Below are 470,973 nucleotides of genomic sequence, written 5' to 3'. Positions count from 1 at the left end.
TCTAATTAATATCCCTTAATAACGCACACAGATCTTTTAAATAATTCCCAAAAAAATCCATTCCACAAAGATAGGTTTCTCATTTCTACATTTCCAAGGGCTTATTAGAAATAAGAATAAGGGGGGGGGGGAATGCCTTCATGTATGCTACTGTGAAAATCTGTACAGCAATTTGTGTTGAATATCAGATGTGAGACCTCACTGATATTACATTTTCCAGCAAGTATATGCAGTGCAATTGACTGTCAGAATGAGTGTAACAGTGCTTGTCACTGATTAGCTGAGTAAGAATAATGATCTGTTAGTATTCCCAATACAGAAACTGCACTTTTGGCTTAAGTCACTGGAACCTTTGCCAAGATAACAAAGAGTGCACTTCAGATCTTGTTGTTAACTCACCACTAAGAAAACAAAAACTCAGTCATCAAAGTTTGAAGGATTCCACCAAATATTGCCTGTTTGTATTTAGTGGATAACAACATAGGAAGAGCCAACTGGATCAGGCCAATGGCCCATCTAGCATCCTGTTCTCACAGTGCTACCCAGATGCCTGTGGGAAACCTGCAAGCAGGATGCATCCACAAGAGCATTCTTCCCTCCTGTGGCTTCCAGAAGCATACTGCTTCTGATGATGGAGGAAGACCATAGCCACCAGGGCTACTAGCATCCACTGATGTAGCTTGGATAATCCTATCTGATAAAGTAGCAAAGTATCACTCCCCACAAATGCTGGCCTTCAAAAAGCAGGAGGTGGAACAGTTGTGGGAAAAACATGTGGCTCTCCAGATGTGGTTGGGTTCCAACTCCAATGAGCTCAAGTCAACATGGTGAGTAGTCAAGAATGAAGGCAACTGTAGTCCCGAAACATTTGGAAAGACACTCATTCTCCATCCCTTTGTTGGACAAATGTCTGCCTTGGCTGGCTTTTCCCTGTTATCACCACCATGCCTTTCTGCTAGGATGCTTCCAATGTTTCCTCAATCTTCACCCCTCCTCCACCAACCCAACTTCCAGCTCCTACAGTGTTGCACTGGAAAGAAGATTCCACAGCAGCCTTTTGGTGGCAAGAGAGAAAATCTACAATTGAAGACGGACTCTTTCCTCCCATGATGATGAATTCAAGGCAATATACAGAGTAGCATCTACTCAAGGAGGCTTGCAGAGCAATCCTATTCAGAGTCAGAGGCAATAAGCCATACTGAATTCAAACAGGATTATTTCAGCTAAATGGTTATAGGACTGGAGCCTCGAATTTTAATTGCGATGACAAGAGAGGTGAAGAATGGGAGAAGCAAGGCTAACAAGGGCAAAATGTGAGCCAAGGAAGTAAAACGAACAATAATTACCCTTTGGTTTGAAATTAGGGCCATAGCGGTCAACTTTTCCCTTTTCTTGTGAGGAATCCTATTCGGAATAAGGGAATTTCCAAGTTGACAGCTATGATTAGGGCTAAGGGCTTAGGGCAAGAGCATCATGGTAAGAACAGGTTCTGCAGAATCTGCTGAGGCTAAAAGCAATACCCCTCATCCTCTCTGCTGCTGCCCCAATGTGGGGGGTGTGTGGGGGGGAATGAAGCTGTAGGATAGAGTAGGCAGTATAAGGTTCCTTGACTCCATAATACATACACACACCCCTTTTGGATCTGCCTGGCCTGGAAAGACTATAATCACCGCTGAGTCAGGTTGGAACTTTTGCCTGGATTAACAGCAGTATTCCCTGCATCTAATGCCCTGGAGCCAAACTAGATGTGCACTTAAAAACATAGCAAGCAGCTACATATCTTGCTTTTCCTTGGTGAATTAAAGGGATGGGCAGGGGGGGGGGGCTGATTCACACTCCAAAGGCAGCAGCAGGGAAAAGGAAGGCTTATCTCTTCACTCCTCCACTGAGATGAGAGCCAGGAGCCTTAAAGGAAGGTCCTCACTGGTAATAGTGCCAGCCTTATGAAGGGGACTTTTGGTACTTGAAAGTGGTATAGTGAAAAAGGAAATAATTTAGGCTAGCATTTCCCGTGTATTTCATCAAGGGGAGAGAGAGCTACAAATGATTTTTTGTCCTAGTTTGGGACCCACCAATCAGCTCTCAGAACGGGAGTTGCTGTCATCAATCACTTGTGTCAGACTGCCAGAACAGCCGCTGCCAATCACCTGACAACAAAAGACTCTCATCACTTATGAGCATACCTTAATCTAGCACATGGGAATTGCTTGACTTAGGTGACCACAGGCAATTCACAAAACACAAAGCGAACCCACTCTGCAGACTTCTTATAGCTCCTTCCCAGTCAGTTGCCAAAAATGATTGAGCCAAATTATAATGGAGTAGATTCATATAAATAATGGTTTCATTTGCAGGAATTGAAATTTTATAGCTGGCAGTTCTCAGAGAGGTGAGGGGGCCAAGTGGTCAGTCATGGTTGCTATTGAGCCATTTTAGCAATGTTGGCATAATACCTAATAAAAATGAACCCCCTAAGAACTGGGAAGCTTCTCCTTTAAGCCTCCCAGATAAAACTGCTTTCACCTACCCTGAGGCCTTGGTGCAAGTTGAGTTATAAAGCAAAAGGTATACTGTTTCCTGGGGTGAACCTCCTTCAGGAAAAGGAAGCTGGAGTTGTGCTGCTTGGGAACAGATAAAAATATTTTAAACTCACTTGTCTGTAAATAATTGCACCAGTCAGTTACAGTCACAGAAGCTCAAGCTCAAGTTTAGGTTTTCAGTGGATCAGGACCTTACTGATTTCAGACAGTGGGTCATTTCCTCTGCAGAGACTCTTGATTAATTGATTGATTGATTGATTGCTTGATTGATTGATTGATTGATTGATTGAAAATCCTTGTGCTGTGCATAATTAATTCCAGTTGAAGAGGACAGTGACCAAAACTGAAAATACAATTTTAAAAACATTTCTAGGCCACCTTTCCAAGCAAAGCTCCCTCAAGGCAGTTTACATGATAAAAATTTCCAAAACACAACAGAAATAGAAAATATAAATACAAGAGACAAGGTTACTTCTAGCAGCGCTGCAAGCTAAATGAGCCTGCAGTAATGATACACCTACCCACCCCAGAATATAAAATCTCCAGTTCATCCATTTATGAGAGCAATAAAGCTTTGCACACATACACACCATGCATAGCTCTGCCTGAAACAAACAAGTCTTCAGAGCCTTTCTAAAGTGTGGTGGTCTTCTAGAGGTTGACAGGCAACAAATTATGGAGCTGATTACCATTCTGCCTGACCGTTGTCCAGACTGGGAAGAAGTAAACCTTTCCAGAGGCCCAAATAGATTCTACAATATATAACTTCATTGGTTTTTCACTGGAGAGCTATCCCAAGTCTAGAGACTTATGTAAGGCTGTGCACCATTCACACAAAGACTTCCCTGCTTGCCTTGATGTGCATTGCTGCAGGCATCAGGCAGAATCTGTGCCTGCAAAGTATTCCACTTCAGAGGAGAGGACAGGAAGCCTTGCCATGCACAGAGGGGGCTCTGAATCACCTGGCATTGTACTAGGGCTGCAACCCCAATAAAGATGTTTGTATCCATTAATCATATACAAGTTTCAGTAAACATATGCTTTGTAAAACAGTCTTTCTGGAGTATGAACAGTGGCGTAGCATGGGGGGTGCAGGGGGGCCGGCTGCACCGGGCGCAACATCTGGGGGTTAGGGGTAGGGGTAGGGGTAGGGTTAGGGGGCGCAAATCCACGGGTTAGGGGGCGCAAATTACTTGCCTTGCCCCGGGTGCTGACAACCCACGCTACGCCACTGAGTATGAAGTATACTTCCTTTGGTTTTAAGTGACACACACACTTGTCAGAGCAGGCAGGATCTTAGATGAGAAAACCTTCCTGTGAGTGAGAGAAGGGAGATGGCTTCTCTTAAATTGTGCTTGCCATCTATGGCTCATATCTATCAGCAAACACACACACACACACACACACACACACACACACACACACTGCCTGATGAACTGGGGGTACTATTTTACAGTACAATACATGTGTACTCTCAGCTCAATGGGACTTACTCCCTGGAAAGTGTATATAAGAATGTCCTGCTAGTATTTTTTTTAACTGATCAGCTAACCAACTTACTGATTAAACACTGAACTCCTAATTTGCTTGAATCTCTCATACTGTATTAGTGAAGGAGTTGCTGCAATACTCGGAGCTGTGTGATGTGTTTTTTAAAAAATCATTTTGCACCAGCCAGCACAAAGTCAATACCAAGTTTTGTAATCTGTATAAATTATGCACATTAAACACAATTTTCTCAACTCCTGTTATTTATGTGGTGGGGCAAAGGCATTTGCAGGGCACTTCCTAGCCTTGGAAAATTTTGCTTATCCTCCCACCAGTTTCTTAACATCTGCTCAAAACTGAGAGCTATACACAACACCACTTAAATGAAACCAAATCAATGGTCCATCTAGGCTAGGGGCTTGCGGCAGTTTTCCAATGTCACATGCAAACAACTTTCCCAGCTCTGCCGCCAAAGACGTTTCAATTGGAGACAGGAGGCATTGAATCTGGGACATGTGCTTCACTCTGAGATAGAGCTTCTGCCTCCAAATAGATATGCAAAGAGTAGTTTTTAACATAGCTGTCAACTTTTCCCTTTCCTTGTGAGGAATCCTATTTGGAATAAGGGAATTTCCCTTTAAAAAAGGGAAACGTTGACAGCTATGGTTTTTAACCCCTTTGTTATTCCTGTAGGTAAGATAGTTAACTATATGGGTGGGAAGACTGGTTATAGCAAGCACGGGGTCTCTGCCATGGGAGCATATTCACCCAGTGCTTTTCAAGCTGCACTGGCTCCCAGTGGAATACAGGGTCAGATTTAAGGTGCTGCTTTTGACCTTTAAAGCCCTTCATGGCCTAGGACCCTCGTACCTACGGGACCGCCTCTCCCGGTATGCCCCACGGAGAACCTCAAGGTCCATAAATAGCAACACCTTAGTGGTCCCGGGCCCTAAGGAAGTTAGATTGGCTTCAACCAGAGCCAGGGCCTTTTCAACTCTGGCTCCGGCCTGGTGGAACGCTCTGCCTCATGAGACCAGGGCCCTGCAGGATCTGATTTCTTTCCGCAGGGCCTGTAAGACAGAGTTGTTCCGCCTGGCCTTTGGCTTGGAGCCAATTTGATTCCCTCCCTCCCTCTCTCTCTCTCTCTCTCTCTCTCTCTCTCTCTCTCTCTTTTTCTTTCTTTTCCTTCTCCTCCTGCGATGAGGCTACATTTTAATATTTTAATGTTCCATTATTTTAATGTTGTATTTTATTTTTGTTTTAAGTTGTAATCATTCTTCTTGTTTTTATTATTGTTTGTAAGCCGCTCTGAGCCCGGCCTTGGCTGGGGAGGGCGGGGTATAAATAAAAATTATTATTATTATTATTATTATTATTATTATTATTATTATTATTAGAATTTGATAGAATATTTATACGTCTTTTTAAAAATGGCCTAGTGAGTTGGATGCAATTTACTTTGTTTGATTTCTGTAGTGGACTGCTGCAAGCTTCTTAGCTTTCCTCCCAACCCCACCCAGACAGCGAAAGGAGCAGCCAACCCAAGATTTGCAATAACCTATTTCTTATTTTTATAAGCTAATGGGAAAGATCAGTCCAACAGGGTTTAACAAACAGAGTCAGCACTGCTAATATTAATGCGTCTGAGACTTCACTGTTGATTTCAATTAACTCAAGCGCACAGCCACCCTCCCTGAAGCCCTTTGTAACCCTGTTCCCTCTAGTGGATACAAGGGAGCCTGGGTCAACTGAAACTGTCATAATTCATAAGATGAACTCAGACAAAAGTTAATCCATTGTAAGATTTTGAAGTGCCTTTGAATTTCTGTGCAAACGCACTATCTGCCTCCCTCTCGAGAATGTGGTGCGCATGACATCATGTGGGTTTTGCACCCCATGCGTCACAAAGTCATGCATCAGAACTGGACTACCTTTTCTGGCTGACTGTTATCACATGTGCTTTGCTTCCAGCAGAAGACCAACATGAAACAGAAGCCAAGGCTGGAGGCAATAGCTGAGGAAGCAACAACAAAAATGCCTATGATTAAAAAGCTAAAGTTTTCCAAAACCAAAACACCTACCTTAAGCTGCCTCTGTGTGGTGCCTGGAATTGGGAGCAACTTCTGCTAAATGGGTATCTCACCTCAGATACCCAACAGGATGCAGTGAGAGCATTTATTTATTCTGGATCTGGTAAACTACTTGGTCTCACCTGCCATATAAGAGATCTGTCCCATAAGCCTATCTGGTGGAAGAGGGTGGTAGGAGGACTGATTCTGAGACAGAATCAGTTTGTATTGGATCAGATTGTTATTATTAATGTTTGACATTTTATTATGTTTTTATATGTGTTGGAAGCTGCCCAGAGTGGCTGGGACAACCCAGCCATATGGGTGGGGAATTAATAATAATAATAATAATAATAATAATAATAATGCTTGCTGAAATCCTGCACCACCCCCTTCTATTACAACTGTTAAAGGTGCTGCAGTCTCCTTTTGCATCTGACCACCCTGCTTTCCATAGTTAACCGTCCAGTAGCTCAAAGCATCTGCCTCTCCATTGCTCAGTGCGCCATATTGGTTTCCACCCCCTGGGAGATGCAGCCATCAGCCTCAGCCTTCATTTCACAGTGATTGTCATGGATAATGTAGGCAAAGGGAGGGACCAGCCTGCTGCTCAATCTCATGGTGTCAGTCCTGAGGCCAGAAGAAGAAATGTGGAAAGAGAAGGCCATCCATCACCCAGCCTCCAGGGCTTCAATTAAGGGAAGGTGCAGAGGCAGCACTCGACTCTGTCACGGGGGCAGCAAAAACACTGACAGATGGGGCAGGCCACTGAGGAAGGTCACCTGGAACTGTCACAACTTCTAATCACAATCAAATGCACCACCCCCACCCCCAAGCCACAGAGAAAAAGGCTGCATGGTAATCTAACAACCAATGAAAACAGCAAAGAGGCTTGTGGCACCTAACAAATCTATTGTGGAATGTATGCTTTCATGAAGTGTTATCCTGAGTTGTGTACTTTGCCCAGACCCCACTGAATGGGCTGCAGAGATGGATGGATAAGTATTCCTTATCAGGGCCATGGTCACTAATTATAGCATGTAACTAGAGTAGAGGTCCGCAACCCTTTTGGTTGCAGAGGCCACATTTGGAGATCTAAGAAACTTTAGGAGGCACTAGAGACTACCCATTTCACAGAAGAAAAACTGATGATGCTCTGAACCCTTCCCGAGGAGGCAAAAAGCCTATCCTCTCCAACAAATAAAACACGGATAAAAAAGCAACCATTACAATAGTCCCCTACCATACAGAAGAAAAGCTCTCAATTAAAATAAAAATATAAAAATGCAGAGGGGCGAAGGCACTTGGTGGGTGCTAAAGAGGATGCCAGAGTGCACCCTGGTGCCCAAATATGCCACATTGGAGACCCTAGAAATAGACTTGGATTGGTGCCATATGCCCTTGTCATCTTGGTTTATTTTTATAAAACTATGGAAGAAAATATAACCTAGCTACTACAGTCATAGAAGAGTGTTGTCACAGTTTGCCTGTGTTTGATAGCTTTGCAGGGATCACCTTTGATATAAGAACATCAAAACCACCTGCAACAGTAGGGGCATTTGTTTCAGCATGGTCAAAACCTTTTGACTTTCTTTAGCCAAGGCAGCTATTTTGCCGTCATTTGTTTTGATCAGCTTGGAGCACACACTGGGTTCCTTTGTAGGACGTTGTACGATCTAGCTAACAAGACTTAAAAAATAAAAGGAGCAGCCGCTAACAAGGAACTGTTGCACACAGCTTAGCTGTGATACAGATGTCTCCAAAGACTCCATGGTATGGCAAGACCTATCAAAGTGCGGAACAGGTTTTGATACACTGGGACATTTATATTGTACCCCTTGCTGCTAACTGAGACAAGGCACAATGCTGGGTCTCTGATGGCTTTCCTTAGGCCATTTAGACCCTAACTCACTGCTGTTAGAGACTGGAGCATATTAATTCAGATCCTCTAGTTCATAGCAGTGATTGCTTCTTTCCTGCAGGCAGTAGGGATCCAGGAACAATTCTAAAGCTTATAAGAAGGGAGGGCAGTCTGCTGTGAGAGAAGGACAATCCAGAACTTAGCAGGGTTAGGTCATGTAATTTGAACACTGCTCTGTCTCTCTTCCAGATAGATTTATTATTAGAGGTTTTTGCAGTACCGAGTTTATCCAAGCAAGGTGCAAGAAGCTGGGTCAGTTCCAAATAGCTATGGTGCCATCTGCTGGCTGTAAGGTGTAAATTCCTAATTCACTTGTATGCAGCCCGCTATTTCAGCTTACACGCCATTCATTGGGAAATACAACTGGACTTTAAATTATTGAATACATATGCTCACAGCAATGCAACAGCCAACAGCCATGAAATCTGTTAGTAGCACCACCAAGAGCCATGGCTAGGCACGTTAGAGGGGTGGATTCAAACTTCATAAAGCACATGCGTTAACACCTATGCTTGCTGCCCTGAACCCCCTAGAATGTGAGTTTACATGCCAAAGTGTCTAGGTGCCAGGAATACACCACCGGGAGTGTAGCTGACTGTAGCTCATTGGCACATATTTATGGGTTAGGTGAGTCCGCCGCATAAAGTGTGAATTGGTGTGTTGTGAGCAGTTCTGTCAGTGGAAGCCCAGCACAAATAATTCTGCTTGTGCAATGAGAAATTCTCCACATGCCCTGCAGCCTCAAAAATTGGCTCGGGGTGTTGGTGTCAGAAGAAAACCCCAGAACAGTGTTTGGAGGAGGGGGTATTGCTCCATCTGGGAAGCTGGGATGCTTCCACCGATACATTGGTTGGAAGAGCACAAAGTTGAATTCCACCCAATGTCAACAAACCCAGATTCTGCATTAATAAAACCACGAACAGGCTAAATCATATTTTGTGTGTGTGTGTGTGTGTGTGTGTGTGTGTGTTGCAATTTCTATTTATTTATTTGCAGAAATGAAAATGCTCTGGCATGAAATGCAGGTGAGTAAGAAGAAAGGAGAGTCAGTTCTAAGGTGCTTAGAACTCCTGAGCCTCAGGATCTGCAAAACAGTCCATTTCAGTTTCTCATTACTCCAGCCTCCACATGGCCATATAAGTTTGCAATTCTTTTTGAAAGAAAAGGTCCTCATGAAAAGTTAGCAGTATTTCAGTATTGTTAGCATTTCTCCCAATAAGTCTTACTTTTATGCAACTTCTTCTAATGCATATACTTTTGCAAAGCAGTTTCCCCTAATATAAGGCATTTAAAATATTAGTTTCACTAATATTTCAATTTTATGCACACAACCTTAAGATATTTTTGTACAGGTTATTCGCCTAGAGAACTGCATTCTGAGGTTGGGGAAGGTTTCAAAAATGCATCCAATAGGCTTCAGAATGTACATACCTTTTCAGTGCTTCAAAGCAGTTCTTTGGCATCTTCCCCACTTTGGTTGAGATGGTTTGGGGCCTCAGTTGCTACACATTCCAAAGTGGCCCAAACATCTCTGAAATGAGCCTCTTTGGTTTGGATTCATGCTTTGCCCAAGGTGAACAAAGAGCCCTAATTATTTTTGCCCTATTGTCAATGTGCTTAGAATGCCAACATGTATTTTCAGTTAATGGGGCCAGAAGAGAAAAGAAAAGTCCCAAAGGGCCCTGATACTCCTCACTAGTTCTTAAAATACTCCCAAGTAGCTTATCTGGAATTCAGAATGTGGAAAGACTTGTAGCAGTACCATTCCTTTGGAGAACTCTAATAAGCCTAAGATGGCTATGGCTCTCTTCAAACATCACCTGAGATAGCTCAGTTGGTAGAGAAGGTATTGGGTTCGAGACCCAGGTTGGGTGAAAGATTCCTGCATTTTCAGGGGGTTAGACTAGATGACCCTGGTGGTCCCTTTCAGCTCTTTGATTCTATGATTTTATCACATATATCTTGCTGGAATAAAATCAGAATGGCTGTATTCTGCTGTGTCTGAGGCTGCAATCCTTAACACAGCTCATGGGAGCAAGGTGATTTCACACAATGAAACTACCTTCCAAACAAACATGTGTTTGTTTATGATAGAGATGTTGATCTTTCCCCACTTTCAGTTCCCTCTTGCTCTTGTTAATCATCTCATTACTTTAGTTATTCATTTCTTACAGGCATTGTGTCTTTTTTTTTGTTTCTTTTACATTTTGTTGTCATTGGTGCAGCTGCCTGAAGGAGGTGCTGGAAGCGGCTTCACTAGCCCTAAACAAAAGAAGCAGCCCCGACTCCCCACCATTGAAAGGATGATGAACAGGTACCAGTGGAGTAACAAGAACCCTATTCATACCCACTGATTATTCCCGCCGCTCCTTCTGTAATTAATGAAATTGCACTAAATGGTTCCATCTGGTTTGGTGTCTCATTTGTTGTGAAATGAATGCATAGCCCTAAATTGCAACTGACCCAGTTTCATAGGAGTTATGACAATTATATTCGTGTGGTGGGTGAGACATAGCAGGTGTACATAGCAGAAGAAGAACCACAAAACTTTCCCTAGGTTGTCCAATATGTATATATACCACATTTAACTTTTCTCTGGTGATTATCAAAGCGGCTGGCATATAAAACCTAATGCCACATAATAATAATAATAATAATAATAATAATAATAATAATAAATCCAATTTTCAAAACTGATTCAGCTGGGGAATATGAAGGCAATACTGGGGGAGATCAGGAAAATAACTGGGTAAACCAGTGTATTTTTAACTTCCAGTGGAAGCCATCCAACATTGTTACTTCTGTGGGGAAATCATTCCACAAGGTTGATGCCATCACCCTCAGAGATGTCCACCTGTGTAGTGCATTGTATTCAGCAGAGCTTCCCAATAAGATTGCAGTGGTCTCATCAAAACGGGCCCCACCCCAAGATAATGGTGACAATGCATTTCAACTTTTGTCTGTGGTACCTTAAAATCAGCTCAGTCATCAATGATGTCAACAATTGGTGGAACTGCAATCTTGTTCTACCTCTGCATCTGTACCGACATCCGTTTAAGTGTAGTGACCTTGAGAATCCCAGACTCCCCACTGGTTTTTTTGGGAGCCAGCAAGCAATTGTTTGATAAAATATTCCTCTAGCAACCATCACATCCTGAGCTCCAGCCAAATTCTGCTATTGGGTTAGACTCTCCCCATTGGCAAAAGGCTTCCCTTGGAATCAATGCTGTCACTGATGAGTCCTGTCAGATGTCATGAGGTTGTGCTAACAAGCAAAGTGACCAATGAGCAGGAAATAAAGAGCTGGTGCAGAGCTGACACACTTTTTTCAGTGAATAGACCCAATCACTCAGAACAATACACACCAAAATGCACTAAATGGTCTGATAATGGAGACTAATCAATCACCCACTTCCTAGTCAATGTGAAGAGGCAGGTTACAGTGATGAGTCTTTTAACCAACATTCATCTGATAGTCTGGTGCTGGTCTGGGCAGTGGTTGGTTTCACAGGAAACAGGGTAAGCTTAGAAATGGTCCACCACCTTCCAAGTGAGTCCATTCCACTTTTGTCAAACGGCTCTTACTATCAGAAAGTCAGTCAGTATCTTTTTTGTGTGGAACTTGAATCCATTGGTTTGAGTCCTAACCTCTGGAGCAAGAGAAAACAAGTTTGCTCCATCTTCCATGTAATAGCCCTTTAGATTTTTGAAGATGGCTGTCATATCTCCTCTAAGCCTTCTCTTATTCAGGTTTAACATACCCAATTCCCTCAAACATTCTTCATATGGCTCGGTTTCCAGACTCTTGCTCATCTTGGTCACTCTCCTCTGCACATGTTCCAGCTTGTCAATATCCTTCTTAAACTGTGGTGCCCAGAATTGGGTGTAGTCTGACCAAGGCAGAATAGAGTGGAATTATGACGTCCCTTGATCAGGACACTATACTTCTGTTGATGCAGCCAGGAAGATCATTGACCTTTTTTGCTGCTGCATCACACTGTTGACTCATGTTAAGCTTGTGGTCCACTAAGACCCCTAGATCCTTTTCCCATGTACTACTGGCAAGCCAAGTGTCCCCCATTGGTGCAAGTGGTTCTTCCTGCCTCTAAGTGTAGAACCTTACATTCACTCTGTTAGTTTTGGCCCAGCTCTCCAACCTGTTAAGGCCATATTGATTACCAGTTCTGTGGCCTTATCTACCCCTCCATGTTTGGTGTCATCTGCAGATATGTTGAGCATCCCTTCATTCCATCATCCAAGTCATTTATAAATATGTTGAACAACGGGTCCAAGACATAACCCTGTTGCACCCCACTTGCCACTTTATATTATATATAATAAAAATGTGTGGTGTAGTGGTTAGCATGTTTGAGTATGATTGGGAAGACCTGTTTTTGTTAGTCATGTTGCGTGATTACAATCATAGTTACCTGGGAGTAAGCTCCACTGAACTCAGAAGGTGCTTGCTTCTGAGAGCACAGATTCAGTTTGTAAGCCAACCTATTGAGCTTTAACAAAACAACAACAAAACCTCCAGCCAGCTGAAACGAAAGCTTTAGGTTTAATTTGAAATGCAAATTTGCAAAAGAAGTGTTGGTGTGAAGTAGGAACTACATCAAACAAAAGACGAAGATGTATCCAGCCTCCTCAAATTTGTCTAATTCTTTCCCTATGCTATGGGTGGAGGAACCCACCCCTGAATCCAACTGCTGTTGGATTCTACCTCTCATCAGCCCCAACTAGCATGGTCAATGGTCACAGATAAGGGGAACTGCACTCCAGCAACATCTGAAGGGCTAGTGATTCTGCACCCCAGCTCCATGCTAATCTGGGGTGCAGAAAAAATTGACAGCCTCATTATCACTCAATTCACTTGCCTGAGGCAATGAGGGCCTGCCAATTATGCTGGTCCTCCAGCAGAAGATGTCGCCATGGCTGTTCTGAAACAAGTCTGAGAACTGCATTTTCCCCTAGTGCCATTTTTGCTTCGCTAAAGCACTGATTACAGGACAGCATTTGGATTACAGGACAGAAGAAGGTAATGGGATGAAGACAGACACATAGGCACACACAATCAGCCCCTAGGCAACCGCAACTAACAAGGGAACCAGAAATTAGCTGCAGGTTAAAAAGAACCAGGTTGTCCTTGAATTGTACCACTTCCAAACACAAGGTGGGAAACTATGGTGCTGGATGCTCTCCATAAATCTCCATGGAAAGCTTGTGTCTCAGTTTCTAGTCTTATCTTCTCCTGGCTCTGCTACTTACCTAAGTGCATGTAGCTTCTGATGGTAGGGAGCCATTATGCATATACCGCCCCCCGCCCCCCATTTTGAAATGGTACAAGCCCAGGTGGGCAGCACCCCGAGATCCCTTGTGCTACATGATTCCATCGTGCTGATCAAAGGGAGAGGACTCTGGTTCTTGTCAGCATTCTTCCAAACAGAGAGGATCAACATTCAGGCAACACAGGAGATCACTTTATTTAAACTTCAAATGGTGTTATGACAGACTGACAGACCCAGAAGGAACATGCTGCATGGAATGAGCAGCTTAGTAGAGACAGATGAGTTGGTGAAGAGGGCTGTTACTTTACTTTGTTGATGATTTTTAATTTATTTATTTTTAATTTTTATTTTGCTTTTAAAGCCTTTTCCTGGCTTCTTTTCTTTTTTTAAAACCACAAGTACAAATGGTCTATGTTGGAAACAGTCCAGATGGCAGTTGTTCCCTGTGATTGTTTCCGCAGCTATGTACAACATCTGGAATTTCTGATTTCAGTTTTGTCTACATCAGGTATAAAACAGATTGCAGGTTTACAAAGAACTGTTTCCGCAAAAGAAAGAGACCAAAACAAAAGGCGAGAGAAAGAGAAAGAGAAAGAAGGTAGCATAGAAACTGGGACCAAAAAATCTTCCGAGAAATTTAAAAAGTGCTATAAAACCCCCTGGAAGGAACACCATGCATTTAAGAAACACAGAATCCGTCAAGTACACAGCTCTTCTAAAACAGGAATTCTTTCACTTTTTAATTTTTTTAAAAAATGCATTTTTAATTAGAAAAAAGCTAAAATTGTAAGGTTTGGGCCACCAGTCAGCAGTAGCTTATGAGCCAAGGAGACCCTAGACTTTGGTGCTATCCCAGCTTCACCCCGAGCCAAGACCTTCAAGACTTGGCAAAAGCAGAAGGGTGACACGTCTTTGGCAGGGACGACGGGGAAGGGATGCTACGTTTGCCGATGGATTGATGAATTAGTGCAATTATCAGTGTTCCAGCAACCTCCTTCTAGCTTTCCATGGGACTGAAACCCCCAGCTACTTAGCACCAACGCCCCTGGGAAGGAGCCACTAGGGACCACCCAGCTTTGCCCTTTGGAGTTTCATGATCAGATGGATGAAATTCCCAATTTCCCCATTTTTATTTCGTTTTTTGCAATATGAGGTTGAAGCTGGAATAGCATTAAAGTCTGGCCTCTTCCCTCTCCCTCTTCATTTGCTGCTGAGCAGCATGCAGGACATCCACTCCAACCCTTGGTTTTTGGTATCCATCCCATTGTTCTTTGTGCAATTTACTCTCAGCGCTGCTGAGTCTTTTGCCCAGTAAAAAACTTGCTTCTATCTGGATGCTAGACTGCAATGGGGAGTGGGGGTGGAATGAGGGAAGCTGGGTTTCTCTGCATTTGAAACCACAAGGTCCTGTAGCTGAGAACAAGTGCCACAGCTCAGGTAGCAAGACGTCAGCTTCCATTCTAGGCTCAGAGAAAGATCTCCATGCAAAACCTGGAAATCTGCTGACAGTCAGAGTAAACTGCACTAGAGCAGATGGACCAAGGCAACTTCGTATGTTTATGACCAGCTGAAATCCATTAGAGACAACCCCTGGTTTTTGGCAACAGCCACGGGCTCCAGCTCCTACACGCTTCCTTTTAATCTTTTCAGGTTTACCAAGGAATTGTTCTTGCCTTCAGTCATTTACAGCGCTAGCTTCAGGGTTCTTCCAGATGGGTGATTATTGTGGGATGGGTGCTCCTCATGCATGGGTATTTTCTGCAGCATCCATGACTCACTAGCCTCTATATTTCTGTCCTTATTTCACACACACCCTTTAATCCAGATTTACCCTTCCCAGTGGAAATCTAGTAAGTTATAATAACCTGTTGTGAGCAACCCATTTGGAATGTATGTATGACTTGGTCACAATGCCAAATCCCCAGCTGGAAGCACTCTCAGTTATAATTTCTAATCAGAATAAAATCATTCCTCAGCTTGTTTTCATTTTGTGGGGCAAGTAGTGTTTAGAGGGCACATGTTTTTTTGTATGTTGGTTGGCCAGCTCACTCAACTAAGGAACGAATCTAAGGCCTATGCCACCATGTTAATACACTTACCAGAGATAAGTTGATAGGCTGATGCTGACTCTTTCTCCCTATAACCACCACCACTACCTCCTCCCTGGTTCCATTCTCCTCTCCATTTTGGATATCCACTTAAATGTTTGAGTTCTGTTTGTGCCATTTTCTGTTTTCTACTACAAACATACTTGCACTGCAATGACATTTACTCAGAAGTAAATTCCACTAACTGAAAGTGATGTATGTGCACCAGTTGCAGCCTTAGCCATAAGCCAATGATCACAAAGATCACATAATAAACTTGCAGAGAGGAGTCTTATAAGGCCCCCTCCTTTATGGGCTTGTTGTTGCTCAAACACTTTTGAGTTTGGAAGGTGCAGTAAAGGGAATAGTGGATAACAGGTTACAATTGACAAGCCAGAGGCAAGGTGGACAGGGAAGGGAAAATGGCTGTAGGATCTCTATAACCCTATCTGAGCAGGTAAAAGCCTGGAAGGTACTCCTGAAGCCAGAACTGCTTCTTGAGAAGCAGATCAGAGTTATCCCCCCCCCCCGCCATCTTTGGCTCAGAAGAAACATTTTCATTTTCTGGACATGTCACACCTTGCCGCGCTGATCCATGCTTCTGCAACTTGGTTTATTACAGCAATGCCGCTCTACGTTGGGTTGCCCTTGAAGATGACACAGAAGCTTCAATTGGTGCGGATTCCTGCGGCAGATCTCCTAATGGGTGTTGGGAGGCTGCACTGCTTGCCAATTTGCTTCCAGACCCAATTCAAGGTGCTGGTTTTAAAAGTTAAATGTGAATGCAGTCTCTCGCTCTGTTTAAGCCGGGCGGGTGCTGATTTCTATGCAGCAGACATTACTGTCTGTGCTACCTCTGCATGAGATTTGGACGATGAGTCACAAGCCAGGCCTTCACAGCAGTTTCCCCTGCTCTTATTCTTTGAATTTCATTCCTGAAAGAAAAGGTTTCTGACAGAGTGTAAGACACACCTTTTCTGGCAGGATTTTGGTTGACAATATTGTTTACAATGCTTTTGTAACTATTTCCAGAAGGGTAGCCTTGTTTGTCTGTTTTTTGGGGGGGCGGGGGAGAGAAGCTTGTGGCACCTTAAAGATGAACAATATTTTTGGGGCAGCCTGTTAATATTCTAAAACTGCATCTTTTCAAAAAAAGCAGGCACTTTAATAAATTTTTTAAATCTGCTCTCCGGGACTTGCAACCAATGGGCCTGTCTGCATTTGTAATAGCAATGATGGAAATAAGGTCCATTTACTCCAGTGAAAGCCCACTCTTCTGCCTTCCACATTACAGAGCAGCGTTCCTCATGGTGGAAGTCATGAGATGCTCAAAGCTTGGAGATACTTTGTGAGCTGTGTGAATGGAATATGTGTTGCAGAGTCATGTGCATTTTGCCTAGAACCATCAAAAAGACATTTCAGCATGAAGAGAAACAAAAATTTCTGGCTACAAAAATGCTCCCAACACAACTGGCTTAAAACCTCTTTTTGGATAGAAATGATCTGGTTCAAAAAAATTATGTTTTTGACTTCATTTTGGAATGACAAACTGGTCTTAGGAATCGTGATCAGGTCACAATTTGCCTAATTTGGAAGATTTGTCCAGGATACAGCCTCATGGTGGAAGTGCTCATAAGATTAGCCTGAATCCTAAACATACTTTCTGGGAATCAAGCTCTCCTCCCATGCCCAAATGCAGCAGCAGTTACTTCTGAGCAAATGTGCATCAAGTTGCACTGTAATACATCTGAGACCTCTGGGAAGAAAAAATATAATAATGGGTTGAACTCAATACATAAAAGTGTAGGTTTAATTAATGATGTGGCTCATAGGTAGGGTAGGAGACAGATAAGATGTGAATTTAAGATGGCTGTCTTGCCCTACTAGGAGCAATGACTGGTCATGTTTTAGCCATCTGAAGCATGTACAAAGTTATTTTTTTTCATATTAAACAAAAGTTCAAACTCAACAGGATTATTTCAAATCGTCATATACTTAAAATGTGCAAAGTTGTGGGGTTCCTATCCTCTACCTAACAACATCCTGCAATGTACTTAGTGTTATTAAGAATTCAATGTGATAAACTAAACCACCCAGTCTCTGAAGGTTTCACAGAGCATAAGCCAAAACATACAAAAGCAGAAAGCAAGAACTAAATGGGGATGGGATAATTATTTAGTGTCCATCCCCAATTCATTGTGAATTAACCTGATTCCAGCAGGACCTCCCACTCAATATCCTAGCCTGCTTATAGGGATCAAGACCTGCCACTTCACCCTGCTCAACTATAACCGATTGGCAGTGCTCTTCTGCTCTGCAAACACTGTTACGATAGCACCAGTACAAAGAGAGAGAGTGGCTAAGAAGAAAACACTGAGCTGTCTAATCTTATTGTGACAGCCTTACTAGATTGGACTCTACAACTTTGTGAAAAGTATTGAGCAAATGCAGAGCGAGCAGCGAGAGATGAGGGAGGCCAACTCCATTTTGTTCCCACCCTGTCCCACTGGCCCATAGCAACTGCTGGGAGGTGTACATCATACAATCAGAAATGAGTCAGCACAGCACAATTACTCACACGTAGTACAAAAAAGAAAAAAGAAAAAACCTCCAGCATGACGCTTCACAGACACAGGGCCCAGCCCCCATGGCTGGTCCCCCAGATTCATTCAGGCCATTCAGTTACAGGTTATTTACAGTATATTCTTATCCTACAAGAGCAAAACAACCAAAGAAAAAAGGCAAATGAGGAACTTTTGTGCCAAAGCCGACAAGAGGCCTGGCATTTTGTACATCACTGTGCAAAATAGCCCCAATACAACAGGGTGTTTGAGGGGTTGGGTGCTCAGCGAGAAAATTGCAGTTTCAAGAAAACCCAGCAAGGAGGAAGAGGAACAGCGTGGGAAGGGAGGAGGGAGGGAGAGAGCACCAAAACATGAAGACAAGGCTGATCCTGACTGGACAGAGGGCAGAGAAACCGACCAGGCTGTGCACGTCATCCTACCTCTGGCTGGCTTAATGCAAATTCTGTTAGCTCTTTATGGCACACTTACTTCAGCGTAAGCCACATTTAACTCAGTGGGACTTGCATCTGAGTAAGCATGCACAAGATCAGGCAGCAAAGGTACCTCTGAATTGCTGAGATTTGGGGGCCAGATTGCTAGTGGCTCGGTCTTAAATGATTTATGAATTTACATTGGCAAGTCTCTTTGTAACTTTGGTTAGACCAGAGTGATGTGTAAACTCAATGAGGGCAGGAGTATAAAAGATGGGACATGAAGGAATAGACACTTCAGTGCATGGAAGAATTGGAAACCACTCTTTGCTAGTTACTGTGGTCCTTGACAAGTGCAGCTGGGTTCTGCTTGGAAACTCTTGTTAACAGCTACAATTGCAATGCATGCCAGGTTATGATGGTCCCTCATGTTTTCTAGAGAAAGTGGCAGCATCTAGGCAGACACCCACAGGCCAAGGTCCTGATCCTTACCACAACTGATAAGCAATAAATTACCACTATTTAGGGGGAAAGGTAAACTCTGCAATTAAGTACTAAAATGAAAGAGGTTCATGAATTGAGAATTATTTCAGCTGTAGCTCTTACAGAATTTCTGTGAATTTAGTATTGCATATGAATAGTACTGCAATACAAGAAATCCCCCATTTATCCTTCTGGGGGCTCCTTTCCCTGCTCCCCTTTTCTGTTCATTAGGTGAACGTCTTTCAAGTTAAGTTTTCTAGTATGACTATAGACATTAATAATGCAAAGGAAATAGCTCCGACTAAAGTGCCTGGAAAAAACTGGGATTATACATAATGCAGAGTTCAGTATTAGCAACTTGCTAAAGGGACTCCAGAGAGAGATTGAGATCAAGTCTCCTCTGTCATTGTTGGCAGAACACAAGTCCTAGGCAAGAAGGACATTTGTAATGGGAACTTCAGCAAGGAGAGGTTTGCAAAGACCTGGTATGGATGAGTCAAATAAAGGCGGCTTGGAAAGTGACACACCAAGGACTTTTTAAACACTGAAAAGAAGTTTGAGAAAGAGGCTAAAGAATGTTGCATTGTCTGCTATATGGCTAAACTAATCAAGCTGAGGCTATTGTTCTTTCTCTGGGCTGTTCTGTGCCTTTTCTACATAAAATTTAAACCTGAATTAAAACTAATTTATATAATCTGAGGACATACATAGCACCTATGCAATTGACGGTGACAGCTTGTTTATACAGGACTATTCCCATGCAATTGAAATTTTCAGTAGAATTGCTTGCCTTAAACCAGCCAGCATTCACCTTCTCCCATCGTCCAAGCCCATCACACCACCTGCTGGGTTCCAGAGCAAACGGACAGCTCCAAGGTTTCAATTACATTAAACAGAATATGTATGTACATATGTATATAGTTATACAAAGAGAAACAAGCACCTTAGATCTGCACAGGCCAATTGGCTGGAATCTCTTGCAGTACGGTTAACATGGATCTATCCTTGAGAAAATTCATACATACATATTTGAATGGTCGAGTTGCCCTGCAAGCTGGCCATTAAAAGGAAGGTGGGGGCAAAGGTGGGAGTTGTACCAAGCCATGATCCCTGGATACAATTCCCATAACTTACAGCTGCCATGCGGATGACAATGGTATCTTTCTCAAGCTTTACATAATGTGATAGCACACTCCTGATATTGATAAAGGCTGAATGGCTGGGTTGTGCTTGGTGCCATCTGCAAAAAGGTTGGGTAGGAAGGTTCTTTTGGAATGCCTGCTAGGGATCACAATGGGACCCAGAGCCTTGTGCACATGGTAATTTTTTTTCAGCTGAATGCCCAGAGCAAATGTGGTGAGGACCCAAACCTGGATGCATCTGAAATCCTTGAGTTTCCTGGATTGGGAATTTCCAATGTCTTTTTGCCAAGTGCTGAAGATGGCCAGGTAGATTTAAATCCATGACCTCTGTTGTAGTGGAATGTCTATTTATAACCCTGTGCAATAGGATGGGAGAATGTCCAAACCACATCAAGAGAGAAATGGGAGGTGTGAAACAGGGAGCCTGTAAGGAAGGGACCTACAAGATGCTAAAGGTAGGGATGAACATCCAAGTGTCAGGTGGAGCCTTTCCATACCCACTTCCCAACTGCAGAGAGGAAATGAAGTGGGGCTCCTTCAATACTTAGGCTGCAGCTCTGCAGATGCAGTAAACTGGGTGCTCACCACTGTGAGGTGTGAGCAAGGGGGAGATGCTATTCCCTTTAAGATGAGCTGGGGTGGGCAAATCCCTTGCCAGAGGGTGGAGGAGGGTCTTGCCCCAGCAAAGGCAATGGGAGCAGGAAGCTGGGATTGAATGCCACTTACTGCTCAGCTACCACCTCATGTTAGGCAGAAGCTGTTGGATTGAGAGTAGCCAAGCTATCACTCTTACTGCTTCTCTCCCATTGCCTCTCATTCCTCATGTGAGGGAGGGAGGGAGAGGAAAAGAAGCAATTTTCTTCCAAATCGGTTTTGGGGGTTAGAAGAGAATTCTGGTCTAAAACCCAAGATCCTGGAGACTCCTCCTTTGATGGCAAAGCCAGTAAGCTTTCTGTTTGGTAATGTAAATTTGGTCGGTTCTGGCCTGATTTGGAAATGAAATAGTCCTTTTCCTGGCTTCTTTCCTATCTCACAAAGAGAAATTTAGATTCTAACAGAGGTGACTGCCTTGGCCCTGGACCCTGTAATACGTAAACATAGCTGTGATCTTCTGAAGTCATTTGGCTAGCTAGACCCATTTGACTCTGAAGTGAGTGGAACACTTAGCCCAGTCTTATACCCAACAAACAAAAGTCTCCCTTGGTTGAGGACTAACCATCTGTAGTGGTATGTAAGTAGGCAGGGACAGAAGGGTGATTTTCTTCATGTCATCTACGTGTCTTGGGATGAAAGACGCCTGCCATACTATTTACCAAGCTGATCACCTAAAGGCATTCCAAACAGCAAGCACTGTGACTGATGGGACCAGAAACAAGCTCAGCAAAGAAGTGGTTAAGTGTGACCTCCACCTTCTCTCCCTGGGCTTCTTGTGCTGAAAGCAGGAGATATTAAATGTGGTCTGGGTTTAAAAGGCCACAACAGGCTTGGTCTGTGGCAAGATCCGCCAGTTCATGGCTAGGGGCTCCCCTTCCTTGAAACTGTGACTATTAAGGCAGTTTCAGCACCATGGGCAACTCCAGTCTCATCATTCAAGCTGCATTTTTGCTCAGATCAGCACAGTGTGACAGCAGCACAACTTCAGTTCAAAAGCACAAGAGCCTTTTCCCAACAGAGCACCCTGTTGCCTTGGATGAAAACCCACCCATCTTTGTGATAAGATCATACAGTGCTCTGTACTGCTCATAAGGCTCCCCCACCTTCCCCTGCTTGTGCATAAGGTCACTGAGGAAGATACAACTGGAGAATAAATGCTTGTCTATACTGAACCACTTCTCCTTGCTACTTTTTCCATCCCCTATTGAGATTGGGGAGGGGAGAGATTTTAGCAGCAAATGGGCAAGCTCCTAGAAGACTCCCTTGGCCACACCAGTAAAATACATTCTGCTTGAAAGAAAAGACAGAGAGACCTCAAAAAGGTCAGGAGACTAGATCAAAGTCTGTTTGCAATAATGGCAGAGACAATTAACACTAACCCCAGAAAAACCCCTGTTAAATTTGTTGTGCAGTCATACAACATTTGAGAACACCACCACTTACTCCCTGTTGTTTTGTTCGCCATGAAAACCCAGCTGAAACAACACAATATGAGGCAGCTGCTAGAAGAAGGTGTGTGTGTGTGTACGCGTGTGTGTAAACTTGGGTTGGATGAGAAGAACAGTGTCTGCAATGAAGAAACAGAAAGCCAGGAATGTCGCTTTTGTATATTACACAGTCCTACCTTATGCCAAGCAATTTGTCATTTAGTTCTTTTGGCTCAAAGAAAAGTGCTGCAAAATCTTCCATTGAATTCTGCACTTAATTTCTTCACTACTTGTAATTAATTACTACGGTGCTGGCCAATCTTTTTGGCAATTGTGCAACAAACTCAAATGCAAAGTTTGAGAGAGGAAGCACCATTCTAGTCCATTCTCTGTCTCTGTCTGTCTCTCTCCAGTCTTCCTGCAGTCACAAGTTCCTTATGTTTGCTTTTGGCTCTCGGCTGCTGAACCAAGGAGCAGGCAGTACTGGTGAGGGAGGACAACCTGCAAGCCTGATTCAGCCACAGCTAGGCCCAAAGGCATTTTGTCTTGTTTGCCAAGCATGTCAGAGCATACCTGCTGCTTGTGCCACTTGTACCTTCACTGCAGGCCGACTATACATTAATGACATCCTAGATGCAGATGCATCCTAGTGTGGATTCTTATGTAGCCAAAAGGGCACCATTCAAGCAAGAGATGGAGGGATCCACCCATACGATGGAGGGAACCCCAATGTTTGAAGTACAAAAAATATTTTAAGAGAGGAAAAATGTCCACTGAGGAATGAGGATGCTCAGTGGGCACCAAATGCTGACTGTAGTGGGAGAGAAGAATTGAAAACTGAGGGAGAGGGAATGAGCACTCCACACTGCAACATTTTGTTGCAGGATTCCATAACTGTTACACAAATAAGCTTTGACTTCAGGAGGCTCATTCTGGCAAAAATTGGGCAAGGGGACTAAAATTATATACATTCTGTACAATGACTCAGCAAGTGCAGGACGTGGCACATAGAGTCCTAAGAATCTTCATTCTCACTTTTAGAAAGCACAATTTCTAGACCTCAAGATTGCAGTGGAAATACTGAAAATATGGTAAGTCTCACTCAAACGTCTCCAAGTGACAGCAGCTCCATTAGGCTGCAGAGCAGAGGGTGAGAAGCAAAACAAGACTATCCCATCACCTCTCCTGGGAGACCAGCTGCCTCCAGCCATCCTTTAGCCATCACTCAGTCAGGCTGCTGGAACTCTTTCCCATCCTAGCTGGTAGCTATAAAAGAACTGTAACTTTAAGAACTGGTGCTTGAGTTTGCCTACTTTCCTCTTCTACCCCACCCCCTGTTCCTTGTGTGTTACATCTCTTCCAGTTGCAAGCCTGGGGGCAGGGACTGTCTAAGTACTGATTTTTGTAAGTTGCCCTGGAAGCCCCCTTTAAGCTAAGGAGCAGGATAAAAATGCTATTAAATAAATGCTAAGAATCACATGGGACTAAGTAGGACCTTGAGTGATTTCAGATGTGATCCTTGAGGTATTTGGCACAGTGTATCTATCCATGAATCCTGTTATTAATCATTTAGCATAAAATAAACCCTAGTGGCTTTTGCATCGTAACAAGAGTGAGGAGCTGATGGTTAGCTCAGCATTATTAGTAAAACTAAACACTAGATAGGAAGTGAATACTGCATAGAGTAAAGCCTATTAGTTTATATCAGGAGAGCTGAAATCCTGCTCCCTGCATTGTGCTGTATATATTCTGCTGCTATGAAATGAACTCCTACAATACTTGAGTTGAAAAAGCCAGGACCTGTGTTATGGAGAAACAATTATTTGGCTTCTGGCTAAGTGATGTAATATAAACCTTCTCTAAAAAAATGCCATGGAAACTAGATTCAGACTTTCCCCCTTATTTTATCCAGGCCACAGGCTTCTAAGATTGGTGTCTGAATTGGTAACATGGTAACTGCTGCTTATGTTGGCTTTGCACTGCTAACTTTGCTTTTAAACTGGCCCTTCAGGAAAACTAGTTGTTGATCAGGGCCAAGGAGGTTGAGGAGCTCATGAAACATGTCGTGAACTTTGCTCTCAGAGACGGCTTGGTGACTCCCCTCCACCAATAGAAAATGCACGTAAACTCACCTAAGGGAAGTCACATTCTAGAACCAAAAGGCAAAAGGGCGTGGCAGTTGTATACGTCTAATCCAACTATCTCCACCTGTATAGGAAAGTAGATCTAACCTAAATCAGAGCACTACTTTGTACCGGTTAAGGCAGCTGACAGCACCAGGGTGGAAGTAGATCTTTGCTTGATTTGGGTCACTTCGTGGATGGCTCCTTGTTTGGAAATCAAGCAAGTGACACCCCAAGACTGAACATTTAACAGTGCTACAATTTCACTCTGTTGAAGGTTATCTACCCCCCCCCCCCCTTTCTCTCTGCAAGGTGAGCAGAGGAAAGGGGAGTCGCAAGCAGGTCAGTATTTGGGCAAAGTTGGGAGACATCTTTATCTCTGGAGGCATTTGATGGTTTTGCTGCGCAAGTGAGGACCACAGCAGAGCATCCTCTGCCCCACTGCTCTTTCTTTGGTCCCAGTCTGGTAGGCCTCTTGTGCTTTCAGGAATGGAATGATAAAAGAAGGGGACAGGAAGGGAAGCCACCCAGCAGGTTGTGCATCTTTGAGAAGGTTGTGCTGCTGATTCAACCCTGTGTGCATCTGACGCAAGCTGCAAGGACCCACAAGGCGAGTTTGGTTACTGGAGGTCATCCAGTCAGCACCAATTTCAGTTTGGAGGGACCACCGTGATGGAATTTACAGAGTGGTAGAACAGAGAAAAGGTGAAATGAACAAAAACAACAACAACAACAAAAAACCCTCTAAGAAACCAAATGGCTCCTCCCTGTGAAACTAGTACCAGGTGATTAAAAACCGAAACAGAATTCCTAGAACCAAAAAAACCAAACGGAATGGCCCAGCTTAACCAAAATAAAATAAAAGGGGGGAAAACAATGCAGAGTTTATTGGAAGTCTGAATGTAAAAGGACGATCATGCAGATTAAATAAGGAGGGTACAAAGACAGAGTTAACAGTCCTAGGCCTTTGCCTATGTTTGTTGTGGTAGGGAAGCATCCGGAGGGGAAACAGTTACGGCAACAGCTGGATTGCTGCAGCGGCGACTCTTCTACTCAGATACTTCCAGGTTCCTTTCTGGGTTTTTGCTTTTCTTTACTTTTTTTATATAAAAAGATCCTCATGTTAGGGAACCACAAACTTGTCTGTTGCCCTGCCTGCTGGCATTGCCCTGCAAACAATGCAGTGGCCAGTTCCACAAGGTCTCGAGTCTTTACCCTATACAGGAACTCCGATGCTGGGAACCCTGGATCCGAGGGATTTAGTAATGTCCCACCACCGCCACCTACCCAGCCATACTGCAAAGCCCAGGAGTTTATGATAGAGGCAAAAAGCCTAAGAATAAAAATCATCATTCTCCTACCACCAAACTCATTGGGGGGTGGAGGAGCAGTATCTTGCAGCAGAGGGTCAAGCGGCCTCCTCCATCGTCCATCTGTGGTGTTCTGTTCCAAACCACAGGTTCCAGATACAAAAGAAAACAAAGAAGAACGAGGAGCGAAGGCAGCCGAGACCAGCTCACTCCAGTCTCCGTCCCATCCTGATCCAGTCACCTTTAGAGTGTCGACTGCACATTGGGGTCCAGGGTTTCTCGGTCGGGAGACTCAATATAGTTGGCTGCTTCCTGGAGCTTCAGCAACATCGCCATCTGCATGGGAGAAAAAAGCAAGAAGCTAAAGTATCCCCAAGGCTTTTTAAAAGGAACATAGAAAGCTGTTGTGTATATTTTTAGGTCCCACTGTATTTTTATGATTGCCCGTTGTTTTAAACTGTTTTTAATATTGTGCTTTAATGTTGTAATTTTCCCTGGGACCTTAGGGTGAATGGCAGGTAATGGCACCATAATAAAATATGGTGGTGGTAATAATGATGATGATGATGATGAATTCAGATCCATTTAGCTCAGTACTATCTACAGAGAGGGGTCCTTCCCAGCCCTACCTGAAGACACCAGGGATTGAGCTTGGGACCTTCTGCTCTACTGCTGAGTAATGACCTTTCCCCCTTTTATAAACATAGCTCTGCAAAAGCAGTGCAGTCTGCAATGCCTGAGAACAAGCTACCCCATACCCTGGTTGAGCACTCCAGAGGAATATGGAAAGGATAATTGGGGATCAGGATTCCAAGGTAGTAAACCCAGATAAAGCCTTATCATCTGTGTTCCAGTTAAGATGAGATGTTCTGCCCAAGGCAGAAGACAATGGTTCAGATGTCCTGCTATATACAGGAGGTCAGACACAACTTGCTATGGTTATTTAAAGCTGCACTGCTTACAAAGAAAAAAGTGTTGTTTACAGTTTCACGCTGTTGCCCTATACTCACTCAACCTAGGAGTCAGTCTGATGGGCCAGTATCCAACTGATGAGTTCCATCATTTCAAATGGAACCCACCCATAGGTGCCTGGCAAGCTTCCCTGGAGAAAGAAGCCCATAAAACTGCATATGCCTTCCAAGACAGAACTTGGCCTTCAGAAGGCAGACCAGCCTGAGACGAGAGCACACACTAGCTAACACAGTCCAAACCCAAACTAAGCCTCTCCCCTATTATCAGTCTGTTGGAGTAACTAGGCATGGGAAGGGGGTAGTTTTCTTCATGGGTGTAAGTCAACCCATCGAGTAACTAAACGCAAGTATAAGGTCAGCCAAGCCAGTTGCTATGTTAACAGCCCAATGACCCAACTATATCTGTGATTAATGCATGTCAACTTAGTAGTGTTTGTTAGTCTGCTGTTAAGACTGTCTTTGAATCATCAGTCTGTTGGAGTCACTTGTCCTGTTCTGAACTGCTGAAGTTTATTTGGAGCAATGGAGACACTTTAAACATGTATGAATCTGTATATATCTGTATCTGCAAAAGCCTACAACCTGTATATATCTATGTCCAGAACCGTTTTACTGAGCCTTATCTTCTGCAACAGTAAATTATTTGTATCTTAAGCTGCTTCTGTGTGCAGCAACTTTCACTGCATGGGTATCTCACCTTAGATTCCCAACATAGCCCATCCTACATTTCCTACACATAACTGCACCAATATCCCTCAGTACAAATCTGCTAGGAATGTGGTTCCCAAGTGGTAGATTTCAAGACTACTCATATACTACACAGCAGTTTTCCTCATGGCTTACAATATAGGCTGTCATTGCTGCATTGTGTACGTGCACCAGCAAAGCTAAAAACTATCCCATGTAGCTATTTCATTCAGTATGTAGAGACAGCTTCTTTCTCTGGTTTACACTTATCATGCCATCCTGTGTCCGCTTCCTTGCAGTGTTGCCCAGCACAGTCATTTTAAGGCTCTTCTATCTTGTGGAGGGTGTTTATGCTTGCTAAAGAGGTCACTGATGCTGCATTGGTAACCTACAGAGGTCGCCAATGCACTGCAGAGAAGAGTTTTTATTCCGTTACAATACAATTGTCCCAGTGGATTTTGCTGGACACACAGTGAGACACACTGGACATGCTGGATGCGCAGTAAGATGGGAAGACTTGCAGCTGACGAAACCTAGAATGGGCTCTGGTGTTCCCTGTACGTTTGAAGCTTCCAATACACCCACCCCTCTGTGTATATGAGAAATGATATAAGCCAGTGGAGGGGTTAACTCAACACTGCTCAGCCAGACTTCTGAGATTTGAGAAAGAACACCAAGGACTAGTTTCAATGTATGCAACTCATACATATGATAAATCTATCCTGGCTCCCGATGGATCTTATCAAGGGAAGGCCTAGAGATTGCTATGCTTGGTTGAGGGAGGGCAGGGAGAATGTATATTCCTTAGCTGGGCAGAAAACCTGGCTTCTTTATGCCTCAAAAACTGTACTACAAAAAACACAATGCACTGAATTATTTGAGAGGGTCCTACAAACATGAAAAGCAGGGGAAATCCTTTTGCAAGGCGGGGCAAGGTCCTGATTAGTAGGAACATCCAGTTCTACAGAACAGTGTTCAAAAGCTAAGAAGGGGAGATTTCCAAGTGAGAAGGGGAGATTCACTGCTTTTCTACTTCCCCCTAAAGGCAAACTGGCACAGGAGTGTTGTTTTATAGTCATTGGAAAGCTGTCATATGGTACTTGTTTGGCTAAGCCCCTAATCCTCAGGAAACGCAGCTTACTGTAGGATCCAGCAACCTCTGGTGTCAAGGAACTGTGCTCCAGTAACCAAGGTGCCTGCTACAACTGTTGTGACAAAGTAATGGTTGGCAAGGTATGCCATGTCACAGAAAGAGTTTGGCCACTCATCCAACAGATGGATTGTGGTCCCAACTTAATTCCCTCGTGCCAAAGAGATTCAGCCTTCAAAAGCCTCTTGTTTGGCAGCAGTTCCCCTTTGCAGCCTGAAGACATACCAAGGGGTCTGATTCCAGAGAGTTGGGTGTAGTATCCTTGCCACTCCGTTCCTCTGGGGGTGAGACAGTGCTGTGGGGCCCCACACTGGGTGGGGGAAGGTGATAGAGCTTTGACTGGTCTTGTTGGGCCGATGGCCATGGCAACGTGTCTCGCACCCATTCCACAGGATCTTCCCAGGCAGCTTTCTGCCCATGCACCTGCGGTGGGGATAGGCACAAAAGAATACTGAGAAACAAGTCACATATACATGCACTCCCCCCCCCATCTTTTGGGTGGGTGGAAGCTCAGAGTACATTCAAGCAGGAGCTGGATGACATTTGAAGAAACAGCTTTGCTGCAAGATACTTGATGATGGACAATTTCAAGCAGTGCAGCTTCTAACTAAGTAATCCACCCATGCAAATGGGTGCAGCGCACAGTCACCATTACTAGTGAGGATGTGGATGTGGGTAAATGTACCTTGATCCCATCCTTTGCTCCCTCCTGAAGGTAGGGGATGATGGAATTGTTCCACAGATCAATGAACCAGGTCCGGAAATCCTCAATACCAATGGGGCATGACAGGAAGAAACAGGGACCTGGTAAGGAAAAGGAAAATGGGGAGCGTTAGCTAGTAGCCCACAAAAGAACACCAACCCCATGCAATGTTCTTTGCCTCAGAGGATTACTGTTATGCCAGATACAATAAGTCAGTGAAGTGTATTGGATAGATTGCTAGACTTGCACCAATAGGTTTACTGGTCCAGTTCAAGTCACTATATCTTAGTCTAGCAAACTTAATCAGATGTTTGTGAAGACAACCTCATCTCTGCAACACTGAACTGCTTGTAGGGAAAGAAGGATACCAATTCAATACATCAGTACATTCCCTAATTGCTGTCACTTTCCAGGGGTTAATCAAACAAGGCTCTGAAGCAGACAGAGGAACCAACAACCCAAAAGGAATGACTAAATTATTGACCAATCCGTAACTTGGATCTGATCTGCATCTGAAATACTGAAGAGAACTTCTGGTATTTGGCTGTTAAACATGTAGCAGAAAGCAGGGCTTAATTGGCGCCAGAAAATTAAAACCATTAAACTGAAGAGGAAGCTGCCTACTTCCTAAATTTTGACTCCTACCTTTATCAAACGGGTGGAACCACAGTCCAGCCAGTGGTCCTATGCTGACATAAGGAAATCAAGCAATTATTCTGCAATGGCAAACTTGGACTAACAATTGAGGGTGCCTCTGAGTATATGCAGACTGGTTACTCAATGGTGGGAGAAAAGCAAACACCTAATTTACGAGGAATAAATGGCAAGCATGCCAAAAGACAGGTTGTAGCTTTTATGCAGCCTTGAGCTCTGGAATCCCCCCATTAGTTAACCACTGGAAACAACAACAACATTCAACACCCCTCCCCTGTTTCCTGAATGGCAATCCTTGTTCCTGACAGTATCTCCAGCCAGCATAGCTCAATCCACCACTTACCAATGAGGAAGTCAGAGGTGCTGTGCTTTTCCAGGAAGGTGTGCAAATGGTACCAGAGCTTGGGCACCCAGTCCAGCACACGCAGCAACTCCTCCCGGTTGGCATTGACATCGCTGTCGGACTCAAGCAGCTTCCGGCGTAGATAGCGCACCAGGAAGCCATTGGCTGGCTCCACGTTATTAGAGAATGTCAGCATCCTGTAGCATTAAGATGACAGGTTAGTAATGATAGGGATTATATATAGTCCTTCCCATAGCAGAACAACAGCTTCTGGAACTGTCAGGTGGGAACAGAGGAGGTGCTATTTCAAAGCCCAACACAATCCTGCCTCCTCCATTGGGATCATCATTTCTGCCCTTACCTGAAGCTGAGATGAAGGCCATGATTTGGAGTCATCTTCACAGGCTGGTTGGTTGTCCCGATGATATAGGGGCTGGTGGGAGAGAGAACAGCAGCTCTATCAGAGATGATGTATCCTAACAGGGGGAATGTCTGGAAGCTGTTTACTCTGTCACTCCCCAGCTCTCAACACAGTGCCTGCCTCACATCTAGAAGTGGTTTTGACTATGACTAATGCAATGTCTCTTGCTCATATCAATTCCCTCCTCCACTCTGTAAGAGACAGTGGAACAGAGCTATGGAGAGGAAAAAAGTTAAATGGAGGGAAGTTTTGCTAATAAGAACAAGGGCTGTGCTGAGATTCAGGCATGTGCCAAAAGCTGATATGACAACAGTCCTATATTTAGGATATTAAGAACATAAGAAGAGCTCTGCTGAATCAGCTCATCCAACCTAGAATTCTGCAAGCTTCCTACAGTATGCACTTTTCCTACAAAGGTGGAATTTAAAAATCTGAATGTGTAATAAAACTTGGCTGTGTCCTTAATATCATCTGAAGCTTTTTCCCTGGCCCAGAAATTCTTGGTAATGGGGTACACACCTCTCTCTGGCCAAAGAAAAGATGGGCTCATAGCAGAGTACTGCTCAACCTTTTCTGGCAAGGCCACTTTCCACCCATGTACAGTACAATGTGGACATGGCCACCTTGGTCTTGGAATGGTTTTGCTCCTAGCTGAGATGGAGAGCAGGCAACACAAGAATGCTGGAAAGGCAGGCTCAGTAACCTGCAGGGATGCTGCGGCTAAAATCCGTATCACTCAAATGAATTTTGTCTTATTCACTGTGAATTCGCTGCCTTCCAAGACCAAATCAAGAGCTTGAAGGCATGTAATATTTGAAAGCTAAACAAATAAAATCTAAATGACTCAACTACATGTGGGTAGGTCCAATCCCATGGAGATCCAAACAATTTGTTTAAGCGATGTTGTTGCATCATTCATGCACAACCTGCTGTCATGTGCTGGTGTGGTTTAATTATTAATATCGATGCTGCTGACATTTCTACATGTTATCTGAATTGTGTCCTGTGACTTGACTTATGATATGACCTATTTTTTAATGTAAATTGCTTTGAGATCACTTGTGACAAAAAGTGGTATGTAAGCCCATTAAATAACAGTAATATTAATTGTGCCATGGTTTGGCCACTCCATGACATAGAACAAGGGGCGGAGAAGTTCTCTTCCTTGGTAGGGAAATCAAGAGACAGTTATGATGCAGGCCTGAGACATTAGTAAAGCCATAACATCATCAACAATTGCCCCACTGAGAGCGGCAGGATAGGCAGAGTAATATACACTGCAGGGTACCACAGCACCACACCATCTGCCAGACCTTGTGAGCTGTAGAGCATAAATGCCTTTGACCTGATTCAGCAGTGCTCTTATGTTAGAACACAATATCCGAGACTCCCAAGAAGGATGTTAGTGGCCTCCCCACACTTGCCACTCTTTAACAAAAATGTTTTATATTTCTTTTTTTAAAAATAAAAAATGGCTGCTCCCATAGTTCCTCCAATGCAAATAAGGTTTGTCCCTCTCCTTCCAATTCTGTTTTCATTTTCAACATTCACCTCCCCCCCTCCAAAATGTAAACAAAATTTTAACTGATTGCTCCCATAGACCCACCACCGTGATGCCAAAGAGTTTTTGGGGCCATCCCACGACCCCCCACCCTCCAAACTATCATTTTAAAAAAACACACGCCAAAAATAAAAAATAAAAATAATTTTCTTCTGAATTTTATAATAAACTATTGAAAATTGTGTATTAAAAGTTAACGGGATTGTCCTTTGGAAAGCAACTTCACCTACTTTTGCTATACCCACTTCAACATGCAGCCCCTGGGTGGCTGACCATGAGATAAAGCAGCCCTTGACCCAGAAAAGGTTAGTCACCCAGTTTCAGAATAATCCTCGAGTGTAAGATTGCTATTAAGAGGTAGGAGTCAAATGCGACAGTACTGTAAATCAGTCTCTCACCATTTGTGGTACTTGCAGGTGAGTGCTCCATTGACGAGCTCGCTGATAGAGCCAGGCTCACTGAGGTCATCAAGAAGGATGACCAATGGCACATCTATCCCTGTTTCCCGATCAATCTGATTGGCCAGATTGGAGAGGTAAAGCTGTAGGTCCTTGTAAAGAAAGATGCAAAATGGAAGTCACTGTATCAGCATGTGAAATACACACACACACACACACACACACACACACACACACACACTACATATTAGTATAAGAAGAAATGCAAGGATATAAGGAATAGTGATTTCCCCAGGCTGAGAACTGGGCTTAGAATTGAGGAGGGCTAGTTTGGATTGGAGGGCCACATTGGCAAAAGGCCAGTGATGAAGAATATGGGAGGGATAAGCCTTGTCCGTGGAAGACCATGCAAGGACTTCTGCTAGCACAAAGGGGCTTCCCCCCACCCCAAAAAAAGGCTTTGGGGAGGGGGATTGTGAGAACCCACGGAACAGTGTGTGGGTGGAGAAGAGGGTAGATAATTCCATCAGGCAAGCAGAAATGCTCATGCTGACAAAGTGCTTAGCACGATGTTTAATTCCTCTTATACCTGCTATCATAATACCTACTTACTAGGGAGTAAGTTCTACTGAACTCACAGGGTTCTGGGTAGATATGTACAGAGTTGTGTTGGGGGATCAAGGATTGCAACTAGTATGCCTAAGGTTTTTCCACCTAAAATTACAAGGAGTCTGTGACTTAAGAATGAAGGTAATCAAGCAGGGCTGTGCTAGGCATCAGAGAGCGCGGAAGTGCAGAAATTCCCAAGTAGACAGTCCCAGGCAAGGAGTTTCACACCTTGCATGACTGCTGGTGCATATTGAAAGTGTTGACAATGCCATCAGTGACTTCACGGCCTGAGCGCTCCACCAAATACTCAGCCAGACGATTCGTTAGGTAGGTTTTGCCAGTTCCACTTGGCCCAGAAAGGATAAGGCGGCGGTGCTTGAGCAGAAGGCTTATGTAGTGCTGCATCATGGGCTTGGGGATAAGGGTCTCAAACACCAAGCTGTCCACACACTTCTCTTTCAAACCTGTGTAGAAGAATGCAGCTGTTGAAAGGCCTCCCCTCTCACACTCAGGACTTTAATAACATTTGTGGTTCCCTTTTCTGCCATGGTAGGCTCTTTCCTCCAAAAGCATCCTCCCCAACCATTTCATGATCATAGAATCATAGAATCATAGAGTTGGAAGAGACCACAAGGGCCATCGAGTCCAACCCCCTGCCAAGCAGGAAACACCATCTGACCACTCCTGACATATGGTTGTCAAGCCTCTGCTTAAAGACCTCCAAAGAAGGAGACTCCACCACACTCCTTGGCAGCAAATTCCACTGTCAAACAGCTCTTACTGTCAGGAAGTTCTTCCTAATGTTTAGGTGGAATCTTCTTTCTTGTAGTTTGGAACCATTGCTCCGTGTCCGCTTCTCTGGAGCAGCAGAAAACAACCTTTCTCCCTCCCTCCCATCCTTTTATATATTTGAACATGGCTATCATATCACCCCTTAACCTCCTCTTCTCCAGGCTAAACATGCCCAGCTCCCTTAGCCGTTCCTCATAAGGCATCGTTTCCAGGCCTTTGACCATTTTGGTTGCCCTCCTCTGGACACGTTCCAGTTTGTCAGTGTCCTTCTTGAACTGTGGTGCCCAGAACTGGACACAATACTCCAGGTGAGGTCTGACCAGAGCAGAATACAGTGGCACTATTACTTCCCTTGATCTAGATGCTATACTCCTATTGATGCAGCCCAGAATTGCATTGGCTTTTTTAGCTGCCGCGTCACACTGTTGGCTCATGTCAAGTTTGTGGTCAACCAAGACTCCTAGATCTTTTTCACATGTACTGCTCTCAAGCCAGGTGTCACCCATCTTGTATTTATGCCTCTCATTTTTTTTGCCCAAGTGCAATACTTTACATTTCTCCCTGTTAAAATGATGTGAGGACACTGTTTCCTCTTGAGTAAATATATCACTACTTCATGTATAGCAGTCTGATATCTATCTCTCTGGTCTGGGAGATTTGTTCCGACCAAAGTTTGAAAGCCAGGAGGTTTGTTTTAACTAAGTTTTGTTAGAACAAACCACAGTTGGAAGCAGAACGGAACTGGGGTGTGTTTTAAGGAGAAAATTATATCTCCTCCTCCTTTTCGATACAGAGATGTAAAGATGGAGAACGTGCAAAGTTCACTGCTGTTTGAGCCTAATAATATAAATTATGGTTTAGATAAAGAGTCTGAAATGGGATAAAGGTAAAGGTAAAGGGACCCCTGACCACTAGGTCCAGTCATGACCGACTCTGGGGTTGCGACGCTCATCTCGCTTTATTGGCCGAGGGAGCCGGCGTACAGCTTCCGTTTCATGTGGCCAGCATGACTAAGCCGCTTCTGGTGAACCAGAGCAGCACACGGAAATGCCGTTTACCTTCCCGCTGGAGTGGTACCTATTTATCTACTTGCACTTTGACGTGCTTTTGAACTGCTAGGTTGGCAGGAGCAGGGACAGAGCAATGGGAGCTCACCCTGTCTCGGGGATTTGAACCGCCGACATTCTGATCGGCAAGACCTAGGCTCTGTGGTTTAACCCAGAGCGCCACCCGCGTCCCCTGAAATGGGATACGGCACTCCTATTTCAACTCTGTATCAGAACTACAGGAATAATATTTATAACCATCCCAGTTAAAAGGGACCTAGGAGGTGATGCGGTTCAACCCCTTGCTGTATGCAGGATACAACTACAGCAGACCTGACAGCATCCCAGCTTCAGCTTAAAAGCCTCCAGTAAAGGGAGAGCCCACCTATCTCCCAAGACAGTCTGTTCAGAGTGTGTGTGTAGAGGGGGAATTACCATTAGGAAGTTTCTCCTCATGTTTAGCTGAAATCTGCTGCCTGCTCTATGGAGCAAGGGAGAAAAAGAATTGCTGCATCTCCTCCTTTACTTCACCTCAGATACTTGAAAACCGCAATCATGTATCCCCTTAATATCTTTTCATGTACATACCCTACATATACCTAGCCCTTTCAACAATTCCTCAAAAGACTGAAGTTTCCAGATCCCTCACCATGCTGTCTGCTCTCTTCCAGAAATGCTCCCCTATTTGTCAGTGTGGTGCCCAGAACTGGACAGTATGTATTTAAGATGCAGAACTATTACGTCTTGTGATCTGGATACTATTAATGCAGCCTAAGATCACATTCAATATTTTTAGCAGCCACATTGCAGTATACAGTGGTACCTTGGGTTACATACGCTTCAGCTTACATACGCTTCAGGTTACAGACTCCGCTAACCCAGAAATAGTACCTCGGGTTAAGAACTTTGCTTCAGGATGAGAATAGAAATCGTGCTCCAGCGGCACGGCAGCAGCAGGAGGCCCCATTAGCTATAGTGATGCTTCAGGTTAAGAACAGTTTCAGGTTAAGAACGGACCTCCAGAACAAATTAAGTACTTAACCCAAGGTACCACTGTATATTCCTTTCAGTAAAGCCAAACATAGGTTTTCACCTACAGCAGATGTGGGGAACCTTTGGCCCGCTGGATGTTTTGCTGAACTACAACTCCCATCAGCCCCAGCAAACATGGCCAGTGGCCAGGGATGATGGGAGCTGTAGTTCAGTAACTTATAGAAGACCAGGGTTCCAGTGCTGCATTTAGCAGCTCGCCACTGCCTCTTCTGACTTCAGTAGTGCTTTCCAGAGGCTCTCTAATTTAGAGGTCCGTGTTGCTTTCTACCCCACCCTTTGACCCTGCTTGGAACTGAACCAGATAGAAGCAAAGGATCAAGCAGAGGTGGCCTGGCATATCACTGGTAATAAATGCGTGTCAAGATAGCTGTGGGGGTACCTTTCAATGTCACAGCGATGCTGGTCACACCCCGTCGGCAAGCCGGCATTTCTGGTGGCTCTGTGTCCAAGACTCGCTTGATGTGGCTGATGCTATAACCATAGACAGACTCAATGCTGAGCCCCAGTGTGAGAGCAGGGTCCATCTTGGTGACGTAGTCCTGAGTGAAGACAAAGAGTAGCTTGGTTCAAGTCAGGAGTAAGCCTGATGCTAGACTGGTTAGAACCTTTTATTTTGAAGTATCCACAGTTCTTGGGGTAGCTTACAATGTGTTGTTTTTTTTAACCAAATAAAATAGCAATCAGTGCAAAAATAAAAAATAAAAGAAGAACCACAACCACTAGTAGTAAATTAAAACAGAAACAGGCACTTGCTCACTCAGAAACCTCCAGATGTCTGGGCAAACCAAAGATTTTTTATCGGGTTGCTGTAAGTCATTAGAAGAGGCTGTGAGAAGGGAGTTGCTCCTGGATGACTTTGGGCCAGCTATATAACCTTACCCTTAGCTACCTTGCAGAGTTGCTGCAAGCATAAAATGAGGGGAAAGAGAACCATGTATGCTATGCAGGACAGGGTGAGAGGTGTAGAAGTTGGTTCAGCATCCCAGAAATGTGGAATGAAGTTTCTGAAGATGTTATCACAACTACAAAGTTGCTGTTAGCATCTCACCTTGAAGACCTGACAGACGGCTTCATCCAGCATTTTCCAATCCAGTTTCCCACTCACTTTGCTACTGCCCAGATAGAATTCCTGCTGCTTCAGGTCCTGGAAGCCAAAAGCAAGATATAAAAGCGGCTGAGATTTGGAATCTGCCGCTACCAGTTTACAATGGCAACCGGATCAACTCAGCATTGTCCTCACACCATACATTGCAGCTGGATAATGCCTCTCCCCACTTTTCCATTGATGCTTACCCCTTTGATGATGTGCTGAGGTGGCATGCGCACTACAATTCGTAGTGTCACCTCATCCCTCTGGGTGCCAGCACTGATGCCATCCATTGGCGAAAGCTCTAGAGAAGGGGAAAATAAGTATATACACTGTGCAGAAGTAGAAACCATTGATGGTATTGCCAGGTATCCCCATGTGTCAAAGTGAAATATTTCCTTCCTCTATAATCCTACAGTTTAGTGTCTTTTGGACTCTGCCATAATGGTTCCCCTATACAGTCCAGGACACCCCCCCCCAAGTTTGGTTGATACAACTTTTCTCTCTCTCCAGCACAAGAACTACCTCCTGTTAGTCTTCAGTGCAGCACCTCTTCTCTTGCCCTGGACCTAGTCTCAACCCCAGGTAGGTTCTCCCACTAAGATACAATCAGTAAGCAATAAAGCAATGGCATCAACATAGTGTTTGTAGTATGTGACCAAATGTCACTGTAACCAAATTCCTTTTTTGTGTGTGGGTGCCATTATTGTTTGTTTTTTTAAAAAAAAAAATTTAATTGATTTTCTTTTCTCATAACAATTATTCAATGTCTCATTTAGCATCCATTTTCTACTTTCCCCCTTCCCTGTTGACTTCCCCCAACTTCCATTTCTGGTTGTTACATCAAATGTTACATTCTGCTGCATTCTGATACATAATGTTCTGTTATCGCTAAATATATGTCTTGTTCTCTGTAAATAAAGTTGTAAATGTTTATTTAAATCCTGCCAACGAGTCCATGTTTTTTGTTGTTTCTGCAAGTATGTTGTAAAGGGACCTCATTCTCCAAGTTCCTGATGCAAGCAAGGCACAACTAGGCCACTGCCCCCACAACCCATCCAAATCTTCCTTCTCACCTCTCTTTCCCATCCCTGTTCCACAAAGAAAATATCTTGAAAAAACAGAAGCAGAGATTTTGCAACAGCAAATGAACTAGTATCAAAAGCTCTTCGGCCTTTCTCTATGTGACTCTGTCTCTGTTTCATACCTGTATCAGTCAAACTGGGACTGAAAGGGTGAGTGAGCTGGAGCCCTAGAGAGCGCCTTGGGGAAGAGGCGGCAGATGAGCTCAAGACATGACTTGGGATGGAGCTTGGCACAGACGAGGGCCCAGGGACCACCTTCAGCCGGTCGTTCTCAGCTTTCAATAGATCCACTTCCAGCTACAGGGAATGAAAAGACAGCAGTGGCAGGAATGAGAGTGCTGATAACATTAAGGCTTCCTACAGCCTAAAAAGGAGACTACAGCGGAAAATCCTAACAGACGGAGCATTCCCCAAGGGTTGTACATTGGAAAAAGAGATTTTCACAGCCAAATTCCATCCAAGGGTCCCTTTCCTACCAGGAGAGCAGGTGCCCGATTTAAAAGGCTCGTGGCCTGTCTCTCAAAATGCTGCCCAAACAAAGCAGCTGTTTCAGCTTCAGAAACTGTTGCTGCCATCTCTCTCAACTCTGCTCCAGATAATGTACTTCTGTGGAGTTTCTTTGCAACAATGAATTTGCTTAAAACACTGCTACTGGACCAATGTCAGGAAATAAGGACACTCCAATGGATAAGGCAAATGAATGCAACCCAGTGATGGGAAACCTGTGGCCCTCCATATGCTGCTGGTCTGTAACTTCCATCATCCCCTGACCATCAACCATCAACCACACTGGCAGGAGTTAATGGGAGTGGAGAGTCCAACATCTGGAACTTCACAGGCTCCCCATCTTTTCTGTAACCTGTCTCATGATGGTGTCTTGCCAGCAGGCACTGGGCCAATTGAAGGGCATTCATTCAGCCTGCTTTGTCTGTTTGCGAAAGAAACAAATTGACCAACAGAAAATGCTTAGAAAATTGCTGTCAAGAGCATGGAGACCCAGCAATAGCCAAAGATCTGCAGCCTTATAGAGGTGCTAGCTTTTCAGGGCACATCATGCCCACCTGCATGTTGTGCATAGTTTCGCGCAGTTGGTCCAGCTGATGGGCAGAGTTTAGGGCCTCCAAACGTATGTCGGTCAGTTTCATTTCCTTCTCCCACAGCTCTGAGCGCAGCTCTGAGACCTCCTTTTTCTCAGGCTCCTCTTCTTCATTGGCCTGGAACAACCTGTGCAAAGGATGAGCAGAAATTTAGACATGGTGCAAGGAAAAGTCTGCAAGCACCAGCAAGGACTATGGTAGCAACTGGATGGGCCAGCCTGGGCTAGCTGAGGAGTGCTGCTTCTGAATCTTTGCTCACTGCTGTCCTCTCCTGCCAGAGCGCAATATCTTTCCAGTGCATACATATTACTGGAAAAGGTGCTCTGCAAATGGTCACCCAGCCACCTGATTAGTGCCCTCCCCACAAGGTTCTTATTGTTCATTTCACAGTTTCAGGAACCTGAGGCCACCTGCAGCATACTGTACAATATGATCAGATACAAGGCACAGCAGACTTAAGTTTTTTCCAGGTGCAACTTGTCCTTGCAGCCACCCCTAACTTCGTTCCCTGGAGAGTGGACTTACTCAGTGTTATCAATGCCCACAGAAGAGGAGTTGGAAGATTTGATGGAGGGTGAGGCTGTCTCCGTGGATCCATGTTGTAGTTTGGGGGACGATGGCGCGGAAGAATCTGGGGTGGCGATCTCCTCTATGTCAGAATAAGAGGAGGCAGATTTTGGGCCCTTCTTGATGCTGAAAGCCTTGTTGAAAGAGCTCCTCAACTGAAGGGGGAAATGGAGAAGCAAGAAAAGCTTGAAAAAGCCCTCTGAGGCTGACTGCTGGAAAACAGAGGATGCTGCACCATGGGGCAAGGAGGTGGCAGAGGCAGCCTGTGCCATCTAACCTCTGTTATACTGCACGCTGTGAACAGTTCGTAGTTTTCAGGACACTCAGAAACTTGGCTTCCCCTTTGGTCTGCTTCTTACCCAAGCTCTAATACTACCCCATCACCCCAGAGGACACTATTTTTTTACAGTAATACTCTCCAAGCACAAAACCTATTTAAAGAAAGTATATACACAGAGCCATCCCCCTGGTTTTAATTAATTATTGATCCATACCCACAACTTTTTAAGAATTCCCACTCCCTCTATAATCATGCACTGTCAGAATAGAAGATATTTTAAAAATCTACCTTTATTGAGCAGGCTTTCAAGAACTTGAATGCAAGCATATAAAGGTAGCTGAAGTGACACAAGGTATCAAATTTGCGTTAAGTGCATCTTAATTATGCTCCCCAAGAAATCAAGTAGTAGATTCCAGAGTGCTCAGAACAAGGAATCGGCAGCAATTCTTGCTGTTTCCAAGCATGCCAGTTCCATAGCTTGGGCTCTGAGACTCTAGGGAGCAAAATCACTTATGTCACTTATGAAAGACTGCTGGCAAGGAAGCCAAAAGGATTCTGTATTATTATTCCTATCACAAAAAAAAAACCCAGCAGCTCTCGTGGTTGGTAACCAAAAATCTGAGCCCTTGGGGAAGCTGAACTTTTAAATCACACATATAAGGAGGAACCAAGGAACATACAAAACACAGGCATGGCCTGTGGTTCCTAAAGGATAAGTGATCTGTCAAAGATTGTGAAGGAAGACACAGGCCAGATTCTCTTTCCATATCTTGAGTGGGAATGTAAAATACAATATCCTACGCTATCTAATATGGAAGGAAACAAGGGCAGTTTAGCAGCCTAAGACATGGACTTGTCCAAACATGCAGAACAATTAATAGCCAGCGCAACATGCCACCGACCAGCTGAGTCCATGCACTGAAGTGCTGTCATTGTCATGCAAAAGGACATATCCTTTCATTCAGAGTGTTCCAGGCTTCTTGCATCTTTCTAAATAGGCAGGAGTGGTGGTGGCCTAATATAGTTGGCAGCTTGATCCATGCACACAAATAGTGGTACTGCATGCCACTATGTAGAGAAGGTTTTGGATTGGGGAGGGGGCAGCACACCTACTTACAAACTATCACTACTACCTCTCGAAGCAAATCTGCATTTTTAGGGGAGGGTGAGGACTAAGTTAAGACAGCCTAAAGTTAGCTGCTGTTCTCCTCACACCAATAACTGCAGCCCTACCTGGAAAGAGCAAAAGCCCACTTATACTTCCCAAACATCCATCCTAGCTTACTCAATTCTTTTTCAGAGCACTATAGCTTAACCTATGGGCAGGGGTAGATAGTGAGAGAAGGTGGACCACCCCAAACCCTTTCATCATCAGCAACTTTGCTGAAGCTATGGAGGTCTGGCCACTGCCTGGATGGAAGCCCTAGAAGAAAAGTGGGGTATAATTCAATAAATAAATAAATAAATTGCTACCCAGGGAATGTGACATTCTTAAAAGAATGTCACATTCCTTTTGTCCCACATTCCAAGTATCAGCTGCTGTAACTAATAGAGGCATCTGACTTACCACTGGGGTGAGTGGAATAACTTCATATCTCACAAAGGATTGTACCCACTACCATGGTAGGGCTTTTCCTCCAACTTCTAGATGTTTTGGTATCTAACTCCCTGTGCTCAGATGACCCTTCGGGTCCCTTCCAACTCTACAGTTCAATGATTCTAAGAACTCATAGCAGCAGGGAAGACAGCAAGCAATATTGCCTCTGGTCATTGGTGCTGTAACTAGGAGCTCTTCTGACTTGGTGGCATTTGTGCACTTGGAACCTGTATGTGCCCAACCGGACTTGCTTACAGCAGATTCATACAATGAGAGAGCATCACCTCTCCTTTGGCACTCCAATCCTCAGGGCCTGCCAAACCTACAAGTAAGAATGGCAGGCTGCTCTCCTTCTCCACAAAATATGCAACTCTTTCCCAATTATTAATGGAATGGAATTAGGCTGGGATGCTAAGATCTGTGTCGTTTATCTTGCATCTCAAGATCCAGCTGAAGAGAGATTACAGAGAAGCAGCCCTCCTTCTTCTAACATGTAATGGTTCAATCAATATTACAAAAAAGGAAGAAGCCAGAGAAACAAGTCAAGACCAACACAGCCATGTGCTTTTCTCTTGAGGGGAATAGTCAACTTGTGATCCCAACAATGCTCAGGCGGAGCATGCAACATGCACACAAAACAGGCATCAATCCACACATGTATTGAGACAGTAGCAGGGAGAATAGCCACTGTAATGGGTGGAGGCACTATTGGAACTGGGTTTTTCTATCTCCCTCCCACCCACCCACCCACCCACCCACCTCACAAGCCAATCTGAGGGCACACAAGAGGCCAGGGGACTGGAGCTGTCTCAGAGCTTGAACCTCTGCTACCCTTTCAGGAGGCTTCAAAGAGCACTTGTCATGTCGTACATGTGAGAAATCACTTTCTATCTTCCAGCTCTCTGACTTGCTCTGACCTGCGGCAGCTATGAGATGGTGTGGCAGAAATTGGTGGGTGGGTGGGCGCCATGCTCTATTGAACCTCATCATCTGGCCACTTAGGCTGCAGTCCTGTACACACTTACCTGGGAGTAAGACCCACTGAGTTCAGTGAGGCTTATTTTTGAACAGATGTGCATGCAAAGGAGTGTGCTGTTAAGGAGTGCAATTCTAGAACATGGATGGGGAACCTGTATCCCCGACCCCAGAAGTTGCTGGGACTCTCAGTATGCAGAGCCAGTGATCAGGGATGCTGGGAATTTATGGCCCAACGAAACCTTGTCTGCTCTAGACAGACAAAGAAATGCAAACAAAGTTTAGACTGGATTTGGAAGCCACAGCCAAACTGCTGAGAGTGGATTCAATAATCCATTAATTTATTTAATTGTAAGGGATTTATACCTCACTCTTCAACAAGTTTTCAGGGTGGAATGGATTACATTATGGCACAAACAATGTCTGCAAACAGTTCCTGAATTTGGAGGGTTCTCTTGACAGAAGAGAAACTGTTCAATTTGCAAAGGAAAAAAATTGACAATTTCCCAGCATGGGAAATGACTATATTAAACACATTCATCAATATTCTTACGATATATTTCCTCCTCTTGCAACAACTGAGTGTGGAGGATGATGGTACATACAGCCTGCAGTAACCAAATATATATTTGAGGGGCAAGAGTTTAAAAAAACCCTTAAGTGTTGAGGGACAGGACAGAACCAAACTGCTGCAGTGGTAGGATACTATCACTGGGCTACAATTTTTTACTTTTTGAATGTTGTCTAGATTTCTACAACTGATTTAGGGTATTTTTGCACTGCTGAATCAGGAAATGGCATCCGTTTCTCTCCATCAGGTCAGGTTTACTGTAAACTGAATGGTGGGTAATAAAGGTAAGTACACGTAAATTGCATGTTGCTTCACCATTTTTCAAACTTCAGGGCTTGAACTTCCGTTTCTTGGAACTCCTGGAATGCTCAGCGGCAGGGAGGTCTCTCTTCAGAGTCCAACAGTGGTCAGCCATCATGACTGCGTCCCAGTGACCCTGATACCTGGTCTCCATCTCTTTCATGTCCTGATGGAATCTCTCCCCTTGTTCGTCACTCATTGAACCCAGCTTCTCAGGAAACCGGTCCATATGTGAAAATAGGTAGTGCATCTTGACGCTCATGTTGCAGCCCAGGTTTCTGAAAGCAGTCAGCATGTTGTTGACAAGTTCTGCGTAGTTTCTGGCCTTATTGTTGCCAAGAAAGTTCTTCACTACCAGAACAAATGCCTTCCACGCTTCCAGTTCCACTTCGTTCATTGAGTTTCCGAACTCTGGATCTCTGATGAGCTGATGGATCTGAGGACCGTCAAAGATGCCAGCTTTCAACTTCTCCATGGTCAATCCTGGAAAAGCCTGGCACAAGTAAGTGAAGCAGTCACCATCCTTGTCCAGAGCCTTGCTGAACTGCTTGATTAAGCCAAGCTTGATGTGCAGCGGTGGGAAGAGTATTCTGTCTCTGTCCACCAGAGGGTCGTTGATGACGTTCCTTTCTTTGCAAGGCACCAATTCCTTCCGCACAGGCCAGTCCTTCTTCGTGTAATGCTGAGCACGGTCCCTACTATCCCACATGCACAGAAAACATGGGTACTTGGTGAAGCCAGACTGTTGTCCCAACAGAAAGTTCACCATCTTCAGGTCAACACAAATAAACCACTTATGCTGATCCTAACCAATTTTCTCCAGCACATACTTCACCGCTTCATAGTTCTCCTTCAGTGTACTCAAGTGAGCCAGGGGTATAGAGGCAAACTGGCTGCTGTTGTGTAGCAGAACACATTTCAGTGATCGCTTGCTGCTGTCAATGAACAGTCTCCAATCTTTGGGTTCATACTGTGGCACTCCAAGCTTGAGCAGAAGCTGCACAATATCTGCACAGTACACCAAGTCCTTCTCTTCCGAGAAAAAACGGAGGTACTCTTGATGCCTGTTGTGGAAGAAGCTGATGTGAGCACTGTCAGAGAGGAGGTTTTTTTCCTTCAATCTGGATGCCAACAGTTCGGCAGAGTCCTTTGACAAGCTGAGGTCACGAACTAGATCATTCAACTCCTTTTGGGAAAATGGATGTGGAGCATCATCTTCAAGAACCACTTCTTCTTTACGTCCTTCAACACTGGAGGCATCTTCGTCACTAATGTCAGGAAGTTCTCCGAAGATAGGCACTGGAATTTCATCACCATGAGCTACAGGTTGACGTGCTGATTGAAGATCAGGATACTTGAGGCTGCTCCGGTTCTTTCTGTTGATCCCAGCCGCACCAATTTATGGAAGATTTCGAGGTTTTATGACTTCAAACTGATCCCTTTTCGACATAATCACCCAGAACTATCGGACCTGAATACTTCTTGTCATTAAAATAATCATTTCCAATCAAAACAATTATTCGACATGGCATTTTACCCCCACCAACTTCTTCTAAAATGCTCCACACAAGCGTACATGTGAACAAAAACGTAAAAAAATGACATGTGGCCATAGCTCAAAAACTTGACCTGATTGAGCAAAACCAATGTGATTTTTGGATTCAGCGCATCAGATTCGTCCTAAGTCAACTGAAAAAACGCAGACAACAAATTTGTTGTTGACCAGTGATTATTATTAAACTGTTCCACTTGAGTACTTCAAAAATCCACTCTTGAAACCTCTTTTCCTGGTGACTTTCTAGACCTTTAGGAGAGCTGTTAAGACTGGGTAGCATTAGGGATAGATTCAGAGCCATGTCAAAAAGGGGCGTGAAACTCCCCACCCCACCAGCACCAGTGCAGTGGCCCCTCCTGTGTGGCTTGGCAGCGCAAGTGCAAGAGCAAATGGGATGGTTAGTTCCACGAGTGCTGTGCTGTCCCCAACACAATGGAGTGACCAGTCAGGAGTAAGACACAGGGAAAGGACTGGTGAAAGGGAGGGGTGGGGGTGGGGGTGGGGAAGGGAGTTCCAAGCTTACCTCATACACCTGGAAAAAAAGGGGTTGGGGGTCAGCATTGAAGGAAGAAAGGGGGGGAGAAAGAACACAGCAAGACTTAATCATGCGTTCAGCTCAGGTTCCCTGCCTGTAACAAGCTGCGGGGATGGGGTGGGGGCTCAAGGCAGTACAGAGAAACCGGGACAATCTTCTACACCAGCCTTCCTAAGAGGACGGCACACCTACTGAGCTGAGAGTTGGGTGCGAGTGGCCTCTCTCCGCTTTAGGGAGCAGTGGGGAAAGGCAGGGCAGCAAGGTTAGTGTAAATGGAAAGGAAGAGTAACATCAGCTGCACAAGTCATAAACTTGCCATGCAAAACCAGCTGTGAGACAATATTAATTTTAAAAGTCAAAACCTTTATTTAATATGCACCTTAAAATGTTCCTAAAAAGGTTCAGGTCAAATTACTCCCCATCCCACTGCCCAATATTTTTAAGCGGAGCCTTAAAAACTTGGAAGCTTCCTTTGGTCTCATTCCTGACTCAAAATAGGCAGCTGGAATGAGAGCACAAAAACACCCAATGCTTTAAGGCTATTCAGACTGGAGGGGTGTTTGCATGTCTGGGAAAGAGGACATTTAACTTGAAGCATGCTAGAAACATTTTAAGTCCATATGGTGTTGTAATAATAATAATAATAATAATAATAAATAAAAATAAAAAATAAACAAAAAACAATTCAGCTTTCTTTCTTTTTAGTGATCCCATCACTGCTGGGTTAGCATCCCTGCCTCCATTTTAGGCTACCACATTCATACTATGATTAAGTCTAATGGACCTCATGAGTGACGCCTATCACTTACCAGTGGATCTAGCTTGGGAGCTAAAGGATATTCCCACTGGGCCTCAAGAGCAATAAAGATGCAAACTAGTTTCTTTCGCAGAGAAATCTGCTGTAAGTAGTCAATAGTACTTCCATGAGCCAAGTAGCTCTGAAACCCCAGTTGCCATTATACTAGCTACTGTGACAAGACACACAACAGGGTTTCACCCCCACGTAGATCCCACCGTTACTTCCCCTCCTCCTTGACCTACCCAGCTCTTCTTTTTCTTCTTCTTGGCATCTGCATCCTTGCCACTGCCAATGCTAGAATGGCTGGTGATGCTGTTCAGGCTGGATATACTGTCGGACGAGTTCTGCCTCTTGATACGCAGCTCTGGAGAGTCACAGGGAAGGGAAGGAGGGAGAGATGCATTCAAAACCTGTGGACAGACTGGAAGCTCTTATAGGCACCCGGGTAATCAGCTACCACCTCTCTGTTTTTAGCATCAGTTCCAAACACAGCTAGCAAAAAAAGAGTCTTCTCTGTACTTTGTTCCCAGGCTAGACCTCAAATCTAGCATTTTTATCTAAGGTCAGGCAGGGCCTGTAGGGAATAGTAGGGAAAGGAGCACATAGGGGCAGCATCTGGGGACAGGCAAGATCTGGGGACCATAAGGAAAGATGAGGAGCTGCATGTATTCAGATTCGATGATAGCTTGGTCTCTTGTCTTGCGCATGCTCATCCAGTCTTGTCAATAAACACCCAGGAGTGTCTAGTGTTCAGGACCATCATGACTCCATTCCCCCATCCTTCCACTCCTCTGGAATTTCATCCCATCAGTGCAATGCCAGAAGGCAGTGAGAGAAGTGTAACTCTTAGCTGCCTTTACCACTGAACTGTTTTTCCCATTAGCACAATGGTAACGATGGCTGCTCCCATCTATAGAACCAGGAACTCCAATTTCAGAACAAAGGAGGAGGAAGCCACACACATTGTGACATTATGGAGACTGAAAGCATGAGGCTTCCCCATCTCTCTCCCACTCTCATTACCAAGGGCTCCATGTCTGGGAAGGAGAAAGAGGAAGTTGGGCATAGAACCTACACAGTACAGCCCTACGTCTGCCTGCTGCTTGCTTTACCTCCCTTCAAATATTAAAAGACCAGTAAGTGTGTGTTCCAACTGGCTCCAGTCAAAGTGCATTTTATCCAAGCACCACACCACAATGTCTAACCACTCCCTCCCTTGCTCCTAGCAGGAAAAGGAATCAATCCTGTCCACCATGTCTCTAATCTACCATTCGGCAGCTGCACAGCCAAAGATCCACCAGGAGAGTGTGTGTTGGAAGGCTGTGCTCACCTTTGGGTGTAATGTCTGTTCCATTCAGGGCCCCTTGGATAACAGCCTGGGCTTCCGAGTTCTTTTTCTTCAAGAAATCAATTGTCTCCCTCAAGTCCACCAGCTCAGTGTCCTAGAAGGTGAAGCATAACTGATGAATGCCTTGCATTTTAGTATTTTACTAACTGCTCTGCTGCAAACCTATGCTAGGGGGAGGTGGGAGAAAGGAAACAACAGCAAGCCATTTCGTAGGGCAGGCCTCAACACCTTGGTCAGCCATGGACCCTGCCAACTGCCTCAAACTCACCTTCTCTTCCGCAGTCTCTGCAAGATGTCGGAGACGGGAAGTCATGTTCACGAGGCTCTGCTCAAAGGCTGCTACTAAGTTTGCCTGGAAAGGAAATTGAAAAGGGGTGATAGGCCCACATGCCAGCACAAGGAACAGAGTCATATGAAGAAAACAGGAATCAGAGGGACCCACAGGTCAGTGGCAGAGCAAATGATCTGCATGAAGCGGGTCATTTGCACGGATTCAGTTGCATTTACAAAAAGACCACACAGCGCATGACGGGAATGATATTTCACTACCTGGAGAGCAACTGCCGGTCAGAACAGACACATAATCTGGCCTCGTATTAATGCAGCTCTGTAGATTCTTAATTGCTTATCAGGCAGCACAAGATACTGGGAGCTCCTAGTTAAACCCATTATTCCCATCAGGGATTGCGGTTCTACAGCAGAAGTATATGGCAGAAGGCTGATGTCTCGAAAACTACAACTCTGTACACAGTTGTTCTCAACAAGGTGGAGTGGGTTCCCGTCAGGGAAGTGTGTAAAACTTGAAGTGAAGGGGGCAAAGTTTCAGGTGAGGACAGTGTCTTGAGGCTGGTGGATCCTATAGCCACACACCAACCAAAACACATGAGTAGTTGGATGTTCCTTAGCAAGAGGATCCTCAATGATTCAGGTTGGGTTTGTTAAGTCGTACTGGTCTGCCCCATTCTGATCTGGGGAAAGCTGTAATTTTGTTCTAATGGTGTTTTCTAATGGTGTTTCTAATTCTCTTCCCCTTTCTAATGGCAGCTTTTTAATTAGTCCCCTGGGCTCTGATCCTGTGACTTCTGGTACACAGGAAGGGGCTGCACTCACACGACTGCATGAAATAATATTTACTCATTATGCAGTGGAATAGGCAGTTGCCGCTGTGATAGATTAAATATACAATCTATCGTTCTCCTTTATTCTAAGACCCAAGCTCAAGACGTTTTAGAGACACTGAGCTAGCAAAACACTGAATATCCACTAGAGGGTGCTCCTATTCCATGTTGAATACAGAAAGCTGGGTTTAAGTTCCCTGCCTTGCTTGGGTAGAGGGGTTCAGCACTTTGTCTCTGGAAGGCTGGGAATTCTCATGCAGGGCTAGTTCCAAGGGTTTGAGTATACATGTTTCCGTGTATATAGAATCCTAGAATTGCATAGTTGGAAGGGACCCTGAGGATCATCTAGTCCAACCCCCTGCAATGCTAGAATACGCAGCGGGGCTCGAACTTGGAACCTTGGCATTATCAGCACCATGCTCCAACCCACTGAGCTAGATCATCATCTTATCTGTATGCTCGAGGTGGCTTACAACTTGACAAGGTTTACATAATTACAAATGTAACAAAAGCCACAAACAATAAATAAAACACATCAGAAAGCACACAACCAAACTGAAACCATTTCCACATAAATCATAATAAGACCTAAAAATAAATATACAAAAAATAATATAAATAACAAACAAAAACCCCCCAAACAAAACACCCTATATGCAGAACCCCTGTGTAAAATGTGATCACATATTTGTATTCATTGTTTATTTGGTCGAAACACCTTGACCCACAGCCCCCTTCCCTATTTTAGCCTTCCATGTTCCTTTGGTATTTTTGAATGCTACTTTAATTGCATCGTTCAAAATTTTGTTTATGAGAGAGGAGCATTTGCGGCAGATTAACAACACAGGGCAACTCACGTTGGCTGAAAGCTGGGATGTCAACGTGGCCACTTTCTCCTGGGATGACTCCAACTCACGGCGCAGTTTGCGGATTTGCTATAAACAGGGAGAAAGAGGAAGATAGGGAGGAGTCAGGGAGCAAGATAGACCCTTTTGCTCTCCACCAATGGGTCAAGAGCAAAGCAGCCGTAGGGAGGACAGAGAGAGAGAGAGAGAGAATCTTACTGTACCTCAGACTGCATCCTCTCCTCAGCCTGGCAGCACATGGTGGGGCAGAGGAGAGACAGAGAGAGGCAGGCGGTTAGGGCATAAGTAGCAGAGGCGCACTCACAGGCAAAGGCGAGGAGCCATGCAGAGAAGCCAGCACCTCCGCTGCAATCTTTCCACATGCACCACACTCCTTGTGGCAACACAACAACAGCTTATTTGTGCCACACCTCCCCCCCCTCCCCACATGGTTACACGCAAAGCCCTGAAAGAGCGGCACAGCACCCCATCACTCGAAAAGACTGCAGCAGGGGAACATCCAGGGTTGGGGGAAGAGAGGGAAGGATGGCCTGCCGGAATTGCAGCACAGAGAAAGCAAAGGGCAGGCCAGGCCCGCTGATGAAGGGAGCACAGCTTACTGAGGAGTAAGTGGAGGAAGCACTTGACGCCAGGGACAGCACAGATCCATGAACTGCAATAGACAAGAGAGAAGACACGTGTCATGGGGTCGTCTCCTGACTGTGGGGCATCAGTGTACATGGGGCAGGGGGAGAACCTAGAGGTCAGGTGTGCACAAAGAAGCGGGACCACAACACCAAGAATCAACGTGAGGCCCTCTTAACAGTTAACACGAGAAATCTGAGGGATCGGGAGAGTGTTCGGTCCTGGAAGAAACAGGCAAGATTCCTTGCCTGCGTGGGTGGATCATCCATCCCAGCCATGGCTCAACATGCCTAGAGAAATGTGAAAACCTTTTGCTAGCACAGGCGTTCAATGTTTGTTTTTAGCACGAAGACCTACGTTTTAATGCAGCACATCAGGAACAATAAAAACCCTTAACTTGAAGTAATACCATGCACACAATCAGCAAGGTGGAGACCCTGGCTGGGGGAGCTCCCTGCAGCAACCCGACAGAAATCAGTTCTACCACTACCTGAACTAGCCCTTCTATATCGCCATCTTTCCGCAGGGCCTGCAAGACAGAGCTGTTCCACCAGGCCTTTGGTAATCCTCACAGAACTTTGGTAATCCTCACAGAACTCTAGCCCAATGGTTGCCATTAATTTGATTTTAAATTGATTTTAGAATGATTTGATTTTAGAATGCATTTCAATTAATTGATTGTGATTTTATGTAAACTGTGTTACTTTTATTGTTGTTAGCTGCTCTGAGCCCGGCTTTGGCTGGGGAGGGCGGGATATAAATAATAATAATGATGATGATGATGATGATGATGATAATTATTATTATTATTATTTAGCATAGTGCTTCATCGGCTTTGAGTAATTTTAAAGTCTTATACAGATGCAATGTGGACACACATCCTAAAAAGGGGTGTGGCTGTCTCTGCCCCATGGCAAGCTAGCACTGGGTAATGGGCAGAGTACCTGCCTCCCACATCCTGTTTATGGTGGTGCTGGAAGCGCAGGAGGGAGAAAGCAATGCTTGAAAGGTACCAGTCTCACCCACTCACACCTCCCGTCCCCAGGTCTGCCATGTCATCTTGCTCCCCTGCAAGCAAGAAGCAGATCCCACAGCTGCGCCAGCCCACCTGCCAAGTACACCTGTGCGCACTTGAGAAGACCTGACGGACAGAATTAGTCGCGACCGTATCCCTCTCACCATTATTACTGTGGAGGAGACTCTTGTCCTCCTGGCTGGGTGCAGGACTCTCACCATCATCCACAGGGTCGCGAAAGGAGCCCGAACGGATCATGCCCTTGGGCCGGTCTGCCAGGGAGAGGGTGCTGCCCATGGGGGACGCATTGTACAGCTCGAAGGTGGAGTCGTGGGTGGGGATGCTGTTGGAGCGGGTGATCCTCGGGGTGTTGGCTGCCGTGGGGGTCACTGCAGGAGAAGGAGGGAGGGAAGGACAAGCTAGTCAGATGGAGCTGCTTGAAGCAGGGGTGGGAGGTGTAGGAACAGAGGGCTCACTAGACTCAGGGGTGGCAGCCAGGGGAGGGAGGGAGAGAGGGAGAGGGAGAGGGAGGGAGGGAGACAGACAGACAAGGGTAGGATCACTGAATGTACACCATTCCTTGCACAAGCCAATCTGCACCTGTGTAAAATGTAAACACTTGCACCAGGCCACCCCTTAACATCCTCTGATGACATGACCCTGACCTTGGAGTCAGTTTTAGGTGAGCTGGCAGTGCCATCTCAGAAGAAAGAAAATTAAGGGAAAGGATCTCAGAAAGTATAGATCAGCATCAGCTTCAACTGGTTTAGAACACCTGTCTCCAAAAGTTCCCCTGCAGGAAAACAGAAGGCAAGAGAAACTAACCAATATTAGTGAGTGGTGCCTTTCCAACCAATGGCATGGAGAGAGCAGGAGGGGAAGGCAGCTCAGACTGATCATCTGATTCCTGCAATCCTCCAATCGTGTGGGAGTGCCGCCTCTCCTTGGCCTCTTCCTGGGACTGGATTTGATATCTGCCAAAATTAAGGGAGAGAGAAGTGGAACAAGGAAGACTGGAGGAATTTTGTAGCCATAAAACAACTATGGTGGCTTAGTTACAGATAGGTAGCCGTGTTGGTCTGCCATAGTCAAAACAAAAAAAAATTCCTTCCAGTAGCACCTTAAAGACCAACTAAGTTAGTTCTTGGTATGAGCTTTCGTGTGCATGCACACTTCTTCAGATACCTGAAGAAGTGACCCATCTGAAGAAGTGTGCATGCACACGAAAGCTCATACCAAGAACTAACTTAGTTGGTCTTTAAGGTGCTACTGGAAGGAATTTTTTTTGTTTTGACTATGGTGGCTTAGGCTTAACATCACTCATGAAGCCAGTTCCTGAAGTCATAGTAAGATAAATTCTAAATTTCGCTTGGGAGCACCTAATTGTATAGCAATGGTGATGCTAAGAAAGTGTGGATTACTCAGTGCTAACAAGGTAATCAGATCTTTCAAAAGCAGATTGCCATCCAAGGTACTCTTTCCAAAGGACATGAGAGAAAATAGATAAACCAAGGCCACAGCTTTTTGAACATTTAATTTAGGATTAAGTCTCATTAAATCTTGGGCCTTACTTCAGAGTAAACCTGTTCAGGCTTGGACTTCAGTGCATGCATTCACCCTGTAACTATCTGAACACAGCTACAAAAAGTCAATGGAAGCCATTTATATACTGTCCAATTTATTATGCCCTCTAGAACATGGCCAGTTAACAGCAAATGCTACCATACTATACAGTTCTGCAGAGTATTTCATTCTGGTGAACATCATTTGTTAACTGAGGACTTTAAACAGGATTCACCCAATGAGCCCTGCCAGAAGAAGCCCTGTGCAAGGACTTCTGCTTGTTCAACAAGGCTTCCTCTACACTTCTGAAATCGTTTCATTTTCGGGGGGGTGGGGGGGCAAGAAAAGTGCACAGGGGAAGGAGAGAGGGGATCATTCCATCTGGCAAGTTGAAATGCTTGCGCATACAGAACATTCATCATACCGCAATACCAAAGTGCTTAAAAAAAACCAAAACACCACAATGGCCATTATAAACAAAAATAAATAATAACTTCAATATTGTTCACAGCAAACGGCTCCCAGGATAGTTTGTGCTCCACATACAGTAGTTGGGAAAGCTGTGCCAACCTTCCTATATACAGTCTTGCAACAGGACCAAGAAGTGAGAGATGTAACCAGATCCCCAGACTGGTTTGCTTTGAACAGAAACAGGGTGGGCTGCTTTTATGAACCACCATGGTTAATTGATTTTCTTTGGGATCTTACTCTGCAGCATGTAGAATATTAAGTACCCTGTTTAAGAGGATGATAAACAGCATGCTCAAAATAACATATAGTGTTGGTTTGCGAGGAACACCGAGATTTCTTCAACTGGTCATCTTGTGTTAGCATGACCACAGTGAAAAGCAGGTTTCGCCTACTGCAACATCATACTGTATGCCATGCCCACTAATTTATTTGACCATCAGTTGATAGCAACAGGAAAGTGAGGGGTGGGGTAGAAGGACGATTACCTTAGTCCCTTCTTGGGCAATGTATTCCGATCACGGTTAGAGCTGCAGGAAGGGAAGCAAGCACAACAGTATTTGTTAATCATTTGCTGGAGTCCAGCTGTAGCATCTGATGGGCGATAAACTGGTTTATGAAGTTTTGGGAATGCAGAGCATTATCTGGCTTAGTTTAGAAGCATGGAGTTAGAACTCCATGAACATGAAGCTAGAACTCCACCATGGGCAAGAACAGCGAACTGCAACATTATTCTGGAGTTTGAATAAAGCTTTTCAACTGCACTGCAATTCCACCACTCTACTTCCACTTCCCCAACTGCCTTCCTTGTTGCTCTGCAATACTTTAACTGCAGGGAACAGGAATTGCTCCACAGAGAACCAAGTTTCCAAAAAAGCCCCGTCCCCTTTTGCCTGGGGATCATGCCATCAAACAAAAGCTACTTTCTTCTACCTGTCCAGGTGTGTGATCCTGGGGCTCCCCGTCCAGGACATCTCAGTGGTTTCCTCCTCAGCAGCCACAACGGGAGGGGTGGGAGCAGTGGTGGGAGCAGTTGTATTGCCTGCAGAGAAGGGGCTGTGCAGGCTCATAGGCATCTGCAAGGACTCCATGCTCCTGTGCAACCCTGAGAGCTTGGGGTACATGCGGGATTCCTTGGGGATGCTGAAGCCTCCCATGAGCTCCAGGCCCTGGGAGAAGCTAGCAGAGTTTATGTTAAGGACTGGAGCAGGGCTTGGCGTGAAGCACGATGTGAGGTGGGGGACCACATTTGCTGCAGCTGGATGGGGCTCGTTCAGTTTGCCACCGTGCATCTGGTGTTCGCTGGAGGGAGGGAGGTCCAGACTGTTGGAGTTCACCTTGTCCAGGTTGGCCAGAGAAGGAGCTTTCACATAGCTTTTGGCAGCTGACCTGAAGGAAAGCAACATGGTGTTAGAAGATGACTGGAGCTTTGCACAGCTCTTATCGTACCATTTATTTATTTGCTTAACATATTTCTCAACCCAGCTATAGGCCTGCTGGGAAACACCCACAATTCGTCATCTCCCTCCAAATTATATTTTATTAAGTTTCAACATTTTCAACATATGTTGTTGTTTCTCCCCCTCTGCTGCACCCTATCTTCTATCTGTTAAATCATAATCACGATATTATAATCAAAACAAAATAAAACAAAAAATTCCTTCCAGTAGCACCTTAAAGACCAACTAAGTTAGTTCTTGGTATGAGCTTTCGTGTGCATGCACACTTCTTCAGATACACTGAAACAAAAGTCACCAGACCCTTCTATATAGTGAGAAGGTGGGGAGGGGTATTACTCAGAAGGGTGGTGGGATTGGGTGATTGGCAGATAGCTGTGATGAGCCTGTTGACGACTGCAATAGGTCTTACAGGAAAAAGCAAGGGGTGAGAAGGTGAAAAATGGCTTTGTCATGTATAATGAGATAAGAATCCAATGTCTTTGTTCAGACCAGGTCTCTCCATGGTTTTAAGTTTGGTAATAAGTTGCAATTCAGCAGCTTCTCTTTCCAGTCTATTTCTGAAATTCCTTTGTAATAGAACAGCTAAAAGTAGCTGTTCTATTACAAAGTAATAGAACTATTCTCAAAGTAGCTGTCTGGTCTGGTGACTTCTGTTTCAGTGTATCTGAAGAAGTGTGCATGCACACGAAAGCTCATACCAAGAACTAACTTAGTTGGTCTTTAAGGTGCTACTGGAAGGAATTTTTTGTTTTATTTTGTTTTGACTATGGCAGACCAACACGGCTACCTATCTGTAACTGATATTATAATCAACACCCACAACTCTTCTTACCTGAGTGGAGTTGGTGGCAACTCAGCCACTTTAGCAGAAGTCTGGTGCCCACCTTGAGCCTTCGGGGTGCTTTCAGGGGAGCCGATACTCTTGAGTGAGACGCAGTCAGAGTCCAGCGCCACAGCTTTGGCTTTGGCTTTCTCCTTCTCCCTGTCCGTCTGATTCACTGGCACTGGCGTGCTCCGGCCTGTGCCGATCTTAGAGGGCTCTTTCAGCCGCGAGACGCTGATGCTCCCTTTTGTGCTGAGCAGGCTGGGGTCAATGCTGCTGCTCACTGGCCGTGGCCCACTGCGCCCACCAGTCACGCTCATGGAACTAGATTTGGCTGGGCGTGGCAGGCTCCGGTACTGGATGTTGGTGCGGGCCCCTGGGGCCATGAAGCCAGGCTCCCCAGCATTAGAGACATCCAAGCTCGTTTTCCTTCCATTGACCGGCTTGACTGGGATGCTAGAGGTCTTCTGGATCTTACCAAGGGTGGCCGAGCCACCAGCTTGCATCACCGTGGCAGTGCCAGTTGCAGGAGGTGGCTTCTTGTAGCCAAAAGAGCCAGAAGTCGTGGTCCGGGTCAGCCCAGAAGGGGGCTTCTTGGCATCTGAAATCCGATCTCGGCCAGCGTCAGACGATGAGCGCTGCAGGCTGGCGTTCTTCACAGAAAGCTTGTTCTTGTCTGTTGCTTTTGCTTCAGGTTTACCTGCAGGAGAAATAACTCAGTTTGAAGAAAAGGCATTTGTGCACGCAGCTTCTTAGGTGACCAAAAGAAAGTTATCAAAAAGCTACTTAGTCAGGACAGCCAGTCCCTGCACCAAAATGAGCACAATGTCAGGGCACGTGTCAGTACAACCATCTCCCTAGCTAAATTGTACTGATTTTGTTTCAGGGAACATGATCAAAGACTTTACTGAGATGAGATGCAGCCCTAGGATGTAATGAGCACATTCCAGGCTCCCTTCTTTCTCTGTGGCCTACATTTAGTCATGCACCTTTGACTGGACTCTCAAGAAGAATGGGAAGCAAACAGGCAGGGAAGTGGAGGTGGCAGCCACAAACCTGCCTAGCTAACACTAGGGCTCCACTTCCTGTTCCAACCTCACCTGCCACTTTGAGGGTCTGGGCTGTGTGGGTGATGGGAGAGGTCACTGCCACAGGGGGAGTCTTGCCCTTCTTCAAGGAGCCTGGTGGGCCCAAACTGACGGGCTTTTTCAGATCTCCGCCTTTGGCAGGAGCCTCGTCACAGCTTTCTGAGCGCTCCCGTCGCCACTTGGAAGAGCTGTGCTCCATTTTCAGACTCCCGCTGTCATAGTCCATCTTCTTCTGAGCCTTCTCTTCTGGCTCTCCGTACCAGTTCAGCCCACTCTCTGCCAGTGAGCGCTTCTCAGAGTCCGTGCGCAGCTGTAAGGCAAGCAGCAGAAAGGATTCTGTTAGCTGGTACCTTAACCTTGCCACCCAAAATACTCCCCTAACCTCCTGTGTGCACATAGGAAGCTGCCTCAAACCAGGCCTGGCTATTTCTCCATTTGGCCCGGAACGGTCTGTTCTGTTTGGTGGAAGTTCTACAGGGTCTCAGGGGAAAGTCCTTTGCATCTTCTACTACCTGGGTATTTTCTTTTTTAGTGGAGTTGCCAGGAACTGAACCAGGGACCTTCTGCATGCATAGAATATGCTCTATCATAGAGTTATAGACCTCCCCTCATCATAGCCCCCCAACTACACCAGCTTAACAAATGGGAGAGAAAAAACAGTCCTTCAGTTCCAAAGGCACTGGTCGCTCCTGCATCTGCAGGCAAAAAAGGGGATAGGCATTCAGTGCTTTGGGGGCTGTGGCTCCCCCCCACACACACACACAATATAAGGAGAAATTCAATGGCAGAAGTATTCATCTTTCCCCTGAGAACACTTTTAAGGAGAAAGACAGCACAGGGCTTCATGCAATTTCTTTCTCCGGTACCAAAACTGCAGCAGCAACAGCAGCATGAAAACATGGCGGATTTTCTGGGTGCCTGTCCTACCTACCGCTATGGCGGAGTTCCTGCGAGAAGCCGTGGGGGTGGAAGGCAGGGAATTGAGCGAGGAGCTGGCATTGAACTCTTCTGAGCTGAGATTGTCAGAGGCATCGCTGAGGCCGCTGCTGATGGAGCTACTCTCATCCCAGCTGAAACACACAGGAGGCAACAATGGTTAATAATAATCCATAAAAAGTTTAAAATCCAAGTAAATATCCACACAGTAGCAGTCAAATCTTAGGCAATACTGCCAGCTCAAAGAAGGTGCTTTGTTTGTTTATTTAAATATTTATCTACTACACTTTAATAAAAAATACAGCAAGACAGTATTGATGACTACCCGAGAGTGCACACTTTGATACACAATTTGTCACAGATTTATTGCTCCCTAGCAGCCTAATAATCCTTTCTTACAATCAAGTTGGTCAAAGTGTGGTTAAAGGATGGGTTTTTGCCATATTTTCAGTGCATACTTATAAGTGAAGCAAGGATCTTTTAATTTCCACATCCCTCCCGCCCCCCCGCCCCCAGCTACTGTGTGTGTGTGTGTGTGTGTGTGAGAGAGAGAGAGAGAGAGAGAGAGAGAGAGAGCGCGCGCGCTCACACGCGTGTGTAGTACAAACTCATTCTTAGCTGCTAGGACTAGGCTTGCTTGTAAACAAAAGCTCAGGCTAGTTTACTCTTGTCATAAGTGGATTGCCACTTCAAAATACTATATTCATATGCATTAACATACATTGGAAAAACCAATCCAAAAATCAGTGTGTATTTTGCAAAGTGCTCAGATGCAGAAACTGAGGTTTTCAGCTCAGCTGCATCTTGGAACAAGATAGAGCTGGAAAAGAGTGTTGGTCATAAACAGTCAGACCTCGGGGCATCCCAGAAGGAGACTCGGGGTCAAAGTAAGAATGAGGAATGGTTGCCAACCCTCTCACATGGGACAGGGGTCCAGGAACACCATGAACAGGAAGAAGCTTCTTTCCTATGTGGAGGGTCTGTGAGGAGCAGGTGCATGGGGGAAGGAGGAAGAACACTGTATTTTTTTTATTTAAAAAAAGTAAAATAAAATACTTCTTTCATGTCATCTGGCACTTTGCACTCAAGAATAAATAGTGTAGACCATTTCAAATAATGGTAGAACCATGTCTGATAGGCAGTTCCAGTGTTTAAGAATTTTCTTAGGGGGATCCTTTGTACAAAGGTACCATAAGCAACAATGGTTGCCAAGCAAGGGACCTTATTTAGCATGGCAATTTGGAAGAAATCAAATCATCTGATCACTACAGAAGACTTTTGCAGCCCTACTAATCAGTTCTACATGAACAATTGTCACTTTGCGCAAATTTCATAAAATAATCCAGTTGTCCTGCTTTATTCCAGCCTTGCTGCTAGTACGTAGTTGGATGAGTAGCTTGCCAGACAAACCGTATAAACCACCCAGTATATATAAGTGAGTGGGACTTGTACAAATTCGTTGCAGGCTACTAAATGTTTTGCACATATAGTTGCTTCACTTTGAACCCAGTAGCTGAAGCTTTCTAGAAGATGGACTTTATTTTTATTTTTAGCAAAGAGTAATCTGGTAGAAATTGAAAGGTGGGGTTAAGTGACAGACAGTAACAGAACCAGAATGTGCTATAACTGGAACCTTTGGCAGAGAGAAGCAGCCATATAGGGCACAAAACCTCAGTGCCTTCATCAACATGGAACATTTTTGTAGATCTTGCTTGGATGCATTCTAACACATGACAATCATGAGGACTAGAACACTGTTTATAATGAAATTTTTGAGAATACTTGCCACATATGAGATTTTGCATCAGATGCAGAAACCCCAAAATGTGAATAGTCCAGGTTATCTACTAAGTGACCCCTAGGCTGTTGTCAGTCCTCTTATAAATGCCCAAATGAGCTCTCATTAACACAGGATCTGTGTTAGCTGCAGCTAATTCAGCAGCCAGCGGAAAAGGGTCTAGTTAAAAATGTCCAAAATGCCTTCCTTTGTACTGCAGAGGGTGCTATTGAGAGCAGAACAACATCTCAGAGCAAGTTAGCAGCCCTGTGTATATTGCACCTGATTACTTTACACGTCTAGCACCAGCCAAGGAAATAGGAAAAAGAGAGAGCAAAGTCTTTCCCCAAGATTGGTGTTGAAGCAGGAGACTGGCAGATGCTAATCCAGGCATTACCGAATGTCTACACTGTGACATTTATTGTGAGCTGCTGCCAATGTCAGCCAACAGCCAGGCTGTAAAGTGTACCACAGGGAGATCATTTAAGAAAGCAGAAGAGATTGGCTTGGTTTTGAATGGCACACTTACTATCAGTCCTTAGCACCTGCTGGTATGGAGAACTTCTAGAGAGAAGGTGGACTTGTTGTTCTGTTTGTTACTGGCTCTGAGATGGTTCAGTTGGTAGAGCATGAGACTCTTAATCTCAGGGTCATAGGTTTGAGCTCCACGTTGGGCAAAATATTCCTGCATTGCTGGAGGTTGGACTAGATGATCCTCATGGTCCATTCTATGTTATGTATTTTTCTGTTTTTATTTTGTAACCCACCCTGTGATCGTTGGATGAAGGATGGCAGAGAAAAGCAAAAAAGTAAGATCTGAGAACCCAAGAGTGTTTGTGGAATGTCTGGATGTTAAGGCAAGAGAGTGTGAGCCAGAACCGAGGGAGCACTGTTATCTCCTCACCTTTGCCCCTCCATCTTAGCTCTGCTGAGCTTGCCCAAATAGAGCAACCTTCATTCTCCAGGCAAGAGGGCAGGATTTCCACCCTTCATGTAATGGCACCAGTCGCAGCCTGCATCATTCCCTTGCTCGCTTCAGCTTCATACATCAAGCCCCCGACATGGGCTGCTCACATTCACCTATTTCATGACTCGATTTACTCAGAACAATCAAACAATAGTCATTCATTGGAAGAGGCCAAGGGACATAAGGCAGATTCCAAGGACCGGAACTGGACAGGGGCACTGAACTCTTTTATGAAATCCAGCGCTGGGCAAGAAAGCAGCTCCAAGGACAAGAGAAGAAGGGTGCAAAGAAGGAGCTTGGGAGGCCACTCATCCAAAAAGCATCTCTCATATGCTTAACGCCATCCACAGATCCTTGGTAGCAGCTGCAGGTTGTACTCACCCAGCGACATACCATCTTTAAGTACTCAACCATTAAACAGATGGTTTGTGCTGGGCCGGGGTTGGGGGAGAGGAGAGTATTTATAGAACTGTGGGGAAGGGGGAGAGTTTAAAATGTTTGAGAAACACCTGGTCTGGAACAGACAGAAGGAAAGGAGCAGCAGCCAAAATAGCCAAACCTCAAGCTGATGCTCAGAAAGTGAGGGGCTGGATAAGTTGGTTGGTTGTAGTCTTGTGTTGTACATTTTAAAACTATCTATCCATCTATTCAGCAGTTATTTCTATTCAGTTATTTCTATTCAGCAGTTATTTCTTATTACTGAATCTAAATAAATGGGAAAGGCATGCCTGCTACCTGTAACAAGCCTTTGTTGCTGCTGTGAAGATTTGCTGCTGTGCTTCAAAGCTTAAAATCATGAACATAGCCTGTCAGAAAGTGGGTGGCAACAAAAACTACGTGGATGATGTAGCTAAGTGAGCCACGTTTCCTTGGTCTCCCTTCGCCAACATTTGCCACCTAAGGTTTCCATGAAGAGTCCCAGGCAAGTTCAGTCTGAACGAGAGCAAACCCTCCTTCGTCGGCAACAGCTGCCCGCTCTTGCGGATCCCAGTCCCTCTCACGTTTGTTTCCAAGAATGAAAGCAGAATGAACACAGGAGCAACTGGGGAGCTGTTTGCAGAGATTTTGCAACAGCACCATGGCGCCTTCCAGAAACGTGGGTGGGCAAAGGGGCAAGCTAAGAGAAAGCCATCTGCCTCCCACCCAGCTCCTTAACGTGACACTTCCAGCCTGCACAGAAACAGAGGGTGGAATTTTCTAACAGACCAAGCATTTCAACTTGTCAGATGAAATGTTCCTTCCGCTTCTTACCCCATGCAATGTTCTGGGGTTCTCCTGACTCTCTCAGAGCCAATTTCCAGAGGAGGGAGGGAACCCCACTGAGCAGGGCTTTCATTGACAGAGCTCCTTAGGTGAAGCCCACCCAGTGTCTTAATAAAAAAGGTTTTGTTTCTCTCCAAAACTTCCTGTTGTTCTGCTATGTCTCTCCCCGGCCCCCCTCTGCCTGTTGCTCTCCAGCTGTTTTTTTCTTGTTCCACTACTCTTTTCGACTCCTATTCTCTTAACTAACACCCATTCCTCCCCACCCCCCTGCTCACTAGGAAATCACAATGGTGTGTAGAAGATGCGAAACAACACCCCCCCCCAAGTTATTATTCACAGCCCATGACCAGGGTGGAGAACCTCAGGCCCCTCCAGATGTTGACTGTCTCCCGAGACAGACAGATGCTAACAACTCCTGTCAGCCCCAGTCAGCAGAGCCAGTGGTCAGTGATGATGGGAGTTGTAAGAAAAAATTGGAGGGCTAAAAGTTCCCCACCCTGCCTGAGGAGGAGGAGGTAGGATCACTATCTCTAAAGAGAGAGGAGACTCGGCTCTTCATCTTTGCCTGTAGGAAATAAAACATCCATGCTGATCAACAATTACTTCACCCCTCTGCAAATGCTAGGTTGCCCACCCCCTATGGAACAAAATGAGTCTTGTTGGCACACATACTGCAGCTTTGGGTTGTGGAGCAGGACTGAAGAGGGTGGATACAGCAGCGGATCACATTTTACTTGCTCTCCAGGGCTCTTTAACACTCTGCAGCCAAACAAAGTCAGTATGTTAACAAAGACTCAGTACTCAAGTCAAGGCCAAATTGTGAGCAACTAAACAAGAACATGGAGACATCTTGACTCTCTGAAACGCTACCAAAGTTCTGCCGTCACTGGATGCAAACTCCTGAGGCAAAATCCTCTCCAAAACAAAACAAAAAAAAACATAACTCCCTCTGCTCCCCCACCCCATTGATCAGCATAATGACACAGTTTGACAGTTGTAAGACTCCTATGGGCTATTCTGCTTCCCAAGTTTCAGTTTGGCTCCATGAAAAGTCCTAATAGGCCCTAGCAAAGGCAAGGCTTAACTCTGTCTCTCACACACACCTCTTAAAAAATTCCAGATTTGTAGGTCATAGCATGAGATTGTTAAATTAAGCTGTATATAGAGGGAGGATTAATAGAGGATGGTAAGTATTTATTGCTTTTGCAGCCTCCCCATCCACCAACTACCATAACCCTTATAGCTTGCAAGGCCGTACTCTCGCAGCCAGATACATTTATATTTACTTTACAAAAAATGCAGCTTGGGTATCTACAAAAACAAATACAAATACTTTCTGTTAGCAAGTTTAAATCTGAGCAAGAGCTCCTCAGGCTACTTTCTTCTTTATCATTAGTTCACACTTATGTGGGTTAAGCCCCACCACTGAAACAATAAGGAAAGGAGCTTCCAGAGAAGGGTGCTGCTGCGTAAATACATGTGTGTTTACGCTTGTGGTTTTCTTTGGGATAACCAGGAAGGGAGACCAGAGACAGCTAATGGCATCCTCCAGTCTCAGCAATGGAAGCAAATCTTGCTAGCAATGTCCCAGCAGGCCATGTGGAAAAGCTCATCTTTTCAGCTGTCAATCAAGCCATCTCAAGTGAAGAATGCTACTGGGTCACTGCATTACTCTGGTGCTTTAGGCTGGAGTGGCATCTGCCATTTTCCCCTAAGGTCCATCTTCCCAGCAATTGAGGGACCCAGAGGGCTTCCCAGAACAAACTGGAATGTAGCTCCTTCCATCAGGATAAGCAAAGGCCCCTTTCAGGTCATTGCTTGAGTGGGTCAGTAGTAGCCCCTTAGGCCAATTTAACAAGTCTAGACAAGGTCTGGGGTGGAGGAACAACAAAGGGGACAAATGTCCGCTTTGTGAATGAAAAAGGGAAGACCAGGAGAGGGGAAGAAATATACCCCCCCTCCACCAGTGTCAATTCCAGCTGTCACAGGCCACAATGTATGCACTCCTCTGTGATGCTTTAGTCAACAAACAACTCATCAGTTGCTTGTTTCCAGAGATATCTGAGTGATGCAATGGGATGAAGGAATTCATACGCTATCATTCATATTGTTAGGTTTTCTGGGGGTGGGGGGTGGGGTGGGGTGGGGGTAGGCTGTATTCCTGAGTCCCTTCCAATTCCTGGATTCAGTAGGGATTTAATTGCTGAATAAGCCAGGCAAGGGCCATAGGTAAAGGTAAAGGTACCCCTGCCCATACGGGCCAGTCTTGACAGACTCTAGGGTTGTGCGCCCATCTCACTTAAGAGGCCGGGGGCCAGCGCTGTCCGCAGACACTTCCGGGTCACGTGGCCAGCGTGACAAAGCTGCATCTGGCGAGCCAGCGCAGCACACGGAAACGCCGTTTACCTTCCCGCTGGTAAGCGGTCCCTATTTATCTACTTGCACCCGGGGGTGCTTTCGAACTGCTAGGTTGGCAGGCGCTGGGACCGAGCGCACCCCGCCGTGGGGATTCGAACCGCCAACCTTTCGATCGGCAAGCCCTAGGCGCTGAGGCTTTTACCCACAGCGCCACCCGCGTCCCTAGGCAAGGGCCATAATGGCCCCCAAAGTATGGATCGTTAAGGTAGCAAAGGAAGTGGCACTGTGCCAGAGAGCAATTGGGTGGGGCTCCCTCCTTCACTCATCAGTTAGAAATACAAGGCCAGAGTTGAGGTGTGTGATCTAGAAGCTAGAGACAGAGACATGCTTGATTTCTGCATGAGTCCAAGGCTGTGGCTATGGGAGAAGAAAGACCCTCTTAGGGTGTTAATGCTGTGAGCCCCTTAATTGTAGGCTTAAGTTGTATATTTGTGTAAATAAACCGTATATCATAATGACACCCCAGTCTCCACTGTCCCTCACTCCAAGGAAACCAAACCCTGGGTAAAATGCCTGGAATCCGTTGTGTCTTGCACCGGTTTCAGAGATTAGGGCTGTGTGCAACAATATCTAATCTAATCACATCTCACAAGCAGAAGAGTGAAGGTGTGGAATGTGTGACATGCTTTAAACTGAGCGAATACACACAAGTGAGGAAAATATAAATGATCAAGAGCTGCTGATGGCTTGGAGATAACAGTCAAGGAAACATCAGTGGGTGGCAGCCCTGTTGCGATAATGGTTTTTACACTTCAGTAACGTCTGCACGAACACGGGTGGCACTGTGGTCTAAACCACTGAGCCTTGGGCTTGCCGATCAAAAGGTCAGCGGTTCGAAACCCCGGGATGGGGTGAGCTCCAGTTGTTCGGTCCCAGCTCCTGCCAACCTAGCAGTTTGAAAGTGCAAGTAGATAAATAGGTACCGCTCCGGCGGGAAGGTAAACGGCGTTTCCATGCGCTGCTCTGGTTCTCCAGAAGCAGCTTAGTCATGCTGGCCACATGACCTGGAAGTTGTCTGCGGGCAAACGCCAGCTCCCTCGGCCAGTAAAGCGAGATGAATGCCGCAACCCCAGAGTTGTTTGCGACTGGACTTAACTGTCAGGGGCCCTTTACCTTTTTAATGTCTGCACAGAGTTACAATGCACAGAGGAGCCAGTGAATGGCATGCAGAGGAGCCAATGGCTGCTCACCGAAGTTCCATAAAGCAAATGGAAAGTCTACAGAAAGCTGATAGGGTGGCACACAAGAATTATGAATTTGGTGTCCAGATGTTAAAACAGAGATGGAAATGATGTGTAAGGAAGAAGGAACAGAGATTCCATAGGATATGTTCTCTGTTAGTTAGACAGATATCAGATTTTGTTCACCCCCACTGAGAGTTCATGGTCAGGAAAATTCAAAAATTCCCTTTTTATATCTATGGTGCATCTGTTTTTAGAATATTGTGTGCAGTTCTGGCCACCCTATCTCAAAAAATTATCAAACAGAAAAGGCTATCAGGGTAATGGAAAATCTTGCTTATGAAGAAATGCTTTTTATTTGGGAGGTGGAAGAAGACTATGCGACATGATACAGGTTTATGAAATATAACTAGTAAGTTCACATCTGCAACAAATGACAGAAAGGAGCTTTGCTGGCTGAAATATCATGTCTTCCATTTGCTGTTGACTTAGTTGTCCTGCTGTCACAAAGTGGTGAGGTAGACTTGGGGCTAGGCAGGTTTATCTATTATTTATTATTATGTACTGGTTAAATTTAATATATCATGCCCTTCCTGGTGGAGAGCCAGTGTGGTATAGTGGTTAAGAGCGGTAGACTCGTAATCTGGGGAACCGGGTTCGCGTCTCCGCTCCTCCACATGCAGCTGCTGGGTGACCTTGGGCTAGTCACACTTCTCTGAAGTCTCTCAGCCCCACTCACCTCACAGAGTGTTTGTTGTGGGGGAGGAAGGGAAAGGAGAATGTTAGCTGCTTTGAGACTCCTTCGGGTAGTGATAAAGCGGGATATCAAATTCAAACTCTTCTTCTTCCTCCCAAAGGAGCCCAGAGTGGCAAATCCAGGATGCAGGGTAGCATCAGTGTTAGACAAATTCATGGTAATTAGTGTACTTGGCTATTAGTCATAGTTACTCATGTTCAATGGCAGCATACCTTTTGGCCACCAGATATTGTGTTCGAACAACAGTGGACAGGTATCACGTCCTGTTTGGAAGCTTCCCAGTGGCACTGGTTAGAGGCATCATTATGGGAAGACATGCTAAACTAGATGTGCTTTCAGCTAATTATAGGCGCTAGTTTTCTATATCTCCATGGCATGTGTAGCTTTTCTCTGCATGGCACTGTAAAAGGAGCAGCAACTCTACCGGGGAAGAGGGGAAACAGTAAAGTAATATTTCTTTTAATACAGAATGTGAACAGTAAAGGCTCATCCAGGCTTCATTTTACACTGCATTTTCCAGGCACAGGTCTGTGCCGAAGAGTGGGTTATATTTTTCTTCCTTTCCGAATTATTTTTATTAATTTTCCAAATTATTACAAATCAAAACAAATTAAATTAATTCCATACAATTTCTTAAAATCAGGTTTCCTGCTCCTGTTCCAAACATATCATCACCATCATTTCCTCACATTGCTGCATCATTTCTTAGAGTCCAGCTGACATCCTTCACTTGCTGTTAAACCATTCTTCCAGCTAGCCGCTTTTTTTCACCTTACAAACAGCACCTCCATTACATCTTATAAATAAGTAATCCATTTCACGTGTGAAGTCCTTCATATCCATTCTCAGCTGAATCAGAGCAAACATCAATCTGCGGAATATCTGGTTTTTGTTTGCTCCAATTCAGCCATAAGATGTGAGCTTTCCTGGAGAAAGCATTAGGACAAAAAAAGAAAGCTGCTTGGACATGGAGCTTTAAAGCCCAATCCCGTGCTTAGAAAAGTGGCGCAAACAAAAACTTGGATAAACCCTTAGGCTAGACAGAGTGCAACTATGGGCATACCTGAAACAATAGAGAGAGAAAATAGATAGACATTGTGCCATAACTAGAAGTGATAGACCAGAATTCTGTAGAGATCAATACAAAAAAATGTGAAGCAGTACCATAGGATCCACATTTAGTATGTGAAATGGAAGCCTCAGTTCCATGTTAACACTGAAGCAGACCTGACAGCACCATGGAAACAGCATCTAGGAGCCAACCTGGTCTGGCCAAAGGGGCGGATTAAATGTAGTCAAATCCCGCCTCCCCCCCCCCCATCTGTGACCCCCACAGGAAGAAATTATGCAAGAAAACAGTGGATGCTAGAGCTTCTCTTTCCCATTGCATCTCTCTGCCTAGGACATGCTCTTTAATTGAGTGAAGATTATTACAATGATAATAGTAATTATTCAGTGGCCTTGGATCTCCTCCAATGAAATGTCTTTACCCTCCTGCTTGCAGTGACACACATCACTGCTGAAGGCTTTCATGTTTAGTGGTGACTAATCTTGTCTTAAAGATCCATTCCATTACTAGTAGCTAGAGCAGTGATTGCCAAACTTGGCCCTCCAGCTGTATTGGGACTACAGCTCCCATCATCCCTAGCTAACAGGACTAGTGGTGAGCTATGATGGGAATTGTAGTCTCAAACCAGCTGGAGGGCCAAGTGTGGCAATCACTGAGCTAAAGCTTCCTCACTCACAATATTTCCACGGCTGCATGGGCACTACCTGGCACTTGCTTAAGATTATTATATAAAATAGGCAGCTTTGCTCTGAGGTCAGTTTCTTAATGACACATGTTTGTCCAAGCAAAGGGACAGCCCAGCTAGATTACAGGGCTTGCAAGGAGGAAAACCAGACATACAGATGGCAAACTGAGTCTCAGATGTACTTACATGTAGTATGAATGCACAGTGGCAGGGAGAAAATTGCTAGCCTAAGCTGTTCATCCAGAACAGAGCAGTAGCAAAAGCATCTGCTAGCCATAAAGTCTAAATTTCAACTTAGCCTTGGAATGGGAAAGTATTGATGCTCTATTAGCATGAATGCTAGGGGTGTGTAACTGAAAAATTACACTTTTGGTGCATCAGAAACCCAAGTTAGTTCTAACTTAGATCAAGCTGAACAATAATTTGTCCCTTTAAAATAACAATAATAACAAGTGTCCAATAATACATTAAGGTCATACTGCCTTCACTTTGGCTGCAATGCAGCATGTCCTGCTTCCTAGAGGGAGAGAAGTCTTCTTCTTTGATGATCTGTCTTCTAATGCATCTCCCTCCCCCCCCCCTCGCCCTGGGCAAATGAAAAGCGGGACTGTCAGGCAGCCAGCTTGGACAGTCCGTTGAACACTGCACTGTTTGTATCTGCACCAACAACTGCAAGAACATATGGAGGGGGCGGCCCTCTTCCCACTGGGAAAAACACCAAGACTAACAAGTCTTCCGGCTTCTGAGGGTCCTTGTTTGCAAACTCAGCTTGTTTGGAGCAAAGAAAGACAGGATGAGGGATGAGGGATGAGGGTGGGGGAAGCAAAAGATGAAGAAGTGAGGAAAAGGGATAGAACAAGGAGTGCAGTGTCCTCTTGTTCAAAAGCCCAGCTAGCCACCACTTAAAACAGGAAGAGACTTCACAAACCCTGGGCCCAAACCTGCCAGGTGTTGCATTCCCAGTGAACTGTATAGAGGTGGGGATTAGTCAGGTCTCTGGAATATCACAACTCACTTTTATAAGCCACACTTGCACTAGTGGAACTCATTAGTACACTAGCATGTAAGTCAATATCCTGCACTTTTAAGCTCCTACTGCAAACGATTTTAACATGGTGTCCATACCTATTAAGGCCAGTAAGGTTCTCCTGTGCCCTTTGCAAGTCTCTAGGGGTACTTTTTATGACATGCCATGTTCTCAACCACCATTCATTCTACTACTTGTCTCTGCTCTGCAAGACACCCTCAAGCTGAAAACCTTAAAACTGAGAAGCAGGTAAGAAGGAAGCAACAGGACTTCAGCACTCTCTTTGTGGTGCAACTCCCATCCTTCCTTCCATCCATCCATTCATTTGTTTGTTTGATGTAATTAATTAATTAATTAATTATTAATTAATTATTAATTAATTAATTAATTAATTATTAATTAATTATTAATTAATTAATTATACTGTCTTTCATCCAAAGAACACAGGGCTTTTCACAACACAAAAATACAAAAAGAAAACACAAAATACATCATAAAACAAAACAGTATGAATAAAGTAGTTTGAATTGGGCATTCGAGCACCATTGCACTTTCTGGTGGTTTAGAATGCTATTTACAGCCACCAGACTGGTTCTTGATGTAAGGGTATGGGGTGGAGGGCACCATAAAAGCACTTAAAGCACAAACACTGCTTTAATACAAACATGTTACAGGCTAGTTGATTGCTTTGACACAGAGTATCACTAAGACAGCATGCTAAGTGAAAGTTCTGTTGCCCCTCATTATGTCTCTGATTCTAAGTTCAGGTTCTGATTCAATAGGAAGCGGCATCAATTTCCAGGTCTAGGAACTGAGAAGTATGATGGTTTGTTTTCTATTTACAAAGAGGTCAAAGGTTAACAGGCCATCTCAACAGTGCAAAGTGAACCTTCTGTCATCATTTTCTCACACTGATAAGCCCACACAATATAAACACTGAGAAAAGAATAGACATGAGCAAACAAAGGTGGACAAGCGTCTCTAGGAAACTCTTTTTGTGCCAGGATGCAGTACTCCCTATTGGATTCAACAGCCATGCCACCCCTGACTTAAATGGAACAAGATTGCAGCCCTTACCAGCTTTTCCAAAAGGCTAGAATTTCCAACAGCTCATCTGGTCTTTTACTTTCATAACAAGAATACTTTTTGCTGTCCAATTTGGCATTTCACTATAATTATTATACTTGCCTTGCGAGGAGCATTTGTGGTCAGCTGGCTTTCGATACAAGCCAGAGAGTTACCATATTTCCTCCTGAGGGAGAAAGGGTTGAACTGAGCAAGGTCGTTGTTTCGAATAGCAAAGCGAAGCCACTAATTTCTAGGTGTAAAGATCATTTTCTCTATGACACCTGGATGACCACATTGGAACATTATTCACTCTGCTGCTGACTACCTCAGTAGCAAGCAGATGGTAGTAACTGGCTAGAGAATGTCTGAGAGAAGAAAAATGATGATCAGAAAGGATGATTTAGCCAGCATCCAAGAGCAAAGAAGGAAAGCATGCCAGAGCACACTGCAGACAATTATAGGTTGTTGATGACACGAAAATAAAGGACTGTTCATGATGGGGGAAAGGATGTTGTATTTATTATTGGATGCAAAAGAACACCACTAGCAGTCTTTGGGCATTCAGCCTAAGCTAGATCAAAAACTCATGCACAACTGAAAGAAACAATTGTGATTGCAGGAACAGTTCTATTCAGAAATGCTTTTCTTTTTAATGTTAGGATGGGTTCCAATCTTCAACCAGCTCCTGCTACAGAGGATACATATAAACTTCTGAGTCTTATAATTGCTCTAAGGAGCCATGTGCATAACCATATGCACCATATTGGAAGCGTTTTCCTGCTGGGTTCCTCTTACAGAATGAGGTAATTTTGCTACGATGTAAATCAGGGGTGGGGAACCTGTTTACTCCACAGGCCAGGCCCTTATCAGGATCTGCCTCACAGGCCAAACTGGGCAGAACTGTCCACCTGTCAAAATCTCGTCCACTCTTATCTGATCAGGCAAGTGGGAGGAGGCGGCTCACAAAACCCTTTAAAAGTGTCCCCCTTTGCATGTCTCCTTCCTCTTCCCTTTTAAGCCCCCAATCTCCCTTCAATCTTGAATCTCCTCTCATCAGCTGATGAATGGAGATTATATCCTGCTGCCTAGACTTCGAGATCCTGTTCTCTACCGGGAACAGGATGGCGCGGCCAATACAGGATTAAACCTAGTCCTCCCACCACTCAGCTGATGTTACTGTAGCATCAGCTGTTAGGTGTGGCTTGGGGGGGGGAAGCAACCTGGTGGACCAAACCAGACCCCCTGTCAACATGCAGGGCCAGTGGTACCCCCACCCCTAATAGAAACTTTCAGCTCAGCTTCAATGCTTCCACTGGCCACTTGCTAAAGGAAAGGAAAGCCATACATCATCCACAGCAGCTGAAAGCATTCAGAGTGGGGTGACATCTCATCTCTTTAAGGGGCTGAAATTCATTAGGGCTTGCAGTAGTTACGTCTGGCCCTAGGCCACGAATAGCTGTGGTTTGCGCTTAAAACTCCATCTAAACCATCTCTTTGATGCTCCTGAACACTGCAACATTGAGGGAATTTTGTTTTAGGCACCACATCAAATTCGGGAGGGCTGCTTATGAGACACTGAAACAAGGAGCAACAAGAGGTTTGGCAGAGCGCAAGAGAGAAGTCCTCCCAAAAAAAGATCCCGAAGACAGAGGGGCCACGAGCACAAAATTATTTTGGCAGCTCAGGGTAGAGCATAAACTCCTCCCCCTCTTTCCCTCCCTCCCACCCACTCTCTCCATTTCCCTGCTTGCATCCTTCCCTTGACCTCACAATCACTCGAGTGAGGGGGAGTCAGCCGTCTGCCTCATTACATGTCTGTGGTTTGAAGCCATTCTGAGTAAGCCAAGCTAATCTAGCCAGCAAATCCCATGGCGGCAAGGGGAAGGGGAACCCTATGGAAAGAAGCGTTTGTGGGTGAGAGCAAGAAAGGGGAGGCTGCAGTTCTCAGGGGAAAAAAGAGAATTAATTTGGCAGGAGCCCAGAGAGATCAGGCTCCTTACAGCAGAAAGAGGTTGGTGCAGACAGAGCAAACTGTTAGGGTCCTTCACCAAGCTTTCCCAACTGCTGGAATGTTTTATCAATGTTCGGCATAAACATATTGGATTAGATACGATAGCTTTCGCTTTAAAAATCAAAAAAAAGTTTAGACTTTGATTTAATTAACAGAAAAGGACAAAATGGACATTACTAAATAGAAAACTGCTGGGGTTGGGAAGAGGCACATGCACACAAACTCGCAAGGCATTGATTTCTGGGTGGTTGGATACATTTTATCAATATGACCATCTATTGGACCTTTGCATAATTCCCATGTTCTTAGCCATCAGGCCAAGTGGGTGGGAAAAGGATAGTCAGAGGCATCACATTTTATTTAATATGACCAGAAGGATAATTTTTTTCTTGCTTTGAGTGAATCCAGATGGCTCAAGAATTAGAAAAGGCAAGACCTTATATGCGGCCCTGAATCTCTCCCTATGCTGATTCTGTTATGCTATTCTCATGGTGGGACACATTATCATACAAACTTATCTGTTTAAAACAGATCAAATCTGGTTTTGATTTAATTTGCAAAAGCAAAAACCCTATAGATTACCGTTCAGCATTTCTAGTAATCCAAGGCCAGCTAACAATTAATAACAACTAGTTAAAAGCAATAAACAAAACTTACCAAAACAAATGAAATGTATCAGACAAGCAGAGTCAATAAAAGCAAGGCAACAACAATCTAAATCTACTCAAATTATATATATATATTTAATGCCTGGAGAAATTAAAATTCAGCACGAGGTGAAGGGCAATACAAGTATGCATCAGGCAAGTCTTCCTGGGGAAAGAAGCCCCAAAGTTGGGGTGCCACAACATAGAAGGCCCCTTCTGCAGATGAAATGCACATCACTTCATAAGTCAGTGCCACCCAAACACCTATTCAAAGGTGATGTCAGTGTTAGAAATGGAGGTATGAAAGCCAGGAGCTAAACGGCACCTTAAACCCTAGGTTATGGGAGCACCTTCCCCTGCCCACCTTCTTAATATTCTTTAGAGGGTCTCTTCTCCAGTCTTCAAACAGTAGCTGGAAGTGGGGAGGCAGAAAAAGGTCCTTTCCTTCCACTCTGCAGTTTTAATCTGAAATCTTAGGTGCAGTACTGCACCTAGAGCTCAGAAATTGCTTGCGCTGATGAAATGCGCCTAGAACAATGGGAGTTTCGAACACTGATGTCAGTATATTGGTCTGTAGTACTTCAGGTATCTGGGCACCAAGCCATATAAACTCTGAATTGTGTTCAGGAAGAAGCCACCAACCCATGCAGATGTTTCATAAATGTCTTGCCTTTTGCTGGTCCCCAATCTTTCCATAATCCTGGAATGCTTTCCCTGTCCACCTACCCAAGTCCCACCCACCCCACAAATGCAACCTAGTTTTTCCTCAGCTTGTTCCAAGCAAAAGCATTTTGGTGGGGCAGAATCCAGCAGCACCCTTCCCTTCTTGAGCCTCGTGGAGTAATGGCAGCAACCATAAATCTCAGAAACTGAAATCCTCTATTTGGTGAGGTGGGGTATTATGATCAATGCTATAAAGGTAGATGTCAAGGGTTCAAAAAACATTCCTTACATTAACTCAGTAAAAGTACAGCAGCCACATAAAGTGGGCCAGTATTAGCCTTGTATGGCAGCCGTTGTGAATGGGTATGCCAAGACTGAATAGTGAGCTTGCCTAAGGCTACCAGATGAGCTTGTGGCTTAGGGGAGATAAAAAAAAAGGGGGCTTCCTGGGCTGACAGCTCAACCCCTTAGCCACTAGACTTACAGCAGCAGGTTAGCATGGGAAGGTAGCTCTGCAACAGAGATAAAGGGGCCATCTGTTGCTTCTGCAGACTGGAGGGAGTAGGGAGGTCTCATGAACTCAGGGGAATTCCCCCCAACAGTGAACCGGCTCCCTCACACTATTGCATGCAGCCACCAGCGCACTCTCTTATGGTGAATATGACCCTGAGCAACGGGAAGGCAGCATTCCCAGCTGCGACCCCTTTGCTGTCTGGCACAAACTGAAGCCAAAACCACATGGGCAGCCTGTATATGAAGAAAGGGATAAGACTAACGTTTCCTTAAAGAGCATAAATTATCAAGGGGTGGGTGGGCATATAGGAAGAACGGGGACAAAAAGCTCATTTACAAGCTCTTGTTTCTAGGCTCCAGATTATTTCCCTTCAGTGTATTTGCCTTTTTCATTTCAAAACAAAAGGGCTGAACCCACAGCGCTGCCTGGCTTAACAGGCAGCTCCTTAATGAGGACCAACTGTGGGGGAAGTGTTGACTCAGCCTTTTGTCGCCCAGCCACGTTTTGCTAAACGTTACAGCCACCCACTCACTGCCCCCACCCAGGTAGACTGTGGAAGCACAACCAAAGTTGGGGACAAATCCAGCTACATGCACAGCAGAGAGGAGGTGATTCTGAGAGCTGCAAATGGACTCCCCAAGCATCTCCCCCAGCTCCTTGCTCAGAATAAACAGGGCCTTTTAAAGTCACAAACCTTTTACCCCTTTATCCTTTTACTCAAGAGGAGTTCTAGTCTCCATTCATTGAAAAGAAAATGACAACATATTCCTTTCCAGGTTTTCTCATGTCCTCACTACAGGAAGAGATGTAAAATTCTGTGTCGGAGAGTCCCTGTCTTAAGAAAATGCTGCTTATTAAGTTTCTTTCTAGGAATGTCTGCCTCAGCATTAGCAACCAGCTTACTCAGCCTCTATTCTAGCAGTTAACCAGAGTAGTCTGTCATTACGGTAACCAAATGTAATAGAGGACAGGGTTCCCACACCTTTAGTAATTGTCAGCTGAAGAGGAGAATTCTTCTACCATTACATAGTTACATTATCACACAGAAAGGAACATAGGAAACTGCCTTGCAACATCACAGTATTTCCATCTAGACTAATACTGTCTAGTCTCCAGGATCATGACAGAGGTCTTTTCCATCACCTGCTACCTGATCCTTTTAAATGGAGGTGGCAGGGACTGAACCCAGAACCCTTTGCATTCAAAGGATGTGATCTCTTCCACTGAGTTGTGGTTCCTCCCAACTTCTACCCATTGGACATTAGCAAAGGCAAGCAAAAGTTTGAGAGAGAAAGCCACCAATAACACTGAGCACTCCGGAAAACAAAACCAGGGTAGCTCAGTTGGTTAGAGCATGGTGCTGAAAATGCCAAGGTTGCAAGTTCGATCCCCATATTGGGACAGCTGCATATTTCTGCATTGCAGGGGGTTGGACTAGATCAGTGTTTCCCAACCTTGTGCCTCCAGCTGTTTTTGAACTATAACTCCCATCATCCCTGACTAGCAAGACCAGTGGCAAGGGATGATGGGAATTGTAGTCCAAAAACAGCTGGAGGCACAAGGTTGGGAAACACTGGACTAGATGATCCTCAGGGTCCCTTCCAACTCTACAATTCTATAATTCTACGATATAAAAGACAAAAGATTGCACTACCAGAAAGGGATGTTACTGCAGGCCCTTTTAGAGATAATTTTATTGATTAACACATTACCCTTTAGTTCCCTTGCTTATAGACTTCATTAAACGAAAGTGTCTGTCTGGTTCTTGGGCCTTGTCTATTTATGCAGCACAGAGCAGTAGATGAGTCCTGTATGTCAGTGCAATTCTATGCATGACTGTTCAGAAGCAAGCCCTACTGAGTTCAGTGTGACTTACCCCCTGATAAGTGTGTACATGATTGCGGTGTAAGTTTGCTGTCTCTTCCAACACTCCCATTTTAAGACTGTGTCCAAATGCAGACTTTGTGGCTTTAACATCAAACTAGATGATTTTTCCCCTCCTTCCACCCTCTTTTTGCTTAGTATCCTGTCTGATTAAGAGTTCTGGAGAACTCAAAAGCTTGTTAACTATTTTGTGGCATTTTATTGGTTCCAATAAAGGTATTGGCCAGCTGTGGATTTTGGAACACAGATTTCTTTACATTTTTTTATACATTTGCTTTTGTGAAAGTAGATGTACACACAGAGAACAAATAAATTATATATGCCTTCTTTGGAGAAGCTAACTGGTCAATACTGAATCAGCAATGTAGTCCCAATACTAAATTGTAGTCCAACTGTAGATGTCCCACAGATACATTTCATTTAGCACTTTGGCCCTTTACTGACTGATAACCAGGCCTAACTAAATATTGCATTAACAGTTGTGTTCAAATGCAGAGCTGCTTCAATTATGGGGGGAGGTGCAAGTTGTCTGATTTTAACAGCAAAGGCAGGTGTGCAGGTGAAGGTGTAACTTTACCCTCATTAACACCTTGAGTTGCCTGCAGTAAGAGAAGGCATCTAATAAATTTAATAAAAACCAATAAAAACAATTCATTCCTTCTTTTTCTCTGCAAGCTACAACAAAGGAAGTGAACCTGACTGAGTGAAAAATATTTGGGGCTGTGGGGAATAAATTGCAGGTGTAGGGTAAAGTTCAGTGCCCCTCACCCGCATGCTCCATTTGCTGTTAAAATCAGACCAGCACCCCGATTTCTATGCAGCTGAAGCAGTTTTATGTTATCAAACACATGGAACTGACATCATCATGTTTGATTTGGTCCTCAGATACCAATGTGTGCACTCCTTTGAGCTCATACATGTATGGAAGAGGATGCATCAAGAAAGCAGCAGCCAGGAGCTCAGCCATATCTAAGGACTTAGGGTGCTGGACACACAAGGTCTCCAAAGACAGGGTGGAAATGTGTTAAGGGCAACATAAGGATACTCAGCGGCAGACCTACATTTTTGGGCCCCTGATATAGCAGCCTCTTTGCAACCAGTAACAAGGTCTGGGTAACCACTGTTATCTTCTTCAGTGGGGTTGTTCCACAACAGATCATCACAGTTTTGTTTTGTTTTTAATACCACTACATCTTATATTTTGATTAAACTTGTTGTACTAAATTATCTCCTACAGTGGATGTTCGGGTTGCAAACATGATCCATGCGGGATGCACATTCGCAACCCGCAGCGGATTGTCTGTGCACATGCGGGTTGTGATTCGGCGCTTGTGCAACTGCCGAAACTTGGAAGTAACTCATTCTGGTACTTCCGGGTTTCAGCGGGTCCGTAACCCGGAAAAAGGCAACCTGAAGCATCTGTAACCCGAGGTATGATTGTATTTCAAAGTCACTGGTGTGAATAAAAAATCCCTATGCCTTATAGTTTTCGAGTTATTGGGGGGAGGCGTGAAAATCAGGGAAATGTTATACAGTGGTGCCTCGCAAGACGAAAATAATCCGTTCCGCGAGTCTTTTCGTCTAGCAGTTTTTTTGTCTTGCGAAGCATCCCTATTAGCGGCTTAGCAGCTTAGCGCTATTAGCGGTTTAGCAGCTTAGCGGCTATTAGCGGCTTAGAAAAAGGGGGGGAAAGGGGGAAAACTCACAAGACGTTTTCGTCTTGCGAAGCAAGCCCATAGGGAAATTCATCTTGCGAAGCGCCTCAAAAAACGGAAAACCCTTTCGTCTAGCGGGTTTTTCGTCTTGTGAGGCATTCGTCTTGCGGGGCACCACTGTATACAGGAACAATGAACTTTTTAAAGCAAAATTCATTAGTTTCATAGTAGATCCACCCCTGGGGACTGAACGGGGAACGGTCATGCTCGTCGTCTCTGCCACCCTTAATGTTTACTCCATATCATGAAGCTATCAGTGTTATGAATTTCCCTCTTTCCCACCAGCGACAGCCAACGATGTAAAGCAGGGTCAGGGAAACGAATAATACAATGGTGTCACACCAGGGGCATGGGTTCCATCGTAGTGTTGGGAAAATAAGAGGACCTGGCACAGTAACCCGGTCTCCATCATGATGTGCATTCCTGCCCAAAGCATGTTAGAAACTATGGTAACTTAGTGCAAGCTGCAGCACCATACAGACTAGCATAATTTCATGGACTAGAGGAGGGGTCCCCAAACTAAGGCTCGCGGGCCAGGTAAGGCCCGAGGGACTCGTTTATCCGGCCCGCAGCGACCCCCACTGCCCACTGCTGCCGCCTGCTCTTACCGGCGCTGCACTGCGTGGCTGCCCACTTCCAGGTCGGAGGAGCACCAGAAATAGCTTGTGCGCATGCGCAAGCATTATTTCCGGTGCACATCCGGGTCGGAGGAGGCCCGTGCACATGAGCACAAGCTATTTCCAGTGCTCCTCTGACCCGGAAGTGAACTGGAAATAGTGTGTGCGCATGCGTATGGGCACACGCTCCCCCGCCCTCCGCGCTATCGGCACTGGAGACACTGGCCCGAGGCGTGGTAAGTTTGCTGGCCCCTGGACTAGAGTCCATTTAATCAGATTCGAGTTAACCTCAGTTAGCAATTGTTTTAGCTAGACAGACAGACAGACATCTCACACAGGTAAAGGGAGGAATACAGAATTGTCACAGGCTGAGAGAATCAATGTGTTTATATGGCTGCTTTTTTAGAGACTGAACACAATATAAACATGGCTGCCTAAATTCAGTCAAACCACCAAGAAAAATACTACACTGCTTGTTTTGACCTCATGTGACAATAATTAGTTGAACAGAAGCTTTCAGTAAATACCACAACATATGCACAATCCCACATTCTAATGGTAGCAAAAATGAGAGTCACAAGCATAATCTAAAATGCTCAGTGTCCTTCTGGCACACAAACAGAAGTGTATCTGACTTCCTAACAAAAGGGATGCGGGGTAAATTTAAATCACTGATTTAAAAAGTGGTGACTACAGTAAATTACTTAAATGATTTTTCCAGCTTTCTAATTCCTATGTGTCCTAAACAAGCATGCATGTTAGTTAGTTACTATAATAAATACAGCTTACTTGTTTTCAACTAAATAGTGCCTTTATACTATCCAGGAGTGTGACACAAAACCTCTAACCATGCAGCTCACATGCATTTGTACATTACCGAATTTATACTGTATCTTTTTAAGCAAGCAATTATGAATTAGAGATTTGTTTGATTTTTTTCTACATAAGGCCACTAAGCAAGATTACTTATGTGAAGTCTAAGTGCCCAGAACATTCCAGAAGCAAGTGTCACTAACAACATTGATTCTCCATGGCATGCAAAATAAATATTTGAGAACGTCTAAATAGTCATATGTTGAATAAGCATAGTGCATGGCCTGTTATGTCATATTTATAATACTTAACCTCAAGCCACTTTTCTTTCTTTCTTTTTTGTCGCTTGCCGGCTTGTTCTTTTACAAAGAAAACAAGCTTTGAAACTCAATAGTTACCGGTATGTTTGCCAAGGTTTTTTTTCTTGGTTTATCAAACACAGCTTCATATCTGAAGCCTGCAAAACAACCCTAATTCCTGGTTTGGACTTGTTGCTCCTACTCAGATTTGCTGTTCCTACTCAGGGGACAGCAATGCAGGAACTATCTCTATGGTTTACCGTTACATGTGAATTAGACCAAGATGTTTTCATAGGGTGTCATTTTATCTGATTTAACAAATCAGGAGTGCAGGTTTTAATGTTTTATCAACTTTAAACCAGGTTATTTTAGAGAGATACTTAATATAATCACTTTTTAAAAAAGATGTAAATAAACAAAGCTTGGTCTAAATTTTAAAAATCTGGTTTTAAATTTTTTTAATGGTTTTTCCTTTTTTAAGATTGTTCTGGAGAAAAGGACAAATTCATGTCTACTCTCCTAAAATGCAAGACTGTGGTGCCTCGCTTGCGGCTACCCTACCATGTTGCCATTTGAATAGGACAGAATAACAGCACTGGAGAATTGGGTGGCTCTAGACCTGTTATTAATATGGCAAGAACTGGTTGAAATTAGTGATGGGGGTGGGGAGTTCGCTTTGCCTTGGTATTTCAACACTTATCAGAGAAATCTAGAAGCTTCCTCAAGTATCATCTTCCAGTTTGTTAACTGTGCATACTGTATTGAGCCAGGAAGGGCCACCTTACTGGCCATACTCACTTGTCCTTTCCCTTTCCCAAAACTTTTGTTTGTGAAGGAGGAGGTCTCACTGATTGGGAGGGTTGGGAGCAATGGCCTCATCACGCTCACAGTGCGAATAGGGAGCATGGGAAATTTCACTCCTAGCTCACCCACCTCTGCTAGAAATTAGTTGCAACTACTTTTTGCAGTTCCATGTGAGCATCCAGACTTTACAGACAAAGCCTCTTGTTTACAAGAATAAGTATGGGGAAAGGGGAGCAGCCGTGGGGAGAGCTGACAAAGGGCAAGTTAATTTTGAACCAAGACTGGACTTTAGAGAGGGTTTAGGTTCAAAGGTTTTTAAACCTATGGTATCATGGCTCGATTTAATCCCTGGCATCTGGTCTCCATAGACATTGATACTTCTGCCTAGGGATTTTTTAAAAATATTTTAACCGCATGCACATTTTACAATCGTATATTGACTCCCAAAAGTTTAAGGCTCTTGAAATAAGTTTGTGGATGGACCGATTAAGCATTAATTATGCTCCAAACACATATTTTGCAAATTTATCTTGGCTCTGTAAAACACTTCTAATCCTTATTAAAATGTCTGCATGGGGGATTAAAATTTAAATACAGGCTAATTAATCCCGAGGAAAAACATCCTATCGTATTCAGTCCTGTGAATGAACATTTCTTAAAACCAAATCCTTCAAATGGCTGTGCATTAGAAGAGCAACATTCAGATTTGCCTAGTGTTGCCAAGAACAAGCCTTAGCCTCTGATCCTCCATTGTTTGCCTTCTTGCATGTGGGGCTCAAGGAAGAAGATGGTACAAAATTTTTGAGATGCTAGTCTGGTATTCTCTTTATGGAGCAACAAAAAGACCGCAATCTGGAGAAGACACCACTAATATCTCCTTCTCTTAAAAGGTGGACCACCTGAGTGTTGTGAAAGCTCTTTCTAGGGCAAAGACAGAACAAGTAATAATCTTGACACAAAGCTGGCAAAAAATTCTCTCTGATGAGGTCCTCTTGCTCGATATCAAATTACAGTGGTACCTCGGTTTAAGAACAGCCCTGTTTACGAACTATTTGGTTTACAAACTCTGCAAAACTGGAAGTAGTGTCCTGGTTTGCAAACTTTACCTTGATCTAAGAACGGAATCTGAACAGTGGAAGGGCACCGGCGGTGGGAGACCTCATTGGGGAAAGCGCACCTTGGTTTAAGAACGGTTTCGGTTTAAGAACGGACTTCTGGAACGGATTAAGTTCACAAACCGAGGTACCACTGTACTTGTTGGTAAATTACTTGGGATATACAGTAAGTACCTCCATGGTCTCTGTCAGTTCTTTCCTTCCGTTTCTTCCTCTGCATCCAGCTTGCTCTTCCCCATACTTGGGGAAGCCAGTGAATTAAAAGGGGTTGCCTATCTCAGGAAACTAGTGTTTTCCCCATGAGTAGATAGGGGGACTCCAGGCGGCTTGTGTCTAGAAGAGCTTTTAACTGAAGTGGCTGGAATAGGCCTATTGAGGGCTTTTGTAGAGAACAAGAGGCCCTTGACAGTACAATGGACATTCCTACTAATCAGTGGGCACGCCAAGCTTAGAAGGATCTAGCCAATGAAGCCTGAAGTGAACTTGAGTGTAAAAAAAACAACAAATGGTTCAAGAAGGGAAGGAATGATTCGGGCTAAAGGGCAAGTATATATTCCTGGGCAATACCCACAGCATAGGGATTGCCCCTGCATAGCACTTCTGATGCCCATCGGCCATTACTTGCAGTCTTCCAGTTTTCTCTGCTCTGCCTGATCCTCTTACCTCCCAACTCCTTTGATGCCCCAGAAATAATGTGAGCCATGTGCTCCTGCTGTCTTATCCTCCCCACTGTGATCCTTCATCATCACATTTCAGTGCCATTTCTGATTTCAGTGCCAATTCACATTGATTATGCTTAGCACCACAGACTCTTTCCCAAGTTTGGCCAATTCTCTCAACCCGCTAATTGTTTTCTGAGTATGTATCACTGATCAGCGAATACAGGGTGGTGAGGAATCTTTAGATGTGTTGTTACAAACTGCTTCCCTTCACAACAAATCCAGTGTCAAAAAAGAGTCTGTTCAAACCAAGTCACTCCAGAGGGCAGTGGAGCACCAAGTCAACAGCATGTATTGTTGCTGCAATTCCCCACACATTGGAGAGGAAATTACTTAACATCTTTCCAACTGTGTTCCCACCCCCCTTCTCTTCAGGAGCCATGGGGGTAGGCTGAGTAATGACATTAAGGAGGAGGTCAGGCAGATATAGAATGGCCTTCGGAAACTGGGTAATGTGGGGGGCCCTGTTTTGGGACAGCCACAGGGAAAGGCCACAGGATTAATCCCCATATAGAAGTTTTAGTGAGCAACTTGGAACAGAAGCCTTCTAGAGAGGCTCCTCCCCCAAGATGCTTGAAAAGAGCCAGGGGTCTCAGGGTGTTTTATTATTTTTCTGGAAATGAAAGAAAGGAAGTGAGAAATTAAACCCTTGTGCTAGCAAATTAATATGTTGCATTACATTAAATGCCATGCACACACAGCATTCATAACAGCCCACTGGATTATCCAAAGAACCACAATGAGTGCAGTGGTTGCTGCCCCCCCCCCTTTGGTCCAATCAAGTATTAGGCATAAAAGACTTTTGCAGTTGCTTAGAATAGCCATACACACCCAGCTCACAGATCATGCAGCTAGGGATGCCACCATTTGCTAGGCTTGCCAACTCTTTTTCTGAAAGAACACCTGTGTTTTGTTATACAAGCAATAAAACCAATTCAGCAAATAACCATCATCCTACCCATCACTGCAGCTCCTTGTTGGATAAAAAGCACAGCTGTTGAATTTCTGGATATCATGCATCTAATAATACTTTTCAGGGAGGAGGTGGCACTGGAACTCCTATCAGCTTTTCCAGAGACAAGGTGCTTCTCTGGGCCCTATGTAGCTAAAGCACAACATGCCAATTGGAGAGCTATTGTTTATGTTTGTTATTATGGGATGTATTTTTGTGTTTTTATATTGTAAAGCACCCTATGATCTTCAGGTGAAGAGTGGTATAGAATTTTAATAAACCACAAAGAAAGACAACAGATGTTTCAGGACCCATCTAAAATTAAAACCTCCATATTCAGAAGCAGCATATCTGTGACTAACAATTACAGGGAATAAACCACAGAGCATAGCTATCTCCACTATGCTCTGGTTGTGAGCTGCTTAGTGGCATTTGGTTTACTACAGCTGATGCAATGGAGCTTAAGTTTGATCCAATAAGAAAACGTTTATGTTCTTATTAGCTCAAAATTGATGATGCTGGATAAAACTTCCTGGCAACTGTGATATTTGCTTATTACTGTGTGTGAGAGTATCTCAGCTAAGAATAGTGCTGAGCTCTGAAACTCAGCCACCCTTTCCAAGTACCAGCTGATGAATCATTCTAGGCGTCAGATTCTCATTGTTTGTTTTCAAAGCTTACTATAAGGTGGTCCACTGCTGAGCCAAGATCCTCAGACTACGTTGGATGAATGTCAGTCTCCTCTTAGCTTCCTTCTTAGTTGCCAAATGTACTTATGTGTTAACTTATACCAGGGAGAGTCTACCTTGCCCCACCCAGCCTGCTCCCAAATAGCCATACCTTTCTCTGAGAAACAAGGCAGAATGTAACACGCCCAGTAGGTTAATCCAGTGGTTTTCAACCAATGTGCCGTGGCACCCTGGGGTGCCTTGAATGATGGTTAAGGGTGCCACAGGCAACACTGGCCTCTGCCTCTCTTTCCTTCCCTCCCTCCTCTGATGCCCTCTCACATTTTTGCCTCCCAAAGGCTTGCACAGCTGTTTATTGCAGCAGCCCTGGCTATACACTCTGCAGGCAAATGGTGCCTCTGGGAGGCACCTCTCTTTTTGGGGGGGGGGGGACTTCCAAGGAGAGGGGAGAGGAGAGGAGAGGAGGCTGAAGGAACACTCCACAAGGGAGGGTGTTTGGAAAAGGGTGAGAGGCTACCAGCTCTGCAGGCAAGGGGTGAAATAACTGGGCTCCTGAGCTCCCCAGGGGTGCCGCAGAAGGGATGTAGTTGGTTAAGGGAGCTATGGGCTCAAAAAGGTTGAAAACCTCTGGGTTAATCTATTGTAATCAAAATTTTGAACTCCTGGATAAGACTGGCAAGTGTTTGGAGAAAGGCACTATATGTATAGGTTTATTATTCTTTGCTAAATTTGTATGTTGTCTTTTCACAAAATGGTGCTCAAGGTAAAAACAAGTAAGTAAGACATCAATGCAAACAATAAAAACAACCAGTTAACCAAGCTGCTAACATTTTACAGTGACAGCTTATGAAGCCAAATATTTGCATGTTTGCATCTCAGTGGATGGTTATCACAGAAGGAGCTCTTTACCCTTGGTAAAGAGTTACTGAGCTTGGATATAGCTACCAAGCAGGGCCCCTCTCAAGTTCCCACCAAACATGCTTCAGATGTTGGGGGGACAAAAAAGAGTGGCCTCTTCTGAAGATCTCAAAGCACAGTCAGGCTTGTATGGGGAAAGCACAGTCTGTCAGATAACCCGGTCCCAGGTTGTGTAAACAACTGTGCTTGGAAATAAGCCAGTAAAGCTGTTTTAACTGGCTGTAGCATTCTGAATCAGCTGGTATCTGAACACTCTTTGCATGTAATCTCACACAAAGTGTGTTTCAGTAGTCCAAACAAGATATAGCTAAGGCATGTGTCACCACAGCTAGATCTGATATCTTCAGGGAAAAGTGTCCTTTCTGCACCAGCCTCAGAAAAGGTGCCCTTTCTGCAAAAGTGCTCCTGGTCACTGCTGAAACCTGGGGATCCAGCTTCGGGTCTGGATCCAGGAGTATTCCAAAACTGCAGAGTTGAGTCTTCAAGTGGACTGCAAGCCTGTCCAAGACAGAGGTGGTTAACCTGGGGCCCTCCAGATGTTGATGGACTACAATTGCCATCCTCCCCAACTATTGGCCATGGGCTAAAGAGTAACAACCACGTAGTAGTCATTTAAGTTTTGAACTTTTATTTATTCCCCCCTTTCCTACTGTATTTGCTGTTTGGTTGTTCTAGAATGTATGAAGTTATTGGTCTAACAGGTGGGTGAGAACCTGAGCAGTCGCAATGCTGATGAAATGATCTTTTGCTTAATGGTGTCCAGAGTGAAAGTCATATTAGCACAAAACTGAGTGTGGCACAAAGACGGAGTTACTGTAGTACCCCACATGGGAGGTTGGATAGATTATTTTATTTTTATTCTGAGGCTGTATGAGTTTTAAATCTGGTCAGCTATCTTTGTTGTGCGAAGTGACCAGCTAGGATTTTGTACTGAGGGATATGAATGGGTATGTGATTGTGGGTAGTATTGGTTGAATAGTATTGAATAGATCTACAGATATCAGGGGCGGAATTAGCATTATGAATACATGAAGCTGCCATATTGGATCTGGCCATTAGACCATTCTAGCCCATTGCTGTCTACTCAGATTGACAGCAGTTTTCCAGAATCTCAGGCATAAGTCTAAGTCCCACCTATTATTTCCCTCGTGGCCTCCGCCCCTTCCTTCCAACCCTCTCCAAAAGATCGCATTTCGCAGGAGGGGATGGTGGGATTCGGTATGTGTGTGTGTAAGAGAGAGAGCAAGCGAGGGAGGTGCATTTCAAATCTAAATACAGTGCCTGGCCAGAGTGTTGGGCTGGATTGTCATAAATTCGGGTTCAAATTACTACTCAGCTAAGGACCTTGGGTGCAGAGTTGCTGTGTGGCTTTAAAAAAAAAACTGTTCCAAGATTTTTAAAAAGGCATTTTAAGAAGCAGCCCCCAAACTTCAAAAACCCAATTATGCCAGTTCTCTTCTAAACCCTTGAGGAAGTTAGACTAGCTTGCTAAAATGCACCAGGTCAAAAATGCATGAGAAGCCCCGTCTGCCTGAGAGCATGGGTTCTCTTTCTTAGAGGAAACCTGGGTCAAAGATTTCCCCTTTGTATCGAGTTTCGACTTCCTCCTGCAGACTCCCATTTCCTCATGGAAAGAACATGATTTTAGCTATTCAGCAGTTGGAGGATGGATACAATCAGAGTACAGAATATAGTTTCATTAGTTCTCAGATGGGAATGCAGCTTCACATACATTCAGCACAACTGTGGACATCTGGCTGTAAGGTTTTCACAGCTATTTCAAGGCAGAAATTCACAACCTGCACAGCCATTGTCCAAAAGGGAGACATTTTATGCTTAACATCAACATAGTTTGCGTCTTGGGTGCTTTTATCAGGAAATATAAGATGACCAGGAACTATGCTCAGTGCCCAGTCCAGCTAGACCCATCCCATGAGGACCAATCCTGCAGACTAGGTATATTTGCAAAGTTAGGGGGAGAGGGGTGTGCAAAATAAATTATAAAAAATGAAAGCAAATATAGGATGCCCCTGCCACTGTAGGTCGTTCTTCTCTAGAAACAGCGCAGTGCCCATACAATATTACAATGCACCCTTGGAGTGCCCATTGCAAACGGATGGAAATGGGACATTCAAGACTTATATGCGTGCGGGATGTGTTGTGTGTGTGTGTTTTTGATTTTCAGCTAATTCCTATTAGATTTGCAAGGTCAAAAGTGGCAAAGGATCAAAGGACGTCAGATACTCTGAGCAGTTCACTCCCCATAAAAAAAAAAAGAAGAGGAAAAAACGTTTCCAGCAAAGTCTTGCCCCGCCCCCTAAGCACAGGAGAAATTGCGGCTTGGGGGGTGGGGAGGAACACGCCCCCCCCCCCCCCCGCACCGCGAACAAACGCCTAGAAGTCGTAGCCTTCCGACCTAGCTGCAGAGCTTTCCATCTTTCCTGGGCAGCTTACTCCCCCAAATTTGAGCCCTACGGCTGCCCATCCATGCCTGCCTTTTGCAAAGCAAACAATGCTGCGTTGCGCTTGGGTCTTGGCTTTTGCTCCTTGCAAAGCCGGTCTACACGCCAGCATGTGCTTCATCGCACGCCAGAAACTGCTCCCTACAAATTCAAACCGTCTAAGTCCCACCTATTCTTTCCCTCGTGGCCTCCGCCCCTTCCTTCCAACCCTCTCGGAAAGATCGCATTTCGCAGGAGGGGTTGGTGGGATTCGGGGTGTGTGTGTGTAAGAGAGAGCGCAAGCGAGGGAGACGCTCACCGTCCCTAAAGCCGGCTGCATTTCAAACCTAAACACGCACGGAGGGGGGAGGGCGGGACGCAAGCCAGGTGCCCCACGAGGGCAGAGGGGCTACCAAACGGTTCGCTAGTAGTTCCCCGGCGAGAGGATGGAAGGCCGCAGATTACAATGGGGGGAAGAGAACTGGCCAAGGATTGCAGCTTTAACAGCACGCAAGGCATCGTTACATCGCATCGTGCCAATGAAATGCCATACAAGACGACCGCCTCTCTCTCCCTCCCCGGTCTCCCCAGAGCTTTATCGATATCCGCGCGCAGCGTGCGGTGATTAAAAACATTTTTTTTTATATATTAAAAAACCCCCACAGTCGTTCGGAACAATTCCTTTTCCTTTCCTCTGCTGCTTTGACTGCAACGTTTAGCCGACGCTAAAATGAGCGCCTTTCTCCAGCGCCAAGGAGGCTTTCCGTTAAGTAAAACCCATTCCCTTTGTAGCGCGAGAGAGGGGCGAATGGCATTTGCAGTTTAAATCCCACCACCCACGCCCCGCTTTAGCCGAGGCTTCCGAAGCAGCAGCAGGGTTTGTCTTGAGTTCGCGCGAGCCCGTGGGGGTCTCCCCACACCTGGCGCCCCACGGACATTGCCGAAGGGCTGCTCCTCCCACCTGCCCCCATTTCTGTCATTGTTTCTGCTTAGACGTGATCCCCCGGAGTCCGCATCGCTCCAGATCCCACTGACCGTGTGGAGCGCAGGGGCGGATTCCGCGGCGCAGAGAACTGTCAAGAGACCACGCGGCGGGCGCTGCCCGAGGCACTTCTGACCCTTTTGCGCCGAGCAAGCCGGTAAGCAACGAGACGGGCCAGCTCTGCCTTGCAGCCCCGGGTCGTTTCCTTGGCGAGGCACCTCTGAACCCCGAGCCCCCAATGCGCCCCTCTGCCTTACCTGCTGGGCCTGGCAAAATGTACCGTCCGGAGCGTCCTCCCCGACCTCTGCAACGGGGCATGCAGCATTTTCTCAGATCGTCCCTATAAACTCATAGCCAGCTTTCCAGCAGAAGCTCCCTGCTAGTTTCTCAGCCTCCTAGAAAGCGGCCACATGAAGCGAGGAGGGAGGAGAAGAAATTAGACCCTTCCCTCTGTCCCTCCTTCGCCCTCTCCTTGCGCTCGCTCTCCCCCTCCGACGGCTCCTGTCAAGCTAGGCTTAAAGCTGCAGCGCACTATTTCCCCTCCGCGCTGACTCTTGTCCCCTCGGCTTCTGGAAGCTGCCTCTTTAACACCCACTGCAGGTACGGCAGACAAAGGGCTGCCTGGTAGCAGATTCCTCCTTGCAGCAGAGACTGCAGCGCAAAGATGCATGCCACCCTGGGGAAAGGAAGGGGCTCCCCTTAGCCCACCAGCCCTGGGGAGTGGGCGCTGCAGAACCCGAAGTGCATCAACCTTTCCCCCCATGCCACGTACCCTTTGCCCTGCATATTCCGTGCTCCCACAACAGCCTTCATCCTGGCAACAGGCAAGCAAATTGTCTTTGTTCTTCACCAGACTCTCTGCTCCCTGGCTGCTTTAAGGTGTATCTCTGTAACTGTACAGTTATCGCAGCTATACAATCGATCATGCACCTTGCTGCGAGGGTGGGGAAGACATTGGAAAAGGATGCTAGCAAGACCAGAAACAGGTCGACGGGTCCATATGCTTTAAACTCGGCAAAAGGATCCCCTTGCTTTCAAATACAGGCAATTGTTTCACCTTGTCGCCCAACTTAAGCAGCAATTCAGCTTTGATTCCAGAGGACAGCTATTTATGACCCATTCTGAGGACTCTGATAGCAGCATGGGTCCCCCACCCCACCCCACCTTCGCCTTCGCCACAGACTGATTAAGCTTGGTGAGAAAAATTCCCAACATCCCCCAGAGGGGCTTCTTCTAGGCAACCATTTCTGATAGTGACACTGGTGGCATTTGTATATTAGTGTTAATTCCTGATAGTCAGGCACAATAGGCTGTGACTATGGCAGTAATCACAACTCGTGATTCCCATACATATCCAATGTCATACCCAAGGGTTGGTGGAGTAAGATTAAGCTGGGAAGGCTCCAGTTTAAGTCTCACCCTAGTCATGAATTTGTGATAGCCATAAGCCAGGGGTCTCCCAAGAGACTGAGATCTACTCACAGAGTTAAAAACTGGCAGTGACCCCAGGTCAAAGTTGTTGAGCTTTTTATTAGTGGGACGTTTTTATGGGTTATTGGGCTTTTTTAGAGAGGAAAACCCTGTTCAGCTTCTTTGGGGGGAGCCAGTGATATTCCAGTGGTCTACCACAGACGTCCAGTGATCTACCTGTTGCACATGCCTGCCATAAGCAATCCAGGTGCAGCCAGTGGTGGGGGAAGGGGGTGTGGGTCACCCTGGGTGTCATCACTGAGGGGGGTGTGACAAAACGACAAAATAATACTTTTAAAAATAATAAATAGAAAATGGGCTCATGAAACTTTTTTGTTTAGTTTAGTTTAGTTTAGTTTAGTTTAGTCAACAAACTTAACAAAACATGGCTGGCACTGGGTGCCACACCGCAGGGGCATGGTGGCTTAAAATGGCAGCATGGGGCTTGCGTCTGCCCTCCACCTCTCACTCAGCCTCCCTACAGCTGAGGGGGAGGTGGCGGAGAGGCTCCATGCAGCGCCCCCCGCCCCCATGGCCAGCTCACCCCGCCTCCTAGCTACACCGCTGGGTGCAGCATTTGTTTCAGGAGCACCTAAAATCTGTGAGTTGTGTGAGAAGATCAAGGGAAAGCCCACCATTTGTGGGAGTCACTACCCAGCCTTCTGACTATAGGGCCTGCTGTGACATTACAATGAAATGAAAGTCCTGAGTTAGAATTAAGATCCTATATTTGCCGCTACAATTTGTCTTTGAGTTGACATGCTATCCCCAATTACAGCTATACTAAAATCGTAGCTACCTGAATTGCGTGTGTGTTTAGGGGACAGCAAGGGTCTAATAATGGGTCTTTCACTCTAGCCTTTTATGTCTAATTGGCTAGATCTCCTCTCCCAAATAAATGTAAGTCATTGCTATGACTTCACTGATTGGCTAAGACACAGAAAGGCGGAAGTAGGCTGGTTTCTCACAAAACAAATTAGAATACTGCCTGCACATTTTGTCTCATAGCTAAGGTTCTACAAATGCTGGAAACTTCTTTAAAAAATGAAATCTAATCTAGGGGTTGTGGTTGCCCCCCCAAGCCCCTCTCTGCAGACCCCCATATTATAAGAAATACTCTTCTCCTTGACCACTTCTGCTGGAAATACATGTGATAGGGACCAGGAAAGAAGGATAACCCACCTCCCAGAAGAATCAAATTTATTTAATAATAATAATAATATTATAATAATTTTTTATTTATACCCCGCCCTCCCCAGCCAAGGCCGGGCTCAGAGCGGCTTACAAGCAATAATAAAAATAAGTTGAATGATTACAACTTAAAAACAAAATTAAAATAGAACATTAAAATATTGAAACATTAAAATATTAAAATGTAGCCTCCTCGCAGGAGGAGAAGGAAAAGAAAAAAGAAAGAGAGGGAGGTCCTAGGCCGTGAAGGGCTTTAAAGGTCAAAAGCAGCACCTTAAATCTGCCCCTGTACTCCACCGGGAGCCAGTGCAGCTTGAAAAGCACTGGGTGAATATGCTCCCATGGCAGAGACCCCGGGAGGAGCTTCGCTGCAGCATTCTGCACCCGCTGGAGTTTCTGGGCAGCCCTGCGTAGAGCGAATTACAGTAGTCAAGCCTCGAGATGACCGTCGCATGGATCACTGTGGCCAGGTTGGAGCAGTTAAGGTAAGGGACCAACTGCTTGATGCGGCGAAGGTGGAAAAATGTCACCTTGGCTGTTGCTGTAACTTGCGCCTCCATGGAAAGGGAGGGGTAAAGGATTACACCCAAACTCTTAACGGACGGCAATGGCACTAACTGGGCCCCCGCAAGAGAAGGGAGTTGGTCCCTCATCCCCATGCCATCCCGACCTAGCCATAGGTCCTCCTACTACAATAGCTGATACCCATGGCACTGAATGCCTGTCAGGCATATGTCTGCAAAACCCGATGTACAGGCATTGGTAGCACCACTTCCCAAGGTCAAGTAAAGAGTGTCTGTCAATGGCAGCCTGGCCATCTCTCCTTGATATGCCCTCAATGACTGTTAAGTGGGACGCCAAAGGTCTAAATTCAGGGCACCCTGCTGAGTCAGAAGAGCGTGGTAAAATTAAGTGCTGCCTGTATTACACCATTTGGGCTGCCTTAACCAGGTCATCCTGACTCAGGTACAAATAAGACGGCAGGGAGACAGTTTCGAGCTGAAACATGTTCAAAAGAGACCTAGAAAGGAAGATTCACACACAAAAGGCAACAGAGATATCAAAGCTGCTGTCGTCACTGGCTTTAAGGTATCTGAGGTCAGCAGACCTGATTCATGTTTTCCTCTACCCTCTACAAGACCCTCTTTCCTTTCGGCCAGTGCACTATCTGTGTAGTAAGGATATTTGTGATGGTCCTTTAAACTTCACCTTTTCTCAAGGACAGGGTGCAGACTTGAAATGAGACTGGTGGATTTTTCACTCTGGTCCAGAGATGTGCAAAATGGATGTGAGATGTAAAGAGACATCACCAGTAAGGGCAGCTCCACTGAATGAGACTGATTCCCCAATTACATCTCTTAATACTCCCTGATAGACAATGCATAATAACAACCACCGAGGTAATTGATGGACAAAGCCCACTGCATTGCAATTCAAATCACACAAATGCTTTCTATCAATGTTAACATGAGCAGAATCAGGCTTGCCTTCCGGTATGGTTTTAAAAACAAAAACACATTACAATTAAAATTCTTGTGAATAAGCTATCATGGTCGAATTCCTCATGCTATTTCATCCAGCAAAATTTATGGACTTTTCCATAGACTGCTGCTCATGGCATCAATTTAGAACAGTGATTCTTAACCTTTCTTGAATGCTGGCATCAGCACATTTAAAGCTGTACAAACCAGCCTCATTGGCATAAGCCAAACCTGACTTAGCAGGACCATGTGAATGTGCAAGCTCCCGGATGGGAGTTTGCAGCTTCTGTGGTCCTCCTGTCCTTTTGCTGCTGCGCCAAACTTAGCTTAGATCGCCATCCAATCGAGGGCTCATAGTTAAACTCTCTTCTCACTAACCACAAGCTGTTACCAAGGTTTGTTCTTTGTTATAGCTTTTGGCCAGCAAGGAAGGAGTTTAACCAGGAGGCTCACCTCAGATGACACTCCAAACCAAATCTCGGCTGAACTCAGTGCAGCATAGCAGCAAAATGGACCACGGAGGAGCAAAGAAGCTATGAGCCCATTTCTTTGTTTGTGCATGCAAACCAGGCTACTGACAGTCACCATGGTTTGATTACATTCCTTCACTCATATATACTCCAAAACAAAATGCTTTAAAACATCTTACTGTTTGTTTCCATTTTCTGTTAGAATTCATGGATTACAGTGTTAAATCTGAAATATATGTATATTTTGCATTTATTTCAAATATGCCCCTATCTTTTATTTTCATGACAGATGGGCACAGCACAGTCCAGGGCTGTAGTGCCATGGCTGATAAACAAGTGTTGCAGAGCCTCCTGTCTTCCCTCTTTCTGGTTGAGATAATGAAACTCCACACATATGCAGGAGGCTTTCACCACCATAGCTGACAACGAGCCCGCCTCACTTTCATGCAGACGGCTGCACAAGTCATAATCCATGTGCTTAACTGTGTCAGCCAGTCAAGCTAAACCGTTTATGTTACAAGATACTAACAGACACATTTAAAAACATAGCAGTTCCTCCACACTATCATATACATTAACCTCCAGCAAGTAAATAAATTACAACATTATTTCCCAGCAGAACAATCTCCGTATCTCTGCTATTTAAGGAAGGAGCAGAAAGGCTTGCAGATTCAATCTGAAAGTTGGTTTTGTTCCTTGTCTTTTACCAGTAATCTGTATTTACAGAGCTTTTTGAACTCAGGAGACAGAGGGTTAAACATGTGAGCAAGGCTGAAAGAACAGGTCCCTATGGACTCAGAAATAAGTAATTCCTTCCTCAAGCTTTCCTTTGCCTTGGCAAGGCCTTCTTCTCTACTCCCTTGTCAGTGGGCCCTCAAACTACACCTTGTTTATTCCTGTGCCCAGAGAAACTATAAAACAGCAAGCAATGGGTCTGATTCCCTAGTTTTAATTAACTCCATGTGCGATTGAGTAGATGTAGTATGAATGCAACTGTACACAGATGTGTGAGAGGAAGGATGTGCATTTTTAAATGTGCAGGCATGCATGTGTGTCTGATCTGTCTGCTGGGACTGGCTATGCAGAGGCTAATTAGATATCAGGTGATTTGGTAAATTTGGAATTCAACCAGCCTCTTTCAAAGAAATGAAAACAAAAGAAACCTCACGGCACCATAAAGACTAACAAATGTTTTTATGGCATAAGCTATCATGGACTACAGTCAACTTTATCATATGTAAGAATTGCTGCACAGAATTGCTAGGGAGCAACGAGAGTCCACGATCCTAAGCAACACAATTAGGCAGCAATGGAAGCCAGCCATATGGACCCACGGGTAAGGCATTGCAGAAAGCAGGCCACTGCTCACTCCGAAGGAATCCCCATGCATGGTGTGATTAAAAGGGCCATCCATTATTTACTCCTCCTGTGCGCTGCTCCATGCTGCTTCTCCCCTGAGCCCACTGCCTGCCTTGTAAATCAGCTAGCTTGAAGAAGCTCATCTTCCCCACCCCCTTTCTTGAGCACGAGGCTTGCCTAGTAAATCAGCTAGTTTGAGGCTCATGCTTTCTCTCCTTTCTTCAGTTCTCTGGCCAGCATTTTGGGAGAGTTATAGGAAGAGTCTCTTAAATCATATCGGACCGAGGACTGACCTCATCCAGACTTCTGAAGCTGCTACTCCCCAGCACCCCTCATTTTGCAAGGATAAAGAGGATGACTCAGTTAAACATGTCCCTCTGTTTCTCGCGTGAGAATCTCAGGCCACTGACTTGTCTCCCTGCTGACTTCAAGGTTTCAGAAGCATCACAATCCTGTGCATGTCTACTCAAGATACATATTATTTTAATCGTAAGTGATTTAGAAATAAATAATAAATAAAAGGAAGCCATCTTGATTTCCAAGGGACTTACTCCCAAAGTAAATGTGGATGAGACTGCAGCCTAAGCCTAACTGCTATATAGAACCACGTATTCCAAATTCCCTGTTAGCGTAATAGAGAATGTATATATAAAACAAATTGTACTAGGGAAAATGCAATGAGACACTCTAGCAGGTCCCCTCAAGTGTGAACTATCTATCAGTTGACAAAAGCCAGTACCAAATGCCACAGGCTCACAACCCCTTTCTGTTATTCTGTTCAAGGGGACTGGAAAAGTAAGGGGAGGGGGAAGAAATTACCATATATCCAAAAAACCCTTAAAGTTAAGTATTGAAGGCAGAACCTGTAATATTTCCTTTTAATGCAGACATGAGTCAACGTACTTCCATGCTCTTCCTTTCCTCCCATTTCAGCAACTTCCTTTCTATTGATGCCTTAAAAACTTAGCTATCCATGAAGGGTACTGTCAAGCAACAATAGATTCTCCATGAAATCTCACCTTTTGATTGCCCCATTTCACCTTTGCCTTCGAGATCCATTAATCCAGAACAAGTACCACCCCTATGTTCCAGATCCATACCCACAATCACTACAGCAGATTAAACCCCTCCCCACGTGTAAGTGTGCACTGGTGTGCACCAGTTGTATAGAAGTAGGCCAGAATAGCTTCCGTGTCAGGGCTACAGCACACCATACAAACTCCTAGATCATGCTGTAGATTCTTGCAGGGAGTTTCTGTATCCACATCACCACCAGCAGGTACCATGCATGACAACCAATGGCATGGAAATTTCTCCATGTGGCCATACCAGCATCAAAAACTTTAGAACCAAAGCCAGAATTATAGGACCAATCTAAGCGGAAGGAGAAAGGAGCCTTGGAGAGCCACTGTTCTCCCCATCATAAATTGGCATGGAAAAGTTAGCATCTGCTTTTATGGCAGAAGGAAGGCAGGGCAGATTTATACAGCTCTAATGCTGCCAGGCAAGTGGGGTGACAGCTGCTAGAAGAATGTGGCATGCTTGGAGCAAGCACCTGTTCCCTTTGGGGTTCACAACACATCACCACTATGTGGCCTCTGGAATGCAGCTCCGATGAAAAGTTATTCCTCTCCTTTCATAAATCGTATCTGAATATCCTCTCCCTTTGGCTATTTTAGAGTTCCTTAAAGTAGTGACCCGCATTAAGGAAGGGCACACAGTTTTCCAGTGACAAGTGACAGCTTGCACTACTGTCCAGGTAGGTGAAGCATAAAAGGAGTGTATGGTCGGCTTACAAGGTAATCTTGTGCTTTTCACCTGCCCTAAGAAATTGGTGAAAGGACACTTTCCTTAAACAGCCCTCCATGTCAGAAATGGAGGGACACATAAATGTACAGTTATCACTTATCCTTCTTCTCTTCTATCTCATTTCAGCTACTGTTGCATCTTTCCTTATTTTTCATTTTTATTTCCACCCTACCCCCAACCTTTCTCCCCTACCCAAATCCCAGAGCTTTTGTCCTGGTTTCCTGCTCCCTTTTGGAAATCTATGTTCTATCAATGATAGGGCAGGGGTTAGTCAAAGTCTTTCTTAGTTTTGAGGGTTGGCAAATCAGCCCCTGCTCTAGACCCACATAATGTGGTATGGAACCCCTGAGGGTCACCTAATCCAATTCCCTGCAGTGCAGGGATCTCAGCTAAAGCATCCATGACAGATGGACATCCAACCTCTGCTTAAAAACCTCAATGGAAGGAGAATACACCACCTTCTGAAAGAGTCTGTTCCACTGCCAAACAGCTCTTTCTGTCAGGAAGTTCTTCTTGATGTTTAGTCAGAATCTCCTTTTTTGTAACATGAATCCATTGGTTCAGGTCTTAACCTCCAGAACAAGAGAAAACAAGCCTGCTCCATCTTCCATGTGAAAGCTGTTTAGATATTTAGATGGCAATAAAATAAAATTATTATATTATATTATATTATATTATATTATATTATATTATATTAATAATATTATAATATAGATGGCTATAATATAATAAAATTCCAGGCTAAACACACCCAGCTAAGTCTATGCTTGGTGAGGGCACTAACAGGATTTCTTCATTCCAACAACCTCTAGAGTAAGCAACTGTATGAGAGTCTGCCCATTCATGGCTAAGAAAAACTGATCCCACCCAACAAGGTGGGTTATTTCCATGGGAAAAGATGAATGAAGACTATGAAGTCAATTAAGGGAGAGAGATCATTAGACAGGAAGAGGGGGAAAGTATTCATTTGTTGTAAGCCATGGTCCAGAAATGATGGGTACCTAAAACCACTTCCCTGTTTTACTCTCATTGGTCTTCTGTTCTCCATTTCTTTGCAAAATGTTGGAATGTGAAAGTGAAAAGCCATTATTACCATTTTCTCCAAAGGTTTTGGCTCGAATGAGCTGACAAAACCTCAACATCTGACAGATCTTGAGAGGTCCAGGCTGAAAAGCATGGTCTTTTAATGCATAGGAAACTGTGGAAAGGATGTTTTAAGTCCAGTAGAGCTGTGTGTTGCTCATAAGACCTAGGATTAACTTTTCTAATATGCAAATGAAGAGCAAGTCTGCACAGACAGATTTTGCAAGTGTTCCTTGAGTTCCAGAATCTGAAGAAAGAGGTTGCCAAGTGGCCTAAAAACACCTTTTGACCTGGTCCTGTCTTGGTGAAATGGTCTTGCAGCATAATTATATGCAGTGCTACACAGAGGTAACAGTTCAGCGGGATTTCCTTTTCGTTAAGTTTGTATATGATTGCAGCCTTGCTGTGCAGAAAAGAAGAGGTGAAGATTTTGGGGGTACTAGCATTTTTACCTGCTACAGGCTGCACATCAAGTTGATGTTAAATACAGACAGGTGTGGAGGAAATTGGCCACCTTACCTGAAGCACATCTGTTTTTAATCAGTGCATTTCCCTCATCCCAGAGGCATGTGTCCTCTAAACCTTTGATCACATATTTATAATCACGCATAGTAGCATTCTCTCCACATCATCGAAGTAAACAAACAAACAAGATGTAGAAAGCCTTTCCTTAAAACTGAAAACACTAGGAGTCAGGCAAACAAAAGGGTTAATGGCATTTTGTTTTCATTCAAAAAGCTGCAGTGGACTGGGGAGAATAGAGTTGGAAAGGGAGACAAGGGGAGGGGCAGAGTCTTCTCAGTATGCGTCTGCCTGTGGTTAGAATTAGGGGGAGGGGGGAGGAAGCATATGGGATCATGCTGCTAAAACCAATGTATTTATTTTTCTCCTGCAGTTGGCTGAGGAAATACCCAATCACATTTATAAAATTACAACAACATAGAAGTAGCTGACTCAGGCTGTTTATAGGTGTGTGCAGGTTAGAGGTGGTTGCCAGGTTTGATTTGATGCAAAGCCGGTTACAATTAACCCCACCCCCCACCCCTCCCGCAGATTCTCCTGCTTCCTCCTTCCCTCTGAGCTCTGTTGCAAATTATTTTGCATTCAGGCTGCACAATGCAAAACAAGCAAAAAACAACCTTCAGGAGCAGCCCTCCTTAGAATCACATTAGGAAAGCTGTTAAGTCTCCTAGATCTTTCTATAAGTCCACCAGAATATAACAAATTCTGAAACATACAGGTCAACAGTACAGCTGCTACAAAACATTACGAAGTAGGGCAATGAATCATGCATTTAGCACTCAAAACACTGAAACTGAATCAGAGAAGTGGGGATCAAGGTGAATCCTCTTTCCCTCTTGAAAGTGCATTGTTCATAACACACAGCTGAAGGTGTGCATCTCTCTCACGTACACACATCCTTCTCATTCATACCATGTTTGGAATTGAGCTCACTACTAAAAACACTGTGCTGTGTGCTATGGGCAAGTCATTTGTGGAGTAACTTTAGTACCAAGCCAGATTTTTTTTTATTTTTTGACACCAGCAAAGCTCCCAAATTCATGGGCAACCAACCTTTCCAAGTGTTGGGAATTGAATTTGTTCATTCCTGCCCATTTGGGGGCAAGTTATGGCACAACAAACAGGCAGGAATGAACGAACCCAGTTCCCCATACTTGTAAAAAGGTGCCTTTCCCATGTGTTTGAGGGCTCTGCTGCTATCAGGCAGGACTGGCATGAGAAGTACCCACTGTTGGATGCCTGCCAAGGCCCATACCCCAAGCAGGGAGGCCCACTTCAAATGGAGAAACCCCCCCTGCCCCACTGAGAAGCAGTATGAACTCTGACTCCTGACAAGAAGGAGTTGGCAAGATCCATCAGATGAGTGAACAAAGAAAAGCGAAAGAGGTGCTGGAAATGGACTTGGGTCCTAGCATCATAATTGAGTCCAATGGATCTGGGGCTCTTAAGCCGGGGTCCCCTAAACTGGGATCTTCCTTTGAGCCTGCACTCCCTGGAAAAACCCTGTACACACAAACAAGAAGGGCCCTACATATGCCCATCTTGGGCCATGTGTACAGGCAATGAGCCTGAAGGGAATTGTCTGAGAGGTGGAAAAGAGCTTAGCTCCCAAGAAGAGGTACCCTCTTTACTGTCTTCTAGTCCTCTAGGAGAAAGGAGTACGACAAGGCTGTACATTGTCTCCCTGCTTATTTAACTTATATGCAGAATTAATCATGCGAAAGGCTGGATGGGATGAATCCCAAGCCAGAATTAAGATTGCCGGAAGAAGTATCAACAACCTCAGATATGCAGATGACACAACCTTGGTGGCAGAAAGTGAGGAGGAATTAAAGAACCTCTTAATGAGGGTGAAAGAGGAGAGTGCAAAATAGGGTCTGAAGCTCAACATAAAAAACCCCGAAGATCATGGCCACTGGTCCCATCCCCTCCTGGCAAATAGAAGGGGAAGAAATGGAGGTAGTGAGAGATTTTACTTTCTTGGAGTCCATGATCACTGCAGATGGTGACAGCAGTCACGAAATCAAAAGACGCCTGCTTCTTGGGAGAAAAGCAATGACAAACCTAGACAGCATCTTAAAAAGCAGAGACATCACCTTGCCGACAAAGGTCCGTATAGTTAAAGCTATGGTTTTCCCAGTAGTGATGTATGGAAATGAGAGCTGGACCATAAAGAAGGCTGATCGCCGAAGAATTGATGCTTTTGAATTATGGTGCTGGAGGAGACTCTTGAGAGTCCCACGGACTGCAAGAAGATCAAACCTATCCATTCTTAAGGAAATCAGCCCTGAGTGCTCACTGGAAGGACAGATCCTGAAGCTGAGGCTCCAATACTTTGCGCCACCTCATGAGAATAGAAGACTCCCTGGAAAAGACCCTGATGTTGGGTAAGATTGAGGGCACAAGGAGAAGGGGACGACAGAGGACGAGATGGTTGGACAGTGTTCTTGAAGCTACTAACATGAGTTTGACCAAACTGCGGGAGGCAATGGAAGACAGGAGTGCCTGACGTACTCTGGTCCATGGGGTCACGAAGAGTCAGACATGACTAAACGACTAAACAACATTCCTCTAGGAAAGTGAAGATACTGGAAGAGGTGATCTGGCCCTGGAGAAAAGAAGCCTTCTGTCCACCACTTTGAGCTATCCATAGTGGTGTAACTACTGGCCTGCCTTGCTCTTTTGTGCCCCGCGGGTTTGTTGGCAAGGCCAGGATAGAAAGCCCATGGCCCTGTTGCTTAACCTCAGTGTTGTTGCTGCCCATTCTCCTGTCCCTGCTAGCAGTGAGAACCCTCACCTTTCCTTCTCCTTCTAGGCAGTTGTTTGGAACATATCCAAAGAGAGACAGCAAGGGACTGGGCAGTGGTGAAAGCAGTGAGATGAGTCCACTTGGAGAGTGTAGCCACAAAACATGTAACCAGCATTGTTGTCAGGGTGTATAATAGCTGGCATAACACTAAAGCTGTCTATCATGGCCTGCCAATAGCACAGCACAGTGATCCAAACAATGGTCTCAATTTCAATCCTGGTATGCATAAAAAGGATGAGCGTACGTGAGAGAGACAGAACGTATGCCTTCGTTTGCAAGTTATGAATCTTTGTATGCAGCAGCGCCAGCACAGAATGTTCCCACACATCCTGTGTTAGTTTCTAATATATTAAGATGTGTATATCCTTTCATATGCTGCTCAAGACCACAGCAGAATCTTGGATTCTGGAATACTGTTAGACACTGCCATGTCAGCATTTGCAAGCTTTGTGATCTAATCCAGAAATTTTGTAATAACCCGTTTCTGCTTTGAATTGATTTGTATTAAATAAATAAAATCAGAACGTAGTAAAAGCAGTATCATAAATAATAATACTAATAATGAATTATTTAAATTCCACATACAGCATCAGCAGAGAAGAAAGACCCACGTGGAAGAAAAGAGAAATGACCCTATGCTCGTAAAAGCAGCTGGACAGAGGGAAGCCACCTAGTATTTGGTTATCCTCTACTCCAGCCTTTGCCAACGAGGCACCCTCCAGATGTTTTGGACTATAACTTCCATCTTCCTCAGCCGGTGCAACTGTGCTGGCCAGGGCTGATGGCAGTTGTAGGGTGCTTCCAGGTGGGAATTAATTGTAGGATAGTGCTGTGCATACATGCAAGCTGACATCAGAATGTTGTTGCATATTTTCTCCCATTTAATTCAGTTTTGCCCTTTCTGAAAATCTGTTAAGTTTGCAATATCTCAATGACCTGTTCCTAAAAGTTGTTGAGCAACTTCTCTTCTTTGCCCCCACCGCCACTTTCATCATGCCACACAGCTCCAGGCGATGTGCTTGCCTGCCCACCTGTCAAAATGGTAGGTGATCCAGTTCTGTATGTCTGGCCCTCTCACCAGATTCTGTTGCCCAACTCTGCTTAAAGCCCAAATTTGAATGGGCTATAATGAAGGAATCACTCTCTGCATGATCAAAGGTATTATTTTACACCAGCCTGCATCCCCAAAATTACAGATAAGCAGGGGCACAAAGGATAGTCTATATAATATCCTTCCTAGTTGACAGAAACAAAGCTGGAGTGAACAGTGTTTTGTTCTCTAGCATCTGTAATTGATCTGGACTCCTTTCCTCACTTCTGTTTAATTGGATAGAAAATAATTAACTCCATAAGCCAATATTTCCATTTGCAGAGTGGGACGGTATTCCTAGCCTGTCTGCCATACAGAAGGAAAGAGATGCTGGCTCCATCTTTGCAGAACCACCATTTTATTTCTTTCAAGCTCTGAACTCCAATTAGGAGTAATTCTGAGGAACTGCTCTGCCAAAACTCTGTATTTCTTTTCCTTTTTGAGGAGATAAACCATTCTGGGATTAAAGACGCCATCTTTGCCATATAACCTCAAGCAGCTGACGCAGAACACACTGCCATATTCTTGGCCCTGAATCAGTTATTTTTGCTCTAGCCTTGGGGTGCCCAAAACACTGGGCTATAAGGGCCATAGCTCAGTAGCACAACACATGCAATGCAGGAAGAAAGGCACAGGTTCCATTCCCGGCATCTCCAGATAATAGCAATGTAGGGAAATCTTTTCCTGAGACCCTGAAGAGCTCTTGCCAGTCAGAGCAGTCAATACTGGGTAGTCTGGCACAGTATAAAACAGCTTCTTATGTTCACATATATGTTCTGGTACAGGTCTTAAGGCCTGCAATAACAACACTAATCAGAACAGGCAGATTCCCAAGCCTTTGTGGTTACTCAGCTACTCTACTCTACAGACATGTGGAGCTCCCCTCTAAAAAGTGAATGAAGTTATGTTGCTTACAGTGGGAAGTTATGTTGCTTAATAGTGGGAGAACAATGGGGTGGGCAGTGCTGAAAACCCTCAGTCTGGAAGAACTCTTGGTATCAGTGGAAAGCTCCCATTTGATTTATGGTTATTTAGTTAGTTAGTTGTTGTTTACTTCAAGGAGCTCAGGAATGTGTGCCTCCCTTTTCATTTCCACAACTACCCTGTGAAGCACATTAGGCTCAGCTACAATGATCGGCCCAAGATTTCTTGCTGGTCTCCATGACTTAGTGGGTATCTGAATCCCAGTCTAAGACCGAAACCTGATTTATTTCACCCACCTCAATCAACCCTGCACTGTAGATGTTTGGAAAATAAATTAGTTGTATGCATTTTCCATTGCAGATGAGGTTTAGCTCATCCATTCAGGGGAAAGGCTAATAGTTGCCTATAGGAAATTGCTTGGCATATAAAGTTGCTGAGATCATCAATATCTTGTGCAAACAGGGGAAACCTAGATTCATATGCCACAGGATTGGAACAGCAAGGTCATCCACTACTATGAAGGCCAGAGAAGGCGGTTCTCTGATGAGGGTGGTTTTTTGCAGGAATTATATCTGCCTCCCCTTCTCTCACAACTTGTGGCAAAAGTCTGCAACTCAGGGAGTCACAGCAGAAAGGGCTCCAAAATCCAGCTCCCAAACTGCATGTGCTGCTTTCCCATAAGCATTCCCTATTCCAGGTGGTACCATCACCCAAACTTTCCTAACTGCTGCATCTGGGGGCTAGCACTATGCATCTTTCTGTGTTGAGCAGCTGGAGCTCATCTGCGGTCAGAAACATGCAACATCCAGGACACTCAGCAAAGTTCTCTACACACACATACCATTCCATTAATTTACCAAGGAGTCTGGTAATAGTGGGGTCCAGTTTCCTGGCATGATGTTCAAGCAAGAAAGGGGAGGCGTGAACAATCCCATAATGGTTCTTTCAAACAGTTACCCAATTGTACAAATGACATCAGCATCAAATCACAACCATGTGCCCTGGCTCTGAAACCATCTGGACTGAGCCGCAGAGGTCCGCTTGCATCTGCTGTCCATAGAGTAATACTTTGCGGGGTAGGGGGTGGAACACTGCATACAAAGATGATAGATGCCATAACTGGTAACTATTCATCAACATCAGCAAGTTGCAAGTCCAGCCTTAGTTAAGAGGGGGAAACTGAGACACCAAAGAGGAAAGATTCAGGTAGGTAGCCGTGTTGGTCTGACGCAGTCGAAATAAATAAAAAATAAATAAAAAATTGTCTAGAAGCAAACAAAAGCTTATACCCAGATCAAACTTAGTTGGTCTCTAAGGTGCTACTAGACAATTTTTTATTTTTTAAATTTATTTTGACCAAAGAGGAAAGTGACTTATATAAGAAGAGAGACAGAGACAAAGAAAGAATGATCAAATGGCAATATATCCATCACAGTGATCATGCTGCAAGCCCTGCACATTGACATATAACCCTTCCAAAAAGAAACCCAGGACTCTCCTTTTCATGTTTTTACTCCTTGTCTGTTGCAGGACTTTCCAGTCCTAAAGTGTAGGCGTATGGCTGGGGCCAGTTCCTGACTCTGGACTGATCTGTGTTAGATGGATGGCTCCCAGCAGAGTCTCTAGGTTGGTATTTTCCATTTAAACTTCAAAGCCCTCTGGCTTTGGTGGAGCCTTTCCTGAACGGCTAAGGTTTGGGGTGTCAGAGCCAATGAACAGGCCCAAATCAGTCTCTCCAAATCATTTCCATCTACTGCATGGTGCTGAAACATGACACCATGCACACACATATTTGCTGTTTTCACTCAAATAAGGTTCTTTATAAAGCCAGTTTTGAGACTCACAGAATAGGGAGTCTACTTGAGCCTACGCCATTCCTGTACCTCAGCCATGTGTCCAGCCAGCAGCAGTAGTTTTAGGGTACTAGATGGAGCCGGAATCCTAGCACTACCACCACATTTGGAGTGCAGGCATATAAGAAACAGCCCATATGTCTCCAGAGAAACAGGAGGCAGGAATGCCTCAAAGACAAATGGGCAAACATCTGGGCTACCCTGTTGTATTATTGTTTTCTATTGTTACTAAGAAGCTCTACCTGGCTGTCATTTTAACTTGAAATCTTCAAGTTTCCCAGGAACATATGCAAAACAGAAATTTTATGAGTAAAGTGGTACCTCAGGTTACATGCGCTTCAGGTTACGGACGCCACTAACCCAGAAATAGTGCTTCAGGTTAAGAACTTTGCTTCAGGATGAGAACAGAAATTGTGCTCTGGCGGCACAGCAGCAGCAGGAGGCCCCATTAGCTAAAGTGGTGCTTCAGGTTAAGAACAGTTTCAGGTTAAGTACGGACCTCCAGAACGAATTAAGTACTTAACCTGAGGTACCACTGTATAAGGCAAGGGAGTCACAGTGTGTGCCTGATGACCTCTGCACATATTGATCCACAAGAATTATGCACAATAATATGTGATCTACAGAATATGCAAATGCCTTCCTCTCTGCCTAAGCTCTAACTTTAGGTCTCTCTTTATTGCTGTTTTTATATTATACATAACAAGGGTTTTAAGAGGAGCAAAAATCTGATTTACTGCAATCCACTTTTGAAGAGAGCTCTCCACTCCCCCACCTCATACCTGCCCTTCTCTCCTGCTTTTTTCAGCACCAACCAGGTATCTGTGCTGCTTTGCAGCAACCTGCATTTGCATCCCAACTTCCCTTTCTGACACTTGCCTGTCTAGAGTCTACTGCCTTTCCCTTCCCTCTTCTCTACTGCCTCTAAGCTTTAACCAAAGAGTTGCCAGTCCAATCTGAATATTGCCACTATAATCTTTTTTTCTCATTTCTGTAACAATCTGCATATTAAAACATCTGTATATTCTTTAAATCTAACCTTTGTTGTCTGATTGCTAGTTCCTCCTTTGTAAAAGTGTAATTCACCCATGCCGTACCACGACTCTGAGCTAAAGATCTGAAAAAACGAGTTCCTCCTATGCCCATGAACGCTAACACATGTAAGGCAAGGGCATGCAGTGACAGTAGAGATAACACTGCACCTTTAAATGTCCCAAGGCCCTGAAAGAGGACTGGACTGCTGGACCTTCACTGATCCTCTTGAACACTCTCTTCCCTACTATGGGGCAAAATGAAAGTCCTACAGGTCATCCAGGCAAGAAGAAGAGTGGGTGGGGAATCAGTAGAGGAACAGGAGAGAAGACACAATGTCTGTATTTTTTCTCTAAAGGGAGACACACTTTCCAGACAAAAACCCAACAACCTTAACTGTCTTCCATCTACGCTTTCATGTAAACCACTTAACATGGTTTCTGGCTGATCCAGACTTATTGAAAAAAAGTAAATGGAACACAGGAAGGTTCCCCTTCCTTTCCAAACACAATGAGCAGCAACCACAGCCAGCCTGAAACACCCAGATTGCCATTCAGTCTTGATTTCTCCCCAGCAAAGTTGGCCCGTGTGACAAGGAAGTAGGGGTTGATGCACATAGCAGACTTGGCAGCCGAATCACTTTGTTAGCGCCAGCAGCAAAACCCCAAAACCTGGATGCCCAGAAGTGAAACTGTACTGGAGTCTAACAAACAAAAGGAGAGAAATGTCTCACACAGTTCACCACAAAACTTCTGCACGAAACATCTCCATTTCAAATACATACTATCTGAGAACTGCATGCACAGTACACATTCCCCTCTCCATTACATTACACAGCCAGATTCCTGTGTGTGCACTGCACTTTCTTTTTCATACTGACACAGAGCTTTATATACAGCATACACTACATATGTAGACTGGTAACTAACACTTCTCTCACCCCGTCATGTATTTGCCTTCTAGCTGTACACATGCATTACATCTCCTAAGACACCCACATGCAAACACATATCCAACCCCAGAGCTACATACTGCTAAACAACTGCCAACAGCTGTGTATTAAATATTACACTCGTTCACAAGTGTATACACAAACACCCAGCTGCAGCTACGGAGCCTAGTTGTGGCTCCTGATGATTGCTTTCATTAAGCATGAGCTTTGCAAAGTGGAGGAACACACACTAATAAAAAGCACACATTATATCTCACTTCCTTCTGCAAAAGTGCAGCAGCCACAATTGCAGGGTAACCAGAGAGGAGCTTGTTGTCACATCACCCAATTAAGGCACCCCATTCTGGGGAAAGCAATGCCAGAAACATGACTGGGGAGTGTTGCTCCCAACATCCTACATTCCGTCTGTCTGACCTATACAGCTTTCTCCAGGTTGTGGAGGGGATGCCAGCTGGCTGAGAGCCAGTATAGTTGGCCATAGCTATTCTGCCAGGGCCAAGTTCACTGAAAGAATACTATATTTCTCTCAGGGAGAGGGAGAGTTGGTGGGTGAGTGCCTTGATCTCACTGCAGTGAATTATCAGGGAGGGAGGAGTCAGAAGTTGCTAGCAAAGACCTCAGGCCCCATGTTATACTGACTAAATACCTCTCCTCTCTCTCTCTCTCTTTATCACAAGAGAGAGAGAGAGAGAGAGAGAGAGAGAGAGAGAAATCACAGTTTTTAATTAACTGGTTGACAGTAGATTCAGGACACTACTTCTGCCAAGATAATGAATAACTGGTGTGTGGGATCCACTGCCACAACATGTGATGCCACTGAGGCTGTGTCATACATTTAAAGCACATGGCTTCCTCCAAAGTATTCTGGCAACTGTGGTTTACGTGCGCCGCCCCCCCCCCAAGAGCTACAATTCCAATTCATTAACAAACTACAGTTCCCAGGGTTCTTTGTGGGGGGAGTCATATGCTTTAAATGTATGGTACATATGCAACCTCATTTAGATGGCTTGGAAAGGGGATTTGACAAACTCATGGAGGATAGACCTAAAACTCAGGAAAATAACTATGTTCCATAGAACTAGGGAACAAACAACAAGGAAAAGCTGTTGTCCCCATGAGCTGATTCCCAAGGACATTCCAAGAGCATCTGCTTGGCCAATGTTGAAAAGTGAATGGTGGGCTACTTGCATTCCTAAGTGTTATCCATCAGGGCTGCTCTGCTCCAGCAATAGGAGTGAGCACTAGGGAAGTCTTCTTGTTTACCAGTTTTCCAGGTTATCAGGTCAATGTCCCCTACTGTGAATTCTGCAAGTTAAGGTTAGTTTTATTCAGTTTCAACTATAACTCTTCAAAATTCCAAAGGCAATTCACCATGCAACTAGTCATAAGACCCCCCACAAAACACCATATGTATTCTCATATCGAAGCTTTACAAATAAAAGTGATTAACCCCTGGGTTAAAGACCTGGGTTAAAGACATAGCCTTGGGGTTCAGGCCCCTCCACAGTAAGATCAAACATGTGATGATCAGGGAGGAGTCAATACCTCCCCTTAATCTGTACAGATCAACAATGGAATTGAATCTTCTATGTGTCTGTGTTTTTCTGCATGGAACATGTGCATAGACCAGGGGTCAGCAAACTTTTTCAGCAGGCGGCCAGTCCACTGTCCCTCAGACCTTGTGGGGGGCTGGACTATATTTTTTTTTGGGGGGGGGGGGGAATGAATGAATTCCTACAAATAACCCAGAAATGCCTTTTAAATAAAAAGACATATTCTACTCATGTAAAAACACGCTGATTCCTGGACCGTCTGCGGCGACTGGGCCAGATCCGGCCCCCCAGCCTTAGTTTGCCTACCCATGGCATAGACATACCCACTTTTTGCAGCACCCCACTGCTCTGCCACTGAGCTATGGCCTTTCACCACAGCTAGCATGCAGCGTCTGGATGGTAGCCCAAAGGTATATAAAGAAAAAGTTTGCCAGCGCCCTGCCTTGAAACTGTCAAACAGCCAGACCGTCAATGCCAGTATGAGGGTCTAGTGTTTTCGTATAGAAAGAGCTAACATCTTCCATTCTAGGCTACCTGATCTAACACAGCAGATGTTCCTTTTATTCCCACGAAGTCATTACCTGCATGTGTTGAAGCTGAGAAACCAAGATTTACTAGAGAGGGGATAATATTAACTGGCTGTTTATTAAACTTCAGCAAATGTTTAGAAAGCAGCCAAACATGCAGAAATAAGCAAGGCTCTCTAGAGCTGAGAGCAGGACTGGCCCAAGGCATACATTTGAAGTGATAATGACCTCATGGATACTTCCTACAGTATCTTATTGGTTGTTCATCAGCTCTCTTGAGCTATTCTCTGTCCTGAAATAGTTTTGGAGTCTCATGACTGATGCTGGGGAGAGAATATCCAGCCAACAAACATGGGAGAAGGTGATGCTATAGACTCCAGCAAGGTTTCTGGTTAACAATGTGTGATGCTGGGAAATGGCAGGGAAAGCCAAGCAGCTGCTTTTGCCTCCAAATGATGTGAAGGAAAACAGAAGTCCACTGGGAAAAGCAGAAAAGACTGGTGGGATATAGATGTTGTACACCTGCAAGGAGCTAAATGGAAACTGAGTGTTTTCCAGATCTGGCTCAGGCGCCTGAGGTTTGCCATCTTTGCTCCTTGCTGCTGTGATGTTCCTTGCTTAAATGGAAGTCTGTGTTTCAATGAGCCATAGTCATACATCCAGTTGAGCATAGAGATTTTCAGAGTAACCAACAAACCCCACTCTGCTGTTAAACACATGAATGCAATCTAAGGCACTACCCAGCCTTGTTTATTTCTATTACATTTAATTAGAGAATACCAGCAATTTGAATCTGGCCGAGAAACAAATTGGCAGCCAATAAGAATACATGGAGAATTGGTGTTATATGTTCTCTACAACCAACAATGACTGGTGCACTCTGTACTAGTCAAAGTTTCCTAATCATTTCCAAGGGCAGCTCCATGTAGATTACATTGCATTAATCTAAACAATATAAAACTTAGAATTTCACAATTGGGACTTCTGAGCTCTGACTTCCCCAAGCAGTAAGAACTTTCAAGGCAGGCAGAGTCAGTTTCCAGCTAAAGTGAGCACACTGGAGCATTGTGGTGCTTTTGTAATATCTATTTATTATCAAATATGTAAGTTGCGGGGGGGGGGGGAGCAGGCAGGCATGACGACCAGTGGTATAGCATCAGCACTGCTCCCCACTCCTGAAAGCAACAACATAATCTTAACTTTTAAATGTTTTAAAGTATTGTAAATTTTGATTTTACTGTTGTAAGAATCTTTAGGAAAACTGCTTTGAGGGCTCCTTTTTTAAACAACAACAATAATAATAATAATCAAGCAGTGTATAAATTTTATGAAACAAACAAATAAATAATCTTGCAGCTCCCTCAAGAACTCCTTTATCCAGCCAGTGGCAAAGTACTAGAGGCTTCTTCTTTTCTATACTGATCTGCAAAGCAGTGGTTCTGTTTCAGGCAAAAGGATTCTCTCATCAACACTGGAGGGAAACTTCTATTTCATTCTGTCAGGCCTGCATGGTAAGAATGCTCAATCATTTTCCTGGGTGGGCAAGGGCATGCATGTAAGGACGGTTCTATAGACTGGCTGTTTCATGTATAGATGAGCCCTGGAAAAGCTTTCTCCTTCCAACTAAGAATACTGGAACAGAAAGCAAAGCAACAGGGATCAAACAAAAGCAGAAATTTCTCTGCGTGTTTACAAAAAGAAAAAGAAAAAAAGAAGTAGGTTAGACAAAGTCTCCGAAACTTAAGCTGAAATCCTACAGTCCTGCCCCTTCTGCTTAGAAGGCAGAGAACTCCTAGAAATGGGAGAGAACTACTCTCTGACAGTGATCATTGAAGTTGGCTGGCCCTGCCTTCTGAGTAAGAAAAGAAACTCCTGCTGCCTCTTCTACTACTTTATGTGAAAGCTGAGTGTGGCATTGCCACTCATGGAGATCTAGGAGAAAGGCTGTGTTAAAAATGTGGCATGCCCTAGCTAAAGTTTATAAGTCCTAAGGTAACTCTTATAAAATATATGTCAATAAAAACTGGAACTGTTTATTGCTGCAGCAGTGTGTACTACTGCCTGCCACTGAGCACACTATCCCCCGTCCCCATGCTTCCATCAGGAGGGAGATTCACAGCCTTCATGGATCAGTGGTGCCCTGTCTTTGCAGGGGCAGCCTTCTCATATGGAATCACTTCATCTGTAGCAGCAAGTCCACCCCCTCCATTGATACCTTCAAAGCTGCTGGTAGTAATGATAGCAGCCCACACAGGTCTGCCCTCTTGCACTCCCCTTCTTGCAAGCTGCAGCTCTGCTGGAGACTGAACTACAGGTAGCTGATACATAGCTGTATCCATCATTGAAGAAGAAAGCAAAGGAGAAAAAGATAAAAGAAGAACACAGCTAAAGAGATGGATAATAAATCATTTGCCCTCTCCCTCCAGCAGCACCCTAAGTAAATAAAGAATTGGCTGACCCTGTCCTGTTCATCTCAGTATCAAAAGGACAAAACAAGCACATAACAGCTCTTACAAATGCAAGAGAGGAGAGAAAGGGGAGGGTGCACTACATTTCCTTTTGATAAAAACAGATCCTTATGTGCAGTCAAAACTCAGCTGCACCAGCATTAGCGCCAAGCTCTCATGGCCTTTCCAGGCACTGAAACAATGATAATATTTTGCATTCATCAGACGCACACCTCAAAGCACCATGCAGGAGGCAGAGCAGCCACACAGCTCCTTTCATCACAGGCTGAATGATTATTTGACCTAGTAATTAGATTTTTTTAAATTTGTCCATCACTTCCCACATAGAGATTTACAGCAAGTAAATATACAATAATAAAATTACAAAAAAAGTTAAATGCATATTTAACAATAAAACATGTTATCACTGGTGCTATCCAAATGTCTGGGAAAGCAAAAAACAAAACAAAACAAAAAAAAAACAATTTCCTGGTGCCAAAATGATAACAAGATTGGATCCAGGAAGGCCTCCCTTGGGAGAGCATTCCAGATTTGTTACCATCTTCCCAAAATTTAGGTTTTACACAGATACAACCTCCAGGTTACACATGGCGGGGGGCGGGACCCATCCTCCAATAAATCCGCTCTGCAGGCTTTGATCAGCAAGATATTTTTGAGAATTGCCCTTTGGTAAGAAGCCCCTATCTTGATGTGAGTTTTGGTTTTGCTTGTCTTTCTGTGGAAAGCCCAGAAGCAACAAATCGGCACTCTTGTGAGCCAATGACACAAGCAAAGAAAACATAGTGCCTCTTTCTTTTTGCAGATATTCACTGGTGGTGCATTTGAGCTGTAAACTTCAGGTCATCAATTTTCAGACATATCCAGCTAAGTCAGTGTGGTACTTCAGTTACAGCATAAAACTGAAGGAGACAGAGGGTGCTTCCAGACAGTATTGTGGGATGGGTGCTCTTTATGCAAGAAAATATTGTTTGCTGCAGTCACATAATATAGTTGGGCATCAAAATGCCAGCCCATATCCTGCCCCATTTAATCCAGATTTACCTTTCCAAAGATCATCCAGTAAATTTAAACAAAAAACAAAAAACCTGTCGCCAGCAACTCATTTGAGGTATCTGAACAACCCATTTATACTATTAAGCCCCCATCTGAAAACACCCAGAGGGTAAGATGAACCAACTGTGAGGGGGTAACCAAAAAACCAGAATGACTAGCTGCATGTCTCAAAGCTCTATACTTTCCTAACACTTGGAAATATGCCTTTCTTTTTCAGAGTTCAAATTCATTCCTAATCTTGTGCTATCCCAAGATTTTCCAAGAGAACTTTCAGCTCCCAAAGCTTTGCATCCTAACTAGAGCAGGAAATGAGGTTGTTTTTCAAACTTGCATATCAAATCAATGATTTGTTTTCATGATGACATTTACATTTGCATTCTGTGTGAATCTGCCAAACTCTATTTGCAGCAGATATTAATTCTGGCTCTGTTTCAGAACATGGTATCATACCAGACCATACATATTTATGTTCAGCTTGAAGGGAACTGCCCCACCCTGGCCTCTTCTTTTCACTGTGTATGGCTAGACCAGGATCTGGCTTACGGACATGAACCATAATCCAACCAGTGTCCTCTCTCAGTTTGCATAACTGTTTATCTGCTCACCAGACGATACAAAGGCAAGGGGGCAAACCACTTGGAGGGACAAGGCTGCAGAGTGCAGGAAAAGTCCTGACTTCTTGGCTTGACATTGCCAAAGACAAACCCAAGATGGGGAAGTCAGAGGAGTCTGTGTAAACACTGCACAGTGCAGAGACAGGGTCAAGGCATGCTGGAATGACTCACTGTTTAAGCAAACATGACCCAGGCACTGCAAGGGAGAGATCAGCGTGGGGGTGGGAGAAGCTGCTTTTCATCCAGGAGAGAAAGAGAATTCCAAATTTGGAGCAGTTCAACGAGATATTTTGGGAAGACAAACCCATCACCATAATTCACAGGACTGCTTGCACTGCATGCATTAACAGCTAGTTAATATGGATTTAATACACAACTGAGCTGTACAAAGCACTTCGGGAATGGGTGTGGTTACTTAGTTTCTGTTCAAAAAGCAGTCCAAGTCTGAGAGGAGAAGATTGAACAGCTTCAGTTTACATTGTATAATAAATTGCATGGACAAAAATATTATATCAGTGCTGGGACTTGGGTATCACTTATAAGCAGAGCTGGTTTTGCCCTTCTACCTCTGCCTGGCCATCTCTTTACTGCCTTTGTACTTTGCCTGCAACACACGGTGATGTCTTAGATGTGAGAAATTTTAATTAACTCAAAAGTGGTGTTTTTTTAATGTGGGAGGAGTCCCACACTTCTCAAAGGAACAGATTTGGGACCGTTTTGGGGGGGAGGCTTGACACATTAGAAAGCGGGGGGGGGGCATTAATGGCTTTTGCAATCTTTCCCTGGACAAGCTTCGTTTGCTGGTTTGCTTTTCTTAAAGATATCTGAGAATCTCCCCAGCAGAATAATCATAATGTCAAAAATGCATTTAATTAAAAGATCTGGTGCATGAAATTGTAAGGAACATTTAGTATGTGGAAATACAACAAGATCTGTGTTATCTACAAAGAAATTCACACAACCAAGGTGCAAACCTTAACAGTAACACTTTGCAAGCAAAAACAAACTTAAGGGAGAATGTGTAAATAAAAATAACAATTCTTTATTACAACAAATTATCCTATATGCAAACATGCCAATAATAATTCTGTATTAGGCCAAATCCCATACAGTATATTTTAACATGAGCTAAATGCAATTTGATACGAAGGTTTTCACCATTTTTTATTAAAAACCCTAACTATAAACAGCTCTGTGTTGCTTTTTTTTTTTAAAAAAAAAACATTTAAAGCTAAGAATGCCTAGAATAAATAAATGAATAAATAACCCAGCCACGCTTTACACCACTGACGTAGATATTTGTCTCAAAAGACATTTGGTTTACATACATATATGCTATATATAATTGTAATAATGAATTTTATTTTTCTTTATGCATTCCTCACCCATACCACTTAACTCTGCTTTAAGTTGCATATCTAGGAAGAACCCAGGAATAATTAAACCCTATTAGCAAACTCTCTCAACTTATCCAACCCTTTGTTACCAGGAAATGTCAGAGACTTGTGTAGTCATAAATAGCACACCTAATCATTTTACGCACGTAGAGACATGTAAGACAAGAACCTGTTAGAATTCTCATTGATGACTCTTTCAGGAAGAGAGGGCAACTCAAAAGAATAATTTAATCATAGTAGTAGTAGTAGTAGTAGTAGTAGTATTTTAACACACCCTTCACCATGAGGTCTTCAAATGCAGCTCAGTGAAAGCTTGTTGCAACAATCCAGTCTGAAAGTTAACCAGAGCGGAGTACGATAGCCAAATCATATCTGTCCAAAAAGACCCACAGGTGGCTAAGAGCTGGAAACAGACACTCATAGCAGCCAATGCCACTTGAGCCCTTCTTCTAATCACAATGTTGGATCCAGGAGTATCCTAAGTTGTGGGTCTGCTCTTTCCAGAGGGTGGATCCCACCCAGATCAGACCATCTCCCCAACTTCTGCACACAAGAAGTTGGAGACATATAACACCTCTGTCTTTTCAGAATTCAGCTCCAATGAATTGTCCCACATCCAGCCCATCACAACCTCCAAGCACCTCTCTCCCGATGTATTGCAGTCAAGATACTCACCACACCCCCTTCCAGCTGCTTTTTTTTTTAATAATAGGAAGTCCTAACCACTGACTTCCCAAAGTCAAGGATCTCTCTGCCAGTTGAGTGATTTATTTAATAAATGTATATCCCACGCTTCCTCCCGAAGGAGCCCAGGGCAGCAAACACATCAAGAATGGAACACAATTAAAATTTCTTTTTAGAAAAACAGTTAAAAAGCTTCTACTTCTTACTTGAGGCAAGGGCTCTGTGGCAATCTAGGGGTGAGGAGGATTTCATACAGGAATGCAGAAGTTTCTTTCTGCATGCATATGCCGAACCTTTTATGAGTTGGAGAGAAAGGCTGGATGCCATGACAGTTCTTTGCCATTGCCTTCCTATAGTTCTCCTGATAAGAGTGCATTACACTCTAGCGTCACGCTGCAAATTTTACTAAGATCTTGCCATGACTGGGTAATTCCGGGTCTCTGGCTCCCTTTGAAGTGCAGATTACCCTAGGCTTTGCTGAGAGAAGCCAGACTATTGATTCTCATGCCATGTGTGTGTCTGTGTGTGTGCATGTTTCCTGGTTATAAAAAGACTACAGACTTAATTGGCCCTGCATTTAATCCATCTCCTTAGGCTGCCCAGAAGATCTTGTAAATTCATCACCACGATCCCTTCGGGATTCATCTTAGGGGAAGGGATGTTCTTGAAATCCTATGACAGTGAACTTGAGAAGCCAGGGAATGGAATTCAGATGATTGATCTCCTTGGTTAAGTCCCTCAGAGCATATAACAACAACAAATACAAGTGGAATCTCATTTTCTCTCTCAAAACAATTCACAGTGCAAGCCATTACATGGACACAGTCAAAAGTAAGTCCCATTGTTGTTAATAAGGCTTACTCCCAGGTCAGTGTGTATAGGCTCACAGCCTTAATCATCCAGTATTTTAAGAGCAATAACTTCACTCCCCACCCCTTTTCCAGAAAGGACTACAGAAAAGAAAACTTAGAGCGCCAGTCACACAAGATGCTGCTTACAATAATCTATGTAGAATTGGCACAATCTCCAAAATAGTACACACACCAATAACCCTGTCATCATAGTGTCAGTGCTGAAGCATCAGAAAAAAGTGTTTTTAAATGTGTTTTTAAAGTATTCCTTCCCTCAGCCAGCGCTGCTGCTGCTGCTGCTATTACGACGGCTTTTCCCACAGCCCTTTCAGAAATTTCACTCACAACATCCACAGAGGGAGGCAGTTTGAGTAGCTGTTCATATGATCTGGAGAATGTTAATGAATAAAATGACACGGGCAGAACTGATGCTGAGTTGCCTGGAAATTACTGCTGAATTGGAGCGAGCCTATCAAAGACCACACAAATGGTTTGTTTCTTAGTTTATTCAGAAAAGAATTAAGCCCCCCCCCCCAAATATCTGGGTAGGAGTTGGCAAACATCAAACTTCTAACCGCAAGAGGAGCTATGCATCTAATGTGATTATTCTGAGTTTAAGCAGAGAAAACACACACACACACAAAATGTAGTGAGGAAAATCTGCAAGCAGAAAGAAAGAGTTTTCTGTTAATAGGATATCTCCCACATGGATGCAAAAGGAGTGCTCTGAAGGAGGCAAAAGAAACCAATACCTGCATTCAGCACCAGAATTGCTCATGTACCAGCTAATAATGTTGAACCAGATGGATGTGATGGACAAATACAGGCATTTTACAAACAGAGCAGGCCTTGGGCTTTTGCTGGACTCATGGGTCCCTGAGGCAGTTGTCTTCAGATTGCAGACTGAAGCACAAGCTGGTGGCCATTCCTTGCACTGATTTTCACATCTATAAACCACAAGGTGCATCTCAAGAAAAAATGACTTCTCCCTTCTCTCTGTTCCTCCCCGTGCCTTTTAGTGTTAAAACAGGACTCTGGACTTCACATGCACAACAAGATGCCACCAGAGATAAGATAAATAGCACTGGAGGCATTTTTTAAAAAGTTGGCTTTATATAAAACTGGAAATTACTTTGAGGCCTGCCACTCCCCTGCACAAACACTATGCCCCCTGCTGCAGATCTGGTTTTCCTGCCTCAAAGACTTGCAGAACATTTGCAGAAATGTGTGCATAGCCCCAGGTTGTCTTTACAGGCTTTGTACTTGTCATGGAACAGTGATGAAGAGCAGCACATGGTGACAATAGTAGCAAGGAGGACCTAGGCCCGATGAGGGATTGGAGCCCACAGAGAAAAAGAGAGGTGGAAAGCCCACTGAGTGTGTCTTGGTCAAGGCCTCACCCAAATTGGAGCCTGCACTGACCTGCCACAGTGGTCAGTCTGTCCTTTACAACCTTGCCCTACATCTCCTAAGCACAGCTTCTCCACTCTCAAGCATCACCCTCACTGGCACCACATATCCCATGAAGTTCCTCTCTTCCTTTCTGCAAATGGAAGCATTGAGCTGAAACCAGTGATTTGATAGCAGTGAACCAGAGGGAGACCAAGTACAGTAGTACCTTTGGTTACAGACGCTTCAGGTTACATACGCTTCAGGTTACAGACTCCGCTAACCCAGAAATAGTACCTCGGGTTTAGAACTTTGCTTCCGGATGAGAACAGAAATCGCGCAGCAGCAGTGCGGCAGCAGCAGGAGGCCCCATTAGCTAAAGTGGTGCTTCAGGTTAAGAACAGTTTCAGGTTAAGAACGGACCTCCAAAACGAATTAAGTTCTTAACCTGATGTACCACTGTATCATGCTACATCATCTGTATCTGAAAGGAGGAATTTTAGATTTTGCCCGGGGCTACTTTGCTGACCAGCAAGTTGCCAGCCAAGCTATATGGAGTAACTGCATGGACACAACATGTGCAGCATTGTTCTGATAATGCAAGGCATTTGGCGCAGATGCCCATGGCAATTTGGGCTCAGGGCGAGATGGTGGCTGAAAAGTCTGGCAGCTTGGGCGGACGATGGGGCTTATTTGTCCCTCCCTTATATTGCTCGGCTGATTCTGCTTGGCAATCAATGTTGCTGGAGTTCCTTTTCAATTTGTTTTCCATTTTTTGAGAAGAAGAAACCCACTGTGTTCAACAGGAACTCCAGCAACAACAGCTGCAGAGCAGAGCTGGATCTGTTCCCCCTAGATTCAGGGAAGAACATTCAGCATCATGAGTCACTGCAACTGAAGCAGTACGTTCCCTCTCCCCTTGAAACACATTATTAGCATTTCACATCTTAAATCTAAAGACATAATCCACCGCTGTACATCATCACCCCCCTGGATTAACATCCCCACAACCACCAGAACAACAAAAACCAGAAGGTCTTTAGTTTGTTGCTGGGTCAGCAGCTTAAAAACAGCAACATGAAAACCACCAGGAAGAACAAATGAAAAGGCAGCAGCCAGTTGAAGTCATGGGTCTGCTTAGGAAGTCATTTTTTATTGTTTTCTTCTAGCAGGGGAGACACTTTAGGAGGATCTCACCAACATGCAATCAACAGCCATAAACTGCAGATGCGGACCCCAAAGGAAGAGACCAAGGCAGCCCCAAGATTTTCCCTAGTGAGAACAAACTGAGGACATGGTGCCTGCCCCCCACATAAGGCATACATGTTAGGAGTAGATCTACGATCCTGCATTTTTGTTGTGTAACAGGCATAACAAAAATGCAATGTCATAAATCCACTCTAACATCAGTAGTGCAGCTCTACTGCCACAGTTTCTGCTTGCATATATGAGGCTGAAGAGATTTCTTTTTTGTTATTTAGCACGGCTTCATACAAAGCCATAACTTTTTGGAGATGCTTTCTCTCTGTACAGTATTTATTTCCTGCATTTTTTTCCTGACAGGACTCAAGGCGGCTTACAGATAAAAGCAGGAACTGCTAAAAACACAGAAAAACTAATCATTAAGATACAATCAAACACTGATTAGAATTAAAGCTATATACATACTGTCAGCGTATCTTGGGCTGAACTGTCATTGGGACTTACACTAGTGTAGCCCAGCTGAGCCAGAGATCCGCAACATCCCAACTCACTCATCCCGGAAGATCTTGGGTTAGGATTGTGCCCTCAAATAGCTTAATGATTACCTGGCACAAGTGGGATGCAAATGCCATGCAATTGAGAAATATGGGACAAAGTCTTTTGTGTTCTGATACAAAAACACTTGCCCTCATGTGGGTGCAGCTATTCCATCAGACTGTCTCAGTGGGAGAGATAGAAAACAGGGCTCCTTTAATCAGCTTTGCTGCAGGCCCAGCTCCACTAAGCACCCTCTTGCCCCTGAATTGTGCCAGCTGGTCAATATATGAACAGCTGTTTAGAAATTATTGCCTGGATTTTGGTTTTTATTTTCCTCTTCCCTCCTTGTCCCTTTTCCCTTGTGTGTTGTGGTTTGTTTTGTTTTTTAGATTGTAAACCTGCAGAAAGAGACTCCCACTCTTTGACTGTATATACGACACTCTGGGACTCCTCTTTGGCTGTTTCGTGCTCAAATAAAGGCTTCTTTCACAAAGATAGAATACACTGGAGCACTTGACAACTGGTTACCAGAAATAACAAACAGATAGAGAGAAGCAAGCTACTAATATACTAATGTATCAAATCTGATGAGTTCTAGAGAACCCAAAAGCTTGTTCAGTATTTTGTGCCAGGTTGCGAATGTCTGCATACTCCCACCCCGGTCCAAGACATATTTGCAATCATAACTGTGCTGTTCCTAGAAGTACATCCTATTAATTTAAATGACACTGTTTACAAGTAAGTTCATTTAAACTGGCTTAAATCAAAGTCAGGTATGGTTGTAGCTCAGTGGTACAGCACATGATTTGCATGCAGAGAGTCGCAGGTTCAATATCTCACATCTCCAGGCAGGGTGGGCATGTGCCCAGTCTGAAACCTTGGAGAGCTGCAGCCAATCAGCATCAACAATGCTGAGCTAGATGGACCAATGGTCTGACTTGGTATAAGGCAGCTTCCTATGTACCCCATGCTATATTTTCATACTGTATTTTAAATTGTTGTGAATTGTCCTTATGGTGAAGGGTTGATAATAGATTGAATAAACAATAATATTATTAATAATAAGAATTCTGTGATTTTTTTTCCCTTCTGGGCCAACATGACTTCCTTTGCTTTTTAATAATAAAACATCAACCTGCATGAACTAAGAGAGATAAAGGCTTGTGTTTTATTTTATACACAATGTTCTCAGTGCATATAAATATAGACTGCATTTAAAGCACGTGTACAGTGCGTTCTGCTACTGTGCAGCATCCTAGAATTAAACCTTAAGCAGAGTGTGACTCAGCAAGCCCACATTACTGTAGCTTTTCACAAAATAGCAGGGCAGTTGGACTCTTTTCAAGAGGGAGGGCCTTTTCCCCTGGGAAAATTCTTTGAAATCACCCTGATGCTTGACACATTTTCGGCACTCCCAGAGTAACATGTTGCAAACATGCCAGAAGAACCCGTGCAGCCACCAAAGAGGAAAAGGAATCTCTTTAGCAAAAAGTCTCTGTCTCCTGGATTACACAAAGGTAATCATTTATGTTCAAACCCTTATTATTCCCTGAAGCCATACTAATGCCATTTTAGAGCAGAGAGGAGAAAAGGAACAAAAGCAATGGAAAGGGAAGACTGTTGGAACAAATCTGAACGCATGCAAGCTGGATGTGAAATCTGACTGCATTCTCCAAAGCTCGTTTCCTATGGCAAGGCAAACTGATCACAATGAAACCAAGAGTTCTAAAAACAGAGCAAGCGCAGAGCACACGATAAACCACTCGCCACATAATGCCAACTGCAGATTCCTGGAGCATCCTTAGCATGTCTGCTGAGAAACAACTATGCTTTGCTACCATGGAAACGTGCCTTTGCTCATCCCTCCCTCTCTGAGCATCTGCAAAGCAATCACAGCTTCTTCTTCTTTTGCAACTCATGCAAATGGAGCAATCAGGCTGGGCAGTTCGCCAGTCAGCTTTCCCCAGAATAGCTGAAATGATCCTGCACAAGATTGGCACAATCTCATCCTACACTTTTAGTATCAAAAACACAAACCTAAGAGGGATGGTGTTGAAAGTATTTGTCAAGTCTCAACTGGACAAAAGACTGCCCTCCTCCAAAGATGCAGTGGTAAGAATCTTTGAGATATGGTCCCAGTTTCTAAGCTATGGGGCAGAGTGTACAGATCAAAATATATTTCAAGGGGCTTATCCCTGTAAAAAGAAACAATGGAATTTCTGCCTCTGTGTCAAGTGCCCCAAATGTCAGGACAGCACTGTGTCAGGTAACCCATGCCTGCCAGGAGCTTTTTCTACTTCAAGATCTGCAACAAGAATTGCAGTTAGCAAATAACTCACCTGCTCGCTCTACAGCAAGTGCAAATGTCTTTTAAAGTCCCCAATGGCCCTTCTGCATTGCAGCTCATTCAATTATGAACTCACAGGAAATTGCTGCCTGTAAATTGTCCTGGAAAAAAAAGTGTCAGGCTCAGCTATTAACTGCAGGGCTGACCCATTAAATCTGCCACTCACTGAATTGCCTCCTGTAGCTACCCTCTCATTCTGGCACCTGCCAAGGAATTGCAGTCTGTCCAAGCAGCTCAGTGCCTATCTCATATGAGGTTGTTCAATTAATGCTATCAGAATGAGTGTGTGTGTGTGTGTGTGTGTGTGTGCATGCGTGTGTGCACACACTGGGACCCCTAGTCCATATGGCACAGAAAATCATACAAATTAAACCAAAACCTTTCTATCAGTCCTAAAGTCTTTACCGGATTCTTCTGGACCAGCATCTACAACCACTGCAGCAATTAGGCAATGTCCACTGGTTCTCAAAATATGGTGTTGGAAATATGAAGTTGAGGCTACAGTCTCAAAGTTAGATCATACCTCCAGAATCAGGGAACAGGAGACGACAAAAACTATCATTCCCCAAAAACGAGTACAACAGTATGAAGTGTACAGTCAATATTCAACTTGGGGCATCAAAAGTACCAGGGAGAGCAAGGTTCAAATCTTGACTCAGACCTTTGGTCAGTCACCAACCCTCAGATAGGGTTGGGGTCAGGACCATGTACATGCCCTCCTTGAATTCCATGGAGAAAAGATGGGACCAAAATGGGGAACTTAAGGAACAACAGTTTGCAACTGTTGTCAGCCATCTGAATTATTTGGGGAGAAATATTAGAACTCATATTGAGCAAAATAAATAAGCCTTATTAAACAACTGTATGCTGCCAATATGCTGCCCAAATCGTTAGTTCTAACTAGGGATGCAGGAAGAATTTGGGGGGGGGGTGTATTTTGAGACAAACTCACCTGTGGTGGGTCATGGAAACATAGGAGGCTACCTTATGCCAAGTCAGACCATGGGTCCATCAAGTACTGACTACCAGTGGCTCTCCAGGGCTTCAATCACGGGTGTCCCCCAGTCATACTTAGAGGGGCTGAGGATTGAACCTGGGACCTTCTCCATACAAGGCAAAGGCTATGCCCCCTTCTTTATGGATCAGATGAGTACCTCCTTGGAATTCACTTTCCCCCATCCCAACTAAGATCTGCACGTTGGTCTAAAAGTAGGCTGCCTTTTACATTTTTCTTTTTAAAAGCTGTCATTAGCTGCTTAGTACAGATTGAAAACAGAGCATGAAAACAGCATGCCATCACTATCAGGGGCATGGTTATGGAAGGGCAGCAATTTCCTGGCAAGGCATGGAGTGGGAATTATGGTTTAATGGTGGTTGTTTTTTTTTAAAAAATGCACATTTATGTGAAAATGGGACAGAATGGGGACTGATGCAAGAAGGAAACATTATGGAGCTAGACTGGCCTATCCATTCCATTATTCAACCAGTGGCTTGTAACCCTTTGCAGGGGAGCGGGGTCAGAACAAAAGCCATTTGCACGCCAGGCCAAAGTTTATATTTACACGGAAACACATTTTAATAGCAAAGCAAAGTTCATTTTTACAGGGTTCGTTAATGAGACACTTGTGCTTGCTTGGCATCAGATCATTTCTTTATGTTGGTTTGAATTAAAGGAACACTCAGCAGCTTGTAGTTCCCTGCATTCTTTCTCCTTTCATTCTGTTTGCAATATCTGGTTTGGATCGTTCTTTCCTTTTAATCCATTACAGTTGCACAATAAATAAAAGCACCAAAAAGAGGGATGGGGTGGAGGTGAGGAGCCAATTGCCACACATAAGAAATAAGAAGGAAAAGCTTTACACAGCCCCTTCCTTTGTTTAACCACCTCCTTCCTACTATCCACAAGAGTTCTATCCAGGAAGTGGCCAAAAGTATCTTTATCTTCTTACTCAGCAGAACTTACTGGCTTCCCGGGAAAACAGTGCAACCAGCACATGGAACAGTAGTTCACTAGTATTCCCAACAGCTCCCTTTTCTGGCTTCAGTTCCAGTAGTATTGTGTTTTTTCTGCCATTAGTTGCTAAGGGCAGATAGTGAACACTGTGCTTGGTAAAGATTGCAGTTTCCTAACTGCTTGGCTCAACTGGAGGGGGGGTATGACAGGGGAGCAAGTTTGATTATTTGCTATGCGTCTTTATGAGCATCTGCAGCAGAGGCTCTGCTAAGGATTTTATTTATTTAATTATTTCATTAAATTTTTATACTGCTTGATTGTTTTAAAAAACAAAACAATACACACACCCTGAAAGGGGCTGGGAGAGATTGGGGACCTTCCCTCTGAGTGGATTATTGTCCAGGATTTGCCTGCTGTTACAGGAGTGATTGCAGTGATTAATGATGAATATGAAATCATTCTGTCAACATAAAGAATTTATGAGAATTGTCCAAAATACCTGCACAGCTTTGAAATGTTAGGCTATTAAGGTAAAGGTAAAGGTAAAGGTAAAGGTAAAGGTAAAGGTAAAGGTAAAGGTAAAGGTAAAGGTAAAGGTAAAGGTAAAGGTAAAGGTAAAGGGACCCCTGACCATTAGGTCCAGTCGTGGATGACTCTGGGGTTGTGGCACTCATCTCGCTTTACTGCCCAAGGGAGCTGGCGTTTGTCCACAGACAGTTTCCGGGTCATGTGGCCAGCATGACTAAGTTGTGTCTGGCGAACCAGAGCAGCGCACAGAAACAGCGTTTACCTTCCCACTGGAGCGGTACCTATTTGTCTTCTTGCACTTTGACATGCTTTCAAACAGCTAGGTGGGCAGGAGTTAGGACCGAGCAACAGGAGCTCACCCTGTCGCAGGGATTCGAACCGCCGATCTTCTGATCGGCAAGCCCTAGGCTCTGTGGTTTAGACAACAGTGCCACCCATGTCCCTTGGCTATTAAGGTAGATAGGTATTATTCTTAAATTGCTTGTTTATATTTTATGGTATAAAAAACACTATGTTTCCATAATCTTTTTTCCTTTCTTTAAAAAAAAATCTGAGAAATACGTCACTCCAAAAAGGAAACATTGTTTTAAAGCAATACATTTCGGTGTTGAGAGCCAGGATGGGATATTCGTATTTCCTAAAGGTTTAGCAAAAACACTATGGACTCCCACACACATTTTCCACTGTAGTTTCATATGCAAAGTCATAATGTTCAAAAATATGTAAAAAGTTGCCAATTATTATTATTATTATTATTATTATTATTATTATTAATATACCACCCTATACCTGGAGATCTCAGGGCAGTTCACAGAAAAGAAAAGTTCCTGAGAAGATACGAAAAAGATTTGGGTAGAGAGGAGGCAAGACAGCAAGGAGGTGACCTGGTTGTGGGGGGGGCAGGGGGGGACGGAGCCGGGGGTGGGGGGTCAGAGGAGGAAACGGAGGATTCAAAGTCGGAGGAAGAAGAAGAAGGAGAAGGCAGAAAATCTAAAAGAAGGAATAATACCAGATTATAAAGCAGAAATAAGGATAAAGTGAACCTAGCAATAACCCAAAATGTCTCTTAAGTTTTTTTCGTGGAATGTGAACGGCTTTAACGATAAGCCCAAGAGAAATAAATTTGAAAAGATTATAAAGAAAAAAAACATTGATGTCATTTGTTGCCAAGAAACCCATGTTGCTAAAAAACACAAGCATATTCTAATAAATAAAAGGTTGGGAATAGAATTCATTAATTCAGATTCTAAGAAAAAGAGAGGAGTAGTAATTTATGCGAAAGAGAAATTAGAACCCAAACAAATATGCAAAGATGAGGAAGGAAGAATCTTAGGAATCCAAATTAATTACCAGGGAGAGAAAATAAATGTGGTAACAGTCTATGCCCCAAACTCAAATAGAATGGAGTTTTTTAAAAAATTGGAACAACTTTTATTAGATTTAGATAACAACAAACTAGTCCTACTTGGAGATTTAAATGCGGTGCCGACACCAGAATTAGATAGAAACACAAGGAAAAAAAATTTAAACCAAGGGAAATTACCAAAATCGTTTAATGATTTGGAAGAAAATCTGGACTTAATAGATATATGGAGATATAGAAACCCCACAACGAAACAATTTACCCACTTCTCTGAACCACACCAGAGTTGGAGCAGACTGGATCAAATATGGATTTCGAGAGAATTAGTAATAAGAACGGAGAGATGTGAAATTTTACCCAGAACTTTATCGGATCACAGCCCAATAACATTACAATTAAAATGGAAGACCCAAGGTCTGTACAGATGGAGAATGAATGACTACCTATTTGAAAAAGAAGAAGTGATCGAAAAAGCAAAAACCACTATAAAAGATTATTTTGCTTTAAATATTAACAAAGAGACTGGAATAGATATAGTATGGGATGCCAGTAAGGCAGTGTTAAGGGGTCTTCTGATACAACAAAACTCCCAAAGAAAAAAGGCTAAGGAAAGAAAAAAAGAAGAATTAATCCTTCAACTGAAAGAATGTGAAAAAAATATGATAAAAAATCCAAAAGATGATTGCCATAAGCAACAATATAAAATGCTCCAAACACAATATTCAACATTAATAAGCCAAGAGGTTGAATGGGGAATAAAGTTAATGAAACAAAAGTTCTTCGAATCAGCAAATAAAATTGGAAAATTTCTGGCGTGGCAACTGAGGAAAAGAAGAAAATGTAGCATCATAAACAAAATAAAAGTAGATGACCAAGTTCTGGAAGATCCTAAAATAATAAAAAAGCACTTCCTTAAATTTTATATGAACTTATACAAAAGAGAAAAAGAAGATTTAACGAACATTATAAAATACCTAGAAGAAAATAGTCCAAAAAAAATAACAGAAGAAGAAAGAACCGCCTTAAACAGACCCATAAAAATAGAGGAAATTCGAGAAGCGATCAAGAGGATGAAATTAGGAAAAGCCCCAGGACCAGATGGTTTATCAGCTAAATATTACAAGGTCCTAGAGGAATATATAACACCAGTACTATGTGATGTTATGAATGAGATATTAAGAGGAGGAAAAATGCCAACATCCTGGAAAGAAGCCTACATTACCTTGATCCCAAAACCAGATTCAGATAAACTTAATATTAAGAATTACAGACCGATTTCACTACTGAACAATGATTATAAAATCTTTGCAGACATAATGGCACATAGACTTAAAAAATGTTTAATTAGCCTTATACACAGTGATCAGGCCGGCTTCCTTCCTAATAGACAAATAAAAGACAACATCAGACATACAATAGACATTATTGAATATCTAGAATGTCATAACGAAATCCCTGCCGCTTTAATGTTCGTTGACGCCGAGAAGGCTTTCGATAATGTCTCCTGGGGTTTTCTAATAAAATGTCTGGAAAAAACAGGGATAGAGGGCACATTCCTAGAAGGAGTTAGAGCAATATACACACAACAAAGAGCCAGATTAATTATAAATAACAACCTGACAGAACAGTTTGAAATAGCAAAAGGTACTCGACAGGGGTGCCCTCTATCACCGCTGCTGTTTATCATAGTCTTAGAGACAATTACAAATAAGATAAGGAAAACCCCAGAGATCCGTGGTATAAAAATCGGCGCGAATGAACATAAATTGAAAACATATGCAGATGACCTTATGTTGTCATTGGAAGAACCAAAGGAGAGCATCGGCAAAGTCATAAAATTACTAGAAGAATTTGGAAAACTATCGGGATTTAAATTGAACAAAGAAAAAACCAAAATAATGACTAAAAATATGAAAGAAGACATCATAAATGAGCTTGAAAGACAAACTGGAATTAAAATAACCAAAAAAGTAAAATATCTTGGAATTTGGATAACTATGAAAAATATAAATTTGATGGAAAATAATTATAAGAAAACATGGAAAGAGATAATGAAGGACTTGGATATATGGAACAGATTACACCTCTCGTGGTTGGGCAGAATGGCGGCAATTAAAATGAGTTTATTACCCAAATTACTCTTCTTATTCCAGAACATTCCAATAATTAGGGGAATTGCAATTTTTAAAGAATGGCAGAGACTACTTTCCAAATTTATTTGGCAGGGAAAAAGACCCAGAATTAAATTTAAATTGCTTACAGACCAAAGAGATAGGGGGGGTCTTGCGGTCCCAAATCTGAGGTTATATTATGAGGCCGCATGTCTTTGTTGGGTAAAAGACTGGATCGTCATAAAAAATAGAGAGATGTTAGATCTAGAGGGGTTTAACTTAAGATTCGGTTGGCACGCTTATCTATGGCGAGATAAGGGAAGGGTTCATAAAGGTTTTTCTAATCATATTTTCAGAGGGCCACTATTGGAAGTCTGGGAAAGGAATAAAAAATTGCTGGAGCAGAAGACACCCTGGTGGCTATCACCAATTGATATTTTAACAATTAAAAAATTAAACATTGAGGGGGAACGATGGACGTATGAGGACTTATTAACCAAAACAGAATCCGGGTGGAGGATTAGACCATACGAAGAAATAAAAAATAAGTTGACTGGTTGGATTCAATATCATCAAATAAATTCTATGTGGACGGAAGATAAAAAGATTGGAATAAATGAGAAAAAATCTAGATTCCAGATTGAAATAATAGAAAGTAAAACAAAATTACTATCAAAAATGTATAACCAGTTGCTTGAGTGGGACACCAAGGATGAGGAAGTAAAGGAGGTGATGGTGAGGTGGGCGGTAGATCTAGGGTATAATATTGAGTTTGATAAATGGAAGGCTTTATGGTGTAAAGATATGAACTTTTCAGCATGCACGACACTTAAGGAAAATATGTACAAGATGATGTACAGATGGTACATAACGCCGATAAAATTGCATAAAATTTATAGAACAGGCGACAAACTGTGTTGGAAATGTAAGAGTAAAGAGGGCGAATTTATTCACATGTGGTGGACGTGCGAGATTCTCAAAAAATTCTGGGAATCTATCTATAATGAATTAAAAAAAATTTTCAAATATACGTTTGTTAAAAAACCTGAAACCTTCCTGCTGGGGATAATTGGCAAAGATATTAAAGAAGAAGATAGAACCCTTCTTCAATACGCAACAGCGGCCGCTAGAACCCTCATAGCACAGTACTGGAAAACAGCAAAAACCCCAACATTAAAGGAGTGGCAATTTAAATTAATGGATTACTTAGAATTGGCAAAATTGACTCAGAAAATAAGAAATCAAAAAAGTACAAAATTTAGTAATGAATGGGATAAATTTAGAATATATATGGAAATAGAGACAAGGGGAAAATCAAAATGTTAATCAGAAATATAGATGTATTTTTTTAAAAAAAAAATCACAGTAGGCATGAGATAACGCTTACTACGTTATAAATTTTATTTTGGAATAGATACAGCAGAAAGATAATTAAGATAACATTATCCGAAATCGAGATAAAGGGAAGTCGATCAATGTTGTTGTAAAATTAATGTTGTGTTGTTTAAGTTGTAAAATTAATGTTGTGTTGTTAAAGTTGTGTTGTTTATGTTGTACGTATTTTATGTTCTTTTTCTTTTCTTTTTTTTCTTTTCTTTTTATGTTTATTTCATTTACTTTTGTCTGTTGTATGTCTGTGAAATATAGTTATGCAAAACTTAATAAAAATATTTAAAAAAAAAAAAAAAAAGAAAAGAAAAAAATCACTTGTTGATGCAAGAAACTTGCCCAGAAGAAACTGCTCTTCGCCCCATATATGGACATACAAATACCCTCCTGGTTAAGAAGGTTTTAATTAAAGAAATGTCACACAGCTATGTGGGGATGTCATCAGACTAATTCAAAACCTGATTAGCTGCTAAAGAGAGTTATCAGCTCAATAATGCTAACTTTATATCCCACAATGAGATCCCTGTGAGAAGCCATCCAACATTCACACTGTATACTTGATGGTAAACTATTCATGGGAAGAAATGGGTAAAATATTCCCAAAAGCAGTACCTGTCATGTTACACATACACAGAATCCAAAGAAGTAGCCTGTGTGTTAAGGGAAGAATTATACATGCAAGAAGGCTTGGATTCAAATCTCTGCTCAGACATGAATGAAGTTCACTTGGCAATTTGGGGCCAGTTACAATCAACCAGCTGAACTATTTAAAATTTTAAAAGATGATGCTGTTAAGGTGCTACACTCAATATGCCAGCAAGTTTGGAAAACTCAGCAGTGGCCAGAAGATTGGAGAAGATCAGTCTACATCCCAATCCCAAAGAAGGGCAGTGCCAAAGAATGCTCCAACTATCGCACAATTGCACTAATTTCTCACGCTAGCAAGGTTATGCTTAAAATTCTACAAGGAAGGCTCAAGCAGTATGTGGACCGAGAACTCCCAGAAGTGCAAGCTGGATTTAGAAGAGGCAGAGGAACCAGAGACCAAATTGCAAACATGCGCTGGATTATGGAGAAAGCTAGAGAGTTCCAGAAAGACATTTACTTCTGCTTCATTGACTATGCAAAAGCCTTTGACTGTGTCGACCATGGCAAACTATGGCAAGTTCTTAAAGAAATGGGAGTGCCTGATCACCTCATCTGTCTCCTGAGAAATCTCTATGTGGGACAAGAAGCTACAGTTAGAACTGGATATGGAACAACTGACTGGTTCAAAATTGGGAAAGGAGTACGACAAGGCTGCATTTTGTCTCCCTGCTTATTTAACTTATATGCAGAATTCATCATGCGAAAGGCTGGGCTGGATGAATCCCTAGCCGGAATTAAGATTGCCGGAAGAAATATCAACAACCTCAGATATGCAGATGACACAACCTCGATGGCAGAAACTGAGGAGGAATTAAAGAACCTTTTATTGAGGGTGAAAGAGGAGAGTGCAAAATATGGTCTGAAGCTCAACATCAAAAAAACGAAGATCATGGCTACTGGTCCCATCACCTCCTGGCAAATAGAAGGGGAAGAAATGGAGGCAGTGAGAGATTTTACTTTCTTGGGCTCCATGATCACTGCAGATGGTGACAGCAGCCATGAAATTAAAAGACGCCTGCTTCTTGGGAGAAGGGCAATGACAGGCCTAGACAGCATCTTGAGAAGTAGAGACATCACCTTGCCAGCAAAGGTCCGTATAGTTAAAGCTATGGTTTTCCCAGTAGTGATGTATGGAAGTGAGAGCTGGACCATAAAGAAGGCTGATCGCCGAAGAATTGATGCTTTTGAATTATGGTGCTGGAGGAGACTCTTGAGAGTCCCATGGACTGCAAGAAGATCAAACCTCTCCATTCTGAAGGAAATCAGCCCTGAGTGCTCACTGGAAGGACAGATTGTGAAGCTGAGGCTCCAGTACTTTGGCCACCTCATGAGAAGAGAAGACTCCCTGGAGAAGACCCTGATGTTGGGAAAGATGGAGGGCACAAGGAGAAGGGGGCGACAGAGGACGAGATGGTTGGATAGTGTTTTCGAGGTTACCAGCATGAGTCTGACCAAGCTGCGGGCAGCAGTGGAGGACAGGAGTGCCTGGCGTTCTCTGGTCCATGGGGTCACGAAGAGTCGGACACGACTAAACGACTAAACAACAACAACAATCAACCAACTCTACAGACAATGGGTGGAATTCAACATCATGCTGTTCCAATTGTTTGTCTGCACAAGACTTACAGCTTGCCAGATGGAACTATTCGCCATGCACTGTTCTGAGGGGTTCTCTTTCTCTCTCTCTCTCTCTCTCTCTCTCTCTCTCTCACTCTCTCACTCACACACCAATTTCTGGGGTAAAGGGTGCAGTGGGAGAAGAAAGCCTTGTTGCAGGGCTCCCACTGATATGGCTAGTTAGGTGAATCCCACCCAAGATTGTTGGGAAATTAAAATGGCATACAAACCACTCTTCAGTTTTAAAGTGAGTTGTTTTTATAGCAGTAGGTATAGCCAGGGTAAAAAGAACAAGCAATATTCTGACTGTGCATCCAGTTTTGTGCTGGATTCTAGCCAGTCTGCACAGCTAGCTCCTTGGTGCTGACGAAACTTGGGTGTTTAGAGGCGGAGGGGAGGAACAAGCCAGCTTTTTCAAGGATACTTCCCCACTCCACTTGTAAACCGGGAACATAAAGCCAAGAGTAGAGGAAACCGCCATTTGGATGTGGTCATCAGCACCAATGTTTTAAAAAGCAACAACAAACAATGATTTTATAGGCTTGTCTGATGCTTATGGCTGCTGAGGACAAAGAGTAAGACTCTCAAGTACAGGAACCTTCAGGTGATCAGGACCTGGAAACCTTAGAATTCATAGTCTCATAGAATTGTAGAATTAAAAGGGACCCCCAGGGCCATCTAGTCCAAACCCCTGAAATACAGAAATCTAGGTCATACATGACAAATGACAATCCAATCTCTGCTTTAAAACATCCAAGGAAGGAGAGTCCACCACCTCTCGAGGGAGTCTGTTCCACTGCCGAACAGCTCCTTCTGGGCTCTCCTGTGACTTGGAAACGGGCCTATAGGACTGCTTCCCACCCCACAATCACAACTCATGTTCATTATCAGAAAATGAGCAGGCAGGGGGCTGGCAGTGGAGAGCTTTCTCGCCTGCACTTTCCCACAGGGCAATGAGACAGCTCTCTTGCAAGCGATTAAGCAATCAGGCTGTGACAGACCCACAGGCAAGACAGCAGCAGAGCCATTATGCCAGTGCTATCCTCCAGCATCTCTCTGAGAAGGAAAGGCCCACAATTGGGGTTACCAATGTCCTTTATTTGAAGGGAGTGCCCCTTAATTCAGAACACAGCAAAGCCACAGACCATACCAGCAATGCCCTTGGTTTATAAGATCACACCCCCGTAGAAGTATTATAAAGGTAAAGGTAAAGGTACCCCTGCCCTTTCGGGCCAGTCGTTTCCGACTCTAGGGTTGTGCGCCCATCTCACTTAAGAGGCCAGCGCTGGGGGAGACACTTCCGGGTCACGTGGCCAGCGTGACGAAGCTGCTCTGGCGAGCCAGCACCAGTGCAGCACACGGAAACGCCGTTTACCTTCCCGCTATAAAGCGGTACCTATTTATCTACTTGCACTTAAGGGTGCTTTCGAACTGCTAGGTGGGCAGGAGCTCACCCCGCCGCGGGGATTCGAACCGCCGACCATGCGATCGGCAAGCCCTAGGCACTGAGATTTTACCCACAGTGCCACCCGCGTCCCATAGAAGTATTATACATGTTGATAAAGAAATACAATGATTATTTTTTTTAAGGTAGCCCTTATAGTTTTGAAGTGTTGATTTGGCAGGCTGTGTCGTATAAAACTCCCAGTGGATGCCTCCCTGCGGCACTCCCACCCACACGGAGCATGGGCTGTGCATTATAATAGCAGGGCTTCTTTATCTGGCCACTTGGGAGAGGGGAAGAGAAAAGGAGAGAGACGCCCACACACAGCAAAGACTGACACTGCCCGCTAGGCTGGCTCCCACGTCACCTGCTAAGATTTGCGGTTTTGTCACCAGAGCCCTCAAACAGCTGGGGTTTCGCTTGCTTCAAGCTGTCGTGCAACAAGCCAAACACCCTCCTTTATATTGGGACAAAATCAAACACCAGGAGTTATTTATTTTCTCTTGCACTGAAACAGGAAACCTCCAATATGCTAGGATTCTGGCACTTGGCCAAGCTTGGGAGGTGAAAGACAAGGAGGAGGAAGGAAAGAGAGAGGGGGATAGATTTTTACGGGACAGAATATAGGGAGAAGCAGAGGGAAAACATGCCAGAACAGTTTGTGTAAGGTTGATTTCGAGAGGGGGGAAACACATTCACGGAAGCCTGAAATCCAAATGCCTCCACCTGCACATAACGTAGCCTGGCAGTGGCACTGGTTCTAACATTTGCACAGCTCTAACACTGGCCCGCCCATCTATGTTTATCACTGGATCATTTCAGTGTCAAGCAGTGACTTGCATGTATCACCACAAATCTATCACACAGTATTTCCCTTGGACACAATGCTTTTTCAACACAGCCTGTTCACATAGTCATCCACCTGTCATCAAGTGCTGAGAAGTCAAATAGTATACCTGTGTGAGCAAACCACCAAGCCTAATGTCAGCTCAAATTCTTATATTATAGGGCCTGATTAATCAAGATTACTAGTGCCCTCATTTTCTATCAGGAATCCTTTGGAAAAGAAATGGGTCCAGCATTTTAACCAGCCCCGCCAATAGTACTTCACTTGAAGTCAAAATTAAATGAAACTAAGGTTTAAATGTGAGTGCAAAGAGTTCTGGTGCAGGTTGCTGAAATCTCAGGTGCCTTGCTGGAAGCTAAGCCATGGTCTGGACTCTAGAGCTTAATATTACATGAAACCCAGGCTCATGGTTCTCCCCCCCCCCCAACAAACCACAAGCAGTAAGCCATTAACAAATCTTGGTTACTTATTGTTCATGGTTTGTTTGAAGAAAAACAAATCACAAGCGGTCAAGATGCATGCTACACCAGACCATGGCTTATTTCCCAGCATGCAATAGGCAACAACAGGAGGAGAGGAGAAACTAAGCGCTCACATGCATGTGCTGCATTTAAACCAGAGTTTAACTAAGGGTTAAAGTGATGTGAGAATCAGGCCAAGGTGTAAAGGATATGTCTTCAACACCTAACATGCATGAGGCTTTTCCTAGCATGGATGGGGGAAACTTCACTTGCTTAAACTTGCATATATCTGGTTGTTGTTGGGGGACCAAAATTAGGACCAAAAAAAAAGTTAGCAATCCTAAACTGAGGCTACTTTTTACCTGATAAGAAACAGTCCTTTTATTTACTCATATGGATTCTGCTACCCCAGCCCCACAGTATTTTGCTCTGCTCAGATCCATCCTGTTAGCAGTAAGCTCCATTATTTTAATACTCCAGTAATAGCAATGTTAAGAGGCCTCACAGATGGACTTGGGGCTTGTCACGATTACACATCTGCAGACCAGAGCTGTGGAATTAACAAGGACTCTATAGCGTAGCTTTCCATGACAAGCGAGTATTTTTAGGCCCAGGTCTACACCCCTTCCCCTCAATGGAGCTCTGGGACTTTTAAAATCCTTCCAATGATAAATGGAAAACGCATGACATAATATCTCACTCTGTGAATTTCCATCTCTCTCAAGCAGCAGGGGGTGAGAAGCCAAAAGAAAACAAGGCAAAACGCTCTTCATTTCCAAACAACCTAACAATTCAGGGTATAATATTCAAACTAACAAGAATACAACAATGTGGCGACCAATGTCACATTTACAAATTCACAGAAAACAAGGGATGCAATGCCCCCTTTGTGTATTGTACACATCCAGACTTAGCATAACTTCACTTATCACTGCTCCCAAGATGCAGTCAGCATGTCAAACACCCAGGAGGTCTCTGGTGACCTTGGGCATGTTTTAGAAATAACCACGTAGGCATGTAACTATAGTCTTTCTAAAAGAAGTTAATTTTCCAGATCCATTCTGGATTGGTCAGGTAGCCATGGTATTATTATTGTTTCTGAGCTATCCAACAAGCCACTCCAGCCTGGAACCCAACTCAGTTTCTGTCATTATACTGGGTGAAAATGCACACATCCCTCCTTTGTGTTTGTTTATCTCAGACTCTAGTGTGGGCCAGTTTTACCCAGTTTAAGTTCAGTCGCAAATGACTCTGGGGTTGCGGCGCTCATCTCGCTTTACAGGCCAAGGGAGCCACCATTTGTCTGCTCCACCAACAGTTTTTCCGGGTCATGTGGCCTGCATGAATAAACCGCTTCTGGTGCAACGGAACACCGACACCAGAGCAGTGCATGGAAACACCATTTACCTTCCCACCGGGGCAGTACCTATTTATCTACTTGCACTTTTTTTGGCGTGCTTTCTTAAAAGGATATGTAAGTTAAAATGTCCTTGGTGGGATGTCAAGCCCAACTCACCAAGAAATATGAGAGATAAATAAATGACAGGGTCAGATCTTTGAGGTTCTCTCCATAAAAAAATAATGAGAGCAGCATACTGATAAGCCGCGGTGTAGAAAAACATTAAAGAGCTTAGCTTTGCATTGTTGGCAAAGGATTTCTGGTTCTGGGTTGTTGTTGCTGCTGCTTTTCAGATGTAGTTTGTGTCCTATTAACATGGGGCAAGTTGCATGGAAAAGTTACAATCGCGTGTGCATATACAGTCCATGTGGATGCAGCTGCGGATCACAACCTGGAGATCCTTCCTTCAAGAGACGGCATGAGAGGATGCAACCGCATCACCTCCCTTCTCATTCTTTCACCCTGCTCCTTTGTACATTCTCCTCCATAATACTCTTAAGAAGTGGGAATAGGTAGGTCAGCGGTGCAAGGGGTGAGAACTGATAAAACAGTGGGCTCGAGTTGCAGCGTCTGCTCTTCTTCCGTCTCAGAATTTGGAAGGTAAAGGCAAGATCACCAACTTATGATTTAGCAACCCTACATGTTCATGCTGCACAAGCCGGTTTCATGTCAGTAGAAAATACCTGACTTTCAGTTAAAAAGAAGAAGTTGCTGCTGCTTGATCAGTTCTACGCTTTAGAACAATGTGAAGAAATATTCCCAAGAAAGCCGAGCAACCCATTCGGCACTGCTTATCAAGGGCAGCTCTGTGTGCAGCAGCAGAGCTAACTAGTGGGAAATCAAGTCTTAAAACACTGTACAGAAGTCAATCTCATTTCAAATAAAGTGTTTAGGGTCAGAATAGGGTGGTGGTGACTGGAAACATTCTATCAGTTCAATGGACTCTGCGCAGCTGGATGAATTGGCACAAACACAACAAGCAAGATCATCATATTGAGCAAGACCTTTCCCATCAAGAGGTAGTTATTAGTCAAATTCTATGTTCTTTCCTTATCTGATTCCCTGTCTGGAAAATATGCTTTAAAGAGGTATATCCAGAGCTATTGTGTATACCAGACATCTGTTACTGACTTGCATGTGAAACAGCTGCGTTGAAACGAGAGGTAACAAATCCAGGACAGAAGAGATCATTTCTGTAATCTACTTTGGATGTCACTACAAACAGAACTTCCAGCTATTCATTCCTCCCCATTAACTAGCTATCTATTCATCTTGAGCACATCCTCTGCCATTAGCCCTACCAGCCAACCAACTTGCTCTCTGTCTCTGTCTTTCCCCCACTACAGAATTCCTTCACAGCAAGCAAAGATTGAAAATTCTGGCCAGAGCCTGCTTATATTAAATGTAAGTATCTACTTTAAGCCAGATACCCATCCCATTTCATCCCTCTGTAAAACAGAATTAGCTCGCCTCAAGGCAGCAACAAATATTTGTTTTGTAGAAGCAGGTTTTGCCACAAGCAAGGAGTGGGTATTTACTTTGCAGAAGCGCTGTATGTCATGCCTCCAGCCAACAAATAATACGTTGTTCTCTCCAGCGACTTAGTTGGATACACTGTCTTGTCAGTTTTTAAACTTGCTATCTGCCACAAGTGGTTTGTTAAGTTATGACTATTTATCATAATGGCAACCATTATGAATATTCAGGAAGCTGGGGGGGGGGAGAAATCACAGAAGCGGTTTTGCTAAGGCATTCTTAGCTTGATACAGATGCTTCAGTTGAGGCTAGTCATGGAACCTCCTACAGTCTACCTCTGATGTTAAGCAATCAACTCTTGAGTTGCGTGTTTAATGCACCGCAGCGGTACTCACCCTGTGGTGATATCATCATCCTCAGTCATGGTCTTGCCCATTAAGTCACTGTCACTCATGTACCCAGATTTGAGATCGACGTCATCAGCATCAAGCGACTCCACAAGCTCCAGGCGGGAAATGTGGCTGAGCTTGCTGGGGCTGCGCATGGGCATGGTATGGGAATAATGAGCTCGCTCCCCATGCATGTACCAGCTGGGAGTGCCTTCCGAGCGGCATCCCCCACCCACTGAAGGGGCATCTCCAGCCTGCAGGCGGGGGCTGGACTGACCATAGCGCCAGGAGAGGGGAGAGGAGCGGTTGGACAGGCTGGAGACGCTGCGGGGGTTGGCTTCGTCACTGTCATAACACGTCATCTCCAGTGAGCTGCAGGAATAGAGCAGAGAGAAATGTCTGAGGGCTAGAAGTGGAAGGAGGTGGGCAGATTCTGCCAGGACACTCCTGAAAATCAGAACACCTGCAACAAAGATGTACTCAAAATTTTAAGTCTTGGTTAAAACAATGCTCAAGGCGGCTCACAGCATAACAAGATTTATATAATTACCAATGTAACAAAAGTCATAAGCAATAAATAAAACACATCAAAAAGTACACAACCAAATGGAAAACAATTTCCACATAAACCATAAAATCTAAAACTAAGAATAAGTGGTACCTCTGGTTACATACTTAATTCATTCCGGAGATACTTTCTTAACCTGAAACTGTTCTTAACCTGAAGCACCACTTTAGCTAACGGGGCCTCCCGCTGCTGCTGCGCTGCGGCCACATGATTTTTGTTCTTATCCTGAAGCAAAGTTCTTAACCCGAGGTACTATTTCTGGGTTAGCAGAGTCTGTAATCTGAAGCGTATGTAACCTGAAGCGTATGTAACCCGAGGTACCACTGTACAGCATTAATATCAATTGCAATTTAAAATGGCATAGATAAAAAATAAAAGCAATTTAAAAAACAAAAACGGAGCCCTCTCTGCCCAGATGGAAGGAGGCAGGCAAGGCTCTTCAGGCCCTCAGCAGCAGGTGAGTCCCTCGCTCCGCATTAGTGGTCTTACTTGCCCTCATTCTCTAACAGGTTGCCAGTTACAGCACAGGACTGAGCTCAAGTACTTTTAGTTAGCTGCATAGGAAGGAAGAATTCCAGATAAGCATAGCTTCTCTCACCACTGTAGGATTGCAATGGAAGTGCGGTGTGAAATTTGGCCGTGTGAGTTCCTGGATAGTGCCACCTGAATGGTGCCAGTTCTCCACTCAAGTTTCCCTACTAGCCAATAACTTTTTGATTCAAATCCATTGTGTGTGAACTGAGTGTCACATTATTGTCTTTCAATGTGCACTTGTGTGACTATCAAGCAAAGGTTAAAATACAGTTGGGAGGGCACACGTTCACCTGAACCAGCTGGATAACAGCACTTCTACACTTTGCATTACAGAACTTGGAAACACCAGGTAGGTGATTTATATCAAGTCAGACATCCAGCTTGGTATTATTCTATACTATACTAACTGGCAGCTGCTCTCCAGGTTTTCACACAGGTGACATTCCCATCTGGAGATGCCAGGGATTGAACCTAGTTCCTTTTGCATGCAAAGCAGATAGTCTGCCACTGAGTTATGGTCCTTCCCCGAAAGAAGTACCCAGCAAGTTCAGAATTCAAGTTTCCCTCCCTCCCTCCCTCACCCCACCCTACCTACTATGATCTGAAAGGCAGACCTGGAAACCAGTGTGTAAGGAACGTGAAGGGTTTTTTTTCAACACAGCAGTGAAGAGTGTTGTGTTTCCATTACAAATAAAGGCAAGCATGAGAGTTAATGGCCCTTGCTGATGCCCCAGCTCCAGGCATGCCTTTCATTTAGATTCAATAAAAGCAGTTACTGGACATCAAATACAAAGCGATGATTAAAACCATCTCTGGAATGGATTCACAGCTCCAGGAGAGATGGAGCTCAGCCTACAAAGCCCTGCAGACATGGTTTCAATAATTACACTGATGCACAAACGTATTAAACTGAAATTAAATGTGGGGTGTGTGTTTTTTAAAGAAAAAAAAATTTATTGCCTTCTTAATTTGGTGGGGAAACCTGCCAATATTATGCTCAGAACACCTTCCAGGCCATCCCAAGAGGCAAACGCCCCTACACTTTGATCTGGAACATGGGGAAATGGTAGAGTGTTTTGCAGAATACCAAACATAGGTGCCCAGGAAAGAGATTCTAAAACTGGATGAAGCTGACTTTCTACCATGCAAAGGTGGGCTCCACGTTTGGAGAATACACCCCCCTCCAGCCACCAGGCAATCCAATCCAATTTGACCTCTACTGCCTCTTTATCTAGTGAATCACCTAAAATTAATCTCCAGCTTTGTTAAAATAAATTGTGCTACATTTCTTCAGACTTGTATTCTCTGTCTCCAAAGGGACACTTGTGATTTGCTTAGTCCCAGAGGCCGATCTGAGTAGCTGCTGCCTTAAAAGGGGGGGGGGGCAGCCAGCCATTGCAGTTTCTTAGCCCAAATAGTCCTTGGTGCAGCCAAAAACTTGTTTCATACCTATGATAATTTATTAATAAATATTGCACACTCCAATCTAATTAAGCCTGCAAAATGCTTTCTGCACTCATCTTGAGACTGTTGCAAACTGCAAGCCTTTTGGCTTCCTCTCTCCTCGATTCCTTTGCTTCTCTTTTGCTTAACATTCAGCCCGTAGAAGGGTTCCGGAGAATTCAAAAGCTTGCTAGCTACTTTGCCACATTTTATTTGGTCTGAATAAAAGTATTACATTACTGTGGCTGGTAGATCTGAAGAACTTCCCTCATCACCGAGTGCCTCCTGCTGGCAGAGGTGCACACAGCACACAGTATGCAACACTCCTCCCAGCCTGAAGATTTACATTAACATGAAACGTTGATTTTCAAGAACTCCAAACCTGATGATCAGGCAGCAAGCTCCAACTCTCAGTAACAGAATCCCACCACTGCAACCTGGAGTGGCTAATTTTAGCAGTGCGGCATAAAGAGGAGTGTATGGGACCCACAGCATTAATAAGAAGTGGGTTAAATTTGGCTCCTGTTGCACTGGTGCTGATTGCAGATCCTCAAATAGCAGCTGCTTTGAAGAACAAGGCTCTGAAAGAAGAAATTAATTCTAGTAACAGAGATTTGATATACAACAAGGTGCCATTGTTTAAGAAGCCTAACCAAGGCAGCTACCAGGTTCACCATCATTTGCTACTTCCAAAATAAAATTGTGTTCAACAAATGGCTAGCAGTTCTTACTATGACTTAAAATGATAATAACAAAAAAAAGCTATTAATACACTAAGAAAACAAAATATCAACCTATTTACACTATGAGTCAAAATAGGCACAAAGAAAGTTTCCTTATACTACTAGTCCATCCCAGAATTGTCTGTTTCAGGGTTAGCCAACAAGGTGCCCACCAGATGTTGTTAGACTCCAACTCCCAACAGAACCAGTCAGCAATGTGTGGAGGGTATGCGACTGGCAGAGGCTCTCTGGGTTCTCAGGTAGAAATGTTGGCAGGAAATGCCAGTTTTCAACATGTAGCTAGTTATTTACAGAAGGAAATATCTAAAACATGACCCCTGCCACAATCTGCAGTATGAACTGGTACAATCCAGGAAAAACTCTACCATCTAGTTTTGCTGAATGCATTGCTCTAACTCAGGCTTTGAGTGGACGGGATCTAGCCCTGCAAGCATGTCAATACTAGAGAGGTGGAGGACAGGTCAAGATTGAATCATCTGTGTGTTATCTTGCCAAATATAATCCTTGCTCTCTAAGTCCCTGTGATCTTTGCTCACTTTGGCACCCTATGATTTAGTTCTGATCGCAGGTTATATTCTTCTATTTTATGGTTTAATCTTTTGGTGAAAGCATGGGTGTGGCAGATCATAGCTCAATGCAACGTGCTATTTTATGCATTGTACACACACACACACACACACACACACACACACACACACTTGTCTTGTTTTGCTTTGTTTAATTTGCTTCACCAATGATTCCAATCTACAAATAATGCTATATTATATTCTTACTTTAGGACTGGCTTACACTAACAACCAGTTTTTAGGCAGAGAGCTCTGCCAAGAGAAATACCGAACAAGAAGTGATTAAACCTGGGTTTATCTGAGATTTAGCTGAAGTAGTCCTCAGTTCTTTTTAAAAAACCTACAGCTTTCTACAAGTATTCCACCTCAGTGAGAACAATGATGAAATTGTAGGGAAGGGCAGTATACAAATTTAATAAAGAAATAAATATTGTTTTCTGTAGGTACAACATTCAACATTGATTCACACCAGCGGTGTGTGTGTGTACACATTATTCTATAATCCATCAAGTTCATGTCAGCATCGCCCTTGAGCCAGTGTACCAACTGGACTCATGCACTACAACCCCGACTGGGCTAGGCGAGCTGGGTAGCACTGCCAGTGACCACCTTTCTCACAGGGACAGGTTACCGTGCTGTGGACTCACAGCTTAGAGCTGAGAGCACCGGATTCACTTGCACAATAATACAGTCGTTGCGCAGCAGAGTTTTGCAGAGTCTTGCAGAGTATAAACCACTCGGAGAGCAGCTCTGTAGAATATCTTCCTTTTATTCTATAGCTACAACTATGATACAAAACTATATACAGAGCTAAAAGATCTAAGCATAAACCAATGCTACACTGAGAGTCTGCAGCTGCTCTTAGCAGCAACCTTATCTCTAGACACGGTCTCTAACACTCTCTCTCTCCCCGATACACTGACTGACTGACTGACTGATTCACTCACTGACTAAGTAGAGAGCAGAACATTGCTCCTCCTCTCTGTAGAATCAGCAGGCTCCTCAGGAGATTCTTGGATATGGGAGGGGTGAAATCTCCTCAGTTCATTTCAAAAATGAGCAAAGAACCAAAACTAAGTAACAAAACAAACCATTCCAGCAACCAATACAATAACACTCAAGTCCTAACAGTTCATTATGCTAGAAAAAACAACATTATAGTGGCTGCATTAAACAGCAAGCCGCAAAACAGTCAAACTAAGAGAAGATGCATGGGCCCTTTTCAGTCACTATAGCAAACATAGAGGAAAAGGGGGGGGGGGAGAGAAGGTGGCATCAAACAGCAGGTTCCACCCAACCTACAGGAAACCATTAGAACTCCTGAAAAGAGACCCCATTAATAGAGCAATATGCATGGGGTTCTGTTCAGGCATCCTAATGACCACGCGTCAATGAATGGAACCTGCCTCTCCTGCATGTGTTCATTATATTCACGTAACAATGTCAAAATAGGCTAAAGTGGTATAGGACCACTCCTCCTGACAGTCTGTGCTTGCTCATGTCACAAGGTCAATGAGGTTAAGTCACCAAGTGATGGCCCACCACTTGCTCCTGATATGGTCCAAGAGAGACACAGTGGGGCTTACTTGTGGGTGCAGCATGTTGGTTTCAGGCTCGACAACATCCATTAATTAAAATGAAAAACAACAAGGCAGGACTGATTGTGATCTCACATTGACAAACTGGATGGAGAGTTAGGCGGCAAAGATTCCCCTTAAGCAGAGACAGATGGGCAGAGCCCAGGACATTATTATACCTTAAGGCTGAGATGGGGAGTCTGAGGCTTTTTTGATGTTGTTGGACTCCAGTTCCCGTAACCTATGACCATAGGCCATGCTGGCCAGGACTGGTAAGAGTTGGAGTCCAGCAACATCGGACTAGGACTGAGGGAGCCCAACAATATCTGGAGCATCAAATGTCCCTGGTCTGAGACAAGAGAGCTCAAAGTAGTGAAATCAGCTGGGGAAAGCATAAAAGGTATACACTGAACCTGGGGCAATGTGTGACCACTGGATTTTCAGAACTAGTCTTCTGGACACTGGGTATAGTGGCTAGAATTTAAGGCCACAAAACCAAGGTTCAAATCCTCCTTCAACCATAACGCTCATTGTGATCAGCCTAACCTAACTCTCAGAGTTGCTGTATGCTCTGAGCACCTTGGATAAAGTGCAGGTAAAAGATAATGAATGAAAGAGCAGGTGCCTAGTGGGCATGGGCTCAAATGCACCCCCTTAACCTTCTTTTGCAGAAACATGTGGTCATATGTACACACAGACACCTCCCATGACGTGGGTTGTGTTCCTATGTTCCCTGTGCATTCTGAGCTCCCATTCCCCCCCTCCCCCGGTTTCCCAGGGAGCTTATGCTTTTTTTACCTTGCTCTGTGTCTTGGCTAGCCCAGCTCTCCCAAGTCCAGCCTTCCTCTATGAATAACTAATGCCTTGGATTCCTTCCATGAAGAAATCTCCCCTGATCCAACATCTCCACATTTAGCAAAGCAAATCAACTGGAAGCAAACCAGCATTCCTCCCTTGCTGGATCCCCATGCTGCAGTGACTCATCTGGGTGGGGTTCATCTGGCATCTCCCAGCCTGAATTGAGTGAGGCAGGAAGGAGACTCTTGTTCTGCAGTGTGCATCATCAACCAAAATCTTTGTGGAGAGGGTGATAAAAGACGGGGGGGGGGGAGAGAGAAAGATGAGCAGCAGTGCGGGGGGGTTGTTTCAAGAACAGCAACCTTCCCTTGCATTCAGATGGTGTAGTACAATATTTATAAACAGCTGATAAGCAGCATTAATATTTGGATTTAAGCATAAAACAGCAAGTGTTTCCAAGTGGCTTTCAGTAAGTTCAAGAACAGGCTGTTGGAAACCAGGAAGTTACAGCCACGTTGTGATTCTGTAGGAAAGGAGCTGAAGTGTCATCGTCTGAAGCAGAGGTTGTACTGCCAGAAGTCTTCCCACACCTTTCTGTACTAACTATTCTTATGAGAGATCCTCTCCAGTCTCCTTGTTAGCTTCCCTAGGCAAAACTCAGGGATGTAGTTTTAGGATCCCAGCAAAAGTTAGAACCTCAGAGACCAAAAGCAGAAGGGGAGTGTCCCTGTTTCCCTTGTGCTGAGTGACAGCCTGATCACAAATTCCATGTGCTCAGCTTGAGGAATGAGCTCACCTTGCCAGCCAACTTCTCTTTCTCTCCTGCCAAATTACAATGATATAGATACACACAAAAACATTGCTGTGGTTTGCTCACTGGAGGTCTGAAAAGCTGCTGTCACTGCATTAGCTCACTTGGACAGCAAAAAGCCAAGGGAAAGTTTTATTACACAGAGGCCACTGCCAGTGCCCTGGTCTGAGGAAAGGGAAGTCCAGGACTGAGGCTTTGCTGGGAGAATTCCACCACGTGGCCTTAATGCAATTGCTGCCCTTAAAGGGACAGGCGTACTTTGTGAAATAAGATGCTACACCTCTCTCTGGATATGTGCACCACCCCATTCAAATCTCTCAGGAAGTGTAAGCAGGACTAATCTAACCAATGCTAAACAGGTGTTTAAAAGCAACCTTTAAAGCAAGGAGCACACACATGATGTTGAATCCCACAATGCAAATTCATTCTTCCCTGAATACCCACACTAAGTTCAATAAACAGATAGGGGCACAATTACCCCATTCAGGTCTAGGGAATCCCTCACACCTGCCCACCCCCATCCCCATCCCCCAGAAACAGTACTTCGGTCTTGTTGGTATTCATCCTCAATCTGTTGACCACTATCTACCCCCACTTGAGGGGAAAACACTGTAACTGGGTTGCCAAGTCTCCCATTGGAATTAGTGTGGAAGGAACCAAGCTTCAGCAAATAAATGCAGAGGCCAAATCAATAGAAACACAGCCCTTTCCCCTTCAAGATCCAAAATGAGTATCTGTATGGAAGGGGCACCCTTGGGGCGGTAAGCTTTGGCTGCTGCAGTCCTGATGCATCATAACCTCCCTCTAGGCATGATCACATCACAGCATACAACAAAGATGTCCAAGGTTAGACAGCAGAACGAAGCTATTTAAAATGACTGCGCAACAGCATCTCATTTTGGCCAAATGTCCACAAGCAATGGTAGTCTGTGGGCAAAATGTGACAGTGAACCACAGCAACCTTAAAAAAACCAAAAAACCCAAAACTACCTAGTCCAACATTATGAAACATCTCATACTTGTTATGAGATGACCAATGCTCATGCTCTATCTTCTGACTTTAAATGTAGATTTCCTAGCAGGAATTGGTTGATATGGAATGTGGCCAGATGAACTGTTGTGATGCATCCAAGTAGGAACTATCAACCTTGTGGTCAAGAGTAAAGTGAATCTAGGAGCAGAGGTCTCACCTGTGAGTTACTTGGGAGCCCCTCAAGCTGGACATGGTCTCCTCCAGGTTCTGCCGCAAGTCAAGCACATTCTGTACTGTCCTCTTTCTCTGGGATTCAGGATCTGTTGGAAGAAAAGGATGGAAATTCCATAGTGAATAACAGAAAATAAAATATGACCATCACAATGGACTTGCTGCAAGCATGGGCTCCATGCAGTCCCCACCATACCTTGTAAAGCTTTCATCCCTCAGTTTGCTTGTTACCACCTCAACCTCTACACTCCTATTAACCTTGGTATGTGTGCCCTATTTGCCCACCCTACTTGTACATTTTTCTCTTTCCCTCTGAGTTGACGGCATGTGCATATGTCTGTGCCCTGCGTAGGAAAGTAAATTTAAGGAAGGACCACAAACTTGCAGAAAATAATTGTAGTAAACCCAGCTGTGTCTAATGTTAAAGCTGTCTATAAAACACAGACTGGCAGCTGGGAACCAGCCCCCCAGTACATCAATAGCTTGTTCCAAAACTAAGCCAAGCTGCTCATCTTTTGTCCATTTCTCCATGTTTTTTATTTCCCTGCAGTTGCCTTAAATCTCCTTCTACACTATGTTTCTCTAAGGATTTTAAACTGTGAGGAACTTCTCTGGAAGGTTCCAGAGAGCAGGACTAGAACTAATGGGTGGAAATGCCAAAGAAGCATATTTCAACTAAATATTAACAGAAACTTCATAAAAGCTGTTACACAGTAGTCACAGCCTGCGGCTAGCATAATACTTATTGTATGGAACTAGCAGTCACTAATAACCTTGTCCTCAATGCATCTGTCTAATCTTCTTTTAAAGCCATCCAAGCTGGTGGCTACCACTGCCTTCTGCAGGAGCGCATTCCACACCTTGGTACTTAAACAAGCTTTGGTTTTGGAATGGATTTCCAGAACGGATTATGTTTGAGAACCAAGGTACCACTGTATTCCATTCTATGCGCTATGTGGCATATATTTGTATACTGCTTTTCCACCCAGGAGCTCAAGGCTGTGTATGTTTTCCTCCTCTTCCTTGTCTTATATCTGCAACAGCCCTGTGAGGTAGACCAGGTTAAGTTAATGTATAAGCAGCAGTTCTTGCCAACAGATTGCAGGAAGTCCAACCCACATTCAGTGTACCAGGCCCAGGAAATTCTGTTGTCCTCCCAAGTCAAACCAGCCATCTTTGCTTGCCAAGGTGCAGGCTGCAATGCTTAGTGCCACCTAATCTGTCTCTCTCACATACATAGCACCCTTCAGCAGAGCTTCTAGGGTAATATGCAAAAACAATTTTCTTGTGCCATAACACCAGTCCAGACAAAGCATTCATGAACGCTAAAGAGTACTGCATTATTGTTGTTATTATAATCATTATAATCATTTCCTCATTTATAATTGCTATTTTTAAGCACAGCCCACACAAGGTGATATACATATCACTAAACACAATACACTACAAAACCAACAGTTGAACAAATTATAAAACAACAATGCAAAAAAAAGCCCATAAAACATATGCAGGTCAATTAAATAAATAGTGCAGCAACATCACTCCTGGCAGATAAGAAAGTGATGCACTGTAAAACAACTCTCAAAATAAAAATCATATCATAAGAGCTAAATTAAGGGGGGGAAACAGCCTGATATAAATAGATTTTTAAAGCTCAAAGCTTCGTAGTGTTGAGGTTATCTACAGTTCCATGGGAAGAGAAACATCCTATTTTCTCAACAGCATAACACACCTGGGACATCTGACACATCTGCCATTAGGAGAGCCTGTCTGACAAAGAGTTCTGTTCTCAATACGTCTGTTCTGTTCATACGTCAATAATACTGGCCTCCTGCTGAGCCATCATAAGCAGACCTTATTTTGAACTTAGAATATTCTGCTTCAGAGGATAAGCAGCAAACAGTGGACCCACATTCAGCCACATTCACTGTAGCCTATTATTCTCTATAGCAGTGGTTGTCAAACTATATTATCAGGGGTCCCCTCAATCAGAAGATCATTAATAATAGACCCGAAAGGCAGTTTCCCTACCTATTTTTGCCCTGCAACATGCAGTAACACAGAAGGGTTTGAAGTTTTCCAGGGTTCACTCTCAGTCCTAGAGGATGAGGACCAAGAGGCCAGGCCAGCACCCTGGTTGCACTGACCGTGCATTACAGAATGGGGGTGGGGAAGTAGTAGCCCTCCAAATGTTCTCAAGATGCCAACGCCCAACATTCTCAGACAGCATGGCCAATAGTCAGAGATGATGAGATTTGTAATCCAACAACACTCTTAAGGACCCAGTTTCCCTACACCTGCTTTAGAACATGCCCCATGATCTTCTGTAAGGGCCAACCTAGATTCAATGGCAGCACTTTAGGGAATGCACAGTCAGATCAGCCACAATCACATAGAAAGCAGCAGGTGGGAGCCTGATGTAAGATGCAAAGAGGGCACAAGAGTGACCTGCTACTATTGCCTCTCTCCAAGGAGTTGAGTTTTCTCCCAGCTGGGCTCATTTCCAGTGTTGGAGCCCAGCTGAGGGAGAGACTGTGATGATATAAGCTACAGAGAAAAGGAGGGTTCTGCAAACCTCTTCCATGAGGGTTCTGCACACCTCATCCTTTGCACTTTCAACCAGAACCCTCACCTCCTGCTTTTGGTACTATTATGGCATACTCGAGCTTGAAACACTCAGATCCATCACTGTCATGCCTAGTTGGGTCCTAACAGACAGAGGTGCTACAGGAATTATTCAACCAATAAATCAATATGGAAAGGGCTCCCCAAAGGTAGAAAGTTTGAAAGCTACTTCTCTGTATACCAGCCTTTCTCAACCTGATGGCCTCCAGATGTTGTGGACTACAACTTCCATGATTCCAGCCCATTAGTCATGTTGGCTGGGAAGGGTGGGAGTTGTGGTCCCAAACATCTTGTAGGCACCAGAGGTTGGTAAAGACTGCTGTAGATTATCTAGCATGGTACTTACAGACTATATAACAGTTTTAGTGAGAGAGAAGGGGGAAGAACCAACAGGAAGTCATACGTCCTGGACAGCATGTTGAACCATTAAGAAAAGAGCAGGAACCACAAGTTCATAGAGTGCAAAGATAGCTGCAGAAATTCTGGAAGCAAGCAAAGGAAATATTATATGAATCCACCCTGAATTAGGTCCCATTCTGGAATACAACTGTACTGGTGTGGGATGTGCATAACTGAAGTTTCCAGTGCCATGTGAACTCAGGAAGACAGGAAGCAGGATGCAGCCCAATACTTGCCTGCTGTGGCCCTGGCAGTGCTGCTTATCCAAAGCTAATTCTCCAAAGCACTGGACTTCTGCCTAGTGCTAGGCAGTAGCTGTGGTGGGTCGTAGGGTAGCCTGAACCACAGAAAGCTGTCTGCTGAGTGGCTTTGAGTATTATTTCTGGAAAATTATAGTAGACACTTTCTTCTCATGTTTTATAAGGCCTGAGGCATGGGTGCAGCACAGCCAGACTGCTGCACTGCTGCTTCCCTAACACTTTGCTCTGTCCTATTTTCTTCTGGCACAACCCACCTGGCAATCAGGTGTGAAGCCCAAATCTCAGCTTATATCCTGCCCATACCCAAGCTGGCAGAAGTGGAATCGTATGCCGTAAGACATTTTAAAGCCGCTTTCAACCTAGCCAGGGTATCTGTGGTGGTAACTCTGGAGGAAAAGAGGTGGTGTGGATGGGTGAGAGACTTTTCTTTTCTTTTTTAATAACAAAACAGGAGCCATAACGGAAACTCTGGGAAAGCAGCCAGTTGACTGAAGCTGGAATGAATGACAGCAGCTGATACACTCAGCAGCAGGTATGCTCATTCCCTGGGATATGAGCTGCTGCTGTTGCCGTTGCTGCTCTCAGGAATTCCAGTCTAACCTCTCATGCAGGAATTTGGAGTTGGCTGCTCAGTCAGAAGGCTGCACACACTTGTCGAGGGAAGCGAAGAAGAGTAGAGCTCCCCAGCTATGGAATGTGAATGGGCCAGGATACAAGAGCAACCCTCCAGCCTATGAAGAAGGAACAGTTTCTGTTATCTTTTACTTTGTACAAGCTGGCTTTTCTCAACCTAGTTGTTGTTGGACTATAACTCCAATCATTCCTACCTAGAAGTTCCAATGATCAGGGATGGTGGGAGTTGTAGTCCAACCACATCCAGGAACCCAAGGTCAAGAAAGGCTGGTATAAGCAGTACAATCTAAATAAGCAAGTAAGAAAAGTCTGAAAAGCATGGCTCGGTAAGAGATATGAAGAAGAAGAAGAAGAAGAAGAAGAAGAAGAAGAAGAAGAAGAAGAAGAGGAGGAGGAGGAGGAGGAGGAGGAGGAGGAGGGGGTTGGACTTGATATCCCACCTTTCACTCCCCCCTTATGGAGTCTCAAAGCAGCTAACAATCTCCTTTCCCTTCCTCCCCCACAACAAACACTCTGTGAGGTGAGTGAGGCTGAGAGACTTCAAGGAAGTGTGACTAGTCCAAGGTCACCCAGCAGTTGCATGTGGAGCAGCGGGGAAGCAAACCCAGTTCACCAGATTACGAGTCCACTGCTCTTAACCACTACACTACACTGAGAGGTTCCAAATGGGATAGGAAAGGGTTAGCTAGGTGGCGGCGGCAGGCAAGGAAGGGAGTTGGTGTGCTCTATATAGCATAGCATTCCAAAGCATTCCAGCCCCTGGATTCGCAATAGGCAAATGGAGACCCTGAGCTCAAGGACCTCCCCTGTTACCCTTGTAATACAGCCTTCACCTGCTTTTGCTCACATAGGCCAAAAAAGCAGTTCCTGGGTTTGGTAATACTTTCAAAAGCTTAATTATTAGAACACATTCTCAAACACAGCTGCCGCTTCCTGATGATTTAGATAAATTTATTGTCATTGTCCGTATATACACAGTATACACAACAACGAAAATCAAACACCCAAGACCGGATTCACATACACATTTGCACGTATCTCCAACACTCTCATCCTATTCAGACATAATCTATTAAAACATACATAATCCAGAATATAACACAACCTATTAGAAGCATAGCATAACCTAAAACCTATCTCATTCCTTACTACTCACTGCTTGCTATTTCTTACAACTGGCCCTGAGACCATTGTTTAGTGCAATCAGAGCTCTTGGATAGAAACTATTCAGAAGGCGTGTAGTTCGTGTTTTCATTGTCCTATATCTTCTGCCCGAAGGCAACAGTTCAAAGAGGTTGTGAGCAGGATGGGTGGGATCTCTCAGGATATTGTGTGACTTCTTCAAGCTGCGAGACGTGAAGATCTCATCCAGGGTTGGTAGTTGGAGCCCAATAACATTCTGGGCAATTTTAATTATTCTCTGTAAGGCTTTTTTATCCATTCCAGAGCTGCTCCCATACCACGATAATATACTATAGGTTAAGACACTCTCAATGGTACTATGATAATAGGACAGAAGTAGGTGCTGGGATAGATTCAATCCTCTGAGCATTCTCAGGAAATACAACCTCCCCTGCACCTTCCTCACAACCATATTAATATTTGCAGTCCATGAGAGGTCCTCAGAGATGTAAGTGCCCAGGTATTTAATCAGTAATGACATAATCAGCTGGGCAGAAACACAGTTCTGTCTACAATACATACTTACATACATGAATGCATGCTTATATACATACACACACACACACACACACACACACACACACACTCCCTGGTGTGCACAGCTGAAGTTCAAAAGAAAATAACTCTCAAAATGGGATTACAAAGTCCTTTGCCCCATCACCACCACCATCATACTTCTCTGAGATAAATTACAACATCCAACTCTTTCAATGGAGTGACTCAAGAATGAATAGATATGGAAATCAACAGTTCCAGTCCATAAATCTAAACATACACCATGTCTGGAGAAAGAGTATGAAACTTTATTTTGTCCTGCTTCACAACTAGAAATCCCATCCCAGTCCCACCCACACAGCACATTCCCACCCACACTGTGAGATATGCTAGTTGCGTTGTGAAATGTAGGGGGCAACCTGATTAAAGGATTCTCTGGCAACAAATGCTGCTAGGAGCCTTTTCTGACCGGCTTCTTGTGCACCCGCTTCCCATCCATGCAGTCACCCCCCCCCCACCCCACAAACAAGGAAGCAATTGGATCAAACCATGCGATTCAGACCCCATTCCAGATGTTACAGCCTGAAGCAGCCAAGAGGATGGCTCAAGACAGTTATTATACATACAGTAGCAGCAGGGTAGGAACTCGAGGTGAGAGTTCAAACCACACACAGAGCTCGTAGGGTACTGTACGCCCAAAAGGACTAGAGTAGGCCCACTTCCAATCTGGATCTGCATTCTTAAAAATAATAAACCCCAGCTGCATACAGAAACATTCCACTAAGCAAACATTCTACCTCCAATAAGTTCTTACAATGAAAGCTAAAACAAAGAGGTTGCCAATGGATAGTAGACTTGATCAGTGCTTCGGTGGGATCTCCGCTCTGTGCTTTCTCAAGGAACAACAAGGTATATGGATAGGTAGATATGCATAGATATTATACTATATACAGCATACAGTATACATATACAGAGGGAGAGGAAAGGAACACATGCTCACATTACTGAGATGTGAAAACCTGAATTTTTAAAAAACTATTTTTAAATAAAAAGTAGAAGTGAAATTGTATATTGTATATTGTTGCTTTCTGATAAGCGAAGTAACATTAAGACACGGCTAATTCACACTATTGCAGATCACTTATAATCTAGCCTAAGATACACTATCCGACGTTAATAATGCCTGTGAAGATAACATTGCTAATGTATTTGAATGGTTTACTAAACAAGCAGTGCTCTCAAGATGAGACTGATGCTGGAAAAGTACTTTCAAATGTTGCAGAATTCACAATACAGATACAACACCATAGTACCTTCACATGTGAACAAACTGAGGCTGGCAGAAATTCATCTCTTCCCCCTAAGCAAATATAATTTTTGTAGTGTATGTGATCTCCATGGCCAGGGTTCACCCCAGGAGGATTTCAAAAATCTGTTTTAATTGTTAAAGCAACAAAATAGCATGCTTAATCAGGAAGTAGATTGCTCCAAATTGGAAACTTGATTTAAATCAATGCTTTAAATTGACCTTTTTTTCTTGGTAATTTAAACCACCTTTATTTAAATCAATGCATCCTGTTACGAAGCACTACCAGTAAATGCCCCTGGCCTATTTCGCTTGCCAACGCTGATTCTTCCACAGAAATTGGCCTTTTTGCAAAGCTCTGAGAATATCTGTTGGTAAGATCCATCACGTGAATAATTATGATGTTTGAACCAGGTCTGCTATTAACAATCAATACTGTGTGAAAGCAGAGGAAGCCCAAATGAAAGGTACACTGTTGAAGTAATCAAAACTGACACATTATTTCATCAGTGCCATACACAGCACAGGACTGGACATTAGTGGGTTGGTGCAATCTACATGTGGCCAAGGCAGGACACCTCAAAGACTTTCCTCACCCTTGTTCTCAACAGCTGCTCAAATGGATTCTCAAAAAGGCTACACCCCCTGCAGTGTTCCAATGCTAGCTATCGGCAGTCTGCCGGTGGGACACAATCTCTTTGTAGCAAGGTAGCTACCCATAAAGTACCAATAGCTTAGATTTTCATCCTCTCTGCCAATCCATCCTCTCCTTATTTCATTCTAAAAGGATCAGTCTCCAAGAGTATTACTGAGCCGAGCCATTCCAAATGGGCTTCTCTTTCATCTTCTGAGAAAAGTTAATGCCATCAGAGAAAGATTGAGCCAGAGTTCACTGTAATTCTGTAAAAGCATAACAGCTTCAGAGAGAGAAAAAGCCCCACTTAATACTTGCAAGTTTCAAATACTTGTCTTGCATGTCCCTTTTTTAGTAACTTAGCACTCAGCAAATCACAATCCACTCCCCCTCTTCCATTTAGAAGATGTGGCTCTTGGGAAGCATGCATATAACTTGAAAAGGGCAGCACAGGTATTCATTTCAGAAAGATCAGTACTCTGTAGACTGGTGTAACTGAATTTTGTATCCATACCATGCATTTAAAGCTCATTTAAAGCGTATTGCCTCCCCCAAATAATCCTGGGAACTGGAGTGTACCCCCCTCAGAGAGCTACAATTCCTAGCAACCTTAACGAACTACAGCTCCCAGGATTCCTCTAGGAAAGCCACATGTTTTAAATGCATGATATGGCGGTGGCCAGTCTACTCTCACGAAATACCACACTATTCTCTCACTACATTCTACTTTATTTGCATCTTCAAGAAACAAGGGAGCACATCTGCATAATTAAAAAATGGCTTGTAGCCAAAACAAGCTGAAGGCCACTTGTGAAGCCAATATGTCTCCCCCAACCCACCCCAGCTCATTTGAGTCCCTCTCTAGAGGGTCAGAGCCTCATTCCCGAACAGACTGGTATGTATTATGTTGATCTACAATGGTCAAGAATTATAGTGATCAACCAGGGAGATGCAGAACTGATGAGATGCGACTGAACAGAAGGGCACTTGTCGTGTCACCTAGAATCAGGTGCCACATTCACAGATGGGAGCAGACTCACCCAGTAGAGCGCACACTTGCAATCTCAATATTTCCACAAGGCAAGAGACTCTTGCGAGTGAGCACATCACACCTTGCATTCAAAAGCTTGGCAGGAGGGGCAGGGAAACTTGTTAGGACATCTTCCATCATTTCTGTCCAATTCTCCTTGTCCTGCTCCCAAGAACTGTGTTTGCTGCTGAGCCTGCACCATTACTTGCCTGAATAAATAATCTCTTTCTTACTTCCAAGTAAGAGTCTCCATCTGCCCGTGTTTGGCAGAAGCCAGGACAGAATCAGCACCTAAAGAGGAGATTCTCAGATTCCGGCAAGCCTCTCCAATTGAGAATAGTTTGACCTTTCATGAAGGTCATCACTGAAAAGTTGTAGTGAAATGCAGTGCAAAAAAACAATGAGTTGACCCATTCAGATATCAAAGTGGAAGCCTGGAAGAATCAAATGCCATGCTTAGCAACCTCTCTAGGAAACACTATTCCATGTTGAGGGAACTACAGCTTTAAGCAGATCTCCCTGCCTCACTCCACAATTGATCATAAGAGTCTTGGATTTTGGCTTGGATTTTGTTCTGAAGCACAAGGGATGCCATGGGCTCCCTGCAGACCCCTCTCAAGCAAGTGCCTCCTCTCCCCGTACTTCTTCTATTCAGCCTGTGTTTGCAGGTGTCAAGGGACTTTTAGTTCTCAGTGGGGAAGCACTGGATGTTCAGGATTGTAGCTGCAGTCAGCCAGAGACCAGAAGCTGTTGAGACTGCATGGTGCGGTTTGTTGTGGACAGTGCCTGTCTGTGTACGGGCCAGCAAAAAATGTACAGAGGATAAGCAGCACCCAAAACAGTGGACTCCCTGCAAAGATTCCTGTGGGTAGTTGATACAAAACAGCTCACTGTTTGAGGAAATCAGAATGAAACGGAGTCTCTGTTTGCTTGTTCTATGCTGGCTTATTAGGAGGGTGAGTGGGTGTATTATCAGTGTTTGTGTGTATCTATGTGTGTCTGTGTTTATATGACTAGTAAAATTAGTCTGGATTCAGAAAGGACCTACTTAGATGACTCAAAGGTCTGCAAAGGCTGCCTTATACAGAAAGGCTTCATGTATGCAGGCTCTTGTTATCCGTGGTGTAAGGGGGCTGCAATCACAGTTTGTAAATGCCTGTATGGGCATTTCCAAGGGCAGGCAGTTTTGTGAATGATATACGATGCTCAGGAAGATAAACCACGGAGCATTCAGTCTAGGAATAAGACCAGCATTCTAAAGGCTTAGAAGAGTTACTGGACACTGGCACAATCTGGAAAATGACAAGTTATACGGTATTACCTGAAGAAATGAAACATTTTCTAAAATGTTTTCCAGAAGCAAGCAGAGGGAAATTTGGGCGATAAAGCTGCATGCACCACTGGTCCTTCTCCCTTTATTTAAGTGCAACATAGGTAGTGTCTGGTATAACTGATGCTCGCCATTTCAGAAAGAAGACAGACAGAGATTTGTTAAGCACGCATATATGTGCCAAGCCAATTAGTTTAAGAATTTAAATTATTTTTGCAAAAAGTCCAAAGTCAAAATATTCCACATGAGAAAAAGAAGTCAAAGACAATCAGGATCATAAACAGACTCTGTGGCCCCATCCCACCGAAACCAGCCTAGAATTGACTGCTTCTTTGAGGATATGGCAGAGGGAAGTCAGGATTAAATAAAGAGGAAGACTAAGTACTTTTCTTGCAAATGGACCATACGAAAGGCACAAAGTTCAAATCCTTCCAAAGCTACTCTCAGCATCTATGTGAGGTGATGGCCTTGTGTGGTGAAATTCTGTATTTGCATTGTTTTTAATAGCTTTTCATGTTTTGTTACTTACACATTGTTGTAAATTGCCCTGATATTTTATGAGATGACCGCATGTAAGTATAAATAAACAAATACAAACTGTAATCGTGAATGTCCTCACTAAGGCAATCTTCACTAAAGCGGCCTGTGTTCAGGACTTCAGGACTGAGCGCCACCAAGTTCCAAGATTCATTTCTATTTAGCTGTATTTCCATCAGCTCAGTTTGAAGCTATTGGCCCAGTCATACAGTTTCAGTGGAACTTTCTCATAAGAGCTTTTGGGATAGCAGCCAGTGCACAACTGATGGAAAAATTCAATGCATTGCACACCACACATGTTATTAGCTCCCGTTAGTAGACAACATTCCACGTATACCAGGGGAAGAAACAGGCCATTACCATCTAGTGTGGCACATATTAACTTACTATTGAATAAGTAGCCATCAGTTAAGTTGCCGCAATATATGGCAATGATTAATAACTAAATGCAGACATACTGCCCATGCTCTGCACCTCTCAGAGAGTAGATACATTCATATTTCTGGTATAAGGACACTGCATTTGTATTACAATTCATTGCACCTCTGCTTTTCTTCTTCTTTTCTCCCTAAAACTATACACACAGTCCCATTTATAAATAGTCACATGGTTTTCAGGATAACTACATACGAAGAGCCTTGCTGGATCAGATCGAAGGTCCATCTGGTTTCATGGTGGGCAACCACCTGCCTATGAGAAGCCCACTATGGCACAAATGCAATAGTCTGAGAGAAGTAAGATATGAGTGCAATGGCCCTCTCTCTGTTGCTCCTCTTCAAAGGCAAGGGAATGGGTGGCACTGTGATCTAAGCCACTGAGCCTCTTGGGATTGCTGATCATAAGGTCAGCAGTTCAAATCCGTGCGATTGCATAAGCTCCCGCTACTCTGTCCCAGCTTCTGCCAACCTTGCAGTTCGAAAGCACACCAGTGCTAGTTGATAAATAGGTACTGCTGCAGCAGGAAAGTAAACAGCGTTTCCGTGTGCTCTGGTTTCCGTCAAGGTCCTCCATTGCGCCAGAAACAATTTAGTCACACTAGCCACGCAGCCCGGAAAACTGTCTGTGGACAAACGCCAGCTCCCTCAGCCTGAAAGCGTGATGAGCGTCACAACTCCATAGTCGCCTTTGACTGGACTTAACTGTTTAGGGTTGTTTACCTTTGTCTTCATCTACTCTGATACTGGAGGTTATACACAGCCATTATAACTAGCAGCCACAGGTGTTCATCAACAGGTCACTGGAGCTAAAGAGATTGATGCACAGATCAGGAGTGAAATGCCCTGATAAAAATGCAAGCAAGTGGAATAGTAGGTGGCTATTGGATAGAAAAGAGAGATATTTCAGAAATCACAGCTACTATTTTGAAGACGTGGGCAGCATTGTAAAGTATGCATTTACAGTGCATTTATCTGTGCTGTCCCCGACTCAAAGTAAAAGCATTTAGCGTGAAGGGGATGAAGAGGCCCCTAGAAGCAGTTTTGTAGGACTAGTTAGTAGCAGGATGGTAAAGCAATTAAGGGGAGAGGAGCTCAGAGCTGGGCTTGCACATTATACCACAAGCTGCCAAATCAAGTCTCCTTCTTCAACACTTAACATTTCTGTGTTGCCTCCCTGTAGAAGCAGCACAGCACCTGCAACATACAGCCACAAGATGGCAGCAAAAGGCCTTGGATGGTGAAGATGGGTTCAGTCAGAGTTCTCAGAACCAGTGCTTCCAATTAGTCTAGCAAAGCACAGAAAGATTGAGAAGAACATTCAGAGTTGCAATCATGTCTGTCTCCTCTGCAGCAACCCACAGCCTCGGCATAGCCTCTAAAACTCATTACAGATGGATCCCATACTATATGACTATAGGTAAAGCTGGAGGGAACTACATGACTAATTAACAAAAGATAAATACATTTTTCTTCCTATTAGTGGCGCTGTGGGTTAAAGCCTCAGCGCCTAGGACTTGCCGATCGAAAGGTCGGCGGTTCGAATCCCTGCGGCGGGGTGCGCTCCCGCTGCTCGGTCCCAGCGCCTGCCAACCTAGCAGTTCGAAAGCACCTCCGGGTGCAAGTAGATAAATAGGGACCGCTTACCAGCGGGAAGGTAAACGGCGTTTCCGTGTGCGGCTCTGGCTCGCCAGAGCAGCGATGTCACGCTGGCCACGTGACCCGGAAGTGTCTCCGGACAGCGCTGGCCCCTGGCCTCTTAAGTGAGATGGGCGCACAACCCCAGAGTCTGTCAAGACTGGCCCGTACGGGCAGGGGTACCTTTACCTTTACCTTTACTTTACACTTATCTTGCCCTGCCAAGTAGTGTTGGTGATGCTAAAGTAAGCAGTAGACAGGAGCTGATCTCCTTAGAAGACCTGAAAGGGATATTTTTTTAGCACTGTGGGTCCAAGTTTAAGCCTCAAAATACATAAATGGGTTATCACAAAGCTTTCCCCATCAAAACCTACCTATCTGTGCAGTTGAAGTGTGACATGTTAAAGAAAGGGCTCAGCTAGAAAGTCTTCCCCTAAGCAATTCTCCATATGCAGAAAGACATTGGTGAAATGGACCATTCAAGAATGCTAGGATGCCCCACCTGAATTCTGAAATGACACTAAGCTAAGAAGACTATAGTAGCCCCTGGCCTGTTCCAAGTTTTGAATCGTCTTCAAACTAAAGGAAATGTGGATACCTTACTTCCACCTTCACAGAGTTTACTATGAAGTTGCTAAACCTAACTGAACTTTGGGGGCGATATTCAGTTGGAAACAAACCAGCGGCTCTCAAAGAATCATGGTGCCATGCCCACACTGAATCAAACAACCATGCTGCCCTACGCACACCATGCAAGGAAGAAAGGCAGGTGTCAGGGGCTCAGGAGCAGAGGCACAGGGAAGAGAGGAGATGGAGAGCGAAGGGGAAGAATCCGAGGGGAGCGTAGGAGAAGAGGACAGTGGACCGAGGGATTCCATGAGCCTCTCCAGCGAATCGGAAGATTCACAGAAGGGGGCGCCAGTGGCCAGGGGTAGGGGGTTCACAAGGGGAACGCCCCAGGAGCAAGGGGGCAGCAGGGACTCCCAGAGCAGTAGTTGGAAATCAGGACCAGCTTCCCCACCAGAGCAGAGTGGGGGGGAAGAGTCCCAAGGATTGGGGCCAGTGCATTCCCCACCAGGGAGAGAAGATAAGGCAGGGCTGACCACACCTCCATCGGAGAGTCAGACAACGGAGGGGAGGTCAGATCCGGCCAGTATCCCGGAAGAGGGAAGCAGTGACAGAAGTAGTGTAACGGTCAGGAGGAAGGTCAATGTACAGGAGCGCGGGACAGCAGAGAATGAGGATTGGGAACCGGGTCCTAAAGCCCGCAGGAGGCAGGGGGAGGAGCTAAGCGACTCAACGTCGGAAGAGTCCAGAAAGGGCAATGCCCCAGCGGGCAGGAGGACCCAGAGGAGGAGAGAGCAGCGTAAAAGGTGGAGCAGGGCTAGGATCTTAAACTGGTGTCATAGGGGAGGAGACTCAGACGGTACTTCGCCGGTCTAGGGTTAAGACGTAGAGCTGCGCGCTGCGGCTTTGAAATGGAAACTGAACCTCAATAAAGACTTTTGTACATAACGACAGCCTCGCGTTGGTCCTCTGTGAGCTGGGACTAAAGGAAATGTGGATACCTTACTTCCACCTTCACAGAGTTTACTATGAAGTTGCTAAACCTAACTGAACTTTGGGGTCGATATTCAGTTGAAAACAAACCAGTGGCTCTCAAAGAATCATGGTGCCATGCCCACACTGAATCAAACAACCATGCTGCCCTACGCACACCATGCGAGGAAGAAAGGCAGGTTTGGTCCAGCTTCTTCTCTCCCCACTCCCTACCCCCAGAAGGAGCTCTTGGCAATATTAGCTGCTTTGTTCTAGCTTTCTCCCTGATCATCATGGTCTTTGTGGACCCAATGATGCTGCTGTTCCACTGCACATGTCCTCATGAGAAATACTGGACAATAAAGATGAGCACTGAATAGTAGCATGTGTCTAAGGACATGACTGGACTGCGATGTGCACTGTTGACCCCAGAATGATGTATAGCACTTAGAGCCGCCATTTCTTTAGACCGACTTCCAGCAAAAACCTGATCCACTGAAAAGGAGAGCAGTTTTGTGCAGCACTCTTGACCTGAGGACAAGCCACAAATAGCAGTATATCCTTAATGGTGTTTCACCCCTATGAGACCACGCTGCCAATATTTCACTTCCGCAGAAGGCCCCACCATTAATTTAAAGTTTCCATTAAGGACATGCTTAAGTGTTTCCTGCCAACACCTTGCTTCACTACAAAGTTCCTTTCAGCAAGATGGAAAGGGAAGGTTGTTACAGGAACACAGGGGCATCACTGGCATGAGCAGGTTTCACATCTCCCAAGATGCCCAGAGCCAAGAGCATGCAGCCAATTATCAGCGTACAGTGAGAAACTGTTTAGAAAACCCTCTATATCTTGTTGCTACACAAATAAAAAAATTGTGCTGAGATCAAATAGCATTTTAACTCTTAGAGTGAGAAGAGAGAATAGCTCTCGTAAAGTGGCAATTCTAAAAGTGAGGAACTTCAGTCCAGCACTGATTGTCTGCAGGATGTTTCAGCAAATAGTATCTTCCTCCAGCCCCATCCTTTACCATTAATTATTGAGAACTAAAAGACAAAGGATTGCAACCCCAAACACACTGAAACAATGGTAAGGGGGAAGGTAGCCCAGTCATCATACCATGTGTGACCTGACTTTGAGAAGTAATGAGTAATCCACACACATTAAAAGATAACACATATTCAATTACATAATTAAGAATACAACATTAAATATGAGTTCATAACTGGTATCCATTAGTGATCTGAAGTCAGAGCTATGGCAAGCTATATATTCCTGATGAACAAATCTGGATGAAAAAGCTAAGTGTTTACGACTATCCCTTATATCTGTGGAATGCATCTGTCCCTGCCATTAACTCCCGATTGCCAAATCAAGGGCTTTTCTCTTTAAGACACAAAGCACAAGGTCCCCAAATCAGCACTGACTTTTGCTGACACTGGGGTTAATAGGGAAGAGAGGATGTAGCACAGGAAAAGAAAGCCTGGGGATTGCACAACAAGCTGGGGTAAAAGAGCAAAAGCAACAGAGGAAGACAGCTGATGATTTGGGCAGGAAACGTTGCACCAAGCTATGAAAAGGAGCCATAGATATTTTTTAAATTTCCTTGCATCAGCAATCCCCAATCACTTATCCCCACTACCACACTTCAGCCATCAAATGTAGCAGCCCAGCAGTTTAGTACAACTGATTGCTTTTAGGCAGAGATAATGTCAGATGCGTACACAAAAATAAAGAAAGCACTGCATTCATGGCAATATTCATCTTCCAAACAGGTACAAACTAGCACAAATATGAATGTGAGATTCCTAAAGGCAACTGGTTCACTTGTGCAGTTGGCACTAGCTTAATGAACTTGGTGGCAAATGAAGGAGCACTGTACTGTGCACAGATGTGAACTAGATTTCACAGCTGCAATGAAACTGGCATACAGCAGCACACTGCCAAAATCGTGAACAACTGTGGCTGTTAGTTTTCTCCTTATGGCCTCTGCTGATCTTCTGAAAGTGAACGAGAGTACCAGCCACAGAATCTTTGCGGATCTTAGAACAGGCAGTTGTGTTGTTTCTTTCCACCACACCAATTACCCTGTCTGATACCGCTGGCACTGTCAGTGTTTGGAACTCAAATAAAATAACAAGACTCAAACCATTCCCCAAACCCATAACTGAGCGTGAATTTTGCTAACAGGCCTCAGTGTTGTAGACCATTTGCAGATCCATGTTCATTCAAGGCATGGCAGCAATCCCAACTTGATCTCTGCTTCCACAGTCTGCTTCCAGAGAGGCCCCTGCCCTTCCTATTGTAAAAGTCTGAACTCCATTTGCAACGACAGTTTGCAACAAGCTTCAGCATATTCCCTAGGATGTCCAACAAGTGTTGCTAGGTTGGCAAAAGAAACTTGGCTCCTTAATGAAGTGTATTCCAGATAGCACTGGCTGACTGGCTTTGGCATTATCCTCAGAACACAACTTTTTGACTCACCACAGCCATTGCTATCAGTCAGCCCACGCTACTTTACAGCTGTGCTGCTATGAGCCAAATTGGTTGTATGCATGTGACACCACATGCTGAAATTAATCTGAATTGATTTTTGGCATTCCAACCGGCATGAACACAAGTGACTTTCTCATGTCTGCATGAGCTGAAACCCATGGCAGTCATGGCAGAGAATCATGGGTTAAAAGAGCAGACCTAAATAACCCATATTTTGGTCATATTCCTCTGTATCCCTGAAGCACTATACCTACCTTACAGAAAGACTCATGAAGAACATATATACCAAATATGGCACATCAGTTATTTCTCAAAGACCTTGCCTTGCATAGTATACCATGTAATGAAAGACAGCTGGAGCTATCAGTTGGGGATATTACCCTTAATAGCCAAAGCTAAGGCCATCTGTAGTGCAAGCAGCAATCCCCAGCTGGCATTCAGAAATACTTAAAACACACAAGAAATGGCCAGGATCATTTTAGAATACATTTTCCCCCAAAGGCAAAAGAGCAGGGTTTGGTCATTTTAGCATCTTAAGCAAAATATCAGAATCACTATATATCCATAGCCAGTCCCTGTGCTGCTGGGTCTGATTGTCTCCCTTCAGCTGTTCCTGCCTGGACTTGTGTGTTGCTTAAATCTGAAGTCATTTTCAGATGTTATATGAGTTTTTTAAAGATTTCACAGAGAGAGGCACTGTCTAAGTGTAAGTTCAGTTTAATGTGCATACAGAGCCCCATCAGGTACACAATGCCCCTCCCCTCCCCCAGGCACCTTTAAGTCCCGATTACATTTGAGAAGGGCTTGAGCATGGAGGCACAAGCCAGCTCACTCCCACCTTCTCTCCCAAACATTTTTTACTCTCCATAAATATTTGCTGGCACTCAGGGATGGAAATAGAATTAATTAAACCCATCTCACATTAGCGTGCCACTCAGAGATTGATTCATATCTGAAACCCTTCATGTTTATAAGTAGCCAAATGTATCGAATATGGGAGTCGGGGGACAGGGAAACATTTATACTGCAGGCTTTACACAGAGAATACAGTCTTACCTTGGATTCCAAACGCCTTGCAAGTCAAACATTTTGGCTCCCGAATGTAGCAAACACGGAAGTGAGTGTTCCGGTTTGCGAACGTTCTTTGTAACTCGAAAGTCCGACACGGGTTCCACAGCTTTCGATTGGCTTCAGGAGTTTCCTGCAGCCAATTGGAAGCCGTGCCCTGGTTTCCAAACGTTTTGGAAGTTGAACAGACTTCCAGAATGGATTCCGTTTGACTTCCGAGGTACGGCTGTACTTGCATTTGTGAATGTTCTATTTACAGTGTTTTTCATTCTCTTTCCCGTAAGTTACAAATCCATCTAGGGTATGAACAGCACCCTAGTTCAGTTCTATACTTGTTCTTATTTTTGACATCTTAAATGTCCATTAGTTTGGAGACTCAGAGAGCCCATGAAACAACAATTACAACAGCTGCCTGAGGCTTTTTACTCCCCTATGTCTGCCCTCATTTAGGCAACATTCATACTCAGCAGCCCAGATTACCCCATCCACCACAGACCAGGTCTGTGTGAGTAAAACATGCACATGATCCTTGGGTTGTAAATTACTGCCCCCCAAGAAAGTGTTATTCAGAGAAGATCATCTGATAGCCCAACTCTGCCGAGCTCCCTTCCTCTGTAGCATCACATGCAAATGTATTTGTAAATATAGTCTATTCACATTTGTCTCTATGATCACCATGGAAATGGCTTACCAGAAACCAGGCCTTTTGCCGAACACTCTCTCTCTCTCTCTCCCCCCATAACTTTATTCATTATGATAACGCTATGAAATTCAAGGCCAGGTCTTCCATGAAACTGCATAAAGGAAAGCCTATGTTAGCTATGCTTCTGTCTAATTCTGGAGGTTTAAAAGAGCTCCAGACCGAGGGTCTTGTTCCCGTAGAGCAGAGATGGGGAAACAAGTTGCTCTCCACATGCTGTTTGACTCCAACACCCATCAGCCCCAACCAGCATGGTCAATAGCCTGGGATGATGCAATATCTGCAGTGCCACAAGTTCTCCATTTCTGCCTTAAAGGGAGATGCCCCAAGTATAAACCCGAGGTAAGGAGAAGCTCTTAATTCTGAAAGACATTGGCCAGTAGATCAGTATTAATATTCATGGTCCTGAATTTTGTAGCAGTATAAAAATGAAAACATGTATAAAAACATGATTCCACCCAAGGGTTTGTGAGTGAGTTCTGAACATCTTATATACTTGAAAGTGTGGGTAGTGGTTAGACTGTCAAAGTAGTACTTGGGAGATCAAGGTTCAAGACCCCACTCAAGACACAAAGCTCTCTGGGTGACCTTGGGCCAATCACCATCTCTCAGCCTAACCTATCACACAAGGTTGTGCTGTGCGGATAAAATGGGCACAGGTAGAACCAGGTACAGTATCTTGAGCTCACTGGAGGAAAGATGAGATGCAAATGTGATGATATCTTTAATTTTTCACTTTCTACAGCTATACATTCAATATGTGGGTGACCACATACAGCTCTATGGACAAGACTCCGCCATCCTTACAAAATCCAGTGGGGGTACAGTGGTACCTCAGGTTACAGATGCTTCAGGTTACAGACACCGCTAACCCAGAAATAGTACCTTGGATTAAGAACTTTACCTCAGGATGAGAACAGAAATCGCGAGGCAGTGGCACAGCGGGAGGCCCCATTAGCTAAAGTGGTACCTCAGGTTAAGAACAGTTTCAGGTTAAGAACGGACCTCCAGAACTAATTAAGTTCTTAACCTGAGGTACCACTGTATTTATGTGCAGGCTATCTGTGGTTATCGTGCCTCTCCTTTGTGAGAAGCGGCAACATCACTCAAAGCCCTACAATGGCCAGCCGATCCCCGTATCTCCTTCTGAGCACCCTGCGTTGCTATGGAGATGTTGGCGGTGCCTTTACTAAACAGAGGTCACGAAAGCACCAGAGAGGGGGAGAATTGCAGGGAAAGATGACTGATGCTTGAAAAGAGATGGAAACTATCTGACTGGAGATAGAAACAAAAGCAAGTGGATGGAGAGCAGTCTAGCTACCAGCAGAGCAGATGACCTGAGGGGTGTTATGTAGGGATTCAGCCTGTGTGTGATCACCCAGCTCCGTTCAAAGGTGGGAACTGTAGCAGAAAAGCAAGGCACTGAAGGGCCAGAGTGAGATACATGATACTCATTGAGCCCTTTTAAAAGCTTCTGCAAAGTATGTATGGAAGATAGGTAAGGGGTGAGGCAAGGAAGTGGTCAACAGCAGCACAGTCTCTCCTTTCTCCTGGTGCCCCTGCTGAGGCTCCAGCCTCTGACACACTTTTACAACAGTCTTATACCTCTATTCAGATATATTCATGCTGTTTGGGGAGCTTTTATTCATTGGCTTCATGGTCTTCTCTGTGGCTGTACCTTCCTAAGGAGGCCTGTCCAGCCCGTCCACCTGCTGGCTTTTCATCACTAGGTGAAGACCTTCCTATTTAGGAAGAACTCCTACCTGTTGAGGTGCTTTGGTTTTTCGCTGGTGTTTTTTGCTTTCAGTTTGCTGCTGTGCTTGTTTTTATGCACTTCTTGATTGATTTTGTGTTTTTTTTTAATTGTTGCTGCTTTTTGCTTTTGCCTTTTATTTGTTTGTGGCACTTGCTTTCATTTTGAACTTGTAAATTACTGTCATTGGCTACCTAAAGGTTTACCCACATATGCTTACAATCGTGTGTACATGCTGATATGAAACTGTTTCTAATGCAACTCTAATAATCTGCGAATGTTCTGTACTCGAACATTTTATATTTGTGTGCAAGTGTGACCATATTACAAAACAAGCAGGCACAAAAATAGTTTCTGTGTCGGGGTGCTTGTTTGTTCATGTGTGTGCAACTGCCTGTTGTTTCATTCAGTACAATGCATTCAAACAGGCCCCTAGTTCAGATACAAATCAAAGCTGGAAACGGCTCCCTCTGACACTATAAAGACTTTAACAGTGAACAGGAATTTGCTATAAAATGCTTTGCTATAATTCTGAGTCATTATGTTGGGGTCCCATTATATAGTAGCAGCAGCAATGAATCTTCTCAGCCAGGGAAATATTTTAAGTGACTGCAAGATTCCTCTCAAACGATAAGATAGGGGCTGAAACCCTGCAATAAAAGGCAGTATTCCACAGCAATAAAGATTCCTCTGCCTCAAAAGAATATCCCTGGATCTATAAATCCTTGCACTGATTTGTGTGTTCCCATAAACTGAACCACTGACTTACTGTGATATTGCAGCTCCACCCAAAGCTTGGCTACACATTACTCGGCTGCTCAGATGAGAAGCTGCTGGCGCTGCCTGTTTAAGGGCCCGCTACCACAAAAGTCCCCCATAGGCAGAGAAAGTGAGGAAGGAAGGAATCATGATCCTAACCCTTGCAGTCCTAGGAAGGAGAAAGCATAGCTCCTGGCAGAGGAAGTGTTAATTTTTTAGCTACCAATTAACCTAGTGATTAGAAGAGAGAAGAGCAGAGAAGCCCAAAGCCCTGCTGATACAGGTAGTTCCTATATGTCAGAAGCTGCTGCAGCAAAGATAAAAATAAAAACCTCTGAATCTCTCTTCTAATATTTTAACTGCAGTTCATTCATTTTCAGCTTTGTATTCTTGTTATAAAAAGTGCCTAGACATTCCATTGTTGCACCCATAACCTAGGTTTAAGGTGCCATTTAACTCCTAGCTTTCATATCTCAGTTTCTAGCACTGTCCACTGCCATTCACAACAGTCTAATTGTCAACCTCAGGCATTCATATATTATGACCAAAGCCCACAAAATCATGAGATGTGGTCTAAAGTAATAAATGTCAGCCTTTGTTTGCCTTTTGCAGTCACTCGCTTCATATTTCTTTGCACAATTCTCTTCTTGAACTCCAAAGGGTAAAATATTCACTTTGTTATTAACTGGAAGCTGACCAGCTCCACACAATAACATAACTCTAAGGAGCTGCTGGGCTTTCAGAGAAATACATACCATGTGATTTTTATTTATTTTTTTGCAAAAGAGAAAGTAAAAAGAGAAAGAGGAAAGGTCGAATAGACAAACAGCTCTAAAATCCATCCCCTGTACCAACATTTACTGACCGGTTGACAGTGTAAGGTGACATGTCAATAATAACCTACACTGTTTTCAGGTGATGATGATGAGACTTAATATTTATACAGTGGTGCCTCGGGTTAAGAACTTAATTCGTTCCGGAGGTCTGTACTTAACCTGAAACTGTTCTTAACCTGAAGCACCACTTTAGCTAATGGGGCCTCCCGCTGCTGCCGCGCCGCCGGAGCACAATTTCTGTTCTCAACCTGAAGCAAAGTTCTTAACCTGAAGCACTATTTCTGGGTTAGCGGAGTCTGTAACCTGAAGCGTCTGTAACCTGAAGCGTCTGTAACCCAAGGTACCACTGTATTGCAGTTTCAAATGTTCAAAGCACTTCACAATGCATTATCTAGCTGTAAATTTTACAACCCTGTTTCACAAGACAGTATCTCCTATGTTGCAGATGAGATGGAGAGGAGACTGAGTCTGAGAGAGAGTGGCTAAGGCCACCTAAAGGTATGGCAGAGACCTCTTGGAGCTGGCAGGGACATTTAAGTTGTCACAACATAACTGGGCGTGGGAACAAGTGGGCACAACTGGCATCCCAGAGAGCATTAATGAGGGCTGATAATACAGCTACCAAGTCTTTACAAATCCACTGCAAGAAGTGAAGCTCATTGCTTTGAGCTGGGGTGAGAACCATCTCTGCCCAAAAGGTGCACATTGACTAGTGAAGTACAATTTGAAGGGTTCACTGTACTTCAAATGGATTCAGGTCTTACGTTAGTTTTGAACCATCTTGTAATTCCCCTAACTCTTTTGCTGTTCCAACTGTTCTTGAAGAATGGCAGAAGAAAGATAAACCATCAGATTTGGAAAGTTTTTTGTATGGAAATCTCTCTCTATGGGATCCACCTGGTGTCTGCAGCCAAGTGTAACTCACTAGCCAACACATTATGCACTCCTGCCCCATGAGAAGGACACAAAATGCTGTAATACATAATACAAAGATTAAGACGCTTACATCAGAGACTGAGCGTCCCATTAATGTGGATCTGCATAGTAAGGTTGCTAAATTTACATCTGCCAAAGGGCATCAGGCCACTGGGCCATTTCATCTTAGCATTTCTGGTGGTTCTGCAGTGGCAACCCTAGGCAATGATGAAAGTATTAATTCCTTGTGTCCTCTACCATGCTTTCAGGGGCAGGAGGAAAAATCCCCCTGACCCCTGAGGACTACCATCTTTCACACACAGCATGATTACCATTTAGAAAGCCTTCACAAATAGAATTAGATGGTTTTGGAATCGCTAACATGGAATCTATCTCTGAGCCATTTTCATGCACAGCTGGTCCTGGAGGCATAAGCAACTTGTTAAAATCGCCTTCCCTGTTAAATTAATTCTCCTTCACTCCCAAATCTCAACAGCTATTTAAGGAACTAAATTATCAACCAAGAGCTATTTTTGTTTCCCTGACAATCACTTAGCATTAAAAAAAATATTCTGGGTCACTCATACCAAAAAAATAAAATAAATACTCATTAAAGGTTCTTTCTCAATTCTACATATTACAGCTGGTGGTAAATCTTTTGCAAATGCCAGTTCATCCCTTAATACTTTGGTAGCAGACAGGATTTTATCAGTTATGAGATGCTCATCAACATAAAAGCTGGGAGGAATGCCCATATCACCTGGTGTCTAATCCTGCATGTGTTTCCCTTCTCTAGACATTTTAACCTGGAAGCAAGTGAGGCATGCTATCAAAATGAGACATTTACACCCACTTGGTACAGTTGAAAAGGGCACCTAGACGCACTAACAAATTTGATGGAATTTTGTTGGTTGGTTAGTTTTAGCACATTGTAAATTTGGTACCGTAATCTGTTTATAAAATATAATATAGTATATAATATAGTAATCTGTTAAATTCTGTACCATCCCAAATTGTTTGGACAGTAATACACTTAACAAGAAATAATTATTTATACTTATTCTGAGTTACCCTTTGCCCTCTTCAACTTTTCACCTGGAATAACTAACGCAGGATGAGTCGCATCATGGTATAATAATAATAATAATAATAATAATAATAATAATAATAATGGCAGCAGCACAAGAGTGCAGGCTGTGGGGCATACTATAGGTACTGCATATGCCTAACATTGCCTAACCTTCCCTAATTAGAGATTTTTCTAATGAAGAGGTAGCAAATCTTTTCCAGTTGGAAGACTGCAGGCATTTAAAACAATTTAGGGAACACGTCTACAAACGTTAACTATTTTTAAAGAGCCTGTTTGCTCACATATACTATCTTGAAAGAGAGAAAACTCCCAATTTATACACACGTACACAGAGAGAGAGAGAGCGCTTCCGAGTCACCTGGAGTCAGTTCTTGCTTTTCACAGATGGCCGGTTGAGTGGCCATTTACAAGCCTGTTTTGAAGGCATCATGAATTTCATCTCAATCCCAAATCTAAACTGAGAGAGACAAAAGGTGAACTTTGTGGTCCCTTAAGTTGCATGTGTTTTGTTCATCCAAGGCTTGGCTCTGGACTGATATTGGCTGGGATGGCGGAGCCTTCAGTTGCTTAAAAAGGTCTCCTTAAGAGCCATAAAAATGGCAGCTGCAAAAATGAAATCATCACTCCCACTCTGAAAGACAAAACTCCGCTCAGCCATAGGAGCCAGCAAGGGGTTTCCCACTTCAAAAACTCTGCTCATACCTATTCAGAACATTGTGCTGACACAGATGCTTTAACTCATGATTTAGAGGGACTGGAAGGCAGAGGGCACAGAACAGTGGCTTCAGTGCCTACCGGTAGAGAAAAGAACTTTCATTTCAGCCCAATCAGCATTTTGCGGCCAGCTTCTGCTGCTAAGTCATGTGAATCTCTCTTAATAAATTGAAGGGAGCTAAGAGACCCAAAACTTGAACATAATCAGGCTTAAGGAAGCCAAGCTTTTAAAAGGGATTCAAAGTTTCTCAGGAAAGAAAGTCTATAAATCTAGTTAATTAGGCTTTCACACGCACATGCAGAATCCCAAATGGGTTCTCCATCTACCAGACAATATTGCCATTCCGTCTTCTCTGCAATGGGAAACTCTTTAGACATGTCCAGCTCCTATACAACCACCCCAACACCATTTGTTAGACAAATGGGACATTTGTCCCATTCTCCCAGAAAGCCATAGATCCAGAGATCACTCAACCATCTAAAGTGGAGGGAAGTAATACAGACTCGGTATATGATCGCTACACACACACACTCTTTGGAGACAATTGCAAAAGTAACAGATAATATCTAGGTAACATGGTAAGCTAGGCAGAACCCAAAAAAGGAATGACTCCAGGGAAGAATTGATCAGAGGGACCAATTAAAAAATAAATGATCTTCTACTATTTTCAAATATATGCATATATCAGTTAGTGCTTTGGGAACACACACTCACATATCTCTCTACCTAAATATTATTTTTAAAAACACCTACAGTTGAAAAATAAAGGTTAAAAATAGAAGGAGGGGAGCAGTGGCAGAATACTGTGTTCCATTAGCCAAATCTCTCAGAAGTTTCTAAGATGCTTTGTTCACACAGATGGGGCTGCATCCTTGAACAGCAGGCAAGTATCATTTCCTTTCCTCTCTCTTGTAAAAAAATTAGTTTGAACAGGCATATGGAAATTCAAAATTACAGATGGGTCTTTTCTTGGAGTTTTGCCTTGTTTCCAAGGTAACAAGACTCACTGTCATCTGCCAGTTGCCATAGCAATTTCACCTGATTTCTGGTTGAGCAATGTATTGGGAGATAAAGCCAGACAGCTCCCTTTGCTGTCATATAGAGTTCCTGTGAAAGTTTCTGTGGAGTGTGATAAGAAATAGGGCTCTACACAGTTATCAGGCTTATTCAACAGGACCAAAAGAAAGGACTGCAGTTATCTACAGCACGATATGTCCCTGAAGTAACTATTTCAGCACCATTCAGATGTACAACAGATGACAACAGTCATCTTACTCCCTACTCTAAAGGGCAAGCCACATTATCAACAAGTACCCTCTTTCTATGTACTTCCTTTAAATGAGCCCATATGGAGATCAAATTGTTCATGTGTTTACTCTGAATTGGCAAAATAGGGTGCAGTTGGCGACTATTTTGCATGGATGTTCCATGCTCGGCTCCTGCATGCTTTGCCACAATGTGCATAAGCATGCCCCACCCACATTCCTCCTCATTGCACCCCCAGTTCTGCTTCTGTTCCACCTTCTTCCAGGTCCAAAAGGATCTGTGCATCAGCAATCATGCATCAATAGGACAGACTTAAAATGGTTGCCGCCTATACTGAGTTTCAGGATTGCCCAAGACACTTTTTAAGACAAGAAAAGGGCATACTGCTATCCCAACATGTGCAAATGGTTTGTACACACAATGTGTATATATTTTAAAGGACTCTAAAAGACAGGCAACTAATATCAGGGGCTAGGAAATCAAACTGTTGATTCAGGGTTGGAACAGGTTCCCAAAGCTTTTTTCTTTGGCCTCTGGGAGCATCGTAAAATGTTTCTCCACAGTTTCACTTTTAAGGTAAAAGAAAAAATACATATTCAAATTGCACAAGATAAACTAATTAATGGTGGGGAACCTGCAGCCCAAGGACATAATTAGGCCCAGCACATCCCAATTGGGCCCGCAAGGTTGTTCTCCACAAACCACCCAGACATGTTCCACACCTGATATCATATGTCACATCAGAAGTGGCTACAAATGAACAATCAGGAGCTTAAAGCAAGTTCCTGATTGTCCTTTGCAAGTAGGGCTCCCTGTCAGTGAGATTTCAAATGTGGTTTATTTCCCTATGCAGAGGAAGTGGTTTGAATTCCCATCCCACATCTACAGCACTGAAAGTTAAATCAGCATTGGAATTGGAAACAAAAATATCTGTCACTTGCAGTGTGACGGCAAGGCAGGGGAAGTCTCACATTACAGGGGGGGAAACAAAACCATGAACCATGCTGACTACTGTTTTGAGATATATGCCACATATATGTACACATATATGCCATATAGTACTGTATAGTACTGTACTTACACAGGAAAGACTAGAACTTAGATCCAAAGTTCAGCTACTTAACCACTAGAAGTGGGTGAGCAAATGTATTGCTATGAGATCCGAGTACTAGATACCCCTTAAATTTCTGGGTCCAGTGGGTTATGATTTAATTATGGCTAGGAGGTTTTAAGCATCTTAAAAACCAGAGACATCACCTTGCCAACAAAGGTCCGTATAGTTAAAGCCATGTTTTCCCAGTAGTGATATATGGAAGTGAGAGCTGGACCATCAAGAAGGCTGATCGCCGAAGAATTGATGCTTTTGAATTATGGTGCTGGAGGAGACTCTTGAGAGTCCCATGGACTGCAAGAAGATCAAACGTATCCATTCTTAAGGAAATCAACCCTGAGTGCTCACTGGAAGGACAGATCATGAAGCTGAAGCTCCAATACTTTGGCTACCTCATGAAAAGAGAAGACTCTCTGGAAAAGACCCTGATGTTGGGTAAGATTGAGGGCACAAGGAGAAGGGGACGACAGAGGGCGAGATGGTTGGACAGTGTTCTCGAAGCTACAAACATGAGCCTGACCAAACTGCAGGAGGCAGTGGAAGACAGGAGTGCCTGGTGTGCTCTGGTCCATGGGGTCATGAAGAGTCGGACACGACTAAATGACTAAACAACAACAAGGAAGTTTTTAAACATAGCTAGACCCTGTGTATTAGATCATGTGCATTGGGCCAGCCCCGTGCATATTTAAGCTGTGTACCAGATGCTTCTAAATCCCGTAATCAACATATGCCAACAGCTAATTAGCCCAAGTCAGTGCTTCCCACAACATGTCAAAAGCTAATTAAGCCAGATCAAACCTCCTGCATGACATGTTAGCCTGGGTGTGATGACCCATTAGGACAACAAAGCATCAAAGGATGGCAAAGGGCTGATGCCCCTTTCACTTTGCAGATAAAGCAATGTGGGTTAGAAACTGGGAGTAGGAGTTATGTTCTGTGATAAGCAGAAAGCAGGCGGCAGAGGAATGGCTGGTGTCTGCTTGAATCCCATGCTGCATTTATGGAGGAGGCAAGACCCTATTTGAGTGTAATGCTGTGAAACCCTCCATCGTAGGCTCAGATTGTATATAAACCATATACCATAAAGACACCACAGTCTCCGCCATGCCTCATTTTTCAAAAGGAAACACGGACTCTGAGTAAGCATGCCTGGAACCCCTGGAATCTTGCACCACTCAGAGACTGGGGTGGCGTGTAGCAGTACTGACTGGTGTGAAGTGCAATATGAATACCCAACTAATTGCAAACATGCTGCAAACCCATTCACCCAGCTATCTTTCAGTGTATCAAGCCCATCAAATGGACAATACCCAATCCAAGCATATCTTAAATCAGTTTTGCCTTGTTTATCATCAAAATCAGCCTCAAGTAGAGCAATTTAAGACATTCGGCCTGATTCAAGAGTGTCTCCACAGCAGGCAACCGGGAATTAAAATCAATGCAAAACATACACAGTAGTACATTTTGAACTTGATGTCTCTAAGTTGGAATAGGAAAGATAGCTCCCCCCACCCACCCACAAAGCATACAGGGTTGAACTAGACAAGGTCTCCTGATGGCCCTGTTCTTACAAACGCTCTGTGAGCCTAAACCAAAGCACAACTGAGTAAAAAAGCATAGAAATGAAGTGTTCCCACTGAGAAAGGGGAAGTAGCCAAAGGGAACTCTCTGATTAGCATCTGCCAAGCTGTGAGTGGGTGAGTAATTCACAATGAGCCAGCAAGGCTCTCCAGGGCCTTCATTTTCATAGCTTTAGTCAAATACTTTCTATAATTTTTAAAGGAGTAGCCTCCTTATCCTGTTATAGCAAAAACAACTGCCTTGTGGCACTTTTGAATACTCCGGAGCTTAAACAAATAAGACCAACTTAGGATTAGCCCCTCTTCCGCCCAGCTTATATAATCACAGGCTCCAAAAGGCAAACATTTATTTATCCAGCTGATTTGCCCTTGCTCTTGGGTGGGTGTGGTACTACTTGCAGGCAACAGTGTCAAATGCTCTCTTAAGTTCTATATGTACAAACATAAAACTGAACCTTTAAAATAATAACTTCTTAAAGCCAAAAATTCTGAAGATGGAAGTCTGGCACAGGAGTGTAAGGATTGAGATTGTATGTGAGAGTGGGGAGGAGAGGGAGAGGGAGAGAGAAGCCCTGTGAACACTAAAAGGATACCTATATAAATGTGTAGTATTGGCAGTAGCAGCAGTAGTTGTTGTATTGGCTTTGATGGATACCGTTCAGAAGGCCTTGGTGAGTGAATTATCCAGTGCTTTTCAATAGAGTAACCATGATATACTGGGGTCTGAACCAGAGGTCCTGGGAAGATGGGAGTCTAGCACTGCACACCCTGCATTACCAAGACACCTAGAGAGCTATTAAAGGCCCTGCCAATGTAACTAGTCAGGAAGAGATATTTTAGTCATTTATTACATGTATACCCTTTCTTCCTCGGCAAGAATTGCTAACCTGGCTGTGGTCTTCCAGGTGTTAGACTCAAACTCTCATCAGCCCTAGGGAGCATGGCAAAGAGTCAGGATGACAGGAGCTGTAGTTCAGCAACACCTGTAGGATGCTTTACATGTTAGAGTACAAATTTATTCCAACGATACTGTAAAGTAGATTAAGCCAAGAGATAGTAGAGATATTTGCAAAGCCTCTTCTGTGCTGACTTCTGGGGGAAAGTCAACATATGCTGAAGATAAAATAAATATTCATTTAAGGGATTTAAACCACACCCTTGATCAGATTCCTTAGGCAATTTACTAAGTCTTCTGAGTTGGCAGGATTTATCGCCATGCTGCAGCATGGAGATAAATAAGCTGACACAAACTAGTGCAAGTGTATGCAATAATATTAATATGGAACATGGGAAGCTGGCTTATACCAACTTGGACAATTGGTCCATGTAGTTCGGTACTGTCTACATTGACTGACAGCAGCTCCGCAGGGTTTCAGACAGAAGTCTCTCCAAGCCCTCCCTAGACACACCAGCTATTGAACCTGGGACCTTCTGAATTCAATTGTCTTTGGGCTGATTTCCTCCCCTCCTTTCTCCCCTCAGTCATCTTCATTATGACTGCTGCTTTGCTTAGCTTAGCATATTCATATAACTTTGGGACAGACATCAATGGACACAGTGTTTGAGGACCATAAGATCTATACTTCCAGTAATGATGTACTTATATGACATGCACATCCCCCATATAAGCTGGTTCAGATGTTTTGCTATTAGGGTTATACCCAAATTGCGAGGTTTTAATTCAAACTGCAATTGATATCTATTAGGATTCACTGAATAGTCTGGGGACCAACCATTAGACACAGACACACCCCACAATTACTGTTCTCCAGCAGATCAAATAAATGATAAAACGAATCCAACAAGAAATACACACACGCAGCTCACTAGAAGCTTTCCAGTCTGAATTTCCCTGCAAGGAACTAATTGCTGGTGCCAGAACTTCCCGAGTTGTTGGAATCTGCAAATGTTTCCTTCAGGCAGCTGCCCAAATACACACAAGTAATAATGAATAACGTGACACAAGGAATCATTATGAACCAAAATGAATGCTTTCATTTGCACCAATCAAGGCTTGTTGGGGTTTTTTGTCTCTCTACTGAGCCAGCTCTGTTAACAATGCTGACTCTAGCTTTCTGTTGCCTTCTGCTTGGTGTACTGTACTGTACTTCAGGCTCCTTTAACTGCCTGAGGTTAATGAATTCCTTTTCACTGGCTATTTCTTGCCACACAGGCGGGGTTTATAGCTGATCTTTAGCAGAGTTTTATTCCCAGGCAGAGTGGAGTCTCTTTTTTACTGCAACCCTGATTGCATGGCATGTGGGAACGAAACATAACTGTACAGACAATGACAGCTTTGTGTCAGATTCACCAAGCCAGAGCAATGCAGGTCCAAGGGGGAATGCTACACCCAAAACAATTTTCTCTACAAATTACTCAGCGGTTGGCACGTACGTTGCCTTCTGTGTTTTGTCCCCAAGGGCAAACCCAGACACGGACAAGTGATGTGGAGAGCTAATGTTTTCAAACCAGGGGAGCAAGAACACAGGAGAGCTCTAAGAATCATATTCATGTATTAGCACCAGTATTGCCATGATGCTGGTGTGCCACACATAAGAAGGGTCTGCTGGATCAGGCCAGTGGTCCATCAAGACCAGTGTTTCTCAAACTTGGCTCTCCAGCTGGTTTTGGACTACAGTTCCCATCATCCCTGACCACTGGTCATGATAGATAGGGATGATGGGGGTTGTAGTCCAACAACAGCTGTAAACAGGGAAACATTGATCTAATTAACTTCCTGTTCTCACAGTGGACACGGGAAGCCTACATGCAGGACCGATGTAAAACAGCACTCTACCCTCCTGTGGTTTCAAGCAACAGATATTCGGTAGCATTGCTGCCTCTGACAACAGAAGCAGAACACAGCCATCACACTTTTAAATGTGAAGGCAAACCCATGTATGTTTCATGAAATAGCATCACACCAGATCTGGGGTAGGAAGAAGGGAATCAGAGTGGTCATACTAAACTGCCTGCATGTTCTCAAAGTCCAGCCCTAGATATCCCCTGACAGTTCTGTCTTAACATCCACAGCCTGTTTACTTGTAAACTGTGTTGTTTTCCTGTTGCGCCAGAGAAACCATAACCCAATGTGAAGGCTCATTCTTGATAACCTTTCTGCAAGAATTGCTACAGTGCCAGTTCTTCTTGTGCTGCTACACTCATGTAAGATCCCTGAGACTGCATGGAAGGAGCAGTATTGGCTACTTCCAATACCGCCTCAGACCCAGTCCTCTGGGGGAGTGGAGAGGCAAGGCGGTCCACCTGAGAGCTGCAAGGATCCTGTTGCCCCTCCCAGGTGAGTTCAGGGACCTTCTATTTAATGGCATGGCATGGCAAGAAAACATTTTGCCACTACTGTATTTCCACACCACTGAAGTAATGGCAAGAGTATGGCACCAAAGCAAGTACAAATCAACAATTATATAGGCTGCTATGTCACACAGCTGGGTTTCCACCGGGCATTGTTGGACACTACCAAAATATGTGGTTTCTGTTATCTGCAGCAGGGGTGATGCCCTCGAGATGCTGTTGGATTATAACTCCCATAATCCCTGACCTTTAGTAATACTAGTTGAAGTTGATGGTAGATGAGGATCCAACAAAATCTGGCCAGCACTACATTGCCTACCTTCAATGTATAGCATGTAGACTGGCTTTCTCCATAAACCCAGAGTTACAGTTTAGGTAAGGGGTGAAGAAGCAGACCAGTAGACCAGGTTTATACCTTCCCAACAGGAGATAAGTCAAACAGGGAAAGTGGGATGGGACACACAGCCAAATGATACAAGATATAGCCCCACACTCATCTGCTGATAAGCGGGGAGTTAAATCCTGCTAGTTTGTCTGCATATGCCAGTTCCAACACAGAAATGAACCCAGCCACCCAACCCATCACCTGATGTCACCTGCCCATTGGTCAGATAACTGGCAGGTGTGTGCTATTTTGGAACTATGGTGTCACAGGGTGGAGGTTTCCCATGCCTGGTTTAGAATGACCTCTGGATGGGAGAAAGGCAAGCTGCTCAACTATTGAAACCTAGGAAGCCCTTGGCCTCCCAGATATAGACCCTGAGTTAATGATGCAATCCTAATCACAATTATTTGGAAAGGAATATTTACGTTATGAGGTTTACTCCCCAATGGGAGTAAAAATCAGCTACAGCTGTCCTTAAATAAAGCGTTACCATGTGCTTGAGTTGATTCACTCTGCAACAGCATCATCACCACTATCAAGTAGTATCATAATGCCTTTCCAGTCTTGGTTCTTTCCTAGATGCTCTAATGCTTTCAATCTGCACCATATCCAATAAGCTAATCAATAGAGGAAGGGCAGTCAAGCTGCTGCAGTATTGTACGTGGGATAGTTGTGGTACCTGCCTAGGTGTTTAAACCCACCAAAGAAGGATACCAGAAAAAAATCTTTTATTTATTTAAAGCATATAGCTAACCTGCCTTTCAACACCAAGGCTCTCAAGTCAGCTTAAAACATTTTTTTAAAAAAAATGCACAATAAAGTGATGATGATGATAAAAAAAAATTCATGACAGAGAGCTAAAGGAAACAGAAGCTGCAACAAAATAAAATAAACTACAACAGAAGGAGAATAAATAAAACAAACCAAGTGCCTGGTGAAATAGGAGTGTCTCCACTGCTTGCCAAATATGGCACTTTATAAATAATACTGTTATGGCAACTCAAGTGTCAAACCCAGCAAAGTTAGTCTGTAGCCAACTGGAAGAAAGTTGCTCAGATCAGCAAGCAGGACGGACTTTGAAGTTTTTATACAAGGCACCAAAGTTTGGTAGATTCAGATCAGGAACTGTAGGACAAGATCTTGGTAATGCTTGTCTCAAAGGATACACAGGCATAACAAGCCCTGAAATTGAAACCTAAGCTGGAAAGTGTACCCATTTAAGACTAAACAGCTGGGATAGAATATCTGAGTCAATCCAAGGACAGCTTGACTATAACAAAGAGCCATTGTTTTTAATTATATTATTATTATTATTATTATTATTATTATTATTATTATTATTATACCGCCCTTCATCCAAAGATCACAAGATGGTTCACTACATAAAAATACAAAATGAAAGCACAAATGCATAATAAAGCTAAAGCAAAAACAAACCAATAGCCCCTTCCCACAAAGGCCATAGAATGTTAATCAGGCAAATGCCTGGCTGAAAAGAAGTATTTTTGCTTGGTGCCTAAAGATATGCAATGAAAGGACCTGGGGAGAGCATTCCACAAATGGGGAGCCACCACAGAAAAGGCCCGTTCCCATGTTGCCATCCTCTCAACCTCTCACGGGAGAGGCACCCAAGTAAGGGCCTGACTTGACAGTTACTCTATCTCTATACTACCTTCTTTTGGCAAGAGCTGAGTGGTGCTAACTTCCTGCCTGAGCTTCCTTTGATCTCAACAGCAAGCTGAATTCTTAACAGCCAGCTGCGTGTCAGCATGTGGCACTCTCTATGAAAACCTGCGGGAACCAAGTTACTTCACACAGGGCTAACCATTGACACCTACACACTCTAGATTCCCTTGGAAGCATAGTTTGGAATCTGCCAATTCCCTGATGTAGCATCACTCTGAAGCATTGTGGGAAATTTAAATGGTGGCTCCAATCCACTTGGCAGTGATTGCTGTTGCTACCACCCACCATTGCTAGGTAAGCTCACCAGGGATCACCTTGGGAGGGGACTGATGGTACTGGAAGTGGTTCTTCCTGAGTGCGCTCTCCCAATGGGCCCTTCAAACCTGCCTGACAGTCAGTCACATCAAACTAAATTTTGCAATAGGCCAGTAAACATCAATAAGAGGGAGATATTGATGGGAGCACAGAGGCTGTGCTAATGGTTCGAAAATCTAAGCGGTCTGGATTCAAATGTGTATAGCAGACTCATGTGCAGGGCAAGGGCAGGCCACAGACATTGAGTGATTTGTGGGACACAGAAACAAGGCAGGCTGTTTAAGTGCTCCAAAGCAGACCTGATCAGAATCGAATTCTTCAGGATCCTCCCCTCCTCTCAAGGATCTGCAGAGCACAAATAACAGGCTTAACCATCGTGCTGTTTTGGCACACATGCCTTTGATTTTACAAGAAAGGTTTCTGCAGCTCAAAGCCAGGTCTGTATCACTACCAGAGCCAAGCTCTGTACTCTGAGGCAGAATAAAGAGAAGCAGGAAAAGTTTTATTCAGAGAGAAGAGTGATTCACATTTGCTTTCTGACTGTTGGAATTATACATCCTATGGGACTAAATGAACAAGGGACCTTTTGTCCCTTGCTCCCAGAGACTAAGATCCTTGTTTAGAGAAATGCGTTGCAAATACAATTCTCCACAGCCTGAGCTGGACTCTATGGCAAAAAGAAAGAAAGAAAGGAAAAGTGAGAGAGATGCACACTATCCGCCCAGCACAATAACTAACAAGCAAGATTTTCCCATAGCCAGCAGCAATTCTATAGCCCTTCCTTTCCCAATAATACACACACACACATCATTTGTAGAAAGCCTTTCATCCCAAAGCAATTTTAAAACATGATGGGAAGGGAATCCCTGAAATGCAACCACCTCTGAGGCAGAATGCAACAGCTGTTAAATAACCAACAGCGACATCACCAAGCAATTTAGGACAGGATATTAAATTGTGGGTAAAACAGACTCAGGAAAAATTGAATTATTTAGGTTGGACTTTAGCCAGAAAAAAATAGGCTTAATAGATTCACTTTTGCTAGAAGACATGAAGCAGTTTTGGAAAGTGCAGGGAGTCCTGGGTTTTATGGGACAGTAAGAAAGACAGCAATGCAGAGAGAGACGGTTCTCACATGCACCACAGGGGGGCTAATTTGAAGGGGAGGAACAGACATTATATTCAAGTCATTACCCCATCATTAAGAAGATTTCTTGGATGTCTCTTGTTCAGCCCTGCTTAGCTTGCAAATAGAGCCAGAGGTCTCCTCTAAACCAAAGACACATCCAAAAGAAAAAGTGTTAATTATAAAAAGAGACCGCAAGATTGAAACAGGTGTTCTTTTTTAAGAATTGCAATTAGGAACTAGCCAGGGATCTCACTAGCTCATGACATTTAGCCCACCAACTGTACGCCTGCTAAGTCAAACACTCTGAGCATGTAGCCCCTTTCCTGCTACTGTTTATTCTTCAGGTTTATTAACAAAGAAATCCATACCACCCAATGTTTCTGCACCATAATGGAAAATTTGCTCTCAAAAGCTCTGATCCTGAATTTTTTTTCCTTTGATTTTTATTCAGGTAAGTCAGACAAAACAATACAACAGAAATAACAGAAGTACAAATAAAAAAGCAGCACAGTTTATCTGGGAAATGCTTAAATCGGGTAGCTAGAATACTTGAAACCATCAAGGAAGCCAAATTTCACATTCTAGCATGGAGAAGGAGCCTTTTGTATCTGTATTTGTTGTATATATGATAAAATCCCACAAAGCAGCATAGTATTTTGGGGATCCTCTGAAATGAAATGAAAACATTATTGTCTACCTCCTGTAACAGGTGCGGTGAAACTTTGGCTCCCAGATGTTGCTAAAGCACAATGCCCATCATCCTGGCCCATTGGCCATGCTGGGGCTGATGGGAGTTGTTGTTCATTCTCTCTCTCTCTTTGACAACGCTAGAATTCATGCCAGTCATATGGAATAATGGTCCTGGGTTTTTCCCTATTTTAAATGAAGAGCTGTGGATCAGGGTTTAAATGGCTTGCACAGGGCAGGAGTAAGGGTATCTATAAAGAATAGACAACTCTATGCAGATTGCCTGAGTGCTGAATTGTCACCTCAGCATAGTAATTCCCACATTGTGGACCAGGGCCCCACAGTACAGTGAGTGAACTGCAAGTGCACCATAATAAATATAACAACTAATGTTCTGATCATTCCCCCTATACCAGAGGATGCCAGAGGATGTATCTGCTCTGGTTGTCATTCTTTCTTTTCCAAGTAGCTTTGAGTGTGGATAATTCTGCCACATCTCTACCTTGAGCCGAATTACCTGCCCTCAGAGCAGCTCACTTCCTTGTGTTTCTTTCCTTCCCACTGAGGAATCACTCCTAGATTAGTGATTCACGTCGAAATATAAAGGATGGACAGGGGCCACTAGGAGCGCATCGGAAGATGGCTGACAATAACATCTCTCCGACCCACAGGGGGTAATTAGGAGGCTGTGATGGGAGTAAATAGCCTCCCTACCCCCCCAAGATTGGGGGGGGGTGCCATTGCCTGCTGTGCCCTATACCACCCCCAAATTTGTGGGGATGGGGGCACTAGGCAGAATGCCCTCCTGTGGATCTCGGTGCTCCTGGACGCTGTCTCTGATCCGCGCCGCTAGCTGCAAGAACTTCAAAAGGAACAATTAGGAAGAAGCGAATGCACATATTTCAAGGAAGGAGGGGGAGTAAAGACTGCTAACTGAAGAGTTCTCTGATAAACAAGACGAATCGGAGGAACAAGAATCAATCATGAGAAGATATGCCAAGACTCGGTATGGCAAAGGGACTGGATGGGGGAGGGGAGGAAAACTTTCCTTTCTTTCCTCTATGTGATTAAACAAGAATCCCCCCCCCACAAGTCAGAAATGCCGTTTTAATGACTTAAGATGTGGATTTACATCTGTGTGGAGATAAATTTTCTAACCAAAGCATGTTTTAAGAAGAGCGTGGAAGGTTTAAGAGCTCTGGAATGACGCAGTTAAAAATACCGTCGCCATATTGGCAAGCTCTGTCGGAGGACTTGAGTCTGGGAGGAGGAAAAGAGCTGTTTTTATATTATGGGTGAGACTCCTCAGTGGGACTTAAGAACGACAGATCCTGAGATTAATGATGGAAAGAGTGATGTTATTTATGAAAGTGATGATATATGGAAACCATCTCAATATGAGGATTGGACAAACGGAAAAATCCACACAGGATATAATTGGTGTTTTTCTGCTTAAGGAGATTATCAGAAGAGATCTTAAAGAAAAAAGAAAAAATATATGAACAAGATGAGATGTGGAAACAGCAAGATAAGATTGGATAGAATTATGAACTTTATTTGGACTGATTTGGATATGAACGCAGTAGCAAGAAGATGATTGGAATCCCCCTTCGGATCTTGAAATATGGGTCCCCTCAACAATTTAAAATTTGGCTTTGTAATTCGGAATTTATGTGATGTGGTTTGATTTGATTTGATTTGATTTGATTTGTCGGTTAATAAAAATTATTTTTTTAAAAAAAGAAATATAAAGGATGGACTTCTTTGAGGATGGGATCTTCTTATTCTTCAACACTCTAAATGCAAACCCTTCTTAGGTGAAGAAATGAAACATGCCTTGAATCTTAACAGAGATTGATCTTCCTGAGTTATGAAAAACACTGTATGAGAAATACTGTCGCAGCAAGCAAGATACCTTTAGAACCTTAAAGATAGGTCTGTGGTTGCAGATTTCATTGCAGGAAACTGTAGGGTATAATATGCCTTTACTTCTGTAGGTTATATAGCACTTATTTCCTCTGGGGACAAAGAGCAATCAAGATAGAAGATATTTCACATTTCACATCTGGGAAATTCCTTTTATTTAAGCTGTGTTAACCATGCTAATGCTTGGGCAGTGTGATTAAGCGATGACAGCCTTGTTACTGCATTGACGACTCTGCCAAATCCAGGAGTGCTAAGGACTGAGGGAATGTGTTTTGACACATGTAGTCAAATCTGCAGGCACTTGACGTTTTAAGAATGCCAGGCTAATAGGAATTATTTATGATGAAGGCTCTAGAAGCAGGTGGTGATGTTGGAAAAGTACTGACCTCTGAGAAACAATTGCACCTTATCAACCAAGCTCTTTATACATTTCATACAGCTTATTGACATAGTTACATCAAGGGTTATCCTTTTCTTTTTTATGTAGATTTAGAAAGAGAATAAATTGAGCCTTATGCTTCAGGGTGTAAGAGAAATTTCGGTTGGTGTTCTAATAGACACCCTCTGCAGCATTTGCCTTAGGAAGAATGGGAAGTTCTGTTAAAGTCAGACAGCTAATTTAATCAATTTCTCTCCAGCCAAAAGAGAATTCTGATTTCCCTAGTTTGAATCAAAATGATATATAAAATATCAGAGTTGCTTTTATTTCATTTTGACCACACTACCGTATTTTTCGCCCCATAGGACGCACCGCCCTATAGGACACACCTAGTTTTTTTTTTGGGGGGGAATAAAGAAAAAAAATTATTTCCCCCACAAGCACGGGGCTGGACCCAGCCCCCAGAACAGCCTGCTATCTGCAAGCCTAGGGAGCCGCGCAGGTCTCCCCAGGCTTGCGGAGAGCTGTGTGAAGCCGGGGCGTGCTCTTCAGCACGCCCCAGGCTTCGGAATGCAGGCAGCTCTGCGCAACCCTCCGGAGCCCGGCGCGTCTTCGCGCCCGGCTCCCAAGGGTTGCGCAGAGCTGCGGGAAGCCCGGGAGCGCAGGCAGCTCTGCGCAACCCTCCGGAGCCTGGCACGGCTTCGCGCCCGGCTCCCAAGGGTTGTGCAGAGCTTCCTGAAGCCTGAAGAGCGAGAGGGGTCGGTGGGCACCGACCCCTCTCGCTCTCCAGGCTTCAGCGAAAGCCTGTATTCGCCCCATAAGACGCACACACATTTCCCCTTCATTTTTGGAGGGGGAAAAGTGCATCCTGTAGGGCGAAAAATACAGTAAATGATAATGCCCAAAATACTACATTTGGTGTGAGGGTGTGTATATTGTGCTACAGAAACTATAGACCCCTAATGTCTCTCATTCATTCTTCTATAGAGGTTTGTCTACCTGGCAAATTGTATTTTCACATACGAGTGAGCTGTGTATTTGTGTTTGTTTGTTTGTTTGTTTGTCTGCATGCACACACACAGACACAAACTTGCACACATTCTGCATTTGTCTTTCCCCTTAGGACTGAGCTTCAATCAAGCACTGCAGTAACACAATCACTAGGAGTCAGTTGTTGCCTTCAACATTTCCTCCTCATTCCCCCCCCCCCAACAGTTTTGGTCTTCCCTTTCCCTGCAGCAAAACCAGGATCAGCTGCAGCAGAGAATGAGGGATATGGAACTAAACAAATCCAATCTGCAAATGCAAGAGGTGTAATGCAATGCCTTCATACTGGGTTTCCTCATCACACAGCCCCTTGATCCATTTGCAGTGATACATGTTAGAATGTTGATTTATTTGCAGGAAGAATGGGCCCAGTTGTAGGAATACTGCAGCACCCAATTCCAGGATTGACAAATCAATAGCTATCTCATCAATAGAATTCATATCCTGGATGAAGCCTAATGTGTACAACATCAATGCCTCTGTAGTCCCAAAACTTCAGAACCAAACTTGAAGGAAACTCTATTTTTCTGTCCCCACGTGACCCTACCTTAGTTCTTTATCATCACTATTTAGGGCTAATCCACACTTCCATTTGTCCCATGATTTGCCCCCTGAATTCTCGGGATGAGTCCTAGAGGCTTTTCTTTTATCCTGCTGCTTTTCCTAGGAAAACCCACTGCTTACTGCTGAAATGGAACGAATGTCAGTCTGCAGAAAACCCAATAGATATTTGTGCAATTATCACTCAAGAAAGTGTACATGAATATATATGAGGTATCCTACAAAGTTCTTATCCCCATGTGGAAAATGTCACATGTGAATTGGGCCTCAGTAAATAATCTGCATTTTACTCACTCCCTATTATTGCAGGATCAGACTCCAAAGGCTGGGACCTACACACCATAATCAAATAAACATTTATATTGCTTGCATAAATTGATAAAAGATTTGTTCTTTCAAGGTCTTTTACTATCAATGATGCTTTCTAGACCACACAATTATTCTCGCAATTCATTTCTGGAAATGTTTCCAAAATAGTAATAAAAAGGCATTTGATGGAGCAAACCTGCAGCGACAGTGGAGCTAATGGCTCAGTCACATTTCGGCAGGCTGATTAAAATGACAGATATAGTCACATTTCCTTTTGCACATGCAGAGATTACTTTATTACTCAGCAGAATCTGTGTTCACCTGATGAAAAGTCGTATTAAGGACTGAAAAAAACAAAAACCTAATTCATGCGACATTTTTTTAAAATTTGCTGTCAAAAGATGTGGTGGTGGTCATTAGGTTAGATTACTTTAAAAGGTAATTAGACAAATTCATATAGGATAATCAGTCTCAGGAATGCCTAACAAATGACCTTACACCTGTATACATATATACATTTCTTTTAATTTGGTAATATTGGGAAGATGGATTTATTGGGTGTCTATTATTTCAGTTTTTTGTTTTTATTTAACAAAATTTATATACCACTTGATTATAACAATACATTAATATTATCAATAAAAGAATGTTAAAAACAGCTATTAAAACATTCACAAGACAGTTTCAATCAACAATAGGCTAAAAAGACAATCTCTGAATGTCTGGATAGGCTTGCCTACACAAAACTGTTTTAAGCAGGTGCTGAACAGAGGGCACGACGGGCACCTGCCTGGTGTCAATAAATAGGATGTGTAGGCTGGCTTCTTACCAGTGCAGTATGTGGCACCTGTAAAAGAGCCAGTTCCACAGATCAAAGCAGTTAAGTGGGCACAAATGAGGAAATTTACTGAAATAAAGCAATTAAAAAGAGAAAACAGCTACTGGGCAACACTGTACAGCTAAATTAAACAGAGTCAGTGTGCTAACAAAAGGCAGTTCCTTGGGAGCAATAGTAAAGGTCTTTCCTTGCCGCCTTTTTAGGCTTCCTGGAGGGCATCAGGTTGACCACTTTGGGAAACAGGACTAGATGTTCTTGGTGTGATCCAGCTGGATTTTTACATTCTTATCATCAGACAAAGGAGGAAGAGAGGAGAACTAGCCCTGCTGTACATCAGGGAGGGCTGCATGGAGAGAGTCTCTTCCTTTAAATTCCTAGGAGTTTATCTCAGTGAAGACCTTACTTGGAAAATAAATACAACCCAGGTGGTTAAGAAAGCCCAACAGAGACTCCATCTCCTCAGAGTATTGCGGAAGAACGATGTCAACCAACATCTGATGATCTCCTTCTATCGGTCAACAATAGAAAGTGTCCTTTCATACTGCATCACGGTGTGGTATGCTGGTTTGACGTCATCTGATAGGAAGTGCCTACAAAGGGTGGTGAATACAGCACTAGATATTATGGGCTGTCCTGTGAATCCACTGGATGAAATAGCGGAAGAAAGTTGCCTCAGGAGAGTGAGGAAAATTCTCAGGGATGATTCACACCCTGGCCGGCACTTTCTTGATCTCCTGCCCTCAGGCAGAAGATATAGAAGCATGATTAGTCGCACCAACAGGGTAAAGAACAGCTTCTATCCGTGGGCTGTTAGGTTGATGAATGAAAAGATAACAACAGGGCAACTGACTTGCGGTTTTGGTGGGTGTGCATCAGTAAATGAGGGGAATTAAGACTAAGAGAGCTGAGTGGGGGGTGCTCGTGTAATCTCACTGTATACAAGTTGTACAAGTGACAATAAAGTATTTCAATATTTTCTAGACTTGATGCAGTAGACTATGAAGTGAGAATGGCTAGCTTGTATCTGTGTTATATGGGGCTGGGCAGCAATGCTCCTTATCACAGTATGCTTTCATCACAATGGAGGCATTATAAAAGACAGTGTACTGATCAATTAACCTAAGAGTGGACTTACTTTTTCCATCCCGGATTCTAAAGAGCTAAGTATATCATCTCTCGCACGTTATAGAAGAGGAGATACAGATACAAAGAAGGGAAGTGACTCAGCCTAAGGTCAAACAGGGCAGATCTGAGAACATAAACCAGCTTTTAAGACCAGTTCCTGATCATGGAGCTGAGCCAGTCAATAAATAGAAAACCCATTGTGAATATTTTGTCATTTTCAGCTGGAATTGCATCAGAAAGCCTGGTAGAAAAAATTAGAAAATTGAGCAGCAAACCACTACACCCAATGCCTTGCATAATTAGATATAGAATACTTCTTTCGGAAGAAAGAAAATTGCTTGCTTGAATCGTGCATGTACATTGGATCTCCTACTCTGGATGGACTTAATTGTTCATTTGAATTCATTTGAGACTGGCATCAAGGTTGTGAATTCTGTTCTCAGTTGTGTGCTTTGAACTGAGAGCAGCAATCCTTGCTGCCCTTCATAGCTGTAGAACTTTTCGGGAATGGAGCGCCACACAAGCATTCTTAACTGGGCCACACGAATTGTTTCAGAATCAAACTTTTCCAAGCGCACTGTCTTCATTCTGCCAAAGACTGTCAACCACATGAGCCCCTACCCCGAATGCAGGGCCCACCATACACTAGCAGCGCTTTCAATGGGCTGTTGTATTGATGCATTGTGACAGACCAGTGACTGTACAGCCCCAGGGCACTTAAGCTGCGGGTAGGGAAAGTCACAAATCCCAACGCACTCAAATGTTAAACTGTGTAATTGTGCCAAACAGTTCATAATAGAAGGCAGCACATCCCTTCACTCCTGCAGAGAAGCAATTACTCCCCATGGATAGGCCTTGCAGGCCTCAGGGAATTTCATGTGCCATGTAAGCGTGGAAACCTGGATGAGCTGCAACACCATCATTTGAGCATCTCAGGACCTCTGGGCTTGGTTGGAATCCCTGCTGCTTCACCCACTGTTTTTCATTTGCTAAGAGAATGAATCAGCGAGGGTCTTGGAGAAGGCACAGACAAGCCCTTTTGCATTCTTTCTCCTGCTGGAAGAGTACCTCACAGGCACAGCCTAAGTGAGATACCAAATAGCTCTGTGAGGAACATGTTGCCTCTCAGAAAAAAAAAAGTTTTTCCTTCAGGCTTCTTCGTAGAAGGACACAGGAGACCCTCATTTGCCTTGCAGTGGTGGGGTCAATTTGCCTGTACCCTTTGCAGGCAAATTGAGGTTGGGATTGAAACGCTTTCGTGATCTATTTAGTTTGCAGCTATATATAATCACTGATCACATACCCACAAAAGTTTATTATCCTAGGGCCATTAGTTACTATAAGCAAGCCTTTTCTGAGAGATGAAGTTAGAGCACACTCAGTTTGCCAATACTTATATGGTTAAATTCACAGGGCGTTGTCATGGGAATTGGGAGGATAATTTGCTCAAAAGCATGATGGGTGGAAAAACTCTGTTATGATGTTCCCAGCTCATGCCATGAGTTGTAACAACCAACACCATCAAGGGATGGAGAAATTCACATACATTCAGTAATCATATAGCATGTGAAGTGCCCACATTTAGGAGAAAGCACACACACATAACATTAAAAGTTAAGTTTAATGCAAGACAGAAATCACCAGTGGAGGCTCACCAGTGCCTACTCCATTCTGATCTCATGTAAATTCATTCTAAGTTCACAGCAGTCCTAATAACATCAATAGAAGTTTTGTAGATCTGCATTGGCTCTAATATGATTTGACCTGAGTTTCTAGAATGCCCTTCTCCTCATTCCCACCTATACTGTAAAGCTGACCTCCCCATCAGAGCCTTATACTGCCCAGGCGACATGTCATGAAATCAATGCACTGGGCGTTGTTACTTGGGGCTTTATGGGACAGGTCAGAAATTACTGACATTGCATATAATAAAATGGGGTTGCACCTTAATTAATTCCTTGCATTGAATAGTATAATTTATCTGAGTTCAACAATTGTGACGGGTGTTCTTTTGTGCCTCCCATGGCCATTGTTTCCTAATTATACTTTATCTACTTAGATAATAATCCCTCTCTAACAAGGGCATTCCACATGATTTTGCAAATAACCAGGAAAGTTTTTCTCACTACAGAAGAGGGAAGCTCTACCTGGAGCTTTGTACAAGATTCTCTATACCTGTTTTTCTGAAATTGTATGATAACTACTGCACCACTAGCTCTGGCTTTACTGAGATATTCTAATGTTTTGTTGTTTTAAAAGTCCCAAGTCATAAAAACCAATGGAAATTCTTGGTAGCCTTTCTCAGCTTCTATAAATTATCCAATATAGGCTCTAGAACTGGGGACAAGTGGATTAGCTCTAGAACTGGGGACAAGTGGATTAGCTCTTAAAAGATGGTACATAGGGCAAATTAAATTTTCTTATGAACCAGTGATTGTGAAACTGATCTAATCCCTTTTAAGGATATGGCTCAGATGCTAGGGCATTTAGGTTGCAATCTTAAAACACACTTAAAGCAGTGTTTCCGACCATGGCCCCCTTCAAACCTTGTTTCCTTCCTGTGCCCCCCCCATGGGTGTATCCAAGGGGGGCAGGGGGGTAGCTGCCCCCCAAATAAGTAAAATCAATAAAATAAGTAAAAAATCAATACAAATCAAAACAAATCTGAGGTTCTGCCCCCCCCAACAAAAGCCTGCCCCCTAACAAAAATCCTAGCTAGGCCCATGCCTGCCCACCCCCCATCCTACTGGTAGAAAGGTAGCTATTCAAATGTTTATATTTTTTATAATCTATACAAAATGCAATTACATAAAATGATAGGAACATAATGAAATATTGTTAAAGCAGAAAAACATAGAATCATGGAGCTGGAAGGGACCCCAAGGGTCATCTTTCTAGTGCAACTCCCTACAATGCAGAAAACTCAGCTAAAGCATCCATGACAGATGGCCATCCAACTGCTGCTTAGAAACCTCCAAGGAAGGAGAGTCCAGAACCTCCCAAGGGAGATCCATCTCCCATGTATTATAAAAAGTAAACAACACTTATTTGACCCAAGTTATTTGACACAGAGAGGGAAACCTACAGATACAGTCCAAAAGGTGCACAGGGAGTTCTGTATAAATGGGAGAACTTTAAAAAGCAAGTGGACCTCACTGACCAGGTGCAAAAAGATATTGTTATCCAGAGGAGCGCTGGCTGCCTAGATAAAATACAATAGCCCCACACACGCTTACCTGAGAGTAAGGCCCACTAAACTCAGTGAAGCTTCTGAATAGACACTTATTTACTAGATGCAAGTCAGCAGCATCAGACGACCCCGCTCAGTCAGGGTGGATTTCACCTCACGCCTTGCAGAGCCAGGACGACGCTGCCAACAGGCCCTGTGCCCCTTGGCAACATCCAAAGGCCCTGATCCACTAGGAGCTGGAGCGGATTGCACCCTGTGCCTTGCAGAGTCAGGCCCAGGCTGCCACCGGGCCCAGCACTGGCGGCAGCAACAAGCAGCTCTGGCTCACCCAGCCCTATCCATTGCCTCACAACCACTGCACTTACCTGACCAGGGGGTTCTGGAGCGCGGGCTCTACTTGTCAAAAGAGGAGCTCAGTGATCACCCTCTCCCACCGGAAAGAAACCAGGACTGCTCCAAGAAAACACTCGTGGCAAAAAGGAATGCTAGGCCCCCTTACCCACTTCTAATTAGCCAAGTGGATAGCCAGCCAATCAGGATTTTTTTTATTTAAAAAAAGATTTATTTTTTTCATTTCTCACCTCCCTCTGTGGCTCCCTAGCCTCATGCTGTGGCCCTCCATTTACACAATTTTCACCTGTGGCCCCCTTAGACTATCCTGCCCCCCCCCAGGCAGCTATATGGCCCCTGGTTGGGAAACACTGGACTAGAGAATAAGCCTCTCTGAATTCTGAGAAAACAGGCTTAGAACTGCACTGTTAAGAGCTGGCAAAATGCTGTTGGCTGTTCTTCACAAGCCCAGCTTTGGGGATGTTTCAAGATTCAGCCTCCTATGTAATTTGCAATGACAAGCCTAGAACTTGAATAGAGTCGCACTAGATATTTGCCATATTGCTGTCTGCTGTGTTGTTTCCAACACTGTCTTTCAACCACTTTCTACAGACAGACTAAGAACATGGCTGGCCAGAAGGTGTCCTATTCTCTAACCTTATACACATCGGCATCAGTCAAACTTTTCCCCAACCTGCCATCCGAGGGACTGTCAACTGTTTGATGCTCCTACTGCTTAAGCTGGCTTCCAGCATTCCAGTTCTGACTGCCACGTTTACTTAGGAAACTGGATATGTGGACATGAACACATCATCATAAAGAAACATGACAGCCAGGACTGGGTTACTGGCTGCCACAGCAACCAGGAGAGAGAAGGAAAAAGAGAAAGGAAGAATCAATGGCGTGATTATTCTTAGGTGGCCAATAGGCCATCTATGAACAAAATAGGATATCTGTAGCATTCATTATGATAATCTGCAGCTGCCAAATATGCTATACCAAGAAAGGGACATAAAAGTGCCTTTGACTGCTACATATTTGGCAATTTAAAAGCACACTATTTTTGCAAGAGGGCATGATCCCTCTGCCCCCTTTGTTATATCAGAACAATATCAGCACTAGAAAACCCCTTAGCTCCTTACATCAAATTCTGATATGTATGGTGGCTTGTTTTATAGTTTTATTTTATTTTATAATCCAACTTGTTCTAGCAGGACTGTGTAAAAGGTCTTGAGAGTGTTAGTGAAAAAGCAGATTATAAAATTTTAACAAAGCAGTTGTGAACTGCCCTCGATATAGCTGCATTACAAGTGCAGGCATATCCATGTTTATTCATACGGTAATTAATGCAACTACTTGTCTCTTTGCAAATGGCATAGGTTAGGATGAGTGACTTTGCATGGAAACTAGCCATCACTGTTTCTGAAACATCACATCAGACTGTGGTTATTTTTCTTCCTTGAAAATGTACACATTCTGGCACAAGATTCAATGCTTCTTGGCTTTTCCCAGCAGCACTGATCGAAGATGAAGGTATCTGTTTTCTAAAGCCATCATGTGGGAAGCATTACAAAGCTGCAAAACACAGATTTAGGATGCAGAACTTCCATCTCTTGAATCCCAAGATGAAGTTGGCAACTGTCCTGATTTGTCTTGGAAAAGTTTGAAAGGGTGAAAACCAAAGTATATCCCAAGATAGCCTGATCTAAAGTTAGCATACTATCCAACACTCTCTTGTGTTGTTTCATGGGAGGGCTGGATATTCTCCCCCTTTGCGAAAGTCATATCAGTTGCTAACACTTCTGCCATGTTTTACCATCACATTTTGAAACCAATTAGTACTCAGGCAATATTAAGATCTGAAATTCACTATTTTTGTCTTTCTTGATCCTCTCAAGGGCTGTTCTCACATGACTCTACTGTATTTTTGTACAAATACCAGGCAAAACATAGAATCATGGAATTGGAAGGGATCCTGAGGATAATCTAGTCTAACCCTCTGAAATGCAGGAATATGCAACTGCTCCTTTCAGGGATCGAACTTACAACCTTGGTGTTATCAACACCACACTCTATCCAATCATTCACATTCCTTTAAGTCCCTACCTCTCTGAGTGAAACACAAAGAATCAGCAGCTATAAAAGAACAGGGGTGACACTTCCACATGTTTCAGTAGGAAAAGCAACAATTTGAACATGTATGCACCATTCTCCAGTCACATAAAGTTTTCTTTACTATATATATGAAAATAAGGAGAAATGACCATAGTTTGCTAAAGTCAAGACACTGATGCTGCTACAAGACTAAAAGCTTCTCATCCCTTTAGGGAACAACAGTCTTACTGGCTTCCCCAGTGCCCAAGAAAGCCATAATGCACTTCTGTTCACTCATGACTGCCCAATGAACAACCCTTGCCTTCCTTAATTGGCCTCTGGGTAACATCAGGGACTTGGGCTTCTGAAGCAAAGAAAGAGAGGTGCTGTTGGTTCATCCACATGATCAAACACTATTCTTGCCTATGCTTGATGAAAGCTGATATTGGAATAGAAGCTAAACATAACGTGACATGAACAGAAATGCCACAATGGCTGTCACTGCTGCCAGTCTGAGGAGCTCATGTGTGCTCTTTAGTATAAATCGTGGGATCCTTCACCTTGATCCACTCAGCTAGGGACGAGGAAGAGGGGGATTGGTCTGCTGCTAATCAACTGCTTGTGAAGTGACCAAAAAAACTCTAGACCAGGTGTGGGGCACTTAATCCAAAGATGTGGCCTGACCTTTGCAGGTGAGAAGTGGAGGGCAAAGGATGTGTGCTTAATCTCCCCACTGCCAAGCATTTTGCTTCTCCTGGCCCCCTCCCTATTCCTCTTGCAAACATGTCTCCTGCCATATTGAATTTAAGCCCACTAAACTCTATTAACTAAGGCCTAGACAGTCCAGGAGCTGAATTTTGTACAGAGCCCATACATTTTAATAAGGCAAGTCCATGTGTGTGCAGGAAAAGAAAGTACCTACTGGTGAGTACTAAATTCCTTAATCCTTAGCTGCTGTGGTCTGAATCAGATGGGGGACACCAGGGGCTCCTTCAAAATTAAACCTAAGTAAAGGTAACACCTGTATCCATGCATGTCTTGCAAGTACATGACAATACTCTTTCTTTAGCTGTTTGTATAAAGGACGCACCGGAAGCCCTTAAAGTATATGGATGCTGAACGATTATGCATCTCTACTCACTCTCTGGTGGACAACACTGAACTTTTCAGAGCTCCCCTTGCTACAAGGAAAAGAGCTGTTTTATGAGCTGCACTACTCCAGCAAAAGATCCCATCTCCTGACAGTGCTAGGATCAACAGAAGAGACACTTCCTTCTAGGAACAGAAGAGTCTGAACACGGGCTGTGAGAGCCAAGCGACAGGATAAGAAGCAAAAGTTGCCATGTGAATGTCACCATGCACCACAGGGAATCTCCAAAGAGAACTCCATTAGCTATGTGGTTGGGAAGACAATGATGCTGGCAGGGCTGAAGTCAAAGAACATGAATCATGACCAATCCCATCTTCAGTTGTCTTTGTGTTGTCACAGACAACTAGTTAAATTACATCACACTTGTCTTATACCGAGCCACTTCACCACCACCCCATTTCTGCTTTTAAGTTAAAATAAAAGCATCAAGGACATGCAACTTTCCCTTAAGGAGGAAGAAGTACAATAATTTGAAGTTTTCATGTGAAAATAAAGAAGAATTAGAAGCTGGAAACAGTACAGTAGAGCTGATATCGGGGAAATGAAACTGAGCATGGGAAGATGTCACATTTCTTTAGAGACAGAATTACTCCTGTGATCAACACAAGAATGCATTGTCACAAATGGTTGCCATCATTAAAAGGGTTATGTAGCACACCTTAAAAAGAAGAGATAATCACCAGTTCTGCAGTGACCTGGAACAAATCCCTCAAGGTAATGCAGCCTCCATCTCCACCTGGGTGCTTCCATGGGTGCTTCTAATGAGTTCTGAGATGAATATTCCTCAAATCACTGAGCATGAAGCTGATTGGGAAGAAAATAATTCAAGGGAACACTTATCCAAGACATGGTGGAGTTGGAGGGAGGGTGGGGTGAGGGCCAGAGTGGTACGCTGGATAGAGTGACAGACTAAAACAGATAAGAGACTGAGATTCGTGGCCCCACCCAATCAAGAAGTTCACTGGGTGACCCTAAGCAAATCATTATCACTCACATCAGCCCACAGCCCTGTACGGATACAAATGAGTGGGAAACCATGTGTGCCATTCTGAATCCCATTTCAGTTAAGATCATTCACATTTTGCTCAAAGTGGGGGTTTTATCCCATATCAACATTTTACATGGTTTGAAGGTATTATCAAAGGTGTCCAAAATGCCTTTGACAAGAAATTAAACATGTACAAGAGATCTTGACTTTGCTCAAAGGAACATTCTTAGAAGGGGTTTCCTGCAATCTAGTGACAAAATAAGTGGTTAGCCATAGAATCATAGGTCTAAAAATGACTCAAAGAACATCTCTGTTCAAGCCACTGTGTTTTTATATAATTATAGGGCCTTTCATATCACTATACTCAACTGATTATAAAAAAGTAAAGGAGGCCAAAGCACAAACAAAACTGAACAAGGTCCCAGTGCACCAAGAACTATAAACCCCAAGCCAGGGTAAAATAAATCAGCATCTTCCTCTGATCATTGTCCATACCAGATGCTTTGCAAAACAGGAAGCAATTAACAAGTTATTTATAGCTAGCATGTCCTAGCTTTTGCTAACTTATATGCCAAAATGATGGCCCCACCTTCTTTACATGAGCGCTTATTTTATGTGGACCACGCCTGCCTTAGTTTTCTCCATATCAGGAATGACCTGATTCCCCAAAGCTTTCTGGGTTTTATTAGAAATACTCTGGTGTCAATGGTTCTGTGGAGTTAACACTATCAAGAGTAAAGCCTTCAGAGCACAGTTGAAAGCAGAGGAAATGAGGAAATCATTGACAAAGTTAAGAGGGGCAAAGGGAGTGAGATACAATAGAAGCAATACTGCTTACAAAGAAAACAAAATTCTGAAACATAAAGGGAAGCTAACATTTTATACTTCACATTCTGTGGCTGAAGACTATAGCATATCAGTATTAATAATGCCATACTTTGGATTCTAATTACATACATAGATCTCTAATCTACTGTAGAGATGCACATACACTTCTGAACCCCAAACTCAAGTACTGCCGGGGGGGGGGGTTACCACTCTAATCAATTCCTGTGATGGCGGGAGGGGGGGGAGTGCCATCTCTTAAGATTAAAAGTTTCCCAGAGTGATCATTCATTCATTCATAAATCAATTAATTAGCAATGGTCAGTCTTGCTAATGGACTCTCAGTCCCTCAACTCTCAGTTGGCTGGCTGCAATCCATATCCAATCTTGACAAAAATCTGAACAGACAGTGGTATAGGTACCCTGAATTGCTGTATATCCACAGAGGACTGGTGGAATACTCCAAGCAGAAAACACTGCCACAGTTGTACATCATCTACTGCTTGCACTCAAACTTTAGAGTCACCCTCTTCTTCACACCAAGCAGCATCAGCATGACAAACCAGAGGTCAGGAGAATAGAACCCGTGCTGCCATGTTTTCCATATAAGAACACAGTAAGAGTAATAGAATCATAGAATCAGAGAGATGGAAAGGGGCCTGAGGGTCATATAGTCCAACCTCCTACAATGCAGGAATCTATCAAGTCCTCGATTCTGTTTCCAACAGTGGCCAACCAAAGCTTCTGAGAAGCTCAGACGCAGGCCTTCAAAGCAACAGCCCTCCAATTTGTCCAAACACCTGTTGTTGGATGTATGCTACGCCTGAACAAGATGAGCAGGACTCACATGATGAGTCCCATCAATGGAAGCTAGTGCAAAGATTTCTGCTTATGCAATGGGGCTTCCCCCCCCCCTTAAAAAAGGAAAAATTGGCTGGGGGGTGAAGAGAAGCCCCAGAGCAGCATGTGAGAGAGGAGAGAGGGATCGTTCCCATCTGGCAAGCTGTAATGCTTCCACTGATGGAATGATCAGCATCGTGCAACACTGAATTCCTCCTGGAGGTTCCATTTAGTTTTCCTGGTGAATAACTGTTGATGGAATTATCTTGACAGAGGTTGTTGTGACAGGTAAAGTGCTCAACAAGATGTGCTCAAGTCCCTGAAATGCATGCGTGTGCATGCATGTGTGAGTTAAAGTAAGCCTGTTTTGCCCTTGGAACAGTCAGTTAGCTAGATTAAATATGTAAGAATACAGACTGCAATGCAATCAGTTCAGTCTGGTTTTTGTTTTGTTTTTAAAGAAATAAATAGCTAAAGAATTGTGTTTGATTTCAAAGTCTGCACAAAAAACTGAAAATTGTCTCACAACCACCCTGGGAGGTCAGTTAGCCTGAAAAAGTGTAGCATGCCAAAGGCCACTCAAGTGATATATTCATGGCTGAGGGGTGATTTGAACCCAGGACTTCCCATGCCTGGTCTGCCATGTAAACCATTAAACTACATTGGTTCTTGTACAAAAGATGCTGGATTGAAAGCATAATTGTTACCTATTTTGCATTCACATAAATATGTGTACTTGTGGCCCTACTTGAGGGTACAGGAACACAGAGGTTTTCCTTTTATGCACAGTTCCTTTACAGCTCTGACCTTCCTTCACCAATCTGTTGTCTATGTAACTACCAAACCCATATACCACAAGCTTTTACAACTCAGCCTTTAGCAGACATGCAATATATAATTTGTATGTTGAAAATAGTCACTACAAAAACAGATGTTTCTGCTGCAAGAACCTCTAGAGATCCCTACCAAAACATGAAGACAGATTCCTACAGCAAAGCTTGCACATGTACTTTACAAAGTCTTGACTACTATTGAGTGATAGCAATAATTATGCAAGCATAGATACTTGCAGTCCTTCTTCTCCTAATCTCAGGATGGTTAAAATATGTAGAGGAGGAGTGGCCAAGCCCCCTCTAACGAAACCACAGCCATGTTTATATTTACAGCTCCCTGCTCTGATAGTTTTGAACATCTGCTCCTCTTAGAATTTCTTTTCTCTTAAAGTAATTGGCACATGTTCCTCAGCATCTGAACACAACATAATACATGTTCCAGGTTTTGGTCAATCGACCTATCAATGTCTCATTTTCAGATGTTTATAACAACAAGGTGTCTTAGATTCCTGCTATGGATGTACCATCTTTTGACAGCTCCATCAGCCAACAAGGTTTACAGCCCAATCCAGAACCCATTACACTGATGCAAATTTCACTGAAATCAAAAAGCAAGAGCTTTATTTCAACTACTATCAAGATCAAGGTGCAAAATAATGAGCTCTCTGGGCACGGCATGTGCTACCTCTAATGGTCTGTAGAGTCCCAAACACAATGCAGCAGCAAAACGATGAACCCATTTAACTTCTGAGAAAGCAAGCTTAGGATCCAGTTGGGGCGGAAAATACTAATAGTTGGATCAGTCCCATGTCACAGCAAAGAATGACATAAGGAGAAACCTAATAGTTTAAAGAGAAATTAAAGACAAAGAAAAGCAAACAGACTGGGAGAAAATCTTCTGAGAGTTGGAAAGTCTGTGAGTTAAATGGTGTGGAAATCTCAGGTTACTAGAGAACGGATGAAGAACTTGCAAACAAAGCCCCAACAGGCCATATCCAACAAGGTCAATATAGAATGGAATTTGATACCAAATAGAATTGACATGAGCAATGAATGCGAGATCTTAAGGAGATGGGATGGACGTAATTTATGCACTGCTAGCCTCAGATGAACATTCTTGCCTCTGATTTCATTACAGAGGGTACAACTGTCCTAAAAGTGTGTATGTATGTATTTAATATCCTAACCTTCCTTCCAAAGTAATGGCTTTCACAGTTTTACTGTCCAAACCAAAGACAAAGCAACTCCTCTCCCTGCCAGTATCTCCATCTCCTCCATGTCTGTACACTTTCACATACAACACATACACTGAAGCAGATAGCAAAAAATACTTAGGAACACAGCATGACTGAAATTGTGGGTTCTTTATTGCCATTGACCAGTTTTTCATTTGCTTTTGACTTTTTGAATTACTGGAATCCCTGTAATTCACCAGTGGGTCTTAAATTAACAAAGAGAAAGTGCATACCCAGGATCTCTTAACAGTTAAAACATTTACTAACCATTGTTAAGTGATCCTGGGCACAAACACCTGCTTAGAAAAATAAGAAATGCCTTGCAGAATCAGACTGTAGTACACTCACTGCTGCATTCTTTGAAAGAATCCCAGCCACATGCAGACCCCTAGGTGGCTGTGAGTCCCGGAAGACCTGCTCCCTGCCTTGCAAGCCTTTTTTCACAGGGACTGGGAGGGTGAGGCCCTGACTGGCTCCAGCTGCAAAAGTCAAGACTGCTGAATAGACTCTTGGGCTGGGGTATTGTTTTGGGAGGGTTGTTGCTGTTACTTATATTATTTTTTAATCTTTATTTTAGATCTTATTATGATTTACGTGGAAATTGTTTGACTTGGTTTTGTACATTGTGGTATTTATTGTTTATGACTACATTTGGTTGTTTGTAATTTTTTAATTGTTGCAAGCCACCTTGAGCATGGTTTTAACTTTGGAAACACAGCATACATGTAAAATGATTGGTTGGTTGGTTCCCTGCTAGTTTCCAGAAACTGGTATTCAGAAGCATACATGGTGGCAGAGCATAGTGTCCATCATGACTGATAGTGTGTTAATGATTTTGCTGCAAGGTGGAAAGCATTCTTAACAGCATCCCTGGTGACCAAGCTTCTTATGAAGTATAGAGATTTCTTCAATTTCCAAACTTTATGTTGCCAACATATTCGAAAACTCACTGGGATTGCTCGAATGGCATGCGCTCTTGTGGTGCCATTAACATGCTGAAAGACTAGGGAAAGAATGAGACCCACAAGTCAAAATCCGTAGTTCTATTCATGCTGATATTTCAGCGTATAATCTCTATGATGTGCTTCTTCACTTTCAAAGGGAAATGTGGTCCATTGATAGCAACAGCTTGACCATGGTTATATACAAAATGAGTCACTGACTAATTGATGCCCAGGATACACCTGCAACAGCTATTTTTAACCCAATATGTACCCGGATATACCACAAACAGATGATGCAATCTGCACTTCATTCTGAGTTTTCTCTGATTAGAGTCCTATGTGTAGATTTCTTTGAACCGACATTAAAACCTCATTGAAGAGGCATTTAACTTCCTGGATATCTTTTGTGTTAGTCGAGGCAAACATCCCAGGGTGTCCCTCATTATGATTTCCTCCGCGCTACTATGAGGGAATTTCACTCTCTTTTTTATGCTGACATAGCACATATCATGTATGCAGTGATCTGCACCAAGAGAGATGCTATTTCTTCCTTTATTTTATGGGGAAAGGAGGGGATTGCCTAACTTTTCATGTTCCAAGCTACCAGCTATTCCCGAAGAGAAACTACCGTATGTGGTAGGACGCATACCTAGAACCCAAGTGCACAATCAGTACTGAGCACAGCTTGTGAGCTGCTCAGAGTACTAGAAGGAGGAAGTGCTAAAATGCAGGAAGAATAATACCGAAACATGGATGGGCAAAGAAATGAAGCACTGGGAAATATGAAAAGGAGTGAAGGTGCAAAATAACCTGTGAGCAATACCAATCTACATCGGAACACTGATTGTAACAGAGAAATAGAGAAAAAGCCAGGAACCTGTGGTCCTCCAGATGTTGTCTGACTCCAGTTCCCATCAGCACCAGCAAGCAAGGCCCATGGGTGTGACCAGGATTTATTTTAGGGGAGGGGGCTTTATATTGAGGGGACAGGACCGAGTTAACTGTAATGCAATTAGTCAATTAGTTAGGTATTTTTATTTATTTATGCCCATGGCAAGACTAATGGTCAGACATGATGGGAACTATAATTCCCCAATCCTGCTCTGTAATTATCTCTTATCTTCTTCCACCCCATCCATCCGTGGAAAACCAGGTTGTTATTTTTCTTACAAAGGGAATCTCTAGCTGCTGGCATGAGATGTGTTACACTGAATCAGACCTCATTAACCAAATAGAAATTGAGGCCATCTTGCAAAAAAAATGTAGATAAGGTTAACCCTTCTTTGATTTCCAAAAAAACCTTTGATGGGGTCCCCTCACAAAAGTTTCCCAAAAACCTTAACAGTCACAGGATAAAGTGGAATGTCTTTTTCTGGATCATTCAACTGGATAAATAAAGGAATGAGAATGAATTTATGGGCTGTTATCTCAGTGAAAAGAGGTGTACAATGAGGTGTTTCCAAGGATGTGCATGGGAACTTGCTCTTGCTAAGTATTCATTAACAACCTGGAAAAAGGTGTGAACAGATCTGCATATAATGACATATAATTAAAAGTAGTTTAATCATAAGCACACTGTGAAGAGTTTCAGCAGGTTCCCCTAGCACTACAGGGATACACAACAAAATGGCAAATAAATTTCAGTGATGGTAGATGCTGAGTTACACATACATTAAGGAAAAGTAACACCCAACAAGGTTGCGCACAGGATCAAATTAGCTATTGCTATTCATTTAAGCGATCCTTAAACTGCTACAGAGAGCTTTCTGAAAATGGCAGCACTGATGTGCTACAGTCACCAAAAAGACAAACAGAATGTGATGAATTATTTTTTAAAAAACTACGGTACTGCACTTTTTAAGCAGTCCTGGCTATATTACATAGAGAAAGCTAGAAAAGACAAACAGGAGCAACAAAGGTTACCAGGAATAGGACTCCTTTTATGCAAAGTAAAGCAATAAAAATATTTTAAAAAATAAAGCTTCAACCTAAAAAATGGGATCCCAAATAAGGGATAAATAATATATGCAAAATCACAAGAGGACAGACAGAGGTAAATAAGAGGTTTTCTGCTCTTTCAACAAGACACAGCAGAAACAAGAGTAAATATTTTTCTCACGGTTCACATTGGACTCTCTGCCAGCAGTATAACTTAATCCAAGAACTAGGTAATTTGATGGAAGACAGATATAGGAAGTTCAAATTCAGGGTGTCCCTAGCAGCATGCTTCCAAGATTACAAGCAAAAGGAATTCACTACTCTGATGTAACCCCATGCAATTATAAATTAACTGAAGCATTCAAATCTGGCAGGGGCAGGCATTGGGTTAAACATACATCGCATCTGATAGAGTATAGCTCTTTATATATTCTCAGGACTTTCCTGTAACCTTCCCCTCTCTTCATCCAGCTCAAAAATGGAAGGTATGCATGTGCTCAGGATGCTCCAGGTGTTGTTGCTGGTGGTGGTGGGTGGGTGGGTGTGGGGTTTTTTTTGGGAGGGGGGTAAACAGAATGAAGAATCTGGAGATCAAGATAAGCTCCAAATTCTTCATTTTACAAAATGGGAACTAAGTGCACATGCTTCTATATGATACAATGGTGAGGCAATAGAAGGAGGTGCAAGGAAGGGGCAGAAAGCAGGTTTCATTATTCAGTTGTCTTTTTTCCTAGTCCAGACTAGTTCTTACACACTGTTCAGCTTTTACAAGCTACGTCTTCCTTGGAATAGAGGGGAGAGGAATGAAGACAGCAGGTCAATTATCAGCCAAGGCTGCAGTGTGATCTCTTTTCTGGAGGGAGCTTTGGGGAAATGGAAGCCCAAGTGTTTCCACTAGAAACACAAACCAGCTGCTGAGCAACCTGCTTCTTCCATTCCCCACTGGACAAGCAAAACCAAGCCTCTAATTCCTTTATCACATTTTGTTGTGATTTTTAAAAAACATATTCATTTGCAAACCCAAAAACCTGGTCTTTGCTACAGCCAAGAGTGGGATGGGGGATACACTACACAGAAGTTTCACTCTATGGATTTACAGACTTGTAATTCCCAAATGGCAGCCCTCCCTGTCATTCCCTTCCATGAATTTGCCAATGCTACCCATTCTAATGCCCAGTTATATTTGCTACACTAGCCTTGCATGGTACTCTCCCCAGTTCTGCCAGTGCCCAGTAACTCTGATACAAATCTTTACATTCTATGCTGGCTCTGCATTCCCTTTCCACCCTCGCTCCAGCATTATCTGGTAAATCATAGTTTTCCCTGCACGAAGATAGCACACTGTCATTTTTCAAAATAGCACAAATATTATTTTGCCATGAATATTGTCACACCATCTTCAAATGTGATGGGGTACACACCAGAGCATAAACTGTTTTCCTACAGAGATATTATCTCCATTTAGGAAAAACAGGAAGCTGCCTTCTTACAGAAAGGGCAGTCATCCATCTAGCTCAGTATTGTCAATATTCAGTGGCAGCAATTCTCTGGGGCTTTCAGGTGGAGTTTTTCTCCCCAGCTCTATTTGGAGATGCAAAGGGTTGAACCCAAGACCTTTCACATACAAAGCATGTGCTCTTTCGCTAAGGTACTGCCCTTTTTTCGCTATCATGTGTAACAGTGCCCTAATTACACATATTCCATTTACCATCCTCAATCAGCAGCAGGCCCTACAATGCTGTTGGGACTCCAGTTGAGTCCTGCCCACATTCTAGACCCATGTTCTACCTGTCATAAAGTCCTTCAGCCCCAACCCCATAGCTCCTTATTCCAGCACTGAGTTCCCTATCTCCCATCTCCCATTCCACAGCATCTAATTACCAGTCTCCTCCTCCATAACCACTCCCCTGCCTGTGCTCCTGCAACCTCAAATTACAGCTCTGGTCTGCCATCCCACATAGATAGTGCTGTTGGCACCTGAATCTATGCCCTGTGCTTAGTTCAGCCAGTAGCATCAGTTGCAGTCAATGCAAAGGGTGTGGTAGTTTTGCAAGATATAGGCAGCATTTGAAGGCAATTCAAATAATCCCAAGTTTCTAAAAGCGCCAACCTAGTGCCCATCATTCCCGACTTTCTGTTCCTAAATGCAGAAGCTTCTGTTTGAATTATCTTCCTGCTGTTCAGTTACAGAAGCATTTACAAGGCAGGAGAGGAACAGGGAATTTTGTATTCCGTAGTGATTGATCATTATGAGCTGAGCCGTTGCATGGAAACCAAATTGTTGGTGCTTAGGAGGTGCTGCTATGTATTCCCTTACGCTTAAGCCTATGACATCTGCAAAGCAGCCATTCCTGGGCGGGTGTCTCGAATAGAGAGATTCCAGGTGGAGTAGAGCAAGAGCTGTACTGAAGCGCTAGCAACTGCTGCTCCTATGCAGATCTCCCTAGTAACCAAACAGGGTCTACTCCTCTCTGTCTGTTCTGGAGGCACTGACACATCCTTCCTTCCTCACTGCCATGTACCCCACTGTCATGTTGCAGGTTTTCATTTCAGCTGCAGCTGGCACCGGAGCTGTGTTAGTGACCACTCCCCTCTTTCACCAACAGCAACCAGAAGGCAATGACGGCTCATTCTGTGCCCTGTGTGCACACCCCCTTATGGGAAATGCAGACACAGCCTGCAATCCAGCTGTCTTGCAGCATCTCAGTCCTTGCTGCCTCAGCTCCATGGATGACAGCCCATGTTGCAGTCACAATTTCTGCTTCTCTCTCTCACGCACACATACCTCCTTCACAGGTTTGCCATAAGGATGCTCGCATGGCATAGCTGCATATGCAGCAATAGACCTTTTCGACTGTTCCTCCCTAATATAGTAAAGGGGGTGCCATCCATTTTAACACCAATTACGGCATCCTCATGCAATCCCCATTTCCACTCATTGCTGCTGAACCCCCAGGTCTGGGTTCGTTCTATTCTTACAGCTCTCCCTTGCTAACTAAATCTACTCTGCTTCATCAGCTAAAATGCAATAATAATAATAATAATAATAATAATAATAATAATGTTTCCCTTTCCCTTGCTTTCCCTTAACCTGGATGTCTTGAGCAAAAGAAAAAGGAAAAAAGAACCAGAATCAAATTTATCTTCCCTCCTGCCCACTTCTGCTACCTGTTTCACCTTTGCACAGAAAACTGGGGGATTTTAACTAACATTTATTAGTATGCTGGCTCAATTAGGTTTGAGATGCCTCTTTTGGAGGGTTTCTGGGTGGAGGGCAGGGATGATGTGAAAGACAGCCTATTTGCTATACTCAAGGGATAAACCAAAAATAAATGAATGAATTAAGAAGGCGATAGGAAAGCCTCCCGGAGTGCTTACAGTTATAAAATAAGCAGGCTGAAGTGGTCTACTTTGGAGCCGAACTTGCTTACTCCTCACACTTAAAAATCCCCTTGCACACTACAAGCCAAGGCAGTCAAACGGTTCACCGCATCCCTCTGCAAAGAGAGCAGGAAAGCCTGGGGAGGGTCACCCTCCAATCCATGCAGGCACCCCAAAACCAAGAGCGCCGGCTGACACCTGTCCTCTGGGGAGGGGACGCTCACTCCTCCTCCCACTCAAGTCTCCCCAATAACCTTCACGGAGCAAGGCAGCTTTCCATCCATCCATCCATGGGATGGGAGGGAGGGACGGCCGGCAGAGACGGACTCACCGAGCATCTGGCTGAAGAGCAGCTGCTCCAGATCGCCCAGCACGGTGACCACCAGCTCGGGATCCACCTTCAGGAAAGCCTTCTCCTCCGCCGGCGCCCCTTTCCCGGCCGGCTGGGTGGCCGCTTGCTGCTGCTGCTGCTGCTGCTGCTTCTGTTGCTGCGCCGCCTTGCCTTTGCTGGAGAGGATCTCGTCGTCCGACTTGAGGTCGTCGCTGCCGCTGCCGGCCTCGGGCGCCTTGCTGAGGGGCTTGACCTCGGCGTAGGGCCCTCGCGGGATGCGGCTGGGCTTGCCCAGGTTGGAGGGCAGCGGCGCCAGCGGCGGCGGAGGCTTGTTGCCGGCGGCCGGGGGCGCCAGCTTGGCCTGGAAGAGCGAGTGCTCGGAGCGCGAGAGGTTCTTGGACATGAGCGGCGGCGCCTCCTTGCCGCCTTTGAGGCTCCGGCCGCCGAAGCCCTTGGCCGCCTTGGCCATGTCGTCGCTCCACTTGGGCTCGTACAGCTGCATCTTCTTCTCGCTGTCCGTCAGGAAGGACAGGTTGGTGAGCGACTTCTGCTTGCGCAGGTTCGAGGCCAGCGGCCCTCGGCCCTCCACGCTGCCGGCCTTGAAGACCTTCAGCTCGGCCGGCGCCTTGGGCGCCGCCACGCCGCCGGGGCCCTTGGCGCTGGCGCGCTTCTGCATCATGGCCTTGCTGCTGCTGCCGTCGCCCGACGACGCCTGCTTCTTGTAGCCCCTCAGCGCCTCCTCGGGCCCTTCGTCGCCGCTCAGCTCCGCGTCGCGCTGCAGCCTCCTGACGTCGTTGCTGTTGCCGCCGCCGCCGCTGCCAAGCATCTTCTTCCCGCCCGCCGCGAGGAAACCATTTAAAAGCCCAGCCTCTGAAGCGACGGAGGGAGAAGAAAGAATGAAAGAAGGAGGAGAGGAGGAAAACGGGAAGGTCGGAGGAGGGGAGGGAGGGAGAAAGAGAGAGAGAGAGAGAGAAAAGGGGTGGGGGGAGAAGGGAGGAGGAGGAGGAGGTGGGATAAAACAGGGAAAAAAGAGAGACACACGCTATCAAAGCAGCCGGTGCCACCTTCCCCGCCCCGGCGCGCGCGCGCTCACAGAAGCGCAGAGCGCCCGGCCCCTCCTATCTCCTCCAGCGCCGCTGGGGAAACTGAGGGGGGAAGCGAAGCGAGAGGCAAGGCGAACAAAAAACGGGCCCTCCCTGCCCGCCTGCGAGATGCTGCCGGCTCGGCAGAGAAAGGGAGTGGAGTGGGGGCGCGAGACGCGCGCGAGGCTATTTCTGGCTCGGGAGGAGGCGTGTGTAATTGTGCGTGAGGGTGTGTGCGCGCGTGTGGACATCGGCGAATAAGTACGCGTGCGCGCGCACTCGCGGAGCCTTGCCTGCCTCCGCGCTCGAGAGGCGCCGAGGGAGAACAGGGCGCTTTCGACAGCGGAAGGCAGGCACAGGCGGGGAAGGGGGAGACGTCGTGGCAAGGCGCTCCAGCAGCCAGTCCCCACATCTGACAGACCCCCCGGGCACAGGGGCCAACTCCTTGGGGCTGAGATCCCTTTGCCCCGCCCCATAAAATATTGGGGGGACCGCCCCCCAAAAGTCCATAGGCATTGCCATTCAAATTGTGTGCGTGCCCTGCGTCATGTGATTATGTGGGATGGGGCTTCTCCTCTCAATATTTTATTCGAGTTGGCACCCCTGACCCTGGGGCCATTTTTGGCCCACCAGAGATCCATGCATGGAAATCTCCTGTCCTCCTCCCCGAGAGCCCCAGAAGCAGAGCTAGGGCTAGCTCTGCCATTAGGCGGAGTGAAGCAGTTGCCTCAGGCTGAGGATGCTGAGAAAGTAGAAGTTGGGCCAGCCCCCCTCCTGTTCCCCTTGAGACTCCTAATCTAGCCCACCTTAGTCCTCAGGTCCTGCGATGGAAGCTGCCTTTGTTGCCAGAATTGAAGAACAAAATTAGTTGCCAGTTCAGTTGTATGGGGAATGGGGGCAACAGCTTGTCCATCAAAACGTATTTGGCATAAAGGGGTACTTAAAAGGTTCCCATTTTCAAGACTGCAGCCCCTTCTGTTCTGGAACCCGTTCTCCCAAAAACTCGCCACCTGGGAGTGACTAGTGCTGAAGACAAGGCAATCTACACATGCTTAAGTGCACTGCTTGGTCATGCAAGAACAAACCTTGGCATTGAAAGTAGGAAAGCCCTGTTGAGCCTTGACTTAGGTTTTCTCTGGGGTGCCCATCAGGCTCTATTGCATGCAAATCAGTTCTTTCCTTCCCTTGCAATTACACAGGAATCACTTCCTATTACAAAATGCACCATATACTGGACAAGACCCAAGACATGGTGTGAATGTTTTGGATATACCACAGCCAATTAGTTTCCCAGCATGCATACACATAGCAATATACACACATATTCATCACTTGACACGATGACACCACAAAAGAGAATCTTGCCATTTCTTATTCTGAAGGAGCTTCCATGTATGAATTCAGCAGAGCATGAAACAGCCTTCCTTGTCCCATGTCACCGTGGAAAAGGTTCAACAGCTACTCAGAAAGGGTCAGTGGCAAGCCCAGAAAAAAGAATTCAGGAATCTGAGCTCCCACTGCTTAGCACTGACAGAAGAACAGCCCTTGCCTGTGCAGAAAGATTATCAGCTTTCACATATAGAACAGATAGTGGTATCAGACTGCTGTCTCTGTGCAGTGATCCAAACCAAACCCATTTCCACAAGAGGCTGATATTAAAAATAATTCCTGCTACCACATCTATGTGTGGCACTAGCCAAGGCAGCACATAATAAGCCTACCACTTTCAGTTCCATGCTCCAATATGAAACACAAACGATAACACACACAAGAAAAAAGAGGGTGCAACACTGCAAACACATGAAAACATGGAAGTGTGCTAGCTACACTGACCTTGCAGTTTGCAGGGATCTCTTGTGCTTATTTATTATACAGTTTGTATCCCGCTCTTCCACTGCCTAAGAGGGTGTGGGGAACTTGTGGTACTTCAGAGGCTGTTTAACTACAACTTCCATAATCCCTGAATGCTGGTCAGGACTTAATGAGACTGGCCTGAAGGATGCTCCAGGCACCTAACCTTAATTTTAAAACAATTCATAAAACAGGTTTGAAAAAGTGCAAACCAAGCAGCACATATTTAAAATACAATAAAGAAGAAGCAGGAACCTTCCAAAACAAAACAAAAACTTTAGCTAGCAACAAAAGGCCAACAAAACAAAAAAAGTAGGGGCTAGAATCTCTCATAGCAGAGAGTTATATGCCCTGGTGCAACAACAGAAAAGGCTCTCTCTCTCATTCTCATCAGCCATACTAGAGGCTGGGAAGAAAACATTATTTAGGCACCCTGCTCCCAAACTGTCTAGGCTGTTAAAGATAATGGACACTTTGAGCTATTCTCAGAAATGAACCTGTAGTCAGTGAACGTGCTCCAAATATCCAGCAATAATCAAGAGGGTTTTTTAGGTCTCATGGACATTCCCCAGCCTCCTCCAACTTACAGTGAGAAAGCCACTTCCGGCCTGCCCAGGAGGTGGGGTTGCGGGCTTCACACCCACCCCCACGTGAGCGAGGGCTGCTTTCAGCCCCCGCGAGAACAGGGGAATCCCGGCCGGGTCTGCCCTATTTAGGGCCGGCGCAGAGGGGGCTCGCCCTCTTTTCGCCGGCTAGCCCTCACGTTTTCCCACCCTCCCTCCCTTTAGGTATGCTTTAGGTAGGTCTTTGACTTTGCTATGGACTTCGGTCTGTCGCCGCAAGGGGCATGGTAGGAATTTTTCCCAATTGGCAATTTGTAGCCTTTTGGTTTTTCGCCTACCTCGTAGCAACTCGTCACAACTTTTCGGCATTGGCGGTAGGCATTGTAAGAAGGGGTTAAGAGGATGTGGGGGGGAGGAACGCCATCAGCTCCCCCCAGTGAGCGAAGGGTGGTCCGTTAAAGGACTCCGGGGGGCGTGGCCCTGTCCGAAGCCTATGGAGGTGTGGGCCAAAGGCATGCCCCCGAGCGGTGACCCGGGGGAGCTCCTAGTTGACGTGCCTTGGCAGGAGACCCCCGATAAAGTGTTAACCCTTCCCCGTGTCTCCAGCAAATGGGCTGGAGCCGGATAGTCGATAGGACCAGTGCCTAAGCCAATGCCTCTCATTCCTGAATTCAATAAAGTTGTGGCCTAATTCGCCCAATTAACCTTAATTATGGTGTCTCGTGTCTTTATTTATCCTGGTGGGGGGCGGGAACTCGCCACGCAACTAGCGTAACCTAGTGCCAAAGAGAATTAACCATGAGCCATGAAATCCCCAGTTCAAATATTGCCTATGTCATTGGTTCTAGGCAAGGTATTTTCTTTCCAATGGGATAATAATGCTGTTGACCTCGCTTTTGTTGTTAAGGATTACTGAGATAATGTGTGTGAAGTACTTTGACTGCTATAGCACTATTAGTAGTGCTATAGTATTACTAGCAACTGATGTTAGGTGCTTCAGCATTATTTAGTATTATGAGCCCTCAGACCACAGAGCTCTTTGCTTTCTTCACTGCTTGTACTAACATTCTGCTCCAAAGATACTTAAGACAACAAAGAACATGGTAGCACCCATAAATGTATTATGGTATAAATGCTTGTGGACTAACATCTACTTTGTCAGATTCAACTTGTCAGTTGAACCTGACGATTGCAGTGGAATGTCTCTACAAATCAAAATTCAAAGGATTTCAGCTTTATTGTAAATTATAGTACTACTGAGCTGAGAACACAAAGATCCCTGAGTAGCAGGATTAAGACCATACATTTGTGGGCCAGTCTCTAAGAATAGTTCTGTGTGTCCAACCATAACTAGCCCAGCCTGGTGGAAAAAGAAGTTCCAGTGCAGAGAGCAATCTATTCTGAGAAAATCACCAGTATGTTTTAATGAATATTTTCAATTTTTATTTTAAGCCACTTAGAGGTGTTGGGGGTTTTTTAATTAAATGATATAGAAATCTGTTAAATACTTTCAGGGATCCTAAAGTGAAGAAATAGTGTGTATCTTGTGGCTTAAAGCCAGGTAAGACTCAGCCAGTCTACTCATGGTAGGTGCCACAGACATCCATAAAGCAAACTGCTCTGAGAGGAAGTAGCCACTCAGTCCTGAGTCACTACAGCATTGCTGGTCAGCCGAAACCAGTCCTCAAATTCCCAACCAATTAAGATAAAATAGGGCAGGCCCTGTTATCTCAGCAGGGAATAGACAGTGACTTGGAGATGTTAAATGTCTCATCCATGTTATTCAGACTATGTGGGCTGGTGCTGGGGTTTGACTTGAGCTATAGCTATTCAGAAAGAGAACTTTGCCTTCAGGACATGTGCAATATGAGGAGGAGAGATGGCTTATCATAGAGTGAGCAGGAACCTAAAGAATCTGAAGATACTGTTCTGTAGAGCTGCAGCATGAAACTCCTTTCCCACACGTAAGATCAGATGACCATGTATATAACTTAGTTGTGAAGCACATGATTAACATTTCTCTTTGTTTCTCTGTCCCATGCTTTACAAGTGCTTCTACATTCCTGATATGTTAAAGCAAAAAAGAAACCCCACAAAACTCCTATTTTTTGCCAACTCTGAAGAAAATGCTCCAGCAGGTATAATTTTTCATTTTGAATCATAGTACTATAATGACGACAGGAAATAAACAACATTTTGTTGTAGGAAAAAGGTAGTGTATTCTGAAAGTAATAATAATAAAACGAGCATCTGTAACTATGTACAGGCCTGGATGGACACCCAACAAATATAAAATGTCTTAGAAATAAGGAGCTGATGCCAGCATCTGTCCTGTAGGTCTTTTTGTGCCCATCCCAACCCAGGTACTAAACCTTCCCTTCCATCTGCCATGTTCTGTGTGATCATTTGTGGCTCCCTAAACTATTGTCCTCAGCACAGTTTCCACACCACTAAATAATGGAAACATTTAATCAGCTGACATCAATGTGGTCCATGGGGGTGGAGAGGTAAAGATGTACCCCAAATTTTCCCCACGCTTGCCTTATAAACCATTGTCACAAGTTCCCACCACCCACTTATTCTACTGACTAATGCAAGATAGAAACAGAGTCCCACCCAGAAAAGTTCCAGAAGTAGTGCAGGATATCTGTGAACAGCAACTCCTGCATGTTTCCTCACCCTACACTGAAAGCAGCAATCAGGTGGGAGTGGATCAGGGCCGCGGTAATAGCAGAGGAGCTAACCTTTGTCCTCCACTCAATTTTCTTGATTTAAATTGCATCCCTCAGAAGCTTGCATAGGCGGGGGGGGGGGGGAGGAACTGGTACAGTAAGAAATAGTTAAGCACCCTGCCCATGGGGTAGCTGATATAAGCTTAAGACAACAAACAAACCAAGCAGATCTCTCAGATCACAACTAGTTGGTTTGAAAGTAGACCAATCTGTGTCCTTTTTCTGCAAAAAATACGGCTGTTTTTCTCAAATTAGTTTCTTTGTGCTTAGGACCACAGACTAATGGCCCAGTCTTATGCGCTGATACTGAGGGAGATGCGACCATGGATAAGGAAGATTCTATCCCCGCACTCTGGTACAAATCCCAGTTCCAACACTGAGGCATCCATTCCTCCCAGAAACTGGAGCAGGATTGGGAGGCCTGGCTGAATTAAAGCCAAATGCCTGTGGCTTTTGTCTAAGGGTACAGACAGAAGCTCATCTCCATAGTAATGATTCCACATCATCCCTGCAGCTCCCTTCTTAGACAGCTGGACTCAGCTGCTGCTTCTGTGTGCCTCTGTCGCCTTTGTCTACAGCTATCATGTTAAGGCTGCAAGCTGATGCCCGCTTTCCTGAAAATGAGTCCTATTGAGATTTACTTTATTCACTGAGCAATCTTTAAGGTGGTGGTGGTCGATTCTGTGGAGGAGAAACCACCACTCCCTAAGCCCTGCAGCTCAAGCCAGCCAGGACTGAAATTGGGGAAAGATTTTCCAGTGACCCCCCACAAGCTTTCAAATTTACCCCTCCAACTGCCATTAATGCCATGCTTTTTTGCCATTCCTGGGACCATGCTAGGGAAGTGAGGGGGGCCCTGGGTTCAGCACATCCAAGCTTTCCCCTGGCACATCCCTAGACTGCTTCTAGTCTTGCTGGTCTCAGAGCGCCACAACTGGTAAAGCAATGGTTGTATGAATTTTCACCACTGCACCATGACGGCCTTGACCTGCAGAACATATACAGTGTCCAACATCCCCTCACTTGTCCTCCTAAGGAAATGCTCATGCCCAGAGTGCCCCCATGAGCACCCTCTGATTAGCTGCAAACTTTGGGTGCGATTCACCTAACCAGTTTCATCACTGGAAGGACAAAAATTGCAAAATGGGGCTTTCTACCCTCTTGTCCCCCCATTGTGTTCCCCAAATTGTCCTGGTACGGTTTAGGAGAAACCTCAGAACAGGGTGCAGGGGGAAGAGAAGGGGGATTATTCCACCTGGCAAACTGAAATGCCTGTACGATTGCAAGAGTGCAACTTTGAAATCTACACATTGCACCTGTTGTCCACTGAGCAGAGGTACTGGTTTGTTGTGCTACCTTCTGCTTGCATTTGAAAAGCTGAGAAATCGTCACCTCCCTCAGATGAAATGATTGCTTGCCTGGGTGGAGAATGTGGGGTGAAACGGCTGTTTCAGCAGCTTGGCACTTCATTTTGAGAGCCCTTCAGAGGCAAGAAATGCAGAGAGCAGATCAGGTGGTTTCCCACTCAGCAAGTGAAGTGTGAAATGCCACATCTATCCTGCAGATTGGAAGTTACTCAGTTTCCTTTTGGAAACAAAACTAGCCACTCCGGTGCAGAATAAAGTCCCAAGGCCAAATACTACCTGCGTTCAGAAGATTAAAGCTTGAGATGCTAACAGGACTGTTCATTTCTAAATTCCCAAAAGCAGAGTGGCCACACTTGCACATCATCCTCAAAAGGACAATGCAGATTCGCATATAATTTGCATGTGCTAATTTATATGTGTAGGTGTAAATTTAGAAATAACTACTGTAATTTAAATAAAAATGCAGTGCAATCAAACAGTTCAACTAGCACAAAGACTGTGCAATGGAACTTCCTCACCCTCTCCCTGCACGCCCCCTGTGCACCCTGTAATTTTGCTCTGAAGGGTTGGGGAAACATCCAGAGCAGATGCAGGGGGGGGGGCAGGAAGAGGCAGGTAAAACCTCTTGCCCTAATGGAACTGTTTCATTGGATACTACTCAATACATCTCATCATGGTTGGGAAAACTGAGCAGGTAACCTGTATGCTATCCTGTCCGTGGGCAATTTCAGAGCCCTTTCTCTCCTTTCTTATGGTTAAATAGCTATTAACTGAAGATAATAACAAAGCAACCATTTCAATAGAGGAATCCTTCAAGCAGAGGACTGTCCTTTGTATAGTAGGACACATGTCCACTCTATGGAAAACTGATCTCAACCTCTTAGAGCAGCAGATTCCATAGAAGGCTCAACAACCAGTCTGTGGATCTTTTCTCTTTTCAGAAGCCCATAGCAGAGAGCTTTGGCTCCAGTTAACCCTACTCCCGAGTTCTACAATAGCATTAAATGCCAGCAAACACCAAGAGTATTAAATGCCAGCAAATCCATATTATGCACTCATATAATACATGACGCAAAGCAAACATTTCATAAATTAATTTCTATGCTTAATAATTACTGCCATATATCTCTTTTTGCAAAAGCTGCAGTTTTCTTGGCAGGCATTGAGATCTGAGAAAGCAAAGAGAGAGGAGAGCCATAATTCATCAGTTAGCAGGAAGAGAGTGATGTTCAGGGCAGAACTACACATTCGAAGAACTTCCAGAAGAGTGGCTGTGTTAGTCTGTTACAGCAGAGACTCTTGCAGAAGATAAACACATTTATAACGGCATATAAGCTTTCATTGACCCTTCTCCCCACCACACACACACAACACTACATGTTATAGAAATTCAAATGGCAGCACTGTGTTAGGTTTCTCTTGTTGCCTTCATAACATGTCATATGCCTTACATTGTTTTGGGATGTAATTACACTATTTCCTTGCCTCCACCAGCAGCATCCTGTGAAATGAATCAGGAGGCAGTGAAACACATAGCTCAATGACCCCTCAGTATGAGGAGTGTAGAGGGGAATGTGATGCTAGTTTGCTGGTTTTGATAGCAGAGCTGTGTCTGAGTCCCTTGCTTCAATGACCTTCTGAAACAAGACGTAACTTTGCCATCTCTGCATGCAGACCACATTTTACATTTGTGCCCAGGAGCAGGTAGAAGGGAGAATGCTCAGGTTAGGGAATAAAATAAAAATATGTAGCTCATTGCCATTTCTGAAAGAAGATCTACACAGGTATTCCCTGATCTGAAAGTAAAAACAAAAGATTTTGCAGTGTTCCTAGTTACGTAAGTAGCTCCTGCGATGTTCTTTCTCATAACAGGGGAAATTAAAAATATTTCAAAACATAACATCTCAGGCATCCTGGTTGATGAGAGAATGCTGCTTATGCGTAGCAGTGCCTGAGTAGTAGCGGAGGAGGAAGGGGACATGCCTTGATCAACTAGCAGACAGGTAGCAGGAGCAAAGGTAACTCAGTAACCAGAATGACCATTTCTACTTTGGGTTTAAAACAAGCCATTGGCAACTGGGCAACTGGAATTTTGCACTTCTGGTGTCTACACAATGTGAATCAATGACTCTGTCTTGGTAAAAAGCATCCGCTTTCTTAAAAACTATTGATTTATTTGGCTTAAGCTTACCATATGGTACTAGAGGAACTGGGAACTGAACTCAGAGAGTCCTACTTTACTTTCATGAAACCTTATCCAAGGTTCTTTGATCAGCAGTGATGGGCAATGTCCTAGAGCCTGCTCACTGCTGCAGTGTACCCCTCTTCAGTGTACAGGGACAGGTTGCCTTCTAGTCACCCTGAGTTCACTGAGAGTGATGAGCTCGGCCAGGACCCTGCATGAACTTCATCCTAACATAGAACATGCTGCACAACCTCCACAATGCACAGGGGTCCCTTAGCAGGCAATATTATATGGGGAAAGTTTCCTGTTCCTAGAACTTTTAAAACTTTTTTTAAAGGACCTAAGGACCTCCAGATGATGTTGGACTCCAGTTCCCACCCTGCATGGCCCATGGTCAGGGATTATTTGAGTTGTGGAACAGAGGAAGCTGCATTATACTGATCCAGCCCATTGGTCCACCTAGTTCAATGTGGACTGCATTGACTGGCAGCAGCTCTTCAGGGTTTCATGCATGGTGTCTCTCCCAACCCTCCCTGGAGATGTCATGAATTGAGCCTGAGACCTTCTGCATGCAGTGCAGATGCTCTACCACTGAGCTATGGCCCTTCCTTAAAATCCAACAAGATCTGGCTACAAGCTCCCTATCTCTGGTCTAAGTAGCAGACCTTGAAGTTTTGTCATTTTGATCCAGCAATTTCTGCTTTCAAAATAATATGCTCTTCAGTTGTAAAAATGACCACCTCCAATGAGAGGATCAAAGATAATGCATCTGATTTCTAGAAAGGGTTTTTCTTAGCCTTGGAGCCCTTTCATAGACTGTGGAGTGACTGGGTTTCAGGCACAAGAAACTCAGCTCCCTGTTTCAGGGAACACTAGGCTGCGACCCTAGCATATTTGTTGGGAGTTGTTTCAGAGTAAGATCCATTGAACACAGTGGGATGCTTCCAAGAAAACATGTTGTTCACCTGTGCAACACAATCAGAATTGAAGTCTGGCTGTAACAATGTCTGGTTTAAAGCCAAGCAGTGATAAAACAGGCACACCACCCACCCAGAAGATAATAGCCTGAACTGCCCTTCTCCACCCCATCCCCAGCCATGCCCTAGGGACTGGAGCTTGCCTGAATGCTGTTCCATCATCCACAGAATTCCAACAAAATAAAGTAAAAGGAAGTGGGCTCTGATTATAGTCTCTCTTTTTTGGCTAATTATCCTTCCTGTGGGAGGGGGCAATTAGCTCTATCTGGTGACCTCACAGGATCCCATGGCAACAGACAGGATATATCGCATTAGAGGACATTATCATGTTGGGGCAGGGTGGGAGAGAGACAAAAATTGCTTCAAGCCGAGAACAAGACTCAACTTTTCTGTGGCTTTTAGAACACTCCACTGGGGATCACGGGAACTAGGATTTGGAAAGCGGGAAGGAACTAATCAGGCCGCCTATTGCTTAAAGCTTCAGCTAGCAATTGATGAAACACCAAACACCCCAGTGACCAAAATGTAGAGATCCAAAAGGGGAAAAGTTTTAACAGTCTTGAGATTGAGTTTCCACCTCCGTGTCAGTCCAAAGAATCTCTTTAGTTATCTACCACTAGTGAAAGTAGGTATTTAATTATATTTAATTTAAAGCTAATTAAATATTTTAATATTTACTGTTGTTTTTCAGTTTTAATTAACCAGATGTTCTTACAACAAAGATCAGTAAATAGTTGTTGATCTGATTGAGCACCTCAGGTTTTGCACATGTTTGGCATGCATTTTAATTGCCAATAGCACCGGTTAAGAAATCTAAATTAAGCAATAAATACATGTGGCACTTTAAATTGACTGGAAAGAAAATCAATTTCCATTGCAAACAATCAAGATTTAAATGTAGTAAATGAAGAAGAAGAGGTCTAAAATTAATCTACAATTCTGATTCCATGATTCTATTTTCTGTTCAAGAGATAGATACCCATGTTGCACATAACACTACCATAGTTTAGCACTCTTGGGGGAAAGCCTAGGGGAACCTTGGGCTCACCTATTGCCCCCTTCCTCCTTGCTGGTGTGGCTGTGAAGCTTCCACTTTTAAACTCACTTCCCATTATGTTATAAAACCACTTCTGGCTGGTTTAAAAAAATATGTTAACAAGCAGTATTGCAGAAGCACTGCAATGTTTAACAATACTGTGATTACTTTGTGAAAGGTAATAGAAGGAGGAGGAAGCGGAGGCAAGAGCAGTGCTCACTGCAGCTTGCAGCAAAATGGCTCTCTTGCATCAGTTCCTTGGGGGAACACAATTGGTGGATTCACTTGTAAGTTTGAGAAGGCACTGGTTGATGTCAGCTTGCCCTGACCTCCTTTCCTGACCTCATGTGCCTGTCTGCATAGTTGCTGAAGAGCAAGGCTATGCCAAGTGGGGGAGGGTGCCAAGATCTTGCAAGGGGAAGGAAGATGCAGAATTACAGCCGAAAATGTTTGATGATTTAAGGTGAAATTGAGAAAGATAACAAATTTAAATTTAATTGGCTAAAATGGTTGCTGAAAAATTGTAAAATAAGGATGTAAAAAGGGTGAGGTATGGGGAAGTCCGAGAAAGGAGGCTTATGAAAATGAGGTTAAGAACTTATATTTGTGTGTTTGTTTGTATTTGTCGATGTTTTTATGTTGTTGTGGTTGTTTTGTTTTAAAATTGGAAAACTAATAAAAATTATTATAAAAAAAAAAAAAGATCTTGCAACTGAATGAGTAAGTTGTGTCTAACTTAAAGTTTCACCGTCCGGGATGCACACACAGTTCTCAACTGCAGGAATGTGACTGTGGTGTGATGAATCAGCACCTGACCAGATAAGGGTATGGGTTGCTTAATGCTGAAAAGCACTTGTATACTTGATCCTCTTTGTGCCTTAAGAAGTTTCCTCCCTTGAAGAAATCAAAGTATTGATTCAGGGTCTCAAACAAACAACCCCCCCCCACCATCATTTAGAGGGGTCCTCTTCTGATGTTTGGGTTTTAGAGAATCCCTTAAGATCACCTAAGTTTTTCTCATAATTGGTGCCATGGACAGGGAATGACCCAATTGAGCCAATATGCTTCTGATAATCAGGCATACTCATGCTGTGTTTACACTCCCATTTAGTGTGCACTCACTGCATTCCCAGTGCTGTGTTTTTAATCCATGTTCCCACGACATTATCCAAAATGCATGTGCATCCTATACTTCATTATAAAATGCTACTGTTTGAAGCGTTATTTCTCAAGCCAGCTTCACACCAGCTGAAGTCCTTAAACTGTTCCTAATTCATCTGTAGCCTAAGTGGGAACACATCCCTAGTCACTGCCCTCTTACAAACAGAAATGAATCTGACACTAACAAAGTTCTGCTGATGTGAACAGCTAGTGGGGAAAGAGCTGTGAAACACATCAGGGGGAAACAGCTTCACTGTGTACTAACACAGTAATGTGAACAGATCCAATCCAGACTTTTAATATAAAAAAACAAGTGAACCAGCCAATATTGGCAAGAGTGCCTCACTCAGCACAGATCTCACTCACCTAACTCCTAAGAAAGGATATCTGGATAATACAAATACAGGCACACTTAAAACTGGTGTAAGATTGTGTGTGTGTGTGTGTGTGTGTGTGTGTTCCTGTCTGTCTTCATAACAAATAATGTCTAAGTAATATGGTAATCAAATTAGCAGAGACTTCCTGGCCAGCCTTTAACCATATCTACTTGGGAGTTAGGTCACAGTGAGTTCAATGGGACTTGCTCCCAAATAAGCATATACAAAATTGTTGTCTTGTATGTTTTTAGGCCACTGTTTCCAAATCCTCAAAGCAAAACACACAACTTCCAGAGGGGCAGCAGTGTTAGTCTGCTGGAGCAAACTTGTTGCCATTCATTCAAACACTGAAAAAGTCTATTTAAGAACTTAAAAACTGCCCTGGGACCATTAGGGTTGAAGGGTGGCTTTAAAAATGTAATAAATATTTTTAAAAGTGGGTATATAAGAAGATACATAGTACATTACATTGTCCAATCTTAAATGTGGAATAAAGGTAAAGGTAAAAGGTAAAAGTCCAGTCGCAAATGACTCTGGGGTTGCGGCACTCATCTTGCTTTACTGGTCGAGGGAGCTGGCGCTTACCTTCCCGCTGGAGTGGTACCTATTTATCTACTTGCACTTTGATGTATGCTTTCGAACTGCCGTTGTGGGGATTCGAACTGCCGACCTTCTAATCAGCAAGCCCTAGGCTCAGTGGTTTAGACCACAGCGCCACCCTTGTCCCCAAAAAATGTGGAATAGGCCAAAACAATTACTGAAGCATTTCAAGCCAGCTTTGTTATTGAAAGCCTAGATAGCTAACCAGCTCTCCATCACAGCATAGCATAATTGGAATCCAGAAGACATGCCAGACTAAGGAAGAGGAAAAAAAGTAGCCAGGGGCACATCCTTTTTATGGATAAAGGACTCCAGGACTAAGGGGTAATGTTATGATAAACCCACATGGTTAATCAGGGTGTTCCAGTTACTATTTCACATTGTGGGGGGGGGGGATTAAGGCATCAATGCTGGTCCATTAGGGGGGAAATGCCAAAATCTGTATTAGGCCAACCAAAATGTCACAAAATATTGTGCAGGCTTTCAAGTTCTCTGAAAGTCTTCATCAGGTCAGATGGTAAATGAAGCAAGGAAACTAGGTGGGAGTTGGCAGGGGTGAAATGTAGCTAAAGCCAATGGCATGAGTCTGCATTTGGTCAGAGTCTTAGAAGGCTTGCTCATATGTGGACAAGTATCTTGCTGCTAAGGATCTGTCAGTTTTGGTTCTCTGTTTTTCATTTTTCCAAACTTTAATTCAGTTCTCCACATTTTTCAACAATTTGCCATTAAAAAAAAGCTTAATGAAAATTAATTAGCATTTTAGTGTGAATTTCTTCTTATAACCTCTTTTTTATATGCTGGTTTTTTTTACTAGTGTACACATTTTTGCAAGCCATATCCCCCAATATACTGCATACTTGTCTATTTATTTATTCTTTGAAAGTGCAATCCACCGCTTTAAATACAGACTGAATCAAATTTCTCCTCCATCCCTACTTACTACAAATACATTCCTTTTACCTTCAAATTTGATAAGAGTGGTCCACACTGTCCCAGCTATATGACTGGGCATTCCAGTATGCTGGATCCATCTTTTAAAAAGATTTGTGACACTTTAGAAGCCCTGAAGGATTTGGAATGTCCAGAGCTCCCATTTTTTATTCAGGAACAGGATATAAAAACCTACAGCTTGGCTACTTGAACCAAGGAGATCTAATCATCTTTAACGACATTATAAATTTCACTTCCTCAAGGGGGAAAAAAATCCACATCTCAAGTAGCATCCAGAATCTAGCCTTCTGCCAGATAAGGCAGGAGAAAGACAATAGTTTTTAAAAGAGAGCAAAGTGGTTTGAGAGAGGCTTCTATTGTGTGCACAGTTCTTTTGTTCCACTGTGGTCAAACATGTTTTGCAGGATTTTTTGAAAGATACCCAAACCTAGAGATGTCTAGGTTTTGCCAGGAGGTAAAAGAGAGATGATTGTGCACTCTCCAAATAGTATGCAGCCCTCTTTTCAAACTGTATTTGGGACCATTACCTATCTCTAGCTTATGAAGCCACATAGAAATCCATACAGAGAAACCATAATGCCGTTTCTCACTTTCCTTATGAGTGCTGCAAATCAATAAGGGAATCCCAGAGTTTGTACAATGCATCACTTTGTGCACGGTATGTCGGAATGACTCATAATTCACAAGTCTAAACTAGCCATTTTCTCCCTAGTTATCAGTAGGAATTTTAACAGAATGCAACACTCTAGTTTGCTTCAATAAAGGCTTCTTGTTCCACTTCTACCCCAATATACACTGTGGAGTCCATAGTATAGACGTACTCCCCAAAATCATACCAGCCTTAGGAGGTTTGGCTCTTACTTATGTTCACTTGCTTACCTGCAGAAATTCAGCAATCAGCAGTATATCTCAAATGCTAACAAGCAGGGGAACAGAAGGGAGCAATTTACAGGAAATCTTGGAAAGCTGAAAATGATCCATAAACTAACATCTCCCCTTTCTCTCCCACTGTTTTTATATTCTTTGCACATCCCTAGAGCATCCCACCATTCTCTTCTTCAGAGCCAGCTCCTTTGCTACCTTGGCAACAGCCACCCCAGTATCATTCAATTTAAAAAAAGAAGACGAACTGAGAGGTCTGATGAATTTACAAAATCAATTTGCACTGGGAAATTTATCCCCTCCCTTCACATCATTCCTATAAGGAATAATGTAACTTAATTTTCCCTCTTCCCTCCTCTCTCTGCAAACCTCCCAGTATATCAGTGGCTGCAGTAAGCTGCATACAGCCTACAAAATACAACTGATCTGCAAGAAATGTCTGTGAATGGTTTGTTGAAAAATGACTTTGTAAACCACGGATTCAACCATTGGCCTGATGGGGGCTGCGGGTAAAACACTTCTGTAGACAGCATACAACACGCAGCAGCTTCTATTAAGTGCAGAGGCTTTATTTCCTAATTATCTTTGCCAAATAACTCCCCTGTGGATATAACATTACTAGATGTCAGAGTGCATCTACCATGGAGCTCAACTGCTGCATTTTGATTTTATTTTTAATGCATCCTCCTGTCTCATTTCTAAGTGTCCTTTGGAATAGATTCTCCCTGCATGTCAGAATTAGGAAAACTAGAGTAAAAAAAAAAAAAAAAAGACTGTGGAAAGAAGGGTTGCACACAATGCACAGTCGCTGAGCAAGGATAATGGAGCAATTAAACAATTAGAGATATGGAACAATGCTGCTGTATTCCTCTTGTCATGTGTAACGGAGAGTTCATTTCAGCTCCAGCCTCCTGATGGGATGCAAACTGGGCAAAGGGCTTGGCCTTCTCTCAAGAGAGAAGCAGAATCAATTTGTCCCATATACTGTCCATTCTCTTCTCCTCGGCTTGGGCAATGATTCATGAGAAACATCCTCATAAAGGTGGGAATTATATGCCAAGAAAATTCTGTTTACAGGAATAACGGTGTTTGTTCTGGCCAAAAGGAGTTGGAAGGAAGCTGACAATCAGCTGCGGGAAAACAGTTGCCATTCCACATGGAATTACCATTCTGTATGTGCCACCACATAATGTATAACAGGGCTTTAAAACCAGAAAGGCCAATTCTACATGGATAAGTCAACTCAGATCAGCACAGAGCAGCACTAGTTTCTAGGTGTGGTTTCTTTTTATTTCTGTGCAATAGATGAATCCATCCCCATAGAGGGGAAGCACTTGCCATGCAGTATGGGAGTATACCATGACCCCTTTGCCCTGCAACATATAATTAATTATATGAGACTATTCAGATCAGTACACAGAATTACCTTGGACATGTGGGTTCTTGTTTTGTTTTCTCTCCCCACATTCTAATGTGGGTAACAGCGCCCTCATTCTGATTTTAAACAGCAAATTAGGTGGGGTGGGGTGACCTTTCCTCCCGCAGGCTGTTCTTCAAATTCCCCTCACCTGATTTCTCCTGCCATGTTTTTAACTTCCATATATTTGGACTCAGCACAGAAATGCCAGAGCTACCTCTAGCCTTGCCCACAAAAGCTTATGACATTTTAAAACTGATTGTTTTTAAGGTACCATAGAATCCTTGTGTCATTTAGACTGCCATGGAATTCTAAACATGGATACGTGAGTTATTTTATTTGGGGAAATGCGAAAAGGCTATTGTTTTGTTTTTGGCCTCGGGAGAGGTGGCAATCCTATTTATCTGGTATTTCCTTTGTTCCTCGCCATGGTGTGGTCTTGTGATGAAAGCGAAACTCTTTGGAGAAGAGCTCGCAGCATGTCTGAAAACTCGCTGCTTCAAGTGCCTTTGTTGAACACAGTTGCAATAATGTCAGTTTGGGTCACATCCCCGTCGCAAAGGCTGGGAGGGAATTTCTTGTCATATGATGCACACAGGAGAGAAAGCTCTATCCACTTGGAAACTAGACTGTATTGCTGCTTCTGGAGAGCCATAGGGCTATTTGTCCACTGGACCAGGAGGCAACTGTGACAATCCTCACCAATTCAATTCAGCCTTACCCAACCATAGATGTGCAGGGGAGCGCAGATCCTGCACCCCCTCTCTCCCACCCCCCACCATGCAGCTGCAGCTCCGATGAGTGGGAACCAGTTCCCATGCCAGATCTGCACTCACCCATCCTTCTAGCCTGGTCACGCCAGATAATGTTTCACCCACAGGGCCAAGCACACAGGCTATTTCCTAGCCAAGCACTACAGTTTCCAGCCACAGTAAATTAAGCAGCAGGAACTTGCGGAAGAGCCGCAGTAGAAATGTGGCAGTGACCCCCTGCTTTCTATTCTCCCAGGCAGGTCAGGGTCCAGGACAGCTGGTCCCGGCTGGCCCTGGACTCACAGGGATCGGATGTCTTAATGAGAGTGGGAAAGCAGAGACAAGCCCCACACAGCTCTGGTGAGCTCCTGGGTGAGATTACATTGCAGCTGGGAAGCATGTGGGTTTCTCCCTCTCCACCATGGTCTCTCGTTCCCTTAGAGTAAAGACAGTGCCTAAACCGCCCTTCAGGAGGAAACATTGCCCCCCCCCCCAAAAATGCAGAGTCCATGCCTAGCAGCATCACCTTAACATTAATGAAGCCTGTGGCTGTGTACACATTGCCGTTTACTCGGACACTGCAGCTGGTGCTCTGAAGTGGAGTATTCATGATGTCAGCCACAATCCATATGTTTTCTGTAGTTTCTTGAAAAACAATTTTGCTTCATGCACCTTCCCTCAAACCAGCTTCCATCTGATTTGAAAACATAAACCACGGTTAAGCCGAGGTGCGTGCATTTGAGACAGCCGTTGCACATGCACAGATGACACTTTCTAGGACTATGAGTTGGGGGGGGAGGTGGCAGGTACAGAGAAACAAATCCTTGACCCTCTTTGGCGTGTACAGCAATCAGTAAAAATGTGACTTGAAACACAGCAGGAGGAAATAACCTTGCTACATTTTAAGCCACCAATGTGTACATTGCCCGAATTTTACACAGAGTGGCAATTTGCAAGCTACTTCATGGAAGCTTATCAGGGCTTCAGCAAAGAGAACATCAGTACTAACTGATAAGCTTTCTGGAATTTCTTTGTATTCTAAGGTGCACTCTCAGTCTATGGGAAACAATGCCCAAGGAATGGGTAGACTATGGAAGACAAGGCAAGCAGCCCTCCAGGTCTCTCTATCAGCCCTTGGGTTTCTTCCCAGGCCACGTCCATCATTGCACGTTTTTGGAAAGCCTCTGGCTGCAATGTGTCTTCGAACTGTGATCATGCCTCTCATTTCTCTGCATGGAGAAGAAATGGGGTGGTGGTAGAGTCGAATCCTCTGGCTTGTGCATGGCTGGAATGTTGCTTACCATACAAAGGTCAGAGCCACATCCATTGCTCTGCCCACTGTTGCCTCTGGCCATCTCTACTGCTCGCATGAGGTGCCTGGGGGGTTCCCTAGGAGACCTCCCTCTGCCCCGGCCTAAGGTGGATGATGACGATTGCTTACCTTGCCCTCAGCACTGCCCATCAGTATGGACAATACTGCAGGGGCTGCCAGCCATGCACCCACAGGCACACATATATTTGCAAAGGCTCTTCTGGTGCCTGCAGGGTCTGGTTCCCCCAGTGCAATTAGGTTTGAGAGAAGCAACTCTGTTTCAGCCAGTAGAAAAGCTGACTGCCATTCCGGTGTTGGTCATGTAGACACAACGGTTTCTCACGCTTTCAGGTGTGCCCATAGATCCAGAAAGGCAGGCGCCCCCTGCAGTATGTGAGCCAGGAGGCCTAGCTTAACGTAATGCATTTTCCTGCGTTTCCACATTCAGCCAATCTGCCTCCAGATCTTACATATTTGTTATTTGTGTTATTTATTTATGTTGCCTTCAATAAAATATTCAAGGGGGCTTGAAATAAAAAAGAAAGCCCAATGCTATAATAAAAACCACGCTATCAAGATAAGACATTATTCCAGTATGCTACAGCTGCCGCTAGATTATTAATTGCCCAAAATTGGAAAAGCCAAAGTATCCCACCAATTAGTGATTGGCAAACAAAGTTATTCGAATTTGTAGAACTTGCAAAAATGACACAAAAAATTAGAAACCAAAAGAATACAAAGTTTATTAATGACTGGAATAAATTTATGATTTATATTGAAGGGAATTACAAGAACCTAAAAACTATAGCAGGACTGATATAGATCTTACGATGTGCAAATCATTATAACTATCAACTGCAGGAGAAACAAACTATTCATACTAAGAAGCCTGAAACCGGGAGGGATGGAAGTCAATAGGTGTGTAGAAGAATGATTAAAATACTTAAAGATATAAAGATATAAATGAGAAGACAAAGAAGCGTAATGGAAATCGACATTGTTTATACGTTATGTATTGATATTTATTTAGTTTTCTTTTTTGCGTGTGTTGGGGTTTTTTACAACTGTTGTAACCGTTGATTTGTTTTTCTTTTTGGTGATCTAATGTGAAAATTAATAAAAAGAATTTAAAATAAAAAATAAAAAATAAAAACCACGCTATCCATAAAAGCCAACAACAGTTTAAAACCGATTGCTTACCCAGCTCTTTCTGCCTGGAGGGCCTGTGTGGAAAAGCAGGAGAGAGAACAATAGGCGACGGATCACAAGACGCCACCCGCACTACCTACTTCTGCAATTGCTAATGGCAAATGATGAGCTGTGTGGCTGCCCCTCCGCCTCGCTCTCACACAGCCATTCCTTCCTAGCTTGTCACTCAGATCACAGGAGACCTGGAATATTGTGCAGTGTGCCTTTGAGCTGAATGCATATAAGGCATCACTTGTGGAAAGCACCATCTGCCCTCTCTTTCACCTCTAGTGCATTTCATGCCATTAGGCACATTGCGGCCCTTTCTCCCCTCCCGCCCACCCAGCCGGCTCCTCCAATAATGATTTGGCGCTCCTGCCCCTCCAGTGCATTGGTCGTGACATGACCCGCCATCTCAGGAACTGACTCCAGAGCTCCCATCTGTCAAAGCAGTCAGGTTACTAGCAGCACGGGATAAGTGCCTGGCAATCCATCTGCCTCCATCCTTGTACTGGAGAACAAGGTATCCTTATTTGCTGCGGTGCTAGACACAGGAAGAGAAAAGGCTCTGCTAGGCACTAGCAAAGCAGGTGAGCACTACACTTCTACTCTGCACCTTCAGTTTGTAGGACACCACACCCTCCAAAGGCAGCGGGTCAGATCCTGATAACCCAAGACGGGGGCAGTTTTGTGTGCTGACATCTATAGCAAGGATGGGCATCTCGTGTGGCCTTCAGCCTAATTTCGTACAGATGTGGGAGGCTGGATGGGGTAAGGGTGAGCCAAAATGGGTGAAGTGATGAAACGAGGAGAGGAGAAACGCATCTGGCAAGGACGATCTGCCTCTTTCCCAGCAGCCTGCTGAGTAAGGAGGAAGAAGGAGTAGAGGGGTCAGAAAGAGAGAGAAAGAAGAAGTGGGGGTTGCATAAAGAGAGAGAAGGAGAGGCCCCCATTCACCACCCTGCTTATTGCCAACATGCAGCCCCTGACTGATGATCTCCCAAGGGAATGGAATCCTCAACTATGACTTATAGCTAAGGATCCCTTTCTAAGTCTAAAGGTATATAATGAAGGCACCAGCCAAACCTCCCTGGGGGAGACCATTCCACAAATGGGGAACCACTGCAGAAAAAGTCTGTTCTCGTGTTGCCACTCTCCAGACCTCTTGTGGAGGAGGCGCACAAAGAAGTAAGCAGTTTTGTAACTTGGGGGCTGCTCCAGAGAATGCCCTCTCCTGGACCACCCCTGCCACCACCCTGAGCTTTTGAGGGTGACAGAGCCTCCAAAAGGGCCCCCAATTTTAGCACCCAAGAGGCTCTGTAGGGAGGGAGACAGCCTCTCTGATATTTGGAAACACGGGGAGAAATGAGAGGTTGGGGTTTTGTTACGAACCCCTCATAATTCAAGCACTGATCATATCTGGCTGAATCAACTTCTCTCTTTCCATTTCTTCCCTCCAGGGAGTCCTTTCCTGCAAAGCTCCTGAATGGACCCATAATCCTGTTAACAGCACACGTGCTACCCATTCTTTTCCTGAGAGGCCCCAAGGGGGATTTGCATCCTGCGCCCTAGTGGGACTAATTCCATTGCAGCCCAGTAACGCCACTTACTATGATGATCCCCCTCTGGAGTTGCTGAACTGGGCTCACAAGAAGTTTTCATGCAAATGTAGAGGGAGGCAGATCGCAGCAATCAGTCTCCCAAATCCTAGGAAAAGCAGTCACTCAATTTTGCCTGGCCACTGACATCCGTGCCGGTTCCCCACCACCACCACGAAAGATATCCACACCAAAGATTTAGGCAGTTGGTTAACATTTGAAAATGTGAAATGCCATGGCTCAGACCTATTCCATGAAACTCTATCCCGTTAAAAAATAAAACAAAAATTTTAAAGGATCTTGCAGTCGCTATAGAGGACAAGCACAGCATGTGCAGTGTTTGCTACTTTAAAGGGGTGGGGAGCAAGATGAGTGCTGCATCCAAGAACATGTATCATACGCTCCAACATACTGAGTCTCAAAAACCAGGACACGCAACTTCCTTTCTGTGCTTTCACACGAGTCATGTGACCCGTGTGAGATCACAGCGCACAAAATCATGCATTTGGGGCACTGTGCAAGATCACGGCTCTGTGTTTTTTCAGGGGGGAACACTTTTGGGGGCGAGATCTCAGTGCAAAATCATGCAAGATCACAGCCCTCAAAATGGCTACCATACTCTTGTGCCAGAAAGCTGTGTGTCCCTTTTTTCCGGAATACTTGCGGGGTATGGAATATGTGGAATACCAAAACAATATCCTGCAATGGTAATGTTTTTCTTGAGCAAAGGTGTCTGGGCACAGCACAACAAAATGCACATTTATTGCACAGAAGCCACCTAGAATTTCCCTTGCAGAAGGGATGTCAACCCAGTTGCCTATCAAGATCTAAAATAACTGAACAGGTAGATGGAAGAGACTGGAGTTCACTGCACACCAAAATTTTGCAAAACATTTAGGGAGTAAACTAGGAAAATGGACATTGATTATCCTGCTACACTGCAAATTCATGTTCTCTGTAACTTTGGTTCTTCATCCTCTTTTGCTCTGTATCTTGCTATCAGTCTTGAGATACAAAGCATTCTTTGTCAACATAAAAAGGAATTTTTGATGGAGCCTTCACTGTAACTGCTGTTTCATTCAGCTATAAGGATCAAAATTGATATAAATAATCCTTCATCAACCAATCTAACATGTCACTATAACTCCAGGATATTTACAGCACAATCTTATGTCTGTCTACTCAGAGTTAAGAACCACTAAGTTCAACAGACCTCACTTCTAGGTAAGGTATATAGTTGCTTTTGCCAGTACTTGGTTGGCAAAATGGTATGGGCCAGCCCTGGCTGTTGTGTGTAAAATGAAAATGAGGAGGAAGATCCAACCTTACACTGGTGTGACTGACAACAGTATGGTGTCCTGGAATATTTTATCGGCAAAAATACTGAAATGTGAGTTTGAAAGAGCCGCTTAGTAATAATTGAGCCCAATTCTAAGGAGAGAATGAATTTAGGGGAATGCTTTTCTTAAAATTAAATCCTTTCACTGATCCACATCCTCAGCTCCTTAATACATTGCTTCTCCGCTTAACAATGCAAGACTAGAACTTGAGGCTATTCCTGGAAGCACTTAATATTATTCAATCACAGGCAATGACTTTCACCAATATATTTCGCTTCTGAAATGGCAATCATGATAATGATGAACCACAAACCTTACACTAATATTTTAATGCTGCTAGAGTGGTCTTCGCTTTAACTGAGATTGATATATGTGACTTTCACCACCACTGCATCATCATCGCTGCATCTGACTTTCACAGGTGCTGCTGTTAAATATTACGCAATATTTCAGCTCCATATTAAGCTGTGTCATAACTTTGATGCTGGATATCCTATAGGCCGGGTGCTTCCTGTTCCCTCCAAATGTTATAGCAAACTTGAAAACACCTTACATTGACCCATGTAATATTATATTATATTATATTATATTATATTATATTATATTATATTATATTATATTATATTATATTATATTATTATATTATATTATATTATATTATATTATATTATATTATATTATTATATTTATTATATATGGATGTGGACAGGCTGCTTGGATGAGTGAAACCAACCACCTGTCTCCTGGATCCTTGCCCATCCTGGCTTATAAAAGCTAGCCGGGAAGGACTGGGCGATGGGCTTCGTGGGGTGGTGAATGCTTCCCTCCGGGAGGGAGCCTTCCCAGACCCGCTGAAAGAGGCGGTTATTAAACCGCCTCTTAAAAAACCATCTTTAGATGCGGCCACAATGGCCAACTATCGCCCAGTCTCAAATCTTCCATTCTTGGGCAAGGTGATTGAGCGAGCGGTTGCTGAACAACTCCAGGCACGCCTGGAAGAAGCGGACCATTTGGATCCCTTCCAGTCAGGATTCAGGCCTCATGGGACTGAAACTGCCTTGGTCGCACTGGTTGATGATCTCCGGCGGGCTAGGGACAAAGGTGAGAGCTGTTTCCTAGTTCTGCTGGATCTCTCAGCGGCGTTTGATACCATCGACCATAACATCCTTCTGGACCGTCTTGAGGGGCTGGGAGCTGGGGGCACTGTCATACAGTGGTTCCGCTCCTTCCTCCTGGGCCGTGTTCAGAAAGTGGTGGTGGGGGATGAGTGTTCAGACCCCTGGGCTCTCACTTGTGGGGTGCCTCAGGGTTCTGTCCTCTCCCCCATGCTTTTCAACATTTACATGCAGTTGCTGGGAGAGATCATCAGGAGGTTTGGGCTGGGTGTTCATCAGTATGCGGATGATACCCAACTCTACCTCTCTTTTAAATCAGAACCAGTGAAGGCGGTGAAGGTCCTGTGTGAGTGTCTGGAGGCGGTTGGAGGATGGATGGCGGCTAACAGATTGAGGTTGAATCCTGACAAGATAGAAGTACTGTTTTGGGGGGACAGGAGGTGGGCAGGTGTGGAGGATTCCCTGGTCCTGAATGGGGTAACTGTGCCCCTGAAGGACCAGGTGCGCAGCCTGGGAGTCATTTTGGACTCACAGCTGTCCATGGAGGCACAGGTCAAATCTGTGTCCAGGGCAGCTGTTTACCAGCTCCATCTGGTACGTAGGCTGAGACCCTATCTGCCTGCGGACTGTCTCGCCAGAGTGGTGCATGCTCTGGTTATCTCCCGCTTGGACTACTGCAATGCACTCTACGTGGGGCTACCTTTGAAGGTGACTCGGAAACTACAACTAATCCAGAATGCGGCAGCTAGACTGGTGACTGGGGGCGGCCGCCGAGACCATATAACACCAGTCTTGAAAAACCTACATTGGCTCCCAGTACGTTTCTGAGCACAATTCAAAGTGTTGGTGCTGACCTTTAAAGCCCTAAATGGCCTCGGTCCAGTATACCTGAAGGAGCGTCTCCACCCCAATCGGTCTGCCCGGACGCTGAGGTCTAGCGCCGAGGGCCTTCTGGCGGTTCCCTCATTGCGAGAAGCAAAGCTACAGGGAACCAGGCAGAGGGCCTTCTCGGTAGTGGCGCCTGCCCTGTGGAACGCCCTCCCATCAGATGTCAAAGAGAAAAACAACTACCTGACATTCAGAAGACATCTGAAGGCAGCCCTGTTCAGGGAAGTTTTTAACGTGTGATATTTTACTGTATTTTTGGTTTCTATGGAAGCCGCCTAGAGTGGCTGGGGGGGGGGGCAGCCAGATGGGCAGGGTATAAATAATAAATTATTATTATTATTATTATTATTATTATTATTATTATTAATATGTAAGCCTTCACTTAACAGGACAATGAAAGTACTCTCTACAGTACAAAGCTATACATGTTTATTTAGAAGTAAATCCCATTGTGTTCAGCGGAACTTGCCCACCACATCTGTTTAGGGTTGTAGTCATACTTAAACCCCACAACCTCACAGTAGTGTCCATTCATTGTCCCCGTTTGTGCTTTGAGGAAAAGGTTCTATTAATTACCAGCACAGGGTTTTTGTCGCAGCTGATTGTTACATTGCTCTCTAAATCAGGAAGTTTTATGGCTGGACCGCCATCCCTGACCATTGGCCATACTAGCTGGGACTGTTGGGAGTTGGAGTCCAGCAACATCTGGAGGGTCACAGATGCCCACCCCCTGCATTAAATGGGATGTCCCAAGATGGGACAGCAACCGATGAGAACATCTAGGAGGATGTGAGAGAAGAACCATATTGTCCATATACATAAGAACGACCTCTAACTGCCTACCAAATTAGGATAAAATTAAGCAATCCTTTCTTTAATAACATTACATAAAACAGATTGTGTATGTAAGAAACCAATAATCATCTCCATCACATTATCCTGGTCAACACATAGGAGATATGTATTTTCCATGGTTTGAAGTGAACTATAGCAGTATTATCCTCAGACAAGAATATATTCAAAGCCTGATTCAAACCATGTTGTTGTTGTTGTTTAGTCGTTTAGTCGTGTCCGACTCTTCGTGACCCCATGGACCAGAGAACGCCAGGCACTCCTGTCCTCCACTGCCCCCCGCAGCTTGGTCAGACTCATGCTGGTAACCTCGAAAACACTATCCAACCATCTCGTCCTCTGTCGCCCCCTTCTCCTTGTGCCCTCCATCTTTCCCAACATCAGGGTCTTCGATTCAAACCATATACCAGTCTGAATGCAGACATAGGGTTACCCTCATTCATACTAAGTATATGAATGAATTGGTCTACCCATTGCATTTGAGATGTTTGTGGTTTTACATTGTGATCATAGTAACTTTTCCCCACAGACATCACCATCGCAATGTTGGGTGGGGGATTCTTTAGGTTTATAGGCATCTCAAACTCACTCGATAGACATTTTAAACTGGACCGTATATTTACATAATACCAGTGCTGTGTCCTCCATAATCCTTATCATCTGCCCTGAGTCATCCATCTTAAGGTGAAACTACAGATGCCATGCAGTTGACATTCACAAGTCAAAATTTTAAAAAGCAGCTGTGGGGAGACTGCAGTCTTGTGTGGAAGCCTTGGAAGGGGGAAGAAATGCTTGTGCTGATGGAATCATCCCCTTAACACTGTGTTGAATTCTTCCCTTAAAGAAGAATGGTTTGCTCATTCAGAGGACATGATGAATACTCTTCTCAAGATAAGCAAAGAGAAAGAGACCAAAACTTTTGGTGGTTTCCCCCCCAAATCCAAAACCTTGGATTTAAGTCTAGAAAGCATGGGATTTCCATTGTGTTTATTCCCCACCCTGCAGATCAACTGATATGATATGTGGTTGTTCAACAAGGTCTGCATAGGTGGCTGCCAACACCTACAACCTGATACATAAAAGCAGACCCACCTCCCTCTGCAGCCAACTGTATGTCATGCACTCTGATCCACTGGCTGCCTTTCCTTCCTCATAAGGAAGGGATCTCTCCAGTTTTTCCGCTTACCCATGCTTCTCAATCCATGTTCAGGCCCTTCAGTAAGGTTGGGCTGCTGCTCTTCACCTGCAGACTCCTCTTTAGATGAGCTGCTCCTCTCTTTCTCACCCTGTCGCCTAGTAGGCAGAGAAAGCGCATCAAGTCAGTCACTCTCCATACTCACTTGCATGTTCGGCAGTACAGTACAGGACTGTTGAGTGGCTTCTCCAGGAGGCACCAACCTCCTTGACCTAAGGTAGCTTTCTCCAAGCTGGTGATCTCCTGACGTTATGGACCACAACTCCTATCACCTTTGACCATTGGCCATGCTATCTGAGAGTGATGGGACCTGTAGTCCAAAACATCTGGTGGATGCCAGGTGGTTCAATCCACATGATTCAACTGGCATACTTAAGATTTTAGCTGAATGAAGCTGTACTAAGCTTGGCATGTGGTGAAGCAGTCATACAACTGTTGCACTGTGTACCTTGGGCTAAAAAACTCAACAAACTTTTACTGTGCCTCATCAAAGTCAACACGAGATGGTTGAGCAGTAATAAGATAAATGTTGGGTGACTTGGGTGCACAGGGAAGCAATCATGCAAACATTTTACTACATTCAAATCTCTACATTTGGCCCTATATCTATCTACTTAGCTCTAGGCTCAAAAAGAGAGCTGGGTCTCTTTTTTTTTTTTTTTTTATTTTTTTATAATGATTTTTATTAATTTTCCACACATAAAATGAAGAACAATGTAACACAGTATTACTTCATAATCCTTGGTTCATACTTTGACTTCCCCATACCTCCCAATCCCTGCATCCTTGTTTAAAATTCTTTAGCAACCCTTAAGTCCATTATCTTAGTTCTTTTTCAAAAATATTTCTTAAGTTTTTTTGTTTACTGCTGCAATTCTTTACTTCTTACCCCCTGACATCTTAACATTCCTCAATTTTACAATTATTTTTAAGATATATCTTGAAGTTCTTCCAGTCCTCTTCCACTGTCTCTTTCCCCTGGTCCCGGATTCTGCCCGTCATCTCAGCCAGTCCCATAAAGTCAATCACCTTTGTTTGCCATTCTTCCAGAGTAGGTAGTTCTTGCGTCTTCCAATACTTTGCCAGTAGAATTCTTGCTGCTGTAGTGGCATACATAAAGAATGTCCTATCCTTCCTTAACACCATTTGGCCCACCATACCCAAGAGGAAAGCCTCTGGTTTCTTAGGAAAAGTCCACTTAAGAACCTTCTTAATTTCATTATAGATCATTTCCCAGAAAGCTTTAACCTTTGGGCAGGTCCACCAAAGGTGGTAGAAAGTGCCTTCAGTCTCATTACATTTCCAACACTTATTATTAGGCAAATGATAGATTTTTGCAAGCTTGACTGGGGTCATGTACCACCGGTAGATCATTTTCATAATATTTTCTTTTAAAGCATTACATGCAGTAAATTTAATACCGGTGGTCCATAACTGTTCCCAGTCAGCAAACATAATATCATGACCTATGTCTTGTGCCCATTTAATCATAGCTGATTTCACCGTTTCATCCTGTGTATTCCATTTTAACAGCAAGTTATACATTCTTGATAAATTCTTAGTATTGGGTTCCAACAATTCTGTTTCTAATTTTGACTTCTCTTTCTGAAATCCTATTTTCCTGTCCTGTTTAAACGTCTCATTTATCTGATAGTAATGCAACCAATCTCGAACCTTAGGTTTTAGTTTCTCATAACTCTGAAGTTTCACCCTTTCCCCATCGTATTCTATAATCTCATGATATTTTGGCCATTTAGAATCCATATTAAGCTTTTTTACTTCCCTAGCTTCCATCGGTGACACCCACCTAGGGGTTTTGCTTTCCAACAAATCTTTGTATCTAATCCAAACGTTATACAATGCTTTCCTTACAATATGGTTTTTAAAACTTTTGTACACCTTTACCTTGTCGTACCATAAATATGCATGCCGAGAGCTGGGTCTCTTGTTACTAAACTTTTTTGGTCACCTTTGGCTTGTACATCCGGCATATCTGATGAAATGCTAACCTTTATCTTAACAGTCAGGATGTGTAAGGATATTACTTTCTCCTATAACACCTTCATTAGCACTGTGGTGGAAAGGAAGCAAGCCAGGACCTCCATCATCCTTTAAGCTGGTGCTGTAGACATGCAACTCCAGGAACATTTGCCTATAATTTTACAGACTGATACTTACCGATAATGGAACGGGGCTACCGTGGCCATGATGGGATGGTTGTGTTGAGGCACAGAGGAAAAACTGATAGGCCCAGTGTGCAGCACAGGGCCCTTATTGAGGTTGCTTGTGTCCAGTGAGATCACCTGAGGTTTTTCCTCTGGCTTAGACGTTCCACTGCCTTTCCCATTGGCTTCTGAGGCCCACTGACCTTTTACAGGACAACTCTGAGGCCTCTTTGTGGTGGATCCCTCTGAAGACCTGGACAACAAAGTCTCACTATACAAGCTGAGATAGGAAGGGCTCTTTCCTGGGAGGTGAGAGGTTTTTGCAGGTTCAGGAATTGTACTGGACTTCCCAAGACCCTTCTTGGCACCGCGGCTGCTACTGTCTTCCCCATGTTTTGTGGTGTCCTTGCTCCTCTCGGTTGCTTGAACAGCAGCTTTCTTAGTTGCCCCAGTAGTTCTGGAGCTGGACCTCGGCATCCCCCGGGGACTGCTGCAGCCAGACACCATGCTCAGGCTGAGGCTGGATTCTATCCCATCCGACCCACCATGGCTCTCAGACGCCTCCGATTTCTCCTGCCCAGGGCTTGCAGCTGCTGGAGTCTTTGGGACCAGCTTTTGCTTGGATCCTTTTGGAGCTCCACTGCTCGAGCTAACCAGCCCCTTCCCTGTCCTTGGTGATGATGCCCTCTGCGAGGGAACAGCTCCCACACTGTTCTGCCTTGGGGGCAATTTGGGTGATGCTGCCAGGGTGTGTATCTTGCTGTGGGATGCAGCTCTGGGAACAGGTATAGAGGAGGCATAATGGCTTCGTCCGGCTGCATTCACATTGGCTGTTCCATTCATCATCAGCAAGGCCTGGTTGAAGGAGGATCAATCTGAGGGAGAGAAAAGCAGAGGAAGTTAAGCAGAGGCTGGAGCTTCACAGCCAAGGCTCTCTCTATCCCAGTACATCACCCTGAGTCTTGCTTTACAGGACTAAGTGTCAGATTTGCCAAGTGAAAACTTCTCCCCAGCTCCCTTTTCACTGAGCATTAATTCAACTTGAAACCATTGTTTTGATGTACTAAAATGAGCATGTTGGCACTCTTTGGTGCTTTCATTTTCTTCTTTATGCTTAAACAATGTAAGGGAAATGTGTGCTGTCGAGCTGCACCGTGCCTTAAAACATCTACACATATTTCAGTAAGGAAGATTTCCAAGTAAAGATTTGAATTTGGTTGAATTTAAACCGCATTAAAGGGGCTTTATTGATTCCCAACTCCCCTTTAGTTGGTGAGGTGTATTATTTCACTTCAAAATGTGCTAATCCGGCTTTGTTGCAATTGGGAGCCCTCCTGCTCTTTCTGTTGAATGGGGACCTTGGACATCTGCCCTAAAGTTCTCCTTTGAGAGCATCACTGCCAGAAAACCCACATTACTGGACAACATAACGTGAGTTTTTTTCAGTGCCCTCCTCTACATAGACACCCAGTGCTGTTATCTTCCATTTATTCCTCTGATGTTGTAAATAACCAGGGGAAATCAGAAGCAATTTCAAGTAACCAAGTAATGAAATGAACTATTTCTTAACCTTCCTGGTTCAGATTGCTGGTTGCAGTACTACTAGCAGATCTGGCTGAAACTCAGGACAGATGTGACGCAGAGACCCGTCCTGGCTCTAGGAACTCTTTTGCATTACAAACCTCTGGCTGAAGCCGGGAACCCTGCCAAACACAGCTGGCTCAAAATACTATTTCACTCCACTGGAAATCCTGCTGCCGGGAGCACCCGGCAGACGCTCTGATAGACACTGTAGAGCTTAGCCTGGTGTGGAGGGGTGGGGGTTGTGCAAGCAATGTGCTCTTTTATCCCAGGCCAGTGCTTTGAGCCCCTATAATACAGAGAACTCAGCCTCTGCAGCTTTAATACTGTTATGGAGACACTGCAATGCTTTTGCAGACAGGGCTGAAAACATGCATCCATTGATAAGCTTGGCTTGATAGGCACATTTTGTTTATCCTCGTTTACAGATCAAGTGACATGGTTTTGAAAAATGGCATCAATGCCCCCAAATTCAAAACTGTGAACAAGATATGCAGGGAAAGGGCCTTAAACTGAGCTGCAGCATTGGCTCATCTCGGAGTGAATCTCTGCATAACATCATCTTACTTATATGTTGTCAGACCACCAGCCTTTCTTTACCACTAGGTGACTCCTTGGTCCCAGTAAATTTGCATCAAGTGCGATACAGCTGAACCAACGGGTAACATCCTTGTCAGTCTAGCATCTTCAGAGTGATGCAGAGCATGAAGCCAAGTAATTCTAAGCTCGGGTCACACTGACTGCTCCTCAATGGTGGGATCATATGCTGTTTCTGTGAACAGGAACCATGCTGGCAGGGCCAACTGCAGAGGCCCTTTTGACTTACTAACTGCATGGCTGGGAGGGATTGCAACTCTGCATATCCTGGACCTGCATCCTCAGGCAGCTGCCAAGTGGCCACTGCTGTTGATACTTCTGCTTTGTACACTTTACCCAGTATGCCAGTGAGTACCAAGTGGCAGATTAACCATAATGTCTGGAGTGAGGCTACAGCACTCCAGGGGATGTGGGATATTACAGTGGAAAAAACCTACCACTTATCAGAGAAGCTCCACTATCACTTTTGCTACTTCCTTTCTCCTCCACCACCACCCACTTCTGCTTGTAATTCTCCCAGTCACCCCTACTCCTAACAACAATATACAGCAGAGAAAGTGCTGCATGCCTGCTATCTGCCACAACAGAGCTACCAACATGGGGGGGGGGGGGTGCTGCTGCAAAAAACAGCAACAACTTGCACATAACTTGACATGTCCTCTAGCTGGTTCTGATTTGCTGCTACTCAGAAGGAGCCTCACATCCTTATAAAGAATAACTGCAAATATCATTATGATTTATTTTGTGTCTATATTGCTCTTTATTTTAAAAATAAAATAGCCTTTTACATAACGAAAATTAAAACACAACATCTAAACAACATAAGCAATGTGGCAATATAAACATATACATTAAAACCTAAGTAAACCAATCGTGTATTCCTCCACCTCAGAGAATTTTTTTTAAGTTGCATGATCTTGATTGAATATCGATGCTGCTATCAAAACTGAGTGAGGGCTAATTCCATTAGGGAAGGATTAGAGGGGAAAGCCCCTAAAATAACTGAGTACTGGGAATGAAATATTTGACACTGAAAAAGACAGACAACCAGCCCCAGCCCTTCCCTGGATGTAAGATTCCAGTTACAGGAAGGAATCTTACAGGCTAAAGGAAGGAAATATAATGTCAATCAGAGCAGCACCAACACAATTGTTTGCAACATATTCTGGGAACAGAGATCAGGACGGGATGTGAAAGTGAAGTGTCTTTATAGGTGGCAAATGTAACAAAGAAGATTCTGGATTTTACAGGATACAAAATACACCAAACACAAACAGTTCATTGTTGGGCCGGTGAGGAACACCCCTCAAACAATGTTTTAAGGAAAGTGCTCTTTGTCCAAAATTCTAAGACAAATTGTGATACATATTTTGTGCTTTTTGTGGGTCTCTGTTTCCATTCTGTAAAATGGGAGTAACTTTACATCATTAAGTGTAAGAGGCAAATAAGGCGCACCAAGGAGCTCACAACCTAAAGTTAACCAATAACCTCTTTCACCAACACTGATAAATTCTACAGAAGATTTTGAGCTGGAGTGAGAGTCATTTAATAATCCCATTATCAAACACAAAGTGGTGGATAACACGTCATAGAAAGCCGTCACTTTCCAGAGAGATGTGCACCATCTGGTTCCAGGGGATGCTCTGTCCAAAGGTACATGGGGAGATTCCTTTGCTGAGGCTAAGCAGATCTAGGTCTGGCTAGCGCATGGACGAGTGGATGCCTGGGAACCACAAGCACACCATCTTTGTTTCCATGACAAAAGAAAAGTGGGATATAAATTTATGGATGCATGCAGGAGTGGGGATTATTTATTTCCCAGGTTATAACGCTAGCATGCTGTCTCTGTTTCTAATGTCCCTTTTACCCTGCATTATCTGTTGCAATGTGGAACTGTGCCGTTTTCCCAGAAATGCCATCATTTACACCAGTGGGCAGGGTGTGACACAACAGTGCATGACACTGGATAAGTCGCTACCCTTTATGCTCCTGCTTTCTTCCCTTCCGTCATGATTCACCCATGAAAATGGAGGGGAAGAATATGCCAGGACACAGCCCCAATTTCGTCCCATGGTGTAATCCATGAAAACCGTGGGAAAATTACAACGCAAGACTCCCACGAATTTCTAAGTCAATGGGGTTGCAACCGGATTGCCCCACCCCCCACCCGGAAGCAATTGACATGGAAATGAAAGAAATTATCAGGTAAGGAAATGTCAGAGAAAGGGATAAAGTGCTATTTGAATGCATCCTAAAAGCACAAACTGCTGCAATCTGTTGCAACAGGGCACCCACCTCTTGGCCATAATCAGTATTCTGTCATTCTCAGCTGTGCTGTTTCAGGCCCCTTTCTTCTCACAAGAGTCCCCCCCAAAAAAAGGTCCGTTTCAAAAGCCCCGCCTCTCCACCCCTTGCCTCTGGAGGGAAGCAGAGGTCTGTATGTTGCTTTGAGCCTAACCCAACTGCAGGGGGCTGCTTATGCTGCTGTCAACAGAAGGGCTCTCCATATTGCAGGACTTCCTGCATTGCAGCAGCCTGCTGCTCTTCGGCTCCTTCTCATCAAACTTCCTGCATTGCAGCCCCAGCGTGGATTACCCTGGGAAGGGAGAGCATGGAAGAAGAAGGTACAGGAGGAGGGTGGGGGAAGACAGAGACTCACCCAAAGCTGGGGCTACACACAGCCACTGCTCACATGCTGCAGCTCCTTACGTGCAGGAATGCAAAATCAAATCCCATTTCTTACCAGATGTTTGCTGACCTAAACATCTCTCTCTCTCTCTCTCTCTCTCTCTCTCTCTCTCTCTCTCACGCTCTGTATCCTGTACTGCCTGCCAAGCCGTTATTCCAGAGCGAAGGGAGGCAGCCTCTCCAATGCTAAGCTAATTTACAGCACTAAGCCTTTCTGATGCAAGCTTGGGCTGCCCTTGTCATACTTCTCAGACCATCAGTCGCTCCCTAACAACCAAGCTCTTCTGCTTTATTTAAAATTTTCAAACATAAATTTCCTTCCCTGCTTATTTCCCCTCCATCTCCAAACCCTCCCGTCAGCCTATTCTTCCAGCTGCTGACTTGGCTCCAAGCTTGCTCCATCTGGAAGGGCAGGAAAGAGGGTTAGTTCCTTAGAGGAAGTTTGCTCTTGTTCTTTTCTTTTTTTAACAAAAATAATATGACACTTCAAGGACGCCCTATTTCTCCCTGGATCATTTCCTCACGTGCTGCCACTCTGCAAGAATCATTATAGAAGAGCAATATCGTTTAGATCAGGCTTCCACAACCTGGTGCCCTCCAGGTGTTTTGGACTACAACCCAAACACAAACCAACTAGAGGGCATCAAGTTGGAGATGGCTGATACAGAGGCAGGCGGAGGATTCTGTGGAGCCACTTATCTCTGCATCAGTTTCTTCTCTGCAGATGACACATAACACATATCTATGTACTTTATGTCTAATCAATTTAGGGAAGTTTTTAATGACTGATGTTTTAATGTACTTTTAATATTTTATTGGAAGCCACCCAGAGTGGCTGGGAAAACCCAGCCAGATGGGCGAGGTATAACTTATTCCAGTTACAGATAGGTAGCCGTGTTGGTCTGCCATAGTCAAAACAAAATAAAAGAAAAAAAATTTCCTTCCAGTAGCACCTACTGGAAAGGGAAGCTGCTGAATTGCAACTTATTACCAAACTTAAAACCATGGAGAGACCTGGTCTGAACAAAGACATTGGATTCTTATCTCATTATACATGACAAGCCATTTTTCACATTCTCACCCCTTGCTTTTTCCTGTAAGACCTATTGCAGTCGTTAAGAGTCGTCAACAGGCTCATCACAGCTATCTGCCAATCATCCATTCCCACCACCCTTCTGAGTAATACCCCTCCCCACCTTCTCACTATATAGAAGGGTCTGGTGACTTCTGTTTCAGTGTATCTGAAGAAGTGTGCATGCACACGAAAGCTCATACCTAGAACTAACTTGGTTGGTCTTTAAGGTGCTACTGGAAGGAATTTTTTTCTTTTATTTTGTATAAATTATTATTATTATTATTATTATTATTATTATTATTATTATTAAGCCCAGAATTCATGCCTGGCTCAGTAATCCACAAGGGTGGGTCTGACTCCTTTTAACCACCATTGTCGAAGGAAATCCATCAGAGGTCTTGAAGCAACATGACTTATATTCTTTCTGGTTCACATTTAGATACTGACGGACAAAACCCACACTTTCCCATGCAAGTACCAGGGAAGGATTTTACATTTCAGAGCTAAACTCTGGAAGCTGCTAATCTGAGCAAAAATGGGGAGCTTTATGGCTCTACAGATGCTGCTGGACTCCGGCTCCCACTAGTCCCAGCCTGGGGGTGATGGGAGTTGTAGTCTGACAACATCAGAAGGACCACAGCTTCCTCATCCCTTCTTTAGAGGAAGACACGTGTTTCCCTGATGGATACACACAGTTTTCTCCTTTATAGACAAGAGCCTCCAATGAGATCAGAATTTTGCAGCTGCTCCTGCTGGCAAGTGCTGGGTGAGCCATGGAAACCACCACGACAGCATGCTTTGCTTTGCTTTTGTTTTGAACAATGTATTAAATTCATCCAAGCCTTTCTCTGTTTCAAAGAAAATTCATACTGGCTCTTATTGGTCTTCTAAAATGCTTTTGACAATGTTTTTGCCATGCTTCATCCACGCCATCCAGTTTTCACTTCAAAATATTCCACTACAATACCGGCAAAACTTGAATAGTCTTCTAGCCTTGCCTGGCCAACAAAGCAATTCCTTCTGTTTGCTGTATTTAAGGCTCCACCTGAAGGTAGCTCTAGCCAGATGAGATCTCTTGATCTCAGTCCCTAATAGTGACTGCTTAATTATACTGGACTTCTATCCACCAGCTCTCTCTCACCTGGGAACCAAAGCATTCCTGCCTAGGTGAGCTCGACTCCAGTCACTGTCCATGCAGTGCACAGAATTAGATCTGCAAAAAGCTGGGGGGGGGGGGACACATTCAGTGATCAATGTTGCCAATGCATTGTGTCCAGGAAGTTCAGAACTGTAGCTCCTTCCCAGGGGAGCTGTGAAGATTCTGACAGCAAAATATGAAAGGGGGAGGGCAGAGCAAGGGAGAGGAGAAAGGGATTTCTGGTGATGTAACAGAGACTCCCACACACACAGCCTGCAAGCTACAACTAAGCTGCCAACTCAGATGCCAAACACTGTTGGGTTATATGGTGCCGGGCCTAGTTTGGAATGTCTCCCGACCACGCGAGAAGGGAAATATAGGTCAGGCTTTCAGAGTGCATCAGAGGATACAGCACAATGAATGCAAAAATGCAGACAAACAAAAGACCTCCAGGTTGATAGAATCACTGTAATCTCAGAGCAGAATCAGACTGGCAGTGTATTTAATCTTTAAAAAGCACAGCAGTCTCAGAGACCCAGGCTGCATTCTCTGCAAAGGTCACGGGGTTGCAGTGCACCAGCATTCAGCTAAATTAACAGAAGCCCTCCTGCTCTCGATCATCTGACTGGTAGCCAAATGATGGAAAGAAAAGCTTTATTTGTCACACAAGATCCAAATCATTACAGATAAGAGCAGTAAGAGCACAAACTTGATTATGCTGGAAGCCAGGAGACACAGTGCTCCCTTCAAGTTATTTTAATTAGGTGAAGAGGACAAGCTGATGCCCAGAGGGAGAGAGAGGAGATATTCCGGATGCCAGGAGAGACCACAAGGAGTACCCCACAGAAGAAACAATCACCCTTTAGCCCTGAGCACTACTAATGCTGAGCCACCAAGGCAAAAGGACACATCCAGAGGATCATTTTGAAGGTCAGATGTGCATCCAGGTCACACCCACCCTTTGCAGCCCAGATCTCCTGTTAGCACTGCTATCTCCATTCTGCACTATATCCTTCCTGTCCTTCTCCATTCATCCTACAGACTTTGGTAGGCATAGGAATAGCACAGACCATGCGGGCACTATAATCAGACAAAACTGTGCCTGCATTTTTCCAATACATGACTTGCTAGTTTCTTCTACTTCTAATTTCAATGCAAAAGTGATGAACTGGGAAGCTGCTGCTCAGATGCACTCCCAATGGTTCCATGGCACAGAAGATAATCTTATATAGACTACCGTAAACTCCTGAATTAGTGGTGCCAAGTGTAATCACGATAGGGACCAGGGCCTACAATTTCCCCTTTGCTAATGAAGGAAATGAAATCTTTCTTGGGTTACGTCTTGGGATAGCAATAGAGGGCTATGATGCAATATGGCAGAGTGTGCTAAGTTTAAAGCACACCCCAGCAGCTTTTATTGACAAAAGTAAACATCTATATGTTCCTCCATTACTATAGCTGTAGAAACATCCGTTGTAGTCCCTAAGGAAAGAACACCACCAGTCTAGAAGCAACTTTCCGCTCTGACTTTTCCAAGGCTTTACCACCATGGACTATTTGTCCTTTTCTCACAATTTCTATCAACTTTCCTATAATGATTTATTATTATTATTATTATTATTATTAAGCACAATTTATAATACCTCAGTCAGTAGAGCATTAGACTTTTAATCTCAGGGTCATGGGTTCAAGTCCAACGCTGGGCAAAAGATTCCTGCAATGCATGGGGTTGGACTCGATTATCCTTGTGTTCCCATCCAACTCTACAGTTCTATGATTCTGCAATTCTGTATACTGCTTAATCATCAAACCCCTAAGATCTTATCTAGGGGTTAAGCCGTTGTTTGTAACCAGTGCTCATCAAGAAACACGGCTCTGTAGGTGTGCATGCATGTCCCAGTCCTCCTCTTCTTCCTATGGCATAGTAATTGGTGTCTGTCTCAGCCAAGTCCCTGGCCTCAGAGTCCCACCTACTTCATCCAGCCTTGATAACTTCATCCAGTGCTTTTTTCTGGGGGGACGCAATGGTATACATACCCTTAAACATTTTGTGAATCTTTGTACTTTTGCCCATTTACTGTATTTATTTCCCCTGATTTGAACTATAAAATGGTGATTTTCTTGAGTAAAAATGAGAGTACCCCTAAACATTTATTTATTTATTTATTTTAAAAAGCACTGCCTTCATCCAAAGATCTCGGGGTGTTTCACAGCATAAAAACTCAAAATACATAATTAAAACAAGAACAAGAAGAAAACAAAACAAAACAAAACAACAACTACCAGACATTTAGAAGACATCTGAAGGCAGCCCTGTTTAGCGAAGCATTTAATGTTTTGATGCATTACTGTATTTTAATATTTTGTTGGAAGCTGCCCAGAGTGGCTGGGGAAGCCCAGCCAGATGGGCGGAGTATAAATAAATAAATAAATATATTATTATTATTATTATTATTATTATTATTATTATTATTATTATTATCATCATCATCATCCCCCAAAACGCATTGAAAAGGACACAGAATGTTAATCAGTCATAGGCCTGGCCGAAGAAGAATTCCCACCTAGCTCAACCACCAGTCTTATTGGTCTTATTTCTGCTTGCCAGGAAAGCTTCTCTTCCTGAGGGTGGTGGTGATTTTGATTTATTAGCTGCCCTTCACCGTAATGTCAGGGCAGGTCTCAGAAATTTTAAAATACAATATTAAAAACAGCTTAAAAGAAATGATAGCTACAAGAATAGGGTGAGTCCTAAGAATACATATCTCTGGTGGTTTCATCTAGGTGCTGTGGGTGGGCCATCACTGACCTCTTGGTCATCCATTTTTGGCATTTCTTCCATGCAAGGAGTTACCTGGTCTCTGACATCATGGGCTGGGAACTCACCTCTTTGTAAGGAATCAAGAGCCTATACCAGGAGAATTCTACCACTGAGAAAGGGATACTAGAGCGTTCCAGGATGACTGGCCTTGGTCCAAGAGGAGGGAAACATGAGAAACTCCCAAGAGACATCCAATACGACCAGCATGAAAGTAAAATAGTGAGTGTTCCATGTATGGCAACAGACAAGGAACAGGCAACCGTTCTTGGGTAGCAGGAGCCAAATTACATTTTTATTGAAGGAAGAATGTTCCTCTGAGCCTGGTTCCCATGAAGCTCAAAGCCACCTTCAAAACATTCCTCAATGAACACCCATTCACTAACAATCCTCGTCACTGCAAAAAAGTAGAGCATACAAGCTCTTCCATCACTTTGCATCTGATCAGCAGCTGGCAGTTCTGGAGCAACCGTCTCTCTTTTCATTTAACATACGAAGGAAGAAGCCTGTTCCATCTATGTCAACATTGCCACAGAAACAGCATTAGCACAACTCCTAATTTCACCTTGAACATTAACATGAACCTTGATCATCTTGGCAGGAGTCCATGATCCTTCCTATATTTTTTTTTCATTTCAATATCATGCAAGGGTGAAGAGACCCTCATAATAACCAGCCAAGATGAAGTGATTGGAAGCAGGGGCAGCCCATCCTATTTTGTTGCCGTAGGTGAAATGTGTACATCACAAACACACCATTGCTGTTTCCGCCGAAGTCTTGTTTGCCAGGGTTGCACAGCTGTGGCTTCCAGGTTCTGGCAAGATCTCACAAAAGCAGCACAAGATTGTGCAAGGCCTTTGCACAATCTCACAAGGTTCTCGTAAGATTTTGTAGAGCTCTCATGAGCTCTTGCCAGAACCTGGAAGCCACTGCAGCCACTGCTCACACCCACAGAGGTGCCCCCTTGGATTTTGCCACCTGAGGCAGCTGCATCAGTCTGCCTCATGGATGGGCCAGCGCTGACTTGGATGGAAGGCCAGACTTTGTGCAGACAATGCATTTCCACAATGGTGTGCTGACTAACTTGCCTTTCTCAGGTGCTCACTCCTTATTAAGACAAAACTCACTGGCTGGCTCTCACTCTTGAGAGAACATGAGCAGGAGATGATTATTGCTCTTATGTCCTTCTTGTGGACATCTGGTTGGTCACTGTGAGAATAGAATGCTGGACCAGATGGGCCTCTCATATGATCCAGCGGGGCTCTTCTTAGATTAACATGGCTTTTTATTTGAAGGCACCGGCTGCCTTTCATACGTTGGAAAGCATTTTGTCTCTCTGTGTGTGACTGTCTCTAAAAGAGTGGCTAAATCTAAACAAACAGGAGTGTTCCCACACTGGCAAGCAGCAGGGACCACAGCTTCAGCCAACATTCCCAGAGTGAACCAGGGAAGATGTTGGAAGGAGGGAGAGGGCAAGTGAAGGGAAAGTGTCTTTTGCAACATTCTGCTGGCATGAGACAGGGCACGTGTATGCTAGTGTGGACCACACAATTATGGCTGTAATTTTCCCAGCAGCTACTATCTTAGAAAGGGCTAACACACCACACCAGACTATCCTTCTTCCACACATTTGTAAACTTGTGTACACAGAATTTAGAAGCTTGAATTAACCTAGATTTGCTGCTGAATCCATTTTCATTTGGTCAGTCTGACCTGTTACCCCAGGAACCTTCTGCTCCATAAATGGCAGTTTCTGCAGCTTGAGTTTCTAAGAATTGGGAATGAACCCCTTATTTAATTTTCAGCACCTTTAAAAAAATTAGCAGGACAATTCCAGGGTGTGTGATCACAGAGAGGAGCCTATAATAGGAGTTCCTCTATGAGCGTTCAGCAATAAAGATCTTATGAGTCTTTGAGAGTGGCAGGAGCACAGCCAGGATTTATGTTGGAAGGGGCAAGCCTTTTTTTTTATTTACTTGATTTTTTTGGGGGGGGGCAGCTGCCCATGGACAGTGGTGACCAACCTGTGGTTCTCCAGACATTACTGGACTTGAACCTCCATCATCCTTGACAAATGACCATGCTGGCTGATGCTGATGGGAGCCAGAGTCCAACAATGGCTGCAGGTGAGGGAGGCACAGGTTGCCTATCCCTGCATAGTGGGAGATTTATATTAAGCATAGTATGGAGCTGATATGAACACAAGAGTCAACAAGCTAATATGCATATTTACATTTCACTGTTTTCTATATCAAACAAAGTTTCTGCCACCTTACAGAGTGTGGATTCTCCAGCAAAAGGACAAAATAATAAATCATAGCAGTAGGAGAGAGATTAGGAACACAAGGGCCGGGAACGAAAACAAGAGAGAGAGATTTTAGCTGAGATTTGGGAAATGATGGAGAGTCGATGAGGCAGAAAGAAACACAGCCTAGGATGAAGGGCCTCAAAGGATCTCGTTAACAACTACATGCTTGCTGCCTCTTCGCAGGGACCACTCAAGAAACTGGTCCAATTTCATCCACAGCATTTCTGCCTCATTTCAGAACAAATCAAGAGATTTTAGAAAACTGGACCCCACCTTGCAATTCTCTTTCGCAAGGCATTGCAGAAATCGAAAATGTTCAGTGACGCAAGAGCAGGGTTTGAATTACAGACCATGTTGAATGTCCTTCCCCACAAGTAGAAATCCAGTAGGTGGATTTCCCTTTTTTGCAGCTGATAGAGGCACACAACGTTATTTCACAGGATTTTTTTTAAAGAAGCCAAGGAATCTGTTTGCTGTATATTTTGACAGCTCTTTTCAATGTTGTATGGTGGTTCCTGAGATGAAGGAGCATGTTTCGTCTATGTTTAGATGCAATTGAACAACATTTTGAATCAAAATGGCAGAAAGCCTTTCAAACTTCACTGATGTTAACCACTGATTTCACAACTACATCTTGGCTTCTTAGAATTACCAAGAAATGCCAGATAAAAGGCTGCTAGTATATCATATCCTTTTAAAACAGCAACAACAAAAACTTGATTAACAATTGGGAGGGGGCACAGTTTGGGATTTCCAGCAGCTAGCATATATTGCTATTTATCTGCCACACATATATTCCACCCTTCCCTGAGGATTTCGGGGCAGCATAGAGGGCGCCCCCAGACCCCATTTTTTCCTTACAACAATGAACCCTGGTAATCAACTTTAAAAGTGCCACAAAGTTTCAGCTACTCCTAAGTGGTTCCCAGTAAAGGCAGGTTTAAGCAAACATCTTCCAATGCAAGGCAGCTTTTAGCAGGCTTTGCTCGTGTATACTTTTGTAACCACAAGGACTGGTAACCTGTATGAAAGAAAACAGAAACAAAGAAAGCCGAGATACTCAGGAAGCTGAGTTCTATGTTCTATGCTATGTTCTTCACTTCCCTGTTTCCCCACAAAACTGTAGCACACCAGCAGCTCTTGTGTTGCTTTTTGTTTGCAAGAAGAGGCCTTGTCCTTGCCATTCCACCCTGTCCCCCAACATTTAAACAGGCAACTCTCACAACAGCAAGTGGAAAATGAATCCCCAGAGCCACCTGGATGCTAATAGCACATGACACTGGACAACATTCTCTCCAAAGAAACAGCAAGCTTAAGCTTGTTAAGCACTTTCCCCCATCGATCTACTGAAAAGGAACTGGCGTGGGGCATACTTAAGTACTTTTTATAGCACAACTATTTATATAATGCATTGTGAAAGGAGGTGATGGCTAATTTAGTTTGCTGGCTTATTTTAAATGTGTTGCCTCCAGCTTCTTGTATTGCTGAGTGTTCTGTACTGCAGTTTACAAATACTGAAAGTAATCACATATATAAAGTAGTCATTAAAAAAAAGAACACATAGCAGGGGTGATGCAGAAACAGAAGGTACATTTCCACCAATATCTTAAAGCAATTAGGTTCACACCAGCCATTTTTACATGGGAAAGCTTTTCAATAAATTGTCATATTCAGAAGCTATCCAGGCAGTACGATGTGTCTTTGTGACACAAATGGTTAAGAGCTGCTTTGTTTTGACTGCAGGAAAAAAGCATGAAATGAGGCTGAAATTGAGGAACACACAGGCCTCTAAAATGTAGGTGTTTTGAATATTTCAAAAGTGACATCCAGCTGCTAAATGATAGAAGGGAAAGGATTCTGAAAAGTGAGAGCCTGTGGATGCATGTGTTGCCTGCAATAAGTATCTCAGCATTTTCTAAGGGTTCACAAACAACAGTAACAGCAGCCCTTCTCTCTTCTTCCCAGCTGGTGAAAGAAACAGATGGATAGCATGCAAGTGCGTGCAAACATGTAATACAGGCTCTGCGATGGGGAAGCTAAACTCAAACAGTGAGCTTTTCCTTTTCAATAGCCCTGACTCCACAATCACCTTCATCTGTGGTGCTGAAAGGACAGCTCCTGTGGGGTAACTTCAAGGCTACAGCCCAACTGCGGCTGAGGTTTATCAAGCCACCTAACGGATTTGCAGGCAAAGCACCTACTAATATGAAGAGGATAGCCAGATCTTCTAAGCTCTGCAGATTTCCAGGTTTTGAATGCCTGTTTGTTCCTTGCATGATTTGCAATACTAAGTGATGAAATGCATGTCTCGGGATGGCAAACATTTCTAAGGGCGTCTCCACTCTTTACACAGCAAAAATGAGTGCTGGGTGTACACCGGTGTTAAATCAGCACTCCCTGCAGCAAACACATAAAGTGTGAACTGTCCATAACCTTGAAGAGTTATTGCCAGTCAGTAGACAATCATGCTGAGCAAGAAGGATTGTTGGCCTGACTCACTATAAGGCTACTTCCTTTGCTCCTGTATGTTTGCCAGGAAAAATGTGGTGATTCTTAAAGCTGAAAAACTGAATACTGTATAAGCATCATTGCTGCTGCTTTCCACTAACCAGTCCATCTTCCCTATCACTGCTTCTCAATCTTACCAATGCAGCTCTGTGTATTATTTGCTCCTTGGCCAATAGCACCAAATTTGTGCAAAGGGTAGTAGAAACAAAGAGGGATTGCAAAAAGTTCCACAAAGGTTTTTTGTTTTGTTTTTACTGAGTGAAAGGGAATTAAAAGGGCAGATGTGGTTCAGTGTAAGTACTGTAAGTATAGGGTGATTCATATTGGGGCAAAAAAAAATGCTAACTTTGCGTGTTCTGTTGACAGTTACTGACCAAGAAAGAGAGCTTGCTGTCATGCAGGATAACTCAATTAAAATATTTTCCCAGTGTGTGGCAGATGTGAAAAAGAAGATTCCCATATGGATTTGATAATAAAATGGTCAGTACAGTGGTACCTCGGGTTACAGACGCTTCAGTTTACAGAATCCGCTAACACAGAAATAGTACCTTGGGTTAAGAACTTTGCTTCAGCATGAGAACAGAAATTGTGTGGTGGCAGCATGGCGACAGTGGGAGGCCCCATTAGCTAAAGTGGTACCTCAGGTTAGGAACAGTTTCAGGTTAAGAACGGATCTCCAGAATGAATTAAGTTCTTAACCTGAGGTACCACTGTATCTTAATTCCTTTGTACAAATCTATGGTGCTACTGCTAGGTTGGCAGGCGCTGGGACCGAGCAGCGGGAGCGCACCCCGCCGCAGGGATTCGAACCGCCGACCTTTCGATCGGCAAGTCCTAGGCACTGAGGCTTTAACCCACAGCGCCACCTGCGTCCCATAGCAGTTCGAAAGCACCTCCGGGTGCAAGTAGATAAATAGGGACCGCTTACCAGCGGGAAGGTAAACAGCGTTTCCGTGTGCGGCTCTGGCTTGCCAGAGCAGCGATGTCACGCTGGCCACGTGACCCGGAAGTGTCTCCGGACAGCGCTGGCCCCTGGCCTCTTAAGTGAGATGGGCACACAACCCTAGAGTCTGTCAAGACTGGCCCGTACGGGCAGGGGTACCTTTACCTTTACCTTTTATGGTGCTACTGCACTTGGAAAACACCTCAAAAAGGACATTGTAGAGCTGGAAAAGGGACACAAAGGGGCAACCAAAATGATTGGGGGAGTTGAACAACTCCCCATGAAAAAAGGCTATAACATCATAAAGCAATACCTTGATGATGAACAAGTACCTTACAATAGGCTGCACAGCTAGAAGTCTAGGCATGTCAGTTCCCCAGCCCCTGTACTTGCCAAAACTAAGACGGCAATGAGCATTTCCATCTCTCTTTCTCTCCCTTCAGCTGCCCAGAAGTCATTCTTGACCAGTCCAAACATGATACATGTTTCCTACATCATCATTTGGTGGTCCAACATATGCTAATATCACTATGGGATAATTAAGTAACAAAGTGACTAACTGTCTATAAGGAAAACACAACTTACACACTATTGGCACTGCATAAATCTGAAATTTTAAACTGTCAAGTTTAAATAAATTTCAAGTGAAAATTAACCTGTGTTTTTCAAATAGCGGCAGCTATTAATCTGAATGTCTACCCAATGAAACACAATAGCCAAGGTCTGTCTGCAAATTTATAAAGAACCCGTGACTGTGAGCCAAGAAATAAATATGTGAAACTCACTGAGCAAAACTGAAACAGTATCTGTGAAAGCTTTCCCTGAGGCTCCCACATTTTGGTCCCACTAGCATGAAATCTAATAACATGAATCCAAGCAGCACAGGATAATGCATTGGATCTGGTCCATGAGCTAGTGAATCCCAATGAACTTGGAGAAACCTGGGCTCACGGTATACATGGAGCATGTCCTATTTTGCAATCTGCAGGCACCATCTGCTGTCCTTCAGGGCCACTTTCAGCACTGTTTTTCAAAGACACAGGTGCACATGCCTCTGTATTATAATGTGTGCAATTGTCCTCTGGGATAGGTAACACACTCTGTTCCTAGGGAGGAAGTGAGTTCTCTGGGCCAACTTCCAGGGTTTTGCTGACTGTTTTTTCAATAGAGAATACGCATGATGCTGCCTTTACTAAATTATGTTAAGCCCCCACCCCCTTATACATGCAGCTTCAAATAACAAGTTTGAAATAAGACTTTAGAGAATCAGAGCAGGGTGGACTTTGCAGGCTTTAACAGATACAACTGGCCAGCTTTTCTACTCAATATTATCATATGGAGGACATACTGGGCTCCATTATAAAAACTGGTCTGCTGAAATTGATACGTCAGAAAGTGATGGCATAGAATTAAATGCCATAAAGACAACCAGTGGTGAGCCTCTGGCTATTTGTTATCTATAATCAAGTGCCAACTCTCTACCTTTTGATCATTCAGCGCCCCTAGCATTTAAAGCAGGCACCCACCCAGGAATTAGGAGCCTCTTCTTCTAAGATTGGCAGGTCTTTGCTGAGAAAAGCTCCTTTGTTTTTAATAGCTGCAAAAACCAAGAATGTGGATCTTCCTGCAATAGGGCTTTAAAAGGCAAAGAAATTGCCTAAGGGAAAGATGCTGGCAACCCTAGTTTCTTAAGCATTAAATGTTCAATGGGCTGATCATCTATGTTAATAGCAAGGTTTTTTTTATAGGTTCAGTCCCATTTGCAGAAGAGGGTGCTCTGGGGTCACCTGTTCTTGGAAAGCAAGGAGAGAAAGCCCCTCTTCTTTCCAGGTTCAGTAAGTGCCATGGTGGCCTTTGGGGGCCAGAATCTTCCTACAGCAGCTCTCATGCAGAGCCGGGTTCAGACTTTAAGAGGCTCTAAGCACTGAAAAGGTTTTGCTGCCCTGCATATACAGTTCAAAACACTGTAAAAACAATATTAAACCGTAACATCATTTTAAACAACAAAAAAGCATATATGTATTACAACACATGAGTGGAATCTGATTTCCTCCCATTATTTTGATCTCTGTTAATAGAATGCCTCCTGGTTTAGGGTGGATAAGATTTTTTTTAAGAACAGAAAAAATGGGGGCAGTGTGTGTAGTGGCATGTAAGGAAGTCTAAGAAACATCTGGTTTCCCCCCATGATGCCTAATGTCAAATTCTTTCCAAACACATTTTTTCCTTTGTCTGGTGCCCCTGTTTTGCTGGTGCCCTAAGCATATGCTTAGCCTGCCTATTGGGTAATCCAGCAGGGATCCCAGCTGGCTCTAGTTACAGCTCTTTAATAGCTCAGTGGTATTGGATGGATATAGCAAGCTTCTGAGCCACACAGAACTCTTCCTCGAGCAAGAAAGATGTCCCTTGCAATATTGCTGTTTATCATTCCAAGACAGCCACTCTCTTGAAATCCTATCATTTGGGCAGTTCAGCATCCCATCTGGATCAACAGAGCCGGGCAGGGAGAAGGAACTATTTTCATCCATGCCCATTCTCTGGGGCACTGAAGCATACGCAGGAAAAGAAGCAGTTTCTGCTATCTTAGCATATTGAAACAAGCAAAATAAATGGCTATTTTTACATGATCTGATATACTATGAAGCTGGACTGTGTGCTGCATTCAACAGAGTAATAATAAGAAAGATTGCTTTCTGCAAGCTGCCTTGCTAACTTTACATTGTTCTGAGCTACGCTTTTCTATGATTCACAGCAGGCTTTAGTGTGGCCTGGCCATTGATGGGGGACAATGAGCACCGAAGGGCAGTTGGCTGCTCCAAGCACCTGGGATATGAGTCACATCGCATCCCCAAGAGGCATCTAAAAATGCTTCACCCTGGGTGACTATAGCAGAGTAGCTGCAAGGAGAGCTCTTAATGAGCTGCTTAGCATTGAAGGAAGGAGGGCAGGGAGGAATAGAACTAACTTCATGAGTTTTCCCAGGGTGCTTGCTTCTGCATCCCTTCAATATCTCTCCACCTTATACAGTGGTACCTCGGGTTACATACGCTTCAGGTTACATACGCTTCAGGTTACAGACTCTGCTAACCCAGAAATATTACCTCGGGTTAAGAACTTTGCTTCAAGATGAGAACAGAAATCGGGCTCCGGCGACGCGGCAGCAGCGGGAGGCCCCATTAGCTAAAGTGGTGCTTCAGGTTAAGAACAGTTTCAGGTTAAGAACGGACCTCCGGAACAAATTAAGTACTTAACCCGAAGTACCACTGTATATGTATCAATGCATATGTTATGAGGAAACCGCTATAAACATCTCCCCATCTAAAGGAAACTAATCCCATAAAGACGTCCCTGAATAATGGGGTTATTCAGTAGTAGGATTTTATTCAGAAGTAGGATGAAAATAGGACCAGAGGGCTCTCTCACCAGCACCTGCCACCCTCAGTCTGGTGCATATAAGTAAGAAATATTTCCCTTACTTTTATACCCTGCTGGATTCAGGACTAAAGGCAGAGTGAAATTGTGAAACCATCTCCTTGTTGCACAACCCTATTATTTCATCCCTCTTTAGCTCCCTGGCTAGGCTCAGAAGGGGAGGAAAAGAACAATCTTAATGTGCCTTATTTGAGTTTTGGAAGTCACTTCAAGTTCACTCAGATATCCAGCCAAGCTGCTTCCACCTTCACTGGTTCTCCTGGCCTCCTGTTCTTGCTCTCCAGAAAGTTAGCCAGGTAGCTCCATTCTGACCAGACTCAGCCAACGTGATAACCCTCCGACCTCAATGAAGTTTGATCATACCTTGAGAGGTCAGTTTCTCATGCCATCTCTCTTCCAGCATCCTCAGCTGGAGCTGGCATCGCCCTGTCACCCTGTCATCTCCTCCACCCTGTGGTTTGTGGGACAGCTGCGATCAATTTATTTTCATTAGCACACTGAAATCACTTCCTTTTTAAAAAGCTAATTGGAAGGGGACCGAGTGAGAGCAAAGGATGGAGCCAATTATCTAGGTCAAGCCTGCATCCTGGTAGGCTCCATGAACTAGCTTTCACTCTCTTAGAAAAGGTGTGACACAGCACTAATGGGGACTCTTGCACAGCAAGCCTGGGCTTGGCTCACCTGCTGGAAAAATGTCAATCCACTAATTGCATGGCCCACATTGTCAGAAAACAGTTCGCGATGAATGAAGTAGAGCTAGCCTATGAAGAGGCAGAGCTTGAGGGGGTTTAATAGCAAACATGCATGCCCAAATCAACCGTTTAAATTAAGTTTATTGTTTTTCTGAAACTGGAAATTTGCTAAACACCTTGGGGGCATTTTAAACTTCTGCCTAATAATAATGTAATGACGAGTCAGTCCTTAAGTGAATGATACTGGATACAAACCAGAGGGGGCATCTTTTATAATGAATCATATTAACAAAACAGAAAAAAGGAGATTTGTTTTGTAGCGGGCCTCAACAAGCAATGAGAACCTGCTGTGACAGCAGCTTATCTTAGTTAACAGTTATTTGTAATGCAGGTTAACTGTACTAACTGAAGGTTATTTATAATGAGGAGATATTCAACAGCTTCACCTCAGACTAGAAAGAAGCACTATCGTGATGTGGAAGCACTTTCCAAGAAAAGAGTTCTATTTTCAAAAGCTAACATTGCCCTAGAGATAGGATTTGTATTCCATTTGTCTAATGAATGATCTTGTGAGGGCAATGGAGGGGGGAGGCTCATGCACATGGCATCCTGACATCATGTGCTGAGCATCACACTTCCCACCCTAAGCTGGGCAGAAGCTTCCCAGGCTTTGGGAAGGAGGCACCAGACTTTAATACTTTAACTCTAATTTACTAGGAACATTTAGGGGACTAGCCTAGCCTAGTCCCCCTAGTCCACTGATAGCACACCACTGGTCCAGGGCACAGCAAGCAGTTTGGGGGGTTCAAAGTAATAGGCAGATTTTTTGTTCTATTCCTGTCCAATGCTGGATCCTGCATAAAAGGTTGGAGTACAGGACCACTGACAGTTTTGTAAGCAACTTGCTCCAACAAAGGCTGAGAGCTTTTTAAAGCTCTGGCTCTCTCCGACTCCACCCCTTTGTGACTAAGGGCTACGTCCACTTTTCCACTTGTCCTGTGCTTTTCAGGCACAGGCCCCAGTAGCTGTGCTCCCCCCCCCCTCAGTTTCCCCCTGGAAAACACAATCTTTGTCACTGAATCGGACCAAATGTCAATCCATGGAAAACCCAATTGTCATTTGGTTTGATTCAGCAGTAAACCATAGGTTTCCCTGGAGGAAAGCAGTGGGGCAGACAAAGGTGTGGACAAATCTGAACTCTAGATTCTTGAAGCACAGCCCTGCTGGCCTGAAGACAGGCACTCATCCTCCATCCACTAGCTTGCTGTCTGGTGTGTTACCTGTGTCACCAGATTGGCAAAGTGCAAAATCCAAAGAACACAGAGTCCCTGCAGACACCTTGCAACATTTGGCCAGCAGGAACAGGTGGCCTCCTAGGCCAGTGGAAAAGGTGCCTTAGACTGCAAGCACATCATACTTTTAAAGCACATTTCATCCCAAATAATCCTAGGAACTGTTGCTTGTTAAGGGTGCCAGAAACTGTAACTCTGTGAAGGGTAAGCTACAGTTCCCATGATTCAGGGTGGGGAGGGCATGCTCTAAATGTATGGTGTGTGCATAGCCTAAATATCAATGGAGGGAATGTCTGTTACCTTTACTGAGCAGTGGCTCGGTGCAGAGCAAAGGACTGAACCCATGAAATAATTTTGTGACACTGTAGAAGGAAATAAGGTGTCTTCCAAGTTCAACAGCACTATCACAAATACCCTCAGTCATCTATGCCTGCGATATTATCTACCCTGAATCCCCATAATACAGCAATTTGCCAATCTAAATACAATTAAACAAACATCAGAAGGAAGTGGTTTCTGTGCTGTCTTCTGTGGCTGTGCTCAGAGAAGGCTGCTAAGTCAGCAATAACCTTCCTCTCTTCCTCTCTCTCTCTCTCTCTCTCTCTCTCTCTCTCTCTCTTTCTCTCTGCAGCTGACAAATGTGTTGTGCTTCTCTGGCCCACTTAGCTACTCTGCCAATTATTAGGAGCTGGTCCGGCTTCAGGCCTTGCCAGATGGACAGATGCCAAGGAGCTTGTGCTGCTTCTAATCCCTTTCCCAAGGGGACTGCAAACCTTAGAATGAGATTCAGCTGCCATTACCACAGCAACCGCTAATTCTGTGAATGGAGTTCGGAGCTTTTGTATCCTGTCACAGACCAGCGAATGCAACAGAGCATCCAGGACTTAGGAGTGCAAGGAGAGAGATAAAAGTCCAAGATGGAGCATGGCAGGCCCAGAAGGAAAGTCCATGGAAGGAATGTGACAAAGCAAAAAATAAAATAAAATAATTAAAATTAAAATTTTTAAATGGCCAGTGTCTAAGGGATGGTTTCTTGAAGGCTAGGTGAAAACTCTAAAACATTCATAGAACCCAGGTCAAGGAGGGAAAAAGGGATTAAGAAGCTAATCCAGAACTGAAAGGATCTGGGGAAAGGATCAGATACTGATGGAGTGTCTAAGCAGAAGCTCAGCCATGAAATGTGCTTACAGCATTCCATATGCACTAACACAATGTGTACATCCACTACATTAAAGGCTGGCCACACAAAGGATTTGTTTCAACTGACAAAGTCAGTCAATTAAAAAAATAATAATCCTGTAACCCTCCTGATTGAAGTTGCCCATTTGTGTTGTACTTATCTTGCTATCAAAATGTTAAAGTGTTGGATGAACCTGAATTAGCTGTATGCAAACAGTGATAAGGAAACGTCTCTGTTCTAATTTTAGATCATGTTCTTCTCATTTAAGATCATGTTATCTCACGGAGAGGACGCATGAAGGCAAATCAGTGGTGACAAGATGTGTGAAAGTATAGCTCAAAAATAGGAAGGACTGGTCCCAGGATTGGAAGAACAAGCCCTTAAAAAAATAAATCTGAGTGGGGGGGGGGGTTGTAGTGCAGAGCTAGGTGGACTTGGCTTGCTGTATCTTTCCCCCCTAGAACCTCAAGATATCCATTGATTGGAAATTGTACAAAAGACATAGACTTAATGTTAAGGAATTCTGAAGCTAGTGAGTGGTTTTCATTTCCAGAACTGAATGGAGCTCACAGTCCTTTGGTGCCCAAATCCAAGCTTCCTTCATTTCTGCAATATAACTTAGGGTAGGGAGAGGGGGATCATGTAGTTGCTGCTTTGTAAAACAATTGGGAGTCAGAAGTCCTTGCTAATCTATCACAAACAACCCAGGTATTTGTCTGATCCAGCAGGGTTCTTATCATACCTGTAGATCTAGATCTACACATTGCCTCCACTTGGGTTACAGTATATTGCAGTCTTCTCCCCTGTGAGGCATGTTAGGGTGGGAGTGCTTTGGCCAAGGCCACCCAGGAAGTTTCATGACTGAGTGAGCTTTAAACTCGTTTCTCATGCCACCAAACCCAACACTCTCATAGTGCTGGCTCACAGAGACTTGCATTTAAAAATCTGTTTGGCCTACATCTTTTTGGTGCAAAAGAGTAGGAATGGCTGGCTCTCTCCTGTTAACTCCTTCCACCATCACCTTTTAAGAAGAGGGCAGAAGAAGCACTCAGGCATCGAGAAACAGTCTTCGGAGTGACCCTAATCCCAAGCAAGTCTTCAAGCTTTTCCAGGATTTCTGCCTGGCTTTTAGGGGGAAAAAAACCTTTCTGAGGTTAGGAGCAAACAAATAGCATTTATGAAAGCCACACACATGCAGAGGAGAAATGATGTGTCAAAACTCTCCTCTGCCTTTCAGCCCCCAGCACATTAATATTAGCTTCACATTCAGGCCAAGAGCCCAAACCTTGGCAGGGGATCAAGTCCCGCTCTGATCCAACTCTTGGATAAAACAACTAACAGGCTGGAGTAACGCCATGAGTACTGATGCAATTTCCCTGGTGTAACCAGATGAGGATCTGGCTTGGACTAGAGTCACTGAACGTGAGCCATGTGTGTAAAGCAGCCACCTCCCTCTCTAGCCTGCTCACACCAGGAAGAATGAATAACCAAGAGGGAGTTGCTGTTATACAACTGACATAAAACTTTTTCTACAAACCTGGGCATGATCAACAGAGAAAGGTACTTTGGGAGGAAAACAATCTTCCAATTGAACCAGAGCCTGGGCAGCAACTTTAATAGCCAAGTTAACAACCCACAGACTCATCACTCTTCAAGGCATCACCCCAGGGCCCAAACTGAGTTCAGGATTTATAAGCCTGAACTCCCCCCCCCTCAATTACTGCAGTACAATCAAGCTGCTGGTCATATGTACATTAACTCTGGCTCTGGATTTCACAAGATTCTCACAAATTCTCACAAATTCACTCTCACAAATTCCATGTTCATGAGATGCCTAAGGGAGGCAGGGAAGGAGCACAGGCAAATCCTACAAACAGAAAATGGTCTGGTCTCCTTGCTCATTTCCTCGTGCAACAATGACAATCCATGGAAAGGGATGAGCTGAAACCAATATATTTGCAAATTGGAAGTGAGAGGGAAAGGAATGTTATCCACCAGCTGGCTTCTGAGTCATGCCTCACTTACAAAAGTCGTTCTTAGACCCATCATAATTGTGCAATTTACTCCATCCATCAGCTCAAGATGACTACAAGTCAGAATGAACAGGACAGACTTCACATGGCATCTGAAAGATCACACTGAGGTCAACATGGTGTATGCGTTTAGAGAGAGAACTCCATTATTTCACCATCACTGCTGAGAAGGTCTCAGGAGGCAGAGGTACCTAGAAATGGGCCTTCAGTTAAGATTTTTGTCAGGCACATTCCTGCAGAGAAAAGCCACCCTTTAGAAAAAAAATTGATTGAAAAGACCACCCTTCAAGTATCCTAGTCCTAGTAAAGATGGATATGAGACTACTACCATCCGGCTCCTTTAGATGGAAGATGAATGACAATTTGTTTCGAGATCAGGAGATTACTAAGAAGGCCCAAAAAGCTTTGAAAGATTATTTCGAGATAAACTTGAACACTATGGTGGAAAAAAGAATTATCTGGGACGCAAGCAAGGCCGTGATGAGGGGGTTCTTGATACAACAGAATGCTGTAAAGAAAAGGATACAAAATGAGAAAAAAGACAGGATTTTGGAGAAAATTAAAGAATGTGAGAAGAAATTAAGATTAAAACCGAAGTCACAGCCGATTCTGAGAGAAATTAAACTTTATCAAGCACAATATTCTAAATTGATAAACCAGGAAATAGAGTGGAAAGTTAAATTAATGAAACAAAGAACATTTGAATCGGCGAATAAATGTGGGAAACTGCTAGCATGGCAGTTGAAGAAGAGACAAAAAATGAATACAGTTACAAATTTAGAGATTGAAGGAAGAAACATACAGAACCCTATGGAGATTAGAAAGTGTTTCCAGAGATATTTCAAACAACTGTATACGCAAGGGCCGCAAGAGGAGGCTGAGATAGAACAATTTTTGATAAAGAATGGATTACCAAAAGTGTCACAAGAAAATAGATCAATCCTGAATTGCAAAATAACACGACAGGAGATTGAACAAGCCATTCAGAATATGCAATTGGGCAAATCTCCAGGGCCGGATGGGCTTACCTCCAAGTATTATAAGACATTGAAAGACTATTTGATACAACCACTGATGGAGGTAGGCAATGAAATTCTGGAAGGGAAGAAGGCGCCGGAATCGTGGAAAGAGGCCTTTATCACATTGATACCCAAACTGGAAACGGAAAAGACACAACTTAAGAATTACCGTCCCATCTCCCTCTTAAATGTGGATTACAAAATATTTGCAGATATTTTAGCAAGTAGATTCAAAAAAGTTCTAAATGAAGTAATTCACAAGGACCAGGCAGGCTTTCTCCCAGGCAGACATTTGTTTGCTAATACAAGGAACATTATCGATATTTTGGAACTTCTGCAAACAAATATCAACACAAAAGCTGTGTTAATTTTTATAGATGCGGAGAAGGCCTTTGACAATATTTCCTGGAAATTCATGAAGAAAAACTTGGAAGGGATGGGAGTTGGACGGGGATTCGAAAATGGGATAGATGCAATCTATTCAGAACAAAAGGCCAAATTGATAGTTAATAATGTGGTTACAGAAGAGTTTAAAATTGAAAAAGGAACACGACAAGGCTGCCCTATTTCCCCATTGTTATTTATTTCGGTCCTGGAGGTGCTCTTGAATATGATTAGAGGAGACCGGTTGGTTGAAGGAATTCAGGTCGGAGCGAAACAGTACAAACTTAAAGCTTTTGCAGATGACCTAGTTTTGACTTTACAGGAGCCAGAATCTAGTACGAAAAGAGTATTACAATTGATTCAAGAGTTTGGTCGGGTGGCGGGATTTAAATTAAATAAGCAAAAAACTAAGGTGTTGGAAAAAAACTTGACAGTTACAGAGTCAGAAAGGTTTTAGAAAGAGACAGAGTTAAACGTGGTTAAAAAAGTAAAATACCTAGGGGTAAATATAACAGCCAAAAATTTGAGACTATTTAAGGACAACTATGAGAAATGTTGGTCAGAAATTAAGAGAGACTTAGAAAGTTGGACAAGATTAAAACTTTACTTGTTAGGCCGAATCGCCGCTATAAAGATGAATGTATTGCCAAAAATGCTATTTTTGTTTCAAACTTTGCAGATTGTGGATAAAACAGAGTGCTTTCAGAAGTGGCAGAGAGATATTTCCAAATTTGTCTGGCAGGGCAAAAAGCCCAGAATTAAGTTTAAGATATTAACTGATGCGAAAGAAAGAGGGGGCTTTGCCCTGCCAGACTTAAGGTTGTACTATGAATCAGCAGCCTTCTGCTGGTTAAAAGATTGGCTGCTTCTTGAAAACACTGATGTATTAGATTTGGAAGGTTTTGATAATGCTTTCGGTTGGCATGCATATTTATGGTATGACAAGGTAAAGATTAATAAGACTTTCAAGAACCATATTGTCAGAAAAGCAGTATTTAACGTCTGGACAAAATACAAAGACTTACTGGAAAATAAAACTCCAAGGTGGCTCTCACCATTGGAAGCTAAGGCCCGCAAAAGACTCAATATGGAGGCCAAATGGCCGAAGTATTGGGAAATATTAGAAAAAGATGGAGATAATTGGAAATTGCAGAGTATGGAAAAAATGAGAGACAAAGTGCGAGATTGGTTACATTACGCTCAGATTAAAGAAGTGTTTAAACTTGATAAAAAGTTAGGATTCCAGGTGGAAAAATCGAAGTTGGAAACAGAATTGTTAGAACCTAAGACTAAGGTACTTTCAAGAATGTATAACTTGCTGTTAAAATGGAACACACAAAATGAAACGGTCAAATCGGCTATGATAAAGTGGGCACAGGACATTGGGTATAATATCATGTTTGAAGACTGGGAAAGGTTGTGGACCGTTGGGCTGAATTTCACTGCATGTAATGCTTTGAAAAAAAATGTTATGAAAATGATATACAGATGGTACATGACCCCAGTCAAACTTGCAAAAATATACCACTTGTCTGATAATAAGTGTTGGAAATGTAAAGAAAATGAAGGAACTTTCTTTCACCTCTGGTGGACCTGCCCTAGAGTGAAGGCTTTCTGGGAAATGATATATAATGAGCTGAAAAAGGTATTTAAGTATACCTTTCCTAAGAAACCAGAGGCCTTCCTCCTGGGTATTGTCGGCCAGAAGGTGCTAAAGAGGGACCGAACATTTTTTATGTATGCAACAACAGCAGCAAGGATACTTGTCGCTAAGCATTGGAAAACCCAAGATTTACCCACACTGGAAGAATGGCAGATGCAACTGATAGACTATATGGAACTGGCTGAGATGACTGGCAGAATCCGAGACCTGGGAGAAGAGACGGTGGAAGAAGACTGGAAGAAATTCAAGATTTATCTACAAAAATATTGTAAATTGTATGAATGTTAAGAAGGATGCTAGAGTACAAACAACTTGGCACCATTAAGCTAGATGAAGTGAAATATGAAGATAAGCTAAATTTAAGAAAAGATAAATTTTTGGAAATTTTAGGTTATATTTAAATTTTTAAATTTGAACAAAGGATATCTAAAACCAGAGATATAACATTGGAAAATTAGATAATAAGAAATAGAAATAAGGGGATAAATTTGCTGGAAAAACCTTACAGTCAGGAACGCAGGAGCAGGAGATGTGAGGGAGTCTAAAGAAGTTAAGAAAATTATGTCAAGAGATGTGTTATATTGTATTGTTTATTGGTATTGTAACTAAAAATAAAAACTGTTAATAAATATTTATTTAAAAAAAAAAAAAAAGTATCCTAGTCCAGGAATGGGGAACATGTGACTCTTCAGATCAGGGGAGTTATAGTCCAACAGCACTTGGAGGGACACAAGGTCCCTGCCCTGGTTCCAAGTTGTTTAGGGTTTTAACAACAAAACTGAGCCCAGAAACAAACTGGTAGCCAGTGCGAACTCTTTCATTATATTGAGGGGTTCTGCTGCTTCATGCCCTCTCAACTACAAAGGAAGGTTGTAGCTCAGTGGTAGAGCATCTGCCTTGCATACAGAAGGTCATGGGCTCAATTCCTGGCATCTCCAGGTAGGGCTGGAAAAGACAACTGTCATTGTAAATGACACTGTGCTAGGTGGACCAAGGGTCTGAGTCACATTCCTATGTACTTAATTTCCAGACTACGGTACATGTTTTCTAGCGTTTTTACACCCTGCCTTGCTGTGGGGGTGTCAGGTAACAACTCCCCTCTTACTCAGCCTAACTGAAAACACTGCAGGCTGGGTCTACTGGGATCACCCTGGCAACAGCTCCCTCCCACAGCTAAGAACCCCGCCCTCTGAATTGAAGGACTAGGATGCTGGTGACAATGATCCAGTTTGTTTTTAAAGATCTTCTGCATAGGAGGGAATGGGCAATTGTGTGATCAGTGTGCAGAGAAAGACAGAGCTCAGTGGGAGTGCATACTGGCCTAAAACAAAGAAGGTGCTGTTCTCCCAGTAATGCTGACGCTTAAAATTGAAGCTAGCTTTGTCATAGTGTGTCATCAGAAGCTTTGAGAATCTTCCGCAGAGGCTGTTGAAGCAGCCAGAGCTTTATATTAAAAAGGTGAAAGACTCAGAGGTGACCTGCTAGAAAAGCACTCCTCGATTCTAAGCAAAAAATCCAGCTGCTTTATTTTTAAAGAAGCTCTGGATTCATCGCTGAAAGGACCAAATGCCTGAAAGGATCGAATGCGCGTATGATGATCTTCACACAATGGGGCAGGAAGCAAACCTGTTGCTTGGCAACGCAGCTCTGAAGGCTTCCAATGGGCCAGAAGCTGATATTAGGCAATGTTCTCTGAGCAAAAGAGAAATAACCAGATTGGAAGAGAGGGTGGCTTTAAAAGATGCTTAGATAAATCCAAGGAGGATGTGTCTATCAGTGGTCACTTGCCACAATGGTGATGCTCTGCCTCTGCTGCTGGAGGCAGAATGCCTCTGAATGCTTGCTGAGAATTGCAAGTGGGAAAGTGATGTTGCACCCAGGTCCTGCTTGCAGACTTCCATAGGCATCTTGTTGGCAATTGTGAGGAGAACACGATGCTGGACTAGAGGGGCATTGGGCCTGATCCAACAGGGCTCTTCTTACGTTTAAAGGAATCTGTCCTCAAGAATGAGGAATGGGAAAGGGACGACAACATATTCTGCATGGAGTCTAATAAGGTTTACATAGAAAAAGTAGAAAAAGCACCCCAATACCAGCCCCATCCTTGTTAACCCAGGGCAGGCAATTCCAAATTCTGGGGTAAACTAGACATAAGGAGTATTAGAAGAACGGGAGTCCCTCAAAGGCTTAGTGTTCTAGGAGAATGGTGTGGCAGCATCCCAGAGGTGCATTTTGGCATGGTGAGATCAAATATGCAGACCCTCCAATGCGCGAACACCTCTCAGCAATCATTTTGTGGAAATGGCAGACCAAGTATAGACTTCAGGGCAAATTTCCCATGTCAACACCACTTGGCAAGTGGCTATTCCTTAATTGAGAGAGATCTGCAGTTGGAAGTGTGGTTGAGAACACACTGACTTTCTTGAAGTTCCTTCAATTCAGGGGCAGGGGTCCCCTGCAGGTGGGCAGCGTGCAGTTGTGCTTATATCCAATGAACAGGCCTCCCACATGCATCTAGCCAGCCAATGTGAGAACAGGGTACAGGATAAAGTGGGTCATTGGCCTGATCCAGCTAGCTCCTCTTGCGTTTTTATGTTCTCAGGCCTGGTGGCCAAATGCCACCCTCCAGCTTCTCTGTTGCCCCTTGAACATGGCCACAGTAAAGGCAAAATGCTTGGGGACGTGAGAATGTGGTGGGTGGCAGGGGTTAAGACTGTACAGCTCATGACTCTATATATAGGAGCTTGGCTTCATCACATTTATATGGGAGCTTGGCTTGATCTCATTTGTTGCCTCCACCATCACTGCCCTTACAATAAAACACAATATAATAATTAAAAGCTAGAGGTTTGTTCAAACTAGGAATTAAACAATTATGTGAAGTAGTTAGTAAACACATGCACATTTATTTGCTTTGTATAATTTAATCAGAATACTAATTATGCTTTGCCTCGGTGATTTAAAAAAAAAATTGGGACAGGAGCACAAAGATATAATGGCACAACTAGGCAAGAGCTCAGATGGAAAAGGTGGAATCATCTTTCAGCGGGTAAGGTAAAGGTAAAGGTACCCCTGCCCATACGGGCCAGTCTTGACAGACTCTGGGGTTGTGCGCCCATCTCACTTAAGAGGCCAGGGGCCAGCGCTGTCCGGAGACACTTCCAGGTCACGTGGCCAGCGTGACATTGCTGCTCTGGCGAGCCAGAGCCGCACACGGAAACGCCGTTTACCTTCCCGCTGGTAAGCGGTCCCTATTTATCTACTTGCACCCGGAGGTGCTTTCGAACTGCTAGGTTGGCAGGCGCTGGGACCGAGCAGCGGGAGCGCACCCCACCGCGGGGATTCGAACCGCCGACCTTTCGATCGGCAAGTCCTAGGCACTGAGACTTTAACCCACAGCGCCACCTGCGTCCCCTGCGTTATACAGGGGTACAGCGGGTACCCCTGTATAAATCAAGTGAAACCCTGTTCAGCACAATGGAGTAACTGCATGCATGTCACCTGGGTGCCCAGAGGAGAGGCATTAGCCCTAGTGCCATCACCTCTCAATAGTATCAATGTAAGTACTGTTTTCATCCTTCTTAACATCAGATCCCTCCTAATCCCCACTCTGTGATTCAGCTCAACACTATCCAAATCCATCTGTACAGAAGCTACCAGAGGGTATAACCACACAAGCTCACACAGCCTTTCTCTCTTGGCTGCACTATTAAAAGGAGATAGAAGGAAGATGGGACCAGGAAAGGCCTGGCAGAGCTATTATTATCACAACTCAGCAAACAAACACGGGATCTCCCCATGACAGCTCAGCTCTCCTCTCTTTTTGGTCTTAGCTACTCATCAGTGATCCCATTACGCACTTAACCCTCTTGACTAAAGCCTGGCCTTGTATCTATTTATTGAGATTACACCTTCAGATTCTCCATCTCAGTTACCAGTGGAGGCCCTAGGTAAATCGGAGATTAAACAGAGGAAATTGATGGATGAATGGAAGGGGCAGAAGCAAGATGCCATGACTGTGAGGGGTGGATGTGGACTGAATCTAAGAAAACCAATGTTTTGCAGGAGAGAAATATGTAGGTTTCAGTTAAGGCAGGGGTGGTAAAACCTGTGATCCTCCAGATATTGTTGGGTTCCATCAGCCTCAGGCAGCCGAATCAATGCTCAGGGATGATGGGAGCAGCAACATCCAGAAGGAACACAGGTCCCTCACCTCTTAGTTATGGTGATCCAGCAGATGTGTTCAGTATAAGCTGTGCATGCCTTGGGACTACAGGGACTGGCAGAAGTGAGTGCAGAACATATTACTGAAACACCAGGTGGAGCCTCAGCTCAAGAGTTAAGAACAGAATGAGCCCATTATGTTAATAAATGGTGCTTCCTGATGGGTGTTTGTTATGGGATGAGTGCTCCTTCTGCATGGACTTATTTCACAGTTACAGATAGGTAGCCCTGTTGGTTCTTCTGAAGAAGTGTGCATGCACACGAAAGCTCATACCAAGAATTAACTTAGTTGGTCTTTAAGGTGCTACTGGAAGGAATTTTTTAATTTTGTTTTATTTCACAGTGTCCACACAACATCAGCGCTATCAATTTTTTGCCCTGTAATCCTGATTTTCCCTTTCTGGTAAAAACAACAACAACAACAAACCTTGCTGCGCCTCTTGCCACCACCGTGCAAAAAACAAAGAACACAAAACACACAAACAACACCAAGTCGTAATAGCCTCCCACCGGGAGCCGAAAAGGGGCTGCTGTAGCTGCCTGCCCAGATCAGAAGATCCGGCTTTCCAGATTCAGAAGAACAGGAAAGGACTCGCCTCCTGTCTCTCCTGACCCACCGTTCAGTTGAACTTTGAAACCCCAACGGGGGGTGGGGTGGGCGGTGAGCAACCCCCTCCCCGTTCGTCCAGCGCCACGTGGCTCTAGCGCCTAGATTCCACCCCCTGCCCCTTCTCTCCTTTCCCGATGCCGGATCCCTCCCGAAGGAAGCTGGCGGCGCTGGGAAAGGGAAGAAATTAGAAGGAAAGCAGAGGTTGCGTGGAAAACCTGGATTGAGGTTGTAGGAATGGGCGCGCCAGCCAGCCTCACCTCGGTGCGCTCGGTGCCTGCGCCGCAGCATCCCTACGTGCGTTCGGCGTCACTCCAGGCAGCCTGGCTGACTCTGTGTGTGAGGAAGGGAAGAAACCCGCGACAGCGCCCGGAGGCTGCACCTACTGAGCTGCTGCTGGTGGTTTCACAGCCGCGCTGTGGTTTCCCCCTGCGTTACGCGGAAGCAAAGCACGGTGCTTTTTATCTGGGGGATTTCTTAAGGCAAAAAAACTCCCAGATCCATTGTTAGCCAATGCCTTTATTAGGAGCTACCCAAAGGACCACAAAATGGCACAGAGTAGTGAACAAGCTTTCGACTTCTCCGGAGTGCTTCAGCTGGCAAGGTGTTCCACGAAAAGCAGAAGAGACATTAATAGATCCAACGAATTTCGGGTTCGGACCCCTACCGGTGCTTCGTAGGGAAAATTCGGAGGAACTGAGATTCAGCACTTAAATGGGCTAATGCTTCTTTTCTTATGCGTTGGGGCAATAAATATTCCATTGCTTTTTGCTTGTCCTTCCAGTTTTTGTTGCAGGTAAAAATGTTGGGCGGTGAGAGTTTGGGGAATGGCTTCTATTTTAAAATAGGCAAGTTATTAAAATGTGTATGCGTGGCCCATTCACTCTATTGTAGGACTGCCCTGGAAGACCGTCTGGAAGCTGCTACTAGTGCAAAATTATTTATTTATTATTATTATTATTATTATTATTATTATTATTATTATTATTATTTCCATTTCAATACTGCTTTATATTTTTAAGGGGGGAAATCTCAAAGCGGTTTGCAACCTACATTAAAACATCAGTCAAAACAATCCAGAATAAAACATCACAGCAGAAAGTCAAATATGAAGTATACATTCAAAGCAACATAATTAACAGGAAACTAAAATATTATCTTAGAGATTTCAAAATAAAACAATACAAATGAGGTCAAGAACACAATGCACATTTTAATGCAGAAAAGTAAACAAAAAATTATCTGGCTCTGCTTTCCTTTGAACCACATCAGTGAGGTTGAGAGGGGATCTTGTCATCTGGGCCACTCAGGACCTCCATGCACACTGCCCTAGCTTGCTAACACAGAATTTTGGCTTCATCCCTGAAGGCACACTCCATTATTTTGAGACAAACAGATGCCAACAGAACTCTGATCTCTTTACAGAGGAAGAACGGAATATAATGAAAATTTTGTTTGCCTATTTTTAAAGAAGCTCTTGAATTTTGAGCCCTGAGGAAGCCTCCAGGAAGCCAAACAAAAGGAACAAACTTGCTGAGACTGTGGGAGGCCCTTTATGGCAAATATCCCTGGTGGAAAACTTCCCCAAAATCCACTCTAGGGTTCCCATTGGCCCAAACTGTACAGAAGCAGAAGCCAATGGAGTGATTCTTGGTCGGGTTGCAAATAGTGGCAAGTTGCATTCAGATTATGCCAGCAATGCCCAGCAGGAGTAAGTAATCGCCTGTACTAATCCCCTGTATTACAGGCTCCTAGCATGATGACAGGACACCAACTACTCTCCCTCTGTGAACCCACAGTGCCTTTGGTGTGATATGCCAAAAAATGCATTTACCCACCAACTTCTATTTCTCTGGCTCTACATGTAAATCAACACAGCTTTTGCAGCGAAGTGTGTCTGTGTCACAGGAGTGGATTTCAATAGATATGCAGTATTGGGGGGGGGGATTAAATCCTCCCCTTCCCTGTGCTGCTGCATTCCTGATCCAGATTGCAGGCCCTCTGTGGCTGCTGTCAGTTTTATAAAGAGGTTGGGAATCCCAAGCATGAGATTCAAAGACATGTATAACATAGTCTAGTTTCACCTGAGTAACATATCCACTACACATGTAACCACACATGAAAGGAAGGAGGGGATTCTACCTTTCTGTAGGTTAAAGTGTGTTAGCAACAACTCTAGCAATGGCAACAGCAGCCAGTTATATCATACTTCTGGCTTTCCAACTGATTTATTTTTAAATGTCTGGCCTCTCTTACAAGGACACACATTTACAGTTCCTTGTTTGCAGCCTCTACTTCCCAATTTGCAGCAGACTTGCTGTTATAAACATGCCAGTGGATGACCAAGGTGTCATGTGCGAGGAAATTAAAGGATGAAAACAAGGCTGAAGTCACACATATTGCTATCGCTTTAAGGGAGAAATGGAGAAAGCAGTCTGTGTAGGGGTAGGGCTGAGGCCACAGAAGAAGCATGGTAGCATGTTAAAACAGAGTTTGCTAAAGACAGAAGAATAGATAGAGTGATGGAACTAAGAATGAAGAATCCTATCTGCAGCAAGCCTAAGCTGGGACACATAGACCTATCTCCATATGCCAGGAATGGCAAAGGAGGCTTTCTAAGTGCTATCAGCTGGCTGTTAAGCAGGATGTCAAGTCAAAGGAATGCAGTTGTCACCAAAGTCCATCCCTACAGTAAGAGCAGCACCTCTTTCCCTAGGGTTGTTCCCTGCCTTTCAGGAGGCTCTGGTGTTGGACAGCTCTCCAGTGCTGACGCTCACTGCCAACAAACCTTGCAGTGTATTTTTCAACCAGTTTTTATAAGCACCTCCAGTGGCATTTGGGATCACAAAAGCCACAAGAATACCCCTTGGGCTTCTAGTGCCTTAGACAACTGCATCCAGATGAGTGTGATGCAGAAGATATGCTGAATATACAGCTGTGGCAATGTAAGGGTCACATTCTCAGTACTTGAGAATACTTCCCTAAGCCCTGATCCAATGTCAGTAGAATGATGTGCTGCTATAGTAATGGCAACTGCCCACCTGCAGCCATTCCTCCAGGCTACATCAGCCAGAGAAGTGAAACAGCGACCCCCACCCACTGCCATCAGGCTGGGTAGGACCAATTGCCTTTTGACTCCTCCTCTCTCAGAATCGTCTCCCATACTGACCATGCCAATTCATCTTTAAGTGGGTTTTATGTAGCATTATGTCAGAGTTGGTGTCTTATTCTGTATATTTGCCTCTTCTCCCCTTTTTGAATTGTATCTTTTAGATTGTAAACCACTGTTTTGAGTGCACTGGATGGAAGATAACAGAGAAATACAGCTAATTAACAAACGAATGTTTTGCCCCGATATATAGCAGATGGGGTGGATTGCCTTCCTGCTGTTCACAATTTTTTATTTTGAAAGCAGGATTCGGTGAGCTGGCTTTGCACAGCAGGGACAGTGTATGGTCAGAAAAGACTTTATAATAATAAATTCTAAAGGTTCTTGGAATGACAGAGAAGTGCGGGAGGAACAGATTGCTTTGTTGATCATCAAACTAGTGCACATGTGTCTGTGTTTAAAGGTAGCATTGGCTGAGCAGAAGGAAGAATAGTATTTTGTCATGTAAAATGTGTAGCAGACGCAGTGCTAGAAAATGCCATGCTCCTTTATCAAAAACACACCCTTAAAGGACGACCTCAGAGCAGTTCATGGCAAATAGCTGAGAAGTTCCATTGTGGGGAGGGAGAGGCAAACACACTCCACAATTGTGCAGAAAAGTCTTAAGCCAGTACCTGCGACAGACTTTTCCTGTTGCCTTGCCCTTGAGGCTATGTTCTAAGGCTTGCATCAGTGGAGCTAGGATTTTCTCTCTATGGCGTTGCTGCAGGCTGCCCATGTCAAATACCTGTACTGAATGGACTCTGCACAAAAATGAGGCATTTGAGGCCTTGTTTGTGGAGCCACTGCTTTCTCTCTCTCTCTTTTTGAAACTAATTTTTATTTGTTTTTACAAGCGTAGAGTTATAACAATACCAAATGAATATCCGCATGTAGAGATTTCTCTGAATCTCTGGACTTCCCCACATCCCCTCCATGGGTCTTATTGTCAATGTTTTCTACTGCATATTATTTCATAATCAAAATTTTGTATCTGTCCATATTATCCATAGTGGTCGCTACATTACAAGTGTTATTAAAATCCTGCCAATGATTTCATCTACTTACAGTGGTCTCCTAAATAAATGATAAAACTTTCCCATTCTTTCTTACATCTTTGTCTTCTTGGTTGCAAGGAGTCAGGAGCCACTGCTTTTTAGATCCTTGGTTCTGATTCCAACTCAGCAGCCCACCTCTGGCAAGTCATACTCAGACATTATGCTGTCACAGGAAAACTGGTCCCTTTCATTGGTAAGAAGTGGAAATAGATTGAATCATCTTCTTGTTTACAATAAATAGGAACTGAAGATTCTCATTTACTAGGGCAGGTCCAGGGGCTGCTAGCTAGTTTTGTTCTCAGTTGTGCCAGCATGACACGTTCAAGAGTGCTGAGGTAGGGCTGCCATAAATCTGGGATTTTCCAGACATTATCGGGATTTCAAAGGCGCAAGTAGTGACATCTGGGGGTAATTTTCAGAAGGTGGCAGTTTGTCCTGGAGCTTTGGCAAGTAAACCTAAGAATCACATATTTTTGAGGTTAAAAAAAAGCTCAACAACTTTGGGGCGCCCTGGTTTTTACTTTTTGAAACATGGCAACCCTAGCTGAGGCCCCACAAGCAGAAGAGAAGCCAATCCAGACAAAGTAACAGGAAGGAGGACAGCAGATAACCATTTGTTAACTCTCCGGCTGAACAGCCACTGAGTCATTTGCTTATGTCTCTACAGCTGCCATAAGGCTTAACCACAGCATCCGGCCCACAAGAGTTTTCTCAAAGCCTGTAAAGGGAACATAAGCAGTGTATGTTTCCTCTGTTTGAACATATAGCAGGTGCCTTCTTAATGTGCTTGGATTAGGCTCTGTAGGCTCCACAATGAGATAATGGAAAGAGACCTCCCTGCTTCACCATTTCAGACCTTGGAAATGGGAAAGGCTCAGCAGAGTCTTTGGCAAACATGCAGCATGAAGAGATTAATATGGTTTGGAGAGCTGTTAAAGGCATTAGCTCATGGTGTCTGTTCTTGTGTGCAGGTATACATACGTGCAGTGGGAAAGCCATAAACTAGGCTACGTGGCTACATTTCATTGTATCATATATTATGCTCTTTCGATGGCCATGCACCTGCACAGGAATCTGCATCTGCCAGATTTCTCTGGTGATCAAAACGCAAAGTGCCGGCTTCAGCAAAAAATTATGAAGTGACTAAGCCGGCAATGCTGTGTGCCTTCTTCAGGAACAACAATACTGTAAGTAGTTCTGGTTAAACAAAACAAATAACTCCTCCAAAGCCCATACAGCTGGATTTGCAGTTCTCTAAAAGTCATTTTTACAGGGAGTTACATACATATTAACAGAAATATATATTAAAAGTTTTAAACCTCCCATCTGTTATTCTGAAAAATAAGCATACATAGCTGCACACCGGCTGCTGCAATGGTTTTACTGGCATATTTGGAAAGAATTGGTTGCTGTAGCTGTGGGCATTGCATCAAGATAAACAGGCAAAACCATTGGTGTAGGAGTAAGCACAATGAGCAGGAAATGCCATTCATGCATTCCCGAACACAGACCCATTGACATGCTTGCCACATGCCACAATCTACAAGGACTATCCTTGCCAAGAAGAATACAAAGTTGTAGATGAGGCCCACACCCTTTCAGAAAGCCAGCCTCCATGTATAACCAGACTAGACAAGTATATCCGTGCTTTCTGTGTGAGGCAGCCTTTAAAGACAGTTCAGAAGCTTCAACCATTACAAAATGAGACTAGTAGGATGCTAGTAGGGGCTAGATGGCTCCACACATTACACCAATCCTACATTGGTTACCAGTTCATTTTGGAGCTCATAGCTTCAGTGCTGGTCTAGATTTTAAAAACCCTAAACAGTTTTGGGACCAGGGTATTGGAAGAACTACAATGTGAATCTGCCTGGGCTTCCACATCAGCTTGAGAGACCCTGATCTCTGGTCCATGACCAAGGCAGATCAGATAGACCAGGCACCCCCAAACTCTACCTTCCAGCTGTTTTGGGACTACAATTCCCATAATCTCTGACCACTGGTCCTATTAGCTAGGGATGATGGGAGTTGTAGTCCCAAAACAGCTGGAGGGCTGAGTTTGGGGATGCATGAGATAGACTGTTAGTACAAACACAATTTTTTTGGGGTGGTGTCAATGCCTTGCGTTGTCCCTCTGTTGTTATTTTGTGCCTGCTGTTTAAATTGATTTTTTTAAAAAAGTTGCAGGTTGTCTTGTGAGGACTTTGTCCTGAAAGAACAAATGATGCTTTCAATAAATAAACAGCAGACTGCTCGTGGAGACTGAGAAATAATGAAATGACTAGCCAGTACAGTAAAGTGGATTAATTGTTAGGTTTAAATGAGTGACAGTCAGGAACAAAGCAACATGAGACTTACTAGGTGGCCTTGGGAAAGTCATTATCTCTCATCATGATCTAACCCAGAAAATGAGGTTTAATGAAATAATGCCAAAGAGTTCTAGAGACTCAAAGGCAGTATGGGAAATGTGAGCTGGAGACTAAAGATTATCTAGGCCCCAAAGTTGACAGAGGGGCAGGATGCAAGAAGAAGGAAATCATGTGTCTTCCCTGTGACCAAATGTGCATGTTGTATCTGCACCAAGAACTCTTCTCCTTTTGCTGCTGGGATGGTTTTCTTTCCTCCATGGTAATGTGTAGAGCTGTCCCCAGTCTACAATTAACCCCTTTAAAATTACATCAACGATGTTAAGAGCCATCCAGAAAACATACTTGAATGCCAAATCCATGCTGAACATGACAGTCATGCAGGGTAATTGCATGTACAAATTACCACTCTTCTCTTTGAAATATACCTAAGGACTGGGCCCCATATGCACATCTATTTTGAAGAGAAAGGCTACAATTTGCAAATGTACAACCCACCACTTATCTATATGTAGGAACCAGCCCCTCAGGAGGGGAAAGGCCATCACAGAAATATGCCCTAAAGCTGTTAACATTTTCATCCTGCACTTACATACACTGCAGTTACATCCAGTGACATGTGTGAGGTTAAATATAGGGGTGTGCATTGGATTTGGACTAATCCTGAGTCCTGAGCTAAACTGGGGTGCCTCAGAAGAATTCTGGGCTTGTCAGAGATGAAGTTGAATCTGTATGCGGTGGTCAATGGGGCTCTTTGTGGCTGCATGGCAACCCAGACCTTTTAAGAAATGCTGCAGACAAGTGTCTACTAAAGGCTCCTAATCTTGCTATAAATGGAATAATGCCAGGGTGGGGTGACGGTGTGGGGAGAGGGTGGAGGGAAAGCTCTGTTGTGACTGACAGGTCAGGCTTGTAATCAGAGTGAATTATTTTACCCAGAAAGCAAATCCATTTTAGTTCTCCCCACAATCAACTTACCATAAGGTGCTTAGCACAAAAGCTCCTGGACCTATTTGTCTGCAATTTGGCAGATTTCTTACCCAGAGGTACCTCTCTCATGTCTACAATTTGAGACCAATTGCTCACAAAATGCTTGGGGTGATTAAGTGATTCCTTTTATACACACCCCCTAACTGTAGCAGCTGCTCTTATGAGAAAATCACTTAATCTGTCCTGAAATTTGGTAGTTTGCACGCCCACAGAAGGGCTGATTTTGCCTGTAAATTTCATCCAATTCTGCATCAAAATAAAGAACGTGTAGATATTTACTTTTCTAAACAAGAATTTGAAGTTGCCTAGCACAAAGTCACCTGGGGTTATTTGTCTGTAATTTGGCACGCTTTATTCTCTCTGGAGCAGCTACTATGCCTGAAAATTGTATCCACTTCTTTCAAAGGGAGAAAAATGATAGCTGATTTTGATTTCCCAATAATGAATTGAGAACAAAGACTTGAATGGACCATAAGCTAAATTAGGCAGGCTATGGAGCACCTTGGACTGGGGCAGGCTATTTTCTGAAGCACCAAATCAGAGTCTGAACCCAATCTTGCGGTTGGTGCAAACTGGTCTAGTTGAATGATACTAGGGCAGAAGCAGCAAGAACCAAGTCTGTTTAGTTCAGGGCTTTGCAGTGCGAGATTGAAGGTCCTGATTTCAAAACTGAAGCCAGCTATAAATTCATGGGGTGGTTTTAGACAAGCTACTATCTCTCAGCTACAACAACATCTGGAAGGCTCTAGGACCCTCATCCTTGGTTTGGAACATTGCTCTGCAACTGATGGGTGGGGACCCACTCGTGAGTCATGGCCTGATCCAAGGTGGGTCATGACAGGAGCTCTACCACCATGCCTCAGTCGGTTTTATTGCACATAGCCAAAGGGTGCCGCAATGTACACAGAATTATTTGACAATTAAAAGAAAATATACTGAATTGGTAAAAAAAGACTTAAAACGTTTATATTATTAAAACATTATGTACTCTAAACAAAGCTATAAAAGTACCCCAATGTACAAATAAAAACATTAAACAATAAAATTCATAAGCTAAAATCATCACATGGTCACTAATGTTAAAAACAATATCAATTAATACAGTGTGCAATTTATACTCAGAGTTTGGTGACAAAGATAGAGCATAGCCTGAGGTAGATAGATGGGATCAAATAAATTCATCTCCTTTACAATTAATGGCTACCTTGGCTATATAATTTGCTCTAATTTTCCTAGCAGCAGTTGCGAAAAGTGCTACCCGCCAGGTCACATACTTATCTGTGTCTGCAAAGAGATATAACATCATGTCAAGGGGGTTCTGGCCAGGGGACCCTGTCATTATAGGTACCAAAAATCTTTTTCTTGCATCATTATATAATGGACAGTGCAAGATATAATGCATAAGGTCCTCTACTTCAGAACATCCCCTAATGCAAACACGTTCGTTTTTTGGTATGCCTCTATGTATCCCATCTCTATAAGCAGAGCTTATTGTATTTAGTGGTAGCTCTGTAAAAGCTTTTCGAAGCTGTGCAAAAGTCAATTCATTAAAATAAGATATGTGTTCATTGACCTCTCTAAGTATAAAATACAATGGGGCGCATGTAGATGTGCACATAGAATTTAGATCGTTTTTAGTTGCCACTGCCCTTATGGTTCGTTTAAAAATATTTTTCTGTGAATATAAGGGGAGTTCTTTAATCTCAGTCACTGAGAGGTCATATTTGTCCATCAGTTGGGCAGCATGATGTACCCAGTTTTTAAGGGGTAATCCATTTGAGAGCTCAATCAGGCATTTTTTTTGGTAGCCTAGTGTTGTCCATCTGTTGAACTCCAAACCAGTAACAGAGAATTCTTTTATCTATTTGGCTCTCTATGCTCAACATGCGAGTTTCCAACCTGACCATGGCAGATTGCACGTCTTTGGGTAAACCTAAAAGAACTCTTAAAAAATAATTCTGTGGGGGTTCCAGACCGGAGACCTTTGAGGTACCCCAAACCTCTGCACCATATAAAATATGGGCCATTGTTTTTGCTTTATACACAGATAGAGCTGGGTTGACCAGATTTCCACCTTTACAGGCAGCAAATTTCAGAATGGCTTGCAATTCTGCATGACCACCATGCAGAAATATGGTAAAGGATTAAGAAATGGGTCCCAAATGCATGTTTGGATTAAAAGTGGGTCCTGGGTCTGAAAAGGTTGAAGATTCCTGGTCTAGAGGATAGGTTTATAAGGAGTACTGTGATAAGGTATGTGAAGTATTTGGGGCTATTTGGGTAAAGCATGATAAAAATATTTTAAAAGAATTAGATGCACAATCCAATTTTTCCACTGGCCCATCTTGCATATTTATATTATGGTGCCCTCCACCCTGCTGTACAGCACCATACAGAGTGATGGTGCTACATAAACAACCACAACCACTTTCCAGTCAGTCATGAACTGCATTCATAGAACTACAAATTTGTATTTCCCCCCCCCCCGGCCCCAATTATTCTACCTGAGGCCTGATATGCACATGCAAATACTGTGTTTTAATACTTAGTTGGAAGCAGCCCAGACTGGCTAGGGCAACCCAGTCAAGTGGACAGCATATAAAGAAAATTATTATTATTATTATTATTATTATTATTATTATTATTATTATACTTCCCATGAGTGTAACTACTTAAATCTTGAATGTATGGAGGTTGTGTTGTATGGCTGGAGGTTTGTATGAGCAGCTTCCTGTGATTCCAGTGATTTATTAAAAAAACAACCTATCGTATCACGCCTTCTTTTTCTGATTTATGGTCACATTGCTGAATTTGCCACACATGACACAGTTACTCACACGAAATGGCCATCATTTGATCCTGGTTTTAAGGGGCCACCCGTGCAGCATGTCATGTGAATCAACACAGAGAGGAAAGGCTCTGAGGTTGCCGCCTTAGTTGAGATTAGAGCTGAAACAAATACTTGCGATGATTTTGCCATCTCTTGCATTTGAACCCCAGGCTCAAATCTGTGATCCACGTGCTGCCTCTGCTGAATCAGGCACTTTGGCATTTTTGCTGCTCTTCAGCCCAGCATTTGCCAGTTCAGCTAGTGATTTGTTACTCGGCATTCATCAAGGGTTACCGGCTAACCAATCAATGACTTATCTAAAATCAAAGAGAGCCACTCACAGAATGAACAAAGAAGTGAATGGATAATGAATAACAAAGGAGAAGCCTGTGCAGATGAATCAGCAACATACAACTGAATGCTCAACATCTGTTTTTGCAAAGCTGAGTGGGTATTATGAACTGGACCACAAATGCTTTTTATCTGCTTGTTCAAACTCTGAAAGTCTGATGAATGCAAAGCTTTCTCTGAATAGTCATTTCGTTCCCCCTATGCTCAAACAGAATGCAACCTCATTAACCCAGACAGCCTGTGGGGGCATCCAAAACTATTCAGGTGATCATAGCACAGATAAGCCAGTGTGCTACGTAAATTAAATTCTCATAACAAAGAGGGTGGGGAGGATTATAAGGTAGACTTCTTGAAACATAGGATGTCTAACAGTCATCAGTATTTTACCATATATGTCTGTCTCACTCTCTGTTTCCCCCTTTTCCTTCTTTCCTCCTTCTCCTTGCTCTCTCCCAGGCTGTTACCTTCACTTAAAGGAATACAAAATTATGGAAATGTCACAGGGATGACCCATTTTAAATCTCTGAATGACCCAGTTGAAGGCCAGTGCTGTGCATCTTGCAAAACTATTTCTGTATCATGCATCCAAATCTGTATGCATGGTTTGAATTTGTATTTGCAAGAGATTGAAAAATGACCTCTCTCACTTTCACAACCCAGCCAGCTCAAGAAACCTTCTCCTTTAACCTCAGGAGCTGTCTTAATAGGTAACAACGCTGTGGTTTTGTTGCAATCCCAAGGTTAAGGTTTGCACATTTCATCGCTGGCTCCTTTGCTCCAAAGTTGTCTCTAGGTAGATTTATGCTAATACTCCCCCAAATGTGCAGTATTCATTTATCACAACAAGGAAGCTTTTCCCAGTGGCTGACTTAATAAACACAGCTGCAACATTGTGTCTACAAAGCCACACATGTCTGGTTATATCCAGATGTATCTTTGGAACTGAATAAAAGCACTTGATTAGTGTTTGCCAATTGCAATACAGGTGGGTTACGACCAGCAGGATGCACAGAGTTCTCAAAACTGCCCTATTTACCATGGTCATACTTTTTATAATATTGCCTACCAGGCTGCATTCTCTACATGGTTCACAGCATGTTGAAAGCAATAGAACCATAAAACCTTTAACAATTATAGATAGATGATGATAGATAGATGATAGATCGATAGATGATAGATAGATAGATAGATGATAGATAGATAGATTAGATAGATAGATAGATAGATAGATGATAGATAGATAGATGATAGATAGAGATAGATAGATGATAGATAGATAGATAGATAGATAGATAGATGATAGATATAGATAGCCCACAGGGACAACATTCATACAAGATCCAACACAATGAAATGACACTTAAAAGGCAATTAAAAAGCCAAGGAGAACAGAAATGACTTCGCAATAGCATAGGCTCTGGGGAGAGCATTATTCCAACATAAAACATCCCCTTCTTCCTGCACTAGGTAGGACATTCTGGAGAAAAGTCTAGATGGGAATAAATGGGAGAAGGTGTTTCTTGAACTGCACTGGTTCTATGCCATTCAGGGTTCTAATGGTTAAAACCAGTGTTTTGAATAGACTCAGAACATACAGTAGAGGCAGAATATTTCAGCATTCTCGGTGCAGGAATAATAGTGGTGCACTGATAAATTTGAGACTGCAAGAGCTCATCAAACATCCCCCATAGCTGTGACCCCACTATGACTATAGAAACAAGGCTTGTTGGAGTAGCAAGGAAATACAGAATGGTGTACACAGAGAATATGGCGGCATGTACCTCTGACTTTGAATAAGCCCCAAGAAACAAGACAGAATAAAACATACACACACACATATATAAGGGTGGTAGTTGATGGGTAGCAGCCTCTGTTTTCTAGGCCTTTAATGTGTTATTCTGGCTCTTATGAGGTTATTGTATAGTAACATTTTACATAGTCCAATGGTTGTTAAACAATTAATAAAATGAGTATTTATTTAGGCTTGTAGGTCACCCCTCATTTTATCCTCCCTTCCAAAAAGACAACAACCCCTGTTCCAGGGTTTTTGAGGAGGTGTTGGAGACATCATGGGCGCTCTGCAGTCTGGATTATTGTAATGTGCTCTATGTGGCTCTGTTCTTGAAGACAGCCTGGAAATTACAGCTGGTGCAAAATTCTGCAGCTCATCTCCTACCTGGAGGAAGTCACAGAGAGCAAATTTATGCAGAAGGTGGGGTATGCACCAGTTTTGTTTGTACCCCAAATTACAAGGCAATTTTATCTGCAGATTGGCAGGCTCAATCTGCCCTGGAAGGGATCCAGTGCCCCTAAATTTCATCCACTTTGGCCACAAAGGGGGAAGCTTTTAGTCCTTTTTTAGATTTCCCATTATAATGAATGAGGAACAAAGATCTTCATTTTATACAGAGCAGCTTGAAACCGAAAGCACAGTTTGAAGCAGAAAGAGCACAGAAATATTTGAGACACTGCAGACCCCTAGACCATGGGTAGGCAAACTAAGGCCCGTGGGCCGGATCCGGCCCAATAGCCTTCTAAATCAGGCCCGCGGACGGTGCGGGAATCAGCGTGTTTTTACATGAGTAGAATGTATCCTTTTATTTAAAATGCACCTCTGGGTTATTTGTGGGGCCTGTCTGGTGTTTTTACATGAGTAGAATGTGTGCTTTTATTTAAAATGCATCTCTGGGTTATTTGTGGGGCATAGGAATTCGTTCATTCCCCCCCCCAAAAAAAAATATAGTCTGGCCCCCCACAAGATCTGAGAGACAGTGGACTGGCCCCCTGCTGAAAATGTTTGCTGACCCTTGACTAATTGCCTCTCTGGTGATAGATTTTGCAGTATTTTAATACTGATTATTATTGCTATTTTATTAGCCCTTTAAAGTCACTTGGTTGCTTTTGTTTTTACTGTGTGTTTTGTTGCGGTTACTTTGGGGCTCATTTTGGTAAGTCACCCTGGAGTGATCTGTTTTAGAAAAGCAACTAATAAGCAAGGAAGGCTGCAATCCTATGCACACTTTCCTTCAAGTAAGCTCCAGTGACCACAGTGGGACTTAGTTCTGGGTAAGCATGCATAGGACTATTTCATATGCAAGTAAATAAAGCAAGCACCCATCCCATCAGCAGTGAATGAGGAATTGGCTTTTCTTTTTGCTCAGTCTGAGTGCATCATGAAAACCCACAGAATCAGTTTTTAGAGTCTGAAGTCTTAGGGGTGAGGGCAATGTTTGTGCATTTTAAGGGCAACAAAAGGCACCATTAAATCATCTCTGCCTCTCTTAAAATCTTACATATATTGTCAACCTAGTTGCTTTCAGGTTTCTGATATATAAGGCCTTGCGTGCAAAGTCTTGCTGAAAGTCTGGTCTACTTTTAAAGTAGCATAAAATAACTGCTGTGGTCAAACTCAAACGCTGACAAACAACTGATAGGGACACAAAGTGCAGGCAACAGATCATCTCTGAAGAGGAACGGAAACAGACACCAGAAGTTGCTGAATCAGATTAGAACAGTGTGGTTAACACGTAAGTGCAGCAAACTACCATTATGTAAAAGAGAAACTAACAGGCTATTATAGGCCCTATTTGATAGATAACATGTAATGGAAATATAATGGAAGATTGCTGAAAGGATGTTTTTAAGAATCCCATATTCATAAACACAAAGCAAATATCTAGGGACCCAGAAATCTGGATCTATTGCTGTGAAACGATGGATATATACTATGCAGACACCTTTTATCTCACCACTAATGGCAAGCAGCCTACACACTATGAGGAATGGCCTCCAGGTTGAAAAAGTGGAGTTAGCTGGTGGGCAGATCTAAGTGTCCTTTTATTTTAGAAATTGAGCACTAAATACATTAAGTCCTTCGGAGCCACTTCAGGAATTATTTTTAGAAGTTAAGGGTGTGTAACAAGGCCAGCATTAAGGCATGACAAGGAAAGCATCCATCTGCAGTCTCACATTTCAAAGTTCAAATTGACCCAGATGAATCAATAATACTCCCCTCCTTTTCTTTTCTTTTGGTAGGGTATCCGACCAGATCAGCCCTTCTCCAAAGTGAAGAAAGGTTTGCAATAGAGAAGAGGGAAGGTTGGCCAATATCACAGCTCTAAGCTCTAGTGTAGGGAGAGCCAATGTGGTGAACTGGACTACAACTCCCATCATCCCTGATCATTGACCACGCCAGCTGAAGCTATGGGAGTTGTATTTCAAAATGTCTGGATAGCACCACATTGGCTACCACTGCTCTAAGAATAGCTTCTCACAACTTAGGTACATCATCTAGAGGAGTCTGCACGCATAGCCTAGCTGCCCAGAGCATTGAAGGAGCAGACCAGGAAGGCAGGCTCCTAGCCACTCCAAGCCAGAGTGGAGAGGCATGATTTTTGCACCAGCCTGCATGCTAGGATAACCAGATAAAAAAACAGGAGAGGGATTTGGCACCTGCAATAGCTGTGTCATATTAAGCTACGCTATTGAAGGTGCAAACGCCATGTCCTCTTTTTCACCTGGCAACTCTGCATCCATCATTTGAATCCATGCAAATCCTGCTCAGAGGGTTATTCCAGCTAGAGCTATTGGTATCCATGGAGGTAATGATATCAAACCACAGTTGCCAAGCAGCAAGTCCACAATGGAACCAGCAATAAAGCAGAGAAGGGACAGAGCACGGACGCAGGGCTTGCCTAAGAGCCTGCCCAGCGAAAAGCTTTGCTCAGAAGGCAGCCCTGGAAAACCTGGTGCCCTCCAGACACCGGGCACTGCCTGTCTCACCAGCCCCAGGCAACAGTATTGTTCTGGCTGAGGCTGATGGGAATTGTGATCCACAACATCTGGGATCCACCAGGCTGACGAAGATAAATGTATGTACTTTTTTGAGGCACATGCAGGAAGCCAGTCACAAGCAACTTCCAAAGGTCTATCAAGGTACTTCTAATGTCAGGCTTGTTTCCAGTCTTCTGGTAATACTTGCATCTTTCCCCTGGACAGTTTTCAATGTTTCTGTGTTCTTTTAATAATGCAGGCACTAAGAGTGGAAAGGAGGCACAACAGCAGCTGAGATTCTTAAACCACGTAAATCAGAATTCTTGGACTCGAGCCAGTTTCATCCCGTGGAATACACTTAAGACTTGTCCGTTGCTGCTGTGCAAATGGGCTCTTGCACTGTCATTGCAGGAAGAAGAAGAGCAGCAGCACCCTAAGCAAAGCCGTAAGATCTTGGCCCCACCAGCCACTGACACTTCTGCAAAGTCTTTCTATTCCTTGTTAACTGGAAACATTGTGCAATGCTGCCTGACTGGTGGGTAGGAACAGCAACTAGCAACAGTGATCCTGACTTACTGATTGATTGATTGATTTTGCATACCCTCCAATGCAACATGGGGGAAACCGGGATGCCATCTTCCAGGGAAGCACACCCACATGAATCACATGACCCACACAAGATTGCAGCCTTAAAAAAAGCACTTTTAAGGGCACTTTTTAGTTGCAAACTAAAGCAAAAGGCCTGGTTAGCCAGTGATGCTGAAGTCCCTCTGCCTAAGGCCCTGGAGATATACTGTCATCCAGAGAAGATGATCCTAGACCAGGTGGACAAATAGTCTGGCCTGGTATATTCGGCTTCCTGTGTTCCTCTCAGAAATCCCTGAGGCCCCGCAAGGTGTGGATCTGCTTTGAAGGCCCTCATTTTACTGAGGGTAGAAAGAAGAGTATATACAAATTGGTCTCTCCCACCCCTTGCTCTGCAGCATCCGTGCCAATAGAGCGCAACTCCTCCTCCTGTTTCCTCTCCCTTCCTACATTTCCAAAGTGGTGATCCATCATTTTAAAGCCATTAATGCCAGCCCCTCGTTGCTCCCTCTGGCTGAAATGCAGCGTTCCCTGCTCAAATTAACTTTGTGGCCTTCAGCTTGGGTTGGTGCTGTGCATGCATGCATGCCTGAAGGATAAAGGCTTCAATGAGCTGTGGACAGATTGTAAGGCACCGGGGGGGTGGGGCGCGTGCAGAAAGGGAGCCTTTGGACGATGAATACCAAAGCCAGAAGAAGAGCAACAGCAAATGGAAATCAGACTTTCCAGTGGGCTGCTGAATACTTTGATAAGAAAAGGTCAGAGATTCAGAGTGTCATAGGTTTTACCAAGCAAGGAATGGAGGCTTCTCAAAGTCTCTCTTGAGGAAGCCGAGACCCTGGGGACAGTGTAGGGGGAAAGGAAGAAATGTTCTAAATTATTGCTTCTTCCTGAGCACAGAGAGAGACCTCAGCCTTGCACCAGACTCCCTTTTAATCCAAGATGACACATCTTGGCAGTCTTGATAAAGGTCTCACCAAGGCCTGAAGAAGACCAATTATGGAAGAGTCAGGCACAGGGTGCCTTTGTCCTCAGCGGCTAGAGAAGGAAGTCAAAAGGAGGTCAACATGGATGCTGAAAGGGGAGTCGAAAAGCTCTGGGGTTGATAAAAAAAATTCCCCAAACCACAGTGATAGGGGTTAGAATAACGTTCTCCCATATTCTGCAGGCTCTCATCTACCTGACGTGCATGCCCTGCACTTAACACAGCCAGAGGGAGAGAGAGCCATAAGCAGAAACTGATATGCCAGGCAAATCAAATACATTTTCACAATGCTGCTTTTCATAGAGAGACATAATAATAATAAACCTTTATTGTCACTACACCACCTGTGTGCAGTGAAATTAAACGAGCCCCCCCCCCCATACACTCAGTCTCGTTTGCACTCTGTGTGCTTGTCGGAAGTCAATTACACCACTATTTTTTTTCCATTCAGCAGCCCAACAGCACACAGATTAAGACTGTTCTTTAACCTGTTGGTGCGGCTGACTATACTTCTGTATCTCCTGCCTGAAGGTAATAGATTAAAGAAGTGCTGGCCAGGATGTGAGTCATCCCTAAGAATTTTCTTTGCTCTCCCGAGGCAGCGGTCTCCTGCGATGTCATCTAGCAAACTCCGAGGACAGCCCATGATGTCATGTGCTGTACTCGCCACCCTCTGTAGGGACTTCCTGTCCGTGGCTGCAGTGATGCCCTGCCTTCACCCATATGGTAAAGTCTATATTTTGAGACTTTACCAGGCAACAGCCACACAGCTTTGATGAGCATCTTCAAACAACTGGAACTTTGCGTTGGGTTTGGTTTTTGGGTGGTTGGTGGGGGGATTGATTCTCAAGATGCTGAACTCTGCCACCAGTGTAAGTTATCTGTCATTGTGGAATGCAGCGCTGGTAATAAGAACAGACACTAAGGCAACAACCCTCCCAATGTTACCAAACTCTAACAAAACCAGTTAACATGGCCAATGATCAGTGATGATGGTGTTCAACCTTGTTCAACACTGAAATTAATCAAAGTGCCTATTTTAGGCTCATTTATTTCAATGGGTGTACTCTGAGTAGAAGTTTGCTGGATACAACCCTTAACGTTTCAAAACTGCACCGATTTTAACCAAATCCTGTACTATGATTCCTGACATCAAGGAGCAGGTTTTCATCTATGTTTGGATACAACTGGACACCATTTTGAAATAAGATGGCGGACTAAACCTTTTAAAATTGAATTGATTTTTAAACATATTTTTATTCTTAGAATTCCTGAGCAATGCCAGGTACAAGGTTGCTAGTGATTACATGATTTGCCTGGTATACAGATCCTGTTCATAGTTAGGAAGTGGGGTACATAATTTTGAACAAGATGCTGAAGAATCGTGTGGGATCAGGACTAGCTACTTCTTTCTGAACCGCCAGTAAGATCACTACTCAAATGTCATTTTTCAGTTCTGGAATCTATGCATTATAAAGCAGAGCCAGGAGAGACATTTCAGAGAAAATCCAGACAATCAATTCAGGTGCCAACCCCTCCCCCCCCCCCCCAAACCTGTTGCAAAGTGCTGAATGTGCTTAATCTGCTTTACTTTATGGAGCAGGAAATCTAAATGTGATTTAATGAGGAGCTGTACAAATTTGCTGGGTAGAGACAGTCATAGGTATCAATGCTACAATAAGGGTCACTGTGCTCCTAGGCAACCCAAGATACAGCTGATACATCAAGGTATTTTGACCTTGCAGACAGAGACTAAGCAAGAGGCAATAGGAGGGAGTCAACATCAGCAACATTCAGACAGGAAGGAAACTCTCACTTTTCGATTGATGTTGACATTTGAAAGTTGAAATGACCTACCAGATGACAGAGGAATTTGCTAGCAGCATTGAAGAAGAGGCTTACTCTAGCACTTTGATTTGGGTTTTGGTAGAATTAGTCCTGTTGAATTGAGCAGATTAATTTATAAAGGCTGCTCAAGGCATTCAAGGGCAAAGTTGATCCATGCTTTGGTATACATATGGTGAAGAGGGTTAGGGATCAGCAAGAGAAAGGAACCTCCTACTGGCTTTGCTTTAGAAGGGTTATCACAACAAGGAAGGCACACTGCCTACTATCTCCTGTCCTGCAAGTCACAGTGGCCATCTCCCTCTGAGATTAACACGTTTTCTGGGATGCCTTGGAAAAATTGCATAATGGGCAAGGGACCACAGTTCAGTGACAAGAGCAAATTATTTGCACGCTTGTATGCAGAAAGTCCTGAGCTCAGTTCCTGGCATCTCCAAGGAAAGGGGATCAGGTGCAGTGGTGCAGCCAAGGCTGGACCTGTGGGTCAAAGCCCCATAGCCCAGCCCTCAAAATGAACACCCAGATGTATAAAAATCTTCCCTACTACTTGGCAGGAGTAAGTTATAAGCTAAGCCTGAGAGAATTAATTCAGGATTGGTTTGACTGTGTTCATATATGCACAGAGCGAGACTGCAATGTAAGATGGCTCTAACTTTCTTTTCCTGAGGAAATCTGAAAGCATAGCAGGCCATGTTCTCAGAAAAACACAGTGGACGTTTTATGAGGACATGTGAATTATTAAAGGATAAGAAGTAGATCAAGCATAACTGACCTGGTGTGTGCATGCTTGGTGACATTTACAAGCCCTTCTGTCAATATTTTGTTTGCTATATTGCATGCAGTTTTATAAGCAGGGTTTGGTTGTTTGTTTAAAAAAAACAGAATAACCAAGCAGCTTAAATATATTTTTCATAAAGAAAAAAGAAATGAAACTGAAAAAGCAACCTCCAGACTGTTTCAGAACCACTCTGCCTCCAAATCAGTTGCATCCTAAGTGTCAGGAAATGCTGAGCTTCCCTGAACCTTAAATAGATATATTTGGAAATTGACATGCAACTAAGGACCCCTCCAGACTGGTGCTTTATTCGGCAATGTTTGTTTGACACAATAATAACACATTTGTAGTGTGATGCTTCCCCCAATGCTATCGAGGGGCTGTAGCAGAATAAAAGCAGGACACACACAAAAAGCCTAGAACATTTGTGGTCTGAAACATTACGGGATTTCTGCAGTCACGTGATTTTCACTGATTGGAAATAAAGCAGTATGACCATCTAAAAACTTGCAGGTGCAAAAAGCATTTAAATATAGAATCATGTGGGACCACCCAAATGGCAATGGGAGCACAAATAATCATGAGTGCACAACTGAAAGGAAGTCTGGAGAGGCCAGGAATATTATCCAATTTAATTAGTAATTTGTTTAACAAAATTATATACCACTGGATTGGAACCAAAACTCTAAGTGGTTTATAAGAAATATCCAAATCCATTCAAAAAACCATTTAAAAACAAGTAATTAGAAGTATTAAAAAATAATTAAAATGAGCAGCAAACTAAAAAGAGAGTAAAACATGTCAGTATCTACATGTTCCGATAGGCTTGCCTAAGCTAAAAAAATTTAAGCAGATGCTGAAAGAATTCAGCAAAGGCACCTGCCTTATTTCATTAGACAGGGAGTTCCAAAGTATAATTGCTGCCCCACTGAAAGAATGGTTTGTTACAAGCTTAGAGCAAGTATCGTGTTGCATGTGCCCTTCTGCAGATCAAAGTGGCTGAGTGGGCACTTTTGGGGTAAGGGGATCCCGCAAGCAAACTGGTCCCAAGATGTTAAGGGATTTATATACCAACAGCAAAACCTTGGCCTATTAAACCAATTGGCAAGCTGGGCAGTTCTCTGTTATATGCTGACAGGTCTCATTTCTGTCAGCAACCGTGCTGCAGACTAACTACAGATTCTGGATCAACCGCAAGGAAAGCCCCACAAAGAGTGCTTTGCAGGAATCCAGTCTGGAAATCACCAGTGCCTGAACTACTGTGGTCAGTCTCTCCCAGTCCAGGAACAATTGTAGCTCTCATACCAGGCATAGCTGGCAAAAGGCGCTTCCACACCAGTGACAGAGCAGAGGGTCCAGAAGTCCCCTCAGACTGTCTACCTGCCTCTTCAGGGGAGTGCAGCCCCTTTCAGGGCACACAGCTCACCTGACCAATTTCTCAGAGACAGGAACCGCTCGCTCACAGTGCCTCTGTCTCGCCCAGATTCAAGCTCAGCTAACTATGTTGGCAACACAGTTAAAGGGTGTTTGCATTCCTGACTTTTTGGAAAGCTTTTGCCGAGTGCATAAACGACCACCAGAAGAATCGAAAGCTCACAAATCCTGGCGTTTGAAAACAGAAGGCTTCTTCACACAGATGCTTGGTTACTGCAGTCAGAGAGAGATTTGTCCTGAAGGGGATTTATTCTAAAATGGTGCTGCCATCTGCTGGGAACAGCGCTGGCTTCCTTTAAAATAAAATAAAAAATATGTAAAGCCCCACATTTTGCTGGCCTGATATCTACAAACAAGTATTTTCTGTATACTTATGGGACATAGGTGAGTCCACCTGTGGCCCCCCAACCCCATTTTATGCAACCCCACTGCCCCATTCTTCCATCTCATCAGAGTTCCTTCCTTCCTGCTTGTGCCTCCGCATTTCACACGCACACTAAAGTCAGAAAGGAATTCATTTCACTTGCTTTTCAGCAGGGGTGTACGAAGGGGGGTCTCCCCAGGTATCACTTGGGGGGTAACAAGATGGCCCACTGCCTCCCCCCAACTGTAGAGCGGCCGAGGGTGCATGCACAGTCAGTATGGGCGCCACTCGCCTGCATCATCCATACAGATTGCCTCTTGCACAGCATCTGTATGGGCTGCCGCTCATGCACACTGTCCATACACGCATCTGTATGGGCTGCCACTCGCACGGCGACTGTACCGTCCCGCCCTGGGTACTGGAGAGGGTTCCTCCGCCACTGCTTTTCAGAACAGCAGCTGTTTGGGTCTGTTGTAATTTTTTTAAGTATCTATGCTTATTTGAGAGTAGCCCCATCATGCTAAAATTCTCTCTTCTGGACAACAGCAAAAGTTTGGGGGCCTTTTCCTCGATCTCATCTGATCACCCCAATTTTGGGAGATCTTCCAGTGGTTCCTAGGAGTTAGTTGATGAGCCTGTCCAACTCCTTAGTCATAGTTCCATGGCTACAGTCCCTCAGCTTACTCCGTTCTGGTGGGCATTTATTCTCCGTGTAAATTTCACTACCTCCTTGAGCAGGTATGTGCAAATATAATGCATTTGCATTATTTTCAATGCACCATCTAGTATTTATTATTTCCTTGCTGTAATTTCCTCCTGCAAATAATGCCTGCATATCAGCCCTTGACAAAACAGTTCACTGCAGGTTCCTATGACTTGAATAGGGGAAGCAAGGAGAACCATTACTTGACACATCCAGTCGCTGCCTGACATCTTCAGAAAACAACCAGCTCCCCTCTCACTCCCCAGACTTCAAACACAAATGCTGGCTTTCATTGAAAATGAGCTATAGAGCTGTCTCATCTCATGTCAAAGCACCCAGAGCTATATATTATTTACATGTTTCTGAGTTTATTGTTCATATTGATGAGATATGTTGTTTTTTTAAATTGGAATACGAAAGAAAGAAAGAAAGAAAGAAAGAAAGAAAGAGCACCCAGAGCTTTAAGAGAGCTGCAGGGTGACCAGCTGAAAAAGAGGAAATGACTTGTGCCCCTTTCAGAGTTGTGTAGAAGAGGGAAATCCAACAGGTGCTGTTTGTCTTGCAAAAATGGAAAACGCAAGATCCCCATTTCCTTTTTCATCTGGTCATGCTAGTGAACTAGCCAAGTGCTGCCTGAAAAGATGGGCGTGTTGCGTTGCTGTTGGAAGGGCACTCCTGTTCTTGTCATACCATGTTAAGGCTGCATTTCCAAATGCACTTATTAGGGAACCGGCTTCATTAAAGGCAGCAAGATTTATTTTTGAAGCAATGCACAATATCAGTCACTAATGGAGACCTGTAGTCAAAGATGCAGCCAGCTCTTTCCAACCAAATATATAGGCTCCAGCTTTCCTCACCCTTCTAGCTCTAGGAAACTGCAGCCCTCCAAATTCCCACTTGCATCATCCCTACTGGCTGGGGCTCAGAGAGGTTGGAGTCCATCCACATCTGGAGGGCCATAGGTCCCCCGTCCCTGCTTTAGGCCATGCCCAGCTCTCCTTCCTTCAGCCCTCACTCCTTCTCTCTTAGGCTCAAACCACGTGTGCAGCAGAATGAGATGGCCGAAACAGGCAGCTTCACAGCAGGTAGAAGATCGCCTTTAAAATGCTCTTCCCTATGTTAATAATTCCCTGAAAACAGAAAACTACCATGACAGGCAAAGGGGCTGGCTTACAACATGCTAGCTTTCTCTTTGCATAGAAATTCAACATTTGGAAAGGATATTCTTCCACTTCCATCTATTAGGGCAAATGCGGCACTGCCTCACCATCTTCCCTTGCCTGTTTTCTTGCTTATATCCAGCCTTGGCTGTCAGCTTCCTCCTCTTTGGTCTCTGTGTTATCCTTGTATAGCTTGGCATGGAGGAGGATGGGGGCAAAACTAGCCTGAGTTGACTCTGCCTGTCCTTGGCTCTGCCTCCACCTACTGTTGGGCTGAGGCTCCAATACTTTGGCCACCTCATGAGAAGAGAAGACTCCCTGGAAAAGACCCTGATGTTGGGAAAGATGGAGGGCACAAGGAGAAGGGGACGACAGAGGACGAGATGGTTGGACAGTGTTCTTGAAGCTACCAACATGAGTTTGACCAAACTGCGGGAGGCAGTGGAAGACAGGAGTGCCTGGCGTGCTCTGGTCCATGGGGTCATGAAGAGTCGAACACGGCTAAACAACAACAACACTGTTGGGTTTTCCACCCTGCTAGTCCCCCTGGGCACCTGCCACCAACGCTACACTTGTCGACTCAAGGAATTCCATCTATTTTGCCCCCTCATTCAGCTGCAGGCATGGTCCCCGTCTCAGATCCTTCCCTAGGGCTTTCTTCAGTTGTGGGGCAACAGTGGGCAGGGTGTAGATTGAAAGGACGGAGTCAAACGTGAAGTGGAAGCAGCAGGTGCTGACTCTCTGGTTTCACTGAGGAATGCAAAGAGCATCCATCTCTAGACTGCAGCTATCAACTCTACTTGACAGTTCATCCCATGCAATCCAGCCGGTCCAGGCAAAGCCATTTCAAACATTTCTGCACTGCAGCTGCATGCATTCCTCCAAGGAGGGAAGACATTTTCTGAAGCAACCAATCACATTGCTTAGGACAGCCTCCCTCAAATCTAATGCCTGTCAGAATTTTTTTTTTCCAGGGGACTACAACTCCCATCAGCCCCAACTAGCATGACTAATGTTCAGGGGTGATGGGAGTTGTAGTCCTGCAATATCTGGAGAACCACAGGTTCCCCATCCCTGGTTTTAGAGAAACTATGTTGTGCCTGAGCCATTTGATCTCACTGCAAGGGGGTCTAACAGGCATTCCGCAATGTCTTGTATACTGTGCTGATGGTACTACCAAGGATTAAGCACAAGTGAAGAGAGGACAGTTATTTAAACTGTTGGAAGCTGCCCAGAGTGGCTGGGGCAACCTAGTCAGATGGGTGACATATAAATAAATTTATTATTATTACCATTGTTGTTGTTGTCGTTACCCCCACCACAGTCCCTGAAGCCTGTCTCCCATTTTATGCATTGTGTTGGGGAAAAGCTCATCGTTACTTTAGGGGAATTGGCTTTTAAGCATCATCTACCTCCAGACAAGCCAGCCTGGATCATGCTCAGTATGCAACTCTCCTGCCTCTGGATGAAGAAAAGAATGTTTCAATTTCCTGGTTGCCTGCCTGTCTGCCTACCGTTCCTTTTTAAAATGCCGCTCTCAAACTACGTTTGCTTAAACACATCTTGCAAGACTGCTCCTAAGAAGGAGAGCTGACTTTACATTGTGCAGTGCCATGAAATCGTAGCCATAAAATCATCATTCATTTAACACAGATAAAACTTAGCCTATCCTATCAGTTTACACGAAAAATCCTTCTATATGAACTGAACTTGAACCCTGGACATGCACTGAACTGCAAAATCAATTGCGAGTATTTCTTACAGTTGTCCCTAGGAGGATTTGAAATATACTTCCCCAAAGAGTTACACAGGTGTTTTCTGAAAAGCTCACTGGGAACAATTCAGGGGATTTGCTTAAATCCCCTTGAAATTAGATTTACAGCCTGGCTGCGTGCAACATACATGTTTACTCAGACATATGTCCCAGTAATTGAGAATAGGGTTGTAGCCTTCTAACTACGCAGGGCTGGGGTTGGAGGTGCTCAAACCAGTTGAAATCCATGGAGATAAGTATGCCTAATTCTGCCTAGGACTTTCTTTCCATGGTTAGCAATGCAGCCCAACCATTCAATGTTAGAAACATGCAATGGGATCCTTATTTGGAAGTTCATCCCAGTGAACTTAATGGGATTCACTCACAGGAAAAAAATTACGTAGAATTGTAGGGTGAACCAGCATCTGCTTTCTTGCGGGATGAGCTATGAAAAACTAGTGTACAGTGATACCTCAGGTTAAGTACTTAATTTGTTCCAGAGGTCCGTTCTTAACCTGAAACTGTTCTTAACCTGAAGCACCACTTTAGCTAATGGGGCCTCCCGCTGCTGCCGTGCTGCCTAGAGCACGATTTCTGTTCTCATCCTGAAGCAAAGTTCTTAACCTGAAGCACAATTTCTGGGTTAGTGGAGTCTATAACCTGAAGCGTATATAATAATAATAATAATTTATTATTTATACCCCGCCCATCTGGCTGAGTTTCCCCAGCCACTCTGGGCAGCTCCCAATCAGTGTTAAAAACAGTACAGCATTACATATTAAAAACATCCCTGAACAGGGCTGCCTTAAGATGTCTTCTGAATGTCAGGTAATTCTTTATCTCTTTGACATCTGATGGGAGGGCGTTCCACAGGGCGGGCGCCACTACCGAGAAGGCCCTCTGTCTGGTTCCCTGTAGCCTCACTTCTCGCAATGAGGGAACCGCCAGAAGGCCCTCGGTGCTGGATCTCAGTGTCCAGGCTGAACGATGGGGGTGGAGACGCTCCTTCAGGTATACAGGACCGAGGCCGTTTAGGGCTTTAAAGGTCAGCACCAACACTTTGAATCGTGCTCGGAAACGTACTGGGAGCCAGTGCAGATCTCTCAGAACCGGTGTTATGTGGTCCCGGCGGCCACTCCCAGTCACCAGTCTAGCTGCCGCATTCTGGATTAATTGCAGTTTCCGGGTCACCTTCAAAGGTAGCCCCACGTAGAGCGTGTTGCAGTAGTCCAAGCGTGAGATAACCAGAGCATGCACCACTCTGGCGAGACAGTCCGCGGGGAGGTAGGGTCTTAGCCTGCGTACCAGGTGGAGCTGGTAGACAGCTGCCCTGGACACAGAGTTAACCTGCGCCTCCATGGAGAGCTGTGAGTCCAAAATGACTCCCAGGCTGCGCACCTGGTCCTTCAGGGGCACAGTTACCCCATTCAGGACCAGGGAATCCTCCACACCTGCCCGCCTCCTGTCCCCCCAAAACAGTACTTCTGTCTTGTCAGGATTCAACCTCAATCTGTTAGCCGCCATCCAACCTCCAACCGCCTCCAGGCACTCACACAGGACCTTCACCGCCTTCACTGGTTCTGATTTAAAGGAGAGGTAGAGCTGGGTGTCATCTGCATACTGATGAACACCCAGTCCAAACCCCCTGATGATCTCTCCCAGCGGCTTCATATAGATATTAAAAAGCATGGGGGAGAGGACAGAACCCTGAGGCACCCCACAAGTGAGAGCCCAGGGGTCTGAACACTCACCCCCCACACCAATTTCTGGACACGGCCCAGGAGGAAGGAGCGGAACCACTGTATGACAGTGCCCCCAGCTCCCAGCCCCTCTAGACGGTCCAGAAGGATGTTATGGTCGATGGTGTCAAAGGCCGCTGAGAGATCCAGCAGAACTAGGAAACAGCTCTCACCTTTGTCCCTAGCCCGCCGGAGATCATCAACCAGTGTGACCAAGGCAGTTTCAGTCCCATGATGAGGTCTGAATCCCAACTAGAAGCGATCCAAATTGTCTGTTTCCTCCAGGCGTGCTTGGAGTTGTTCAGCAACCACCCGCTCAATCACCTTGCCCAAGAATGGCAGATTTGAGACTGGGCGATAGTTGGCCAAATTGGCCGGGTCTAAAGATGTTTTTTTAAGAAGCGGTTTAATGACCGCCTCTTTCAGTGGGTCTGGGAAGGCTCCCTCACAGAGGGAAGCATTCACCACCCCGCAAAGCCCATCGCCCAGCCCTTCCCGGCTCGCTTTTATCAGCCAGGATGGGCAAGGATCAAGGAGACAGGTGGTCGGTTTCACTCGTCCAAGCAGCCTGTCCACATCCTCGGAGGTAACAGATTGGAATTGATCCCATATAACAGGACCAGACAGAACTCTAGCACTCTCCCGCCCTGGCCCTGCTCCCACTGTGGAGTCTACCTCCTTCTGAATCTGAGCGATTTTATCTGCAAAAAACTTTGCAAAAGCATTGCAGGAGATCTTGGGGTCCCTACCAGGCCCCGGTGGTACAGGTGGTTCCGATAAACTGCGAACCACCTGAAAAAGTCTCCTGCTGCTGTTTTCTGCAGATGCAATGGAGGCGGCGAAGAAGGCCCTCTTCGCCGTCGCCATTGCAACTTGGTAGGCTCGACGTTGAGCTCTAACCCGTGTCCGGTCTGATTCAGAATGAGTTTTCCACCACCGGTGCTCTAGCCGTCTCAACGATTGTTTCATCACCCTCAGCTCCGGGGAAAACCATGGGGCTGTCCGGGCTCCATGCAATCGGAGAGGGCGCTTCGGAGCCAGACAGTCAATAGCCCTGGTTAACTCCGCATTCCAGCGTGCCACCAGGGAATCAGCTGAAAGGCCATCAACTTGGGATAAAGCATCCCCTACCACTCTCTGGAAGCCAATTGGATCCATTAAGTGGCGGGGGCGGACCATCCGAATCGGTCCCACCTCCCTGCGGAGGGGAAGGGTTGCGGAGAAGTCCAGTTGCACCAGGAAGTGATCTGACCATGTCACTTCTTTTATTTCGCTTTTAGTTAATGTCAGATCACCAACATCCGTAGAGGTAAACACCAAGTCTAAGGCATGTCCGTGGCTATGAGTTGGGCCAGACTTATTCAGGGACAGCCGCATGGAGGCCATGCTTTCCACGAAGTCCCGAGCGGCCCCTTGTAAGGTCGTGTCGGCATGGATGTTAAAATCCCCCAGGACAACCAAGCTAGGAGCATATCCACCACGACCTGAAGCAGCTCGGGCAGGGAATCCTTGGTGCAGCGGGGAGGTCGGTACACCAGTAGGAATCCTGTACTGCCCCTGTTGCCCAACTTCCAGAACATGCACTCAGAAAACTGGGTCTTCCCAATAGGACGCCTGGTGCAGACGAATGACTTCCTAAAAATCACTGCAACCCCCCCTCCCCGCCCACATGACCTGGGTTGCTGTGCGTAAGAGAAACCTGCTGGGCAAGCAGCGGCAAGGACAGGCCCATCTGCTTCATCCAACCAGGTCTCTGTCACACATGCCAGGTCAAATCCTCCATCCACAATCAGGTCGTGGATGGCATTGGTTTTATTCATCATTGACCTGGCATTGCACAGCAACACTTTCAGGTCATGTGGGTTTCCCTTGCTGATTACTGTATCCTTCCGGTCAGGACCAGACCTGGAGGCAGGGATAGTCCTCAAACAACGACTAAACCTGCCTCCTCGGTAATGACATGGTCTGGTCTTAGCATAACTCCTCCTCCTGCCCGTGATCACTGAGATCGGGTGTCCCAATACATCTCCCCCTGTGGAACCTGCCCCACCCAATCTATTGGCTGAGGCCCACTCCCAGGCAGCCATGACCCTCCCCCTTAAAAGGCAAAATACAAACTATATAATAATTTAACAGAATAATAATAATAATAAAACAAAACAGAACAAAACAAAACAAAACAAAGCAAGGAACAATAGTGCTGACTCAGTGCTTATCCCACCCCAAGCAAAAATAAAATAATGAAATAATATAATATTATAAAAAACAACAACCACCATTTAAAATGCTGCAAATTAAAAGCGATTAAAACATTTAAAACCATTTTGTCCATTGCTGCCGGTAGCTGCTCAGGCCTCTAAACTGTAGTGGTAGTGCAGGCCCCGCCCCCTAGGCCGGATGGAGTTGGCAGGAGAGGGAGCGGTCCTCCCAACACTCACGCAAGCAGCAGCAGCAGCAGCCGTACATATAACCTGAAGTGTATGTAACCTGAGGTACCACTGTACTCTGTGAGCAATATCTATGGAGTCTATTTCTCAAAATACTCATTCGACAACCTAGCGCCAGGTATTTCCACCTGCCACTTGCTAGCTGCCAGTCAACGCTTTGGGCAAAAACACATCTGTCTGAATCCAGTCTTAGATACGTAAGAAGTTGCCTTATGCTGAGAGCAGTCAATTGGGCCATTTAGCTCAGTCCTGCCCAGCAGCAACTCAGACAGGAATATTTCCAAGCCCTATCTAGAGATGCCACCAATTGAACCAGTGTGGTGTAGTGGTTAGAGTGTCGGACTAGGACCTGGGAGAGCAGGGTTCAAATCCCTACTTGGCCATGAAGCTCACTAGGTGACCTTGGGCGCTAGTCATTGCCTCTCTGCCTAACCTACCTCACAGGGTTATTGTGGGAATTAAATGCGGAGGAAGGAAGCCATGGACACTATCTTGCGATCCCTGGAGAAAAAGGTAGGGTATCAATGCAAAAAGAATGTAAATAAAACCAGGTCGCCTGTGTGCTCAGCATGTGATGAACCAGTGAGCTACTATTCCCTCCACTGGGTTAAACTGGTGACCAGTGGGTGATCCAACTTTATGTTGATGACTGGCAGGCCCTAGAGAAAGGGCCCACATCATAGGACTTCCTCATCCTCTCCGAAATTTGGGCTCAGACAGCATACTTTGTGAAAATGGTCAGTGCAGGGTCTCTGTTGCTAAGTTACCCAGCTGCTCCCTACCTTGTCTGGCTCACCCAGAGTATTTCCATCGCTTTTCAAAGAATATTCATGATTATGCTAGCTCCAGTGTATCAGCCATTGATCCAGCTCACTTGCCGAGTCCCGGGAGATTCCGCCGATCTCGGAGCCACCTCCCAAATCTCTCAACCGGCTGCATTTAATTCACTAACTGCTGAGGGAGACGACTGGCTGGAAGAGATGCTCAGCTGAATTGTAAACTTAGGGAGGAAAGGGAAGGGCTGGGCTTGGATTTAAAGTGAGTTACTTGCTCCTCCTGCTGGCTCCTCTGAGGAATTGCAGGGAAGCTATAGACAAAGGGTTTGGGTATACAGTACTGTACAATGCTGTAGCCTACATTCTCACTTTCAAATTAGCCTGGTTTAATTGATGTAAATACATTAAAGAAGCCGCCATGTCATAGTAATCATCCTGTGAGATAATGCCCCGTCAGTGAAATGAGATAGGCTTTCTCCTGCCATTCAGCCAGCTCTTGCGACTCTCGGGCAAGAGAAGCAAAGTCAAAAGGAAATATTGCAGTGGATCTCCAAAGAGCAGGAGTTGCTTGGGTTTGAAACATGGAAATTCTGCATTTGCCTCAGCGGATGGATAGCTGATGCTTAAGGACTGTGTATGTATATATATATGTATGTGTGTGTGTGTGTGTGTGTGTGTGTGTGTACACACACACACACACACACATATACATATGGTTAATTATAGGGAATAGAATGTGAACTATAGGGAATAGAATGTTGGAAAACAATGCAGCAACAAGAGGAAATTATGGGCACATTGAGAAAAGAGTGTGAGAAGCCAATTTTTTTGGGGGGGGCGATGTATTAAATTTGTTTTAATTGTGGTTAATTAATTAAAATTTGGAAAATCAATAAAAATGATTTGGCAAAAAAAGAAGAAAAAGAAATTCTGCCTTTGGTCATCAGACGTAGCCAGGATTCCTCAGGCAGTAGCTTCAGATTCCCATCTCAACCCAACAACCAGATAATCCACAGGTGTCGCTTGCCTGAACACCCCTCATTCATGCCCACTGACCATTCTGGCTGGAGCTGATGGTAGTTGTGGACCTAGAGGGCACCAGCTTAGAGAAGGCTGATGCACATAACAATGTATGCCAAACACTGTTTTAGAATATACTGGCATTGAAATGTTTTAAATTAGCTTTATGCATTGTGTAGTGTGTCCAACAAATTAGATTCCCTTACATGGAACCATTCCTTGTAATAAGGAACAGACAGCAAGTCTGCGTAGAGTACATACTTTTCTCTACATTTAAGTAAAATCCATTTAGGAAAATGGCTGTGGGTGGCATGATGCCTTAGTTTGCATTCCTAACTCCACTTACCTGGGAGTAAGTCCCACTGAACTCAGTAGGAATTGCTTCTTTTCAAGCAGATGTTGTTGTCAGGATTGCAACCTTCGCTTCTGCACAGGACAGATTATATCAGGTGTGATCTGTAGAGCTGGAGTTGTTCGTTTTTAAGCCCAAAATTCACCACTGCCCATACACACAGCAAAGCTAAATAAGATAACAAAAACTTAAACAAAGGTGCCCTTGAATTTCCAATGCTGAAAACTTATTTGAATCCTAAATTGTGATGTTTCCTTTTTCATGACTGTTACAGGATTAGCTACTTCATTTCATTCATCACTGCTACTGGATGGGGGGGGGGCTGTTTTTGTAAAAGTAAAGTATGTTTGTGTGTGTATGGATAATAAGGTGGAGAGGTGAAGAAGAGACAGTGAGTGTGTGGGGGGGTGTGGGTGTGGGTGTGTGGGTGTGGGAGGGATTTCTCCATTTACCATATTGGCCTGAATATAAGCCTCACTTTTTTTCCAAATTCCAACCATGAAAATTTAAAGTACATCTTAAATTTGTGACCTTACAAAAATAGGCTTTTACAATATCGCTGCTGAAACAGACACACGGTAAAATGCGGAATTTTAAGGGAGCGGCTTATATACAGGTATTGTCTCTCTCTCTCCCCCCCCCCATGAATTTTAAAGGTGCAGCTTATATTCGGGCCAATATGGTATTTATTGCATCTGACAAGGTGAGGCTTGGATCCACAAAACCCCCTGCAACAACAACAACAAAAGTGCTGCCTCCTAATACCACAGGACTCTTTGACAGTAATTCCTTCAACACGTGTGCCTCTTTTAAGGCCTTGTCGTAATTAAAAGCAGACTTACCAAGCAGAGATAACCATGCAGGGGAGCCCCCAGCAACCACCCACATCCAACCCCTCCTGGTGCGCCTCTTTCCTACCTTAAGCAGTCGCTAAAATAAAGTGACAGGGCTCTCTCCCCCCCCCCCCCCCCCGCAAAGCACAACATCAACGCTTTTGGATATTCTCAGAACTCTGGCTCAGGGGTGAGTGAAGAAATACAGTGGTACCTTGGGTTAAGTACTTAATTCGTTCCGGAGGTCTTAACCCGAAACTGTTCTTAACCTGAAGCACCACTTTAGCTAATGGGGCCTCCTGCTGCCACTGTGCCGCCAGAGCACGATTTCTGTTCTCATCCTGAAGCAAAGTTCTTAACCTGAAGCCCTATTTCTGGGTTAGCGGAGTCCGTAACCTGAAGCGTCTGTAACCTGAGGTACCACTGTACATGAGACCCCCTGTTTGCCTTGCATGCAAAGGGTCCCAGTTCCAGTCTCCAGATAGGGCTGGGAACGTTCTTTTCCCTAAGAGCCACTGCTCATCCATCTCTAAACAATCCTAGATGGACCAAACCATCTTGACTCTGTATATAAGGAAGCTGCCTCCTGCCTATGAATAAAAAATGCCAGCAGCAGTTGCAAGCAGATGACAAAGCAAAGAGGAGGCAGGGCGAGCAGCTGTGTGTCTTACCAAGTTGCTTACCAGGCGTCGGCTGCAGTGCTCTTCTTCCCGGCAGCCTGTAGGCCAATAAGCAACAGCGTATGGATACAGCAGGCAGATGCTGGGGCCATCTGGGATGGGAAGTCTTGTTTGGCCCAAGGGCAGACAGGAGATATCTGGTCTCAGGCACTTGCTTCTTGGGGAAGCAGAGGCTCTGGCTGTCCCACAGGACTCGGTGACAAAGTGCTGAAGCCCAGAGCAGATGCTGGGGAGTTCGTGGTTGAAACCTCATCTCCCCACTGCTCTTATCTTGCCCCATCTGGCACCCAGAGAGAGGCCCCATCGGGTCCCACGGCAGACTTTGCCATGAGGAAACACCTTTTTCCTGCCTTGCTGACCACAGCAGGGGTGGCTGTTGTTCAACAGGAAAAATACGGGATCTCTGCAGTCTATTTATAAGCCTATCTCCTGCAGCCGGGGCCTGCTGCTCACACAAGAGGGCAAGGGCCCCGGTAGCTATTAAAGCAACACTCTGGGTCGGCTGGTGCTGTTTTTGTTACAGGCCAACCCCAGGATATCCTGAATCGGTTCCATGGCAGAGATTCCTGCCACACACCAGGCTTTGATGTCAGCTGTAAACAAAGATCCCACCCAGGCACCTGGTTTCTCCTATGGGACACCTTCCAAGAGGAACAATCTCAACTGGAGTAGGTTTGGGTTCAGTCTTTTCCCCAGCTCTTTATACAGGAATCTGCCTTATATTGAGTTAGACCAAAAGTCCATCTAGCTCATTATCTACAGCAGTGTTGCTCAACCTTTTTAAACCAACACTACCTTTTTTAGCTAACCTAATAATCCCCTTTAAAACCTGACCACCCAAAATAATTTTATTTGACTTTCCATATGGATTGAAATTTCATTACTTTATTTTTTTTTATTTATACTGTATGTGTTTTTGGAAACACTCACACACCCCTGAGATCTGTGGGGATAACCAGATTCATAGGCCCAACAGGCTTAAGTTCATTTGATGCAGGAAGGGGTTAATGCCATAAAGTCACTCTACATCACCTTGGGAGGAAGGTAATCAAGTCTACCTGAGAAACTCAGTGTGTGAAGAGGCTGGTTGATCCAAGCTCAGACCACATGGCTCTAACAAGCCTCTCTTGAGTTTCTATACTAATTTAGGAACTTTTGCCACTGTAACTAAGCCAAGTTTTACTGCCTGCATTTTCTGAATGCTGTATGAATCTGACCTTTGAAGAGTTTGTAAGTAAACTGTTTTTAATTTACCAAACATGTTGTCTTTTTCAATGCCTGGGGAAGAGGGAAACTTTGGAAGGAACTTACAAGAGCATATTTTAAAGGTCTAACAGCCTATATTTCCACACTTTACTTTGCTGCACGTTTTGTGATTTTAAATATCTGCTGGTGTTCTCTCACCAGAGAGTACTTGCCTCAAACCTGGATGTTGGCATCCAGGAGTTCTTTGTTTATACCTGTTTTATGTCTTTATGTTAGCTTCAGACAGCAGAACCAACTTCTGCCTATACTGTAGCTGCTAACATGATGACATACGACCGGACTGCCATTCCCTCCCCCTGGGTCTTGTCTTGGAAGTGGACAGTAGAAAGCAAGACAACACCAGCTTGAAGGTCTTCTAAACAGAGTGTGTGGCACTATAGCAGAGATTCTCCAACCCTACGGATTCCATAGAACAAATTTTCCATTGCTACTAAAATGTTTAGCTGTACTGAGGACTCCACCTGTTCAACATTTCCTTCTTGCCAATACATCACTTCCCTCCTCATTTAGCCTATTATCCTCCATCATTTCAGGCACTCATTGCTGACAATCTCCCATGATTGCCTGGTGGGGCCAGACTCCCCATTTGGGAATCAATGCCCCAGGCTAAAATAAGAGCTAGAAAATCTTGGCTGATGAGCTGGTCCAATATGGAACATCATTTAGCTTTCTCAGGGTCCTCTTCCAGGAATCTGCCTCTGGTTTTTGCCAACTTAAAACAGACAGCCTCTTTCTGTGTTGCTTAGGCAGGCCTAATGAGCTTGCTTACCTTCTGAGGCCTCCAGTGCAGGATAATCAATAGCGGAGAAGGCAGCTCTTGGGGCAGCAAATGCTGATCTTTCCTCTGAGCTGAATCAGCCAATTTCCCCGCTCTGGCTACATCTCCCCCACCAGAGTGGGAAAAGCTTCCTGCAACATTCTTCATTATCTATGCCTTAATCTCAGGAGAGTTGGGTGGGTTTCTACTTGCCTAATACTGAGTCTGACCATTTTTGTCATCTCAGACTGACACTGGTTTTCCAGGGACATTCCAGGGACAGGGGACATTCCTGCCCCAGCCTGAAGATGCCGGTGACTAAACCTGGGACCTTCTGCCTGAGAATTAGGCGCTCTATCACTCAGGTTCAAAACATCTAGAGATCCTTTCTCAAACATTTGTTTGCACCATTTAGACCTTTACCTCTTTACTGTTGCACAAATTCACGACCAAGCCAAAAAGCCCGGGTGTGAGTTAAATGGAAGAGCACTGTATTGCCCCCAGAGGCTCAGCTGACTCTGCCCCACCTCAAAGCTTACAGGAGAGGCATAGCAGCCCTGACCCCCATGCAGTGCAAGCGAAGCTGTGAGCTGGGGATACAGCAAAGCTGCTCTGACACAATGACCAGCTCCAACTCCAGCCTACTCACTAAACATTTCACATGCCTATTTGACCATGTGACTTAACCCCCTTGATCTCTTGATGTCTGTGAGCATCACTCCTGCAGTGCCACCAGCAGCTTGGTCTTCCTCATTCTGGTTCTAACCTGAGATGGCCGTTCTCAACGTTCCCATCAATAGAACAGGTGCACCCAAAGAGCAGCGTTGCCAAGGTTTCCTACTGGCAGCGATATGATGGAAAGGCCAGCTTCGAGAAGGCAAAGGGAGGATTCCAAGCCTCTGTTTGCCCAGCTGAGAAATGAAAACGCTGAGCCTGAATTCAGCTGAATTCAGCTTCCCGCTGCAACCAACACAGAACCAGCCTATTCTATATGCATCTGAACTTCCCAAAAATTAACCTCCCAAGATTCTCCTTTCTCCCCAAGTGAATGTTCCAAAAGAAGCCCAGGTGACCACCAGGATGAAACTGTGGCAGGCCGATCTGCTCAGAAAGAAGCTAAAAGCCAAGCACGGCAGGAGTGATATTTGCCAAAGAGCCATGGCAGCAGGAAGGGGGCACTCCCTTTAGGGATCTGTGCCAAGCTGTTGCCACCTCCAGCCTGCCACTCAACAAACAAGGGTTATTGTGTTGCATCTGCTGTGCTTTTCAAGGCTTCACCCGGCTAGGCAAATGTGAGCAAATAAACCTCGCGGCCCTTTTTTCATAAAAGGAGAGCCGTGTCATCATTTATATATTGCCAACCCTATCCCAACAGGCTCCGGACGAATTACAGCAACAATGTCACCAGCAATCCAAATAATTAATACAGCAGGCTTGGAGAAACAAGAGAGGTCATTTTAATAACAATGAATTCAAATGTCTCACTGTTAAGAATGATCAAGGTTTGGAAGATTAAGCTTCGGGTCTTCCTAGTCCAGGTGGGGTTCGTGCCAGCTTGGCTGTAAGAGGCAAAAAAAGAGCCTGGTACTCTGCTGGGTGGTCCTTGGACACACATTGCTCCCCTCCTCCCTGCTGTTTTACTTCTCTTTGTCTGTGCTTCCTAGATGCGGATCCTTGAATTTTCTGAAGACCAGACTGCCTCTTGCTTAGTGTGTCTGTACAGCAGCCTGTTATCAGAGGCATGGTGTGTATCTGTTACGTATGTAACAACAGCAACAAAACCCACATTTTTTGCTAAAACTGCTTAACCCAGCTCAGAGCAAACTAGCGGTAAAGCACGCACACACACATACCATAACAAAACCGAAACAAAACACAGGGAGCCTGATTTCCAAAGGAAGAATGAGCCCCATTCATTGTTAGCCACGCTTGTTCCTTATGATTTATCAGCTTCCTCAGGAATTGGAATACCGTTTGATGATTACACAGACTCTCCTTCCTCCCCTTTAGCGCCCACAGCCCAGCCCAATGACCATTTGGCCTATTTCCTGGTAGACTATTACCAGAAATGACTTCTCCCCTGTGTCATGCTCAGGAGCCTCTGACAATACACACACAGAGAGAGAGCATCAGCCAAGCCAGCTTTAAGCTCATATCCTCTTGGCCTGTAGAGCTGATGATGAAAAAGGGAGGCTGTAAGCTGAGCTCACTCTGTGTTTGGGACTGGGGATGCCACACTGGCACACGAGACTCATTGTCTGGAGGGGTTTGGGATGTTACAAATAAACAGCGACAGATCTTTGTTGCGCATGCATTGTGAAAAGAGCAGGGATTTCTGCACAAAGTGAGGTGGGGCGAAGTCCGAAACCTCCTTGTGGGGCAGAACTACATGATCCTGCTGTTCACATTGCAGGAGACTAAATGCCATAATAATGTGAGAGCCTGCCTCCAACAGCAGACGGAGAACATTGTGGCTAGTGGTCACATATCCTCCACGTGTTTCTCTCTAATCCCCTTTCACCAAGTTGGTGCACATCACTGCCTCTTACAAGAGCCAATAGTTTAACTATGTGCGGTGGGAAGAGGAACTTTCCACAGCTCACAATATGTGACAATCTGTACAGTCAGTCTCAGATCCCTGGCTACGAGTTCATCTTTCCGACACATGCATTCACTGCAGACATATTGGACTTTCCTGTTGTTGGATCTAAAATCTTTATGTATAGAGCTGCAGCAGAGCCAATGTGGTGCAGTGTAAAGATAGTAGTGTGGAGTGCCTAGATGCCAACTTGGACCAGGAGACTAGGGTTCAAATCCACAGCTCAGCTAGGAAGCTGATTGGGGTGACCTGTGGCCAGTCGCCATCTTCCAGCCTAACCAACCTCACAGGGGTGTTGTGAAGATAAAATTGGGAAGGGAAAAATTATGTACTCCACCTTGAGCATCTTGGTGCCACTTGCTCTGATGTGATGTCCCAAGTTACCTTTGCCAGAAAAGCAGCTATAACTGGTAAAATCCTATCCTGTCTTGATTTAGTAAATCAAGTTAGTAAATCCCAGTCCCCGCCTCGGCATGAGAGGTGGGTGGGGAATCATCAAAGACAGAAGAAGTATGTCTCCCATGCTGAACCAGGGGGCTTCTCTCTGCTCAGCCTCCCCTCCTGCACATCCACGTGCTTTTCCTGTGTGGCAGCCCAAGCCCAAAATAAAATTGTTGAGTGACACAACTGGGTAGTCAGGAGTGGGGAAAGTGTCAAATACACACAGGAGAGAAGGGGCGGAGGCAAGGAGGATTCGCAGGTGATGGAAAGCACTCAGAGTTGGGGGGGGGGCAGCCCATACAGGCAGCTTGTCTGATCATAATAAGGCGGCCAGCCTAACGAAGCCTATTCAGGAAGAAGTCCTCCTGAATTCCGTGGGGCTTGTGCCCACCTCAGCGGGGTTCGCTGTGATTCCTGCAGTGCAGGGCGTTGGGTTAAAGGACCATTGGGGTCCTTCCAGCTCTACAGTTCTATGATGCTATGACAGCAGCTGCCTATATTTTAGGATTGCATCCTCAGCAGTGGATGCCGGTTGATCTGAGCGGCTGGTGTACTGCTCCATTAGTTACCCCTCGCTTGCTCGTCTTCTAACCTGCAGGCTGTCCGGGGGTTGCCAGCCTGTCAGCTGCTTCCTCCTCCTCCTCCTCCTCGGTCTCCGTCCCCTTGTCGGACTCAGCAGGGGATAGGACAAAGCGAGGATTAGTTGGCTCGACCTGTCATTGGCTCCAGCTCTGCTGTTAGTCAGTGGCGTAGCGTGGGGGGGTGCAGGGGGGGCCGGCCGCACCGGGCGCAACATCTGGGGGTTTGGGGTAGGGTTAGGGTTAGGGGGCGCAAATCCACGGGTTAGGGGGCGCAAATTATTTGCCTTGCCCCGGGTGCTGACAACGCACGCTACGCCACTGCTGTTAGTTAGTCTCCCTCCCTCACTCCAGCCCCGACGGGCACCAGCCACCGCTCAGCCTGAGTTTGCCAGTCTCCTAATCTTCCAGAAGTTATTCGGGCTCGTCCTCGTGCTCTCAAGTTCTGCCAGCCTGGACGGGACAGAGCAGGGGGGCCGCCCTCCCAGCCCAATTCCCACCCATCGCTGACCTTAGGCTGAGTCACCGTCTCGCGGAGCAGACACGCTGCCCTCGGAGGAGCAGCTGCGACGCAGCAGCCCCGCCAAGCAGCCCGCCTGGACCTCCGTCCGCTTGGCAAGCGCCGCCGAACAGAATGTACCAGGATCCGGCACAGCCCCTCCTTGCCAGGCTCTCCGCGGAGCTGCCGTGGGCTGGGCTGGATGCCTCGGCTGGAGAGCATCCTGCTGGCCTTCGAGGGACACAGCAGCGGAGGGCTTCCCTCGCGGGGCCACCTCCAACCCGGCATGTGCCCCCTGGAGGACCACACACGCAGACACCCACCCACCCAAAACAAGCATCCACGCGGGGCTGGGCGCACGCGTCCAAGTCAGCCACTTACCCTACTAGGCGGTCTGCGCTTCGCCCATCGCCTTGGCTCCCTCCTTTGCCTCGGGGAGAAGAAGATCCGCCGCCAGTCCTCGCCCAGCACCCCCCCTCCGGCGCCTCCCCCCCCCCCGCTTCCCTGTCCCCCTTTTAGTCCAGCGAGCGCCCCGTCGGGACGGCGAAGGGTGCCCCCCCCCTCCAGCAGCCAGCCGGCCTTTCTCGCCCAGCCCCCTCCGCGTCGGCGATGCCCAAGATCTTCAGTCCACAATGGGGGCGGCGAGCGGCAGCATCCTGAACAAAGTGCCGATCCCCGGGGATGCCGACTGGGAGGGGCGGTCACGTGGGCCCTCGGTGCCCCTCCGGCACACGCCAGCCAGCTCTTTATGCGGTGTCTGAGAAAGAGGGAGGGAGGGAGAGAGGGAGGGAGGGTGCCAGGCGGCCGTGACGTGACACACCAGCGCGCACACACGCGCTGCCTTTTCTCTTTCCTTTTCCCCGTCCTCTGATGCTTTCTCCAGAAACTCAAAGGCTCTGGCGAGCTGCTTAGTCCACCGCAGGCTTCCTCATCGAGAAAATGAGCCTGAGAAAACCCTTTAGTCTTGGGGCGAAGGGGGGGTCCTTCTGATGACAGCTGCCTGCCCCTCCTAGGCCTGCGTGGGTGGGTGGGTCGGGGGATCCCCCTGCCAAGGTCTTTGGACCAGCCCCTCGCCTGCGTTTTTCTTCTTTTTCTCTCTGATACATTTGGGGGGGGGGCAGAGGGGAGGCAGGAAATCTCTCCTCCAGCTGTTGGCTTCCTTCACTAAATGACAACAATGGTTTGGAGAGGGACGGGCGTGGTGCGCCGTGGCGAGCTTAGATTCTCAGTTTATCCAGAAGATCTCGTTAAAAAAATGTGACTGACACGCGCACATACTCTCGCTCCCTTAGATCAGGAAGGAAGGAAGGAGAGCTTATCCATAGGATCTTGCGAATGGTGACACAAACACCTCCCCCCCCCCGCAAGAACCACATCATTTCCTTTGCCCGACCCTAGCCAAGTCCCTCACTAAACCTCCAGAAACGGGGGTACCTAGTTTGCTCCAAGGAAACGATCGTAAAGCTCCGTTTAATAAATAAATAAAAACAGAGCGGGGACTGGACTTAAATGCGCCCCGTTTTTCCTTTCCTGTCCTAAAAGAAGCATTGCTAAGTTTCCTTCTGTTGTCAAAAGCTAGGGCGTGAGATTGACAGGCTTTCTTCTCGGGGCTTCCGCACATCCGAAGTCTGCAGAAGCGCCTTAGCAGGAACTCGCTGCCTGAAAGTGACAAGGGGGCGGGCTCTCCACAGTGGCCTTGCCAGAGGAAGGGAAGCCGCGAAGAAGAGACGCGTCCTTCCCCATTTCCCAGCTAGGCTTACTGCACAAAAGCAGACGGAAGACCTGGTTTTGCCAAAAGGTGGGTTAGAAAATATTAATATATCAGTCAGCCAATGAATGCACCATCAAATTAGAATCATAGAATCATAGAGTTGGAAGAGACCACAAGGGCCATCGAGTCCAACCCCCTGCCAAGCAGGAAACACCATCAGAGCACTCCTGACATATGGTTGTCAAGCCTCTGCTTAAAGACCTCCAAAGAAGGAGACTCCACCACACTCCTTGGCAGCAAATTCCACTGTCAAACAGCTCTTACTGTCAGGAAGTTCTTCCTAATGTTTAGGTGGAATCTTCTTTCTTGTAGTTTGGAACCATTGCTCCATGTCCGCTTCTCTGGAGCAGCAGAAAACAACCTTCTCAAGGCAAGGTCAGGAAAAGCTCCTTGTCAGTGTCCCAGCCTTCCCAAGAGCCAGTGAGGCCAACCCTGGGTGACCTTGGGCCAGTCACTGCTCCTCTTCTTCACAGAGTCACTGCTCCTCACCTTCTTCACAGAGTTTGTTAAGTTGTGGGTGAACATATCAGATGACACAGCGATTCTTCATACAGCTCTTGTTTATTCACAGACCCAGAACAGAACTGAAGGGTTCAGCCAGTCTGCTTATATAGAGCTCCACTACAAAACACAACAGTAACAACTTTCTGTAACTATCCAATCACTGAACGTCACTTTCAATTCCTTATTTGCATATGTGGACCTGAGTGAAAACTATCTACAGTATCCCCCTGCTGGCCCAGGGTGAGAACTTCAGTACATAACAGGGTTCTTGCTGGGATTAAATGAGGAGGGGAAGAATCATGTATGCCACCTTGAGCTCCTTTGAGGAAAAAGGTGGGATATAAATGCAATAGACAACAACAACAACAACAACAACAACAACAACAACAACAACAACTTCAGCCTGGTGCCCTCTTGGGCTACAGCTCCTATCATCCCTGACCACATACCGTGCCAGTAGTCCAAGGCATCTCAGGGACACCAAGTTGGGAGAGCCTTGTGTAGGAGCCCATCATGGGCGTAGCCAGGGGGGCAGGGGGCAGCTGCCCCACCTAAATCAAGTAAATAAATAAAAGGTATAAATAATCAGAATATTTGAAATTGAACTGCTTGCTGCGATCACTTGGATGAGGTTGTGGGGCATTCTAGCAACGCAACTAGCAAACCGGCTAAGCCAGACAGAGGGTGATGACAGGTGGGTGTCCTTCATAAATCTGGCTATGCCCATGGAACCCACCACCTTTCACCGTATTCTTAAGTCACCTACAAAAATAAACAGACTTCAGCTCTAGTCAGATCATGCCTCTGTTTTTATTCAAGTAAAAGAAAGGGCCACAGTGTTTCATTTCAGGGTGGTGTTGTGTGCAATTGTGCCCTCCATAATCATTCACAGCATAGACACCCTCCCAAAGGTCCCGGGGACAGTTACACGGCCACATTGCACACAATAATTGCAATCACAATGAATGCACTATATCTGGAGAAAAAACCAGCATTTCCCCAGCAACAAAATATTGACAGTCCCGAGTGCTGGAGAAATGGGTCTATTCCATAATCTCAAGCAAAGTTGAAGAAAGGCATTTGGATACCTTACCATAAAAGAGCACAGACGATGCTCTTATTTTGCAAGCAACTGGTTGTCTGGGAAAGTCCTTAGGAAAACAGCAGAGAAGGGAGCAGTACCAGCCCAAGATGTAGAAGAAGAAAAATTCCAAGTGACACCACTCCCTTCTGCTTATCAAGGAATACAGTCTGGCAAGGATTTCTCCTGTGAAAACATCTCTCAAATGAACAGAGCCTGCACAAGACCACAATCCTGCTCTTGTGCAATGCCCACCCATTTGAATGGGCCTGGATGCTGCTCTCCAGACTTCCTACGTTCAGATAATTAGTTGCTTGCAAAACAAGGACATGGTGTTTACTCTTTAGGTGTATTCCAGATATCATCATTTGAGGTTGTGCTTCTGTTGAAGGATATATCATCCCCCCAGCCCTCACTACAAGAGTCTGTAGGACAGGCTTCCTCAACCTCAGCCCTCCAGATGTTTTGAGACTACAGTTCCCAGCATCCCTGACCACTGGTCCTGCTAGCTAGGGATCATGGGAGTTGTAGCCAAAAACAACTGGAGGGCTGAGGTTGAGGAAGCCTGCTGTAGGGGACTTTCTGCCTAAGACCCTGGAAAACAGCTGCCTAAATGGACCAATAAGCTTGATCCTGTACAACACAGCTTTGAATGTTTTGGGGGAAATGCCATTGTTCCCACCTCATTCTAGCTACCATACTCCATTGTATTCCTTGCCTCTGAATTCCTGACAACTGGGGCAACACTATATGGAACATACTCTCATCAGTATGTGTCCAAGATACAGTGTGTACCACTGTCTGTCTCTCAGGGTTAGCTCCACAGTTAAGGTCCTCCAGCCCAAATCTTTTCACCATTAATAGCCACGATCCACACTTTCCTTGATCAGGATGAAGCTACTGGCACTTTGCATGCAACAGCAAGAGTTCTGGACCAGATGATCATCCACCAGACTCCTATGCTGTCAGAATTTCAACAAGGTCACTAGCAGGGCTAGTTTTAGAGATAAGAAGAACAAAATAAAGAACCTGGCAGGTTATGTGAATATTTGGAAATTAGTTTTAAGTTTGAATCTAAGTTTGGCCTAATTGAGGGGCAGTGTTTCAATATGAGTAGGAAAACGACAGTACCCTTAAACATTTTTTTAGAAAAAAAGCACTGGGTGCTTATATAGGTGCACGTTAGGCGGCTAGTTCGTACATCCATGTACTTTTGAACGAAGAATGACCCTAATTCAATAAGCAAAGAGACAGACTGCAAGGGAGTTGGTGCCTTACCTTGCTGAGTCACAGAAGAATGAGAAGAATAGTGGAATCAAAGTGCATTGTGAGAGGAGTGCTGAAGGCAAGGTGTTTTGTGGCAGCAGTCTTTGGCATAATGAGAATTATTATTACTATGCCTATGTAGTAGAAAATGTGGAAGGAAAACCGAGGAGGTGTAGGTTTGGCATTATGCAGCCAACCCTTCCTGTGAGTCCTTGCAGGAGCACTGCTGCCTTCAAGGGTGGCCCAGCTGGGGCTTCATTGCCCTGATTAGGAGCCACAGGTGGCGGCTGTGGAGATATCCAGCCCCACCTGGTTGAGGCAGGTATAAATAGTAGAGGGCAATGTGGTTAGGGGGAAGAGGGTGATAGACCAAATTCTGTTGAAGCTTCTCAGGGTTGGAGCTTGTGTTGTATGAGGGTGAAGGTCTGGTGGGGGGAACAGTTCCTTTCGGGTTGTTTCTCATTGTAAGAAGGTTTACTGTTTGAGGGCTTTCGGTTGTTGCTGTTGGAGGTGGTTTTCCTATCCTGTTCAAATAAAAATATCTTTCCCCTCATATATTGACGAAAGATCCTTTAAAAGCCGGCAGAGTTAATTGGCAAAACAGCTTATTATTGTATTTGTTGGCCGCTTTTTCTGCAAGGTAACTTAAGGTGACTTGCACTAAAAGCACATTAAAAACAATAAAAACCTTAAAATCACAACAGTTCAAATCAAAGGCTTAAAAACATGGTTAAACAAGCAGGCAGGCCTGCAGATGATGTTTGAGAACCTCCATTCATTTCATTTTAGCCATATGATTGCTCCCTTGGTGTTGGCCATGCCTGGGATCTGATTTAGAAGCCACAGTCTGATGCCCATCTTTATACATTTCTCCTGGGAGGAAGCTAGTTCAGTAACAACTTGTCCCAAATTCCCTTTATGATTTGGGGATTTAGGGTGCAATCCTATACTGTACTAGAATTACAGTGGCTGAGAAAGTGGTCTTCTGCTGCTTCGCTGGAGGAGATGGAAGTTATACCAACAGAATGACATGCCAGCAGAACTCCCCTGGTACACTGCTGGAAAAATCTGCATGCTGCAACCTGGTATTAAAAAAGAATTTATCTATTAATTAACTGAGGGATGTATGATGCTAGCAGCTTCTCAGCTGATGGTGGCTTGTTTCCAGACGCGTATCCTCCAGATATCTAATCAGAATTAATTCCTACTGTGTACTTTACTCACAAGTAGGCACACATAGGATTCTAGATTTAGTCTCCTCAGGCACACTGCATCCTCGCTGGATTGTAGTGGACAGCTGCTAAGCCAACCGTGATCATTTCTCTGCATCTTCCCAACCCATATTCTATAATCCCCAAGTTGTCTTCACATACCAAACAATTTAGCCAATGGCATTCAAGCCCTAGCCAAGCAAACTGACAGTTCCAGAAGAGGGTCCACACACTCATACTGAAGTCTGACTTGTTTAAAAGTCGTTTAGCACAGGTACTGCCAAAACAGAGGCCAGATGAGTTCAGAAAAGAAAGCTCCATACAGTCAGTGGTATATTTCGTAGCCTGCCGCCTTTGCAGCAGTATATATACCAGAGCTTGCAAGGAGTAAATAGTAGGAGATTGGGGAGTGGGCATTTGGTCAGCAGTGCTTGGTGACCCCTTGAGTCAACTGTGCCATCTCAGTTTATTGACCAACATCACTGCTAGTCCAGCGCAAAGTTGAGAGAAAGGAACTTAAACTTATGAGAAAGGAGATTCCCACTAAACTTTCTGACAGCAAGAGCTGTTTGAGAGTGGAATGGACTCCCTTGGGAGGTGGTGAGATCTCCTTCCTTGAAGGTTTTTCAGCAGAGGTTTTGGTAGCCATTCCTCATGGATGACTTAGTTGAGATTCCTGCCTTGCTTCTCTTTAAGGAGCTCATCCCCTATTTGGTGACAAATGCAAGACTCTCACTGCTCTCAGAGAAACTCTGTTCCCATCTCTGCACCAGAATTCAGCACTGACCTTTCACCCACCACACGAGGAGCACAAGGGTCCCACTGTGTCATAGCATGCAGCCCACATGCTCCCTGATCTGCCGGACATGGAGCCCTTAGTGCTGTTCCAACGCTGAGAGTCCCATGTCTTAGCTGTGGAGCCTTCAACTGAACCAAACAGGACTGGCTACACGGGTGCTGGTGGTTAGAGCAGGGGTCGGCAACCTCAGGCCCATGGGCTGGAAGCAGCACACGGAGGCCGTTTAACCGGCCCCCAAGCCAAGCCGCCCACTTGGTGAGTCCCTAAACCGTCGCAACGCGGTGAAGGGACTCTATTCCACGGCTCCAGAAATCACTTCTGAGCATGCCCAGATGCTGGAAATCGCTTCTGCGCAGGCACAATTTTGGGTGTCTGGGCATGGGCAGAAGTGATTTCCGGCACCACAGACATGCGCAGACACGATTTCTGGCATCGCGCTGTGCCAGTCCAGAGAAGGATCTCCGCAGGTGTGATCCAGCCCATGCCCGGTAAACCTTGCCGACCCCTGGGTTAGAGAGTCAAATCTTCCATCCACTAAAGCCATAACGTCTGGCTAAAATATGTCCAGTTTATCACGCTCAGGAGGACATAATCCATGGTGAATGCTTTAGTTTAGGATGACTGGGATGCTGCCTCGCCAGTCTCAGTCTGCCTTCAGCCAGCCCCCACCTGCCTGCCTTCATACTCACAACCAGCCTATGGGGTGGCCCCAGCTGTCAGCATCCTCTTCCCTAGTCTAAGTGTTGCCCTTGTAAAACTCAGAAGGTCAGAAGATGAGGACAAAGCTAGAAATAGTTGTCTCCATCTGTCTTTATCTCTGGCTCCCCCTACTGTTGGTCTCCCTGCATTCCACCCTACCAGTCCCAAACAACACCAGCCAACACTGCCTGGTTGTGACATTTCCTGACCAGGGAAGCAGTTGCTGTGCCGCACTGCAGGCTCACCCACTTCAGGTTAAGCATTCCAGGTACCACATGACCATAGGTGATTTATTCATTAATTTTAAGGAGAGACAAATGTCTGGGGTAGCTCAGTCGGCAGAGCATTATTTATTTTATTATTTATTTATTTATTTATTCAATTTATATACTGCCCTTCCTCACAAGCTCTCAGGGCGATACATATGATAAAAATACAGGGTAAGTATGAGATTCTTAATCTCAGGGTTGTGAATTCAAGGTCCAAATTGGGCAAAAGATTTATGCATTGCAGGGGGTTCGACTAGATGACACTCAGGGTCCCTTCCCAACCCTACAATTATATGATCTATGTCTCCCTGAATACCATACCCTTTGACCCAGAAGTCCTTCCCCTGAATTTAAGATGAAGATGCACTCACTCAGTGGGAAAGGAGGTGCACTCTGCACATGCTCATGGGCACTGTGCCACATATTTAGAGCTGAGCTCTGGCTTTAAAAGTAGGCAGAGGGTCTTGGGCCAGGCTCTGATTAAACTTTGACCACAATGGCATGAGAACTGGCTAATCTCAGCCCACAGGCAAAGTTTGTTTCCTCTGCGATTGAACTATTATCAGATTGAACTATTGGTTTCCTGTTCCCTGACTGTGTGCACTCTATCAGCTTAAAGTAAGTGAGGTTGTTTTTTTATGGGCTGCATTTCAAACTACAGTTGCATGTAGCTGTGCACATCAGCGCAGTTTGATGTGTATCTAAGTTGCCCACTGTTTGGGAGAGAGAAGACACAGAAACACATCGTATTTCGTAGTAGGATAAATGTGGATTGGGGCTCATGTTGCGTGCACATGACTTCCCAAACCATCAGTGGGAGAGCACTGGACACAGAGTAAACAGGAGCTTCTGACTCCTGATGCTCAGATCTTGCCTTTCCTGACTGTTTGGGCACTTGCAGGCTGTCTCCATTTCCAAGTGGGATTCAGTCACATTCCATGCAATTTAAGGTTATTTGTCACAACTGCACAACACGCCCGCTTCCCCTCAGAAGTGAAATGGAAAGAGTTCAGGTCGTGCTTGTGAGTTTCCCGCAGGCACCTGATTGGCCACTGTGGGAACAGGATGCTCGACTAGATAGGCCCATGGCCTTGATCCCTGTTGTTACACACAGAGTGTGAATACCGTTAAATCACCTCTGTCTAGATCATGATGCCTCACTTTTGTTACACATGGTGGCTAACCTATAGCCCTCCAGATATGGTTAGATTATCACCAGCCCCACCTTGCCTCCAGGGGCGATCAGCATTGCAGCCCAGCAATATCTTCAAGGCCATACTTTTGCCATCCCTGGTTTGACCACTAGGCAATACCGCCTTTTCAAATCCAAAGGCAGGAAGCAGGAGTGTGGGCTTCCTGCTTTTTTAGACCTTCAGCTTCATATTCTTCTACCTTTGATAGAGAAAATATAAACCAACAGTTTAATAATAAAAGCAAGAGAAAGGCCACAAATGAGATGGGGGGGGGGGTGAGCCTTGATATCTAAACCAGATGCGTCTCATTCATCACCATAATATGGTCTCTGCTGACTCCAGCAAATAAGAGAGAGGCGGAATGATCCCTTCCCTAGAACAACTCAAGGTGTGGTTACAGTGACACCTGCTGGCAGCCTATGCTAAACACAGTAGTCAAAACTTGGTTGTTGGGGGAGAGGATGCAAACTGGCTGCAGAAACTTTTAAGGGTGGCACAGGCTGAAATCCTGAAGGAGTGTCTCCACCCACATCATCCAGTCCGGACACTGAGGTCCAGCACCGAGGGCGGTTCCCTCACTGCGAGAAGCCAGGTTACAGGGAACCAGGCAGAGGGCCTCCTCGGTAGTGGCGCCTGCCCTGTGGAACGCCCTCCCAGCAGATGTCAAGGCAATAAACAACTATTTTACTTTTAAAAGACAACTGAAGGCGGCCCTGTTTAGGGAAGTTTTTAAATGTCTGACGCTGTCTTGTTTTTAAGATTTGGTTGGAAGCTGCCCAGAGTGGCTGGGGAAACCCAGCCAGATGGGCGGAGAATAAATCATCATCATCATTATCCTCACTTGGCTTCCCTTTGAGTAAACCCCTTTGAATTCAGTGGGGGTTACTTGGGAGTAGAAATGGTTAGGATTTCAGCCGTATATATTTCCATCCCCTTCTTTCGAAGATTAGAACCTACTCTGTGGCAAACTAATCCTAACTTCACCTAAAGACTGATGGGATCTCAGCCGGCGGTGACTGGCTGGGAAAGAGATCTTGGGGTTTGTGGTGGAGAGGTCAGTTAAATTTAGGAAAACATCCTCTGTGTGCAGTTGCGGTGAAAAGGACCTGCTAGGGATCAAAGCAAAAAAACCTGCCAAGATCGTAATGCAAATCTATGAAGAGATCACACTGTGCATTCACGTCTGGTTGCCACACTTTAAAACAACAACAACAACAACCCATAACACCAAGATATTTCAGAGCTGGAAAAGGTGCATAAAAAGACCACCAAAATGATCAAAGGTCTGGAAGCATTATATGCTTCCACTACACAAGGAAATATTATAATGTTTGAGGCTATCTGGTTTAGAAAAAATGCAAGTAAGTGAAGGAACATAAGGGAGATGTATAAAATTATGCAGTGTGGAGAAGGTAGACAGAAAAGCATTTACCTCTCTCATACAAATAATACTGGGTATTGGGGTCATCCACCAAAGTTGAATGATGGGATATTCAGGACAGACAAAAGAAAACATTTTGTCACACAGCAGATAGTTCAGGTATGGACTTTGCTACAAAAGAGGCAATCATGTGTGCCCCCCCATCATCAGGTTGTTTTAAAAGGGGATTAGATAAATTCATGGTGGGTAAGGCTATTGCCACTATTAAAATGCATCTTTCATTGTTAAACATGGTCTTAGTAAGATGGCAACCCTGATCTAGGGCCAATTTGCATATTTGGCAACCTGGCAAGTTAATGTTTGTTAGAAACATTTGTTGTTGGCATCCATTTGTCTTCCGGAGTGAAGTTGAACCACTGGAACTTTGCAGCACCTGCTGTGGCTGTAGAGACCGATGCAGGAGAGACATGCTTTGTTGCAGCTGGGGCAGATGAAGGTGTCCAGTTGTGCTGCTGCAGATGCACCATGGCATTTATTCCCTCTGTACTCGTCCCAGCTGTCATTAATCCTCTGGTCACTGCTATGGATACATGGCCTGACTGTCTTTCTCCAGGTACAGTGGGCTTAACTTTGCCATTTATGCTTATGATATATTCATTTATGACGCTTTTTTTAAAAAAAATCAAACCTCTTTATTCTACTCTAGCCTTTTAAAAGTCAAGTAATGTAGTTGGAACATTTTAGCTTTCAATAGATATATTCAGCCTTGAAGCTGTAGTTACTTGTTGGAAACAAAAGATAATAGTTGAAGCTCTGCGAGTTGCTTGGCAACCAGAACAGAATACTTACATTTGTATGTGTGTATGTGTGTGAGAGTAACTTTCTTTACAGGAGTTCAGGGCTGAATTAGGTGAGGTATGAGATGTAAGCATTGAGCTGGAACTTGCAACCCACGATCGCCTTCAGACGAAGATTAGGCATGGACAAATTTAATGATATTTGGAATGTATTTGTCAAAACCATAGAGACACATGGATTGACATATATTTGTGGGAAACAATAAGTTTATCCATCTACATATATACCATATAGTTTTGTTTAATTTTATTTTATGGTTATTTTGTTATTGCTGCTTTCCTTTGCCTTTTAAAATGTTTTTAATGCATTTTCTCTCCCGCTTTCTATTCTTTCTTTTTTCTTTTCTTTGCTTTAATTTACGATAATAATCTCAATAAAATCATAAATATATAAAAATGAATTGAGTTTTAAAGCTTGCAGAAACTTGATTTAAACATTGCAAAAAAAAACAACACCAATACAATTTTCTCAGTTATACATTTGTCTTCTTACATATACTGATCCCAGTATAATGCTCTAGAACATATCTTTGCCCAAAACCAGCGCTTTTCACCTTAAAATCAAAATGAACTCTGTTCTCTGTTTCTGGCTTGCTTGCATGTTGGGCAATGCCCAGAGGAGATCTGTGTCTGCTTGCAAAACAACTCATGACTCGTGAGTGAAGAGGGCTACTTCATTAACCTAAGTAAACACTCTGAAATTCTATCCAAAAACCCATGACTCAGTCATGAAAACTAGCCCACCCCATCTTTGCAATGGAAAAATACAAGCCTTCATCATACATGTTTCACAGTAACTTAAAATACAACACAATTACAATTATGCACCATTTTATGTAACATTAAATAACTTCAACACCAGCTAGTGCATGGGTAGGCAAACTAAAGCCCGGGGGAAGGATTTGGCCCAATTGTCTTCTAAATGCGGCTGGCAGAAGGTCCAGGAATCAGCTTGTTTTTACATCAGTGGAATGTGTCCTTTTATTTTAAATGCATCTCTGGGTTATTTGCGGCGCCTGCCTGGTGTTTTTACATGAGTAGAATGTGTGCTTTTATTTTAAATTAATCTCTGGGTTATTTATGGGGCACAGGAATTCGTTCATTCCCCCCCAAAAAAATATAGACCGGCCCCCCACAAGGTCTGAGGGACAGTGGACGGCCCCCTGCCGAAAAAGTTTGCTGACCCCTGTGTGGCCAATGATGATAGGATCTCTAGAAGCATCTCTTAAAGGTAAAGGTAAAGGGACCCCTGACCATTAGGTCAAGTCGTGACTGACTCTGGGGTTGCGGCGCTCATCTCGCTTTATTGGCCGAGGGAGCCGGCGTACAGCTTCCAGGTCATGTGGCCAGCATGACTAAACCGCTTCTGGCGAACCAGAGCAGCACACGGAAACACCGTTTACATTCCCACCAGAGCGGTACCTATTTAGCTACTTGCATTTTGACGTGCTTTCGAACTGCTGGGTTGGCAGGAGCTGGGACCGAACAACGGGAGCTCACCCTGTCGTGGGGATTCGAACCACCAACCTTCTGTTCAGCAAGCCCTAGGCTCTGTGGTTTAACCCACAGCACCACCCACGTCCCAGAAGCTTCTCTTAGGTGCTTCTAAGTAGTTGCAATATCCCTCTTTTAGCAATGAAAGTATCTCCCAAATAAATCATTCTGAATGCTTCTGTGTACTGGAAATTGTATAAGCATGATCTCACCTGCTGCATGTTAAAGAGGAATGTGTGACGGATGAGGATTTCTTACTGTAGGTTTTGGAGAAAAAATTCCTAGCCTGCTTTGTAGGAAGTTGCTGGGCGCTGCAGGCTGCTGAACACTACTTTGCTGATGAGTCATTCTGTGCATGATATCAAGGAAAGCAGAAGTGCACCCTGCTCAGGGTGAGAGCCTCAGAGACTTACCAGGCGCTGGCTGTGGAGACATTTTCTGCCACGGCTCCACAGCTCCATGTTAATGTCCAGAACTATGTCAAGAAGGTCTTGGGGATTAAGGAAACTAAGAGGAAAATCATAATTCTAAAGCTGTCCATTGTTTATCAACTCTATTTCCAGGCTTCATGGGTTAGGGGCAAGGCCCTGCCATCTTCAGAGTCCTAAAGGTCTGTGTTCAAATGCTGGCTATCTGGGGGGCTTCCCAGAAGTGCAGCCCCCTCACAGATAGTCTGCTGGATTAAACCTTTTCAGGTTGTTATGAGTTGTAAATGAAAGAAAGAAATCTTGTCTATCTAATTTTATCTCCAGGTATCCAAAATGTGACAAATAAAAAAATAATTAAAATAAATGAGTAACATTTAATCTCCAATTACAGATAGGTAGCCGTGTTGGTCTGCCATAGTCAAAACAAAAAAATTCCTTCCAGTAGCACCTTAAAGACCAACTAAGTCAGTTCTTGGTATGAGCTTTCGTGTGCATGCACACTTCTTCAGATACACAGATGTGTGTATCTGAAGATGTGTGTATCTGAAGAAGTGTGCATGCACACGAAAGCTCATACCAAGAACTGACTTAGTTGGTTTTTAAGGTGCTACTGGAAGGATTTTTTTTATTTAATCTCCAAGGCTGGGTAAATTAATCTGAGAGACAGCAACTAGTTCAAGGTCACCCAGTGAGCTTCAAGACTAAGTGGGGATTAGAACCCTGATCTCCCAGATCCTGCTCTAACACTCTAACCAGAACACCTTCCTGGCTCTGTTGTATCTCCGTTGCTTTCCAATACTTCACATAAGTGATCCTTGGAACAGTTACCATATAGCAGATGTGGGGAACCTTAGAGCAGTCAGCTGTTACTTGACTACATCTCCCATTATCCCTGGTCATTGGCCATGCTTGCTGGGGCTGATGGGAGTTGTAGTTCAGCAATATCTGGAGGGCCAAAGGTTCCCCATGCCTGCTATGTAAGGTTAGTAATTTATGAAACGTAATTATTTTTTCATATAGGTAAAAACATGAAATCATGCATTATATTGATAAAGCACCTAGAATCACTAGGTGCTGTACACACACACACACACACACACGGTGCTTTTTTCTGGGGGGCACAGGGCTACGCATACCCCTAAACATTTTGTGAATCTTTGTACTTTTGTCCATTTACTGTATTTATTTTCCCCGATTTGAACTATAAAATGGTGGTTTCCTTGAGTCAGAATGAGAGTACCCCTAAACATATTCTTTAGGAAAAAAGCACTGTGTTTTGTGTGTGTGTGTGTGTGTGTGTGTGTGTGTGTGTTTCGCTGTCCATACGTAGGTCAGCGATAAGGAACATCAGGCCTGAACCCAAATATGTCCTTCCAGGCCCCACCTCTATCCCTGCAGGCCACACCTCCTCAGACACACCTTCTTTCACCAGGCCAAACACCTACAGTATTGGCTTGTCTGTGCGTCCTCCTGTCTGCTTCTTTTTCCACATAAGAAGATAGAAGCTTGAGCGTACATGTAATTACATCTTTGCTTTTACTACTTGGAAAGAGAGGCTACGCTTCTGCCCACTACTCTATAATTATTAGTAGTACTGCAATAGTTGGGCTTTCTTCAAAGAAGCAGCTGTCACTTTCACTACTTTTTTGAAATGTTTATTGATTTTGAATTTAGCTGCGAAGAGTCAGTAGGATATACAGATCAATGAAAAGGAAATAAAAAACCCATAATAATAATAATAATAATAATAATAATAATAATAATAATAATAATAATATATTCTTTGTATCCCGCCCATCTGACTTGGCTGCCCCAGCCATTCTAAAACACAGCAGAACATGACCCACTGAAAGCTTCCTGACCCAGGGCTGCCTGTTTTCAACAAGAGAGAAGGGCAGCGCCCCCAAAGGAGCCGAGAAATCCGCTCTGCGCGCAACAGATCCGACGCCAGCGCGGCCCGCCGGGCGCTTTGAAAGCGCTCTGCTCGCTCCGCCCCGTGGGCTGAGCCTCGTCCGCCTTTCCGCCGCTTGGGCTGGCCTCTTTCTCGGCGATGGCGGCGGCCCGGGACGCGGCGTCGGCTTGCAGCGCGGACTCCTTCCAGCTCCGGCACCTGCATCTGGCACTGAGCGCGCACTTCGGGCCGGCTGGCTCCGGGCACTTGCAAGGCTGCGTCCGCCTGGAGCTGACATGCTTGCGGGACCGCGCCAGCGAAGTGGTGCTGGACTCGCACCCCAGCGTCGAGGTGGAAGGCGCCGGGCTGGCGCCGCCGGGGAGCCGCTGCGGCGAAGGGCAGGGCCCGCAGCCAGGCGCGCTGAGGCCGCTCGCCTTCCAGAGCCGCCCGTTCGCCAGCTACGGCTCGGCGCTGCACGTCACCCTGCCGGAGCCTCTGACGTGCGGGGACACGGTGGTGCTGGAGATCGCCTATCGAGCCGGAGCGGGGCCCGGGGTGAGTCGGGGAGAGAGGCGGGCGGAGCCGGAGGGCGCGCGGATCTGCCCGGGTCCCTTCCCCCAGCCGAGGGCGGGAAGCGTGCGAGGTTCAAGTTGCGCCTTTGGACCCGAAAGCCCTTCCTCTTAATGGGGAGAGAGGTTTGCTGGCAGCAGTAGCTCAGGAGCGGGAAATATACACTCTGCACATGCTCAAGCGCGCTGCCCTCAGCATCATAAGTTTTTTCTTCCTTAGATCTTCATGGGCTGCGTTCCAAAGCTAAAGGCATGCCTAGGTGTGCCTGGGCTGCAGTGATGCCATTGCTCTGCTATTGCACCACCGATCCCGATTTTCATAATTGTCCCTTTCCCTCATTATTCAGGAGCTTTGGCAAGGGAAAGGAAGTGAACTTGCCTTTCTTGCTCTTGTCCTTCCGTGTGGGATGTTACTTACTGCCTGTGGATATCTTTCCTTATGGGACGTAGCTCAGCCTTGCAAGCAGAAGGATCTAGGTTGAATCCCAGCCATCTCCAAGCCTGCTGAATTTAGCCTGGTGTTTGGCATCCCCCAGACAGTAAAATTTAGCGGAAGTCTCCACTTGCACGGGGATATCAGCTTACATTAATGGAAGGGAGGACTCTCAGTGTAATTGTTACAGTTCCATGCAGTCCAGTACTGAACAAGAGAATTGTAGGGTGTCACACTCATGAGGAGAATGCTAAACCCTCCCCATGGTGAGTGAATTGGTAGGCCTATTCTTACATCTTAATGCATTTTAAACAGCCTTTTGTACTTGTAGTAACAGTGAAGCCCCCTCTCCCCTGGTTTCAAATGTATCTTCAGTGAAGTGAATATTCCAATCTATATTTCAAGCACAAAACCAGAAGAGGGATGTCGTTTTACTCTGGATGGATTTTGTGAACTGCAAAGCTGTCTGTGAACATGTTCTCCCAATTCACAGGGATACTGGGTTGAACTAAACGTGATGTGGAAAACCAATAATACGAATCTCGGATGTTGGAGCCATCAGGATGGTGGGGGTAGGAATCAAGCCTGAGGTTTAGTGCAGGTGAAGGGGGTTTAACCCTCTTTGCTGATCCATCTCCTCAATCTGAATCAACCTCTCTACCTCCTATTTGTTTTATACCCATTATGGTCCTTATATGCTTGCTCCACAGAGAAAAATAGGAGCCTGGGAGGCATTTAGATCAGGAAAGCTACATGAAGGAAATAGTTAGGACTTCCACCTACAGCCATGATCTGATTCCCCCCTCCCACACACCTATAATTGCACTGATACATTTCCTTGGATAATTTTTGGATTTAGCATTTCACAAACCACGTAATCGGTTTTCCTCACCGCTTTGTAAAACCTAATACCTGCATTAAGGCTGTTTGTAAGAAGAAGAAAATGCCTTTATTTCTTTGGACCTCTGCCCAGTCCTGATTACATTAATGTACACCTTGAAGAAGTCCAAGAGCTGACTGTGCACATCTTAGAAATAGTTCATAGGTGCTCTCTTGAAACCTGAAGATCTGGAACATCCCATGCTGGGAAATCCCAGGGAACTTTGTGTTAGAGTATTTGGGTCGTGTGCAGAATCTAGTGCTTGTTGGCTAATAGCAACTGAAGGCAGAACAGAAATGACAGCTTGATCCTGTACTCCTCTTATAGATCTCCTTTCTGGATTCTTATCAAACTGCCCAGAAGGAGAAGCCGTTTCTTTACACCTCTGGCTTTCCTGTGCTCAACAGGTCCCTTTTCCCTGGCTTTCACACCCCGGCTGTCAAGATCACGTACTCTGCACACATCCAGGTAAAGTATCCCACTTCTCATGGAAGAACTGTCTTTTGTCTCTTGCTAGGTGTGTTGGCTTACTCCTGAGCAGACAGCAGGGAAGCAGAAGCCCTATATGTACACGCAAGGCCAAGCTGTTCTGAATAGGAGCTTTTTCCCTTGCTTTGACACCCCTGCCGTTAAAAGTACATACTCTGCTCTTATAAAGGTAAGCCAGGGCCGGCACTATCGTTTGGCTGGGTGAGGCAGCGGCCTCAAGCAGCAGAATCCGTGCCACTGCTTCCACAGCCCAAGTCTCACAAGAGCTGTTACCCATTCCACTGCTGCCTTCTCCCCCACCCCCTGCCACTCCTAGGGAGGTAAACCCTCTTCTAGACTTGGGGCCCTAACAAAGGCCCAGTCTTGCCATCCTCTGGTCCTCTAGTCAGGCCTGTCTCCCAGCAGCTTCTTCATCTGTATTCTGTATCTCACTGGGTGAATTTGAGCCAGTTGGTTCATGGAATTGGAAGGGACCATGAGGGTCGTCTAAGTCCAGCACTCTGCAATGCAGGACTCTCTTGCCCAACGTGGAACTCGAACCCACAACCCTGAGATTGAGAGTCTCATGTTCTACCGACTGAGCTATCCCAGCTGTCTCTCAGTCTAACCTTCCTCACCAAACCTAACCCAGGACTGTTGTGAAGGTGAAACACGGAGTGGGGGAGGAGGACCATGCATGCCGCCTCAAGCACATTGGAGGAAAAGTGTGATATACTTGAAACAAGACCCATCCCCAATCAGCAAGTGCTCCTTTTCATTGCGCAACAAGCCTGCCTTTGTTTGTCTGTTAGGTCCCTGAGGGTTTCACAGCAGTGATGAGTGCAGTTACCCGGGAGAAGCAGAAGGACAACACTTTCTACTTCAAGATGCCTCTGCGCATCCCATCCTATCTGGTTGCCCTGGTTGTTGGGGACATAGTTTCTGCTGAGGTTGGACCCAGGTAAGAGCGTGGCTGGCTGCAGGGATACAGATGAGCCACCGCATTGCTTTATGTCTGCCTTACTGTTTGATCAGCCGTATTGTTAGCTTTAAAAGAAATCTTCAAAATGACTAACAGTAAGGCTACCAAAAGAATTAAGGCAGTAATTAGAAGTTAAATGACAGAACAATTAAACAAACTAATTATATTCCTCCAATGTAAGACAACAGGCTCTTGCTGCAAGCTGGAATTTCTGGAGTCCCTGCCTATCTCTGCATAGAGAGGCTGATAAGCAGCATCTAGCGAAACCCATGGCCTTCCAGGCATGCTGGACTCCAACTTCCATTATTGTAACTTTTATATTTTGATGTGGAAGAAAGCCCTTTCACTACTGGAATGGCTTCTTCATATGCAGTACAGAATGCCTTCTTATCTCCCACAAGCAACCATGGGAGTGACTCCTTAACAAATTGACGTTAATGAATGTGTTGCTGTTTATGTGACTTAGGGTGTTTTCTTCCAATTTCCAATTTCTTACATTTCCACCCATTTGTTTTCATCCCATGCTAGGAGCCATGTATGGGCTGAGCCCTGCCTGATTGAGGCTGCTAAGAAAGAGTACGATGGTGTGATTGAAGAGTTTCTTAGTACGGGAGAGAAGCTTTTTGGACCATATGTATGGGAAAGGTATGTCTTGCTGCTTCAGGGAAGGCTTCCCTTGAAGTCTTTGCAAACATGCATCCATTGATCCCAGATTGGGCATAGAGATGTCATACATTTTATCCTTTCCTTAAGTCAGCTTACCTGAACCAGGAAAAGCTATAGCTCAATGGTAAGAGCACCTGCCTTGCATACAGAAGTACAATCTCTGGCATTTCCAGGTACAGCTAGGAAGGACGCTTCATCTAAACCCTGGGAACCACTCATAAGTCACTAAAGTAGGCAGTACTGACCTGGGTGGATCAATGGTGTGACTTGGCTAAGGCAGATCATTCGTGTTCTTAAATCCCTTGAGTCACACTTCAGTCTTTGGGCTGAGACTAAATTGGTGGTGGGACACATGCATTGCATGCGGAAGGTCCCAAGTATAATCCCTGGCATCTCCAGATAAAAGGATGCAATAACAAGTGATGTGAAAGACCTCTGCCAGGGAACTCCTGCGAGTCTCAAGTAATAATGCTGGTCAGTTTCTAGAGGGGAAGTCATGTTAGTCTGCTGCAGCAGCAGACCTGTAGCACTTGAGGGACTAGCACATTATTGTTGCATAAGCTTTCATGACCCACAGTCCACTTGCACAGTGCAGTCTTGATGGATATGTGGTCTGGCCTGCTCTAAGGTGGTTTCCTATCTTCTGTGAACTTTAGCTGAAGATGAGCAAGCAGCAATTCCCCACTCTTGAGTGAATGTGAATTCTGGTTGATGGCATCCACCAGTCAAACTGCACTGTGCTTCAAGTGCACAGAACCCTGAATATTGCTGAGCCTTTTTGGCAAATTTGTATTCTGGTACCTGAAACCTGGGGGCAAACCACTGCCACACTCACACACTAAAATGGAGTAACAGCAGGATATTATTATTCCTTAAATCAGGGACCCTCTAGGTGTTGTTGGGCTACAGCTTCCAGCATCCCTTACCAATGGCTATGTTGGCCAGTGCTTTTGGGTGTTGAGAGTCCACAAACGAGGGCTACTGGATTCCCCCATCCCTTCCTTAAAGAAAAACCACTGGAATACTGTCTGGGGAGGCGCAGAGCCTCTTGACAGATGTTGTCTCCTTGATCACAAGCTTTGCTTTTGGCAGGTACGATGTTCTGTTTATGCCTCCCTCGTTCCCTTTCGGGGGGATGGAGAACCCCTGTATCACCTTTGTGACTCCATGCCTGTTGGCCGGCGATCGCTCCCTAGCAGATGTGATCATCCACGAGATCTCGCATAGCTGGTTTGGCAATCTGGTCACCAACGCCCATTGGGGGGAGTTTTGGCTGAATGAAGGCTTCACTATGTATGCACAGAGGAGGATCACTAAAGAAATTTATGGTGAGTTACCTGTTGGGCAATGTCCATGGTGCCTTGATATATTCTGCTCTTCTACAATTAGCATCCAGAGCAGTTAAATAGAAACATCAATATGTAAATTCATGAACCAGAACAAGAGCTTCTTTTTGAAAAAAACCCCAAATGTAACACAAACACATTCTCATTATAAGGATAAGGGTGATGATGATGGTAGATAGATAGATAATTTATTACAGTCAAAGACCAGCTCGCATAACACAATAAAATCAGTGTTCATAAAAATAAAATATACAATCAGAGCAGATTGCAGCAATAGCTCATGAGTTAAAATTGAGGTGATGGTGGTATACATGTGGGACATGTATCCAAAAAAAAAAAGTGTGGAATGCTCCTGTTCAGTGTGCCAGCCAAGCCCTTTTCTGAGCTACTCCATTCCAGGAGTCATTTCCTCTTGAATACTTAGTAGAGGAAGGATGAATTCAGTATGGGTGATGCTACTCAGTGTGATTTTGAATCTGGCTGTCTCCCTGGGTAGTGAGAATTCTTAGCGTGAGATTGACTGTGAGGATGAGTTGATCATCCTCATCTGTATTAAAGAAGAGTAGTTATGTTAGTTCATAATGCCAAAAAGACCAAACAGGTTTACTGTGGTCAGAATTTGCATAGGCAGCAGGCTGCTTTGTCACACTGAGAACACATATAAAGTATGCTGGTGGGATAAAACTGAAAACTGAAGTTATCTGTAGCACTAACTTCATATGAATATACTATTAAAATATTTTTAAGTTCTTTTGTCTTGGTGCCTATTGTACTATACACCCTGCAGTCTTCACAGTATTGTACAACTTCAACTAAGGCGTTGTTTTGTGTAGGCTAGGCTGAAGAAACTTTCCACCTGGCATTCACTTTCCAGGTGCAGAGAGAGCTTGATGCTAGGAATGCTGTCAGATGCTCCCATCTGCATTCCTGAGCGGTGTAGCTTCCTGACGGGAGTGTTCCATGTGTCACCCTGAATAATTTGAATTTCCTTTTCAGAATTCCATTTGGAAGAAAGACATCACACACTTGCTAATGGTTAACAGAAAAGGGTTGCTTCTGTTGTGTTTCTAGTGGGATCAGCCTGCAGGTCTCAGCTGGGTTCTTTTTTCTCCAGTAACAGTGATGTTGTGCTCCAAATAATCTTTACCACATATTAATGACTGATGCCAGACTATCAAGCAGGCAGTTTGGTTTGATGGCCAGGAGCTTAAAAGCACTAGCTCAGCTTCTTCTTTTGTTTGTCCCCTAAACTCAGGTGCTGCTTATACTTGCTTAGAAGCTGCCACAGGGAGGGCTTTGCTTCGCCAACATATGGACAACACTGGAGAAGACCATCCCCTCAACAAGCTCAGAGTGAAAATAGAGCCAGGTCTGTATTGGTCCAGTGCCTATGGATTCAAGTCACATCATTGTTTCCTTGTGTTCAAGGAAAGAAATCTGAATAATCAGTTATATACAGAAATTTGGGTTGTGGCTTAATGTGGCTCAGTCATTTCTAATAAGGCTTTTCCTTTTGTAATACTGGCAATTGGGTGTTGTAAATCTTATGCTAGTTGTTTCTTCTGCCCAGGTGTTGATCCTGAGGACACCTATAATGAAACCCCTTATGAAAAGGGCTACTGTTTTGTCTCCTACCTTGCTCACCTTGTCGGGGACCAGAATAAGTTTGATGCTTTCCTCCAGGTACTGTATGTTGGCCTGGGACTTGTCTGTGCTTCATGGGAGTCTTGGGAAATTGGCTTCCTCTAGGATAGGAATGCGCAACCTCTGGTCCACGGGCTGCATTGGGACCATGAGGATGGTTTCTCTAAATCATGCCCACCTGTCCTATATGACATCAGATATGGGGCAGTTAGAAACATGGCTGGATTGGGTGTGCAGCTACTTTCCCAATGGGCAATGGCGCCGAATTGGGCCCTACACTGTGGGTGCCCAGCATGACCCGCCCACGCCATGACATCATGATGCGCACGCCTTGATATCATGACACACACAATAGTGTCATGACATCATACCATGGGGCGGGGCCCAAGCTCCACGCTCTCTCTTCCAACACCCCCTGCCTGAACTTCGTGCTCTTTCCACTGTGTGTGATGCTTGCATGGCTGCCCCTGTATTTTGTGGGTGCCTGGCCCCTATAAGGGAAAGGAAGCAGTTTTTCCAGCCCTGTTCACTGCACAAGGGACTTTGACAGTGAGCAGAAGAACCCATCTTTCAATCATCTGACATCATGATGATGTTAGGTGGGCTGCCCCGCACACTTCTCAAAGCTGGCCAATGGGGTGGGCCCAAATAATGATCAAGTCCACTGGGCCAAAAAGGATTCCCTGTATGTTTGCAAGGGATGTTCCTGGGTAAGCACTGGTAATAACATCAGAAAGTAAGCTGTAGCATCCCACATGGCTTGGAACTGAAACATGAAGTCGTGGAAGCTGAATAACTTGTCTCAGAGAAGCTGTTTCTGAGAGATTTATCTTAAGCTGTAGCTTTCCTTAAGAGGGGAGCAAAGTCGTCAGCCATGCATGTTGCACTTAAGAAATTATCCAAAGATACCCGCAAGCAGTGTGAACAAACAGAGGGAGTATGGAGAAATGAATCAGGAATATATGATGCTGGCATAAAACCTGGGGGGGGGGGGAATCAGGTATCAAAGAGGGATATTTGTTCCTTTTTTAAGCAGACAGGTATCTCGGCCTCTAAAACCTGGGGTGCTACGACCCAGTCTAGTTGGAGCAGGTGATTGCAGGCTGAACATGAGCTGAAGTTCTTTGCTGAAAGAGTTACTCATGAGTGGTTGATTAAGTAAAGGTGAAATGTTAAAGGTGCACCATTCAGACCACAGTTTAATTTAGGGAAATCTCTCTCTCTGGCAGGCGTATGTCAACCAATTCAAGTTTCAGAGCATCACAGCAGATGAAGCACTGGAGTTCTACTTGAATTATTTCCCAGAGCTGAAGAAGAAAGGGGTAGATACCATTCCAGGTCAGCAACACTTCCTACTTTTTAGATATTTGTCCATAATTTCAGGACCAAGCACGTAACTTTTACGTAAATCTTGGAGGTGGCAAGTGTCTCTTTCCCAGTTCTCCAAAGACGCTTTTTAAGATGGCAAAAACGTCCATCCTTTGCATACTCTCCAGTTGCAAAAAACATCTCCAGAATATTAGCCAAGTATAACTGCTTAGAGAAGCATCATTCTGAATTGGCACAAAGCTTTGGGCAGCAGTTCTTCCTTACAGTCAAGGTGATTAGGAGTGAACATTCCTCCCAGTGTTCCCCATGCTTTCATGCTGCCTTTTTCTAGATTCAGCTCACCATGTTGACTCTCTCCACCCATGATTCATTGCCTTTATTCCTTAGGTTGCATTTCCAAAGTACACATCTTGCCTGTTAGTTTTGAAGGGCCAAAGTCTGGCAGAGCTCCTGCTACCTTTAAAAGATATTGCATCTGGTTACTAGCCAAATGCATTGAGGATCGTGATAAGAGAACAGCTGCAAAACATCTGAGCTGGGCTTCTAGCTGGAATTCTGCTACCTGGGGCATAGCAGTCATATGAAGCTGATTGTCAATAACTGTCTTAAGTTTTCTGGCAAAGAGCTGATGCTAAGGATCAACTTAATACATTATGCCTGTGAGGTGAGGGATCTGCAGACCTGCAGATTTTATTGGACTCCGACTCCCATCAGCCCCTGCCAGCAGGGCCAGTTGTCAGTGATGATGGGAATGAAAGTACAGCAACACCTGGAGGGCCATACATTAGCCATCACTGCTATAAACCATGCACGTTCCCACTGACCCATGGTTACTCTGGTCATCTTTCCTCTGTCCAAAAGTGAATAATGTTTTGCAATTCAGAGGGTGGTTCTGCCAGACGTTTAGTTAACTGCTGGCAGGAGCATGGAGACTCTTGATGCAGTGAAAGTAACGTGTGCCCTGGCTCAATGAAGTGAATGCTGTTGAATGCTTATAGTGGTATAACCACTCCGTAAACAAATCAGAACAAACGCTCAGTAAAGAATGGACCTAGTCTAACCACCATGTAAGCTTTGTGCAAGGATGAATAAACAGGTTGTTAGTAACTTAAGAACTTCCAGTATTGAGTCCAACAAGCTTCCCTTTTCTCATTTCCCTTGTTTCCATGGCAGGCTTTGAGTTTGATCGGTGGCTGAACACTCCTGGTTGGCCCCCATACCTTCCTGACCTTTCACCTGGGGAGGAGCTGATGAAGCCAGCTGAGAACCTGGCAGAGCTCTGGGCATCTCCTGACTGCGACATGCAGGCAATTAGAGCAATAGATATCTCGACTTGGAAAACCTTCCAGGTGGTCTATTTCCTGGATAAGATCTTGGCGAAATCCCCACTGCCAGATGGTAAGATTACTCTTTGAGCGTGGCAGAGGGAATCGTTGCACTGTGAATAAATGTTGTTGACATTGAGATGCAAGCCAGGTGACTCCCAAGAACTAGAGATTAGAGCATGGGATGGAATAACTTGGAGCATTTGGGGGTGAGGGTAGAGCGTACCGTATTTTTCCGTCTATAAGACGCCCCCATGTATAAGACGACCCCTATTTTTTGAACCCAATTAAGAAATAAATATTTTAAACATTCCATGTATAAGACGACCCCCAATTTTAAACATATGGTATTTAGGCATGGACGGACACCACAGCAATGAGATGGCTTGTCCACCCCCAAGCAAACATGCCTTTTTTAATACACAAAGCAGCATACGTCACTTTTTGCTTCCCTTGACCACATGAGGGCATAGGTGGCAAATACCCATATCTTCAGTTAGTTCCCCTTTCGGGCTCAGAGCCCAGCACCTCAGGCCCACAGATGAGGATAGCATCAAAGCAAACCAATTATATATGGACTCATGGTTACAAAACTACCTATTGTGGGGTTATCTTGACTACCAAGATGGTGCTTGCAGAACTTTCAGAAGTGTTCACCTTTGGCTCAAGACACTTTCTGTGGGCATAAAAGCATGTGATCATGCCTCCCCTCTGCCTGTGGCTAGAAAAAATACAATACAATAGCTTCCAGAGGGATACCTTAAAAAGACAGTGGAGGAAATTTCTAGTCTGAGACATTTTAATGCAGAGCTCATGTATACAATTGCCTTTGCATACTTTGTACCCTCCAGATATTGTTGTCTGAGGCAGATGGGAATTGTAGTGTGAAACAGCTGGATGGCACTGGCAAAGGCTGGTGAACAAGATGAGCACAGTGACCATTCAGAAAAAGAGTAATTGGAATATAGTGCTTTTGCCTACTTTTGCTATGCTAATTTCCCTTCTGTTCTGAGAGTGAATGACCCTGAACTCTCATTTCATGCGAAGGGAACATTGAGAAGATGAGTGCCATGTACAGCAAGATCTCCAAAGCACAGAATGCAGAGCTGCGCCTCCGTTGGTGCCAGATTCTCCTCAAGAACAACCACGAGGCGGAGTTTGGCAAAGTGAAAGACTTCCTTCACAGCCAGGTTTGTGGTTGATCTATCTGTGTGATGTTGGTTCGGAGGCATGTGGATCCTGTAGCTTTTACAAACATACATAATTGTATTTCTATGCCCCCTTTCCAAAGTTCAAACCATGCTCAAGGCAGCTTGCAACATGAAAAAATACAAAATTATAGACATAACAAAAGTAGTCATAAACAATGAATAAAACATAAAAAGTATGCAACCAAATTAAACAATTTCCGCCTAAATCATAATAAGGTCTAAAATAAAGATACAAACATTAATATTGATAACAGCAGCAAACTCTCTGCCTCCAGACTATACCACAGCCCAAGAGTCTGTTCAGCAGCTTCAGCTTTTGTAGCTGGAGTCAGTCCATGCCCTGCCCTCTCAGACCAGGTGGGAAAAGGCCTGCAAGACAGGAAGCAGGTCTTCTAGGAGTCACAGCCAAGATAGTATTTTACCCACTGAATAGTAGATTGATCCCTTGTCTTGGTTGGAAGCTGGGGGACAGGCTTGGTGTGGTGCCAGCCAGCCCTTTCCCCGCCATCTCCTTGGTCCTGCCCATCCCAGAACTAACAGTTCCTCCTCAGAAACTAGTGGTGAAAACTGCCTCTTGCCACAAAACAGGGAGTGATACTTTTAGCACAGGGGTGGAGAAACGTAGGCTGCCCACATGCTGTTGGACTCCGACTCCCATCAGCTCAACTATTGTGGCCCAGTGGTCAGGAATGACAGGATCGGTAGTCCACCAACGTTTGGAAGGCCACATATATTGTCATCATTAATATACTACTAAACTGTCAAAGCGCTTCTAAGCAGCATCAGCATCCCTGGTTTAGCCACAAAGGCCTCTCCCAAACAACAGCCATTCTGAATGCTTCTGTGTACTGGAAAGTAGATAAGCATGATCTTGCCTGTTGCATGTAAAAAAGGAACGTGTTGCTGATGAGGATTTCTTACTGCAAGTTTTGGAGAGAGAGAAAAATCCTAACCTTCATAGGAAGTTGTGGGGTGCTGCAGGCCACTGAGCAGATAGATTATATCCATTATAGACTACAAGTAACATGGGTTATCTATTTGGTAAAGGTAAAGGGACGCCTTACAGTTAGGTCCAGTCGTAGCCAACTCTGGGGTTGCGGCACTCATCTCGCTTTGTTGGCCAAGGGAGCCGGTGTACAGCTTCTGGGTCATGTGGCCAGCATGACTAAGCCGCTTCTGGTGAACTAGAGCAGCACATGGAAACGCCGTTTACCTTCCCGCCGGAGTGGTACCTATTTATCTACTTGCACTTTGACGTGCTTTCGAACTGCTAGGTTGGCAGGAGCAGGGACTGAGCAACGGGAGCTCACCCCGTCGCGGGGATTCGAACCACTAACCTCCCGATCAGCAAGCCCTAGGCTCTGTGGTTTAACCCACAGCGCCACCTGCATCCCTTATCTATTTGGAAAAGCACTCAAAATTCAGCATATATCTTTCAGCACACATGATTTGTTTCTGTTTCATCTTTGCATCAAAACCAGAAGGAACTCGGGCATTACAGAATTTTGCGGTGTGACACCTAAGTGAAACTGAATGGCTATTGAGTAAGCACTGCTTTGGTGGTGAGTCGTTCTAATGCATTGTCGTTCTGTGCTTGATTTCAGGGAAAGCAGAAGTACACCCTGCCCATCTATCGTGGCATGGTGAGCGGCTCGGAGGCTGCACAGGCGCTGGCTGTGGAGACATTTTCTGCCACGGCTCCACAGCTGCATGTTAACGTCCAGAACTACGTCAAAAAGATCTTGGGGGCGAAGAGTTAAGGAAACTGAGAAGGAAATCACAATTCCAAAGTAGTCCATTGCTCAAACTTCAGCAGATGTCTGTATGCCATGCTGGGGGGTGGGGTGGGAGTCCTCCCATCTTTGGAGTCCTAAAGGACTTTGTTCAAATGCTGGTAATTTCTGAGGCTTCCCAGAAGGCGTAGATTCCTCATGGATAGCCTGCTGATTTAAACCCCCCCCCACTTTTTTTAAAAAAAAGGTTTGTAAATGTAAACATAAAATTATATACAAAAAATTTCTATCTCAAAGTTTCCAAAATGTGATATATAAAATGTAATTAAAATACATAATTTTTTTTTGTTTCTGTAAATAATAGTTGCCAGTTTTCATTATATCAGTTATATTTTTATCTGTTATCTTTAATTCTTTAAAAATGGTATGTGTTTCTTTCTCATGTTCCTGTTTTGAGTATCTCTGTTCCCTTCCAGTACTTGGAACAAATTATCCTTGCAACCATTACTATATAGCAGGTGTAGGGGGAAATTTTGACCCTCCAGATGTTGCTGGACCACAGTTCCCATCATCCCTGTCCATTGGCCATGCCAGCTGGGGCAGATGGAAATTGTAGTTCAGCATATAGCTAGAGGGCCAAACGTTCTCTACACCAGTGTTTCCCAACCTTGTGCCTCCAGCTGTTTTTGGACTACAATTCCCATCATCCCTTGCCACTGGTCTTGCTAGTCAGGGATGATGGGAGTTGTAGTTCAAAAACAGCTGCAGGCACAAGGTTGGGAAACACTGCTCTACACCTACCATATAAGATTGGTAATTTATGAAACACAATTATTTTATCATGTAACTAAAAAGATGAAATCAACCCATTATATGCCGCCTTTTAAGAAAACAAAAACTTGGAGGGGGGGTTAGATATTTGAGAATGTAAGAGAAGAAGAAGGAAGGAATTTCAGTGTAAACATTGATTCCCTCTTTTAAAAATCCAGCCCCAATTCCCTAATTCACATCCAGCAACCTGCATAAAAATGTTTTTTTCTTAAGGTACATGAGCCCTGCAAGTTTCCAAGGAAGGCAGCAACACGAAGAGAAGGCCAGGGATGGGCAGCCACACCTTCTCTACCCTTTCCTATTCCCACAAAAGTGTGTGTGTAATTTTTAAACAGAAAAGGGCAGAGGCAAGGCATGAGCAAGTGGCCAACCACAGAGCCACCATACTCCCACCCTTGCAATCTGATGTGTGTGTTTTTTACGTCATGATGATACCTTGTCATCTGAGGCTCCGACCACAGACCACATTCTCTGTCACGCTCCCTGTTGATAATTATACTTCTCAAAAACAAGCAAGATGCAAAAGCATCCCTGCAGGCAGCTCAGGCGGCAACAGAAGTGGATTCCTGTCCTGTCCCTAGAACTTGCAGCTCAGAAAGAAGCAACACTGCACGCATGTTGTGATTGGGCTGTGGGCTGCCATAGTCCTACCCTACCTCTGTTAATGTAATGTGCTGTGCTCCTCTTCCACGTAAAATTATGTTGCCTCAGTTCAGAAAGGGGGAGGCCAGACTGTTGCTGCTGCTTCTGAGGCGCCAGGCACCACACTCGTAATCTGGTGAACCGGGTTCGCTTCCCCGCTCCTCCACATGCAGCTGCTGGGTGACCTTGGGCTAGTCACACTTCTTTGAAGTCTCTCAGCCCCACTCACCTCACAGAGTGTTTGTTGTGTGGGAGAAAGGGAAAGGAGAATGTTAGCCGCTTAGAGACTCCTTCGGGTAGTGATAAAGCGGGATATCAAATCCAAACTCCTCTTCTTCTTCAAATGAAATGCTAATACAACCGTATGTTGTGCTCGTGTGCTTACTCTGTTTCTACCCTGGTGACATCGGGTCATGGGGCCCTTACCATAGCAATGGTTTGCTGCTGGAGTTCAAAAGTGTGGTTTGGCTCTTTTGAGAAGATGGCTAGAAACCAGTTGAGGAATGAGGTTTCCGTTCTCAATTATCCATTATTCCGTTCTTCTGTTATCAGTTGATATGGGGGGGGGCACAGAATTATTATAGGGCAGCACCACAGTCAGCCTGAATGAAATCTCCACAGCAGTGGCCTAAAAGTGCCCCTCCTTCTCTTCCACAGCTCTTTATACCTCCCTCAACCATTTACCCCCTCACATATTCTCCTTCTTTCCTCTCAATGCACCCTCTTGCTCTTCTGCAGCACAGTTAATAACTCCTTTAGCTCCAGCTACTTCCACCTGCCCCTTCCCCGATTCCCCCTCCTCTCCAGCATTTCTCCTCTCCCCCTTCCCTCACTCAAGACCTAAAATTGCCTCGCATACAATCTGGCTGCCCTTCCTCCCATATGCCCTCTCATTCCTCCCTATTTCTCTCTTGCAGGAAGCAATTGTGCCTTCCCGTTATGCAGGTTATTGTTAAGCTTTGCAGCACAGCACTGTATCTCTCTCCCCTGCCGCTGCCTCCGCCCCTGTTCCTAACCATTAGCTGGTGACCACATGTTGGGTGGGCCACTTGCCTCTTGTGGTTTTCCTCTTCTGTCTGCAGCTCTCGGTTGCTATCGCAGCCAGCTAGCACCAGACAGGAAGGTTACTTCCTTGTGCAACGGAGCAAGGCTGCTTCAGCTCTTTCCCTGTGAGCGGCTTCTTGTGTCTACGCAGCTTAGTTTCTTGGGACTTCTGCTTTTGCTATGGGAGGACTGGGCTGCTAGAAGAAGCTGTCGGCAGCCAAAATGGATCCAGAGAGAGACGGCGGTAGTGAAGAAGCAGGCAAACGATTGGGTAAGGAAAGGGAAACTAAGTCTGGCCTATAACCTTTGAACGTAAATGTGAGCAACGGTTCAGCGTTTCTAAAGGGTTTCTTACACGACTGCTATGCACAGTTATGGGGAAAGGTCATAGCTCAGTGGCAGAGCCTCTGCTTTGCATGCAGAAGGTCTCCGGTTCAATCCCCGACATTTCCAGGTTCGGCTAGGAAAGACCCCTTGTTTGAAATCCTGGAGAAATGCTGATGGTCCTGTGTAGACCATGCTGAGCTAGATGGACCAAAGGTGTGATTCAGTATATGGCAGCTTCCTATGACAGGTCAATTATTACTCTGACATTAAAATGCAAGAGACCTGGAGGTTTACTTGTTGGTCGGTGCAATGTTTGACTAGACAAAGCTTGTGTTCTGTCCCTTTAAGGCAGTGGTTCTCAACCTATGGGTCCCAAGATGTTGTTGGACTACAACTCCCATCATCCCTGAGCTTTGGCCTTGCTAGCTAGGGGTGATGGGAGTTGTAGTTCAACAACATCTGGGGACCCACAGGTTGAGAAAGGCTGCTTTAAGCTGCTGTTAGATATATAGTCCGTTACTGGACTACTTCTGCCTAGACTAGCAGTGGCTAAAATGGGGACTGAGCAATAAGTGGTATGGCTCATAAGTGAGTTGGTTTAGCACAGGCATCCCCAGACTTGGCTCTCCAGATGCTTTGGGACCACAACTCCCATCATCCCTAGCTAGCAGGACCAGTGGTCAGGGATGGTGGGAATTGTACAGTAGCAGTAGTCCCAAAACATCTGGTTTAGCACATAGTGGCTAATTTCCTGGCTATTTCCATTCGGTGCAGCAGGTGGCGATACATTGCTTAAGAGAGGCAGAGACTTTTTCTCTAGCTGGGGGAGGGCAGAAGGTAGATCTGAATCTCCTGGTGCTTCTGTGGGTGATTTGTAGCAGAGAGAACTTGGGGAAAAGCCAACAGTGGCTTTCTGTGTGAAAGCTGGTATTCAAAAGACAAATTCTTAGGCCAAGAATGTGTTGAGATGTGCTCAGTCACTGAATATTGGGTTTGCCTCCCTTCCGAGTTGCTCTTTCGTAACTGCTTGTGGATCTCAGGGTTCTGTTTTTAAAACAAAGCAAAAGTTGCTGCAAACCTGAAGTCTAATGTAGCTCAAGACCATGGTTTCCTTGCTCTGTGTGTCGCTTATTCCTGATGAGCGATCAGTTGGTATATATAGAAACTGAAATAAAGGTAAAGGCCTAATACCAGTGCAGATGTTTTGGGGAAGGGGGTTTGGCACTGCTTGCTTCTCCTAGTAATCTGCAGTTCCAGAAATCACAAATGATAAACCCCACCCTCTGTCCCAGAATGCACCTTGCCCCTTCTGTGTGCAGGCCTGGCCCCCGATCCATATTTTTTTATGGTGTGTTTATTGCATTCCATTAATTGCTTTCAATATTTTACAGCCTTTTTTGGCCTGAGAAAGTGGAGATGCCAGAGATTCCCATATTATTAAAACTAGCAGTTCCATGTCATTGGCAAGTCAACATCAGAAATCAATCCAGCATAATGCAGACACCAAGACCACACAAGCATGTCCCCAGACACAGTTTATTTTATTTTATTTTATTTTTGAATATTTTTTTAATATTATAACAAATAATGGTACAAATCTCATTCATCATGTTATTTACATTTATTCTCCCTCCCCTCCTCTGGACTTCCCTCAACTTCCCCTGGCCTGAGTTATTTAGTTTTATTTATCATATCCTGCTTTTCCTACACAAAAATAAAATTCCAAAAATAAAAATGATTTCTTTGAAATACGTTACTCAAATGAAATTGTGAAAGTTTATTCAAATCCTGCCAGTGAATCCAGTCCATTCTGTTGTTTCAGCAAATAAACTGTAAATGGTTCCCAGACTCTTTTGAAGTCCTTTTTGTCCTTCTCTCATAGTTATCTGTTAGCTTAGCCAATTCTGCATAGTTCATCAGCTTTTCTTGCCGTTGTTCCTTTGATGGTATTTCTTCCGTCTTCCAGTATTGTTCAATCAAGATTCTTGCCACTGTTGTAGCATACATAAATAATGTCCATTTTTCTTTCGGTAGCTGTTGATTTGGGATACCTAACAAAAAGGCTTCAGTGTGTTTAACAAAATTCATTTTAAACATTTTTTTCAATTCATTGTATATCATTTCCCAATATTTTTTAATGCATTTGCATTCCCACCACATATGATAAAATGTTCCTTCCTTTTCCTTACATCTCCAACACCTTTTATTTTCTTTCCTAAACATTTTTGTCATTTTCACTGGTGTGATATTCTATACATCATTTTCGTGTAATTCTCTCTTAATAGTATGCAATCTGTAAATTTTATATCAATTTTCCCCAGCCACAGTTTGAGTCTAAGTCAAGGTAAAACTTCTGCAAGTTATGGCGGCTGCTCTTGGAGGGTACAGATCAGATCAGCATGAGGGCAATTCTGATTTAGAGCCATGTGTCATCTGTGGCAAATGCATGGCAAGAAAATGAGCATATGGGCCCACCAACCAATTGTTTCTTTGGCTACTAAACATATGTGGCATAGAAATGTCTCAGGGGAGGCTAATGTGGGGCTGATTTTTGGGCGTGTGGCAGCAGAACTAAGCCTGTGGAGCTCAGGGCAAATCAATGTAAGCAGTTGCAAGTCTGAAAGATTGTGTCCATTTGTTTGGATGCTTAAGTGGTTAGAAGATTATGAATATTTAGATTATGAGGTAAATGTCTATATACACAAACAGCTAAAGCTTATGAGTGACTGGGGCCAAAACCAAACTTTGCTGTACGGAATAGCTGCATATGGAAGCAATGACCAGTCTCTTGCTCTGGTTTTGCTCTGTGTACTCCCTTTTTCCTCAAATGAATATTTGCACAAATGACTCAAATCTGCACTGGCATATCAGGTGCATTCTGAGCTGAATGTTCAGGTTCTACCTGCAGAGACAGTTTGTTTTGACTGCAATCTGACTGATGTAATTGAACAAAATGCTTTGATGTAATTGAACAAAATGCTTTGGGAGTCACTGAGCCATAGGATCCGTTGGAGCCACCCTGCAGAGCAGCCTTGTTGTCAGGCTTGTCAACAATACGTTGGTGCCACAAATAAGAGCCCAAGGCCACAGTGGAGCATGAAGGGGTCTATGATGACTGCTGGATAATTTGTGCCACGAGGGTTGCTCCATAGACCCCACCATACAACAAAAAATACCAAATGACTTGGAAGCAATCATGCCCTCCAGTTATCATTGGACTACAACTCCCATCATCCCCTTACCACTGTTCATTCTGGCTGGGGCTGATGGGAGATGGGGTCCAACAACTACCAAAGGGCACCTTGTCGGCAATCCCTGCAAAAGTAGAATATGGTTGCTAGGCAACTGCAACATCCCCCCCATAGAATAGGCCACATAGCCACTGAGTGGCAATAGATGGGCCGTGAGTCTCCCGGGGTGCATAGAAGGGGCAAAGTGAATTTCAGGATGTGTTGCCAGCATTGTCCCACATGTTGGACTTCTGAAAGAGAACTAATGATTTGTTTCATTTTAACACTCCCATCTTAAAACATTTTCTCTGATTGATTTGGATGGAGTTAACCTTCAAGTAAGCATGCATAGGATTGGAACCTTATTTTAATTCCCAGATTATGACTATGTTATGATTTGCATGGGAAAAGTGCCTTCCCTTCAGGTAAGCCCAGGGGCATAAAGATGATGTGGGATAACTACTTCAGGGGGGCATGCACACACACCCTGATGCACCCCCCCCCCAGCTACAATTAGTTGCAGTGAGAGAGTAGAGGGGGAACCCTGTAGACACATGCTTTATTGGGTAAAAAATGCAAGTTACAGAGGCCCTTCCAGCTTCTGCGTGTTACAGATCTCCCCTTTTTCTACATGTTAGTGCCATCTGGTCACCCAGGTGAAAGGAGCATCCTTCGTGCCCCTGGATAGCTCGCTCAGAGGGTAACGTGTTGCTTGCTCAGAGGTTAACATGTTTCCCCGTCCCTGTTCTAACTCTTGTCTGTGTTTCTCTACATGCAGTCTGGGATGTGGGTGGCGCTGTGGGTTAAACCACAGAGCCTAGGACTTGCCAATCAGAAGGTTCGAATCCCTGCGACGGGGTGAGCTCCCATTGCTCATTCCCTGCTCCTGCCAACCTAGCAGTTCGAAAGCACGTCAAAGTGCAAGTAGATAAATAGGTACCGCTCCGGCGGGAAGGTAAACGGCGTTTCCGTGTGCTGCTCTGGTTCGCCAGAAACGGCTTAGTTATGCTGGCCACATGACCCAGAAGCTGTCTGCAGACAAACGCCAGCTCCCTCAGCCAATAAAGCGAGATGAGCACCGCAACCCCAGATTCAGCCATGACTGGACCTAATGGTCAGGGGTCCCTTTACCTTTACTTTAGAGATGCAGGAGTGGGGAACTTTTTTCTGTCTACATCCCCTCGTAGGATACCTTCTAGGGGGCCACTTGCCAGTGGTGGACCAAAGAAAGCAGAGCAGTGGATGTAATACAATAATGAAATAATTATTTACAGTGGATGTCATGCAATAAGCAATAGGCATAGCTAGAGTTTCCAGGGAATAAATTTGTGCATGCTGCTGGTATTTCTTCCCTGTTCCTCACTACTCTTATTCTCAATAAAAATATCAGTAGCTGTTACAGTGGCAATCTGATCACCATCACCAAGTACAGGACACTTGTCATTTGCAATTTATTTTCACTCACTCTCTCTCTTTTTTTTTTACAAGTTTGAGCATAAAGAGAACATGGTCTCTTGCAATCTATACTGGCCACTAGAGGACAGTCATGTCTAAGTTTGCTTTGAATGGAGCACCTGCTTCCTCAGCAAACTGGGTTCTCAAGGGCTTTTCATCTTTGGGTAAGTAATTGAGGAACCTCAGAGTCTGGTCAACCCCCTGGATGTTTATGGTTCCATTAAGTCCTTCACACCTGGAAGGAACCAGAAGTGGCTGGTGTGTTTTTCAGCAGTTCTATACTTTCTTTCAGTGTCCTTTCCAGGCAGCCTAGACTGTTCCCTGCCCATGCAAAGCTTCCTGGGTGCATCATTGTCGGGCTCTCTTTGCACTGCTGCCCAGCACATCCTCCATAGGGAGGAAGCCAGACAAACAAGGTCAAAGGCAACTTCTTTGTCTTGGGTGCCTGTCTAGAAGATGCCTCCTCCTGAGACTTGCCTGCAAGTCTGATGGTGGAGCAGTTCTACAGCTTGCTAGGGAGCTGTCAGATTCCTGTGCCTCTCTGATTTCTGAGCAGTTGCCCTAGCAGAGGCTGGTCCACTGGGGCAAAGGGGGCCCTGCCCCACCAACCTTAGTCTGCCCTCAGCCGGCCCCTGCCTGCCTGCCTGCCTGATCTAGGCATAAAGGAAGCTGCTTTAGGCTGAGTCCGACTATTGGTCCATCAAGCCCAGTAGTGTCTACACTGGCAGGCAGTGGCTCTCCAGGGTTTCAGGCAAGGTAATCTCAGCCCTGCTTAGAGATGCTGGGGAGAAAACCTGGGACCTTGTGCATGCAAAGCAAATGCCCTACCATTGAGCTGTGGCTCATCCCAGGGTCCGCTCCTGGTTACCTACTTGTAACTACATCTTGACTATACAATTGAGGGCGTACTGCTTCTTTTTCTTAACTAACGGTCCACATTAGGAATGCTTAAGTTTTATTTATTTTTTTGCCTGAGGACCACGCCCACCTTTAGCCAATCATCTGGGGGCTGCATGCCAGTGGTGGGAGGTGGCCACCTCACACCCACCTACAATTGCACATGTGCACACACCACACTTAGGATATACATGCGCAGAGGCACATGCAGCTGCTGCTCCAGCTGCCCCTTGCAGATCATCTCAGGAAGAGGGCTATTGCCTCCTCCCTGCTCATCAGATGATAGATCTGATCCATCACTGGAGAATCACTGGTTGCAGTTCTTCAGGGTTTAGATAAGACACCTTTCCCAACCCTTTCCTAGAGTTTTCCAGCTGGAATTTGTGGATGATGTGCTCAGCCACTGACGTATGGAAAGCACTGTCTTCAGGGACTGTCAAAACTATGTCGTGTAAAAAATAGTCTGTTGTACAAGTAGATACTTCATAAATAAGTTTACATTATCAATGTAATTCCTGTTGTGCAAAACTTAAAAGATTAAGTCCTTTAGAATTTATTTAAATGATTAATATTGATTATTCATTATTTTCTGTCTTATTTCAAAAATCCTGTGAATCTAAAACCAAACTAGTCCTGCCATTTGAAAATCATGGGTTAATTCTTTCAAGGAAACCTTGGTCCTGAGTGTCATAGACCCAGGCCCCATTTGCACCATACATTTAAGGTACTATGATACCACTATAAATAGTCATGGCTTCCCACAGAGAATTCTGTAAACTGTGGTGCTGAGCGTTCTTAGAACTACAAGTCCCAGAGCTCCCTGTGAAAAGGAATTGACTGTTAAACCACTTTGGGAATTGTAGCTCTGGGAGGGAAATGGGAATCTCCCAACAAGTCACAGTGTCACCCTTCACAACTGTGACCTGAACCCCTTAAAAATGAAGCTTTCCTCCTCCCTGTGAGTAGATCGCAGTGGCTTGGGAGTTGGCCACCCCTGATTTAGGGGAAGCCGTAATTGCTTAAAGTGGTGTCCCAGCACCTTAAGACGACAGCCACACACACCCTTCTTTTCTGAGCCTGCCTGATTAGCTGCAATTGTTCAGGAATAATTTCCCCATGGTAAAACCATTGGGATAAGCCTGACTAAGCCATGAGAAAACCTCTGAGATAAGCCTTAATAGGAGTATGATCCTAAGCATATTTACTTAGTGATTGGCTACAATGAAAACAAGTGGAATTTGGAAATAATAGTGCCATCCTCTAGTCAAAAGTAAGTCCCACTGACTTCAGTGGGATGGGCTCTCAGGCAGGCATTTGTGTGTAGGATTGTAGACTCAGTTGGGAGTAAGCTCTATTGAACTCCATGTATAGGGAGGCACAACAACATAAAAAAAATCCTTCCAGTAGCACCTTAAAGACCAACTAAGTTAGTTCTTGGTATGAGCTTTCGTGTGCATGCACACTTCTTCAGATACACTGAAACAGAAGTCACCAGACCCTCCTATATAGTGAGAAGGTGGGGAGGGGTATTACTCAGAAGGGTGGTGGGATTGGGTGATTGGCAGGTAGCTGTGATGAGCCTGTTGACGACTCTTAAGGACTGCAATAGGTCTTACAGGAAAAAGCAAGGGGTGAGAAGGTGAAAAATGGCTTTATCAAGTGTGCATGCACACGAAAGCTCATACCAAGAACTAACTTAGTTGGTCTTTAAGGTGCTACTGGAAGGAATTTTTTAATTTTGTTTTGACTATGGCAGACCAACACGGCTACCTATCTGTAACTGGAACTAGGAAGGCACAGTTAATGTGTTTAGGAATGGAGCCTAAGTGCCTCCTTTCAGCTTCTTTGACCTCCTTTCTCTCACCACACCAAGGTCAATGTTTGGTCTTTGGGGCATTTGCAAATTAAAGGAACAAACAAGAAATTACAGAGAAAAGATATTACAAAGACTTGAGGCTGCTGAAAGGGACCCACCCCCAATGCCTCCTGTGACATAATAGCAACCACATGATCCACAGGAAATCAGTAGGTGAAGCTTTCTCCATTCTGCCATCAGCATCCCTTGACAAGCTGGACCTGCTGAATTTCTGCCTTCCATGCAGCTGCCAAAGAGGTTCAGGAGCTCCACTAGGGGGAAATGGGTGTGTGCATGTCACTTATGTATTAATTCTTTGCCCTTGTTGTTGTCGTTTATTTACCCACCCTTCACTCTAAGGGTGTAATAATGCTGTCTTGACACTGACAGAAGAAATATTGCCAGTCTCAGAGAACTGCGTCTTAGTCATAAAAGCACAAAGCAGGTCCTGCACGAAGTGCTATTTTGTCAGGGGAAATGCTGGAGTCAGGTGGGAGAGTGAGCCATCCTGAACTGGTGCCTCCTAAGCAATGATGGCATCTGACCAGGACTTTGGGGGCAGATGTCCAGAGCCCAGCAGAATGACCTGGAGCCCCTCACAAATGCAGCAGGGCTGGCTCACCCCCTTTCGAAGTTGGTGAAGTAATACCAATTGCCATCTAAAGGGCCACTACAGGACCAGTCCAGAGTCCCAAATTGCCCAACTCCCCCACTGTCCTGAAGTGGCGCGAGAGTACTGGGGCAAACCCTGTGCCAGGCAACCTTCTCAGAAATGCCTTTGTACTAGAGGTTGACGTCAATGAGGCATGACGCGCCCGTTGCCTGTGGCTGAGCCAGCTAGGCAGGTTGGTGGCCCGCTTAAAGTTTCCACGAAGCTGTTCGCTGCTGTGAATAAGCAGCTCACCCACCTGGAAGCACCAGCAACCATCCTGCAATTAGAAAAGGGGAGAAAGAGAGATCTGCCCAGCTCATCTCTGCGCAGTAATCCCTCCTCGATACTGTGTACAGAATGGAGGAGGCCCACTGAACTCAGTGAGACAATGAATGTTTTTTTGCAAGCGATGCTGAAGTTTTTTTTGGGGGGGGGGCTGGGTGAGCAGCGTTATTGCAAAATGAAAAACCCACATTGACTAGCATGTGTGTTCCTTTGCTTTCCACACAGCTCTCTTCCACTTTCCCGCTTCTGCCAAAGACATCGGCATGTAAGGCAGTACGCCCCTACTGCAGTTTGTGTAAACTCCCTCAGGTCTTGCCTCCAGTAACAGAAGGGGGCAGTGGCAGAGCAGAGGACAGCGCAGTGCTCTCCCAACGCTGGTATTTCTGCGCTGACATCATAATAACAGCCTTGCTCAATCAGAACAAAGGTCCGTGCAAACCAGCGTCCTGTTCCCAACAGTGGGAAGCCTCTGGGAAGCCCACGAGCGCCCCGGTACCCTGTATCCAGGGGGCATCTTGGGCTCTAGATCACAAAAGCCTATGCCACAATAAATCTGCCTGTCTTTAAGGTGCCACAAGACTCTTTGGTTTTTAACTAAGCAAAAGCTTAAAACGCAGCAAAGTCACTGTTTTTCTCTGTTCAGATCAAAGCTGGTTTGGGGGAAAGTGGCATAACGGTCAGAGCATTGGACAGGGACCTGGGAGAGCAGGGTTCGAATCCCCACTCAGCCATGAAGCACGCTAGGCGACCTCGGGCCAGTCATCATCTCTTAGCCTAACCTACCTCACAGGGTTGTTGTGAGGATGAAATGAAATGGGGAGGAGGAGAGCCATGTACACCTCCTTGGAAGAAAATGGGGGTATATAAATGTAATAAAGAAATATATATTTTATAAGAAATGACAGATTGTGGCTAATGTCGTGTGCGCAGGTTCTCAAATCGGTAGGAGAGCACTGGATGCAGCCAAAGATACCTCTCTGAATTTTGCCTCTAAATCGAAGAATTTCTACGTATCTCAAAGTCTTCCTCCATGGAGCTCTACTCTTTCTTTCTTTCTTTCTTTCTTTCTTTCTTTCTTTCTTTCTTCGTTTCAGAGGATACTCTGACTATGTCTTTAGTGAGCAGCCTTAATATTGAATTCTACATATGTTTATCTCCGAGTAAGTCATTTTGACTTCAGTGGCACTTGTTTCTGCGTAAACATGGACAGGATTGGAAGTTGTGTGTCACCCAAAACAATGGAATGGGGTGAATATAAGCTAACTTCAGTTGCCTTGCAGTGCAAACCTACCCAGGTTTGCTCACAAGTAAGCTCCGCTAAGTTCAAAGGGGTCTGTCGCCAGGTAGGTGGAAATAGGATGACAGCCTTCCTAGTGACCTAACTTTGAAAGGGTTGTAGTTGGTTTCTTGTGGGCAGCCAACAAAGAAATCCCATGGCACCTTCAGGAGAGATTTGTTGTGATGGAAGCTTTCGTGGACTAAAGTCCACTAAAGCAAATGCATGGATTGTTGCTTTGATGATGTTGCATCAAAAGCCCTAGCCAAACCCTGGCCTCAGCCCTGAAGGGGGTCACAGAGAGGAGTGTGGAGTCCACCGGCCATATGAAAACGTTTTCCGTTTCTGACCGACGGATGACACTTGCTTCACCTTCACCCAATGGAACAACAGGTGGCAACTGCCCCCATCAGACTCATTTATATGGGCCTATTCTTGACCGGGGAGGGAGAAGCAGGCTGGTTTATCTGCTTTGATGAGCAAACAAACACTAGTGATATGAAAAGGGAGAAAAACAGCGTCCTGGGTGAAACTGGCACAAGCTCTGCCAGCTCTCTGGTAATAATTAAACTGTCAGCCCAGATTTCCCGTCAAGGTAGGCTGGCAGAGTCCCAGGTGGCACATATTATGCAAATTTCCTGAGGCGGGAGCTGAGTACCTGTTCTAGGAATTCCCCTAGAGGTGGAGATCAGGTTACTGAAGAACGCCCTATAAAAGGGCAGCAATGGGGAGGGGCTGAGCCATACAGGGAGTGGAGTCACAAATACCTGGGCACAGGTGAGCGGGAGCTGAAGCGTCCAGCACTCTGCCTTAGGAGCTTACTACTGTGTGGATTGATTAACTGCTGTCAGAGTTACCTGCCTGGTAGGTAAAATGGGGGGGGTGTGAAAGGGGGAGAGGATGGATGTGGAGTTGCTGCGCCTGATCTGTGTTGAGCTCAGTTCTCCTTAAAGATGCTGCTGTGGTGCACTTTCTTAGCTGATCAAGCTGCTGCCAATAAAAGAAGCAGCCCCTACCACCAAGTTACTGATGGAGACTAAAAAATAGGATGCCAGTCACCTTCACTCTCTGCTTATGAGCTTCCAAACGCACCTGACCGACCATCACTGGAAACAGAATGTGGACCAGATGGATTTCTTGGTCAGGACCAGCCAAGGAATTATTATGCTTTTTGAAGCCTTGGAAAAGAGAAAAACATTTGCCTCCAGTGCCGGTCCATTGGGCAGTTTGTAGTTCTCTGGCAAAAGAAAAGGAAAAACATTCTGAGTCTGGGCTGACTTGCTCTCACTGGTTTTCTGCTGTAATTTACTAGTTGCATACCTCCAACTTTGCTGTGCGGCTCGCAGAACTGATGGGATCCCTATCCTGCTCAGAGGACTTACAATCTATGGCCATGATGCGGAGGGGAGGGAGAGACATTAGGGATTGGCAGGGATGAGTGATAAATGGATGAGCATCCAGGGTGAGGCTCTCATGATTCAGAACAGGCTGTTTCCACAGAGCCAACAGAGCTTTCTCTCCAATAGCCTGGAGCATTGAGCGGGGGCTGGTGAAGGGCCGTCGGGGCTTCGCAGGAGCTGGGAGCTTTAGAAGTAGCCTGAGAGTCAACATTGACTTTATGGCTCCAGCTTGAGCCTGGAAAGAGAAGGCAAAAAGCAAATTTAAAAATTGGGCTTCTTGGAGGTGTTTGTGAGTCCCAGAGCTGATTAAATGTTGATGGGCAGGGGACCTTTGTGAAAGTAATAAGCATGAAAACTCTGTTTCTTGTCTCTTTGTCCTTTGCTGTATCGGCCAAGTTTGGGGGAGATGTAATTTCCCTGCCAAAGCAAAGTTGTTGGGACTGTTCCTTTTTATTTCAAGCCAAAAACTAACAGTGGGCAGTGGGAAAATGATATTTAAAAGTAAATAAATAAAATGAACTAGAAACGTACCTTGATTTGTTGTGGGAATTCTTCCGCTGCGGTCCATGGACCTACACAATAAATGCTATTCTGTTGTGGGAATTCCTTGGTTAGAAATCTGTGGCTTTGTACTTTGGGATCTTGGCTCAGATATTCATGAATCTTGGACAGATCCCAATCACAAGGGACTTGAAGGACGGTTGGGAATATGAAGGAGAACTAGGTGTACTGGAGGGGTGGGGGGAAAGGCCGTGTTTGATCAAAGCAAGCTCATGGGGGAATGGGGCTGGTGGAGCCGGCTGGATCCATTCCCAAGTCTAACAACTCCAATTTTCTGGCAGAAAATCCCATGGCAGGATCCTGTGAAATCAGCAATCTCATCTCAAACTACTTCAGCGCCATGTACCAGCCAGAAGAAGCACCACCCGACCCAGACCTACTGACCCACCTTGGAGATGATGATAACCTTTCTCTCACTTTGTCTACAACCCAGATGGCCACAGAGACAACAGGTAGGTGTCCACAGCTTATTGCTTCAAGATGCGGGTACAAAATATATATAGGGAACAATGGAGACTAAACATCAGGAATAACTTTCTGACAGTAAGAGCTTCTTTAACAGTGGAGCAATCTCCCACAAGAGGTGGTGGACTCTCCTTCCTTGGAGGTTTTTAAGCAGATGTTGGATGGCCACCTGTCATGTGTGCTGTAGTTGAGATCCCTGCATTGCAAAGGGTTGGACTAGATGACCCTTGGAGTCCATTCCAGTTCTACAGTTCTGTGATCTCTGAGGGCTCTGCTTCCCACAGCAGCAGCACAAGTATTGTCTATCAGCAAGCCTACTGGAGTAGAGGTTGGAGACTCCTTCCAGTGTGATCTCACCCCCACTTATATAGGTTGAACCCCTGATATTCTATGGGGTGATGGGGGTGCCCCCACAAGATGTCTCCAGTATTAGTTAAACTTAAAGTAGACTCGTTGAAATTAACAGGTATGACTACCCTAGGTCCATTCATTTCAGTGGGTTTACTCCCAGTAAAACATAGTTGGACAAAACCCCAACTCCCATCAACCCTGGCCATTGGCCATGCTGGCTGGGGCTGATGGGAATTGTAGTCCAACAAACACTTGGAGGGCATCATGTTATCTACCCCTGCCCTTAACCAATGCTGGGTGGATGCACATGGCGGTGGGGGCTCTGTGGCCCTCCTGCTGTTGCTGGACTCCCATAATCCCTGGCCATTGGGCATGCTGGCTGAAACTGATAAGAGCTGGAGTCCCAACAACATCTGGAGCGTATCAGGGTCCCTACCTCTGATTTACATGAGGTGCTTTGAGCAATTGAATTGTGCCATATAACACTGCCACTCGCCTTATTTAAAGATTAGACCCTGCAGAAGATGAGAGGCTAAGTTAAATCCTTGTAGAGAAGTAGAGCTGAGTAGTTTTATACAAGGTGCACTACGTGAAACTCAGGGGACTGTGAAAAGCAAGGGAATCGCCGCTGGGGCATAGAATAGCTCTGCATGCATTGCTGTTCTTGGCTCCATACAGTACGGTATTCTAATGAAGTTGTGACTGCTTGAGCTGGGAGCGGAGAACTGGTGTCCTAAATGACCTCACCCCAGTGGGGAGGGGCCTGCCCAGAGATAAGGGAACAGGTGACAGGTGTGCATGTTAACCCAACCACAGTGACTAAGCGAGATAAATGCTGTGCGTAAGTGAACTAGCCACACCCTGTGCTACTCAGCCAGCAAGAGTGTTCCAGAGGCTGACCTGGCCGAGCAGAATCCCATGTGGCGCCTGCCCCGCTGAGCCCCTTCTCTCCCTCCCTCCCCACCTCTCTGCAGGCAAGCCAACATGGTATGGCGAGATGCCACACTGCTGGAGCAGGGCTCAAGTGCTGGAGTGGATCAGCTACCACGTGGAGAAAAACAAGTACGATGCCAGTGCCATTGACTTTTCCTGCTGCAATATGGATGGCTACACGCTTTGCCAATACACGCGGGACCAGCTGGGACTCATCTTCGGGCCCCTTGGCGATGAGCTCTATGACCGCCTGCACGAAATCAGTAAGTGCAGGGTGCCCTTCCTTTGATGCAGAAGGATTCGAGGGAATTGCATTTGGTCCCCAAGGCTAGAACCGTATCAGCTCACAGTGCTTGGCTGAAGCGGAGAGGCTTTCAGAAAAACAGGCGCTGGTGCAAAGTCACGATGCACAGCAAAAGGGTTGCAATCTCGTGTTACTGGCTCCACTGTTGTGCCTTTTCACACCAGCCACACCACATTTACAAATGGCAAGCTTTTGCAATGGCTTTATCCTCACGCCAGGAAAATCTCTGCTTGCTAAGTTACTGTGTGTCCAGCTGTTTCTCAAACTAAAAGAGCAGGACCTGTGAAAAAGAGTGGCAGCTCTATCTAGGCAGCATCCCATGGCCCAATGGTCCCTCTTGACTATATTTCTGGTCCCAGTCCTCTGTAAATCAGTGCCACCGTTTTGCCCCAAATACCAAGGGCTGAGAACGTATCTTTTAGCTTGTTCCTGAATCAAGGAAGAAAGCAGGGCAGCACAGAGTAGCACTTGGTCTTGTTATTCACAAAGAATGTACTTTTCTCCCTCACTTGTAGCATCTGTCCCGGATGAACTTGGCTGGATCATGTCTGTGCTAAGGAGCGAAGACGTCTCTCAAGAGGCCCTTCTGGACTCCAGCCCATTAGGTGAGGAAAAAAATGTATTGGCTTGTTCTACTTTGTGGTTAATTGCCTATGGTCTCTCTCCTTGTGTGTGTGTACACATTCAACCCTCAACTTCTCCCTTTATTTCTTCCTAGAACTGGGAAATTCCTACAATCAGGATTACCTGGAAGAGATGAAGTTAGCAAACATCTTCTCCCAGTCCGACCTTGGCTACATCTCTGGGGCCATGTCACCAGACAGCTCAGCTTCTCTAGCAGGTATGGATCCTCCCTCCCCCAATTCTATCTTGGCACCTGTAACAAACTACAGCTCCCATAATTCTTTGTGGGAAGCCAGGGCTGCTTAAAGTGGTATTATAGTACTTTAAATGGAATGGCATGAAAGTGGCCTAATATTTTCTCAGATTCCAATGGCTGCCCATTGAGGGTACTTGCTGAATCCCACAATTACAGTTAGAACATTGGTGGCTTCAGGGCTCTTAGAAGAAGCTGACCTTCCATTCTTCTCCTTTCTCAGGGACGATGTCTCAGAGCCCTCAGTCTCAGGACTCCGGTGGAAGTGACCTAGATCTCGACCCCATAGACATGAAGCACTGCCACTTTTCAGATGGTAAGATATAGAGGGGATTATCAACGGGAGGTCTGGATTTTAGGAAAGTACAAGTTTGTGTTTGTGCACACATTTGCCTTAGCAACTTCAGCAACACAGCAGCTTGCATTGTCAAAGGCAAACTAGTTAGATGGAAGACAAAGATTACTGACTCACCATAAACAACAGTGGAGAGATGTAGGGCACAGTTCATATTGAAAGGGGAAATGAGAGTGTGTAGCATATTGGGCTTGGAAAAGACAGTATTGGGTTAAAAAAAAAAAAATCCTGACTCTGCAAAAGAAGGGACAAATTTGGAGATTAATCAGAGTAGACCTGACACAGCTTAACTGCAAAAAAAATGTATTTATCTGAAGCATTTATACATTGTCGTTCAGCCAAAAAGGCCCTCAAAGTGGCTTTTTAATGCTAAAGCCGGGTAGACTGAAATCAATCCCTACAACAGAACTGGGATATAAAGTTAAACACTTTTGTAGGCAGAAATGGTTAGAGCCCAGTTTTGAACTGCAGGTTTGTATCATCCAGAGAGAGAGTTGATTTTATCCATTGTTAGAAATTCTGGCTCTCAAGTGCTACTCCCCCTTTTAAGGTGGGTGCTGAAAGATCCCAGTTTAAGGATTATGGTCTTTCAATCTAGAAGAAGCTTAGTGGTAGAACAACTGCTTTGCAGGAAGAAGGTTCCAGGTTCTGTCCCTGGCTATCTAGATGAAGCTTGGAAAAATGTCCTGTCTGAATATCTGAAGAGCTGGTACCAGTGTAGATACGGAGCCAGATGGACCAACATACTGACTCAGTATAATGCAGTTTCCTGTGTTCTTGTTTAATCTCACTTCAGGCCCTCTGGGGGATAAGGCTAAGCATGTCCTCCTCTTCCCCTTTTCTACAGGTGACTATGCAGAATATAAGAAAGAAGATCTCAAGAAGCGGAAAAGGGGACGGCCCAGGAAGGTCAGCAAGGACAGCAGAGACTGCCTGGAGACCAAGAAAAGCAAACACTGTAAGTGAATCTCTCACACTTGGGCAGGGACTGTTCAGGGATCTTTTGCTATTGCATGCAATCCAAGTGTTTTGCTCCCAACACCTTCTGCACCACCACACAGATTAAGGGCACAAATGTATTGCTGTGCTGTGTAACCACTTGACAAGACAGCTCCATGGCAAGGATTCTCGCACCTAATCCATTAGGACAGTCCCAGAGGCACTGCAGCTCCTTGCAAACCAATGACCTTTATTCCTCCTGACTGGGGACAGGGGTCATATGGCTTATCAACTTCATGCATACTGAAATGTCCCCCTTCATAACAGTTCCTCAGATGCAGGGCTGAGCGACTCCAGCTCTGCTATTGGCCAAATATTCTACCTCCTTGGGAGGTGTGCAGCCTTCTCAAAGGGACAGCCAAGTTTCTAGTGCCATGACGTTGCCATGTAAACTGATTTATGCCCTGGTTTGGCATTCAGTCGGCCTCAAAGGCTAGGGACTGTTCTGTTCCTCCAGATAGTTTGAATAACATGATCTCCCTGCTCTCTTTTTTCATGACCAGCTCCAAGAGGGATCCACCTATGGGAATTCATCCGGGACATCCTAATTCACCCAGAGATGAATGAGGGGTTGTTGAAGTGGGAAGACCGACGAGAAGGCATCTTCAAGTTCCTGCGCTCTGAGGCGGTGGCTCAGCTCTGGGGGCAAAAGAAAAAGAACAGCAGCATGACCTATGAGAAGCTGAGCAGAGCCATGAGGTATGTACTTGTGCATTTCAGTCTGGAGTGGAGAACCTGAAGCTTTTCTGATATGGTTGCCAGCTCTCAACAGCCCCAGCCAGCACGGCCAATGGACAAGGGCTAATGGGAGATGGGCCTATCCTTGATTTGTGAATATTTTAAAACCACCTTTCAATCTTCCTCCTCATCATCATCCCAGAGCAGCTTTTCATGGAAATACAAAAACAATTAAAATCAAATTAAAACAGATAGCAGGGCTGAAACGATGTCTAAAGAGGTTTGGAGAAATACTATGATCTCTGGCTGACACTGAAAGGACAAGCAAAGAAGGTAGCACTATAGTCTCTAGAAGCAATTCTGGCATTGAGGAAAGTCAGAGATGGAGAGATCAAGGGGAGGAAATGGACACAGGGGTAGCAAGGGGTGGAAACTTGAGCAAATGCAGTTGCCGGAGGCCGGCCTTGACCAGCCTGATGACCTCCAGATGTTTTGGACTACAACTCTCATCAATCCCATCACTGGCTGCAGAAAGGTTCCTTGGTAGCAGGAAGCAAGTTTAATTCCAAAAGTGGGCTCTGAGGATGAATTTAAAGAAGAGAGAAGTCGGACCATGAAGAAGTTTTGGGAGGGAGCCCCAGGCACTATGGGGCAGGGAGCACAAGAGAGCACAAAAAGAGTCTTTTGATTTGGATGACAGAAACCTCGCGTCTAACTCCGCACTCTGCTCCAAAGCTTTGTTGGTCAGCTATGAATAAGTCACTACCTCCTATGTCACTGGGCTGTGATGGGAGTCAGCTTGGAGCTCTGTGTTCAAGGCAATCTCATATCTGATTGTATACTATGTTATTCCACCCTTATTGTAGCAACTACTGTACCATAATATGTTCCTAGTCCTCTTTGTTTCTCCTAGGACTGCTTTTTTATTTTTACTTTTTTAAAAAAATGTAGCCCTAACACTGTCCTTCCTTCCTTCCCTCAGGTATTACTACAAGCGGGAGATCCTCGAACGAGTGGATGGCCGGCGACTGGTGTACAAATTTGGGAAGAACTCCAGTGGGTGGAAGGAGGAAGAGGTTCAAGACAGGAGCTAAGAGCTGCAAGAGCCACACACGGACTTGGACATGGCCCATCCTTGCTCAGAGGAGCATCTCTGAGCACAGTATGCACTGACGTGGGCTCTGAGCCCCTTAAACTGCTATCTCCAGCAGTGTGTGTTAGACTCCAGCCCTTCTATGGGGCAAAGTGTGTGTTCTGGCTCCTAGCTGGGAGCTCAGGTAATTACAGCTGATATTTTGGCTCAAGTAGGTTATTGTGAACCATTATTACTTTGTTGCAATTGGACTCTGGCTGACATCTTGGCTCTGGATAGGATTACAATGCCTTTGGCTGCCTGCTGCACCGCACAGAGCTCATCATTGCAGAAGGAACTGGGTGTTCTCTGCAATTTGCTTTGTCCCAGGGGGCCATTCACAGGACATTCAACGGTCTGCTGATTCACAGAGAATGCCGTGGCCAACTGTGCATAGGGAAGGAGGATTTGCCACCGGTGCCTTCAGAATATGGGAATGCTGATACCCAGTTTGGAGTAGTAATTGGAAGTGAAGCTTCCCACCCAGATGCAGACTAGTTGGTGGCTAATGTTCCTGTTTAACAGGCAGAACTTAGCTGGTCAGTCTTTGAATGTAGGATTCCAATAATTGTGGATTTCACATTGCTTTGGAAGGCAGAGTTCAGGAGCCTCTTCATTGGCTCTTCCCCAGCCAAAACATTGGGGGGGGGGGGTCGGTCTTCTTCCCAGAAAGCACAGCAGTCTCCCTTATGAATTGCATCTTTTCACTCTTAATTTATGTGATATATGTAAGTGTGTTTATATAATGTACATAGATATCTATTTTTTTTCATAACTAAAGTTGTGTGATTGTATCAGGAAGCACTGGGCATTTTCAGAACCGATGATTGTTGTTGCTAATATTCAGCTGGGCTGAACAAAAAAGGAAATCTTTTATTTTGAAATCAAAGTGTTTGTAGGGTGTTGTACTCGCTCAGTGACTCCAGGAGAGCCCTGCGTGATGTACAGGCCTCCTGCTTTTTAATAATAATTAACCAATAAATCATTGTTTGTTGGTTTTTAATCTCTGTGTGCTGCATATTGACAGTGTTCTTAAGGGAAGAGAATAGATGTTCATCAGACTTGGATAGAGAGGGATATCCTTTTCTTCTATCCAGCATGTGTCTCTCATGTTCACATCATAGAAATATGTCCCTCATTGAAAGACATTCCTAGCTCTCTGATCAGGGATGGGGAAACCTGGAGCCCTTTAGATGTTTCTAAATCATTCCTGACCTTTGGCCATGCTGGCTGGGGCTAATGGAAGTTGAAGTCTCACAAAATCTGGCAGGCCACAGTTTTCCCATCCATTTTCAAGAGGTGCAAGAGAACGTTATCCTTAATTCATTCCTATCCTACTTTGTTCGGTAAGGACATGAAAAGTCCTGTTAATCAGACCGAAGGACCATAAATTCCAGTAGTAAGACATGGAAGGCAACAGATGTCCTTCCTTTGCTACCACAACCCACAGTTGCTCTCTGGTCTCTAGAAAACACAGCACAGCAGTGAGCACTCAAAGATCCTTTTATGTAAGGTAAATCACTGAATGGAGGGAGACATAGGTCAGTTATATTGCACATATATTGCACACTGAAAATCCCTGTAGCCGTTCAATCTACCATATTTTGGCTGTTGGGTACAAGAAGGTTCTGTCTGCTTTATCATCTCTTCTCTCCTTGGATGTTTGCACCATTCTCTAGGCCAGGGGTTAGCAAACTTTTTCAGCAGGGGGCCGGTCCACTGTCCCTCAGACCTTGGTGGGGGGCTGGACTATATTTGGGGGGGGGGGGAATGAAAGAATTCCTATGCCCCACACATAACCCAGAGATGCATTTTAAATAAAATCACACATTCTACTCATGTAAAAACACGCTGATTCCTGGACCATCCGCGGGCCAGATTTAAAAGGCATTTGGGCCAGATCCGGCCCCTGGGCCTTAGTTTACCTACCCATGCTCTAGGCATCCAGTCTTCCACTGCCACAAATACATCTGTACCCTTTGAACACCGAAATTCTCTGAGAGAAGTTAGAGGGACTGAGCTTCCCATGTCTAAACAAACAGCAATTTTCTATTCGCCTCATCAGTCTTAAAAGTTCTCTACACAGATGTTATTTACAAAACCACCTCAGAAACTGCACAATACCATTTCCACCCTAAGCGTTCAGAAAACATCCCTCGTGACTCAGAAACACACAACCACCCAATTTATTTTATGACTCAGGCGTACACAATTACCACTATTTGTGTTTTAGGGGCTTAAGATATGAAGAGTCATAATTCCAGTTTCATGGGTTTCTCCAGACAAACAACTGTAGGGCCCATTTTGTTCATAATCTAAAGAGTTGAATCAATGAGGCATGAATAGATACTACCCAGTTTACCCCCCCCCCCATGAGTAAGTAGCCTTGTCAATCCAGCCATTAATTCAAAACACTTAAGGCTTTCTTTGTAATGTAAAGGTTGGGGGGGAGGGAACCCTTCTCCCCCCCCCACTCCAAATAGGGACAGTGCAAAAACTCTAAAACTTCCCAAAACAGTGCTTAAACTAGAGCACGCATTTGAAGCAGGGAGAGAGGGTGTCTTGGTGTGAGAGTGTCAACATGCTAGCACCAAGCAATTTTTAAATAAAATTACATCAGCAAAACAAACATTAACACCCAATATGAACTTTTAAATCCAATGACAAATGAAACTTTCTGAGTTATTTGCCTAGTGCCAATTGAAACTTTCTGAGTTATTGCTATAGCAGCTACTTTTCATACCCTGTTTAGCTGTGGCTGAAGGAGAATTTAAGACTCTGGTCAGCGACTAGCTGTACTTACTGCACGATAGCTTTGAGAAATGGGTGGGCTGAAACCCCTGTTCTCCCTCACCAAGTGGGTGACTGGGGAATATGTGGGAATATGTGATACAACTATAAATGGTCATGGCTTCCCCCAAATAATTATGGGAGCTGTAGTGTGTTAAGGGTACAGTGAGTTGTTAGGGAGACCCCTATTCCCCTCACAAAGCTACAATTACTTGAGTTTCCTGTGAAGAGGGAATGATTGTTAAACCAGTCTGGGGACTGTACCTCTGGGATGGAAATAGGAGTCTCCTCACAACTCTCAGCATCCTTAACAAACCACATATCCCATAATTCTTCGGTGGATTGTTTAAATTGATATCATAGCACTTTAAATGTATGGTATGGATGCGGCCCTAGTTCCATCGCTTCAACTGCCTTTCCTTCTAAACTTCTCTTTCATTTCTGGATTAATCAACTGAAGGAATCAGGCATCACTCTTCAAAGGGACAGATTTGGCACAGGCGGCCTGTTGCTGACTTTAATCTGATTTCAGAGAATGGGTTTGGGAAATACCAACACAGTGCATTAAAATTCGACTGTATCATTTTGCCAGGGGATAGTTGCCAATCATCTGAAAACACATAACCAGGTTTTCCAGTCAATGATGGAGATTTTGTTTCCCATCCTTCCTCCAAGAAGCTCAAGGTGGATTACAAAGTCCACAGTCCACAGACACACCCTTTGTGATCCTTTTACGACTCCGAGAGATAGGTTGAGCCGAGAGAAAGAAAGAAAGAGAGAGAGACTGGCCCAAGTTCATCCAGAGAGCTTCAAGGCTCAGCAATGATCTTAACTGGGCTATTTCTACACTCGGACCAGTTCTCTGCCCACTGGACTAAACAGACATTTTCACCAGGTAAATCAATCCCTTATACATGTCACAGAGGTACCAACTAAGGTTTAAAAAATCGATCCTTTTATTTTCTTAGCAGAAAACTGTTTTCAGGCTTCCCAGAGGCAGGAGGCTGGGCACCATAGCTTTTGGCCTGATCCAGTTCTTGTGTACGGTACTAAATTATAATAATGTTTGATATTTCCCAACATCTACATCTTTTCACCAGAAGTAAGCATCCGCCCTCCCCCAATATTTATGTTTGAAATCACATCTTAAATGACACTCCTCGCCAGCAAAGTTCAAGGCCAAAGCTTATATGGCAAATGGGAGGTTTGGGGTTTAAGCTTGCCTGGAAATCAACTCTTTGGACCTGGAAGCTCTGTTGCTAACTCTGAACATGCTCAGAAACACTCTCCTTTAGCCAGCAGGCAAATGCAGGAAAAATAAAAGTCCTGGTTAATCTATAGTCTGTGTCGTTGTCAGTTGCCAAGGTGGGTAGGGGCAAGCCAGGGGGGAGCCTGGCATGGTTCAGGCACAGCAGTGGGAGCCGCCGATTGACTCTGCCACTGTGTCTGCTCCAGGTTGATGTCTCTGCCACCTTGTCCCTCTCCCTGTTGGTAAACAGCAGCAACACCTGCCACCGGGAAGCCAGGTGAGCAGCACCGCTTTGTCGGCACTGCCAGCCACTGCTGCTCTTGACATTTTGAACAGCAGCTTGGCTACACGTCTCGTCTTCACTATCTCGTTTACAAAAACGTAACCAGACACAGCAGTAGTGAGGTGATGCTCTGAAGGAGGGAAGCAACAAATCTACTACATGGCACAAAACTTGGAAGAACAAACGTTGATGGTATATCACACCCAGTCAAAACGCAGCCCATATTAACATCACAGTTATGTCACACACGTCATAGTTGTGACAAAGACAAATGTACTCAGAATATTTCTAGACTATTTTCATGTGAGATTCAATCCCATATAGGCAAATAGGGTTGATTCAGAAGCATTAAGCAACAAATACACTCTTTCTTTCTTTCTTTCTTTCTTTCTTTCTTTCTTTCTTTCTTTCTTTCTTGAATGCTCCCAGGCTTTGGAGTTCTCATTTTACTTCTCCCTCAGGTGCCCAGCATTGTATTATTTATTTGGTGCTCCCCATATCCCTGTCTAATATCTTCCCTAACTAGTATCTTCAGGGTTAAACAGAGAAAGGGGAGGAGTTCTGGGTAATGGAGAAGCATGTGACCTTTTATATGTTGTTGGACTACAACTCCCATCATCCCTGGCTCTGCTAGCTGGGGCTTGTGGGAGCTGGATTCGAACAACATCTGGAGGGCCACAGGTTCCCCCTCCCTGCTTAATATTGTCTGGGTTACTTATATAGGCATTACGGTCATCACAGATGAGCTGTGACTAGGGCTGCCTATGGATTTGGAGCCAACATACGTCAAAGGCTGCCTCCTCCCATATGTCTCATCTTAAATTCTATAGCTGACTGACTAGCACATCACTATCTATGGTGATCTAGTCCGGGGAACAAAGGAACAACAGGGCAGCCTAATGATGGATGTTCCACAGTTAGGGCATTCCTCCCCCTTGAAAACCTGCCAAAAGTCAAGTGTGAACATTGTTTAGCAGTGCCAGCCCTACCATTAGGCAAAATGAGGCAGCCAGGAAGCAAATGCTCATTCAAACTCCACAACAACCATTTGAGGTAGGCTAGGCTGAGAGGCAGTGACTGGCCCATAGGGACTTCATAGCTGATTGGGGATTTGAAGCCTGGTCTCCCAGGTCCTAGTCCAACCCCCTAACCACTTACACCACCCTAGCTTGAGTTCAGCCTGCCTGCAGAAAGCCAGGCACTCAGTTGCTGATTGATTATTCCTCTGCTATTAAATAGTGAAAATCTGAATCAACTGTTGTTTGAACATCTTGGTACTTGTTCCAAAGACCTCACAACAGGGTGTGCTTATACCTTTAAATAAACAGCCTAAAGCTTCAGGCACTGGTTTCTTTGGAACAGGCAGCATCCTTGCCCTCTATGCCACTTGAGCTGGGATAGGTTGGAAGCGAGGGAGAAGGAAGCATAGTTGTAGCATGAAGTAATGAAGCTCAGGCGAGAACAGGTTGAGGGGGGAGAGAAGGGCACAGTTGGGGTGGGTGAGGTATTTATTTTCAGTCAATAGGTAACGCGGTAGGATTGGCAGGCGGGCAAGAGAAGCTTGTCACGCATCCTGCACTCTGGCAAGCTCGTCATGTTTGCCGAGGCTCCGGCTTGGTGGATCTTGTTACCCAACAGGGCTGGGAGAATGTTTAACCAACTCGGGTTGCAGCAGAGCAACTCCTGCCTCTGTTCCAGCCGTGATCCACACTGCAGCAGCGGCAGCACCCTGGTCTGCAGAGCAACAAGGGAAGCAGGGGGAATGAGAGTGAGAGTGGACTCTTGTGCAATTTTGGGGTGGGGGGGATGGGATTGGAAAGGCCTGTGGAGTCAAGGCTGGGGGCAGGCGAGCAAGAGTATTCAGGGATCCTTAAAACACGTCCAAGGAAAGAGGTTGCCTTCTGCCTGATTTGCCTTATTAAGCAGGGTTGTCCCAGGGCCATCTTCTTATGAGCAAATCCTAGACAGTTCACGCTCCTAGAAGCAGCTGTTCCTGGAAAGATTTCCTCTGGGGGCTGGGAGGGGAGAGGTTGCTCAGGGAGGGTGTGTCCTTCTCTGCCACAGAGGTGCTGCTGAGGTGCAAGATCAACTGGTAATTCTAGGGCCTCATTTTCCTCCAGTTTGCATCCTGCCTCTTTCCTCTCTTTATTAGCCTGGAGCTAATAAATCCACCATTCCAGTTCTGGCTTACAGTGGCCTAGCTATAGCAATGAGTCCCCAACTATGTGTAGGGCATGTGCTACAAGCCACAATGGCTTCCCTCTGCCACCGTAATTGGAGGCAGCAATGTTTCTGAATGCCAGTTGCTGGAATCTACAGAAGGGGAGAGTGCTCTTGTGCTCAAATCCTGCTTGTGGGTTTCCCACAGGAATCTGGGTAGCCATTGTGAGAACAGGATATTGGACTTAGGTGGACCATTGGGCCTGCTCCTGCAGGCTCATATTCTGTTCTTATGAGATGCTGACAGGTGCCTTGGAGAACACCAGGCAGCATGCTGAGTGCATCTCCCATTTTTATTTACTGTAATTTATTTTGCAAAACATATATATCACTTGCTTGTTAAACGAAGCTGAATGGTGGTTTACTAAAAGAATGGTATAAAAGCAGTTTAAAATAACTATTTTAAACATTCACAAAATAAAACCAAGGACAAGCTAAAAACAGATGGAAAACACATGTCAACATTTGTGGATAGGTAAAAGGTAAAGGTACCCCTGCCCGTATGGGCCAGTCTTGACAGACTCTAGGGTTGTGCGCTCATCTCACTCTATAGGCCGGGAGCCAGCGCTGTCCGCAGACACTTCCGGGTCACGTGGCCAGCGTGACAAGCTGCATCTGGCGAGCCAGAGCAGCACACGGAACGCTGTTTACCTTCCCGCTGGTAAGCGGTCCCTATTTATCTACTTGCACCCGGGGGTGCTTTTGAACTGCTAGGTTGGCAGGCGCTGGGACCGAACGACGGGAGCGCACCCCGCCGCGGGGATTTGAACTGCCGACCATGCGATCGGCAAGTCCTAGCCGCTGAGGTTTTACCCACAGCGCCACCCGCGTCCCTAATTCCCTAATTTCCGCCCTCCCTTCCCCACAGGTGGGCGGGGTTTGCGGCACCGAGTGGGGCTCACCTGGGCAGGTGCCTACCACCTGCTTGGGCCGGCCTTTGACCCACCTTCGGCCAGGGAGGACAATGTATGGCCAGCTGGGGGTGGGCCTAAGGCCAAAGAAAAGAGGCTGACCCTGCTGTCCAAGCCTCTTTTGGTTTTCTTTCTTCCAGGAAGAATAAATAAGAATGCTTTTAGCAGGTGCTGAAAAGAGTAGAGTGAAGGGGCCTGCCTAATGTCAACAGGCAGGGGGTTCCAAAGTATGTCCACTGATCTGGGAAGGCCCCAGGCAGCATTGACCCCTCTTGTCTCTGTTGGTGCCTGGAATAGTGACATCCTATAAAAGGAGGCGGTGTGGACAAAAGGGGGGTTCCCTCTGCAGCCCACACAACAGTTGACTGGCATAAGGGAATCTCAGGGGAAGTGCCACAGTTGCCTTGAAATGCGTAGTCCTATGAGCCTGGATTAAGACAGGAGTGCCTGGCATGCTCTGGTCCATGGGGTCACGAAGAGTCGGACAGGACTAAACGTCTAAACAACAACAATGAGCCAGGATTGATGCTGGGTGTGGGAGGCAATAAGAGAGGAGCCATCCTGCAGCTGCAAGGAGAACAAAGCCCATTGTCCTGGGATCTGACCTAGAAAATGTATATGGAGCACCTGAGTGTAAGGGGAAAGTGGGCTACCAGTTTTAATGGGATGGGGCAGTGAGGAGATCATGCCCCAGGTATCCAAAGATTGGAGAATATTTATGTATACCATCACCGATTCACCCCCCCCCCCAAAAAAAATCCCTTTCAGAGAACAGTTTTTGTTTTCGCATACATTGGATCTGATTCCCATGTTTGGGATGTTCCCTGAAGGGAGATGGGGCGGTGACTCCCTGGACTCCCTGGCTGCTGAAGCAAAAGAGATTATTATTACTTGTTCAAGCCAGCTGGATTTAGTCCTAAGGTATCTTGCCTAACAGACACCTCTGGCGCTGTATCATTTGCTCTCTGCTTGTGGGACATGTTATCATTTGGAAGATGCAGTGTGTTAACATATTAGGCGTGTCTGCAGATAGTGCTAGCTGCCTTGGTGCAGGGGACAGACCAGATACTTTTAGATCATCTGTCAGGGAGCCCTGGTCTTAAAGGGCTTTGAGGCCGCCAGGAGATCCACAGGTGCAGCTATTCCTGTCACGTTCCTATACTGATGAGAAGGAAAAGCTGAAGCTGCCAGAGCTCTCCCTCTCCCAATGATTGAGAGAAAAGCAGCCCCATCCTGAAGACAATCTAAGGTTGGGCCCATTAACTACGAAACCCAAAATTTGTGGGTTTCCAAATCTGTGCCAAAGTTTTCCCACTGTGATGTTTCAATTGCTCAGTTTGTGGGGTGCTGCAAAACATGAGGGGTTTGCTGGGGGGGGGAAACCCCTGCAAAACTTTGGCACAGGTTTGGAGAGGACCCCAAATTTTGAGGTTTATCGTTAATTTTCCTTCTAAGGATGAGGACCCCTCAATCCTGCCCTATGGGAGGATCATCTCTACTTGCAGATGCAGGCAGAGCTTAGCCTAGACCTGCCAAGCTGAGTGTAATCCACCAATTGGACATTTTATTTGCTATATTTTCATCCTACCTCTCCCACCAAACACTTCACCTCAGCAGCCTATTTCAGATTACCTTCTTGAGATGACCTGTTAATTGAGCAATCATCCTGCGGGTATAGGACGGTATACAAAACTAATAATTAATAATAATTTGCTGGCACAAAACCTGTGCAGAGGTTAGATGGTACCCAGTCTTTATTAAGTATTCAATTTGATTGTGCGGAGGTTGTAATTCCTCCTGCGTTCATTCTCATTTGCTTGTGAGATGTTTATATGTCTTCCCCTTATTGGTTTGTTCCACATTATTCAATTCATTTCTCCATTGATTTCCTAACTGCAAAAGCTCTGCTTTATTCCCCAAGTAGATTTGTTGCACTAGGGAAACAAAGCACTTTAATTGTGCAGACCTGAACTTCACAGTACCTGCTTCAAAGCCCTCCTGCAAAATGCTGACTGTCTGGAGGTGCCTTTAGAAGGAAAACATCCCTTTTGTTGCTGTTGCTTGCTAATCTACTGCAAATCACTCAGAGATTTACAAGTAGATCCCAGGCTGTTTACTTCAGCTCCAGAGCACTCCCATGGCTGGCGTTCAAACCAAGTACACATGACATTAGCCACAATCCATGTGTATCCTGTCACCTCTTGAGAAATATGGTTGTTTGATGTGTTTCCCCTCAAACCAGATTCCATCTGATTTCAAAAAATCAGCCCAATTAAGCTGATGTTCAGCAGTTAAGCTGCCCATGCACAGATGACATCTTCATTGAATTGGAGGTGGGGAGTGGCAGGCACAGGGAACAAATCCGATACACTGCATTGGGTAAAGACATCTCCATTCCCTCTCAGGTATGTACAGTAACATGAAAATGCAACATGAAACAGGGGTGGGGGTGGGGAACAACCTCGCAACATTTCAAGTCACTATAATGTACATGGTCCCAATCTACCTTTCCCCCACTGCATTGTGGCTAAGAGGCTGAGATCAGGAAGGTGAAAGCAAACCACTCTCATTCAGTTCCAGTCTTCCAATTGGCGATACGATGACTTGCCTTGTGGGATTGCTGTCAAGGGTTACAATTTGATAATGAAGGTGAAGTGTTTGGAGATTTGAAAGAGCTAAGCTACTGCTAGGTATTATTATCACAGCCCTATAACTTCTAGACACTGCAGATGTGATGGTATTATGTAGTTTCTGCCTACTCCAGGAATGGTATACAGCAATAGCAGAGCAGGGGGTGGGAGGGAATATATATGATGGAAGAAAATAGGTGGGAGAATCTGAAGAGCCATCTCTTCCCAGCAAGTGAACCTTAACCATATCACCTTCCTCCTCTTGGCACCAGGCGATGCTTGAAGGTAAAGGGACCCCTGACCATTAGGTCCAGTTGGGGCCGACTCTGGGGTTGCGACGCTCATCGTGCTTTATTGGCCAAGGGAGCCGGCGTACAGCTTCCGGGTCATGTGGCCAGCATGACTAAGCCACTTCTGGCGAACCAGAGCAGCACACGGAAATGCCGTTTACCTTCCTGCCAGAGCAGTACCTACTATTTATCTACTTGCATTTTGACGTGCTTTCGAACTGCTAGAAGGCGATGCTCGGCAGAAGGCGATGCTTACAGAAATCTAAATTACTAAACAGATTTGAAGAAAGAGAAGGGGAACATGGGGCTCCTTGGTATTTGGGGTGGTCTGCAGAGATTGTGTAGCGCTCTGCCTCTTGGTCCAGTCAAAATATTGCACACTCTCCTTGGGTGTGCCTTTTCTTACACTGAAGCTCTAATTTTCTGTTTTGGGGGCTCCTTGGGTCCAATTTTGCCCTCTTTCTGTTTCACTAGCATGCCACATACAGGAGTGCCACCTTTATTTCAGTTTAATCCATGTTGCTCTTCACCCTTGCCCCCATACTTCACCCACACAGAGACATTGAAAGAAAGCAAACAATCCACCTTTTTAATGACTCCTTAACCACCCTGTGTGCCCATTAAGTGATTGCGAGTCTGTGCACTCTAAAAGCCATCGCCGAGGCCTTTTCTCTTTTTCATCACCTTGTGTTCTTGTTGACAGCCTTGTTTGTTAAGCCATGCCAGGTTCTGCCCCCACTCACTAGCAACACCCTTGCTAATTATATGGGTAACATAATCAACTAGAGCGAGTGGCAGTTGGCACGTCTCTATTCACCAGGAGCTACCACTGCTGGGAACTCCTCTAGTATAGCCACACATTGTTTGATCATTAAACAAATTCGCAGCCACAGCCTCCATGCAGGGGAGACACCATGGAGATTGTCATCTGGATCCCAGAGCAAAGGGCAAGCTGAAGGACAAAACAAGCTAGGCTAAAATATAAAGATACTGCAAATCCTGCCAGCTTGTGTCGCCCGCTGACTCCCTTATGCCTGATGCCATTGGTTGCTGTGGGGCAAGCCTGTACATGCAGCCTTCTCTGTCTCTCAACAGTCCCCCAAGTTAGGGACACTTTCCCTGACACCATCCAAAAGAAAAATCTCTCTCATTTCTACCAACTGTACCTTTAGCTCAGGGCTTGGAAAGCCCAAGAGAGAGCTCTCCGCTCTGACCTACGACAATGGAATTTCTCCAACCGATCTTTTGCTAAGGCATGTCTTTTGGGATGGCGCCAAGACCCTGTTCCAAAATCTGTAGACACATGTGCAAGATCCTACTGGATGGATGCAATGAGACTTGTTCATGAATGCATGTCTTTGGGATTGCGGCCTGTGTCTCAGTTTGAGGGAAACCACTGGCAGCTGCCCTCCCAAAGTTGGGTGATACTCTCTGGCTCAGCTCGGCTCAATCAGCAGTTAATGATACACGAGTTAGAGACGCCCTCTCATTCCACAGGAAGCCCTGGCGCCATGCTTTGGAACCCTGAGGGCCAAATGCAATGCAGCGGTGGCAGTTCAGGGTGTTTACATGGAACCTGCTTTTAATAACAAGACACACGTGCCGGTGAGGAACATAGGAAGCTTTCTCATTTCACACCAGAATGGGGTTATTTGGATACCCAAGTGTCCCAGAAAATAGCCAGGACATTCCATTTTCTACAGCGGCCATTTTGGTTGCTGTAATCTTGTGTGATTTCACAGCATGATTCCTCCCCCCCCCAAAAAAAAACACTTTTTTCAGGGCTATGATGTTGCGTGGCACCCCAAAATGTGCATTTTGGGGCACCATGCCTGAAAAAGCACTAGGGGGGAACCATGGTGCAAAATCAGGCAAGATCATGGTAACCCAAATGGCCACTATGCTCTCGCGATTAAAAACAGGAAGATGGTGTCCTGGATGTGGGCTACAAAGTGTTGGAAGGTATGTATTTGCCCACTTAGTTTAATATTGTGTGTTCTAGCAGTGGCTCTCTATGGTTTCCAGACCGAGAGATGTCTTTCCCATCACCTTATGGAATCCTTTTCACTAGAGATGCCAGAGCCAGGACTTGATGGCTTCTATATGCAAAGCAGCTGCTCTACCACTGACCTAAGGCCCCTGCCCATAGGAAGCAGAACCTTCCTTCCATCCTGCAATGGACCTCTCTCTCTCTCTCTCTCTCTCTCTCTCTCTCTCTCTCTCTCTCTGAGAAGCTTCTCTCATCGGTCAAATTCTCATACCAGAAGCACCCACATCTGGGTAAAACACACAAGGGCAGGCATCCCCATCCTGGTGCTTTCCAGATATTTTGGACTCCAACTCCCATCAGCCACACCCAATATGGTCAGTGGTGCATCTGGAGGATAACAGGTGGGGGAAGGCTTGCAATGCAAGAGAGACTGCAGGGAAGCAAATGGGGAGCCCAGAGAAGACTCAGTGCTCTGAAAGCAGAGGCCTCATTGGGAACCACACACCCTTCTTTCTACATGTTGGAGCAGTCAGGACACTTTGTCCTGAGACACCCATACAATTACCTGCATGGGCTAAGAGATGAAGAAGGATGGCTCCATTCCAGTGCATGATTGCTCAGTGTGGACTGTGTGGGGCAGCTCCTCCCTGCAGGCACCAATTAGAGTTCAGACAGTGTTTCAGCCTATAGCCTTATACCAATGCCACCTCCAGTCTTCTGCACCATGGCCACTGTCAGTTTAGTAGAGAGGTTTCCTTTACTGCTGTTGCATCCTCCTATCAAGGTACTTGTAATACTTTAAGGAAAGCTCATTGCATGTTGGATTCATAACGCCATAAAGACCTGACACCCCAACATAGGGGTTTGTCCATGCTGGGCTTTACCATGAGTTTGAGGCTGTTCAAATCCAGAATTTGGGGGCATCATTCATACAATTGAGAGCCAGTGTGGTGTAGTGGTTAAGAGCAGTGGACTCGTAATCTGGTGAAGTGGGTTTGATTCCCTGCTCCTCCACATGCAGCTGCTGGGTGACCTTGGGCTAGTCACACTTCTCTGAAGTCTCTCAGCCCCACTCACCTCACAGAGTGTTTGTTGTGGGGGAGGAAGGGAAGGAGAATGTTAGCTGCTTTGAGACTCCTTAGGGTAGTGATAAAGCAGGATATCAAATCCAAACTCTTCTTCTTCTTCTACAACATTGCCCTCAACCAGAGCCCATCCCACTTTCTTTGTAAAGAAAATTCAGATTTCCCCAATCTTGAAAAAATCCCCAAAGCAAAGCAAAACCCAACCCCAACTGCTGCTGCCTGGCTACCGGTAAGGTGCCTGATGTTTGATCTGAGGGAAAGCTGCAGGGGAGGGAGGGGTGACGGGAGGGCATGGAATCCAGAATTTGTATTTCTTTGCAGACCAGAAGGAAAAAGAGGACCTTCTTTTTGCTTCGTCACTTCCAGCCACTAACTGAAGACTGGAGAAGAGACTCACATAATATTAGGTGGAATGGCATGGCTTTTATTTTGATGGAGGATGGAGATTTGTTTGTGGAGCAATCTTAGACTCAGGGCGGCTAACCTAAAATGCACACAAATTTAAAAACAAACTCAAAGCCACAATACAAAAATAATATACAGTATGTGATGCAATCTGACAGGCAGTGATAAAACATGCAAATGGTGCAACTTGCATTATGTTGCAAAGTCCTGCCAAAACAGATAAGTCTTAAGTTGCCTCCTAAATAGAAGTAATGTGGTGAGACAGCCTGATCTCAATGGGGAGGGAATTCCACAATTGCATACAGTGGTACCTCATTTTAAGTACTTAATTCGTTCCGGAGGTTCTGCTCTCCCCCACAAAAGCCTGCTCCCCTAAAAAAATCCTGGCTACACATATGGGCAGAGGTGGGAACTGGGAGCTGTCCAGAGAAGGTTTGGCTCAGGTTTATGTTGCCACGGGAACTGCTAACTCTCCCTCCCACCCCCACCCCCCAAATCCATTTCGATTCTGCTTTGTCATCCCTGATTCCTGGGGAGCTAAATGGAATTTTACAAGACTCTCTAAAGTACAGCTCAGCCTCTTCCGAGCCCCCAGGCAGACAAGTCTGCTGCACGGTGTGCCACACCTGACCCTGGGAAGGGTGTGTTCAAGAAAGGATTTTGTATTGCTCCATCTCTCTCTTTCTGAAACAGATGAGTAAGATTTGTAAACACACAGCAGAGCAACCTCTTTGGCTGCTGAGGTTACATAATGAACAGTTCGCGTATTTCCAACTAAAACCATTTCCCCAGGGACAGCAACAGATAGTTTTAGCGGCTGCTGCTCCAGATCAGAGCTCAATTTACTTAGGTTGAAGGGTGAGCAGAGGGGTCCTGAGCCCGTATTGGTGATCACTCTCTTATAGTTTTTAGAAGGCAATGGTGGACGTGATTTGGTTAAAATGGCTGGGAGTCAAGGGTCAACCCACCTGCCAATCACCGGGTGAAATCATATATATATCTTTATTGGTTTAAAATACAAAGATACAAAGATACAAACATACAATGAAGGTAAGTATTTCAGATTTAAATACAAAAGAAAAGAAAGGGGGGGAAAGAATTTTTTTGAAACAAAGACAAAAAAAGATATAAAGCGGGGGGACTGGGGACCAAAGATTTATACGACATTATATCTATCAAATAAAAAAAATTGCAAAAAACTTCCAGTCTTTCTCATTATACTTTTTCTGTTGTCGTGGTATGATACCATCTTAGCAGAATTGGAATGATACTTGCGAATAATAGATAAATGATATAAACATTATAGTGGAATTTATGAAAAAGGATATAAAACAAAACTGTGCGATAATTCCAAGGATTCAGTAGATAGCTGACAACCATAGGGTAAGGGATGTTGCTAGTACTATGCTCAGTGAAGTTGTGAGTATAGGGCTGCCAAAGCTGCTTTCTGCAGGGATGGGCTGCATGGTGAAGCTCCATTGGAAACTGAGTTGCACAGCTGATCCAACCCCTGTGTGGGGCCAGTGAAGACAGTAAATGGCTTCATGAACCAAACTGTGACTTTTGCTAGCACAAATTTGACCCATGAGATGCAGGTTCCCTCCCGCGATCTAAAACTTGCTTATGGGGTGTGTGTCTTTTTCTTCCTACTTCTGTGATGAGAAATCCTCCCAACTGGATTTAAATTACATCTTTTGAACTGATTGTTGGAAAGGGCCCAGGTTCAAGTGCGGACTAGGGAGGGAATACAGAGTGACCTTTCCCCTCTTTTTTAAGGGTTAGTTAGCTCACGGAGAGAGAAATCCATATTTAGTACATATTTGCAGCATAAACAATAGCAGCTAGCCAAAGCTTTTATAGAAACACATAATTGTAACATAAATGCAAAGGCTTTTATGGGGCAAACTTGCAGGCTGATGGAAATAGAGTGTTGTCCCAGTGGCGATACTTGAGAAACAAAATGGCTGATTTGGGGGCATTGAGTTGGTGTCACTGCTGAGAGCTGGTGTGATCAAGTTGTGTGTGTGTGTGTGTGTGTGAGAGAGAGAGAGAGAGAGAGAGAGAGAGAGAGAGAGAGAGAGAATCACAGATGGATAGAAGTTTCAGAGTTGTTCCTGTGAGACAGTTTCATGATCTGCTCCCAAACTGTTATTCCAGTGCAGGACTCTGGATAGTTGAGTCTCCTATATGTAGGTTTTGACCGTTTGCCCAATACAGTGGTACCTCGGGTTACATACGCTTCAGGTTATAGACACTTCAGGTTACAGACTCCGCTAACCCAGAAATAGTACCTCGGGTTAAGAACTTTGCTTCAGGATGAGAACAGAAATCGTGCTCTGGCAGCGCAGTGGCAGCAGGAGGACCCATTAGCTAAAGTGGTGCTTCAGGTTAAGAACCGTTTCAGGTTAAGAACGGACCTCCAGAACAAATTAAGTACTTAACCTGAGGTATCACTGTATTTGCATTGCTAGCCATGGGCATGGCCAGGATTTATGTTGAGGGGCAGGATTTGTGTTGTGGGGGAGAACTGAGCTATCTGCATCATGACTGGTCAGTTACTTTACTTGATGGGGAGGCAGCTGCTTCGCCTGCTCCTCCTTGGCCACGCCCATGTTGCCAGTAACAGAATGCTCCCCTTCACACTGACTTTTACAGATGAGGCAGGACACCAGTCTTCTGAATTAAAATTTACTGACGTCCAGAAGGAGTAGGACACAAATTCTGGTTGCATCCTGGTTCTGGTTGCCCCCTATGAGAACAGGATGCCGGGCGAGATATCCAGCAGGATCTTCTTCTCTTCTTAAACTAGCTGAGTGTCTGTGGTTCCAAAGAACCATCATTGCTAATGAGTCCCATCCCAGCCCTACCTCCCTCCTTAATCCACTCTAAGTAAGGTCTTTCTCATTGTGAGCAACCAGGGATTGGGAGAACCTCTCAGACCAATGTGGTTTCCCCAGACCTGCCTCTGCGAGCTCCTCAACAAAGCTACTGACATCATAATGGTCAGGAGATCACCCAGGAGAGCCAAGATAGCTGCTAAGTAGGCTTTGGAGATTATAGCAATTAACATTAAAAAGAATTACTAATGGCATTAGCAATGTTTTGAATAAACCCTATGCTATCAATTGACTGTCCTTACGCTTTGTTTACATTTATTTGACAACCAGGATGCCACTATTACTTGAGGCTGAATGTGGGGGGGAATAGGTAAGAGCATTGATAAGACCCAGAGTAAGCTTTGTTCATTCTGTTAAATGAATTATATATGAAATGCAATAGCAGTGCTTGCAGTGGGCCAGAGCTATGGAGTTACCCTCCCAACACTGGTGTCACTCCTGGGCTGGAGTAAGGCCAGGCTGGGCCATGCAAATGTACTAACCGGGGCACCCGATTGGCTGGGAGCAGCCATGTGTAGACCCAGCCTCACTACTGCCCTGCCCCAGCTCTGCCCAGGTAAAAAGCAGCAACCCATCTGCTACTCAACCACAAGTACAGATCCTGTGCCATTTGACAATGACCTTTTCCTCTCTCAATTTTAGAAATATGCCTGATGTATGTAACTCAGCTGCTTGAAGTCTTCTGCATTCTTTTTGATGGAGCATAGGAAGTTTTTCCCCAACCCTTCATGCAGATGCAAACTACAGTGGTACCTCAGGTTAAGAACTTAATTTGTTCCGGAGGTCCGTTCTTAACCTGAAACTGTTCTTAACCTGAGGTATCACTTTAGCTAATGGGGCCTCCCACTGCTGCCAAGCCGCTGCCACGCAAGTTCTGTTCTCATCCTGAAGCAAAGTTCTTAACCCAAGGTACTATTTCTGGGTTAACAGAGTCTGTAACCTGAAGCATCTGCAACCTGAGGTACCACTGTAGTTGCTGAACTATGGCCATACCCTGTTAGACAAAAGCCTGGAGTGTATGCTCATTTACTTTAAAGAGTTCTATCAAACACATACCATATAGACTGACAAATCTGCAACAACAATCACAGCTGAATGAAACATCCAGAAATAACCTCGAATCAACCAACTGGTGACACCCCTCCCTTTCACCTCTCCCCCATGCCATTAATATTGGTAGCAGGACCACTATCCCCCCTACTCTGCCCCTCTATAGAGACCCACCCCAATCGCACCCCACCCCAATCTCAACCCAGATGACAACAGTTCACCCTCTCCATTCCCCAATCACCCCAACAACACTCTCTCTCAGCCCCTAGCCCCAAGGAATCTACCCACAGCGCAAAAGGATCCACCACACAAACAAAAATATAGACACTCACACATACCCCCCACTAACCTCTCAGTCTCTTCCTTCACCACACAAAGGCAACAAACAACATTAGTAGGTAAAAGAAAAGAAAATAGAAGAGGATGCCTTCACCCCGGTATGCTTCCATTTTATCACATACATAGCTCAACAAGACAACAACAAGAATCCACCAAGATCATACGAATCAATATGGCTAACCTGACCCCCAAACCCACCCTCTCACACACTCAAACACATAAACAAATCTCACTACAGCCAACCAATCACACCCTAGGCCACCCCCAACCTCTGTCAGCACCAAGGAAATACAACAAGCGAATAGTAAGAGAACAAGTGACGCTGACACAAAACCCCACTAAGTAGAAAAATAGAAGCATTCTCACTCCACCCCTCCCCTCTTTCACCCTCTTTTCTTCCCAGCCTAATACTGCATGCAACACTAACGTCTCACAACAAATGAAACTGATCTGTAGAAATCACAACTTGAAAAAGAGACAATACACGTATTTTTGTAAACTAAGAAATCTTTAATAAATTTTTTTTTTTAAAAAAGAGTTCGATTAAACAAAGTGGGACTTAAAGGTAAAGGTAAAGGTACCCCTGCCCGTACGGGCCAGTCTTGACAGACTCTGGGGTTGTGCGCCCATCTCACTTAAGAGGCCAGGGGCCAGCGCTGTCCGGAGACACTTCCAGGTCACGTGGCCAGCGTGACATCGCTGCTCTGGCCAGAGCCAGAGCCAGAGCCAGAGCCGCACACGGAAACACCGTTTACCTTCCCGCTGGTAAGCGGTCCCTATTTATCTACTTGCACCCGGAGGTGCTTTCGAACTGCTAGGTTGGCAGGCGCTGGGACCGAGCAGCAGGAGCGCACCCCGCCGCAGGGATTCGAACCGCCGACCTTTCGATCGGCAAGCCCTAGGCGCTGAGGCTTTAACCCACAGCGCCACCTGCGTCCCACCAAGTGGGACTTAATTCTCTGCAAATCTACATAGGATTGGTTTGTAACTTGAGCAGATCTGATCACTGATCTGGTCTGTGTGTTTCTTTCTGGTGTGTGTTTTTTCTAGTTGCAGGAAGAGTAGAAATTCATCAGGTGATGCTTTACTTGGCACAAAGATGCACCACTGGCTAGTGTTTCACCTGCTGAATTTCTAGCTGTACCAAAAAGCAGATAATGCATTTCCAGGAAAAGGTGGCAAAGCTGTGAACAGTTTGGTTACACACATGCATACACACACCCACACACAGACACCCAGAGAATGGCAAAGTTGTTTGGTCTTTTTAAGAACCCAACCTCACAGATACTTTTTTCATCCATTTCCTGGGCTTTTCTATGTTTGCAGAAGCTTTTGACTTTGTTTTCAGGATGGGAAAGGAGCTGGGAAAGTGAAAGCAAAGCTCTGTCCTGGGTGTTAAGTTCTCATTCAGCTCTGACCCTCCACAACAATCTTTCAGGATGAGTCACTGGGCTCCTTAAGTGTCGGAGGTGGAGTTAGGCTACTTCAGTTTATATGACCAGATTATTTGGAGGAAGGAGATTGGTGGCAGGGGAGGACTGCTGATGAGTGGGTGGTTATATATTTGCCCAAGTCTTTTCCAGCAGAAGAATAACTAAGCCTGTGGTGTCTTCCACAGCCATTGTATTGTCTTGGCTTTGTATTGTGGTTGACTCTGCATGATCTGCAAGAAAAATAACATTTGGCAGGTGCCACACACTAATCAGGTCCTCCTACCTTTCTCCACAGGTAGGCATTTAGCTTGATTGCCAGGTGCATCCCTCTTTTCCATTTATCATCACTGCAAATTTCTTAGACTGCATGTAAATAAAGGTAAAAGGACCCCTGACCGTGAGGTCCAGTCACGGACGACTCTGGGGTTGTGGCGCTCATCTCGCTTTACTGGCTGAGGGAGCTAAAGTACAGCTTCCGGGTCATGTGGCCAGCATGACTAAGCCGCTTCTGGTGAACCAGAGCAGCGCATGGAAATGCCGTTTACCTTCCTGCCAGAGGGTAACATGTTTCCCCGTCCCTGTTCTAACTCCTGTTTGTGTTTCTCTACATGCAGTCTGGGAGGCGGGTGGTGCTGTGGGTTAAACCACAGAGCCTAGGGCTTGCCGATCAGAAGGTCGGCGGTTCGAATCCCTGCGACGGGGTGAGCTTCCGTTCCTTGTTCCCTGCTCCTGCCAACCTAGCAGTTCGAAAGCACGGAGTGCAAGTAGATAAATAGGTACCGGCGGGAAGGTAAACAGCATTTCCATGCACTGCTCTGGTTTCGCCAGAAGTGACTTAGTCATGCTGGCCACATGACCCAGAAGCTGTCTGCGGACAAATGCCAGCTCCCTCAGCCAGTAAAGCGAGATGAGCGCTGCAACCCCAGAGTCGTCCATGACTGGACCTAATGGTCAGGGGTCACTTTACCTTTACCCTTTCAGATATTAGTTTCCCTAGTGATAGCAGCTGTAAACATGGAATCCAAATAAGAGAGATAGGAACACCAGAAGCAGATTTAAACTAAGTCAGACCATTGAGCCATCTATCTGACTGACAGCAGCTCTCAAATGGTTCTGGAGATGCTGGTGACTACGACCTTCTACTTGTAAATCATGTGCTCTACTGCCAAGCTATGGCCCTTCCCTGGAAATATTTTATAAGAGCACATTACTGATGCAGTTGTGCCAAGATATGTGCAATAGGGAAAGACCCACCAGAAATAATCTGAAGCCAAGCTGGTTAACTCAGCCATGTTAAATGTGCATTCTGTAGTTAACTTCTTTTGTAACGTTTTATTTTGAAATCTTTAAGATAATAATACTTTAGTTTCCTGTTAATTATGTTAAATTGAATGTATAGTTGACTTTCTTCAGTAATGTTTTATCCTGAATTGTTTTATCTGATGTTTTAATGTAGGTTGTAAACTGTTTTGGGATTTTTTTTTCTTCTTTAAAATATAAAGAGGTATAGAAATGCACTGAATAATAGTAGTAGTAACCTGATGAGAGGGAAAATCCTTGCTGATTCTAAATATAGCAGACTCTGAACATGAACAAAACCGACCCAGAAAGTCTTCTGTGAGTCATTCACCTGAAAATCCTGTTTCTAGTCCTGGATGTTCCTAATGCCTCAGAGGAATGGAAAGTCCCATTCTCTTCAACTGGAAGGGGAAACTGCTTCTGAGCAACTACTGAAATATTTTAAGAAAACATTAGAAGTAGCCATTCATAACTTGTCCATGTCACCAGGCACCTGTTGAAGGGCTTCTGCTATGCTGCAGTAAGAGCATAATCCTATGGATTTTCACTCAGGAAGAAGTCCCACTCTGCTCAGTGGTGCTTGCTCCTGAATAAATGTGCGCAGGATTGCAGCCTAAACTTTCGTTAACCTTCAAGGTGAAGAGATATGTCCTATCTACCTTGCCACAACAAAACAACAGGGCAACTCCTGCAAAGTTCACCTTTCAAAGCATTTGCGACCATAACTGTTTCAGGGAATCTGGTTTAAAATTGTACAGGTTTACTAAGCCTTCTGCTTTCATCATTTGCTTATGGTCAGCTTGTAGGCCTGGTAGTCACAGTCATCTTTAACCTCAGCAATCAAGCTATTGTATACAATAAGTGTCTTGGAAGGAACAAGAAACCAGATAGGGAGAAGTCATTGACCAGCACCTATTTCCTTTCTGTTCGATGAAGAATTAAGGTTTGGACAGTAGAGCTTCTCTTTCTCACAGGGCATGAAGACCGTAAAGCTCCGTAGCAGCTCAACCCTTTTCCACAACCCTGTTTCCTGGCACAAGGCCTGACCTTTCCTCCCCTCTGTTTACATCCTTCCTTCCTGTAAATGACTTGAAGGCGGAGCTGGCAAGTAGCCAGATACACCTGTCGGACAGGTAGAGTGGAGGCACAACCTGGGTGCTGGCAAAAAGAAAAAGTTAACCAGAGCTTCAAGGACTTGGGTCATTAATAGGTAGGGCACCTGGAAGGTGTGGGGAGAAAGACAAGGACAGTATCTGTTAATTAGGTTATATCAGGACCTCAATTTTCTTATGTCTCAATGTGAGATGAAAAGGAAAGACTAAATGCTATCAGTGGAGACTTAGGGCTTTAAAATTTCAGAGGCAACCCTACTCCTACCTCTCACCTTCTATTATTCATCATAGTTGTGGTGTCCCCTGCAGCACCCTCTCTGCTCAGAGCCCAGTACAGGTGAACTGGTTGCACTCCCCTAAACCCATCTCTGAAAACCAGCATCAGTCCAGTGCAGCATATACAGGGTAAGTCCTTTAAAAGAGGCCCCGCGGATACCGAGTACACATATTCCACGGGGCCTCTTTTAAAAGACTCACTCTGTACATTGAAGCTTGAAGTGTGTGTGTGTGTGTGTGTGTGTGTGTGTGTGTGTGTGTGTGTAGCAGATGCCTGCACTAGCCAATTTCCAAAGACAACTGATCTTTGGCCTCCAAAAAGTAATGCCACTTTGTTAAGTAAGCCACTTTCTAACAGAAAGGTGCCATATGATAAGTTAGAAGTTAATTAAGTAATACTCCTGGCGTACACAACTTCAGCTAGAAATGTTCATTTCTAAAATTAGTGAAACAACTAGAGAGGCACAAGTCTGTACCCAGTACCACATTCTGTGCATTTTCTTGAGTTCACAAGCCTGGGATTGGTCTATAAAGAAATATCGCAAGGAATATAGGAAGTTGCTTCTATTGAGCTAGACCACTGGTCCATCTCCAGTGGTCCTCCTGGGTTATAGATTGGGGACATTCCCAGATCTACCTGCAGATGCCAGAGATCGAACCTGGGATCTTCTGCATGCAAAGCAGATGCTCTACTACTGAGTTGGAGACCTTTTGCCAGTCAGATCTGGAGATGACCCCCAACATCAGACTTGTTTGTCTTTGGGTGTGGGTGTCTACTATTGATTGATTGCATTGCATTTATATCTCAGAGAGCTCATCGTTCTCCCTATTTCCCCTATGAGGTAGCTTAGACTGAGAGACTGTGAGATTTGGGGCTGAGTGAGGATTCAAACCCTGCTGTCCAAGGTTCCAGTCCAGCACTCTGACTGACCAAACCAGCTACACCAAACCAGCTACTTAGAAACTTCCCAATATATGCATTATTCCCCTAAAGTTCTCTGTCCCCTTTAACACAGGCTGTTCAGCATCTCATTTCCAACCTCAGGGTTTGTGCATCAAGTTTGCTAAAGACTTCAGCCCCCCAGAAAAGGCACCTGCTATTGCTTTTGTGTTTCTTCTTTAGTGAATCTTGCTTGTTCCCAAGGAATCAGATACTACCAAATCTGAGAAGAGCTACAGAAAACAGTAGCATGCAGGGGGGAAAGTAACCCAACTAATTTCCTTCCTGCTCTGTTTCTCTAGTTTCCAAAAGCATTTCAGGAAAAGAAAGTCACGTAGAGCCCCCATTAGATGAGTTGGGGAGAAAAAAATCTTCTTTTGGTGATAGAGCCACAATATGAAAATGGGCTCTGCCTCTCTCTGTGCCCTCCGCTCCCCAGCTTGTGCCCTCTCCTCTAGAGGACAAGTGCCAATGCCTTCTGGGCTTGATAACCAGCCAAATGGCCTGCCGCAGCCAGAAATTGCTTGATTCCCTGCTGTTTTGCTAGTGTGGTGCGTTGGGTGGGTGCTGCGAACAGGGTGAGCCTACCTGGTAATTTGGCATGAGCTCAGTTCCCGCTGGGCAATTCAATACGTAATCCCCCTTCCAGTAAAATGAGCTAGCTGAAAACCTGTCTGATTAATTTGGTTCCCATCCATCTTCCTGTAACCTCCCACAATTACATACAGTCTACAAATTCAGAAGAAGGTCCCTTTGTAATCTAGCTGACCGGTTGCACGCTGCCAACTCCTCACACAACTGAGTATGTAAACAATAAAACGCCTGGGTAGCATATTGAATAATATCTCCTTGAACCTGCTTAACAGAAACAGAAACAGGGCCATGAGGAGTTTGCAGAGCTGCCTCTCTGCCCTTACGTGAGACAGAACAATGCAGAGCTTCAAATCACAAGCCCAGCCAAAGTATTTGCATGTTTGAGGAGCAGAAGCTTGTCAGAGAAGGAACTTTAAGCAATTGCCATGACTGGCTTGTGTACAGTGGTGTTGAGACCAGCAATGAATTCTGGGGAGAGCCAGGCAACTCCTGGTTCGTAGATAATGCACACCTTTTGCACTGTAAAATTGGCAAGCTTAACCATTAAATTGGAGAGGGAAAGGGGAGGGAGAAAGTAGAACCCATGCAACCCCCTCTCTTTCTCAATGAGTTTGAAAGTATGGACAGCAGTGAGCCAAAATATGGCAACAGTGCTCCCCGATGAGTACCTGAACATGGCAGTAAGAAGGAAGAGTCTTGTAGCTTAGTGGAAGAGCATCTGCTTTGCATGCAGAAGGTCACATGTTTGACCTTCAGGTAGGGCTAAGAGAGACTCCTGTCTCAAATCCTGGAGGGCTACTGCCAGCGTCAACAATACTGAGCTATTGTCATCCAACTTGGTATAAGACAACTTTCTTTATGTCAATTAATTACCACTAGGGCATGGGTGTAAATTCGTGCCTCAAAATTGTGAGAAAGCACAGAGTCAGTCAATTGTAAATTTGCTTGTGCAGTTTTCTGTTTTTGCACAAACTTGAAAAATCAACATTTTAAACACACACCCTAAGCAGCTCCTGACATACCCTCACTTAGGAAGCTGGAAAACAAATGAAAGCAAGCACATACTTTTCAGATTGCTGCCCCAAATACCGGGTTTAGAATTTTTTATGTGCTTTGCGTGTGCCGTTTTCTGGTTTTGTGCAAATCTGAGGGATCAAAAGAAAAAAATAGTTCTCCATTCAAGAGCACACCCTAAATAGTTACCAACACAGCTAAAAAAGAAAAGAAACTTTTGAAGAAGTAGCAGGCATGAAAAAGGGAGCAACAGAAAGTGAAATACAGTAAAGTGCAACCTCCAAGTCAAGTAATGTGGAGCTTCATTTTCCCCAGTTTTTCGGATTATCTTTGTATTGGGTTAAACCTGAACATACAGGAGGAAAGCATTGAGACTGGCGTTGTTTCAGGATGATGTCATGTGAGCTGTGAAAATAAAATGGGAACACAAGTGACTGCAAACACACAGTAAACTCCAGCATGCACAAGTCCATAGTCCAGTGGTTTTCAACCAGTGTGCTGTGGCACCCTAGGGTGCCTTGATTGATAGTGAAGCGTGTTGCGGGCAATACTGGCCTCTGTCCCTTTTTCCTTCCCTCCCTCTTCTGATACTTTCTTGTGGCTCTGCCTCCCAAAGACTTGTGCAGCTGTTTGTTGCAGCAGCCCTGGCTACAAGCTCCACAGGCGAATGGTGCCTCTGGAGCTGGCCAGGGGGTGCTGGTTGCCAGGAGCTGAGGCAGCCTCGTAGTAAGCAAGCAAGCGGGCGAGGGAGCCCAGCTAGCCAGTCTGTCAGCTCTTGCTGTTGGGAATGGACAGACAAGTCCCAGGCCCCTAGGGGCAGTGTGAGGAGGCACCCCCCTCTAGGGCAGGGGAGGCGCAGTTCAGAGACCAGAGGTGGCTGCCCAGAGGACTACTCCCAAGGAGAGGGGAGAGAGGAGAGGGGGCTGAGGGAACACTCCATAAGGGAGGGTGTTTGAAAAGGGGTGAGGGGCTGCCAGCTCTGCAGGTAAGGGGTGACATAACTAGGCTCCTGAGCCCCACAGGGGTGCCGCAGAAAGAATGCAGTTGGTCAATGGAAGCCATGGACTCAAAAAGGTTGAGTCTGCCATAGTCCCAACAAATCATGTCCCCTTCTAAGGCTTAAGCTTAATGAAGCACCAATCCACCTTTGGAGTGGAGCTCAAAAGAAGTAATCGGCCTTTCGTTTCAATATTTATGTTTATATAAAATAAAGGTCCGTATAGTTAAAGCTATGGTTTTCCCAGTAGTGAAGTATGGAAGTGAGAGCTGGACCATAAAGAAGGCTGACTGCCGAAGAATTGATGCTTTTGAATTATGGTGCTGGAGGAGACTCTTGAGAGTCCCATGGACTGCAAGAAGATCAAACCTCTCCATTCTTAAGGAAATCAGCCCTGAATGCTCACTGGAAGGATAGGTTGTGAAGCTGAGGCTCCAATACTTTGGCCACCTCATAAGAAGAGAAGACTCCCTGGAAAAGACCCTGATGTTGGGAAAGATAGAGGGCACAAGGAGAAGGGGATGACAGAGGACGAGATGGTTGAACAGTGTTCTCGAAGCTACCAGCATGAGTTTGACCAAACTGCGGGAGGCCGTGGAAGACAGGAGGGCCTGGCGTGCTCTGGTCCATAGGGTCACGAAGAGTCGGACATGACTAAATGACTAAACAACAACAAATGATCTGGGGATAGCAAATCCTGCCTTATTATGCTTAGAAAGAAGTCCCCTTAATGTCCCTTCCAGGTCTATGTCAAAGGTCCATGAAGGATTGAGCAAGTGCAGAGTCCCCTGAGTTGTTGTGACAGATGCAGAATGCTCCATCTTAAGTGGCACTTGTAGGGTCTAGCGCAGGAATAAGGAACAATTTTGAGGGCCGCATTCCCTTCTAGGCCAGTGTCCGGGAAAAGAAGCTGGCCCACATTCCAGCCCTCTACCTCTCCTTCGCCTCCTCCTCCTTGTTGTTGCTGTCTGGTTCACCAGCCATCTCTGAGTGTGCAAGCAGCAGCAGAAGCAAGGAGAAGGAGCAGCAGCGGTACAGATTGTACCTGGAGGAAGAGTGCATGGAAACAGGCTGTAGTGACAGTGCCAAAGAGGTGGCTCACTTAGGGAGGGTCTCGTTCTAGGGTCTACAGAGCATCTCATCCAAGTCCCCCTCCTCAAACTCTGAAGCCAGCATCCTTAAAGATGACCCCTGTTCCCTCCTCACATCTTAACCCTCCTCCCAATGATAACTGGAGTTCAGAAGCATGAAGAGTCCATTAAACTAAAGGAACTCAGTGAACCCCAGTCTCAGAGAACTGTGAGTTCCATCTCCAGGCAGAGGCTGGGCTTAAAATGGTGGCTTGGTTGATATGGAGGCAGGCAATTGCTTTTGTGGGTGGCAGTTTTCCTTGTCTCCATCTCTGTTCCCCAGTGACTCGGTGTCCCTGTTGTTCTGCACCGCCCCATTGCACCGATGACCTCAGGTTGCCCAGGTAACCATCCCAGTCAGTTAGTCATTAGTAGAAAAGAAGGAACAGGTTGGTCCACATCTATTCAGCCTAGGGCAAAGCAGTCAAAGCATCCAGAGCTGGGGAAAACTTGCAAGGCACAGTCTAGAAGAGTATGAGGAGATGGAGTGAGGATTAACAAACAACCCCAATACTGGGGGAGAGATTAGGGTTGCCAAACTAAATAGGTGACAAGACCCCTGTGTCTTAAATAGTGGACCAGAAAGGAGAATATTGGAAGGCAGAGGTTTCCCCATAAATAATTTAAATGTGTGAGCTCAAAGGGGCAGCAGGGCAGGCTGGAATCAGCCATTAGTTAATTGCCCCACAAGTATCCTGCCCTATGTCTGGGGAGCTCAGGACAACATGTATGAGGTCCATTATATGCAAGTATTTTTGAATACTTGTGTGAATGTAGGACACCTGGACACTAAAGGCTAAGCTGATGTGGCTGAGGGAGCAACATGGCAGATGAAGGAATAGAGGAGGAGTTATGGATCTCTGGGAAGGAAAAAGGCAAAGGAGATGACATAGCCCTTCTCAGATCTTACAGTTAAGAGAAAGCAAACACATGAGGAAGGGCAGCAGGAGAAGCACAACGACTCCATCCTTTCTGTAGCTGTTTTTGGACCTTCCAACTCAATGGAAAACAAGTATCTGAAGTGAGGCGTCTTCCACATCTGTGGACACTCCATGCACATTTGAGAAAGCTGTAAAATCAGAGAGAGCTTTACAGGAGTCAGAGCACCTTCTGTAAGCCTTTTGGAACATCTTTCTCCATGCCACTGCACAAGATCCCACATAGTCTGTTGAAACACCCCGATTAAAAGTTCCATCTGCATACCAGTTGAGATTATTGAAGGCAGCCCTGTTTAGGGAAGTTTTTAATGTTTGAAGTTTTATTCTGTTTTTAATGTTCTGTTGAAAGCTGCCCAGAGTGGCAGGTTAGAAATTGGTTGTTGTTGTTGTTGTTGTTGTTGTTGTTGTTGTTGTTGTTGTTGTGTTTTCTAAAGCTAAGCAATGCAATCCTTTGACAGCATATAGATACCCAGTCAAAGCACTGCAAACCAAAGTTCAGTGACCAGCTTTGGAGCCAGTTGTTGGGAAACACAATTGGGGAGAGTGTGGGGGGGGGGGTCATGTCCTCCCCATGGACTTCTCAGGGGCATCTGGCTGGTCAGTGAGAAAAGAGGGTGCTGGCCTCGATCATGGGACTTTGACCTGACCCAGCAGACCCAGTTATTATATTATATTTGTGGATCAACAACATCTTCACATGTGCAAACACACAAAATTATATTTACACTTATTTATTAAAACCACACAGATACCACACAAAGTTATTCACGAGTTATTTTATTTATTTAACAAAATTTACATGCCGCTTGATTATAGTAAAACCTCTAAGTCAGGTGTTGGCCCTCCAGATGTTGCTGAACTACAACTCCCATCAGCCTCAGCAAGCATGGCCAATGGCCAGGGACGATGGGAGCTGTAAGTCAGGGCTAGAGTTTCCAAAGTTCTGATATTCCAAATTTGCCAGGGTTACCCACAAACATAGCTGCCCTTCATTCCACTAAGCTCCATTCATTGCAGCCATTGTGTACAAAGCATCCTGGACATTTAGCAAGACAGAACCAGACTTGGCACGAAGCAACGTGAAGTACTGGGGAAGAAGTCCCAGTTACAATTCCCAGCATAGAATTGTAGAGTTGGAAGGGACTGTGAGGGTCTTCTGGTCCAGAAGCCCCCAGCCCAAAACCCTGGAGAGCCACTTCTAGTTCATGAGGACAATACTGAGCTAAGTGGACAATGGCCTGACGCAGTAATGGGCAGCTTCCCATGTTCCCATAGTTCACTTTGAGTGGCAGATACAAAACTGGGTGCCCTTTTTCTGCTTCTGGTCTCTACAGCGGGGTGTCGTTTAAAAAACAAAGGGTGTGGGTGTATATTGCTATTGCTTTCTTCTTCAGGTGCAAAGAACGTCAAAGGCTCTTATGTTAAGGTCGTTGGTGGAACTACAAGCAGCAAGCAGCTAGCCTGCCATAACTGCAGGTATTTACATGCCTACTGCTGTCTGTGACCAGCAACCCACACCTCTTCTGTTCCCTGCCAGCTGCTGGCACTGGAATTCTCTAACAAGCATGTGGCAGGGCAAGAACTTTCGGTTTATTGACGTCAGCAGTTGTAATACCTCCCTTTCTGCAAACATTGTGGCTTCCTCAGGGAGTCGGATGGGGCATGGAGGCCAAATATAAATGGATGAATAACCAGTGCTGTTAAATGGTAGGGAAATGGCTGATTCGCTTTTTGGAGGTGAGTTAGATACAAGGATGCTAGAAGAACTACTACTATCAAAACAAGTCTGATCATTTGCCAAAACAGAAAGTAGTCACCATGTTCCTTAGATGGTCTAAAAAGCACCGTTTTTTACAGCAACCCAGAAATGCACACTGATTGTCTCAGGCTGCCTACACTATACCTTTAAAGGCAGATTCGAAGCACATTCTTCCCCTCAAATAATTCCAGTTACTATAATTTACCCCTCACAGAGTTACAGTTCCCAGCAACCCTTAACAAATTAAAGTGCCCAGGATTCTTTGAGGGAAATGATGTGCTTTGAATGTGTTTTAATGGCATAGTTTATATATAGCCTCACTCTTCTTAGGGGTTAAATCCATATTACTTGTCTGGTGAAGCTCTTCTGCATATGTGTGCAGGTAGACTAAGGCTTTGTACACATTACTGAATTAAAATACAGCTAAGTTGCTCTCCTGTGTGGGTGTCTGAGGGCCCTGCTCCTTCTTGCCACTCACCATCTGGCCTGGGGCGGGGCCTGAAGCCTCATAAGGACTGCTGGACTCTGCTGCCCAGGAGGACTCTCCTGTGTGGGTGTCTGAGGGCCCTGCTCCTTCTTGCCACTCACCATCTGGCCTGGGGTGGGGCCTGAAGCCTCATAAGGACTGCTGGACTCTGCTGCCCAGGAGGACTCTCCTGTATGTGAGTGTCTGAGGGCCCTGCTCCTTCTTGCCACTCACCATCTGGCCTGGGGCGGGGCCTGAAGCCTCATAAGGACTGCTGGACTCTGCTGCCCAGGAGGACTCAACTGTATGTGAGTGTCTGAGGGCCCTGCTCCTTCCTGCCACTCACTATCTGGCCTGGGGTGGGGCCTGAAGCCTCACAGGGACTGCTGCGCTCTGCTGCCCAGGGGGACTCTCCTGTATGTGAGTGTCTGAGGGCCCTGCTCCTTCCTGCCACTCACCATCTGGCCTGGGGCGGGGCCTGAAGCCTCATAAGGACTGCTGGACTCTGCTGCCCAGGAGGACTCAACTGTATGTGAGTGTCTGAGGGCCCTGCTCCTTCCTGCCACTCACCATCTGGCCTGGGGTGGGGCCTGAAGCCTCACAGGGACTGCTGCGCTCTGCTGCCCAGGGGGACTCTCCTGTATGTGAGTGTCTGAGGGCCCTGCTCCTTCCTGCCACTCACCATCTGGCCTGGGGCGGGGCCTGAAGCCTCATAAGGACTGCTGGACTCTGCTGCCCAGGAGGACTCAACTGTATGTGAGTGTCTGAGGGCCCTGCTCCTTCCTGCCACTCACCATCTGGCCTGGGGTGGGGCCTGAAGCCTCACAGGGACTGCTGCGCTCTGCTGCCCAGGGGGACTCTCCTGTATGTGAGTGTCTGAGGGCCCTGCTCCTTCCTGCCACTCACCATCTGGCCTGGGGTGGGGCCTGAAGCCTCACAGGGACTGCTGCGCTCTGCTGCCCAGGGGGACTCTCCTGTATGTGAGTGTCTGAGGGCCCTGCTCCTTCCTGCCACTCACCATCTGGCCTGGGGTGGGGCCTGAAGCCTCACAGGGACTGCTGCGCTCTGCTGCCCAGGGGGACTCTCCTGTATGTGAGTGTCTGAGGGCCCTGCTCCTTCCTGCCACTCACCATCTGGCCCAGGGCAGGGCCTGACGGGCCTCACTAGGACAGTTGCTGTTACTGCTGGAGGGGTGCAGAGTGCTTTTAAAATGTTTTAAAATTTTTATTTTGAATTTTTTGTATGTGGGGGGGTGGATGTTTATTGGGCCTGGGAATTTGTTTGATTTTATGTTTTTGTAATTTTTATAATTTTTATTGTTTTTTGTTTGTATTGTTTTATTTGTGTTGTTGTTGTTTTTTTGTTGTTTTTTAAAGGGGTTATTTTGTTCTTAAGGGGAGGGGTCAGGGCTGCTGGGGAATGGGCCCCATCCCACAAAATGGCTGGGATATGTTTCACGGGGGGGAATGCACTGGGACAACCGATCTCAGTGATCACGGGTAGGAGGAGGAGTTACGCTAAGACCAGACCATGTCATTACAGAGGAGGCAGGTTTAGTCGTTGTCTGAGGACTATCCCTGCCTCCGGGTCTGGCCCTGACCGGATGAATACTAGAATCAGCAAGGGATACCCACATGACCTGAAAGTGTTGCTGTGCAATGCCAGGTCAATGATTCATAAGACCACTGCCATCCATGACTTGATCATGGATGGAGGACTTGACCTGGCATGTGTAACAGAGACTTGGTTGGATGAAGCAGATGGGCCTGTCCTTGCCGCTGCTTGTCCACCAGGTTTCTCTTACGCACAGCAACCCAGGTCATGTGGGCGGGGAGGGGGGGTTGCAGTGATTTTTAGGAAGTCATTCGTTTGCACCAGGCGTCCTATTGGGAAGACCCAGTTTTCTGAGTGCATGTTCTGGAAGTTGGGCAATAGGGGCAGTACAGGATTCCTTTTGGTGTACCGACCTCCCCGCTGCACCAAGGATTCCCTGCCCGAGCTGTTTCAGGTCGTGGCGGATGTTCTCCTGGAGACACCTAGCTTGGTCGTCCTAGGGGATTTTAACATCCATGCCGACATGACCTTACAAGGGGCCGCTCGGGACTTCGTGGAAAGCATGGCCTCCATGGGGCTGTCCCTGAATAAGTCTGGCCCAACCCATAGCCGCGGACATGCCTTGGACCTGGTGTTTACCTCTACGGATGTTGGTGATCTGACACTAAGTAAAAGTGAAACGAAAGAAGTGCCATGGTCAGACCACTTCCTGGTGCAACTGGACTTCTCTGCGACCCATCCCCTCTGCAGGGAGGTGGGACCGATTCGGATGGTCCGCCCCTGCCACTTAATGGATCCAAATGGTTTCCAGAGAGTGGTAGGGGATGCTTTATCCCATGTTGATGGCCTTTCAGCCGATTCCCTGGTGGCCCGCTGGAATGTGGAGTTAACCAGGGCTATTGACTGTTTGGCTCCGAAGCGCCCTCTCCGATTGCATGGAGCCCGGAGAGCCCCGTGGTTTTCCACGGATCTGAGGGCAATGAAGCAATCGTTGAGACGGCTAGAGCGCCGGTGGCGGATAACCCATTCTGAATCTGACCGGACACAGGTTAGAGCTCAACGTTGAGCCTACCAAGTGGCGATAGCGACGGCGAAGAAGACTTTCTTCACCGCCTCTATTGCATCTGCAGAAAACAGCAGCAGGAGACTCTTCCAGGTGGTTCACAATTTAGCGGAACCACCTGCAACATCGGGGCCCAGTACGGGCCACATGTTCTCCTGCAATGATTTTGCAAATTTTTTTGCAGATAAAATCGCTCAGATTCGGGAAGAAGTAGACTCCACCGTGGGAGCAGGGCCGGGGCGGGAGAGTGCTAGAGCCCTGTCTGGTCAAGTTGTGTGGGATCAATTCCAATCTGTTACCTCCGAGGATGTGGACAGGCTGCTTGGACGAGTGAAGCCAACCACCTGTCTCCTGGATCCTTGCCCATCCTGGCTTATAAAAGCTAGCTGGGAAGGACTGGGCGATGGACTTCGTGGGGTGGTGAATGCTTCCCTCCATGAGGGAGCCTTCCCAGACCTGCTGAAAGAGGCGGTTATTAAACCGCTTCTTAAAAAACCATCTCTAGATGCGGTCACGATGGCCAATTATCGCCCAGTCTCAAACCTTCCATTCTTGGGCAAGGTGATTGAGCGAGTGGTTGCTGAACAACTCCAGGCACGCCTGGAAGAAGCGGACCATTTGGATCCCTTCCAGTCGGGATTCAGGCCTCATCATGGGACTGAAACTGCCTTAGTCGCACTGGTTGATGATCTCCGGCGGGCTAGGGACAAAGGTGAGAGCTGTTTCCTAGTTCTGCTGGATCTCTCAGCGGCGTTTGATACCATCGACCATGACATCCTTCTGGACCGTCTTGAGGGGCTGGGAGCTGGGGGCACTGTCATACAGTGGTTCCGCTCCTTCCTCCTGGGCCGTGTTCAGAAAGTGGTGGTGGGGGATGAGTGTTCAGACCCCTGGGCTCTCACTTGTGGGGTGCCTCAGGGTTCTGTCCTCTCCCCCATGCTTTTCAACATCTACATGCAGCCGCTGGGAGGGATTATCAGGAGGTTTGGGCTGGGTGTTCATCAGTATGCAGATGATACCCAGCTCTACCTCTCTTTTAAATCAGAACCAGTGAAGGCGGTAAAGGTCCTGTGTGAGTGTCTGGAAGCGGTTGGAGGATGGATGGCGGCTAACAGATTGAGGTTGAATCCTGACAAGACAGAAGTACTGTTTTTGGGGGACAGGAGGCGGGCAGGTGTGGAGGATTCCCTGGTCCTGAATGGGGTAACTATGCCCCTGAAGGACCAGGTGCGCAGCCTGGGAGTCATTTTGGACTCACAGCTGTCCATGGAGGCACAGGTCAAATCTGTATCCAGGGCAGCTGTTTACCAGCTCCATCTGGTACGTAGGCTGAGACCCTATCTGCCTGCAGACTGTCTCGCCAGAGTGGTACATGCTCTGGTTATCTCCCGCTTGGACTACTGCAATGCACTCTACGTGGGGCTACCTTTGAAGGTGACCCGGAAACTACAACATTGGCCGCCGAGACCATATAACACCGGTCTTGAAAGACCTACATTGGCTCCCAGTACGTTTCCGAGCACAATTCAAAGTGTTGGTGCTGACCTTTAAAGCCCTAAATGGCCTCGGTCCAGTATACCTGAAGGAGCGTCTCCTCCCCCATCGGTCTGCCCGGACACTGAGGTCCAGCTCCGAGGGCCTTCTGGCGGTTCCCTCACTGCGAGAGGCCAAGTTGCAGGGAACCAGGCAGAGGGCCTTCTCGGTGGTGGCGCCCGCCCTGTGGAATGCCCTCCCATCGGATGTCAAGGCGATGGACAACTACCTGACATTCAGAAAACATCTGAAGGCAGCCCTGTTCAGGGAAGTTTTTAATATGTGACATTTTAGTGTATTTTTCATCTCTGTTGGAAGCCGCCCAGAGTGGCTGGGGAAACCCAGCCAGATGGGCGGGGTACAAATAATAAATTATTATTATTATTATTATTATTATTTTTCTCAATGCAGATCAAAGCTGGCTTTGGGGAAAATACCATACTGTACATAAAAATGGAGTATTTCTTTTTTTAAAAGGTCGGGATATATATGGGTTGAGTCTAACATCATGCGTACACTGTTTCCCAAATCCACCATGGGAGTACATTGGATGCAGGGTAAAAAATGAGTGTGTACACAGTCTAAATCTGCATGAATATGCCTAGTTAACAGCTGCTGGTTGAAGCACCCATCCATATCTAAAAGTGAGCAAGAAAGGAAAACGTTCATGCCTCAAAGGAATTTTAGTTGTGTTCCGAGGTCAGATGTTAAGGTCCACGGCAAATCCATTACAAAAACAACAGAAACCTGTCAAGTGATGCCAGTATATTGAATCAACAGATTACATCATTGCACATTGCCCGTCATGGTAAAAGATTGACTACCTGACAAGGAATACCCAGAAAGGAAAAATATATCTATAAATGTAATATCACTCATGATAAGGAGTAGTCATCCCGAAGGAGAGGCAAGGCTGTGTTAATCATTATGCCAAATATGCTAAAGAGTAGATTCTCCAACCAGAGTGAAGCTCCTGTAGCAAAGATTAAGGCTGTGTACACGTCATACTTTTTAAAAACCACCCAGCCACACAAAGAAACCCGGGAACAGTAATTTACCTCCTCACAGAGCTACATCTCTGAGGATTCTAGGGGTGGAGGTGGCATGTTCAAAATCTATGGTATGGTCACAGCCTTGGGAAAGTCTGAGGTAATCTACAGTAAGAGTTACTACCCACGTTCACTGATTGAGCCTGAGCATCCACAGCCACCACGAACCACCATTGGCAGGACTGGCAGCAACAGCAGCAGATATGTTCAATATTTATGATAATATTTTGCTCTCTTTTAATTGTGATGTTGGAAACTGTTGTAAACAAAATCTGCCCTTCTTCCCTTATGGGGTATCCAAGAGCCCATATAGAGTCTTTACATGGGTTCCCTATTGGTAGGAGAAAATAACAGAGGCCAACCAGAGAATATTGAGAAGCAAAGCAGCTAATAAGCCTGATCTTTATTGATCTGTTGCAACAGGGTGCTCCCCTCACATGCAGGAAAGGAGGAGGACCTGGAACAACGGTGTGCCTGCCCTTATATAGACATTTTAAATTCCCTGCCCTGGAGCTCAAGACCACCCCTACATACATCACAGAAGGGGTGTAACCCAAGACAACACCCCACAAACATCATACCTACATCACAGAAAAGGCGGTCTACAACAGAAATTTGAGTGTTGTTTTTTCCTGTCTGGCAGGTTTTCTGATAATGCCTTATCTGATTGCCTTTCCTGGTAGTCTGCCCATTCTTTTGAAATGGTGATTACAATTACCCACTTCCTGAGACAATGGGAAAGTTCCCCCACCCCCTCCCTCCTGGCAGAGAAAACATTTGGTCAGTTTGGGAGTCAAAATGGTTTCAGGGAGTCAAAATGGTTTCCGGAAGGTCTACCTTTGCTGCTCCAGACATTGGTACATTTATGAACATATATTATATATATGTTCTTTGTACTTTGTTCTTTGTTATATGTACTTTGGCCACCTCATGAGAAGAGAAGACTCCCTGGAAAAGACCCCGATGTTGGGAAAGATGGAGGGCACAAGGAGAAGGGGACGACAGAGGACGAGATGGTTGGACAGTGTTCTCGAAACTACAAACATGAGTCTGACCAAACTGCGGGAGGCAGTGGAAGACAGGAGTGCCTGGCGTGCTCTGGTCCATGGGGTCACGAAGAGTCGGACATGACTAAACGACTAAACAACAACAACATTATATATATGTGACCTTAAAATTCTTATAACAAAACATGCATTTTATAATTCACTTTCCTTTAGTAATGGCTCCTTTTGAAACGTTTAAAGGTTGTTGTTTTTGTTAAGCCACTCCCTCTGATAATAGTAATAATAGTGCATGATTGGCTCAGAGGGAAATCAATCGTGCACAGTGGCGTAGCGTGGGTTGTCAGCACCCGGGGCAAGGCAAGTAATTTGCACCTCCTAACCCGTGGATTTGCGCCCCCTAACCCTATCCCCCAGATGTTGCACCTGGTGCGGCCGGCCCCCCTGCACCCCCCACACTACGCCACTGATCGTGCAAAAAGTTTTTTAAAAAGAAAAGGCATGGTAAAAAAAAAGGAGTCTGAACAATCCCAGAATAAAGAGGCAGAAGTAGGGCAATAATGGCGGATTGGTGAATCCATAATGTGACTCAGGAGAAAGCAAGAAGCAGCAGCTGTGTAAAATAATGCTGAAGTAGACCCCAGTAGAAAAAGCAGTTAAGAAATGCACTAGAAATAGACAGTCACATGCTGTGCATGTTCTAACACGCTCTGATGAACCTGATTCTGTAAGATTATTAACTTTCATCGCAATTCACTTTCCAAACAGTCATCTTCCATGCCTGTTTTAGATATTCAAATCCCTGAACCATTAGAATTCTCTTTGGGTTGGTTTTGTTCTTTTATCAGATCAAAGGCAGTGGTTACATTCTAATGACTACAACACCTTATTATTTATACATATGTATTTTGGCTATATTGCTGGATAACCACGGTCCATGCAGCTGTGCCATTTCAAGGCCAATCGCTTTTCCAACTTGCATAGTTATTTGCAAAGGAGCCTGCAGCTCCCTTGCCCTGGAGGGGTCCCTGAGGCCCAAGAGAAGGGAAATGATTACAGGGTGTTTTCTCTTATTAAAGGCTCCAGAAAAGCAGATTAGTAGTGTGCCTCTGAAGGGTCTTTGATCTCAGGCCTTGAAACTCTATCACTCTGGTTACTGGTCCACATCCTTTCTCTGGTCGCTGGGATGATAATTTCCTGGGCTGAACAAGGGGTCTCTTTGTGGCTAGAGTTCTCCCAGCAACATATGTATGTGAGGGAGACAGGCCCCAAGTCAATGCCCACCCAACTGTAAACAATGCCCTTCCTGTCAGGCACGAGACAGGCGCTGCCTATGCTCGGTTGGCAGGGCTGGACCATAGGAAGAAAGCCTATATGAGGCGGCCCCAGATAGTTCATGCTCCTGACACAGGATGGAGGACATGATAATGTGTTTGAATTACTTAGGACCAGCACGCAAAAATTCCAGGGCCTCAGATGACAAAAGCTTCCAGTCTTTGCTGTAGGGAGTGCCACAGCCATACATTGTAGCACCCTGCTTGTGGTTAACGCTTAGCTGGAATGAAATATTCAACGCAGCAATAGAGAAATTAAAATAATAATTTATTTGTCAGACAAATAAATATGAGGCACAGTGGTATATGGTTACCAAGCTCTGGCCTGGCCTCCTGCCATTCTGGCCAGCACTTATATTTCCTTAATCCAGCCCCCTTGCTCCTCCTGTGGCTGCCTCTGTCCAATCAGTCTGGTTGAAATTCCTATTGGCTGTTTGCTAGAACCAATCACAAAAGATACACCCATTTCCTCATGTCCTTTTATGGGAAACAAAAAGCTATATATTCTTCTATCTATAAATGACAAATAAGTAGTAATATATCTTACATGTGTCTCAACAAGGAACCTTAATTACCAGCTCACCTCGCCCTATTGCCCTCCAAAACAAATGGTTCAATCTCAAATTTTTATCTTAAACAGATGTCAAGGATCATCATTGAGTTCACATCATCATTGAAAGATCTTCTTCTCTTGAAGGTCTTTTAAACAAAGGCCTGACAACCATATGTGCTCTAATGATGTTTCCTGCTTGGCAAGGGGGGGCTGGGCTGGTGGCTGATGGCCCCTGTGATCTCTTCCAACTATATGAAATAAGAATCTAGCATAAGGATTTAACATTTCTTAGCTTCTAATTCCTTTGCATAATTACATTTAAGCCAATATATTTAATACATAACATAGATAACCTTTTAAAAGGAAAAGAAATCTTAAAAGGATCTCAGTTTAAGAAAGAAACAACTTTAGAAAAAGACTTCCCAAAATACTCTCTTCCTTTCTGCCAGCTAGATGCTTTTCCATTGCTCTTGACCTTTGAACCTTAGGAAAATATGGCTCAAGTTTAATGGGAGGCACATGGTTTTATTTTACTATTTACCCACTCTTAATTATGTTTTTCTCTGCTTTTTTATCTTCTGTAATATGTAGGGTCAGTGTAACCTTGGCTGTCAGCCTGTAATTCCCTTTTTACGACTTTGAGAATTGTTTTCTGCTATAAATCAGGGGGCCCCCTTATCCAGGAGAATAAACATCTTGCCAAGGTTCTTAGGCAGCTGGTCTTCTGCCTGGCATGAACATTTGAAAATCTTTAAGCTCATTTTAAAATACAGGCCCTGATCAAGCCTCAATAAAAATGCAGGCTTATGATTAGATGCCTCAACATGACCTCAGCATCGCCTAGAGCCTTGTCACACTCAGTCAAGGATGCCTTTGAGACAGGGTGTTTCTGGTGAGAACCTTGGTTTTGGAATTGGGGCAAAATGGCTCCTGCTAGAAGCGCCTTATCCCTAGTGTTTCAGTCAGAGAAGCTCTCTTCATACCAGCCCTGCATGATTGCTCTTAAAGAGAAGGAACGTAATGTCACAATATAGAGAAGGCACGATTTCCTTCCAGTAAATAAATAAATACAGTAGATTCCTTTTTTTAAAAAAGTTAAAAGTTAAATACTTTCTCACTGTACCACCCAAGCAAGGAAATGTTTATGCAGCCTTAACAGAAAGATCAGAACACAACTAAGGCTGAGGGCTCATTCAGACTTCTTTATGTGCCACACTTTCCAGATACAGTTCTGCACTATAAAGCTCCGTGTCTGAGTGGTCTTGGTCTGTTGGTTGGTTCCAGTGCTTCCCTGGGAAAACCTGACTGTTGTTTGTTTTGATTCAGCAGTAAAATGCATGTTTTCCTGGGGAAAACACTGGAAAAACATCAAAAGGCAATCTGGATGAGCCCGAACTCTCCTTCTGTAAAGAGAAATGACAGCCCCCATCCCATGATTCGAGAATCTTGCTCCTTCCGTAAACAAATAGATCAATATATACATTTTTATTTAGTGCATTTTATATTCTCCCTTTCCAGTGCTACGGAGTACAGATTTTTAAAACAAAATAACGCAGTAGCAAATGTATACACAGCCATTCCTTTCAGCAAGGCTACACCTTCACCCATTAGGATGTTCTGCTACAAGCGCAAGATACAGGATGCAGAGCAGCCTTCTCCAAGCTGGTGCCCTCCAGGTATTTTGGACTACAACTCCCATCAGCCCCAGTCAGTGCAAAACACCTGGAGGGCACCAGGTTGGTGGAGGGTGATGTCGAGTTAGCACAAGTATAGTGCAAAAAAGGAAGCAGGATGGTGAGTTTTGCTCTTTTTTTGCTTCCACAAAGGCCTCAAGGGATGAACAAAATGGTTACACTCCCGTGAGATGCAGGTGCTTTATTATTATTATTGCGACGCGAGTGACTTTTAACATGGGAAGCAGCCCTTTGTGCTAAGAAGATTTTGCAAACCAAATAAAATTGGGCTTGGCTGCCAGTCCAGTGAGGAGGAAGAGGAAGAGAAGCAGCAGCCTTAGGCGGTAGAGGAGTCCTTCCCTTAATTTGCCAGTGAAATTTCCCAGGAAGCCAGCTTGGCTGTAGCTGGCAGCTAGGTAATTTTAGATCCATGTCTTCAGGCTGTAGCTGGTCTGGATGAAATCCATGAACTGTACAGTGCCGGCAGTGGCTGGTGGCCATTTGGACTGGTGGGGCAGAAGTCAGGGAGGCCAAGAGTAGGTACAGCTGGAGCCAGTGATGGGTGGAGCCAGCGCCAATGGCAAATAGCGCCAACCACCTGCTGAATTCTACAACACCAATGCCAAGGAGAAGAAAAGTGACAGCCAGGGCTGCCTCCTGGGTTGCTTGGAAGTAAGAAGGCAGGCAGATGAGGTCTGGATGAGGGCAGACTGGGGTTAGTGGGGCAGTGCCCCATTTGCCCTAATGCAGGGTTCCCCAAATTTGCATCCCCAGCTGTTTTTGGACAACAACTCCCAGCATCCCTATCTAGCAGGACCACTGATCAAGGACAATGGGAATTGCAGTCCTACCCAAGTTTGGTGGACCCTACCCTAATGGATTTGAGGCAGATTTCTAAAACAGGCCTTTCGTTTCCATGTCTCTCTCTTCAGCAATTATTTCTGCTGAGAAGTAACATCTACCTGTGGTTCTTCAATTGAAGGATGGGGAGAAGGCCCTGAGAAGATGGATACTGTAAGGCATACCTTTCCTTGCAAACTCGGAGGCTTGGATTAGATGATCTCCAATTTCCCTCCCAAATCAGTGATTCTGTGGCTGTAAGTTTTGGGTCTGGGCACAAGCCTGTTAAAGTGGTCAGACTGGTTGGGCAGGAGGTTACTTGAATAGCCCTGGCAAGTATCTCTTTATTGTTAGGCAAATTAGAGGAGATGTGTTGCTCCAGGAACTAAATAGCTGGCTGATTGCTCTCAATAGTCAGCAAACAGCTGCATCACTATGCTAGTTTGCTGTGGAAGAAGCCATGTTGCACATCCATGCATCTTACTGTAAGGAAACACAGCTGCCCCTAAGGCACCATTAACCATGGAGTGCAGCAAATGCAAAAGACACCTGATAGATAGCCATCTCTTGCTGGATTTACATATTATGGCCCCAAAAAACAAACACACCACACTCTGTGAGTTTTCAGCTTGCTCAGATTACACATAGACCTCAGATATCATAGGATGCTTTCATCTATTAGGGCTGAAACACAAGCCAAATATTTGCAGTCATCTCATGTTGCACGCTGACATTTTAAGCTCTGGGGAGGTGCTTCCTTTCCTGCATAAACCACAACCCTGCTTTTAGGATAAAACCTTTGCTCAAGCCTTCCCCCACAGCAGGCAGAACGCAGCCTTTTGCCAACCAGTTGTTTTGAACTACAACTCCCATTAGCATGGCTATGCTGGCTGGGACTGATGGGAGTTGTAGTCCAAAAGATCTGGAGGGCACCAGGTTGGCAAAAGACTGCCATACAGTGACTTCAGTATGACACTGTCCCCAGTAGACGGTCATCTAGATCAAGGGAAGTAATAGTGCCACTGTATTCTGCTCTGGTCAGACCTCACCTGGAGTACTGTGTCCAGTTCTGGGCACCACAGTTCAAGAAGGACACTGACAAACTGGAACGTGTCCAGAGGAGGGCAACCAAAATGGTCAAAGGCCTGGAAACGATGCCTTATGAGGAACGGCTAAGGGAGCTGGGCATGTTTAGCCTGGAGAAGAGGAGGTTAAGGGGTGATATGATAGCCATGTTCAAATATATAAAAGGATGTCACATAGAGGAGGGAGAAAGGTTGTTTTCTGCTGCTCCAGAGAAGCGGACATGGAGCAATGGATCCAAACTACAAGAAAGAAGATTCCACCTAAACATTAGGAAGAACTTCCTGACAGTAAGCGCTGTTCGACAGTGGAATTTGCTGCCAAGGAGTGTGGTGGAGTCTCCTTCTTTGGAGGTCTTTAAGCAGAGGCTTGACAACCATATGTCAGGAGTGTTCTGATGGTGTTTCCTGCTTGGCAGGGGGTTGGACTCGATGGCCCTTGTGGTCTCTTCCAACTCTATGATTCTATGATCAGGGGAAAATTGCATACTCTGACAGCACTGCCGTGAATTAGTGGGATGCTATATATAAGCAGATCTTTGTCGGGCTGCAAGATGGGTCTGTTTCATCCACAGGGAAGCCAGAACATAGTATTTATCTATGGAGAAAGTTATAGGACTGAAAAATACCACCCAAAAGCTCTATTGCTCTTCCAAGGATGGGGTGTTGGAAGGTTATATACTTCCTTCAAAATTTGCCAGATCAATTGAAAAGCAATTGAATGCTGCAACATTCAGTTTATCTATCCAGTAAAAGGGACCCCTGACTATTAGGTCCAGTCGTGCCCGACTCTGGGGTTGCGCGCTCATCTCGTTCTATAGGCCGAGGGAGCCGGCGTTTGTCCACAGACAGCTTCTGGGTCATGTGGCCAGCATGACTAAGCCGCTTCTGGCAAAGCAGAGCAGCGCACGGAAACGCCGTTTACCTTCCCGTCGGAGCAGTACCTATTTATCTACTTGCACTTTGACGTGCTTTTGAACTGCTAGGTTGGCAGGAGCAGGGACCGAGCAACGGGAGCTCACCCCATCACGGGGATTCGAACCGCCAACCTTCTGATCGGCAAGTCCTAGGCTCTGTGGTTTAACCCACAGTGCCACCCGCGTCCCTTATCTATCCAGTAGAGTATACTTATTATGCAGCTAGTTCTCATACTCTGTTAAGACCATTTGCACAGAGCCATCATGGCTCTGTAAGTGCGCATCTCACATGCTTCTCCAGTGAGAGAGAGTGGTGCAGATTCACAGTTCTTGATATGCCAATTGTGATATGACCACCCATTGCTTAGGACTGGGGTGGGGTATCTTTTTCAGCCCATAGGCCAGATTTCCCCTTGGGCAACCTTCTCAGACCCTCCAACTGTCCATGTTTTCTAGAGACATCCCTATTTAGAGAAGCTGTCCCAGTTTCTGATTTGATCCCAGAATGTCCCGCTTTTCCTTAGGACGTCCCTCTTTTCCCTGGAGAAATGTTGGAGGGTATGGAGTTATCCAACCCCCTGAGCCATCTGAAGGCAATCCTGTATAGGGAAAGTTTTTTTTTTTAATGTATCCTGTGACTGACACACAGGCGTAGAAAACCCTTGGTTTTTCTTGCTATCAGTAGCTTCAACCTCCAGCATGCTTCCCAAGCACCTCACCGATTCCACTTTCTCTTAGCACCTGGACTTAACATGGAGGACATGCAGATACATTTTAACAGGCCAGCCCTACCATTAGACAGAGTGAAGTGGTGGATGCTAGGAGGTATAGAGAGCACTGGCAGTTGTCTTCCTGTGCCATTCCTCCTGAGCTTCCCAGGCCTTCCTCAGACAGAGCAGGGTGTTCTGTTTGGCCTGCCCTGCACACCCTAAACTAGCCGGCTGCCCTCAGGTGTGGTGGAAGATGCTGTTCCCATCACTGATGTTGAAATCAGGTCCAACTACCAGTCCAGACAGATTCAGTATGTGGAAGAGGTGGAGACACCTTTTCGCCTTCACCTCTGGCAGCAAAACGGCTTCAGTCGCCCCTAGAAATGAGACATCAAAACTTTCCATAGAAAGGGAAGTGACGGGGAATATATAACAGTGGAGAGCTTTTAAATCTTGGTGTAAGGAGAGAGCAGTGAAAGGCCCCTTCTGAAATGTGAGTGTTCAGGGAACTTTCCATTCCCAGGTGATTTGTGCAATGATGGTTGCCTCTTCTGTGGAAGAGGGAAAATGTTGAAACAAGGGGTGTTTCCTAACAACTGCACATTCGCTAGAAATGATATGCTTGAGATAAACTGAGGTATCCCGAGGGCGTTTGACTTGGTGAGCACCTCAGCTGCTGTTCTGAATAGACTTGGGGAATAGCTGTAGCGCAATCTTATTTTGCTTCTCAGTTAGTTTGATTATCATAGCCTTCCCCTCCCCCCCCCCACAAAAACCCCCCAACCATGCTGGGAATTGTAGTCGTGGGAAGAATTCTTAGTTTAAAATCCAGGGCCACATAGGCATTATATATTTAAAGCAGTATGGTGCCATTTTAAACCATAATGGCTTCCCCTCAAGAATTCTGGGAGCTATAGTTTGTTAAGTGTGCTGAGAATTGCTAAGAGACTGCTTTCCCGCTCACGGAGCTGCAAATCTCAAAGTGGTTTAACAGTCAATCTCTCTTCATGAGGAGTTTGGGAAATTGTAGCTCTGTGAAGGGAGTAGCAGTACAGTGGTACCTCGGGTTACAGCTTCAGGTTACACACTCCGCTAAACCAGAAATAGTACCTCGGGTTAAGAACTTTGCTTCAGGATGAGAACAGAAATCGCACGGCGGCAGCGGGAGGCCCCATTAGTTAAAGTGGTACCTCAGGTTAAGAACAGTTTCAGGTTAAGAATGGACCTCCAGAACAAATTAAGTTCTTAACCTGAGGTACCAGTGTAGTGTCCAGTGGGGCAGTGGATGTGGAGCACCACTGCACTCTTGGCTTCCAAACTCAGCATGTCACTGGCACTTACAAAAGGGAGGGGGAGCTCCTTGCAACTCAAACCTCCCTATCAACCTTGAGTAAGAGGCCATGAAACCTTCTTTTTGGAAGCTGGGACAGCAGCAGCAACCCACCTCTGCTGCCTCACTGGCTGCTACAGGAGAACATGGGGTCTCCTTACATCTCTCAGCACCCAAGGCATTTTGGCACCACAGCAAAGTGGTGCCATCCCTCCCTTGCCAGCAGTAAAGAAGGAGAGAGGGAAGAACTACATCTTGATCAAGAAGGGGAAATGGATCTACCATCAGAAACAGATGGGAGGAAACTAGCAGCACCTCCTTTTCACCAAAAGGCTTCTGTAGAGGCAGCATGTGGGGTGCTGTTGTTTCTGCAGCTGGGGAGATGGCAAATCCAGCCTCCAAGGAGCATGCCACACCTGTTGATGTTACCACCGCGGCAGCGGCAGCAGGCAGTGTATTCCTTGGAAGCAAAATCTGCTGCACCTGTGGATCCTGTGGAGTCCTGTGGAGCCAGTGTGGTGTAGTGTGGTTAGGAGCAGTAGCCTTGTAATCTGGTGAACCAGGTTCGCATCTCTGCTGCTCCACATGCAGCTGCTGGGTGACCTTGGGCCAGTCACACTTCTCTGAAGTCTCTCAGCCCCACTCATCTCACAGAGTGTTTGTTGTGGAGGAGGAAGGGAAAGGAGAATGTTAGCCGCTTTGAGACTCCTTAGGGTAGTGATAAAGCGGGATATCAAATCTTTCTCACTTTGCCTCATGGGTGGGCCATCCTTGCTCAGCACCCTGAAACAAACTACAGCTCCCAGAATTCTCTGGGCGCTCTCGTGGCTGTTTAAAGTGGCATTGTTGTGCTTTAAAAGCATGGTGTGGGGCTTTGTCAGCATTTCCTGGGGGAAATGAATTCTTCTTTCAAGCTAGCACAAGTGTGCAGTGCAGATATGTGCCTGGCTGTGGAGAAATGCAGCGGAAGGATCACATGCTGAAAATAACAGACATTTTGTACAGGCAACTGGGGACAGAGGAACAGGTTTGGGTTTTTGTTTTTTTTAAAAAGAAACAGGTTCAAATCAGGGACATCTCAGACAGTTACAGACACTTGAGAGGTATGTATGTGGGAGTGGAGAGGACAAGTACACCATGTATGTGGACAACAAATGAGTAGCAATCATAGGCGTAGATGCATAAACATAAGGAGAGCAATGTTTTGTGTTGAGGACAAGAAAGGAGGCAGTACAGAAGGAGTGTGTGCCCGTCTCTGCCCTGCAGGGTTTTCCAGTGCATATTTGTGCGCATGGACAAATCAAGTGCAAATATAATGGCCTGGCCAATCTGAAACCCCCTTGGCTGCGTGCTAAAACGGCTTGAGCGCAACCTGCCTTTCTGTCTTGCCGCTGTCCCATTGTCCTGAGCCTGCCTCTCTTACATAAGGCAACCTCATTGTTCCTGTTTGTAGAGCAACAATACTGGATCTGCTCCATTTCTAAGCCACCACCAGATACGCTGGGCTGGTGGTGGTGACTCAACCACTCAGGCATGCAGAGTTTCGTGAGCTGCCTGAGGTCACGTAACAGAATCGCTGGCGTGCCACTGGTTTGCCTCCTCAAACCACTAGGCACCACTCCACCTCCAGAGCTTGAGAAGGCGGGGGAGGCTTGCTTGGCAAGAGGGGAAAACCTGTGGGTCTGGCGATAACTCAGAGCTCAGGAATTCTGGCGAGCAAAGCAGACATGACACAGGAAATCCACTGCTGACTCTCCTGGTCTTGCTTTTACAATTTACCATGAAAGCAAGGGAGGCTGGTCCATTAGGGTTGAATGGGGGACTGTCTCCGCTCCCTCGGTCCCCTCCAGCAACCCCCACCTGCATGCCTCCCGGCTCACATCTGGGGGGGCAGCGCTGCCAATCAGCGCCATCCTCCTTAGTCTCAGTGCTGCCCCCCTAGAACTGAGCAGGGAGGAAGATGGGGGCGAAACTAGAATTAGTTGCCTCTGCCTGTCATTGGATTTCCCTCCACTTACCAGGGGTCAGGAAACGTTTTCAGCAGGGGGCCGGTCCACTGTCCCTCAGACCTTGTGGGGGGCCAGACTATATTTTGGAAAAAAATAATGCCCACAAATAACCCAGAGATGCATTTTAAATAAAAAGGTACATTCTACTCATGTAAAAACACGCTGATTCCCGGATCATTCGCGGGCTGGATTTAGAAGGCGATTGTGCTGAATCCAGCCCCCAGGCCTTAGTGTGCCTACCCATGACTTGGACCATTGGGTTCCCTGTCTTCTGCCCTACCAGTCCCAAGGGGCATCAGACACCACGACTTTAAAGTAGCTTCAGTTTTGATCAGAAAAGCAGTGCTAGAGGGAGGGGGAATTTAACACTCCCTCGTGGTCTTTTCCCAATCTCATCCCCTTGCCCTGGCCCTGAAGTTGCTATTTATCCAAGAAGGAAAATACACAGGAACCTGTATCATATTTGTACTCCCCATTCCTCAGCTAATTACAGTTTGAAAGGGGAGTGTTAGACAGGGAAAGCAGCAGAATGGGGAGGGGTAAAAGCCCTCTTCCCCAGGGTCATTCTCTGCTGCACTGGCCCAAGAGAATGGGAAAAGCTAGGAAAAGCTCTGGCCTCAAACCTTGAAGTGCCACCAGCAGTCAGTGCTGGCAGTCCTGAGCTAGATGGTCTGAGTTGGTACAGTGTATGGCAGCTTCCTATGTGCCTGTGCTGGTGTCCTGCCCACTTCCCGTGTTCAGAAGCTGACTCTTACTTCAATAGTTGCACTGGGATAGTGTAGTTGACTACACCTGTGGGCAACAGGCTAGCTAGCTTGGGAGATGCAAGTGGCACACTCCTATCTCTCTCTTTCACTATCCCATGGCCACTCCCTGCTCCACAGCATCTGCTGCCTGAGGCAGCCTCCTCACTCCTCCTAATAGTAGGGCCAGCTCTTTTACGCTGATAAAAATGGGAGATCCTATCTCAGATCTCCTGCATGGAATCTACTTTGGCCTTAGGTTTCTTTTTATTATTTAGTAAATTCATGTGCTACCCTTCATCCGATGATCACAGGACGGTTTACAACATAGATCCAGGTACCTCATCGGATGCTGTTAGGATTAGCAGGTGAAAATGAAATAATATGCAGTTGAAAAGGTTGACAATAGGACCCATGGAGGGGAGGTGGGAAGTCCAGAGTTTTGGAGAAATATGGATATGTATTTTGTAAAGCCCTAAATGGCCTCAGCCCAGTATACCTGATAGAGCGTCTCCATGCCCATCATTCTGCCCAGACACTGAGGTCCAGCGCCGAGGGCCTTCTGGCGGTTCCCTCACTGTGAGAAGTGAGGTTACAGGGAACCAGGCAGAGGGCCTTCTTCGTGGTGGTGCCCGCCCTGTGGAACGCCCTTCCATCAGATGTCTAGGAAATAAACAACTATCTGACTTTTAGAAGGCATCTGAAGGCAGCCCTGTTTAGGGAAGTTTTTAATGTTTGAAGTTTTATTCTGTTTAATATTCTGTTGGGAGCCTCCCAGAGTGGCTAGGGAAACCCAGCCAGATGGGCGGGGCATAAATAATAAATTGTTGTTGTTGTTGTAATTCTAGATTTGTAAAATCAAATAAAAATTATTATTATTATTATTTTAAAAAAGGATTAGCAGGTGAAAATGATCTATCCAGAGATAATGCCTGCAGCTGGGCTGGCAAGACAGTAAGAAACAGCTGCAGCTCTTGTCTCTGTACTCAAAGGCTCGGTTAACCCCACCTTTTCCCCCTACTGCTGTAAAGTGAAAGTAAAATCTTGTTTGTTATAGCAAGGAGAGTCAGAATGCGCTGTGCTGGTGAATAGCACAACTGCTGCAGACCTCTTGCCCTTATATGAGCATAATCTCTGGGTCTAGAGAGGCTGGGAACACTTAACACATATTGTTATTTGAAGTTGGCCCTATTGCTCTAATCTGGGCTTCCTGGATCTTCATTTCTCTGCAATTTCTGAACTCAAGACTGGGTGGGTGGGTGTTTCACACATCACAATCAAGACGTGTGTAGTTTGTATACCTGTGCTCACAAATAGCTGTTGAGAGGACACAGAAAGCTGCCTTATACTGAGTCAGACCCTTTGTCCATGTAGCTCAGGATTGCCCACACTGCTCTGCAGTGTCTCTCCAGGCTTTCAGACTGAGGATCTTCCCAGCCCCACCTGGAGAGGCCAGGGATTGAACCTGCGACCTTCTGCATGCAAAGCAGAATATCTACCACTGAGCCACATCCTTTCCTACATGCATCTACCTGGAACATTCAATGAGTGCACGGTCTGTGTGCACAATAGTTGAAGTGTACAAATCAACAAGCGTACACTCTTTTATACAAACAGTTAGACATGTGTAGAAACAGCTTGTACCCGTGTTCAGTGTAACATGAGAACAACCAGGCTATGAGAATGATTTGACACCTACCAATCTGCTCCAGAAAGACAGGGAGAAATGGTCTCACCACGAGACCGAGAAGGGGCTTGTTTGCCCTGCTCCCCTGAACAGAACTAAGCTTTACATGTCAACACATATATCAAAATGAGGATAGAGAGAAAAGCCACTACAGGAGAAGATTGTTTGGAGCAGAGAGACTTTAGGAGGAAGAAACTGTGCTCACTTAGTCTTTCTCCCACCAACTGCTTCTCCAATGGAACTCCTCTCCCAGGTTGCTCCCCTCCTCCCTCCTTCCCTCGTCCCGAATGCATGTGCGCAACAGCAAACATAAATCAGGAATCCCATGCACAGAGTCACAATGGAAGAGTATTGTAATCTGAGTGATATTTGCTGCTGTCTTTCTACATTTCACTGTTGATCTTTCCTACCGCAAGCATTTTTAATTTGCTCTTTATTTACCACAAGAACTTGGTTATAGGGCAGCATGTAAATACCTAAAACAAATAAAAGGAGTGGTGAGCACTGGAAAGTTTAAGGAGTTTTAAGAACCCCGACTGCATGCTGCTTCTGATCTACAAATTCCCCTCCAAGTGGGGCTTTTGCCTAACCAAAGTGGCGATTGGGTTTTGCTTTGGTTTTTTCCTGCTTGCTTCTTTATTCAGAGACAGCAGCCACCCTTTGAAAAGCCTTTTAGTTGGAGCTCTCTTCTCTCTTGGGCCAGCTCTACAGACAGCATTTATATCCCCAGTTCCCAGATTGAAAGATACCAGCGACAAGGGTGGGGCTGTGGTCTAAACCACAGAATCTAGGGCTTGCCGATCGGATGAGCGCCCATTGCTCAGTCCCTGCTCCTGCCCACCTAGCAGTTCGAAAGCACATCAAGTGCAAGTAGATAAATAGGTACCACTCCGGCAGGAAGGTAAACGGTGTTTCCGTGTGCTGCTCTGGTTCGCCAAAGGGGCTTAGTCATGCTGGCCAAATGACCCGGAAGCTGTCTGCAGACAAATGCCAGCTCCCTTGGCCTATAGAGCGAGATGAGCGCGCAACCCCAGAGTCGTAACCTAACGGTCAGGGGTACCATTACCTTTACCTTTAAGGCATTCCTAGTCATAATTTCCACCTCTCTACCAGTTCCAACTAAGGTGCTAACTCTCCCACATAGAGGATACTATGTTTTAGAATAGCAGTTAGGAATCTTCTACTGGTAGATTTCTGGATATTTTGCGATAGATCAAGCAAGGGGTTCTGGCAGTTTAAGTAAGTAGAATTAGCAAGTAGAACTGGCATTTTAAGCTCTGCTGAATTAGGTCAAAATCTCACCTAGTCTAGCACCTAGATGCCTATGGGAAGGCTGCAAGCACTCTCCCTAATTCTGCTCTCAGCGACTGGTATACAGATTCATACTGCCTCCAACAGTGGTGGAAAAACATTGTTATCAAGGCTAGGGTAACCATTGTTTAGGGAAGTTTCTAATATTTAATGCTGTATTGTTTTTAACACTTGATTGGGAGCCGCCCAGAGTGGCTGGGGAAATGCAGCCAGATGGGCGGGGTATACCGGTAAATAATAAGTTGTTGTTGTTGTTGTTGTTGTTGTTAGCATACCCACCAAGTGCCCCAGAAAAGGGACATTCCATTTTTTCAGCTGCAAACTCTCACACAAACCCTGAAAAGCACTTTTTCAGGGTGGGATTGCAGTATGGGTCACGTGATGCACGTCCTGGTTTTGGATCTGAAAAAGTGCTAGACTTATCCTTCATGAACTTCTTCAATCCTCTTTTATAGCCATCCAAGTTGTTGACCACTGCTGCATCTCATGCACTATTGCTGCATTCCGCACGATGTGAAGAAGGCCTTTCTTTTGTCCATACTGAATCTTGTTTTCGAAAAGGTTCTCTGCTGTGGCTCACTGCTCCTCACCTATAAAGTATCAGCATTGATTCGTTGCCTTTGAGTAGCTGTGCTGGCCACTTTGAGAATTGTGGTTTTGATTCCCTGATCTATAGTAACTCAGATGTAGATTTTGTATTTGTACATTCAGTCTATGCCTCATGGGGTACAATAGGTCATTGACTTCCCCCTCCCTGCATACACTGTTTTGGCACCAGCTGTGATTAGTGGACATCCGGGGTTCTTGCAAGAAACCTAAAGCAGATCTCGCAAGCCTATAGTCTGGTGCCCAGCCCCATTTTATAATTCCATTGTTGACTTTGTGGGAGAAAGCTGCTCCTGCATATGCTGAAACAGCAAGCTGCGGTGCCTGCTGTAGTCAAAAGCAGCCTTCTGTTAACACAGAAGTATGGGAAGCCCAGGCAGGGGTAGCAAGTGGGGAGATGGAAGAGGAGGAGGATGGGCTTGGTTAAGCTGTAGTGTGGAGGCAGGGTGAGGGCTTTCGGTTACTCAGCCCCATGTCACACAGCAGTTTCATCCCACACTGACCTCAGCTTGCATAATGTGTTTATTCTGTAGCCGCTTTGCATTCTGCCGGCAGCTGGCGCAATCCAAGTCACTGGATTCGGTGCGGCTGTAAAGTCCTGCCTCCCTGGCAGCCAAGCACAAGTGCAGATGACCCACTGACCTCTCTTTCCAGGTTGCTGGTCACAGAGCTCTAGACTGGAGTATTTCAGCGAGACTTGTTTTCCAGACTTGGCTCAACTGTAATTGGCAATGCTCTTTACTCCAGATTCACAAGCTGGTGGGGGAGAAAGCATTTAAGACTGAATTGCTGCTGTCTAGCAATGAGAGGCATGTTAACTCCCAAAAGAAACCACTCCATGTTTCTTCTGATTGGATTCTGATTTATTTAAATTTAACTATTTCCCTGCCCTGCTTAAAAAAACAACCCCATGATGATTAATTTGCAGAGTATTAAAAAGAGTCCTTTAGCACCCTCAAAAGTGCAATCCTATGCATGTTTACTTGGAAATAAGTCCAAGCGTGTTCAATGGCACTTAGTCCCTAAGAAGCATGCTTAGAATTGCAGCCTAAGGGGTTTATTGTGGTTTTCACTGATCATATGATAGAATAAATATATTAAATGCCAAAGGACTCATGTTTGTCTTTTCTGCAACAGATAATCACAGAAACCACTCCAGAATCTATCAGTTTGGACAAGCAGCCAATTATCCAAGTTTTAAGCATGCCACTATTTTGTTGTAATCTTAATTGAATGGACTGGAAATGCAAAGCACGTGTATAAGACATCCTTTGCCAACCTGGTGCTTTCCTGGGGCTGATGGGAGTTATAGTCTTAACCACCTGGAGAGTACCAGGTTGGCAAGGCTGACACACCACCACACTCAAGGCACAGTCCATATCCTTGGCGCTACCTGTTTCACAATCTTATGGTGTGATTGCACCACCCAGTTCCTTTCAAGGAAAAGGAGGGAGAAACTATTTTCATTGACTGTCCTTGCTATGCGAGTTGCGCCACCAAGGAGCAAAATAAGAATTGTTTCTGAGTAAACACTACTCCAAAACAGCAGGTTTTGTCTTGTTTGATACGAGAGGCTGAAGCTCTTTCCAGTCTCTGCCCTGAGAAAGAGCTATAAACTTATTCTGGGCAATGCATCTGGCGCTAATGCGCCCTAGGAACATTAGAGATGCATACACTTTTAAAATCCATTTTAATCATGCCATCTTTTCCCTCAGAAACCCAGGAATTGAGGTTTGGTGAAGATGCAGAGAACTCTATGATATTCCTAGCCTGGGCTAGTGAATCTGTGATGCTCCAAATGTTGCCTGACTACAACTCCCATGTTGGCTAGGGCAGATGGAGGTTGGAATGAACTCTGAGGCTGGATTCAACTGACCTGTACCACTAGCCAAACCCAGCACAAGGCTTTTCCCTCTCCTGCTGCACTGCAGCTCCCCCCAATCCACTCTGGCGGGTCAGTAGAACCCACAGAACAGTGGGGTGGCAGTGGCAAGAGGGAAGATTGCTCCAACCAGGCCAGCATAAATGAGGGAGAGGAAGAGAAGGATTCAATGCTTACAAATCATAGAATTGTAGAGTTGAAAGGGACCCTGAGAATACTCTAGTTCAACCCCCTGCAATGCAGGAATACGCAACTGCCCTATACGGGGATCAAACCTGCAACCTTGGCATTATCAGGACCACGCTCTAACCAACTGAGCTATCCAGGTGCTTGCACTGTTGAAACTATCTCCTTAGTGCTATGTTGTATTCCACCCCCTGGAATGCCCCTGCCCTAGCACCCATCCCAGAGCTACAGTTCCCAGGGTTCCTGGGGGGAAAGGGGATGACTGCTGAACACAGTTAATAGCCATTATGAATATGCAAGTCACCAAATAAGATCAGGATCCTTCTGAGCGATTGTACTGACCCAGATGAAACCAGTCCCTGTACCAAAAAGCTGGCAACTTCAGCACCTATTGTTGAGAGGGAAGATCAACCTTCCTTTACAACACAGAAATTGAATCCCAGGGATGTTCCAATCCAAAGGGCCATTACTGGCCAGGAGAAGAACTGGTTTCAATCTTACTCCATATGCATTGCATACCCAGCATCAAGTTACTAGGGGGCTGCTATGAGGCAAGGAATGAGTGCATCACCACACCAGTTCCATGTATTTACAGGGTCCATACGCTATCTGTTCTATTAACAGCCCATTGACCTATCACGTGTGTGTGTGTGTGTGTGTGTGTGACACCCAGTCCTGGCTCCTGAAAAGTATACAAGCTCAGTTTTATTGTCCTTCCAACTTTTATTGCTGGCTCCTTGGTTACAAAACTCAGTTTGTTTTGCAGCCTGCTAAGTAGCTGGACCGCTGACATTACAGGCGGCAGGCGGCACCTGGGACTTTTATCAGTGTGTCCCTCACATGCACACTTGAAAGGCCCAGGTCCCAGCAGTTTGCCTTGCAGCTCATCCTGCTTGATACCAGAGAGGCTCCTCAGTCCACGCTTTGGACTCTTACTTACAGGATATCTAGTTCAAAACAGAACTAGCCAAGCTATCTCTCTTGGTCACTACTAGCGGTTGTTTGGCTCTGAATTCCCATTCTCTAATGAGGAAAAGCCTGCAATCTGAAGAGTTTGTTTGTTCATGTTATTATGCACAAACCCTCCAGGTCTTGACATACTTGGCACAGGGAAACGGTATGATATGTCTTGTACATTGAGTGAACTGAGGGATTCATAGTATGGCATGGGGCAAATTAAATGGCTCAGGAAGTAACGTTCATGGGCTCACAAACTGATGACACTGAATACCTTTTTGTAATATTAATTTCAAAAGTTATGTTTCCTTACAAGACCAGAATATCCATTTTTGCATCTAGATGATAGATGAAAGAAAGAAAGAAAGAAAGAAAGAAAGAAAGAAAGAAAGAAAGAAAGAAAGAAAAATACCCCAGCCATTCTGGGTGGCTTCAAACAAAATATTTAAACTACATTAAAACGTCAGTCATTAAAAACTTCCCTAAACCGTGCTGCCTTTAGATGCCTTCTAAAAGTCAGATTGTTGTTTATTTCCTTGACATCTGATGGGAGGACGTTCCACAGGGTGGGTGCCACTACCGAGAAGGCCCTCTGCCTGGTTCCCTGTAACTTGGCTTCTCACAGTGAGGGAACCACCAGAAGGCCCTCAGTGCTGGACCTCTGTGTCTGGGCTGAATGATGGGGTGGAGACGCTCCTTCAGGTATACTGGGCCAAGGCCTTTTAGGGCTTTAAAGGTCAGCACCAACACTTTGAATTGTGCTCGGAAATGTACTTTTTGTGCACAGTACAACCCACTCCCCAAATACTAAAACATATGGAATTTTAAAGTCAAGGAGACTGGCTCTAAACATAATCATGCTTAGAGTGAACTTCCATTGATCTAAACCCTGTTGATTTCCATGGGGCTCCTCCAGGATTAGAGAAACGTTTTTAGACTGAGGACCACATTGCCTTGTGAGCAACCTTCAAGAGGCTGCAAGCCAGTGGCAGGTGGAGCAATGTGTGTGACTCTCAAATTTTTACAGTAGGCTACATTCCAGGAAGGGATGGGGGTGGCGCTGTGGGTTAAACCACAGAGCCTAGGACTTGCCGATCAGAAGGTCGGCAGTTCGAATCCCTGCCATGGGGTGAGCTTCTGTTGCTCGGTCCCTGCTCCTGCCCAACTAGCAGTTCGAAAGCCCATCAAAGTGCAAGTTGATAAATAGGTACTGCTCCGGCGGGAAGGTAAACGGCGTTTCCTTGCGCTGCTCTGGCTTAGTCATGCTGGCCACATGACCCGGAAGCTGTACGCCGGCTCCCTCGGCCAATAAAGCAAGATGAGCATGTAACCCTAGAGTCGGTCACGACTGGACCTAACGGTCAGGGGTCCCTTTACCTTTTACATTCCAGCAACACAAGTGTCTATGATTTCTACACACACACACATGCAAACAAGCTACCCATATCTCTCCTTCTTGCATCTGGGCAAGCAAAAGGCATTATTACATTCCAGTGGGGCAAAAGTACTAATGAAGATGCAGTTAATAAGGAGTGCGGCCTGTGGAGAAGAGGTGTGACTTGGGAAGAAAGAGTGTGGCTGGAGGGGACCTGCCTGGGGAGAGAGACTGCATTTGGCTCCCAGGCCTGAGATTTCCCATCCCTGGTCCACTCTAAGCCTGGCCAGGTCTGTCTGGATCCAAGTTTGTCATGAAACAGTATATTACTTACCGTATTTTTCTGCGTATAAGACAATGTTTTTTATTATAAAAAATGCAAAAAAAAAGTGGGGATCGTCTTATACACAGATAGTGCAGAGGGGGGACATGAGATTGGTGGCAGCTGCGAGCAGGAGATTGTGAGCGGCGATTGGGCGGGTGATTGGCGGCTGCTGGCGGCAAGCAGGCAGACCATTGGTTTCTTCTGCAAGGTGTGCGATTGGCAACGGTGGTCTTGCGGGTGAGCGATTCTCGGCAATCCCCCCCCCCAAAAAAAGCTCAACATCTCTGGGAAATCTTCCCCCATTTCCTTAATTTGGGGTCCCAAAAATAGGGGTCATCTTCACAGGTGTGTGTGTTATACACGGAAAAAGACAGTACTTGATTAATATACTGCTTAATGCCAAACTTCGATCCAGACTGACTTGAATCCAAGTAAGTGCCAGTCAAATTTTAAGATTCTGTTTGAAAGAAACGGTGTAGGGGGAACTAACAGGAAAACCTCAGAATTAAGGACACATTTTAGTACACAGTATCAGTTGGTATGCAATGTACCTATAACACATTTAACAAGTGCAGTTGTGGGCTAGCAATGGTGGCGATGGGCTTATGGCACACCTCAGACATACATAACCTACTGCACACTTAGCGGAAGGCAAAGAGCAAACATGCAAACCTCATAAAAAAGGCAAATAAAACCCCACCTTGCATTCCACAGGCTGCCTAACACCCAAAGTTCATGGCACACAATCCAGCCAAAGCTGAGCACTGTCAATTCTTGTGGATTTCATTGGATCAAGATTAATCACAGGTTTTGTTCTTCCATAGAAATCAATAGGGCTTCATCTATGGAAAAGTGATGGAGCCGAAGAACTACCAACAAAAGATGAATGGCAGACGAAATTAATGGACTATGCAGAATTAGATAAGATGGCAGGAAGGATTCGAAACCTGCGGGATCAGAGATTCTCAGAGGACTGGAGCAAATATGTGAATTATTTGAAAAGCAATTGTAATCAACAGATTACGCTGCATAACATGGCCTCCATGGGGCTGTCCCTGAATAAGTTTGGCCCAACTCATAGTCATGGACATGCCTTAGACCTGGTGTTCACCTCTAGTGACGTGGGTGATCTGACACTAAGTAAAAGTGATACAAAAGAAGTGCCATGGTCAGATCACTTCCTGGTGCAACTGGACTTCTCCGCGACCCTTCCCCTCTGCAGGGAGGTGGGACCAATTCGGATGGTCCGCCCCCGTCACTTAATGGATCCAAATGGTTTCCAAAGAGTGGTAGGGGATGCTTTATCCCATGTTGATGGCCTTTCAGCTGATTCCCTGGTGGCCCGTTGGAATGCGGAGTTAACCAGGGCTATCGACTGTCTGGCTCCGAAGCGCCCTCTCCGATTGCATGGAGCCCGGACAGCTTCATGGTTTTCTTCGGAGCTGAGGGTGATGAAACAATCGCTGAGACGGCTAGAGCGTCGGTGGCAAAAAACTCACTCCGAATCTGACCGGACACAGGTTAGAGCTCATCGTCGAGCCTACCCAGTGGCGATAGCGACGGCGAAGAAGACTTTCTTCACCGCCTCTATTGCATCTGCAGAAAATAGTAGCAGGAGACTCTTTCAGGTGGTTCGTAATTTAACGGAACCACCTTTACCACCGGGGCCCTGTAAAGACCCCAAGATCTCCTGCAACGATTTTGCAAAGTTTTTTGCAGATAAAATCACTCATATTCGGAAGGAGCTAGACACCACCGTGGGAGCAGGGCTGGGGCGGGAGAGTGCTAGAGCTCTGTCTGGTCAAGTTGCATGGAATCAATTTCAATCCGTTACCCCCGAGGATGTGGACAGGCTGCTTGGACGCGTGAAACCAACCACCTGTATCCTGGATCCTTGCCCATCCTGGCTAATAAAAGCAAGCCGGGAAGGGCTGGGTGATGGGCTCTGCGGGGTGGTGAATGCTTTCCTCTGTGAGGGAACATTCCCAGATCCGCTGAAAGAGGTGGTCATTAAACCGCTTCTTAAAAAACCATCTTTAGACCCGGCCAGTATGGCCAACTATCGCCCAGTCTCAAATCTTCCATTCTTGGGCAAGGTGATTGAGCGCGTGGTTGCTGAACAACTCCAGGCACGCCTGGAGGATGCGGACCATTTGGATCCCTTCCAATCGGGATTCAGGCCTCATCATGGGACTGAAACTGCCTTGGTCGCGCTGGTTGATGATCTCCGGCAAGCTAGGGACAAAGGTGAGAGTTGTTTCCTAGTTCTGCTGGATCTCTCAGCGGCCTTTGATACAATCGACCATAACATCCTTCTGGACCGTCTAGAGGGGCTGGGAACTGGGGGCACTGTTATACAGTGGTTTCGCTCCTTCCTCCTGGGCCGTGTTCAAAAAGTGGTGGTGGGGGATGAGTGTTCAGACCCCTGGGCCCTCACTTGTGGGGTGCCTCAGGGTTCCGTCCTCTCCCCCATGCTTTTTAACATCTATATGAAGCCGCTGGGAGAGATCATCAGGGGGTTTGGACTGGGTGTCCATCAATATGCAGATGATACCCAGCTCTACCTCTCTTTCAAATCAGAACCAGTGAAGGCGGTGAAGGTCCTGTGTGAGTGCCTGGAGGCGGTTGGAGGATGGATGGCGGCTAATGGATTGAGGTTGAATCCTGACAAGACAGAAGTACTGTTTTTGGGGGACAGGGGGTGGGCTGGTGTGGGGGACTCCCTGGTCCTGAATAGGGTAACTGTGCCCCTGAAGGACCAGATGCGCAGCCTGGGAGTCATTTTGGACTCACAGCTCTCCATGGAGGCGCAGGTCAATTCTGTATCCAGGGCAGCTGTCTACCAACTCCACCTGGTACGCAGGCTGAGACCCTACCTGCCCGCGGACTGTCTCGCCAGAGTGGTGCATGCTCTGGTTATCTCCCGCTTGGACTACTGCAATGCGCTCTACGTGGGGCTACCTTTGAAGGTGACTCGGAAACTACAACTAATCCAGAATGCGGCAGCTAGACTGGTGACTGGGGGTGGCCGCCGAGACCACATAACACCGGTCTTGAAAGACCTACATTGGCTCCCAGTACGTTTCTGAGCACAATTCAAAGTGCTGGTGTTGACCTTTAAAGCCCTAAACGGCCTCGGCCCAGTATACCTGAAGGAGCGTCTCCACCCCCATCGTTCTGCCCAGACGCTGAGGTCCAGCGCCGAGGGCCTTCTGGCGGTTCCCTCATTGCGAGAAGCAAAGCTACAGGGAACCAGGCAGAGGGCCTTCTCGGTAGTGGCGCCTGCCCTGTGGAATGCCCTCCCATCAGATGTCAAAGCGATAAATAACTACCTGACATTCAGAAGACATCTTAAGGCAGCCCTGTTCAGGGAAGTTTTTAATCTGTGATATTTTAGTGTATTTTTGGTTTTTATGGAAGCCGCCCAGAGTGGCTGGGGAAACCCAGCCAGATGGGCGGGGTACAAATAATAAATTATTATTATTATTATTATTATTACGCTAGTAGGATTGCAAGAAGTTTTGTAAGGAGGACTATGCGAAATATTGTGGAGAAAATTATGATGAGAATTATTAAAAGTAATAGTGAAATTAAGGAAATGCAGATTAAGTGATAAAGACTGAAAAATCTCCAGATGTAGTTGATGGAAGTCCAAAACATTATATAAGATAAGAAAATATGTTACATGATTTTTGGAAATTATATGTGTGTGTGTGTGTGTGTGAGAGAGAGAGAGAGAGAGAGAGAGAGAGAGAGAGGTGTGATGGAGCCTCTCCCCCAATGAGCAGTACTCACCCCCTCGTCACTTATACTACACCTGAAGCTTATCTGATAGAAACTAACTACGGGGCTGTCATTATTGCCTGCCCCCTCTCTACCTTTTCAAGTGGAAAATATGACAGGCGCACACACCCTTACTGTCAGCTGTGCCTCTCACTTGTCATACTGTAAATTCCCACGTACGTCATCAGCAGCCCGAATTTGTCTAAACTTGTTCTCTCCTAAGCTCCAGCATCCGGACCACTGCTGGAATGCTTTGCCTCCCCCTCCAGCAGCAAGTACGTTCCTGCAACATGTTCATAGGAAGACGCTGCATTTTATTCTATTCAAGGCCTTTTTGTACATCTTGGCAAAGGGATGCAATCATTTGCATTACAGAAGATACAGGGTACCATACTGCCCAGTGTAAACACGTGGGAGCATGTCATTGCTTACCTGGAACTTCCACCTTTAGAACTTTTACCTCTTAAGAACTTCTGTGCATGTGAGCTACTTCATTTAGTTTTGCCGCTTTCAGGGTGGCTTACAAATAATGATAAACTATACAGTCCAGTGTTTAGTGTCAAACCAAACAGCTTCAGGATAAGAGCTCAGTAAAGTTAGAACAACTCAAGCAATATTTAAAAGGCCTGGGAAAATAAAACAGAAATGTCTGTGAAAAGACATGGTCATGAACCAAACAAGTTTGCCCACAATAAGTGTTCCAAGGAAGATGGGCACCACAGTTGAGAAGACCCTCTCTCCATTCACCACCCACATATCTTCAGAGTGTGGGAGGACACTTGGAGAAGGGACTCTGAAGATATCCCCAGTATATCCTCTTAGCCCATGTGGTACCTACTGCTAGGTAGGTACCAGTTGTGTGGATGGAAAAGGCAGGCAGGCAAATGATTTCTTCATTTTCCAGGCTAAGGAATGTACAACAGGACATTCAAATCTGCCTCTTCAGAACTCTTGGGTAAGCTCATGCAGGTCAAGAGGGACATTTTCTGTTGCACAACCGTGTTGTACATTCGGATTTTCAAACATTGTGACATTTCATATCTGCAAGCATGTAGGAGAAGGCCCTGCATTCAGAGTATTTACTTTGCTACGTGCCTGTGTGTTAGGTACATCCACAGTCTCTGGACAATAGCCCATGTCCTGCTACTCCATCAAATAAATGTTTAGTATAAGTCACTATGAGTTGTGCCCTTACAGTCAAAAACTTTTGCATTTTGGAGACCTCACAGACTGTGTGGGCATGCCAGTCGCTACAATTGGGATACAGCAGCTAGGAAGACATTTGAAAAGAGGAGTCTTGCTTATCTGAGTCTCCTGGGTGTTTCTGAAAGCATCACTCCTCCTAATTAGCCTGTGAATATAGGAACAATCCTTCAAAATCAAGCAGGATTATCATTAGCCTGGGGCCATTTCAGTTTGTCATGATGATAAATGAGCAGGCCAACCGATTCATCTTTTGGACAGGACTGACAGCACCAGTTTTGTGTTGGGCTAAAGAAAAATAAAGAAGCAAGCAATGTGTGTCTAAGATCTCCTGATCTAATCTCCTACTTCTGAGCCAGCTCCAACCCTTTTGAGAACAAAGCAAAACAGGTGGAAAATTACATCTGGCTAAAAGCCTGAGATTCTTAGACAATATGTTTGATTTCCCAATAATCATATGAGAAAGGAGCAAGAGGTTTGTGCAGCAAAACGCTTGACGGTGCCAGCTCTCGGGGAGGCGTGTCCTAAGTGAAACGCTGAACAAAGAGCTTGGTAGATACAAACCAAAAAGGTTATTAGGCAAATTACACTCCCTGACACCAGGCACATTCCTGCCCTGAAACTTTATATATGCTATTGTCAGAGCTGCCTCTAGGTCCCAGCTCACAGAGGACCAACGCGAGGCTGTTGTTATGTACAAAAGTCTTTATTGAGGTTCCGTTTCCATTTCAAAGCCGCAGTGCGCAGCTCTACGTCTTAAACCCTAGACCGGCGAAGTCCCGTCTGAATCTCCTCCCCTCTGACACCAGTTTAAGATCCTAGCCCTGCTCCACCTTTTCCGCTGCTTTCTCCTCCTCTGGGTCCTCCTGCCCGCTGGGGCATCCCCCTTTCTGGACTCTTCTGACGCTGAGTCGCTTAACTCCTCCCCCTGCCTCCGGCGGGCTTTAGGACCCGGTTCCCAATCCTCATTCTCTGCTGTCCCGCGCTCCTGTACATTTGAACTTGCCTCTCGCGCCAACCCAGTGACCTTCCTCCTGACCGTTACACTACTTCTGTCACTGCTTCCCTCTTCCGGGATACTGGCCGGATCTGACCTCCCCTCCGTTGTCTGACTCTCCGATGGAGGTGTGGTCAGCCCTGCCTTATCTTCTCTCCCTGGTGGGGAATGCACTGGCCCCGATCCTTGGGACTCTTCCCCCCCACTCTGCTCTGGTGGGGAAGCTGGTCCTGATTTCCAACTACTGCTCTGGGAGTCCCTGCTGCCCCCTTGCTCCTGGAGCGTTCCCCTTGGGAACCCCCTACCCCTGGCCACTGGCGCCCCCTTCTGTGAATCTTCCGATTCGCTGGAGAGGCTCATGGAATCCCTCGGTCCACTGTCCTCTTCTCCTACGCTCCCCTCGGATTCTTCCCCTTCGCTCTCCATCTCCTCTCTTCCCTGTGCCTCTGCTCCTGAGCCCCTGACAGCTATGTTCATGTCTTGAATCTAAGAAGCTGGGAGTTACCCTTAGTGGGGATACCAGCATTTTTCTTGGTTATCTAGCCAATACGGTTGACTGAGAGGCAAGAATGGGTTGAACAAGAAAGGTCAATAGTGGCCCAGATATTCTTGAGATCCAGTAACCAAGAGCAGAGGCAGTATTGGGCAATGGATAGATTACTCCAACACACTATATGTGGGACTGCCTCTGAAAACAGAGTCCAGAAAGTTCAGCTAGTGCAGAATTCAGCAGCCAGGTTGCTCACCAGGGCAAGAAGGTTTGAGCATGTAAAGCCAGTCCTGGCCGAACTGCACTGGCTACCAGTTAGTTTCCAGGCCCAATGCAAAGTGCTGGTTTTGACCCATAAAGCCTTAAACGGCTCAGGACCACAACGCCTTAAGGACTGCCTCTCCCCATATGAGCCCCACATTGGGCAAACGATTCCTGCATTGCAGGGGGCTGGACTAGACGACCGTTGTGTTCCCTTCCAACTCTACAATTCTACAATTCTATGATTCTATGAACCAACCCAGACCCTGTGATCATCATCTGAGGCTCTTCTTCATGTGCCTCCTCCACGAGAGGTCCAGAGGGTGGCAACATGAGAACTTGTGGAATGCCAGGCAAAAACATTCCTCTTCTCTTAGCCCTTTGGCTAATTAAAGAATCTATAGCCTTTTAAGCTGTCGGGGGCAGGCGGGTATTGCTTTTGTTTGTTACTATGCTATGAATCCTTGTGATCCTCAGATTAAGGGCCGTATAGAAATTTAATAAATAATAATAATAATACGTTCCAGTTGTTATATCTCATCTAGCATATAAATACTGTGTGTTGGTGATGTTCCCCACCAAAGTTTACCACCACTTATTAAGATTGCCCTATCACTGTTGCTGCTGTTGCAACTTCCTTTAAGATCATTCATGGGCTCACAACCCCAAACCCCATTAGGTCCCATTGTCAATTACATCTTGGCTGCACCATCTTTGCACATTGGTATAACAATGCATCTGCTGAAAGTAAATGCTTTGACCATAGTGGCACCAGCCCTCTCTGAAATGGCACATTATGGTGGGAGCTTTAATGCCGCGTGTTTTGACATTATGCACCTGGCAGTAGGCACACTTCCTTCTAATGAGGCTAACCAAACTGGAGTCTCCCAACTGTGATGGCTCACATTTATTTTTCATTTCTGACAGAGTTCTCGCAACTCTCGGAAGGATCACCTACTAAAGCATTTTATTCACACACCCTGAAAGTCAAGCCAAGAAGAGAGGGAAATCTGCTGCAAGGAACACTTAGAGAGGTATGGTCACACCCTTCCTTCTCTGATGGAGTTACATGATCATGTTACATCGTGGGCTGTTTTTGATATGGCCAAATCTTCCTAAGCTGGTGCAATAACTGCCTTCCTTTCTCAACACCTCCTTGCTGATGTATTAGGTCATAGGTTCAGGCCTACTCCACTGTGCAACTGACCTCATTTTGGATGTCACCCATATCCTCTTTGACTTAGTTTCCCCACCCCCACCTCTTGCATATCATGAAATATTGCTGGTTGCAAGAGAATGATACTTGGTGATATTTCTTCTTCCTCTTGATCAGCTGAGCACTTGCAGAATAATGCTCTACATTCCAAGAGATAATAACTCCTTTGGAATTAAGGCATTAAAATCAGCCTTAAACAGCCTGATGTCCTCCAGATGTTTTGGAATTTGGATGTTTTGATTTGATGCTTCATAAGCCCCGGCCAGCTTCCAAGCCCCACAATGGTTGCTCAACAGGTAAGACCTGAATCAATGAGTTCAAATTTGGACATCCTTCTGGATCCCCTATTGTGTCTGGAGGCACAAGCGGCCTTGGTGATATAGGGTGCCTCTCATCAACGTTGGCTGGTGGACTAGCTGTAGAACAGGGTTTCCCAAACAGCTGTTTTTGGACTACAAATCCCATCATCCCTGACCACTGCTCCTGCTAGATAGGGATGATAGGAGTGGGAAACCCTGCTATAGTGGAACAGATTTTCCTTGGAAAGAGATGGAAACTCTTCATCATTTTAGGCTTTTAAGATGTTGAATGGCCATCTGTAAGGGATGCTGCAAAAGCTTGTTTCCTGTATTGGCCGGGGATTTGTCTAGAAAGCATCTGAGTTCCTTTCCAATTCTATGATCCTGTGGATAACAAAGAATCAGGGGGACCCTAAAACCATATAACCTGATTACTGTGGCTTGTGTTTTTGTGGACTGCTGGAGTCCACTTTGACAGATGTTATCCTCTGCTGGTCCATTGGTACAAAGAGGGGAAACCATTGTTCCAGAAAATACTTTAACCCCTCTCCCCCCACCACACACAAAAACTATCAGATGCATGTGTGTGTACAAATATTGTTAGTCACACCCATTGATTCCATTGGGTCACCTCTGAACGTGGCTTAGCTGGATTCAACCAGAAATCTTTTGGTCTTGTGGCCCTGAAAATTTCCCCAACAGATGTCAATAAAACTGGCTATTAAGAGATTGCATGTCAAATATGGTCTTATACAGTATAGGGAGTTTGTTGTGATGCTCTACAGCTACAAGGCTCCTAACTATTTATAAGTTTGTTTATTATATGGCAAATGAGACAAACAACACAGAATGGTGCGCTCCTGTTAAGGATTGGAGCCAGCCATTGCCATCTTTCAGAATATTCTATTCCATTCCCTCTCCCCTCCCCTTCCCAGCATCAGCCAGCATTACATGGACACTGAGCATACTCAGTACACTTTGGTTTGTTTAAGGCGAATCTCCTCCCCCATTTTATTTTATTTCAGCTGTGTAAGGATCCACACTGGGAGAATGAGTTAATTGTTAGCATATAGACTTAATAAGCAGTGATGACAAAAGCATTGCGCCACATTCACCTGTTGGGAGACCCACCTTGTATGTTATTCACTGTTTATGATGGTCTGCCTGCCATCTGTCACATGACTCACTGCAATGTAATGTTATTTAACCACGTATTTTCCGTGATTCCATTTATGACATGTATTTTACAGCAACATCACTTGTTTTGGAAGCAGTGACAAAGGCGCGTGAATCAAATGAAAAATGGGACAGGTTGTTTATGTATACCTGTGTCATTGCGCCTTACAAGTTTCAAAACTACCTTTGAAACTTGAAAGAAATGCCAGCATCATTCCTTTCAGCCTGGTAATCAGTATTACCTAATTGATTTAAAATGCAATGCTTTGACTATGGGGTCTCAATAAATATATATTTAGAGATTTTTCTTTTCCTCCTTGGTTCTTTCATTTCATTTTCATTTTGTTTATTTGCTCATGTCTCCCTTTTTCCTGCCCGAGAGAAGCCAAATGAAGCAGCTGATAGTTAAACAGAAAACAACATATTTAACACAAAACACCAGAATAAAAGCCAATGTAGCAGAAAATAGGATTTAGCTAAACATAAAACAAGTCAAAGCCAAATTTATGTCGAAAGAGTATCAACAACACAATAAATCTCTTGAATTCATCAAAGTAATTCAATAACAAAGATCTTTCCCACTCCCAAGCTTGGTTCCGTTGTTGTTGTTGTTGTTGTTGTTGTTGTTGTTGTTGTTGTTGTTGTACTACTTCTACTGCTACTACTACTACTACTACTACTGCTGCTGCTACTACCATCGGCCCTTCACCAGCAGGTCCCAGGATGGGTTATGATATTTCAAATTTTAATTTAAAAGCAACTAAAACAGGTTACAATCACAGGAAAAGGTTGGCCCTGAAAACTCACATCTCAGATGTCAAAGGCCAGGGTAAAAAGCTTGGTCACGCCATTGTGCAATGATGGGAGCAGTCTCCCCATGACGTTTTTCCCAATGCCAGTCCAGAATGCATCTGAATATTTCTCCAAACATGTGGGAGAAGCTGGTCACATGGACCTTTTGCACATATGCAACAGTCAACAAATAAGTGATTAAGAGATGCTCCTTGTCCCAGCTGCTTTTCAGACAGCAGATTGTCCATTGGTTGAAGACTTCAGCTGTAGAGTTGGAAGGGATCCTGAGGGTGATGTAGCCGAACCGCCTGCAATGCAGGAATCTGGATTAGTGTTATTGAGGATAAATGTTATTCGTGTTCCCCCCAACTGGCTGGGTTGTGGGGAAATGCTGGTTTGCTCTTATGGCTTTAATCTATTTCAGTGATCACATATTCATTTATTTACTCGATTTCGTAGCTGCCCTTTACCTTAAGGTCCCAGGGCAGGTTACAGCTACCAAAATAATAATAATGTATAAAACAAACAAAACAGTTGCAACCATGAAACAAGAAAAGTATAAAAGCCATGAAAAACAATTCCATATATAAGAATAGCTGCAATTATAGATGCAGCCTGGGATAAAGATCTCCATCTAAAAGGCTTGTTGAAAAAAGAAGGTCTTCCATTGGTCCCGAAAAAGCAACAGAGGAGGTGGATGTCAAAGGGTAGCCTGCCACCAGGCCTGGTTTTTATATTGTTTGGAATGGATCTCCTGATAAGATGGTATCTGCAGAGGGCTGTCTGTTGCAAAGCGCAGGGATAAACTGGGTATATACAGGATGAGATGGTTTTTTAGGTATACCTCCTGGAAGGAAAGCTGATGAACTATGTAACAGTGTTCATGCACACCCAGTACATATTGCACACTCTGTTTCAACATCACATCCACCATGTGCTTTGGGCTGCCTGATGGGTTTGCTCCGAGCACCGGCACCTTGCAGCACAGTAGTCATTAACGTTCCTTTGGGACCAGGCTTGACTTGGGGGCATTGGCTTGAAAGGTCTGATCATCACATCACTGTAGCCGGAGGAGCATGCTCAGAAATCAACATGGAGCTGCCCAAGTTGCCCAGATACAGCAGGCTGTCTGGCCAGCACCATCTAGCCATCTAGTTTGTCTGAGCAACGACGACCAAAAGGGAGACATGCTAATAGGAAAACAGCTGCACACAGTGTACTCCATTAAAAAAAGCCATCTGGGAAGCTGTACGCTGCCACAAGCAGCTGCAGATCTTTTGGTTCTGCCCTTTGGGAAAGAAAAAAAAGATCCCAAAAGAGTGGCAAAGCGTCTTCTTTTTTAATGGAAAAAGCAACCAACCTCCTAAGCGAGTTTAAAACCTGCCAGGCGGCCACTCTTTTATAGCTGAATGTTTTTAGAATAGATTGGCATTAACTAGCAGGGCGCGGATTATCTCCATAGAAACGGTTCTCAATAGGCTGTGGCATTTTCAGATTGTCTCCTGATCCCCTCTTCCTCCCCCTGCCTGGTATCGTGTTAACTTTCAATGGAGTTTCACATCTCTCTGCCAGGATCGCAGGTGCAGAAACCCCAGGTCCCTTCCTCAGTTGCATTTCAGCTCTCTTTCAGGTTTGCTACTGGCTTGAGTTGAAACTGGCTTGCAATTCTCCCTCCTTCTGCATGGTTAGTTGGATTTGATTTATTTGTTTGTTTAAATTTGTATACCGCCCTTCATTCGTCGATCTCAGGGCAGTTCATAGCATAAAAATACAAGATAAAAACACAAAAGCTTTTAGTTCAACCTCAGTGTGAAGCAACAATTTGCATATTTTTTATTTGCCTTATTTCACATAAAGCGACTTGTAAACATTAGAGCTAGGACACATTTTCACATAAATTTAGCATAATTTCCGGATTTTAGTTCAAAACATTTGAACTTTAAAGCCTCAGACGATGCTTTTGACATTTAATATCCCCAAAAATGTTAGTCGTCCTCACTATATAGTAAAAATGATTTTTATACGAAACCATTAAGGAAGGTTTTGTTTTGGTTTTTTTGTTCTAGCTTGCTTATTTTCTGGACAAAACAGAAACATTTGAGTTGAGATGTTTCTGAGGAGATACACAAATTGGTGGTAGAAAAGTATTCTCTGACAACACAACCCTAATCAACTATTTTGATTGGTCAACTAGTGTGGGGAGGGAGGACCACTGACCTCCCCATTCTGCCTTAGTGATTTGATTAGTAGATATCAGCATTGTAATTGTGTCAATTCATTTTTGGATGATTGCCACTGACCTTTTCTGAGTAAGCAAACTCAGCAGGCAGGCTGGGGTTCAGGGCAATGCCTTTTTCAGCACTGAGTGGCTTCTGAGCCTATGATCAAGAGCTGGGCCAGTCTCGCAGGCTGAGCAAGGTGAGCAACCCATCTTTAGAACAAGCTGGCAAATGAAATGTGAATGCTTCCTTAGGCAAAGGCATACCCTCCAACAATTCCCCAGTGAAAATAGGGACGTCCTATTCAACAATAACAATAGTGTCCTTTTTTTTATACCCCCACCCATCTGACTGGGTTGCTCCAGCCACTCTCAGTGGCTTTCTACATATATAAAAACATAATGAAATATGAACATTAAAAAAAAACTTCTCTATACAGATGTCTTCTAAATGTTGTACTTTATCTCCTTGGCTCGGGGGTTGCAAAACACGTTCTACCTTGTCAATATCCTTCTTAAAATATGTGGCCCAGAACTGGACACAGTAGTCTGATCAAGTAGAACAGAGCAGGACTATTACTCCTCTTGATCAGGGCACTATACTTCTGTTGATGCAACTTAGAAAAAGCAATAGCTTTTTTTGCTGCTGCATCACCCTGTTGACTCGTGTTAAGCTTGTGGTCTACAAAGACCCCTAGATCCTTTTCCCATGTACTACTGGCAAGCTGGGTGTCCCCCGTCTTATATTTGTGCAGTTTGTTCTTCCTGCCTAAGTGCAGAACCATACTATTGTCCCTACTAAAATTCATTTTGTTAGATTTGCCCCGATTCTCCAATCTACTGGTCACATTGAATCCTGATTCTGTTTTCAACAGCATTAGCCTGTCTGCTGGCATTGCAAATTTGATGAGCTCCCCTTCAATGCCTTCATCTAAGTTTGCGCCCTGGGGAGGTCACTGCTAATGCATTGGTTTGACTTCACCCCTGGAGGCACCCACCCACCAACAACCAGTTCTTAATCTGCCTTCCATGCTCCAAGTCATGGATCTCTTCACAAGTGTAAATGAGATTCCATTTATAAGAGAGTCATCCATTTCCCCCCCCTCTTAATTTTTGGTATTAGGAAGGTTTTGACACCTCCAAACTACCAGTGGCCCAAGTTGGTTGACCTCTCAATGACTTCCCCTGTGTTTGGGCTTCCACATAATCATCCTGGGAGATGGAGACAGTAAGTCTGGGCATCACCTGTCCTTTTGTGCTGCTCTTCTGCAATGCAAAAGGAGTTCAGCTGGCTAGGTGTTTATTTTCCTGCTGTACAAAGGCAATTGCTTTAATTTAATTCACAGTGACAATCTTTGGCAGAGCACCATATGAGCCACATCCCATTAAGGAAAGCGGAGACCCTCACCCTAGGGCTTCTTCTGACAGCACCAGATATACATACATGGGGACTCACTTAAGTGGGGGGCTATTCGAATTTTTCTTTTTCATTCCCCTTCTCATGCACTCGCTGGATCCTACCATCATTCAGTAATTCAAAATGATGGGTAGGCAGGATATGTTTTTAAACAAACAAACAAAATAAGCCAACTCTTGCTTTTAAAAAGCTGATACACCCAATAAAAAGGTAAAAAGGTAAAGCACTCCTGGACAGTTAAGTCCAGTCAAAGGCAACTATGGGGCACAGTGCTCATCTCGCTTCAGGCCGAGGGAGCCGGCATTTGTCCACAGACAACTTTCCGGGTCATGTGGCGCAATGGAACACCGTGACAGAAACCAGAGTGCATGGAAACGCTGTTTAGCTTCCCATCTCAGTGGTACCTATTTATTTACTTGCACTGGCATGCTTTCGAACTGCTAAGGTGGCAGAAGCTCAGACAGAGCAACGGGAGCACGGATTCAAACTGGCAACCTTTTTTTTTTTTTCCAGAATCCAAATATTATTTATTTATACAACAAGAAAAAAAAAACACACAAAAAACACAAATACCAAATTACACACAAATTACAAAAATAACCATAGACACATAATTTTCTTGGCAAACAATAAAACATCTATTGGTCTTAACACTAAAGACCCAACTTCCCGTCTATTCCATATTTCAAATTCATATTACTTATTGCCAATACACATTTTTTTCATAATTAAACTTATTCTCAATAAATCTAATTTCTTCTATCTACCTAGCAACTATTACTGAAGTTCCTCGAATGCTGCAACAGAATTTAAACTACTATATTTATTTTTCAGATATTCTTTGAAAACCTCCCATTTAGAAACAAATTCCTGTTTTGATTTATTCTTTATTTTTTCTGATAAACCATCTAATTCGGAATATTCTGTCAGCTTTTGGATCCAATCTTGTATAGAGGGGATTTCATTACTCTTCCATTTTGCTGCGATCAAAACTCTTGCTGCCGCCATCGCATATAAAAAGATACCCTTCCTCTTTTGTGGAATATCCAAATCTGTTATTCCCAGGAGGTAGGCCTCTGGTTTTTTATTGAAAGAGATCTTTAGCATTTTTTGCAGTTCTGCATGTATACTCTCCCAGAATACCTGTATTTTATACATTTTTGAAAGTTTCCATGGTGTTAGATACCATTGATATTGCATTTTTTGAAAGTTCTCTCTAATCGTGTAACAGTTTGTGAATTTCCAATTGATCTTCCATAAATTTTCCAAACTGGCAAGCTTCTGATCAGCAAGCCCAAGAGGCTCAGTGCTTTAGACCACAGTGCCACCCACTCCCAATAAGCCAGTTAATATCCAAGTTGCCACAGTATACTTTATTTTCCACCTGCTGTGCTATTTTGGTATTTACCATGGTGCTGACTGCCTTTTCCCCCCAGGGCCAATGAGCCAGCTCTTACTACAGATTCACCCTGCTGATTTGCCTAAACGCATAATTAGCATGTAAGTGCTGCCCATCAACTGGCAAGTTTCCTGGCTTGCTTCAGTATCCTTGGAGTTTTCAGAGGTGACTGGGTTTAGCCTGCTGAATCACAAGCACCTGCTGAATCACAAAAATGGATTTGTTGCAAGAGGGAGAACTGGCCCAGTTGGCTGTTCTGCCCGAGCAGCCTGGGGCGTTATTTTCCTAGTCAGTTGCTAATATAAGGGTTCACGCCTCAGCTTTCCCCCAGCCTTCTGAAACTGGTGTGCAGTGCAGTGGAGAGCATGATGATGATGATGGTGCCCTGAAATGATTAAACCCAAAGTTAAGTACTGTGAGTACTTAACTTTGGTGCACATAACTTAACAACAGGTGCACATAAGACTCCTCTTGAAGCTATAGCTCAGTGTGGAAATGGGAGAAATCCCCTCCAAATCTGGTGGATCTGTGCGTCCCAGACACAGACCCCACCCCAAACAAACTGGGCAATGAATACCTTTAAAAGTTGATCATTGTTAACTTATAAAACACTACAGAGTTATTTTAAATATTTCATTACATCCCCTGCAAGTAGATCAGTCCCATTTGCGCAGATGCAGAGTTAGCTTATGCTTAGCCAGACTGTCTAGTGCAGCAGCTTTCCACAGCAAAGATCTTTTGCTCTCTCTCCCCACCCCCAAATTCACCTGCTTAGGGTTCCCTTTAACATCAACAACAACTGGAGATGTCAGGTATTGTACCTGAGACCTTCTGCCTGCATCGGATATGCTCTATGGCTGAGCTGTGGTCTCCTCGCCTTGAAGAACAGGGATTGACAGCTAAGTGCTGTGCATCTGGCTTTTCAGTGAAATATGGATCCAACTGTCTGGACTTTATTGAGCTTAAAAGCTATTGGAGGGGATAAGTTAGGAGCAACACACACACACACACACTGTATAAAGGTATAGCCTCCTGTGTGTATATAAAGGCGATTCTCTTGCATCATGCCCTTTGCAGAGTAATAGCTATGTGAACCTTTTGGTTGCTGACCTTATCAGCAGCTTCCCAGGTAATTCACAAGAGCAAAACTGGCTGGCAGCGCACAAGCCGCACCCAGATTCCGCCAGCTGCATGCTCACTTCTTTCCATGCCTCCCAGTGGCGTTAAGAAGGATTGCTTCCAACTAGGAAGCGAAAGCCCACGCTGACTGCTGTAAGAGGTCTGGATGCTAAATCTGTGTATAAGTTTAGAGTTAATAATCACTGTATCAAGGCAGCCTTGCTTCTCATCCTTATTAGTGACTCTTGAGAAAGAATTTCCTCTTTCAGTATGCATCACAAAGAAAGAAGCTATCGCTCTTTAGCTGAGACACCTGGTTTTTGGTTTTTTTCTGTATTCTGCTGATGGCTTAGTAGATGGCACTGCCTGGGGTGAGGGTGGACAGAAGCAGGGATTTATCCCTCAAGTGGCCAGAAGGCAATGCAGGACACTGTTTTGGGGCCGTCATTTACATTCTGTTTAAGTTCCCATTTACAGTCTCTGAGAGCAGGGAATTTCCCCACTTCCCCCAGAGGCTTGATTCAGTGACCTTTGCTTCCTCCCTGGGAGTGTCAGTGCCAAGGTCCCGAGCGCCTGGCAGCATCGCTATGGCAATTCCGCTCACAAGCCAATGGGTGCAGATGATATCAGGGTTTCTAACTGTGCCAAGCACTCAACAAATAGTGTTTGCTGAGTGGATGTTCATGTGATACTCCCAAGGAACAGGGTTGCCTGGCTTGGAGAATCAACTGACAGGAGCAATAAGGAGCTGAGAGGGGATGGTCATTTGTCGATGGCAGTGTGCAACACACAGTGAAAATGCTCTAAGCTAAACCGTGCAAGCCATACATATCGCCCACACAAAGCAAGCACAGGTGCCCTTACCCAGCAGGCAACATAGATTCATGCACACAATTCTGTTGTGTAATTTATCACATAGTGTACCCATAGTAAACACAAAATATCTTGACACAGGGTGGAACTGTTTTCTTTTGCCCTCCCCATCCCTTTTTCCTTCTGTGCTGCCTTTCTTTTAGCTTGGAAGCCCCCTATGTAAAACTGGCAGGGTTTAAAGAAGACAAAGTAAACAGGTTGCCTTTTACGGTTTCCTGATGCTTGCTTGGTCCTGATGATTCAAAGAAGGAAACACAGGGAACATGTGTATTTGTTCACAGAGAAACAATGTTACTAATGCTCTCTCTTTTGAAAGCCCTGCGCCAGATATTGACAGTTTCTCATAACAAGATTATGGCAGTGAGGAGGAAGGAATCGCTTTTCAAAAATAACGTTCTCCACCTTCCAGGCTGAGTGTGGGCCAAAAGATTCAGTTGCCTCCAGGCCAGCCAAGTTACTCTAAACAACCATCTAGGGCAGGGGTCAGCAAACTTTTTCAGCAAGGGGCCGGTCCACTGTCCCTCAGACCTTGTGCGGGGCCGGACTATATTTTGAAAAAAAATTAATGAATTCCTATGCCCCACAAATAACCCAGAGATGCATTTTAAATAAAAGCACCCATTCTACTCATGTAAAAACACCAGGCAGCCCCCACAAATAACCCAGAGATGCATTTTAAATAAAAGGACACATTCTACTCATGTAAAAACACTCTGATTCCCGGACCGTCCATGGGCCGGATTTAGAAGGTGATTGGGCCGGATCCTGCCCCCAGGCTTTAGTTTGCCTACCCATGATCTAGGGCAGAACTCTGTGGGAGGCAATTGTTTTGCTGTGGCAACTGATGAAAGGCCTCCCTTCTCCTTCCCAGGTGCCCCCAGGGATGTACAAGGGAAAGCAAGTTTGTTACAGGAAGCACACCTGACCTATGGAACTCAGGACCACAAGGGTGAGAAAGCTTTCTTCAGCCTGAGGGTCAGATTCCCCTCTGGGCAGCCTTCAGAGGACCACATGTCAGTGGTGGAAAGGGCCAAAGACCTAAGTGAATGAGGCAATGAATGCAAATTTACATCTGTACAGTAGGCAAGATTTTACCCCTCTCTATCTTCCATCATGAGTGAGAGCTGGACCATAAAGAAGGCTGATCGCCGAAGAATTGATGCTTTTGAATTCTGGTGCTGGAGGAGACTCTTGAGAGTCCCGTAGACTGCAAGAAGATCAAACCTATCCATTCTGAAGGAAATCAGCCCTGAGTGCTCACTGGAAGGACAGATCCTGAAGCTGAGACTCCAATACTTTGGCCACCTCATGAGAAGAGAAGACTCCCTGGAAAAGACCCTGATGTTGGGAAAGATGGAGGGCACAAGGAGAAGGGGATGACAGAGGGCGAGATGGTTGGATAGTGTTCTCGAAGCTACCAACATGAGTTTGACCAAACTGCAGGAGGCAGTGGAAGACAGGAGTGCCTGACGTGCTCTGGTCCATGGGGTCACGAAGAGTCAGACACGACTAAACGACTAAACAACAACAACAACAAATCTTCCATCCAGACAAGCATTATCAGAGTTCAATGACATATTCCAGCCAGGCAAAAACAGGTGTGAACTAGAGCTAGTGAGGGTTGTGGGCTGTGGAGAGGAGGTGCGGCCCAAGGATTGTTCAAAGGACTAGAAAGAGAGAGGCTTGTTCAAAGGACTAGAAAGAGAGAGGCTTGGCATTTGCCCCCTAAGCCCCAGGTTCATCACCCTTGCATTGCTGTGAGAGGTGGTGGCAAGTCACTAGCTTAGACGGCTTTTCAAAAATATCAGTCAAATTCATAGAATTATCAGTCAATGGTTATTAACTATAATAGCTAAGCAGAACCTCCAGGTGCAGAAGCAGTATATCTTTAGATATCAACTGTTGAGGACAAACAATAGGGAATAGCCATCACTTCCATATTCATTTATTTGCCAGAAATGCTTTTTATACTTCAGGAAACCTTTGTGCAAGCCTGCAGGTAGCTCCTTGTTGTATGTGGATTGCACCACTTTGACTACATAAGGATCCACACTTTTAAAAAGAGCCTAACTTCAAGAGGCCTCTGCAAGCTTATCAGCTCAAACTTATCCCTCTCCCTACAGCCCGCCGGATGGGGAGGAAGAGAAAGAGAGGAAGGCGGGTGTCAGAAAGAGAAAAAAGCCTAAGCCACCCACTGCTGACTTAGGAATAACCCACTAACAACATGTGGCCCCCAAGAGATCTCCCCCAAAGGAATGCAGCCCTAGAACCAAGAGACAAAAGGTTGTCCAGGTCTGGTATGCTGCAGTTCTGAATACATGCATGGTCCCACCACCTTATTTGGTTATAGAAACATTACTGGCCTTAATATGGACTAGCCTGTTGGTGGTGTTGATGGGAGTTACAATCAAAAAATTTTTTGGAGGGTTCCAGTTTGGGGAAGACTAAATACACACTGCTCACTTCCGCTCTCTTCTCCAAAGCACGGGTGGCCTTGCAGAAGCCCTATGAGATGAGGGCAGAGAACAGAGACCTCAGATGACCTTTCGCAATAGCTCTAATGAGCAGTTGCTTCCAGACTCTCCAGGATCCACTGTGCTGTGTTTGTGATCCAGCCCTTGCCAAACAAAAAGGAAGGGGTAAGTGGGTTGTTGATTCTTCTCCACCCACCATGTGCTGCAAACACTGTCCTCATGCTGGGGAGGGCAGAAGGGTCATTGCCCTATCCAACCCAACTGTAGACGCACACACTTCTCCCGGAGGTCACTGAGAGGTGAGGACGAAATCTGGCATTCCCTGGAGCAACCTCTCACTCTCTAACCCCCTGCTCCAGCCCCAACCCCTTTCAGCAATGCCTGCCTGGTTGCCATTCCCAAATACAAGGTTACATGGAAGGCACAAATTGTTTGCTAAGCCCTAAACAGACAGATCTGCTGCTGGCTGCAAAGGGAAGCTGGGGTGTTATTCCATTCTGGTGTTTGCAATGGCAGGAGTTGCCAGGTGTGGGGTGGGGTGTATGGGGTTTCTTGTTTGTCAACTCTTGGGCAGAAGCAGGGGTCTTGAGCAAAAGTTTACACAACCGGGCAAGGATTCACAAACACTGCAGAAAGGAAGGGTCAACTCAAGTTAGCATGTGCTGCCCATGAGAGGAGAGGTCTTTTTGTCAACCTGGGAAGGTAGCCCATATAGAAGAAGGAAAACTCTGGTCCTAAACCTCTGCTGCCTTGTGGGATAATAAGAAAAAGCTAAGGAGGAAACCCGACACAAATCCCTCTTTGCGGTAACCTCCTTCCAGCAACTCCTGCAGCCAAGCTGGTGCCAAACGTATTGCACTGACCACATCAGTGAAGCCAAGAGCAGGGTCTTGTCGTCGGGGCAGCCCAGGTCCTTCATACACATTGCCCAGGCTTGCACCCTGAGGACGTCACTTCGGTGCTGTTAACACAGCGGTTTGACTTCACTCCTGGAGACAAACTCCATTGTCTCTCGAGGCAGAAGGATGCCACTAACTCTGAGTCGGACATAGCTGAATACAATCTTTAGTCTCACTGGGGCAGTAAACCTGAACCTATGTTGTACCACTGCAGAATGAAGGTGGTGACTGCAAAGGGGCGGGGGGGGGGGGAGAGAGAGATGATCACTCTGTGTAACATGTAAACTATATCTCAGGGAGAAAACTAGGTTAGATTCCTTTCCCCTGACATCTAGTTTTCTATGCAAAGGATGTGGGTGGGTATTAAAGCATTCAGTCTGTTGAGTTCCCACCTGCGGTCTGAAATGGTACAGGTGAGGCACAGGTTTTTCACCTCAGTGAGAACTCCACCTTGGCCTCCTCCTTCAGTAGACGTGACTAGAGTTGAGCTACAGACAGGCTGGGTTTGCTAAGCAAATGAAAGCACTTTTAGTCACTAGGTCAGTCGAGTCACTGATAAACAACTATCGATTTCTATATATATAAATCAGCAGCTGATTAAAAAAAAAAAAGCCAGTCCAAGGACATTGAAGCAGTAAGGCAACGCAGAGTGAAAGCATCCTCTGGTGTCAAGGAGAAAAAGGGAGAAGTTGTGGGGCAGGGGATTTTTCTACCGTTCTTGCAAACAGGTGTATGAAAAACAAAGACGCCTTCATGTCCTCCCTGTGGCTTGTTCTGCCTGTCCCCGATTTACCTGGAGTGACTACGTGCACCCAAAAAGTTTTTGCATTCTTGCCAGCAGAATTTGGCCCAACAGAAAGTGTCGCATTACCTACTTTGCCTCCCTCATTCCCCGAGATCAACGCAGAAACAATGGCCTACATAGCAAAAACATTGACAGTTACCGAGAGAAACAAGCCAAGTGTCAAGGGCTGTGAAACTCATAATTAGTCTGAAACAGAAGACTGTCTGTTTTCTACACCAGCCAACGAACGTATTTGTGTAAGAGCTGGTGCTGTATTGGGGAGATGATCAACTCTCGCATCAGGCATGAAAGCAAGAGCTATACAGGACTGCCTCTCCCCATGTGAACCAACCGAGACCCCAAAATCATCCTCTAAGGACCTTCTTCGTGTGCCTCCTCCCTGAGAGATCCAGAGGGTGACAACACGAGAAAGGGCCTTTTTTGCAGTGCCTCCCAGTTTGTGGAATGCTTTCCTGAGAATCAACGTTGTCTAACATCCTCACATACTTAATAAACAGGTCATCTGGAAGCAGCTACAGTGACCAATAGATGGGAGGGGGATTCTCTTGCAAGGAAACCTGTTTTCCCTGTGTGATCTTCAGGGATGTCCACACCAATAGAAATGCAAAGAAATTACATTGTATAGGGAAATTACCACCTGAATGATCCAACAGAGAAGAAACATCTAACTCCTACCCAGAAGAAGAATAACCCCGAACACAACCTGCTTTTGTTGCTAAGATAGGCAACTCAGTAAAGGCCAGAATGCTGGTTTATCTCCTGTTTTATACTGTACACTTGCAATGTTAACTGTTTAATCAATACAGTACTCTGTGACTGCACCCTAGCTGCTCCCCCCTCCCTGTCACAGCATGTTCTTAATTTGCATCTTGTCCTTTTTTGCCCTCTCAACCTTGCTAGCCAAACTCAGAGCTAAATATTGAAACCTGACCTGTAAAACATTTTTTTGTAGGTGTTTCTTTGCTATTCTCTGGCCAGAACAAGGAGGATACTCTCATTATTCACCCCTATGTCAGAAATCTTGACTGTCCCCAAAGTTGCTGGTTGATGTCTTTATGAAAACTATCCTCAAGCCAACAGTTCTATTTTAGAAGGATCTTTCTCTCTTCTGATTAGGTGTGGGTAGCCCTGCCCATCTATCAGAAATGAGCCAGAGGCTGCAACAGATTGAATTCCCAACCCTGAAAGCGCTAGTGCAGGAGGGGAGGAAAGCAAGCACCACAAAGACTCTTACAAATACATTTGGTTTTTCAATTATATCGTTTATCATATCCAAGAGTAGATCTGTGGATCTTAATCCTCCTCTCCCTTACCTGCTCCCCATCCCCAAATGCAAAATTCTATTTTTTTATTTTAATTTATTTAATAAAAAAAAACTATGCACCACTTGATTGTAAAAAAAATCTAATCCTCAAAGTGGCCTATTTAAAGAACACAACAGTAAAATTATGAGTACAAACAATTAAAAACAACTACAGTGGTACCTCTAGTTACAAACTTAATTAGTTCCGGAGGTCCGTTCTTAACCTGAAACTGTTCTTAACTAGAGGCATGCTTTCACTAATGGGGCCTCTTGCTGCTGCTGTGCCGCCAGCACACGATTTCCATTCTCATCCTGGGGCAAAGTTCTTAGCTCGAGTTAGAAAGCCAGTGTGGTGTAGTGGTTAAGAGCGGTAGTCTGGGGAACCGGGTTTGCGTCTCCGCTCCTCCACATGCAGCTGCTGGGTGACCTTGGGCCAGTCACACTTCTTTGAAGTCTCTCAGCCCCACTCACCTCACAGAGTGTTTGTTGTGGGGGAGGAAGGGAAAGGAGAATGTTAGCCGCTTTGAGACTCCTTAAAGGGAGTGAAAGGCGGGATATCAAATCCAAACGCTTCTTCTTATTCTTCTCTTAACTCTTCCATGTAAGCGGAGTTTGTGACCTGAAGCATTTGTAACCTGAGGCGTTTGTAAGTCGAGGTACCACTGTATTTAAAACATTCAAAAAATTAAAATCAGTGAGAAACTAAAAACATATTCAAGCACACTTCAACATTCTACATATGTGGGTAGGCTTGTCTAAGCAAAAATGTTTTCAGTAGGCACCAAAAAGAGTACCAGCAGCAGGTGTCAACAGGCGGGGAGTTCCACAGTGCAGCTGCTGGCATTCTAAAAAACAGTGCCTCTGGCATCCACATCAAGGGACAAACTAATATAATGTGGGAGATCTATGATCAGTTTTCTCAATGTTTCATTTAGCTAAAAGCAGCAGGCTGGGCAGACAGGTACCTAACCCACCCTAACCCTCCACAGTAAATAGTATTGGAGTGGGGTTCAGTTTGAAAAACAGCATGGAGGAAATGGTTAAAATTTACCACTTTTAATGAAAATAAATATCTCTATTCTGGCTTTAAGGTTATGCTTATCATGAGGCGATTCTGCCAGAAGATCTGCTTATTGGTTGCAGGGAGATTAGATGATGTTGGCCATTTCATTCTGCTTGGCTTGCAGGGAGGTTAGATGATATCGCATAAAAGAAAATTCTGTTCTACACTTTCTGGACATTTTACTGTCCCTTCCTTCTTGTGAAGGTAATCGACTCTAATGGTGCAACTTGAATTTGTTGGTACTTGATTGAATCTGAGGGGAATTCTATGTTCAGTTTCTCTGTTTTAACGCCTACCCTGTGTGTTCCTTAATTGGCTTGGGAAATCTCTCTCAGCTCCATCAACACCCTTAGAGGGGATCTGAGGGATGTCTTCCCCATCTCCATCCACATCCACATCCCACTGCCACCACAAATGCATCAGCAGCCATGGGAAGGTTTCTGAAAGGTCTAGGGGCCAGCCCTGGCTACATCCCTCACAATAGGAGGCACTTGAGTCTGTGTTTTTGTCTTATTGTTTGCAGGGATCAGCTGGTCCTGGGAACATGGTTGCCATGAAGTATCTGCAAAGTCATGATAAATGCCACCGGTTTCTGAGGAGCTGTTTACTGAGCACTTCTGGGAGTAGTTGGTGTTAATGAGGTACCAAAGAGGAGGCCTGCCAGGAGTTTAACAAAGTGCCAAAGAGCCTGGGTAAAGAGAGAGAGAGAGTGGAATTTCTAAATCTTTGCCTGGAAACAATGAGGCCCAATTTGCATGCTCTGCATTGAAAGAGGCCAGCAGGCAAACAGTGGGAACACCTTCCCTGCCTGGAGGGACCAGGCAACTCCTGAGAAACAGAGTTTCCCAAGGGACAGGGCTGACCCCCCCTTCCCCTCCCCTCCATCCCATCCGTGCTGCAAGGAACCAGAGTGCAATGTGCTGGAAAGCAGATACCTATCAGTTGGAATCACAGTTGCCAAAGGGTCTCTCATGGACTCTGTTGCATGCTGCCAAAAGAAAGGCTGCCTGTTTATCTAGAGCCCATGTTTGAATAACTACTTGCCTTTATACTTTCGAAGGTAGAACAGTCATTGTACACTTTGGTGCAGCTAGTGAGGCTATGAACTGGGCAGGAACCAAATCTAATGTCTGCAGTGACTCTAGAGTAACCTGAATCACCCTTCAAAGACTGTAACACTGTGTCCTCCTGCAGGAATGACGTTCACTCCCTTCGTTGTTTAATGTTGGGTTGGAAGAAGAGTTCTGTGAAACTCAGAAGCTAGCTCTCTCTTTGTGATTTTAGTTGTGCCTAATTTAAGTGTAGGGATGCGGGTGGCGCTGTGGGTTAAACCACAGAGCCTAGGACTTGCTGATCAGAAGGTCAGCGGTTCGAATCCCCGCGACGGGGTGAGCTCCTGTTGCTCGGTCCCTGCTCCTGCCAACCTAGCAGTTCAAAAGCATGTCAAAGTGCAAGTAGATAAATAGGTACCGCTCCGGCGGGAAGGTAAACGGCGTTTCCATGCACTGCTCTGGTTCGCCAGAAGCAGCTTTGTCATGCTGGCCACATGACCTGGAAGCTGTACGCCGGCTCCCTCGGCCAATAAAGCAAGATGACCGCCGCAACCCCAGAGTCGGTCACAACTGGACCTAATGGTCAGGGGTCCCTTTACCTTCAAGTGTGGTGATATTGGTTCTGTTTAGATCTTGTTGGATCTATCTATCTATCATCTATCTATCTATCTATCTATCTATCTATCTATCTATCTATCTGTATCCCTCCACAAATATTTTCAACAAACATGGAGCAGATTCAGTAAATGTACTGAACTGCATCTTCACTTGGGAGAAGCATGTAGTTTTAGCATAGGGTCAATACCACAGTATAATAGTTTTGCATGCATAAAGTCCAGACTCCATCTTAGACTTCCCCAGTTATTGTTGTTATTACTGCTGTATTTTGATCATCATCATCAGATGTATACCCATCCTTCAGCAGCAAGTCCTGGGGTGGATTACAACAATTTAAAATTAAAAGTTAAAATCAGATTACAGCCACAGAAATAGGGTGGGTCCTGAAAACCCACGTTAGGTGTCAGAGGGAAGGGGTTAAAAGGTTCATCTTCAGTAGTCACTAAAAGCTGTACAGTGGTACCTCTGGTTACGAACTTGATTCATTCCAGAGGTCCGTTCTTAACCTGAAACCTTTCTTAACCTGAGATACCACTTGTCAGGGGCTCAGGAGCAGAGGCACAGGGAAGAGAGGAGATGGAGAGCGAAGGGGAAGAATCCGAGGGGAGCGTAGGAGAAGAGGACAGTGGACCGAGGGATTCCATGAGCCTCTCCAGCGAATCGGAAGATTCACAGAAGGGGGCGCCAGTGGCCAGGGGTAGGGGGTTCCCAAGGGGAACGCCCCAGGAGCAAGGGGGCAGCAGGGACTCCCAGAGCAGTAGTTGGAAATCAGGACCAGCTTCCCCACCAGAGCAGAGTGGGGGGGAAGAGTCCCAAGGATCGGGGCCAGTGCATTCCCCACCAGGGAGAGAAGATAAGGCAGGGCTGACCACACCTCCATCGGAGAGTCAGACAACGGAGGGGAGGTCAGATCCGGCCAGTATCCCGGAAGAGGGAAGCAGTGACAGAAGTAGTGTAACGGTCAGGAGGAAGGTCACTGGGTTGGCGCGAGAGGCAAGTTCAAATGTACAGGAGCGCGGGACAGCAGAGAATGAGGATTGGGAACCGGGTCCTAAAGCCCGCCGGAGGCAGGGGGAGGAGTTAAGCGACTCAGCGTCAGAAGAGTCCAGAAAGGGGGATGCCCCAGCGGGCAGGAGGACCCAGAGGAGGAGAAAGCAGCGGAAAAGGTGGAGCAGGGCTAGGATCCTAAACTGGTGTCAGAGGGGAGGAGATTCAGACGGGACTTCGCCGGTCTAGGGTTTAAGACGTAGAGCTGCGCGCTGCGGCTTTGAAATGGAAACTGAACCTCAATAAAGACTTTTGTACATAACGACAGCCTCGCGTTGGTCCTCTGTGAGCTGGGACCTAGTGGCAGCTCTGACACCACTTTAGCTAATGGGGCCTCCTGCCGCCACCGTGCTGCTGCCGCATGATTTCTGTTCTCATCCTGGGGTAAAGTTCTGAACCCAAGGTACTACTTCCGGGTTAGCGGAGTCTGTAACCTGAAGTATTTGTAACCCAAGGTACCACTGCATAGTGAAGGTGCCAGATGTACCTCTGTGGGGAAGAAATTCCATAACTTAGGGACTGCCACAGAGAATGCCCTCTCCTGGGCCATCCCCACCCTGAACATCTGAGGGTGCAGGAACTGCCAAGAAGGGCCTCTGATGAACTTAAAACTCAGGAGAGTCTGTAGGGAAAGAGGCAGTATTTCGCATATTTGGAGCCTAAGTTTTTTCAGGTTTTAAACACTAAAATGAGCACCTTGAATTGGGCTCAGAAACAAACCATCAGCTAAAAGACGTTCATGCTTTAAGGCTTTTAAAAAAGGCATTGGAGACTTACTGCCCCCTTGTGTAAACAATTCAGAATCCGAGGTCACTATAAGACAACTTGATATGTTCAGTGTAACTATGTAACTCCCATGGATGAGAATTTTTCAAGACAATTTTGAATTGGGAAATTTTCCAGAATATTTTCCTCTGCAAATCAGGGTTATTTGCATCAGAAGGTTTTCTGACTCCTTCCAGAGTGATATTTATTTTGCTTGTATTTAGTGAACAAATCAAAACACTTTGCCAAGCTTGCCTAAAATTGTATTTGCAGTTGGCATCCATTAATTGTTATCGATGAACTTATTAAGCAGAAGAATATCCATGGACAAATAAAACGCTGGGAATGTTTCTGGGAAATTTCTCACTCCCACATCACTGGTGACAACTGTGAAAAAACATGTGGAAATGCTTCATTCCTAAGAACAGAAGAAGAATCCCGCCAAAGGCCTAGCCCATCATTCTACTCTCAGCCACCAGATGCCCCTGGGAAGCTCACAAGCCGGTCATGAGCTCAACAGCACTTTCCCGCTATTACTACTTTAGCATGTTTAAATGCAGGTATTAAGTGTGAAAGAATTATATTCCTGACCTGCCACACCATCCTTATCTTGTTTGTCCAATGTAGATTGCAAATGCTCTGGACAACTGCCACCCCTCGTTGTCCTTTAGTGCTGAGTACACAGTTCAGTCACTGTTGTACCAGATTCATAACAGTTGTGCTAAGAATAGCAACAGGGGGAAATGCCGGGTGGGGAGAAGGAATTGGGAAAAACTAAAGGAACTTTTATGAAAGGGAATTAAGATAATGGACCTAAGGGTTGCTAAAGAATCAATAAACAAGGATGCAGGGATGGGGAGGTATGGGGAAGTCAAAAGAAAGAAGGGTATGAAACGATCAGTTGGAAATCGTGTTGTTTTGTGTTGCTATTGCTATCTGTTTAAAAAACGAATAAAAATTATTATAAAAAAAAAGAGAAGGAATTGGGATTCCCCTTTCACAACTGTATGATGTCATTCTTCCATGTGAAAATGTTGTCTCAGTAGGCAGGGTGGTAGTGGACCCTAGAGGCTCAAAGGTTTGGAAATATTTATTTCAGGCACACCAGCAGACCAGTGAATGCATTACCTTTCTGCCTTTCTGCCAGACATTCAGGCTTGCTTAAACCATTAGCCAGAGTCCTCTTGATCAAAGTTTGCTTCCATTTCACTCCCCAGCTTCTAGGGATGATGGCACACAGATTCACCCCAGAAACTGAGCTCAGTAGCTCACTGTTCTTACAATGGCCAACCAAATGCCTGTGGGAAACCTGTAAGCAGAATCTGAGCACAACAGCACTCTGCCCATCTGCAGTTTCCAGCAACTAGTGTTCAGAGGCAAACTATAAGGAGAAGACATCAGAGGCAAACCGTGAGGCAAAGCCAAGCCACCATGGTTAGCTGCCTTCGATAGACATGAATTTTGTTTAATCCTCTGTTAAAGCCATCTAGATTGGTGGCCATCACTAGCTCTTGTGGGAGTGAGTTCCATAGTTTAACTAAGAGTAATTGCCAAAGAAGAAGAAGAAAGTACTCTCTTTTATCTGCCCTGAATCTTCCAAAATTCAGCTGTACAATGCTGAAGAGATCAGCATTCCATCGCAGAGGCCTTCTGCTGCAGCCAGTGTGCTCCAAATAGCCGCTCTTGGCAAAGATGAGATATGCCTAGCGATCAAGCCATCCCTTCCCTGGGGCTCCCCACCTACGCAAACCTTTGGTAGTGCCTCATTGCCCTGCTTACACAACACCACCTGCAGTGATCAAAGGCAGCCACTCTCTGTGTTCTTGCAACGCACCATGTTTCCCAGAAGGACAAGTAGGGCTGAGACCCTCAGGGGGGAGGATTTGGGCAGCCTCTCATTCTTACTCAATGTTAAAAATAGGTAACTGGCCCCAAGGGCACAAATTTCAGGTTTCTGGAGAAGAAAAAATAAAGAGAGCTGCACAACAGCAGATTTCGACATCCAGCACGGAGACTGCACTGGTTTGGAGGAGTTTAGACGGGTCCCTTACGGCACAGCTGGTTCCTTCTGAGAAATACTGAAGGGCCTGTAAGTACAACATAGAACAGGAGCAGTGGCACCTGGAGGCTGCTGGACCCAGTGGGCAGTCTGTGGCCAAGGAGGGGCAAAGGAGCTCACATGACTGGGGCCAGTTTGTTCTGGTTTTCTTCCCATCCTCCTCCCTGGCACAAGTGTGGACACAAAAGCATTGAGGCTGTATAAATACTTAGCCTCTGCAAAGTGTCTAGCCTTGGTTTAGGAAGGGTCCCTGATGTCACAATTTCTAGCATGGATTAATGTCACAATAACCATACATTACACGGAAGTAAGCCCCATAGGGATGGCTTCCAGATAGGACTGGAGCGTGATTTGTTAGGGTTAATAATAATAATAATAATAATAATAATAATAATAATAATAATTTATTTATACCCCGCCTATCTGGCTGGGTTTCCCCAGCCACTCTGGGTGGCTTCCAACAAAGTATTAAAATACAATTGTCTGTTAGACATTAAAAGCTTCCCTTAACAGGGCTGCCTTCAGATGTCTTCTAAAAGTTGCCATGTGTCCTCTTTTTCAAGGATAAATTATGAAACAAATTGCATTTATTTGCTTTGAATGTCCACCATGGTGTCATAGCGTCCTCTTTCTCGCTCTTCAAAATATGGTGACCCTAGATTTGGTTAGTCTGAAAGGTGCCACACAAAACTGCTAACAAGGTTCCACCAAAACTTGCAGTCCTATGGGCCTTTCTTTTGTTTGTCCTGAATCTTCCAAAGTTTGTGGATGTCCACAACTTGTAGTGTTTTGAGAAAGAAAAACTGTTTGCTTTAATGCAGTCCAATGTCATTGCATATGCAAGTTTGTGAAAGAAGGACCTTATACAATTCAGAAAAACTTTGTAATTGGAATTTCTAAAGTGTAGGTAGGGTTTGGGGTGTGGGGGTGCTAGGAGAGGGGTAGTACCTCTGGTAGCGGACACATCATACTATATCTGGGGTAGTTTATCCACCTTTGGCCCCACACTGCATTCAGCACTCACTTGTGGCTCCTAGAAGCTGGCAGCACGCGACCGCGGACACACCCCAGGAATGGCTTCAACTGGCCAGCTAAGCCAGGTGAGGGTAGCCGATGGGTCTCAAACCCTTGGTGACTTAAGGACTTCTTCTGTATGCAAAGACAGGTTTCAGTGGATTGAGTCGACAAGACCAACAGTGGGTCCAATGGTCAAGAAGGTGGTTTCTGCATGTGTTTTAGAGGGAAGTGAGGGGCAGATGGGGCTCATCAACCTGGGAAGGGATCCCATCTAGGAGAAGGGAAACTCTGATCCTAAACCTCTGCTGCCTTGCAGGATATCTTCAGGCGAAGAAAAGGCTAAGGAGTAAATCTGGAATGCAGCCCCTAAGACAGTAGGATGGAGTCTTGTATGCCTCTTTCTGGCAACTCCTACAGCCAAGCTGGTGCTAACGTATTGCTGTGCTTTCCTTTGGACCACATCAGCGAGCCAAGAGGAGGGTCTTCTTCTCTAGGCAGCCCAGAGCCTCCATACACACTGCCCAGGCTTGCTCACTGTGAAAGGTCACCCCTGGAGGCGCACTCCATTGTCTCTTAAGACAAACTGATGCCAACAACATGTCGAGTTTCCTTTCTCCCTCAAGCTCCCAGGTCCTCCCCCAGGCAGTGAATGTTGTGATACGATCACAACTGATAATCAGAGCTAGGTCAGCTAGGTATAATATGAACCCAAAGCCATTTTTCTTACAAATCTAAAGGCACCAAATATGACAAACTTACAACAATAATGCATTTGAGGAGGGAGGAGGATGCAAATCAACATTTGAAATGGATGTGTTCTTGACTGGGCACTTCCAGGTTACTGAGCCTTCATTGTGATTTGTTTGCAAGGGGGTTAGATGACATTGCATCAAAGCAAGTGCTATCCCACTCTGTCCCAATCACCTTTGTCATCGCCAAGTGCCTTGGGGGAAAGCAGATTTTTGCGCAAGACCTCCCAGCCAACTAGAATTGTGCAACCTGAATTTGCTGGCATGTGACTGAATCCCACTTGGGAAAAGTGACAATCTGTAAGATGCACCCTGCACACCAGAGATTTCCAAACTTTTCATGTTAGTAGCACACTTTTTAGACATGCATCATTTTGCAACACAGTAATTGGGTTTTCCTAGCAAACCGGAGGTTAAATTAACCCCTTTCCAGCCCCGGGAGGAGCGCGGGGTACATTCTCGTGACACACCTACATGCTGCAGCTGACACACTAACGTGTCGCGACACACAGTTTGGAAAGCTCTGCTGTACATCTCACATAAAACAACATGGACCTTTGCTAATTTTATGGAAGCTAATGCTCCATGTTAACTAACAATTTGTAACATCCTGGATATAAATATGTGTTAAGAGCAATGGTTGCTGCTCTGGATTAAGTACTCTCTGAACTGCACTGAAAGATTAAAAAGAATCACCCCAGGGCTTAGCTAGCTCTGGTGCCAAGCAATAGTGATTGTCAGACTGAAAAAAGGTGATAAAATATTGATCGCTGTTTGCTAAAGGGTTGCAACAATTGCAAAATGGTAATAACCCCATGCAAAAATTATGCTGACTCAGTAATTGTTCCTACTGGAAAGAGAAACACATTATCTTAAAGGTAAGATCGAGGAAAGTCCAGACACAACAAGCTGAATTTACTAGCAATAAGGCTGCTTTTAGCCTAGTTAATGTTTGCTGGCAGCTTTGAAGATGTGAAAGTCTTTTTAAATAAATGATTGCTATTTTTACTCTACGTACTGACTGCAACACCAGGAAACACATTTCCAAGGAAATTCACTGGCTATGGGTGAGGTCCTGATAAAGTTTTCATAGTACCTGGAATTCTGCAAGCTCTTGCAAAAACCATTTCTTGTACAGAATGGTGACAGAAGGCAATCTGGCTCACAAAGTGATGGAGACACAGAGGGTCCAAGTGTAAAGGTGTACAGGTCTAAAAAGAGAATTATCTACCTATTACTACTCTTCTGGGAGAGGAAGGGGCAGGGTATGAATGGCTCAGCAATATCATGAAATGTGGGTCAGCTTGTAAGTAATAAAGTTGGGTGAAATTATAGCATCGCCTCAGTAGTTCAATCAACACAGCGGAACAATACCAAAAAATTAAGAAGCTGAGCCTCTTGTCACTTTACTCTACTTTTGCTCTTATTTTATTTGTTTATTTATTTGTCTAAAGCATTTCTACCCTTCTCTTAGGCAAAATGGCTTCCACAGCAGTGCACAAAAATCATTTGTAAGATAGTGTCTGCCTTAAAAGGCATGACGCACAAGGCAAAAGAAGTGAGGATGGAGGAGGAAGAAAAGCAAACACAGGCACCAGTTCTTAAAATTTTTGTTGTTTAGTTGTTTAGTCGTGTCCGACTCTTCGTGACCCCATGGACCAGAGCACGTCAGGCACTCCTGTCTTCCACTGCCTTCCGCAGTTTGGTCAAACTCATGCTGGTAGCTTTGAGAACACTGTCCAACCATCTCGTCCTCTGTCGTCCCCTTCTCCTTGTGCCCTCCATCTTTCCCAACATCAGGGTCTTTTCATAGAATCATAGAATCATAGAATCATGGAGTTGGAAGAGACCACAAGGGTCATCGAGTCCAATCCCCTGCCAAGCAGGAAACACCATCAGAGCACTCCTGACATATGGTTGTCAAGCCTCTGCTTACAGACCTCCAAAGAAGGAGACTCCACCACACTCCTTGGCAGCAAATTCCACTGTCGAACAGCTCCTGTCAGGAAGTTCTTCCTAATGTTTAGGTGGAATCTTTTTTCTTGTAGTTTGGAACCATTGCTCCGTGTTCGCTTCTTTGGAGCAGCAGAAAACAACCTTTCTCCCTCCTCTATGTGACATCCTTTTATATATTTGAACATGGCTATCATATCCCCCCTTAACCTCCTCTTCTCCAGGCTAAAAATGCCCAGCTCCCTTAGCCGTTCTTCATAAGGCATCGTTTCCAGGCCTTTGACCATTTTGGTTGCCCTCCTCTGGACACGTTCCAGTTTGTCAGTGTCCTTCTTGAACTTTGGTGCCCAGAACTGGACACAGTACTCCAGGTGAGGTCTGACCAGAGCAGAATACAGTGGCACTATTACTTCCCTTGATCTAGATGCTATACTCCTATTGATGCAGCCCAGAATTGCATTGACTTTTTTAGCTGCCGCATCACACTGTTGGCTCATGTCAAGTTTGTGGTCAACCAAGACTCCTAGATCCTTTTCACATGTACTGCTCTCAAGCCAGGTGTCACCCATCTTGTATTTGTGCCTCTCATTTTTTTTTTTGCCCAAGTGCAATACTTTACATTTCTCCCTATTAAAATTCATCTTGTTTGTTTTGGCCCAGTTCTCTAATCTGTCAAGGTCATTTTGAAGTGTGATCCTGTCCTCTGGGGTGTTAGCCACCCCTCCCAGTTTGGTGTCATCTGCAAATTTGATCAGGATGCCCTTGAGTCCATCATCCAAGTCATTGATAAAGATGTTGAATAAGACCGGGCCCAAGACAGAACCCTGTGGCACCCACTAGTCACTCTTCTCCAGGATGAAGAGGAACCATTGATGAGCACCCTTTGGGTTCGGTCAGTCAGCCAGTTACAAATCCACTGAGTGGTAGCATAGTCAAGTCCGCATTTTACCAGCTTCTTTACAAGAATATCATGGGGCACCTTGTCAAATGCCTTGCTGAAATCAAGGTAGGCTACATCCACTGTATTCCCTTCATCTACCAGGCTTGTAATTCTGTCAAAAAACGAGATCAGGTTAGTCTGACACGACTTATTTTTCAGAAATCCATGCTGACTATTGGTGATCACAGTATTCCTTTCTAGGTGCTCACAGACTGTTTGCTTAATGATCTGCTCCAGAATCTTCCCTGGTATTGATGTCAGACTGACTGGGCGGTAATTATTTGGGTCCTCTCTTTTCCCCTTTTTGAAAATAGGGACAACATTTGCCCTCCTCCAGTCTGCCGGAACTTTGCCTGTTCTCCAGGAATTCTCAAAGATGACAGCCAGTGGTTCTGAGATCACATCTGCCAGTTCTTTTAATACTCTTGGATGCAGTTCATCTGGCCCTGGAGACTTGAATACATCTAAACTAGCCAAATATTCTTGTACTATCTCCTTAGTTATTCTGGGCTGTGTTTCCTCTGCTGAATCATTTGCTCCAAATTCTTCAGGTCGGGCATTGTTTTCTTTATCGGAGAAGACTGAGGCAAAGAAGGTATTGAGGAGTTCAGCCCTTTCTGTGTCCCCTGTTTGCATTTCACCATCTTCTCCTCTGAGTGACCCCACTGTTTCTTTGTTCTTCCTTTTGCTACGAACATACCCATAAAAGCCTTTTTTGTTGCTTTTAACTTCTCTAGCAAGCCTGAGTTCATTCTGTGCTTTAGCTTTTCTGACTTTGTGTCTACACGTGCTGGCTATTTGTTTGAATTCCTCTTTGGTGGTTTCCCCCCTTTTCCATTTTTTGTACACATCCTTTTTTAATCTTAACTCAGTTAAAAGTTCTTTAGATAGCCACCCTCGCTTCTTTAGGCACCTTCCATGTTTCCGTCTCATTGGTATTGCCTGAAGTTGTGCTTTTACTATCCCCCTCTTAACAAACTCCCAGCCATCATGAACTCCCTTTCCTTTTAGTATTACTGTTCATGGGATCTCATCCAGCACTTCCCTAAGCTTTATGAAGTCGGCTTTCTTAAAGTCAAGAAATTGAGTCCTAGTATGCTTGGCTGCTCCTTTCCGCTGTATAGTAAACTTCAGAAGAGCATGATCACTCGCGCCTAATGATTCTTCCACTTCTACCCCACTAACCAGGTCATCAACATTGGTTAGGACCAGATCTAAAATGGCTGTTCCTCTTGTTGCTTCTCCCACTTTCTGGACAACGAAGTTGTCTGCAAGGCCAGTGAGGAATCTGTTTGACCTTATGCTCTTGGCTGAGTTTGACATCCAGCAAATATCCGGGTAATTGAAGTCCCCCATTACTACTATCTCCCTTCCTTTTGCATGCTTGGCCATCTGTTCCAGGAAGGCATCATCTATGTCCTCCGTTTGGCTTGGGGATCTATAGTAAACTCCCACAATGAGGTCCCTGTTATTAATCTCTCCCTTAATTTTGACCCAAATGCTCTCACTTTGGCTTTGAGGTTCTAAATCTTGGATCTCTTCACAGGTATACACATCCCTGACATATAACGCCACTCCTCCTTTCTTGTCTGGTCTGTTTCTCTGAAATAGATTGTAACCCTCCATTATTACATTCCAGTCGTGGGACTTATCCCACCAGGTTTCAGTGATGCCTATTATGTCATATTTAGTTTGCTGTACCAAGAGCTGTACTCAAGAGCCCAAAGGGACGCAGGTGGCGCTGTGGGTTAAAGCCTCAGCGCCTAGGACTTGCCGATCGAAAGGTCGGCGGTTCGAATCTCTGCGGCGGGGTGCGCTCCCGCTGCTCGGTCCCAGCGCCTGCCAACCTAGCAGTTCGAAAGCACCTCCGGGTGCAAGTAGATAAATAGGGACCGCTTACCAGCGGGAAGGTAAACGGCGTTTCCGTGTGCGGCTCTGGCTCGCTAGAGCAGCGATGTCACGCTGGCCACGTGACCCGGAAGTGTCTCCGGACAGCGCTGGCCCCTGGCCTCTTAAGTGAGATGGGCGCACAACCCCAGAGTCTGTCAAGACTGGCCCGTACGGGCAGGGGTACCTTTACCTTTACCTTACCAAGAGCTCAAGCTCATCTTGTTTATTACCCATGCTTTGCGCATTAGTGTACAGACATTGAAGTCCATTAATCATTCCCCCGTGTCTCTTATTTAAGGATTTTTTCCTCCCACCACTAGGTCTGCGTGCTGTTTGCTCCATTTGGTCTATGACATTTGGATGATCATGTTCATCAATTGATAGACTCCTACCTTCAGGAGCACTGTCTTCCTCCCCCACATTAGTCAGTTTAAACCCTCCTGATGAGGTTTCTGAGATTTTTGGCAAAAACATTCCTCCCAACCGTTGTGAGGTGCAGCCCATCTCTTGCCAGAAGTCCATCTTCAAGAAACTGCAGTCCGTGATCTAAGAATCCAAACCGTTCCTGTTTACACCATTTGCGAAGCCAGCTGTTCACTTCCACTATTTTTCTCTCTCTCCCTGGGCCTCGTCGTTCAACTGGGAGGACAGATGAGATGACAATTTGTGCATTTAATTGCTTCAATTTCCTGCCCAGAGCCTCATAGTCTCTTTTGATCTTCTGGAGGCTATTGCTTGCAGTGTCATTGGTTCCCACATGAACCAAGAGGAAGGGGTATTTGTCAGTGGGTTTTATGATTCCTTGTAGTCGTTCAGTTACATCTTGGATCTTAGCCCCGGGGAGACAGCACACTTCCCGAGACATCTTGTCAGGCCCACAGATCACTGCTTCTGTTCCCCTCAGTAGCGAATCCCCTATCACCACTACACGCCTCCTCTTAGGTTTGGTCGGGGTTCTTCCGTGAGCTGTCCGTTCCAAGGACGCCTGCACATTCCCTGAGGACTGACTTTGCTGCTTGTCTTCATATACCTGATCGACTGTAATGAGGGAGAGATCCTCAAATGGAGTCTGCTCTTCGTCTTCCATTCTAGGGGAGAGGACCTCAAAGCGATTGTGTATTTCTAAACAATCAGAGTGAACCCTGGGCCTCCTGCTTCTTTGAGTCACGTTTCTCCATATATCTGGCTCCTGTGTTGGTGAACTAGCCTCCTTCTCAGGGGAGTCCCCTGTCTCCTCCTTGGTGGAGACGGTGCGCTCTGTTGCTTCCAAGAAGAGCTCCAGCTATCTAATTCTTTGGAGCGTAGCCACACGTTCCTCCAGTTGCTGGACTTTGTCTTTTAAGAGGGCAATCAACATGCAATTGCTGCAGGTAAAGCTGCCTGCAACCTTTGGCAAGATGGCAAACATTGTGCAGGAACCACAGGCGACTGCAGCTGTTCCCTCACTCTCCATCTTGAGAACGTGTCGTTGGGGCTGGCTACAGTGGTCCTCCATAATAAGAAGCGTGCAGACAGGACAAGTAACTCCCCCCCAAAAAAAACCTTGGTCTCCCCCAACTAACGTTTGAGACTAGCTCCCCTAAATCTAAAGATAGATCAAATTGCGCGTGCCACTAGACGCGCACCGCTGCCCTACAAGCTCTGATAAGCTCCTCCCACAGCTAATCACCTACCTCAACAGGAACCCTGCCCCCTCTGACCTTTGCACAGGGAGAGCAGCTAATCAGCCACAGGAAACACACACAGGAGAAAACCCTTTTTGCTCCTTCTTCAGCCGCTGCCCTACAAGCTCTGATAAGCTCCTCCCACAGCTAATCACCTACCTCAACAGGAACCCTGCCCCCTCTGACCTTTGCACAGGGAGAGCAGCTAATCAGCCACAAGAAACACACACAGGAGAAAACCCTTTTTGCTCCTTCTTCAGCCGCTGCCCTACAAGCTCTCTTTTCCAGGATGTCTTCTCTTCTCATGAGGTGGCCAAAGTATTGGAGCCTCAGCTTCAGGATCTGTCCTTTCAGTGAGCACTCAGGGCTGATTTCCTTCAGAATGGATAGGTTTGATCTTCTTGCAGTCTACAGGACTCTCAAGAGTCTCCTCCAGCACCATAATTCAAAAGCATCAATTCTTAAGATTACTGTCTTTGTAATGACCTGCTGGAACTGAAACAGTTAGGCAGCCTGGTGGAGTGGCTGTCACATAACAACAACAATAACAACAACAACAATACTAATAATAATTTATTATTTGTACCCCGCCCATCTGGCTGGGCTTCCCCAGCCACTCTGGGTGACTTCCAACAAAGATTAAAAATACATTAAAATATCATACATTAAAAACTTCCCTGAACAGGGCTGCCTAAATGTTTTCTAAATGTCAGGTAGTTGTTTATCTCTTTGACATCTGATGGGAGGGCGTTCCACAGGGCGGGCACCACTACTGAGAAGGCCCTCTGCCTAGTTCCCTGTAACCTCACTTGTCACAGTGAGGGAACCACCACAAGGCCCTTGGAGCTGGACCTCAGTGTCCGGGCAGAACGATGGAGGTGGAGACGCTCCTTCAGGTATACTGGACCGAGGCCGTTTAGGGCTTTAGATGACAGCTGGGGAAGGGCCAAAGGCAGCTGGTGTCTCTGCAGGCAATGGAATTATCCAGTTTTGCTTCTCTCCGAACCACTCTGAGGAATGGTGGGAACTTTAAAGGGGGAGCTAGACCCAGCTGCCCAATACTTCTCAGGGCATTTCCAACACAGGCTGGTAAACCTGCCATGGAAGGTCATGAACAGAGGTGGAGGGGAGGACCAGTAGAGAACAGTTTGTGCAGGGCCCTCTCAAACCTAGGGTTACTACCCCATAAGTAATCATGACATTTGCCTTTTGAGATCTTCATGCTACCATGGTTGTGGAATCTAAGGCTCTCCTGGGCTCCAAGCGTTGTACACTTTGCTGCTGGCTGAGCAGCTAACAGTATCCAATTATAGCTGGGTCTCCTTCTACGTGCCAGTCTGAGCTGGATCTCTTCAGCATGCTTTTCCCTATAGAAGTATTAGACGGTTGCCCTCAGTCTGCCCCCAGTGCTCAGCCGCAAACACACAGTCAGACGCTTCTCACAGCACGTGATGCTCACATACCTGGGTGTGAACTTCTGGTCTTTGTCGCTAGGTGCCAAGGTCTAAATGGGAGGGGGAAAGGAAGTGGGGCGTTTCATTTCAAATGTTGCCACATTACCTCTCTTGAAAAGAAAGGGATGGTTTTCATTCCACCTTGCAAATTGCGGTGTTTCTGGACACTGATAGGAGAAATCCACCAATGGACTAGCTTAGAAGGAGTTCTTTAGGTAGTACTCTGTTTCTGAGAGCATGCAAACTGTCTAAAGTCTCTTTTATCTTGGAAAACCCATTGCCTAATCCTAGGACAAACCTTTCCCAACCTGCAACCCTCAAGATCCTTTGGGTCACAACTCCCCTATTCCTGACCATTGACCATGCTGACTGTAGCTGATGGGAGTTGTAGTTCATGACATGTGGAGGACACCTGGTTGGAAAATGCTAGCCTAGAGAATTGCCTGTGATTACTTATGAGAACCGTGGGAATTGCTTTATATCAAGTCACACCTTTGGTCCATCTTGTTCAAGTCACACCGTTGGTCCATCTTGTATCATCTATACTCAGCAGGAACAATTCTCCAGCCTTACCTGGAGATGCCAGGGACCTTTTGCACACACATGTGCAAAGGGTACTGCAGTTGTGTCCTGCACTGTAGACCTTGCATTGAGCAGTGGGGTTGGACTACATGACCACGAAGGTTCCTTGCAATCCTATAATTCTACATGTTATAGCCCTTCAACCTACTCCGTGGTTAGAGACACGTACCCTGCATACGCTCAACTGCAATTCCGGTTATAGGGATGGCCCTAAGTAAGATGACAGGGACAATAAATCTGCACTTGCTTGTCCTAGTCTCACAAGATGCAATTAGAGGGTCACACAAGATGTGACAGGCTCTGAAGGATCTAATATAAAAAATGTATTGTCAAATTGTTTATTGCCATTATTATTATTATTATTATTATTATTATTATTATTATTAGTTCAGTGCCGGATCAAGGGCAGCAACCACTTCTAGCACAATGTAGCGATAAGACATTTCCTGAGTAATGTCTGCAAACCCACAGGAAGATTAAATTCCTTGGGTCAGAAGTTCAACCACACAGTGACCCGGTTCACACGTTACATTAAGCCACAGTTAAAAACAAACTATGCTTCAATGCAACCATGCAGCATGCTGGTGCACATGGCTGAAGAGGCTGTAGTGCAGTGGTTAGCAGTGGTTTGCATGCAGAAGGTCCCAGGTTCAACCTGATCAGATCCCAGCCTCGCAAAGCGGCACAGGGCTGGCCCAAAGAGGGTGGCGTGAGCAGCATGCCCCCCAGAAAAGTGTGCCCAGGGCAATCGCCCCAGCAGCCCTCCCCTGCTATGCCCCTGCTTAGCTCCCAGCAGTGCAGCCCGCACATGGGAGGAGTGAAACGCCTGCAAGTTCAGCCCTATGCACAATTCAAGTAGGATCTAAAGTGACATGATGCAGATCATGCCTATATGCATGGGAGGGGAACTCGTTTCTGGTCCCCATTTACTGACAGCTTGAGGTCGTTCATACAGGCTCTGTTAAACATTGCTTTGTTTGTTGTGCAAACAAATGCCTACCACATCTTAGTCACAGCCTCACCAAACTGGTTTGGATGAAGGCAGCTGGAGGTAAAGGGTAAGCGGCATAAGAGAAGCGGAAGAATAAACTTTACATCATCTTGTCAAGCACAGCTCACGTAGGCAGAAATTCCCATCGGTTCATGTAAGAGCGAGATCGTTTTGACATTTCTTTCCGGACCCTGCTTTATTATCGAGAAGGTGTGGCACTTTCTAGAAGGGACGATCCTGAAGGATAAAGCAATGCTGGAGATTTCCCATGAATTTCAGCTACAGATTGCACCTCTCTGAACTATCGTGCACCACCCACCTGTCAGCCTCTCTCCTTCACTTTGGTTTTTGCTGTTTTGTCAGAGATTAACACTGTTTTAGATCAAGGATCCTCTCAATATGCCATCTCTGGGCACCATGTTGTTAGCATCTATCTACAGGGTTGTGTTATTGCCCCAACTCTATGCATTATTTTCATTGCCATGATCCTACACTTTGTTGAAGGGGAACTCCCCACTGGAGTAGAAATCATATATCGGACAGATGGAAAGCTCTTCAATCTGAGCAGGCTGAAAGCAAAGAGTAAGGTTACCGTAACTTCCACCATAGAGCTTCAGTATGCTGATGACAACGTAGTGTGTGCACACTCAGAGGATGACCTCCAAACCATCCTAAATATCTTTGCAGAAGCTTACGAAAAGCTTGGCCTATCACTCAACATCCAAAAAACCAAAGTGCTGCACCAACAAGTACAAAATAACCCCTCTGCAGACCACAAATCCAACTCAATGGTGTAACATTGGGTTATATGTTGATCACTTCTCCTACCTAGGCAGTTATCTTTCCAAAAGGGGCAACATTGATGCCGAAATCCAGCATCACCTGAGCTCTGCGAGTGCGGCTTTCTCCCAATTGAAGTGTAGAGTGTTTGGGGGGACTTCCGGGTTGGTGCCTCCGGTAATGGTGGAATTCCTCTGATCGGGAGGAATTTGCCCCGTGGGAATTTGGGTCTGGCCGTCACGGCGAAGGCAGAGAGCCGCAAAAAATCACAGGCAGGAGAAGCCTGTGAGCGTGGGATTCGGCGGGCACCTTTTGCGCCTCCCCTACTTGCGGGGAAACCCGGTTTCGGGGGTCCGGAGCAACCTGGGGTGAGTGGTGCGGTGCTTCGAATCATCTGCTTTTTCCACGGAGCGAAGCCGCATAGCTGTTGCCAGAGAGCACTGACTTTTTCCTGTGGACAATTTGATTTTAAAGTAATTACCCATGAGTAGAGCTGAAGCGGGAGAATTGGATTTCTAAAAGTTTAATTTGGTATCGTAATGGGGAGGTTCAATACAGGAAGTCCGCCTTCCCCTTTTGTAAATAGACTGAAGCATTGAGGCTGCAAGCTGAAGCCTTGGAAAGCCTATTGTAAAGGACTAAATTTCCATCGGTAAAGAACATTAACCCCCCCCCTTGGAGGCAGGAGAAGAGGGGGGGGAGTTGTGAACTGAATATGCCTGCGGGAGAGAGCGAAGAGAGTTAAAATACCGCCGCTCAGACCCTGGAAACGGGCTGCTAGCAGGACTGACATTCTTTGGAAGGCTTACTGACAGCGATTAGAACGTTCGTTGTCAGCTAGCTAATAAGAGAAATACATTGTCTCTACTGTCTCCGTCTGCTTTTAAAAAGGAGTAAAAGTAACTGAAAATTGAAACTAACTTCATTGTTTGAGCTGTGTTTAAAAGAGGACATTATTGACTAATATAAACAGAAACTGTTTCCCCCTAGAGGAAGGTTTTGAAACTGTTACAAGAGCTGGGCTGGGGAATTTCCAGCTGCAAGATAAAAAGCTGTGAGACTCTGGGACTGACCTTGAATCGGTTAAGTGTTATGGCAAATGGAAAGGAAAAAACGGACTAGTCAATTCCTGAAAAAAACATTAAGGTCTGGGAGGACTTAGCAGCAATCTAGGAGAGCCTCAATATCAGGCCCCCCTGCTTCTTCCACTATTGCTTTTGTAACAGTATATTTAAAATCAAGAGGAATGTCGACAGAAGAGGCCTTAGCAGTTGCATTAAGTAAGATAAGTGATTCACTGGAACAGCTTAACAAGAAAATAGATGAGACAAATGCGAAAGTGGACGCTGCAACTATTAAAATTGACTTAAATACAGAAAGTATAAATAATCTGGGACAAAAGGTGAATATCAATACAGAAACAATCCAGAAATTGATACAGGAATCTACTTTGATACGGCAGACTGCGGTGGAAGCTAGGGAGAAAGCCATTGCTACTGAATGTAAAGAAACACAACTGGTGAGAGAGAGAGTCCCAGCCTTACAGAGGCAATTTGATGACCATAAGTCGACGCTTGCTATGATTGAATTTAAAGAAAAACAGACGAATTTGAGGATCAGAGCCCTACCTGAATTGGAGAAGGAAAGTTTGATAGACTTCTTCACACAGGAATTTGCTGATTTTTGGGACTTGGATCTGGGTCAAGAAGAGTTTAAAATTGTGAGGGCCTTCAGATTTGGAAGAGGAGGGAAAAAAGAGAAGAACAGAATAAGAGACTGTTGGCACTACCAGAAGAACCTAGAAGTACAACAGCCAAGAGTGGAAATTTTTAAAGACGTTCCGAAATACCTTTTGGATCTTAGGTCTAACTACGGAGATTTGGTTGCCCTGCTGAGAAGGAATAAAAGCATCTTTAGGTGGGAGTTTCCCCAAGGTCTATTCTTCAGCTTTAAAGGAAGGAAAATAAAAATAAGATCAGTAGAAGACAAAGTAAAGTTTTTGTATAAATACGAAGAAGATTTGCAGAAGGGACTTGGAAAAGAGCTAAGAGCATCGGACAGAAGATCACCAGGTTGATGGACTATATGGAATTGGCAGAAATGACTGGCAGAATCCGAGACCAGGGAGAAGAGTCGGTGGAAGAAGATTGGAAAAAAGTTTAAAGACTATTTATAGAAATATTGTAAAATTAATGAATGTTAGAAAAATGTTGGAATGAAGTTATATGGCTTTAGTAGAAATGTTATAAAGAATTAGGTATAAATAGATTATTAGAGTATTAAAGGAAAAATAAGGTTAGAATATGTTAAGATAATTATAGGACAGAAAATAGAGGAAGATGGAAAGGAATTGCTGAAACAATTAATAGAAGTGGAATACAAAAAGGGAGGTGTGAGGAGGTTGTTGAAACAAGTGAATGAAAGATAAGATATTGAAATTGTATGATGTGTGCTAAACTGTTTTTGTTTTGTTTTGTTTAGTTTATTGTGTTAGTGTTGTGTAATCTTTTTATATTGTATTGTATTGTCTTTTTTTCTTTTTTCTTTCCTTTTTTGTAGTGTTTAAAAGTAATAAATATTATTTTCATTTAAAAAAAAGAGTGTTTGAGGACTGGGACATCCACAGGGAAACCAAAATGCTTGTTTACAAAGCTATTGTACTACCATATGCTTGTGAAACATGGACCACTTATAAACGCCATCTCCAACTCCTCGAAAGATTCCATTAACGGTGTCTCCAAAAAATTTTACAATTCACTTGGGAAGACAGGCGAACTAATATCAGTGTACTGAAAGAAGCAAAGATCACCAGTGTCGAAGCAATGATTTTTCAACATCAACTTCGTTGGACTGGTCATGTTGTGCGAATGCCTGTTGATCATCTTCCAAAGCGACTACTCTTTCCGAACTTAAAAATGGAAAGCGTAATGCTGGTGCTCAACAAAAGGCAAATCTAAAAAAATGTAGTATAAACACTGACAACTGGGAAACATTGGCCTGCGAATGCTCCAGTTGGAGAACAGCCTTTACCAAAGGTGTCATGGGCTTTGAAGACACTCGAACTCAGGGCGCAAGGGAGAAACATGCTAAGAGGAAGGCACGCTTGGCAAATCCACACCATGATCAGCTTCCGCCCGGAAACCAATGTCCCCACTGTGGAAGGACGTGTGGATCCAGAATTGGCCTCCACAGTCACTTATGGACTCATTGTTAAAACCATGTTTATGGAAGACAATCTTACTCGGCTATGAGTGATCACCAAAGAAGAAGAAGAGTCTTGAGAGAGAATGGAGGGAACCATTTGCAGCCCCTAAGTGAACACTCTGGGGAGCAAGCCTGAGTGGTGTGTATGGAGGTCCTGGGCAGCCCAGACTACAAGACCTATCCCATCTCTCCTACCTTAGTTGTCTGGCCCAGGGCACTGCCTCAGGCCTAGCATTCTGTTTTTCTAGATTATCAATTTAGCACTCTCTGGCTCTCATAGAGGGGGGACGGAAACAAAATAATGCTGTGTTCTTCACTCCTAGCATACACAGTTTCCCCTGCTCCTCTTCATTTTAGCTTCACAACAACCCTGAGAAGTAGGTGAGGCTGAGAGATGATGGCTCACCACCAGGTGTGCTTCATGGCTGAATGAGGATTTGAGCCCTAGCCTCTGAGGTCCCAGTTCCACACTCTAACCACTATCCTGCACTGGCAAAAACAACAGATTGCCCACTGGCACCTTAAAGACAAACAGATTCATTCTCACACATGCTTTGTGTTAAGTTGTAGGTGAACATATCAGACGACACAGCGATTCTTCAAACAGCTCTTGTTTATTCACAGGCCAGAACAGAACTGAACTGAAGGGTTTAGTCAGCCTGCTTATATAGAGCTCCAGTACAACGTAACTGTAACAATTTTCTAAAACTATCCAATCACTGAACGTCACTTTCGATCCCTTATTTGCATAACTATCTACAGTATCCCCCTGCTGGCCCAGGGTGAGAACTTCAGTACATAACACTTTGTGTCACAGCTTCCAGAGGAACGTTTGTCACACTCCTTTAATTTTACTTTGCTAGAATTTGCACCTGCTACAGGCTTTAGTCCACTCAGTTGTTCTCTGAATGCCCAATAGGACAATTACTTTATTCAGTTGCAACCCCATGGGACAAGTGCAATAGCTGAGTTTTAATTCGGATATCTAACTTAAGCCAACAGAGAGGAGACAAAGTAGGAGAACAGAGTTAAGGTTGCCCAGATTTTGTTTTCCTCCAACCACTGCTCCTTTTTCCATTAAATTATGAGCCAGTAGTGCTCATCTCCATGCTGAAAGAAGATTCGCTGACTATTTTTTCTACAGTTCAAGCTGCTATGAAGCTCACCAGGTGACCTTGGGCCAGTTGTAGCTTAATCTACTTCACAGGGTTGTTGTGGGGCTCAAATGACAAGGGGGAGAACTGTGGGCCACCACCTTTAACTCCTTGGAGAAAAGGTGGGATATCTATCATCTATCTATCTATCATCTATCTACCTATATCTATCTATCTATCTATCTATCTATCTATCTATCTATCTATCCATCCCTGGTTCAGCAAGAAGCCTGGTCAGATTTGCTGCTCAGTTTGCAACCCCTCGTCCACAAGGATCAAGTAAACCCCTGAGCAACAATGGTCCTCAATTTGAGATGTTGGTCCATGCGGTCTGTGTCATATTTTCAGGTTAATACCTCCCCGGACTTCCGGGTTAGCGCCTCTGGCAATGGTGGAATTCCTCTGATCGGGAGGAATTTACTCCGTGGAAACAGGGTCTGGCCGCCACGGCAAAGGCAGAGACCCACTAAAAATCACAGGCGGGAGAAGCCTGTGAACCTGGGATTCGGCTGGCACCTTTTGCGCCTCCCCTACTCACAGGGAGACCCGGTTTCGGGGATCCGGAGCGACGTGGGGTGAGTGGCGCGGTGCTTCGAATTGATTGCTTCTTTCACAGAGTGAAGAAGCATTGCTGTTGCCGGAGAGCGCTGACTTTTTCCTGTGGACAATTCGATTTTAAACAACTACCCGTGAGTAGAATGGAAAATTGGATCTATAAATGTCTTAATTTGGCACCGAAACGGGAAGGTTTTAAACAGGAAGTCCGCCTTCCCCTTTTGTAAATAAATTGAAGCAAAGACGCTGCAAGCTAAGGTCTTGGAAAGTCTTGTGCAAAGGATTAAACTTCCATCGATTAAAACTATTAAACCCCCCTTGGAAGCAGGAGAAGAGGGGGGGGGAATTTTGGATCGCGCAAGCCTGCAGGAGAGAGTGTTGAAAATAAAATCACCACTGCTCTGAACCTGGAAAGGGGCTGCCAGTAAGATTGACGTTTTGAAGTTCCTTGGCTGTGAATAGAACGTATCTTGACAGTTAGCTAAATAAGAGAAATATATTGTTTCCATTGTCCTCTTCTGCTTTTAAAAAGGAGGAAAAGTAACTGAAAATTGAAACTATATTTACTGTTTGAACTGTGCTTAAAAGGACTGACACAAATAGAAACTGTTTCCCTCTAGAGGGAGCCTTTGAAACTGTTATAAGAGCTGAGCTGGGGGAACCAGCTGCAAGATAAGAGAATCAGGGATTGACCTTGGACTATTTGAGAATGTGACAGAAGAAGCTTTAGTGATTGCATTATGCAAGATAAGTCACTCGTTGGAACAACTCCACAAGAAGACAGAAGTCATGACTACTAAAATTGATAACTTGGGACAAAAAGTGACTAATTTGGGACAAAAAGTGAACATCAATACAGAAATTATTCAGGATTTGATACAGGAATCTACTTTGACAGGACAAATTGTCGAGAAGGCGAAGGTGAAAGTTGCTGTTGTTGAACCTAAAGTAATACAAGTGGGAGCCCCAGCCTTACAGAGGCAAATTGAGGACAATAAGTTGAGGCCTTTTATGATTGAATATAGAAAAAGTCAGATTTTGAGGATCGGAGCCCTGCCTGGACTGGAGAAGGAAAGTTGGATAGATCCCTTCATGCAGGGATTTACTGACTTTTGGGATTTGGACTTGGGTCGTGAGGAGATTGGAGCTGTGGGGGCCTTTGGATTTGGAGGAATTTTGAAACATGTCCTGAAATACCTTATGGATTTTAGATTTAACCATGGAGATTTGGTTGACCTGTCAAGAAGGAATAAAAGCATTGCTAGGTTGGAGCTTCCCCGAGATCTGCTTTTCAGTATCAAAGGAAGGAAAATAAGAACAAGATCAGTAGAAGACAAAGTAAAGGTTGATGGATTATTTGGAATTGATGAATGACTGGCAGTATCCGAGACCAGGGAGAAGAGGTGGTGGAAGAAGATTGGAAAAAGTTTTAAAGTTTATTTTCAGAAATAGAAATATTGTAAAATTACTGAGTATTAGAAAAATGTTGGAATGAAATCTTATGGCTTTAGTTGAAATGTTATAAGGAGTTAAGCATAAATAAGCATTATAGTATTAATGGAAAATAAGGGTAAAAATAAGTTAAGATATTTATATGACAGAAAATAGAGAAAGATGGAAAGGAATTGCTGAAACAATTAATAGAAGTGGAATACAAAAAGGGAGGTGAGAGGAGGTCGATGAAACAAGGGTATGAAAGATAGACTACTGAAATGGTATAATGTATGTTTTTAAATTGTTTTTGTTTTGTTTTGTTTAGGTTAATGTTGTGTTTTGTATTGTTTATATATTGTATTGTATTGTTTTTTCCCTTTCTTGTTGTTTTTTTCTTTTTTTCTTTTTTCTTCTCTTTCCTTTTTGTAAGTTTTAAAAGTAATAAATATTATTTAAAAAAAGCAAAACCTCCCATTGGAAAAACAACAAAGAGCTTTGCGGCAGCTTAAAGATTAACAAATTTATTATGGCATAACCTTTTGTGGACCAGGGTAGGAGCAACTTTCATAACTAGTGGGAGACTTAATGCCACCAGCAACATTCAGGGACAGCTTTACAGTCCTGTACCTTGTTGGCCATGTAAATAAGACGGCTGCTTTGACCTTAATGTTTCTAGTTATCATGCAGACGGGGAGGTCAGGGAGCAAGACTGCTCTGTCTGGAGGGAGAGTCACACATTTAACAGTTGAAATCAAGAGGGCAAGGGTTTCTTATTACTTCGGAGCAGTCAATTTGCCTGGAAAGCTGGTTAATGTTTGGCCAAAGTCCTGAAGATGAAAAGGCACCCCTGCATGCAATTAATCTTAACCATTTGTGTTTGGGGGGAGTCAAAGAAGATAAAGAGTGTCTGCAAAGGAAAGGCATTGGAGCCCTGGATTTCATAAGGCTATGCTGGAGAATTATTGTCTCTGTGAAGTTTGACAGGGCCAGCCTATATCAGGGAACGGTACACGAACAGTCTACCCACACAGAGGAGCAAGCCAATTATCTTCCCCCTGATCTCAGCCAGGGAAGGAATTGCTCCATGTCTCAGGTCGCCAACCTTTTTGGAGTCAGTGGGCTTGGAATTTTGAGAAAGCTGTGGGTGCCAGTCACAAAATGGCTGCCGTGAGGGCCTGGCACAACACAAAATGGCTGCCTCGGGGACACAGCATGATAATGGCCACTTCTAAAAGTGCAGAAAAAGAGACAACTCAGGTGAAAAACACCTACATATGCCAATGTCATGCTCACTCAGAGAGAAAAGTTTTTGCATTTTTCCTCTTTTCAGAACAGAAAGGAGGGTGGTTGTCCAATTCTGGCATCAAGTGAAATGTGGGCATGTTTAAAGGTGTGTGTTCAATGTGTAGGAGAGGCCAAGCAAGTGCAAACAAGAGCAAGAAGAGCAAACAGTCTCTTGTGCAGTGTGAATTTTTCAGAGGATATTTACTGGGACCTTTCACGGGTGCCAAGGGACGCAGGTGGTGCTGTGGGTTAAACCACAGAGCCTAGGACTTGCCGATCAGAAGGTTGGCGGTTCGAATCCCCGCGACGGGGTGAGCTCCCGTTGCTCAGTCCCTGCTCCTGCTAACCTAGCAGTTCGAAAGCATGAAGTGCAAGTAGATAAATAGGTACCGCTCCAGCGGGAAGGTAAATGGCGTTTCCGTGCACTGCTCTAGTTCGCCAGAAGCGGCTAAGTCATGCTGGCCACATGACCCGGAAGCTGTATGCCGGCTCCCTCAGCCAATAAAGTGAGATTAGCGCCGCAACCCCAGAGTCGGTCACGACTGGACCTAATGGTCAGGGGTCCCCTTTACCTTTACCTTCACGGGTGCCATAGGTGGTACTGGTGGGCACACGTGGGCACCACATTGGCAATCCGCATTTAGGCAATTAGACTTACCCTTTTAGAAGGGTAAGGACTTCAGAATGACTCTTCCTCTCACTCCTTGTTGTAATTTGAAGCAGGGTTTTCCAAGGGTAAACTAGCAATGGAAAGGATAAACAAGGGCTGTGTACACACAACATTTTAGCCTAGAATAATGGAGACTGATTACTACACACAATCGAAACCTACCGCATATTTTCAGCCCCTGAAAAGTGCTTCTTGAGAAAGTGGTTTCATTCCAAAGATGAACCCCATTGGAGAGTGATTCTGCATTGACCCACAGCGTGTTCACTGGACGGCAAATGTAGGCGGCCCTGGCAGTTGGGGGGGCTGTGACTCAGTGCGTGGGCGAATGCCAAGATCGCAATCACCGCTTACCTTTTCAGTCACCTTCGGAATAAACTTTTCCACATATGCTTTTTCTACAGTTGAAGCCTATTGCATATTTTTTGTCGTTGAAAAGCACTTCTTGAGAAACCGGTTTCATTCTGAAAATAAACGCCTAATACAGATTGATTCTGCTTTGTCCTGCAGTGTGTCCATTTGGAAACATCTGTAGGCCATTCCCAGCAAAGCAGTGTGTGTGTGTGTGTGTGTGTGTGTGTGTGTGTGTCCACATCTGCCCAATGAAACTGTGGGCGTAGACCAAGCTTGCAATTACCACTTCCTTCTTTATTCACCTGGGGCAAGTGCAAGGCAGAAAAGGCATGGATAACCCATAGAAGGAACATTTGTGGATGGCAGGATCTAGAATCAATGTAGATTGAAAGCAGCATGTTGAGGGTGATCATGAATGATTCCAGCTTGAGAAAACACTTCCATTTCAGTGCTATAGATAGGTTATAATGGTAAATTATTATTATTCGCCCTGTGGAACGCCCTCCCACCAGATGTCAAAGAGAAAAACAACTACCAGACTTTTAGAAGACAGCTGAAGGGAAGTTCAGGGAAGCTTTTAATGTTTAATAGGTTTTTGTATTTTCAGATTCTGTTGGAAGCCACCTAGAGTGGCTGGGGAGACCCAGCCAGCTGGGCGGGGTATAAATGGTAAATTATTACTACTATTATTATTATTATTGGACAGTGTGTGACTTCAAACACACAACTCTCTACTAGCTTATAAGTCCCATGCGATGGACAGAAACTCATAGAATCATAGAATCATAGAGTTGGAAGAGACCACAAGGGCCATCGAGTCCAACCCCCTGCCAAGCAGGAAAAACCATCAGAGCACTCCTGACATATGGTTGTCAAGCCTCTGCTTACAGACCTCCAAAGAAGGAGACTCTACCACACTCCTTGGCAGCAAATTCCACTGTCGAACAGCTCTTACTGTCAGGAAGTTCTTCCTAATGTTTAGGTGGAATCTTCTTTCTTGTAGTTTGGAGCCATTGCTCCGTGTCCGCTTCTCTGGAGCAGCAGAAAACAACCTTTCTCCCTCCTCTATGTGACATCCTTTTATATATTTGAACATGGCTATCATATCCCCCCTTAACCTCCTCTTCTCCAGGCTAAACATGCCCAGCTCCCTTAGCCGTTCCTCATAAGGCATTGTTTCCAGGCCTTTGACCATTTTGGTTGCCCTCCTCTGGACACGTTCCAGTTTGTCAGTGTCCTTCTTGAACTGTGGTGCCCAGAACTGGACACAGTACTCCAGGTGAGGTCTGACCAGAGCAGAATACAGTGGCACTATTACTTCCCTTGATCTAGATGCAATACTCCTATTGATGCAGCCCAGAATTGCATTGGCTTTTTTAGCTGCCGCGTCACACTGTTGGCTCATGTCAAGTTTCTGGTCAACCAAGACTCCTAGATCCTTTTCACATGTACTGCTCTCAAGCCAGGTGTCACCCATCTTGTATTTGTGCCTCTCATTTTTTTTGCTCAAGTGCAATACTTTACATTTCTCCCTGTTAAAATTCATCTTGTTTGTTTTAGCCCAGTTCTCTAATCTGTCAAGGTCGTTTTGAAGTGTGATCCTGTCCTCTGGGGTGTTAGCCACCCCTCCCAGTTTGGTGTCATCTGCAAATTTGATCAGGATGCCCTTGAGTCCATCATCCAAGTCGTTGATAAAGATGTTGAATAAGACTGGGCCCAAGACAGAACCCTGTGGCACCCCACTAGTCACTCTTCTCCAGGATGAAGAGGAACCATTGATGAGCACCCTTTGGGTTCGGTCAGTCAGCCAGTTACAAATCCACTGAGTGGTAGCATAGTCAAGTCCACATTTTACCAGCTTCTTTACAAGAATATCATGGGGCACCTTGTCAAATGCCTTGCTGAAATCAAGGTAGGCTACATCCACTGCGTTCCCTTCATCTACCAGGCTTGTAATTCTGTCAAAAAACGAGATCAGGTTAGTCTGACATGACTTATTTTTCAGAAATCCATGCTGACTATTGGTGATCACAGCATTCCTTTCTAGGGCTCACAGACTGTTTGCTTAATGATCTGCTCCAGAATCTTCCCTGGTATTGATGTCAGACTGACTGGGCGGTAATTATTTGGGTCCTCTCTTTCCCCCTTTTTGAAAATAGGGACAACATTTGCCCTCCTCCAGTCTGCCTGTTCTCCAGGAATTCTCAAAGATGACTGTGAGTGGTTCTGAGATCACATCTGCCAGTTCTTTTAATACTCTTGGATGCAGTTCATCTGGCCGTGGAGACTTGAATACATCTAAACTAGCCAAGTATTCTTGTACTATCTCCTTAGTTATTCTGGGCTGTGTTTCCTCTGCTGAATCATTTGCTCCAAATTCTTCAGGTCGGGCATTGTTTTCTTTATCGGAGAAGACTGAGGCAAAGAAGGCATTGAGGAGTTCAGCCCTTTCTGTGTCCCCTGTTTGCATTTCACTCAGAAGCTTTCAGATCCTTAATTTCTGCAGCTCTTCTAAATTTATAGTTCTATGTCACACTTCTTTATAGCAATGCAGAACAGGCTGAGTTAAGATTTGCCCAAGCCCAACACCAGCATTTCAGAGACAAGTGCTAAATCAAGGTGCTCCAAAGTTCATCCTCTTATAAGGACACATGTTCTACATAAGGTATGTAACACAGAGCACCTGATCAATTGCATAGTTGCTGCCATTATTATCATGCACATTTACTTTAGGAGGAAGGCAGACCTTTTGTGTAGCTAGGATGAAGCTCTGGGGGCTCACTGCAGTCTCCAGGAAAGACCATCTCTGTGGAGCATGTTCTGCAGATGGAACCTATCTCTCTGCTTCCACCTAGTGGGGGCAAATGCTATTGCAAAAGCAATGTACAATGCAGGTTCTCCATGGCACAGTTCAAAACCAGCTCAGCCCAAAGGAACCTCATTGTATACACCCTTGGGGGATTTTGCGGTTGACCTTTAGCATTGCAACCTATGAATTTGGGTCTTTCCTATTAAAGTATTATTTTAGTGGTGGGTATCTAATTTGCTTACAGGCAGAAGATCCCAGGTTCCCGCCTCCAGCATCTCTAGGTAGGACTGAGAAGATCCCTGTCTGAAACCCCGAAGAGCCTCTTCCAAACCACATAGACAGTGCTGATCAAGGTCGGCCAATGGTCTCATTCAGTACAGTGCAGTTTTCTATGTTCCAGTTAGAAGCATTAAAAAAAATAAGGCTTTCTGGCTATGCCTGAGTTGCTGGAATATGATGTACGGAAGACCATGCTCCAAGTTCACAATCTGGGCAGGGAGTTTGAAAGCCTACACAAACACTTTTTAAAAAAAACCACCAAGTTTTATTATAACTGAGGGAAGGAATAACTTTTCTCCAGCATACAATAACCTTGCAAGGCTCTATTCCTACTGGTAAAATGAGCCTACCTTTTAGTCAATGCTATGGTGTTGCCCGGGTGTTCCTGTGAGGCAACACTCTCATGCAGCTCCTTGGCCTTGACATCCCTCAAACAAATTCTCTCCCCATTGTCTGCTTTTAAAAAACAAACAAACAAACACAAAAAACAAGATTCCTGTAGATTTCTTTCTATCAGCTTTTTCAAAAAGGCAAAGTGATTTCAGAAGTAAACAATAAATCTATGTAAATTTACAGCAGGATCACCTGTGTCTTTTAGACCTGAATTACAGACAGGATTTCAGTAGCTAAAACTTTTCACGTCTTGATACCAGAAAAAAACACACGTGCAGCTAATGCAATTCCCAGATGTAATGCAGCTATGAGAGACACAAGAGCCCTGCCTGGAAAAAAGTTGGCAATTCTAAATCTTTTCAAACTTTACGCCACCTTATTTTTTCTCCTGCTCCTTTCATCCTCATTTGTCATTTTATTGTTATAAAGTGTCCCTCTATAAATGAACTCACATCTCAATCTGCCAAGCAAACAGAGCCAGCATGTAAAGACCTCTACAGGCAAAATGTTAGTAACCTTATTGCAATTATTTGCCTTGTTCAAGTTGAAACCTGTAAGAGGTGCTACAGAATCTGAAGCTAGATCATGGGCACACTGGAGTCCTCCACTAAACATGACAATTGCCACCTGCTTACAGGCAGGGAGAAGACACAAAGGAAGCCAAGCGGAGGGAGGGGAGGATAAGGACACCAAGGAACCAAGGAGAGAAAGGTAGATAAAGTAACAGCAAGACTAGAGAAGATGTATAAAATGTGGGAGAATGTAGCCAAGCCTAACAATGCTAGTTAGTATGTGAAGGGGTTAAGTACCACAGAGTTCTAAATGACTAGACTCTGCGATGTCACATCCCCTTTTCTCCAAGGAGGGAGGAAGTAACACTTGTTTCCTGTTCCTCTCTTTCTGCTCAGGATAGAGGCAGACATGCCTTAACTGAGCTCTCTGCTTCAGATATGTCTCTGAGGCTGCTTTGCTGTATTTTTACAACTAAGAACATTTACCGGCATTTTATCATTGCTGCTAAGGCAAATGCAAATATGAAACCTAGAAACTGTAAGTAAAGCATTTAAACTTACCTCGCAGTCTGTGGTCTGTTTTATTGGAAAAGTGGGGAAAGGGGCCAGTTGCCTTTCAGGAGCTTTATTCAGGCTCCGCACTCCTAGTAGGGGTGAGGGCCACAGACAGACAGGCCTCCATCCACAATAAGACCCAAGTTGTGCAGTTGCCTCTTTGGTCCCTCCCCTTCAGCAGAACTGCCTGCATCTACTCCTATGCACGTTCCACCTTTCCTCCATGCCTGTGGTATGGTGGGAACAATGTGGCAAGGAAACAGGCAGGCTGTGTGCTCATAAAAGCCTGTGAAGGTATTGTGAAGGAATGAACCTTTTAAGCCAAGAGAAGCCTACTTGGGGTGCCCAAGTAGGGAGTACTACCTTATTGCAAAGTGGCTAGTCAGCCTGCAGTACACAAGAATTGGGCACACTGGCTGTTCTTCAGGGAGAGTCACTGGCACATGGAATCTAGTGCCAACAAAGTGCATAGTCGTGTTGTGCTAAGGCATTCAACTTCCTGTTGGGAATGCATGCCCCTGGGTTTACTTTTGATGATGGGAGATGAAAAGCATAACTAAGCCCTAGAACCAGCTTTTCTTCCAGATCCTGTTGCTAAGGTCTTGGATGATGTCACCTCTCAAAGGTCTCATGGTGCTGGGTGTGTTTTCTTAAGCACATATTACAGGCAAATCACGAGACACTTGGGTTGCTTTAAAGAGGTCATTAAAAGGGGGTCAAATCAGCAGTGATAAGCTTGCAACCAGAACCTCATATCTTACAATCAGACATTGTAAACACGGATGCCGGGGTCCAATGGGAAAGAAATTGGTACACAAAGAGGCATTACATGTGCATGTTCGTCAGATGAAATGGCTGAACCCAGGAGCAATGCACTGTCCCAGTCTGCCTGCCTTTGAAAGTATTAATCATTTGCAGGAAGCAGAGAATAGGCTGGATTCAGGCCTCTGCTAGCCCTCCATGCTCCCCTTGAGCAGATGATCAGCACTCCTGAAGGCAATTTGAGTCTGGTTGCAGGCACGTGTGTTTCTTCTGAGTGCACAGCTCCTGTTTGCATGAGTTTTTCCTCCTATTGATTCAGGATAAAATCTGAAAACAGGCGATTTGCTTTTCCCCTTCCATTGTGAAAGGGTCACACACTCAAACACCCGAACACATGCACTGCGAGAAATGTCATTATTCTTCAAAGGAGTAAGTTTAACTGAGCTTCATTACTTTCCTGCCCCTCACTTCCCTCTACAGCACGTGAAAAAACTGCCTTCTTGAGTGTTGGGTCAACCATTGGTCTCGTCCGCTCAATCTGTGGGAGCCCGTCTCTGCATGCAGGGGAAGTCCCTAACTCATCAAGGGTTTGAGTCCCGTTGGGTACCATCACCTGGTTTAGGTGCCAGTTGAAGCCATTTCCCGGAGAGTGGCTGCTGTTGCATACTGGCAGCTTCTAGGAGCCACAGGTGAGAACTGAATGTAGGCAAACCACCCCAGAAGGAGCCCGGCGTGTACCCCACCAGAGGTACTACCCCCCCAAGACCCCATATACCCCTTAAACAAAGCAGTAGCAAGCAATTTTCTTCTTCTTTCCATGGAGGGAGTGACTGTGCACTGTTCCTCCATGTGTTCTATCTGATGCTGCAAAAAAGGGACAGAGAAATAATCTGAGGCATGGATGTTTCATCAGCAGACCAATGTGTAGAAGAGATGCCCTGGTGTTCACCTACAGAGAGGGTGGGATTTCTCCCCAGAGAATCCTGGGAAGTTTGTTAAAGATCTGGGGATTGTATCTCAGTTGAACTCGTTATGGAGACAGATGTGGTTTAACATTGTGCCATCACTGTGGGTGTGGCCAGTGCTTGAGGGAGAAACTAATCTTCAGATAAAACCTTGGAATCAAGGTTTGCCTGTGGTAGAGTTTCTAGATTGACTTCTTCCCCCTCCCCTCCTTGTTACGGTACCAGAAATGTCAATCAGCAGCCCTGCAATCTCTCCTTTGTACAATAGGCTGTTGTTGTCACTACAGAAATTCCATGACACATCAGCTTGTTGTGCAACCTCTCTGAAGCGGAGCTTTAAAAAGCTCCCTCGATTATAGGAAATTGCCCACGTGAAATTGCCCAACATCTTTGTCCTTATCAAAGGACGACGTCCCATAAAGAGGCCAAATGCCAATAAGAGGAGTTGAGAGTGCTACTTAAGCTTCCTTGCAAGTTCAGCAGCCTCCACGGCAAGCAAATAATAAGGCTTGGCAGGTATATTATGCTTTGGGAATTTTCCAAATGCTTTGAGGGGAGGGGCTGTGCCTCAGTGGTGGAGCATGTGATCTGGAACAGAAGGTCTCTCATGCAATCCCTGGCATTGCCGTGAAAAAAGAATTGGGCAGCAGGTGCTCGGAAAGACTTTTACCTGAGACCCTGGAGAGCTGCTGCCAGACAGAGTAGGTAACACTACGCCAGAAGAACAAAGAGTATGACCTACATTGCAGCTTCCAGCTACAGCAGGGGTGGAACAGAGGAAGCTGCCTTATATTGAGTCAGACAGTTGGTCCATCTACCTCAGTACAGTTTATGCTCAGTGAAAACAGCTCTCCAGGATTCCAGACAGGAAGTGAAATATACTTGGAGTCAAGTGTGAATTTCATGCTCTTTATTCAGCTCATAGTAGCAATGATGAAGCTTTCCCCAAAACATCTAGCTATATACAGTGGTACCTCTAGATGCGAACGGGATCCGTTCCGGAGCCCTGTTCGCATCTAGAAGCAAACGTAACCCATGTCCATGCGTCTGCGCGTGCGCGGGTTACATTTCGGCACTTCTGCGCATGCACATGATGTCATTTTGAGCGTCTGCGCATGCACAAGCGGCGAAACCTGGAAGTAACGCACTCCGTTACTTCAGGGTTGCCGCAGAGCGCAACTGGAACGCGCTCATCCCGAAGCACATTCAACCTGAGGTATGACTGTATACATTATTTACACAATGAGCCCTGCGTGATTGGCTAATTCCGGGCTGCTCCTGCAGGCCAATCAGGTCGCAGATTCACTTCCACCTGGAGCTGGATTGGGTGGCTCCTGCGGACCAATCAGACCGCTGCATTCTGGATCCTATTGTGCTAGGATTCAGCTCAGTACATAACAGGAAGCATTCCCAACCCTACCAGGGGATGCCAGGGATTGAACATGGGGCCTTCTGCATGCCCAGGGGGTGCTCTCCTACTGAGCTGTAGCCCTTTCCCCAATTGCAACTCCCACCCTCCCTGACCATTGAGCATGCTGGCTGGGCGTAAAGCAACAACACTTGCAATAAGCTACTTGAACGGGGGGGGGGGTTAGATGGAAATGCAACTTCTTCTTCACTGATTCTTTCCCTTTCAGCAACTACTTGTTGGTAAAGCAGATCATTACCTTTCAAGCTTTACTTCATGTTCAGTCAGTATCAGTATGAGTTAGCACATGCTAGTGCTAAATGTTTTGGCTTCCTCTCTTGGCTACGTGGAAAACCCATAAGCATTGTACAGCCTTTATTATTATTTACCCATATGAAGGTATGTTCATGTTAGGGACTTAAACATGAGCTGTTTTGCCTCAAGAGTTTACCCCAGGTGACATAAGGAGTGGGCCTCGGGCTCATCCCTGCAGGTGGGCAGCAGTGAGTGAAGTGGGACACCATGTGCTAAAATAAAGATGGGACAATTGGTTCATCCACAAACCTCCGTCTGTGATAAGGACAACAGGAAAGAGATCAAGGCCTGCTTCTGCCTCACTCAGGTGGAATGCCAGGGCAAAGTAACATCTAAACACAACATTACTGACATTCCAAAGATTTCTTTTTTTCTAATCCGCATGACTTTGTATCATTCGTCTGCATTAAAGCTTTCGTTTCCATCTCTGGTGTTTGCTAGGGTAGGGTGTGTTTGTGGCTTTGGCTGAGAGACTATCAAGGTTTTTAATCATCTGAAAATTGAGCAACGGCAGAGGTCGGCCTATATCTGTTCCTGTCCCAGGGTACAGTCTGTTCTCTCCCAAGGCACAAGAGGCGGCACCTTTGCTGAAGCAAAGCAGGTCTGGGTCTGGTCAGTATATGGGTGGATGAACCTGGGAGCAGCATGTATATGTCCTTGGGTTCCATGAAAGAAGAAATGAGGTATATAGAAATGTAGGGAAATAGATATATTATATGGCTGTCATTGCCACAATCAAGAAGGGACAGTGTCTGAAAAACTACAGATCTCATTTTCATAAACAGTCAGGATTACACCGCCTAACAATTTTTCCTGCTTGTTTCTTCTGAATCATTTTAATGATTAAATGACCCAGAGAGTTTTATCGTCTAGATAACGAAAGCTTAAGAGTTAAGCCAAAACTTCATATGTTTATTATGATGTCTGCATTTATCTGTTCCATAGTTTCAATCAACAAACGGAATGAAGCCATTTGGATTTGTGTGTGCATACGTGTCTTTGTGTGTGTGCATGAAGGCCCTTCCTGATTTTTTTATGGCGAGCACAGGAATGGGAGATACGTTATGACTTGAGTTGTTTGCAGAGCTTAAAGCAAAACCTCCCCCTGGTTCTCCGTTTGGTTCTCAAACTTAATCTGTTCCGGAAGTCCATTCCAAAACCTTAAACTAATCATATCACATGCTGTACTGTAGCATTGCTTTGAGAACTCATGAGCAAATGGCTGTTTAGTACAGTGGTACCTCTAGATACGAATGGGATCCGTTCTGGAGCCCCGTTCGCATCTAGACGTAAACGTATCTAGCGATGGCACGTCTGCACATGCACATGTCGCGTTTCGCCGCTTCTGCGCATGCGCGTGACATCATTTTGAGCGTCTGCGCATGCGCAAGCGGCGAAACCCAGAAGTAACGCGCTCCGTTACTTCTGGGTTGCCGCGGAGCGCAACTTGAAGGTGCTCAACTCAAAGCGTATTTAACCCGAGGTATGACTGTAAATGGCCAATCACTTAAATCATGCCTGAGCTTTCATTTCGCTTTAGAAAAATGCATTTTTAATGCAACCGCTTTATGAAATAGATACTGTCTACAACAGCATAATTTCATTTTCCTTTTGTTTATCACCCAGCATTTTTTGTGTGTGTCCATCAATGTCAGACTTCAAGACAGGTCGGCTGTTGGGTACTGAGACTGTCTGTCTCCCCTTGGACTTCTTGCTTTCTGCTGATTTCCAGCAGAGGCTAGTAACTCATTCCAAAGGGTATTTAGGGGTACAAGGCACTGGGACATTCTGTTGTCTTAACATCTACAGAGCTGTGATCTTTGCACATCACGCAGCCCTGGGCTTTTCTGAAGGGCAGGGGAATGATGGGTGCATAAAATGCCTGCTACTGGCATATCGACATTATGAAATGAAGTTCATTAACATTTATCGGCTGCATGGTTAATTTCCAGGAAAGTAGATTTATGGTAATAAAACTATTAAAATACACGAGATAACATTGTTATGAGTGCTGTTAACATGCTCCCTTTCTCAATCTAAAAAGTTAATGAGCAGCCTTATTGAGACAGACTGGAAGGTCTTCACTTCCACTGTGACTCCTCTTCCTGTACAATGGTACTTTGTTCTCAAACTTAATCTGTTCCGGAAGTCCATTCCAAAACTAAAGCGTTCCAAAACCAAGGCAAATTTTCCCATAGAAAATAATACAAAATGGATTAATCCGTTCCAGAACTTTAAAACAACCCCTAAAATAGCAATTCAACATGAATTTTACTATCTAATGAGACCATTTATCTATAAAATGAAAGCAATAATCAATGTACTGTACTATAAAATAAATAAGACAATACTGTAGATGATAAAAATTAAATTAATTTTTTTCTTACCTGCGTCATTGTTTTGATGGGGGGCTTTTATCCATTTCTGCAGTCACACAATCAATCAATCAATCAGTAGCTGAACTGGGTTCCACACAGTCACAAAAACAAATTAACCAAAAAAGCCTCAAAAACACAAAATAAATAGTAAAAACAAAAGTGCCAAATACAGTGGTACCTTGGTTCTCAAACTTAATCCATTCCGGCAGTCCGTTTGACTTCCAAAATGTTCAAAAACCAAGGCGCAGCTTCTGATTAGTGCAGGCCCCCTGGAAACAATAGCTGACAGCCACATCGGATGTTCAGCTTCTGAAAAAGGTTCGAAAGCCGGAACACTTACTTCCGGGTTTCCAGTGTTTGGGAACCAAGGTGTTTGAGTACCAAGGTGTTTGAGAACCAAGGTAACACTATATTGCCTTGGTTCAGTTAGATCGGGGCACATAAGTTCTGGCTCTGTGCTATGCTATTACTATTGTGTTTTAAGAACAGGTGAAACCATTTGAGGCACTCTGGTGTGTTTTTTACAAGACTCTCTGGATTTGGAAAACCAGGGCAAAATGTCAGACTGGTGAAATCAAATGCCGAAACGCTTATTTTGTCTAAGCTTGGGCAGATCCATAGCATACATCAGGGATGTCCAACTCCCAAGAGACTGTGATCTACTCACAGTATAAAAAAACTGGTTGTGATCTACCCATTGTCATTGGATGGACCAATGTTGTTGAGCTTTTTTTGAGAACAGCTGTTTTTTAGGGAACAAATGAATGAATGAGACTGAATGAGCATTATACACAGAACATACCAATAATCTAAAGTTGATTATATAAAACACAGCTTAGGGCCCTGAGTCCACAGTCCGATGGTGGAACTTAATCTGATGGCCCACTTTTTTGATAAGAAGCAAAAGTTGCTGAGCTTTTTTAGGAAAACCAAAGTTGTTCAACTTTTCTTAGGAAGCCAGAGTGGTTGAGCTTTTTTTTTTTTCTAGGATGCAGTAGTTGTTGAGCTTTTTTTACTCTTTTTTAAAAAAAAATATTTTAGGGGAAGGAGATCCCTGACGGACCAGAGATCGACCAGGATCGACCAGAAACACCCCGCGATCTACCAGTAGATCGTGATCTACCTGTTGGACGTGCCTGGCATACATTTAAAGTGTGTTCAATGGACATTTGAAGGAAATGACTTCACCCAAAGAATCCCGAGAATTGTATTTTTCTCCCGCAGACCTACAATTCCCTGTACCCTTAACAAACTATAGCTCCAAGAATTCTTTTGGGGGAAGTCAGTGCTGGTCAGAGATCCAACCAGAGGGGAGTCAACCCAGAACGTAACCTTGAGTGGTGCTCAGTACCTGGTGTGAGATGTAAGTGTTGAGACAATTGGGGGCACCACTCAAGGTTACATTCTGGGTTGACTCCCCTCTGGTTGCGTCTATGACCAGGCATTTACAGTACTGTATCTAGGAATTTTACCTCTTTGCCATGACTGGAACTTGTAGGTAGCCAGTCTACGCCAATGTAGTTAAAGTCACCCATTACTATGACATTTTCTCTTTGGGGTGCTTGCTTGATTTCATTCCTTCAAATATACTCGGAGTCCTGCAGTGATTTCA

General features: G+C 44.8%; 3 protein-coding genes and 2 long non-coding RNA genes across 16 annotated transcripts; 3 read left to right on the top strand and 2 right to left on the bottom strand.

The window, feature by feature from the left end:
- Positions 1–13,476: 13,476 nt before the first annotated feature.
- Positions 13,477–305,915, bottom strand: NAV1 (neuron navigator 1). Of its 10 annotated transcripts, none has more exons than XM_079978772.1 (32): positions 305,568–305,915; positions 233,911–234,772; positions 231,724–231,830; positions 204,312–205,181; positions 144,192–144,294; positions 135,968–136,333; positions 57,668–57,806; positions 56,749–57,046; positions 55,658–56,348; positions 54,299–54,754; positions 53,854–53,895; positions 52,160–52,308; positions 51,499–51,723; positions 50,295–50,347; positions 49,899–49,922; positions 49,687–49,764; positions 47,980–48,063; positions 47,694–47,805; positions 46,606–46,727; positions 39,710–39,906; positions 39,149–39,311; positions 38,210–38,384; positions 37,209–37,306; positions 36,964–37,059; positions 36,295–36,454; positions 33,253–33,488; positions 32,416–32,567; positions 30,397–30,468; positions 30,036–30,232; positions 29,021–29,139; positions 28,561–28,758; positions 13,477–25,863 (listed from the first exon to the last, which is right to left on the bottom strand). In XM_079978772.1, exons 2-32 carry the CDS (start codon positions 234,741–234,743, stop codon positions 25,771–25,773), a joined length of 6,708 nt encoding a protein of 2,235 aa, XP_079834898.1. In that variant the 5' UTR covers positions 234,744–234,772; positions 305,568–305,915; the 3' UTR covers positions 13,477–25,770. The 10 variants fall into 10 exon arrangements, with proteins under 10 accessions (XP_079834898.1, XP_079834903.1, XP_079834900.1 ...); XM_079978777.1 differs by having other exon boundaries at positions 51,553–51,723; XM_079978774.1 differs by lacking the exon at positions 305,568–305,915 and adding an exon at positions 266,340–266,451.
- A 14,259-nt stretch (positions 305,916–320,174) lies between these two features.
- RNPEP (arginyl aminopeptidase) lies at positions 320,175–332,954 on the top strand. 2 transcript variants are annotated; one of them, XM_079979286.1, is made up of 11 exons: positions 320,175–320,585; positions 322,430–322,570; positions 323,193–323,341; positions 323,891–324,007; positions 325,121–325,356; positions 326,630–326,743; positions 326,945–327,057; positions 328,248–328,356; positions 329,521–329,745; positions 330,720–330,862; positions 332,488–332,954. In XM_079979286.1, the coding sequence occupies exons 1-11, from the start codon at positions 320,190–320,192 to the stop codon at positions 332,641–332,643; spliced, it is 1,899 nt and encodes a 632-aa protein (XP_079835412.1). In that variant the 5' UTR covers positions 320,175–320,189; the 3' UTR covers positions 332,644–332,954. The 2 variants fall into 2 exon arrangements, with proteins under 2 accessions (XP_079835412.1, XP_079835413.1); XM_079979287.1 differs by lacking the exon at positions 322,430–322,570 and adding an exon at positions 322,240–322,380.
- Positions 332,844–334,553, bottom strand: LOC307218135. Its single transcript, XR_013839811.1, has 2 exons — positions 333,389–334,553; positions 332,844–333,244 (listed from the first exon to the last, which is right to left on the bottom strand). It is a non-coding gene; the product is annotated as an uncharacterized lncRNA (long non-coding RNA).
- Positions 334,554–335,202: 649 nt separating this feature from the next.
- On the top strand, positions 335,203–354,168 carry ELF3 (E74 like ETS transcription factor 3). 2 transcript variants are annotated; one of them, XM_079979748.1, is made up of 9 exons: positions 335,203–335,404; positions 347,353–347,523; positions 348,862–349,083; positions 349,640–349,729; positions 349,843–349,965; positions 350,225–350,317; positions 351,204–351,314; positions 351,859–352,054; positions 353,016–354,168. In XM_079979748.1, exons 1-9 carry the CDS (start codon positions 335,356–335,358, stop codon positions 353,125–353,127), a joined length of 1,167 nt encoding a protein of 388 aa, XP_079835874.1. In that variant the 5' UTR covers positions 335,203–335,355; the 3' UTR covers positions 353,128–354,168. The 2 variants fall into 2 exon arrangements, with proteins under 2 accessions (XP_079835874.1, XP_079835875.1); XM_079979749.1 differs by lacking the exon at positions 335,203–335,404 and adding an exon at positions 345,855–345,974.
- On the top strand, positions 335,414–337,308 carry LOC307218099. The gene is made up of 2 exons (XR_013839767.1): positions 335,414–336,139; positions 336,174–337,308. It is a non-coding gene; the product is annotated as an uncharacterized lncRNA (long non-coding RNA).
- Positions 354,169–470,973: the final 116,805 nt, after the last annotated feature.

This window comes from Podarcis cretensis (genome assembly GCF_951804945.1).
Source record: "Podarcis cretensis genome assembly, chromosome: 6".
Classification (NCBI taxonomy): domain Eukaryota; kingdom Metazoa; phylum Chordata; class Lepidosauria; order Squamata; family Lacertidae; genus Podarcis; species Podarcis cretensis.
Note: the sequence above shows the minus strand (reverse complement) of the source record. Positions and strands in the feature narration are given on the sequence as shown.

Bases quoted from the DNA above. Each gene is read 5' to 3' on its own strand.
- NAV1 (XM_079978772.1), bottom strand. From the start codon at position 234,743: ATGATGAATGGAACAGCCAATGTGAATGCAGCCGGACGAAGCCATTAT. The intron at 51,724-52,159 runs GTTAGTTTCTCT...CTTCTCCTGCAG, and splicing joins GGCACCACTCACTAATATTG to TGACCCCCACGGCAGCCAAC. The intron at 39,312-39,709 runs GTAAGTCCACTC...TCCTTTGCACAG, and splicing joins GTGGGCATTGATAACACTGA to GTTGTTCCAGGCCAATGAAG.
- RNPEP (XM_079979286.1), top strand. From the start codon at position 320,190: ATGGCGGCGGCCCGGGACGCGGCGTCGGCTTGCAGCGCGGACTCCTTC. The intron at 320,586-322,429 runs GTGAGTCGGGGA...GTCTCTTGCTAG, and splicing joins GAGCCGGAGCGGGGCCCGGG to GTGTGTTGGCTTACTCCTGA. The intron at 322,571-323,192 runs GTAAGCCAGGGC...TTTGTCTGTTAG, and splicing joins CATACTCTGCTCTTATAAAG to GTCCCTGAGGGTTTCACAGC.
- ELF3 (XM_079979748.1), top strand. From the start codon at position 335,356: ATGGATCCAGAGAGAGACGGCGGTAGTGAAGAAGCAGGCAAACGATTG. The intron at 335,405-347,352 runs GTAAGGAAAGGG...ATTTTCTGGCAG, and splicing joins AGAAGCAGGCAAACGATTGG to AAAATCCCATGGCAGGATCC. The intron at 352,055-353,015 runs GTATGTACTTGT...TCCTTCCCTCAG, and splicing joins AAGCTGAGCAGAGCCATGAG to GTATTACTACAAGCGGGAGA.